Here is a 576,716-nt window from a genome sequence, read left to right as displayed (position 1 = left end):
AACTTGTAGGCTGATGTTTTTCTGATGTTTAAACGTTATCAGGGGTTTAGGAAAATACTGTAAAAAATGCTTTGCTACCTTAAATTTTTTTGCTGAATCAACTCGAATTTACAAGTAATTTTAACTTAGATTATTTATCTTGACTAGAGATGAGTTTTTATAACTTATAAAATTAAGTTGACTTTTCTCAACTATATTTTAAAAGTTGTTCTCTGTTGACATGACTTGTAAATCTGAGTTGATTTAGCAAAAAAATTTTAAGGCAGCAAAGTATTTTTACAGTGCAGATGGTTCAATATATAAGTAACAAATAGAATTAATATTTCAAGTTTTGACTTCAAATGTCATATCCATAATTCTGAAATTGCAATTGTTTTTCATTTAATTTCAGTGCTATTTTATGGCAATGGATGCAATATTTAAGTGTTAATTTTATTAACTGGAGCATAAAAATGTAATAAGAACAAAGTGGGATTATGTCAAAACATAATGGGGTGGTTTCCCGGACAGGGATTAGACTAGTCCTAGACTAAAATAAATGTAAGAGCTGTCCAAACTGAAAATAACTTGCACTGACAAATCTTAAAATACATCAGTGTCCTTTGTTTTGCCTCAAAATGCACACAAGTAATGTTTTTTAGTAAGGCATATTGGTTAAAGCTAGTTAATTTCCTAATTTAACTAAGGCCTAGTCCTGGTTTAAGCTAATCCCTCTCCGGGAAACCACCCCTAGATATTAGAAAGTCCCTTACTGCACTGTTAAAAAAATACTTTGCTGCCTTAAAATTTTTTGTTGGATCAACTTAGATTTACAAGTCATTTCAACTTACTATTATTTATCTTGACTAGAGATGAGTTGTTATAACTACAGGTGAGTTGTTATAACTTATAAAATATAGCTGAAAAAAGTCAACTATATTTTATAAGTTGTAACAACTCATCTCTTGTCAAGATAAATAATAGTAAGTTGACATGACTTGTAAATCTGAGTTGATTTAACAAAAAAATTTAAGGCAGCAAAGTATTTTTTACAGTGATGGGATATCCTGTCTTTCTCACACACTTCTGGTATTCTATAGTTAAAATTATAGTGTAAAGACTGTGACACGCAAATGAACATAGTAAAATGTAATAAAATACCAAGATCAAAGGTTTTTCATGGCACTTGTCACCACACTGGCTAAAAAACTATTTGTTGGTTCAACTTAAAAAACTAAGTTACCTGGTTGTATTATAATTTTAAGTTAATTCAACTTAAACATATTAGTTGACACAACAAGTTTACACAAACAACTTTTTGAGTTAACTAATATTTTAATAAAGTTGAATTAACTCAAAAAATTGAGTTACCTGGTTGCCTTTAATTTTTAAGTTGAACTAATTGTTTTACAGTGTACAATTCTTCATTACTGCCTCTATAAAGATAATACTGAAGATGATAAAGATGCAAATAAAAAAGCAGGTAAATATAAAAATAGCATTTACACTTTACTATCTCCGCCTGATTTTGTTTCAAGTGTTCTTGGGAAGTCAATAACTTGGGCATCAGCCATAACAACAGCTTATTGGCAATGGTATGCAAATTACATGTGAATTATAATAATAAACAGCATTTGAAAAGAGCAGAACATGTTGTGCTTAATCTGAGTTGGAATGCAAATTGTTAGGAGTGACAATGAAAGCTGTGAAATTCTCAAGGCATGACTGTTTCCTGATAGAGATGTCAAGGCAAGGTTGTGTATCATGTGTACAAAAGTTGACTTAAGCCTGTCCACAAACGTATGCAGTAATACTTTATACATAGGGAGCTACCGAGATATGGATACAGCTTGTGTGTCAGCAAGAGAGAGCCCAACAGGCCTGGACAAATGAATTTTGCTTTTAGCATCTCTTTACTCGCAAAGCTAAGGATTGAGTTTCATTTGTTCCCAATTTAGGCACACACTAATAAGCAGGCTTGAAATTGGTCATTGCGATTACCCCATAAGCCCACAGCCTGTTAGAATAAAGCCTTAGGGCCTGCCTGGGGAGCCAAACTGCGTGGGTCATACCTCATCACAGAGACATGAACAATATGAATGATAATTTGACACTTAACACTCTTGATAGTTAAGATCAAAGCAAGGGTTTAGATTCCTCCTCACTGGCTAAGTAACACGATAAACATTTCTATCGACATGCAACTGCCACATAACAACGTTGCTATCGTTTTCTCTGCTAATGATGGCGTATGCATTGATGCCCGTAGGCTGATTGCACAAATGAAACAGAAAACGTACAAATTACATTGTCAATTCAAATGTAAGTAGGTAATACAGACCATTTATTGCTCGGGCATCTTTCTGGTTATCTGTGACAAAACGTCCTGCTAACGGAAAAGCTGCGCAGACCCGCTCGACATGAAAAATTCATCTTCTCTGCCTGCAAATCAGGGAGGTGTTTTAATTTAGGTAGGAAAGAGGGCCGTGTCGAAGGCCAGTTGCTGTTCTAATTAAACCGATACAACTCGCAAAATTGGCGCGCTTGCCTCTGCGGCGGCTGTCATCGCCTGCCTCACGCATCTTCAGACTATTCGAAAATCAATTATCTCAACAAACCAGCTGTAAGGACCGCATGCCAGCCACTTATTCATGAAGTGAATAACTTATTTAAAATTCATTATGGCATGGAGGGGCGTAAGGCTTTTTAGTATTTATTTATTTTCATGATTTCCTTCAGTTCACTTCTATTTTCTGTTTGTACATTCTCATTTACCTCTGTGACTTGATTTTTCCCAGCTCAGCTCTTCTGTAAATCGTGGTGGCATAACCACAAGCTCTTCTCATTTATTTATTACATGCAAATCAAAGCACTCTTAGAGGTGCGCTCTCGTTTTGCATAAATATTGATGGGTACGACGCAAGCTGTGCTTGTTTCTGCAAAGGATGTAGGGAGGGGAGCATTATCTTTGCATCCTCAGATTGACCGTTGCACATTTTGATGACATTGTTTTTTGTCACCTCTTTTGCAGGGTGGATGATAGGTCAGGGATGAGCCTCCAACAGTGGTGTGTATATGTGTATGTATGTAACAGGGCCGTGGAGTGTTTGTGTGTCAAGGACGTTAGCAGGGTGGACAGCTGATGGACACCAGCGTGGAGGAGATGCGAAAGTGAGTTGATGCGATGTCACTCGCATTTAGATCTGACTCTTTCTCTCTCTCGCTCGCTCGCTCCCTTTACAACTGTTTTCCCCCTATCACAGTCCAGTCCAAACCCCCCTGCTATATCTCTGTCTCTCACACTATTCATTCCTACCCTCACTCGCCCTAAGCCCTTCACACAGGATCAGGTCGCAGGCGTGAAGGGAGGCGCAGAGAGAAAAAGAGAGAGAGAGAGATGCAGAGCGCTTTATCAGCAAGTCTGGTTGATGTGGTTGTCAGCCGTGAGTCAAGGAGAGTCACCGTGGCGACAGGAGGTGTCACTTCTCTGCATCGCCGCCTTTTGTGCCACCAGCTGCAGTCTTGTGCGCACTTTTCATACACATGACTGGAGCTGTGCGCATAACGTGCGGACAATGTTCCAAAAAATGGTGTTCGTCCTGCAGTCCTGCAGTTTTGTTATTGTTGTTAATAGATTAATAAAGGTATCACATGACCCAAGACTAAAACATCAACACTTGTTGAAGTTAACAGTAAGAGGCATCCTTGCGTCTATTGATCCTAACATTAGATCCCTTGAGAAGCATATACAGCAAGAATGAAGGTGCACAGCAAGTGTGCATGTACAGTGTTGTCACTCCAGTGTCCATTGCACAGTCTCATACAGTAATCTAAGATTAAGTAGCGTGTTACCGCAGTCAGGCTCGGGTTAGGAGCTCAAAGGAAATCTAAAAGCAGAGCAGAAGGAAAATGGGGTCAAATTGCCTTTCAGCCAAGTAATCTTCAAATCGTTGGGAAATTACCTTAGGAGTGAGCGCTAGCAATTTGTTTCTATTCTGAGTAGTGGGATGAGACGGCCACTTGAATTACTTAATTTCAGAATTTGACGAACACACAGACATGCTATGCACTATGTGCGCCCGGCGCTGCTGAAAGACCTGTTTACATGCAAAAAGAGAATGGAAGCTGCAATCGATGGCCAGGCCATTATAGGATATGCTTAAATGTGGCAGAAACGTTTTAGCAATTTGGCAGTGTCCAGATTCTGCAGAAGGAATTATTTGATCAATATCATAGCTGGCTAATAGAGAAGAGTAAATTATATGATCAATGCTGCTGCCCTGTGTGTGCAGTACAGTGATATATATTTATCTTTTAAGAACCTTTGTGAAGAGTTCTATGCCGTACCAGAAAAGGTTCTTTGGGGATCCAAACAATCTTCAGTGAACCGTTTTTGGGTTCTTCCTGGCACGTTTTTTAAGATTGTATACATTTTGGTTTTGTGCATGGCATATATAAGGAAAGTGCTCATATTTAATTAATATTTATTATCTTATCAAGTACCTCTTAAGAGATATGTTGGCCTCTCAGGATAATACAGGTTATATATTTATATGATTTTCACCCGAGATTATTATGCAAAATACACTTTTACAGGGTGTTTGGACATAAATGTATGTTGGCAATGTGTGAACACAACCACCAATAAAATAAATCCACCGAGTTCTCCTTTTTTAATCTCCATTAGTCTCATTAGACATGCTGTTTTGATTTTCTTGTTAATCTGATGTCACACAAACAAAGCCCAGTCAACAGCCACTGACTGACTGGTTTACCCAAAAGATTTTCTAAATGGGTGATTCTCACGAAATCCAGACTTAGAAGGTGTCCAGCATCAGATTTTTTTAAAAAGCCCTTGAAGCCAATTTGTTTTGCACATATATACGATTAAGGTCTGAACTTACTATAAACATTATTTTTAGAAGATTTAAAAAATATTTTTTATTACAATTTTTTAGATAATCGTTATAAAATTATCATTACCGCAACATGATATTACCTTAAATATATGCATTTACAAACTCATGTTTCAGTAACGAGAACTAAAAAGCCATCTTGAGTGTCTTGGCCAATGTCCCTTCCAACAAATTTTGTTTTGAAAATGTTAGTTCATTGAGGGCTTAAACAATGATTGAAAATTGTTGCGGAGGATGAGAAAAATTTTCTTGGACACATTTATATTCCTTATTATTGTCTCTACATTTAGCAATAATCACCAAATACCACATGTTTCTTTACTGTAAATTTTTATAGTATAACATGTACTGAAGCTTTTTATTTTTAATTTTTTTAATTATAAATAGTTCCAAGTCAAAGAACCAAAATCCAGTCATGGACACGTTGCGGTAATGAAAAATTTCCCCTTAAATGTGGAAAAAAACAAAACTTTGTATGATGTCATTTGAAATGATGTGCAAAATAGTACACAAAGAGATGTTTGTAACTGTATGCTTCTTATTTTGATACTCTTACTTTGCATTTACTTTTTTTAATCAAATTGTTTCATAACACCTCATAAGTCTAATTTCACGAGAATCACCCAAATCTGTTTGTTAGCATGTTTAGCACTAATGCGGCTGAAGGCATTAGCTCATTTGCATTTAAAGTTAGACAGTTTTTTGCTCCCGCCCAAAAAGGAATAATTTGGACACAAATGATCCATGGGATATTTTGAGCTAAAACGTTACAGACACATTCTAGGCCCACCTGAGACTTATATTACATCTTGTGAAAATGGGCACAATATTTGACCCTTAATGCCATCATACAGATACTGTTAAAATAGTTTGACGCATTTCTTCAAAAATTGGGTTCTTGTTGTAATACAGTCAAAAATATTATTTAATATGACTAATAAACAACTTCTTTTAAAGGTTAGATCGGGCGGGAAAACTAAATTTATTTAGATTATTCCTTAATATGATGATTCACTGCATTTTATACTTGGCATCTGTCATCCAGTAAATAATCAACAATTCTGACTGCTTTGACTGTAAATATTAGGCTCTAAGCAAACTTGAGAAATGTTTTATGACGCAGTGTTATGTTTTTCTCTGATCTAAAATGATATGTGTTTACATCTCTCGCTCATGGTTAGATGCATAGGAGTATGTTTAGTGATCTGAGATGACAGGTTTGGGACCCAGAATTTGCCAAAACAAATCTAGTGATGCAACTCTGTCTGAAATGTGTGCGGGCACTTCGGGACATCGCTCTTTGGCGATAACTCCATGCTTTCCACTGAGCATGACTAAATTATTTTTGCTCCCTGCATGTGGGCTTTTGGACAGAGGGAACACGTATTTGTTTCATTAGATGTCATCCTTTCTTTTAGTTCGTTGGCATGGATTTATTTTTCTGATTGTTCATTCCTCATTTGCATCACATGACAAAGCACAGTGCGCTTGCTAATGCTAAGCAAGTGAGATGAGAGGGAGGAGGAGGAGGAGGAGGAGGAGGAGGGAGAGTGACACAAAAGAGTTTGTCATACTTACTTAAGGGTGAAATATTAAGTGTGCAGCCAGGTTGTAATTTTCTTCAGCTAGTACAGAAAGGAAATGGGGGAGGTGTCACACCATGATTTTTCTTTTTACTCTCCGAGCTGCATATTACTACAGTTTTAACAGTATTATTTTAATAACAGGTGAAATGAAAGCAAAGCTGTTTAAAGGATATTGTTTCATATCTAATACATAGAATAATTAATGAATAAACAAATTGCTGCTCTGTCTAAACAAAGGAAAACATAAAAAATCAATCTTTGGCAAAGCTTATGTGAAAATCAGTGCAATTCATAAATGCATTTTTTTTATTTTTTGTCTCACTTTCCTTTTTGCATTTTTATCCTGCGTCCTGGCTCTTTTCTGTCCCTGGCTCACACTTTGTGCTCCATTGCTTATACGGCAGTGGACTTAATATCAAGTATGTGTGTGTGATCTTCTACCTTTTCTGGCAGGAGTGTGTGTGTATAGCTTTATCCTGACGTGATACAGAGAGACAGGTGAGAGATACATCTAGCTTTCACAAAGTCAGATCGCTGGCTCATCTCACTGTGTTCTTGGATTATACCTATTTACACAAACACATATACATCTAAATACATCCATGCAAACTTACAAACACACACACATAAGTTATAAAATCAAGTAAGATTTGCTTGTCAAGTAATGCTTTACTGTTTTTACCATAAAATCTATTAAATGGATAGTTCACTCAAAAATGAAAATTCTGTCATCATTTTCCTCATCCTCATGTGATTCTAAACTTTTTTTTTGATGAACACAAAAGAAGATGTTTTGATAAATGATGGCAAGCAAACAGCTGATTGCAACCATTGACTTATAGTCATAGTGGGAAAACAAATACAATGGCATTCAATGGGTACCATCACTGTGTGCTTACCATCATTTATCAAAATATCTTTTTCATCCTTTATCACAATATTTCCATAATATTTTTTTCCTACTATGGAAGTCAATGGTTACAATCAGCTGTGTGTTAATTGTCATTGCATAATATGGCAAGCAAAGCAGTGTGTTTGGCAAGGTTTTAATGTGATTGTCTGAGGAGACAGATTATGCACTGGCCTGGTTTCTGTGTATGTCCTGCATATGATCTCTGGCTATAGAGATGTGATTATTTTAAGACAATCAAACATGATCCTTTCTTTGTAATCTTGTTTAAATGTAGATTAATCAAAATAATTTTGAGTCTCATTCAATCCCTAGAAGCAATGCTGTCATAAGCTCATGATACATCCATATACCAATAATCTTTAAGAGGAAATCATTATCAGTTAGTTTAAGTATAATAAATGGCTGTATATACAATAAATAAATGAAGAGTTTCGTTGCAAAACGAGATACATCCCTTTTTTTACATTTTTGTCAAAACATGTTTATTATTATGTTATCATGTTATTATTTTGTTTTATGGTGCTACTTAGCTGTATTTTTTAAGTTATGAAGGTTTAAATCAAAACAAACCAACTGCAGTTGAATTGATATTAATTGGAATGCACAACCAAAAAATTAAATTTCTGAAAAAAAACTGAGTTATCTCGTTTTGCAACGAAACTCTTCAAATATAAAACACAAGAAAAATATTGCAGTCTTTTTTGTGTTTCTGGTTAATCTGCATATAGAGATGTACTGAATACTGATGTATTGAATATTGATCCATATTTCTTTTTATTCTTACTTTTATTATTGTGTGGGTGTGTGCTGGGTCTTGATGATGGAGGGGTGAAGCAGGGTTATGGCAAAGTTAACAGGATGAGTATAGGGTTAAGAAGAGTTTATTCGTGTGTGTGTGTGTGTGTGTGTGTGTGTGTGTGTGTGTGTGTGTGTGTGTGTGTACACTTCAGCTTCGAGCCAATGATTAAATCAACTTCATTTCTCATTTAGTGAAGAGTCATAGGTTATCCACACCCATCAGTGAGGCTGATAATCAAAGTCCATGATGGAGGATTAACACAGGACATTTATATGTGAAAATTAGACCATTTACAGTATTTAGGTTTCATTTAAATGTTAAGTTGTGTCCATAAAAAGTAACATATTATGCAACCCAGTATCACGAAATTACGTACCTATAGTCACGTAATTTTATGAGTGTTTTCCGTGACACTGACACGTTTTTCCTCCTTTTTGCGTGAACATGTCACATATTTCTGGTTACGTTTCACTGTCACGTATTTGTTACTCAACTGTTTTGTCCTATTTTCTTACCATTATTGCTTTGGTTTAGGGTTAGTTTTACATAAAATGACATCCTTACCCAAACCCAACTCTAACCCTAATGCCAGTTGACAATAGTTTAAAAATCATAAAATATAAAAAATAAATCATGAAAAAAGGTTCAAACCAATACTTAAAGTGACATCCTAACGCAAACACCAAATCCAAACCTAAACCGAAGCGTCAATGGTTTGAAAATAGGACAAAACAGTTGAGTAACAAGTGAAACGTAACAGAAATACGCGACATGTTCACGCAAAAAATTTAGAAAACGTGTCAGTGTCACAGAAAAGACTCACAAAATTTCGTGATAATAGGTACATAATCACAAGCTATCCCTAATACAGCTCATAATCAAATTATTTGATTAATAAAGGGGTTTCAAAGGATCACATATTAATATAATCCTTTCATGAGATGAGTACTGCATTTGGATTGATGTTTACAATAAAAACCTGACCCATCGGTCAACTACTCAAGCTTCAGATTCACCTTTAAACTGCTTGATTGATAAAGACTATACAATTTCAAAGCATAATATAAGTGAATAGATATAGAGGTGGAGATGGGGTCTGTAAGAATTGTCACAGGAATGAGGTGGGAAGTTTGTTTAAATTCCCCTTGCATTGACAGGATCTAAGGATTAGACAATCATGTTTTTCTCAGACTTTTGGTATGAAATCTATTCAAAAGTCATTACATTATTTCAATATAGGATGTGTAAAAGTCGCTTGTAACAGAAAGAGATACAATATGCATAATACAGATTCTGTTCATGGGGATTTGAAAAGAAGCAAGGTTTTTGCAAGGCAGTGATTTTATCATCCTTGAATCTTTTTTCTCCCCCACTCTTTTCTTCTGTGCTGCTGAAATATCATTATTGTTTATGCTGAAGATTAGAGTAGAATTGGGCTGAAACTGGTTGTTCTGAAGAGATGGTGATAAGAAAGAGGATTTGAATGGAGCTGTGTGCTGGACCCTCTTATCGGGTCCCCTGCCACAGGCACCATATGAAGTTGTTCATGCTAATTGGCCTTGGCTGGAAACCATCCTTTACCATGATGGTAATGCAGTGAGATCCTCACACAAACACTAATAAATACAATTATACAAATACAAATGCATTCCAAGGCTGATTGCATCACAGCAAATTGACTGAAGGCTAGTAAAGCTGTCCTGAATTGAAGGCTGCTTAAAAAGTATACTCTTAAAATGGTTTATTAAATGTGTTGTCCTTAAAGTCGCCATGAAACGGAAGTAGCGATTGCCTTATTTTCCCCGTGGTGACGTATATCTGAATGAAACGGCTTTTGAGATGAAATAAAGCAGGGCTGGATTTGAATTTGTCCATTGAGATCTGATTGGATCGTTTGAAGTTGGGTCATGTTGCTAATTGCTAATCACTGCGATCTTCTCCTGGACATACTTATGACCGGAAGTGAAGAGAGATCGTTTTTAGGCCGGGAGAAGATTTGTATTTTTGATTAAAGATTATGAGCACACACTAATTATTTTAAAAATAATGAAGCTCACAGATAAATAATTTGTTAATAATACCACAATATAAATATATATATATATAGTTTTTCATTTCAATTTCATTGCGACTTTATCTAGACACATCTCTTTGTTATTATTGGAACAACAAATTTTATCTTGTGTTATCCCTTTAATTTATTTGAACAGAAAATGACACATAATGTGTTAAATAGAATAACACAAAATAATGTGTAAAAAATTAACATATCCTTTCTTATGCTACATACACACCAAACGCGGGGCATCGCATTACTCGCTCTAGATTACCCGCAGGATTTAACTTCGTGTCATGCGAATTTTTGAAAATATTCAACTTGGGCGAAGACGCGTTTGAGGCGAATAGCTTCATTTGCATTGTCCCACGCGAGGACGTGTGTGATCGTGTCTTTGCATTGACTTTGTATGTAATCTACTTGCGCAAATCATTGAACTTGCGTCTGGTGTGAACCCACAGTTAAAGTGTAGTTTAGGATGTGAAGAGTTTCATTGCAAAACGAGATAACCACTGTTTTTTTAATTGTTCAGAAATCTCGTTTTTTGGTTGTGCATTCCAATTAATTTCAATGCAACTGCAGTTGGTTTGTTTTGATTTAAACCTTCATAACTTTAAAAATACAGCTAAGTAGCACCATTAAACAAAATAATAACATGATAACATAATAATAAACATGTTTTGACAAAAATGTAAAAAAATGGATTTATCTCGTTTTGCAACGAAACTCTTCATGTGTTATTTTTTGTCAAGCTGTGAAGGATAGAAAAAATGGATTCTTCACAGCCTCGGCTATCCCGAGATTCATTGCACGCCTGTAGCTGCTGCATATAACGAATATTTTTAAAATAAACATTTCAAACACTGTAAAAATATGCAGCTTTTTTGTCAAATCAACATTTTTTATGTTAGGCTACTTTAACTTAAAAAAACCAAGTTACACAATTTCAACTTTTCACAAGCCATACGTTAGTATGTTAAATTGCATTGCAAAACCAAGTTGTTTTAACTTCATTCTGCATTTTTACAGTGCTGTTAAATAAAAGTGTGCATTTTTCAGAAACGGTCTTGTCACTGTTTTAGTATTATAAATTATGTTTTGTATTAAAGGGGACATAAAATGAAAATCTGACTTTTTCCATGTTTAAGTGCTATAATTGGGTCTCCAGTTTTTTTATCAACCTAGAAAATATGAAAAAGATCAACCCAGTAACTTAGTTTTGGTAATTTATTCTCTGCAAGCATGTGAAAATATAGCTCATTGAAATTCAGCTCCCTTTGTGATGTCAGAAGGGGATAATACTGCTTCTTAACCTGAACTATCCAACCACAGCACTGCCATTTAGTGCAGAGATCAGCTAATTTGCATTTAAAAGTGGCAATACTAACATGAATAATAAATTATCTATATAATATTTTGAGCTAGAACTTCACATATGTACTCGGGGGACACTAACTGGGGATTTATCTTAAAAAACTCTTGTAAAATGTCCCCTTTAATATTATTTCTGCAATACTGTTTATGTTGTGTTTTACTTTTGTATATTTCTAAGGTTAATTTGATTTATTGTTGGTTAGTTTAATCTACATCAACGTGTCATATTTTGTAAAATAAAAACTTTTTTCTGGTTTCATATTCATTTTAACAAGTCAGAAACATCTCTGCTCATACAATCCAATTGGGACACATGTCATGAGTGTTCCCTGGGCTCAAACCCATGACCGCTTGCACTGGTAATGCAATGCTTTACCACTGAGCTACACAGGAGCTCAGTGTTAATTATTGTCCAACATTTTATCATTATAACGCTTCTTCCTTGACATACTATGCTTTATGCGAGAACCCACCAGAATCATCTGACCTTTGCAAAAATGGAGTGATTTTCAATATGTGAAAACCCCAAGGACTCCTATTTGTTCTTTCAAATAACATGTATTAGACATTTTACACATCTTAGAGCTTTTGTGTGCATGGAAGTTTAACATAAGTGCTTTTAGATAGACCACTCATCCAGAAATACCCAACATCCAACTTCTTTGGCAAATGCAAGACATGCAAACACAAGGCTTTCTTGTACTGTACTTTTATCAGAACATTGTACATATTAAAGTAGAGCAGAGTGTAAATTTTGGCAAATCTGGCAGATAGTTGAAAAGGCGTCTTTCCTCTTTCTTATCTACAGTATGTGTCTTTATCTGCCTGCTGTTAACGGATTAGACCACAGTACATTACAGTGATGTTAGTTGTTGTACCAATTAGCATGTTAGCTTTTCTTCTGATATGCTAATGTTGTACTAATGGACTATGCTAATACAAGCATGCTAATTCTGTTTACCGCTCTGCAGGTGGTCTCTGGGTTTGCAATGCATGTTTGCTTGGTGTTTACTGTGCTTATATTGATGAAATCAATATGATTAAGATTAGCTGTCAGATGACCCAAGACTATGAATAGCATCCTCACACAAACAACTTTATTCAGGTAGCAGGTAATTAAATTAGTGCACTTAACTGAAGGTTAGAGCATACACAAAAGAGTTGATTCCATATAGCGAAAATCTCCTAGTGTCTTTCAAGAGGGATAAAATACATTTATATATCTACTTATACAGGTATCTTAATGACTGAAGAAGGCAAATCACCTTGAACCGCAGAAAGTAATGCTAATTCATTCTGACAATAAAGCCCACTGTGCATTCACACAACTGAAGCATACTGTGCCCACTCGTACAGCTTTTTGAAAACAGTGGACAGATTTAAGACTTTAAGTGAATGAGTTTTTGTGTTTTGAGAGAGAGAGGAAAAGAAATGAAGGTTGTGAGAGAGTTTTTCCACAGCCATTATTTGTACTTAGACTGACGGTTTTCCAGCGAGTGACCCCTTGCACAAGCTTCTTCAAAATCTCAAGGTAACACAGATGAGACAAATCTTTGTTCGTTTTTCATTATGGAAAAATTCCTCACTGGGTTCTACTTCCATTGGTTAAAATCAAATAGCAATTAATTACAGGAATTAAAAATACAGAAAAACGGCAAAAGAAGTTGGCCTTAATACGATTTAAAGGATTTTTCCTTTAGAGTACAACCTTAGTTTTTGACCCTCATTATATTCTCATGTGACACATGAGAATGTGTATGTGTGGGTAGATGTGGGTATTTGTCTTCACAACATAAAGCTAGTTTCATTCCAAGAAGAGATATTTTAGCACAGGGTTAATATTCATTTTATATTTATTTTATTTGCCTTTCACAATGTTTTAGTTTTGAATGTATGTAAAGTTAAATGTTGGTGTATACTATAAAAAAAGAATGTGTTCATTTTTTTACACATTTTTTGTGTTATGCTATTTAGCACATTATGGGGCATTTTCTCGGAAATGGCTTATCTTAGTCCCAGGTTAAAATGCATGTTTGAGTTGCTTTAATTTAAAAAGATCTTGCACTGACATATTAACATATATCAGTGCCACTGTTTTCTCCCAAAGATGTACACCATTATTATTTTTTGTAAGGTATGTTTGTTACTACTTAAATGTACTAAGTACTGGCTTAATCTAAACCCTGTCCGAGAAACCAACCCTCAGTGTAATTTTAAGCTAGTCCCAGACTAAATAGCATATTTGAGCTGTTTTAATTTTAAAAACACCTTATCCTGTTTAATTTGAATATATTTAATTGACATTATTTTGTCTTGAGATGCACACCTGTAGTGTTTATTGTAAGGTATGTTTGTAAAAAGTTTTTAAATGACCTAATATTATTAAGGCCTAGTCCTGGATTAACCTTAACCCTGTCCAGGAAACCGCCCCAAAGTGTCATTTTGTTTTGATTTTGTGTTAAAATAACTAAATGTGTGTTAAAAGAACACAAAATATATTGTTCCAGTAATAACACTGATTGTGCTGTTTTTAACAAATCCGTTTTTAGAGTGTCTATTCATGTTTATGTTAATATCTATATTTTTTGCGTTTCATGGCAACATTAGTTAATTAAGTTTAAAAACCAATAGCATATACACTCTAAAAACAAACAGTGCTACATATGCTATGTAGAACCATATGTGGTGCTATCGTGGTGCTATATGGCCCCCCTTCATAGGTGCTTCATAGGTGCTATATAGCACTAAAAATGGTTCCTCTATGATTATGAGCCAAGAACCTCTTTTAGTGCTATTTAGCACCGTTTGTTGTGAGTGTACTTAAATTCGCATTGACCAATATTAATAAATGCTTTGAAAAAATATTTTTACTACTAATGGTAACAAACTGAACCTTAACTGTAAAATGTGACCACTGCAATTTGTTTGGGATCATTACTGTAAAATTTGTTATTTTGGAGTCATGCAATTATTTTAGTGATGAGTTTTTATTTCAGTTATCAAAAATGTTTTGCATTATAGTCATGTTACAGCAATAAAGGTGCTTCAAAGGTTCTTTACAGTGATGCCATAGAAGAACCATTTTTGGTTCCTTATAAAACCATTAGAAGTACCAGTTCTTTTATACCTTTTTATAATCAAATGAACCTTTTACACACACAAAAAAAACATAAAGGTTAAAGGTTCTTTATGGAACGATTCAACCAAAAATGGTTCTTCTTTGGCATCATGAAGCACCTTTATTTTTAAGAGTGATCTGTGTGTGGATATGTGTATATGACAGCCGTTGCTAATTACTCTGGAATGTTTTGGCCTGGTTTGTTAATCCCCTCATGCCAACCCCAAAATTACCCAGCTGCCCTGAACAGGATCTGTGCGGGACTTTCCCTGTTCAACAAACCACCATTTGAACTTTCCGTAGATGTGGTGTTGAATGTCATCATGGCTGCTCAGACACGCACCGATATCCTCTGATCATACAAAGCTCAGAACAATTCAGCACCAAGCCAGAGATACTTTTTAAAAAGCCTGGATTGAGTTTTTAATGATAGACTACAGAATCTCGACATCACTCACACGTCCTCGTGACTTTAACAGAGGCAGCTTGCTGTAAATCAGAGACAGCTTGCACTGAATGTGAGCTTTAAATTGGCCTCCAGGTTTTTATGGAGGATGCGTTTAAGTGCACTGACTGCCAGCATCAAAAATTGAAAGCAAATTTCCATAGGCAAAATCCAGCTGCTTAATGGATGAAACCGCTCAATGCATTTACAGGAATGATAGAGTAATATGACATTTATTAAGTGAATAATAATAGCCAGATATCCAAGTGAACCTGACTGCGAGTCTCTCGATGGTTCCCAGCGGACTGAAGAACTTGGATGATAACAGGACAGATGAAAATGTGATTGGGCCTCTGCAGGATACCGTTTATCAGATTGCATTACACGCTACACCAGTATTCTGCTCAATATGCAAAATATCTGCAATATTTATTTGGCCATGTCCATCTGGGAGAAGGCACAGGCGGAGCGAACAATCCCACTGATTTCCCCCTCTACCTGAGCGCTAATGGAAGTTTCATGTACTGAGAGACACTGATCAAACTGCCCAATGGGTCGACTGGGAAGAGAGTGAATGAGGGAGATCAGACGAGGGGTTGATAAAGGTGATGGGCTTTAAATCAGTTTTTTGGCATTTTGGCACCTGAATCTGTTTTCTCTCAGTAATTAATTAAGATTGTTAAATATTTAATACATAATTAAAAGCACATACACTCACCTAAAGGATTATTAGGAACACCATACTAATACTGTGCTTGCCTTCAGAACTGCCTTAATTCTACATGGCATTGATTCAACAAGGTCCTGAAAGTATTCTTTAGAAATGTTGGCCCATATTGATAGGATAGCATCTTGCAGTTGATGGAGATTTGTGGAATGCACATCCAGGGCACGAAGATCCCGTTCCACCACATCCCAAAGATGCTCTATTGGGTTGAGATCTGGTGTCTAGTACAGTGAATTCATTGTCATGTTCAAGAAACCAATTTGAAATGATTCACGCTTTGTGACATGGTGCATTATCCTGCTGGAAGTAGCCATCAGAGGATGTGTACATGGTGGTCATAAAGGGATGGACATGGTCAGAAACAATGCTCAGGTAGGCCGTGGCATTTAAGCGATGCCCAATTGGCACTAAGGGGCTTAAAGTGTACCAAGAAAACATCCCCCACACCATTACACTACCAGCCCGAGCCTGCACAGTGGTAACAAGGCATGATGGATCCATGTTCTCATTCTGTTTACGCCAAATTCTGACTCTACTATCTGAATCTCACAGGCAAAATGTTTCTAGTCTTCAACTGTCCAATTGTGGTGAGCTCGTGCAAATTGTAGCCTCTTTTTCCTATTTGTAGTGGAGATGAGTGGTACTCGGTGGGGTCTTCTGCTGTTGTAGCCCATCCGCCTCAAGGTTGTGCGTGTTGTGGCTTCACAAATGCTTTGCTGCATACCTCGGTTGTAACAAGTGGTTATTTCAGTCAAAGTTGCTCTTCTATCAGCTTGAATAAGTCGGCCCATTCTCCTCTGACCTCTTGCATCAACAAGGCATTTTTTCGCCCACAGGACTGCCGCATACTGAATGTTTTTCCCTTTTCACACCATTCTTTGTAAACCCTACAAATGGTTGTGCGTGAAAATCCCAGTAACTAAGCAGATTGTGAAGTACTCAGACCGGCCCGTCTGGCACCAACAGCCATGCTCAAAATTGCTTAAATCACCTTTCTTTCCCATTCTGACATTCAGTTTGGAATTCAGGAGATTGTCTTGACCCAGACCACAACCCTAAATGCATTGAAGCAACTGCTATGTGATTGGTTGATTAGATTATTGCATTAATGAGAAATTGAACAGGTGTTCCTAATAATCCTTTAGGTGAGTGTCTATACTGTAAATAGTGGTTGAGTTGTGCTGGGGTGGTGGGGATGAGCTGGAAAATTTGTTACAGATGTAATAAATATTTAGGTTTACGTCTTGCGTTGTGATTTCGTCAAATATTCTCCACATTAAATTAATTTAGATGTTTATAAAACACAGACTGAGCTAAATTCATATTCAATTTATCTAAAATGTGTGTCATCTTTTACAATTTTTTATTACACTGCTCGTTGGAATGCTTGATTCTGATTGGCCAGTCGGGACATAATAACAAACGCTCAATACATGGATGCTGCAAATTATTTTGATAGGTACCGTTTAATTACACAAAATTAAACATGAATAAATCTTTTAATAACATTAAATTTACAAATGATTAAACCAAATGTGGTGTTCGTGACAGTTGGTCGTCTTCTCTTATCTTAAAACCGAAAGTAAACAGGTTTTCTTGCAGAAGGTCTGAATTTGTTAAAAATGATCAATATTTAATGTTCCTGACCTTACTTATGAAGTAAATAGCCATGTAATAAGCAGCATTAGGCAGCCAGATGTTATTGCCAAATACACCCTTAAGTGTGATATAAGTCCTGATCACACTGTTGGCACTTACTTATGCAATAACAACTGGCTGCCTATACATCATCCCTTACATAGCAGTGTGTAAAATACATAATAGCACATTCTGGACAATATAATTCCCACAGTGATTACCAGAGTATTTGTTCATTTAGTTTCGTTGAGCTCCTTGTCTTTTAAGTTATCACCCAGGCATTAGTAAAAAAATGTAAAAGGATGAAACCAGCTACTTCCTTAAGGGCAGGTGTCTGTCATAATAGCACTTTTACATAAGTACTGCAGTTATGCTGAGTAGCTTGGATGCTGCTAGATGAGCAGGTGTTGCCTGAAGCGACCAGGCTGGATATACCTGAGATTGGATCCAGTTTCAAGGATCTGAGTTCTTCGCTTTCCGAGGTGTATGTTAGGCTTGGGTGGTGCTGTATTGAGTGACATTCACGCTGTTTTAACACCTGACTGCCAATTTAGGTAAAGTGTTGTGCTGCTCTCATAAAGTGTAAATACATTCTTCTTCAGTCTCTATGTCAATTGAGACTGGTTCTTCCTTTACGGTTTACTGTACTGATCTGATCTCTGTCTCGGCTAAACCACAAAAAATGTTGGTTTACAATATCCACGAGTAAATCAAGTCATGATGTGTCTTGATTTGCCTGTGGAAGTGTAAGTTATCTTGGGTGAAAAATGAACATCAGTGCCAATTAATTTATCCATAAATAATTCAATCAATTTTTTTCTATTAATAGGTTTAATTTTATATAAGTATTTAAAAAATTATGTTCAACAATAACCAAGACAATGGAGCAGTTTGCTTCTCAGGTTATAAACAAGACTTGTAGATGCAAATAGGAGGTGACATATCCCTCGGCTGCCCAGGGGCAAGTTCAGACTTTTTTTGACTGGGGTTGTCTAATTGATACAACAATGCTCCGTCTGACCACAATCCCAGAGATGATGACTGTGCATATTTACGCAGGCATGTTAGGACACCTCGAAATTTCCCTTATTCAGACATGAAAACAAATTTCGAATGAAAAAAGACAGTTTAATATAATTGAAACATTAAACTTTGTTTAACCTGACAGGCACACCCAATGAGCATGTGTACAGCACATAAAAACACAACATACAACAATGTGTACAAACAAACGTGTGTTGTGTGCGAAATGGAAATCGTCTTGCAGATGCACCCAGTAAAGCTAACAATCCCGGCACAATGTGGCGTCGTGCGCTGTGTGCTTTGGCAGCAGCTGAATGACATCTCCAAAGCCCCCGCCTGCCCCTCCCCTCATCCACCCCCCTCTTCTCGGCTAGCCTGCCAGTCTTTATCTCACTTGGATGGGTACGGAAAAAAGCAGCATGTGTGCGCGTATTAGTGCGTGCGTATTATATTGCGTCCTGTGCGTGCAGATCTTGAGAATGGCTTGTGGCCCCCATAACATGCTTGTGTCCAGTGGGGGCTGTTTATGTGAATGGTGTTTTTTTTTGTGATAGTGATGAAGGCCCTGCCCGGCTCTGCGCTGCTGAATGAAACGCCGTTTTACCGGACACTCCCTGCCAGCCTGGAGGGTTAATGGAACCGTCATGCGGGGGTCAAGCGCAGACACCTGGGTCTCTGTTAATATGCTCGAAGCGATTACTGTGCCAAATGGGCTGACCTCGTCTCTGTTTCTTGCTCTCGCTGTCCTTCTCCTTTTCTCACTCCCTCTCTCGGTCTCCCTCGCACCTGCCATCTTGCTCTGGCATTGTGAGGCTGTGAAAACGTTTAACCGTCGCTGAATGAGGAACCCCTGTGTTAAAGGGGAAGGCGAGAGAGAAAGAGAGGCCAGAAAGGGCACGTCCTCCCTCCCTCTTTCTCGACACTCGTCTCCGCCGCACGAAGGGCACGTCTTTGTTTGTTTTTGAATGAGAGACGTTTTGGATGTCTCCTATTTTCGAAATGAGCAGCACATTCGGGAATATGAATGCAGCGACATAGATAGACACACCACACGGCTCAGAAATGGCAGATGCGTGCACAAATAGTGTCTGGATCTACCTCAGGGGCTGTTTGGATGGGAGGAATGCTACTCGCCCCTCCCTTTAATTCTTCTTTGGAGTTTTTAAGCAGTTGCATTCCTACCGGCTTTTGTTTTGGGGGCGGAGGCGAGACTGGTAATTGGTAATTGTTGTTCCTCTTTTAGACACTCAAACGCTCTTAAAGCTGTTAAAGGATCACCTGGGTGACAGGACACTGTAGGCACTTCCGTCGCACATGCATTGTCTCCTGTGGTCTTCAGCCCACCTCTGGCCTCAAAGAGCATGACCTTTGACCTCACCTGTCCCAGCATGAGGTCAAATAGAGGGGTGGCCTGAGGTCGGGTCTGCAGGAGAGGTCACTCATCGAGGTCGCCTACAATACGCTCTTACGCGCCTGCGCTAATTAATGCGGTGCACTTACACCCGTGTAACTGGTGAAGTGACTGTTTAAGTGAACTGACATTAGTCCTGACCAGAAATGTCTTATAATCAACAGAGAACGTAGAGATGAAAAACACACTGTTCCCTCATTGGATAAGAATGATTCGCTCGCTTACTCTAGCACACGTATATCCGCGGAGCACACGCGCGCACACATACACACAAAGAAACAATTACAATTTTTCATTAAAATACTCTTAATCCTTTTATACAAAACATAGTTACACAAGTCCACACAATGAGGGGCAAAAAAAGGAGGAGAAGTCATGGGGAATAATTACACATATCATGGAGCCAGGCTTTTATTTGGGGTGTCACATGTGATGTCACAAGCTGCCGGCACTAATTTAAATTCAGACCTTTATCTCTGGCCCGCAGCAGATTTGAGTGACGGGCCACCAAACGCTAGCGCCACTGTCCTATTGATTTCTCTAAATCCTCAACAATGGCATTTGCATGCTTGTTTCTGTAATAATACAGATATGCCATTTGGAATGAAAGGCTGCACAGACCAGAGGTAACTAATTGTGTGGCGTGTAATGAGTGCAGTTTCAATTTGATATAACCCACAGCTCCACTCGCCGCAGCCCCACGCTAAGTACTTTCAAGTCTTTGTGGGGAAATAATTGATTTTTTGTGCTTTGGGCACGAGGAAAACTATTATGATCTTTTGAATAATGGCAGCGGAAGGCCTGTGAACGATTTAAATTGGTATTAGAGGAAGAAGCCGTGGTGGGAAGATAGCAAAGCTGCTTGATTGACAGCTTGCAAATGGAGCCCAGGCTGTTTGATTAGTCATTTTCTTAAGGTGGAGACGAGATTTCGCTTCTGAGCTGCGGTTTTGGACCAGCGTATTGGGGACGATGGTATCCCGGTTTTGTGAGTGAGGTACACGCAAGAAGCTGACCTGTTTAACTTTGGCACCCATTTGTGCATCAAGGACTGATGGTGTCCATGCTCTGAGGGTGGACGGTGCCTCCTTTTCCTAGTAGCCAGTCTTCAGTAAGCTCTACCTGTGCCAGTTACAAGGATTTGAGGCAGGATGTGATTATTCTGGGTATCAGTGAGCCTTGGCGCTGCTCTCTCAAGGTTGAAAAACTCGTTTTTTCCCCCAAGCTTTTGTTTCCTTCGGAACAAAAGCGCTTTCTTACTTAACACAGCATGTTCAAATCTCATGCTCTTAATTGTGCCTGCAGATAAAAAAAATGTGTGCTGGGGAAATGTTGGCTGCGTGTGTGCGTGTTCAGAAGTATGGCGTTCTTTCAAAGGCACTTGCACGTTGCGTGAAATCCAGGGGCTTGTTTCCAGTGGGGTAATCCAATTCCACCGTCACTTTCAACAAGAAGACTTAATCTGGTTGAAAATGTGACTAGCTTGGATAGCTCCATGTACTGGTGTGTGCACAAGTGTCATCCCGTGTCACAGGAAGCTATCTTGCTAAAACACAGCACTCAGTGACCGACCATGGGTGATTGCTTTCAAACTGATGGCAGAAAAAGTCCACAGTGTGTATGAAGAAGATTGCATGGAGTACTTTGAATGTATGTGCATTGGTACATGGTGACTAATTCATGACTAATGGTGCAGGAAAAAGGCTGGTTGAATCTCATGCTCTACTCGTGCAACGTATGTTTGCACACGCATGATTAAAAACTGCACATTTTTGCGATGCTGCATTTGAGACAAAAATACATGGAGTCTGGATATCTTGATATCATATCAACTAAGAGAAAGAATAGAGAGAGGACAAGAACAGGGGAAAGCCTGAGGGATGGCGTGCAGATTTAGGTTTGCAATCAACAACTCCGTGCATTTTATGTCAGTGTTTCTGATGTGATGGCTTAATATGTTTAGCTCTGTCAGTGGTGACAGTGTTCTGGGGAAAAGCATACAGATAGAGAGACAATGGGCTGTGCAGCACTTTACCCCTCAGCAAGAGCATGGTTATCTCATCCCAAAGCCGTTTCTCTGTCTGGGACCAGCTCAACATATTGTCTCTATCACATTATTGCTTTGACCTCTGTCAAGAGCAGTGAGATCAGACTGCAGGCAAATATAAGCTCAGCTGACATCCCTCATTCTGACACACATCTTCCTGAATATATATATATATATATAACATATTTTTTATATTATTATTAATATATCCTATATATTTTTGTACTTTACCCGCTATCCCACAGGCATATGTTTTGTCCTCTTTCAATTTATAAAGCAATAAATAAAACAGAAATATAATTAATCGGAAGAAAATTACTCTATATTTATTGGACAGGGCTCTCTCTCTGTCTGGAGAGGCGGCTGCTCATTTAGTTAGTCATAACTAATAGTGTCTAATCTGAGAGAGGGAGTCTTCAGAGAATATTGGACAGTGTAAAGGTTAATCACCACTGGCTGGTTAGCCAAGGAAGACGGGCTAATTCCTCGGAAGGCAAATGGCATGCGCTTGTTATCTGGCCTGCCGATAAGGAGTGCTAATGTACCAGGCAGAATGGATGCTCAAGGGCCGGGTTCCCTTATCAGCAAACTTTACAACAGGAGCCTCGGAGAGCGCACAATCCCTGCGCCTCCCAATAAGCACCTCAGTTTACCTCTCAAGCAGAACTATCACAGAACCCCCCCAACCAAAACCCCCCACCCTCAGCAATATGCACACGCGCACACACACAGTGGCACCAGATCCTTAGGTATTATGAGCATGGACTAATTGGAAGATCACTCTAATACATTAAGAGATAAAATACTTTGGCTGGCTGCCTAAAGCTTGGATCAAGACAACATTGGACAGCTATCTAGCCTTGTCACACACTCTGAGATTTCCATACAAACACAGCACGAGCAATTACCCAAAACACATCTCTGTTTGCACTACAACATACTCCCTGCCAGTGTGAAGGCCTAAGGAAAATTAGAGGAGCTCTGCGTGTGTGTGTGTGTGTGTGTGTGTGTGTTTGTGTGTGTGTGTCTGTGTGTGAATTAGTGGAGCTTTGAAAGAGAAATTGGCTCAATGTTTGTCTTGATTGTTTATGTATTTATTAGGTGGGGAGAAGAATAGCCTCAGTACCTTGTGTGCCAGTGTGTTGCTGTGTGTTTGTCTTCAGGGAGGAGTGAATCTTCATCTTCAATGACAAAAGACTTTAAAACTAAAGCAGAAATGCTGCTGATATAAAAGCTGCTGTCCATAATTTATGCAGCTACAGATTGTTTATGTTCTCCTCTCTGTGGTGTTGCCATCCATGTCTGCATGTTAGGTATTATCTAGTGTTCTTTGATTATAACAGTAGGGGGTAAATTCACGTTACAGACAACCTCGATTTCACAAAAAGAGATGGGGGGATGTTTGAGGGAAAGCATGTTGGAGCATTAGTGTCTTAGAAAAAAAACAAGTGCGTCAAAAGCACTATGAGTATACTGTTGTACCGGAGAAATCATTGTGTTAGGCAGTGTTGGGGGTAACGGATTAAAAGTAACGTGCATTACGGATTACTTTTCTGAAGTAACGAGTAAAGTAACGCTTTACTTTTTAAATGTACACATTAATATTTACGTTACTTTTTCAAAAGGTAATGGTAATGCAAGTTACTTTTTTAGTTTAATTTATTCGATCAAAAAATTATGTACTGAATTAATCTAAACATAGTCACATTATGCATGACATTCTTTTATGCATGACATTTTTGTAATGAAATATGCAATTTCTGAATGCAGAACTTTTGAGTCATAAAAAACACCTGCAAGGCCTGAAAGAGATCAAGCCTCAGCCAAGAAAAAGCAACGCAAAAGTAACTAAAAAATAAAGTAACGCAATTAGTTACTTTTTTGGGATAACTTAATATTGTAATGCATTACTTTTAAAAGTAACTTTCCCCAACACTGGTTCACAAGACACAACACTGCAGTTTAATATTTAGGAAAATATTTTGCACCTGAATTTTATCCATTTAGATTATATTATTTAGATTATTGTTTTTGGTACTTTTTGACGTTTTAAAAAATGTATTTAGTCTGACTTTCATGTACCCCATTACATTTTTTAGCAAATGATTTTTAAGTTTTTATAACAGTGGTATATATTTCACTGTAAATCATTTGTCTTTTAAAAGAGAAATATATATATATTTACACTACTGTTTAAGTGTAGTTTAGAAAAATTTATTCTTTATTTATATATCTTTCCATATTTCAGAATAGTAATAAACATAGTCAAAACTTTGGACACAAAATCTATCAGACTATCAAAACTATATAACAAAAATGTAACTATGGGTATTATGTTGTGACAAAAAGCATCCAAAATAAATCAAAACAAATCAAAATAAATGTAAGTGATTAAATTAGCATAATTGTACTTTTTGCTTTTTATCAAGTGACATTTTGAGGTCTCACCCTGAAATGATTTTTAAACACTATTAAAGGAGTTTTAATCTATTATGGGCTCTTATTGCTGATATTTCGTCATCATTTGCTCCAATATATTATATTATATTATATTATATTATATTATATTATATTATATTATATTATATACATTAAATGGCACAGGTACATTTTTTGTCTATATGTGTTTGAAAGGCAGATCAGAAAGTAATGATATGTGTCAAATGTATTAGTTACCTTGTAGTGGTTATCAAAGCCTGCCTTTATCAAAACAGTGGTTTGGATAAGACTTGGATCTCCATCACTGGTGATCACATTACAATGCATCCATAACATGGTCAAAGAAGCCTTCCGGCTAGGTTCTTGTTGTACATGAGGTCGTACACGAATTAATAAAGCAACCGTGACTTGTAAAAGTCAGATCAATTTCATACTCTGTAAAGATGAGTGTGTTTCAGCCATTGTTGCCGTTAAATCCGATTTTCTGGCCATATGGAATTTCTGCATCACCCCCGCTGAATAAGACCCTTTTACATTTCCTATCCTGTTCTCCATCCGCTACGGTGTGGTTCTGGGAGTTAATATTGCCTGGAGACACAATCTTTACACAACGTCTGTAGGCCTTTATTCTGACCACCCGCCACTTTTGATAATTAGCCACAAGCGATGACTCGATGCACTACTAACCTAAAGCAAACTTGTGAAGTATGATAGTGTTCAGAGGGCTATGAGGGAGAAAATGTTTTTATTGCGTGCGAGTCCTGAAAATTAGATTTTTTTTAAACAGATGAGCTCTTCCTGATACAGAACTGCTCACAGCACCTCCTGCAGGGATACACAGCTTGACTGAGCAGATTAAAAACATACAAAACGTCTTTGTGTGTACTCAAGAAAAGAGAGCAGAGATACTACTGTATGGTTTAAGTTTGTAATGTTGTCTGTCTGAACAAATACCTTGTCGAAAATGAAAATGTTTCCTAAAGACGAGCGAGCATGGATCACCACCGCTGTACGAAGAGAGGTTTGGCAGCCGTCCTGTAGCTAACATTGTAATCAATAATTTTACACACAGTAACATTAGCTCAGTTTAATGGTTGATACGCTTTAACTGTTATTTTAACTAAGGTAAATTACTTATAATTTATTTAGCTTGTTATCAGAGATTTGTTGTTATTAATTCTAAGCGGGGAAGTTAAGTAGCCATTTTTAAAAGTCATTTGTTTTTGTTGCTGCTGCTAAAACCGTTTATATTCAATATAACATTCAATACATACATTTTCAGTGATTCACGTAAACCTGGCATACTTTTGTAAATATCTATTTGACCCTGGACATTTCTAAAGAAGCTACTGTATATCTGTATTGTTCCAATGTAACAAAGAGCCTTTGAAACATTCCTCCAATAACAGATCCAGGAGCCAAGCTCAGGGTTCATACCCTGCTGAAAACAAATGCATGGCATCCAGTACATGTGACAGGCCTTGATAGCGATGAGGAGGGATTTCAAAGAGCATGCAGGGGTTTCTGCTCACCCCCACCCTGCTCTGAAATCGCCAACACTGTGTGCAAACCTCAGCATCACCATCCTGGAGCCAAAGCTGTCTTTACATTGTCAGAAGGGAGCCATATATCCTCTCCTTCTCTCTACCCCTCACGTCTCTATCTTATTTTTCTTTTCCTCATTGTCTTGAAATTGGCAGATACAACATTTAACTAACTGCAGCATCTCCTCAGGGCTGTCTGGCTGCAGTTCGCTTTGTGAAGGAGGTCGCATTACAATTTGTATGATTGGAGAACGAGAGACTTGGAGAGCAGGTAGAAAAAAAGGAAAAGTAATTTCTGGATCCTTGTTGAAAAAAGGTCAAATGATTTTTAATGACTGTGTTTTCCGATAATGGCAAACGGGGACGGGCAATAATAAACTTGCAGATTGGTATCGCGCTTCGTGCACTTAAGCGGCGCGTGGCATTGAGGACTTAATTTACTGCCGAGGTGCTAAGCGACTGTCACCAGGTGTTATTTCTCTATTCCAGACGTTAGTGTTGTTTGCCACAGGCCAGAGTCGAATTAAAGAGAGCAAATACAGAGGTGGGAGTGTCTATTCAGCAATGAATAATAAACATAAGACAGATATGAAAAAGGTGTGGAGTGAATGCACTATAATGAAAACCTTTTTTAAAGCCAAAACCTTAAAGAAAAACAAAGAGTATAACACGGATAGGAGAGCAAGAGAGATCACATGCATACTGATTAGCGTTTAAGATCACAATGAACTGAACTGTTGTCTGTGATTAACAGCATGTATTACAGAGACTTTGATATCTCTCTCATCTTTACATCTTGATTAAATTAGCTCCCAAGTCAAGTGATGTAAGAGCAAAAGAAAAAATAGTTTACACACTAATGTTCACTTTTATGTGAAGAAAGGCTGTAAGAGGTTCACTTTTAAAAGAGGCAAAAGTCAAAGGACATGAAAACGATCTGTCTTCAAATTTTGACATGTATGTTGTGTGGTTTTATTATATTAACATACATACTTGTGCCAAACCTTTTTCATAGGAGCTTCATTACATTTACAATGTTGTGCCCTAATTCACATTTTTGGTCAAATATATAAAAATAATTTACTAACATTATTAAAACATTTTAAAATGAAAGGTAACGGTACACTTATGTGCATGTATTTAAGAGTGAAGAGTTTTTCTATCATTACATTTTTACATACAGATAAATGTAGTGTTTGGGGGATTTTTGTTGAAGTGCAGTTAACAAAAGCAATTAAAGCAAGTATTTTTATGTGCCAGGTTTTAGAAAATAGTATAGAATAGTATAAAATCAAATCATTACTGCAACTAAATAAGAGAACAACATTAATTTCTTACACTGATTGAAAGAAAGCCACAGTTATAGAGCTAAACTTTATACAAATATATATATGGACCTCATCTGTGTAAAAAACATACACTGTAAAAAAATCTGTAGAAATTACAATGGTATTGCAGCCGGTAAATAGATTTAAATTTATGTTATTTACTGGCAAGAGTTTGTTCAAAGTTGAATACATTTTAAATATTTACAAGTCTTTATGTTTACAGAATAAAACTATACAATAATAGCGTCATGCAAAGCATTCTGGGAACCAGAAATCATCATCAAACTTTTTCTGTTTTTTGCTTCAGATTTTGTTTCCCAGAATGTTTTGCTTGATGCTGTTTTTCTAGTTTTATTCTGTAAAGACTTGTAAATGCTTAACGTTCATTTAACTTTGAACAAAATGTTGCCAGTAAATAACATAAATTTAAATCTACGGTAAGTAACCCAGCTGCAAATTTCTAGGGAATTTTTTTTACAGTGTACATATATTTGAAAATCTGGGCTTTATTAGGCTTGCAAATATAACTTTGTGTAATTTGTCATTTTTTTTTTTTAAATCTGGAGATAACTTTGATACACCCATAGTATCATGCCACTGATAACAAAAAATATAAAAACACAATTTTATATAAAATATCAAATATATTAAGAATTTTTTAATTAATATATAGCATATATTTAAAATTTTAATTTAACATTTTTTCATATTTTGCATACTATCATACTTATTTAAAAATAGACCTCAAAATAATAATTTCAGTTTTATTCCCATTACTTATTAAATTAATTCACAACCTCACTCTTAAAAATAAAGGTGCTTAAAAGGTTCTCCACAGCGTTGCCATAGAAGAACCTTTTTTGGTTCCTCAAAGAACCATTTTTTACATTTACAGTACTTTATTCATTTTATAATCTGAAGAACTTCTTCTTTAAAGGTTCATTAAGGAACGTTCTCATTTAGACAGAAATGGTTCTTTAATGGTATTGTAAAGCAACTTATTTTTAAGAGTGCAATTGCAGTGCATTTAATGTGAAAGGTCACACAACCTGCATTTTTTAATTAAATGAAAATTAAAATGATAATAACATATATCCTTTAATGGGTAGCAGTTCAGTTTACCTCTGCTAAACATAAACAGAATATGGAAGAGATATTTAATTTATTCTTGCATTTGCTAATTCTCTTTACTCTGAAGAATATTAACATTTATTATATGCCAAATCCAAAAAAGAAAAGAAAGAGCATTTTCGTAGCTCCTATTATACATCATAGGTGTGATTGGCAAAGGACAAAAAAGCAGGAAAATATACGGCACACCTACCATGACGTGGCGACACACACACACACACACACACACACACACACACACACACACACACGCACACACACACGCACGCACGCATGCACGCACACACACACGCACACACGCACGCACGCACACACACACATAAAATGAAATACAGTTGAAATATAATTTGTGCTCAAAATTGATCGATCTGAGTGGCCAATCGTCAATCTGCGTGGGCAAGTGCCACCCTGACCATTATGTAGCCTTGCCACTGCTTCAGACTGAACAAAATCATTTTGTGCATTTAAAGGTAAATACAACAATAGGGTGCATTTTGAGAGTAAAAATAAGTGACTACATCCATGAGGATTTTTATGTTCTTGTAAACAAATTTATGCCCTTTTAGTAAAATCTTTGCTTGCCTATTGTAATAATAATAAGGCACACAAGCCACATAAACATATGATAAATGAGATTCGCCATTGGTCAAAACATGTTTAATGTTTATAGAATAATTAGTGGGGGCATTTAATACAGATTAATTATTGATTACAACATTTGTTACTTTATTCAAATGTTGTGACTTTCTGGAAAGGCAGTCAAGTGCATTTGTCTTTTGCATAGTTCTTTTGGCAAAGCATCTAACAGTCAAAGCTACGCGTTTCACTCACCAGATCCATGAATGTTTGTGCTTGTCATTATATTATTCTGTAATCGCAAGCGTTACTGCCAGATTCACAAACCATTAAGAGGAGCAAACGTATGCGTGTGTTCGTCAGGATGACATTGGATCTGATTCGCGTATATGCGCGCGTTAACGTATGTGATTACAGTATAATATAATGCAGGCAAACTTTTTGACAAAAACGCAACTTTATATTGATATTGCGAGACCGCATTTCACCTCGACGAGAAATCTGTTATTTACATTACTGGCATAGCCTGATTTGAAACGGACAGTTTTGTCAAAGCAGCAAACACCTGGTTCTCTTAATTTCTTCCTACTAAAATACTGTTTGTCTCTGCCTATTCCTTCTATCCATGCCCAGCGCCACTGATTTAAGTCCTTTATCAATTAGCTCGTCTTACCTAGGCTTCATAAACTTACTCTTCATCCTGCTGACTCAACGTAAACTTATGACTTCACCGCGGCCGCGCGGCATCTGTAGCTGAGCTGGACCTCAGCCGCACCTCAAAGACCCCTCCCTATTCTACTTCTGATTGGCTAGTTTGTTAGTTTGGTTGAGAGTGAAAGACGTGTTTCTCTCATACCATTTGTAGGCGAACGCATGATTTTTTTTAATTCGCAGCCAACAACACACACCGGAGATCGGACTGCAGGCTCTGTGAACTCTGCTTAGAATGAAGTTCCATCGTGACAAATAAATAGATTATTGCGGAGTGATATGCGGTTATTTATAACGGTGCTTTGCAAACCCCCCCCCCCCCCACACACACACACGCAAAAAATTGGATTTGCATGATTCACGAAAGCCTCATTTTCAGGTCGGAAAAGCCGGAATTCCGGATTTATCCGGAAGAATCACACCCCTGATACATTGAGCATAAACAGATTTTTCATTACACTACTACTAATATTAATAAATAATAAATAAATAGTAAAATGCATTAGTTTTTATGCAGTCTTCCAAAAATTAGTTGAAAACTGGAATGAACTGCAAGAGGAAAAACGACAATGCATGAGAACAAAGCAAGTCTGGAGTCTGTCTCCTATAATTGTTCTCCTGAACCGTTCCAGACAAGCCCTGCATGTAATACATTATTTGAACACTGCACTTATATTAGCATTTCTGTCATGTTTTTAAAGAAATATGGAAAAAAGCTTCTGCTTCTTATAGCAAATAATGGCAGAAGACATCAGGTGCTGCACATCATGACTTCCATTTTGAAAATATGTTACTTGGGAATGGATCTTTGTCTCAGGATCATTTTTGAACACGTTTCTGTGAACTACTGGCAAACAAAGAAACATTCCTTTCTGTATTTAGACGTTCCTCTAGTCGCGTCCGCCTTGTTCAGGATTTGCTTCCAGTCACTGTTAGCCAAAACAAGCATTTGTTTAACTGAGGAGGAGGAGGTTTAATTCAGCCCGTCATCTGAAAGCTTTGGGTTCCTCCTTGAGCTTTTGAAGGCGTACTACACTAACAGTCTTGGCCGCTTTACAGGTCTAGTGCATTCCGCAGGCAGTGACATCTGAAACCAACCTTCATAGATCTCTGTATAGTGACGTCAAAGATTCTTCTTTTCCGGCATTATTTTTCTTACAAGTACAGGCTTCCGCCCTTCCCTTAGTCCTTCCCATTCATTTCAGTACCGTTGTTGCTGTCCTGAGAGAATTCTCAGGGGCGTACAATGCACCCTAGGCAGGCCCACTGGACCTGAAGGGTGTAACGGTCGGGATGCAAAAGGCCCACCACCACCCTGCTGAAGCAAGAGAGCACTTCTGTGTCTTAAAGGTGCATTTTGGGGATTTTTGAGGGCTCCAGGAGTGGGAAGCTTTGGACAAGGTAAATAGATGCACTCAGGAGGGAGAAGAGCATCTTCGCTCTTAATTGGGGACGGGGGGGTGGAGGGCTCACTTTGGCACCACAGTGAGTCGTCGCAAGCGGGCCTTTAGGCGCATCCTCACAATGTGAGGTAATTGGGATTTCTACCTTTGCGAAAGCTGCTAATTTTCCATAGGAAGTGCTAACAGGACCTTTGTCCGATATGTTTTCCTTTTTCCTCGCTCAGAGAGTTACAGGACTGAAGAGCTGGGAATGGCCGGGGCCAGTACCTGAGTGGAGAAGAGTCTCCGTAATGAACCACTTCACATAGTGGTTTACAGGGGGAGAAAAGAGTGAGAGAAAGGCCACAGAAAAGGAAGCCTAATTCTGTGGCCTGAGAAAGGCTGGGGCCACAAAAGGTCTCGTTTAAGGACGTTATTAAGGGTATTCTTCAACTGTGCTTAGTCTTCAGCACCAATGAGCCACTTAGGACAAGTGTACCAATCTCAGTCCCAATGGAAACAAACTAACGCCATCTGTCAATGTTTACCATTATGGATTTCGTGTACTAAATCCCATATGCGAGGTTACAATACCGCAGCGGCCTTTTGCATTGTCTGAGACGGGATGTGTTGACCAACTCTAGGACAGATCATGCAGAAACAGAGCTAAATGTGTATTCAGTCTTAACGCAGAAAGGTTGCGTGTCTGATTCTTTTTGTTTGTCAAGTGACACTGTTTTCTTCTATGTTATCATAAGTGCAATTCACATTATTGTCTTGACACCGTTTAGTTAAATTAAGACTCAAATACAACATCTCCCATCTTAACTGGAGCTCATTGGTGAATTTGTTTTAGTGACGTTGCCATGCTGTCTCTTTTTTTATATGCAACTCATTTCAAAATGAAATTTGAATGTATTTAATGTACACTGTAAAACCTAAAAGTTAACTCAACTAAAACCATTTAAGTAAAGCGGTTGCATTAGTTTTAAAACACATACATTTGAGTACTGTGAACTTAAACAAATTGAGCCATATGCAGTTATGCACTTATATTTCATAAGTTATACTTATATTTTATAAGTTCACACTACTTAAATATAAGTGCATAATTGCACATGACTCAAGTTCACCGTACATAAATGTATGTTTTAAAACTTAAATGGTCTAATGCAACCGGTTTACTTAAATGGTTTGAGTTAAGTTAACTGTTGTATTTGTTGTAATGCACTGACAGTCACTTTGGATAAAAGCATCTGTCACATGTGCAAATCTACCATAATTTACATCCTAAGATAATAACAGACTTGTATAATTTAATGCCTTTGTTTAAGTGTGAAATGTGTATATTAACATGCAGATGGAATTTCACACTTGTGGTTGTTGTGTTAATGCTAAACTAACGTTGCGTGAAACTTAACTATTTTCCGATGTAGCAATTTCGCATGCATTTGTACAAGTACGAAGCCTCATCGCTAAACCCAACGCCACTGGGGCGAAAGCACATTGTCCAAAAATGTATGAATGAATTTTTATAAATTTTTATGAATTAGCTGGTAAAATGGTTATGAATTGCCATGACATCTAAGTAAACCGTAGAAGCCCAGCCCTTCACATGCATTATTCATTAGTTACAAAACCTTTCTCTGGCGATGTAGTAAGAAGACAAAGATATTCAGAAATGCAGGGAAGTTGGGTATGGTTAAATATCTCCTGCATTTGTCCTTAAAGCGGTTAAGAGAAAGTTCTTGTTCTATTCTACTTCTTTCTCACCCCTTAACTACCCCTGTCTCTCTCCCAAACAATAGCCCCCTACCTCTTTACCCTTAGTCAGTCTACTGGCCTATAGCATTTTAGACATTCCTAAAAGTTAGCCCTTCTTCCGTTGTGCTTTGTGTCTTGGTGGCCTGGCTCCAAACGAATGTGAACGTTATTGTGGAGGTTGGTGGCCTTTGGTTCTTGTCTGCATTATGTTCTGGATGCTTTTTCGAAACAGAGCGACTCTGATTGGGCAGCTCACATTACAAAAGCTAAAATTTCTGGAATGAGAAGCTTCGACCAAGGTTGGTAAAGAATTCTCCTCAAGTGACGTTTAATGATGAGTAAATTGAATCAAATGCAGGTTTGGTTGTAAAAGCTGATAAATAATACTTATATAAATAATCAAGAGCAAGGAGTGACTTTGTGATACAGCGTACACTCGTGAAAAGCATTGCAGTCAGAAAAGATATCATTATTGTATTTTATCATCCTACGATTCTCTATGTAATGTGAGATGAAAGCTGTTCTGTGTGTTTATGCAAGGTGAAATCAGATATAATAACTGTATTTTTTGACAGACGCAGGTTACGTAGTGTTAGAGATATGTTATGATTGTGTAGATCCCAGAAATGGCTGGTATGACTGTATGACTCTATTCAGCACTAAAATATGATGATTGTAATTTCACACAGTGAGAGACAGACCAAGCGCACAGGATGACGGACAGTGTCACGCTTCCATTAGAGTTACTTCACAGTAAACCGGAGATACGCTCTGTTCGAGAAACCACTGTCACCTCGCTAGTGCAGAAATGACAAGCGCTCCTAAAGAGAACACGATCAACTCTGAATGCGTGTCATCTTTTCTTCTGCCCTGCAACATCTTCCTCAATAAAGCAGCAGTACAAAAGGAACAATAAGAAGAGGGAGGGAGGAGAGAGAGAGCATACTGTATTATAGAGAGGGAGAAAGAGAGAGAATCTGCGTTGACATCTGAATTACATTTTAGACATGTGGAGAGAGAGAGAAAGAGAGAAATAACCACGTCTCAAATGTTTATTTAACTCTGGCTTTGTCTTGTCACTCACCGCTCAGACTCACGGCTGGAATAGACATGTATACATTCACTGGCTCACTGATAACTGACAGACTATCTGTACATATTGCAGGTTTGGATGCTGAAGTGGCATATATGACATTTATATCATTTTACTTCACTGACATTTTACCCTATTGCTCCATATATATGGCAGTATCTTTGCATGACACAATTCAGTTTTCATGAGATAGTGATGTGTCAAAAAATGACATCTTTTGTGTATATGCCTGGAGATACAGCACATTTGGAAAGATGTTATTTATAATACCATGTAATTGCTGGTGTATTACATGTTATCTCTAGCAATGCCAGATTAAAAAAAGGGTATTTATAAATTTATAATTTGTAGATTTCACTTACATTATTTAAAAGTAGATATTTCAAGCATTATGTAGGCATTCATCTTTTGTTTGTCTGACAAGTATTCGCGAAGTAAGTTTTAGTAATAAAATGAAAGGACTATACAGAGACAAAGACAGCAGAATGCACATCATGCTTGTTTTCTTAATTTTGCAAAAAGCACAACATTTTGTTTTTTATTGGGAGTGGACACTTAAGAAACTTGACACTTTAATGTTTGAATGATGAATAAATCATAGCTGTATGTTTAAAATATATAGACGTTTTCAGCAGTAACAACATAAACAAACGGCTTTCGTGGAACAAACGTGACTTCCGGTAAACTCCACAAAGAATCAATAACAACAAAGATCTTTTAGAGTATTTATTTCTGATAACAAGCTAAATAAACAACAAGTAGTTGACCTTAGCTCAAATTATAGCTAAAGCGTATCAAAAACTACACTGAGCTAACGTTACTGTGTAAAATGTGTACTATATAATGTATGCATCTTAACTACAAATCGGCTGCCAAACCTCCCTTCACATAGCAGTGAAGGTATTTGTTACAGAGTTGAGTTTAACAATTAGTCAGACCATTAAACAAACAGAAACCGGAAATAAATTTCCGTTTAGACACGTAAGCGCTTCACCGCACGTGCGTGGGATGAAACCGTCTATATCTAAATGGTACATAATAGGAAAAGTACTGTACCAGTGAAAGGTTTCTTAGGTTATTCACTGTAAACCAACTGGTATGTCCCTGTACACAGTATAGCATTACTTTTAAAGTGTGGTGATATTGTTTTTTTATAGACGTTTTCAGCAGTAACAACATAAACAAGCGGCTTTCGTGGAAAACACGTAACTTTCGGTAAACTCCGCTAAGAATAAATAACAACAAAGTCCTTTTAAAGTAGTTTATTTATATAACAAGCAAAATAAACCACACGTAGATTACCTAGAAAACCAAAACACCTAAACTGAGACCAAGTCATGACCAAGACCAAGACAGGCCGAGACCAAGACAAGACCAAGACCAGTGCAAGTCACTGCATTAAAACACTTATCATAAATAGTGGAAAATGCATAATGATTAGGCACTTCTTGTGTGTGTGTGTGTGTGTGTGTGTGTGTGTGTGTGTGTGTGTGTGTGTGTGTGTGTGTGTGTGTGTGTGTGTGTGTGTGTGTGTGTGTGTGTGTGTGTGTGCCATCAGAGAAGTTGATAACATAATCAAAGGCATTGCAGATATGTGGGAATTTATATTTGTCTATAAGCAAATAAAAGTGAAGAAACACTAAAGAGCTGAAATCAACTTAACCATTTATTTTGAACTGTCTTTCCATGGAGAAACTTAAACAATGCTTAAACAATGCCAACATCATATGCCAAACCTGAATAAACTGCATAAAATTAATGATAAAAAATAAATTTCTGATGTGCCATCAGTTGTGGTCTTGACCGGTCTCGAAATAAAATTTCGAGTCCTCTTTGTCCTAGACCGAGACGAGACCGAGTAAAAATGTGGTCGATTCCAAGAAGAGACCAAGACCTTTAAAAAGTGGTCTTGAGACTGGTCACTATTTTCAATGAGGTATTTGTTCAAGAGTTCAGTTTAGCAACTAGTCAGACCATTAAACAAACAGAAACCGGAAGTAAAGTTCCGACCAGACGCGTAATCGTGTCACCACACATGCGTCCAATGAAACCGTCTCTTAAAGTGATAGCAGATGTTGTTATGTGATAGTAGAAGTCAATATGTAAAGGATTTATACACAAAATATATGATAACATTTGTTATGACTTTTATTTATTGAAAAAATTATTTATTTATATAATAAGTAATGGTAATTATAAATACACAATACTCAAAATGTACAATTTCCAGTAGTGCAACAAAGTTGTTGTGTATGACAACACAACAAAATGTACACAGTTTATGGACAAATATTTTTATATAAAAATATATTTTGCAAAAGATAAATATGAGAATGTTTAATATGTTTTAGAACACAAAAGTAACACAAAATGTCACAGAGCTACAGATACTATACTGAAGCAAATTTTGTTCCCCCACATTTTGTACACCATTTCCCCTATTAGATGAATATTTTTTCTATTTTACATATTTTTCCTAATAGCAGAATGAGACTCGATGAGTCATATTGTGTAACTAACTAATTGTGTTCTGCTAGGTTTATCATCTTAAGAACTGCTTTGTAACACTCTAAATTCTGCTGAGTTATTTTTAACCCAATGTCAGGTAAATATCACATGTTGGGTTATATAATGTTATATATAAACTTATGCTGGGTTGTTATTAACCCAACCATGAGTTGAAACAACCCAGCATTGCATTGAAACAACCCAGCATAGGTTTATTTATTAACCCAACCTGTGTTCTGTCCAATATTTACTAAACATTAGTTTAAAATTTAGACAGCATATTTGTCTGTTGAATCAATTTGAGCATTTCTGTTCCACTTTCCTTCTGTGTACATTCTAAAGATAATATTTATTAAAATGATAATATTTCACTATATGCAGATGTTCGGCATTCATGTATATGTGAGTGGAAGTTGGCAGTGTTAGGCACCCTGAATAAAATGGCAGGTTTGGTGACACCGTATCACAGCACAGCAGGGCCAAATTATCCAGTAAATGAATAAAGGTTATGAGTCTGCTATGCTGACAGTCATACTTTAATACACACACATGCACATGCATGCACTGAATGCCAGAGAGAAACAGAGAGACCTAATGTCTGACACCTCACCCTCATATAACCTCATTACAACCTTTCAACAGAGGTTAGAGACCCAAAGCACACACTTAGTGTGCTTTGATGGCTCCGGGTCTCAAAGTGACAGTCAAACAACCGCTCGCTTGGCAACTTATGCTTCTCCTCGCTCTCTCTTTCCCTCACGCGCTTTCCCTCACTCCCACACTTATTTGGGAGTAATTTTATGTGCCAGCATGGCACATAATACACTTTTAATGGACAACTAATTCTCTGCCATTAATTTGTCAACATGATTACTGGATCTGCCGTTGCAGCTCAGCATAGTCTGGGTTTCTTTTAAGTATATACGAGACGTTAATGTGTTTCTATTCAGGTTTACATCAAGGGACGTCAGAGATTTACATAATGCGACCATTGAGGTCCATGACAGCTGGCTTTCCCTCCAGCTCACTTTTCTCACTTGATTCCCACAAAGGAACTCAACATTTTCAGGATTCGTTCGACTTAAAACTGACATTTTTCTCAAGTTAATATGTGGCTGAAAGGCACAAAAGAGTAATTCATTACCTGTTTAGTTACAATAACAAAAATTGCTGTGTTCAATAATGTTTGCAAAGGACATTAAATAATTGGGAAATTCAAAAGCTATTGGGAATTTTGACCCGCGTTGGAGTGGTTTAAATACAAGCTATTTGCCTGGATGCAGTTAAACAAATAATCCATCTCATAATTACTTCTGCAGCTATTTGTGCAACTACCATTGAAAAATATTTATTACAGTATACTATTCAGGTTTGTTGTTTTGTTGCCAACATTTAGTCTTTAATGTAATTGCCAATCCAAGTATTTAATTGCTTTGTAGGCCTATCAGTTTTGAGTAGTCCAATACACTGTTGCATGCTTTAGGTTTCACTTTAGGTGTTAAACAAAAACACTTTCAAATTAAAATGTAATACGAAATTCTACTAATCAAAATGTATTATTGCAATTATATCAGTAAAAATACTATACAAATATATTTTTTGTTCATAATTGTGCATGCTTGTCAGCTATGGTCAGATGCTACATTTCAGCATCCACATTTAAAATATTGTTTTATCATGATCCAGTTATCTGTCAAACACCTTAGTAGCAAGGGTTTTGAGACAAAAATCCCTCAAAACAAAGAGTCAAACATGCAATGCAAACAACTAGCACAGGATATGTAAGGTGCACGAGTGGCCCAGTGGATAGGTCACATCCAAAGACTTGCACTCTCTTTGCCACCCAACCCAGGAAACACAAACTTCTTCTGGCAGGAAGCTAACAAGACAACAGACTGAGAGATCAAAAAATACAACTGTTTTAGTTCTGGCAGTGATCCATGGTCCCATTCTGTATGTATTTAGTAGCCTGTCATCAAAGGCCACTTGATTGTTTTTGCCGGTTGTTGGACATTTCCTTATGAGCAATCTTTGATGTATGAGGGCGGACTGGAGTTGAAAGATGGGTCAAATAGAAAAAATCTGTCTTTTTCAGTCAACTGTAGTCGGGAAAGCACATTTAGAAATGTTTTTTCATCTTCAGTGTAATGCACAACTTTATGCACTACTAGCCACATGATCTCCTAAGCTACAGGAAAACTATGTAGTCATACACATCATCAGATCATATAACTGATTATTGGAATAAAGAAAAAAAATGAAAATGAAGTTACTGACTTATACTACTGTTTGAAGGTTTGGGGGTAACCTACTCATTGTTTATTCATATTATTCCCACATTTCAGAATAACAATAAACTCATCAAAAGTATGGAATAACACAAGCGTAATTGTGGGATTTGTGCTTGTTTGTGGGATTTATATGCATGTTTAGCATTTTCACTTATTATACTAATATTTGCAGAAATCTTACCGTGAGATGCTTTTTAAACTACTGACCCTATCTATTCAGAGCGTTTATTGGTTGCTTTTTCATTACTATTCATTTCAAGTTACCCATTTAAAAAACGTGTGACATTCTGAATTAAATTTAGTTTTGTAATGAAAAAAATAAATAACACTTAACATTAAGGTTGTATTTGAGAGCAATTGAATGAATGACCTAACAGTGAATAATACTTTTACAGCATTTGTTAATAACATTAATTCCAGCATTTACTAAAATTAACTAAAATGAACAAGAATTAATACATGCTGAAAACCTATATTATTCATTGTTTGTTTATGTTAGTTAATGCATTTACTAATGTTTATGAATCTTATTGTAAAGTGTTACCAAAATAATGTGATTGCACAATTATATTTTTGTCTGCAAAACTATTTTAAAACAATTAAGCATACACCTTTAAAGGGCTTTTAAGATCACAAGAAACATTTTAGACAAGTGACCCTAAACTTTTCAGTTTAGGTTAGGTTGTGATAGATCAACTCTATCAAAAATATTTTGATAACACTTTACAATAAGGTTCTTTAGTTAACATTAGTTCACTACATTAGTTAACATGAACTAATAATGAACTGCACTTATACAGCATTTATTAATCTTTGGTAATTTCAACAATTACTAATACTTTATTAAAATCTTGTTAGTGTTAGTTAATGCACTGTGAACTAACATGAACAAACAATTAAAAGCTTTTTTTCTATTAACTAACATTAACAAAGATTAATAAATACTGTAACAAATGTATTGCTCATGGTTTGTTCATGTTAGGTAATACATTAACTAATGTTAACTAATGCAGTGGGGGCCAGGATGGTGCCAGGGGGGCCCCAGTTTTATGACATTTTATAAATACATTAATTTATCATGAATTCTGTGTAATTAAACCTAAAAAATAATAAGCCAACTACCCAACAGCACTACTAGGTATAATTTTATGTTTTGTTTAATTAAAATATTACATTTTAAAACTTTTAAAATTTTATTTCGGGGGGCTGCGAAAAAATGCACTGTAGACAAGGGGGGCCGCACGCTGAAAAAGTTTGGGTACCACTGAACTAATGAACCTTATTGTAAAGTGTTACCAATATTTTAAATATTTGTTACCTAAATCTGTAAGATACTTTCACAGAACACAATTTCATTATTCCTAGCACAAGAATTTAATTTTATATATAGGCTATTGATATATAACTTTTTCATAGTTCATCAGACACCTGAATTGGATGATAACTAGCTATAATAAGACCCAATGTTTTACTTGTGCTGGAACTAACAATTGCATTTATGCAATATTTTTTGGTTATGCACATATACAGATCTGAGACCACAACATACTGACAGTTTAAAGCACATTGGATTTACCAAAATAAATGAATAGAACAGAATTTAGGCTTAGATCTAAAAAAATAAAATAAAAATAATAATGCTTGTTTAAATTCTGCAGAAAAAAATGTATTTAATTGGACTTCTGTGAGCCCAAATTCTTTGTGGGATGATTGTTACGGAAGAGATTTTTAAACGGAAAGTGTCAAAAAAACAAAAAACAAAACAACAACGTGACAGGCAAAAATATGAGCTCTTGTTAAGAGCAGGTTGACGTTATCAATTTTAAAAGTGGTGGGAACCCAATTAACAGGATCAAACATCTAATTAGCATTAGCTGTGTGAGTTAAACTGCAATAAGACCTGGCAGTATTTTATGAGTTAAGTCTGGATACATTTTCTGTAATCCGAGCTTCGAAGTGTGGCATAATCTTCTTAGAAAATACCTACGCAGGAATTCATATGCAAGACAAAGAGCTCTGATTGAAAGTAACATTACAACCTTCAGACATTACATTTACATTATGGCTGCAATATAAAAAATAACAATATATTGGACATAATAGTAATTTTTTCAATTATTTTTTATAAATGTTTGTTAAAAAACCATGTAAACTGAAAGAAGAATTTGCATGGTATTGTTTTGCATAAAATGCAATTATAATCCTATTTAAATTCCAGGCAAGCTTACAATGAAGCCAAAGCCACAGGCAAGAGCTCACATAACAAACTAAGTCTACTGTAAGAGGGCTCTGTAAAGAATATTTACTTTACTGAATTAAGTAATAGCTTGTTTAAATCCAAGTAAAGTCCTGTAAAAAGTTTTTGGAATAAATGGATTGGTGTCAGTGGGTTTCATTATAATATCCATTCTAAACAAAAGATTACAATCGGCTACTCTCAAGAAAAAGCAATGTATTCTGCCTACAAATCAAACATTTCCTGTAACATGCACATGACCTCAGTGTATGTGTATGTTTTGTATAAGTGTATTAGATGTTTTTACTGTCCATATTAGTTTTACTATGCAGATTTTACACCATATGTGTGTCTGTCTACGGCAAGTGGTGCACATTGCTGCTTCATTGACCTTCAGAAAGGAAACAAACCCTCTTAGTCTTTAGCAAGGTACTTGTGAGAGGAAGAGGCTTGTTGACCAATCAGTATGTTTGAAAGAGATGCAAGAGCTTTGGAGGCGTTCACATTGCCTTGACAACCAAAAGTAGCCAACAGAACTTCATGGCACCAGATCCAGTTCTGATTGTACAGAGTTAAATAAATCGGCAATTTAACACACACACACGCACTCCTGCGCATGCACACACACACACACACACACACACACACACACACACACACACACACACACACACACACACACACACATAACAACCCATAAAAAACAACAGGTTTGTGATTCTTATAACCTACTGTATAAGAAGCCCTGTCAAAACTGCCCACCCTCTTCCTTATTTAAACGCCATTGTTAATCAACATTATGTGCCACCAATCAACTCCAATGAGCACATTCACTTTCACAATGTCTCTCCCTCTTGAGTTGTTTGGATCTTTTCCAAAAGACTTAATGTCAAATCCAGGTGGAGGATTGGATAAGTCAGTTTGATGGAGAGGTGGCTTTCTGCAGCTACTCTTTCAAACGGCCATTTTCCCAATAGATCAAGCCAAACGAATGCTTTAATTGTGCAGAGTGAAGGCATGATTCACAGCGACCTATGGACACGCTGCATCTGAGATATTTGCTTAGTTGTCAGTGAAAATAAAGCCCTGTTTACACCTGGTATTAAGATGCGTTGTAGGGCTTTCAATCGATTCAAATATTTAATCTAGATTAATCATGAGTTAACTGATTAATCACACATTTTTATCTATTCTAAATTTACCTTAATTTAACACTTTTCAAGCTTTTAATACTCAAAATCAACATGGGCATGTACAAATATGGATGCTTTATGCAAATGTGTGTTTATTATTAGTGAAAGAGTCAGTAAAAATAATAACAAAACATTTTTTTTAAGGTTCAAAAACAAAATCACTGCATTCATACCTAAAAACTGGTCAAACTAGATTTGGCACACACAAAGTCAAGTTTTGTCTTTCTTTTATTGTTTGATTGACATTGAGACAGAATGCAAGGACCTAATATAATGTTACACATCAGATATTTTTTCCCTAACAGTTAGTTAAACATTTACTTAAACATAACATTATGTCTGTGTGAATTCTTGTCAAAACAGTTATTTTTAAAACTGTAATTAAACTGTCTATGTGTGTATATAGACGGTTTCAACATAGACAATGTGGTCAACACGTAACTTACGGTAAATTCTGTTAAGAATAAATAACAAAGTACTTTAAACATAGTTTATTTATATAACAAGCAAAATAAACAACACATAGATTACATAGGAAACCAAAACATTTGTTATTTTCGACTAGGTATTTGTTCAAGAGTTCAACTAGTCAGACCATTAAAAATAACAGAAGTTCCGACCAGACGCGTATCGCGCCACCGCACGTGCGTCCGATGAAATGGTCTATTTTAGGTTTGTGCCTGTGTGCATGCAGATGTCTCAGTCATCGCTCTTAATAACTTTTTTAACATCAATCAGGTCACAAACTTTATCTCTCTTAATAGCTATTTTAACATCAAGCAAGTCCTGTACTTTACTTTTAATTCCTACAATTATGTTTTAAAACCAAAATCTCAGACGCGCAGGTGGATGCTACGCATCATTTGTATTAGTTAAGCATGTAGGATGGTACAACGCTCAGAAAATGTACAAATAAAGATCATTTTAGATCATTAAATAGTTTGATGACTATTTACTGTTTAAGGCTGTGCCTCAATTTATCCAACAATGTGCTAGGCCTAGGGTCAATAAGGGTTAATACAATTTTTGTTGTTAAAATGAATTTACGTTATTAAAAATAACTAATTTTGACAGCCCTAGTTTTGGCCGATCTCTAAATACAGGTGTAAACGAGGTGTCAAACGTTTCGAGCTCGTTCGATCGAAAACCATTTCGACCATACTACTTTTGTGGTGTTCATGTGGTTGAAGACCGCATACTCTCCGCCTATTAATTTAATGTGTGATGTACCGAGGACAATCTTTTTATATCAATTCTGAATGTCTTTAGACTTCATTGATAAAACTAAAGTGTCTGCTTTCTGCCTCTTTCATTGTTGTTACATTTTGTGAGCAGTGAAAGTTGTGCAAGCATATTTCATCAATTGTTCTTAAAATCAAAGAAAGCCCTTACATGTACAAAACGTTGTGCAACATGTTTACTAACAACACAAGCAGCGGTACTTTCACATAAAAATAGGGCGTGTCAACTTAAACCCATCATGTTTTTCGCTCGTGTACACTCTAAAAAAACAAACGGTGCTATATAGCACCAAAACTGTTGATTTGAATCGTAATCATAGAAGAACCGTTTTTAGTGCCATATAGCACCAGTGAAGCACCTGTGTAGAACCATATAGGTGCCATATAGCACCACTATAGCACCACATTTGGTTCTACATAGCACTATATGGTTCTACACAGGTGCTTCACCGGTGCTTCACTGGTGCTATATGGCACTAAAAACGGTTCTTCTATGATTACGAGCAAAGAACCACTTTTGTTGCTATATAGCACCGTTTGTTTTTAGAGTGTATTAACCACTCGCCCATGGACCACCCCCTCAAAGTAATCCGGACAGAAGTGGTCGAAAGTGGCACCAGGTGAGAACGGACATCGTGGCATCTTAATAGCAGGTGTAAATGTGAAGCGAGTTCTCCAAGTCCATAACTTTAAACCACACAGCCAAGTATCCGGTTATTCTGAATGGTTTAATTTCCTCTTCAGTGGGCAGATGGAGGAGGTAAAACTGACTGATTACATTTATTCATATAAGGCTGCATGTCAGTAAATTAGTCTTAAAAACTATTCAGGTTTACTCAGGTGAACAATGCCAAAATTGTACCATTAAAGCTAATTTCCAACATTGCTCTAAATGTTCCTGGAACATTTGCGGCGATGTCGTATTTAAAGTGGCACCACACAGCAGAAATGCCTGTGCTCAGAAACAGCCCAAAGGGTCCACGTTTATCTTGACTTCACTTAGCATTTCAGCTCCCTCTCTCTGCAGAAAGGCTGGAAATGAAAAGGTAATCCAGGCCCCACAGGGCCGGTAGCAGGTGTTGGAAGGGAAAGTATTTCAACTCCTGCTGCTAACACACTCAATGGCTCTCAGTGGAGAAAATGCTTTCAGGAACTGCACTCACTTTCCTTGATTTACTCTCCCCGTTAGGAAAACCCAACAGCAGAAGTAAGGACAGAGACTCACTTCCTCAATAAAAGCGACATAGCAAAACATTTTCAAAATCTTTCTAAAAGAGAGGAGTTTAGGAGAGGAGCTTTTATTGGCTTTCAAATCAAGGTCAAGTGCAGAGGTGTGCATGCTGGTCACAATTTTGTAAAAGCAGCAATAGGAAAAAGCGCAACCAGTACACATTTAAGAGTTTTCATTAACGGAGTCCAGCGGGAAAAAACAATGCACACATGTCCGAGTCCTTACGCATCAAATATAAGGCAATATCACAGTTTATGGGTGCATTCGATTTAGAAACATTGTCATCGCTCTCCTAATTTCAGCTTATATTTGAAGAGTTTCGTTGCAAAACGAGATAAATTCGTTTTTTTAAATGTTCAGAAATCTCGTTTTTTAGTTGTGCATTCCAATTAATATCAATTCAACTGCAGTTGGTTTGTTTTGATTTAAACCTTCATAACTTAAAAAATACAGCTACAGTAGGTAGCACCATAAAACAAAATAATAACATGATAATATAATAATAAACATGTTTTGACAAAAATGTTAAAAAAATGGATTTATCTCATTTTGCAACGAAACTCTTTATTTATATTATACGAATATGTTAAATTAAAATTATTATATGTGTGGAGTATAACATTTTTATTTCTTAAGACACTGTGCACCCTAGCACTCATAATATGCAACTGCATGCTGCGTCAACGTTCTGCACGCAGTTATCAGACGCACACTTTGGGGGCCATTAGGGGCCCCTGGCAGTCAAAGGCCCCTAGGGCCCTATTTGTCCAGACCCTTATTCACAATGCATTCTTGGTTGGAGAAAACATGCAAAACTGAATCAACTCAGCACCCATCATCATTGCTGGTTCACACTGCCAACCTGCTTTAAGAGGGATGGGCAAAACAACCACATCAGCAGGATAAACAGCATGGGATCTACTTATGTTTGTTGGCTTACGAGCGCGAGACCAGTTTTAGACAGACACACCAAACCTGCTCAACATCATCCCAATTCAGAAGCAAAATTATTTAAAAAATGTTAACGTGGCTTTAAAGCAAAAAAAAAACAAGCTAGTATAAAAATAATATTTCTATAACTGAATCTCTGTACAACAAAACAAATGATTTGATACAATATGCAAAAATAAAAAATTACTGTAGTGGTTAACAATAAATCGAACTAAAGGTAACAGCCATGCAGCGTCTTTTAATAACCATCCTCTCTCTCTCTGCATCTTGACACAGCGCACTAAGCTTAATCGCACATAATTGGGTGGGTGGGACAGTGGGCCGGCCCAGGCTTTGTGTGCAAAGGGCAAGTGGTCAAGTTAATGGAGCCCTTGTAGTGAACAGGGAGCTCTCTCCCTCTACTGGGACAGAGGGAGGGGACAACGGGCCTCTTTCAAAATCTCAAAAGACAGAGTTGGGTGCCTTTTTACACCACCCCCTCTCTTTTCCATAGACTGACAGACAGGATTAGCTGCGGAGCGACTCTACAGCTGAGCTTTAAGTTGGCTATCAGGGCATGGGAAATGAAGAGGCCTATAGGGACACAGTCACTGTGAATCGAGGGCATCCGCCAGTGAAATTATTTTGGAGGATACATAATGGGTTTAAAAATGAAACTAGTTAAAATGTTTGTTTTGCATTAGATTTTTTGTATTTAATGCATTTCTTATTGCAATTATATTCGCAACAAACATCTGAGTGAAAAGTTATAGTATTTTCTGGGTTAGGCTATATGAAAACCGCAGACATTTTGACCCAGCTGTACAATGAAATGCATTTGCCATTTATCATTAGGACCTTCAGCTGCCACACCACAAATCAATGACATTCGGTATAGTGACATGCAGGGGAATCAAAAATGACCAGGAGACCGAAGGATTGGAAACAATGATTTAATCACAGTCGTTACAAGCACCTGCAGTGTCCATGTGAAACAATCACTTTGGACTCATCTGTGTTTTGTACAAACGTAATCACAGTGCAGAAGCACACAGCCCTAAACAATTCACAACAAAACCATGAGCTCCGAATGAGGCAGAACCAGATCAACAGCAGATGAAAACAACAGTGGATAGGGTTTATCATTCAGTTCAGCTCTGGGTCAAAATAGAAATAAATATATATTCAGTTTATGTCAGAATAAAATGTGAAGAAAAAAATCATAATTGCAAGGATAAAGTCATAACATTATGAGATTAGGGTAGTTATGTTGTGAGAAAAACACACGAGATTAAAGCAGTAAAACAAAAATACAGTGGTAGCCGGACTGCTGCAGTATGTGATTAGTATTTTATTTCATTTAAAACAGATCATATTTCATTTAAATATAGCCCAGAATTTATATTTTCTTGTTATACTGTGATTTCTCACTTTTAAAAATATTCTCTTTGCATATTATTCTTTACTTTAACCTTAAGATGCTTCCTGAAGGAATTTTTTTTTAATTGTAGATTTCAACATGGCACTGCTACAGCACTCTAATTATTAGTTTGAATTATCAGAGGTCATCTGGGCATTTGATAAAATAATAATGAATCTTTTCTAAATCAGAATGCATGTCAATACAAAAAAAATCTGTAACACTTTCAAAAAGGTTGTTTTGTTAACATTAGTAAATGGACTAACAAAGTGCAATAAGTATGCAATAAGTGTGAAAGTATTTTTAGCATTTATTCATATTTATAAATGTTAGTTAATGCCAATTTTTCATGTTAGTTCATTGTGTATTAATTAATGTTAATAGCTACAATTATTGATTTTAAAAATAAAAATGCTGAAATTACCAGGAGTTTCATTATTCTGTTGAACACAAAAGAAGACGTCTTTACAAATGGTGGCAACCACACAGTTGATGATACCACTTGACTTCCATAGTAGGAAAAACAAATGTTAAGGAAGTCAATGGGTATCATCAGTCGTGTGTTCACCAACACTTATCAAAATATCTTATTTTCTATTTAACATAATAAAGAAACTCATACAGGTTAAGAACAACACGAGGGTGAGTAAATAATGAAATCATTTTATTTTCCATTTAAGTAACCATGCATTATAATTTAATCTTAGTTTATTGTAATTTCAGCAACTGCTAACTAATCCCTAACTAATAACTAATGTTACACTGTAAAAAAATGCAGCATGTAGTTAAAACAACTAAATTTTGTCAATTTAACCTACTGTTTTAAGTTTTGACTTGAAAAAGTTGACATAAATAATAAATTAAAGTTGAAATTGTTTAACTTTTTTTTAACAAAAGTTTATCTTGATTTGAAAAAAAATGCTGCATATGTTTTACATTGTAGCTAACTTAATTAACTAAAGTTAACAAATTCAACCTTATTGTAAAGTGTTACCAAAAAACCTTGGTAACAAAGTCACAAAAAAAAAACAGTATTCTATCAGTTATGTCTAATAAGTGAGGAGTAATTGACGACGGGTCATTGAATTATTTAAGCAATATCGCTCGAGTAGGAGGGTGATATAGCTCTATATCATCACGGCTGTGATTAGGCCAGAGGCACGAGGCCGCAGGCCGAGTGCCGGAGGCAATCACAGCCGTGATGATATAGAGCCATATTACACGACTCCGAGAGCGATATTGCTTTTATAAAACAGTTCGACGGCACACGTTTGAAAAACGAAAACTAGAAAACAACAACGGAGTTATTTTAAAAGCCTCTTTGTTTGAGAACTACTTCTTCCGCCACGGATTTGAGGGCGGCCAGAATGACAGGTAAAACTTTCGGCTGCTTTGAAGCTCATAACAACTCAATGGACGGAAAAGATGTTTCTTTATATTACCGTTTCTTGGTCACAAAGTGTAGTTTTAAGATTAGTTCAGTCGAGAATGTATCTGTATTATATTTAAATCTGCAGTCGATTAGTAAAGATAGCGCCTGTTTGAACGTTTGCTTAGTGAGATTCGGTACGAATGAGAACCAAAGCATGAGCGGACGTCAGTGTTCACTCGCCCCGCTGACCACCGCCCTCTCTGGGCTGCATTTCTGAAAGGGATTCCCTGGCTCTCATGTTGGCCTTGTTTGTTTATGATCGTCAAAATGAGATCAAATCAGCAGTATTTGGTGTCATGATCAAACTAGTACTTGTTTTTTTATTCATATTTAGTGTCTTTTGTGTTGTTATTGTTTTGGCGCGAGGTAAAAGTTAATAAAACTATACTTGTGTAACGTTACTATTGCTTTCTCATTTATTCTTAACGCGATACGAGCACACCCAAAGTTGTAATGCCGCTGTTACACCGTGGGTGTGCATTATTTTCGACTAATTCAAAGGACCGGAGTGAATTATTCCTAATATACCACGGTTACCAAAAACATCGTTCTGGTGCTTATTTTTAAGACATTCGACAGGTCAGGTGTGCAGATTACAAAAAAATAATCAACACCCATGGAACATTTCTCAATACTTAATTCTGTGTAACTTCAACCTGTTGTACACAAACGTGCACAATAACACTGCTTCATGTTCAAAGAAAAATATTTGGTTATTATATTTATTGGTTCTTCCTAACCCCAAATAGCTTAAAGAAATCTAAAATGCAAGCCAAACCAAAGCTCGGGTTTTAGGAGGTTCATTTAAAACAGCTTACTGACATATCTTAACATAATATCAATGACATCGCTTTGTCTCAAGATGCGCACAACAATTATTTTATTATTTACTTGCCCTCATTTGTTGTTCAGCACACGTATAATTAACTTTATTCTGTGAAACACAGAATGGGAAGTTTAGCAAAATGTTCACTCACATGCATTAAAAGTAGATGTGTACCAGTTGTACCAGACAAAGATATGAGTTGAAAAAATTATGACAGAATTGTCATTTGTGTTTGAACGGTTTCTCTAATGAGTCCAGGTACAGCGCTCTAAACTTACAGGCCTCAGGAAATTTGGTAAACAGTGCTGCAGGTCTCAGGGGGCATGCACACCATAGCGTTTAAACACAGCTGAAAACGTCAGGCGGACGGCGACTGTAGGCGCTTGCCAGCTTTATTTACTGTCGTTGAATGATGCGCCAGTTGGTTTTTGTGATATTTGTCCCACTCCTCCTCCACTGTGATTGGACGGCCGAGTGAGAAGTGACCATGACAAGCTGAGCATTTCACCCAAAGTAAAAAAATTCTGAACTCTCAGCGCGGAAAAAACGCTGAGTATTGACGCTCAGCATGGATAAATCCCACCAGCTGCTGGATTTTAAAAAAATTGCCACGCTTCCATTAAAAACATTTTTAACATAAGCCAGCGTAAACACTTTGGTGTGCACGCTACCTTACTGTTGGTAGTGTGATGCTGTGAGGACATCAATTCTTAGTCTGACCTAACGTATCATATCTGGTCAGTGCTAAGATAAAAAATGACAAGTGAGAGCACATTTCACAGTGAAGCAAATAGCATTCGGCACAGCAGCATCCATCTTAACACCGCATAACCTTTGGTGTCAAAATAAAACCTTCAAGCAGACACAAAACCAGTAGCTTGTATAAAACTGATAGCTATCATCCTACAACAACAAGACCTTGTGATCAAGACGACCCTACTGTCTTATATGGGTCTCAAATATAGTCATGCAAACCTGATCATCTGCATTAACCTCCAGACTGAAAATCATACATTTAATGATCTCATACCCTGAAACACCATCTCTGCTCCATGCACACTCACACATCTGAGCGTCATTACAACACTTTTCGCAGTGTTTGTAGTATGAGAGGAAGGGATGTGCTCTCCATCCAAATTTACCGTATTTTATTGCACAGTAAACAGGTCAAGCACACGCACACATGGCAAGTCAGATACACACACACTACATTTTAAAAGCACACACATTCATCAAACTCAGTACTCATAGAGGAAAGTTAGCAGAATTGAAAAGTGTCATAAGAGTCCCTTAAGGTCTGGCACACACACAGTGGCAAAGCCGGGGTGGGCCGTACAGAAAGGCAACCTGGCATGAGATGGCTTTTTTCAGCTCAGATCAGGGCCGGACTAGAGCCATGAGTTAGAGTCAGGAGGACAGGATAGTGGATGTTGCTATCATACACCTCCTTGGTCTCTCTTTGCATCTGAAAAACAAAGAGTATAGTCATGAATTGGCGGGTAAGATAAAAACAACACATTTTTATTCTCTGCTAACCTGGATATGCTCTATACTATTCAGAAAAACAATGCAAGAACTCTCTAACAAATCAGGACAAGCGACAAGAATAAGACTAGCTGCTTCATAATAGCTCACTTAGAGCAGAGGTGCCTGCAGAAAGTATGTCACACAGGCTTGCTGTACAATATGCCCGCTGGGTCTGCTTTTCTGCCACTTTCTGAGCTCTTGAGTTGTGGCAGTACACTCAATACGCTGCCAGTATGTTGTGCCCTGGAGCTCAGCCATGTCCCAACCAATCAGATCGCTCGAAATCTCACACGCTCCGCCAGGACTTAAAAAGAGCAGGCTAAGGGAGAAACGTGCAATTCGCTTATGAAAATAAGCTCTCTACAGATGGCAAACACTGCTGACGTCTGTATACTTGTAGAGTAACTAAAAGTGTTTTAGAAGAGGAGAAATGTAGGACTTAGGGGTGGAGAGTGCCATTTTGCACCATTATTTAGCAAATACACTTTCCTGAGAATAAACAAAAGTTGTCATTGGGACGGTACCTTTTAAAAAGGTCTTAATATGTACCATTTTGAATACCTTCGAAGTACCAGTATGTGCATCTAAGGTACCAATGTGTACCTTTGAGGTACCAATATATGCACCTTTTAGGTTTAAAAGTGTATGTTCTGAAAAGGTACCGCCCCAGTAAAAAAACTTTTGTTATTTCTTGTACCTTTTTTTCTGAGAGTGTGGGGTTGCTGTTGTGCTCAGGATTTTTGCAAAAGTGTTAAAGGAAAACACCACTGTTTTTAAATATTTTACTATGTTCTTATCTCAACTCAGATGAATTAATACATACATATCTTTATTCAATGCATGCACTTAATCTTTGTAAAGCGCGTTGTGAATGTGATAGCATTTAGTCTAGTCCCATTCATTTCTTAGGATCCAAACAGGGATGAATTTAGAAGCCACCAAACACTTCCATGTTTTCTCTATTTAAAGACTGTTACATGAGTAGTCACACGAGTAAGTATGGTGGCACAAAATAAAATGTGCCGATTTTTAAGCAGATAAAAAAATTAGAACTATACTATATATATAACCATATCCTGCAACGGGTCAGGTACCCGCAGATACCCGTATAAAAATGGCTAAAACGGGTGGATTGTGACATTCCTAAAATTCACTGGCAGAAATGCTGGCGGAAAATTAACTCTGTGCGGGGCGAGTAAGAGTGCGAATGAAAATGTGTGCAATATTTGCATGTGTAAATTACACGCGCAACATATGACATTTGACTCATCATCACGTCACCACGCACCACTGCGACCTTTGTTGATGCTTCTCGTAGCCTAGTTGGAGCGAGCGTTGCAGGAGTTGCCTAAAGTTTTGCCGTTGATAGCCGGAAGCTGGGAACGTCTTCAATTAGAAAGCATTTCGAGACGAGACTTAGGAGCACAGCAGGGGTTGTGTAGGTAGGTTGTATTTTTTATTGTTCTTTTTATCATTAAAAGGTCTATTTGTGTATAAATATCAGGTTCCATAGACTATTTAGGTGCCGATGGTAGGCTACTTGAATGGCGCAAAACAAGCGCACTTTAGCCTGTTTTCATCAGCCCATTCATGATGCTGTTGTGATGTTGAGAGAGGTACGAGATAAAAAAAATAAAGCACTTTAATTGGAATAATTTTAGCATGTGTGATTTATGCTTGTGCGGGTCGGTTTGGGCAGGTGCGGATTTCATTTTGATATTACGATGGATGACAGGTCGGATCTGATGCTGAACTTTGCGGGTACGGGCGGGAGCAGGTCTCCAAAAATGTACCCGTGCAGGACTCTGTTATATTGTATGGCGAAGAGCACTTAGTTTGCAGCACTTCGACCTTGGGCGCAGAAACATCATCACTTCTGACTAGGCTAAATGCTAACACATTTACAAGACAACATTAAACGTTTTTAGTGCCATATAGCACCGGTGAAGCACCAGTGAAGCACCTGTGTAGAACCAAATAGGGGCCATATAGCACCACATATGGTTCTACCTAGCACTATCTGGTTCTACACAGGTGCTTTACTGGTGCTTCACCGGTGCTATATGGCACTAAAAACGGTTCTTCTATGATTACGAGCAAAGAACCACTTTTGGTGCTATATAGCACCGTTTGTTTTTAGAGTGTATATTAACAGAAAAATATGAATTTATGAACAGAGATGGGATGAGTGAGGGGACAAAACATTTTAGGTAGAATGACAGCTTATATTGTGTGGACCATTTGCACCATTACCCGCTAGACGACCACATCTATGAATGTACAGTGTTATATCACTTCTATGTGCAGTAAAAACACTTCCAGACAGAATTCAAAAGAGATATTTTTGCATCACTGAGTTTTCATGCATCTACACTAACTCAATAACTCACAAACTTGTCACCTGCAAACCCAGAATGACCCATCACAGATCAATCTGAAATCTGTATAACACTATTAAGATTTCTACTCCTCTTCTGTCTTTCTCTAACATTCACCCCATCCTTTCTGTGGTTTGAGATAACATAAAAACAGATAAAAGGCTGCTCTCTTGCCCTTGATGTGCGTTATCTCTCTCTCCACCCCTCGACACAGCAGCCGATGTTTGAACCCGCAACCCCTCTGTAATCGGGGCGGCCAGCCAACCAACACTAAGCCCAATGTGAGAATCGACACATTCACATTCAAATCTCACTGAGACGAGAGCGATTTTTGATTTTGAAAAGGATTTTACATAATCACAAACTAAACACAAGTACCACAAACTTTTAATATTAAACACTTGGTCAATCTTAAATAATTATGCAGACACGTATGGTTTTATTTATCCTTACATAATTCATAATTAGGCTTTTTGCTTTTATTATATAAGACAATAAAGTGTTGACTGGAAATTAGAAGGTGTGGGATCGGGACACTATACTAGGTAGAGAGAGAGAGAGAGAGAGAGAGAGAGAGAGAGAGAGAGAGAGAGAGAGAGAGAGAGAGAGAGAGAGAGGTATGAAAGTCTTAGAGAGTGATATAGCAAAGTAGCTTAAGGAGAGAGAGCGAGCGAGGGAAAGCGAGGTAGGAAAGGCAGTGAGCTTGCAAAGGTGAAAAGTTTAACAAGCAAAGCTGTTCCTCCTGATCACAGTCTGCTAATCAGCTTCATGGGTGGCTGAATATATTGGCTCCTACTTTTTAATCGCACAGTTGCCAAGACGCAAGTCATTCATTTTATTACTCCATTTCTCTTCCCCATTCCACAACAGTGAGAGAGAAAAAGAGATGGTTCACCGATAGCATGATGAACTGGCCGTCTGGACACTACAGGCTCCAGAAATGGATAGATTCAGGTGTTAAACAAGTAGAGAGCTGATATGGAGAGGGAAGCGGGCAGCTGGAAGTTGGGAGGATGTAGAGAGATTAAGTTAATACGTGTATGTATATGTGGCCGCATGAGGGTCTTGATGTGGGTACGGACGGGGGATGTCAGAATTAAAATTCATGACTCTCTTCACAACCATTTGAGTAACAAGATTAAGATGGGCGGGCAGAAAATAGCTGCATTATCAGGCGGCTTGCAGCTCCTCCAGCTGCTGGTGCTCTATTCCAGAACAGTGGGGATAAGAGGATAACACGCGGCCCCCGCACCACACCCCCGCAAAACCGAGAGCCCCATTCGCATCCCAGCCTCATCCCTCTGCCCAACTGCATGCACGGGAGGGAGGAGATGTAGGGTCTTAAAAAAAACACTTCAATCTCCAAGACATCAGAGGCTGACTGGAGGTGAGGAGCAGTGGACGGCCCTACGTATAAGTGCGTATGCTGGTGTCTGGGAGGGGCTCGAATGCGATTTGGTGTTAGGAGGAGGGCTATGTGATCTATTGTCTGATTTGTGTTTCTTTGTGCACTTCGTTCTGTATGTTCTCAAAAGCAGGGGGCAGGGTGTTCATTAGAAGATAAGAAAGAGGAATTAATTACTTTGAGATATGATGAGGCCACTTCAGGTTGCCCCTCGTATCACACACACAGCTGCATGACCTGACGACAAACCAGGAGTTAAGACGTACGCGCGCACAGTAGGACTCTTGACTCAGCTATCTCAGCCCCTCGCTGCTCTTGCCATTATCCACACAGAAACACAGTAGGTGGTCCTGCACAGAAAGACCTAGACAGAATTCAGGTGCATTGGGGCACACCATGACAAGGTGAGGTCATTATGTACTTGTGTGTGCTTTAATGGGCATGCATGGCACTGTTTTGACTAACAAAAGCCACTGGGAAATACTGGCGGTAATGGATAATAAAGTCCTGTAAGCAATTTTAGATAATTTACTGACTTGGCTGCTTATTTAACTGACTTAAATTTCATAAACAACTCACAAACAAGTTTTTTAAAGCAAGACAATGTCAGCGAAGCTGTAAAATGGTTCACAATGGCACAAACGCTGGGTGCGTGTCCGCTGTCGGCGCTGAAACCATGCCCACTCGCGGGAAAGCTGCCATCTCTATTAACATTAGGTTTGTTTGAGATGCGCCTTGCCTCGCCTGAAATATAGGCGACAGTTGGTGGCTGCAGTGAGGGGAGGAGTGAAAAAAGTGCAGGACACTTCATGAATCTCGCTGTGTTGTGGACTGCAAACGTCAGCAGTGGAAGAGATCGTGTTCGCATATTTTATCATATACTACAGAAAGTAGAGTTTTTAGAATTAAAAAATCATTAGCTGACATTCCTGGGCCAATAAGCATTAAGCCGTGTCGTCAGCAAGTCTTTTCCCATCCTGCTTTTTTATCAACGCAGTCGGTGGAGAGCAACTGCGCCCGACTGCAGGATCCGACGAGCACGCCTCTCCATCGTGTTTTTGCCACACGTCAGCGTGACATCCGAGTAAGTTGGACATAACTCGGACACTTTGCTCATCTCAAACAAGCCTTTTCACAGCTACAAACTGTATGTATGCTTGCGATTGTTTAGGGGCGGGCCATGCTCAGTTGCTCCAGTGCATCATCGAGCCACCGTTTTAGCCCCGCCCAAATAATCCTGAACACAGAAATGTGGAAAAACGGTATAACTTCACAATTCAGTAGTACATAGTTCACAGTCTTTGTCACGTGTTTCAGCAATACATCTATAATGTGTTCAGAAACAATTCTCTGAGGGTGTTTTCACACCTGCCTTGTTTAGTTCGGTTGAATCGTACCAGAGTTCGATTGCTCAATTGGTGCGGTTCGTTTGGGCAGGTGAGAATGCAGCAATCGAACGCTGGTGCGCACCAAAAGCGGACCAAACAAGGGTCTTGGTATGCTTTCAAACGAACTCTAGAGCGGTTCTCGTTTGTGGTGAGAACACGATCCGAGATCTAACCGACCTAACTGCAAAAGTACTGCGCATTTTGGACTAAACCAGCTGCCGTAGTCAGCTGCTCAGTGCGAAGTGTTTGTTGACAATTTCTATTAGCTTTATTAGCACAATGACAGATCGCGGACATACATGGAGTTGCGAGGAGGTGCGGGCGGAGCCTCAGAAATTTGGTGTCTTCGTCGGTTGTAGCGCATTAAAATGTTGCTTTCAAGCCGCATCCGCGATTCATTCTGAAAATGAACGGTATGTCTAGATCGCTGTATACAAACTATGTATAACCACCACGGAGATATAAATACAGCACGCAGTCGTATTTCCACTGTGTCTGCTGTATTATCCTTCTTTTTGTTTACTTCCGGGGTTCCGTTGGAATTAGAAAATACGTTCAAATACATGTGGCCAATGAGTGATGTTGATCTTATCACATGACAGAATTTTGGTTTGTTTCAACTGGTGCGGATCAGACCAATCAGTGTGGTGTGAAAAGGAACCAAAACTGCTAAAAATGTTACAATGTATCATTTTTTGCTTTTGGTCCGGACCAAATAAACCAAACTATAGATGTGAAAACACCCTGAAATGACTTTACACAGACTTTAATCTCTCTTTCATGATTAGTAAATATGGTGCTCGTTACATCATGCATTTCTTCTTAACGTGAAAACCCTTCCCAACTAAGTTTTCGCTTGATCCACCGCAAACTGAGGGCTTTAAAACTTTTCACTTTGCTACATTTGATCTGTATAGGATTATTAAGAAATGTATAAAACTTCACTCTCTCTCTCTTTCTGCCTTCTTGATTGACGGCTCTAAATTCAAACACTCTTACCTTGGTTGCCACAATGACCACTTAGCATTTTGCTGCCCAGCTATGTCCATCACCTCAGAAATAAAGTTCCAATCACTCAGCTCCAGAGCCCTGCTGGCAGACCTATTTTCCACGGGCATAGGCAGGGCCACCACTGTCAACCCTGTGGGGCATAATGGGTCCTCACAGCTTCTCCAGTAACCAAAAATGGCAGGCGTAGTGGTCCTATCGGTGCCAGTTAACCGGCAGGACACCACTGCTACCCTGACCTGGGCACAGTATTAGTGCCTTCATGCAGAGGAACAGATGTTGTACCCTGTTCTGAGTCTGGTTCTCAGAAAGTCCATTTAAAGCTTAACATACAGACTCACTCTTCATGCACCTGCTGACTTTGCATGCTGGATTTCAGAGAATCACTCTACATACACACACAAAGAAGGTGGAAATGCTGTAACACTAAATGCTCTCAAACTTTTTACACTTTACACACACACACCCAACCCATGTGGTTTGTAGGTCTTCACATACAAACCTTCAGGTGAAGGTCCCACAAGTGTGAGTCGTAGTTTTCATAGCGACACACGCACAGACCTGCGCCCTCTGCCAGTCTGCAGAATTCAGCCAGTGTGTCTCCTCTGGTAGGAGCAAACACTAAAGCTGTGCCCTAAAGAGAGAAATCACAAGCAAACAATGTTAACACACACTTACATTTAAAGGATAGTTTACCCAAAAAGAAAAGTTCTCTCAACCTACATGTTTCGTTTTCTCCATCTGGCCTGACTTCTCTCCACCGTGCCTCAAAATCTACCCGCCGTACGTGGTGGTTTGCATGGTTCTATTTGATTTCTCCCAGGTATTATATTAGATAATAAACAAAAAGATTAAAGCTCACCTAATCCAATCAATGGCTGCAAGCGCATCCCCACTCTTTATAGATCAACTAAGCTAAGAGGATTACCCAAAGGTTCGAAATTTCTTTGAAATCTTTCGGTTTTAAATATTATTTATATTTTTGCTAATATTAATACTTTAATTAAATGGCCACACAACACAAACGAAACAAACAACAACTAATATGAGAAAAACAGGATCATCTCAAAACAACAGATGCTTTAATATTCTTATAAGCTGTACATGAGACATACGGTATGAAAAGCGCACCCATACATCTGCAGACGTGTTAATCATCTGTGTATGGTGCTCGCATGATCCACTTTCATTTTGCAATAACAAATTACAACCATTAGGTGGAAAATTAATTAGTTTTGATAAATCTGTTCAAGGATTTGGTCAGTACTGCTATGGGGACACAAAAGTCATCAACATTAATTCTGTTTTACTCTCAGCCATAGGGGATGAAATGAGAGTTAATGTTTATTAACTGATCAAGTTATTGTTTTGACTATTAGGCTATTACTATTAGGTCTGGAAGCATCTTATTAAAAGTTTTTACTATTTAAAAATCAATTAGGTTTAGACTACTTTGCATAGTGGGAATTAAAGCTCCTGTAAATTTGTCTTGATAATCAAATGATATTTTGAAGATTTTAAAGGCTGGATGTGAATAAACTGCACTTGAGAGAATTTCAAAAAGAAATGTCACCCCTTAATGTACTGCGATTTGCTAAAGCGAAGAAAAAAATGTTTTTTTTTTTAAATATCATTATTACATTCTCTTTCTAAGAATCACAAACCTGTGAAAACTACATGTTAACAACCATGTTAACTTTCCAAAGGAATAATTTTTTTTATTAACATTATCAATCCGGATAAAAGCACTCATTTTATAGAACGACTCATAGTCTCTCACTCACTCTCTCTCTCTGTCGCACGCCCGCACACATACATCAAATATCAAAGTCAACACATGAAAAACCTTAAAGATTAATACAAATCCTTTGTGATCTTTAAAGTGTTTTTCATTTGTTGTACAGGGTCTTATTGAGAGGCTATGAAAGGCTTGCGGGTCTTATGATTAGTGCTGAGCATAAAATAGATGAGATGACCCAATCTAAGTTGCACATAATAAGTATTAAAGTATTACATGATATTAATCCTGCCATTCCATTACTGTCTCAATCACTGCATGCCAACTAATTACTGAGAGACCAAACACAAAGTCACTTACATCAGGTCGCAGTAATCTTCTTAGTGCATCAACCAGACTGCCTCTGTACTGGTCAAGAAACAGGCTAAGAGAATGAGAGAGAGAGCTAGAAAGATTAGAATGCATTGCAACGATAATGGTTCAAGATAAAGCAGCAGGCTATTTATTTTCTTTGTTTACGAATAAATCCACCAGCACAGCAAAAAACAATTTGGAGATGGAAACCTCTTTTTCCTTAGAAGCGAACAAATCTCACCCTGACTTATTCCAGTGGGGCGATGGATGGCATTTTAAACATCAAAGGTAAAACACATAGGACGCAAGACAGAGATTAACAATCATGTCAGTGTCAGGTGATGTGCACAATGGTGCAAACTAAAACAGCAGCAAAACCAGACCCCACACTTATAATTCCTCAGGACTGAATGTAATGTAAAGCAGCAAAACATACTTTGGGTTGATGTGGATGGCAGATTATACACAATTTAACATACAACATACATACGTTTAACAACGTAATTTAACATACAATTCACAGCCTTAAATATTTATTGAATTACTGGACATTTCTATGGCTTTTATGTGCTTATTTACTCATTTTAAAGTACGCATTTTTATATAGAATAAATACATTTGAAACTCCCGCAAGTACTCTTCCAAGTTTATGTTTTTAGAGATTTATCTGTTTAGTCTTCATACTAAAGTTTTCCTATCACCTCTGACCCTGCTAAACACACTGCTCTCGCTTGCTACTGGTTAAAGGTCAAAGTTATGTTGATTACAATGATCTCACTGACCACGTCTAGCGGTCACACGTTTGACAGCTTGAAAAGTTTCATTAGCAGTTCAACTTTTGACCCAGAGTTTTAGGTGGAGCAGGTCAGCCTGGACAATAGAGGGTGAGTATGATGACCTTGACAGGGTACGTCAAACAAAACATTACACCATTGCTACTTCCTACTATACTATATTGACCTGAGTGATGTAATGCTTTGTTCGTTTTTCTTTTATAGAATATATACTGTGCAAAAGTCTTAGGCCACTACCACCAGACTTGTTGTTTTAGAAGGTTTAATGTCCGTCCATATTTATTTTTCAATCTATTTTATTAAGATACAAACAGAAAATACCGGAAATATGTACAAAAAATAAAATTTTCAGGACTAAATATCTTCAGTGTTTAGAGTGTGACCTCTCTTGGCACTAAACACATCTCGAGTGTTGTTGAGCAGAATGAAGTAAAAAGACTAATTTCTTTAAAATTAGATATTAGGATTAAATTTTATTTAGGTTTAAGAGATCCTGCAGTTTCCTGATATTGCTCAAGGGGAAGAGGAGTTTTAACATTTATAAACATTTATACACATAAATAATTTTTTTTATTAACAAGCCAATTACTATGTGTCTATCTTATAACTTTATAACTTTAATTTTTATACCCTTATATCTGTACTTTTTGTCCTTGTAGAAGGTTATCTGACATTCAGATCTCTCTCTGTTTTCCTGGCCTTTACAACAAAAGGCGGTGGTATGAATGTAGTGAGAAATGTGAGTGCAAAATTATGCAATGATATCTAATATGTGGGACCACAAAACCAAAATATTGAGAAAATCACCTGTAAAGTTGTCCAAATGAAGTCCTTACAAAAGTTTAGATATATTTACGATAGGAAATTTACAAAATATTTTCTTGGAACATGATGTTTAAAGGGGTGGTTCAATGGTATTTCATGCATTCTGACTTATTAACACTGTTTAAGAGTTGTTTCCTCATGCTAAACGTAGGCAAAGTGTCAAAAAATTATTTGGACGTGTTACAGAGTATTTCTATGCCGAATGCACTTCGTCAGGGTTCGTACAAGTTTCGGAAAGTTTTTTTCGATTACAGGTCCAACTGACGTTTCAGGGGTTTTCTATACGTATCACTTCTTTATATGGGCACTTCCCCCGGAAAACCCCGCCCACCCGTCAATCAGCGGGAGACGCTACAATGGCACAAAAGAAAAAGTGCGTTTTTGGATGTAAGGAGAAGAAAGCCAGCCTTATGGAAACAATGGATATAGTTTATTATCCGGGTAGCAGCGGAGTTTTGCGTGTGTGTTTGATGCGGTGGATTTTCCCAACCGGGTCATGATATGCATGCGGTAAGTAAGACTTCTGTCTTATGTTGGAAATAGGCGCGTGCATATTATATAAATGACACGAACATGTAGTGAATCATAAGTTATAAGTGTTGTAGAGTGTTGCATGACGCGTACTCGCTCCACCCGCGTTAGTAACTCCTCCCTTTTCATTTTTGCGTACGTTATCGGAAAGATTCGGTAAAGCTAATCTTTCTTTTATAAATCTGATTAAACGCAAGACTCTTCTGAGATATAAAGGATGTAATACTACTTTATAGGTACTCCAGATTAACATCAGAAATGCAGAAACAGCGTGTGTTACGTGAGCTTTAAGAGTTGATTCCTTATGCTGAACGTACACAAAGTGTCAAAAAAGCAGTTTTACAGAGTATTTCTGTGCCGAATGCACTTCGTCAGGGTTCGTACAAGTTTCAGAAAGTTTTTTTTTCGATTACAGGTCCAGCTGACGTTTCAGGGGTTTCTATACATATCACTTCTTTTTATGGGCACTTCCCCCGGAAAACCCCGCCCACCCGTCAATCAGATGGAGACGCTAGAACTTACAAACATCACATCACGCAACAGCTACAGCTGTGTTTAATTTCAAAACTCAACAATGGCACGAAAGAATAAGTGTGTTTTTGGATGTAAGGAGAAGAAAGCCAGCCTTATGAAAACAATGGATATAGTTTATTATCCAGGGTTGCAGTGGATTTTTGCATGTGTGTTTAATGCGCTGGATTTCATTGAAAAGTCCCTACCGGGTCATGAGTTGCATGCGGTAAGACAGACTTAGTCTTATGATGGATATAGGCGCGTTCATATTATATAAATGACACGAACATGTAGTGAATCATAAGTTAAACAGTGTTGTATAGTATTGCATGACTCGTACTCGCTCCTCCCGCGGTAGTAACTCCTCCTCCTTAATTTTTTCGTACGTTATCGGAAAGAATCGGTAAAGCTAATATTTATTTTATAAATCTGATTAAACTAAAGACTTTTTGGAGATATAAAGGATGAAATACTACTCTATAGGTACTCCAGATTAACATCAGAAATGCAGAAACAGCGTGTGTTATGTGAGCTTTAATGTAATATCCTAATGATTTTTGGCATAAAACAAAAATCAATAATTTGACCCACATATATTTTGAGCTATTTCTACAAATATTCTTATGCTACTTAAGACTGGTTTTGTGGTACAGGGTCACATATGACCTAATCCAATCTTCAAGGATTCAGTGAAGGCATTAGATATTAAAACTCCTTAATATCACAAAGTGTCATTTAGAAGCTTACACTAAAATGTCTGACATTATTGACAATCAGAGAGAAAAGCCATATACCCTATATACACATACATATTAGTACAGCTATTTACATGGCTTTTACTTGCTGGTTAATTATAGATTCAGCTGTGCCTAATAGTCATATGAGGCTTTCTGGGTAATGAAAGGGATTCAGAGTACAAAATATCCACTTTATGTACACACGCACACACACAGATGACAAATATAAGAAGTTTTACACAGAAATCGTACACAGGAGCACAGGCATCCAAACACAAATGCTTTGAATGATGAGGTTTATTTATACCATACACAGTATATCTTTCAAGGCGATTCTGAAACAAGTTACCAGTCTTTAAGTAGTGCTGTTTTTAACCATTTTTATGTTTTCATATTTTCGTTTTACTTTTATTATCTAGTTGAAAGGGCTAAATAATAAAGGTAGACAAGGAATTTAGATAAAGCAACATACTTAGCCACTAAAACTGAAATGAACAGTACACAGTATTGCTACTCTGACAGAAATAAATACAAAGATGTAAACACACTGCAAAGCTCAAGCAGGGATGAAGTATGAAAATGTGTGATAGAAAGAAACCAGCTGCACAACACAACTTCTAAAAAACTGAAAGCAAAAAACAAACATGCAAACAAATATACATAAACACAAAGAGCTTTATCTTGGAGTCACACACACAGTGAAGGCTTAGAGAAAGGAGAGATGCCAAGCTCTTTAACGATCAGTCAATCACACAGCAGTCATCGCAATAAGACCACAACCTGATTTACAGTGCTATATGTGTGTAATATGTAAGTTGATGTGGTATAGAGCTCTTACACATTCAATGTGTGAATCTGAATTGGCATAAAGCTGGCTTTGGTTTAGGTCCCAAAAAATACTTGATTCAGGATACTGCTGTTTCTAAGACAGCAATGATTCTTGTTTGAATAAATGTGAATACCAAAACAGTATTAAACAGTCATCTAGTAAATTTAACAACTTTGTAAACTACCCTTTATAATGTTTTCAGTAAATTTTGTAGGACAAGAATGAAGTATTCATAGGTTTGACATGCTGACAGTGACAGTAGTTATTGTTCGACATAACAAGTCGTCTAATTTTATTCCCCGACTATGGTTATCGCTGAACAAGGAAAATATGCATTTCTATATAAACCAACATTTTATTTACATTTAATCAGATTATGTTAGCATCTTTAGTATAATTGAAGAGCTCGGATGCAAAACCCTCTATGTTTTCTTGTAAATGAGCGTTTTTCAATCAGACTCTTAAAGGCGGAGTCCACAATGTTTGAAAAACGCTTTGGAACAGGAGACGGGCCGACTACCAAAACACACTTATAGCCAATCAGCAGTAAGGAGCGTGTCTACTAACCGACATCTTTGCCGGGTTGCGTATGTGTGGGGCGGGTCTATCAACAGAAGGTCCAGATTCTATTGGGGTAGGGGCGTGTTTGTTTATGTGATTTCAAATATCAACATTGGCTTTTCAAACATCGTGGACTCCGCCTTTAAAGGGGACATAACATGAAAATCTGACTTTTTCTATGTTTAAGTGCTATAATTGGGTCCCCAGTGCTTTTACCAACCTAGAACATGTGAATAAGATCAATCCAGTAACTCTCCACAAGCATGTGAAAAAAATAGGTCTTTAAAATTTGTCTCCCCTGGTGATGTCAGAAGGGGATAATATCGCCCTTTTATCTGAACTATCCAACCACGTCACTGCCATTTAGTGCAGAGATCAGCTCATTTGCATGTTAAATGACACACCCAAAACGGCATAATTTTGCTCACACCTACAAAGTGACAATTTTAACTTGCTATAATAAACTATCTGTATGATATTTTGAGCTAGAACTTCACATATTTACTCTGGGCACACCAAAGATTTATTTGACATCTTAAAAAAGTCTTGTGAAATGTCCCCTTTAATGGACTCTGCCAACAAAGTGGTATTTATGAATGGCCTGAGGCCGGGATTAAGCGGATTTGAAGCGAAAGTTTTTGATGAACATACAATATGTGCCGAGAGCATTCGGTTAAAGGCGGAGTCCGCGATGTTTGAAAAACGCGTTGGAAAAGGAGACGGGCCGACTACCAAAACACACTTATAGCCAATCAAATCAAATCAAATGCCGGGTTGCGTATGTGTGGGGCGGGTCTATCAACAGTCGGTCCAGATTTTATTGGGGTAGGGGCGTGTTTGTTTGGGTGATTTCAAATATCAACATTGTCTTTAAAACATCGTGGACTCCGCCTTTAATGTTTAATGAACAATTACATGGAATGTTTAAAACACTGACATTTATAAAGCTGCATTCAATCAAGGATTATCTTAGCATTCTTATAAAGAAAAACATTTTCTAGTCATACATTTTGTATACAGTAATAATTTACATAACAGTAATTGCTACTATACAGGTTGTAAAAGAAAGCACAGTTCCCAGGTCAAGTTCTGTCAAGATGCAGAGTAGCAAATGTATCAAGTACGTATAGTCACCCGTAAATGGACCAAAGGGAATCTTACAGACATATGGAGATCCACCTGCATCTCACAGGCACCCATTGCCATGGGAACTGCCAGAGGGATCAAGTGGAGGATACTGATGAATGATTCACTTATCATGAACACGGCTGACTGCTTCTTCAGATGCTTGACCCCAGTCTGGTGTTGTTACCATTCAAACTAAAGATCTAAGTGATGGGATGCAGCATGTTTTTCCAGAGTGCCATTTGATAGCACTTTAAAACGGACTCCCTGTGCGCGTGTTTAAATGCAGAGACTACAGAAGTGCTGATGAACAAAAACAGACACCATCTTTCATTAAGTCATTAAAAGATGTACATTCAAATTATCATAAATATTCAAGTGGACATTTCACAAGACTTTTTTTTTAAGATTGAAAATAAATCTTTGGTGTCCCCAGAGTACATTTGTGAAGTTTTAGCTCAAAATACAATACAGATAATTTATTATAACATGTTAAAATGTGCCGTTTCTGGGTGTGTCCTTTTAAATACAAATGAGCTGATGAAATGCAAACACTGATCGCCATTATGTGGATTTGTTGAAATTGAAAGTCAATTGTGCTGTCAATTACTTTCGCTCTCTCTTTCTCTGCCGTGATTGGTTAGTGCAGATTAAGGGGCGGTATTATTATTATTATTATTATAAGATCCCCTTTTGACATCACAAGGGGAGCAACATTTTAATGACCTATTTTTCACATGCTTGCAGAGAATAATTTACCATAACTAAGTTGATCTTTATCACATTTTCTTGGTTGATACAAGCACCGCGGACCCAATTATAGCACATGAAAAAGTCATTTTGTAATGCTTGTTTATTAATATTAAGACTCTATTTTATGTGTAATCTGGGTCGAATGTGCTCAACAGGCCTAGAGTCAAGAAATGGTTTAACAGGCATAGAGTCCTAGATAGTCATATGTGATTTACTGATTAAAAATGTATGTTAAAAAGTGCATAAACTTCACATGCTTCACAATGTACTTAACAGTGAGGAAGTTTCAAGTTTCATTTAAACAAAGGTGTTAAAGTCAGCAGTTTTAAATAAATATAAGAAACAAAATTAGTATTAATAAAAAGAACTGTTAGGCTATATATACTGTACACAATAAATAAATGTTCAACAAAATACAGTATACCCCTATAGGAAACAAACTATAAGACAAACTGTTACTTTAAAGAATATTGCACATCCTGAGATGATCGATGCATCTTAAACCACCTACTTCCATACTATATAGTAGGCGAAAAGCAGTAGGCAAGGCGAGTAGTATGTCCGAATTCATAGTATTCATAATAATAGTAGGTGAAAAATACCCGGATGAACTACTACTTCTGGAAAGATCTGGAAGTGTTCATCCGATGGACAAAAAGAAGAAGAGGCGTTTTATTTAAAAATGTCCGAAAGCAGGAACGCAGCTCTATTCAAATGAAAACACATATATTGCACATCCTGAGATGATAAACTAGACTAATATTCAAAGTTTTAATGTGAAAAGCTGCGAGTCTTTAGTCCTTATGCTTCTCCTACCACCCTAGCATAGCTTGCGATCTCAAGTAGAATAGTTTCATGAAGACAAAGACAAGGTGAAAAATGTGCTGTCTTTTGAAACAACCTTTTGCTATCATGGCTCTATCTCTCTCCCATCTCCTAGCGTGAGCTTCGCTGCATTATGTCCCGTCTTTCTTGACAATTGTCTGAAAGACTATAATTAATCGGAGCAGAAGTGTGGCTGTTGACCTTTTCGCAGGTGATCGTCACTACGGTTATGTTCTTTAATCGCCAAGCGATCACTCTCCTCACGACGCCAATTACAGATGAGTTGCCAGCGTGAGCAATGGGGGGACGGCCAATGCGGTGTGATTCATCCTAGCATACGTTCCTTCACTCTCTCTATCACACACACACACAGTATCTCCTTATTACACACAAATCAATCTCATGCTGGCCCTCTGCTACACATTTTACCTGCGTATTAGCTGCCATTTGTCTGACATTAGAATAATAGTAGGCTGTGCCAGGCTTTAGTGATCATCGCCAGAGAACACACAGGTATTATTATACCCCGCCTTCATCAGCCTCATCACTTTGTGTGCTAGATAGAGACAATGCCAAAGTACATCATGTGTGCTGGCTGTGTTTATAACAATGTAATTACAATAAATCTATATTGCAATAGATTATCATAGATACACAATAGATTTAAGAAAGAATGTATATGATTAGAAATTTAGGTTTGATTTTATTTGACAGTGTCCTGGTTACAGTGTAATTATATATTTAAGCACTGAGTAATAATGTTTAACAACATGTACTTACAATGAGGGTTAGGGTTTGGTTTGGGGTTGGTTGCATGTTATTATGCATAATTTACTGTTATTACTATAATAGTTACATTTCGTTGTACATCTAAAGTGTTACCAATATAGAAATGTGTAATATAAAAAACAACATAAAGTCTTAGGGCACCATGCTACCATTAGATTTGTTGCAATTGTGTAGTGATCTTATATAATTTTTTCTCAGTTTCTCTACAGGAAATGTGTATGTAATATTAAAAACAGTATAAAGGTATAAGCTGAAGTGTCAAGTTTTCAGGGTAAACTCCCCTTCCACTTGAACAATAGCAGGAAACTGCAGGATCTCTTAAAACTAAATAAAATGAAATCCTAATTTCTAATGCAGGGTTTATGCTACGTTTACACCAGCTGCGGTAGAGGTGTGAAGTGCGAGTGATTTAATTGTTAAGTCAATGTGAAGACGCGTTGACGCGTGTCTGAAGGTCTCACGGCGCAAATGAGGCGTTTGATGCAGCGCGGAAGACACGATTCCGCCTCATTCGCGCGTCTAGTTCGCGCTCTTATTTCTATAGAAACAGGAATAAAAAGGACCTCGCTTGGAAGAGTGTCAGGGACGTCATTGGGCAACCTGGTTAGTTGTAAATTTCACTTTTGAGTCACGTGACGTTTATCGACCCGCACCGTTTATTTTCCCCCATAGTAAGGTGACTAAATACAAACCGGTAACTTTCTCGATAAATGCACAATCAACATCAGCCATCCTGCAAACAGACAACCGCATAGCACTTGCCCCTCCCACAAGAAGCGGATTTTGCCTCTGACGCACGTCAAATGCTTGCATTTTCTGCGCGTCTAATTCGCTCTTGACGCGATTTTGGCGCCTGAAACGCGGTTGGTGTAAACGCAGCATTACACCAGACGCGGTAGACGCGGCAAGTACGAGTGATTTACATGTTAAGTCATTGCAAAGATGCGATTAGGAATCCTTCGGTACACGTTGTAAGCGCTGCGCGAATGGCGCGGATCAGGACCTTCCTGTAGTGATGACGTGATTACAGGAAGCAAGCGGAGTGGCGGAGTCTCAGCGGAGTTGCAGAAGCCCCTTCCATGACGCGAATTTCTGCGAATTCTTCGAATTACTAGAATTTCACGCATGGCTTTCACACGCGAATGAAGCGAGTTAACTCAAATGTTCAAGCATTCAACTACGTGCGAAACAACGCGGCTGGTGGGAATGCACCATAATTCTAATTGAATGACTTTAAGACTTCAGTCTTCTCAAAAAATCTCAAGATGTGTTAAGTGCCAAGAGAGGTCACTCTAAATACTGACTGATGCCTGAAGAAGACATTTAGTTATGAAAATTGTTTTGTTTAAAATTTTTGTACATATTTCCTGTATTTTCTGTTTGCATCTTAAAAAAAGAGTGAAAAATAAATATGGACGGACATTAAAAGTTTGCTAAAACAACAAAGCTGGTGATGATGGTGGCCTAAGACTTATCGGCCTTCATCATCAGCTGTTTTTAAAGAATCGGTGAACGGTCCATAGTGGAAAAATGCTTTTAGGAAGTTCATAAGTTCATAGTAATATCAAATTCTCTTGCATTACATAATGAAGTCTGAATGTAACCTTCCAGTAGCTAAATTTACTCTAAATGAGTGTAAAAAACGTGTGTAGACATAACAATGCATTCGCACTCACACGCAACAGAAAAAACAATAGTTCCACATGTTCAGGACCTGGCTAATTGAAATGTTTGTATTGCTCTACAATCTCTCTCTCTCTCTCTTTCTCTCCTTGCGCAGGCATAATTATTTGCAATTTGCCTAAGACATCCATTTGCTGGGACGCCAAGCATGAAAAAGAGGCAATTTCTGAAAAATGGAAATGCCTGACGGAGCCGGCGGAGGGGAAATAATGCAATGCCATCCTCGGGCTGATGGCTGCCATCTGATAAACGTTACAGGCCCAGGAATATTAATGCCACATCACTGGGACAACAAGGTGCACGCTCTTATTGAAGGTGTAGACATATTGTGGCTGAAAATGCTGGTTACATACCAGATATGATAGTTATTTTGTAATAGCAGTAAGAACGGCTGGTCTAGAAAGATGCATGAACTGCTTACAAAACCACACTGACGCGTCCCAGAAACATATGGCATTTGTAAGCACGAAAAATTGAAGGTGTCATTGAAGTTATCAATAAAGCTTGGTCTGAAAGATGTGTTTTAGAGCTATTTAAAAGTCTTAAGATTGCCATATTTAAGGTATACCAGCTGACAGTGGATCTTTGAAGAGCTGACAGTTCAACAAAAGGGTCAACCTACCAGTCAGCGCACATCACCACGTCAAAGCGACCCTCCAGAGCAGACACGTCAGCCTCATTGTCCCATCTCACGACACTGAAAGTGGACAACAAAGCAAGAGTCGGTGCGCGTTTATGAAGAACCAATGATAGCACTCAGGAGCTGTGTCATAAACCCTGTTGCACAAATTACCCATAATCCCACTTACAATGAAGTGTCCAGAGTGGGCATTTCACACACCCAACACTATTTTATTTGTTCTGCTGTCTGCAAGCGATTGTCTTCTCTATTTTCTTTAAGTGCTAGGGCCGGTTCTCAGGCAACCATATCTGATTATTAATTAGCCATTATTAACAGTCAGTAAACAAAAATTATGTCTTGTGGAAATACAATCTCCTCTCTCAACGGGGGTCCGCGACGCTTATTCACTGGCTTGAGAAAGCGAATCTCCCACCCCCTACCCCTCCCTCAACCAATCACGCACGACCTTCACCCCACTCAAACCGCGCGCTCTGACAGGAAGCCTAATCTCTAAAGAAAACAATCAAAGTAATGCAGACTAATTATACGTTTACTCTTTCACTTCATCAGCCCAGTGTAAATACACAGGGAGGGGGAAATGTGCAGAGCAAGAGAGAGAAGTGTGTGTGTGTGTGTGTGTGGGGGGGGGGGGGGGGTGCTTAGATCACTGAGTGCCAAAATTACTTTTTAGGTGATAATGCATTTGCGTGATGGTGTGCGCAGTGGATGAGCTGTGTTTTGGCAAATGTGAGAGCGTGTGTGTGTTTGAGTTTTCTAGATGAGGGCATTCAATCATGGAGAGTGGTTCATCATCGCTCTGCATGGATACATCTCAGCACGCTGCCGTTCCAGCGCTCACTCCGCGGGCCGCGCATACATCGTTAGCGGGCCAACCGGGTTCAGGGTGTGAAGCCCTCATTTTTGCCTACTTATTGACAGTATTATGTTCTGAACACAAGTGCCATAAATGCCACTTTACCAAAACACACTTTTTATACTTTGTGGCATGCTCAACTATTCAAAGCTTCATGTATTTGGTGAATATTTGGATTTAAACTGGCATAAAACTAGACTTTGTATGGCTGTAATGTAAAAGCAATACTGTAGCGACTTCATTATTTAAAGGGATAGTTCACTCAAAAATTTTGAAAATTATGTGTGTCTTCTTTCTGGACATGGACAGTATACCGTGCATAGATTTTAATAATGAAGGGTCGGCAAGCTCTCGGACTAAATCTAAAACATCTTAAACTGTGTTCCGAAGATGGACGGAGGTCTTACGAGTTTGGATTGACATGAGGGTGAGTCATTAATGACATTATTTTCATTTTTGGGTGAACTATCCCTTTAAGTCTCTGAAAAGGTGTATGTATGGAGGTTCCTACCTGGTGGACACATTGGACGACAGGAACAGCCCATCTTGTCTGTTTCGCTCTATAACACTGCGCACATCTGATACATAGGTTAAGACCAAAAACACCAAAGTTTCATAACAAATACTGTACAAACACAAAAACTAAACATCATTTCCAAAGAGACCAATGCATTCCTGTTCAATTGATTAGCAAAGAGCTTATTCTCCAATTTTTTTTTTAAAGTGATGAAGTCAACAAAATTGTGCATTCATGGAAGCATGGAAATAAAGTAAGTGAGTAAAACATGTTAAACAATTCAAAAAAGATTTTGGTAACACTTTATTTGAAGGGGTGTTCATAAGACTTACACGACACCTTCATAATCATGTCATGACATGTGCCATGAACATGAAGGAGATTTTATGCATGACAACTGTCATGGAGTGTCATTTGTTCAAATATGTAATTTTTAATGGAAAGATGACATTGTTTGAGATGTCTTGACAACTTGACAATACCAAGAAAACATAACTGACCACTCTTTAACAGTGATACAAATAGAATTTGTCATTAAAATGTCATTAAGTGTTAATACTCGGCCATATAGTTTTATAACAGCTTCATGAATATTCTTCGGTTCACAATGTTTTTTTTTAAGTTTCCTTCATGTGTTTAAGAAATAAAATCAATCATCCAATAATAATAATAATAATAATAATAATAATAATAATAACTAAAATTGATCAAACTTTATTTTATTGCATTTGGAGACCTGGATTCACCTAAAATTAAATGAAAACAGTACAATAATGGGTTAAGTCATGTAGCGTTGGGTCCATATCGCTGGAAAACCTTATTTACATTTAATTAATTAATTAAATGTTTTGTTCGTTTTTTTTCTATGTCAGAAAACTTCAGAACCCCTCTGTGTGAGGAATAATAAGTTGTCAGTTTTTTTATGTATTGTGCCCATACATAAAGTTAAGTATAATATTTTGACGTGTCTGTTAGATTTTGTTAAGGTATTTAAAATTATTTAACAGAGTATTAACACTTGACATTTAAATGACAGTTTAATGTAATGTTAATCCATAAAGCTAGGTTGTTTCTTAAGTTTGGTAATTATTCGGCTATGTCATGTTTATGACAGATTTATGACAAGTTAGGATGTATTGGTTTATGTCAAGTTGTCATAACAAAGACAATTAAAACAATGTCATATTTGCATAAAAAATGACATAATTTAACAAATGACACTTAATGACAGTCATAAAATCTCTTTCATGTTCATAACACATGTCATGTCATGATTATGAAGGTGTCATGTCATCGCTTCAAGTAAAGTGTTACCAAAATTATTTTGTACTTTTTTTAAATTAGACACCCTATGCTAAATTACAGCTATGCACATTCTCTACCAATGCAGTCAAAGCTTTTAAATGATATTAAAAGGGCACATATTATGCAAATTCCCCTTTTACAAGGTGTTTGGACATAAATGCATTTTGGCAGTGTGTGAACACAACAACCCTACAATGAAAAAAAACACCCGCTCCTTTTTTAATCCCCATTAAACCGAAGCAGTCTGATTAGACATGCTGCTTTGATTCTCTTGTTAATGTGATGTCACACTAACAAACAGCCATGCCCACGGGCACTGACTGACTGGTTAACTTAGCTAAAAACACTTTAGAAAAGATTTTGGGTGGTCACTGACTGTTGGTAATGGAGTGAGGAGCTATTTGCATTTAAAGGTACACACATGAAAACAGCGTTTTTTTGCTCCCACCCAAATAGAGGCATTTTGGACATGCTACAACAAATGATCTGTGGTGTATCTTGAGCTAAAATGACAGAAGCACATCCTAGGCACACTTGAGACTTATATTACATCTTGTAAAATGGGTATAATATGTGCCCTTTAAATCAATACTGTATGCTGAGCAATGTTACTACAGTATGTTGACTGCTTTTACTGTACTATACTGAATGTGGTCCAACCCATCCACTTAAAAAAATCTAGTTTTGCAAAGACACTTTAATTAATGTTGGTAGATATGTAGGTGAGACACCAGAAAGTTAATATGACAGTTTTATTGTCTGTACAGTATAAGTAGTGCATTATAAAGTCAAATAATTTTTTCTTGAATCAAGACTTCATAAAACTCAGCTGAAGTCCAGTTTGGTTATGTTATGAAAAATTCTACCCATCGTACGAGGTCAACCTACATAGTCCTCTCTCTCCACACTTTATCCTCAGATTACCACTGAGCTCCAAACCAAATCATGCAAAGCATCGCCATAGGTAATCAATAGGGAGGCTTTTAACCTGCGGCCATCTCCTCAGATGGGCCTCCACCCATTGTGGTTATACTGCGGGATTGATGTCAGCATGTCTATGAATAGACCCTTCGACAGTTTTAAGCTAATTCAATTACGATTTCTTGCTTTTCACACTTTCTCTCTCGCTCCGTGGAAAACAACCGTAGCAAATCCAATCTATAGCGTAGGGATGGAGGGTAAATCCCTCGATGAAAGAGGGCAGGAGGGGAGGAAGCTGAGCGTGCGTGTTACACTGGTGCGATCAGCTGCTAAGGAGAGAGAAAGTGAAAAGCTTACAGTGTAATTCAATCAGTAAAATACCACTAGGGGAGAGGTCAGTGTTGCTTTCTCTAAATCGGTATCTTTCTCATTTCAAAAGTGCCAAAAATCACTACCTGAGTAACACCTGCTCTAAAATCTAGAGGGCTGCCTATGTAGCGTTATAGGTGTGCTACTAATGTGAAGGTTGTTTCAAAAGTAAGACCGTTCAATTACGCTACCTCCTAAAATACCTCTTTTAGCCAGATTTTAAGGTAGCAAGCTTTTAAGGCATATATCCTTTCTGCAGAAAGCAATCCCATAATGCATTGGGACGAGCATAGTGAAAAATACACAGAAGATAGTGAAGGCTACTAATGTGACGGTTGTTTCAAAAGGTAGACCGTTCAATTACGATGCCTCCTAAAATACCTCTTTTTAGCCAGATTCTAATGTAGCAACCTTTTAATATCCTTTCCGCAGAAAGCAATCCCATAATGCACTAGTGAAAAATACACAGAAGATGGTGAATAAAGAGAAGTAATTCTTCATTTTGCAGGAAAAGTACATATACTGTTATAACAGTTTGGTGTAATTGATGAATTTACTTATTTGTTTACTGCATGTTTGTGTGTTAAAACTACTGAAATATATCGACAGTCTTTTGAGTCTATTTTTATTCCTCTTTTTCTAGATTTCGTAATGGTTAGAATGCTGTTTTAAAAGCAGCTGTCTTTTTAGCAGTATCCACTAAGGACACTTTTGAGGCTGTGAAACAGACATTGTTTTAAGTTTCAGACAACGTATGGACAGAAGTGGGTCAATGACGTGACGTTATTATTTTATGTCCGTATGGTTCAATTAAATGCAAAAGAGTTACAATTTCAAAATAAATTTGCAGATTACTTACATACATTCTCTTTTTTGAAGACCAAGTCTAAAAATTTTGGTTTTAAGAATATTTGGGGGATAATTGCAAAAATGTCAATTATGGTGTAACATGTGTCAATTGGTGTAACTAGTATTTTTATATAAATATATTCATAAAGAAATGTGGAATAAAATGTAATCATCTAGTTTAGTGTAATATGATTTTTTTGCAGACACAGTTAGGAGCAAACATCAGTAGTTTCAAAAGCCGCTGACCCTTTTCATCCCCTCATTTTTTCCCTATGCAACAAAGATATAAAATACGACACGGTACAAGGTTCTCGCAAGACAAATTGTCCTTTCTTGGCCCGATCATCAGATCTCTCAGTGTTCTATTATGGCAGAAACATCTCTCAAACAAAGCACTTCCAATTAATTCCCTATCAGCCTACTGCCAGTCTATTCACAATCCATTACAAGAAACAGTTCAGAGACAGTTTCCCAATGTTTTCAGTATGTTTTGCTCGCTTTCCCTTCCCTCAATTTTCTTTTAAACAAATCTGCTCTGAATGAGGAATTGTGTTAATTTTATGCCACAACCATTGTTCTCAGAGTCTTGCTATTCAATAAAAGCTCACTGTAGTGGCATAGCCGGTTGTTGCGCTAATGAATGCGGGCACCGTAATTTTCCACGTTTTTGTTCCACGCGCCTTTTTAGTTTGAGCGACCGCGGTGGAAAGATGAGAGACGGAGATCAGGAATACAAAAAGGAGAATGAAAAAAAGACAGAAAGAAGGAGCTGTGCCCCTGTCACCTGTTTAAGCTTCATCTGTGCTCCTGGCAAAGAAAAAGTCAATAGGGGAATGAAAGAGGGGGTTAGGGTGAGACAAGGAGCAGGTGAGTCAACACACACAGCGGTAGCCTTCAGTGACATGAATATGTATTAAACATGCTAAATGTAGGTTTCGGGTGTCAGCTAGATGATTTGACTCACATTTACATGTGATGGAGTGGGGGTGTGAGGGTATTCTTTGAGAAAGCGCATGTTAAGAATGGCTGGCTGGATGTGTGTGAGGTCGAACATGGAGCGAAATCTGAGGTAAATACTGAGGTTTTGTACTCTGAGCTGAGCTTTACTGAGACTCTACACATTGCATGTGTCATTTCTTGTGCTCCGATACAGCATCTCATGACATACGGTAAATTTTGTAGTGGTCCTAAAACACGGCCATGCAGCATCCCTCAACACAAGGATACTTTGAATCGCCTTCTCGTTTCCATCTGACAGCAGAACTTCCTTTGCATCAGCACAAACCGCAATCTGAAAGATAAAAAATTATACACGATACATAAATAGACTAAAACAAAAGCAAGACCTCCTCACCACATCGTGCACAAGCACGTCATATCTGAACACTGCAGGCTTTTAAAGCCCTACTCCAAAACGACCACCCTCACTCCCTTATTTCTGCTCCCTCTCAACCATCTCCATCTCTCTGCCTTTTTTCATTTTACGTCTGCATTATTTTAATCATTCAATCAAATCAGTCAATACTTTTATCATTCCCGGTGGCTGGGAGCCCTCTATCTTGCTATCACTCTGTTGGGTAATTGCATTGTGACAGGGGATGATGGCGAGCGCAGAGCCTTTCATTTGCAGTGTGGCGTTTATCAGGCGGGGCCATCGCGCTCCGCTGTCACTCCTTACTCAGCTCGTCAGGCCTGCCTGATGCCCTTCATATAACTTTGCTATGCGAAGCCACTGCCTTTGTGCTGCTCCGCTGTCAGCTCTTTCTTTGCTCTTTTATATACAGTCTTTTCATTCAAGTAGTCGTCTTTATCAGAGCTCTGGTGTAACAGTTGTTTGGAGAGGAGCAGCGGGCACATGCAGGAACAGACGGACCGCGCGTGTTCGCAAAGGCAGTCAGGAGATTTTACATTTGTGCTTGTGAATGATAAGGTTTTAGCTTTATGGGATTTTTGATTTTAGAATATTTATCATTTATCATATATATTTAGATTTGTTCTAATAAGAATGGGATTATTTAGCTCATTATTTAGCTCAAGGCCTTGAAAAGATGCAAGATATGTTGTTTCACAAGATGGTTAAGGTGTCTTTAATTTGAGCTGTTCATGCCACTTGCATCAGTTTGGGTCAAGGTAACATCTTTCAATTTGATTCAAACCACATATTATGCTGTCTTGTCTTTAAAGGTTACCAGCAGCAATTGGTAAGTAACTCCTCTATTTCCTCACATTTGGCACTGGAAAATATTAATTTAAAAGCTATTACATTAGTAAAAAAGGAAATTAAGACAATACAGCACAAATCTTTCTCCAGAGTAATGGAGAGCTTTTTGCCCTATGGGCAAGAGACAGGTCACGGGCTCCACAACCAGCTAGCCATATGGGCATTAAGACCTGCAGAAAACCAACCAGTCACCCAAAAAAAATTTAGTCAGTGCTGCCAAAATTAAAACACTGCAAGGCACTTGACGGAGGAGAGGGAACAAAGAAAAGAGGACACATGCATGTTTCCCCCATGAATTATGTCTGTAAACAAGGATACCATAGGAGGAGGAATGCGAGTACAAAAAAAGAGTGAGCAATCGAGTAGGGTACGAAGACGGCGATCCACTGGAGGTCCGTAATGTCACAACACGGGGTTATTGAGTGGGGAGATACAGGAAGGCTGGTCTTGTGAAGGCGAAATCGATAACATGTTAAGCCTGTCCATCTGGAGAGGCTACTACAAACTACTATACACTACACACAGTCAGAGCCTAAGCCACTGATGTGTGTGTGCTTGACCAAAAGTAAAGAGTGAAAAAAATGATGTGAATATTAGCCGTGTTTGAATGCTAGCCTATTGGGCAGCACATGTTTATGATCACTGAGGTAGAAATTTCAACGTGTGCTGGACGATTTTGTGTTGCTTACAATATGCCCATGTTAGATTGCCCATGCTGATGGAAATTGCCCATTTGCCTGTGACTGTCTGTCTGTGCGAGTATAGTCTATATCATTTTGGTGTTCACTTTTGACTTACCATGAGTCCAGCAAGACATGTCATTCCTCCACCTAACTCGCACACCGATGAGCCCCTGTGACAAAGAAAGAGAGAGATACTGACATGCTGCGTTTAACATGTGCCAGTTAGTAAAATATCAGTAAGTTTGCAAACTGAAAAAAAGAGTAAAGAGGAGAACGAAAGAGATGGATAAAGGAGGAGGCAGAGAGAGAGAGAGAGAGGGATGGCTGTTGTGTCTTGACAATAACACTAATTAACTTGCCTGTGTAGGGGGATACCATTGATTGGAATGCAATTCCACTGCGCTCATTGATCTCAACCTTCCTTCTTCCTCTTTCTCCCTGCATGTGGCCAAATGTGGGTGTATATGCATTCACAAAAGAAAGCGCAATTGTCCTTTTTCCTGCTGGAATGTGGATTTGTGGGGCGGTAGTAACAGTTAATTAAATTTACAGGGATCTCTGTTTCCGCTTTGATTCTGTACTGTACTTCAGTACAAAAAAAAGTATGGCAATGGCGTAGTGTTAACAGGGTACTAAATTATTACGATATTCATACATGGCATGGTCCTTTAAATTAACACGGTCTCCCATTTAAAATAAAATTTACATATTATCAAAAATATAATTTAAGGTGGTGTTTCTAAACTCTAAGAAATGCTGGGTTGTTTGCGTAAAATGTGAACAAACCCAACCAGCGGTTTTAATTAAACTATTTTAAGTTTTTTCAACCCATAATTAGAATTTTTAGTTTAGGTTCACTTTAAACCATGGTTGGTCCTAAGGTTCTGTTTTGTACCTTTAAAGTTATACTAAACATAATAAGATCTTGTACCTTTTTGGGTACATTACTGTACCTTAAAGGGATAGTTCACCCCAAAATGAAAATTCTGTCATCATTTACTCACTCTCTTGTTGTTACAAACCTGTATACATTTATTTGTTCTGCTGAGCACAAAGATATTTTACGAAATGTTTGTAACCCATCCGTTCGTGGACCCCATTTCCTTCTATAGTATTCTTTTTCTATTATGGAAGTGAATGGGGTCCACAAACTGTTCGGTTACAAACATTTCTCAAAATATCTTCCTTCGTGTATATCAGAACAAAGAAATGTATGCAGGTTTGTAACATGAGAGTGAGTAAATGATTACAGAATTTTCATTTTTGGGTGAACTATCCCTTTAAGGATTTATTAAAGGTACAGTTTTGGACCCCTAAAAGTTTTTCCCTTAAAGGAGTGGTGAAGTAAATACTCAATTTTAACTTGATAATTTGTTATATAAGAGGTCATCATACTTAAATAAACATCCTGCAAATTTCAGAACTGAAAACGTTCGTGCTACGAAATATAACAGTTTTTGACACCAAGCCAGTATAACAGCCGAGTGAGGAATTCTGAGAAATATGACGTCAGAGTAGAATTGAAGTACCCCCCTCCCCCCCAAATACAACAACCACTTCTATAGCCCCGCCCACAGCTTCGCATGACACACGTGTGTCTCAACAATCAGTAAGCATGTCTTTGAAGATTGCCAAATGTAACCAAAATGACTTTTAAATACATCTTTTCTGAGAGACTTTTATTTTGACGCAGTGATCTGTTATGATAAAGTAACCATGGAAACGGAGTTTTCGGTTGTGGAAGAACCGTCTATGGGAAGAACACTAACGCTGGATAACGGAGGCTCAGAACATAACATTAGGAATGCGTGGTTAAAGTTTTTTTTTGAAGAAGTTCCAGCTGGCGTGGGGAGTGTTTGTTTACTTTGTGTACCGTGGATTCATTTGTAAAGAAGCAAGTCAATGCTGGACTTGCAGAGAGACTGTGATTAAAAGCACCACTAATATTGGATCTGACAAAAATGACACAGCAGTATACACAGTAAGTAAAACAGTTTACTTTATTTAAGTCACTTCGTTTCACTATTGCTTTGTTAGAAGAGATCGCTTGATGTGTCCTGTTGTTGTGTCCTGTTGTAACATCCGTGTCTAAACACGTATGTTTGACTGTTTTAATTTACTAAAAACATTAAACGATTAATAAAGGTGCAACACTTAACAATACGACTGTAATTTAACGGTAGAAACATACAAAGTTAGTGATAAGGAAGGACTTACCAGCCGCAATTTAGATTCTGGTGCCCGCTTACTGTGTTGTATACGGTAATTTAGTCACTTCGGGTTTCAAGTTTTGTTTCTACTTTACTATACGTATTGTCATTTATGTGTATCATCTTTAGCACCCAGATTCTTTTGTGGCTCAAACATATATGTGTTTGGCTGCTATTTTTACACATTAATGTTTTTAAAACATTTCCCTACATGTAATGACGGGGAATGAAGCTGTCCAATCATAGCAGTGGGCATTTACGTCCAGCTCTTCAATGCGGCCCGCCCCTTCAAACGAACCATTTCTCAGGAGAGCCACTAATCCATGTTACAAAATAGCCCATTACTACTTGCTTTTGATGTTTTTGAATGTAAAAACCACGCGAACATCACAAGTAGACATCAGACAACAGTATAAAACAATAAATTCGACAAATTCATGGCCCCTTTAAGGTACACAATAGGTACTTTTGGCATAATATTTAACCCCAAAAGTTACAACATTACATTTTAAAATTAACCATTGAGGGTACCACCCCAGCAACAGAAAAGGGAAAGTTTTGTACCCTTTTTTTTTGACAGTGTAAATTGAAACAACCCAGCATTTTCTAAAGTACAGTATTTCTGCTTTTATAGAGGTATGGAAGCAGGATCTTGAATTTAATTTAAAACTCATACCCACTTGTTTTTTCGTGATGTTACTGTACCCATGTTATTTTTTATTTAGTATGTTTATAAGCATTTTCATAAGTAAATAAAAACATTTTTCCTGAATTATGAATTTCTTTCCAAATGAAGACATTTCCTAAGTATAGTAAGCACACACCAGACCTGCACCAACAGAAATGACAAATAATTCGTATGACGGGTAATTCATATAATTCACACAGGAAGGAACAGAATCAGAGAAATTTAAAAAAAGACTATAATTTGCATAAAATATATTTTTGTAAGTCGTACACAAAATATACAGTAGAGACTCCTCACAGATCAAAAGCAATCCAGAGCTCCACACCAGAACCTCTCTCTCTCTCTCTCTCTCTCTCTCTCTCTCTCTCAAAAATACACACACGCGCACACACTGGTAACTCGACTTCATCATTTTGCCAGTCATTTCTATGCTCAGTGACAACAGTCTCCATGTGTTTGTCGGCTCTTAGCCCGTGATCCGACACCTTCCATTGACAGAGAGACGGAACGGAGGATGAAGAGAGAGCGATTGTTGTATGAGGGAGTGCAATTAAAAATTAATGCGCACAAAACTGCTAGTATGAGCTGCAGCGGGGACAAAGCCCCAGTGACAGGTAGCTATTTGGCTGTACATTGGGCTAGTGGAAAGAAAAGCGAAAAACCAGAGGGATGAAGAGAAGAGATGGGCGCTCTCTGTAAATTGACTTTTTTTGTTCTCTGTTATCCTGCTCTTTTTCTCTTTTTGGTGAGTGGCTGATAACAGGTCTAGAAGATAGCAAATGGGTGACAGCACTCGATGACATACAGGAGGAACAAGCGCACAGAGGCACACAAAAGTGTCGCTCACGCACACACATGCAAATTAAATTTTGGGTTTTGAAATAGAGGTTTGAATACGGCATAAGCGATACACGGGCCAAATCAGAGAGCACAATCTTAACATTCTGCCTGGAAATGAAGATCCCAGGGCCAGTGCGAGAAAGTTTAAAGTCAGCTATTATAATTGACACTTGCCCTACACCCCTCACTGACAATAATTTGAAGAGATTGGTTCCAAAACGCAATAAATCCATTTTGACTAATTTTGGTAAAAATGTGTTTTCTATACCAAGAAATGGACAAAACTTTCACATAGCATCTTTACGTTATAATAACATTAAAAATTCAAATCCATAATTTGATTTTCAAAGATTTATTATAAACATGATTATTTTCTCCACAAAATGAAATAAATCCAAGGTTTTTTTTCTAAAAGGCTATAAATCTTTTGAATCAATGTATAAACGTGCATATATTCATTTAGTTGACTAGTGGTATACACGGATTAATAAAATAAACATTAATTGCATTAATCAAAACACTTACTTTGTCATATTAAAGGATTAGACTATTTTCTTAAAAAAAATCCAGATAATTTACTCACCACCATGTCATCCAAAATGTTGATGTTTTTCTTTGTTCAGTCGAGAAGAAATTATGTTTTTTGAGGAAAACATTCCAGGATTTTCTCATTTTAATGGACTTTAATGGACCCCCAAACATAACAGTTTTAATGCAGTTCAAAATTGCAGTTTCAATGGAGTTTCAAATGACTCTAAATGATCCCAAACGAGGCATAAGGGTCTTATCTAGCGAAACGATTGTCATTTTTGACAAAAAATTTTTACAAATATTTTAAAAACTTTTAAACCACAACTTCTCGTCTTCCTCCGGGCCTGTGACGCACCAAGCGTGACCTCACGTAATTGCGTATGACGTTGAAAGGTCACGTGTTACATATATAAAACGCACATTTGTTGACCATTTTAAACAATAAACTGACACAAGGACAATAATTAGAATCATTCGACATACAACAATGTTGGAACGATCCTCTTTCTCCACACATGTAAACACTGGGGCATAGTTTTGCATATGTCCTCCGTGACCTCTTGACGTGATGACGTATTGCGTGAGGTCGCACTGGCACGTCAAAGGGAGGAGACAGACGAGAAGCTGTGGTTTAAAAGTGCCTTTTTATCTTGTCAAAAATGACAATCGTTTCGCTAAATAAGACCCTTATGCCTCGTTTGGGACAGTTTAAAGTCCTTTGAAACTGCAATTTTGAGCTGCGTTGGAACTGTTGAGTGTTGGGCTCCATTAAAATGAGAAAATGTTATCCTCAAAAAACATAATTTCTTCTCGACTGAACAAAGAAAGACATCAACATTTTGGACGACATGGTGGTGAGTAAATTATCTGTATTTTTTTTTAAGAAAGTTGACTAATCCTTTAAGAACACTGTCATTGCTGCTGTCATCCTTGGGACGTCGCCCCTAAACTTTTTTGACAGTGATCAACTGTTTTTGTCCTGCTCGATTTCCGTTGGCTTCAAATAAAATAATGGAAAGTTTTAATAAGATCCCCTGGGGTTAATGTGTTAGCATGATAGAAGCTTGATGCTGTCGTGTAAGAACAAGCAACAGCCGTCAATTTTCCGGCTCCCTCTCTAAATTTGATGGCTTACGTTTTTTTCCCCTCACAGAAAACCACCACAGGTTTATCAATGCCAATAAAGTATTATTTTGTTTTTGTTTGTTTGTTAAACATGAAGTACAAAGTAGATGAAGACAACTAGGATTTTGTGTGTATTCAACGCGCCGCCATTCTTGTTTACAATGCGTGGAATGGTGCGCTGTGATTTGTTGAGCAGATTTATTGCATTCTGCAGAAAAAGAGGACTGGCGTTTAACGTGTTTTGGGAAAAAGAGAGAAAAGGTGACAGAGTACCATGACGGATATTGGACTTTGTGTAAATTTACTTTTTAATACTGACCTGATACCATACTGATTTTGGTGGTAACACGTTTAAAAAAATGGCGTTTATTGTGTTTTGGAACCAAACTCTTCATTTATATTAAAATATTATAATTTAATTATAAAAATATATATAATACATTGTAGTTTGTGGTTGAAAAATGCTGGCAGGGAAAGTACTACTTGGAAAAACTGACCCTTCTGGGACAGCTTATTGTTGAGCCTGCACACACACTCCTGCACAAGCATTGGCCCAAGGGCGCAAAACCCTGCTCTGTCTCTATATGCCCAGTTGACCTTCAGCTTGCTGCTGTGTGATCGATAAGCCTCTCTTTCCTACTCTGCCTCTTGAATGTAAAAACAGGAAATCAAAGGCTTGTGTACCGCCTTGAGTGCAAATCAAAAAGTGCCCATTGCTTCTCTGTCATATGGCCAAAGTGAGAGAAAGAGGGAGCTAAAGAGAGAGCGAGAGAGATAGAGACTTACGTAAACATGTGACGTTTCTTCAGGCAATAGTAGGCCATCACCTCTTCAGAGGGCCAAACACCTGAAAGAGACAGAGAGAGGTTATAAGTGAACATTCAACTAGTTAACCACATCATATAGCTAGTCAAACATGAAAATCTCAAATCAAAGGGGACACTACATAGCTTAGGCTGGTTTACTTGTCTTTGCTAGCTTAAGCGGGTGTTCAACTAATGGAGGTTGTCTTTTACACTGGCAAGGCTGGTTTGTCTAAAACAGTTTATGTTATGCATATGCTGGGCAGACGGCCTCAAGAATATAAACAATAGGTCACTGATGAAACCCAAGGATGCATGATTTACTTTTTAACATACAGTACTGCATACTTACACAAGGATGCTACAAGCCTAGTTAGTAGACTTCATGTGATGCAACAAAGACAGGCTCTTGCTCACATTCACACTGGTGGTTTCTGTTCACAGACCGAGCACTGCTCGCTATAGCGCTCGCTTCCAACACACACACATAAGATGCTGGCTACTTAGACTTGTAAGCTGTGCACGGAGTGAGTGGGGGTCCAGCGAACGATTATCACAAGAAGCAGGCTGGTGGTCTTATCACCCACTGTCAGCCTCTGCTCCTTCTGCTAGCTCCAGCAAGAGCCATAAAGCTGCTATTGTCTCTCAGACACACATACACACATGCACGCCGCTGAGGAAAATAGTCATTTCAATAAACTTAGGCCCCTGAGCTGTCCTTTGATGGAAGCTCATTCGTGTTTGAATGTGCACGTGTAACGTTACTTGTTTGTTAATGCATCTTCATGTATTCAAATATTTGTGAAGTGTTTTTAGTCATTCTACGGTTTAAGAACCGAGAAGAAAGAAAATTATGCTTTTTGTGAACGCACGCTAATGTTTTCAGTCGGCATACAGGAACCACACAAATACAGAGGGTTAGAAAGAGGGAGTGAAAAAAATGTGTGTGTGCGTGTGTAAGACAGAGTCGATATAATAAGCAGCTTATGACCTGCCTTTCAGGAAGGCCTGTTAAAGTCTGTCTCTCTCTCTCAACCTCTCTGGACCATCAGCTTGAGATTAACTCACCCAAGCAAGATTTAATAATGTCTATTGATAAAACGTCAACATATGCCTCTGCCATTAAAAACAGACAGCACCTGCTTGGTATTCTGCTTGCTGATGAACCATATGACATTTTGAGAGGCTAGCGAATGCTTTATCACATAAGGACTTTAGTTAGACAGAAAAAGACTTATGACACTTGGAGGTCATAACAACAACTTCTTGCTTCACTGACTTTTTAATTCGGTTCTTAGAAGTTCCAGTCTATCTATGATGTAGAACTTGAAAATGCTATGTGTGTTTGGATTATCACATTGATTTTGTTTAAATAAAACTAAAACTATACAAGAAATGTGTCATGGGGGTTTCATTTAGTGCTTCATTTTATTTGACAGACTAGATATGTATTCAGTAAAGCACTGTAATATTACAAACATCAAAGTACAGTTCTGTAGAAAGTGCCCATGTACTTCACAAAATGGCTTAATGACATTCTCATAAGTTAGACGTGTTTAAAAATGACATTTGAAATGGGCTGATTCAGCAATTGGTGTACGAAATGGTGAGATAACATAGGGGCTGCCTAATAAAGGCAGGAGCGTTTCTGCTTTCAGAGGTCTTTTCAATAATGATATGGTGAGATAATTATGGCAGAAGTAGAGTGTAAAGATACACGCTGTTTCTTTGAAATCAGTTCTGATTTTTATTAAATATGTTGAATGTCAATCTTATGGAAATTCTTATGTATTTTACGAGGTGGCTAATTTGTATTAATTCATATGACTACATTTAAGTGTTTTTGAACGATTTGCTTTCGCCCCTGTGATGTTGGGTTTAGGTGTAGGGTTAGTGGTGGGGTTTTGTTATTTTTTATAAAAAATGTTCAATGATTGCCAATAATATAAGAGTTAACAGCAATATTTTCAATCGTATGGCAATTTGTATTTTTACGAGGTGGACAATTTGTACAGTATTAAAGGGTACCAATAAGTATGTATAGTATTAGTACATGTTAAAGGGATAGTTCAGACAAAAATGAAAATAATGTCATCAATGCCTCATGTCGTTCCAAACTCATAAGACCTCCGTTCATCTTCAGGACACAGTTTAAGATGTTTTAGATTTAGTCCGAGAGCTTGTTGACCCTTCATTGAAAATATATACGGTATACTGTCCATGTCCAGAAAGGTAATAAAAACATCATCAAAGTAGTCCATGTGACATCAGTGGTTCAGTTAGAATGTGTTAAAGCATCAAAAATAAATTTTGGTCCAAACATAACAAAAATTACCACTTTATTCAGAATTGTCCTCTCTTCCTTGTCTTTTGTAAAGCGTATGTGAGAGACTAAAGTCACGTGACATGACGTACGACGTGGCTGATGTGTTATCTGGTGTGCCCCACCTGGGTTTTTTTTGCGCCCGGGCTTTGTTTACAGTCTGCGGGAGACGCACGCTACAAGTTCGAAAAAAAAACAACTTTGTAACATGTCTGAGGATAACATGTCATCCGCCTCACTGCAGTCACGTGACTTTAGTCTCGCGCATGCGCTTCACAACAGACACGAAAGAGAAGTCAATGCTGAATAAAGTCATAATTTTTGTTATTTTTGGACCAACATGTATTTTCGATGTTTCAACACATTCTAACTGACCCACTTGTGTCACATAGACTACTTTGATGATGTTTTTATTACCTTTCTGGACATGGACAGTAAACTGTACATAGATTTTCAATGAAGGGTTAACAAGCTCTCGGACTAAATCTAAAACATCTTAAACTGTCATTAATGACATTATTTTCATTTTTGGGTGAACTATCCCTTTAATAATATGCAAAAGGTACAAACCCCAAAGTAAACGATGATGGAGTTATCGATTCCAACATAAATCTCTTTTCTCTGACTACAACAAACACACGGATTGTAGGCAACAGTTTACTTCCTGGGCCGGTTGACGTGGACACGGCGGTCATTATCATAATTCCTCCCGCTTCTGAAATACAGCCTATAAGTAGTCTATGTTTACATATTTAAAGAATTTACTACTGACTAAACCATGACTCAAACACGAGTTTTGTGCAGTGCAGAGTAGTGCTTGTTGTTTGTCGTTTCTACGATCACAAATGCAGACAGGGTTTTAATGTTTTAGTAATCCTTACCTTACAAACGGTTGCGTCCTGCTCAAGCTGCAATGGCAAAGTTGATCAATAGGCTTGGTCATCTGCATTTTCTGGATCAGATTTGGCTCATATTGATAAGTTAGTAAAGATAATAGTATTGCATTCACAATGTACTGGTAAGATGGCCAACCGAGTACACAGTGCTTTTCAAATAGATGAGCTTTGTAACAAATCAGAGCATTTGAGAAAAGCAGGGATTTCTGGAGCAACAAAAATGTACGGTATGTGGAAAATAATGTGTTTATTGAACCATAAACCACGCGAAGACAATGTATTATACCAAAATACACAAAATAACTTTTTAGCAACAAAATAGGTGCTCTTTAATTTGTACGACCACTTTCGTTCATTTGGGTACGATTTCCATTTGCCCCTTTGAGTTCGAGGCGAAGTTAGGGGTGGGGTTTCGTTATTTTATTGTTTAATAATCCTATGTTTTTGTACGATTCACTTTGTATGCATATTTACGTATTATAGCCAACTTGTAAAATATGTAAAGATTCTTGTATTTAAAGATATTTGGTGTCCCCAAAGTACATTTGTGAAGTTTTAGCTCAAGATACCATATAGATAATTTATTATAGCATATTAAAATTTACATTTTGTAGGTGTGAGCAAAAATGGGCCGTTTTTGGGTGTGTCCTTTTAAATGCAAACGCTGATTGCGATGATGGTGGTTTATTGAAATTGAAACTCAATTGTGGTGTCAACTATTTTCTCTCTCAGTCTCTGCACTAAATGGCAGTGCTGTGGTTGGATAGTGCAGATTAAGGGGCGGTATTATTATAATTGGATCTCCTTTTGACATCACAAGGGGAGCCACATTTTAATGCCCTATTTTTTCACATGCTTGCAGAGAATGGTTTACCAAAACTAAGTTACTGGGTTGATCCTTTTCACATTTCAAGCACTGGGGACCCAATTACAGCACTTAAACATGAAAAAAGTCAGATTTTTTATGATACGTCCCTTTAAAAGTATTTCTATTTTTTACTGATTGCCAAATATTTAATAGTTAACAGCAGTTTTTTCAACACTTTCTTATGGCAATTTGTATGTTTTTTATAAGGTGGCCAATTTTTACAGTATTAATTTGTACGACCACTTTCCTTTTGCTCGTGACGTTGGGATTAGGGGTGAGGTTAGGGGTGGGGTTTCCTTATTGTTTTTATGATAATTACTTAATACAATTTAATACAAATTAGCCAACTCGTAAAATACGTGTGATTTCTTATGAGATCAGGCTGATTTTTGATAAACATGTAAACATATTTTATGAATACATATAAAACGCTAAACCAAAGTATGAAACTAAGAACAGTAAACATGTTTGCATGTTTAGGTGTGTTGTGCTATTGCCAGAGGTCAAGATGCACTTGAAAAAAATGAAAAAGCCATGAGGTGATAGCAGATCAAAGCCCTTCCTGAGGATAATGCAATCACTTCTCACTATCAATTACCAAATGAGACACATACTCGTCTCTGCTGCTCTACATCTATCTTTCTGTTCCAGAGCTTTCCACAATCTGCAATGCAAAAGCCATCAAGTTCTGTTCAACAAATACTTCAGTCTATAGCACTTTGATCCAAGTAGCTTATGTGTGGGTGAACTAATGGCCTTGTGAACTTTGAAAAAGTGCAGCATCTAGCTAATCCGATTAGATGTGCAGATGCTACCCGGCACTCATACACACAACTCGTGAAACCACTACCTGTATATACTTTCGTGGGGTTGAGTATTGAGGTTGCAAAATGACAATGCCAAGACAGAACATCTATTACTGTATGTCAGGTGGTAATACATTCATACACACAACACAAAGCATTCCTAATTCAGTACATCCTATAACAGGGAATTCAGATTCAGCTGGACTCCAAGAAACAGAAAGGAGAAAGTTGCAGTTGCGAGAGAGTGTTCACAATCCCATTCGGAACGCCAGCCGGTCCCTCAGCTTTCTCCAGATGATCTCCACATTACCGCCGGCCTCTGATAATTCCTAAGCCTCCTCCATTTCAGATCCAATAATGGATAAGAGCACATTTCAGCATGATCAAGTGCAATCTGTTCCCTCACACGGCTACTTTACTCCCACTCAGGATTACCAAACGCGCACATACACTCACTCTCACGCGAACATCCACAGATAACTGAAGTTACCGTGTGCTGTGTTAGGGCTGGTGAAAGTTGAGGTCCAGAGCAATCAGGGTGAAATCTTGTCTCCAACACAGAGAAGGGGATAGGCGTATAAACAGTTTTTGCATGTCCAAGTTTATCTGCGATAAAATTAATAGTAGTGGTCGACCGATATGGGTTTTTTATGGCCGATGCCGATACTGATATTAAGAAAGCTGTATGGCCGATGTAACACAAATGTTATTACTAGTGATGCACCGATGTATCGGCCGCCGATATTTATCGGCTGATTTTTGATGAATTTGAAACCATCAGCATATCGGCAATAGCACGAGAAAGGCAGATCCCGATTGTTTATTAATTAACTTAATTAAGAAATCCATTATATGTAAAAAAAATGAGTTAATGTTGTTAATCAAATAAATGCTGAATAGCAAAAAAACATCTTTGAAGGTTGTCATGCTGTCTTATTATATTTGTTTTAGCTTAATTTGTGCCTCTCTTATTATGTTGGTCAGTTGAATGTTAAATAGATTCAATCGATGTTCAGTAAAAATAATTTGATGCAGAAATAAACTAGCTTATAGACCAACTGTATAGTATTGTATACAAGTGTTTAATATCGGTATTGGCCAGAAGTTGTCTGTTTAAATCGGTATCGGCCCAAAAAAATCCTATCGGTGCATAGTTATTACAGTAAATACGAGACAAACAGAATATTGGTGTAACTAAACAAATATTTGCTATGCATAACATTTATAAATCTACCCTTTTAAAGTACTTAAGACATATTTACAAGACAGAATTAATGTGGATCTGACATCTCACTGTACTGTTTGAACAAGTGTGTGTTAAACTATTGTTGTGTTTTGTGTGACACAACATAACGTCCATGTTAAAAAGTGAATAATGATTGGTAATTTTACTGTCTGTCAAACTTTTAAATTAAACATCAAATTTAAGTAATAGAGAAATGTACTGGCTGATTAAAAAGATTTATCGGTTGATGCAGATAAAAAAAATACTGCCCGATAGATTGGCCTCTGCAATATATTGTCATATCCCTAATTAATAGTACCCCCCCCCCAAAAAAAACGTACCTAGGTCTAAAAATATATGATAAATAATAAAGTAGGTGTTAGTTAAATATAGTAATTTGTTAAAATATAAAAATTATTTAATGCTATTTGAATATTTTGAATATAAAGATTTTCCTTTATTAAAATGTAAATCCCTTTTCATTTTACGGCTTTGTAATAGTTTTATAATAGTTTCATCATTTTATATGTTTCATTTATGTTACATTTCTTTGCATCATGGTTACATTTATTTATGTATTATGCACATAATTGTACCAACAATGATATGGCTCTGTCATAGGCATTTTTAGAAATACAACGAGGTCTCATTCCTCCTTGCTTAGAGTTCAACCTATACAGTAATTAAAAAGTGGCCCCAATACTCCCCTATAGGTTTTGCAAGTGATCTACAACAGATTGGGCTGTCTCGAAACCAGCTTCTGATTTTCATCTGGAATTGCACCCAGTTCACATTTGACGTCCCTAAACTTTTACATCCTAAACCCGCACAAGCAAAGCCCAGTGCAGACCCCATCCAACAAAAGCATCTAACCACACAGCTCCACATAAACATGACAGAATTGAGAAGAAAAAGCCCCTCCGTCTTGCCCAGCTGCGCACACGAGTGTGTTTTCAGAGCCGCAACGCTGTGCCTCGGGTAGATAAGGCCGCCCTCCTCTCTTGGTAAACAACTTTTTTGGATTAAGGGTGGCGGCGTATAATGAGGGGAGGAGAGCCATCGCCGCATTGTCACAGGCGCACACAGGGGCCAAGGCGACTCTTTGCTCTGCTATTTATCCGGTGGCCTGATAGCTTACTTATCTGTGAGAGAAAATGCCAAAGCTGGCGGAATCTCATCTTCGCTGCGGCACGGGGCAGACGGCACGCTAATAGATATATCAGCACACGGGTGCGGGGCTAAGCCGGTCAGATGAGCGGGTGCAGGCCGCAGTTGATTGATTAGCATAGGCTGGAATGGCGGGGGCCGTTGACAACCCCAGATTACAGCCCGCGCGCGAGCCTAAATTGCTTACTCCTCTCCGCAGCACCGCAGAACAGGGGCCTGCCAAATTACAGCCCTGTCACCTGAACAACGTCTATTTGGGGAATGTTAATGCATATAAACAATTAAAGTGAGAGGGAGAGCAAGAACGAGAGAATTGATAGGGATGAACAGAGAGACAGGGAAAGAACGAAAGAAGCAGATGGGGAAGGGTTAGATGAGATATTGTGAGGGCGCTTGCTGACGACATTTTTCATTTGTGTTCAAGTCAAGGAGCACAGGTTTCCTTTGTGAAATATGAATTGTTTTAGTTTACACAGGTAATTACTATTAAGTGAGGTATTTTGGGTACAATGACCAGGCACCATCAACAATAGGCATTTTTTACAAAAATAACCACTGTTAAATATAATAATAAAAAATATTCATATATATCTGACAAGACACTTGGATAATAGTAGCTTTTTTCTACATAGCATCGGAGCACTCGTGTTGGCTGCCATCTTAACCTACATAACTGTACAGCCCTGTAGGGGACCTGAAACAGCACTGTGAGAAAATGTGTGTGCTCAGTGGGTGATAATGTGCGAACAGTTATCCACTACTGCAGGTGTGTGTGAGATTTAATGTGTACAGGTGAGAATGTGTTAACAGCTATAACAATGGACAGGCTAGAGCTTGACACACGCACTCATTCAAACACACACAGATGCATCTCAAGGGCAACATTGTCTATCATAAACAGAGGAGTCACTTCTGAATTGTAACCATGACAACGTGTCATCATGGTGTCATCTTCCTGACAGGTGCTGAAAGTAGTTTTTGTCCCTAACGGTGAATATTAAACCCTTTTGGAGATTTGATTCACTTTCATTTAAATGAAATGACAGCTTACTCCGAACAGTTCACCCAAAAATTAAATTCCTGTCATAATTTACTCAATCTAAGGTCAGGTGAATATCTCTGGTCTGTGTAACATAAAAAATTGATTTCGGTACTTTTCATGCAATGACAGTTCATAGTGACCGTAGCTGTCATGCTCCAAAAATGACAAATGAATTGAATTTGAATATGTAATCACAAACAAAGCTGTTCAGAATATTGAAACGTTTCTCTTGATCTTAAAAATCTTTCCATCTAAAGAAGCATTTAAATGTTTGAAATTACTCGTGCAGATAAAAAAAATATATATATTTTTTAATGGATGACTTGAATTGAAATACTTTCAATACTGGTTAAATAGACTCTTAGGTTGAGAGATGCTTGATAATATGTGAAGAGTGCATTTTAACTAATTCTAGCAAAAGGACATAATTTTGATTTATTATGGACCAAAACATTATTCACAGTGACATTGTGATATTTCACTGCAATATTATTTTAAAATGTGAAAAAATATGAATAAAGAATAAGCAACCGGTTTCAAAACTCTTGAACAACAGTGTACTTTCATACTATGGACCTCTTCAAACTGTTTTTTGTTTTTTTGAGGTTTACCAGATTTGATCAGTAAAAATCAGAAAATCATCTCTATTAGTGGTCTATGGAAAAAAATATATACAAATTCGTAAGTAAACAATGACAAAACTTTTATTTCTGGATCAAACTAAATTGAACTACTTATTTAAAGGGACACTCCACTTTTTTTGAAAATATGCTAATTTTCCAGCTCCCCTAGAGTTAAACATTTGATTTTTAACGTTTTGGAATCCATTCAGCTGATCTCCGGGTCTGGCGGTACCACTTTTAGCATAGCTTAGGACAATCCATTGAATCCGATTAGACCACCAGCATCGCGCCCAAAAACAACCAAAGTTTGGATATTTTTCCTATTTAAAACTTGACTCTTCTGTAGTTACATCGAGCACTAAGACGACGGAAAATTAAAAGTTGCGATTCTCTAGGCTGTATGACAAGGAACTATACTCTCATTCTGGGGTAATAATCGGACTTTGCTGCTGTAACATGGCTGCAGCAGGCCCAATGATATTAAGCAGCGCCCGCAAAATAGTCCCCTTGGTAACTTTCAATAGCAGGGGACTATTTTCAGGCACTGCGTAATATCATGTCAACTTTCATATCAACGCTGGTCTTAGTACACGATGTAATTACAGTAAAGACAGTAGAGTGTTCCCTTTAAAGGTACAGCATGGTTTCTTAATTTTGGCGACATCTAGCAGTGAGACACAACCTGTTCAAAAACTTTTTGTCTAAAAAAAACACATCACAGAAGTCACAATCAGTGCTGTAAAGTATAGGCGTAAAATTACAGTGAAGACATTTTTAGCCATCAATAAAGAGAATCTGTGGTCCATACAAGAAGAGAAAAGAAAAGAGAAGGTGAAAGAATAAATAAATATAGCATTGTTAGAACATTAGATTATTTTTAAATAAATTTACATAGAGATTAAAGGCTACGATGTGTGATTCTATCGAGTGAGCCATTAATATGACTTTCACTCTCTGTGTTAGGGTCACAGAGCATTTCAGAGAGCACATATGCTGACTGTACCCTCACTGCAGCATGCAGCAAGAGCCCTTGCATTCCCTTCATATCGCTCCCTCTCTCTCATTCCCGGAGAACGGACAAGCAGGGTGCCTGCAGGCTGTGCTACATGCTGCCGCTTTTCACTCTAAACGGAGATGAGCGCGGTGATATCCCCGGGCCAGCTCAGGGGGCCTCTATCTAACCTAAAATGATTTTTAGCACGGCAACTCAAGCACTTCCCAGAAGCAATGTCAAGCCACTGCCACCGTCTCTCTTTTCCTGCATCTTTCTCTCTCTTTCCGTGTGTGTGTGTGTGCGGATGCGTGCAGGGAGAGAAAAGCGGTAGAGACAGAGGGAAGTTAAAAAGCTTAGCAGCGAGGGTCAGCTCGCGACACGAGGGCTTATCGCTTTTCTGACGCTCCCCCGCCGGCACCAGAAGAGACCTTTTTCTTCCTCATTCAGGTGAAAAGCTTACTACTTCCCCTGCTCTCTCTCTGTGCACACCCTGACTCCCTTTCACATCTTGATGCCTTTTAAATGTCACTTATTTTACATGAGGTACTTTGTGGAGATGGGGAATCAGGAGCAATCAGGGCTATTATCCCTGTGGGGCGATGTCGGGTCCAGATGCATTACGACACCCTTCCTCCGGCTGGCCACTGCCACTTCTCAGGGAATTAAGTGGCATTATGAGGGAAGTGGCTGTGATAGGAACAGCATGGGCAGCGCAGGTAGAACGCTGCTCTCGCTCGGCCTTTAAGTGAGACCTCGCCGGGGACTAATCAGAGTGAAAGCCCTGGACAAAGCAAAGCCTTGGACATAGCAAAGCCCGGCACACCAGGGGAGAGCAAAGCCTTTTAGAGCCACCTGTCCGCACAAACACACCCTCGATCATTTTTCTTGGGCTTCTTCAGTACTCAACATGTGTGGGCTCACACCACTTCTTTTACTATTTCAGCAGATCTATACATGGCTACATATGTTTTAAAAACGATACCATGTTATCATGGTTGCCATGCACCTGTTCTTTCATTTGAGTGGCAGTCCTGGGAGAGACATGACATGACCAAAGAGAAAGATAAGACATGATGCAAGTGTAAGACAGAATAACCTAGTACAGTTTTATTATGGCATGTTTCAGCAGTGACCATGGTTCAAACCACAACTCAAGACTAAGTATTTTTTAATAAGTCAAGGGGGTACTCACACTATGTGTACCATTGCGTTCTCGAGTACTTTTAACCCCTAAAGTACAGTACGAGCTTCGAGGCAGGCACAAGCGCTAACCGCACCAAAGAGTAAAACTTCAGCTGTCACTGTTAAAACATTCTAATACATGCAGCACAAATACATGCGACTGCAATCCAATCTTTTCATGACGAAAGCGTACTCTGGTACGGATCATAAAATTTAGTGAGTGCAGACCAACGGGGGAGTGCGGACGAAGTTCAATCATACTCGGGTACGGTTCAGTAAGTATAATGAAAGTGCGCCCTAAGCAAAATTGCCTGCTAAAGAGATAAAAAAAAGTTGACAACCTGCACGATTTAACAATTAGCAAACAATTTACCCTATACACAAGTTCATAAATAAAATACATTTAATTTTTTAGATTTAGATATTAAATCTTTCAAAACACATAGAGATGCTAAGGTAGCTGCCACATGACTAACATGTCAGCGTCTCAGACAACATAGTAAGGTAACTCTTTTCCAGTTTGCCCATTTAAGGCTGACTGTAGAAACATGGCGCCGCACAATGGCGACTTCCATGTAGGGGACCAGCGGTGTATGTAGATAAAATGGCTCATTCTAATGCTGCGTTTACACCAGCCGCGGTAGAGGCGTCAAGCGCGAGTGATTTCAATGTTAAGTCAATGTAAAGAACCGTTGACGCGTATCTGGAGGCAGTGCGAATGAGGCATTTAGCGCGGCGCGGTAGACGTGATTCCGCCTCATTCGCGCGTCTAGTTCGCAAATTGAATGTCTGGCGAGGTACGCGCGAATGGTGTTTTTGTGCATTTTGCGTTTGACGCGAATTTGCGGCAGACACCCGAGTTGAAAATGTTTAACTTTGGCGGATTTTCACGCCGCGTTAATCAGGAACCGTCTTGCTGCTGTGGCGGCACAATGGTGACTTCCATGTAGGGAACCTGCGGTGTATGTAATTAAAAACGTCTCATTCTAATGCTGCGTTTACACTAGCCGCGGTAGAGGCGTCAAGCGCGAGTGATTTCAATGTTAAGTCAATGTAAAGAGGAGTTGACACGCGTCTTGAGGTCTCACGGCACAAATGAGGCATTTAGCGCGGTGCGTTAGATGCCATTCCACCTCATTCACACGTCTAGTTCGTGTGAATGGCGCGGATTGAGTGTCTGGTGTGGTACGCGCGAATGGTGCTTTTTGTGCATTTCGCGTTTGACGCGAATTTGCGGCTGACACCCGAGTTGTACATTTTTAACTTTGGCGGATTTTCACACCGCGTTAACCAATCAGGAGCCGTCTTGCTGCTGTGGCAACAGCCCCGCCCGGAGTCACTCATTTAACATAAAGGAACGCTTGATATTGTCCGTGAGCAGTCACCCGGAGCTATACGACACAGTTCTTATTTCTATTGAGACAGGAATAAAAAGGACCTCGCTTGGAAGAGTGTCAGTGAGGACTTTGGGCAAACTGGTAAGTTGTAAATATACATTTCACTTTTGAGTCACGTGACGTTTATCGACCCGCAGCATTCCCGCCGTTTTTTAAACTATTTTTTCCTAGTAAGGTGACCAAATACAAACATCAGCCATCTTGCAAACAGACAACCGCATAGCACTTGCCCCTCCCACAAGAAGAGGATTTCGCCTCTTACGCGCGTCAAATGCTTGCATTCAAACTGTTTTAATCGCAGTAGACGCGATTTTTAAGCCTTAAACGCGGCTGGTGTAAAAACAGTATAAGGTGATAAAAACATAACTGCTTATTATGCAGGGACTTTATACACCACTAAAAACATAGTTATGCATATTTCATTGCATTTCTGTCAATAGATCCTCCTAAAATATACACATTGCACCTTTAACATTCGTTGTATGTTTGGGATTTTGGTTACACAGGCTACAGATAAAAATCAATGGCTTTGCTTAACAACACTACCAAAGTGTGACAGCTCAAAGTATTCCAACAGACAGACGCTAATAGCGGCAAAAACACACTGGTGAAGAAAGCCAAGATGATAGCACGTTAAGCTAGAACAACACTTCATTTTACATCGTAGTGGACCGAGACCAAGTCCAAATGCTTTTCCATCGTCAGACATCTTGAAGCATTTAGACGGCAACAAAGAGATTGAATAGGGCATTTTCTCTGTATGCTTCCCTCCTCAAAGCACTTCAGGCACCTGGCAAATGAGGGTGATTGTTTTAAAGACCTAGCCTGGGGCCAAAGATACACACTCAATCTATGTCACTCCAGATGAACTGGGAGCAGGCAGATATTATGCCATCAGGGAGCTTCTGCGATATGTGTTTGTGAAGAGTGCAAACGTTTCGATGCAAGTTACAGATAAGATGAGCTGAAGGCTGAATACACTTCAAGTTAGAGGCAACATTTATGTGAGAAGTTAACCGTATAAATGCGGCTGACACCCTCGTTGCGTTTGAGCTCTCGCCATATAATTATGAAGAAGCTTGTAAGCAAGAAAACGAATAGCGGCGACATAACACAAACGATTAAATGAAGACGTTGGGTCTTACAGTATTCACTACATTAATTCATTCAGATGATGTTTTCATCCAAAGTGAGTTAAAAGTGAGAGAGCAGTTAACTTTTTGTTAAAAAAAGTTTTGCACAAGAACCATTTTAGGCACATGGGAAAGTAGGACACTTGTGTGCAATTATTAGTGATTGAGAACCACTGTGTGTGATAGGAAAAGATCTTTAAGGGTTTTACAGGTGTTCAGTCTAGAGATGCATCAGTATATCGGCAAATAATCTGTATCAATGAATAAAAGCTTTTTTCCACACTATCGGAAGATTATTATGATAACCTTCATTTTACTAGGAGTTATACCACGGGTCTGTTGAATGCTGTATTCTGATTGGCTGAGAAATGTTCTGTGGGTATGCAATGATTTCTGATAACCGCACACCTAACTTGTCAAATGTCTTAAAAATAGGCACCAGAGCAATGTTTGTGGTAACCGTGGTATAAGAGGAATAATTGACTTCGGTCCTTTGAATTATTTGAAAATAATGCACACCCGCGCATTGCACCTTGGGTGTGCCTTATTTTCTTATAATTCAGTGGCTCGTCATCAATTATTCCTTACATAGCAAATTCCTTAAATGCAAACAGATTAAAACAATGTTACCAAATCAATCGATGATTAAATGCATGTAGACAAGCAATTAGATCCTGTTGTATCTGCCTCTAGTTCATTTAGCAACCCCTCAAAGGCTTCCAGACTCTCTTAGTACTTACTTAGTTTGTAATTTATTCCATGCAAAAGGAGCAGCAAAATTAAATGCCTTTTTTCCCCAACTCAGTATGCACTAATGGAACAGATAATAATAAAAGGTCCTGCGATCTGAGATTGTAAGTACCTGAAACTTTCTTAAAAATGAGACTCTAAAGATAAGATGGCACTGTTCCCAAAATAGATTTGTAAATAAAAACATGCCAGTGATATACGGACGGATAATGGAGACCAACACGAGCATATAATAATACACAATGATGAGTCTGAATCTTAAAGTGCACCTATTTCATTGCTAAAAAAATTATTTTGTGTATTTGGTATATTACAATGTGTTTGCGTGGTTTATGGTCCAAAAAATCCTTTTCTTTATACATACTGTACATTTTTGTAGCTCCAGATATCCTGCCTTCCTCAAACACATTGATTTTGTACAAAACTCATCGATTTGAAAAGCGCTGTGTCCCTGATTGGTCAGCTAATCTGAACATTCTGATTGGCCAGAATCAGAACCCTATTCATTCAATGGTACCAAACAGAGATAAAGTTAGAAGTGACCAAACACATCAACGTTTTTCCTATTTAAGACGAGTAGTTATATGAGCAAGTATGGTGGCACAAAATAAAACGTAACGCTTTTCTAAGCGGATTTAAAAGAGGGACTATATTGTATGGCGGAATAGCACTTTTGGGAGTACCTCGACTCGGCGCAGTAACAATCTCCCTCTCCCTCTCATTATGAGAGGGAGAAGGGAAGCGGATTTTTCAGGCGAGTCGAAGTACTCCCAAAAGTGCTAGTCCGCCATTATTTTGTGCCACCATACTTGCTCGTATAACTACTTGTCTTAAATAGGAAAAACGTTGATGTGTTTGGTCACTTCTAACTTTATCTCTGTTAGGTACCATTGAATGAATGGGGCCAAGCTAAATGCTATCAAAGTGTCGCCGCGCGCCCCAGCGCTTCCTTGCACGCACTAAGATGATAGAGGTATGTATCAACTCTTCTTAGTTAAGGTAATAACATAGTTTAATATGGAAAAAGGACTATTCCTTTAAGGCCCCATGATAAACAACATCCAGAGCATGCAGACACTGAGAAGAAGCTCTAATTTAGTCATATGACTCTACCTGAGCTGTGCTGGTCAATAGTAAAACCCCAGGCTTCAAAATAAAGTATTCATATTTGCCGACCACAAGCACAGGCCAGATAAAGTCACAAGTTTCAAAGACTCTGTGGACTTTCTGTAGAAAAGATATTTCAGCAGGGTTAAAAGGGAGCTCTAATAAACTAACAGCAGCATTGCACATGCCGGCCTGCGTGTTGCTAGTGTGCACTTTCACCAGCACCATGACAGGACACACCAATGTGTGCAACCAATATGTGGACACCACTGTAGGTGAGAACAGAGAGACATGAACAAATTGTAAAATGCAACCTTTTCCACTTAGAGTCAAGCTGTTACCCTAATCTCCCAGCATAACACAGTCCAATTGAATTCTATTGTAAAGTCCATATTCCCACCTCTCTGGGTGCTATAATAGACTTGCGTCTGTATGGCATTGCAGTAGCAGGGCAGGAAAAAAACGAAAAAGGAAAGAAAGAAATTAAAAGAATAAGTAAACGAATGAAAGTATAAAGGAGAAAGTGAATATTTAGGCATCCCGCTGTCAGGTTTTTTCAAGGTACACATTTCCTAGAAAACCCTGGAAAGCAAATATCTCTTGCACTGTGTAATTGTATTAATAGGTGATATTGTTCATTAAAGCAATTTAAGACACTGAGGTCTATTGAGGAGTATAGTTATGAGAAGGCTTGTGCTTTAAGCCATGGACTAAAATAGAGACTTTAGAAGAGGTGACCAAAGATATGCCTCCTGGTAAGGGACACGTAGACCCAGCCTAGACATCCTTATTATTCTAATGAGGTTCCTTGTTGAGACACTCCAAAGGAAGAGGATGATGGGAGGGCAAGTGTCCAGCGATAGCCTCCAGCACTAAAGGAGTTAACACATTAAGGTACCGCCAAGTTTATCTGACTAGGGCTAGTGGTCATTTATTAAGACAAATGTGACCTTGAAAATCATAGTTCTGTTATAAAACCTAGTTAGCTGCCTCACTACATACATAAACCTTACTTTTTTTAAAAAAAGTTTAACATTGGCATGTTGCTAAGCCACCAATATGATTCAAAGAAGCTCAGAATTGCGAAGCGCGTACAAATACTGGGTAAAATGGTTATTTGATGAATATGCATTAGTAGTGAATGACATGTATTATTATTACTTTTTTACAGAGCGATTCACGGTGCGTTCAGGGATTTATTTTGTGCGATCCCAGAATGAATGACACATACAGTGAGGACATTTTGTGGTAGAAGCACACATACTGTATAATGCCTTAAATGCTATCTACAGGTAGGTAGCTATTTCATAAGGTTTAAAGACAGTATAGTTATTAACATATGAAATTTACCAAGATATGCACAAACTAAAACTTTAAAAATGGTCATCAAAAACAGGCCTTTTATTTTCTTTTAATGGGTAGATAAAATGCCTCTGCAGATTAGATATTAATCACACTAAGCAAACACATCTAATTGGAGATGCGGATTTATTTAAATGTTTTATCTCCGGAAAAGCCATGTTTCCACCGGCATATTTCCACATCTCTTTCAGCCAGCATAAATGCATTTAAAAGACTCAAAGTCTTGTTTTGATCTTGCATATATTAATCTAAACACACACAAATCTGCACATTTATATCTATACACTTAAACAGTAAATATACATGACTGTAAACCAATTTGATATGCAATGATACAAAAGCACACATTGAAAATTATAATGGAGGTTACTGCTGCCTATCGGTGCGTAATTAACCGTAATTATGTACCTTGCTTTAATTAGGCTAAGTAATAGGGCCACGTTCTTGCCATGTAAAACAGGCACAGCCGCAAACAATGGCTTTAGATAAGTGCCAGAATGGATTGGTGTAAGGCCGGACCCATGAGTGCTTATCCTGACGCAAACGTATGTAAAAAATGACCACAGTGCTGAATGCAAACTTATCAACCTGCCTCTGGCAACGGCTGATGGCGATCCAATGTAGATGTGCGCGCGTCACAGTACGGAAAAGTACCGCGGTAATGAGTGCCTCTCACTTCTCGTGCGAGAGCATCATCTCACTAACTCCACCAGTACTAGACGGCCACGCGCTGTGACGGACAGGAGCTATTGTTCGGGCGGGCTGGTATCTCTGGGTGATGAGTTGCCGTACCGCTCTTGTCGCCGTGACACCGATGGACTAAAATGAAGAGAGCTCATCCCTCCTACTCAATTACTGACCCTGACAGCTTGCCATTGTCTGCCTGACTCTATCATTAACGTCACTTATGAACTACCAAGGCATTTATATATAGAACAGTCTGCTCAGCCAGACACTTTCCACAAACCTTTTACACACACACACACTTTCTGGAATTCATATAGGAATGATATATACGACATGGCCCTTCTAGCTATTTTGAACAAAAAAACAAACAACAAGCACCCAAACAAACTCATATTGAAAAAGAAAAGACTATAGAGTGGAAAATAATGCACAGACATTTCAGGGTTTGATATCGCACAATAGGAAGGAGCGAAGAGATAAACAGTGGCATTGCAAGTGACGGGGAAAAAAAGAGAGGAATTGAATGAGAGGCAGCCACATCGCAACAGAGAGAGCACAAGCCATATCACATAGTCATTTTAACCAGCGTGATTGAACCAGGGTGAAGGCTGCGGCGGGCCCGACTATTCCACTGTTTGCATTCATTCCAAAGAGGGGACTAAATAAATCCCCCACCATCTCTGGGCCAGCACTGAGATTAGAATGTCAAGATAAGCGAGGACATATGGCAGCCATTCAAGGAAGCGCCAATGAAACCAGGGTTGCCAACAATCCCCAATGTCACACGCTTTTCTTTCTTGCTCTAATGTAACCACTTCTCCCTCCCTTTCACTGTCTTTCGCTCCCTCTCTCTCTCATACACACACAATGTTAGTCTCTTCTCTGCACGGGTGCACATTGAATGAACCCATATATAGCATATAGTAGCAAAGCAATTTGTACTGCCCTCCTATGAAAGACAAGCCTGATGTCCATGATGTGAAAAAAACACTGGCATGAATGGGTTCTGATTATAAATAATCAAAAACAACTGTAAATGTGGCATTCGTAGGGAAAAGTTGATTTGCTGATGTTTATTCAACTACTTAGCGCCGCGGTATCTGGTGGATAAATGTAGCTGTGCTTTTTGCATTTCACTTTAGGCCTATTGTAGCATTAAGTCATTAGATAAATACCAGGAAAGCAGTTCTGCAGAAAATCAAATTAAATCATTTTAGTCATTTTAATGCCGTTTCTTGCATTTGAGAATGATAATTGCAAATGTAAAAATAACTGAATTTAATGCTTTTTACTGAATGATTTCATGATACTTAATGATTCCTTGTGCACCGACAGTACTATATATTATATACATATATATGTGTAAAACAACAAATATAATGGTAGCCTAAGAATTTTGCACAGTACTGCCAAACGAAACAACATTTTTGGCAACTGTTTTATATAAAAAAATTTGACTTATGGTTCAGTCAGATGTTAATTCGATACCTCATTTCTGAATCATTTTGACTGATTCAATTAAAAAACCCATTAGGATAAAAGCAATTCATTCTCAAATCTACAAATCTCAAAAAATGGTCACGCTGTGTGTTTGTTGTTGCATTGGCAATGCAATAGAAAGGCATCACATTCAATTCAGACTGTAAGCTTGTTTATTTTCAATGTTTATTAAATTTACAATAAAATGTGGTGCAGGAAACACTGTAAAAAACATTACAGTACGCGTTATATATGTTAAAAAATAAAATCCAAATCAAAGTGTCACCAAAAAGTCACCACTTTTCTATACATTCTGTATAAGAGCCTGTTCTCAAATCTTGTTCCTCACCTTTGAAGAGACAATACTTTCCCCAGCGTTCTCCTGGGTCTGCACTGACTGACAGCACATTGGACATGTATGTGTGTGTGTGTGTGGAGGGGATCCTGCCAGGCCTCATATGAATATTTCACATCTCCATCTGAATATTTTAGAGCTGACATACGCATGTAAACAGAAGCAGGCAAAGTGCCCAAATCCACTCAGGAGAGACTATTAAGCCGTCAGGCTCTCGCTGACAGTCACTGTGCGCTGTGGCAACACAGGAAAGTCGGCAGACGGTGGGGCATCGCAGACAGACTGCTAATTTAACTTGTCTTTAAGAGAGAGAGAAAGAAAGAAAAGAAAGTGAGTTCAATGATTCGCGAGGCCTGCGGGGCAGAGAGATGAAGCTTAGGTATTACTGGTCAACAGGCATGAAGAGTTAGTTTGTGCCTTTGTCTGCTGGTCTTGAACCTAAAATTATGGTAAAGATCAGGCGTGTCTACAATACTATAGACGCACAAATGTTTGGGTGCGTTGGTTGGCTGAAAGTAAGTTTTTGATGTTGGTCCCACCCTTACAGAAAGCGATTAGTAGATTGGTTCAGATATAAGATATTGAATGTGAGGACTTATCCATGGTTTAATTACAGTAAGCATTTGTTGTTAACATACAGACGTATGACATCCGAAACTGCCTATTTCCATACTATATATAGTAGGCAAAAAGCAGAAGGGCAAGGCGAGTAGTATGTCAGAATCCATAGTATTTGAAAACAGTAGGCGAAAGGTAGCCGGATAAACTACTACTTCTGGCAAGATCCCAAAGGAGTTATCCAAGGTTTTATAAAAAAAAAATGTCTGAAAGCAGAAACGCAGCTCTATTTAAATGCAAATACATAAATTAAACAGCTGTTGCTTATGGTTAAATTGCGCTTGTTTAACGTCATTCTAGTTAACGACTAACTTCTTGTTATGACGGATGGCGGATGTAGTACGTCCGAATGCATTCATACTATCCATATTTACACTATTGTATTTTCCGGACTAAAAGTCACACTTTTTTTCATAGTTTGACTTGTCCTGCGAATTATAGTCAGGTGGGACTTGTAAGTCAGTATGAATTAATTTTGACATATGAACCAAGAGACTACATTACCGTCTACAGCCGTGAGAGTCTACTATATGCTGTTCCTGTATTTATGTAATTCAATGAATTCAGTGATGTGGAATGACGAGCCATGCACGTTGACCTATTCAGCCTTCCAGGTATGTTCTGTATGCTATTGTTTATCGTGTAAATAACTGATAATGTTGCGTTAACGTACGGGCATCTATTCAGCCTGCTGTTCTGTGTGCTATTGTTTAGTTGAATAACTTGCTTAAATGTCTGTTCTTCGGCTTGGATTTTGTGAAATAATTTTCTAAATAAATGCAACGTATAGTCCACTGCGACTTATATATTTTTTGTCATCTTCATGGCGAATTTTTGATGAGACTTATACTCTGGAGCGACTTATAGTCTGGAAAATATGATAATTCAGTACTCACTGTACTATCACAGTATGCAATTTTGGACACATAATAATATAATCCGTCCATCATCATAGTCAGCAGTTTGATCGTATCCATCATCATCTTCATCATCATCAGGCCTGACAGTTTGCATTTGTGTGAAATTTTGTTGTAGATCCAAAAGTAGAACAAACTCTTGCAAGCATTCGATCTTCTCTTCTCTTGCATTAAGGATAAAGGAAGAGAAACAACCCAAGCCTCTGTTATCATTACCAGTCCAACCATCTTTCTCAATCATGCTCACCATTTCATATACTCAATCATTTACGTCTTCACTGGAAATAGCCTAGATGTGAGCAACGCACATACTCAATAAACTCTGAACAAGTCTTAGTTTCTCAAGCTCCCACCCACTGTCAGATGACTGGCTATAGTTACACCTCTTTGAGTTTATATCCTTGAATCAGCTGCACAATTTCACACTGAATTGGTATCATTTCAAAGCCTCCACTTCAGTCTTGCCGAGCTCACAGTTATGCCACTATATGCACCTCTTATTTTTCAAGGTGACAGATGTGATGGTGTTAGCGTGGTACAGAGCGAGACGTAGATGTTTGTGAGCTACAGAGTTGGTATTACAAATATCAAATCTAGATATATCATTTTGTAAATCCGAGCATACCTCTTAAAGTACCTTAGAGCTCCGAGTCACAAAGAATCATATGGAGTAAACATCTTGTCTTTGACGGATTTGCAATTTAGGAATATTATAACAAACATCACGATAGTAAAACAGTGGAGGGCAATGCAAGAAACAGTAGTGATTCAATCACGGTATCTGCTTCTTTGACACTCGCATAGACACATCGACAGACGAGTCGGCATGGCAGCTCGACTGTACACTGAGAACAAGCGATTGAAACAGATGCCCATCTAAGTGCCTGATTAAAAGTTAATCATTACACAACAATACGAGTACCAGCCTTCAGCAAGACCAGCTGCTCCTCTAACCAATAAAAAGTCTCTGGAGCTGGACCGCTCAGCAGGGCATCAGACATTAAGTGAGATGTGCTATAATGAAAAGATGCTATTGTCATATATATTGATACTGTAAATGCAATGAAACTGAAACAATGTACCCAAACTGGTGCAAAGTCCTATAATGTTAAACACGGATCTGCTAATATTTTCCTTTTTCTAGCTTTATTATTGTGCCAGCCCTTAAAATATGGCATAATGGAAAATATTTTCCTGCTCGTCTACACACTTTTCAATTAGTCGTTTGCATTTCTGAGGACTGGAGTGGTGTGCGGATCTTTAGGAGCACAGGATTCATCTAAAGGCCAGAAGCTCAAGGTTGGCCTTGCAGTAGAGACGCACCTGATGAGCACTTCATACATGTAAACAGCACGTGCACAATAGACTCCCATCTCAATTTCCTGCATTAAGAGATGCATGCATACTTGACTCGTGAGCTGGGAGAGAAAAATAAGCACATTTTAATTCACGGTCAATAAAAACTAAAGGTAAGTGTGAGTTTTCTGGCAAATACTCAGGGTGCTAAATAAATAAGCCATCATACTCCCCTATACTTGTTTTCCATACAGTATGTTACTTTATAGAGCTAGAATCTATATGATTGCTAGACTGCATGTGGCTGTTAATACATTTGTGAAAATGTGAGCTTTTGTGTCTCTCTGTGTGTGTGCTTCAAGGAGGTGCGAGTCCTCCACCCTAGGTCAACAGGCAAGCAGCCAATAATTTACCCGCCAACATCATATTTCATCTGTCTACCGCCTCCATCCCCTGATTATGCCGTCAATACTCTGCGGATGAGAGGAGCTGACAATTGACCAAGCCGGATCAATACAGGCTAATAAGCATTTCATGGAGGAGAAAAAGAAAGAGAGCGAAGGATCGTGGGCCAGCTGGAGAGACTTGTTTGATCCAATTCAGTTGTTCTGCATCTCGTGGTGTAAGTGTGATGATTGGGGCTGTTATTGCCGATTTAATGCTAGGCAATCAAGCTATAGTGGTCTAGATATCAACAAACAACAACAAATTGTCCCTTTTCTTCTGATACCCTCTTCTCTGACTCCGCCTGCCCTCGCAGGAACAATGCCTGAACAATTGAGACAGGAGCTGTGCTTTCAAAACCAGAGGAGGGAGAATTGATAGCCATGGAAGAGGAGAGAAAGCTTTTTTTTGTTTAGCATCTTGGCTTTTTTTCTGTCATTTGTGTACAAATGTTTTCCCTCGCTTTTCTCTCTCCTCCCCATGATACCCAGCGGAGGAACCCGGCGGTCCAACTCCTGACATAATAACACAGCTAGGTGTCGATAGAATGGTGTGATTTGACTTTGTGTAAATCACCATGTTTTTTTGTGCCGGTGTCATTTTCTTTTGCTCAAATTACCTTTTCCGTTGCCCCATAGATCACACAATTGGAGGTGCTCTATGGATACTGATTGAGGCCTTTTCCTGGAGACACACCGGCATATCTCTACCACTTTTAAAGACAGCGCTGTTATTACAGGCTATTGTGCCTTAGGTATAGGGAGAGGCATAAAGGGAGGAGATTATTGACTGCATGAGTGAAAATAGCTGGGTTTTCAGTTTAGGTTTTAGGACAGGAAATAGGTAAAGTTTTCTTAATGGGCCATCGTGGGTAGTGGGTTTTGGAAAAGACTATGTTGTAGCTGCTCAAGTAAGGTAGAGGAATAAACTGTTTGTGGTTTTAGTCAGACAGAGTTGATTGTATAGTTTCATGTTTTGTAACCGTTACAATATATTGGTGCATTAACTAAAGATTGATTTTCGGTCTAAAATATGATTTGGAGACATTGATGGTAATGCCAGGTTGGTGTCAAGTAGATTTGCAATCACAAGAACACCGTGTGACCGTCCCTTACAACCCAGGGTCTGACCGCTGTAGTTGCCTGTTAAACGGCCCTCGCTGCTGCTTCAGATTCATCTGCTATCACCGACCAACTCCATGCTCATTTACATTTTTATAGATCTTCGGTGGGGATGGATGAAGGACGTGACCAATTATCAACCCCTGCTGCATTGTGACAACATCTATGCTACCTCATCCCTGCTGAATGTCTGCCACCCCGGCTGCAGCTGTTAGACAATGTGATGTTGCGGAGTCTTCTTGCAAACTTAAAGCTAAAGAGGCACAAATTGAGGTCACGCCAGGGACTGAACAGTCCTGGGTGGTGTGTAAGAAAGCATTGTACAAAAGTCTAAAACATGCTTGGCGCTAGGCATTAATCTATCATCTTCAAAGAACAAGGTCTTGGGTGGGAGTAAATGGGGTTAAGGGGGTAAATCAGCATTTAAAGACTTTCCTCCGTAAGAATGTGGGGTTTTGACCATTCTGCTTTCTCTTTAATGGCAATACTCATCTAGGACTTTTATTTCTACGCACATTAGCATAAGGAGCCGTCATGTCTACCCATATTAAATTCATCCATCATACTTTGAACCATCTGGTCTCCCCTGTGCCTCGAAAATGACATTACTTATAAAAATGAAAACAGAGTCTACATGATGAAGGCTGTTAGCTTTACTTTATGTGGTATCACAATTTAAGCCCTTTAGGATCAGTACAGGTAATCGGATAAGCTGTAAAATCCAGCCATTATCATTACAGTAAACCTCATTATTTTTATTGCATATAGCCTGTGCAAAATGTGTCTACTTAAAAGGTATCATATGATACAGACACACTAATCTCAGGACACTACAGTGAAAAAAACCATGCATGCATTTTTGAAACATGCATTTAACTTAACAGTAAAAGGAAAAAAACACCATATTTTTGAGGATAGCAATACAATGCTGAAGTATTGGGACATTATATCACTACTTTAAATAGCACCTGTAGTCCATGGACCACCAAGTAAGTAATGTGACGTATTTCCATTTTTTGTGCGGAACTTCAGTTTCAATAGCCGTTGTGGGAGCATGCATAAAATATGATTTGAACAGTTATGGTAAATATTTACTACACTGCAATGTATAACCCAGTGGGAGGATGAAATATAGAAGTGGCCTGAATGATATATCATATGTAGATATATTCAATCATTTTGTGTTGTTACTCGCGGGTGACAGGTCTTCAATGTGCAACTTTAAAAGCACAGAGACATATACCATTATCTTTACAATGGGAAAGTCAGTCAAGTGTTTGAACATGAAATAGACCAAAAATTAGTGTTGTTAACCTTTTCAGGCGTATGTTTAAAATGTCCCAACTATCCCTCTGGTGTGATTTTTTTTTAAACAGCAATATTTATTCAACTTGTTTAAGTTTTTATGGCGACACATTAAGTTTCACTCAGTCTGACAGTCAGTAGTATCTTTTTCATTCAACACATTGTAAGTTATTTGAACAAACCAAAATTAACATATTAAACAATTACATTTATTCAGTATTGTTTTCGTTTTATAAAAAATATTATTACATCACTTCTTACGCACTAGATGGAGACATGAGCTTATGAAATATTTGCTTATTTTAAAATTATTTGCTTTTTCATTTAAAACATAACAAAAGTACACGCAAACACATTAACAACTATTATAATTGTCCCTCGCAATACGACTACCATTAGCTTTAGTGGCTCACTGGACGTTTTACAGAAAGGAGCTCAAAGATGGCGGCGCCCACATTTACGTCAAAAATAAGAGGGATATTTAAGTTTTTATAATTGCAACATGTAGTCACTGCTTAACTGATGTATGATTTGTATTATCTTAAAACTGTAAATTTCTATGATCATTATTATGCAATTTCTGTAAAGCGCTACACAACTAAATGTAAATCGAATTGAACAAATGCTTTCTGGGCACCTTATTTATACTATTTTAATCTTACTATGATTCTGGAAACAAAAACTCTAATCTTGATCCTGAATACTATACAGTAATTCAGTACTCTGTGGAAGCCGCCGCCCACTCTCTATGAAAGGAATGATTGACAGCCGGTTCCAGCAAAGAACAGCAAAGCTGCTGACACAGCAATGCATTTCATTAAACTCAGCTCTGTTATCAAGAAGAGTAATTTAACTAATGTCTGCCCTGTCTTTCTATAGTCTGTCAAAAGACCAGATGAGACTGAGAAATCAGAGCTAAAGGTAGCAAAGAGAGAGCGGGTAAAAAAAGAAAAAATAAGAGAAACAGACAGCTGAATAAGTTATCCTTTCTGTGCCTGAATGACAATAACGAATGATTATACACTAGTAGTACATCTGTAGAGAACAAAACCGCTTGACCTTAACTGGTCAGCGGTGAAGACTAAGGAAATAGAAAGCATGCAAAACATACCCTTAAAAAGATTACTAAAACGAGATTTAAATAAACAGAAACCAACATACAGATATGAATTTGAATACAGAACTCACAAGACCAGATATAAACAAATCATTTTAATGGGATACAATTTGCTAACTTTATGTGACATGTCTATGAAATTCTCATTATTTAATTATGAGATTTGGAGCATCCAAGATTTTACATTGATTTTAATTGATTACAAACTTTGATATGATCTTACTCAGTCAATATTAAATATATTAATGTATACATTTTCAAAGAATGTATTATATGGAATATTTTTTTGTTGAAATAGAGTAAATCACAAAAAAAATGCAGGATTTTCCAGACTGGGTTACATATGGTGATACAACACATAAACTATACTGCATATGTCTAAATAAGATGCAAATAAAAAAAATAATCCAAAGAAGCTAAAAAGCTAAAATGACGACATATAACGTGTGTAAACACACACAGACAAACACGCATACACAAAACAAAAACACCCTCCCAAAAATTCAGATCCTGTCGTTCACCAAATCTCAGGGGGAATTACTTAAACATAGTGAAATATTAAAAACAAACAAACAAACAAGAACAATCCACTTCCTGCCTCAATTACAGTTTCTCAGATTATATCTGACCTTTCACCTTGCATGTCACAAACCAATCAGTGACATTCCAACCCATCACATGCTCAATTCTGTACTTACTTCTTAACATTTACACCACCCTCTGCATGGCCTTTGTAATATGACAGTGACATAAAGAAGGATGTGGTTTCCATAATAGACTAAGCTTGACCTGGGTCATGGGTGCTAACTGACATGCTCTGTGACATCACCCCAGTTGATGATATCATCATCATGAATATTCCGCCAGTAGAGTGATGTCATAAGCAGCCACTTACTATGATGATGATGATGATGATTTTATATGATGTTATATGCACATTGAACACTCTGCAGTATGTGATGTCATAATCAGCCTCTTGCTTTTACTGTGACATCATAGGCCCACTCTGCTGTCTGTGCTGTCATAAACATCAGCAGTCATTAGCAGTCCCTTGCTTTGACTGATGTCATATGTACACTCTGCTGTCATTGATGTCATACTGTAAACATTCCCTGTGTCTGTGACGTCATAGGCACTTTGAGCGAAAAATAAAGAGACACAACCACATGTTTAAAATTTTAGACTGTGACAGATAGGGAGAAGCAACGACACACGAATAGACTGCGCAAATGTTTATTTTCTTGGAAATGGCTATTACATTTCTTTTCAAGCAAAGGCAGCATGTTACTTATAGTATATGGCATTAGGTGCTATTCAATCTCGGCTTTATATAGGCTGAAAGGCACTTGTGTGATTGTACTGCATACACGAGAAGAGTAACATTGGTCTGTTAGAAGTTAATTGAATGCTGCTTTTGAGATACAGCACATCTCTTTTATTTCTTTCAGTGGATGCAGAGCATGATCACTTGCACACAATGCCTGTAAACACTTTACTTTTGCTATTACTATTTATTTAGCTCAATTAAATAACATTAATAATGCCAATAAAAGGAAAGCCAAAGAAATCAGCCCTAAACCGGTACTCAGGTCAAGCTGGATCAAAAGGTCTCATTCATGGAGCTGAATTGAAGCCTCAACCTATGTTGAATGTATTTCGTTATTTTTTCATACCGAAGTGACTACACAATATGCATAAAATCATTTTATCAGCATACTTAAAAAAGTGACCATTTCAGCTGTCATCATATTAAATAATCTAATTTCTCTCTCAGCAGAAGAGCTGACAGAGGCAAAAATGGATGTTTAATTGGGCTTAATTCATTCAGATTTCCTCTCATTACAGTGCTGCGTCTGTCAGTCGAGAGCTGGAGTGGAGGTGAAGGGTCAGAATAGTGTCGTTTGGCGTTTTAAACAGCCCTTTAAAAGACAGCCTGACTATCACAATTAATGACACCTGCTGCCCAAGACCCCTAGATCACCTCTATTATCCAGCTCAAATGCATTCCCACAGTCACTCTCCTTTGCCACAAAAACACTCGTTCTGAATTTCTGTATGTTCTCTCTTTCACAAACACACACACACTATATGAAATAAATCAATACTTTAGACATAATATACTGTATTCTCTTACCCATCACATACACATCACATGCACATTTTTTGAGAAGGCACAAGCGGCAGTTCTGTCTAAATTAGCGTCTTAGTCAGTTGGTCTGTGTGCAGGTGAGTAATATGATCTAAGGGCACATCTGAATCAACCAAAGAGAAACAGTGTCTCCATAAGATTTATAAGAATAACATTCAGAAAGTCTGTTTGGCATTACAAGGACAGACAAATCCTACTTTTAAGATACGTGGCACACCTAGATGAAAATCAGCCTATTGGATTCCCAGTCTAAGATGGCTATGAGATCACCCAAATCTGAATGCTAAGCCACACCAGATGCTGTTGGACCAAATACTGTCTACAAGCCTCTCATACACCTGTGGTTTAACAGACTCCATAATCCATTTAAACCACTTTGGTGTTGCAATGCTATATCCTGAAAGGGTTAATGCTTTGATAAGAGCCAGATCATCACAGGGAATCTATTAACTGTTTCAAATAGCAATATGAAAAAGGTTTCAATCAAAACTGTTGCCAATGTAATCAATCTGCTGCATAAATATGAAAATAATTGTTTTATTTATTTTATTGTGATAAACAACTACATTAAAACACTTTTACTCAATATTTAGATAATCACTTTCCATTCAAATCAATAAAGTTGATACTTTAACCGTTTCAGCTGAAATGTTTAATTGGGCTAAAATTGAAAGGAATCTGATTGGTCACCTTATTCAGGTGCATAACAGAAATGTTTGTGATTGGTTACAATGCTCAGCCCCATACAAGAAACATGTTGTAAAAAAATACAGAAAACATACATATCACTTATCTCATACCATAAGAGCAATGTTTTTTCCACTCAACCAGTATTCTCTACCTCTCTCGCCCCTCCTTTCTCTATCTCTCTCGATTTCTCTCTAGCAGTCTAATCATTCACCCCCTTGTTGAACTGCTTTTGGATGCTGGGTTGGTTTTATAGCCGTCATGGTTGAAAAGCTTTTACACACTGAGCGAGATAGCACTAACATACGGTCTTCTGGGGTTTAGAAAAGTGAGTGAGACGTGTCCATCAACAAGAACCAAATCAGACACACACATGTTCGGTCCTTTCCATGCAGACTTTGAGAGTTTCCAAAAATATGCCTGTAAAAAACCTTTCGAAGGCTGTAAACAAAGCAGATCTCTCAGTATCCAGAGGATATAAAGACAAATAAAGCATCTTCACTGTAAGATGTACAGTATGTGTGTGAAAAGAGTCCATTTGTTTACTGACCTCAGTATTAGTCTCAAAAGATTCACTCACTGACTATGAATAAACTGATCAATTAAGTCTTTTAAATGTAATTCATAAACAACACAGCGTGCGAATTTCTCATTATAAAGTAGCTTACTGACTGTTATTCTGATTAGACAAATAAAAATTGACACACTGTAAAAACAAAAAGCAACCTTTTTGTCCAATCAACATATTTTTCTGTTACTTTAACTTAACAAGTTAAATCTTTTAGTGGTTCTATCTAAAGTTGGTTCAACTTATAAAGGTATATTTATTTACCTGGTTCCTTTTGAGCCAACAAATAAAGAACTTAAGGCAACTACACTGTAAAAAATATGCCGCATTTTTGTCAAATCAACATAATTTTTTAAGTTAAAGTAAAATCATAAAAATAACATCATAAAAATAAGTTCAACAATTTCAACTTGAATTTATAAGTTTAAGCCAAAACTTAAAATAGGTGGAATTGACTTGCAAAACCAAGTTGTTTTAACTTTTTTTACAATGTAGGTAACTTAGTTTTTTAAGTTAAACCAACAAAAATTTTTCTACAGTGGAAATTTTCCACTTGTCGGAAAAAAAATTCCATTATTCCTAAGAAAAGCCACTCATTTAAAGTCAGGGTCTGACAGACAGTAAAATGACCAGTCATCATTCACTTTTCAACATGACGTTATCTTGTTTTACAAAGATGCACTACTCCGTAATATATCATGTTATCATATCTGTTCTTGTGAAATCCACTATTTGAACCAATATTTCCTCTCATGGGATCACAAGGGGTATATTTATTTGTCTGGATGTGTGTGCATGTGTGTATAAAACAGGAGGGCTGATGAGTATGTGTGAAGGGGAGCTCCAATTATTAGTGCTCTGAGGTTAGCGTTTAATAACACACAGGGATGTAAACACATCATTAACACAATAATGAGAGGAGTGCGTTTCAGTGCAACGATGGGGGGAGGCAGACCGAGAATCGGAGTAGATGCATAGGGGCTCTGAAGGGTAAAGAGATAGTTTGGGGGTTTTGCACTTCACCTTTTACTGCAGTTGCAGAGTCATTAGAACTACAGAGAGGGCGTGTGGGGTGCAACCCAGTGACACGATATGAGGCTGGCAAAGTGTATGGCACCCTGGAGAAAGTGGGTGTAACTTTATACACACACACGCACGCACACACACTTTCAATTCTGGCCTGTATATTAACACCCAATGCCCCTAGTGGGCACACAGATAATCTGCACTATCCAACGCTAAATCCTTAATTGTGTGCTGATGCTGGGTATGTGTGGCACAGATAGAAACCTACTAAAAAGCTATTGAGCATGTGTGTTTCTCGTCAGACAAAAAGTCTGTACATAGTGAAAGAAAAACATATTCGGCCCTTGGACACCTTTATAACCCTTTTTGTTCCCGAGCCGCAAGGAAGGCTAACCAGCATCGGTCAATTATGACCAAATGAATAGAAGCATAGTTGTTTCAAATAGGTATGGGTCCAAAGGGCCGACTCTGGCTCTGGCAGAGGGCATCAGCAGAATTGATGGGGTCCCTCGCTTTGCCCTGCTCATTTTGTACAGAGAAAAGCACTATTTGGTTGTTCCAAAAAGAGAAGAGACCATACAAATGCGGGGGACTTGGTTGTCAAAGCAGACCAATCAGAGCTGGAGATGGAGGTTGCGATGCGGGGCTGGTCAGGGTCAGGCTCACACATAGAACACGCTGAAAACATTTCAGCCCTCTATTGTACACGCTGAAATAGACAGACAGCAGGCAGAAATAGCACTGGACACGCATATTTCACACAAATACACACACGCATCACAAATTAACTTCACTGAACTCTATGAAGTAACTTGCTGAGTCTGATCTCATACTGTACTCATTCACCTTTGAGAGAGCCCAGATACCCATAATACACTTCAAGCCTTGATTCACCAATCAGTGTAGACTGCATTCTCTCATCAGATAGCACCAGGTTACAAAGTTGGGCAAGATGCTCAGATCAGTTTTTGTGGGGGTCTGTGTACTGCGGTGTCTATTGTCTGGGACTGGAAAAGGAGACAATGCACTCCTTTGAGCTGACAAACACATCCAGAGAGTGGAAGGTCGTGTGAAGGAGGGAGAGAAGGCCTTGTCAACATGCTTGTGTAACAATAAGAGTGTGTGACACAGGATGTGCTCAGTGGATCGGCAGGAAGTGTCCTCGACAATTGTGTATTGAGTATTCAGATCTTAGAGAAAACTGAAAAATATATTCACCCTGAAAGATCAACGTTGCATGACAGGGTAATGGTGGTGGCAGATTTCACTTGGTCACAGGTGATAATATGACGATGAGATATGAATATGAATTATTCTAAGAGGAGTGGGACGCTTAATTGTTTTAATCTTAGAATTGGGTGGGAACGTGCAAATGTCTTTTGAACAGCAAATCTTCTATCTAGGACAAACTACAAAATGACAATAAAACTGAGACAAAAGTTAATTTGTAAAAAATATCCCAGTATCCAAAGGTTTTTAAGGAGTTGTTTACCAAACATGAAAATTCTCTCATATTTTACTCACAATACAATGTGTATTAATTTAAACCAGTGCTTCTCAAATAGTGGGGCGGGACCCCCAGGGGGGGCTCGAAGCGACACCAGGGGGGACGCGCGAGACCCCGGGGAAAATACTTTTTCAGGAAGTGATTTTTTTGCACTGTCACTTATAGACATTACACCCCAATCACCCTGATAAGCCGCTTGAGTTTTAATTATTATTTATTGATTATATTTAATTTAATTTTTCAGTATCAAATGGTCCAAAAATATTATACTTTAAATAAGGATTGTTTTTTTTTCAGGCAAATTGATGCATTTTAAATCTTTTTTGTTACAGACTAAAAAACAATGTTAATAAAGTTATTCTTTGTTGTAAGTTGATCGATATTTTTATTTTTGTGTTTTCTTTAATGTTAATAAGGATACAATGTTTTGCAGATGTGTCATTTTATAGACAAATTATACTATTTGCAGTCGCGGCGGCGAGTTGGGGGGCGCGAAATGTTTACTTCTTCCTAGGGGGGGCGTGACAGAAAATAATTGAGAAGCACTGATCTAGGGCAAACTACAAAATGACAATAAAACTGAGACAAAAGTTAATTTGTAAAAAATATCCCAGTTTCCAAAGGTTTTTACGGAGTTGTTTAACTAAACATGAAAATTCTCTCATATTTTACTCACAATACAATGTGTATTAATTTAAACAGACAGATAATGGCAGTAAATTTAAGATAATAATTCGGCCAAAACTTACCCTATGATTTACTTGCCCTAAAGCCACCCAAGTTACTTACTGTATATGTCCATTCTTTTTCATACGAGCATATGAAGAGTTTAGTTCCAAAATGCTATAAACTGCAGTATTGTTTCTGGTCAGTATTAAAAAGTTAATTCTTAATTTTACGCAAAATCCGATATCCGCCGTGTTATTCTGTCATATTTTCTCAATTTTTTCCCAAAACGTGATATACGCCAGTCCTCTTTCTCTGCAGAATGCAATAAATCCGCTCAACAAATCACAGCGCACCATTCCACCCATTGTTAACAATGGCGGTTTGTTGAATACACAAAAAATCCTAGTTATCCTCAACTACTTTGTACTTCGTGATCAACAAACAAACCAAAACAAAATAATACTTTGATGGCATTGATAAACCTGTGGTAGTTCTGTGACGGCGAAGAAACGTAAGCCATCAAAATCAAATAATTTACGCGAAAGGCTTTTGGAAGACGGAAAAATGTCGGCTGTTGCTTGTTCTCACACGATGGCATCAAGCTTCTGTCATGATAACACATCGACCCCAGGGGATCTTATGAAAAACTTTACATTATTTTACTCGAAGCCAACGAAAATCGAGCAGGACTAAAACATTTTACAGCTGATCGCTGTCATCCCAACGACATCCCAATGACGCAGCAATGACAGCGTTCTTAATATGACAAAGTAAGTGTTTTGATTAATGCCATTAACGTTTATTTCTTTAATCAGTGTATACCACTATTCAACTAAATAAATTTTAACGTGGCAAAGATGATTGTACATTTATATATTGATTCAATAGATTTATAGCATTTTGAAAAAAAAAATCAGTTTTTATAATAAATAATCAGTTTTTATAATTAACCTTTGAAAATGTAATTATGGATTTGAATGTTTAATGTTATTATAACCTAAAGATGCTATGTGAAAGTTTGTAACAGAAAATACTGGTTTTCATCTTCGTAACTTTATTGCGTTTTGGAACCAACTTCATACATTCAGATATTTTTAAAAATGTCCTAGCTTTTCCAATCTTTATAACGGATGAATATAGGGTCCAGCTCCTTTAACTCCAGAGAATGTTGGTAATCTGAGGGTAATTGGGCAATTTTGTAAAGGAAATATCCATATTTAGAATTTAACAAAGGAAAATAACTAGCTTCTGGTAACGTCACCATCTTAAAGTCATCTGCATTCAAAAAAAAAAAAATATATAGCAGAAAGTTCATTTTTGAGAGAATTATTCTTTTAAACATCAACAGGTCACTTTCAAAGGTTCTTTAAGGTAAACAACATTTTAAACTTATATTAGTGAGCTACAGCGCTTTATATATTTCAGTATTTATGAAATTCACTTGAACCCTTTGGCTACAGGGTGTTGCCTTTCATTCACCTACATGTACAAAGAGCAATTAATTGCATAACACTCAAAATTTACTACATTGTTTCTGTGGTAAAAACTCCTCAGGAAATTGTAAAGCAACATCCCCATCCCTCCTGTGCAATCATCATTGAAAGGTGTTGGACATAATTTGGGTGGATTAGGAGATTAGCTTCTTATTGTGGTTTCACCCACGGGCCTTGTCTGATGTAACCCACTGATGAAATGCTTTGTCTCCAGTGACTGCCAGCTATTGTTACACCTCTCTCAGGGTCGGTTAGGGTCGTTTCCTCACTGGTATATTATTTCATTAATTTGTCTCTGCTAATGTACAGGGTTTCACACTCTGACCACCCCAACCAAAAAATTTATTTTCCAATCAGGAGATTGGAAGGGGAAGATTTTGTTTCTTATACATACTGTGATACAATCAGGGAATAACATTGTTATATATCAAATTGAGCAAAGCAGCCATTTCCATCTCTAAGGTCAAATGTAAGATTCATTATTCTAAATAAATATTATCTGCAAAAGATTTAAAATTTACTAAACACTGAGGTTAACTATCACACTACGACAGAAAATTTAACTCCTTAAGTACAAAATTCAATAATCACTTTCAATTCTTATAATATACAAATATGTTAAAGAGCACCTATTATCCGATTCACGGTTTTACATTTTCCTTGGTGTGTAAGTGTGTATTAGTACATGTTAACAATATGCAAAAAAGGTGCAAATCCAAAAAATAAGCATGACGCAAGTTATCGAATCCAATGTAAATCTCTTTTCTTGGATTACAACAAACACACGGATTGTAGGCAACCGTTTACTTCCTGTGCTGGTTGACATGACATTATCATAATCCTGCCCGTTTCTGAAATACAGCCTGTAAGTAGTCTATGTTTTCATATTTAAATTATTTACTACTGACTAAATCATGACTCAAATATGAGTTGTGTGCAGTGCAGAGTAGCACTTGTTGTTTGCAGTTTCTTTTTTTCTTTTTTATGAAGTTATATTTTTTTGGCCATTTTTGCCTTTATTTGACAGTGATTAAGGAGAGAATAGGAAAGTAAGAGGAGGAGAGAGGGGTATGGGATCGGCAAATGACCACCAGCCAGGAATCAAACTCGGGTCGCCGAAAGTGCGAAACCCCCACATGTCGGAGCGCTGCCCACAACACCATCGGCTCCGCCGTTGTTGTTTGTCATTTCGCTGATCACAAATGCAGACATCATTTAACGTTTTAGTAATCCTGTAAAATTGGCAAAGTTGATCGATCAGCTTGGTCATCTGCATTTAGTAAAGACAATATTAACTCTTGTCAGCATTGCATTGTGAGCTAATCTTCAAAACATGGTAAGAGCATCACATTTCCGGCTGACGTCAGACCAATCACAACCTACAGATTAGCTGGCCAATCAGGGACACAAAACTTTTTAAATCTGTGCGTTTCAGGAAGAAAGGGAAATCTGGAGCGACAAAAATTTACGGTATGTGGAAAACAATGTTTTTTAACCATAAACCACGCGAAACACATTGTATTATACCAAATACACAAAATAACGTTGTTTTTTAGCAACGAAAAGGTGCACTTTAAAATCCACACTGCAGTTATTGAGTAATGTAAAACCTGGTGGATTGTTTTCGTCAATATTCCAATACAGTGTGAACTGTAGACTGTAAGCCCTAATCATGTGTCCTACATAAATAAGTTAAATCACATTGATTTTATGATACAGTCGATCGATGTGTTGGCAAAGTAAATATTTACACAGATAAAATCTACTTATGTGAGATACAATAAGTACACTGTGTATAAATGAAAACCAGAAGCAAAGGCACCAGATAGCTTAATCGTCCAAATAACAGCCCTAAAAAGGTACTGACACCATTTTTCACTGTTGGCTTCAAATGTAAAAACCACTATTTGTGCGAAAAGATCTAAACCTATCCATGATTAAGAAAGATAATAATTTTACAGTGTCTGTACATTGCAATATTAGCACAGCCCATTGATCTGTGCCACACACATATACACATTAACACATACACATTAACACACACACCCCTGTCATTAGTGAACCTCCTGACTTCCTTAGCCTGCTGCTGCCCCAGCATCCCACCTATTGAAGTGCTACTACACAGAAGTCAGTTTTCCCTGTTCATAGCATACAGGGAGGGGAAGCACCTGTCCGCTGAATGCTGGGTAACCCAGATAATGGGACTACCAGGAGAGGCAGCGTCTGGTCAGATATTAACCCCCTACTGAGAAACGTCTGTCTGGATACACCTAGCTAGCACCGGCCATAAGACAAACCTAATGCAGAAGGGTTTCTGTGTCTGTGTGGCGGTACTACAGTATAACTTTTTTTTGTTAATTTATGAATTGAATACCAAGAGGTTGTCATTGTTTATTTACCCGCATGTCTCAAACTAGAATGGCTACATGTATGGCTAGAATGGCTATCCAGCTCACTGCAGTTGAAGATTATATGCAAGTAATGACTTAAATATCTGTTTCATACAAAGCTATCATACAATTCTGAAGATTGGACCAAGTCATATGGACCAATTTTGTAAATTGTAAATTTGTATGCCACAGTTAAAACAAGTCATACAGCTTTGAAACAACATGAGGTTAAAGATGAATATGACTTCCTTCCTTCAGTTGAACACAAACAAATAATTTTATATTAAAAATGCTGATATCTTAGCAATTAGGTAAGTATTAAAGGGGACATATCATGAAAATCTGACTTTTTCCATGTTTAAGTGCTATAATTGGGTATAATGCTATAATCTATCAACCTAGAAAATGTGAACAAGAACAACCCAGTAACTAATCTGCACTTCCAACCACAGCACTGAATGCGTTTACATGCACAGTCTTATGCCGATTATGCTTAATAAACTGATAACATGTGGGGTCATGTAAATGCGTAAAACAGTTTTCTTTAATCGGGGAAAGCCCATAAACGGCATAAGCAAAAACCGATCGGCACAGGTAGTTTTTTGCTCATTACCCCGATTTTGCGTGGCATGTAAACACATTAAAGGATTAGTCCATTTTCTTAAAAGAAAAATCCAGATAATTTACTCACCACCATGTCATCCAAAATGTTGATGTCTTTCTTTGTTCAGTCGAGAAGAAATTATGTTTTTTGAGGAAAACATTGCAGGATTTTTCTAATTTTAATGGACTTTAATAGAGCCCAACATTCAACACTTAACCCAACACTCAACAGTTTTTTTAACGGAGTTTCAAAGGTCTATAAACGATCCCAAACGAGGCATAAGGGTCTTATCTAGCAAAACGATTGTCATTTTTGACAATAAAAATAACAAATATACACTTTTAAAGCACAACGCCTCGTCATGTAGATCCGGTCGTGATGCGCCAGCTGACCCCACGCAATACGTCATGACGTCAAGAGGTCACAGAGGACGAACGCGGAACTCCGCCCCAGTGTTTACAAATGTGTTGAAAGAGGACCGTTCTGACGTTGTTGTATGTTGAATGATACTAATTAATGTCTTTGTGGCGGTTTATTGTTTAAAATGGTCCGCAAATGTGCGTTTTATAAATGTAACACGTGACCTCCCTACGTCACTACGCATTTACGTTAGGTCGCGCTGGACCGGACCTAGACGAAAAGTTGTGGTTTAAAAGTACATATTTTTTATTTTTCTTGTCAAAAATGACAATCGTTTCACTAGATAAGACCCTTATGCCTCGTTTGGGATTGTTTATAGTCCTTTGAAACTCCGTTGAAAAAAACTGTTAAGTGTTGAGTTAAGTATTAATTGTTGGTGTCTATTAAAGTCCATTAAAATGAGAAAAATCCTGCAATGTTTTCCTCAAAAAACATAATTTCTTCTGGACTGAACAAAGAAAGACATCAACATTTTGGATGACATGGTGGTGAGTAAATTATCTGGATTTTTCTTTTAAGAAAATGAAATATTCCTTTAACCGGCTTTCTTACGGTTTTGTTCATGTGCGCATGTCTCCCCGTGTGAAAGATAAACGTCAGACGCGGAAGTAAACGCAAAGTAATGCATAAAAGTCTCTGTCTGCTAAAGCAGTTGGCAGAGAAACTGCGAAAATAAAAACTGATGTTATATTTACAGGTTCTGGAGACACGAAAAGAGATAAATCAATGTAGCTTTGGACAGATATGCGTCGGTTTTTTGATCGACTATTATGACTGTATGCAATGATGTCACTACCTCACTACCTACCTACTATCCAATCGACCAAAATGGATCTTAGTACCATGTATAAACAGCCCCTTAGAGCCATGTTAGCATTGTGGTAAAACATGTTAGAATCATGCTAAATCATTTTAGCATCATTGTAATATTTTGTTGTCTGACCTTTGCCAAACCAAGCACTACTATACTCACATTTTCCTCAGAAATTGTACCAAATGGTACTCACTCATTGTGAAGCCCTCCGAAAAGCACATACAACTGTCATTAAAGTAATCTAAATGACCCTAGTGGGTTAATAAATGTACTCTAAAGCAAAACAATACATTTGTGGAAGATCAATATTTAGCAAAACCGAAATGTAAACAAGCAGACCTGAGCGATACATTCAAACATAACAGCAAATCTCTTGATTTAAAAAAAAAACAGCAGGACATTTTTTACCCAAAGTATTTTTTACCCAAATATTGTTTCTGAACGGCACAAGCGCTAGCTCATAAATACATTTTTTAACTCAGCAGTTCATAAAAGACATTCAGGTCTCTTTGATTTCAATTGAACACACAGTCCTCTCATTCTCCTAACACACACAAACACATTTGTGTTCATTCAGTTGTTATCTAATTGACTGTACTTAGTACTAACAAAGAGACCAGCTGGTGTGGGCTGGTGCACTGGGCAGGTGTCTAACACCCTTAGGTTCATTCACACACATTAGTGGGACGCCAGACAAGGTGGGACATTGGATTAATGACATACCTTTGGGAGGGTGACTAAATCTGGCAGACTGACAAACCTACAATAGTTCTGTTACAAACTAAACTCAACAAATATCACAAACTACAATTCAAAAGAGGTCAGACTGATGTTTGTCTATGAGACTGATTCCTACAAACACGGCAGATCACCATACTGTCGTGTGCTATGATGGGGCTGTCGACTTACATGAATATATATGTCAACTTACATTATATGGAGATATACAATGTTTGTTGCATGAGGTCACATTTGCATAGTGACCCTGTGGGAGGCTGAAGTGTGTGATTTGTATTTGCTGGTGAGTGGATAGGGGTGGATGAGACTGTAAGTGTGTTTTTGATGATGTGTAGGATCTGGCACAATTGAAAAATGTTACTGATTCCTCCCACTTGATTAACAGTAAGCCCATGTGTCTTTATGTCACAACACTCTGCATAATGCACTGCTGGGCATATAGGACCTGTTCACAGATCAGCTATACATTGGAAACTATAGGACACAAGTGTGTAACTGATGTAGATTGTAGATGTGTAGATTACGCAGGGAATGCTCTAAAAGTTGGATCAACTTAAAAATGACTTCAATTGGTAACACCTAAAAAAATGGGTTGTTTTTCAAACAATGCATGTTTAAGTGAAAAACACTTTAAATGAAACATTTAAAGCCAGCAGCCATATCACCCTGTAGCCCAAGACAGCTTGCCCACTGAAGCTAAGCAGGGCTGAGCCTGGTCAGTACTTGGATGGGAGACCACCTGGGAAAACCAGGTTGCTGCTGGTAGTGGTGTTAGTGAGACCAGCAGGGGGTGCTCACCCTGTGGTCTGTTTGGGTCCTAACACCCCAGTATAATGATGCGGACACTATACTGTCCTTCGGATGAGACGTTAAACCGAGGTCCTGACTCTCTGTGGTCATTAAAAATCCCAGGATGTCCTTCGAAAAAGAGTAGGGGTGTGCCCCGGCATTCTGGCCAAACTTGCCCATTGGCCTACTAATCATCCCTCATACTAATTGGCTATATTACTCTATCTCCTCTCCACTAATAAGCTGGTGTGTGGTGGGCGTTCTGGCGCAATATGGCTGCCGTCGCATCATCCAGGTGGATGCTGCACATTTCGTGGTGGTTGAGGAGATTCCCCTGTTCATATGTAAAGCGCTTTGAGTACTGAGAAAAGCGCTATATAAATGTAAGGAATTATTATTATTATTATTATTAAAGGTCCCATTTTTCCTGATCCTATTTTTCAAACTTTAGTTAGTGTGTAATGTTGCTGTTATAGAATAAATAACCACTGCAAAATGATAAAGGTCAAAGTTCACTGCCAGGCGATATATCTTATTTAACAGAAGTCCCCTTTTATAGCTTAAGCAAACGTCCGGTTTGGACTACAGCCCTCTACTTCCCAGTTGAATGATGTCAAAATAAGAGTTTCTGACTAAACGTCTGAATAAACACGGTCATAGCTTCAAAAACACAGGAAAAATGGGACCTTTAAGTTGAAATAACCTTTTTAGGTGTAACCAATTGAAGTTATTTTTTAAGTTGATCCAACTTTCACTTTTTACAATGTAGTATGAAAATGAAAGTTAACATACAGCATTACTTTGCAGAAACAATACCATATGGGTCCATTAAAGGATTAGTCAATTTTCTTAAAAAAAAATCCAGATAATTTACTCATCACCATGTCACAAATGTTGATGTCTTTCTTTGTTTAGTCGAGAACTAATTATGTTTTTTGAGGAAAACATTCCAGGATTTTTCTCATTTTAATGGACTTTAATGGACCCCAACACTTAACAGTTTTTATGCAGTTTAAAGTTGCAGTTTTAACGCAGCTTCAAGGGACTCTAAACGATCCCAAACGAGGCATTAGGGTCTTATCTAGTGAAACGATTGTCATTTTTGGCAAGAAAAATAAAAAATATGCACTTTTAAACCACAACTTTTCTTCTTCCTCCGGCTATGTGACGCGCCAGCGTGACCTCACGTAATTGCGTAACGGCGTGGAAAGGTCACGTGTTACATATATGAAACTCACATTTGCGGATCATTTTAAACAATACACTGACACAAAGACATTAATTAGTATAATTCGACACACAATAACATCAGAACGGTCTTCTTTCTCCACACTTGTAAACACTGGGGCGTAGTTTCGATATGTCATCCGTGACCTCTTGACGTGATGACGTATTAAGTGAGGTCGCGCTGGCGTGGTTTAAAAGTGCATATTTTTTATTTTTCCAAAAATGACAACTGTTTCGCTAGATAAGACTCTTATGCCTCGTTTGAGAAGAGTTCTTTGAAACTGCAATTTTCAACTGCATTAAAACTGTTAAGTGTTTGGGTCCATAAAAGTCCATTAAAATGAAAAAAATCCAGAATTGTTTTCCTCAAAAAAACATACTTTCTTCTCGACTAAACAAAGAAAGACATCAACATTTTGGATGACATGGTGGTGAGTAAATTATCTGGATTTCTTTAAGAAAATTGACTAATCCGTAATGACCACATGGTACGCGGCAAGCAGCGGAATCGCCATGGGGCTACAGCTTTTCTCGTGTATTGGAAGCGTTTGTGCAGCATTTAGTGCAAATAAGTTTATCTTCAACGGTGCCTGCCGTGAAGAGCTGTGTCCTTAAAAGGGACAGTTTTTTTGGGTGCACAGGCAAGACGTGTGGACCAACTCCGATTCACCTCTGTAACCGCCCCGGTTTTGCAGCTTCCGCACATCTTAAAAAAAGAACTAAGCACTCGCGGTTGCAGCGTACCGTGTGAAACGCCCATTAGATATTAAGATGGTCCATAAACTAATTCCTCCTCATCTTCTAAGGTAAACAGGTCAATGTAGTAGGCAAAAATGTATTGAAAGTACTGCTGCATCTTTTAATTAATTAATTTAATTTTTTTACATGTGAAGCGGTTGTTTATATAGAAGGATATAGGTACAGTAGGAGAAAAGTTGCAGAAACCTTAACTAAATGTAAAAAAGATAATAAAATAAAGACAATCTGGTGTGCAATTGGAACTTACAAAGCTGCATTATCATATAATGTGTTCCTGTAGCTCAGTTGGTAGGGCATTGTGTTAACAGCGCAAATGTTGTGTGTTCGATTCTCAAAAAAGTGTGTACCTTGAATTATGGATAAAAGGGTGTGCCAAATTCATGTAAAGTGTAAATGTCATCTACTTGATCTTCCTACATTCAGACATTGGCCAAAAAAAAACATCAAATATCAAGAAAAGATGCATTTCATTCCCATAAGATGCTTGTAGGGAAGCAGAGCATGCGTTGATGTCTACAGGAGTCTGGCTTTAGGGACATAGAGCGGAGGACATGCTTTTACACCAACCTACTGTGTGCAAGAGCACAGCGCCAAGAGAGCCGATCACGAATGCATTGAAAAGTCCCCTCACTGCAATTATTCAGCGAGTGAGCTACGATGATACACAACAAGGAGGAGAGAAAGAGAGCGGGAGCAGAGAGGAAAGGATTACCGTGAAGGCCACTAACACACACACACACAGATTTCTAAAACGGCAGCACTCTAAAAGTCCACAGTCATGACTAATTCAAAGCTCTCCCCTGCTATTGCTATCTGAGATCTGCTTTTCAAAAACAGATCTGTTCCAAACCCTAGCGGGCTGCCTTGCCGTCTACTGCCTACAGAGACAGCAGCCTATGGGAGCTAAGAGAGCTTCCTAACCAAAATTGACTGAAATGAAATGCTCTTTGGCCCCATTCCAAATGACTTTTCACGGCCTTTGCTTGCTAATTCATGTTTGTCTGTGAAGTCCATGTGCCCACAGGGTATCCTATTTGTAATTTTATGATTCAGAAGTGCTCGCCCCCTTTTTGGTGGCAATGCACCCTTTGCTTAGCTCACACTGGTGGTACAGATTCAACAGTGGACAATTACCCAACAGCCCACGAAGAGACAAAAGTATGTCCACGTTTGAGTACACGTGGGTGTGCTAGTGTGGGTGCCAAGCTTTGTTACCTTGTCTAATCAAAGTTTACAATATTATCATTTTTTGAACTAATTCACTGCACCAAAACCCGCTAATGTGTGACCAGTATAATTTTTCTTTGGAGTGTATATCGCTCACTTACAAAGACACACAAATGCAGGGAGGAGGTGTATGACCTGTGTGACACGGGTAGCAATCTGTGCTTGTTAATAGGAAGGGACATGTGCACGACCCATGGCATGTTTAGTTCATTGCAGTTCTTCCTACGGTATCTGGCCAGCCAAACACAAGGCAGATTTGTGTATCTGTGTGTGTCCCAAACACACCCTCACACTCAACGCTGCACTCAGACAAGAAAATAACTGAAAATTGTTCGGAGAGAACTGGAAAAGATTGGAATGCAGGAAAGACATTTGGCATTTGAAGACGCTCGCTTGCAGAACTCCGCTTTACACAGCAACACTAAAATAAACCAAAAGCAAGATGATGACCGAGTGTGTTGTTGCAATTGTGGGAGTGTCCATTGAACCTTTCCTTGCTTGGATTCTACTGTATGTTTTGTTATGTTATGCAGGCAGCTCTTAACAGCTGAGCTGGTTCTGTGCTTAACTTGGAAAATGTCAGGAGAGCTGGTAGAAAGAGACGCTGACTTCTCTTTTTTTCTTCGGAACTTACTGAACTCAGGTAATCATGGATTTTTGTTGATCAAATCTCTCACTGAAGTGACCACTAAAATAATTGAGTTTTTAAAAACAGCAGTTGCAAAAAGTGATGTCTGGAGGGCATATTTGTACAACCTTTTATTAATGTCCACTCAGGTTAGATTAACAAGTGATTCTCAAATGGGGGGCGTGAGATGGTGCCAGTTTTATGATACTTTATCAAATACAATTTATCATAAATTCTGTGTAATTAAAGAAAATTAGAAAGAAAAATAAGGCTACTAACCAACAGCATTACATTGTATCACTTAATATTTTGTTTAATTCAAATTCTAAGTTTGATATTGTTTTACATTATGCATTTTGTTTTGGAGGGGCGTGAAAGGATGCACCCACACACCCCATGTCGTTTTGCGCTGTTAATGCAGCCATGTTAATACTCTACCATAATAGACAAAATTTTCCAGAGTTGGACATCACTTTTGGCCACTAATGTACATACAAGCACAATCTATTAGTTAAGTGTATTAAAACCTTTACATATTGCAGGTTTGACTTGTTCATATTATTACAAAAAATTTTCAAACAGACACTAAAAGTGACACTCCAGCCAAATATCAAATGAAATTACCCCATGATTTACTCCGGTAACGGCGCCATCTTTAGCTCTTGTGACATTGTAGCTAGTTATTATAGTTTATAAAGTTAAAATATATATTTTTTTACGATATCATATCGATTACCCGCAAAAGACCTTTATTAACCCCTTTAAGATGTGTGGCTTACTTCCATGAAAGATGCATGGACTTTTTTGGGCTTTTAAGTCAGAAGTTTTTTTTTCCATTTTAGGCTTGGAGAAGCAAGGACATTTATTAAAATAACTCCAAATGTGTTCGTCTAAAAGATGATGGACATACAGTATGTATCTCAGATAGCTTTAGGGTAAGTAAATCATGAGGTAAAATTTTTAATATTTGGATAGAATATTGCTTTAAAAGTCATTCCCCCATTTCAATCTTCCACCTCACATACAATGGGTCTCATTCATCAAGCATGCGTACGCATGAATTTGTTCGTGAAATATGTGTTCGGACGTTTTAACTAACAAATCATAAATCAACAAAAACTTTCATACTAAAACTTCATACTGAATCATGATTTGTTAGTTAAAACATCCGTACGCATATTTTACGAACAAATTTGCACGTACACATGCTTAGTAAATTAGACCCATTGTTTGTAAGAGACTCACTGTAATCAAATTTCTGCAAAAAAAATAAAAAATATGTATAACTGTATAAATGATTCCTATATTATTTTAAAATTTTTGAACGTTTGGCATTTTATGAGCCACAGTTCTTTAAAGGGGACATTTCACAAGACTTTAAGATGTCAAATAAATCTTTGGTGTCCCCAGAGTATGTACTGTATGTGCAGTTCTAGCTCAAAATAACATACAGATAATTTATTATAGCATGTTAAATTATCCACTTTGTAGATTTTTTTTGCCGTTTTGTGTGTGTCCTTTAACATGCAAATGAGCTGATCTCTGCACTAAATGGCAGTGGCGTGGTTGGATAGTGCAGACTAAGGGGCAGTATAATCCCCTTCTGACATCACAAAGAGAGCCAAATTTTAATGACCTATTTTTTCACATGATTGTGGAGAATGATTTACCAAAACCAAGGTACTGGGTTGATCTTTTTCAAATTTTCTAGGTTGATGAAAGCCCTGGGGACCCAATTATAGCACTTAAACATGGAAAAAGTCATTTTCATGATAAGTCCTGTAAAAAGGAATTTTGTCCACAATGCAGGTAAAAAAAGTGACAATATTAAAGCCAATCAAAACATATTTGATGATTTTTAATTAAAATATGACAAAAATAAAAATAGCTTGTTGTGGCCATTTAAGATAAAAACTCAAGATCAAGACAAAAAAAAAGATTTATTGCAACATAGTGTCATGCTTGGTTAAGGCACAGCGTTCAGTCCAAAATGTTATTTGACTTGGTGCCGCAGTCACAGGAAGTGAGCTCTCATCCTCTTTCCCTTATCTGTACTTCCCACCGTCTAACAGAGAGAGTCTGGTCTCATCAGCAGCTGAAAAGCCCACCACCGGTGATATTTTAGCACTCGGGAGAAATAATAAAAGGCAAAATCAAATCATTTGATTAAAGTTGAACTAGGAGTGCGGGACCCCTGCCTCTGTTAACAACTGAAGCCCTTCTATCAGGAAATCAGACGGTCAATCAGAATAATTTGTCTGCTGTGATGATGACATCCTAAGTCTGAACAGACCCCCAACAGTGTGTGTGTGTCTGTGTGTGTGTGTGTGTGTGTGTGTGTGTGTGTGATCATCAGTGAATAGAGCTGTGAGAAGGCTTTCCTGACAAACTGCTATGCAAACACACACACTGAACGTTCAAGACAAATGATCAAGAGGTGGGTGTGTGTTTGTGCCAACTGTGATTTGGATCCGAGCAGTTGAGGGCAACAAATGTGCGTGATCCACAAACACATGGTGGAGTGCAAATAGTGCAATTGCCTGTGTGCAGAAACACTCACACTTAACCTTAAACGGGGAGAGAACCTTGCATGAACATGCCAGTGTCACATCCAACCCAATCTCATGTCAATATATACTTATTTTACAAGGTGGCTTTTTGTATGAATTCATGCTAATCGTATTTTTTGGTACAATATGCTTTCACCCCAGAGTTGGTTTTCTTTCAAGCGTTTTTGGATGATTGTATGCTTCAATTCACACACAAATCTCACAAAAAAATCACTTCTACGTACATAAAACAATTACCTGGCATCCTTTAAACATGGCATAAGCATGCACACTGCTACAGATAATAGCAGAAGAATCCTTCAATCTCATCTTTGGTTTCCAAGTACACCAAGCAATTTTTTTCTCCAGAAATTACAGGAAATGCATTACAGGGAATGAGAAAGAGTCCAAAAACGAGAGAGCCAGTGGGCGAGAGAGGTGTGCACTCCATACGACCACTTTAATGCACTAAGATGTTGTTGAGCAGGAATATTATTGATGTTTCTGTGGCAACATGGGTTGAAGCTGAGGATTATACGTCCAACACTCTTGAGAGAGAGAGAGAGAGAGGGAGAGAGAGAACCAAGAGGATGAGTGAAAATGAAACAACTAAAAGGGCACCAGGGCCGAGTGCGAGATGTAGAGAGCAAAAGAGAGAGGAAGTGGGGTACGACAAGTAAGAGGTGTGGAGATAATGAGAGTGAATCCACAACAGATAAAGATGTTGCTTTTAAATCTTTCTGGAAATCCTAAGCCACCTTCCTCTCTCTTTGTCTCTATCAATCAAATTGTCGGAAAATGATCATCTGTTCGGGATTATCTTGGCTCAAGCCATCTATCGAATTACAATAGCACTACTTTTATCCATCTATCCTAAGAGTCACTCTAGATGTGTGTTTGTGTGCGTGTGTGTGAATTTGCCACACATTTCCATAATAGTGTGGTATTAACATGCAGTTCAATCCATGTTAGAGTATACAAAGAATATTAAAATATAAATATGTATTAATATACACATACATAATATGATTATCTTCTAAATGTAATGAAAAAAATATCAATATAATTTCCCAAATCCATTTCTGGAATAGCCAGATAATGGCATGGTAAACATTCATCCTCTTTGTGTAGGATTTGCCAAAAGCTTTTGCTTTGCCAGAGGTATTTGAATGAATATTTGCTGGCCTTTCTTTTGATTCCCCTCATTTGGTCATTGTCGCAAAAGAGTAATTCATTTGTTTGATAAATGAAATGGCATTTCAATTATAAAACCTAATTATACACTCTCCAAAGATAATTCAAAAACACTCTCTCCACATAAACACCTGCTTCTCACATTACCTAAATGTAATCTCCTGACTAAAACTGTCTCCAGACTTTAGCTTATAAGTAAATTTCCTATTAACTTGCGTTAAAGGAAAAGAGAGCAGCAAGACAGAAAAGCTCTGGGTAGTTATAAACTGCACCATTCATTACCCAGATTAATACTTACTCAGACTTCCAATTACAATAATTTACTCACATTGCCACGAAATTTACAAGGGGAGGAAAAACAAAATAGCAGCAGGAGGTTGATGTGGATGTGTGTGTGTAAGAGAAAGAGGCTACAGGGTTTATTCGTAAATGGAATCTTAAAGGCTGTGATGAGTCAAAGTGCTCTATTTAAGGCTGTGCAGACACACAAACAAACATAAGCACACACTCACACACAAAATAATCCAAACCACAAAGTATCCAGAAAAGCAATTGATTGTAATGTTAACAGGCCCACTTGCGTATCATTCGGTCCAGTTAATTCTAGTTGGAATGGACTAATGTAATCCATTCACTTCAATCACTCCATTTCTGCCTCTGTTCTCCTCCATTTGATATCAAAAATATCTACATGCTTCACTTCAAAAACCTTACAATCCTCAGGATGACTCGAACCGCAAAAATAGACAATTTTAGGGTTGGCTAAATAATTAGGCAACTGTAAAATAAAGCAGGTTCCCTGGAAAAATATTAATTCTGAATCCTGAGAGGTTTTATTAACTGTTCTGACGTCAAATCTACCAGACAATAACACTATAGGTCTCAGAAAAAAATCGACAAAGTATTTGTAAAAAAGAAAGAAATGAAAAACTGAAGCAAGAAAAGGGCTACAAGCAGGAGTATGTGGGGGTTCGTTTCACTTTGGATTAAAATGTTGCAGCGGCTGCCACCTACAGGTGAAAGCAGGAACTGCATTAAAACAATTTGGTATGAACAGTCAAACACAGCAGATGAGTTTTGTCAGATTTAAGTGTAGAAATATGAAGATATTTGTATAAGAGACCCTTATTTAACATCAAACACCATTTTGTGAGATTTTTATTAAGGTAAAAATGTTTGAGGGACAGCAAAAAATAATAAATTATAAACCATGCTTATTTTCCTTAAGTTTCCTAGAATCTTATCACAACTAAACATATTTCAGTAATAAACTCATTGGATTTTCTTTTTTACCTATGGCGACTTTTATGTACACTGGTCAATTTATGCAATTTTTAAGCCTTTCTGTAGGTCTCATTATGACTATATAACTTCCCGGACAGGGTTTAGATTAATCCAGGACTAGGCTTATATATTAGGATGCTATTAACAGATTAATCTATAGCAGAATAAAAGTTTTTGTTTACATCATACATGTGTGTGAAGTGTGTATAATAATTATGTGTATATAAATATGCACACATGCATGTATAATTTTAAGAAAAATCTATATTTATATATTAAGTATTTATATTATATATAATACAAATTATACATAAATATACAAATGTATATACGCATGTAAACATTTCTTAAATATTTACATGCATGGGTGTGTATTTATCTATACAAATTTATTATGCACAGTACACACAAATATATGATGTACACAAAAACATTTATTCTGCTATAGATTAATCGTTATGCATCCCTAATTAGGACATTAAAGTAGTTTTTAGAAAGCTACCTTACAAATAAACATAACTGGGGTGCCTTTTAGGACAAAACGATGGCACTGATATATGATCAGATATATCAGTACAAGGTGTTTTTAAATTAAGGCTGGTCTAACATGCATTTTAGTCTGGGCCCTGTCCACACCCAGATTTAAATTTTAACACAAAGAAATCCATCGTAAAAAGTGAAATGAAAACATTTTTAAAATCATGGTCATTTAAACAAAGACTGAAATCCTGTAAACAATTTTACTATTTATTATTTGAAAATATCACTGTCCTTCAGTGTCCAACAAATAATTTTGCAACTACAGTAAAAACAAGTTTGTGCCTCGCTTCCACATGATGAACATCATATCCGAGATTAAATAAGATGTAATATGTGAATAAAACAAAGAAAATCATGGTAAATAATAATTTGTTAAATATTATTAATCATTCCAAAGCTCTAATGTTGTCAATTATGCAAAAATAATGATGTATAAATTTGAATACAGTAAGTATGAATACAACAAAATGTTAGATTAACTTTAGCAAGACAAAAAAACTTGACATTTTATGCTGCCATGTCATTTCCATGTCTGTAGGTGCACTATAGGATGTTATGAAAACTAAAAGATGTGGTTTAATGACATTTGTGCAAATATGAATCTAGTTAGAGCAAATAAAATGTGCTTTAACTGAATTTCAAGAACTTTGTTAGGCTGTATTGAAGCGGAATGGGAAAAGGCTGTTTGTCTAAACACAGTCCTCACACAGGAAACTCACCACAGCTTCACAACATTACAAAAATCCTGTCAGACTTGAAAATAAATAGGGCTGTCAAAAGATTAATCGCGATTAATCGCATCCAAAATAAAAGTTTGTGTTTACATAACATATGTGTGTGTACTGTGTATAATTATTATTTATATATAAAAACACACCCAATCATGTATATATTTAAGAAATTTTTTTTATATTTATATATAAAATATTTATATTTATATATAATATAAATTATAGAAATGTATATACAGTATTTAAATGCAAATATTTCTTAAATATATACATGAATGTGTGTGTATTTATATATACATAATATTTATACACAGTACACACACATATGCTATGTAAACACAAACTTTTATGTTGGATGCGATTAATCGCGATTAATCTTTTGACAGCCCTAAAAATAAATGGCAAAACGAAGAATTAAACTGTGTCTGAGATCAGATTAAAAAAAGTGTCTCACGGTATCTATTACACATTACAAAATTGTAAACATTTCAAAGAAAAAAAATCCATCCTCTTTGCCCCACACTTCCAGGAAAGGACAAATCTGAACTTGTTTTCCAAAGTTTAATATTAATAGCAGAATTGTATATATTGTCAAATGTGTTGGTAGATTCTGTGTGGAATATAACAACTGTATATGAGTATCTCTCATACAGTGTATATAAAAGCATAAAAGTACGTATTACTGTAAGTACTCTATTGCTTTGCATTGTGTGAACATCTGCAATAACATACAGGTACTCACACACACACACACACACACACACACACACACACAGAATATCTTTTGATTGATTTGTTTATGTACACTGTAAAATGTAATTAGTTGACCTTACTTAAAAAAAGTATGCAAACTCGTTGCCTCAAAAAAAGTAAGCAAAGTTAGATTAAGATTAGTGATTTAGAAAAGCTTGTTTATTTTAAGTGTGCAGTACTAATCTAGTAGTACCACTAACACGCTTTTTTTAAGTTCATGTAACTTTTTTCATTTAAACCCCACTTAGAATTACTGAATACCTACAACTTAATATTTTTAGTTCTGCTTACTCAAAGAAACCAATTTCCTTTAATTCGTCCTTGTTTTGTTGTTACGATCTAGTAAACACATCACAAACATGTAATTTAAAAGAACACTCACTTGATTCAGCTACATTACATCATTTATTCAATGCACATTCACATACATAACAGCAGCTAAACAAAGTTGTGGTTTATTTAAATGTAGACAGTTAAAATTTAACTTTTTTACATTAAAAAAATGTATTCAGTTAAAAATTGCATTTTAAACTGAAAGTACAACAAATGCTTTTGTGTCCCAAAGTGAGCAGTGAAAGGATTAAAGCAACACAAACAAAAACATCACTCCTTGGGGTTTGTATTTGTACTACATTACAACTATAAAAAGCTTTCCTAAAACAAAAATGTTAACAGGACAACCGTGGTAGGTTATTTTCTGACATTATTATCTAATACTAACACTTAATAAACAACTCTTAATAAAACACGGTGGCTCTGTTTCCAATATAAGCATACCTGCATAACATTACAGACTTTAATAGAATTTCTTTTTTTATTAAGATCAGAAGCAAATACAGTTGCATGACAGCATCAAACTGTCTCTAATAACAGGAGAACATTAATAGCTGCAAAGCTTACAAAGTGCTATCTGACAGCTCTTTATTGTTCTAACCCAGAAGACTGTTCTTCAGAGTCAACCGTTTTGGTGGGAGGTTTTTCTTTCCCAGTCCAAGCATCACAGTCTGAATGAAGTTGAGTGTATTTGCCATGCATTTTGGGTAATCCAAATGCAATGCATATGTAAGCCCAAACAAAAGACTTGAGGCAAGTTCTTAACATTATCCATAACAATACCTCCCTCCAGAATGATGGCAGTGGAGATGGGCTGGAGGACCACTAAGCTTCGTGAGGACTATCTTCACTGACAACCGTCAGGACACCAACAGTGATGCGTTCTAGAGCCTTGTCTCTCGCTGCATCCTACAAAGACACAAATTCTTTAGCATTGCAATTTATGCTAGTCTAAAAGATTCATTTTTATTTTTGTAATGTTATCAGAGAATATGGCTTTAAATACATTTTCACATTGGATTGTAACAATAAAGCAAACAAAATATATTTGATTTGGTTAAACTACAGCTATGAAGATCCAATAAGGTCTATACATTCTTGAACAGTAACACTGACTGTTCAACCTAGACTCCTAATCCTTAAATTTGAAATGAATGAATATGTATAACGTTTATTTGGAACATTTTATTTCTACTTACATCTCTCAAATTAGTTGTGTAGGTATTAGGGGTGTAACAATAAGCGTATTCATATTGAACCGTTCATTGGACCATTTTCCCTGCAACCAATATTTTGTTATTTGAAATATAGGCGCATCGCGAGTAGGGATGGACGATATGGCCAAAAATCCATATGGCAATATGCATTGTGGCCTCTTGCGGTATGTATTGCGATATGTTAATTTTAATAGACTCGTTTCAGAACAGGTTATATAGACCCTTAGGAAAGCCAAACTGCTAAATGTATTTTTTTATACAAGTAAATCGTTTATTTGGCTCTGGTAATTTCTACCTACCGCGGGCTCTTCTACTAGAAAATGACAACAGCATCAGAAGCATACAAATCAGCACTACGCTGCCCCTCTCTCTCTCTCGTTTGCTTACGCATGCACGCACACACACATACACACACACACACACAAGATATTTACTTTGAATTTTTTTAATTGATTCGCTTTTGTTGTAATCCAATTGCTCTGATGAAAGCATAACTTTTACTTTAACATGCAATAATAACAGTTATTAGTTGAAAATACCTTTTATTGCTGGGATTATGGAATGTGAGGAGGATTGATTACCATTCTGCTTGAGCCTGAAAGAGGACAGTTTAAAAAAAATACAACAATTTAATACAAACAAAATTCACCACAACTCACAAACAAGTACGTTACATGTGAAAACTAACATAGGCATATAACCCACAGACAGTTCCCCTTATTAAAATGTGCACATTATATACAAGATGACCTTGAATAATAATGTTAGCAACGGAGTATGCCAGCAAATACGTTACCTACCATAACAGGCTATGATAAACGGTGTACAAAAATTCAGACAGGGAGACACTATTGTCTGTAACGTGTCTGATCTGGGTACTACACGTGGTAATCATGGAAACGGCAAAGCTACGAATATCGACCAGTGTTAAGTGCGAGTGTTAAATAAAATAACATTGTGGGGATATCCCCAATCATGTGTCGACACACGTGGTAATCTTGTTTTAGATAAGCACAGACTGTTATTATTGGTAGCTAAATTAGCATTAGTGCTAACTTTACAGCCTAGCTTAAAATAAAACGATACATACTTGTTCTGCCTAAACTTATAAAAATCAGTTATAAAGCTCTGGAAACTCACAAACCACCGGGATCAGTCTGTCATCATGCTAATCTGTACGTTACTCGACAAAAGTTACCTTACTATGCTGCTTTGACTTCATGCGGCGCCGCAAGAACCGACAGCCGGATGACGTCAAAGTACCGCGAGAATGATTCAAGCAAATCTTATTTCGTCTCGCTCTCGCGAAACTTTGACGTCATCCCGGTGTCGATTCTTGAGGCGCCGCACAACATCGAAGTTATTCCTGAATTTCAACGTGTCAAAAGTCTTAAGTTACCAATTTTCAACACCGAGGAAGTTGTGGATTGAAAAAATAAAGTATTTACCAAGTTTCAGCAAAATATAAACACGTTATGTCTATAATATATAGTTAGCTAGCGTAAGCAGACATTACTACACGCATATCAAGCACAAAACACTGGGGCTGACTTACAGAAACAAAACGATGTGCACACGGGTAAAATATTTACTCACCAAATGAGTGTTCCAAGCAAAATAATATCGGCTGAAGATAATCACAAGTGCCGTAGAAGCGATGTTTAGGTCCAGCTCCACCTGGTCAGTTGCAGCATGTGGTGAGGTGACATAACGACCGTCTGCAAAATTACGATTCCCGCAAATCCAAGACCCGCCCCACGAAGCACCTTGATTGGTTGGGTTTAGGCATGTCAGAGAGGACTGATCTGCGCATGTCCACATGTCATAAACTTACTTTTTCTATATTAATCCAGCTCACGTAGACTGAGCTGGTAAGATTTTTCAACCTCAAAGTACAAGTAACTCACTAAAAGCAAGTGTTAAAAGCAGGTTGATAAAAACTGATTAAGGTCAATTTACTATTTTTAAGTAAGTACCATGTTTGCATTTACAGTGTACTACACTGAATGGCTCTTAGTACGAAGGACTGAAGAGAACAATCGGCAAGCTTGATGTATGTGGAGTGCTTTTGAAAGGCAGGAATATTCCCCATTAAATAGCTACAAAAACATCTGTTTGCCCATTTTGTACATTATTGGAAATCGCGCTGGAAATAATAGTAGGTAATGACTTTTCATCATGGTGACGATGTAAATCAGATTATAGTGCAAACTGCAACTCACTTTGGATAGCAGACAACTACAAAAAGAGAAAGATGGAGTAGTACTGGAATGTGTTGCAGGTTGGGCTCGAACTTATGTAAACATGACTGTGTCAAGAGCTGAGGGAGTACTAAGGTGAGGCAGGTGAACAAGCACAGTATCTACACCATTCACATGGACTTCACCCCATGACTCCACGCAACATACCGTTATCAACACCTTTAAGACAAGCCAAAAACTGTGCTTGTTAAAAACAGATCCTTATCAGCTTCAATCCAACTCAGAGCTCATTACTTTTAACTCTCATTAATATGTAAATTCAACAAAAGTGTGGAAAAGGGTCTGATGGGAAATGTTATTTATTATTACTAATGCTAATATGTTTGGAGGTTTGAGACTCCGATGGAGATTTTGAAAGCATTTTCTAGTGCACTTTAAATTATCTCATGTTCTCATAAAAATAATAAATTAGATTTGTTAATAAGCATTCAAATTCAGAACAAAACCATAACCCACAACATCTGATGCTCAATTCTCCAATCATTCATATCAATGAAATACAGAAGCCTCAATAACATGTGGACACATAAGCCACACTTAACATCATGTTATGAGAAAATAAAAAAACTATTCTCACATTTAACAACACATACAGTATTAATGCATGACAATATGCATTACATTACATCTATATCCCTTAATCATACATCATACCTACACTTAAAGGGGGGGGGGGGGGTTAACGGTATTTCATGCATTCTGACTTATTTACACAGTTAAAGAGTTGGAACCATTTGAAAGTATGATGGAGTATTTCTGTGCTGAATGCACTTCGTCAGGGTTTGTACAAGTTTCGGAAAGTTTTGTTCAACTACTGAATCTGTAGCATAATCGGTGCCACAAGTACTGCGGAAGTCCTTATATGGGCACTTCAACCGGAATAGTGCACGCACAAACCAACCAAGAGCCGACACAAAATCAGTGTTACCAAAGAAGTGTGTTGTTGTTGTTGTTTGTGAGGGAAATTTAAGCTTCCCAAAGAACCCAACATTATGTGAACAATAGGTGTAGTTTGCTTATTCGGGGTAGAAGCAGAGTTGTGCAAGTTTGCTGTTTAACGCTGTATTTTTTTAAATGTGGGCGGTTCCAGTGATAAAGCAACCGGGTCATAGGCGGTAAGTAAAACTGCATCAAATGTCTGTTTTTGGCAATTGGCGTGTAACTTCATAAAATTCATAAAAACTTTACTTTAATTAGCAATACAGATCTGTCTTTTGTAAATCTGATCAAACTAAAGACTCTTCAGAGATACAGTAAAGGATGCACCACTACTCTATAGAGGATATGCACGTGACGTCACCTTCGGCGAAAGTGCCTGTGGTTACGCCCACTGAGTGGCAAAAGACAGAGCGACAGCATTAGTGTACATTGTGAAATCAGCAAAAACACGGGGAAAACGTGTTTTAAATGGGAAAAGGCTGTTGTGGGATAGACTGTACTAACAGATTAAAAAGAATTTGGAGCTATCATTTTACAGAGTGCCAAAAACACAGAAAGGAGAAGAAAATAGATCGTTCATGCCAACGTCCACAGACCACAGGTGGGTTGACAAGTTGCTAGGGTCACTATCAACCAGAGGTTTTACTTTCTACTTAAAAGTATTTTTTCAAGTAGCCTACTTGTATTTTATCAGTGTTTTTCTTTGGAAAACATAGCATATTATCATAGCATATAACAAAGCATATTATCATAATTTTTACTCTATTACATTCATAAATACAAGTTTTTGTTTTACATTTAATATTTAAGTACATTAACGTACTTTTACTCAAGTAATTTTACTCAAGTAAAGTATTAAATAATTTTAATATGCAATATTTAAGAATACACAGTATGATTCTATGTTTTAGAATGTAGTGAAGTAAAATTTTTCCCAAGACAAACACCCTAATAAAGCACAGATGCTTGGAAAATGTAACTAATACAACTAAGTATTGTCCAACTCTGCTATCAAGTCCAACTAAATTCAAGCTGTTTTACTGGCATTTTCGCAGCAACCGCTATGAAAACCAGCCATTTTGTTAAACGTTTGCCACTCAAAAGGCCGTGCTCTGGTGTTTTCACGTGGAAAAGTGACGTCAATGCACACCCTCTTTAGATACTCAAGATTAATCAGATTAGCAGAAACAGCGTGTCTTATGTGACCTTTAAATGCTTCAACAATTAAATTACCTTACTAAGTATTAATAAGCAGTAAATTAGGAGTTTACTAGGCAAAAATATCAAATAAAATAAAATTTCAACGTAAATGGTACTTGAACCCACAACCTATTTCTCCAATCATGAAGCATGATGTCTACTGAAGGTATTGGTTTCATAAAGATTGGATAAAACATCCAAATTCAATATCAATCATATGCATCAATATACAACCTAGCTGCATATAAAACCAAATCTTATAGATATACTTGATTAAATGTCTACAACATTACAGCTAACCGCATATACAACCTGTTACACACAGTCCCAGCATATTTGTGTCCTGCAAAGTGGAGGAAGTAGACCAAGTGCTTTTGAAGGCTCTGAACACAAGGTCATCACCTGAAAGTGCAGTAAAAGAATAAAACGCTACCAGAAATATGAAATAGAGAGAAAGCAATGATAGAAAGAGAAAAGCTAGAGTGGTGGGGGTCACTAGATTGTGGGCAGATGGAGGCTGAGAGTGGAGAGGAAACACTAGAGAGCCATTACAACCATAGCAGCAATGATGACCTCACAAAAAAACAACCCGAGTATCTGTATTGACCAGTTAGGTTTCAACCATCTAAATACACTCAGACACAAACGGATGCTCTTATGACTGAGATTAGATCAAAACTCACAGTACTTCTTGGTCAGCCTCAAGGATAGAAAATGTAAAGAAAAAGAACAGGTCACACCGTATAGCTGGGTCGACATTTTTTCTCAAGTAAAATATTAATTTCCTGTGCCACAAAACTCTGAAAACACTGAATAAAGTGTATAAACGAAAGTATATTTAAGTCTAAAATTAAATTAGTAAGTAAAAAAAAGTATACCGTATGTGTTACAATGACCTAAAATGAAGTCCCACTGCCCCTCTTAGCGTTTCAATAAAAGGCTAAGTGTGTGACATTATCATTATCATTATAAGAAGTGAGGTTGAGGGAATGATTGGCCATGTCTCTGTTCACGGGCATCTAATCAATACTGTAAGTAATAATGCACTTTCATTAAGACACACTCCAGAGCAAACAAATACAGTGCACGCTTATCTTAACCAAGTGTTTACTACAGCCCAGTGAAGTTTTTAGTGCGTAAGGGATTGTGTACTTGCATCACTCTTAAACCGTGCTATGACATATGTATCTGTAAAAGAACTGTGATGTGTAAACGTACCGTAACGTGTTGTATGTGTCTCTCTCTATAATGGTCATTGGGGCATGAGGTCCTCCATCAGCAGGGCATTAGCACTCTGTTGCCCGCCTGGGTATCGATGGGCTGATGTGGTGATGCCACCCCCTAAGGGCTGCCACGCCCTCTGAACTGTCTGGCAGAGTGACCTCTGACCCTGGGGCTGTTTGGTAGGACTGCGTTGACTGTGACACAGTACTGGATATTGATCGTCTACTGACACCAGGACAGCACTTAACACTCCGACTGTGGAAGTAATGGAGCCTGCCTGCTGTTATTACTGACCCAGTGTCTGTGTGTGTGTGTGTGTAAGACTCTGTCCATATCCTTTGCTGTCCTTCTCTATTAATATTAAAAAATGAACTCTTATGTATCCAGATGAGACACGCATTTTAACCACATGTTGCTGAAAATTTGAATTTCTATCCGCTGTAACAGAGAGATAGGTGTATTTTCTATGAGGACGCGCTCCCGTCCTAACATGCAGCGCAATGCATCTTTACATCCCCATCAAACAGCATAACTTATACAACATACATCTATCACTGACATTGCATCTTCAAACCGAAAGTTTATTAAAGTATTTGTATGCGTTTTAAAAGGACACTCCACTTTTTTTTGAAAATATACTTATTTTACAGCTCCCATAAAGTTAAACAATTGAGTTTTACCATTTTGGAATCCATTCAGCTGATCTACGTGTCTGGCGGTACCACTTTTAGCATAGTTTAGCATAATCCATTGAATCTGATTAGACCATTAGCATCGCGCTCAAAAATAACCAAAGAGTTTTAATATTTTTCCTATTTAAAACTTGATTATTCTGTAGTTAAATCGTGTACTAAGACCATACCATCGGTGCAGCAGGCACAATGAAATTACGCAGCGCCCGAAAATAGTCCCCAGCTATTGAAAGTTACCAAGGGGACTGTTTTATTTTTATTACTTTTAACAGACATTCTCTAAAAAACAACAATACTATACCTGATTAAATAATATAACAAAGGCAACATCTGTGCTATTACTTTATCTAGATTAACAGTTACAGTCATCAAAGAGCTTACATATTAGCTTGAAAAATCAGTATCGGGCATTGGTATCGGCCGATCATGATGACAAGAGTCAGTACTTGGTATCGGCTGCAAAAAACCTGATCGAAGCATCCCTAATTTATACTAATTAATTTTTTTTAATCACCTACTTTAATAGTAAAATGACTCAAAGTAAACAAAAAAAATTTATATTTGGCAGCAAAAATCATGCAAAAACCTAAAAAGTCGATGCATAATTTATTTGGGGTGGCTGGGTGTTTTTTTTTATAGATTTTGGTGTAAAATGTCATTTGGACATGACACTACTGTAACATATGAACTAGTACCATGTTACACACTAAAAAATGCTGGGTTATTTTCAAAATTATTCCAGAAAATGTTTATATTTGACTCAACAATGGGTTAAAACTAGGCATGGGCCGGTTACCTGTTTAAAGGTATACCGAGATTTTAAACAGTCAAGGTTTCAAAACCACTAAAATGTTCTGTTATACCGTCTCCAAGGTATGAGCTGTGTTTATACAAAATTCATTAAATCATTAAGTCAAGTGATTGATTTGATGTTCACATTTAAAGCAACACTAAAGAGTTTTTGCTCTTTGCTCCCCCTACAGGTTGGAAGCGGAATTGTCCATTACCACTGCCGTACATAATTTAGCCTACTGCAGCAGCTGGCTCTGATTGGATTGTAGGTCTGCCGTAAAACAAGTTTTTGTAGTTTTCACTCAAACTACAGGGCCGCGACCCAACGATTGGAAACTTTTTTAGTGCGGTTTTGGCCAATAGAGGGCTGCAAAACGAATGTGAAAGTGCCCTGTTTCGAGTGAATGAACGACTGAAACTTTTTTGGAAACTTTATTTTAAGGTAAAAAAAACTCTTTAGCGTTGCTTTAATTTACATTACGAAAACAGCAGGCTGGGCTCATCCCTTTTGGCCTTATGCTGGGTTGAAAATAACCCAGCATGTTGTAGAGTGTAGCATCATGATGTACACACTAAAAATGCTTGGTTATTTTTAACACAGTGCTGGGTCAAAAAGGGACCAACTCAGCCGTTGGGTAAAATTAACCCAGCATTTTTTTTACATTTGACCCAATACTGGGATAAAACATCCCGACATATGTTAAATTACAACCCAACGAGTTAGGTTTGTCCCTTTTTTTGCATAGAAAATTACCCAGCATTTTTTAGACACGCCATTATTTTAAGTACATGAATATATTATGATATTATATCAGATAACATTGCTGTGCAGTACTTTTTGGAAGAGTTTAGGCCAAAAGTAATTTCTATAAACAAGCGACAATGAAAACGGGTATTATATCAAACTGGCAGTGAAAGGATCAATAAAACTCTCACTGTCCCACAGCCTCTCACTTTCATGGCCACAAGCTTGTGTCTGACTGCTTCATATCTGCAGCCCATCTCTTTATTATTTACAGTAATAGCCTGTCAAAGCTGTGCATTCACTCTCTGTAAATAACGTACACCCACAGTTGGGCAATGTGCATGGTGCATGCACTGACCAGTTAGAGCTCTCTCTCCGTGGCAGCCCGGGGCTAGCTGCTAAATGGAATGCTTCACCTCAATTGAATGGGAATCATTTCGCCTTTATTTCTCCATGTGCATGACCTTGTCTTTCTTCCCCTGTGTGAGGTGAAGGACGCAGGGGGCTTGCCGCTGGCTGGTGGGGGCTTAGTACAGGCTGAAGAGGGGCATTAGAGGAGCGGTCTTTACCAGACGCCGGCCCGGAGCCCAGGTCACGGCGGGGAAAGAGGCTCTTGAGTGATCTGATTGCCTGGTGCACGATGCGGCGGTCCTTAGAAAGGTTGCTAATAGCATAGCCCCCTTTTAGCGAACAGGACAATACTGGCTAATTTAATCTGATGCAGAGCTCTTGTGTACACACAAGAGTACACACAAATGTGGACGGACGGTTAGCGGAAGAAAAAAGGCAAAAGATGTACAAGCGGCACGCACACACACCCACACATACATGCATGCATTCCTGCTGAGACTTGTATGAATGCAAACATACACTTACACTACACAGGCTCTTGAGGTTTCGTGCACTATACTGGAAAAGCCAATGACGCTTGTTTTGGATTGATTAGTAAAACGCTGGGTTTTGTGGTCTGGGAGAGAATGGACTTAAATGATTCTCATTGATCAGTGATGCCCCACTTTGGAGCGCGCTATGGGTTTCAGCTCACGCTAACAGCGAGGGCAACATCACATCATCGGTTGTGTGGCGGTGTGTTAAATTGAGAGTGAGCGAGTGAATGAATGACAGCACGAGTGCGAAGTTCAGACAGACTGAATTACCACTTCACTAAACGTAATGTGACACTTCTCAATTAATATCTTTATCACAAGTGGAATTAAGCATCAATTTAACAAGTTAGCCACACCAGCTAATCGCTTTTATTGCAAAATACAATAACGTGAAATTTTACGAGGGAAGAGGGGACAACCAAACTGGATTCATAGGGGCGTTATTTAGACCAAAAGGGAACATTTTGGTAAATTTTGACCTTGGGTAAGAGAAATTTGTTAGGTTGTATGAAACTAGTTTGACAAAGTATGAGAGTGCCCCCAACTGGAAACAAACGAAGGACTCCAGCATAACTATAAAATAAAAAAAGAAAAAATTAAACAATTACGATGGAGACGCTGAGTGCGACTCGAACATAACCACCATGACGAGAGCTTTAAATCGACTGATCCCTGAAACATCTAAATAAACATGCCTCCTTTCCACAAGTATCCCCGTGAAGAGTTTCGCCAATGTGTTTTTCTCACCGTGTCAAAACACAGAGGTCACATGAGAGGCATTCACTGCCATTTCAGAGGCCTCAGGTAAGAGAGATGCAATTAGGACGCTAGCACGATCAATTAACCAGCTCTCCAAATCTACAATAATTAGCTTCCCCATTGTGGTACAGTTGTAAAAAGCCACTTGGCAAAGCGGCGAAAAAGCATCTACTGGATTGTTTGGAGGGAATGTGGGTGTGTGTGTGAGTATCATTGTGTGCATCTTTGTGTGGTACAAACTGTTATACAGAGTGTGATGTGATTGTGTTTTGGAGAAGGGGTGGGTGTTGGCAAGCTCTTTAACTGCTGTGCTTACAAGCAAGTGGATAAAAACAATAGTGCATCTCTCTCAGATATGTGAAGATACATACTGTACTGTACATCAGCCCACAACTTGCATGTTTAAGCAAAAAATTACAGTTTTTCAATAACAATAGCTCTTTTCTTAATGATGTGCCTCGGTTATTGGGCCATACACACACACACCCAAAAAGCACAGTGGGAAGTCCTGGCATCATCTGGCCACTGGACCAGTACTACATCAATCCCCCATAATCCTTTGGGCCGGACGGGCAGGGAGAGGTGGGTGAAAGAAGCACTGGGATCACCCCCTTCACACTCCCCTAATTCTGTTTCCTGATTGGTCAGCCTGTCCTCAATATGTTTTGTGAAGCATGAACCGCTGGGTTGGGACTAATAAATGACTTCTTCTTTTGCTGGAAGATTACATCCCCTCATGGCCCAACCAAGACAATGAGACAGGAACCAACCTGCTAGAATAGAGGTGGTCTGCCCGCTCGATGGGTGAGAAGGTAAGCTAAACCAGTACTAAATATCCATTCACAATGTTTATTCACTACTAGGCCAAAAAGATTGACTAAAGGAGCACCATAGATTTAAAGTTACTCCATAGTTTCAATGTTCCCCCATATCATAGTTTTCAGACCTTCAATATTTAAGTATGCATGTATTATGTTGGAAACTCATGATAGTAGCACAAGTGTTGGGGCGCTGTCCTGTGCTGGAAAGCCAGCGATGTGACACAACTTGTCCTACGTATGATAAAGTGCAGACAATGACTAAGCCAAGCAATTATACCGCAACCCAAAAGCAGGGGGTGTGAGCTTCTTAATCTTGCTTCTCTTGCCAGCGCAGAGATCTTGAGGTGTCATGTTCCTCCAAAACATTCCTGCTTATTTCGCTCCAAATGGCCGACGTTTTGTCGCCAGTGCAGGGCCCCCGTAATGAACCTGGGGGGATCTTCAGAACTCAATGACTGGACGTAATTACTTCTCTCCCTTTCTTCGCTCCTTTTCTCCTTACTGGCTCTCCCTCTGAGTCGTACCGGCCCCCTGCTTTCAGGCTGGCTGGTCAAACACAAAAGGCAGGCTGCACCGTGGCCAGCTAGGGGGGGTTTGGGACCTCGAACCCTCCGATCAGCTGTCAGACACTGAGCAACTCTACACTGTTTGCCATGCATGTGACCTCACACAACTGACCTTGACAGCAATTAAACAAAGTTGTGTGATTCTACGCTGGCAAATTCATGCTATCAGTGCTGCCTTGTTTAAACCAATTACTTCATTCGCATCATAATCTTAAGATTATTTGTTTGTTTGTTTTTAGGTAATATATGGATGTGTCTATAGGTATCTTGGCCTGGGGGTTTTGAAATATGAAAATATAGACGTTTCATCAGACGCACACGAGTTGTCGCGGTTACTCGCCAGAACCGAAGTGAACTTCTGGTGCCTCATTTATAAAGCGTGCATACGCACAAAATTGGGCTGAAAACATGCATACGCCACTTCCCATGAAAAAGTTGTGATCTATAAAAACAAACTTGACGGTAGAACGTGAGCACCTGTAAGTAAACTCTGACCCATGCGCACTCACATTTCGGATGCAAGGGGAATTGGCGACATAGATGGGGATTTCTTACACTTAAGTGAGATTGAAGAAAGTACAAGTCAGACAAACGAATATTAGTATTGATGCCACACGCACATCTAATTTCACTCATATCATATGTTAGATCCACATTATTATAAAAAAATTAATGTAAAATAATAATTGGCAAATGCTGTAAATGTATAAATGCTGAGCCCCGTTTGTAATGCTGGAGGATTACGCCAATGAGTGCATACCATCTTGCGAACAAACAATTGGATGCCAATCTCATTATTTTGCGGATCAGTATTCAGGAGGTGATTTGCATTGACTATTTATGGTTTAAAATGGGCGTGTACAGGGCGGGATATGAGGCTGATTCACGTACACACACTTGCAAGTGATCTATGATTTATAAAATGAAAATTGCGTGCAGGTGTCCGTACGCAAAGTTATATAAATCTCATTTTTGGTTTGCATACGCAATTCTCAGGTTTCTGGCGTACGTAATTTTAGTAGGGATTCTAAGCATACTTTTATAAATAAGGCACCTTTAAGGCCAGATAACATTGTATACATTTATTTTACATAGCAACGTTAGGTCAGTGTAATAGTTTATATGAAATATGAACAAAGGTAATTTACTTGCCATTTATTCATGTTTTATTAATTCTATGTAAAAGTCTACTGGAATTTGTGTTTAATTCACAAAAGCCGTTTATTTATGTTGTTATTGCTGAAACGTCTATACAGTGTTCTGTGGTGGAAATTAAAATTTTAAACATTTTGTAATTAAATATCAGGCTTAAATGAAATAAACGAATAATTAATAATAATAATATATTATTATATTTAAATGATTAAATTTAATTAAACCTTAAAAAATTGTAAAACACTAGTTAAAAAATCAAGTAAATTAGAAATAAATACTAAATAATTTTTAGACAACTATTATTGAAAAGGTTTATAATTATTTAAATGATATTTACATTATCATGGTTTTAAACAGTAATAATATCATTATGAAGGATTATCATGGAGTCTGAGACATGGCTAAAAGATTAAAATCTATACATTAAACAATATTTTGCTACATTAAATGTAATGATGAAGGCATAGTAAAAAGTTTTTACATGACTTATGTAAAGCAAAAAGGATAAACAAACCCTTTGACACCTATAAAAGTCCTTGATGTAAAAAAAACATTTACCGTGTGCAGTCACGGTGTTCTTCTTTTTAGAAATGAAGCTGCAAACTGTCAACTATATGCTGATAAATTTTACATCTATTCCCATAATATAAAAAAAAGAATATAAAACTATGAAAAACAATATAAACACAACTGAAGTCCATTAAACACACACACATATTAGACATGTTAGTTCTGTTAATTAAGAGACACAAATGCAAACCAAAGAGACAGCACTTACAAAAATAAGTGTGTAAGAGTCATTACATGAAGTGCTTTACAGACACAAACATACATTCAGTCAGCGCGCGCACACACACACACACGCACACACACACACAAAACACACACCCCTCCCTGGAGTGAGGTTTTTGGAGTACTGCCCAAGCCCCGAGTAAGAGGTGGCCATTCACATGCCTTGTTTTTCACCAAGACGCTAATCAGATAAATGATCTATTTGTTTTAAAACATCATCAAGTACATTAGTGCTGCTGGAGAACTGGCATGGTTGCTGTGCGAGGGAGGTTCAATACACAAGGAGGTGAATACAGGGCTTGAGGGGGGTCCACAAACACACCAATGAGATTGCAGAGCACTGTGTGCGCTGATAGACATGAGGAAACAAGAGACAAATTAACTACACAGCATTTATCACTTACACGGCCAATGGGAGCGCAGTAACCCACAGAGACACACATTCACTCCATTTCACAAAGAAATAGAGGCTTATAGACAAACTGTTGTTTTATACAATATAACAGTAAGCCGCGCCACGCTAAACTACCATGTTAAATATATTACTTAGCTGAAGAATACTCAGATGCAAAGCCCTCTAAGTACATCGGAGTGGTTTTCTTGTAAATTAGCTTTTTATCAAGCTCTTATGTTTAGCTGTAGTCATTTTACTTTAATAGCAATAAAAATGTTATTAGCAAGTTACTGAAACGCCTTATTTCCACAAACATCACTTTAGTCATTTCATCGGTATTTAACAAATTTAAGTTTTTGCAGCAAATCCTTCTATGTACACTGTAAAAAAACAAAATGCAGTATTTTGTCAAATTAACATATATTTTTATATATTTTTTTTATTATTTTTCAAATGGTTTTATAAGTTTTATCACAGGTCAAAACGTAAAGAAAAACACCACCGTTTTTCAATATTTCACTACAGGGATGGGCAACTGGCGGCCAGGGGTAAATTTTAATACGGCCCGCTGGACCATATTATACTTAATCAAATCATTTTAAAATGATGATTTTTGTATTAGGACGTAAATACTTCCAACCAGGAGGGGGAACTAGGTCCCGCGGATTGTCACAGTAAACAGCATAGTCCCGTGTTTGGTCCGACCCGAGACCCGAACGGACCCGAGAAGCCCTGAACTCTCGCGTGTGTCAGTGTCAATGTCCTTTTCAAATCTCTCCTATGTTTGCCAACAGCGCTTGTGACATTGTGTGGCTGGGGGTAGGTTAATTTTCGTTGAGACAAACATGTCAGATAATTTTAAATGGACGTTTTAGCGGTTTCCTTGGTGTCATCGTGATATAAACAAATGGAGCAGCTCGCCAGATTTGTTGCGAGGCCACCGGGGCTGCAGACTGCACACACGTCAGTTTACATTCGGGTCCAGTTGGGTTAAAAACAATGCCACTGGTTTTGGTGACGGGTCGGACTCGGGCCAGAATTCCTCTCAGATTTGAAAGGTAAAACACATTGTTATTAACATTTTATATATATATTGTTTTGAATTTATGTATTATTTATTTCAAACAATTTTGTAAGGGCGGGATGAGAAACTCCTCTATACTAATTTAAAAGTGCCTTGCTTGTTACTGATGTTAAAGCAATGCAGTTAAGAAGTTTTATCTGAAATGCTTGTCCACTGAAAATAAAGTTATGATTTAGAATTAGCATAATTGCTAAGTTTTATAGTTAAAATCTTTAAAGACAGGTTAATTGTATATTGTGGTTTCTTAATAAAGGAAATTAAGAATTATGTTCATTGTGCATGTGGTTCTGGCCCCCTTGGTATAAAGAAGAAAAATGCCGGCCCTCGTCATTATCAAAGTTGCCCATCCCTGTTTTACTATGTTCTTACCTCAACTTTTTACATCCCTAACTTTTTCAATGCGTGCACTTAATCTTTGTACAGCGCGTCGTGAATCTGTTCGCATTTAGCATAGCCCCATTCATTCCTTAGGATCCAAACAGGGATGAATTTAGAAGCCACCAAACACTTCCATGTTTTTCCTATTTTAAGACTGTTACATGAGTAAGTATGGTGGCACAAAATAAAACGTGACGATATTTTTTTAAGTGGCTAAAAATGAGAACTATATTGTATGGCAGAAGAGCACTTAGTTTTCAGCACTTTGTCCTGTTTGAATCCTAAGGAATAAATGGGGCTAGGCTAAATGCTAACAGATTCACGACGCGCTTTACAAAGATTAAGTGCGCGCATTGAAAAAAGATTGGCATGTATTAATTTATCTAAGCTGAGGTAAGACCACAGTAAATTATTAAAAAACAGTGGTGTTTTCCTATAAAATAGTAGGTTACATTGACTTAAAAAAACATGTACATGCAAAAAAGTCTCTCATTAACTCTTCACTGTCCTTTCTGAACAATGATAAAAGGCCTAAACATTTTGGCTCTTGCACCTTAATGTACATGGTCTTCATTTATGCAATTCTTCATCCGTGCACTTAAAAAAAAACTTTGGTGAAAATCGACACTTTAACACATTCTGCAAAACTGGTATTTCTGAATGGCCTGGATTCAGTGGATGAAAAGCAAAAGTATTTGTGGAATGCCGAGAGCATGTATATTCACATCTAATTTTTGACGGAGGTGGAGTTTAGCGGCTTTTGCATCATAGCTCTTCTAATTGTTAGCTATAATTGCTATAATGTTGAATAATTTGAGGTATTTATTGAGTACTGTTTACCTGTGATAACACCACTGTAACTCACAACCTCTTAAAGACTATTACTTTAACAATTTCATTCAAACCATTTCATAAATATAGCACAAAAACCCCAAAAAAGCTAAAAGTAAAAACAAAACAAAAAACTTTCTAAATATTTGCTAATAAAGTTAGTTAAAGGGAAGTGACTACTGGGCTTACATGTACCAATGCACAAGAAATCGTGGGCTTACAAAACACACACACACAAAAAAAACAATAGCGTGCAAATGCCTATTAAATAAAAAGTGTGCATTTATAGGTAGTTATTACTTCCTCCTTGTTCACACACTTTCTCATCTAAATCCACACCAGAAGGGACCTTTATAACAAAAGAAAAAAGTGTTACCTGACTGTTGAGGTATGTTGGTAATTACTGTGGCATTACCCAATGCACAATGACCCTGCAAAGTCTAGTATTGTAATTTCTTTCCTTCAGGGTTCTTTATCACAGCCCTCAGCCGATAGAGCCGGTCCCACTGCTGACCCCTGCAGCCGCGATTAAGAACATTTGCGTGTGCATAGAAAAGAAAATCCTTCCTCAACAATGCCGCAAAGCTTATCGCATAATACCGTTTCACATAATGACTTTAAACTGTTTCAGTCCGTCATCATTCAGCTCGAAGCCACGGTCGGTTCTGGGTCGCTCAAACACAGGCAATATTTCCTGTAGGTTGCTTTATCATAAAAAGGAGTTTCTGGCCTTTTTGTCAAATGCACTGATTGATGATACTTTCACTGTGTGCGACGAGTTAGGTTCTTGTGTTTTGACACAAATCCCCCATGCACGTTCAACAGGCCATCCTGTGTAATGAGGGCTCGGGTCTGGTCCGCGAGCTGTTCTGTAAACAGTCTGAGAGCAGTGTTAATTAACTCTCACCGACACAGGAAAGGAGAATAAGGCGGAGATAGAAAGGCAGACCTCTGACCCTTGCAGGTCTAACCAGGTCTTGTTGGATGGCCTCCATCCGAGCAATTAGTATACTGTGTCTCTCAATCTGCATAATTGCTCAAGCAGGGGGTATAAGCGAGGAATGGACTCGTACACAAACAAACATGCAGTACAAAAAAGAAAATCGCACGCACACTAATAACACTTATTAAGCCATGAAAATCTTTTAAAAGTCATCACACATGGATTTATGATAACCACACTTGTGGGGCACTTTGGGAAACCCTGCTGAGGCCAAGTGCTGCCTGCTAGGAAGTACAGTATGAATGTCATGATTTTAGAAGGGATCAGTTTTTGCACTCATCATGTGACCCCTGTGAAGAATGTGCTTTACTCCATATAAACGTGCAGAGGTCGTGCAGAACCGGCTGGACATATATGACAGATATGGTCCTGAAATTTGAGAGAAACCAACAAACTATCAGATTTAAGGCCATGTCAACGAAATGGCTAAATACCCTTTAAAAAGTTCCTAATAAAACTATATAGGGATAGATATTTATACATTTGGTACCAATATGTACCTATGAGGTACTAATATGCACTCTGTAGGTGCAAATGAGTACTTTGCACCTTAAGTGACAGCTAGGGACCATTTTTTGGACTGGTATGGGGAAGAAATAAAAGAGTATGCAATTCTGCTAATTTTGCCACGTTGGGGTGTTAGATGTGTTTTGGCAGAATTATTACAACACCAAATTCAAGTTCATTTTATTCTTATAGCACATTTACAAGTCACTCGACTGACCAAAGGTTAACAAGACAAGTAAGAACAACATGGTTACCATAAAAGTTACCGTATAGCAGTGATCTCTAAATAGGTTACCAAATACTTAAATAATTCTGCTGATATCTAAAATGAGTATTAGGGAGTGTAGATAAATCATATCAACTACATTTGGGTTACTTTCCACTATACTGTATATAAGGTATATATTTTGGGGTTTTAAACCAATATTTGCCTTAGACACCTGACATTAGAAAGGCTAAAGTTTAAATTCAAACCAGTGGTCAACAAGCCTTTCTTAACCTCCTCATGTCTATCCAGCATGCTTAGATAAAACCTTTTGTGTCCCTCTTGATCCCTGCTGGAAACAGCAGCACTTAAACCCACATCACGGTCAACCCTTCCATTCCTGACAAGTTGGATCATCGTAATCCATACATTTGGATAGCTAATCCACATTCAGCGCTCCGAAGGACATAGAGACTTTTCGGCTTGTCAGATCCTCAGACAAGGATTTTGAACTGGGCATATGATGTAGGTAATGCAAGAGGCACCCCCCTTTTCAGACAATGAGCCCGCTCAGCTGAGCTGACAAAGACGATGGGGGAGATGTTTGAGTTTACCAGCGCGTAAGATCAATTAAGGGTGGTTGAGAGGAAGGTCTGAAAAGAGAAGTGATGACCCTGCCGTAGAGGACAACCATCTTTTCACTAATCCAGTAAAAGGACCAAACATTTTAAGACATATCAGTCTACATGATCCAGAAATTCAACACAGGATAAGTCAACTTCATTTACCAAAAACAGTTTCTCGGCATCAGAGATCTTTTCAACTAAAAACAAAAGTTATGCTTTAACCCAAAGCAAAAAAATTATAATAAAAAACTACAGATTTAACTACCAGTTCTTACATCATTAATACAAAGTGGTCATCCATGAGTCTCTACATAGAAAAAAAGTAAGTGTGGAAAGTCTTACATAAGTGTAAATAGCTAAACTCGTTTGAGCTGAGAGAAAAATGAATGTCCATGATACAAATTGTATTATAATCAAAATCTGTCTCATGCTAACAAAGCGACAACCCTTGTTAATACATGAAAATTTGTGAACATAAAATAGGGTATGTCAGTGATATTTTGTTAGCCACACAGGACATATACACTATTCAGAAACTCCTTATTTGATCTCATAGACAGAAGTCAATGATGTGGTTATGGCTCAAGTGTGCCTGCCTCTGGTGCTTCATGGATCTGCAGCTTGATCTAAACTTTTCTGTTCGACATACAGTAACACATATTCTGTTTGAGATTACATTAAAATGATTAAATCCAGTGACATTAAATGAACCTCCATCCATTCAGTTTCATTTACATTTGGGGTACCTTTAAATATTAGGCATCAACTGTTAATAAAAACATGGACTTGCATAGACAGGGTACTCACAGACATTTCCGGTGTTGTCAAAGCTGTTGAGCACCTCATCCACTCGAATGGGGCCAAGATTGTCTCTGAAATGTTTCATGAAGCATAATTTAGACAGTGGAAAAATATTGGTAAAAATGTGTGATCACATGTAATGACATTACACAAACCTGCTAAAAGTCAAAATGACTTCAGAAAGGTTGTTGCAAGATGTTGCAAAAAAATTAGGAAAAGGTAATGTAAGGGTAATGTACAGACAGTTAATGATTATTGTGAAATGAACCCAGACAGGATTAACATCATTGTAAAATGGTTAATGTAAAAGATAGTATTGTAGCTGGCAAGCTTATTGCACGGCTACTTGCCAGGGTTTAAAAATTAGTGAGGTCCAGGTTGGGGTGTTAAGAGTTAACAAATGCTATCCCATGTGAAAAAAAGTGCACTAAAATACACTTTCTTTAGGTACACTAAGTAAAAGTACTATTTTTGCGCACTAATGTTGTAGCTAATATACCAATTTTTTCTTTAGTAGGCCTACTTCTTAATATTAACTTAAGAACATCTTAGTGTACACTACTGTGCTATTTTGAGACACCACTCATTTCAATACACTTAAAAATGTATTTAAGTATTTCTGGTATTTACTTTTACAGGTGCACTGAAGTAATACTAAAGTAACTAACAAATGTATTTTCTAGTATTTAAGTGTAGTTGTAATATCATAATTTGTTAATACTTTACTGTTGACTAAGGGTGGATTAATTTAAATGTAACAATGCTTATTATTGTAATAATTTTAATAAATTACATGAACAAGAACTTTGCTTAGTGCTCTTATGAATGTTTTTTTAGGATGCTGCACCTAATTTGATAACTGTCAGTTTAGGTTCTGCCAGATATAAGTGCGAAAAACAAAATAAAATTAATAGGCCATAAAAGAACAAAGTAAGTTCAAACCTTATCTTTCAGAAATAAATCAAAGAAATCGCTAACAGTAACCTACACATGATCATCATTTTATAAATACCCCACAGTGTCACATGATTTGCTATAAAACACTGCGTTTAAAGATTTTTAATAATGGGATCTGGCAACACTGCAAATTCTGCACCCGGGTCAATGACGTGGCGTATCAATTCTTGTGTCCGAAGAATATTCATAATATTAAAAATGCATACATTTTTAAATGCATTTCATTACGTAACTCAACTTCCCCCTCTTTAATTACTCATGTGAGAATTTAATATAAATAATTCATCTTTAAGGAACTATTGAGCTCAAAACCCCCAAAATGTCTTTCCTGGTAACTGCTTAAAATCTAAATACAAAAGTATGACAAAAATGTAAAAAATCTAAATAAAAGTATTTAAAATTTACTTGGGCATAATTGTATTGGTGTTTTCAATGATATAGTAATAATACTAAGCTTATTTACATTTTTATGACAAAAAGACTTTTGTCCCCAAATTGTGATTTCTCTAATGTCATTCCTGGATAACAGACATCAATGACCATTTTTGGCCATAATGCATTTTGGTATGTCATGTGACATAATATTGTATCAAGAAGAAGACCCTGAAGAAGCACCAGAACATGTGCAAAGATCAGTAAGTGTCTCTTAAAATGTTGATATTTTTACCTTTTCGGTCACTGGTGCACTTTGTAGTAATATCATGTGTCCTTTTGGATAACACTAATAAAACATTTATAATGTTTTTATATTAAAAAAGTATAAAAAGGTAAAAGTAACATGATCATTCTCCAAAGTTACAAAATCTTGTACTATACCCTTACATGGGGCCGCTTCCAAGTATAAGGGGCTTTTCTTGTCATAAATGCTTGGATAACACACCTGCGTCTCCATTTAAAAATAATGGCTAGTGCGGGGGCTTCCATATATGTAAACATCCATCGCCATGATTTTTAGAACGACTTGTCGCGTGAGGGAAAAAAATATGTTTTAGATGCATAATATTGGTTAATAGTAACGCAGTCATTTAGCCTTTTTTATCAACATTTACAAAATATCTTAAAGGTTTTGCAAAAAAAACAGGAAACCAGGCTACAGTCTGGAATCTGATGTGAAGCTAAAGTGCCAATGATATCATAAAAATCATGATCCATATTGGCAGAAATGAGAGACTGTAAAAGTATGCATGCTTATATCTTTAGAACATTATTGTTGTATTGGAGCACAATAGTTTATAGATATCCTAAAAAGGTTCATGCTTAAAGCCAAAAAAACTTCCAATTCGTTTTATGGTTACTTTAATAGACCTCACTGACCAATCAAAATCAAGTATTCCTGAAATCATGAAACATACATACATCGATTTGATTCTACATGAGGAAAAAGAGGAAAATGTAAGTTCTCGAGAGACTAACGCTTCACACACCTAAGTAAGGCACTGTACTGAGGAAAGATTGCACTTCTGTACTCGACCCACTGGCCATCTGCTGGGTCACCCGTGTCTGAGGGAGTGATCCTGCTCCTGGAGAACAGGTTAAAGGTGGAGAATCGGCGCACGGACACCTGCTGAACATCACAACTGTCCAGTTGTTTCTGCTTTAAAACCTATTACGGAAAAAACACCTCCATATGAATCCACATGTCAATGCATGTTATATCACTGTATTAACGCTCATTTTAAAGAAATGTCTGATCAAACAAGCATTTAACCCTTTACCTGTCGCAGAAGAGCCCATCGTGCACGTGCCACATCGGTTCCACAGTGAGACTCTTGGGGATTATTCGCGTGCATTTCTTTCGCAGACGAGGCAGGATTTTTTAAATTATTCATACCTACAGCAACCTGTTTGGTTTTGTTGATGCTAAGATAAGTTATCACCGCATAAATGAAACGACATCGATGTGCAAAGTCAAAGTTAAGGCTGTTTTGGCATTTGTTCTGCGAATTCGACTAGAGTCTATCATTAAATTTAACGACGTTTTTACCAATTCGCCGGTATGCAGTGGTTTCTGTTGCTTAGTAATAAAATCGCATGCTACTTCCGTACATCTCTATCTCCAATCGAGGAAATCCAATCGCTTGGAGAGTCATCGAACATTGTAGTCTACGCGCTATCATCCAGGATTTTTGATTCGATTGATCACGCCTGACTATATGTCATATTCTTGCGCCGTTTGTGAATGCGCTTCAAAATAAACAGAAGAGGTGTTGCGCAGACTGCCCTAGCTTTGACATCAAATTTCGCGAGAGTGATTTGAAAGGTATGCTAAAGGGTTTATCTCGCGGTACTTTGATGTCATTCAGTTTACGCAGCGCCACAAGAACTCGAACACACATGGATGTGGTGGTGTGATTTTGAAAATGACAGCAACTTAATTGTGTCTTGCATGTTTTTATATCCAAAGTAAAAGTGAAATGATATTAATTAACACGTTAAATGACTCTGATCAGTTCCGCGTGTCTGTTGCTGCGATCAGTTTCACGCTATGTACATCAGGCGAACCATAAATGCCCATGTGTTCTGTCAACATCACGTCTTTACACTGGGGTAAGACCAGGTTTTTGGATCCATCTGTGGATATGTACTGCTCTCAACTTTTAGCCTTCTTTCTCACTCAAAGAATCAATCATCAATCATGTGGATTATGGCGGTATAATTTAAACCCTAGTACTAGAAAAAATTCTAGATAACAGTGGACCTTACCATAGTAAATATTACAATTTACTTACCACAGCATTTAGTACAGGTATCAATTCACTATAGTTAAAAAATACTATAGTATACATTAACAAAGTATAGTAATTATTACAGTATAATATACTACAGCATAGGCTAGCCTACTAAGTTACAATTTACTGTCGTAATTACTAAATACGTGTATACAACACAATTTTTTTATGCGGGTATTAAAAGACTTATTCTAATCTTATAAGGGAGTACATTTACAATACGTCTACTTACCCAACAAGTTGGTAACTGCATATTTTTGTTGTGGGTTTGGTTTAGGTTCAGGACTGCAATTGGGGTGTCATGAATGTCAATTGCACTATAAAGACAGTAAACATGCCTTTGATTTTAATATAACAGATCTTACTGAGTGGATCTCTGTCATTTAGGGAACTTCAAAGACCACAGCAAAGCAGTCCAAAGCCCAACTTCGAAAATTCAAAGTTGAAGAGAAGCTTTTTAGAAGAAGATTGCGATCATTTCATCAGAGGTTTGCTGATGTGCCGGAGAAAACCACAGTAAGTTATTACTTATATATGTTAAATCGTTTTGACAAAATAGTTTTGTTGAGTCAGCATTAACTCACAATTATCTCAAGTTTCAGGGACAAAATCACATATACTTTGAAGATGGCAAAGGAATCTACAGATCAGCCCTGGGACATGGTAAATTCTGCACTTTTCAAACAAGAAAACATTTACATTTTTGTCTCTATTAAAAATCTCACATGTTAAATGTTTAAATATACAGTAGTCTGTGCAAAAGTCCTAGGCCACCATGCTACCATTAGATTTGTTGTTTTTGCAATGTTACAGTGATCATATATAATTATTTCTCAGTCTCTTTACTAGAATACAATACATCCAGAAAATACAGGAAATGTGTATGTAGTATTAAAAACAGTATAAAAGTATAAGCTGAAGTGTCAAGTATTTAAGGTAAACTCCCCTTCCACTTGAGCAATAGCAGGCAGCTGCAGGATCTCTTAAACCTAAATAAAATTAAATCCTAATTTCTAATTCTAATCGAATGACTTCAGGACTTCAGTCTCCTCAAAAAAGCTCAAGATGTGTTTCGTGCCAAGAAAAGTCACACTAAATACTGACTGATTTAGTTCTGAATTGTTTTTGTACATATTTCCTGTATTTTCTGTCTGTATCTTAAAAAAGAGTGAAAAATGGTGGCTTAAGATTTTTGCACAGTACTGTATATATTTTAAATTGTCAAGGATAGACGGTTTCAGCAGTAACAACATAAACAAGCGGCTGTCTTGGTCCGCACGTAACTTCCGGTAAACTCAGCGAAGAATAAATAACAACAAAGTTCTTTAAACGTAGTTTATTTATATAACAAACAAAAAACAACACATAGATTACCTAGGAAACCAAAACATTTGTTATTTTCGACGAGGCATTTGTTCAAGAGATCAGTTTAGCAACTAGTCAGACCATAAAAAAACGAAACCGGAAGTAAAGTTTGGATCCAGACGTGTAAAGCGTCAGCGCACCTGCGTCCGATGAAACCATCTATAGGTATAGTCTATGTTTATTATTGGAGTTCCAAGTGGAAACAAAACAACAAAGTAAATAAATGACATGAATGTGCCCAGATGATGAGGAGATGGTGGAGGTCTTCTCTGCTTATTGGGGAGGAGATGAATATGGAACGATCCAGAAGATCAGAGTATCTCCCTCAGAGAGCATGCTAGCAGCCACTGTGAAGAAAGACCATCATGAGGAGACCAGATGTGTGTTGGTTCATCTAGGGGGAATTTCCCTTTCTCAGAAAGTCCTGCTGGTTTTAGACAATGTTATTAGTTTTGGTAAGTCATAGAGACTTGTGCATTATACTGTACTTGGTTCTTGAATCTGTTCTTAACTAAGTTTTCTTTTTTTAAACTTCCTCTCATGAAGAATGGGCCACAGATGATGTCCTGTTCTACAGCACACAGGAGTCTCTTAAGAGCCTGCATGTTTTTCGTCTTCATCTCAGTGATACCGGTGTCCAGACTGACCTTGTTTATGAAGAAAAAGATCCAGAGTAGGACCAAAGTCCAATTGTTTTTGGTTAAGTGTTCTGTTTGACAGCATTATTGTAGTTTTGTATCCCCTCTGCAGGTTCTTTGTGGAAGTCAGTCATACCAGAGATCAAAGACTGGTCACAATAAACTGTAACAGTAAGAGTAGTTCTGAAGTCTGGTTTATTGACAGCAAGGCTCCATTTTTGTCGCCCACCCTCATCCAGTCCCGTCAACCTGGTCTACTGTATTTCGTGGAGCACTCGGATGACCATCTGTTTATCCTTGCTAACACTGGAAAAGGACAGGAGTATCAGGTAAAATCCCATCTCACATCATGCTTGACTTCTATACACAACGTAACTTCAGAAGAGGCAAATGTATTATGTATTTTGTCTTGTTTAAGGTCCTCAGGGCACCTGTAGCTTCTCCGTCCATGCCACACTGGGTGCCGTTGTTCAGGCCTGTTCCAGGAACAGTCATTAAAGATATGGAGCTGCTTCAGGATCACTGTGTGTTCACCCTGAAAGATTCACAATGTGGACTTCAGATTCAGATCCTTTCCTTAAAAGAGCCCTATCAATTAAAAACGCTGCAGGTATGAACAAGGAAGAGTGTTAAAACATGATACATGTCCTTATTCAGAACCAATCACTGGATAGATTTTTTTTACACTGATTCTTGAGTACTGAAACAAAATGGGCTATAAAAAATTATACATATTTTAATTTACATACCCCTGGTTTATGGAAGGTAATTGCAGCCAATTTGAAATTAATTAATTAATAAAATAAAATCCTGAAGTATTTACATTAAATTAAATTAATTCATTTTTAAGGTGATAATGCATCTTTCCTGCCAAATTGAAAAATAAAAGGCAGATGATGATTTGACATTTTATTTTCAATACAATCTCGAGGCAAGACCAATATTAAAATTTAAAGGCAAATTTAAAAAGGATTTTCTAAAAAGATTTTTTAAAATGTTTTTTATTCATGCCCAAGCAATAATATTGACAAAATTAAAATGTAAAGTTTAGTTTTAATTTTATGTTCTTTTTTATTTACTGGTTTTCATTTTCAACATGCAAATTCAATGTTAATCAGTGGGTGGGGTTTGGCTGAAGGAGTGTTGCCAACTTAGCGACTTTATTGCTACATTTAGCGACTTTTAGAGCCATTTAGACAAACCTAGTAGCAACTGTTTGGATAATTCTTAGCTTCACATCTGTACAGATGGTACAGATAAATCACTCACGCTTGCCGCCTCTTCCACATCTGGTGTGAACACACAGTCAGAAATTAGTGATTTAATTCATTTCTTCTGGTTAAAAAGTCAAATTTGCACTTTCCTATATACTTTTAAGTAGATGAAATACCCTTTCTAAATCATTTAGTTTTTCTATTTTCATCCCAGCTTCCCCAGTGGGCATGTGATCTATCGCCAGAGCGTGTAGGGACCTTGGACGAAGGGTCATTTGGTTTTCTCCTCTCCTCTCCAGTGCACCCACCCGTACGCTACCTCTGCTCCCCCAGGGCACAGCGGCTCTACGTAACAGAGGACAACACCCAGTATATCTCCCTTTCTGAATATAACACAACACGCCTGCAAGCGACCAGCCAGGTGTGAGTCATTTTCAGCAAAAACAGATTCATCAGAACTCATACTATTTACAGCACAACCATTTTAACACATGACAGCACATATTTTCATTTACAGCCATATAGCAGTCAGCAACACATTCACCATGATGAACACCATTTTGAAATGAAGTGACCACTTTATTATAATCTAATTTTGTCTCACAACCTAATTTTTGAAGGAGGAGTAATTTTGACATGAACTTGCTCAACCAATAAGGATATCAAGGTTATATTTTTTACTAAATGTTCTTCACATTATGTAGGATGATTTTATGTAGAAAACAAAAATTACTTAACTGGATTTCTACAGGCAGCATCACATGCTATACACTCACCTAAAGGATTATTAGAAACACCATACTAATACTGTGTTTGACCCCCTTTCGCCTTCAGAACTGCCTTAATTCTACATGGCATTGATTCAACAAGGTGCTGAAAGCATTCTTTAGAAATGTTGGCCCATATTGACAGGATAGCATCTTACAGTTAATGGAGGTTCGTGGAATGCACATCCAGGGCACGAAGATCCCGTTCCACCACATCCCAAAGATGCTCTATTGGGTTGAGATCTGGTGACTGTGGGGACCATTTCAGTACAGTGAACTCATTGTCATGTTCAAGAAACCAATTTGAAATGATTTGAGCTTTGTGACATGGTGCATTATCCTGCTGGAAGTAGCCATCAGAGGATGGGTACATGGTGGTCATAAAGGGATGGACATGGTCTGAACAATGCTCAGGTAGGCTGTGGCATTTAAACGATGCCCAATTGGCACTAAGGGGCCTAAAGTGTGCCAAGAAAACATCCCCCACACCATTACACCACCACCACCAGCCTCCACAGTGGTAACAAGGCTTGATGGATCCATGTTCTCATTCTGTTTACACCAAATTCTGACTCAACCATCTGAATGTCTCAACAGAATCAAGACTCATTAGACCAAGCAGCATTTTTCCAGTTTTCAACAGTCCAATTTTGGTGAGCTCGTGCAAATTGTAGCCTCTTTTTCCTATTTGTAGGGAGATGAGTGGTACCCGGTGGGGTCTTCTGCTGTTGTAGCCCATCCGCCTCAAGGTTGTGCGTGTTGTGGCTTCACAAATGCTTTGCTGCATACCTCTGTTGTAACGAGTGGTTATTTCAGTCAAAGTTGCTCTTCTATCAGCTTGAATCAGTCGGCCCATTCTCCTCTGACCTCTAGCATCAACAAGGCATTTTCGCCCACAGTACCGGCGCATAATGGATGTTTTACCCTTTTCACACCATTCTTTGTAAACCCTAGAAATGGTTGTGTGTGAAAATCGCAGTAACTGAGCAGATTGTGAAATACTCAGACCGGCCCGTCTGGCACCAATACCATGCCCAAAATTGCTTAAATCACCTTTCTTTCCCATTCTGACATTCAGTTTGGAGTTCAGGAGATGGTCTTGACCAGGACCACACCCCTAAATGCATTGAAGCAACTGCCATGTGATTGGTTGATTAGATAACTGCATTAATGAGAAATTGAACAGGTGTTCCTAATAATCCTTTATGTAAGTGTATAACTGTAGCACATGAGATCCATAACCTTTTATAATATTTGTGTTTTTAGGATGGAACTATGGTGCCGTTGACTCTTTTTCACATGCCTGCATTAACTGAGCTGAGTAAAGCTCCAGTGCTTCTGCATGTATATGGAGCTTATGGTATAGACCTCAACATGACCTTTAGTCCTGAGAAGAGACTGCTGCTGGAGGACGGCTGGGCTCTGGCCTACTGCCATGTAAGGTACCGAACTCTTGAATACTAATGCCAGCATTTTAACAGCACAAAACCATGTTTGCACAATACCCAAGTTTTTGGGTTTCTGTTGCTGTCTGTCTAGGGGCGGTGGTGAATGTGGTCTAGCTTGGCACAGGTCAGGTTCTTTGCTGCAAAAGCAGAGGGGAGTGCAAGATCTTGCTGCTTGCATTCAGACGCTTCATCGCTTAGGAGTGTCTCAGCCCAATTTGACTGCCCTCACTGCTCGCAGCGCCGGAGCCGTCTTAGCGGGGGCACTGTGCAACCAAAACTCGCAGCTTCTGAGAGCTGTTATTTTACAGGTGGATCTTAAATGCATCAATGCATACATATTCCCTAACGCTTTTTCATTTATTGAGATTAAATGAAGCTGCAATTCTTGGCAGGCACCTTTTCTGGATATACTGGGCACTATGCAAGACCCTTCTCTTCCACTTACTATAGAGGAGAGGGGAGAGTGGGGTGACCCCCTTTTAAGCCCAGAGCACAGGGACAACATTGCCTCTTACTGCCCCTGTCACAACATCACACCTCAGGTAAATCACTGTAAGATCACATAATCTATGTGTCTGAGTCATGCAGCAAATACAGTAAGGATTGTATGTTATTTCCAGCTTTATCCATCCATGCTGATCACAGCATACTCAGAAGATCGCAGAGTTCCTTTATCAGGGGTTATGAATTATGTGGAAAGACTGAAGAAAGCTATTTACGTGTATACTTCTGGAGCTGGCGCTAATAGTGAGTGTATATGTCTTTGTTCTATGTGTAATCCACTTAAGTTAACTTAAAGGTGCCATAGAATGTAAAACTGTATTTACCTAGGCATAGATAAATAATAAGAGTTCTGTAGATGGTAATGACATATGGAAATGTGTGAAGTATAATGGAGATGAACTTAGAAGGTCACTGGTCGAAATCCCAGCCGTGGATTAAGAGAAGCACTTATACTCTCCCCACAGGAGAGGAAAGCACTGATCTGGAACCAGGGGATTTGCAGAGCGATTCCTCTCCGTATCAACCTGAGGTCACCTTGTGTGCGAGCTGCTCTGTGAGATACGCTGTCAGCACATCTTAGTCCCGACTCCCTCTGCTTCTGTGCAGCATTAATAAAATCAGCATTATACACGCACACAGATGTTTACAGACACCTCATCTAACACCCAACACATGTAACAGAATAAAAAACGAACGATTCCCTCTAATCTCCACACAAAATAAAATGCTGATCAGGCATGCTGCCAGCTCGGACGATTAACATGTTTATGAGATAATGAATCAGGCAGGGAGATAAGAAACAATACACCGGGCTGTGCCAAGGTCAGGAGACGGCTTCTGAAACGTGGACCAGAGAAGAAGAGGAATAGAGAGAGACGCCTGTGGCCGTGCTGCAGATAAGAGGCAAATGACAGAGTTTTAAGGATTAGGCATGTGATTTTTGCACTCGGCTTCACTTTAGAAAGATTTCATTACCATGGGGAAAAAGCCTGCCAGGCACAATAGTGGGCTAAGACTACCTACTGAACATGGTAGCATTCACTTGTCTTTTCATTTAAAGATCACCGATCGTCCGATTTACAATTTTACATTTCCTTCAGTGTGTATTAGTACATGTTAACGATATGCAAAAGGTACAAACCCCAAAGTAAACGATGACGCGAGTTATCGTCTCCAACGCAAATCTTTTTTCTTGGACTACAACAAACACACGGATTGTAGGCAACAGTTTACTTCCTGGGATTGCTGATGTAGACAAGACCGACATTATCATAATTCCTTCCGCTTCGGACTCACAGCCTGTAAATTAACTCCTGTAAGCATTGCATTGTGAGCAAATCTTTCAAACATTGTAAGGAGCGTCACATTTCCTGCTGACGTCAGAGGGATTCAGACCAACCACAAAGTACAGATTACATGGCCAATCAGGAACGCAGCGCTTTTCAGATCGATGAGTTTGAGGACAGCAGGGTATCTGGACATTGACCTTAAAGCAACACCAAAGTTTTTTTTACCTTAAAATAACGTTTCCAAAAAAGTTTCAGTCGTTCATTCACTCCAAACAGGGTGAACAGCACTTTCACATTCGCTTTGCAGCCCTCTATCGGCCAAAACCGCACTAAAGAAGTTTCCAACCGTCGGGTCGTGGTCCTGTAGTTCGAGTGAAAACTACAAAAACTTGCTTTACGGCAGACCTACAATCAAATCAAAGCCAGCTTTGCTGCAGTATTTACGACAGTGGGTAATGGACAATTATGCTTCTAACCTGTAGGGGGAGCAAAGAGCAAAAACTCTTTAGTGTTGCTTTAAAGTGCTGCATATGCATTACGATGGAGAGCAAATAAACCTGATTACCGGTATGTTTGAAGAGTGCAAGTTTAGTTGTACCTGTTGATAACCCTGTGATAAATACAAAAAAAAAAACGATTTAATGGTTCAACTTAAAGTTCCCTGGTTGCCTTAAAATTTTGATTTAATTTAACTTCAAAATGTTAGTTAACTGAAAAAGTGACTGTATAAATTGTTGTCAACTAATATTTTTAGGTTGAATAACCATAAAATTTTAAGGGCACCAAATAACTTAACCAACTTTTATTTACAGTATTTAATTTTGATTGATGGAAATGTTTGTCACCAAGATCCATTTGTGGATTCCTAATATATATATATATATATATATATATATATATATATATATATATATATATATATATATAATTTTTTTTTTTTTCATTCAATTGGTTAGGTTAACAACACTTCTACAGCATTTATTACTAGTTCATGTTAATTGCAGCATTAACTAATACAATTTTGAAATCAAAAGTTGTAACTATTGTACTACTTTTAATGGAATACTCCACTTTCTAAAAAATATCAAGATAATTTACTCACCACCATGTCATCCAAAATGTTGATATCTTTCTTTGTTCAGTCGAGAAGAAATTAAGTTTTTTTAGGACAAAAATCCAAGATTTTTTTTTCAATTTAATAGACTTTATTGGACCCCAACACTTAAAGGCAGGATAGGCAGGAATTATCTAAAAACTTTTTTACAAATTTGTTTAAACTGTCTTTATATACCAATACATAAGTAAAATGTAAGTACTCTGAAAAAGAGAGTATAAAACTTGAGTGTCTGTAGACCTCTCATGACTGTTTTAAACACAGCTCATTTTTCCAACCTGTTTTTAGCTTTGTCTTATAAATATAACTAGCTCGTTTTTTACCGAATCAAACAAAATATATTTTAAACTTTACCAGTATCGATATGCTAGCTTAATAGTGAGTACTTAAAGCTATCGTATTTGTTTATATTCATAGTGATAAAGTTAGGTGTGTTATTACATGTGATTCTGACATGATTTTACTACATGCACCGCGCTCCTTCCTCTCCACTCGTCTGAGGTAAATGTTTCTCCCAGCAGAGGGGTCGGTGTTGCGTGTTCATGTGTTCTGGGGGCGTGGCTTTAGAAGAAACCCAGAAGGGAGGGGTGGAGTGAACGGAAGAATGAGCTGAGAGAGAGAGGTCTACAGACGCTCGATTTTTATACTCTCTTTTTCAGAGTACTTACATTTTAATTATGTATTGGTATATAAAGACAGTTTAAACAAATTTGTAAAAAAGTTTTTTTTAGATAATTCCTGCCTATCCTGCCTTTAACAGTTTTAATGCAGTTTAAAATTGCAGTTTCAACGCAGCTTCACAGGGCTCTGAACGATCCCAAACGAGGCATAAGGGTCTAATCTATCAAAATGATTGTCATTTTCAACAAGAAAAATGAAAAATATGCACTTTTAAACCACAACTTCTCGTCTTGCACCAGCCGTGACGCGCTAGCGCGACCTCACATAATGTGTAAGCACATCGAAAGGTCACGCATGACATATGCAAAACTATCGCCCCCCTGTTTACAAGTGTGGAGAAAGAGGACCGTTCCGACGTTGTTGTATGTGGAATGATACTAATTAATGTCTTTGTGTCAATTTGTTGTATAAAATGGTCCGCAGATGTACGCATTACGCAAGGCCGCACTGGCACGTCACGGCTGGTGCAAGACGATAAGTTTTGGTTCATTTTTCTTGTTGAAAATGACAATAGTTTTGCTAGATAAGACCCTTGTGCCCCGTTTGGGATCGTTTGGAGTCCTTTGAGGCTGCAATTTTAAACTGCATTGAAAGTGTAAACTGTTGGGGTCCAATAAAGTCCATTAAAATGAGAAAAATCCTGGAATGTTTTCATCAAAAAACTTAATTTCTTCTTGACTGAACAAAGAAAGACATCAACATTTTGGATGACATGGGGGTGAGTAAATTATAGCTTTTTTTAAGAACCTGGAATAGTCCTTTAACAAATACAATATTGCTGTGTTACCATAAAATCTATAAGATCTGTAAATATTATGGTTACTGTAAAATACATGAACTGTTTCAGTAGAGACCCGTGCCCTTTTTATAACCCATCTTTTTTATATGATCCGTATTGTTGTACCTTCAGCACATGTTCCTGTTGTCATTCTGGACATCCAGCCAGGCGCTGATCACTTTGGACCTGAGGATTTTTACCTGTCCTTAAATGAGGTGCAAAAACATTATGTTCCATAACCTTTTCATATTCTGTTATACAGATGTTACATTCAGGTCAACAACTCGAGCGAAATACCTGTGCATTCTGAATATTATAAAGCTTTAGATGTATTTTCAAGCTTATGAATATATAAACCCATTATGATCACGTAAATTGCATAACTGTAGATAGGCATGGGCCGGTTTCACGGTGCTGCGGTATTGTCGTTGCAACACTAAAATGTGTTATCTTCAAATGTCTGCATATAGAAAGAACAACTTTTCAACTGGATACAATACATTTGATCTTTAAGCAACATACAACATGCATGCCAGGTAAAAATAAAGCCTTTTCCAGACAGGGCTTATCTATTTGCATGTTTGTGCAGCCTTCATTTAAAAAAATCTTGCCCTGACATACTTTTAACATATATCTGTGCCATTGTTTTGTCTCAGTATACATACCAGTAATGTTTTTTGTATGTTATGTTTGTAAAAACTACTTTAATGTCCTAATATAAATAAGGCTTAGTCCTGGATTAATCTAAACCCGGTCCAGGAAACTGCCCCAAAATAATTACATGACTTGCATGACATGACTGATTTATTTAATTTTGCTCATACCTTGGGAACGGTATCACAGAAAATGTAGGTGTTTTGAAACCTTGACTCTTTAAAACCTCAGTATACCTTGAATCCTGTAACTGGCCCACGCCTGTAGTTGTTTTGTTCACACCTGTAGTGTTGTTAGGAGTTACATATTAACTTGTAGCAGACTCTGCTCGGGTTAGAAAGCAGTTTATAAAAAACACCTTACATATTTATAGTTTTATATAGTAATATATTTCTGTACATTCAAAATTGTTTAATTTGTTTTTAATTTTTCTCTCACAGACTGCCCAACAGTTAGCCTTTCTGTACAGAGAACTCAAACTCAACCACCAAAAAACAGAGACAAACAGGAAGGTCAAGTAATCTGACACGCAACTCCCATTAACCCCAAAAAGTGTTATTGTTATTTTTATATAAACCAAACATTGATTTTGTTACATAGATGTTTAAAAGAATGAAATCTTCAAATAAACTGACGAATAAAAACTCATATCTCTTGTTCTTCTCGAATCGTTTCTCAGCACTTATACAAAATATCAAGTGTGTCAAGATAGCAGGCTTTCTCTGAAACATAGCACTCAGATGCATGATTAAGATGAAACCTCTTATTGGTAGAATATTCCAGAAGCAATCCCTGCCCTTTAAATGTAAAAATTCTTGATTTTGAGAAGATTTTCTGGCCTATCGGAACCGTACTTAAATGCACAGTCAGGGTATCCGGCAGCTCACTAACTGAGGACAGGTCAGTTTCGGTATCTTCCCCAAAATTTAGTACCACCAAGAAGGCTTTACGGCGCCCATCCATCTCACGCAAATAGGCAAATACATTAGGATCGCTCCTGACGTAGCAGAACCAGCCTCGGCTCAGGGCGAGCTCAGAACTTCTCAGCAAACTCAGGGTACGATACTGAGAAATGATGGAATTGGGATCATCCAGTTGAACCTAGAGAGGACAGAGAATTTGGGTACTTGAACTCATAAATTCATAGTTACAGCATTCTAGAAGCAACGTACCTCCACATTGACAGTTTTGTAGTCGGGAGCTATATCGAGCCAAGTGCCGTTTTCATTGTCACTAAAGCCAGCGTTGAGTTTATCGCTCCACTGCATTGGCGTTCGCTGTGGGTCTCGACTGTTGTTCTAGATAGTTGAAATATTATAACTATACCAGTGTGACACAGTACAACACGTTGCAGTTAATCGTTACTTTTTAAAACAAACAGTGCTTGGCTTTAACTTACTGGATTGAACTTTCCAAAAGGATCCTGGATAACAGATACATTTACATTCACCATTCCAATCTCTTCTCCGTAGTATGTTGTGGGAGTTCCAGGCAGGGTTAACAACATCATGTTTATAGCATGTATATATTCTCTTCCAGCACTCGAGGCTATGCGCGGCTTGTCGTGGTTTCCCACCTATGTACACAAACAAATTAATTTTTGGGGAGGAACAATGCTAGGCAATTATACTGAACACAATATGCTTTTATCATGTAACAAACGTTGAATGTACATATGGTTTATATTTAAGTCCAAAGTGTGTCATCTTTTCCATACAAAAATACTTTGTCCCATTCTTGCTTATTATCTAAAAAATGGTGTAGCCGTAGCTGTCATTAACTCTTTCACCGCCATTGACGAGATATCTCGTCAATCAAGAGAAAACGCTTCCCTGCCAATGACGAGTATTTCCGGCTTTCCGCAATACCGTTATTATTCTGCAACTTTTTAAACCGGGAAGTATTGCCCTATGGCAAGCGGCTGCATGTCCGTGTCAGTTTTAAAGATCGCTCTGAATGGGATCTCTATGAAAAGTCCGTCACAAATATGGAATTATCTCTGCTTTTTGCTCAAAATGTGGTGTTATTGCAGAAACCTGCCCATATTCAAAAGCTGATTACAAAAGAACTACTGAAGGTAGGATGAAACGTTTTTTTTGTTTGTTTGAAAGCAGAGGGTCTGTTCTTTAATTTGGTATATTGTATGTTTATATATTTAAAATTTTCTGGAAGGCATTAAACTTTTGTGAAAATCATGAAAAACGCTGGCGCTGGCTGGCAACTTCTTTAAAAACCGCTGGTGGCGAAAGAGTTAAAGGGGGCATGACATGAAAATGAGACTTTTTCCATGTTTAAGTGCTATAATTGGGTACCCAGAGCTTCTATCAACCTAGAAAATGTGAAAAAGGTCAACCCATTAACTAAGTTTTGGTAAATCATTCTCTACAAGCACATATAAAAATAGGTCGTTGAAATTTGGCCCTCTTTATGATGTCATAAGGAGCTCTTATTAGAATAATACTGCCCCCTTAATCTGCACTATCCAATCACAGCACTGCCATTTAGTGCAAAGAACAAGAGAGAGAAAAAAATTATTCACAGCACAGTTGAGTTTCAATTGCAACAAACCACCATTATTGTGATCAGTGTTTGCACTTCATCAGCTCATTTGCATTTTAAAGGACACACCCAAAAACGGCACAGTTTTGCACACACCAACAAAGTGTCAATTTTAACATGTTATAATAAATTATCTATATGGTATTTTAAGCTAAAACTTCACATATGTGCTCTGGGGACACCAATGATTTATTTGACATCTTAAAAAATGTATTGTGCTATGGCCCGTTTAAGGCGGTACCCTTTCAAAAAGTACACCTTTGCATCTAAAATGTTCATTAGTATCTCAAAGGTGCATATTGGTATCAAATGTATACATATGTGTACCTAAATGGTACATATTAAGAGGACCTTTTTAAGAGTACTGCTCCAGTGACCGCTTGGGACCATTTTTTCTGCTGGTTCAACCGGTGGTTTGAGTTAAGGCAGGGACTATACACGTGTTTGCATTTCACACTTCTGATTTAAATCTGAATAATGGCATTCTCAAAAAACAAGCTGAAGTGTAGTTGCTCACCACCCAGTTTGGCCATTTTCCCTCCGGCATGTTTGACATCCAATAATCGACCAGTTCTTTGGCTTTATTTCCCGAAAGGTCGTCAGGAAGATACAGCAAATAGAAGTTAAAGGGAAAGTCACTTTCTGTCACGTAACTTGTGCCGTAGTACCTCATGGTTTTTTCAATTTCCTCATAGTCATAACTCTCTATCACCATGAACCTGAGAGAATCAAAAAAAAAAAAAAAAGAAAATGCGGAGATTTTTGGAAAGCAATAAAGGTTTTTACAGTACCTGTGGCGACCGGGCTCTCTGCTGTAGATGTCCATCTCTACCCTCCAGTTAGTCAAGATCTCATGCAGACCCGGCTGCGAGTAAGTGTAGTCATGAAACAACTCGAATTCTGTATCCACAGTCGCCTGAAGAACATCAGACAGAGAGAGGAAATAATGTTGGTCATATAACACAACTAAAAATATATGACATGCCTAAAAAGCACCAATTAACTCTTTCCCCGCCATTGACAAGTTATCTTGTCATTAAGAGAAAACATTTGCATAAAAAAAAGTGTTTCTGAAGAATTTTTATGATTATCCACTATGGCTCCACTTCCCCAATTTATAAAAATACTGAAGCCAAAACATTATTTGCTAATTTTAAACTCTATGTACTGATAATCGTTCTGAATCTGATCTCCAACAAAGATCCTTCACAAAAATTTATTATTTCAGCTTTTTGGTAAAAAAATTATTTTAAAAGAAAATATAGATAGGATGAAACGTTTTTTCCTCGGTTTTTTTGTCTGTTTAAAATCAGAGGGTCTGCTCTTTCATTTGATATATTTGTATGTTTATATATTTGTAGAAGAAATTTTTTCTGGAAGGCATTTTGTGAAACTTGTGAAAATCACAAAAAAATGCTAGCGGGCAACTTTTCAAAAAAATGTCTGGTGGGGAATGAGTTAAAGGTGCAGTGTGTAAACTTTATGAGGATCTCTTGACAGAAGTGCAATCTAATATACATAACTATATTATCAGTGGTGTATAAAGACCTTACATAATGAACCACTATGTTTTATTACCTTAGAATGAGCCGTTTTTATCTATATGCACCACAGGTCCCCTTACATGAAAGGCGCCATTTTGAGCTGCCATGTTTCTACAGGCGGCTCAAATGGACAATGTGTTGTCTCAGACAAAGATTTGTTTGTTCTGTGATGCGACCATAGCGTCTCTGTGTGTTTTGAAATGGAGTAGTGAGTGGTGAACTGAGTCGTTGGTTGCAATTCACAACCTCACCACTAGATGCGCTAAAGTCTACACACTGCACCTTTAAATGTCACTGTGAAATACACTTTGTATGTGGCAAAATATTGAAACGATAAACACAGGACTGCTGTAATTTGTGGGGTCTGGGACAAAATTGTATGGTCGGACCCTGTGTAAAGATCCATTAGTTCCTGATTGTATGGTATTTAAATGCTTTTACATTCAGAAGACACTTTTATCCAAAAATGACTTCCAAAGCAATATATAATTGAGGGACAGAATTATTTTAATGGTGATTGACATGATGCCACATATGTCTGTAACTCGTTTTTAACTCAAATCATTTCTCTAGATTGGTTTTAGCAACAACAGACAAAAAAAGGCAACGATGTGGAGGTGCAAGACCATCAAGTCATTCCAAGACCTTGTGAAAGTCTTCAGTGGCGTTATATTCGTCTGGAATAATTAAAATGATTTGCCTGTAAAGAGATGATTTAACCTTTTTCTTGTATATTAAGTCTATGTCCAAACATTGTTTGACTTACTGGATCTTGGTCAGGATCAACCTGGGGTTCGTTTCTTAAATGTTTGGCTTCAAGCATGTGTTTCACAGCATCCATGCGGAACCCATCAACCCCTTTCTCCAGCCAGAAATGGATTATGTCCTATTAAAGAGACAGGAATCAAAGAGGGTCCATGTTTGTAGTGAAACATGATATGGTATGGTGAATATGGTATTGTAGATAACTTTCAAAGTCTGGATAAATAGTCGCTGAAACCACCCCTAAAAGTCAATTCAATCATCTTTAGTGCTGTAGTGTCGATTTTATAGTCACACAGATGTTTTATGTGCCTTACCGTCATCTCCTGTATAACTTTGGGGTTACGGAAATTGAGGTCTGGCTGTTCTTTGAGGAACTGATGGAAATAGCACTGGTTTCTCATTTCATCATATTCCCAGGAGGAATTCCCAAACACACTTACCTAACAAATCCAATAATGTGACACTATAGTCAACCAATTTACAACTATATGCAGGTTTTAAAAAATACTTTAAACATAACAAATCAAAAGGAAAAAAGCCATGAGATTGTACAAACGTTACACTGTAAAAAGTGAAAGATGGATCTACTTTAATTAAAGAACTAAGTATCAACCTAAATTTTCTCACTTTAAGTAAACAATTTAAGGTGAAAAAAACTTTTAAAAATTACTTCAATTGGTAACACGTAAAAATGTAAGCTTTTTCAACTAAACAACATTTTCACTTAAAGTTATCAATTATATATATCCCACAGGTTTTTTTCCTCCTAGGACTTTTTTCTCTAGGGGGTTTTTCAACCACGGGGAGTTAGCCGACATTGGCTTAACTTAACAACCTTTTCTATTTGTTACATTATTAATACGCTCGCTTGTAAAGTTTATTCATAGCCGCTGTATTTTCCTATTTATGTTGTCTGTCGATTTTTCTGTGTTTTCCCCTGCTTCTATTAATGTAAAGCTACTTTGAAACAATTACCAATTGTGAAAGCGCTATATAAATAAAACTGAACTGAAAATAAATGAAATAACTTTTTAACTTAATCCAAGTTTCACGTTTTACATTGTATAACACTTTATTGATGATCATTGATGATCTCTATGTGCTTGACCTGATTTTGCCAAGTGGTTGATGTCTTTAGGGCAACATATTGTATTGCCCCAAGGAAGACATTTTTGTAAATAAAACCAAAACCCCAGCCCTAAACATAACTGAACTCAGTCTGATCTCATGAGAATTCGTACATATTTTACTAGTTGGCTAATTCGTATGAATTCATACAAAGTTATTCGTGGAAAAACGTACGATTCTCATGAAAAAAAAAACAACAAAACCCAACCCCTAACTCAGCACCTAACCCCAACGTCACAGAGGTCAAGGCAAATCGTACAATAACTTATGAATGTGGTTGTATGAATTAATACGAATTCTCAAGAAATAACGTTGCTGAACCCTAAAATCTGAAGGAATGATAAGTGAAAAGCAATGCTCTAGAAGCAGCTAATCCTGGTTGTAAGCTTAAACTCTAAAATCTAATTGGTTGATTGAAATGTTGTCACGTGGTCAACATAATGTTGCCCTGAGGACATTAACCACTTGGCAAACTCAGGAGAGCTATTTCTATGTACAGCAAAAAAACAAACTGATAATGGTACAATAGCTGTCTCCATTCATTTGTTGGTATTCTAGGGATTGACGTTCATACCCAATTATTTGGAGGTTTGTCCTTTGTGCAGTTAACCCATATATAGTAATCCTTATAGGGCTCAGTGCCATTTCGGCTAAGTTGGAACCAGTTGTGTTTGTCGCTGGTGTGGTTAGGTATGTAATCCATGATCAGCTTCAAACCTGGGCCAGAGAAAATGAGTTAAAGATAATATATTCATACTGACCTGACCTTGCACAATAATGGTACAGGTTTAACACCTTTACAAGGCTTTATAAGTTAATATTTAATCATTACTTTACTCAAGAAACTCAATCCATGAGCCTTATACTGTTTAACTTTGTAGACACACATTTACATGTCCATGATGTTGACCGATTTATATCATTGATCATTTATTATAATGCATGATATATGCCTACCTTTGTCATGCATGCTTGCCAAGAGGTCATCGAAGTCCTTCATGGTTCCAAATAGAGGGTCGATTTGTCTGAAGTCTTCAACATCATACCCAAAGTCCATCATGGGAGATTTGTAGAAAGGACTGATCCAGATGGCTTTAATATTCAAGTACTCGAAATGACTCAATTTCTCCTTGATTCCTGAAGTGAACCATGACAGCATTTATTAAATGATAGAATTGACACCCTTTAATGTGTATAAATGTATAATATATTCTTCTTTGTAATCATAGTCAACCAAATCATATTGCTCTTTTCTTCTGAATATTACGGTCATTTCGAAAGGTCATTAAATGATGTGTGTAAGATAAGGTGGTTTCTTATCATCCATCATGCGTACTTCTTGTGAGCATGTTTCAAGGAAAAACAATAATGAGCCTCTAATGTACTGCTGTAAAATCTGTTTGGTACTTTATTGCATGTGCAAATGCAGTTTTGCCCATTAAGGACAATTAAACTGGAAAACAGTGCCATATGGAAAGGAGGGAAAAATAGCTTCAATGCATTTGTTTATGTCATCAATACTTATATTTTTTCTGTATACAAAAGGCATACTAACATATTTTAAAATCATTTATTAAATATACTGTTTTACCTATTTCACCTGAAAAGTTTTCCTAAAGCAAGTAAAAATTTACCTTTAAGATCTCCAACACCATCAGCATTTGAATCTTTAAATGACCGTGGATAAACCTGATAGACAGGAGACACCTGCCACCAGCTAAGGCATCGAGGTGACAGCGCCACAATCGCAATGGTCACACCGATGAGAACCAGAGTGCACAGAATGATCAGCCAAAACAAAATCTCTCGAGGGACCCGGTAGCAAGCTTGTTTGGAGTATAGCATCAGAACCTCTTTGGGCATTCCAGCGTAAGGTTTGATCTGTGTGTACGGGATCTCCTCCTGCCCGGCGACAGAGACGCCTGTGGGCTCATGATTTGGTCCATCGTGCTCCTCTTGAAAGGCTGGGTTCTGGATGCCGTCTTGTAGCTCCAGCGTGTCGATGTTCGTGATTTTGGTTAAACTCATATTGCAGTTGCTCTCTTGGTCACAGAGCACGGGAACAACTGTGAGAGCCAAACAGCAAAAGTCCTGTTAAATAGAGGCATTCACAAGTCCATAGTACACAGCTCTCCATCCCTCAGACACACAATAAAACCCCTCCCACAGGAATGCTGGCAGATCTGAGAGTAGAGATTACCAGGCCCAATCACATATACTAACTTGGCTACATATTATTGAAAAGTCAGATAACTTGAAGCTGACAATGTGACAAATTACAAGGTTTTTGACAACTGTCTATGCAGGATTTCTCCGGAATATGTTATTTTTTAAAACAATTATTCAGTAAAATTTACAGATAATAAAAATTTAAGATGCAGACATATTTAAGATAATATGTACGATTGTAAGACCTTAGCTATTTAGCTATAAGTCTCTTTTTTTGTAATGTGGAACTTTGTTACATATCTCAGATCTATTCAGGTCAATTTCATAGCTTGAATGATGTAATTCATTTATTGTTACAGATACAGCAAATGTTCACACTCATGTAGCTGATACAAATCACACACAAAACAAATAGTTTATCTGACAAGGTGTAATCTGATTAGCTGTCTTTACCCAACATAAGGGATATTTTAGTCCATATGAAAAGCAACTCATTTTTACAAGATTTTTAGTATTTAGTAGCATCAAATCTCTTAAACTTTGAAAGATGACTAATTATATATTCATAAACAAAACGGTATATTCTGCTTTGCATTCACAACCAATGAAAACAAACAAAAGTATTATATACATTTTCCTTTGTCCATTTTTATGTTGGCCTAGGCCCTATAGGGTCATATTTTTTTTGCGAACACCAAAACTTATGCGGCAATTCGTTTTCGGCATTGGAGACATCATCACGCACACTATTTTATCAATAAAAGGCCATTTGAATGCAAACAGACTACAGACAGGAAATTTCGCACACTTTTTTACGCCTACTAACTTTGTCAATAACAAAATAGTGCAAAACTTGGATGGAAACATGGCTATAGGGGATTATCACGCCGATACATAATACTTCCGCTTTCAGCTGTCTTTGTGCACATCGACTTCCGGTGGATCGTAATCCCAGTTCTGCTGGTCCAGATCGAACAGAAAAGTTATTGAGAAAGGTACGTAAAGGAACGATGGTGTTGTAGAAATGTAGTAAAGTAAAAGTACAGATAATTTGTAACGAAGTAAAAGTCAAAAGTATGCACTATAGATTCTACTTAAGTACAAATACGTAGAAAATGTATTTAAATGCGTAACAAAGTGTACTTTGTTAACTTACATTCCACCAATGCCTAACAGGATGTTAGATACTTAACCTAACTGCGCCGAAAGTGGACATGCACAAAGTTGACAAGTCCCGCCCACAAAACCCGGAAGCGTGATAAGCACCCATTCAGGGTTCCCACACCTTAACTTCAAATTTAAGGACCTTTCAAGGACTTTCCAGGTCCAGTACCCTCAAATTCAAGGACTAAATGTGGGGACACATTTCAAGTGAGAGCAAGGTTACATCGTGTTACCTTTTAAGATACATTGTTACAGTTCCCTTTTGAGGGAACTTGCGCTGCGTCACTGCTGTGACACTTTGGGGACGCCTCCAGGGGTAAGTGCGTCTGAATGTGTATATCAAATTTAACCAATGGTGAGGCTTAATGATAAAGACAGGGTGACGTGAGAGCCAGGATGTATATCGCTATCTGAAATATTGGCAAAGGCGGTGTTACAGGGATGCAGGAAGTATGGCAACGGAGACGCAGCGTCTCGTTCCCTTCTCAGGGAACAACATACGTATACATACGTAACCCGAGACGTTTTCATGTGTCAAACACAACTATCCAAAAAAGCATTTTGGTACGAATCAACAGTCGCATACAGAAGATATAAGCATTTAAAGCGAACAGTTTAGCACGTGTGCTTAAAAAGTCTCAAGGGCCTTGAATTTTCCCCCAGATTCACAAACTTTCAAGGATTTTAAGGACCCGTGGGAACCCTGCCTATTGGTCTATAAAATACTTTACATTAATACACTATCTGGTACAAAACAGCAAAGCAACACTATAAAAAAAAGATTGGTTGGTTAAACTAATGGGGCGCACACACCAAAAACGCGAATTCAACTATTTGCGTGAGTATATTACATGCAAAGTCAATGCAATGATGAGCATAGATGTGGGGAAATGCGAATGATGCGAATAGAGCGGTGCGATTCACGTTATCTTTTCACAAAATATTCAACTCAAGAAAAAAATTGCCTGACACGAAGTTAAATCCCGCAAATAATCTAGAGCAAAGAACGCAATGCTTTGCATTTGATGTGTACGCAGCATTAAACAAGCAAGCTACATGGTTCCTTAAAATTGAGTAAATTTAACTTAAAAATTTGAGTTTACTCAAAAAGTTGTCTAAGGGGTGGTTCACGTTTCACATCTTTTGTGCATGCAACCATGTTATTTTCAATGTAGACAAGCGGCAAGCATGTTCAAATAGAGAGCGACGTGCACGCTGTGCGACATGCTCTTTTAATCCAGGCGTGTTGGCACCGCAATGAATTGATTTTTAGGTTTCAGAAACACGTCAGCACCAATCAGCTTCACCATTTACGTATAAACATTGGGTCATGTAAATGAAGAGTTTCGTTGCGAAACGAGATAACTCAGTTTTTAACATTTTTGTCAAAACATGTTTATTATTATGTTATTATTTTGTTTTATGGTGCTACTTAGCTGTATTTTTTTAAGTTATGAAGGTTTAAATATTAATTGGAATGCTCAACCAAAAAACGAGATTTCTGAAAAATAAAAAATGTTTCGTTTTGCAACGTAACTCTTCAAATATTGGATCATTCCGTATTAACCGATGGAGAAACAGCTGATCACAGCTTTACAGGGATACATGGAACGAACAAACTGTGAATTTTGTCACAAATAAAAGAAACAATGCATGGAGACACATTACTGAATCTATGGAGAGTGCAGCTCAATGTTGCTCAATGGCAGTTTTCTGCACAGTTTTACATGCGAAATGTGAACCGTTCCTAAGAATTGTTGTGCCAACTAATATTTTTAAGTTGAACCAACTTTTTTACAGTGAACCTGTGATTAGTCGCTTAACAATTAAAATAAATAGTCTGGCAACTCTTGGCCAAAAATAATCTGCAATACAGATCAGATGTTGTACAAATAAAAGTCTGGCTAGATGAGATCAGCATTTAAAGTTAAATGATCATGAGAACAAAAATTTCTTTTCCCTTTATCTTTATTGTTCTGCTCAATATAACCTTTCAGTTTGTGAGGCCAATGAGTACTGTCAATCCTTGACTGCTGAAAAATAAATTTGAGCAAAACCAACATTACATTTGTATAATGAATCAGAAAATCTGTGAATTCATCATTATCATAAAACTAGTATTTCCATGTTCAGCTAACCAAAACAAAAACACCACTTTTACAATATACTCTGGAAAAAGAAAAAACAAAAAGGCAGCTTGCTGCAAGTTCACATCTGTATTGTGAAAGTGAGGGCTGATAGCAAGAAGAGAAAACTGAGCTATATAATACAGAGGGGAGCTGAGAAAAGTGTGGTTTTGGTGGTCAGTTACGATCCCTTTTAGACATCAACACCCACAGTTCCTTGGTGGCAGGTGTACACAAATACATAACATTAACAATCTCAGTGTATCTAAAGTAACTCACACAACGTGGCACTCGCATCAGTCGCCACCAACACAGCTCTATTGCTTCTCACACACTTAAGCCACAAAAAACATCAAACTTGGGAAAAAAATAATATATATATATATGAATTTATATATATTTCTCTCTATATATTCTATATACTCTGAAACAGCAGGATTAAAAAGCTTTTGACAACCAATCAAGTGATAACCTGCAAGATGAAACCAAGTCAAGTCCGAGGTTCTACACCTAAAGGTCTGTCAGCGCACGTTGGGAGAGGAAGGAAGAAAGCTGCATAAAGCAAACAACAAGCTTCAAACCCTTTCCACACAGGTTATGTAGTAATGAAGCAATTCTTTATCACGTCTACACGCATTTATCAGTCCAATACATCCTTAATTAAACCCAGTGATGATCCGTATCCCAATACCAGGGACTGAAGTGGTGTCACATAGCCATGTTTATCCATTGTATCCTTGGCTCAAGTCGTCCATCACGTCCACTTCATTTGCAGCTGAAAAAGGCACAACAGCACGTCCATGGGTCCGACCCACAAAAACGTCCTCAGTTTTAAAATGAACACCCACAGCCACCACAAAAAAAACAAGGAACAAAGTTTATTGTATTGTATTTTGTTATTGAAGGTTTTTTTAACTGCAACTGGAACTTTTCCTTCTGTATTAGAAAAGTGTTTGTAATGCTTTTGGTTGTACGGTTTCTATTTGTGTTGTGACTCTTAAAAGACTGTCCGTTGAATCTCTTTGTTTCGCTGAAAGAAATGTGACCGATGTCTCATGTAGACATCTTCCCTCAGGTGGGCTGATTACCACGGGTCCTCAAGGTCAGCAGCACTCTGCAGAAAGAGTAAAACAGCAGTTAGCACTGAGAAACACAAGGCATATAAATCAGCATTACTTGGTAGTCTATTATAGCTAGTTATTACTGTAAATATCAATGCTTGAAACTAGAAATGTCACACTTTCAACTTCTTTGTCTAATACAGTGAGGAAAATAAGTATTTGAACACCCTGCTATTTTGGCAAGTTCTCCCACTTAGAAATCGTTGAGGGGTCTGAAATTGTCATCGTAGGTGCATGTCCACTGTGAGAGACATAATCTAAAAAAAATCCAGAAATCAATGCTAACGGGAGTTAACTTACAGGCTGTGAGTCAAAGCGGGAGGAATGATGATAATGTCGGTCTTGTCTACATCACCAATCCCAGGAAGTAAACTGTGCCTACAATCCGTGTGTTTGTCGTAGTCCAAGAAAAGAGATTTACGTTGGAAACGATAACCCGCGTCATCGTTTACTTTGGGGTTTGTACCTTTTGCATATCATTAAAATGTACTAATACACACTTACACACCAAAGGAAATGTAGAATCATAGTTGCTCTTTAAAAACGCCTTGATATATCTTAACATGTTTTGTCTCAAGATGCACACATGTAATGTTTTTATGGTTTGCTTGTAAATACTATTTAAATGTCCTAATATAACCAAGGGCTATCCCTATCCTGAATTAACCTAAACTCTGTCCGGGAAACCGCCCCTAAATGTTATGACATTTTACACTATCAGAAGAAAATGTCAAAATATGTACTGCAACCGTCAATGGGGTTGTACCCTTAAAAAAAGCACAGCTTTGCACCTAGAGAGTTCATACTAGAGGTACATATTGGTACCAAACAGAGTTATTAGTACCTCAAAGACAGGCACATAATAGTTTCTCTATTGGTACCAAATGTAAACATATCTGTACCTAATGGTACATATTAGGACCTTTTAAAGGGTACTACCCCAGTGACATTTTCACATTTTTTCTAACTGTATACGGGTGATTCTCACGAAACCATTGAAACACCACGGCACTAATGATTTTAGCTTTAAAATGTGTAATATAGTAACATTAAAAAGCATCAGAATTAACACAATACTGTGTTCTACCTTGCACAATGTGTGATTTCAACATAAGAATTTATAATTGTAAATTTTATCTCATTTTCTGCTGAAATTCTCATTACCGAAATGTGTCCGGCTGTGTTTGAACATGCGTTATGTTGTAATTTAATCAAATTAACACAAAAATATTAAGAAAAAAAATAAATGGATGTTTTGCTAGACTACTTTAGATGACAGAAAAAATATTTACTGAATATTCATGTATAACAATAATGAAGAAAAATTAGGAAAATGATGTGTCCATGCCTGATGTTCTCATCCTCCGCAATACTTTTTGAGAACAGTTTAAGCACACATACAAGTTTGATTTTGAGTGACCAAGCACATGGACCAGTTACTTCAAGATGGCCACCAGGTAAGATCATTTTTTTACAGTTAATTTGAAATATTGTCTTGTCAGAATGCTTACACGACATTTTGATTATCATTACCGCAACAGATGCTTATTAAATGTTAATTTAATTAATAGAAGCATAATCTTTGATTTTAAATGCATGTGCAGAATCTCCAAATTATGTTCTTTCAGGTTTGTCATGTCATTTTGAAAATATGTCAGTGTTGATGTTTTCTGTCTGTTGCGGTAATGAGATTTTTAGGACTAATTTTTTTAATTATGTTACAAAAAGTGTTAAATGATAAGTAAAAGTTTTTAAATTAATGTTCCCATTTACTCCAGAAAAAAAGTAAGTTTAAGCAATTTTTACATTTTCATGCTTGACATTTTTAAAACCAAGTTTTCGTGAGAATCACCCGCACATCAGAACCTTGCAAATATAAAAAATACTGTCCATGTATGTATGTATATATTGGTCAACCACTAACACAAATAAGACTTTAAATCCAAATTAACCAAGCCATATGCATACCCTGACAGTAAAACTTTGGAAATACTGCTGTGAATAATCCACTGTGCTTAAATGATATTTAACAACTATAGTATAATATTGCACTTTTTGGACAACTGCACTACGAACAGACAACTCTCTGAAACAAACAGGCAGCAAACAAACCAGAACGTCACTTATAAGTAACAAATATTATTTTATCAACCCTCGATGCATTCAGTACATTCTGGGTACATTCTTAGATTAAATGAGGTTCTGCTACAATGCAGAAGAGAAACTGGCAGTTCTGCAGAAAACATAATAGTATCAACTTACCAAATGAAACAGGTGGGCTGCATAAATCAAAGGGTTAATACATAAAAACATTAGTTCTATTAATATGTAGTATCCTTTTATGTCCCTTACAATATGTATAAACCTCTATACCATGCTTTCATTTTTTTTTAGAATGTATGATATGCATTTATCCGAGTAGTACCCACACATGCTTATTACCTTGGTGCAATATGTTAATCAAGAAGCTGCTATAGGGTTGTAAAATCTGCCATTGTTTTGCTTACTAAAGCTTATAATACACTTTCATAGGTTATCACAGAAAAACAAACGTACCTAGTCTACTCACAACAAATCTACAAGTACAAAACAGTCCAAGAGCCCAGACAATAACACTTCTCTCTCACACAAACATCTCTTGGATGTCCAGTATAAGGAGCAGGGAACAAGTGGATCAAAAGTCAAGCTTTGTCCAGCTAGTGTCTAGATCAACACCTAAGAATGTGTAACACTAATGCAAACACAACACATCTAAGGGCCTGTTTACACCTGGTATAAAGATTACAAGTGGACGACGCTAAATACAGGTGTAAATGGGGTGTGAAACATTGAGCTCGTCCACTTTCGACCACATTCAGAGGCTGTTTACATTTGGCATTAACATGCGTTTTCGTCGATCGGATCACAAGTGGACGATGTTAAAGGGACAATAAGTAGAATTAACCCCCATCTAGTGGTGAAATTGTATTTTGCATTCAGATGAATAGTGCTATCTAGCACCTCGCTTTTTTAAATGCGTGTTGCAACTATGGTAGCCGTTATGTTATCACTGATCTCCTTGTGCGTTTCAGCTAGTTCACGTGTTCTGAATGAAAACGCGTTGTGGAAACGTGTTGGGAGGCTAGTGCTTTTTGTCCCTCTCTGCTATAGTTTATCAGTATGGCGGAACGACATGGAAGCCTTCTTGGACTTACCCGTTCAATGTAAGTAAAGAGAAGAAATAAATTCTAAGCTTACAAAGAAAAGTCAGATCTCTGGCAGAGGTCATTTGACACCAACGAGGACATATTTATGAATAAAGACATTGATTTTGATTAATGAAACACTTAAAACCCTACTTACTGTCCCTTTAACGCCAGGTGTAAACGGTGTTCAAAACGTTTTGAGCTCGTCCACTTTCGACCACTTTCAACCACATTCAGAGGTAGTCGAAAAACCTTTGGATCGGATTGCTTTTGTAGTGTAAACGCAAATGTGGTTGAATGTGTTCGAACACCCACAGGAGACCGCCTTCTCTCCGCCCATTTATATAATCTGAGGTACAAAACACAATGTTTTACGTCTTTTCTGACTTCTGGCGCGAAAACACGGTACAGCGCTATTTTTAGCCTTTTATTGATCAAACTAAAGTGGCTGATTTTCGTTTAGGTATATTTTACGCTAACTTATTTCATCAATTGCGCTGAAATATCAGAGAAAGCTCTAACATATTCGTGTACAAACACTGTGCAGCATGTTTACTTACAACACAAGTAGCGGATTCTGACATAATATTAGTTCACGTCCATATAAACTCGTCATTACTCCCGCTTGCATTTAAATGACAACAGAGAGACTCGCCCACAGATAGGGTGACCAGATGAGATTGGCTGAAATTCGGGACGGGCGCAGACATTACTGGGGTCATCCAATAATAGTTTAATTTATTTATTTTATTTAATAATAAAAGATAATGAATTTCAAACTGAACCAATCATATAAATATAAGTACATATGCATATAAATAAATTGATATAATACGTATAGAAGTATTTTATACTTCATACAATAATAGTTAGATCTAATGTTTTTACATCAGTCCTGACGAACCCAAAGTGTTTTAGGCCTTTAGTATTTTAAAGCCTCTTTTAGTTTCGTTTCATTCCACAAGTGTGTGAAAGCTTATTTTATAAATTGCTCTGGAAAAAGTCCTTACATATACATGAACAAAACAATGTGCAGCATGTTTACCAACCAAAAAAAAAAAAAAACTTGTGAACAGACATGTTTCTCTCTCTCACGAACTTATGATCCGACCAAAATGTATCCTAATATCAGGTATAAACAGGGCCTAACTGACACATTCTCCTGAGGTGTTTGCCACAATTTACATGTCCACTGGTGCAGTAGGCTTGTTTGGTGGATTGTGGGATTGAGAGCGCAGACCAAGCTGAGATTTACAGATTTACACTGTTCTGTATGCATACTTAGGGGATTTGTAAATCAAATTGGCTTGTAAAGTCTTTGTTGTACTGTACTAAAAGAAACAAACACCACTATGATATACACTTCAGACGCCTCCCTAAAATGGTGCAAGTACTATGCAAGATTCTTCTGCACCAATGAACACACATACTTTGAAACACAACACACATACATTTACGTTTAGTAATACACTGACAAAACATGTATCTGCAGTTGCAGGCTTTCCACATGCAATCTACAGTGTAATTGATTAAAAACCACACAATGAGTGGTGACATCATCATCATCATGAGACGTGGCTGAAGTGTACAAAGTAAACAGCTATTTATAACCTATTAAAATAACACTTGGTAACTAATCACTTGCCTGTCGTCGGCTGTTTGCACGCCAATAAACCTCACGTCACCTCTTTGATGGGATGTGTTAAAAGTGTTTGTGATGTGGTGATCTCAACCACTGTGCTTTGGGGCAGAGGCCCATTTGAATGAGCTCATGACAGCTGCTGTGATTTGACCAGGATGTTTTACTCGGAGTGGTAAATTAACAAATGAAACATGGCAGTGGAAATGAGAGTGCAAATACTCTGTATGAATAAGTGGTGACATGTGGATCACAGTAATGTCTCATGATGAAATGAATCAAACAATTCAGGGGGACGGTAGGATCTTTACACTTCTGTAGTCTATCCTTTTATGGTAAGACCTGGGACTAACTGTACATCTGGCAAATACTGTGGGATTGCAGACCTTTGCAAAACCAGACTCTGATAATACTTACACCATCCTCTTCTCTTTGGGGGTTTAACCGGTTGTACATTGCTTCAACAACACTGTGCCTGCAGTGACAAAAAACAGATGCATTGTATCAGAAAATTAAAATAAATCATGCTTCCAGAACTTGCAATTTATCATAGTCTCTGGTCCCTCTTATATTAAAAATATTCAAGATCCTGTCATTCAAGGTCAAAAGTTTGGTGCCCAGGGAAGAAAGTTTGGTTCCAAAACGCAATAAACACCATTTTTTAAAAACAAAATAGTTACAGCCAAAATCAGAATTGTATCTGGTCAGTATTAAAATGTAAATTCTTCATTTTACGCAAAAACCGATATCCGCCGTATTATTCTTTTTTCCAAAACGTGATAAGACTCCACTCCTCCTTCTCTGCAGAATGCAATAAATCCGCTCAACAAATCACAGCGCACCATTCCACGCACTGTAATCAACAACTAACTTTGTACTTTGTGATCAACAAACAAACAAAAACAAAATAGTAATTTTGATGGCATTGATAAACCTGTGGTGGCTTTCTGTGGGGAAGAAGAAACGTAAGCCATCAAAATCGAATAAATTACGTGAGAGGCACTCGGGTGAAGAAAAACTGTTGCTTATTCTCACAGGACAGCATCAAGCTTCTGTCATGCTAACACATTGACCCCAGGGGATCTTATGAAAAACTTTCCATTATTTTACTCAAAGTCAGCTAAAATCGAGCAGGACCAAAACATTTTACAGCTGAACAAGTTCAGCGATGACATCCTAAGGATGACAGAAGCATTGACAGCAGGGTTCTACACTAACTTTTTGCACTGGTTGCAATGGTGCGCCTTCATTTTTTTTAGGTGCACCAGCACAAAAGTTAGGTGCACCCAAGTTTTTGACTGCATCACATTTATAGTTCACCCAAAAATAAAAATTCTGTCATAATTTACTTACATGTTGTTACAAACCTGTATAAATGTCTTTGTTCTGGTCAACATGACTAAAGATATTTTGAGGAATGTTTGTAACCATGAGCCCCATTCAACTTTATAGTATAAATTTTTCCTTCTATGGAAGTGAATGGGGCTCATACTCGGTTTGGTTACAAACATTCCTCAAAATATCTTGCTTCGTTTTCATCAGAACCAAGAAATTTATACAGGTTTGTAACAAAATGAGACAAAGTTAATTTTCATTTTTGGGTGAACTATCCCTTTTACACCGCAGTTTAGCGCCCATGGTGGTTTAATGTACAGAATATAAACATATAGGTTATTTTATAATTTTCATGCTGTCATTCCATTTTCCTTATATGACTCATGCACAGTCCTGTTTGATAACCCGCATCCGCGCGATTAAAATAACACTTGACCCGTTATCCAACATCAGCATCAATTTATTTCATACCCGCCCATTTGACAAAGACTGCGACCCACCGACCGCACCGCAAATCGCGAAGTAAGTAGAAACCTTTAAAGATCATCATGCAGAACATTGACAGAAATAAGCACAGGGCAATGATTGGACAAATATATTATCATGTAATGTGAAACTTTGCGAGGGTCGACAGATTGACAGCTGAGCGGTCAATTGTGTTTGAACACTCATTAGCGCTGCACTTAAATTTATAATTACCTTAGAAATTGATGATATGATTGCTGTGTATGATTCCAAAGGGATGTCCAAAAAAAACTCAGGCAGAATGTTAAATGTTTAAAGTTTAATGTCTCTTTCTCGCCGCCCTGCGTAAACCCACACCCGTGATGGCATAAGCGTGTTGAGCTTGCATCTTGCATTACCTTAAATTACCCTAAATTATGATCATACAGGTAAAAGTAAAACAACATTCAAATTTCACCAAAGAAAGATGAAATCATAATTTTCTATTGATTTTAATGCTATATAAAGCAAAAGTTTATAGGATTAGATTTGGAAGTAAGATGATGATGAAAACAGCAGTCCTGGCTTTTTTCTATAAATTGGGCGCACGCGACATCATTGCTGTTCGGGTTTACGTTTAAATCATATTTCTTCATAAGAATTATGTTCTGGCTCGGCCTCGATTGTAGGAGGCTCATTACCTAATGCCGTCTTCGTACCAGGGCTGATGTGACCGAAGGTTGATGTCAGAGCATTGGTTATGATCTTTGGACGAAACTTTAACTTAACATTCTTAACTAAAAAGTTGTCAATCGTTTTTTTCCCTCGAAAGCCTGGTCACACTGGTGCCACCTGAGATTATTTTAAGTTGCACCATTGATTTGGTGAAATAATTTTCTAAATAAACGCGACATATAGTCCAGTGCGACTTATATGTGTTTTTTCCTCTTCAAAACGCATTTTTGACTGATGCAACTTATAGTCCGGAGCGACTTATAGTCCGGAAAATAAGGTATTTAATCACAGCAATGACAGTAACTGTCACCTACATTGCCAAAAAAAATGGTAAACAAAATTGTCCCAAGCTGTCAAGGGGCTAATATATGCCCCTTGACAAGGGGCTAATATATGCCATTTACGGACAGATATGCATATATTTAGTACCAATTTGTACCTCTGAGGTACTAATAATATCTACATCTGAGGTACTAATGTGCACTCTTTGTAGCAATATGTAACTGAGGTTATATGAACCCTTTAGATGCAAAGGTATACTTTTTGAAAGGGTGCTTCACTTAGCACTCTGTGGTCACTTTCTTTAACCTAATACTATTACAATAAATAAAACCTTAATGTTTTACTCAACTGTTTAGTATCTATGTAAAGGGAGAAAATGTACAGTGAGTCGTTTGGTCATTATCGCAAAACAAACCCCTTCAGAAAGAACATAATTTGCAAAAATGACCACCCAAGTGTCCCCCACTGATCTATATAAATGACTGGATTGCGCATAGAACGCTTAACATAACAGTGTGAGGTGAAGCCAGCGCAGAGTTCGAGCCGCCATCTTGGTATACCCAACCGGCAGACGGCGTCATTGACTTCCATTCACAATCATGTTTTAAATTCACCCGCTTAACAGCGTATCAGTCACGCAAGATTATTTTTAGGATATGTGTACGTAAATTAACTGTTAATTCTGGTGTTATTTGCAATGTTTATGTTTCAATCGGCCATTCAGCTACACAGTCAGCGTTATTTCTCTAAATAAGTTGAGGTAACTTGTAAGTTTAGATAACATAAAACCAGCAAATTATTGCATGCACATACGGTACAAAGTATGATTATTTATTTAGATTTCAGAATGAGCACGTTTGTGATTAATACTAAATATGCTGCGGTCTGTCTGCTGATCTGATACTGTAATGAAAATGAGTGTATAATAACCGATTAAAAACAAAAATGTACAACTTTCAGTAAATAACAATGTACATGCTTAGGACGTTTGTGTTGTAATAATGTACAGGGTAACTTCAGATATAAAAATGAAGACTTGTAAAGTGTTGTTTTATCAATAAAATCTGATCGCGTCCATTGATTTAATAGAATGTTTGGGCGGCGCGGTGGCTTCACAGTTGTGACGTCATGCGCAATCCAGTCATTTATATTGATCAGTGGTGTCCCCTAATGCCCTACTGATGTGAATTACACAGTGCAGATCTATTAAATGACATGCATGTTACACAAATAGGTCACTATGATGTGAGTAAACAAGGATTTGGGATTGAACCTGCAAACTTTTCAGGCTTCCAAAACCATATACCATAAATGTGGTTATGCAGGTGTGAACCTGTGCTTGGCTTGTGTGATATTTACTTGCTTGCAAGGCCGCCCCCTGGTGGGAGGTTAGGGATACTCTCTTGGGAAAGGCTGCTCAGGATATGTGCCAGCTCAGGCACACCTTCATCCCCTGCCTTCTCTATGAGCTCTGATGAGGACAAAGATAAACCACAGGTTAAAGCTTGCTTAATATTTACCCAATCCAGCCAATGCATGTAGCAGCACTTGGTGTATTACAGAGGATTGAACGAAGAAATGAGTTTAAAGTAATGTTATCTGGCTGACCGTTATGGCCATTATTTAGTACTGCTTTAAAGAGAGAAATGGGTGAAGAGTAGAAAAGATAAGACAATAAGGTAAAGAAACAAAAGCAGAAAACACTGAGAGAAGTGAGAAAACGCAAGAGACATTTAAAGGAAACCCTGTGGCCTGATTGGTCTGCTATGGGCCGCTCTGGGCCTGTTGCCAGTTAGATGTTCAGCCAGCACATTCCTCACCAGCATTGCCGACTACTCCCTCAGGCCCTCTCAGCACCCAGCCAAACATTACAACAACATTAACCCAACCTTTGTTCAATGCTCAGGGCCAAGAGTTTACATAACCCCCAAAAGCCCACAAAACTAACAACCACTTGCCAGAGTATGTCCAATACAGAAAGAGAAGGCCAGTAGGAATCGAGGAAGAAAGTGTCAAGCTATCGAAAATATTAAACTAGAAAGAAAAATTTGCAGTGGAAATGAGACAGGAGAGTTCATTCAAGAACATAAGTGGAAAATAAAGTGTGGGAAGAGGGGGCTTTTACTAGGGCTGTGACGGTTGTCTATTTCTCACCTTGAACACGTGACTCAAGGTACTTGTCCAACTCAGCATCTTTCTTTACAGCCTCCTCTGACACCTGGGGTGCATTTGGCAAACAGACTAATACAATACTCATATTATCTCGACTTCCCTGAAAGTCGGATAAAAAGAGAAAATTAAAGAAAATCATTAGAGCATAAAAGGTTTCAGAAGAACAGTGTCACAACATGTCAATCAAAATAGTAAAGCCCTGTTTCAAACTCAATGCACAACCAGTGCAGAAACGGCACGCTTACGGTCACACCAGCTGATTTTTTTGTATAATGCTGGAGCATTGGTGTGCAGCAGACACAAAGTGTAAATGTAAATAAATATAAACTGCTTAAACATGCAACCGTAACCGAGTAACCGTACCTTGTGTAGACATGTATCCACCACCTCGTTGCACACTCTCTCCAGGTTATCTGTCACCTCCAGCCTCGATCGCACGAAGGCACAAAGCTCCTCGTTGCTCATCACGTCCCAAATACCATCACACGCCAGCACCACAAACTCATCCTCCGCATCGGACCGCCCAATCTCGAATATTTCCGGTTCTGGTGACACAAGCTGCTCTGTGGGGCCCTTGCCCTCTACACACTTGTAGTCATAATCACCAAGTGCACGAGAAACAGCCAGCGAGCCATTAACCCTCTGGATCATCACTGAGCCGCCCGCATTTTGAATGCGTTCCTTCTCCCTAGGATCGCAGGGTTTATGGTCCAGTGTAGTGAAGCATACGTGCGCGTTGCGACAGAGAAGGGCACGCGAATCCCCGCAGTTGATGAAATACAGGTGTTCGGGAGAGAGCAGCACAGCGACCGCAGTGGAGCCGCTGCGGTCCATGCCATTTCGCAGGTCTGTAAAACTGCGCATGTGCTCGTCGATCCTCAGGAAGCCGGCACGGATCCCTTTCTTCACCGCCTCTATGGCTGGCGTCTCCGGTGCCGGAGGTCCAGCCCTCCGCAGTTCATCTGCCGACCCAGCGGCGACGATGTGTTCCAACAGATGCTTGGAGCAGTAGTTAGCGACGCGCGAGCCGGCATGACCATCGTAGACGGCAAAGAAGGACCAGTCGTCCAGACCGTGCGGCAGGCCTACAGATGCGGTGTGTGCATCTTCCATCTCAACTCTCCAGCCCTGCATACTGCTCAGGCCATAACGCAGGCCATTTCCCTCCCCGTGGGCATTAAGCTTCTCCGTTTTGGGCTTATCCAAAAACGCCCCCATGGCTCAGGTCTCAGTCTAAGGAGAGAGTAAACAACATATTAGTTTGCAAAATCGTTTTGAGAAGACAAACGGATATTTAAGAGTGAGATGGCTTGAAATTAAGACGTAGGAAGACATAAGAAGTGGGGCTGTACACCGCTACAAAATTAAAACATTAATGTGTTAAAGCCTAAATGCGCAAGGTAGTAGAAAGTATCTCTTCTTCACACTACAAAAGCGACGTAGCACCACAATAATGGAGATAATTCACATATAAAGACAAAAATAGAGAAAAAAGATGACAAGATTTGCACAAACCACCACATGTGGTCCAAAAACGCCCACTGCTGAGTGAACTCAAATGTGGAAAGTTTAGTCTTAGTGCTCAACAGACGGATTTCTATTAACAACATACTTTGGGTGAAATAAACATTTTGAGATTCTTGGCCCTGCAGCTTTGGAGTGGGTGTAGCTTCTGAAAAAAAATCAAACTACTGCCTAGAAAATCCAATTGCCTGTGTAAGGCTGCTTTAATGCCGATCTGCAGAGCAGTCACATTACATACTGTGTGTGCACTGTACAAACGCAGATCCACTGCAGCACTACATCTGTGTTCTTCAACTCATTTCCCAAACCCCACAAATTCCTCTTACACAAAGCCGTTTAAACCCGTTGAATGCAGGTGATGGCTTTAAGATCCATTTACCGTGCCCCTATAGTGAGCACCACATTCATTTATCAGTAGTGTAATCGCAAGTGATGTGATTGCAGAGATTAAACCTCTCACCCAGTTAAAGACAGGATTTGTTCTCCTCAGATAACATGCCTATTTAGAGGAGTCAGGCTGTGACACACTAATTTCTAGATGAATCATATTGGACAAACAACTCTGGATGTGTTTGACATTGCAGGGCTCAACAATAAGGATAGCCTGGATAAAGATTGTTCTTGTAAACATAGTCATTTATGTCTTAAGTAGCCTAAATGATAAATGTTAAGTTAAGAAATAAAACGCATGTGTAACAGAATATTGGATCCGCATGCATTAGGTCCTAAAGAGACAGCACCCAATGCTCCAGCAAGAACATTACAAACAACCAAGAATAGAAGTCTTATGTCGTTTTACCAAATCCAGCGGCTTGCCAGGAAATAGTGACAAATTTAGACTTATAAACCAGAAACTGGAGCATTGCATCAATAAGATCAATACAGAGGGGACTAATGTTGCCTCATAACACAAAGGTAGGAGGTTCAGCCCCAAGAAGAAGCGACACAAAAACTAGAAAACCGTGAGATTACAAATTATTGCCTAATGTATTGTTTTTTAAAACTATAGTAAGTAGTGTTTGGCGACATGCCCCATTTTGAGATCGTTGTATCATCAGGCTTTATATCGCTGATACACGATAGTATCGGGTGGCGGGGCAGTAGTTCACTCATTTATTTATTTGTTCATTTTTGACTCATTTATGACAAGTCACTTAATTGATGGACAAAAAAGAAGCAAGGGAAACGCTGTCATGACCGCATCCATCTTAAAACTGATGCCATTAATCTGAGCAGAGCACGTCATTCATTTCCTACATGCCAGGGAGGGGGAACAAAACACTCGCTGGTTTTAACCCTCTGCATGCTAACAACTTCTCTAGTGCAAGGAAATGTCAAAGCCGCGCGTATTACAAGCTCATGTGCAAGGAAGAGTCTGAATTAGGGATGGCGAAAACGAAACATTTTCTTGACCGGCCACTGAGCCTCATAAAGCCCGATTTATAGTCGTGCGTAAGTTCTACGCCGTAGCTACGGCATAGGCTATCCGAAGCCTGTGCGTAGCCTGACGTGCACCTCGCAAAAATTTTAACGGCGCGTCAGATCTACGCGGACCGCAAGCGCTGTGATTGGTCCACCAGAACCCCTCCCGTCAGGTAAAAAAAACTGCGTCATAGGTATTTCCGTTTGTGATGGTGAAAACAAAGATGAGCCAAGTTGAGGAGTGATTTAACTCAAACTGCATCAAAAGTCATTGTTTATTTACTTCCATCATTGCTGGTCTTCTCAAATTATACACAACAAGTTGCTGTTTCTTCTTCGTTTGTGGGTTAACTTGCTAAGTTTCTTCTTCTTTGACGGTCGTGCTGTTACTGTGGTTACACATGTGGATACTGCCTACCAGTGGTCTGCGCGCGTGTTTGCACGTCAACGCGGACGACGACGCAAAAGTATAAATGAGAACCGACCCAGAACCTACGCCGTCGTGGCTACCCACGCAAGACTATAATGAGCCCTTAGAGCTGAGGTGAAGACGGGAAAAAGTGCCCTTCCTGTGCTTCTTGGATATAATTACAACAAGCGGTGTATCAATGACTCATAAGAAAGGTGAACAACTAGAAAAATAACAATTGATGATAATGAAAGTTTTATTTTGTCATGGACACACAGACTTTCATCCGACTGTGCGGAGTTCCCGTTATGAGGCGGAGTTTACTGTGTCTATTAGCCATTATATTTCATTACGAGATTAAATTGATGATTTTTATCAAAACACCAACTACATTGACTCATTTTACAATCACACTAGCATGTTATTTAGACAAAATTAAATATTTTAATTCACGTGAGGAAGCTGGCATTTTTACGCACACTTTTTATGTCATTGGCTATATGCCACTGCAGTAAAGGCTCATTGCACTAGTACTGTTAACGATTAATCGATTGATTGATTATTCATTTAAATTATCGTCGAATATGGGAAATTGCATAATTTGACATCCCTACTTCAAAAGTAACATATGATCAAAGTTTTAGGTTGATGCGGATAATATAGTATCGTGGATGTTAGTTGGGAAATGTGCGCGTGTGCAACTGTGCACGATAGCTGACTTAGCTGTGATATTTATTTTTGTTTGTATATGATGTTTTCTTTTCCCTGAAATATGAAACATATGTTGGCTACATAAATTTAATTTAAATTGAACAAAAAAAACCATTGTATTGGATATAGAATATGTAGCATAACATCTCACATCATATTTTTCTTCAATATCGCAGAGCCCACATTTGAGCAACATAAAGCATCAACTAAAACAGTGGTGGCCAACCCTGTTCCTGGAGATCTAGTGTCCTGCAGAGTTCAGCTCCAACCCCAATCAAACACACCTGAACCTGGCAATCAAGCATTTCAGGGTTAGCTAAAAATTAGAGTCAGGTGTGTTGAAGCTGGGTTGGAACCAAAATATGCAGGAGGGTAGATCTCCAGGAACAGGGTTGGTCACCCTTGAACTACAACATTATGTGAGCACAGCCTAACTTGGAATTATATCTTAGTCAAAATCAATGGACTTAAATGGTCAAGAGGTCTTGACAAGCTGAAAGTGGTTCTAGATGAAAGTGATCCTGATTTGTACCATGGAGACCCACTATTGCTCAGCAAGCTGCAATCCAGTCATGTGGTATGCCATGATGTCACAGAACAGCATGCCTAGCGTCTGAGCTTGCCACACCTCACGTCTATTGAACTATAAATAAACCCAGATAGGATTGCATGCAAACACCCATCCATTAACCTAAATTTTTAGCTTCCAGTTTACCTTTAAGTTTTAATGAATGAAAAGCTACATTTCTATACATCACATTTACTATGAAAAACCACATGAATCTTTAATATAAAAAAGCTCAGATGCAAAACCTTCTAAATGAGTCGGACATGTTTTCTTGTAAATGAGCATTTTTATTAGACTTATAATGGATTCTGCCAAAAAAAATCAGCATTTCTGAATAACCTAAGGCTGGGTTTAAGACGATTTTAAGCTTAAGTAATTTATGAACATATAATACGTGCCCAGAGCATCCATTTAATATCATTATCTAATGTTTGACTGAGGTTGCGTTTAGAGGCTTTTGCACCTGAGCACTCCAAATATAACTGAAGATAACAGTAATGTATTCATTTCCGTTCTTGTATAATTGGTAGTTTTTTATTGAAAACGGCTTTCAGCACCTGTGCCCTGACTCCGGACTTGCCACACTTTGATCATTCGCTCTGTTTAGCATCACAGTAAACTAAAAAAGCCCAGATGATAATAACTCATTGCCTATGAATGTATGTAGACCCAGAGGGCACACTGTGCCAAAGCACTAAAACAAACAAATAAAATGCATTCAATAGAAACAGGAAGTGAAGTAGACCTTTGAAGAGCGTTTCAACAGACAAAGAAAAAAACACTCAAATTTATACAACCTGGTCCTTACAGACCCGCCATTTCAGACCACCTGACAAAAGCTGACTTTCATCCACCATCACCCATGTCCTCTATTATTATAAATCATGATATCATGAAAAAAAACCGTCTTTTCATGAATTTAAAGGTCAGCATGGATCAGTTTCTGCAGTGAGCTCGTAAGGGTCCTCTACAGTTCAACCCGGATCGCATTTTCATAACAACCCTCTCTTATCAAGCAGGCACCAGTCTAAAACCTGACAACAGCCCTATGTTAACTTCAGGAATACTATTAATAACACAAGCTCGTGCACTAACATGGTGAGTCATTTTATATATAAATAAGGAGGATTCTTACCTGACCTAACGTTGGCCTGCATTCAACAGTTAAACATCTAGACGACGGGTTGCATATACAAGATTTCCACATTCCAGTGAAGTGAAGAGAGGAGTTCAACACTCCTGAGATCTATGGTACTGCAATGATGTAACCATTGGACCACTGTCATATGTTCGGTTTCCATGCCTACAGTGCCTGGAGTGGCAGCTGAGAGTGGTTTCTATGGTAACAGAGAGCTTCAACAGGGCACTTCAGTACATCTTTCCTGTGACCACCCCCTTGAAACTGCAAGTGCAGTAAGATAGCTGACAAACAAAACTAACATTGCGAAGCAAGTTTATTGATTGAATGGCAACAAAAGCAAAAGTTGCAAAATGCAAGTGAAGCAGACAACATCATTCATTACTTTACAAAATGTAAAACAAACATAATAACCCATGTGCAAAACAAACTTCCAAACACACCACATGCTCCTATTAAAGATTTTAAAGGCCAGTGTATCAAATGTCAGAGCAATGAGTTGTACTTCAACTGCTTGTTGTCTTGTTTATTGGACCCTAATGAGACACAAACACCATATGTCAATACAAAAGCAGCTGCATTAGATTAGATTCACAAACAGGCAAAGCAAGAACCCTAAAGTTCTAGAGATGTAGTTCATTGTCATTTCCATATTACAAACCTAAACCGACCCTTTCACATACCCCATAGTCATAACACAAATACAAATTCCCCATAGTACTCGTTATCCTGTAAGTGCAAGTTTACAAGGTCTTTGACAATAAATAAAACCAAATCTGCAGACAAAAGTTGAATAGACAAGTTTTTTTGGACTTCAATAATAAGCACAGTGGCATCAATAAGTTTGCGGTTAATGCTTAAAAGTGATGCAAATGGAAAGATTAGAGAGATTTATGTTTACTTATAATTTCTCTATATGTTGAGAAACACTTTGACACTTTGTTTAACCTGTCAAACCACACAAGCACAAACTTGAAACCGTTGTTGAAACCGTGTCTATAGACAGTCTCATCGGACGCACGTGCGGTGACGCCATAAAAACTTTACTTCCAGTTTCAGTTTTTTTAATGCTCTGACTAGTTGCTAAACTGAACTCTTGAACAAATACCTCGTCGAAAATAACAAATTTTTGGTTTCCTAGGTAATCTACGTGTTGTTAATTTTGCTTGTTATATAAATAAACTACATTTAAAGTTCTTTGTTATTTATTCTTAGCGGAGTTTACCATGAAAGCCGCTTGTTTATGTTGTTACTGCTAAAACCGTCTATACATAACATTCCTTGTGGGCTAGGACAAAGTTAGCATGTCTCTTGATATGGAATAATGAAATTGAAAGGGCAATTTTTTGTGTGAACGTCCGCATACAGTGCGCAACGCAAATTTTGTCATCAAAAGAGTGTGCGCATACTGTACGCGCACCACCATTTTTGAACCCTCGCGAAAATTTTATGCATAGGTCATGCATGTGCGAACAGGAGTATGTAGGCAATCAAAGGATTTTGCAATCTGTTGCATGCGTCGAACTTTGCAAGGCTGTGCGTTCAATTGTGAGGTCACGTATTTGTTAAAAACAGACTATAATCAGGGATTAACGGCTAACAAATACTGAGCTTCCAAAGCCATTGCTGGATACCGACACTTAATAGCAGTACTGGTGTACATTTGCAAAAACAACAGTTCACTTTTTTTTGGCCATTTTGCCTTTATTGATAGACAGTAGTAATTGAAAGGCGACAGGAAAGTACAGGGTGGAGAGAGGGGTATGGGATCGGCAAAGGACCTCGAGCCGGGATTCGAACATGGGTCGGCGGAAGTACGTTTGGACCATATGTCGGAGCACTGTCCACTACACCATCGGCTCCGACAACAGTTTCAAATCTGAGAATGTCATGTGTCACTCGCCAGACAAATGCATCTGATGTGCGGGATCCTTTTCTGTACAGATTGCATAACAATTTTCTGCCCTACATTATACAGAAAATAAAAGAGCCCTCCTAAGATCTCTGAAGTACTTTGATGATCTACCTAATAGTTTGCCGGCTTTATAAGTGACTATGCAAAAGAAACATTAAAACCAAATACCTCATTGGAATGGAACACAAACATAACCCACAAAAATATTGGAAATGTAAACCAATGTGCCTTGTTTGATACTAGATCTTGACAGCTATGGATTAAATATGACTTTGTGTAATCATCCTATAATTAATCCGTTTGCAAACAACAGCAGGTCTCCTAAAGGTTCAGAGGGATTTTAGATAGTGGGGTTAACAAGCTAACTCAATTTGATAATCCACCCATTTCATGATATCCATGCACTACCTGATAAGCTACTGCAGGGCTCAATGTTATGGATTTGGCCGGATTTTTACACGCCCTGTCAAAATTTTCACTGGCCCCACCACAAAAATAAAACAGGCCTGATTATTGTTTTTGGCCCAACCATGTTACCTTAAGCCAACCTCACACAAATTTACCTCCAATTTTCCCCTCCAGAGAATCCAAGAGAAAATCAGGTTGGTCTAACAGTCTTGTACTTTTCAGGTAAAGAAATTTAATAAAATAATCAAATGTAAAATAATACTGCATAGTCCACAATGAACTGCTGTCACTTTAAAACCAAAATAATGCACATATTCAATACACTGTTACACATGAGTTGTATTTCTGTTCACATTTGACAATTTTGACAATTCTCTCAATTGACCCAATGCTCCTTAATAGAGGTGGTAATCGTTGAACCCATATAAATCTATTCAGAATCGATTCTTAGTAGGGATAGTCCGATCAGGATTTTAGCAGCCCATACCGAGTACCAATTTGTTGTCCTCATGATCGGCCGATACCAATGCCCAATACTGACTCTTCAAGCTGATATGCAAGCTCTTTAATGACTGTAAATATAAACAATTTTTCGAGATAAAGTAATACCACAGATGTTGCCTTTTGTTTTATTATTAAATCAGGTATATTATTGTCTTAACAGAGAATCAAATAAATAAGCAAAACAAATATTCCTTTTACAAGGAGCAATTTAATATGCCTTTGAAAAAGACTTATGTCTGTTAAAAGTAAATAAAATAAAACACGTTACAGTCTTTACTGTATAAATTAAATATACACAGATTCATATAAAGTACAACAGTTCTTCAGTAAAGGGCAGAGAGTTATTTTATTGAGAGATGAATTAGGTTATTGTAGCTTTAAAATGTGAGAAAGATTGCTCTGTACACGTTAGGGGTGGCACGGTTCACAAAACCCTCGGTTCGGTTCGTATCACGGTTCTATGGTCACGGTTCTCGGTTCAGTACGGTTCTTGTTGTTATTTTTTCTTTTAATTTTTAACACTCCAGAAATGTATTATCTTATTAATGTATTAATTATCCATAATTTAGGATACAGTATTAAAAAAGTTATATCATGTAATCATGCACAAACTGAATTTGACTTTAAGCACATTATTGGGAACATCCCTGAGGAAAGCCAGGTGAGATGAAAGTTTAAACTGTCAAAACTTTTAAACACATGCAAATAATAAAATTTCGTCATGAAGATGCAATGTTCGCGATAGTGTTGTATACGCTGTTTGATGGTGATGTAAAGATGCATCGCCTCTTAAGACCAGAGCGCGTGCTCATAGAAAAATACAAATATATCTGTAATGGCAGAGAGAGAAATACAAATTTGCAGGTTGCACATAAGCAACAGGTTGTAAAAATGCTCGCACTACGTAAAATGGTCTCTAATTGCGGCCGCATTCAGGAGCCCTATGATGACAAAAGTAAACAGAAAGATCGGTTCAAAAGATCTGCAAATTTAGTGAGTACCGATCGAGTCATTTAATGCTGTTATCGGCTGATACCGAAATGCGGCCAATCGATCAGGGCATCCCTAATTCTTAGGGTCCTGATTCGATTCGAAATCGACTCTTTAAGTAATAATTAGAATTTTTGTCATTACATCACATTTGTGCCAAAGATATATAAAATTAACAAGATGCACGACTGATATGAATGGGGGAGAATGGACTGGTCAGAATGGCCGCTCTAGTCCCACCCCCCAGTAAAAAGAGACAATCATCAATCAATAAAGAATAGAATCCTCTGGGAGAGGGATTTTGCACATGCACAGAATCAACAGGTCTTGTTATAACAAAACCTGAAGACATTGCAAATCAGACTAGTGTTGCCACTTTTGCTACTAGTCACTGAAATGTATTGTTCGTGTACGGTACGCACGGTCTCAAAAATTGGGCTGCATGCGGAAAAAGTGTGTCCTTCTGATGACGAACATGACATCATGAAGGCGGAGAGTGGATGCTCGAGGTATACTTTGGGCTTAACTAGATTCATTTTAGGGTATTTTCATACAAATTACATTTTATCAGTTTTCAGTATGTGCGGTTCTGTTGTTTTAACTGTACTCGAAATGCTACACCGTACACCATGTGACAACGGTCAGCGATGTCATTGGTCTCTGACAGCTCTTACCATCTCATGACCACCCCCCATGTTTCCACGACAACCAGCCTGACAGTAAGAGCGAAGTTATCAAGATATGGAGATAATCGATGCACGTCTTTGCAAAGTTTTTTGTTTTAACGCGAAATTGTGCAACTGTTCTATTAATAGCCCTTCTCGCTGAGCCATCACTATTTTTTAGAGATCGACCGATACTCATTTTTTTAAACCAATAACAAATATTTGAATGCTTATGTGCACGATGACCGATATGCTGAACCGATTTTTATTTACTGTTATACTTCGGTTTCTTGACATAATCACTACAACACTACTGAACTGAACAAACCCTTATAATAATAATAAAGTAATAAATAGAGGGGTCTGAAAGAGTGAAAAATAATATTCATTTAATGAATAATTTAGAAACTATATTCCCAATCATTTCGTAAGAAATGGACTGATCCAAAGTGTGGAAAAGAGAACAGTATAGCGGAGTTGGCTGCATGTTGTACATAGTTTATAAACTAAAACATGTGGATTAAGTGCCTTTTTTGAGATATCATATCGATGTCTTGACCAGCAACCTGTAGCCTTCAGCAATCCAACCAGTAGTTAGCGAAGAGATTTTACAAATAATACCACTGACTTGAATACTACATTCAGGAAAGTAACAAACAAAACGGCTTATATATCATTGAATTTCTTAACTGGTAATGTTATTTGATGTCAGAATAATTCATATTTTGTTGTTGTAGCTTATGAAATGGCTGTTGACAGCGCTGTTTATCTATGCATTTACTCACGCATTAACCGTATCAAACTGTGACAGCTTGCGGAGGTAATAAATAATAATAATTAATATCCACAGACATTTATTTAAATATTTTAGCAAAAAATGTTTATCTGGTAAATGTTAACATAACTAAGGGTAAATCTTGTTAAAAGTTAGCTACATGTGGTGGCTGTGCTTCAGCCTTCAACCCGGTAAGTGAACAGCTATACGAACGTGATTTTACGAGGCTACTAATAAGCATAAATAAATAAAAATATGAATTTAATTCAGCATTTTTAATTGTATTAATTCATGGCTGTTTTATTCATGCAAAGCTACGTCGTTATTGGGACAAGATTTGATGGATCAGCATGACTCTGTGAGTTCGTCTCTATTCTTAGACAAGCTGCATACATTGCTTTTAATAAATCAACTTATTTAACATAATATACATTAATGCACAAATAAGATGTGTTATAAATTCCTCATATGCAAAGTAAGTATACTCAAAGACCTTTTAATAAAGTCGCGTCACTCCACCTTCATATTTGCTGTGCATGCTGCTGCTGCTGTTAGCTCCTCTCCTCAGATGCGTCCAGTGCACAATTCTCAATTCTCTCGTTTATCGGTCAATCCGATATTACAAAACCGATATCCGATAATAGTAGAGATCCGGTCGATCTCTACTATTTTTGTGTGTGGAGGACAGTTATGCATTTATAAAATCATCAGCTCAAACGTCCAGGAGACAGCGAATCTCTGCAACGGACCAAGACTGCCTTGTTTGTTGATAACCCACAATATAACACGCAGCTCACGTCACGATGGAAGCCCAGTGGCTCAAACATGTGGAGAACTTCCTGTATTTGGTTCGGCCCGAGGACGAGCAGTGTTCACACCACAGATGAGTCGCACCAGAGTTCGGTGACAGCCGCTCCGAGACCACCTGTTTAGAGCCGTCTCTGCCGTTTAGTGCGTACCAAAGTGCGGCTGTTGTGTTCACACTTACCCAAATGAACCGTACTCAGACCAACATGTCATTTGGGACGACCTAAACTGTGTGTGTGTGTGTGTGTGGTGTGTGTGTGTGAAAGCATCCTTAGTGATTCTAAAGAAGGATCAAAATACCACTATATCCTAATACAGAACTCTTTACCCTAATGAAATTAGAGAGTTAAGTGAAGCAAGAAAAAAACTAATCATACCGCATGTAGTTTACAATGGAAAATCTTGGGAAATTAACCCTTTAGTTTAGGCAACCTGACGTTGGGTGAGCTTTGGGAGCAAGGAATCAGGCAATACAAAAAAAAATGGCAAGTAAGAGAAGAATAACTTCAAACACTAATATATGGAAGATTCCTGCTTTTGGCTATATCACCAAAATATACTAACACAAAAAATCCTGTGCAACAATCCTTATAAATAAATTATGTCAAGTCCTGCCTGCCACAATCTTAATTCTTGGGACATGTACAGTGCAGACAAAAAATACACAATCTGAACACTTCAAAATCCTATGCGAACATGAAATTGCCTCAGGCACACACCACGTAACAAGCAGTACAATGTTGTTTACCATGGGAACATATTCAGTCATATTCATTTTCTGTTTTGATTACCTGTGCATTAATAAACATTAAATTTCCATCATATAAGTAACTTTTTAACACAGGTAACAACTAATGCAGTTAACATGGGCGTGATTCATTCACTGCTAGGCTAAGATTTACATTTTACAACCATGAAAACAACCATTAAAGCTCTCACGTAATCTAATGGCAGGTCTGATATCTCTCTGGCCAGTGTTTACTACGGGAATAACTGGTTGTCTATCAAACCCTATAAGTTTCCAACCGAGCCGTATTTTGGAACATAATAAGTCTGAGGGTTCGAAACAAAGCCCAAAAATTATGTCTCGGTACTGGTAGGCAGGCAGGCAGCAGGTTTTGCGACATTGTAACAGACTGGCCCTCAGTGCACCAGTTACACACTATGGTTACACAACACGTCTAGCCCGGTCGAAAACGCTAGCTTGCTAGTTACTCGCACAAATGTAGTTTTACTTACGTTTCTCAGGTTAAAATGTCTCCTCCAGAAGACGCCACGTTTCAGGCGGACGTCAAATTTGCCTTCCTTATCGAAAACCTTCTCCTTAAACATCTAAATGTTTACACCGTGGATGACATTCGAATAGCGCAGCTAAAGGTAAAGCCAGTTAGCTGGCTAGCTAATGCGGTTAAATTCACACGATCGGTTCTGCCCTCAACGGCTCTCGGCTAGGTTTACGAGCTTTAGCAAACATGTTTCACACACTGTTCCACGTTGGTTCAGGTAAATATGAGTGCAAGTCAAATTTTGGTTGTAAACGCCAAATGTAAGGAGAATTTCGAGTCGTGTTAGCGTTTCTAGCTACATGTTAGAGAAAGGTGACGTGCACTACTCAGAGCCATGACGGTCGCGCGCTTGGGTTCTGTGTGATGGGCGGGGCGGTCGCTTCTATGATTGACATCACTGGCCTACCTACAACTGTACTGAATGATGAATTTTGTCTGCTTAAAGCAAATGAGTTGGTTCTGCATTTAGGCAAATACAAGTTTTACCAATCATGTCCCTATTATTAATGTCATTCTTGTGATATTTAAATGTGCCAAAGAATGCATTGAAATAATGTGTAAATTGTTCTCTGATATCTACATAGAAGGCTTTATTAAGTCCAAAAAATTATCCAGAGACGGTTTTAACCCTAGGATTATAAAGGGTCCCTATTTTAAAAGGGTCATGAATAATAATGTTGAGCTCTGTTCTGATTGGTTGTTTCTCAGAGCAGCTGCTTCAGTAGCTCTGTGTGTGTGTAAACAGACCTAACGTTTGAGCCTGTATCATACAAAAAATACAGTATATGAGGAATAATCAATTGTTTGAAGATTGTTAACCTGATAACCTGGACGTTTCTGAGTGGTAAATTTGTGTTGTTGTTTTTTCAGTATGGACCTGCAAAACGTTTAAGGCTCACAATATGTCATTACCATTATTATGTACAGAATTCTTATTATTCATCTTTACCTATGCAAATACAGTTTACTATATTAAATACCATAGTATATAAATAGTATGTGTATTTATGTGGGGATGGTGTTGTATTTATGCAAGCACTAGAAGCTGCATTACCAAGTCAAAATTTGAGTACAGTTAACCAATAAAACATATTATAGATGACTGTTGACCTGTAGATCTACATCTTCCAGCTCTCCTGCAGAAAATCATTGAACTTACTAGTGACCTTGTCAAATTACCTCATAGGTGTCCACATCAATTATGGATTAGTAATCTATTAGTGACAGCTCCTAGGTTTCCAGTGGTAAAATGCCATGTGATAGTTGGTTACCTCTGTGACGACCACAGCAATGATGTCATTGGTTTTGACAAGATAAGTTTGTTATGGAAGGGACTGAGGTCCAAAGAAAAAAACAAAAAAAGTGTAAGTGCCATTTAAAACTCCAACTGTCCAACAGTTTAAATGCAAACACAAATAAACAAGACCTTTAAGCATTTTAATTCATTGCAATGTTGCAGGAATAGCCAGGGGACTTTTTCGTTCTTTCCTTCTTTCTTTCTTCCTTTCTTTTAAAACTTATATCTATGTATTCAAGGTGCATTTTGGTTCCACTGCAAATGCAAATGTGCAAATCTAGAAAGATAAATATACAGGTAGATTTGTTAGATATCATCATGCTTGACCTGACCCATCAATTTGACCACAGTAAACAGTTGGCCAAGTACCAAACCTGGCACCAAGTGCTGATGAACCATTGCTATGGAGACTACAAAGTGGCTTTTATCACCATAGAGCTAGAATTGTCTCAACATAACACTCTTGTTAGAGGATAAATGGTAGCTGTAGCTTTGTGGTTATAGGGAAAGCCAGCAATGGATAAGATACTGGTTGAGTTCTGAATGCTGGCTACACTCTAAAAATGCTGGGTTATTTTGCAGCCACAGGAAAATGTTTATACTTAACCCAACAATGGATTAAAGGGTTAAAACAACCCAGCATAGGTTAAATTACAAAAAAAGACGGTGCTGGGTTGTTTTAACCCAAAATGTTGGGTTGTTTTACAGTTTTTCTGAATTGCTAAAACACATTTTTTGAAACCATCACTCATTTTCTCAAAACCTTAAATATAAATACAAATTGTCAAACTAAATGCACAGAACCCCTGACTCGTCTAGCAGAATTGAACATTTCCTTCAAAACCATTTCAGCTTTCAAATCATACACACATAAGTCTATAATATAAAACTCTACAGAGGATCCATAGACAATTATACCTTAAACAATGGAAAACACATCCAGGTCAGGACATCTGCTTACAGAAAAATACATGTTTATTGTATATAACAACACACTTGACAAATACTGTTAAAAATCAGTATTACTGTAATCATAAGTTTAGTTCAGTGATTATAGTGAATACTTTACTGTAAGTATATTGCAAGTAATAGTAAGTGTTCAATATTACTGGAAGCAGCACTTGTATTTTGTAAAAAGTCAGCAATCCAACTGCAAATTTTGCCAATTGCATCGTCTTTAGTGTCCTGCTCTTCCTCATATAACTCTTCATCTGCCTCTCAGACTGTTTCCAATCCACACAATTGGTAAAAAATGCCATTAGAAAAAAGTGCGTACAGTTATGTATTGTTGTGTTTACTCAATGATAACTATGTTGTAGTTGTGTTCAACTTTTGCCTGCCTGTGTTTAGCATTTATAAATCAAGTGCATTGCAGTGTGTTTTAGTAAGAAGTTTGTGTTTAGAGTTTTGCAAAAAGAGTGCATGATTTAACAAATGGGTTTAGGCCACTATGACTTTCGTTCAGAGATTGAGGTTTAGTGTTGCAATTCAGAAAAACTGTAATCCATTGTTGGGTCAAATATAAACATATTGCCCCAGTTTCGCAGACAAAGCTCAAGCCTTGCAATACAGAAATGCATCGCTTTATATCAGCGACATTGATGCATACTAGAAAGTCACATTTATAAAAACTACTTAAATCTCATAATCCATGGCTTAATCTAACCCTTAGATCTTCCTGGATAAATTTAACCCGATGACTGGGTTTGTCCCTCTTTGACTTAATGCTGGGTTGAAAATAACCCAGCATCTTGGGGGGTTTAATAACATTTGCATTGTATATGTATTCAACTGGTTCACACAACTAAACATGCATAAGAAGAATTACAACCAACTAAATCTATGAATGCAGGATTATGATGAATATTGCTAAATATATAAATATAAATAATTGGCCAAGTAATGAAATTGCCTTTGTGATGTAACCACAACATTTATGTTAGCCTCTAAAGAACCACTATAAATAAGATAGAGTTTATCTGCAGTTAAAAGTCATCACTGAGAGATGAAGATGTGTAGATTGTACTGAATACTGGACAAGGTCAACAAGTACAAGAGACAGATCCTGAGAATTTATTTCAATGTCAATTGATTTCTAAATTATATTAGGGAAAAGTGCTCTTTTTAATAATTATTTGGCTCATGGGGTAATCACTAAATATGGATTTAAGGTTTCTATACCTGGTTTCATATTCTTCATTTTAAGACTAAGTCAAAGGACAAAGGTACAGATTTTGAGGTTGAGATTTTGAAGTATCTTGCTTGCCTTTTTTTTGCTATTTCTTGCCATTTGTAATAAAATATATATATATAATAAATGGAACATGTTTTAGCAACTTTATGTGCGTTTTTGTATTTAAGGAGCTTATACCACCATCTAGTGGTTATAGTGGTACTGTTTTATGAGAATACAATGTGACTTTGAATTCCTAAAGTATACAGTAATGTGCACAGATGTTAACTTTTACCTGTTCTTAATGGCAATACATACATATGTTTTATACAATATATAACTATATCTTTTTCAAAGTGACCCCAAGGAACAGAGCATTATAAACCCTTCATCCCCGTGTCCCACTACTCTGGGTGTTCTCAGAAGCAGTTCAGCTGAAAGAAATCATTTAATGAAGCCATGCTGCTTCTTTCAGAAACATTCACCAGGCCACCTCTGGCCCTGCCTGGCATTTAATACTCATTGATTTTTGTAGAAATACAAGCCAGATTTGTTTATTTGAATGAACACAGTTCTCGTCTGAATTGAATGTTTGAGAAAGCAATGACTTTGTATATGTTTATGTATAAGAAGAGATCAAAATTATGTCTTTTTTTCTAGAATCTAATAAATGATTATTGTTTGTGCATTATCTTTATTTATTGATGCTGCAATAAATGTTAAATGAGTTTTATTTCAACTGCTTTCACACAAAATCCTTATTTGTCACACAATTTCTGAAACCTGAAATTCAAACACCAGAACCACACACCAAATTTGAATAAACATTTACTAATTTTGGGCCTTTGACTCAATTAAATTTTTATAAAACACTTTTTGCAAAACACAACACACATTTCTTTATGTAACAAACAAAAATCTAACAAGACTTATCTTGATTTCCTTTTTCAAAGACAATCCATCGATATGCCACACTAATATATCAGTGTCTCATACTAATTCCTTACATGTGCAAACATTTATAGCTTTACTGAACACCAACCAATCATTGTTTTCCTTTTTCAAACACAACCCATCAAAATATGTCAAATTGGTCTATAAATAGGTCAAATGTCAAGTGATAGGTTTTGAACAATCGAACAATAAAGACATTCTGAGTATATTGTATAAAATAGTATTATGTTATAGTTTACAGTATGGCACATACTCTTCAGAGTTTTCATGGTGGGCAAGGTCACATGTTCATTGAAAACAAGAGTTTGGTCCTGGCCAAAAAGAATTAGCAAAAAACACAATCATGCCACAAATTCTGTGAGCCCCTTAACAACACTGTACATTGTGTTCTCCAGAAAAATCTGTGACCTTCAACATGAATTTGTGGATGTGTGCATATATCAAAATTTTCTCAAATATATCAGACTTGCACCTATCAAGTTAGGCTATTGGGTTGTACATAAAAAAGATCTACATATTTTACATATTAAACAGAAATGTATAAGAGCTCATGAAAGAAGAGCTTCAGGTTTTAAATAACTGTGTGTATTTGATATATCCAAAAATATAATATTATGTCGAATGTATTTGTAATGTAAGACAAATGTTTGCTTTTGAGATGTGTTTGTGATATTTTAAGTGTTTCATTTTGCAAGAGATTCTTTGATTTGCATGTAAAGTTTTTTTGTTTGTGTAAGCAGTAAGGAGGATAAATTGTATTGCAGTGTCCGAATCTGAACAAACAAGTTTTGTTAATGACTAACACATATGTTGAAACTATGCAAATAGGGTGATAAGATAATGATGTAAACTGGGTTATTAAGACTCATCTTTAAATTAGTGATACAGATTGCAGACTAACCTGCAAAATGTGTGTGGCATGGGACAGAGATGTTTCCTTTGGCCAATGTGGAACTGTCACTGATAGATGCTGCCCATTATTAATGATGTCATTTAAAAAATGTAGAGTGACAAAATAGGTTTAAACTCAAACATGTACTTTACAGTGAGAAGAGACATTGCACTGTACCTATTTATTGCTATGGATTATAATCAAACTTTAATTATAGCAACTGTTCAAATTCTGAAGTATATTTTCTGTCAAGTACACTCTATACAACTACAGCAGTTGTAGATTGTCAAGACAAGTATGTTTGTGTGTGCTTTCAAATCATTAACATCATTAACTAGTGTAATAGCGCTAAAACAATCAATTGTCCATTTGGTTGGTGTGTTTGAGAAAGAAAGAGAGAGAGAGAGAGAGAGAGAGAGAGTCCGTGGTCATGGATGTGTGATCTAACAATAGCTGACAGGGAGGTTGGAGGGCACTCTCTGGGGTCTTCAGACTGGAAGTAGACTCTACACCACATACAGCACAACTGTTTTTATCCCACTGAGCTAACAATTAGTACACACACCAGTAATGCATAGCCAAATGTGGTTATAAAACTTTGTTTTCAGCATATGCATGTGCTGCATAAAATCAGTATTTAGTCTGTATATAGTTTTCCCCCATAATAAAAGTATGTAAATAGTAGATGTTTAAAATGTAAACATCTTTACAACAACATATATTTACAAAAATATGAACAGTACAATTTAACACTGCGTTCTGAGAATATATGAAGAGTTTCGTTGCAAAACGAGATAAATCCATTTTTTAACATTTTTGTCAAAACATGTTTATTATTATTGTCACGTACGGTTTAACACCGGATTGTGGAAAGTAAAAGACGAACCCAAACGCAAAGATGTATAAAAATATAACTATGATTTATTTACAAAAAGGAATAACAGAAACACCCACAAGGGGGTAAAACAGAAGATAACTGAAAACACTGTGATGGAACACAAACACGGGAATAACTGGAACAATAAAGCACTTCAGAAACATGGAACACTAAACTTCAACAACGCACGCACACCACACAGAGAACACAAGGGCATTATATAGACAGCACATCAATGGGGAACAGGTGAACATAATTAATCACTTAAGACACGAGTACATAAGGGAGTAAGGTAAAAGTGACAAGACACTGGGAACACGTGTCACACATACATGATGTGAAACAACACGTATTCCCACATAAACACAATGCTGCCCTGGTCTTGCCCTCTGGATAATAACCAAAGTCAGGCAAGACCATGACAGCCACAAAACACTGGGAACACGTGTCACACAGATATGATGTGAAACACACGTGTTCCCACGTAAACACAATGCTGCCCTGACCTTGCCCTCAGAACATAGACCTGAACCTAAGGTACTAAGGTCTGGCAAGATCACGACAGCAACAAGACACCGGAAACATGTGGAAGCCACACACACAATGTGATTCCACATGCCCCCACACAGAACATAATACTGCCACGGTCCTGCCAGATGCACTCAGACCTACATCTAGCACAGATGTCTGACAGGACCGTGACAATTATGTTATCATGTTATTATTTTGTTTTATGGTGCTACTTAGCTGTATTTTTTAAGTTATGAAGGTTTAAATCAAAACAAACCAACTGCAGTTGCATTGAAATTAATTGGAATGCAAAACAAAAAAACAAGATTTCTGAACAATTAAAAAAACGGTGGTTATCTCGTTTTGCAACGAAACTCTTCATATAATTACAATTTTATTACAATTTTATACCAGAAAATGATTTTGATAAAATAAAATTATAACAGTTGTATTTAAAGCAGGGGCGTTGCACAAGATCTCGGGCCCTATGCATAGGCAGTCCTGAGGGGACCCATGCCCCACCCCATAATATATTTCAGACTTTTCAAGAGCCCTCTCTTCGTTTGGGGCCCTGGTAATCAGTACCGGTTTTACCCCCAGTCCAACGCCCCTGATTTAAAGGAACAATATGTAGGATTGTGGCCAAAACTTATATTGCAATCACAAAACTTGTGGCTAAAACTGGTACTGCAATCACACAACTGGTGGCCAATACACAACATGACAACATAAACATCAGTTGAGGGCTGCAACTCCACTTTTTAAATGACAATATCCTGGCCGGACCACTGTTGTGAGTGATATAAGTATTTGAAATAAAAAAGATTTCTTAATGTCTAGTGACATATCAGGGCCATTTTATGATTAATTGATTTACATTTCTTACATACTGTTCCTTTAAACATTTAAAATACAAAAAAGTTTTTTTTTTTGAATTTTTTTTTTTTTTTTTGTTTAAATGTAGCGTAAATAAATTGATTGCAACCACTTACCTTAAAAAATTGAGTAAATTGAATGTATAATTTTTTCAGTGTACATTATCCCAGTGGGGTAAATATATTCACTGAAAACAAGTCATAATATCTTATGATTATATTTTCTATTGAGTAAACTTAAAAATGTTTCGATATACAGTATTTACAGAAAACCAGAAAGGAAAATGTTAAGAACATATTTTTTCTAGTTTGCACTGCACTCGCCTTGTTGCATGCAATAGGTTTAAATGCGTATATGTATGTGCTTGTCATTGATATGTTTGTCTGTTTAAAATTGTATCTATTTTTATACTGTAATTTTTTTAATCTGTGCGTGTACACACACAAATGTGCATCTGCATCGCCTCAACCAGAGACTTCCTGCTAAATGCTTTGATCTGTTAGTCCTTTACATTTAACATGAGGTCAGTCTGGCTTCTCTTGACTTATTCATCTAGTTAGAAGCTCAGAACTGTTAACATGAGTGGACGGCTACGTGTCTCCATCTGTCCTCGTTCTCTCGGAATCCAACCCTATGCGCACACTTTACAATATGATGCACAAACATCCCCAAGACGATCAACAAGATATACAGCTCTTGTCAAGTACGGCCCAATTATATTTATTATAGTATTTTATTATTTGTCTGCATTTAGTTAGAAGTAGGCAGCAGGTAAGGTAGATATGAGGTAGTGTTCAAGGTCAAGGGTAGTTGAGAGATCGATGCCATGATTACTGGTGTGTGAGATGGATATTCACCGCCGGTAACCCTCTGTCCCCAGACGTCTCATGTAAGGATGTTGTCTGTCCTCTGAGATGCTCAGACTGACTGTATTAAGAGCATGGCATGCTTCAGTCAATTTGTGTGTGTTGTTTTAAGCAAGTGAAAAGCACTTTAGCACATTCAATGTGCTTGGCTTTAGTACATTAAAGCAAGACTTTTAAAACATACACACACATTGTATTGAGTATCAATTTTCAACACTTGACAATAAGATTCCATTTGTTAAGGTCTGATAAAGTGTTGTTAAAGCAATTAAACCATATGTTTTTTGTGATGATAATGTCATAACACTTTTTTCATTTTAAGTGTTTTATTGTGAATTAAAGTTAACATAATAGTTTGTTTAGATTTTATATATTGAAGTGTGAAATAAGACTAAAATCTCTTTAACTTAAGCTGCTTTTTAAAGAGTACTTGTGTTTGTGGGCCTATGACTAAAGGTTTTGTGTTGCTCATGGGGGCAGCGAGAAGGTGACACCCAGCATATGATCCTGAAAGCCCGTGACGGCTTCCGCAACGCCCCTCCCTTCCTTGACTGACAGCCGCCTGTCATAAACCCATGCCCGCTCTTCCAGATAGCCATAAGCTACACAAATAGAGAGAAGAATGGATGGATGAGCGGCCGAATGAACCAGAGGCCAGTGCACAGACACGTATAGAGGCAGACAGAGCACCAAAGGGCAGGTGGCTTAGCAGACAGCTGTCCACTGTCGTGGCCAAGTCACTCAACTCAGGGGTCAAGAGATCTTTGTGACAAACATAAGAGTATGGCTGGATGGAATGAAAAAGATGAGGGCTGATAAGGTTTGAGACCTCCCTTAGGAAAGGTTGATGGAGGGATGGAGTGAGAGAGAGGCCTTGACAGATGAACAAGGCAGTTCGGATCAACAAAGCCAGTCTAGGCCCTGAATCTAATGAGATTTGGGCCACGAAAACGATATGTGGTTGTGAAAATGAAAGGCTGAGGGACAGATACAGAAAGAGAGGTATGAGAAATGGCAAGGGAAAGTGAAGATGAATGCATGGCGTTTGACATACACAAGCAGACTTGAGTCAAAGGGAAAACATCGGCAGAAGCTTCACACTGCACACAAAAAATATTTATTTTCAGATCTGATTGAAGTGGATGTTGGCACTGACATTATAAATACACACCTATTAAACTTTGCTACATTGGTTGGCAATCATAAACTTTATGTTAGGACATTCATTACTACTTATGAATGTTATGTTATGTTATGTTATAAAATGTCTATTTTATTATAATGCGCTTGCCATTGTTTTATGAAAGGTGGGCGGGGTCCAGGAGAAGATCGCTGTGATTAGCAATTAGCAACATGATCAAAAATCAAACGATCCAATCAGATGGACAAATTCAAATCCTGCCCTGCCTTATTTCATTCCAGAAGCTATTTTCATTCGGATATACGTGACCATGGGGAAAATTAGGCTATCGCTACTTCCGTTTCATGCCGACTTTAAAGGGACACTTCACTTTTTTTGAAAATATGCTCATTTTCCAGCTCCCCTACGGTTAAACAATTGATTTTTACCGTTTTGGAATCCATTCAGCCGATCTCCACATAGATATGTATAAAGGCTAGATGTCTCGCCCTCGGTGCTGGCCAATTGAGTGGAACGTCCGCATTTTGGCGGCCATCTTACCACAGGGCGCTCGCTCACTCATAGCATTGAGTTTTAATGATGCAGGTACTTTTAAATGACCATAACTTGTTTTCATTTTTTACCGATTTTCAAACGGTTTGGTTTGTTATAGACATCAAAACTGTACCTATGACACTGCATACTTATACTTAAAATAAAAAAAATTCATGAAACATGTTAAAGCATCCAGAATTATAGCCACGTTAATAAGGTTTGTAAAAAACCAAACCGTTTGAAAATCGGTGGAAAATTGAGCAAGTTATGGTCGTTTGAAAGTACCTGCACCATTGAACTCGGTGCTGCGAGTGAGCGATCTGTCTGAGGTAAGATGGCCGCCAGGTGATGCCGTTAGAGATTCCGCCGTAAGACATCTAGCCGTTATACATATCTATGGATCTCCGGGTCTGGCGCTAGCACTTCTAGCATAGCCTAGCATAATCCACCGAATCCGATTAGACCATTAGCATCGCGTCCAAAAACAACAAAAGAGTTTCTATATTTTTCCTATTTAAAACCTGACTCCTCTGTAGCTACACCGTGCAGTAAAACCGACGCAAAACTAAAAGTTGTGATTTTCTAGGCAGATATGGCCAGGAACTATACTCTCATTCTGAGGTAATAATCAAGGACTTTGCTGCCGTAAAATGGCTGCAGATGGACAAATTTTTAGAGTTCACTGTATATTCACAAAACTAAAAAAGATTCCTTCACACCTCAGTAAAAAGGCCCAGGGGTGTTGTTCATGATGTGCAGGAAGGTAGCTGCATCATGACAGTAATCTCTCCCCCTCAGGACACACAGACTCTAACTGATAAGTGCCAGAGAGCAGGGGGAAGCTATTCCATCTGCAGCAGAGCGCAATGGCATCCGGCATCCCCTCAGAGCCTGGCCCGGTAATGCGAGACGACACATTTGACATTACACGCTAACACCAATGACAGAGAGCACTTCTAACTGCAAAACAGACAACAAGAAAGGGTGAAAAAATTAGGTGCTCTGGAATTCTGAGATGGATGACTGGGATTTGATTATTAGGCCAAGCTTCAATAAACTTAACTCAACTTTATTTTTAAAGCACGTTTAACACCACAAGAGGAACCAAAGTGCTGTACAGAGAAAGATAAAGAGAAAATTTAAATAAAATAAAAAGCATACAACTAATACAAAACATATAGGCTATAACAAGACAACTTACAAAGCATTTTCAAATGCAGAAAATAATTTTTAAGAGCACTTTGAAATACACCCAATGTTTATTTAACAGACAGAGGAAGGTCATTCCAGAGCCTAGGAGCTGCAACAGAGAAAGTCCGACCACCTACACTTAAAAAGAGAACACAGAACTATAAGAAGCATAAGAAGAACATATATGTTACTTTGACTCAACAAATTTAGTTAAACAATTTCAACTTGTTTTTATAAATTATGTCAACTAATCACAAGTGAAAACTTTAAAAAGTAGGTTGAATTGACTTGCAAAACCAAACCAAATAACTTTACACTGTAAAAAATTCTAAGGAGGTGCTATAAATTATGAAAATAAAGTTAAAGTAACTTCAGCTTTATTTTTTATAATTTATAGCAACTCTAAAATGAGTTGTAAATTCAAGTTAAAACTTAAAAACTTTAAGTGCAACAAGTATTTTTAAAGTGTATGCTGCATTTTTTTTTTTTACAAAGCATTCACATAAAGTGTCAAGTAAATGTACTTATCCCGCAATAGTTAGTTTGTCCAGAACAAAGTATTCACATAACTCATCTGGGTAATATACTTATGCCGCAATAGTTAGCCTGTCTGGAACCAAGCGAATTTTAAACCACAATACTCTATGACACTTGCATTACATGCGAACGGCCCCTACGCTAGTAGGATTCTGTTTCTATCTCCCTGTCTCGACCCCGAGGACAATGAGACAAACAAACCCAGTTCCTGCTGCTGTGAAGGTCATCACACCACTACTGGCCATCCTTCAACGTGATGCCCAGCCGATGCCTGACCAACGACCACCGGCTGAACCAGTTTAATCCGCTTACCCGTTTCAGTTCCCTATATCGTGTTTATATATATAAATATATATGTATCTCTCTCAAGGGTTTTTCTCCTCCTAGGAGTTTTCCCAAAGGGTTTTTCTCCTAGGGGTTTTATTCATCCCCGGGAGAGTCATTGGCATAACTTAGCACTTTCCTGTATACGTTAGATTATTACTACATTCGCTTGTACAGTTTATTCTTAGCCGCTGTATTCTGCTTCTTTATCTATCGATGTAGGATGCTCAAAGACAAATGCTTTGGTGTGGTTTTTTTGTCAATACTGAAAGCACGTAATTATCAAAAGAATTCCCTAAACACGCATTATATTTATTTGATTATTGCCCCCAAAAACCAATAATATTCTTCAATACAGTTTGACTGATATGTCATATGGTGCTACATATTACCTGCACTTGGGTACTTTATAAACGACTGGTTTGTGTAAACTGTATTTATTTTGTGACAGTGATGGGCAGATTAAGAAAAAATGAAGTCCAGAGTGATGGAAAGGGCATTTTAAGGATTTAGGACAGTAGACGTGTTGCTTTAGGCTATAAAGGAGAGAGGAAAAGGTCAGGTCAGATGAAAATCTCCACACCTACTCCTGGTGTTGTCATCGTGACAGACGGATTTTCTATACCCCCATCTAAAATTCCATGCAAAAAATATGGAATCAGAGAGGAAATATAAACAGGCATTTCTAAAATGTCATGTGGCTTAAGGCTCCTCAGGTCAAAAGGCAAAAGAGTTGCGCTTAAGCTCTCAGGAACCGGCTTTGACAAAGTGGACACGGAAAGAAGCAAAGGTGATGAAGACAACACAGTCTAAGAAGAAGGTCAGACCGTCTGTCTAGTTCTCAGCACATGTTGTCACACGTACAGTATGGTAGTCTGGTCCTGCCACGAGCCGAATCATCACTTGTTTTAAGGCAAGGCAGTTTCAGATTTTTTTCATTTTTTAGGCTAACTGTATAATATATCAGAGCTTTAAGGAATAGTTCAACCAAACATAAAAAATTCTCTCATGATTTAATACCCTCACCATATTAAAGGAAAACACCACCGTTTTTCAATATTTTACTATGTTCTTACCTCAACTAATTAATACATACCTATCTTTTTTCAATGCGTGCACTTTTAATCTTTGTACAGCACCATGTGAATGTGTTAGCATTTAGCATAGCCCCATTCATTCCTTAGGATCCAAACAGGGATGAATTTAGAAGTCACCAAACACTTCCATGTTTTCCCCATTTAAAGACTGTTACATGAGTAGTTACACGGGTAAGTATGGTGGCACAAAATAAAACTTTTGTTTGAAGCCATAGGAATGAATGGGGCTACGCTAAATGTTAACACATTCAAGAAGTGCTGTACAAAAATTAAAAGTGCATGCATTGAAAAAAGATAGGTATGTTTTAATCTTCTAAGTTGAGGTAAAAACATAGTAAAACATTAAAAAAGGTGGTGTCTCCCTTTAAATATTTTAGCTTATTTAGCAAAATGTAGGCTAACTTTAAATCTAATTAGTTCTCATGTGCCTTTTGATAAAATGTGCTTTTGACTAAACATGATGCCAATGAGCTCATAAGTCAACAAATTAGAAATATAAGCCAATGTCACAGACAGTCTGCCATACGGTATGCTCACTACAGTGGGGATGGGGATAAAATGGTCGGTGTGTGAGGGTGTGCATACGTGCTGTCAAGCTCTCTAACAATTTGTGCCACACAGAACACACAGAAACAGTTTTGTCATTGACCACAGAGGCATATATAATTTTCAGGTGATTATTCTTCGGTCAGCAGAATCATAACGATAGTCTAATGCAGCGTTACTCTCCAACTCAGGCAACGCTCTCCCAGGATCCCAGCCAGTTGTGAGATCATCCAGACAGTCTCATGTGAGAGTGTGCAAATATATGATTTCTCCTTTACCATCACGCTTGAACAGGTCAGTGGAAAGATGGAGCCAGCCGTCGCACACTGAAACAGAGATGCAGTCGGACTGCAGTCATGAGGAGGGGAGAAAAATGTGAAGATGCATGAGTGACTCTGGATGAAAATAACAGCGTAATGATAGAAGTAATGATACATGGATGATGGCAAATGCCACAATACAGTCAGATCATTCAGATTACCATCATTATCTTTGTGTACAGATGTGGACACACAACATAAGGGACTTCTGAGTTATTTCCAGTTGGAAGGAAAAACAAACGAAATGACGGAAAAATGTTTGTAGTTTTTTTTTTTGTCAAAATGTATCAGGAGAATTTTAGTGAGCAGTGGAGATGTAGGGTCATAACTTAAAATAGGAGCCTGCTGTTAAAATTATGTAAATATATGCAATAAACACAGAAAGAAACAAATAAACACATAGCGGACAGGGTTTAGATTAATGTAAGCCTTAGTTACATTATGGCATTCAAGTAGTTTTTACAAACAAACCTTACAAATAGCAATACAGGTGTGCATCTTAAGACTAAACAATGACATTAATATATGTTAAGATATGTCAAGGTGCTTTTAAACTAAGGCAGCTCAGACATGCCTTTTAGTCTGGAACTAGAATTAGCCTGGGAAACTGCCTCATAATGTAACAAGAATGAATCTGGATTAAAGGCAGGGTAGGCAGGAATTATCTAAAAAACTTTTTTACAAATTGGTTTAAACTGTATTTATATATCAATACATAATTAAAATGTAAGTACTCTGAAAAAGAGAGTATAAAACTCAAGTTTCTGTAGACCTCTCACCACTGTTTTAAACACAGTTAATTATTTCCATTCGGGACGAAACAAATGATTAGCTTGCGCGAATATGACTCTCTCTCGCGACCATGGCACCACCCGTTGCTGTGGGATCTGCCCAGACATGCGCACACCCGATTGATTTGAACGTGCACGAGGCACTCTAGGAAGAGCAAAATGGCAGAGAAAGTGCTTTCAGAACTCACAGAAAGTGCATATCCAGTCAGCAAAGGCAAACAAGGCAAAAAAGGAATAAACGAAGCAATCAAACGAGAGTAAATATCACATGGCTTTTCCTCGAGTCGATGATGCGGTATTGTCTGGCCTGCGGAGTGTAGTCCTCATCAGAGTCAACAATGCTTTCATCACGGAAAACTGGCTTAATAGTGAGTACTAAAAGCCAGGTAAATCCTTCTCCTAGCAAAGCTGTCGGTGTCGCGCGTTCATGTGTTTTGGGGGCGTGGCTTTAGAAGAAACCCAGAAGGGAGGGGGTGGAGTGCATGGAAAAATGAGTTGTGTTTAAAACAGTGGTGAGAGGTCTACAGACACTCGATTTTTATACTCTCTTTTTCAGAGTACTTACTTTACTTATGTATTGATATATAAAGACAGTTTAAACTAATTTGTAAAAAAGTTTTTTTAGATAATTCCTGCCTATCCTGCCTTTAATAATTTTTGGTGTCCTTTTGGGTTTATTAAAGGGCACATATTATCTACTTTTACAAGGTGTTTGGACATAAATGTGTGTTGACAATAAAAAAACTCCAAACCCCAAAATCCACCCACTCCTTTTTTAAACCCCATTAAACCAGAACAGCTTCATTAGACATTTTGATTCTCTTGTTAATGTGATGCAGAGGTCTTCTCAGGTCCAAAGAATTTTCCCCGTTTTAAAATGACCAGAATCAGAATTTACACGAACCCAACGTGCATAAATATTTTTTTTAAAGAAAGAGCTAACCTGAGACAAAGCCGACAAAATTAGACCCAAGTCCGAGCCAAGTGACAATTTTTTTAACCCAACTGGACCCGAATGTATAAATGTCACCGATGTGTGTGCAGTCTGGATCTAAGTGGACCCGTGAAGACCTCTAATGTGATGTCACACAAACAAAGCCCTGCTGGCCACTGACTAGTCTCAGCCTCAGACGTCACGCCCACAGACTGTTGTATTGAAGGTCTGGCTACGCGAGACTAGCACTGACTGACTGGTCAACTTTACCCAAAAGTTAAATTTAGTTTGTTTTTGTATTGTCCCAGACTGTATTCACAGGAATCAGATCCAGTGGCGGCTCGTGACTGCTCTTTCGAGGGGCGCCAATTCCAAATAAGTGTCCGAAGTGTCATGTGTGTTGTTCGTGTTTTCAAAATATGTGTTTGTTGCGTCATGTGAACTATATGCATCACTTGTTTTGTCAAAATAAGTGCCCACTGCAAACACATCAAAACTGTTTAAAAGAGGCCCACGTTCACAAAACACGCAAGACACTCTGATTACGCGTGAGATTGTGCAAGTATCTGGCAAATGCAAGCATCTCTTTTATCATAAACCATTTAGAAGCATCTGACGCACCGAACACATATTTTGAAATTATGAACCACACACATGACCGGCTACATACATGATGTGACGAACTTCGCGCCCTCGAAAAAATAAGTCACCGGCCGCCACTGATCAGATCTATTTTTACCTAAAAGAAGTAGCTAATTCGCATTTAAAGGTACACACATGAAAACAGCGCTTTTATGCTCTCACTATAGGTGCATTTTGGACATGCCATAACAAATGATCTGTGATGTATTTTGAGCTAAAACTTCACAGACACATTAGGCACACCTGAAACATATTATATCTTGTAAAAATGGGCATATTATGTTCCCTTTGTTTTTGTAACTGTTCCCCCACAATGTTAAATATTTGAATACTTGATTTGAAATAGGAACAGATTCAGACATCCGGAGGCTGTTTAGTAGCTATGGCAGCTAGGTGACATCTAAGTAAAACTAAAGATCATCTCTTGTCAGTTGTGATGAGTCGGTATAAGTGCTGTTGTTACTTCACCTCTGCTTGAAACTGTGAAGCTGTCTGCATGCCTGTATGTCTCTCATGTCATAAAGCCCATGAGATTTACACATGTTTGCAGTGTTGTTTCCTGCCCACGGTTCTGCCTTCTATCATCATGGGTGACATTCAAGTTCACAAGGAACTCATAGAAACAACACTCTTCGCACAAGAGAGCCCTGCTACTGCCATCACATTCACACTCCCTCATCCACACCGAAATAGACAAATCCTCCAGGACAGACAGTTTTCTCTCTTTCCTCAACACTACAGCTCTGTGAGCTCATACACAGCTGCATTTTCATATCTGTGAGGCTTAGATTTGCTTTATATATATTTCAGTTATTGTCTATTAACCCTACACTGTAAAAAAAATTATTTGTTGGTTCAACCAAAATAAATAAATAAATAATAAGTACCTGGTTGCCTTTTGAGTTGATTCAACTTAACAATATTAGTTAACTCAAACAAGTTGTCTAATATTTTTTAGGGTTAAATTCATTCAATATTTTAAGGCAACCAACTTACTTTTTTAAGTTGAACCAACTTTTTGTTACAGTATATATATATATATATATATATATATATATATATATATATACATATATATACACATTTTCTTAGATTTTAAAGAGTGTTACTATAACAAATTGACTCTTTGCATAAAAAGGAATCCAGATGCAGTTTATTAGTTAGAATTATTCAATTCCAAATGATGGAAAATATTTAGGAGGTACTTGGTGTTTTAGCTGGTGTTGTCATACAGTAATAAATTCTGGCTTGAGTGGGACACGTCAGGCAATGTCTTCAGAATGTAGGTAGTCACTCACATTCTCTTTGACAACATGTCATGTTGAAAAATAAGAAATGGTTGATACCTCTTGATATAAGTGACAAGATGCTGCTGCTTTGCATTGTTGGATAACCGTTATGCTATCCAGAATTGTGTATATAAAACCTTTTGTCTGAACTTTATATTGCATCTTTGGAAAATGTTAAAATGCATTTTGTGGCTTGGAAGGATTTTAAACATTCAGTATTTTATTTCATTTTTCCAGGAAAAAAATATCAAAACAACAACAATAACAATAAGAGATGGTTTTATTCAAAGTGACTTACAAAAGTGAGGATAAAGAATAAAGCAACTAATTAAATTTTCATTCCAAAAATATAATAATGAGTTAAATCAGAGATTAGTAAGGTTCATGGTTAAGAAATAAAAAATAAGTTCATTTTACAAATAAACCTAATTTTTAAAATATATTTTCTGAAAACAAGCCACATTTTTACTTTTTTTTTTTTTTCTTCAATTTTCTTCTCATTTAGATAATTTTACTAGAAAATTGGTAAATTAACAAAAAGATTTTTGAGTTGATGAAAAGATGAAAGATCAGCAAAAAATCTTTTGCAAGAGAAGGAAAATAATAATTTAATAATTGATAGATCTGATGAATAATACATCACTAACACAGATGCATTCATGCTGCAGAAAAAAACAGAACAGACCCTTCTTGAGTTCATTCAGCAAATAAAAAGGTAAAAAGGAGTGAAGCCTTTCGTCTCAGCTCACCTCTTCTCTCCTCATCTATAATTCAGCGACCTTGAGATATTTCTTCCCCTGAGCTCACCACTTTCAGCTCTAATGCCAACAAAAAGTAAGAGCTCCCACTGGAATAAGAGGTGAACTGTCAGTACCAGTCTGCGGGACAGTCACGTGTTCACTGACATTGCTGGTGAGGGTCGACAAACAATTGTTTAACAGCTCAAAAACTAAACTTTCAGATACATGATATATATGAGAAACACTAGGGGTTGTTTCATTTAATTTAAAAAATAAGAAAAACAAATATGTGAGAGCAACTAAGATTCAGTATCATTGGGGCATTTCTCTTAAAATGGTTATCTACTGTACACATTGCTATTTCTGTTGCTTGTCATGCCATGCCAAAGCTGTTCACCATCCTCTGTACACCCCACTGTGGGTGGACTCAGCAGACAGGGGTTGACAAAGTGAGATCCATGCAGGGATGGGACTCAAACAACATGCCTGGCAGGCAAAGCCTGTTCACTGTCACCTGTCAGCTGTGTACTGCTGTGCGGGTGGCTTGCAGTGTGTGTCAGCCATGGAAATGAGTTTGGCATGGCACACGTCTGACATATCGGGGCCCCCTGGCCCCTGATGCCCGGCACAACACGGAGTGGCCCAGTGGGCATTAGTCTGTGCTTGACAACACCCCACCTAGCTGACCTTTTCCAAAACTGACCTCAAGCTGGAGCCAATCAGCTTCCAGCTTAAGTATTCTTGTAAACAGTGTGTCTCTCATCAAGCAAAATGCCCCTGTGTGACCATTCTAATTCATTCAAATACGTTCTTGAAGTACAGTAGATGTAAAGTGTAATTTTTGTTTAAAGATAAAAATGCATATATAGTCATTACTATCATTACATCTGAAATATATTGTCTGTTTTTGTAAAATAGTAATAGTGTTTGGACTATAACTTTATTTAAAAAAACGAAAAAAGAAAGAAAGACAAAACCATTTAAATGTATTTATTTATAAGGTAGAAATGGTGAATGGGGGGCCTTCAAATATTATTGCTAAATCTATCTGTCATTGTGAGCAAAAGAATCAACATAACATAACATAGCATTGCATAGTATAGCATAGCATAACATCACATTACATTACATTACATTACATTACATTACATTACATATAACACATAACACACAACATATAACACATAACATTGCATTACATATAACACATAACATAACATTACATTACATATAACACATAGCGCATAACACACAACACAACAATTGTAATTCGTAATTCAACCCTTACGAAAATGTATTGTGGTAAAAAGTGTATTGATTACTATCGGCAAAACCATGGTTTTACTACACTAACTATGGTTTAACTATAGTTTTTGAAAACCATGGTTGTCAAAACCATGGTTATTTTGTAGTTACTATGGTTTTACTATAGTAACAATGTTTTTTTTGTTTTAACTGTAGTAAAACCATGGTTAATTTTTCGTAAGGGAAGTATTTTTGCTAAATCTATCTCTCATTGTGAGCAAAAGAATCAACATAACATGACATGACATGACATGACATGACATGACATGACATGACATGACAACTTATGCTGCGTCCGAAAACTCAAGGCAGTGACTCGTTGCCTCGCTGCCTCATGAGGAAATGACTTCGGAGGCATGAAGGTAGCTCAGAGAAAGACTTTCGGACACACTTCTAAGGCAGCGTGTTTGAAATTTAAACAGAGAGCGCCTTTGTGATAACTAATCACATATTTGAAAACTACAATAGTAATTTCTCCCTAGAAATGCAATTAAAAGGTGTAAAAAGTAAAAATATACCTTTATTTACACTAAATTGGTGGTCCAGTCGCGTCCTTGGCCGCCATTTTATTTTTTCGAACTCGACCGGACTCGACCAATCACATTCTTAATGTACGTCCACGCATAGGTATCTCAGGAGACAGGAAGTAAACCAAACATTGAATTCGGACATGCCTTGATGCCTTGCTGCCTTGGAAAGCTGCCTCAGAAGGCAGCAATTTAGAGTTTTCGGACGCAGCCTTAGTAAAAAAGTTTGTACATTAAGGGCTTCTGTAGAAACATGGCGGCACAAAATGGCGACTTCCACGTGAGGGACCCTCGGTGTATGTAGAAAAAAACTCATTCTAAGGTAATAAAAACATAACGGTTCATTATAACAAGGTCTTTATACACCCCTAATGATATAGTTTTGTATATTATTTTGCATTTCTGTCAAGAGATCCTTCTAAAAATTACACACTGCACCTTTAAATTCTTCCCAAAAACTTGCGCTTTAGCAAGCACAACTACATAACATGCATACAAACATTTGAATACATATTGAATAATTTAATAAATGTCGAAGATGTAAATTTTTACAAAGATGCACATCACAGTTTTAGCCACTACTGGATGTGAAGGTATTGTAACTAACACCCCTGTGACAGACAGTCAATGGTCTCTTCCGTTCCCCTCTGGCCTGTCACGTGGTGCGGATGTCCTTCGCACTCCTCTCTCTGCAGGTTAAACATGGCTGCGCTCTTACGATCAGCCCGGCTACTTAAATTTTCACCTCCTTCATTGCTTCAGGTCATAGGAAGCAGCAGACATGGACCAGCAGCTGGTCGGTTGTACAGCGGAGCGGTCGCGATCAAATGTATTGGGTCTCGTGGCCGTCAGACAGTCTCGGGACGGTTTAACGTAAACAGGTATACAGCGTGACTCTATCCCATGCGTGTTTAGATCATGCAGTTGTCATTGAGGACCGATCACTCCTTTAACTGTACGGAGGGCTTATTAAACATTAATGTTGTATAAAGTTGTTTAACTAAATGTTAACGAGCATTTTTAAGTATAGATATCATGTGTAAGTTAATCATTATGATATTGTATAAGAGGAATTTGGCTTCCTTGCATAACTGATTTGCTACAGATGCTGAAGTTGTCACATCTTAGCTTATAAGTCGTTTTCAAGCCTATATTACATTTTTAACACATAAAACAAAGAGAGAGAAATATATCTAAGATAAATAAGTGTTTGCTTATATGATATGGATGATTGGGATACCGTTCGAGACGACCTTGACATGTTGACCCCTCACATTTGGCATGTGCTAATATGCAGTTACCTGAAACGCTAGTATTCCCTTACCCAGATTAAAAATGGCCTTACTACAGTTAACATAGATTAACTTGTATTTATAATAAAACCATGATGATCACAAATTTACCATTTGTTTAACCATGATATCTGGTAAAACTGTATAAAAAATGTTTAAGAGATCATGCATCCAGATTTTATCCAACTGTATTATACTGGGTCACACCTACTGCAGTTATCAGTGTTTTAGACTAGCCTGCAACTTCTGAGCACAGTGTTACGAATCCTTGCTCTGTACCATGAGATTAGACTTATTGTAGACATTATTTCTGCAGTCTATTGTCATACAGATCAGCTTTGCCCTGTGCAAGCTGTCGTCAGTATGCAGTGGCCACAGAACAGAGGGGTCCACTGAAGGATGAACCCAGTCTGGCGGTCCGTTCCAAGCAGGCTCAGCAGTTTGACTGGGCTCTGGCAAAACTGGACAGCTCAGTCCGAAGGACAGGCAGGGTCACGAAAACGCTGCTTCTGCGCATCTTTCATGACGTTTGCAGAACAGGTACTTGTCTTTCTCGATGATAAGCTCTTGAATCTATTTCTGCATACAAATTCAAACCTGTCCTTGCTTGCAATGTCACATTACAATAGGGTATCCCAGTGGAAATCAAGCACTGTTGTTGCTAAGAAGCTGTGGATCTCTGCTGCCTGAGGTTCCTTTGGATGAACGCACAGAGCTGGCTCAACGTATCTGGGATAAGCTTCAAGAACTCGGTATAAGTTAAAGATCATTAAATAATATATTGTCATAGCTTAACCTTTAATTTTAACCTGTATATTGCTGCTCGCTACAGGTGCCACCTATGATGTGAGCCATTATAACGCCCTGCTCAAGACTTACCTGCAGAATGAGTTCAGTTTCTCTCCAACTGATTTCCTTTCTAAAATGGAAGCTGCTAATGTTCATCCAAACAGGGTTGGTATGATTTTATTGAGTAAATATTTATTATTGGTAACCAATGAACAGTGACGAAGAACAACTGCTGATTGTAAGACTTTGGATTCACTTTAAATAAATGTTCAGATATGTTTATTAATTTTATAATATATTATTAATGTCTAGGTTACCTATCAAAGACTCATCGCAGCATACTGTCAGCATGGTGACATTGAAGGCGCAAGGTGAGTTTTTTTCACATAATGAAGTAATTAAAGGATTTGTCAATTTTCTTTAAAAAATCCAGATAATTTACTCACCACCGTGTCATTCAAAATGTTGATGTCTTTCTTTGTTCAGTCGAGAGGAAGTTGTGTTTTTTGGGGGAAGCATTCCAGGATTTTTCTCATTTAATGGACTTTAATGGACCCCAACACCTAGTAGTTTTAAGGCAGTTTAAAATTGCATTTTCAAAGGACTCTAAATGATCCCAAACGAGGCATAAGGGTCTTATCTAGCGAAACGATATAAAAAATATGCACTTTTAAACCACAACTTCTCGTATATCTCCGGTCCTGTTATGCGCCAGCGCGACCTCACGCAATACCTCATCACGTCAAGAGTGTGGAGAAAGAGGACCATTTCGACGTTGTTGTGTGTCAAATGATACTAATTAATGACTTTGTGTCAGTTTATTGTTTAAAATGGTCCACAAATGTGCGTTTCATATATGTAACACGTGACCTTTCCACGGCATAACACAATTACGTGAGGTCGCTGGTGCGTCACAGGACCGGAGATAGACGAGAAGTTGTGGTTTAAAAGTGCATAATTATTTTTCTTAATCGTTTTGGTAGATAAGACTCTTATGCCTTGTTTGGGATTGTTTAGAGACCTTTGAAAATCTGTTGAAACTGCAATATTAAACTGCATTAAAACTATAAGGTGTTGGTGTCCATTAAAGTCCATTAAAATTAGAAAAATCCTGGAATGTTTTCCTCAAAAAACATAAATTCTTCTCGACTGAACAAAGAAGGACATCAACATTTTGGATGACATGGTGGTGAGTAAATTATCTGGCTTTTGTTTAAAGAAATATTTCATGCCCATTTATTTGTTTTGTAAGCAGCCATATAGTGGTGTGAAATTGTATTTGTTTAAAAAAATACAATTGTAGAAAAAATCTTAATGTCCTACTAAAGAAATGAATTTTTGCATTAGATGGTTTAGTTTTATAGAGTTCTCAGTTCTTTAAAATTAAGTGGCACAGTGAACACAACACAGGATTTTTCTGCTTTGTCTAGTAAAAAATTAGTTTCTGCTAAATAAGAGGCATCATTGCTAATTCAATTTTATTTATTTACAATTGTTTAATTGTTTCAAAGCAGCTTTACATTAATAAAAGCAAGAGGAAACACAGAAAAATTGGTGGACAACATAAGAAGCCAAGTACAGTGGCTAAGATTAAATCGTACTAGCAAGCATAGTAATAATGTAACATATAGAAGAGAGTTCTAAGTTAAGCCAATGTCAGCTGACTCCCTAGAGCAGTGGTTCTCAATCCTGTTCCTGGGGACCCCCTGCTCTGCACATTTTGTATGTCTCTCTAACCTGACGCACTTTGCTTAGTTCATGGAGCTCTCATCTAATGAGCTGATGATTAGAGTCAGGTGTGTTAGATAAGGAATACATACAAAATGTGCAGAGCAGGGGGTCCCCAGGAACAGGATTGAGAACCACTGCCCTAGAGGTTGAATAAAAGCTCCTAGGAGGAAAAAAAACTATTTTAATTAGGAGGAAAAGTCCTATGAAGGAAAAAACCCTTGAGAGATAGCCAGACATATCTGATTCTATAGAGGATATGCTATATATTAGATACCATTTCATAAAATTTAATTAAAACCTTAGGTTTAAGGATGAGACAGGGGAAAGAGAAACAAAATCTTATTAGCGTAGGGGCCATTCACATGTAAAGCAAATGTCATAAAGTATCACTTCTTGTCCTTCCTAAAGTACGATCCTGGGCTTTATGAAGAGCAAAGACCTGCCAATCACAGAGGCTGTATTCAACTCCCTAGTGACAGGCCACGCTCGGGCAGGGTGAGTTGACTTTTTAGGGGACAGGGCAATTGACCTCATGCTTTTTCTGATGTGTCCTTGTCACTTATGAGTGGTCTACTGTTGGTGCAGGGACATGGAGAGCTCTGAGGGCATCCTGACAGTCATGAAAGGAGCAGGGATTGAGCCTGGCCCAGACACGTATCTTTCTCTCCTCAATGTCTATGCTGAGAAAGGCGATATTGCCAAAATTAAAGAGGTCTGTCTTTATTAGTACTTTTAAGGGTACTGTTAATACTGTATAGTTAAAGGCGGAGTCCACAATGTTTTAAAAATGCTTTGGAAAAGGAGACGGGCCGACTACCAAAACACACTTATAGCCAATCAGCAGTAAGGAGCGTGTCTACTAACCGACATCCTTGCCGGGTTGCGTATGTGTGGGGCGGGTCTATCAACGTTGAACTTCCAGATTCTATTGGGGTAGGGGCGTGTTTGTTTAGGTGATTTCAAATATCAACATTGGCTTTCAAACATCGTGGACTCCGCCTTTAAGCGATGGATGGACATTATAATTAGATAATTTCTCTGAATTATCTTCATTATATTTCTGGGCTTAACAGTAAATATATATATTGTGTTTTCTGACTGTACAGACTCTAGAGACAGTGGAGAATGCTGATATCCATCTGATGGACAGAGATTTGATGCAGGTTGTTTTCAGTCTGACCAAGGCCGGCCATCAGCAGTACGTACCCGAGGTTGTGGAGCGCATGCGCCATGAAAGAGGATATGTACCAGGTGTGTCATTGAAGCTTTCTTATATGGGATTCTGCATGCAAAAAGCTTGAGAAAGCAAAGCACATACTGTACATCCATTATTAATGTAATCCAAGTGACTCTAGTGGGATAATATGTGAAGTGTTCATGTTTGCATCTGACATGTTTTAGTGTAAATTATATTTTATCAGGCTCTTATGTTTAGGTTCAATATTTCACTTTAATGGCAATTAAAAAAAAATTAGTCAGTAATTAAAAAGCTTTGTTTTTACAAATGTCACTTTAGTCATTTCATTGGTATTTCGCTGCAAAACCCTCTAAGGGCATGCAAAATCTTCTATATCCTTCTAAAAAAGACTCGCTACAGTGTCCTTTCTGAATTGACAAAATTTGGTCTATATCCTAATACAGTGGTTCTCCAACTGGGAGGGCGAGAGATGGTGCCAGGATTATGACATATTATAAAATGCAATAAATTATCAAATTCTGTGAAAAATAAGGCTACTAACCAACATCACTACATTGTGTAATTTATATGTTTTGTTTAATTCAGATTCTAAGTTTGAGAGAGTTTTATGTCAAGAATTTTCTGGGAGGGCAGCGAAAAGTTTGAGAACCACTGTCCTAATATATTCGAAAACCCTTCTTTAACCGGGTAAAAAAAAAAATGTTCACCTTGACATACACGTGCTGTCGTTCATCAAATTCTTTCGTTCTTCTTTTGCTAAAAAAAAAATCGTTGTTGCGTTTAATGGATTTTGCAAACAAACCCATATTTTTGAATGCCCTGAGGCTAGGATTAAGCAGATTTGAAGCTGAAGTATTTGATAAAAGTATGATATGTGCCAAGAGCATTTGTCAGTGTCATCATCTCATTTTTGACGGAGGAGGTTTTTAGCGGATTTTGCATCTGAGCTCTTCATATGTTTTCTAAAATTTAAAAGAAATTCCTTTAATACAGGGGTGTCCAATACGTCAAAGGCAATGCCGGTAGATCGCCAAAAGTTAACTGTGTATGCTGCTCCACGAGCTTCAGAAAACAGTGCGTATTTGGCATTATGGTCTTAGAGTAATTGTGAAACATGCAAGTCTTTTTGAGTTGCTGCGCCTTTTCTTCTCAAATGTGTTTTTATAAATCTTATGCCTGCCCGCTGCAGCTCAGTCGTCTAACTTCCGAAATTTACCAGGATGCACATTCTTTTCTTCATGCAGGAGCTAATCCATGCGCATGGTGCGGAGAGAGAGATATGCTTCTGATACTCATTTTCTAGTTTGTATCACAAAACCACATTTTAAGGAGTACTCAAGGATTTTTTTAAACTCCTCAAAAAGAATAGAGAAATGGTGACAGCCCTAAATTCAATGTAGAGATATTAGGGCTGTGTTGAAAAAATCGATTCACCGATTCTGAATCGATTTTCATGTTAATTTCTAAAGATCGATCCGTAACTCAGAGGATCGATTTGATAATTAATAACTTAAACTTGCCGCGTCATTGAATTCACGCATGCGCGCGAGGTGGAAGGACATTAAAACAACGAACATGGTGGTCAGTAACGTTAAGCAAGTGGTTGTTTTGAAACGCTCAAAGCTGCGATCTACATGTAAATGAATCCACTCATAACAAATGAACGAGATATGTGTCATTTTTATAATAAGCGCCAGTGAATCCACCGCTGGTCTGGCAGCGAATCTCTCTCTCTCTCCCCCTCTGTGCTCATGCAGCTGGTCTCTGACGGGCAGAGGTTTCTTGAGGCGCGCGCAACGGGTCGCCAAATAAAGAGTTCTTCTTACAAATAATGCTAATATTTGTAAAGTTTTCTGAACTTTAAGCAAGCTAAGACAAAACTCCCGTTTATATCAGTGACACATGTGCTGCTGGAGCGATGTAGTTTGACGCCTAATTTTGATAATAGTACAAATAAATATCTTTGATCAGAAAGACGAGAAAGAGACGCAAATGTTAATGTCTAATAGAAAGTAAAGAGCGTCAAGACCTTAGAACAGACTTCATCACATCATAGCACCTGTCATATTTATAATATCTATATCTAGAGATCCGTCTCTCATATACAGGTATTTATCCTGTCTGTAGGTTTGTGCATATATTTACCCCTGTTCATTTTACATACTGCCTATTTTTAATGTAATGTATGCATAAATACAAAAAACAATGCATACTATAGCTTCAATATTCTATAAAATTAATAACTCAAGATTCTGTCTATCAAGACTTAATCTGTTGTTATCATCTGGGCATTTTCACTTTAACATTATTAACTTTAAATTGTCCATATTTGAAAACTGTGGTGAGCAGTTAAAAGCTATAGTGAGTGGCAAATAACTGCACATTTTTATAATCCAAAAAACAATATAAACTGAAAAACATGTATACCATGAAATACACCGTTAGCGTGAAATAAAATAACTCATTCCGTTGAATAGATTTTTGGTCATTCCGCCCACCCCATCTGGCACCATTTCGGGCTTTTTTCAAAAACACTTATCTAAATCTCGAAGATCGGATCGAATCGAATCGAATAATGATAGTCGATTCAAGATTAGTGCTGCACAATTAATCGCAACGCAATCGCACTGTCAGCCTGTGCAATTATATGACAGCAAAATGTTGCAATAATATTAAATAAATAAATGTGAGGACTTGTTAACACAAACTTTCTGATAACAGTTTGATGATTTTCCTTGCTGTTTAAAAAAAAGAAAGAAAAACGAACAAAAAAGGCAGTGCACCGTGTGGCATGCATGTGTGTGGTGTGCGTCGTCACTTATACCAGAGCAAAGATGGATGCAGAGGAGGTTGACAGTGTTCTGGTAGCTAAAAAAAAACTGTCTGTTGTATGGCGGTATTTTGGATTTAGGATTACTGACACTGAGCAGTTGCTACATCACGTGGCAATACGAAAATATTTCTAGTTTTACAAATACACATTTTAGCTAAACTGTGTGTGGATTTTCCTTAAAACCCATCAAGTTGACTCATGATACCATTTAGTATAATCGCAATCGCACATCGCAATATTAGCAGCAATAACCGCAATGCGAAAAATTACCCAAATCGTGCAGCCCTATTCAAGATCTTGAGAATCGGAATCGAATCAATTCTTGAAATTTGAATCGAAACCCAGCGTTAAGAGATATATGCAGTATAGTCCTAACAGGCATTTAAAGTGTTTTTTAAAAAATTAAACTGTGTTTTTAGCAGGTAGATATTGTCGGCTTTATCATTTTAAAAGTAGATCACCACACAAAAAAGTCTGGACACCCCTGCTTTAATACAACCACACACTTCAACTAATGTTTTTTTCTGTGTCTTCAGATGCTATGAACCTGTGCCTGAGTCTGATAACCCAGGGCCATGAGGACACTGCCTACTCTGTGCTGAAGAGCTTCACAGGCCTGCAGGCAGAGACACAGAACAGTGATTCTCCAGACTTGGGAAACTTCTTCCTCCGTCACTGTGTCAATATGGACAAGGTGAGGAATCTGCTAAACCTTCATTAGTGAAAATCAGCAGTATTGTTAAATACTCTGCTCCTTTTTGTCTGATTGATATTTTTGTTGTGCTGTTTTTTTGGGAAATTTCAACTTGTTGTTTTGTTAATTTGACTGTCTGTGGCTTTCAGTCTGTGGAAAAGATGGCTGGATTTTGCAAAGATCTGAAGGATTCGGGTCTGCACTCTACACCACTGCAGTTCACACTTCAGTGTGCCCTAGAAGCCAAGAAAACTGGTATGTGTACTAACTTTATCTGGTTCAGATAGTTTTATACCTAATCTTACTTTAAAGCTCACATAACACGCGCTGTTTCTGCATTTCTGATGTTAATCTGGAGTACCTATAGAGTAGTATTACATCCTTTATATCTCCGAAGAGTCTTTAGTTTAATCAGATTTATAAAAGAAAGATTAGCTTTACCGAATCTTTCTGATAATGTACGAAAAAATGAAGAAGGAGGAGTTACTACTGTGGGAGGAGCGAGTACGAGTCATGCAACACTATACAACATTGTTTAGCTTATGACCCCGGATAATAAACTTTATCCATTGTTTCCATAAGGCTGGCTTTCTTCTCCCTACATCCAAAAACACACTTCTTCTTCCGTGCCATTGTTGAGTTTTGAAATTAAACAAAGCTGTCGCGTGAAGTGATGTTTGTAAGTTCTAGCATCTCCCGCTGATTGACGGGTCGGGTGGGCAGGGTTTCCTGGGTAAGTGCCCATAAAAAGAAGTGATGCGTATAGAAACCCCTGAAACGTCAGCTGGACCTGTAATCGAAAAAATTTTCCGAAACTTGTACCAACCCTGGCGAAGTGCATTTGGCACAGAAATACTCTGTAACATGTGCAACTGCTTTTTTGACACTTTGCCTACATTTAGCATGAGGAAACAACTCTATAACTGTGTTAATAAGTCAGAATGCATGAAATACCATTGAACCACCCCTTTAAGTAATGCAGAGCATAAAATGTTCCTGTTATTTAAAGGAATAGTCTACTCATTTTCAATATTAAAATATGTTATTACCTTAACTAAGAATTGTTGGTGCATCCCTCTTATCGTCTGTGTGCGTGCACGTGGGCGCTGGAGCACGCTGCGACACGATAGCATTCGATGGCATTTGGCTTGGCCCCATTCATTCAACCGCACCAACCAGAGACAAAGCCAGAAGTGACCAAACACATCAGCGTTTTTCCTATTTGGGACGAGTGGTTGTACGAGCAGGTTTGGTGGTACAAAATAAAACGTAGCGCTTTTCTAAGCGGATTTAAAAGAGGAACTATATTTTATGGTGTAATAGCACTTTTGGGAGTACTTCGACTCGCCTGAAAAGTCCGCTCCCCTTCTCACTCTCATAATGGGAGAGGGAGGGTGTTACTGCGCCGAGTCGAAGTACTCCCAAAAGTGCTATTACGCCATAAAATATAGTTCCTCTTTTAAATCCGCTTAGAAAAGCGCTACGTTTTATTTTGTACCACCAAACTTGCTCGTATAACTACTCGTCTTAAATAGGAAAAACGTTGATGTGTTTGGTCACTTCTAACTTTATCTCTAAATGGTACCATTGAATGAATGGGGCTAAGCTAAATGCTATCGAAGCGTTGCAGCGCGCTCCAGCGCTCACGTGCACGCACACAGATGATAGAGGGATGTATCAACAATTCTTAGTTAAGGTAATAACATATTTTAATATTGAAAATGAGTAGACTATTCCTTTAACAGAAGATAAATAAAATAAGTCACTAAAATAAGTGACTTAACATTTCATACATCTTTCTGTAACTGGCATAGGCTCTGTAAACAAGATCATCGCTCTCTCTTGCTCTCTCTCTCTCTCGCTCGCTCTTTCTCTTGCTCGCTCTTTCTCTTGCTCGCTCTCCCCTTTCTCTCATATATAAGAGATTGAACATACTTTTAAAACACCATCGATGAAAGAATTGCAGAGGTTTGACATCATGAATCATTTGCAAATGTACCTTGCAAATCATACATGTCAATACGTGATGACGTTCAACTACAAAAAAATTGAAAAATAATCGCAGGCTTCTGGAAAACAAGTACAAAATTATCCAGCAATCATGGCACCATCATCAAAGTAAACTCTTAGTACAGTAATCATATTTTAACGGTGAACACTTTTAACGTAGGTTTGAAAGGAACCTTAACATTTAGTCCTGTGTCAATTATCATTAAAAGCAGGGTAAACGGGAGTCTCCGTGCCCAGACGCAATTCTTCTGGCATCCCTCCTCCTCCTCATTATCTCCTTCTTCACTGCTCTTTTTTTCCTTCTGTTCTGTTACTTGAACTTGGGCATAATACAACTAATGGTTCAACATAGCACAATATGGTGCTATTCAGGTGCTACATAGGTGACATTTAGCACAAAAAAATGGTTCACCTATGATTATGTGCCTGTGAACCACTTTTAGTGCTCTTCAGCAGCACCATTTTTTTAGTGTAGCTTATTAATTTAGGTCATAGATTGGTACTGGTAATTGTATTATTTGTGTTTTTGCAGGTATGTCTATTGAACTGATGAGGAGGATAAAGCAGGAGGGCTTGCCTGTCAGACCTCACTACTTCTGGCCTCTGTTTACTCATCACCAAAAAGACAAAAATATTCCTGGTGAGTCCATAGATTTCGATCTGATCTTCCTTTATCAACAATCTGTATACTTGTTATTGCATAGTCTGGATTTATAAGTTTGCACAAATATGTTTACAAATGCTCATAGAAAAGGCCATGGCCTCTCATTTGTATTGGGGCTTGAAATTAGGGATTTGGGATGTCAGCCAAAACATTTGTTTGATACTGAATAAGTTATCATATGTTAATTAAAAGATAACACAGATAATTTGTTTCTAATTAAACTTGCACAGAATAATAATTCACAATATAACCAGTGATGTGCATTAAAAAACATAATTAGGAGTTTTACCCCAAAGGCACTATTAATGCTCACTATTAACACGCTCCCAAGCAGTCCTCCATATCAGTATCAGTTATTTGTTTTGTTTTTCTATACAAATAACCTTAATGAAACATCCAGGATCACTCTCACCTCCGTTCCTCTACATTTTTTTGTTTGTTTGTTTCCTGCGTGTCGAAGTGGTGAAGGTTACATGATCGAATTTGTAGTGACTGGGTCTCATGTAAATGCGAGCGCTCTGAGGGAATTCACTTTCAATTACGTGCACCGCTGTGCAAGGCCATGAAATATTTAGCGCCATGTCACATTTTGTCCACAGGTGTCACCAGTGGGCAGACAGCCCCTCACCCTCCTCTCACCGGTTTTCCATCCATGCGTTCTTGAGTGCAGAGAGGGGAAAACTTTGCATTTTGATGAGGTGTGGATTTGGGCAGGCGAGTTTGAGAAAGCATATGTTAGCTTTGTCTCGCAACCCGCGAGCGAACAGGGCTTGTCAGTTTCAAGAAACGCAGCTCATTGCTTGTGACACGGTGCGGGAAAATGCCTCAATCCCTTATGTAGCTTACAACAAGCTTATATATCTGCATTTTTAAACTCTTCACCAGTCCGGTTTTGGGAAGTCTGAATGTTATCTTTGCATGTTCCTTATTGATTTCTTTTTTGATTTTCTTTCAATTTCAATAAATTCAGTCATTTTTTTTAAGCCCTTTTTCTCATAATCAGTATCGCTCTAAGCTAAATATGGGCTGATGTTGGAAAAATCTCAAGGCTTAGAAGAAAGTGATCTGCTTTTTCAGTCCCTCTCTTTTACAGAGCGAGGATTCCCATCTACCTTTTAGATTTTATAAATGCATTTCGTATTTAAAGTCAAGCTTGTTTGCGGATACAATTTCTATTTTGAATGAACTCTTACCTTTCCCCTTCAGTCCCCCTTAAGTAAGGGAGACTGCATTATTGGTTACTTTCTGCACTTAACACTTCAGTTATCAAACCAGTGATGTAGCAAACATCTGGAGGTCATCTTAGGATTCATTCAACAGAATTTGTACCATAAAAGCCCACTCACGTTTTTTTGAATTGAGAGGAAAAACCAAACACTGTTTTCAAAGTCTTGAATCAGTGAGTGATGTGACTGCCCATCTATTTTCCATTCACATTCTTCTACATATCAAGCTATGCAGTCTGAGCCAACTTTTATGCCTGACAAAATGGATCAATGGATTATTTAACAGGAAAACAGGTGTGCTTCTTTCATAAAAATGATAGGATGAATAGACCGACTGCTCTTAGACTCCATTGAAAGCCAAGAACTACTGAGATGTGAGAAGGGATGAATGGAAAAGCCTAGATGAGAATGAAATGGAGAAATGGGATAGATGGATAGACGTGGCCTACAGGTGCCTTACCTGGCTAATGCTCGGATGCCACTGGCTACATCTTCTGGGTTTAATGGCAGATAAAAGCAAGTCTTATCTTTTATTCAGGTGTGTAAGCATCCCCTGAGCGTTGCAATACAGAGTGCACCAAGGTGAAGAATAAACACAACCCAGATCGCTTGCTCACATGTTCACGTACAAATATTTGCTTGTTGGGCAAACCTATTTTATATGCATGTGGTTGCTTTAGGCTGGAGTCAAAGTCCGAGTAAAGTAGGGATAAAGTAGGCCACTGGAAATTTTGGCCCAAAGGAGCATTTTCGGTTTTTGGCCGAAATACTTTTATCACCGAAACAATACGGACAAAATGTTGTGATGATGCAAACAGAAACCGCGACCTGCACGTGCTTGTCTGAAGCAACATGTCTGCTGTGTGGACGTATTTAACCGCAAAAAGGTGATAAAGTGAGCAGCTTTCTGTACGCACAGAGAGACATGCGGTTGAATGTGTCCGGTCCAGCTCCAGTCAGACGTGATCATGACTATGCCCTTTAAAGATCAGAACTTTTGATGTGTAAACTTTAGAGAGAGTTGCGCTACTGTGTCTCTTACTGTAGTCCATTAACGTACATTTGGCGAATAAAGCAATTAAAAAACAACGTAACGTTTTATGTGGAGCGACTGTATATGCTGCATCATTTGGAATTCCCCCTCTGTCTGTGTGTGTGCGCGTGTTTAAGTGCACTCAATAGTGCATACGCGGAGAGATGCGTTAAAAAAGCAAGCGAACATAAAATCTTTCTGTTCTTGACAGGGCACAAACAAACAAAATGATCTCCACAGTATTCTTTTTCTAATAAAAACATTTGTTTATGTCTTAAGTGTATGTATAGATTACAATCAGAAACCAATCTTACTTGGTCTTAAAGAGACAGTGACCTCAATTAACCTACTCAAGTCTGTGTCATTAATGTTAATCAAACAACCAAAGACAAAGAAAAAATCACTTCTGTAGCTCTAAAAATAATAATATATTATATTTAATTTAAACAGTAAAGACAGTGTTAGGATTCATTTCATTCGATTTCTGTACCTAATGCTTATTTCAGACCTTAATAATGTACAACTTTATTCTTTTTAAAAAAATGTTAGCAATTTCTTTATTTGTCATTAGATTTTTCCCATCCCTTTTTTGCTGATCCGAAAAATAATCCGATGCGTGCCTCAAAAACTGTAACGTGATCCGAACCGTGAGTTTTGTGATCCGTCACACTCCTAGTAAAGTTAGTACACAGTGATAACCATTAATGCAATGTTACTATTACTAATAATTGTATTAACTAACTTTTTTGGTTTCGGCCAAGAATTTTCATTTCGGTGCATCCCTAGAGTAAAGGCCTGAATCCTCTCTTTGAAGAGGTTGTTGCTTGCAAAATGCTTTACAAGTTTCAGTAACACTAGAAAATATAATTTGTATTATTTTCAGCTATTCTGGAAGCTCTGAGAGGCATGCAGGAGCTGGACGTCCCAGAAGATGTTGAAACTTTCACTACATATATCCTGCCCTCGTTTCCCTCCGTAGACAGCGCTCTGACTGCTCTCAAGGAAGCCGGCTTTGACGTGAACACGGATAGCTTGATTGCGGCAGAGTTACGAACCGAAGCATCTCGTGGAAATTTTGAAGGGCTGCTGTCTCTGAGTAAGTACATCCATGATAATGACCTCCGCTACCTATCTTCCTCACTTTCATAAATATTTTCATGGTCTCTCTCGAACACACCCCGGCAGCGGATCGAGATTTCATTTTCGAGAGACCCTGTAAGCTAACGCTGAACACTTGGACTTTAATTACCTCCCATCAGGGCTCCACATGCAGCCAAACAAACACGCACATTCTCTCCAAAGCAGCTACATGCCCATCAGGCCTTTTAAAGTGATTAGTGAGTGAATATATACCAAGTGCCCCATCTGACAGAGGTGAATAGGGACAAATGCTGTTATGTTAAATTATGGATGGTACCTTCTCACTCTCCGTTGTCTTTTTTTCTCTCAATCTGTATTAATTTGATTAGTTGCTGCATAATCTATATAACACACACTGTTAGTAAATAAAATAATTGAAATAACATTCTGTGAATATATAACCTTGATATTTTTAATATGGACTTGAAATCAAACTTTGATGCTCCTAATCTCATTATTAGATTATGCTGGATTTCACAGACAGGGTCACATATTCAAATGTTTCTGGTTCTGACCTATACTTGTATACATATGACTTCGTTCCTAGTGTCTTCGCCAACTCTCCCAGCCATTGACCTCAGTGCTTTCAGAGCCAGTCTACTCTATGGATTCAGAGGGTAAGTAAATAGCATCAGTCTCTTTCCTCTTATATACTGCTAACCATCCTGCATCTGATCGCATTATCGCCCCAAGCATCTGGAAAGTCTTCCAGCCAATCACTTCACAGGCTCATAAATCCATCATGATGATGCCATTTATCACTCTATTTTCTTATCGTATCATTTAGTGTGGTCCCATATTAGCACAGATGTAAAATCAATCCCATCATGCACGGCAGTTAAGGACTGAGCTGTGTTTTTTATGTCAGAACCAAACACGGAGGCCATAGGGCAGCAGATGCTGCTGTCCTCTGTATTTAGCAAAGCATTTAGATGTGAAAGCGGTGCAGGGAGATTGCCAGCAGCGATGGATGTCAGGTTGGTAATTGGGGTTGTCAGGAGGGTAGAGGGGGCTGTCGGGACCTGTCTCCTTAGCGACCTGTTCTTGTAATAGTCAAGGTCAGAAGATAATTTAATCATTAAACAATGTTGGATCGTTTTTTTCCTTCTCATCTCCTTGCTTTCTGCCATCAACACACACAAAATTGCACTGCATTGATTTCACAATGTGTTCAGTGTGGAAGTATGTGCTTTTATGTGAGTGTATTTATTTGTATGTGTGAGACTGCTGGGGCTTTTCATACCAGATATTGCACTAGAGTTTTGCTATTAATAATTGACAAAGAGATGCCACGTGAATGTAATAAGAATATAAGAAGTTGATATCTATATAAAATATGAGTATTATGGAATAAATTATTTTATTGGAATATGAATCAAGTTTTAAAAAATAGTATAGAAAGTTGTAACTGAAGAGTTAATTATTTGTGATTTGTTGATTAAACCAGGTAATTCAAATTGGTAGAATAAAATACAAATAAAAACATTAAAAGTGAATTTAAGGGTTCTTTTATGCTTAGCTTAAAGGTATTTTATTGCAATAAAAAATGTATTGAAAGATATTTAATGAATATATTTGTAAATATATTTAAATATAATCCTTATTAGGAAGTAATTTATGTAAATAGGAAAAACCTTTATGAAAGTTGTGAAAATCCACTGACATGAATGTGTTAAAATTTGTTTAATGAAACTCTGAGCATCATACTAAACCGATGCTTGCTTTAGTAATCACAGTATGGCAGATGTTGTTAAATAAGTATTTTTGAAGATTTGTTTTCATCTGTGGCTGAATAAGTCATCTTTGATCCTTTACTGCCCCCTACAGGTTTCATAATGTGGAGCTTATGGCAAAGGTAAGTACGTCAAGGCAATATGGGGAAATGTTTGTAACAAATTTAAAGAAAGGTCTGTTTGTAAAAAAGTAACTTTTTTTCTTTGTTTTACAGATTACAGAAATTCTCTATAAAGACAGTCGGTTCAATCGGGTTGACCCTGAAAGTTCGGGTACGTTGCTTGTTTGTACTTCTTCACACCTATTAAATTGACCCTTTGTAGACATTTGGTTATTTTGTGTTCTGCATTTAAGAAGATGAGTAAAGTTTATTGCATTTTTTTAGCACATTACAATATTAAATTTAATCTTGTCTTTATATCTCACGAAAAAGCCTTCCCTATCCACGGCAAGTCGTGTTATAGTCACAAAATATTTGATTAATTTATTCGTGTTATTGACACGATTTTCCGTCTTTTTTGTTTCATTTCTATGAATAGTTTTTTGTGTGTGGCACAACTTTCTTTATCGTGTTATTTTATATTTAGTTTTCTCATAGTTTTTTCCTATTTTTAAATCATTGTCGCTTGAGGTTAGGGTTAGATTCGGGGTTTGTGTAGGATGGTCACGATAATGGTAAAAAAAAATATAGGAAAAACAATGAGAAAACAAAATATAAAATGACACGACAAAGGAATTCGTGCCACAGACACGAGAAACTATTTATAGAAATTCGTGCTCCAGTGGCAAGAAAAACAGCGCCAACACGTGTCAATAACACGAATACATTAATCAAATATTTTATATTATTTTCCGTAAGATTGGGTTGGGGAAAAGCATGTAATTATGCAATAGTTTAAACTAATTTACAAAAAACGCATTTTGTTTTAGTTACACTAGCCAAAATTGGGAATATTGTTTATTTAATTTACATTTACTAATCTAACATGTAGAAATTGAGAAACTCGGATGCAAAAGCCGTTAAACGCATCCTCTGTCAAAATCGAGATTTAACCCAGTGGTTCTTAAACTTTTCGTGTGCATCCTCCCTTGTGAAGGGTGTGCATCCCTTTGTGGACTCCCAAATAAAATTCATGACATAAAACAATCTTAAACTTGAATTAAACAAAACAATAAATGATACAATTTAGTGCTGTTGGTTAGTAGCCTTATTTTTCTGAGGTTTAATTGCACATAATTTATAATGAATTTAACTGGGCCCTTTCTTGCACCATCCCATGCCCCCCATAGGGGGGCTCACCTGTCAGTTTGCGAACCACTGTAATAAACAAATGCTTTTGGCATGTATAATGCATTCATTCAACATCGCTTTGTTGGCAGAATAAAAAAAGGCTCATTTACAAGAAAACATGTGCACTTAGATGTTTTTGCATCAAAGCTCTTCAATTTTTAAATAGTTTGGCAAAACTGGATGCAGCATTTCATGTACACAGGAAGTTATGACATTTGCATTAAATTTGATTAGAAATTTTATTTAAAAAAAAATTGTTGACATACATTAAATTTTGATTTTGTACAGACTTTTAAATGCAGCTTTCATGTCTAGCTTACTAGATTTCAGAACAAAGAAGCATACATGTACAAAGCACTCACTGTCTCTATGCCCATATGCCATCTGAGCCAGTTTCACTGACAGTATTGCGCTATAGGTCTGTACAACCAATCTCATTGATGGATCTGATCCTGACAGTCGTTCTTTAAATAAGTGTGTATGCCTGATGCAGTCTGAAAAGTAGCCACGTGCGTGTTTGTATGCAAGTGCTTTTTCTCTGCTGACTCTGCGCTGAGTTAACACAGTGTTTGGCATCTCGCTGCACTGAAGCAGGCCTCTGCGCTGGTGTCAGAGCAGGTGGGAGAGATGGAGCCGGTCTCTGTGTCTCATCCCATCGGTTTGCACAACGCAGATGTGTGCGTGAGGCTGTCAGCTGCCAGCCACTTGTTAAAACGGACTTCAGTCAAGACTGGGGGAAAGCTGCTTGTGTCAGCACAACACACACACAGTTTAAGAGCTTACTTGCAGGAGTGCAATATTTATATATTTTTGATCCTACAGCGTTATTGTGATTTTTCTCTTGCAGAAAATGTGGCCTACTTTTTATACAACCTGATTGATGCCATGAGTGAGACAGAGGTCCAGTCCAAAGAAGAGAAGCTTAGGGAATACTTCGGCCTGCTCAAGAACATGGTACATTCGCACATACTTGCAAATCTATGCCAAAACTGGCCACCTAGTTTAATTCTGTTTTTAGCTTGTTATTTTGTGGGGCTTTGTTTACAAACTGATTAGCTTTTTTTGCTTTCAGAATATCACCATATCGCTGAATATCTTTAGAGGAATTCGAAACATTCTGGAGTCTTACCATGTTCCAGAGCTTATCAAGGTATTTTGTTATTAGTGGCCCTTGCTAAGGGATTTTTTGATCTGTCAGACAATAGCAAACATTTTCTTGGTAGGTTCTGCTTAGTAGTTGGCTGCCTACTGGTCAGAGCCATCATTGTAGCGTTGACGCAAGCATCATTTGTTTCATAAAATTGAACAAGTTACATTTTATTGAATCTTCCAGGATGTTCTTGCTCTCGTGGATAAAAAAGAAAATGGAGCGGTGACCGATGCATTTCTCGTTAAAGTAAGTGGGTTTTATTTGTTTGAAGCCAACATGTCCAATGAGTCAACTGTGACAGTCCAATAACCTACTCTTTCTGTCAGGGTTTGGATGGGAGAATGTCGTTTTTGGAAAAGACCTTGCCAGAATTGAAGGCTGAGGGAAAACCTGCAGATTCCATCATCAAAAGGATCATTGCGATCCTCTGTACTGAAGAGGTGGGTCTGTTCTCACAAAAACAACCATGAGTAGTTGTAGTGTTCAGGACTGACTGATTTTTATTTTGGTCGGACGTTTTAATGGCCAATGCTGATATTTAGAGCAGGGTGGGGGGTTTTCAGTGTTGGGTACAGAAATCTGAGACTGTTACTGGTTTGAACACCACATTTCCATTGCAAAGTTTTAGATTTATAACATGGACCATAAGGTTTTGTTCATGATGTTGATCACATGTTGTCAATCAAAACAAGTACCTACCAATTATTATAAAATTCTGAAATTTTTGTTTGTTTTTTGATGATGTATCGGCCTATTACAAGTAGTTAAAGAGCACCTTTTGTCCGAATCACGTTTTTACATTTCCTTTGGTGTGTAAGTGTGTATTAGTACATGTTAACGATATGCAAAAGGTACAATCCCCAAAGTAAACGATGACGCGAGTTGCGCGTCACATTTCCTGCTAACGTCAGAGGTATTCAGGCCAATCACACAACGTACAGATTAGCTGGCCAATTAGGGATACAGAGCTTTTCAAATCTGTGCGTTTCAGGAAGAGAGTAAAATCTGGAGCTACAAAAATGTACAGTATGTGGAAAATAATGTGTTTTGAACCATAATCCAGGCAAACCTATCTATTATACCAAACACGCAAAATAACGTTGTTTTTAGCGATGAAATAGGTGCTCTTTAAATAGATAAAGTCCCCATGTGGTGAAAAGCAAGTTTTATTGTAGTTTATATGTCTGTAGTGTTTTTAATATGCTTTAAGACAAACCATATGCAAATGTTGTTGAATGATGCACATTGCGGAGTATTTTCTCCATAGAATTGGGGTTATCCAAAGACCGACGCAACCACGGTTTAAAATCGCATGTAAACAACCAAACTTTTTTTTTTTACTGCAAACCCGATACTAACGTATGCATTTTGAAACCGGATTTAGCAGCTATGTGTCTGAAACTGCAGAATTTAGTATCTGTGTGTGTATGTATATATATATATATATATATGGTCCAAGCTGGTGCTATAGACAGTTTCAACAGTAACATCATAAACAAACGTTTTTTGTGGAACAAACGTAACTTCCGGTAAACTTCCACAAAGAATCAATAACAACAGAATCCTTTTAGAGTGATTTATTTCTCATAACAAGCAAAATAAACATCAAGTAGATTACTTCAGTTCAAATCAAGGATATCACTGAGCCAACATTACTGTGTAAAATTGTACTATATAATGTATGCAATCTTAACTACAGATTGGCTGCCAAATCTCCCTTCACATAGTGGTGATCCATGATTGTCGTCTCCGCTCGGCTAAATTGCATATTCATTCATCTGCGTTTTTTGATGGGGACTTTAACTTTCCTGATATCTTTATTTTGTTCTCAGAAACTGGAGCGAGCGCTAGAGCTAAAAGCTCAGTATGAAGAGGATATGACTCCTGCCGCATACGCAATGCTCATCAACCTGTGCTGCCGCCATGACAATGCTGAGGAAGCCTTAAACCTTAAGAGAGAGTTGTGAGTTTGACACCCATCACACGAACATCATTCCTCTTTGTTGACAGTTCTGTTCAAATAGTTATCTGCATTAAAAGATAGATGAAATTAAAAGAAAGTTGTGCAGATCAGGTCAGATTCACTCATCTGTTTTTTTTATTTAAGGGCTCGCAAGGACTCTGAGGTTGCATTGGATGCTCAGAAGTACATGGCCTTGGTCCGAGTGCTGTCCAAGCATGGCAAACTGGAAGGTTGGTGGTTCTGTTTTTTTTATTTTTATATGAAACCTCTGGTAGAAATAATTGCAGATGTTTTCACCATCCAGGATTACTGAAATAATCTAGTTTGTCACACAAATAATGTAGGGCATCACATTAGGTGTGCTTCACCTTGCATTTTAGACCACTTAGAACGTCAAGGTACGGCCGAGAATTTTGTGAATTTATCTCGTTGTTATCGAAGGCTTGCCATTTGCTTAATTAGTTTCCTGAAGGGACGTTCGGAGTCAAACACGAACGCCATTAGCGCAATGCCCAAAACGCCTGTCTGTTCGGACAGAGACGTTAATCAGCCATTATCTGAATTCCACGGTGGATTTCTCCATGCTCATGTAAGACGCAATTACAATAAAAGTGTTTCCTCTTTGCTTTGTGCACACACTGATGGTGAAAATACACTCTCCATCTCGCCTTTCACGATACACGTCACTCTTCGGCTTCCCCCTCCCTCTCGCTCGGACTCATCCTGTCACCGAGCGACAGAAAATTACAGGACCGGCGGCACTTTAACAGAATTACAGAAATCCGTCCTGATACTAATGGCATATCATGTCGACAAAAGTGCTCAAGTTTTTCGCGCACACACGCACATTTGCATGTGAATTCGGGTGAAAGCGCGTGATGAGGGAAGTGTGTGTATGCGCGTGTGTGTGTCTATCAGAGCGAGCCGGTGGCCATTAGCCCGCTGGTGTGTGCTAGGAGCTTGTCATTCACATTAACACACCTCAGTGCCCCAACCTGCCCACATCACTGCGGCAAACGGATCTAGATTGAAGATCATGACTCGTGGCACCGTCGTGCACCGGCGCTCTGGCTTTTAATGGCTTTGTTTTTGTTTGCTTTTTCTTGAAACCCTTCAGTATTTCTCCCCGAGTCCTCATATTTGTTACGGAGTCTGTAACCGGTGTTGCCGGTTCATGGGTTGGCAGAAGGCCCCAGAATGAGCCGGGGGACTAATGGGGTGTGTGATATTTGTTTACATCAGCGCATACGGTATCAGACAGCGGGACGGGATGCTCTGCCGCTAGATGTCCATTCGCACCCATTTTCCATCCGTGGCTGATTGGGTGTGATTAGTGGTTCTGTCAGTAAAGAGGAATTGGAGCTGTCTGCCCTCACTAGGCTTTCTGAAATGGATGAAGTTCAGTTCGGTTTGCTTTTCGTGGCCCAGTGATGTGTGAACTGTGCTCGGTATGACCAGAGAGTGCTGTGAAAGGTTTCATTTGGGAATGAGGGAAAGTCTAGCCCGTTCATCTGTAAACTTAAGACACAATTATCAGCAAGAATTCCCTAAAGTTGTTTTGGAAGTCCACGGCATTGTGCAGAATTAGTTTGTATGCATCTGAACTGTGACCTAGTGGTTGGTGCAAGAGAGTTTGGTGCCCTTTTCTGCATGTAATCACACAACAGAACACTATTATACATACTTTTTATGCTTATTTCAAAGACATTTTACCTTTTTTAAGTAATTTTCAATGTTTAACAGTACAATCTTTACTCAGTGTATGCACATCTATGAATATGCAAATTAACCCCGCCCCCACTTAATCACATCAGCTAAGACCATAGATCACGGGTCTCCAACCTTTTTGTAAGCAATGGCTACCACAGTGGATAAAGCAATCTTTTGGGCTACTTTTTTGATATAATCTACTCAGCCTTTTTAGTTGTACTTGTAGATTTTATTTTGTTTTACTTGTTGATATGTTTTATCTGTCCATTGTGAGAGACATAATCTAAAAAAAATTCAGAAATCACAATGTATGATTTTTGTATGATACAGCTTTAAATCAGTATTTGAACACCTGTCTATCAGCTAGAATTCTGACCATCAAAGACCTGTTAGTCTGCCACCTCCACTCCATTTATTGTCCTAAATTCCTGATCATTGTTTTAATCAAATTTTATTAATTTATTTTATTACGGTTTTTTATTCTATTCTATTTATTATTAGTTTTTTTATGCACTGTAATGATTGTTGATTATTTATTGTATTTATTGTATACACCATGTGGAAAGCGCTCCGAATTTCGTTGTGCTGTAAAGTACAATGACAATAAAGGCATTCAGTTCAATTAAATTAGATGCAACTGTTTGAGGTTGTTAGCTGGACACCTGTCCACCCCATACAATCAGTAAGAATCCAACTACTAACATGGCCAAGACCAAAGAGCGGTCCAAAGACACAAGACACAAAATTGTACACCTCCACAAAGCTGGAAAGGGCTACGTGGAAATTGCCAAGCAGCTTGGTGAAAAAGGTCCACTGTTGGAGCAATCATTAGAAAATGAAAAAAGCTAAACATGACTGTCAATCTCCCTTAAACTGGGGCTCCATGCAAGATCTCACCTCGTGGGGTCTCAATGATCCAAAGAAAGGTGAGAAATCAGCCCAGAACTACATGGAAGGAGCTGGTCAATGGCCTGAAAAGAGCTGGTCATGGTTTGAAATCATGCATGGCACGGAAGGTTCCCCTGCTTAAACCAGTACATGTCCAGGCCCGTCTTAAGTTTGCCAATGACCATTTGGATGATCCAGAGGAGTCATGGGAGAAAGTCATGTGGTCAGATGAGACCAAAATAGAACTTTTTGGTCATAATTCCACTAAATGTGTTTGAAGGAAGAAGAATGATGAGTACCATCCCAAGAACACCATTCCTACTGTGAAGCATGAGGGTGGTAGCATCATACTTTAGGGGTTTATTTCTGCACACGGGACAGGGCGATTGCACTGTATTAAGGAGAGGATGACCGGGGCCATGTATTGCGAGATTTTGGGGAACAACCTCCTTCCCTCAGTTAGAGCATTGAAGATGGGTCGAGGCTTCCAACATGACAATGTCCCGAAGCACACAGTCAGGATAACCAAAGAGTGGCTCTGTAAGAAGCATATCAAGGTTCTGGCGTGGCCTAGCCAGTCTCCAGACCTAAACCCAATAGAAAATCTTTGGAGGGAGCTCAAACTCCTTGTTTCTCAGCGACAGGCCAGAAACCTGACTGATCTAGAGAAGATCTGTGTGGAGGAGTGGGCCAAAATTCCTCCTGCAGTGTGTGTAAACCTGGTGAAAAACTACAGGAAACGTTTGATCTCTGTAATTGGAAAGAAAGGCTACTGTACCAAATATTAACATTGATTTTCTCAGGTGTTCAAATACTTATTTGCAGCTGTATCATACAAATAAATAGTCATACAAATAATCATACGTTGTGATTTCTGGATTTTGTTTTGGATTATGTCTCTCACAGTGGACATGCACCTACGATGACAATTTCAGACCCCTCCATGATTTCTAAGTGGGAGAACTTGCAAAATAGCAGGGTGTTCAAATACTTATTTTCCTCACTGTATGTACATAGATGCTACCCTCAGCATTTTTAGACAAAGCTGCTAAGTCCGGTTTCACAATGCACGTGTGAGCTGTGATTTTTTTTTATAGTGTTGATGTTAACAGGTTAGAGCATTTACACTGCACATGAGAGCAGCGTGCGCTCACGTCACAGAAATAGAGCTGAAATGGCAGTAGTGTGATCGTTTCAGCGCCGACTCTATGCATGCATACATATCTATGGTTCGAACTACCCGATGCACTCGTTCAACTGTGATGATATGATTGGTTACATGTTTGTTGTAGGAAACCAAGGCGATTTCAAACTGCGGTCTTTGGGAAACTCCAATGGTGTTGAATGAGAAATTTGCACATGATTTGTCTGAAAGCATATTAAAAACACCACCTAGACATAAACAACAATAAAAACTTGATTTTCACCACAGGCTTTAAATTAAGCTGTGTACATTTCTTCAAAGCAAGGTATCTTATTATTGGGAAAAGCCTCACCAATGAGTAAGTGATGTCTTACTGTATAAAAGTTATACTACACTGTCAAAAATAAAGGTACGAAGCTGTCACTGGGCAGTACCCTTTAAAAAAGGTCCTAATATGTACCATTTAGGAAAAAATATGTACCTTTAAAGGTACATTTTGGCAGTTCAAAGTACTAATATGCACTCTTTGGGTACAAAGGTGTACCTTTTTGAAAGGGTACTGTCCCAGTGACAACTTTTGTACCTTTATTTCTGAGAGTGTAGGCAGCCAAGACCCTAGGTTTTGTAATAGAAGGCTTTGCTTTTAAATTAGAAAATACTTAGAAAGTTGAACAATTATGTGTGTATGGGAGTAAATACATCATTGCCCTACATTGGGTAACATGCGTGGTCCAGCGACTAGAGTGATGGCCCAAGAATCAAGAGGTTGTTCGTTTCAATCCCTCGTGAGTATCGTTGTCACGACGCCCTCGGGCGATCCACTTAACCTCCATTGCTTCAATTCATATCCAGCTGTTAACACATAACATGTGCCACTTTTTAGACAAGAGCCCTCCTTAAATGACAAGCCTCTATTTAAATGGGCTGACTGCTGGGATCTTGATAAAACAATCCTCAAAAAGAGAAAAAGCTGTAAAGGATGAGATCTGTGCTGGGGTAACAGCGTGACTGAGTAGATAAATGAACGGAGCGTTATCATACAAAAGCAGCCTCTTAAAAACTCAGCACGCCCCTGCTGAACCTCGTGTTCCCAGCTTCACTGTTCCCTTTTGCCTCATCACTTTTCCTGACAGTACGGAGCGCTGCGCTGGATTTGCATAACAACAGGACAAAAATTGCAGGGTGATGAAGTGACAGATTGGAATTTGTGGGTTAAAACAAGCTGGTTGTGTGTGTGCATGCGTGTGTGTATGTAGAGACTACATTTTCTATAGGTCGCCCTACATTCAATATTTCCATTTATATATACAGTTATTCTACATACTTGAGGTCCTTACATTGGCAGAACACTGCACGCATGCACGGTGATTAAAATGTGTAATTTTGATACTCTGCATATACATAAGACATTCATAGTTTTTTAGCAAAACATGTCTCACGATTGCGGTGAGAAACCTGTTTGAAAACAACTCTCATAGTTGCAATCCCTCCCAAATGATGCACTTCACCTTTAAAGTGCTTTTAAGTTCCATCGATGAACACCAGTACCACTGTGAATCAGGGGAATTTTGGGGCTTGACTTCTTCATGCACACAGCTGGGATGATAGTCCTCCGCTCAGTTCTAGATGATTAGTATCGCCCGTGCAAACAGGCCCTATCGGTATCAGACCATTAACTAGCCTCTAAACAGCGCGTAAACACATCTTAATTATCTGGCTTGGTGACAGAGCAGCTGTGGAGATGGACCCTCGCCCCTCTGCCAGATGGGAGCATCGCCCAGCAAAAAGCCTCCATTACGCCAGCCGAGCTGCGGTGTATCCGCGACCACAGCCTGCCGGGTTCACGCCGGGCACTCGCTGCACACCTATAATTTCCCGGCGTGCTTTCGCAGGGAACAGTCAAAAAAATGCCTACTATTGTGGGGGCTTCCGTAATTGTAGTCTCGTTTAGAAATGCAAGTAGTAATTAGTGGCGAATTGGCATTATACTGCAGCATTTGCATCCCCGCTGGGTGTAAAATGTTGTTTTAATAGCAGTTTGTTTTCACCACATGAAATTATCTAAGGGGGCTTTTATCCCCTCTCGTGCTCTCCCTCGCTCTCTCTCATGTTCTCGTCTGGTGCCGGCCCATCAGGGGACAGTTAAGTGTTCTGATATACAAATAATCTCCAAGTCTGTAAAACAGTCAACCTTTCTGTCAGCTAACTGTTTATGGGAGTCTGACTATAATGAAGAGTTAAACACTGTATAATCTCATTTGAGTCTCGTGACTATGTTCACTTGGTTTTTCAAGTCAGGGTATATCCGTGTAACTGCCCTTTTTTTCTTATATATATATGTACCCTTGTGTTAGTGGAGTGATTGACAGGTGAGTAGGCACTCCGTCATTACTGGCTAGGGAGCATTAGTGTTTAAGCTACAAATGTAATGTATACATAAAACTGCTCACAAGCTTAGGATCTCCTGACTGAAATGTTTAGATTAATTCAGGACAAGGCCTTAGTTATAGTAGGACATTTTAAGTAGTACATTTTAAAAAACAATCCTGGTGTGCATCTTGAGACAAAACGGTGGCATTGATATACACTCACCTAAAGGATTATTAGGAACACCTGTTCAATTTCTCCTTAATGCAATTATCTAATCAACCAATCACATGGCAGTTGCTTCATGGTTGTTGGTGCCAGACGAGCCGGTCTGAGTGTTTCACAATCTGCTCACTTACTGGGATTTTCACGCACAACCATTTCTAGGGTTTACAAAGAATGGTGTGAAAAGGGAAAAACATCCAGTATGCGGCAGTCCTGTGGGCGAAAATGCCTTGTTGATGCAAGAGGTCAGAGGAGAATGAGCCGACTGATTCCAGCTGATAGAAGAGCAACTTTGACTGAAATAACCACTCGTTACAACCGAGGTATGCAGCAAAGCATTTGTGAAGCCACAACACGCACAACCTTGAGGCGGATGGGCTACAACAGCAGAAGACCCCACCGGGTTCCACTCATCTCCACTTCAAATTGGAAAAAGAGGCTGCAATTTGCACGTGCTCACCAAAATTGGATAGTTGAAGACTGGAAAAATGTTGCCTGGTCTGATGAGTCTCGATTTCTGTTGAGACATTCAAATGGTAGAGTCAGAATTTGGCGTAAACAAACTGAGAACGTTGATTCATCATGCCTTGTTACCACTGTGCAGGCTGGTGGTGTAATGGTGTGGGGGATGTTTTCTTGGCACACTTTAGCCCCCTTAGTGCCAATTGGGCTTCGTTTAAATGCCACGGCCTACCTGAGCATTGTTTCTGACCATGTCCACCCTGTACCCATCCTCTGATGGCTACTTCCAGCAGGATAATGCACCATGTCACAAAGCTCGAATGGCCCCCACAGTCACCAGATCTCAATCCAATAGAGCATCTTTGGGATGTGGTGGAACGGGAGCTTTGTGCCCCCCTGGATGTGCATATCACAAATCTTCATCAACTGCAAGATGCTATCTTATTAATATGGGCAAACATTTTTAAAGAATGCTTTTAGCACCTTGTTGAATCAATGCCACGTAGAATTAAGGCAGTTGTGAAGGGGGTCAAACACAGTATTAGTATGGTGTTCCTAATAATCCTTTAGGTGAGTGTATATCTGTATTTATTAGAAAAGGTGATAGACCATCACTGATCTTTCTGTCCCGTGTCATTATGCAGAGGCCGTGGACATGCTGAAGGAAATGAAGGAGAAGGATGTGCCATTAAGGGACGGTGCGATTAATCTGCTAACCCTCACAATGAACGCCGCTGCCTTGAAAGGAGATGCCACCACTGTCCGACGTCTCCAGGAGACCATCTTCTCCCTGGGCCTGGCCAAACCATCCAATAACCTCTGCGCGCCCCTCGTCACTTGCTTCCTGGAGAGGTAAGATGCTCCACGTCATGTTCACAATTGAAGAGCCCCATGCCCTGTGACTGACTTTACGTATAGAGCCTTTTTATGGTTTAAAGGAAGTTCTTACATAAAATAGTTTGAGGTACTATGATATCTCCAAGTTTTGTTTGTAGATGTTCCTGTAGCTCAGTTTGTAGTGCATTGCAATAACAACAGGTCATGTGTTCGAACACACATACTCAATGTTTAGCTCGAATGCACTTTAAGTCATTTAGTGTAAAAGCGTATGACAAATGTATAGATGTGTAAAACAATCATGTAGTCCAGTTTGGCACTGTCAATATCAAAAAGTTTATAGAAGACTCTTTTTGCTGCTCAGTTTATACAATCCTTGATTACTTTATAGCAAAAATGCAGCATGAGGGTAAAAAGGAATTAACTTCCACAAGTTGTGTCCCTCTGTCCCGCCCCCATTCGTTCAGGTCTATTTGTTAGAGCCGCTTTTAAGCAGATGAACTAATTTGCATGTTAATTATGCACTCCGTGCTAATTGCTGGATTTGCCATGGCCATGCGGTGCACCGTATAAGTGCATTGCTCCCTCCCTGCTGTGGGATATTGAGGTTGGCAGCACACCTTCACCGATACAGAGTAACATTCAACACACACACCAGGCTTCTTGGGTTCCTCACAGCGACTGTTTGTTTTCCTGTCACTCGAGTGGCACAACCACACCGGCTTTAATTGCTGCCTTGCGCGCGATAAGCTTTCCAATTTAGCTCGGGTTCATTAAGGAGCAGATATGTGGAGATCAGAGCGGCTCTCAGCGGAGATTCTGATAAAACGCAGCGGTTTACTTTACAAGCAATCTCTGACTGGCAACCGCACGTCTCGGCAGAGAAGAAATCGGGGCTGAGAGTTCACAGCAGTCAGGCCTGTTTGGATACGGACAACTATTGATGAGATGTTCTGTCATATGTGTATACTAGATATTGAGGATAAGTTAGTGTAAATGATTAATTTTGTCTGAGGTAAAAATTTGAATTGCATTGGATTTTGTACATCAGATTATTTATGGGGTGCTAAGAAGAATACAGCACACAAACCTAATGATGATAAACAAATACCAGTACGCAGGTTGTAGCAGCAAACACACTGTGCGGTGATCATGATGAATTTTTGACACTGTCAGAAAAGTATCGTAGGTTGTCTTTGGACGCAAGATCGAAAAACGTCAGTCTTTGAACCTCTCTCACTGTACGAAATAGGACCACCGATGAAGAGCCACGATCACAGAAATCGCGACGATTGTTTCACGATCTTTCGTCTAGGACAGTCAGAAATCATGCAGTGTATCCCAGGCTTTGAATCTTTATACTATCTGGAGAGACTAATCTTTACATCTCTCCAATATAATCTCTACATTTTATTACTTCCCTCTAAACTCTCATTCTTGTACTTCTCATAGCCCATTTTTGTCTTCTTACTTTGCTTTCCTGCTCTTAGACGTCTCTGTCTCATCTCTGTCTTTGCTTTGGTCTGCGCTAAAGAGGACAAAGCGTCGTGTGTCAGTGTCTCGTCAGCGTGTCAGGCGTAATGACTTAATGAACACTTCTCTATGGGATTAACTCTGACAGCCGTCAGCTCGTCTCCACGACAACAGCAGCCGCTGCTCCTGATCTATATCCTCCATCTCTAATGAGTCTAACAAAGGGAATTGGTGAAACTTTTTTTGTGGAAAGGCGTATGGGAGGGACATTGTAACTCTTCAGAGGGTGGGGATGTGGAAGGCTGTCAGATGTCTGGGTATAATGACACCTTTTCTCGTTTTAAACTGCATCACTTACAGACGTTAGGTCAAGATGTTTGAGTGAAATGGGTGTGCAAGAAAGATTTGGTGAAGTTTGAATCCATTGACTCTATTTAATTAACGTGGCTGTATGTCTTAACAAGGACGTTTTAAGATTAAAAGATTTAAGAACTAAAATTAAAAAAATACAATTTTATGGATATAAAATAAAAAATTAAAGCAAATGCTTTTTTTGAAAGTGACTTGGAAAGTGAATTCTTAATTATAGGGGCGGTTTCCCGGACAGGCTGTTCTAAGTCCCAGACTAAAATGCATGTTTGAGCTGCCTTAATTTAAAAACCTCTTGTAGAGAAATATCTTGACATATATCAGAGACATATATATTGTTTTGTCTCAAGATGCACACCAGTATTGTTTTTTTTAAGGCATGTTTGTAAAAACTTAAAAGTCCTAATATAACTAAGGCCTAGTCTAATCTGGGAAACTGCCCCAAAAGATATATATTTTAAATTAGTATGCGTGTTTCCTGGGTTCAATCTCATGACCTTTTGCGCTGCTAACTCAATGCTCTACCACTGAACTATACAGGAGAACAGCGTTTATTTTACTACCTTTGCTGCTGGGACATTATGCATCATCACCAGGGATCACCAGATTTTGCACAAACTTTTGGAATCTATACCAATTTTTTTATTTATACTTTTCCAAATTGCTAATAAAAATTTATTAAATTAGTGAAATGCATTGAAAAGTGTTTAAAAGTGGCTTCAGACTTTTAAACCCCACTATATAGGTAAGGAGTAATTGATGACAGGGTGTTGAATTATTCGAATATAATGCACACCTAAGGTGGTATAGTGGCATGACGAAAAGAGAGCTGTAAAATTGTGCATTGTTTTCAAATAATTCAAAGGACTGTAGTCAATTCTTCTTCTTATCCACCCGTTTCTTGACGTAAACATGGGGGCCGCCATCTTTGAGCTTTCCGGTTTATGATTTCCAGTGAGCCACTAAAACTAATGGTAGTCTGTTGCGAAGGACACAAGTGTGCCGTTTTGACTGGCTGTTTATTATGAAATCCAGGAAGACGGACATAATTAGTGCAGTTAGGGGTTGCCATAATAGCTAATACAAATGCAGTAAATCTCTACAAAACATTTGTTTTAACTATAATCTATGCACAAGAACTAAATGTGTATGTGGCGCACATGCAATCATGATCTGTATTTACAAATCCATCCAGTAAAATCTTTCATAGAAACTGCCAGTAAACAATAAATAAATTAATTGTTAAAAAACAATTATGCTTATTTATTTATTTATTCTGCTACTATATATTATTACAAAAATGCGATTAGCCTAAAGTACAGAATATATACGACATAATCTGCATAGTTAATATTTATAATAGTTCGTAATGTGTTTGAGCGTACTTTTGTTATGTTTTAAATGGAAAAAGCAAATACTTTAAAAAAGTAAGCAAATAATTTCATAATCTCATGTCTCAATCTAGTGCGTAAGAAGCGATGTAATAATATTTTCATAAAACGAAAACAATACTCAATACATGTAGTAGTTTAATATGTTTATTATGGTTTGTTCAAATAACTTAAATGTGTTTAATGCTACTGCTGACTGTGTCGGACCGCATGAAGCTCGACGTGTCACCATAATCAAGTCCATTAAAAGTTGCCGTTTGAAAAAACCTCACACCAGCCCCTGAAAAGTTAAAAACACAAAGTCTTGGTAAATTCCATGTACAAACACTCGACTGACTGTTCCATTGTAAAGACACTGGTGTGTCTCTGCTTTTATATTTGCGCATTGAAGACCCGTCATCTCCGATCAACAACACAAAATAATTGGATATATCTTCATATATCAAGCCACTTCTTAATTTCATCCTTACACTGGTTCATACATGGCAGGTGTAGTAAATATTAACTGTTTAAATCATGTTTTATGCGTGCTCCCACTACACCGCTTTCTACCTTACTTCTGCGTTCGAGAAACGGGTGGATACCACGGTTACCACAAACATTTGCCTACTTTTATGACATTTGAAAGGTTAGGTGTACAGGTTAAAGAAAAATAATCAACACCCATGCATTTCTCAGCCAATCAGAATAAAGCATTCAACAGGCCTGTGGTATAATGTACTATAAAGCATACCAACATCCCAAGTTCCAGGTCATAAACCTCCAAAAGTCCCCTAACTACAGTACAAATACTTTCTAATGGTGCCAATCTCAGAATCTGTGTAACAAAAGAGATGGGAGTACATGGATGTACGGAGACTGTCAGAGGAAGAGGGGGTTCAGAAGAGGGGTGGATGAAATTAGCTTTCTTGTCTAATCCTTCAGGTTCCTCACGCAAAGCACTCGCACATGCTTTTTTATTCTCCTTCAACTTAATTGGCTGGAAAGTGCTTGACATGCAAAGTTAGTGACATTAAGAGGAATATGTAGCAGTAAGGCCGAGCGCCACTGACAGCTAAATTGTATCCAGGGAAATTATGAAGCCTTCAAGATGTTTAATTCTTATTTTTGGGGTGGGGGCTTAGTTAGATAAGGGTGTAGGGTTGGGTTTTGAAGGAGGGGGTGGGGTAATTGCAGTTGTGGGTGACTCATCTCATATTGATGGGAATTGTGAAGAAGTCTTCCGGATTTATGGTAGTTATGGTTTGGAGAACCATGTCATCATTTTAAAGTGGCATTCTCGGATTGAATAGTTTTGTCAGGTTCGGTTTTTCTAATGTCGGATTTGAGAAACCTACTGTTAATGTCAAAGACCACAAACATGGACATGATCATTTTGCTGAAATTATTACGCATCTGAAATACTTGATTCTGATTGGTCAGTTAAAGGACAAGTTCGGTATTTTACACTTAAAGCACTGTTTTCAGATTGTTTATGATAAAATAGAACGGTTTTGACTAAAGTTTGGACATATAATGCTGGCCCGAGAATTTTCGGGTGTTTATAATAATGGCTGTATAGGTGCACTGGAACAATACTTTCTAAAATGCATTAAACATTCATTTACAAAGATGTGAAACTCACAGAGTGGTCAGGGGTGTTCACTGATATGCTCACACAAAAAGCACTGCAAAAGATGCTTTCCAACAGGTTTTATCGTAGTTTTTGTCCAACTCCATTGACTTGTATTAAATGTGCTGTGAGGTACGGTATTACTCCGCACCGGGAACCCGTTTGTATTCTTGATATTGGCAAAGGTGGATTATCGCCACCAACTGGGCTGGAGTGTCTATTAATCAAGCTCTCAACGGAAGAATGTACGGTTGTGAGGCGTTTGAAAAAATAGGTCCATAAGTTTACAACGAATGCTAAAACATCTGTTGACATTTTCTGTGTCCCTTTAAGTAGTTATCACAAAGGTTAACCCCTTCTGGGTTTTACAAGACCCCGATTATCTGATTTTCCGGTTATCTTAAAGGAACAGTATGTAAGAAATGTATATCAATTAATCCTTAAATGGCCCTGATATGTCACTAGACATTAAGAAATCATTTTCATTTCAAATACTTATATCACTGACAACAGTGGTCCGGCCAAGATATTGTCATTTAAAAAGTGGAGTTGTAGCCCTTAACTGATGTTTATGTTGTCATGTTGTGTATTGGCCACCAGTGGTGTGATTGCAGTACCAGTTTTAGCCACAAGTTTTGGGATTGCAGTACCGGTTTTGGCCACAATCCTACATATTGTTCCTTTAAATATAATATTGTTTTCCTGAATTAAATAAACTCTGTGTCTAACAGGCCTCTGCGTTGCTATCTTTTTTGTGACCAACGAAATATAAGCATTTGAAATACGTATGGATAAGTACATAAGTACAGATGTATTGCTCTTGTTTTTTATGGGCCTTAATCAAATGAATTTCTGTCCAAGTGCATTGCGCAGTCATCCAGCATGTGTTCGAATTGACTCTTGACTGCTGCTTGATGAATAATATTGTCGCTCTTCATTCCAATTAAGTGTGATTCCCTAAGCGCTGGCATCATGTTCTGCCTTGTTTTTTGTCCAACTCCCCCTTACCCACCCAGAACCCCCACCCAACCCCCCCGTCAATCCAACATTCAAGGTCACCTCTCTCTAAAGCACATATCCCTGCCCGACTGTATAATCTCAGGGGTTGAAAACACTAGTGAAATTATACCTGTTAAAACCCAACCGGTTCACTTTCCTTCCACACCCGCCCCTCCTGCTGGTGCCCTATCTGCTTTGACCTCTGTGTGATTGGCACGGTAATTACCCAATCACTCGATGGCTGCCACTGCAGTCACAATAGAGTGATTGGAGTGGTGTTTTTCTCGTCTGTTTCTTTTGCTTTATTCCACTGTCAGCCCTCTGTCAGACCAGCGCTGAGCTCTTTGTTAGAGAGGGGGTAGAGAGAAGGAGGTAGAGAGGATGAAAGGTGTGGGAGAGGGTAGAGAGCAGATCTAATTTTGTTGCCATATTCTGCCAAGCGACCCAGTCGGGGGTGAGGCTGCCGGGGCTGTGGATGAAGGCGAAAACTACAGGACGTTGCAGGAATCTAAAGATCTTTATTGCACATTCTCTGTTTAATGGTATTTTGTGTATTAAACGTATATTCAAATAAGCAACTTCACGTGTGAATAGTTTATTTATAGATTTTTTTAAAGGTAAGGTCTGCAACTTAACTTATGATTAAAAAACATTGTGTTTGTTTGAGACTTTTGAGTTGGAGCAGGATGCTTTTTTGGAGAAGACTGATGTAGTTACAACATCAGCATAATTTTTTTCTGATTATATACTGGTTTGTAAATGGGCCTTGGTAAAAATATATAGATTCTTCAAATGTTATCAAAATTTAATTTAACAAAACTGCATTGATTCGAGAAATCCCTGAATTTATTCGTAATATGCATGCTTTACTTTCTTCAGGGCTCATAAGGAGTCCATGGGGCAAGGATGCTCGGGACAGTTGACAGAAGTGTCACTCTCTCACATGGGACAGTGCTACATCGTCATGAACGTTTATCATTTGTGAGCATTGTTGCTTTAATTAAATACGTCTTATTCTTCTTTAGTGGGGACTACGCCGGTGCATTCGATGCTGCGGTTGAGTGCAATAAACAGTACCATCAGATGCCCAAAATCCATGACATCATCTGCGGCCTGGTGGAAAAGGGAGATGCCGAGCTTTTGCAAAAGGGTAGGTACATGCACACATACAAAAGTCTCTTTGGGGAAGTTGCACCACTAGGCGGCCATCTTTACAGGCAGTTTTTCAGTCATGCAAGACTACAGTCCTATCTACTTAAATGGGGAAAGACAGATATTTCTAAAATCACATGCAAATATTACAATTAAAAAAATATTTCTGACTAGCAATTAAACCCGACATCAACTGTACCATAATTTTTATATTCTAAGCTCAAATTGTGCTAAAAAACTTTTTAGGTTGTTTTAGTCTTTATCGATTAATGATTGGTTCTTTTATTTTTTAAGGTGGGACTTCTTTCATCAGAGCGGTCATATCAGTCCCTCCAGAAAAACGCGATTATGCGATCGCATGATTTAATGCATCAGCCACAGTCCACATATTTAATGGGGGGGACGCAGTTTTTTCAAATACGGCACACTTTCGCAGCATAAATTGCAGATTTGCATGCGCAAAATATGCGGGGCTTGCATAATTTCATAATTCCCGCATTTTTGTAGCAAAAATAGCATATATCTTAGCAGAAAGTTGAAAAATGTTGCATTTACCTCACACATGCGCAGCCATGTCCCCTGTTGCCATGGGAACGTTATGAAGTGAGGTGATTATGTGACGTGAACATCATTGAAAAGCTGCAAAAGCTGAAAATTGTTTTTGCAAGTTCGCGCAGTTGCCGCAAGTGTTCGCGCAGTTGCCGCAAGTGTTCGCGCAGTTGCCGAAAGTGTTCGCGCAGTTGCCGCAAGTGTTCGCGCAGTTGCCGCAAGTGTTCGCGCAGTTGCCGCAAGTGTTCGCGCAGTTGCCGCAAGTGTTCGCGCAGTTGCCGCAAGTGTTCGCGCAGTTGCCGCAAGTGTTCGCGCAGTTGCCGCAAGTGTTCGCGCAGTTGCCGCAAGTGTTCGCGCAGTTGCCGCAAGTGTTCGCGCAGTTGCCGCAAGTGTTCGCGCAGTTGCCGCAAGTGTTCGCGCAGTTGCCGCAAGTGTTCGCGCAGTTGCCGCAAGTGTTCGCGCAGTTGCCGCAAGTGTTCGCGCAGTTGCCGCAAGTGTTCGCGCAGTTGCCGCAAGTGTTCGCGCAGTTGCCGCAAGTGTTCGCGCAGTTGCCGCAAGTGTTCGCGCAGTTGCCGCAAGTGTTCGCGCAGTTGCCGCAAGTGTTCGCGCAGTTATTAAGAAAACGTGCCACAAGATCAAGGATTTTTGCCCGCATCAATCACTAAAAAACTGTGTTTTTCTGTAAGGACTGTCATATAGAGCGTTGCATTGTCCCATATTCATAGTAATAGGAGTGCACCATCTTGTTATATTTTGTATATGTATGAGAACTGAGCTTTTATGAGTGCCAGTCACAGGTCATGTAGATAAACTAGATGATGGTGGTTTCAATAGTCTCAGTCTTTGGTGGGGCAGTAGAGCAGTTAAGTGTTTTAGGTGTTTGGAGTGGGTGGATTTGAAGTGTTAAGGCAGTGAGACCTCAATAGTGGAGGGCCACTTTACGCCCTTGGCGACCTGCAGCACTTAATGAGACACGGTGCATATGCCATGACAAACTCATTTAAAATTACAAAAATATTTTGAGTGTTTTGTTTACGTTCAACAAGATTTTAAATTGGGTATAAAAGCTAAAAACAAACATATATTTTATTGCTTTTTCAGCTCAATGGGTTTATCTATGTTATTAAAACACCAAATATTGTAAAGATTTGAAAACGTTAATTTGATGTCTTCAGATATAATAAAAGTGAAACTTCTCTCTCTTTCTTTGTGTAACAGTCATGGAGTTTTTGAGCCAGGAGCGAGGTGAGATGATGATGCTCTACGACCTTTACTTTGCGTTCCTGCAGACGGGCCGCTACAAGGAGGCTCGCAAAATCATTGAGGTGGGACTGCTGTTATTGTGTTCAAACCACACAGCTATTTAACAGACTTAATTACTGCCACACTGATATTTCAACATTTAAATTAGAAGGGCTCCAAACCCAACTAATGCCATTCATGCAAGACAATAGGTACAGCGAATTTTCATTGGATGAATGTGTGAAAGAGATAATGGCTGCTGCAAAGAACACTAGATTTTGAAAGGCACCTTACTAAAAAATGTCAGTATTGTGATTTGTTTTTGTCGCTATGGTAAATCAATGCCCCCGTGCCAATTGCTTTTATTGTCATTAAATGTTATTACAATGTTTCGGCATGATAAAACCTTTCTAAAGGATAGCAGAGAATGGTGACAAATGAACAGGGAAAGTTATCTTTGTAAAACTGAAAAGCTTGAATCATAATGTGATTTTTATACTCTTGGCCTTTAGGGCTTTAGTTAAAACACCTTGCAATGCAAGAAACACTTATGCTACGTACACACCAAACGCGGCGCATCGCGTTACTCGCTCTAGATTACTTGCAGGATTTAACTCCGTGTCATGCTAATTTTTCGACGTGTTTGAGGCGAATTGCGTCATTTGCATCGCCCCATGCGAGGATGCATCTGATCACGTCTTTGCATTGACTTTGCATGTAATCTACTCATGCAAATCGTTGAACTCGCGGCTGGTGTAAACCCACAGTTTTGCTATCAAATATTGAGTCCCCATATAAAGATTATTAAATTTACTATGAATTTATCTATTACTTTTTAAATTGTCTATTAAAACTTTAATGTAATATATCTTTAATGCAATAAAATTTTTATACAATATTTATATTGTAAATATTATAATATAAACCAAATATAATTTCGGTGCTGTGACCTGCGCGCTAGTAACATTTTTCTATAGATTATATGCAAAACATAGCACAGTGGCAATAACCAGTGCTTTGCTGGTTATTGCTGGTTAGTCACATTTTTCTTTCGTAAGAATAGAGATCATGGAAGGGTTAACGTTTATGTGAGGACATTGAATTAAGCTACTTTCATTCCAGCTGAAATACCTTTGGAAGCAAAACTTCTCATCTTGTCTCTATACTGTAAAGTCTTTCAGACCGAAGAAACCTTGCAGATGGATTTTAGATGCACGTGTAGATGTATTTAATTGTCTGGAGATGCTGAGCGGTTCTCCATCCCCACATGAGCCTGTACTGCTCGGGACCTAACTGATTTTGAGACGCTTGACGTGTTTTGCGCTCTTCATCCAGGATGGGTCTTCAGGGGATTTGTTTAGGCTGTGTTCTTTCAGCGGACAGCGTCTCAGGGGTCTGGCCTTTCACTGCTAAACAGCTCTGACAAAGCCATTCAGATGTTCAATTAACCAACCGTTCTAATACAACACCAGCCAACTCCCTCAATAATGCAGCGTGGGAGAACGACAGAACTCCAGGCATATAGTCAAGCATCAGCTGGTTTATCATACAGGGCATGTGTGTGAGAGAGTTGTTGTCGAATTTCCTGATTTGTGGATACTTATTTTAGACCATCATTTCTGCTAATTCTGTTGTGCATTATTGTCCGTATGGCTGAAAAATAAGCCCAGGCTTGGCTTTCAAGGCTCCATCAGTCAAGAGCTTTTCAACAAGACCATTTCCCAAGAGAGAGGAAATCGTCTTTATCTGCCATTTGGCTCCATTTATCATGTTCTGTACTCCAGATCATAGTGATTCCCTTGGGGCACTAAGTTTGCCGATAACATACCAAAAGTCACCTCAGGCAGTCATCTGAGAAGCTTTGTCTTTCATTTTTTTGAGAGGTTTAGGATATTTGGAAAGTTAAAATCCATATCATTTGCTTGATACTGATTTTTTAAAAATCTTAATAATACCAATACTAGTCTTGTACTATCAAAAGAGGCCATGAGATGATATATGTATTAAGTACTATTCGGACGGGATTAGTTTTACATAGAGAGGTGGAGTGAAGCAATTTGTATCAGAGCTTCTCTCTGATTTTATTCCCGTCTAAATGCTCCATGTCAGTAGTCATTACAAACGATGGCAGTAAACGGCAGATTACGATGACTTTTGCCTTCTGTAAAAAGGTATAGAGAAATTACCTCAGGTAATACTAATCTCGTGCGAATAGACCAGTTGTAAATATACATGTAAATTTCGTCATTTTCTGTAATTTTGCGCTTTTTTTAATATGGAAGTTTTTAAAGAAGCATTTCCTTGCTTTCTAGCGGTGGAACAATCAATTTCTGCATACAGACCTTTTAAAAAAAGGTCAAAAGTACTTTTTCGAGGCATGGAAATGTTTCTGAAACTGATGTTTTCCAAAAGCCAAAAATAAATGCAGTGTTTCCTCCCTAGTCCAATTTCGAGTTTTTCTCGTGTTTGCACATGTGAAATTAGGAAGCAACATAATGTGCACGTGACGATGAGGGAGGTGACACAATGCATAATCGAGTTACCCCTCCCACCTCTGATAGTTTTACTGAGATTTCTAATCCTGTGCGAATTGACCATCAATATTACAAACGTCCTGTGGTAAAGTTATATTACTCCATTTACCCCCGTAATCCCGTCCGAATAGGGTAGCAGCTTCCTTGCTGTCTTCATATGGAGTGCAGCAGGTATTACATATTTTTGTAGGCCAACCTTCGAAGTTATAAATTATTTTTCCCATAGACTTTTGGATTATCGCAACAGTTTATGACAATTATTACACATTTTAAGTTTATTTTTATAGTTCATTTAGACTTCAATTTCATAAAAGTTGTGTTCATCTGTTAGTTCATCTGAGTTTCCCCATGCTGCGTTGCACGCAAATTTATTCACGCTGCAAGTCTAGCATGGGAACTCTGGACCTTTTTTGCCCCTGAAATAGAACCAATCACAGAATGGGGAGGGGGCAGCAAGACGATGACGACGTCTATGCAACACACCAAAGCAGTTTTGTTTATCCCACACAGCAGACGCAAAGTTACTTTTCAATGCAGCCTTAGATAGTGTTCGAAGTAGTTTTGAACGCAAGTTTATTTAAAAAAAAGTGCAACTTTTGACGTTAAACAATTTCATATCCAAGAAGGATGTTTGGATATGGCAAGACATGATAGACACAGAGTTTTATAGGAACAACCTGCTATGCATTGTCGTCGACAAAGTACAATTAACTTATAAACAGTAAGTAGTATTTATTAATATCATATTGTCATTATGCCTGTACTGTGGTTGTCACAGTGCCACTAAATTGTGTTGTTTTTCAATACAATATACAGCTACCGGTTTAGTTGCATAGCTTTCAGCTGTGTGCACACGTACCCGATAAAAGTTGACGTTTGAATTTATGTCGCTCTACATGTACGTCATCTGGTATAATTGAAACAATTGGCTATGAGCTACGTACAGTCGCAATTGATAGACATTCATAGCGCCCAAGAAATGTGTCTGGGCATTCGTAAACCACGCCTCAAATATGATGGTTCCCAGACCACGTCTCATTCTCTATGAAGACTGATCTGGTGTTAGTCAGGCTATTCATCTGTGACTATCTTGTTGGACAAAACATTTAAGTGTCATAAACTTTTGGTAAACACAGAGCTTTTTTGCGATAATCCTATGGGAAAAATCGACTTTAAAGTAAGGGAACCAGTGCTCGGCTAACTTTTGGGGTTGGTCTACAAAAATACATCATCCCTGTGGCACTTTACTGGTCGTCAGTGATTGAAAAACCCTGTATTGGTTGACAACTATATGTGACCCTCTTTTGTGAAATCCAGGCTAGAGTCTTCTAATCAAATTATGAGATTTGGAGCAAAGTTTAAATTCAGTCATTGAATTCAATCAATATTAAATATATCAAAGTTATATTTTTACTGAATGTTCTATAGTATGATTTAATGTAGGAAACAGTAAATCGCAAAAAAGACTTTGGCTGGGTTTTCACAGGCAGGGTCTCATATTTTTACACCTGAAGTCACTATTAAAGTTCTCTCTAAAAGTTGCTGTTTAATGATGGCTCATTGAGTGTCCTAATGCTTGACAGGAAGGCCAAACACCCCTCTTATTCTGTGGAGCGTTTTCCTCTTTCATCCAGTGCCTGATAATTAAAAACACTGATATCTAAGTAGCATTAGCAGACACTGAGCTCTCTAATAGAAACTTTAAGTGCAGCGATGGAGTGCTGGTCAGGTTATTGTCAGATTATTAATAATGGTGGGTAATTAAGTGAAATGCTGGTTAAGGTTTTGGTGTGATTAAAATGGTCATCACACTGTGTGTAAGTGTTTCTGAGTGTGTGATATGTGTTTGAGAGAATGATGGCTTATTAGATCTTTAGTGTGTTGAGGGGTTCGTTTAATGAAGGTCTGAATGCATTAGGAGCTTTTTTTATTTGAAACTTTTTGAAGACAAATGCACCATTTTCATACCTAACCAGCAATGAAGTGCAAAACGAACTTTGGCAATACAGTAACAAAGAAGTGGACTTTGTGCCAAATGTATTAATTTATTTATTATCGCCATTCCAGCATCTATAGCTATATTCATGGAGAGAACTGGTTAACCTTTTTGTTAGCAACATGGTTAGCATTTTTTCAAAAATTTGCCCGCCAGCATTTTTTATGAGTTCACAAAAGTTTAATGACTTTAAGAAAATTTTCTTTAAATATTTACATGAACAATATTTTAAATGAAAGAACAAACCCTCTGCTTTAAACATACAAACAAAAATATTTCATACTATCTTTATTTTGTTTACTTTTAACAAATATGGGTAGGTTTCTTTTAAAATACCAAATTTTGAACAAAAAAGGAGAATTGCATTTTTGTAAATGACTTTGGTTAGAGATCAGAATCGGAACGAAGTTCAAAGCATACACAAAGTATTTAATGCGTTCGAGTCCATATATGCTGTGGTGTGTTATAATTGTGCAAATATGGATTGCTGTAAAAACTCGTCTTTGTCAGAGAATCGTTTTTTCTTAATTGACGAGATAACTCGTCATTGGCTGTGAAACAGTAAATATACACACAACTTAATTTATACACAAATTGGGGAAGGACAATTTGGCCTATCCTGCATGTCTTTGGGCTGTGGGAAGAAACCGGCATTCCTGGAATTCCACGCTGACACAGAGAGAACATATGAAGTCTACACAGAAGACCTCCTAAACCATCCGAGGCTTGAATCAGGGACCTTCTTGTGATGCAATAGTCCTACCCACTGAGCTGCCCTTTTAGTGCCATGTTCTTTTATGTACACTATTCAAAAATATGCATCCATCTATTTTTATTATCAACCATGTCCGCAAAATGTCCTTATAGTAGTGTTAAAGATTTTTTTCTGCGTGAATTGATAATGCATGATACTCTTGTTTGTGAAGTCACCACACTGAATCTCTGCTTGACACCACCAGAGAGTCCTGTAGACACCAGATTTTCTTAATGATCTGACCTAGATGTTCTTTTTGATGTTGGTTGGGCAGTGAGACTGGGCAGATGGTGAAAGTGTGTGGTGATTTGTTCGCATATTAAGGGAGATTTTAGGGGCGGGATGTTAATCATCCTGGATTTACTTAAGGGAAGATTTGGCCAGCGGGGCTTTACCCATCAAGCAGAAGGGCTGCTCCTACATTTATAGCAATAGAACAAAAAAGACCAAGACTGTGTAGCCATTTAATTCTGTCGTATTTACTAAGAAGATTAGGCTTGAGGACTGATTTTTAACTTGCCCTGGAAACCGATTCATATATATGAAGCCCAAATAATTCATATATATATATATATATATATATATATATATATATATATATATATGAATTATTCTATAATGTATGTAGCAAGAAATAAAAGAGAGACACCAAATAAATACATTTCACAAATTTTCTTCGGGTCTATTCTTTGAAATTTTCTGGGGACCCCCTAGAACCTCCTGGAGGCCCTCTGGGTGTCCATTCACCCGAGTTTGAAAACCCCAGCTCTAGATCATACTAGCCCACCAAAAAAGATTATGTTCCTTTGAATCGGTTTCCAGGGCAAGTTAAAAATCAGTCCTCAAGCCTAATCTTCTTAGTAAATACGACAGAATTAAATGGCTACACAGTCTTGGTCTTTTCCCTCTGTCTCACTTATTATGGTTTACAAGGCAGGATTTCTTGTAAAGCTGCTATAAAACAAGATTATTTGTCAAAATACATTTGATATTATATACAGTATTATGCAAAAGTCTTAGGCCAACAAGACTTTAATAGAATATATCCAGAAAATACAGGAAATGTGTATATAGTGTTAAAAACTGTATAAAAAATTAAAATGATTTGTCAAGTTTTTAGGGTAAACTCCCCTTCCACTTGAACTCTTAAACCTAAATAAAATTAAATCCTAATTTCTAATTTTAAAGAAACTACTCTTTAAACTCAAGATGTGTTTAGTGCCAAGAGAGGTCACACTAAACACAGACAATGCCTAAAGAAGACATTTAGTCCTGAAAATTAAAAAAAAAATGTACAAATTTCCTGTATTTTCTGTTTGTATCTTAATAAAATAGATTGAAAGTAATGAATGGACATTAAAACTTCTAAAACAACAAGTCTGGTGATGGTGGCCTAAGACTTGCACAGTACTGTATTTTAGGGAGGGGGTCCCTCACAAAAGGTTTATCATATTTCGGGGTCCTTGGCATCATAAAGTTTGAAAACCCCTGAACTAGAGAAGCGAGAACCAAACAAAAAGATAAAAAATGTGTATAATGGATTTTATTAAGTGTAGGTGAACCAGAGTCATCAGGTGAACCTGATTTGTTAATATTATGTTTTTTCTTTTTCGTGCAGACTCCTGGACTAAGGGCACGACCAGCCCGTCTGCAGTGGTTTGCAGAGAAATGTATCTCAGCCCAACTGGTCAGTGTCTCTCTCTCTCTTGCTCGCTCTTTCTCTTTCAATCAATAGACTATATATCACTATATAAATCTTTCTGTTCACAGATGGAGCCTCTTGAGAACTTGGTGGACATGACTGTCAAGTTGTTTGAGTGTGACAGAGACGATATGTACCACTATTTGTTCCGACTGTGCAGTAAGTCTTGTGTGTTGGGAGCTGAGGTTAAAAGTAATGGGTGAGTGTAATTACCATACACTGACATTTTCTCTCTCTCTCTCCTGTCAGAGGAAACCAATGACTGGCGTAAGGCAGAAGCAGCCTGGACTAAAATGCAGGAGGAGAATTTGATTCCCAGAGAGAGGACCCTGCGTTTGCTAGCCGATATCCTCAAAAGCAATAACCAGGAGGTGCCCTTTGAGGTGCCTGAGGTAAAGAACCAATCATCTTAAAGGATTAGTCAATTTTCTTAAAAAAAAATCAGATAATTTACTCACCACCATGTCATCCAAAATGTTGATGTCTTTCTTTGTTCAGTCGAGAAGAAATTATGTTTTTTGAGGAAAACATTCCAGGATTTTTCTCATTTTAATGGACACCAACACTTGACACTGAACTCAACACTTAACAGTTTTTTTCAACGGGGTTTCAAGGGACTCTAAACGATCCCAAACGAGGCATAAGGGTCTTATCTAGCGAAACGATTTTTGCAAGAAAGAAAAATAAAAAATATGCACTTTTAAACCACAACTTCTCGTTCCATTTCCGATCCTGTGATGCGCAAGCGCGACCTCACGCAATACTTCATCACGTAAGAGGTCACGGATGATGTATCGAAACTACGCCCTGTTTATAAGTGTGGAGAAAGAGGACCGTTCCGACGTTGTTGTATGTGGAATGATACTAATTAATGTCTTTGTGTCAGTTTATTGTTTAAAATGGTCCGCAAATGTGCATTTCATATATGTAACGCGTGACCTTTCGACGTCACTACGCAATTACGTGAGGTTGCACTGACGCATCACAGGACCGGAGATAGACGAGAAGTTGTGGTTTAAAAGTGCATATTTTTTATTTTTCTTGCAAAAAATGACAAACGTTTTGCTAGATAAGACACTTATGCCTCATTTGGGATCATTTAGAGTCCTTTTAAACTCAGTTCAAAAAAAAACTGTTAAGTGTAGGGGTCAATTAAAGTCCATTAAAATGAGAAAAATCCTAGAATGTTTTCCTCAAAACACATAATTTCTTCTCGACTGAACAAAGAAAGACATCAACATTTTGGATGGCATGGTGGTGAGTAAATTATCTGGATTGTTTTTTAAGAAATGGACTAATCCTTTAAGTGTGACTCTGTATCTCGTTTCCTCCAAATCTCCTTATTACATCATAGTGGATAAACTAGATAAAGCTTATGAAGGTCCTAAATTGGACATTGGACACCCCAGCATAGCAGGGCATCACTTGTACCTTAATGAAATCTGCTGATTTGGATCATCTTGTATGCTGAAATCATGTGTGTACTGTAAATGCAAATTTGCTTAAGGGTCCCACTTGGTTTAATATTTTGCATAAGTTTTGTATTCAGAGCTGTGTGTTTTTTTGTGTAGTTGTGGTTTGAGGAGGTTAAGGATCAGCCTGAGATGCTGATGGATCAAGAGGTCAAATTCAGTTCTATGGCTCAGTCCTCACCTCACAAGAGGAAAACCACCTCTCCCCCCAAAGAGGCCACTGCTGATGACTACAGACTCAAAATTCTTTCTCTCTGTAAGAGGGGAAAAGTTCAAGGTTAGATTTTTTATTTTTACTCATTTCTCCTACAAACATATAAACACCTTGCATGAACCCAACCTTTTATGAATGGCAATGGAGTCATTGCATTGAATAAAAGCATGCTAATAAGCTGTAATGATCAATCCTGGATAATGTGTACTATTAAACCCTTGATCTTTAGAGGCCTGTGATGTTTTGAGGGAGGCAGAAAGCAGAGGCATTGTTTTCAGTCCTGCTCCATATGATGCCCTCATCAAAGCCCTGCTGGCCGGTGGAAACATGGAGGATGCCAAAGCTGTTCAAGACATGTGAGTCTGTGTATGAGGGTTACAATATTACAGGTTTTCAATGGACATTCCTTATTTTACAGCTCCCCTAGAGTTAAACATTTGATTTTTATTGTTTTGGAATCCAATTAGCTGATCTCCGGGTCTGGCTGTACCACTTTTAGCATAGCTTAGCATAATCCATTGAATCTGATTAGACCATTAGCATCACACTCAAAAATGTAAGAGTTTTAATACTTTTTCCTACAGCAGGCGTAGTGATATTACACAGCGCCTGAAAATAGTACCCTGCTATTGAAAGTAACCAAGGGGACTATTTTCATGCAGTGCGTAATATCACTACGCCTGCTGCAGCCATGTTACAGCAGCAAAGTCATTGATTATTACGCCAGAATGAGAGTATAGTTCCCAGCCATATCGCCTACACAATGTAACTACAGAAGAGTCAAGTTTTAAATAGGAAGAATTTTGAAACTCTTTGGTTAGTTTTTAGCACGATGCTAATGGTCTAATTAGATTCAATGGATTATGCCAAGGTATGCTAAAATGGCTAACGCCAGACCCGGAGATCAGCTGAATGAATTCCAAAATGGTAAAAATCAAATGTTTAACTCTAGGGGAACTGGAAAATGAGCATATTTTCAAAAAAAAGTGGAGTATCCCTTTAAGGGAATGCTCTTTTTTTGCAGAATGAGAAAATTTTAGATTTAAAACAAATAATTTCCACTAAGCTTTTTGATGGAGCACGCACATTCATGCAAAGTGAGCGGTCTTAGAAATTAAGCCCTTTCAATTCTGCCAGATAATCTTTGAGTTCTCTGAAGAGTGCAACAAGATGCAGAAATTATAGTCTTTTGTCAATAAGTAATAGATCTTTAACCATAAAATGCTGAGGCTTTTCTTGGTTGGATTATAAAGTACTTATGATGATGTGTCCTCATAAGCGGAAGCCGGCGACCCTTTAATCTTGCGTATGCCATCAGAAGGCGTTCATAAACATCTCTGTACCCATGCAGTAGGTGTTTAACAGACCCTATTCATGCTTGTGTTGCTCCAAAAGCAACGTCATGCTTATTTGGTATATTTAGAAATTTAAACAGATTTCTTTGTGCCACATTTTTGGTCATTAAGCACAAGTGCTGCAGGAAACACTAAAGCATTCTTTAAATGTAAGATTATGATCGGTTTATTGATGCAGCGATGAGATGTGTGTGGTGATCTACAGGCAGATGTTTTTTTTGGTTTGTGGGATGTTTTAAATTGAGATTAGCGCATTGGGAATAAGGGAGAGAGTTGTTCTTGTCCTGCAGTTAGAGAGCCAGATAAAAATAAAGAGAAGGACTTTAGGATTTTCTTGGGATATGACTGCGACTCTGGTTGCTGGACCATTTTGCGGCAAGAGCAGCTGTTGGATGGTCGCCGTGGCGATAAGGAGCTTGGATGTTGCTCGATTGGGCGTCGGATTAATCCGGCCAGTGAGGGTAATAAGGACTTCAAGGTTTAAGTGATGGAATGATGAAATAAGGTCCAGAGTTTAGCAAGAGGGCAGAGGAGAGTCAATCTGGTGCACACATTTTTCAGTTGGACTGAAAAGAAATAACACATTATTGACTTGCTAAAATTCAGCCAATACCCATCTTTGTTTTCCCAGTGCCACCAAACACATCCCTGAGTTTAAATTGAGCGACATGGCCAGCAACCTCCTTATCGTCACTCAGGTGAAAAGATCCCAGACGCAAGGTGAGTAGATCCCAGATGTGCAGTCAAGTTGAATAGTAAAACTGTTTCAGTTCTCACAGTTTAGGTATTGATAATGTGAACGTGTGCGTTATAAACCTGACCTCAAAGTCTCTCTCTTTCCACACAGATGCTTTAGAGACTCTTAAGGGGATGTTACAGTCTGATCAGGTGCCCAGTCAGTTGGCCATCACTCGACTGGTCCAGGGTCTCGGTAGTGAAGGAAACGCACAGGGGATCCAAGAAGTGGAAGCCATGATTAATAGCTTAGGCTCCATCAAGTTATCCAGCATGTTGTATGTCAACAATACCGCTTTATCTCACATCAAAAAGTAAGCTTCCATCTCGTGCAATTACTTTCTTTTGATAGACAGTAAGAACCATACTGTGTACACACACTGAAAGAGATACTACTTATAGGTGGCCTATTTTGACTTGGCCCAGCAAACATCTAGCAATGCCCGATCATCCACCCAAAACGCCATAGAAAACATGTTGCAATGATTTCTTCAATTGTTTGAGAGCCCACAATACTAGCGTTCATGGTTTGTTAGGGTACTTTATTTGTACCCCTAGGTAAATTTGAAGAGTTTGGTTCCAAAACGCGATAAACACCTTTATTTTTAAGAGTTACTGCCAAAATCAGTATTGTATTAGGTCAGTATTTAAAAGTAAATTCTAAATTTTACGCAAAATACAATATCCGCCTTGTTATTCTGTCATTTTTTCTCCCTTTTTTCTCAAAATGCAATGAACGGCGCTCCTCCTCTGCAAATTTGCAATAAATCCGCTCCACAAATCACAGCGCACCATTCCACGCATTGTAGACAATAAGGGCGGTGCTTTGAATACACATGAAATCCTAGTTTTCCTTATCTACTTTGTACTTCGTGATCAACAAATAAACAAAAACAAAATAAACATTGATGGCATTGATAAACCTGTGATGGTTTTCTGTGACGGGAAAGTAACGTAAGCCATCAACATCTAATAATTTACTCGAGAGGCACTCAGGAGACGGAAAATTGACGGTTGCTTGTTCTCCCGACAGCATCACGCTCCTGTCATGCTAACACATTGACCCCAGGGGATCTTATGAAAAACTTTCCATTAATTTACGCAAAGCATTTTACAGCTGATCGCTGTGAAAAAAGTTCAGCGACGACATCCCAAGTATAACCGCAGCAATGAGTGTTCTTAATATGACAATGTAAGTGTTTTGATTAAAGCCATTAATGTTTATTTTTTAATCAGTGTATACCACTACTAGTCAACTAAATAAATATAACATGGCAAAGATGAATGCACATTTATATATTGATTCAATAGATTTATTGCATTTTGTGGAAAAAATATCAGTTTTTATAATAAATCTTTGAAAATAACCTAAAAATGCTATGTGAAAGTTTGTAACAGAAAATAGTGGTTTCGTCTTGGTATAGAAAACGTGTTTTTTCCGAAATTAGTCAAAATGGATTTTGCGTTTTGGAACCAAACTCTTCATCTGTTTTGCAGTGCAATGAAATTCAAGGCATCCAAGAACATACAACACATAGGACAATGTACATATTTCAGGTTTTATAAATAAATAAAATGCTCCAAAAGCAATAAAATCTAATACAAAGTACTAAAAAAGCAATTGAAATGAATTTGTGTGTCTCCATTTAAAAATGGCTAACACACACACCTGACGGCTGAAGGGGTCGAGCTGACATAAAGGTTAAGATTATGATTGCCCACGGTAAACACTTTATTAAAACTGTAGTGTTATCTTAGAAACCCTGGCCTACATCCCTAATCTTTCTAACGAAGGAGAACCAGCAGAATGTCTGTCGGCATAAGATTAGATGCTTTTTGTCCAAACATGCATTGTTTATTTTTGTGAAGAAAAATAGTAGCGAATTAAATAAGCATAAACACTGTTTTTGTAAATACCATGGAATGTAACCTTAAGTCTTTTGACCTAGAATTAAAATTGGTATCCTCACATGTTTGTTTTCAAACACTTGGTCCAACAAATGATGTCTTTCTACCACCCACTTGTCTGGCCTGTTCACACACCTTCATCTATTTATTTTTTCATCATACCTTCCCCCTCCCATTATTACTAACAGCCTAAATGTGCAGTGATGGCCATGACTATGCAGTCTGAATAATTTACCATGGGCCACACTAATGTGACGCTTGGGTTCCAGAACCCCGTCTCGCCTCTTAACCAGTCAGCTTGGCTCAGCCGCGCACAGCACTCGTGTCACTGTTGCTTAGGTCGGCCCGGGGGTCAGAGTTCACCCTGACAGGATGAGAATGGGAAAATAGGAAAGCTGCCCATCCAGCCGCGAGGAACGCTATGCTCTTCCGCTGTCTTAGGACTTTGGGAATGGAAGGGAATGACAATCAGTGGCTTGGCCATGCTGGGCCAGGAATATTAATGTGGATGATGAAAGTTTTATGCACTTGGTGTTTTGTAAATGAAGGTCGAGGAAGGGAGAGGACACAGAAATGGAGTGAATACATTTGAGTTGTATTTTTACAAACTTAACATTGGGTGGTGCTTGTCTGTATGAAACTCCCACTGGGATGTTGTTTGCCAGGGTTGAAGTTTTATTTTATATAGAGTGGGTGTTTTTTATTCATTCCTAGCCTGAAATATAAACAGTGGAAATAAAAAATGTTTTTATACATTAAAATTCAGTTCTGCCCTATCTTTTCTCCATCTTATAGTGGAAACATTGACAGTGCCGTGGAGTTATTGGAGTCTGTGTACACCCAAAACACAGAGGCCGGTCCGAATCCCAGCATTTCCTTCGTCTTCCGGAAAGTTTTAGAGGCCAACAATGAAGCTGCGCTGGATAAACTGAGACCCAAACTCCACCTTCTCATGCATATTGCTTCAATATCGTTTCATACCTGGTATTCTTTACAGTAACTGACTTCAAGCCTTTGTCTTGAAGTTTCTGGATAAGGGAAACATTATGGCAGGCACTGATGTGTTATAATGTAGTAATGACTCTGTAAGCACTTGATTGATTGACATCTCTTTCTGCATACAGTGAGCGCCATGGCCGAAAGGCTCTGCAATCACTTCGCCTCCTACAGGGCTGCTACAGACCTCTTTATAATGTATTTGGACACGGGCAGGACAGACGAGGCCAAGTTTCTCCTGCAGGTAACATCTTTTAGTCATGAACCGAGATATGCATGAGAACTTTGAAAGGACACTGTGACCTTGCTAAATTGCTGAATCTAATTGAAACTTCATGCTGGGTTGTTTCAACTCATGGTTGGGTCAAATATGAACATTTTCTGGAGTCATTCTGTCCATATTTGTATCTTTAAATGGGACTTCCCCAGTGCTTCTATCAACCTAGACAATGTGAAAAAGAGCAACCCAGTAACTTAGTTTTGGTAAACCATTCTCTGCAAGCATGTGAAAAAATAGGTCATTGAAATGTGGCTCCCTTTGTGATATCAGAAAGGGATAATAGGGGAGACCGGGGCTGGTTGTCAAGTTAGCATGTTTGTCAAGAAGTCAGTTGGGGATGGTTGTCACATAGCTTGTGGGGTTGGTTGTTACATGTGAGTATTGGACATGTAGACCTTTTAAAGGCGGAGTCCACGATGTTTGAAAAACGCTTTGGAAAATTAGACGGGCCGTCTACCAAAACACACTTATAGCCAATCAAATCAAATAAAATGCCGGATTGCGTATGTGTGGGGCGGGTCTATCAACAGAAGGTCCAGATTCTATTGGGGTAGGGGCGTGTTTGTTTAGGTGATTTCAAATATCAACATTGGCTTTCAAACATCATGGACTCCGCCTTTAAGACTGTTTGTCTGTTTGTTTGTTTTTGTTTGCTGTTAAAATAAAATAAATAAAGCAGCTTTAAATAAAGAGGTTTTAACCCTAAAAATTATTTCATTTTATTTCTCAACACAGTAGACAATTCAAGTAACTGATCACCCACTTTAATCTCATTGTTTAAACATAAGGGGTATTAATAACAACTATCATAGGGGTGGTATTCATATTAAAACTTATTTGCAGTTTCTAGCTTAAAAAACTAAAAAGTTACACATTATCTTTTCAGATCCCAATTTATCACTTAAATCCTATTGAATCACTATAGGGACAACCAACCCCATACCCCGTGACAACCAACCCCGTGATGGGGTTGGTTGTCACATTGTGTCAGAGTGTCTTTGATGGTTAATTACTTCCTGTTACAATAAATTCTAAAAGTAAAAAGTGTACACATTTAAAGCCAAAACCCCAAGGTTTCATTTCATATAGGAATTACTGCTGAAAGATTTTTTGAATATGAGCAATTCATGCATGAGTAAAAATTGTGACAACCAACCCTGGTCTCCCCTACCCTTAATCTGCACTATCCAACCACGGCACTGTCATTTAGTGCAGAGATCAGCTCATTTGCATTTTAAAGGACACACCCAAAAACGGCACATTTTTGCTCACACCTTCAAAGTGGCAAATTTAACATGCTGTAATAAATGATCTATATGCTATTTTGAGCTAAAAGTTCACATACATACTTTGGGGACACCAAAGATTTATTTTTACATCTTAAAAAAAGTCTTATGAAAGTTCCCCCTTAATAATGACTGAGTCAAATATTGAAATCAATGAGTAAAATCAAACTTTAAAGCTCCTCATCACAAAATTAGATTATGAGACTTCAGTGTGGATTTCACATACAGGGTCACATTTTACCAAACCATGGATTGAAGCCCAATATGTTTTCTTTAGTTTATCTGACCCTTCTCCTACAATTTCTTCACAAGTGCTCTTTGCTCTTTTGCTGTTTCATGTTTTAATCATTCAGTCATTTTACATGTTTTGATACTCTTAAGTAAGTGCTCCTTCCTCCTAAAAGCACTTTAGCAAGCTGAGGAACATAATCGGTACATTAGGCCACCACTACATTTAGCCATGCAATCCTTGGAGATGTGAAAATAGCAAGCCGAGCACGTCCTCGAGATGGAATGTTAAATATCAGATGACCATATTAATAGCAAGCGTTTTCAGTTTAATTGTATTTGTCAGGTAAATATCTGATTGGGAATCATAATGAACTTTCATAAGTAAAGCTAAATGTCTTGTGCAGTTTTTAATAGCTTCTATTGTCCTGTGGGCCCTCTCTCAACAATGATTGGTCCATTTTAATTCAGTCGCCTGTTAAAAGCCTCCCAGGCCCCTTGGCTTTTTTCAGCAGATGCAAGAAAGACACACATCCTTTCCGACTGGCTTGTAATTTGACCTCATTGCTGCTGAACCCAGAGAAAGCACAGGGCAGCGCCACAGTTTCAAAAAGAAACACAGGCGGAAAAGACAGCAGATGTTATCCTGCTGAACAGATTTAAGTGTTTCAAACTCACTTAAACAAACTATCTTTCTGCTTTAATACAAGTTCAGCTCTATTGGCAATATTTGTGATGTCAGCTGTGACGTCAAGTGCATTTTATAGCAAAAAACATGTTTCAACTAAGGGGCATTTCACGTGTTTACCGAGAGCACTCCAAATCCATGTTGATAGAGCTCAACTTTTAATAAATCTTCAACTAGAGGTGTCACAATATACCGATATTGACAATAACCATGATATTATAACCATGATTATTGATATTGTGTTAAAGGGATAGTTTAAAGGGATAGACTCCCCAAAATAAGTCTCTGTAATCCTTTCTTTTCGCAAGACTTTTTTAAGATGTCAAATAAATCTTAGGTGTCCACAGAGTACATATGTGAAGCTTTAACTCAAAATATCATATAGATCATTTATTATAGCATGTTAAAATTGCCACTTAGTAGGTGTGAGCAAAAATGTGCTGTTTTTGGGTGTGTACTTTTAAATACAAATGAGCTGATCTCTGCACTAAATGGCAGTGCTGTGGTTGGATAGTGCAGATTAAGGGGCGGTATTATACCCTTCTGACATCACAAGTTGAGCCAAATTTCAATGACCTATTTTTTCACATGATTGCAAAGAATAGTTTACCAAAACTAAGTTTCTAGGTTTATCTTTTTTACATTTTCTAGGTTGATAGAAGCTGGGGACCCAATAATAGCACTTAAACATGAATAAAGTCCGATTTTCATGATATGCCCTGTTTAAAGGTGCAGTGGGTAAATTTTAGCGGCATCTAGTGGTGAGGTTGCGAATTGCAACCAACGGCTCAGTCCACTGATCACCCCTCGCTTTTGAAACGCATAGAGAAGCTACGGTAGCTGCCACCAGAAAAACATATCATCAACGGAGACAACTGAACTTGTGAAAAAAGTTTGTCCGTTAAGGGCTTCTGTAGAAACATGGCGGCACAAAATGGCGACTTTCACGTAAGGGGACCCTCTGTATATGTAGATAAAAACGTCTCTAATGTAATAAAAACAACGGTTCATTATAAAAAGGTCTTTATACACCCCTGATAAAATAGTTTTGTATATTATTTTGCATTTCTGTCAAGAGATCTTTTAAAAATTACACAATGCACCTTTAAGTAAAATTTATTTGTCCAAAACAAAAGAAACGATACTAAAGATGAATTTGACTGATAGTGTTATTTATATTTTAAAATAGACAGTGATAATATCATTATTTTACGTTTAGTGTCTTCAGTTTTCCATGCTTGTTGAAAAGATTTCCAAAATGATCTTCAAGCACCCTTACTGCGTTACACATGCTAACCTCTCTATTCCCACAAGGCTGCTTCAGGTAGTTTGGCATATCACAGAGCGTTTGTGTTTTAAAGTTTATTCTCCCTGCTGCGTATCATCCACGGATTCCTGATCAAAGACTGAAAATTGCACACCGGTGCTTAAAAGCTTAGAGGAATGCTGGTTTGATTCAAAGCCTTCATATGGCTAAGTGTAGATAATTATACTTTAGATTGGGCGGGCACTGTACATTTTAATTTTCATAAAGAAATAAGTGGTTGGTTGCTTGACTCCCTTATTAGCTGTATAATTAACCCTCAACTATAGAGCAGTGCGCTGAGTGCTAGAGGATGTAATGGAAGATGAATACATTCAAAAACTGTTATACACACCTCTATACACTCCCCTCTGCCTGTGCGGGTATACAAAATGAAAGTAATTGTTTTTGTATCAAGGGTTACACTTTGCTCAAATGTAGATGGTGTGCATGTCAATACAAAACTGACTGTGGTGTGAGGCAAATGTTTGTGTTGTGCTTTTTTTAGCGCTGTCCTGCCGTCGCCGAACAGAAGGACGTCGTGTTTACGTTCATGCTACGAGCCGCTCAACGTCCAGGACAGGTAAAGTTTATTCTGCTTTTCATACTTGTTCGATTTTTATTAAAGTGGGGTGCATGATTCTTGAAAAACACTTTGGAGACGGAGTCAGGCCGAGTACCAAAACACATTTGTAGCCAATCAGCAGTAAGGGGCGTGTCTACTAACTGACATCAATGCCTGGGTTGCGTGTGTGTGGGGTGGGTCTATTTAAAGAAGGTCTAGATTCTATTGGGGTAGGGGTGTGTTTGGGTGATTTTAAATGTAAACATTGGATTTCAAAGATAATGCACCCCGCCTTTAAATGTGTGCAATTTGGTTAGACCCTGCAGTAATTGGTTTATTTACAGGGAACCCACAAACTGGTAAAATGTAACCATATTGTAAAGCTGGGCGTACACGGTGCGAATTCTGACGGTCGGAACGTCGTGAGCTCTCGCACACGACACGAGTGAGTTTATGCGAAAATAATTCGTACGCAGTCACACACGACAAGATTTTAATGTAGGACTTGAGGAATTCTGACGTAAGCAATTTCGCACCTGTGAGTGGCAGAATGTACAAAAAAATAAAACAAGAAGAATACGGCAAAGATATTGGCTTTTGTGCAGAAAACTGTTTCTGTTTTTTTTGTATTTCTGTTTATGCATTCCGAAATTGCAATATAGGTCTAGTGCTGTGGCGGTGAAGGAATTTCTCTGGCAGTGTTTTTTCTTGCTAGCGCATATGCGGTTTTATCTTCTTAATATATCATGATTGTAGTGCCAAGTAAATATCTATATTGGTATTATTAATGTTACATATATTGTTGCTTTTTTATAAATATGACCGTTTAAAAACAAATTCAGTGGGCATATTTATTTATTTGTAAATGCAGAATGAGGAGCAATTGAGGTAAAACGCAAGGTAAGATAACGTAACACGTCTTTCCCTTTATGATTAAATTATTTAGACAATACATCTACAGCCAAATATTAATTTGTAAAACGAAAATCATTTAATGTAATATTAAGCACATTGTCTAGGCTTGTTTGCATTGTCTAGTGCAAATGTACGCGGACCCTCGGTCAATGCGGGGTCTTGAAGTAAAAGTGAGCACGCAGCATTTGTGCTCATGTAAATGTACAAAATAAATGCCAAACAGAAGGCATTGCATATTAATATATGGCATTTTCTCAGTTGGCCTATGTAAATTAATACATAGCAATACCAATATAGTATGAAAACAAATTAATCATTATTTAAATAAAGTTTCAGAGATAGCCTACATTTTTAGTCATTTAAATATTCTCATCATTTCAGAACAAGCTTAGGCTACCATAACAACGTACATTGGGCTATATCATGTGTTTCTTTGGTCGAAAATATGTAAAAAATATATATATGGGTAAAAAACACAGAACAAAAACGTTTAAGCTCTTGTTAAAGCAGAAGCTCCATAATAATCTGGAAAACGTCGTCTCCGCGTATGATCATCATGTTTAATATAGTCTCTTGTTCATTGACAATTTATTTTGCATTTATTATATGAGTAAAAAGTGTAAAACAATAATTGCATATCTTATAGCCTATTAAACATGGACATTCCGTTGCTTTTTATTCTCTGTCACGCCAGCCCTTTTAATATCCATTCATTTATGAAACTGTACTACAGCGACTTTGGCACAGCTTGGATTACACAAAATTGCGACATTCTTTGTCCATCCTACTGTTTAAACCAGTGGTCTCTGCACGGAGTCTAATAATTTTTATATTTATTTATTACATATTTTAGTTGGCTTATTTTATGTTTAGATGGTAAATAATGATAAACATATTAACAAGTAAAGAAAAATCAACAGTATTACAAAGTAAAACAAAAAAGTTTTAATATCAAAAAGTAGCCCTCGTTTTATAGCTTAATCTACACTCTCTCCAGTTTCCGCACACATCCAAAGCTGTGACCGGACATCACAAAAACACGTATGACAGGTTTTTCAGGCAAAGAAGCTGATCAAGAGGTCGTCACTGAAAGGACCTGTCATATTTGTCATGATGTCCGGTCACCGGAGTGTGTGTGTGTGCGCAAAACATATAGCCAGCTATAGAGTTGTCGTCCAGATTTGAGGTAGCAGTGCCACATTTGTCTTTCTTCTTCTGTGTTTTGTACATTTTGATTGGTCAACTTCAAGTGCTTTGCCAGATCGTCTCGTTCACCCGCACCAACACTACGAATTTATACCGACAGCTCCCGAACTTTTTTGACATGTTTAAAAATTATCGGGAGGTCGTAAGGTGCTCGTAACCTGCTCGGCTCGGCTCATAATTCCTCTCACACGGTGCGAGCCGCGACCATATGAGCATGAACGATTTGGTCCTGAGAAAAAAAAATCGCATGCGAGCTCCTACGACAGCAAAAATCGCACCGTGTACGCCCGCCTTAAGTCAGTTTGGCTTTAAGAGATTGCTAAAAGCATGATTGTATATGAGGAGCTCAGATGCAAAAGGCCACCTCCACGAAAAATGAGATGATATTAAACGAATGCTCTCATTTAGTATTATACGTTCATCAAATACTTTCGCCTCAAATTCGCTTAATCCCGGCCTCAGGCCATTCAGAAATACCGTTTTAGGCAGAATCCATTTTTATCCAGTCTCATAAAAAATGCAAGAAAACATGTTATATGCACTTAGAGGTTTTTGCATCTGAACTCTCCATATGTAAATGTACGGTCATGTCGAGTAAGGGTAAAACGTAAAAAAAAAACGTATGCATCTAGATCAGTGCTTCTCAAATAGTGGGGCGGGACCCCCAGGGGGGGCTCGAAGCGACACCAGGGGGGGCGCGCGAGCCCCCGGGGAAAATACTTTTTCAGGAAGTGATTTTTTTTGCACCGCCACTTAAAGACATTACACCCCAATCACGCTGATAAGCCGCTTGTTTTTTTATCATTATTTATTGATTATATTTAATTTAATTTTTCAGTATCAAATGGTCAAAAAATATTATACTTTATATAAGGATTGATTTTTTTTTTATTTCAGGCAAATTGATGCATTTTAAGTCTTTTCTGTTACAGACTAAAAAACAATGTTAATAAAGTTATTGTAAGTTGATCGATATTTCTTTTTTGTTTTCTTTTTGTGTTTTCTCAATGTTAATAAGGATACAATGTTTTGCAGATGTGTAATTTTATAGACAAATTATACTATTATTTACAGTCGCGGCGGAGAGTTGGGGGGGGGGGCGAAATGTTTACTTCTTCTTGGGGGGGGGGCGTGACAGAAAATAATTGAGAAGCACTGATCTAGATCAAGACTTTTAGGCATACTGTAATCTATATGAAATAAATTATGCCGTTTTTTGTTGTTGTTGTTATGCAGGCTGCTAAAATCAAAACTCTATCGGAGTTGATTCCAGACTTCACAGAAAAGGAAAACCTCTATTCGTATCTGGTAAAGTCCTATGGTAAGACCTCTATTTGCAATAGAGATGTATATTTTGGTCATTTTGAGTACTTAACGGATAAATTAGCCAATTTGATGTCTGATTGTGGCCAATAAAGTGTTTTTTTATTAGTTGGTCAATACAGTATGTGTTGAACCACTGTTATGCCATATCAAACTGTCTTTACAAACATTATAACATTAAAAAAGAAATAACTGCAGACCTGTTGACGTCTTGACCAATCACATCTCCTGAAAAGTGAAGCCAAAACGTTTTTGTCGCCACTGGTAGGTGGCTCCAGTATAGGTCATATAAACCCACCCCTCTCCATTTAAATAAATGGGTTGTGAGCCAAATTTAAAAATCAAATTACACTTTGAATTAAAGCTGCAAGCAGCATTTACCGGGTTTCGAGCATTAAAGCACGTCAAAGACGTTAGACATCATCGACCAGGCTGATCCAGCATCCACAAAAACAAAAGAGGTGGTCAGAAACGGTTCATACAGACTATGTATGCTTAAACACGCGTGCACCTATAGGACAAACATGTCACGTCCTTAATGTGAAGTCATTCGCAGCTACCAGACACACGTGTTCAAAGTTGTCAGCAAAAAAGGTGTTATCATTCAGTGAAATGTCTCCCTCTCTTCTCACGAAACATTGACAAACAGAACACTGAAGGAAATGTTTGTGGTGCTTGCAGTGGTAAAACTTGGGTCACAAAATGTTAAAATAGTGTTAATGAGTCAAAAGAGCCGAACCCCATGTCTCTACGATGTTCTGATACAGAGATACAGCTCTTGTTAAATGGTTGCTAGGGTATTCTCATTGGTTGCTAGTGACTGAATTGCAATCCACCAATGATTATACTCAAAGCCATGAAAGACATTATCCATGATGACTCATGATTTTAGATGTAAGGTTGCAGTATTTTTAAGTGAAAAAAACAAATAACCACTAGGTGGCGCTAAGACAGACTCGTGCATGCAACCTCAGGTCATGACTGTGTTACTTGTAGCTAGAATCACGGCTTTTCACTTTAGTTTAGTAAAGAAACAGTTGTATGACCATTGGGCTTACTCAATGTCAAAGGTTTTGTTCAATTATGAGGCCAACTAGTGGTGCAGGCATACCATTTTTTTTTGTATTGCCTCAGACTCTGCTCAGACATCAGCGTATCAAATTTGGTGAAAAAATGTCATTTCGTTGCAGAGTTATAAGCATTTATATCTAAAAAACACAAAAAATGAATGTAATTTTTCGTTTTTTGCAATTTTCGGCCATTTCTGATGGAAATTTTAACATAACACTAATAGAACTTTTTGTTCAGAAGTTCAAGTTAATTTCTTCCTATGGTTATTTCGAGTCGATCGGAATAACCCTCGCGGAGTTATTCACGCATGTTTTTTAAGCGCTATTTTGCTGTGCAGGGCTAACCGTAAGGCGAAACCTGGCATGTTTGGTATCGTTGGACTCGGCAACAATTCAAAACTCTTAGTAAAAAAGTCCCATGAAAATACGTCAAACTCAGCCTAAGTTATAAGCATTTACATGATTTGTCTGGCCACTAGGTGGCGCTGTGACGAAACGAGGCACGCAACCTCAAGCCATGACTGTCATCACAAATACCAAGTGTCGTGTTGATACTTCATTTCTGTCCCCAGTTATAGCCAAAAAAGTCCAATTGGCTGCGCACACTTCAGACGTTTGGGCTTGGCATATCGACCGTGAGTCGAAAGTTCAACTTTTTTTTAATAATTATTGATATTCGAACTCCAAGGAACATTTTAGCACTGGAACGATTCTGATCGAGCGAAAAACCTAGGACTAGTTCGTTTTTATTTTTTTCGACAAAATCGAAAATACAGAAAAAATTTTATGACGGAAATAAAATCGGAGATATACATTTTTTAAGTTTGGAACCAGGGATTACAATGATACCAAACACTTGACTGTCTGATGTCCGGTTTAGGAGTTATGAGCACCAACGCGTCGGGCATTGCTATAGCGCCACCTATGGGCCGATTTGGCTGATTCACTGTATCTGAGTAGCCTGCTAATATACAACCAGTTGACCAAGTGGCAAGTTTCTACGACTTACGGTTTGGGCTGGGCAACGCGTTTTACCGTGGAAAAATAATAATAATTAAAGCTGCAAGCAGCATTTACCGGGTTTCGAGCATTAAAGCACGTCAAATACGTTAGACATCGTCGACCAGGCTGATCCAGCATCCACAAAAACAAAAGAGGTGGTCAGAAACGGTTCATACAGACTATGTATGCTTAAACACACGTGCACCTAAAGGACAAACATGTCACGTCCTTAATGTGAAGTCATTCGCAGCTACCAGACACACGTGTTCTAAGTTGTCAGCAAAAAAGGTGTTATCATTCAGTGAAAGTGGTGCTTGCAGTGGCAAAACTTGGGTCACAAAATGTTAAAATAGTGTTAATGAGTCAAAAGAGCCGAACCCCATGTCTCTACGATGTTCTGATACAGAGATACAGCTCTTGTAAATGGTTGCTAGGGTATTCTCATCGGTTGCTAGGGAGTGAATTGCAATCCACCAATGATTATACTCAAAGCCATGAAAGACATAATCCATGATGACTCATGATTTTAGATGTAATTTTGCAGTATTTTTAAGTGAAACAAAACAAATAACCACTAGGTGGCGCTATGACAGACTCGTGCATGCAACCTCAGGTCATGATTGTGTTACTTGTAGCTAGAATCACGGCTATTCACTTTAGTTTAGTACAGTTGTCACCAGTCAACAGTTGTATGACCATTGGGCTTACTCAACGTTAAAGGTTTTGTTCAATTATGAGGCCAACTAGGGGTGCAGGCATACCATTTTTTTTGTATTGTCTCAGACTCTGCTCAGACATCAGCGTATCAAATTTGGTGAAAAAATGTCATTTCGTTGCAGAGTTATAAGCATTTATATCTAAAAAACACAAAAAATGAATGTAATTTTTCGTTTTTTGCAATTTTCGGCCATTTCTGATGGAAATTTTAACATAACACCAATAGAACTTTTTGTTCAGAAGGTAAAGTTAATTTCTTCCTATGGTTGTTTCGAGTCGATCAGAATAACCCTCGCGGAGTTATTCGCGCATGTTTTTTAAGCGCTATTTTGCTGCGCAGGGCTAAGCGAAAGGCGAAACCTGGCATGTTTGATATCGTTGGACTCGGCAACAATTCAAAACTCTTAGTAAAAAAGTCCCATGAAAATACGTAAAACTCAGCCTAAGTTCTAAGCATTTAAATGATTCGTCTGACCACTAGGTGGCGCGGTGACGAAACGAGGCACGCAACCTCAGGCCATGACTCTCATCACAAATACCAAGTGTCGTGTTGATACTTCATTTCTGTCCCCAGTTATAGCAAAAAAAGTCCAATTAGCTGCGCACACCTCAGACGTTTGGGTGTGGCATGTCGACCGTGAGTCGAAAGTTCAACTTTTTTTTAATAATTATTGATATTCGAACTCCAAGGAACATTTTAGAACTGGAATGATTCAGATCGAGCGAAAAACCTAGGACTAGTTCGTTTTTATTTTTTTCGACAAAATCGGAAATAGCGGAAAATTTTTAATGACGGAAATGAAATCGGAGATATACATTTTTTAAGTTTGGAGCCAGGGATTACAATGATACCAAACACTTGAGTGTCTGATGTCCGGTTTAGGAGTTATGAGGCCCAACGCGTCGGGCATTGCTATAGCGCCACCTATGGGCCGATTTGGATGATTCTGTTTATCTGAGTAGCCTGATATTATACAAGAAGTTGACCAAGTTTCAAGTTTCTACGTCTTTCTTTTTGGGGTGGGCGACGCGTTTTAAGGCGGAATAATAATAATAATAATAAAACAGACAAATACAATAGGTTTTCAGCACTTCGTGCTCGAAACCCTAATTAATTTTCCCAATGATGGTTTGTGCTATTTTAGGTAGTTCTTAAAGCGATAGTTCACCCAAAAATGAAGTTTAATGCATTTTAGGAAGGATTGTTTCAGTGCACCTATACAGCCATTTTAGAGGTGGGAGGTGAAACGGCAAACACCCGAAAATTCTCGGGGCAGCCGCATATGTCGAAATTTCAGTCAAAACCGTTCTATTTCATCATAAACTATCTGAAAACAGGGCTTTAAGTGTAAAATACCGAACTTGTCCTTTAAGGTGTTTTGGATTTGGTCTGAGAGCTTGTTGACCCTTCATTGAAAGTCTATGTGCGGTGTGCTGTCCATGTCCAGAAAGATCATAGGAACATCATCAGGGTGGTCCATGTGGCATCAGTGGGTCAGTTGGAATTTGTTGAAGCATCGAAAATACATTTTGGTAATTAACTACCTTCCGGTAGCGCCGCCATCTTAGACTCAGGAGAGAGTATTAGCGTAGTGTACACACTTTTCTTAGTGACGTATGACAAATTCGGAGGGCGGGGGCACAGAGCAGCAGCAGAGAAACCCCTGTACGCTGCGTAAGCTCTCATCCTGAATGCGGATGAGACTAAGATGGCGGCGCTACCGGAAGGTAGTTAATTACGTTAATACAATTTTAAATATGGATATCTCCACAACAACACCGCACGGACCACCCCCAGAAGACCTTTGTTTATCATCCTGGAGCCGTTTGGATTTAATTTGTGAAGGATGGACGCATCCCTCCTGGACCTGAAGGTCGTGGACCAGGGCTGGAACCCGCAACACCACATCCAATCAACTGAAAGATCTAAAATATTTTCTAAAATATCCGAAAATGTGCCCGTCTGAAAAACGATGGGCATATGCAACTCGGACAGCCTTGGGGTGAGTAAATCATGGGTTTAATATCGTTTTTGGCCGAACTATCCCTTTAAAGATTTATTTTGGTTTTAAGTTGGTTATCAGATGCTATTAAAAATAAAGGGGTGTGACGACTTGATTTGTGTGTTTGTGATTGATTCAAACAGGAAAATATGCAGGACCTTGATACCGTGGCTCTACCTCACGATCACTACTGTGCATACTCTTGCTCCAAATAACATCATCTGCCATTTTTGCATTCATTTTTTATTATAATGGAGACACTTTGTCCATCGTTTTTACAGTCTATGACCATGGCCTATTATAAAATTAAACATTTAATGGTTTAGGGCTCAATTATTGCTCCCAACTGTCTCCATGTACACAAGTTCCAAGTTTGCATCATTGTTCACTTAGTGTAATATTTCTCCTGATGTTTTCCTAGATGAAACTTTTTGTGTTACTTCATACTCATCTAGAGCATCTTTTCCCCCTGTGCATAATGCATTTTATTTTAGCAACAGCGGCGTTGAAAGCTACACGCTTCATCTGCCGGACAATGGCATTAAGTCACTGCTCAGCCCACCCCACCAATCTGTTATGCGGAGCTTGTCGGTTAATAGCCTTTCAATTAAAAATGCATCGAGCAGCGAGCATTCACTGACACACAGGAGAGGCGTTTGCTAATAAAAACACATGTTCCCTAATGACACGCTGCTTTATTCAGCCTACCGTGAGAATTTTGACACGTTTCAGTACTTAGAGAACCCTGCAGCATCACTATTTCATGAGGACCGTGTCACCTGGTCCGAATGAGAGCAGAATGAAATATTACATGTTTAACAGCACTGCTTTTCTCCATCGTTCACCAGGTTTGGATAAGGACTTCGCGTCGGCGAAGGCCGTCTATGAGAAGATGCAGAACGAGGGGGTTAAAGCTGATGAATTGACATTGAAGAGATTGGCTTTACTGTACAGAGAAGCTGGCGAAGCGGTTCCCTTCCAAGAGCCTCCGGTAAATGAACACTGTTTTAAAATGCCAAGCAATACAGATAGATGTATGACACATGAAAGAAATACAAGATGTCATGCTTTTACTTCATTACCTTAAATGTATTAGGACCACGGTCAATGTACACTTTTAAATAATTTTTTTTCCACACCTGAAAAGGCATAAGAGGACTCGTGTGTTATTTACTACCTGTCAGAACCGCACTCTCGCATTTTTGAGCAACGTTAGAGGAGACCGCCAGCCGTCTACTCCCCCCCTCCCCGTGAACCACTAAGCTCTCAGCGCACCTTTTTAAGTGTTCACAAAGCAATCTCAGGTAGCACTCCATCCTGTTTCATTCAACTCCATCCGTCTTTCCTTCAGTCCCGCAGCCGGCACTAATACCGCCGTACAAAGAGTCTCAGGAGGGAGACGATAAAGAGAGATTTGGGGTGCTGTTCACATCTGGCCTCGCTTCTTGTTCACGCCGGCTGCTATTTATCGACTTTAATTACCTCATTAATAAGGGAACGTACATTGTTGGCAAAATGCTACTAATCTTCTACCAGCCCTCACCTTCCAAAAATACAGCGAGCTGCACTGTTTACAACCACTCGCCGCGATTCATTAGGACGACTTGAGGGAGCAAATGTGTTATTGGTGAATTAATCTGCTTTGTAAGATGAATCGAGAGCGTGGGATTGTTTGCAAGCGTGTGGTTGTTATTAGTTTGCCCTGGAGGGCAGGAAATTTATTGTTGCACACAACACACAGCAATTCTTACTGAAAAAACACATTGTGCGCTCAAAGTATGATTTATATTAATAAAAATGACTGTATTTCTTTTTCTTTCAGGAGTCATTTAGGTTTTATGCTGATAAACTGAAGCAGCAGCGATCCGAGTCTGTGGTACCTGCGGATGACTAGATGATGAACTTTCTTTTTCTCTTCCTCCATTAAATTTTTTTTTATATATATAAAAGATGTGCATCGGTTCTGTGTTATACTGTGATTGTCTGTTTGTTAGTTTTTTCCTGCCCTTAATAATGATTTCATGATGTTATGGTTAACATGATGTTGTGTACATAGGTATTTATGCAAATAAATGTAAACACACATTCTCATTGGCTCTTTCATAGTTATTTCATATTGCAAAATGAAAATGTATGATAGTAAGATGCATTATATGAAAACATTTCATAGATGGATGAAGTATGTTGAAAAAATATGAGGAGTAGAGACCACAACACTAGCCATATGCTTTTAAGTACAATAATAAAATGATTGTATAATATCTCATTTACAGATGAAATGGGTTTTTTTTCTGTGCAGATTTATCAGGATTTAGCACAAGTGCATAGATTTTTTTTAGCTTTTTAAATACAAATGCATTTCTAGTGTGACTTACAAAACCTTTCAAAGGCTTTGTGATAAACCTTTATTGGCACACGATTTGATAAATTCTTACATATGTTTGGATAAGCAAACATTTGGATTTGAACAAAAAGCTTGTTTTTGGATATTTACCAAAGCAGCACTGTAATCTCCAGATAAAAATACATGTAAGGAAAGTGAAAGAACATCAGTGTCACCTAGTGGCAGTCAGCTGAAGTGCACAGATTCTTGTGTGACAGAGCATAAATTTTATTCTTTTGACCCCTGAACTCTTTCTGTAATACCTTTTATTTTTAGTGCATATGCCGTAAAACTATTGATGATCATCACAGAGCGGGAATTTATGACGGCCATTTGTATTTAGCTTTTAGTCTTTGAGTGTAATGTTTTTAAATACTTAAACACTGTCACTAAAAACCTTTCAAGTTATTTAAAGACATCAGTTTGTATCATTCGGACTTAATTAAATGAACGAGGAGGATTAATATTGATTATAAAGTCCTAAGATATTACATATTAACCACTATGCAAACTTTCAAAGTCAGTTCTCTGTATCATTTCAGTATGTCAACATTTTCAAGTATATTTTTAATAGATTAAAAGATTATTTTAAATGCATTTACTTTACTAGTCTTAAAATCTCTTTGTACCATTGCAATCTGTAACTATTGTCAACATTTGTAATTTGCCATTTTATTGTTTATGTGAGCTTGTGTTTGAGCTCTCTCTGATGTTCAGGAGATAATAACATAGCCATACAAGAGAATACAATGATATATAAATGATGATTTCAAAACAGTTTGTAATGTGAATTTCTGTGTGGTTAACATTTTATAGACCATGTTACAATATGAGATGGATCAGGAGGCTAAATGATGTCATGTTGATCAAAATTTTCACCTCTGCAGTGTGTATATAATATATGCTTTACTGATCTGTCAAAAAGAAACAATTAAATGATGCCAGAAAACTTAAAAGTGCAAAGAAACATTGTACATTGCTGCCATCCAGCGGCAGACAGTGGTAGTGCAGTGAACCCCATCATTTACAGGTGATTTACTAAAGACTCATTCTCTCACAGTCCAGACTGTGTGATCAGAGTCCTTCCCCAAACTCTCTCTCTCTCAAGACAATGCTCAGCAACATCATGAAAAAGATGGAGATTGTTGTTTGATTGGAAAAAAAACATTTGTACTGTGTACTTTTATAATCTTTGTGTAGTTGAACTTAATCTCTCTGTCCAAGTATACGTGACACAGTGGGAAATGCAATATTCGCACATGTCCCCTGTCTCTCCGATTGTGAGCACAACACCAAGTCCAATTGTAGCCCCATTAACACATAAACTTAAGTTTTTGAAGTTTACAGTTAAAGGGACACCACTTTTTTTAAATATGGTCATTTTCAAGCTCCCCAAGAGTTAAACACCCGATCCCCACTGTTTCTGAATCCATTCAGCCCATCTCCGGGTCTGGCGGTACCACGTCTAGCGTAGCTTAGCACAATTCACTGAATCTGACTAGACCATTAGCATCGCGCATTAAAACAACCAAAGAGTTTAGATATTTTTCCTATTTAAAACTTGACTCTCCTGTAGTTACATCGTCTTCTAAGACAGACGGAAAATTAAAAGTTGTGATTTTCTAGGCAGATATGGCTAGGAACTATTTTCATTCCGGCGTAATAATCAAGGACCCCGCTGCTGCACCATGGCTGCAGGAGGCGCAAGGCGCAATGATATTACGCAGTGCCTGAAAATAGCCCCCTGCTATTGAAAGATACTAAGGGGACTATTTTTGGCTGCTGCGCAATATCATTGCGCCTCCTGCAGCCATGCCACGGCAGCAAAGTCCCCGACCACCACACCGGACTGAGAGTATAATAGTTCCTAGCCATATCGGTCTTATTACATGATGTAACTACAGAAGAGTCAACTCTTTGGTTATTTTTTAGCGCGATGCCAATGGTCTAATCAGATTGAATGGATCATGCCAAGCCATGCCAAAAGTGGCGCAGCCAGACCCGGAGACCGGCTGAATGAATTCCAAAACAGCAAAAATCAAATGTTCAACTCCAGGGGAGCTGGAAAATGAAAAAAAAAAGTGGAGTGTCCCTTTAATGTGAGCTGTTTCTTACCAATCCTGACTGGATTTCTGTTTAATATATTTGAGTGACACAAAATAGAGCAACATGAAAACAAAAGCAACAGCAATAAGCACCAGGAAGCAGGAATAAAGTGGATACTGGTTCATTTTCATCATCTCCACCACCTGCAAATCAAATTGAACATTATTACTTGAAACATATTGGTATCCATGATAAGAAACCGAAATGTTGCATTAGCGATACTCACTTTAATACCATCTAATTCTACAGTCACATTTCCAATTGAAACTGGGATTTTGACTCCTTGAAACTGAACCTGCAGCATTCCATCAAAACCCCAGCGCATGAAGGAGATGTAGGAAAACCAGGACGCCACTGATGGGGATGAAAGTAATCAGTAATCTCAAGCAAACACTAACAGATTCAAAGCTAGTGATGCATTCATTATGTATAATGTTCTTACCCAGCCACATGTTGTCTAGACTTATGACAAAGCCTGCCGTCAGGTAGAAGACGGTGAAGAATGCGTTGCCCATGAAGGAAGACGTCTGCAATGTTGGCAGGGCTGCTGCCACAAATAGTGCCATGCAGCGACTGCAGTACACTATCAGCCACACCAACAGGAAGTTGAGAAGAAACCGATCAGGAGCATAATTGAGCCCAGCCAGCCAGTAGATGGGCAAACCGTATACCAGTGTAAAAACACAGTGCTCTGGAAGCTCGCCGAGGACCTGAAAAAGACATTAGACCAATTATATACTCTGAAAAAAATGCTGGGTTGTTTCAAACCATTGTTGGGTAAAATGTAGATTCAACTGTTGGGTTAAATGAAGCTTAAGTGTCCATGTTTGACCCAACCGTGAATTGAAACAACTCCACGTATAATCATCCGAGTTGGAAACTAATGACAAAGTCCAATAGCCAAATGATTGAAACAAGCAGTAGCTAATATTCAACTCATGACTTTTCCTTGCCAAGTCGCCTAACTTCTGTCTGCACTATTGCTTAACTGTTATTTGTCAGGAATCTTTTAGTACAGTTCATCAGGTATGCATTTTACACCAAATTTCTAAATACCTCAATGTCTCAAAATTAATAATTCAGATTCAAGATGTTATTTGTCACATACACAGTTATATACAGGGCTGGAAATGCCAGAAATCCACTGGAGGGACTTTAGTTTGGGCTGTAATTTTAGATGACTTTTTAGATAAAAACTCTGTGTCTCATTCATTAAGCATGCGTACAAACAAATTTGTGCGTGAGTTGTGCATACGGATGTTTTTACGAACAAATTGTGATTCAACAGAAACTTTCGTATTAAAATTTCTTCTAAATGTACAAAAAAATTGGATACGACAGTTTTTGTTAAAAGTCACACAATCTTTTAACAATTTAACAATAAATTTGTCGTCAGGTTAAAGAAAAATGTAAAGTATAAAGTGTAAAAATGTGAATATTTAGATAATGGATATTTTAAATAAGAGGAAAAACCTAAAATAAAACCGATGCATACAGTGTAAAATAAAGTCCGTAAAAATTACAGTGTTACTTGCAGCTGGTTACTGGTAACTTACCGTAAATTTAAATTTAAGTTATTTACTGGAAAACTTTTGTTTAAAGTTAATTGAACATTAAACATTTACAAGTCTTTGTCTTTACAGAGTAAAACTAAAATAACAGCATCTTGGGAAATAAAATCTGAAGCAAAAAAACAGAAAAAGGTTAATGATGATTTCTGGTTCCCAGAATGCTTTGCATGAGGCTGTTATTGTATAGTTTTATTCTGTAAACATAAATACTTGTTAATATTTAAACTGTATTTAACTTTTAACAAACTCTTGCTAGTAAATAATAAATTTAAATCTATGGTAAGTTACCAGCAACCAGCTGCAAGTAACACTGTAATTTCTACTGAATTTTTTACAGTGCCTTTTTTACTGTGAAGTGCCATGTGGCAAGCTTTATGCATTATAAAATAAATAATTGCAATTAAAAAAAATCATAATGGGGAGTCAATTATAAATGCTATTAAGTTGTTTAAATATAATTCCTTTTCAATTCCAACATTTCAAAAACTCCCCCTCAAAATTCACTTCCCGGACTCTGTTCCCCCACGTTCCCCCAATTTCCAGCCCTGGTTATACATATACATCCTGTAGTGAAATGTAGCTCTGGTATACTCTGTAAACTAAAAATGTAGAAAATATACTAAGTTAAGGCAAAAAAACATTAAAAAGAATTAAAATTACATTAAAGACTTTTTTAGATTAATAAGGACTGTAATAAATATTCAATTTCTAAAATTTAAAAAAATTGAATTATTATAGATTATTTTAGCAGACTGATACCTGACAAATAAACATAAACCACCAAACATGATTTCATAAAAGCATTATTATCCAGTTATTGTAACAAATGACTGCAAAAACAATTGAAAATGACAATGGTGTAGAATTGTAGACCCTTCAGGTTGTTTTTTAGGTTCATAAAAAAGGTTTATATCCAGACCTTATCCAGATTTAAGCAGAACAAGAATATATAGTCAGTGTAATTCTATAGTGTAGGGCAGTGCTTCCCAATCCTGGTCCTTGAGGACCCCCTCCCAAAAATGTTTAGTTGTTTCCTTATTTAAAACACCTGATGTAACTTATCAGCCTCCTTCCAAAATAGTAAACATGTCTCCCTAAAAAGCTGATGAGTTAAATCAGGTGTGTAAAATAAGAAGACATTTAAACCATTCTGGTAGGGGGTCCTCAAGGACCAGGATTGGGAGACACTGGTGTATGGTACTCCTTTCATACAGGTCAGTAACTTCATACAACCTAATTCAAATTTCCACTATTCACATGCCATATGTGTTTATATGTGATTCAGTTCACAAAACCCAAATTAAAGGGTCCATATCATGAAAATTTTACTTTTAACTTTTTCCATGTTTAAGTGCTATAATTGGGTCCCCAGTGCTTCTATCAACCTAGAAAATGTGAAAAAGATCAAACCAGTAACTTAGTTTTGGTAAACCATTCTCTGCAAGCATGTGAAAAAAAAGTCATTGAAATTTTGCTCCACTTGTGATGTCAGAAGGGGATAATACCGCCCCTTAATCTACACTATCCAACCACGGCACTGTCATTTAGTGCAGAGATTTAAAAAGGACACACCCAAAACAGCACATGATCACACCTACAAAGTGCCCATTTTAACTTGTTATAATAAATGATCTATATGATATCTTGAGCTAAAACTTCACATATGTGCTCTGGGGACACCAAAGATTTATTTGACATCTTAAAAAGTCTTGTGAAATGTCCCCTTTAAAATTCTTCCAGGATCAGCACTGACTTTCATATTCTCTTCTGACTTTAAAATGAAGTGCCAAAGGGTCATCTACACCACTGTCATTCCTCTGCTGAACTTCTTTCACAGTGTAGTTAATATGTACCTTGGCAAAAAAGTATGAGGTGACTGAGTACATCCCATCCTCCAGTTCATGATAAAGCATGGCTCTTTCTGAATGACCTGTGAAACACACAATGTTACATCAAAGACAATAAAAACATAAATAACCTCAGTATGATACTGAAGACAATATATTTTGTATACTCACACTTTGCTATGACGTCCAGCACCACAGCAAAGGGTGTCAGGGCCCCCATCATGTAAAGCAAGGCCACAGTATCTTGTACAGATAAACTCTGCCCTCCAGCCCCGTAATAAAGAAAACCAATGAGCAGTGACATCAGCAGCGCTTCGAAACCATGAACCATCAGCGTCACCAGATCACGATAGTCATTAAAGACCTGCCGTCTGCAAAAAGCCAAAGCAGTGTAAAAATCTATTATTTGTGAATGAATATTATTAACAGAACAATTCGTTGTTAGTAGGGAATTGGCTTACTTGATCAGGACTGTGAATTGGTGAAGTTTACCCGGAAGTCTGTCCTTTTGCTTGGACACTGTGATCACCGCATCCATCTGTGATATGGAGGTGACGCTGTTGCCGTAGAAAAGCTTATTATCAGATTCTGCCTATACATAATAATAACTGATTATATTAAATAGTTGTAATGAAACAACACATATTCACATGAATGAGATTTACCTTTGAGGATCGTCCAGCTGTGGACCGTAATCTTCTGATTTCCACATGAAATCCTCTGTGTTGTTCACCTTCTCCACAAACTGTGCTGCTAAAGTTCTGGTTTTCTCCAAACACGCTGCTTCTATTTCAGGATTGCGCCGATCGATGCTTATCAAGTCCACTGTAAAGGAAGTTTACAGTTCAGAACCAGCACCCAAACCAAATTATGAGCTTAAGACACTTTACTACTTTTATTCTTTTTCCCACTCACCATAGTAGTCAGAAGGGTTGCACAACCGTGGACAGGGGTATCCAAGAGCGGTAAAGTAGGGTACCATGTCTTTGGCCTGACCGCAGTACACTGCTGAACCGGATGACAAGAGCACCACCAGATCAAAGAGCTGAAAGATATCTGAACGGGGCTGATGGACGGAGAGCAAGACCAGACGATTCCCTCGAGCCAGACGGGACAATGTAATGACCAAATTATGGGCTGTGAAGCTATCTAGACCAGAGGTAGGCTCATCTAGGATGAGAATACCTGAGAACAGATACACAGTATTTTAAAGGTGGATGAAAAATTGATTTGTTCAAAAAAAAGTAAGATATTACATTTTGATTTAAGATTTGGAAAAAAAGCATTTTAGAGCAACAACTGATGTGCAAAAAGTCTCATAACATGTCATCCCAAATGTATCTAAACACAAACATATACATTTTTTATTGAAGAGCACCTACTTTATTGTGTATTTGGTTTAATACAATGTGTTTATGGTTAAAAAACATTATTTTCCATTTTTGTAGCTCCAGATTTCACTCTTTTCCTGATACGCACAGATTTGAAGCTCTCTGTCCCTGATTGGCCAGCTAATCTGTACGTTGTGATTGGCCTGAATACCTCTGACGGCAGCAGGAAATGTGACGCTCCTTACCATGTTTGAAAGATTCGGTTGCAAACAGGAGTTAACTTACAGGCTGTAAGTCTGAAGTGGGAAGAATTATGATAATATCTGTCTTGTCTACATCACCAATCCCAGGAAGTAAACTGTTGCCTACAATCCATGTGTTTGTTGTAGTCCAAGAAAATAAATTTACGTTGGAGACGATAACTCGCGTCATCGTTTACTTTGAGGTTTGTACCTTTTGCATATCATTAACATACTAATACACACTTACACACTAGTGGCGGCTGGTGACTTCTATTTTTGAGGGCGCACGATGAGAAGTTCGTCACAACATGTATGTAGCTTGTCATGTGTGTGGTTCGTAATTTCAAAATATGTGTTCTGCGCTTCGAGAGATTGTGTGTGCATTACGTGTCCTGCCAAAATAAGTGCCTGCTGCAGACGCGTCTAAAGGGTTTATGATAAAAGAGACGCCCGCGTTTGCCAGGTACTCTCATAATCTCATGCGTAATCAGAGTTTACTGTTAAGGAAGTCTCTAGCGTGTATTTTGGGAATGTGAGCGTCTCTTTTATCATGAACGGTTTTGACGGGTGTCCAGCAGGCACTTATTTTGACAAAACACGTGATGCACACAGGATCTCTCGACACGCAGGACACACACTTTGAAAAAGGGAACCACACACTTGACAAGCTTCATAATTTTAAATTTTGAATTAGCGCCTCCTCGGATGAGCAGTCACGAGCCGCCACTGTTACACACCAAAGGAAATGTAAAATCGTGAATTGGACAATATGTGCTCTTTAATTAAAAAAACTTAAAGTATTAAAATATTAATAATAAATGTAAAGGGTAAAATCATATACAGCAGCATGTCGATAGCGGCACAAGTCACACAAGAACCAATCAGATTCAACGTTATTGGTGTGTCGCCATATCTGAACTTACCATGCTGATCGGATGTTTCCATGTATACCTGACATATCAATCACTAAATATGCTTAAAATATGAATAATTTTTGCTCACAAATGTATTGTTTTTCTTCATAAGACATAAATTAACCCACTGCAATCATTTGGATTAATTTAAAGATGGATGGATGGATGCGGTTTTTGAAGCTTCGCCATGCTGACCCCAGATGATAACATGATGGCATTTAAATAATAAATTATTTGTGTTCTTAAAGGAAAGTTCACAGAAAAATGATGGACTGATGAACATGAGGGAAGATATATCGAGAAATGTTTTTAACTAAACCGATTATAAGCACCATTCCACGGAGCCCCTTAGGGGACATGGAGCAAAAATTAAATAAAGTTTAGTTTCACGTGCGCATGTGAAACTATTGCGTTTAGTTTCGTGCGCACGCGAAACTATCGCGTGCGCACATGAAAGCGAAAGTTTCACGTGTGCACGTGAAACTCTCGTGTGAAACTAAACTTAAAAAACATTCTGCCCATGAAGGTTTCACGTGAGCACGCAAAGTTTCACGTGACCACACAAAAGTTTCACGTGAGCACGCAAAAGTTTCACGTGAGCACATGAAACTAAACTTTATAATTTTTTTACTCCAATGTCACCTTAGAGGCTCGGTATCATTCACTTCCATGATTGGAAAAAAATACTATGGAAGTAAATAGGGCTCATAAACGGTTTGGTTACAAACATTCCTCAAAATATTTTCCTTCGTGTTCATCAGAACAAAGAAATTCATACAGGTTTCAAACAACAAGAGAGTAAGAAAATAATGTCAGAATTTGTAATTTTGGGTGAACTATCCCTTTAAGAAAGTCATATACATCTGGATGACATGAGGGTGAGTAATTTGGGTTAACTATTTCTTTAAGACAGTACATTTTAAAGTAATTAATTTTTTATTTAATGTTTACTCAAAAGATCGGACTCTTGGTTTTTATATAATGTGTAAAAGACTCACCAGGATTCCAGAGTAGCTGTACAGCAATGCTTACTCTTCTCCTCTCACCCCCTGACACCCCCCTCACATACTCATTCCCCACCCGCGTGTGTGCACACTGCCTCAGCCGCAACTCTGCAATGACATCATCCACCTGTGAAGGTCAAACGCACACCAGTCAAAATGCTGACAGGATTGTGACCTTTAACTGGGTGAGGCGTAAGCATATCTCAATTCCTTACCCTTTGATCTCTCTGCTCCTGGGTGAAGTGTGAGGGCAGCCGCAGTTGTGCCACAAAAGCGAGCGTCTCTCTTACTGTGAGATGCGGTAACAAACGGTCATCCTGCCGCACGTGAGCGATGTTTTTCTTTACCAGGGAGCGCGTGCAAGGTTTCTTATTGATCAAAATCTCTCCTGATTTCACAGTGCCACCCTCGTCTCGACACGTTATGATGTCCAATAAGGAAGTCTTGCCACAACCTGGTAGAACCAGCATGTTTTTTAAACGCTTTATTAAAATTTTACTAATTAAGGTTAAAGTTATTGATAGTGTACCTGAGCTGCCAATTACAGCAAGCATCTGGCCACTGTGTACACGTAGGTTTAAATCCTTAATGGCTGTTTGCTTGTTGCTGTGCATCTCCCAAGGCATCTTAAACTCTGACAGCCTCTCATACCAGGGAATCTGTGCTGCTGTGTCCACCTGTGAACAAATACAGATGAGTTATTTTGACAAATTTGCCCTGCTGAAAAAAAAACTATAGAAACCATCACATAAATTCTAATGGTTTTTATTTAAATATCATTAGGAACCATTAGCTTTAACCATTATCTAAAACCATTACAAAATTCCTTTTTGTACTGTGTTTTGGGCTTTGTTCCAGTAGGAATGGTCCCAGCACATATGAGTAGAGACCCATAGAGACTATTATAGTTACCAACATTACAAAAAAATTCTCATTAAAACCAGTAAAGGTCACATAACACACGCTGTTTCTGTTAATCTCGTGTTCTTTTTGAATATCTGTATTAAAGGAACAGTATGTAAGAAATTTATATCAATTAATCATAAAATGGCCCTGATATGTCACTAGACGTAAAGAAATCATTTTCATTTCAAATACTTATATCACTGACAACAGCGGTCCAGCCAGGATATTGTCATTTAAAAAGTGGAGTTGCAGCCCTCAACTGATGTTTATGTTATCATGTTGTGTATTGGCCACCAGTTGTGTGATTGCAGTACCAGTTTTAGCCACAAGTTTTGTGATTGCAGTACCAGTTTTGACCACAATCCTACATACTGTTCCTTTAATTCTTGGTAATCTCAATACAGCTATTCATGTTAGTTCATGATGCATTAATTCATGTTAACAGGTACAAAGCTTGATTTTAAAAATGTATTAGTAAATGCTGAAATTTACATGAACAAATACAACCTTACTGTAAATTGTTACCTTTTATTTGCACAGTAACTTCTAATCACGTGGTGTCAGGTTAATTTAGTGGATGTACTGTTTTGTTTACATAGTGTCAGTATTTCAGTGAAGTTTTTATAAGAATGAAACTCTTTCAGCAGATGTTTGCTAAAAATATAAAGAATAAATGCTTGAAAGATTTATGTCTAACCTCATAGCTGAGATTATGAACTTCCAGTTCATTGCGTCCACCACTGTAAGTGAAATACAGACTGCTGTCTTCTTCTGAAGATGAAAAAAGTCTGATGTCCCGTCCCTGTGTGTGTTGACACGTGTAGTTAAATAGCAGTCACTTATAATGCACGATAACATTGCAATATGTTTGGGTTATTTAAATTGTAAATGCCACTTATCTACACTTTTTGCAGGTTTTTAAATTACGATTACGTTTACGGTGATTACCTATTAATAAAACTGATTATGGTGATTATTTTACGATCAAATGCTAGCATATAAGAGATTGGTTATTTGCATAGTTCAGGGTTCAGTCAACAGAGTCTTTTAAACTGCATTCCAACTTTGAAAAATCAATAGTGCAGAAATAAAATAAGTATACTCTTTGTATGCACGTAAAAATGAAAACACCAGTAACATACAAGAAAGACAACTAATGAAGTGTGTAGGTTACTATAGGTTAACATTTCTGTGTGAACTTTACAGTCAGTTGTTCATGAACTCACCGTGCTCTGGTTCACAGCTGTAGAGCTATGAAGAACGCTTTGGTCCGACATAATGTAGTGGCTGAAGGATGTGTCCAGTGGAAGTGGGGTCTGTGTCCCACTGGTTTTGTTTCTTGCTTGGAGAAGTACCTGCTCCTCTTATTGTCCTGAAAAACTGAGATGAGACGGCAAAGAGAAAGCTCTATATAGCGAATGGAGCAAAGTTCTCCTGATAAGAAACACGGTTTATGGTTCTGCCTCATCTCTGCAGCATGAACGTGAAGTGTTTAGACAGCTGAGAAGTGGACCCGACTGTCACATTTAAATACTCATGAGGGTAGATTGACTATAGAAGAGAGACAATGAGTAAATCTTATTCCATGCAAGATATTTATCAGAAGAATGATTTTAGTGGATCTTTTAAAATGGAGTCTGAGATGGGGACAGCCATTGCAAACCCAAACTACACAGAACCTTCATGCTGCCTGAGTGTCAAAAACGTGTCCTATACTGTCAGGTAAGAATAAAAGGAATCTGTTGGATCATTTTCTTTACATTTATGGAAAATATTGAGTCGTATATCTCAGGTCAGACAGCAGTTTGTTAAATGTTTGGTAAGCCTTCAAACAGACATGTTCAAAACAAAATTTTTAACATGTTTAATACTTTAACATACGGTAAGCAGTTTTAGAAACAACACATGCTGTATTTTTTAAGACTTTTGTAGAGTAGTGCATTGGCTTATTGGTCTGCTATCAAACAGCTGCTGTTTATGATGACCACTGTTAATATCATTCAAAGATTTTGGAAACTGGTTTTGCAAATAGTTCAACCCAGTATCACGAAATTGCGTGACTATTTCACGCATGGACCAGCGTGACAATGTCACGCTTTGCCGCGTTTGAGCGTGAGCATGTCACGCTTTCTGTTTGTGTCGCTGTCACGTATTGGTTACTCAACTTTTTTGTCCTAATTTCTTACCATTGTCGCTTCGGTTTAGGGTTAGATTTACATAAAATGACACCCTTACCTAAACAAACTTTAACCCCAACGTCAGGTGACAATTGGTTAAAGTTTAGAAAATATAAAAGAATAAGTATTGTATCTTTTTATTTTATAAACCAATACTTAAAGTGACAAATACTTAAAGTGACATATAACACAAGCACCAAATCTAACCCTAAACCGAAGCGGATTTAGATTTTGCATATATTCAATTTAAAGTTTAGTGTACAAAATTAAATAAATCATCATCACATGTTTGTATTTTAAGGTTTTAAAATAAAACATTAAAATAATAATCTATGCCACATTGTTTATTGTAATGTTTTTATTATAAATGTCTGTAAAGTTACAGTTACTAAATATGATGGCAAAATGTGGGGATTTTTAAAACAATTGTATTCAATTTATTCTTCTATAACTGCAGATTAACAAACTTAGTGTAGTTATTAATAAATTACTCATTAATATGTATATATATTTTTAAAAATGCTTTGGTGAACCCAACTGGCTGGGTAGTAATTTAACCTATGCTAAGTTGTTTCATCCCAAAATGCTGGGTTGTTTTAACCCACTGTTGGGTAAAATATGCACATTTTTGTAATTTAATCCAATGCCTGGGGTTGTCCCTTTTGACTCAACATATATTTTTTAGACTATGCTCAATAATTCATATTATTTCTTTCATTTGCAATGCCATATGCTAACTAGTCAAACACATGATTTATAAAGATATTATTTGCATGTGTGTGTTTTAGTGAGCATGTAGGACCCTGGTGGGACCTTCCATCATATAGAAAAAAATGGACAAGGCAGATATTAAATGATGTGTCATTTCATGTGAACAGTGGTGAGATCATGGGAATTCTGGGAAACTCGGGTAAGTGACCCAAAAAATGGCGACAGAATTATGTGTAAATACTGAGTGATGTAAATATTAACTTTACATAAAGTACATATTATTTTTGTGTAATTCATAATAAATCAAACACTCTAAAAATTGAATGAGAAGTTTATGTTGATGGGTTTTATGTGTCTGATCTGGACTGAGAGTATGTAAAACTATTCAAGAATGTGATAAATGAATGTCAGAGATTTTTGTATACTGTTAAAAAGTACCAATTCTTGCGTTATGGCATGATTAAGCAGTAAACCTCTAAATAAGCAATTAACAATGACCTTTAAGATATGATTATAAAGATAATTTTTATCACATCATTGGATAAATCCTTAAAAGGTGAATAAATTCTTACTGATCTGTTGTTTAAGGTTCTGGTAAGACCACTCTTTTAGATGCTATAGCGGGAAGAATTGGGAATTCTGGTTCTCTCCTGGGAGAAGTTTATATAAATGGAAGAAAGCTTAAAAGGGATCAATTTCAAGACTGTTTCTCCTATGTCCTGCAGGTAATTTTTTTAAAGCATATTTTCAAAACAATGTGGGATTGAATACATTTGCAAAGTTTGTGTGTTTAAATGTCATCGAACTTTGCTCAGTCATAAACTATATGTGGGGGAAGTGTTTGATTAGGTAACTAGAGGTCATGTCTGCCAAGATCAGACTTAAACAAACACAGTACAGTGAGTCGGAAATTAGCTGCCGCTACACATGACTTTATAATATTATGAGCTGTTCGTGCGTATCCTCCTGTAAATAAAGATATCATTTATTGAGGATTCATCAGATTACATGTATGGCAAGTAATCTTATCAAATCTAATCTAATTAAATATTTTTCAAAGCCAAAGGTGGAGATATTCGTACAAAGGTCTCTATTACCATCTCAATCAAATGTTCTCAACTACTGTACTGTAAATGTGTTCTTAACTTTCATTAAACCTTAGCAGAGTTTTTTTTTTAAATGGGGGTATAATCTAATAAAATATCAAATTATAAGCACACATTTTTAACCTTGTGTTTAGTTTAACTTCAGCAGAGTAAAATATTTGTGACCCTGGACAACAAAGCCAGTTCTAAAGGGGACATGTCATGAAAATCTGACTTTTTCCATGTTTAAGTGCTATAATATGGTCTGAATTACAGATTTTTCTTTATGCCACAAGTCGCTCTTCAACAATTGTGTTTTATAAGGAAATTTTATTAATTTAATTTTAATCTACATGCACTGAGGGTCCCCTTACATGGAAGTTGCCATTTTGTCCCACCATGTTTCAACAGTAGGCCTAAATGTGGCAACTGCTCGTTCTGGGAAAAAAGCGAGTTTTGTCACTGCTGTATTTCGTCTTAGACAACAACATGTTTGTCCTGTGTTGACTACCGTAGCTTGTCTATGCGTTTTGCTGAATGATGGACTGAGCCGTTGATTGCAATTAACAATCTCACTGCTAGATGTCGCTAAAATCTACACACTGCACCTTTAAATACTTGTATCTTGGCCAAATATTGTCCTATCCTAAAAAAACATACATTAATGGAAGGTGTATTTATTCAGCTTTTAGATATGCATAAATCGATAACAAGACTTAAACTCCAGATACAGAAAAGAGAACAAATTATACCTACTTCAAATAAGTGCACTTTATCAATAATAATGAAACCGTTTTTCTATAGTACTTTTAAAAGTTGCAACTCAAAGCATTTACAAGAGTAAACATTAAAATACACTAAAATACAAAATTTACAATCAAATTACAAAATAATCACATAAAATTGTAATGTCCACTACACTTAAACTAACACATTTTGTTGATACCACATGTACATCATCATATCATCACATATACACTCACCTAAAGGATTATTAGGAACACCCGTTCAATTTCTCATTAATGCAATTATCTAATCAACCAATCACATGGCAGTTGCTTCAATGCATTTAGGGTTGTGGTCCTGGTCAAGACAAATCTCCTGAACTCCAAACTGAATGTCAGAATGGGAAAGAAATGTGATTTAAGCAATTTTGAGCGTGGCATGGTTGTTGGTGCCAGACTGGCCTGAGTAGTCTGAGTATTTCACAATCTGCTCAGTTAGTGGGATTTTCATGCACAGCCATTTCTAGGGTTTACAAAGAATGGTGTGAAAAGGGAAAAACATCCAGTATGCGGCAGTCCTGTGGGCGAAAATGCCTTGTTGATGCTAAAGGTCAGAGGAGAATGGGCCGACTGATTCAAGATGATAGAAGAGCAACTTTGACTGAAATAACCACTCGATACAACCGAGGTATGCAGCAAAGCATTTGTGAAACCACAATACACACAACCTTGAGGCAGATGGGCTAAAACAGCAGAAGACCCCAACAGGTACCACTCATCTCCACTACAAATAGGAAAAAGAGGCTACAATTTGCACAAGCTCACCAAAATTGGACAGTTGAAGACTGGAAAAATGTTGGCTGGTCTGATGTGTCTCGATTTCTGTTGAAACATTCAGATGGTAGAGTCAGAATTTGGGGTAAACAGAATGAGAACATGGATCCATCATGCCTTGTTACCACTGTGCAGGCTGGTGGTGGTGGTGGTGTAATGATGGGGGGGTTTTCTTGGCACACTTTAGGTCCCTTACTGTAGTGCCAATTGGGCATCGTTTAAATTCCACGACCTACCTGAGCATTGTTTCTGACCATGTCTATCCCTTTATGACCACAATGTACCCATCCTCTGATGGCTACTTCCAGCAGGATAATGCACCATGTCACAAAGCTCGAATCATTTCAAATTGGTTTCTTGAACATAACAATTCACAAAAAGAACATGAGTTCACTGTACTAAAATGGCCCCCACAGTCACCAGATCTTAACCCAATAGAGCATCTTTGGGATGTGGTGGAATGGGAGCTTCGTGCCCTGGATGTGCATCCCACAAATCTCCATCAATTGCAAGATGCTATCCTATCAATATGGGCCAACATTTCTAAAGAACCTTGTTGAATCAACGCCATGTAGAATTAAGGCAGTTCTGAAGGCGAAAGGTGGTCAAACACAGTATTAGTATGGTGTTCCTAATAATCCTTTAGGTGAGTGTAGAACACCAGAAATCACTTTTTGGTAAACTGTTTAATAAATGGTTTTAAATGGTTACATACAGTTCTGCTTTTTTACTTGTCTCTCAGAGTGACAATCTGTTGAGCTACCTGACAGTGGAGGAAACCCTGACATACACCGCTCAGCTTGCTTTAAGACATCACTCTGCTGAAGCCATATGCAAGAAGGTGAGTTCCTCCCCATCACTGCTCACCTGCACTTGTCTCATATTTGAAGAAAATAATCAGATGAAGCTTAATCAATACCTCAGGTGTCTACAGCTACAAAACAATAAACGTAAGATACTGTACAGTGGAGACAGTATCATTTCTATTTGAAAACACCTAAACCCTGTGTGACTTGTAGGTAACTGCAGTCATGGCAGAGCTGAGTTTAGGACACGTGGCTCACAGCGTGATAGGGGGACGCATTTTCCCTGGTATTTCGGGTGGAGAGAGAAGAAGGGTCTCCATCGCCAGCCAGCTTCTTCAGGACCCCAGTAAGTGGATGGCAGTGTTTATATCATTTGGTCTTTGATGAGTTCATTTGCAAATCTTTGAATTTTGATTTGTGAAAAAATTAGACTCAACAAAGATATTTTGGAGATAAATGTGAGAATACTGGAGTGTTTTCTCAGGAGAAGCCAGAATTTCCATTTGATCCTCATCAGATCTCATAGATGTTTAACAGAAACGGTTATCAAATTCAATTTCTCAGGCTCACTCGGCTGAGACGTGTCAATATTAACACATAGTATAATGTTTGTTTTGGCATTGTGCACAAACACTTCCTCTCTCAGATAATGTAAACCTCACATATGCATGCACATAAAATAGACTAAATCGTTTTAATAGTGCTATTAAAATTCAGTGTAACCAGCACAGCAACCCAAAGCCCCTTGAAGGATTACTAAGATGCGAAGTAGAATATTAAAAGAAAAAGAGGCGGAGCTATCACATTTTTAATATTAGGTTGAGGTCAATGGTGGTCCCTCTAGAGCCTTTATCTGGTCTTTTGGACCTTTGGGCCTACTGGGACCATAGACTAAGGATTAGTCAAGACCACTCCAAATTAAACATAAACCAGCAATTATGAGTGGCATTCATCTGCAGTCAAGCAGTAAATGAATTAATCAGCCAATTCATTTGACTCTATCTTTAAACAAAGAATAATCTGTTACCTATAAATCATAACCAATATAATTACTTCAATTAAAAAGTTGCCTCTCAAAGGACATAAAGTGCACTTCAAGAAAGTTTCTCATGCATTTTTCTTTTTTAACTGTTCTGTTTTTCTGTTATGTAATTACAGAAGTGATCCTTCTGGATGAGCCTACCACAGGATTGGACAGCATGACGGCCAATCAGATTGTGGTGTTGCTTGCCGAACTGGCCAAAAGGGATCGAATAGTCATAGTGACCATTCATCAGCCGCGGTCAGAACTTTTCAGAGTGGGTACAAAAAAGATAGCTCTTAGATTCCCTATACAATTTTAAAAAGATACTCCAGCAAAATATCAATATATCCCCATGATTTACTCACTCTCAAGAAATCCGAGATACATATCACTTCCTTCCTGTAAAAATAGCTATTTGGCAATCACAGTTTTGAGGGCTGTGATGTAAAGATGATTTTCTGTTTAAAATGTATTCTATATTTAGTACAAAAACAGGGCATACATTTGTAGTGTGTTTGTTTTATAAAGCTCGACACAAAGTCATATGACAGACATACAGTATATTATCTACAGATCTTCAATAGAATCGCGATCATGAGCAAAGGAGAACTGGTGTTTTGTGGACAGCCTGAAGAGATGGTTGATTTTTTCAGCAGCTGTGGATACGAATGTCCTGAGTACTGCAACCCCTTCGATATTTATGGTAGGAAACCCAAAACTCTTCATTTTTGTTCTCTCTATACTGTACATAAGCCTACACTTAAGTGTGGTGATATAAGTCATTTACCTTTACTGATTCAAAATTTAATTAAATTCCACTTTATTGTTGAAATTTCTTCCAAAATATGTCGTACATCCCACAGCGTTTTCTGTCACTAACAACAATGACAATATACTCATACTGTACACATCCAACTACACTCCTCTACCATAGATATGTAAGGCTAGATGTGTTACGGCGGAGTCTCTAACGTCATCACCTGGCGGCCATCTTACCACAGGGCGATAGCTCACTCGTAGCATTGTGTTTTAATGGTGCATTTACTTTTAAATGACCATAACTCAATTTTACCGATTTTCAAATGGTTGGGTTTCTTACAAATGTTATTAACGTAGCTATAATTCTGGATGCTTTAACATTTCAAAAAAAATTTAGTATAAGTATGCAGTGTCATAGGTACATCTTTGACGTTTATAACAAACCAAACCATTTGAAAATCTGTAAAAAACTAAGCAAGTTATGGTCAATTAAAAGTACATGTACCATTAAAAACACAATGCTACGGGTGAGTGATCGCCCTGTGGTAAGATGGCCGCCAAATGCGGACGTTCCACTCAATTGGCCAGCAGCGCGGGCGAGACATCTAGCCTTTATTATACATATCTATGTCCTCTACCCTCACTCCTCAGGCCTACTTAGATCCTCACTTATAATTTATTAATTATATCAAATATAGTAAACAGCCGAAGTTTAAATCTATGAATTTTGATTGACAGTTGATATGACCTCTGTGGACACACGCTGCAGTGAGAGGGAGGCTGTTACCTATAGCCGAATGCATGACATCACATCAGCCTTTTGCAGCTCAGACATCTATAAAGACATGCTGGAGAGGATCGAACACAGCTGCCAAAGACCAGACAAACCCATGATCCCCTTCAAAAGCAAAGAGTCCCCCAACTGCCTTTCCAAACTGACCGTTTTGCTTAGGTACACGTGCACCTGACAATGAATGCTTAAAAGGATAGTTCACAAAAAAATGTCAATCATAAAACTATAGATAGGATATCTATTATGCATATGTAGTAGAATAAACTATTTTTAATGCATTTCCTTCTTTCTTTTACACACTTTTATTCATGCATGCAGGAGGACTGTCCGTAATATGTCTCGTGACAGAATGGGGATTCTCATGCGCCTCTCTCAGAATCTGATCTATGGTCTCTTCATTGCTTTTTTTCTAATGAAACTGGAAATTGATGTAGCTAAAGGTGCTGTGCAAGACCGAATCGGCATAATCTACCAAGCCATGGGTGCTTCACCCTATACTGGCATGCTGAATGCTGTGGCTCTGTGTGAGTACTGTATCCCATCCAGAAAGCATTCCAGTCTTTTAAGCATTTTTTCATGATTTTAGGAAAGGTGAATATATAGCATAGATTGAGTTCATGAAAACATAATTCATGTGTTTCTCTCTCTGTCATTTACATATCAGTTCATGGCTGATAAGAGATCACATTTCACTGTAGTTGTTGACCAGATAAGAGAGATACAAACAGAAAAAAAGGTGCAGGATGTTCCCTACAACGTACATAAATATTGCTTGACCTTGGATCTTTTGAGATAGCACTACAAATTTGTATGCAAAACTGTATTAAACAGAAAGTGTCGGATAAGTATGGAAAAACGTGTAAATGCCATATGTCCATTATCTTCCTGATTAAAGATCTATTGTTTATTTTTTAACAGTTCCTGCTTTAAGGGCCATTTCTGATCAGGAAAGTAAAGACGGCTTGTACCAGAAATGGCAGATGTTTCTAGCTTATATTATTCATATTCTTCCCTTCAGTATAATCAGTGTCTTCATCTTCACCTCTTTCTTATACTGGTAAGTAAGGCTACAGTAAATGTAAAGTTACTTGAGTTCAGTACTACTTTGTAGGTCAGGTGTTACTAGGGTTCAAATATGGGTTATTCTCCTGAAAATCTTTTTAATCCGTCACTTGCTATTTCAATGGTTCTTGACTGGATTCTGTTTCTTTATGTGCATTTTAGGACTGTTGGCATGAATCCAGATCCCTTGAGATTCCTATGTTTTTCAGCGGTGGTCCTGGTGCCTCATGTTATAGGAGAACTCCTAACATTGGTCTTGTTGGGTGTTGTTCAAGACCCCAACATGGTTAACAGTGGGGTAGCTCTACTCAATGTAGCTGGTATCATGCTGGGCTCTGGCTTTCTAAGGTAGAGAAGTGATTTGGGAAATATGCAACTTATATTTAAATTAATAATATTCTTTATTGTTACAAAGGCAACTATGGCTGTTAAATTTATTTAGATTTTTTCCAATATAATAAAACATGCAGTATTGGTTTAATGTAAATGAGAATAAAAAAAGAAGGCTCATAAATATCTTTTTAAAAATGTCACCTGTTATAATCCTAAGGAGTTTTAAGCAAATGCCTGTGGTATTCCAGTGGTTGAGTTATCTAACCTTTCAGAGGTATGGATGTGAGCTTCTGATCGTCACTGAGTTTTATGGTCTGAACTTCACATGTGGTAAGACAACTTCTCATTCTTCTCAATTATTGAATCCTGCACAGGTATGGTATAAGTTGCATATAATCTGCATTTACCTTGAGATTCTCTGACCATCTGATCATTGCTTTTGCATAGCACCTTTACCTGGTTTGCCTGGATCATGTTTAATAGAAAGTGGCAATCAGATTATAAATGAAGGCTATCCAGGAGCCCCCTCTCGCTACACACAAGACTTTCTTCTGCTCTATGCATTCCTCCCTGCACTCGTCATACTGGGAATCATCACCTTTAAGATACGAGATTACCTCACCAGACGCTGAGCTTTTTTAGTGTTTGTGTGATTGCAAGATTGCAATGACAATAAAATATTAGGCCTGTTGAATGCTTTATTCTGATTGGTTGAGAAATCTTCCATGGGTGTTGATTATTTTTCTGTAAATCACACAGCTGACCTGTGAAATGTTTTAAAATAACCACCAGAACAATGTCTGTGGTAACTGTGATATAAGCGGAATAATTTAATTTCCTTTGAATTATTTGAAAATAATTACACCATTACCAACTTGGGTGTGCATTATTTTCGAATAATTCAAAGGCTTGTCGTCAATTATTCCTTACACAAGTTATATTTGGGATATTGTACATCATATTAAATAAAACTGTGTAAGCCACAACATCAACATGAAATCAACCTGCAATTTATCTGCAATTACTGTATATATTTTCTCAACAATTGTAAATATATATATATATATATATATATATATATATATATATATATATATATATATATATATATATATATATATATATATATATATATATATATATATATATATATAATTTATAATGTGACTGTACATATATTTACATTGTGTTATACACAATACATGTTTAATAATAAATGGAAAATAATGCAAATATAAGTTATATTATTTTACCTAGAATGGGTTCTTTTTTATGGGTGTGTTACTTATTTTAAAAGGCTTTGTCAAACAAAGACGTCAGAAGAATGTGATTATAACCAAGGTAAACAAATGTTCAGAACTGGATAGACAAAATGTCAAACTTTAGTACCTATCAATGAAAAAGATATTGTAAAAGAGTAATTTTATCATGCATGTTTTCTTTCTGAAAAAAATTCTAATGCAGTGGTTCTAAGACCTTCTATTTCCCACAACAATATTTGAAGCCCCCCCCCACTCACAATTTATACCAAATAAAGTATACTGCTTGACATGTTATCTTGATTTTCTTGTTGTTTTAATTTTTTTATGCTTGTTGTGTCTTATTTTAAATTATTTAAAATATTTAAATATTTTATTTAGTCATATATTTAAAAAAGTCATCTTCAAGAGCACCAATGGTCCGATTCATGATTTACATTTCCTTTGGTGTGTAAGTGTGTATTAGTTCATGTTAATGATATGCAAAAGGTACATACCGCAAAGTAAATGATGATGCGAGTTATCGTCTCCAACGTACATCTCTTTTCTTGGACTACAGCAAACATACAGACTGTAGCCAAAAGTTTACTTCTTGGGATTGGTGACATAGAGTAGACCGACATTTCCTCCCGCTTGGACTCACAGCCTGTAAGTTAACTCCTGTTAGTTAGCACTGCATTGTGCACGAATCTTTCAAACATGGTAAGGAGTGTCGCATTGTTGTTGTTTTTCAGCAGTGTACCATTATAAGGGTAACTAAAATATTTCTGGGGTGGTTTCACACAAATGTAAGATTGGCACCACAATAAAGTTCTGCAGGGATGATATTTAAGCTGGATAAAATAAGATGTGTTTAATAAAAGTTTATGACACTTACAGGTTTTGTACAAGAAAATTTTCATAGATGAACACAACTTTTATAAATTTAGATTTTTATATTTCTAGTAAATGCATTTACTCTTCAAAATTATTAAAATTTGTATTTATATGTGAAGATTAACTTGTTTGGACAAAACGTGTAGTGTCTTTAAATGTTGTTAAACACACAGTTTATTTTTGCAATAATCCAAAAATCTATAGAATTTTTTTTTTTCGAGGGAACCAGTGTGCCACTAACTTCCGGATTGTCCTGCGGTAAAAAAAAACGTCATCCTGCGGCACTCATGCAAGTAGTGATACATTCTAAAGCATTTTAGAATATATTATACAGCATATTATAATTTTTAGCTGTGTTACCTTTTACCAATTCTTAAAGCTTATATGTGTGTAAACTGAGAAGAAGAATGTGAAGTGCTGGCAAAAATCAATCTCCCATAATGCACTTACCGACTAACTTACATCATCAAACAGCGACGTTACCCCTCGCAACAGAAAGCGTTCGCGACAGTCTGCAAGCATCAGAGGACATAAAACATTTTAATCTAAGATAAGTTCCCCGATTAAAGCAACCGTAAAATATAACTATTCGAGAAACAAGATTTGGTCATGCCTAAAATAAGGTAAGTTCTGACTCGAGTTATTATAAACGATAACGATTTTATTATTAGATTAAACACAACGGGAATGGCATTTCTGCCTTAAACATGCTGGACATTGCTGCCTTTATAATATCGTTTACCAGCTCGGACACGTTATGGGATGTGGCTGCGGCGGAGGTTCGCAAAAGGGAGAACAGGGCCGATGCTGAAGAGGATTGTGAGGAACACGGGCACCTTCTCACTGACAGAACGGTTTTCTTTATGGGCAGTAAAGCAGGGGTACGTTATGCATGCCTTTATCAAACTAAACACTGCTGCTGTCTATAGTTATAATGATGCGTGCATGTACAGACCTCGAAGCTATTGTCAACAAGCACCAATATTTCACAATGCACTATTTGTTTTAGGGTAAAACAACAATATTGCTGAGGTTTCTCGACAGGTGAGCTTGAGCTTGAGGATTTACACTTTTCACATTTGAATTAAGTTTTTAACATCCAGCATGTCACCTCACATTTGTGTTTTCCCTTAAACCAGAGATGAAGCACCTAAACCTACTCTTGCACTGGAGTACACTTTTGGTAGACGGGCAAGGGGTCACAATACGGTATAAGCTAAAATATCATCCTTACTTTTCTTAAACGTTCAAGATACGTGATTGTCTTCTAGTTATGTTAATGTTTACTCTACTGTCTGCAGCCTAAAGATGTAGCTCATCTGTGGGAACTGGGAGGAGGGATCTCTTTATCAGACCTAGTTCAGATTCCCATAACAGCTGATAATCTCAGGTTTGACTTACTTCACACTGTATTTTATTCATATTTACACATTTTAAGTGGAGAGAGTGATATCAATAAAAAGCAAAGATTTATGTTTATTTATACAGTACATTGTCTGTGGTACTTGTTTTGGATCTGTCTAAACCCAATGCCATGTGGGAGACCATGGAGAGGCTTCTTGGTTCAGCTCGAAACCATGTGGATAAAGTTTGTTCATTACCTCAAAAGACAGGAGAATCCATATCCAGCAAACAACAAAGGCAGAATAGAGTCCCACGTGTCCTTCACAAGGACTATCCGGTGAGATGTGTGAATAGCACAGAAATTGAATTTAGTTAGCAAAATATGTACATTAGTGCAGTTTCTAATGATAAACATACTCTCTTTTCAACAGGACAGAGAGCTTATTAGCCCTTTCCCTGTTCCTCTTCTCATAATTGGAAGCAAGTTTGACATCTTTCAGGTAAAAATTTCAGAGTAAATACATAATGTTCAAAATAAATCTATTGATTTATTTATCTGTTTGTATTAAACTCCATTTAGGAATTGGAATCAGAGAAAAGAAAAGTGATCTGTAAGACTCTACGCTTTGTAGCCCACTTTTATGGAGCATCATTGATTGTAAGATAACATTTTACTACAGTTTGCAATTTGTACACTATGAGAGATCAATCATATTTTTGCAACGTTGACTTTATATTTCTTTTGCGGCCCAGCTTTACTAAAAAAAACTGTTTATTTCTGTTTTCTTATGTTAATGTTTTAATGTTCATAGTTCACCAACAGCAAATCAGAAGGGACGATGTCTAAAGCCAGAAGTTTTATTAATCAGCTGGCGTTTGGGACTGAAAAACCGTACAAAGTTTTCATTCCTCTCTTGAACTTCAGATTTGAAATATTCTTCTGAGATATGACAAATAATGTGTTGTTTTATCTTTTATATTGTTTTAGAAAGTCAATATCTACAGATCCCAGCAAGCCTTTGATTATTCCAGCTGGTTTAGACTCCCTCAGTCAGATTGGTAACACACCTGTATTTACTGTATAATATAATGGTAGTTACAAATCATGTTGTAGTTCATGAAATGTCACGGAGTGACAACTCTGTACAGTATGTATATGTAGCATGTTACAAATGTAAGACAAACAATACATCATCTCATTATTAACCCACCATTATTTTTATATAAAGAGCTCAGATGCTAAAGCTGCTAAATGCCACCTCCATCAAAAATTAGATACTTTGCCTAATCTCAGTTTCAGAAATTCCAGTTTGTTGGCAAAATCTACTAAACGCCACAATGATTTTTTTATTTTACAACTATTGATTTATAATTGTATTTAATAACATTTTCATTGCTACTAAACTGAACCTACTCCTCATTTACAAGAAAACACATCAGAGCTCTTTAGATACAAGTAAGCTTTTATGTAGGTGGTGGTCATTGTATTTTTAAATGACTGTTTCTTCTAGGTCCCCCTGTAACATCTGATATTGATATTGGAGCCCTACATGCCAAAAACCCCTTTGACCTTTGGAAAAAGGTTTTTGAAAGGGTTTTTCCACCAAAGGTACATTTTGCTATTTAAAAAAACAACACACACAAAGATTTCATAAAACATAAATGTTTTCTGAAACTTTCATTTCAGAACGTCGAGGAATATACAGAGTTGAAGGATCCTGTAAAAGACCCCCAGTACAGTGAGCCCCTTATAGATTCAATGAGAGCACAAAAAGACCAGGTATGAACCCAGTACAATCTGCACCGTCTTCAAATGTTTAGTTAATTTAATAACACACCTAACATTGTATTGTCCTCTATTAACCTGTGTCTGGTGATGTTTTTATATTACCCTGCACTAAAGCTGTCTGTATTGGGCTGTACTTTGCTTTTGTTTGAAACATGTGAACGAAAGTTACCCCTGCAACATACACTATTTGTCTTTGCCCTTTAATAGTCTTTCACCTACTGTACTTTATACTGTAGTGTTGTAGTATCAGACCATTACAGACATCGGTACAGCAGGTCAAGACAGAATCTGCAAATTCTCCTGGAACATGTAAAAATATGGCAAATGAAACTCATAGCTGAAAGCGTAATTTAATTTAAATTAAATATTAAAACATTACACTGTAAAAAATGTCTGTAGAAATGACAGTATTACTGGGTATTACTGGCAACTAGCTGCCAGTAACTTACTGTAGATTTTACATTTATGTTATTTAACTTGTAATAGTTTGTTTAAAGTTAAATGAACATGAAATATTTTCAGTCTTTATCTTCTACAGTAAGTTACTGGCAACCAGCTGCATAATTGTATTATTAAATGTAATATAAAATATTAAACTTTGTGTGTTCATATGTTTATTAAATATATTTGCAAATTTGATCACACTTCCAACTGCGGGTTTCATGTAACACATTTGACCATGCGTCTGAAGATTTTTGCAGGTGTAGATTTGATCAACAAATAGGTCATTAAATGTACCCACACTGTAAAAATTCCTTGTTGCACTTAAGTTTTTGGGTTTAATAAACTTTACAATTTTTTTTTGCTCTTTTCTTGACCGGTGAGAAGTTGCTATAAATTATTAAAAAAAATAAAGTTGGAATAACTTGAGCTAATTCAACTTTATTTGTTATTGTTTATAGCAACTGCTCACTAGTCAAGAAAGTTGAAATTAATTGTAAATTTTAAACTTTAAAATTTAAGTTAAACAAAGATTTTTTATACAGTGCACTTTGTGGAGCGTAATTGTACTAGTATGTCTCTCAAATTGCAGTTTTTAAAACTTAAAATTGTAATGTAAATTATATTAATACATGCCTTTAATGTCACTTGTTTACAGCAAATTTAGTTTATAGCATGTTTATGCTATAAACGCCAGACCCTTCTATTCAATTCAATTTTATTTATATAGCGCTTTTCACAATAGTTAATTGTTTCAAAGCAGCTTTACATTTACAAAGCATAGAAAAACGAGCATAGTAATAATTTAACGTATACAGTAAAGTAGTAAGTTAAAGGAATAGTCTACTCATTTTCAATATTAAAATATGTTATTACCTTAACTAAGAATTGTTGATACATCCCTCTATCATCTGTGTGCGTGCACGCAAGCGCTGAAGCGCGCTGCGATCGCAGTTAGCTTAGCCCCATTCATTCAATGGTACCATTTAGAGATAAAGTTAGAAGTGACTAAACACATCAACGTTTTTCCTCTTTCAGACGAGTAGTTATACGAGCAAGTTTGGTGGTACAAAATAAAACGTAGCGCTTTTCTAAGCGGATTTAAAAGAGGAACTATATTTTATGGCGTAATAGCACTTATGGTAGTACTTCGACTCGGTGCAGTAACACCCTCCCTCTCCCATTATGAGAGTGAGAAGGGGAGCGGACTTTTCAGGCGAGTCGAAGTACTCCCAAAAGTGCTATTACGCCATAAAATATAGTTCCTCTTTTAAATCCGCTTAGAAAAGCGCTACGTTTTATTTTGTACCACCAAACTTGCTCGTATAACTACTCGTCTTAAATAGGAAAAAAGTTGATGTGTTTGGTCACTTCTAACTTTATCTCTAAATGGTATCATTGAATGAATGGGGCTAAGCTAAATGCTATCGAAGCGTCGCAGCACGCTCCAGCGCTTACGTGCACGCACACAGATGATAGAGGGATGTATCAACAATTCTTAGTAAAGGTAATAACATATTTTAATATTGAAAATGAGTAGACTATTCCTTTAAGCCAAAATTGGCGGACTCTCCAGGGGATGAAAAAACCCCCTAGGGGAAAAACCCTCCTGGCTAGTCCACGGGGAAAACTCCTAGGAGGGAAAAAACCCTTGAGAGAGATACATATATATTTATATATATATAACTACTATCGGGGTATGTGAACGGGTAAGCAAATTAAACTGGTTCCGACGGTGGTCGCTGGTCAGGCACCGGCTGGGCATCTCGTAGAAGGACGGGTAAGTAGATCAACGTTGTGATGACCTTCACGGTTGCAGGAACTGGGTCTGTTTATCTCATTGTCCTCAGGGACGAGGACGAGACAGGGACTAAAATAAATGTAAGAGCTGTCCAAACTGAAAACAACCTGCACGCACATATCTTAAAATACATCAGTGCCCTTTGTTTTGCCTCAAAATGCACACCAGTAATGTTTCGTAAGGCATTTTTTTAAAAACTAGTTATATTTCCTAATTAAACTGAGACCTAGTCCTGGTTTAATCTAATCCCTGTCCGTGAAACCACCCCCTAATGTATTTGAGTGAAATATTGAATTAATCTCCTATTGATGTGCTTTATTTATGAAAGAGGTCACATTGCATTTTTGTCTCTTTTCTTAGGAGCTGGAGCAGTACAAACGACAGCAAGCAAAGTCCTGGAAAAGTCTGGAACTTGACCCCTAGATTTCCCTTAGCTGCCCTCCAGAAGCTAAACTCAGCATTGTAGTACATTGTGTCACATGGACTTTGTAACGTTTGACAGGAGTTGAAGTATGCACAAGTGATATATTTACTGTCTATTATATAGATGCATTTTTGTAGAATAAAAAGAATATATACAGGACACTGGGCTGCATAACGGTTGATCGCGATGGATGGTTTGCAGAGTAGAGGTTTTTGTTTATTTTATCATATGTGTGTGTGTGTACTGTATATAATAATTATGTATATATGTATAATTTTAAGAAAAAATATATTAAGTATACCTATTTATATATATATATATTATCAATATACAAATGTTTATACATATTTCTTTAATATATGCATGTGTATTTATATACATATTATTATTCACAGTACACATACATATGTGATGTAAACAAACTTTTATTCTGCAAACGATTAGTCGATTACTCGTTATGCCGCCCTATGTCAGATTAAACAGTCCCCAGCAGTCACTGGGGCAGTACGAAAAGTACACCTTTGTACCCAAAGAGGTCATATTAGTACCTCAGATGTACATACTGGTATCAACGAGTGCATATTAGTAACTGAAAGGTACACATCCGTAAGGACCTTTTTAAAGGAACCTGCACCAGTGACAGCTAGGGCCCATTTTTTGCTACAGTGTAATGTAAATGTGTAAAATGTTAAATCTTTGTATCTCTTTGTCAATTTGTTTTGTTACATAGTATACTTTATAAAAGTAAAACATTGAATGCATACAAATTGTTTTTATGCACATAGATTTGCACATTAAAGCGTACCTTCATGAATATCACATTTGTCAAACCAGACACAATACACAGCCTAACTTCCAAATTAAACAAAAAAACTTTTATTCAATGTTGTTTACCCCTTTTGTTTACTAAGAGTATGCAAAACATTCTTAAAAAAGTGCCATTACAATAAAATGTATTCAAATAAAAATAAATAAAACACATATTCAAAAAAAAAAAGAAAAAAACACTGATATGATACACAATGTGTAAACTACCCAGGGAAAATTGATGTACCAAGCACGTTGTCATACACAGGTTATGTTTGTATGCAAGAGAGAAGTCTCACCACAAAGGTGTTTTGACTGGGCATATTGGAATATAGTGGTGTCATGATCTTCCGTTTCACATTAAACTTTTTTAATGTGTACTGTGCACTTAGTGACATCATCCAAAACATAAAAAGTCCCACTGGATGTATTTAGTCCTAAGTACCTAACTGTACTATTATCTAATAGTCTAATAGGCTTTATGCCCAGCTGCACTACTTCCTGAACTTCAGCCAGCTCCTTGTTTCCTGTCTGCCACCACTGGACAAACCGAACAATCCAGGTGTGTCCGATTGTTGTTGTTGTGACTACTGAGGTCAGGCACACCTGGATTAATCAGCCCGTCCAACAATGGCAGACAGGAAAGTAGTGCAGCTGGGCATAAAGCCCACTACATTATATGTACGAAATAGTCTTCTAAGGGGCATAAAAAAAGAAAGTCCAGGTATGTGGTTCAGGTTTACTTTTATCCCCCCTTAAAATACAGAAAAGCAGCAGAAGAAATTTGTGTATACAATAAACACACAAAAAGATGAAACATGTTTTTATGAAAAGAAGGCTACATGTAGTATGTATCGGAGCGCCATGAAGTCATCCATAGTATGTCTACATTATGCAGGATATGCCGGAGAAACTTAGTACACACTTCGCTTACAGTACAGTCATAAGGCTGATTCAGCTCTCAACAGTGCTGATCAAAGCATGGATGATCAAGATTTTATCAGGGTGCGGTTTACCGAACCATTAGTGCATCGGCCTGCGTGGAGTTTGGTTCAATTTGCATCAAATAGTATTTAGGTTTCTCAAAAATAACATTTCCCAAATTGTAAATGCACAAAATGTATTGCCTAAAAAGTTACAGTCCTTCAAAGATATTCTGTTATATTTGATAAACCGTATTGTAAGTTATTAAGTGAAAGTAAAGCTCAGGGAAGAGCAGACAGGCACTGGAGTTGCGTTGTATCCGGTCACAAGAGATCAGTCTGGCAGTTTATTGGCCCTTGGATGGCCGCTTGCCTGCTGTCACATGCAGCTGTGTGTGTGTGTGTTTTTTTTTTAGTCAGTCCAGATACGCAGGTCTGATCCTAAAGGCTACACACTACAGGGTGGAAACAACAAACATTCCCCATACATAATCCTCGAAAGGCTTCATAGGGATACATTAAACAGTACACAAACATTGAAGATCCATTCAGGAACAAGTTACGTATGTAGTTTTATTAGTCCAGTTTGCTTTTAATTGCAAGCGATCATTTGCTAGCGATGGCACTCTCCTCTCCAGTGGGGTGTGTGCGGTTAAAATTGAGTCCCACGCTGGGTAACTCTAGGCTGGGGCTGGTTATGGTCATTGTTGCTTGGGAGGCTCCATTAGTGGGCAGAGGTCCCCATTTGCTCTGAGAGACGGGGCTGGTTCTGGGTTTGGGGGTTGTAGGACTTGTCAAGCCGAGGTTGGTCAGAGCATCAAGGGTTCCATCAGGGTCCACCATCACATTTATAACTGTAGGGATGAACAAATATATCAGAATGATTGCAATTATTGTGTTTACTTCATGTTTAGTAGTTCAGTAGACTACTTACCCGCAAGCTGCTTTTCTACCCTCTTGAGCTCTGTTAGTATAGAGGAAATTTCCTAAATTGAAAACAAAATGATTACATTAAAGAATAAGTACAGATCTATTACAATAAAAGGGCCATGACATTAGGAATCAATTTTGCCTTGATCATTTGACATATAGACGGTTTCATCGGGCGCACTTGCGGTGACGCGATAAGCGTCTGGTCCGAACTTTACTTCCGGTTTCTGTTTGTTTAATGATCTGACTATTTGCTGAAACTAAACTCTTAAACAAATACCTTGTCGAAAATAATCTATGTGTTGTTTATTTAGCTTGTTATATAAATAAACTACTTTAAAAGGACTTTGTTGTTATTTATTCTTCGCAGAGTTTACCGGAAGTTACGTGATGACCACGAAAGCCGTGTGTTTATGTTGTCTATAGATGGTTTCAGCAGTAACAAACAAAGTAAAAAACATGTAAATTACCTTAGTTAAAATCATATCTAAAGATTATTAAGTTTACACTGAGCTCACGTTACTGTTTAAAATGTGTAGGTAACTATTCAATGTATACAATGTTAACTATTTGTTATTAACAAAACATTTGATATTTTCGACAAAGTATTTGTTCCGGAGTTCAAGTTTAGCCACTAGCCAGACCATTAAAACAAACAGATGCGTAACCGTGGCAACGCGCATGTGTCCGATTAAACATCTATAGACGGTTTCATCAGATGCACATGCGATGACGCGATTACGCGTCTGGTTTTCTAAGTAATCTACGTGTTGTTTATTTTGCTTGTTATAAGGACTTTGTTGTTATTTATTCTTAGCCGAGTTTACCGGAAGTTAAGTGTTGACCATTACAGATGCTTGTTTATGTTGTTACTGCTGAAACCATCTATAACAGGTCCAGAGAAAGACACCGCACATCATTGGCTCCGCCCACCAGCATTCAGTCAGACTATTGTTTTGTTAGAAACTCGCTGATATTGTATTGATAATCTGTGCTCATAGTTGGTGCATTATTTAGGGATGGATCACACATAAGTTTCTGGCTGTGGCAGGCGTCTATTTGTATTGTTTCTATGGGCAGTGAGCGTTTTGCTCGCCAAAGGCGCTCTGAGCACCTGAAGTTGAAAAAGTCAACTCTGAGCAGAAAAGCGCCCCAACGTCATACACTTTTTTCCATTGTCCAATCAAATGAGGAGAGACAGGGTATATGCAGGAATGATAGAGATGAATTTACTACCTTTTTTACCACCTCCAAAATATTTTTTACCACCAACACGACATAAAGCAGCAGCCCATTATTTGGGGGTGTGGGAGGGATATGCAAAGCACCACTTACTATAAAGTATAAGTGTCACACCCATTATACATATTAGGTACACTAATGTTTAATTGTAATCATTAAGTGTTGTTGATGTCAATTTAGTTTTTTTTACAAATAATTCAGAGTTTGTTCTGTTCACAGTCATAGCTCTAAAACAGTATAAATACGAACCCTGAACGAGCAAGTCGAATCAAACTCGTGTACAATTCGACGTACAAATCTTACAAAGGTAGAAAAGTGATTTAGTTAAGAGGAGTGAGAGATTTTACCTCAAGAGTGACAGACTGGAGCAAAATTTGGTAGCTTCCCCTTTAAGACACATGCATTTTCTCTTTTAGCTGTTTACTTTCTTTTAAGATCTAAATGGATGCGTTTATGAGGAAACTTGCAAAAGCTGGGAATTTTGACACATGTGTGTATTTACCGCGGCAAAAATACTCACAAGCACAATGAGAAGCAGATGCCCGGCTTGAACGCTCCTTTCAAACAGAAACAGCGTGCGCATATAGCAATGTTGTTTGTGTTTCAATGGCTTAAAATCACATAATTTAAAACTGCGGTGCTCACTCAGGTCCTGTTAGCACCGTATGTATATTTTTAAACTATGCTAGACGAAGTTAAAACATGGAGACACAAATATTAAGCAAAAAAAAAATAATTACTACCAAGTCAAATTGCGTTTGTTCCAGAGTCCACGATGTTTGAAAGCCAATGTTGATATTTGAAATCACCTAAACAAACACGCCCCTACCCCAATAGAATCTGGATCTTCGGTTGATAGACCCGCCCCACACATACGCAACCCGGCAAGGATGTCGGTAGTAGACACGCTCCTTACTGCTGATTGGCTATAAGTGTGTTTTGGTAGTCGGCCCGTCTCCTTTTCCAAAGCGTTTTTCAAACATCGTGTACTCCGCCTTTAATTTAAGAAGATTTTTTTACTACCCCGCGGACACCCTGAGAGAGGCGGGCCTTCTGTTGTGACACATACAATGTCAAGGAAGGATCATCGGAAGCCAGAATTTCGAGGATGCTACGTCATCGCCGTCCGTCGAAGGACTGTTCCAATGTCGAGGATCCTCGGAATTTCAGCCCAGGACTGAGTCCTTCGTTAGAGAAATATCCCATATACAGGAAAGGATGCATATGTGTATCCTTCGCGCTCTTAGCGTGCTGAAATCACCCACAATCCTATGCGCGCAGCACCGAAAGCACACTTTTCATTGACGCAATGATGTGCACTTGCTAGCATGTTTCATTTAACGTGTTCTCTAAATGCTTAAGAGGAGCCTCGCCTAGCCTCTAAAGGAAGTGACTTGTAAGGACTAGTCCTGCCAAGGAAGTATCCTTGACATTGAGAAATGCCACAGTGTGCTCAAAAGACCGTTTGAGAACCTGTATCTGTAGTAAAACCAATAATATATTCCTGCAGTAGCAGGAGGTCAATCATAGAACTGGGCAGGACATCAAGCCAGACTGAACGCTCTTAAAGGGGAAGTACACAAATCAGACTGTTTTAATCAGAGGATGAAAAACACTGTGGAGAAATTACTTCAATTGGTATGTTTTTCTGCAAAAAACTTTAGTAATATTATAAGTACACCTCATAATAAAATAATAAAAAAACATGTCATGACCCCTTTAAAAGGTTATGCATTGTAAGAGGCATTCAGCTTTAATAAATCTTACCTTGTTTGTAGTTTTGGGAAGTGAAACTTCCTTTTCTAAACACAGTTTACGCTCGATATCATCCCAATTTCTGTCCTTATCTTTGAACAGTATCCTTAAAAATAAATAAATAACAATAATATGTTGCAATGGTCAGCATACACAGAGAGAAGAAATACATTTATAAAAATACATCTACAGTATTAATACTCTGTTCAAGCTTGATCCTATATAACGTCATTAGATTATCTGACACATTTCAATACATTTTTAATCTCTTAAAGACTGACCTGATTTTGCCAGCAGTATTATCTACAGACTGTCGGATTTTTGAAGACAGTTGGGAAACCGATGTCAGCAATAAACTGTCTAAGACCGCCTGCAAAAGAACCATTAAGGTCAAATCAAGCATTTCAATTAATCAATTAAACAAGTATATATTACCGCACAAACTAAACAATGCAACATATAAGTGCTATATCAACAAGTTTGAATTAAATAAAATATTTAAAGGTCCATACCGGTCTCACCTCATCCCGGTTCCAGGTGCGTCTGCGCAGGGCAGTCTGAGGGTCCAGGCTGTCTGGGGCACGGGGCCGAAGCTCGACTGGCTTGCCGTTTATCTCAGTGGCTTTGGTTTGCACTACAGGGGGAACCTTCCTGAAGTTCAGACTTTCATCAAAAACTCTCTCTACCAGCTGCAGAAAGCAACAACAAACAATGAAGGAGAAACAATGACAGCTGTCTAGTCAACAACACTGAAGTGCATACACTATGGGGCAGGGTTTAGATTAATCCAGGACTAGGCCTTAGTTATATTAGTAGTTTTTACAAAATTACCTTACTGTTGTGTATCTTGAGACAAAACAATGGCACTGATATACGTTAAGATTCGTCAGTGCAACTTTTTTTTTCAAATTAAGGCAGCATTTCAGTCTGGGACTAGGATAAGCCCTGTCCAGGAAACCGCCCCTATATGTTCAGAGCAATGATGCTTACCTCTTCCCTGGTGTCGATGGCGGAGCCCGGCGTGGTGGCTGCTGTGCTGACCGTGGTGCTGGGGGCAGTGCCGGAGGAGCTGACAGAGTCGATCTCGCCTGCCACGTCATGGATCTCCCGTGCCAGGATGGCCAGATCCTTGGCTAGGTCCTGACTGATCCTACGCACACAGGGAAATAACCTGTTAACCTTCAGAGGGGGGTTTAGAAACTAGGGGTGCACAGATAAACAAACAAACATCATGCAAAAACAAAATCACATTAGGTGGTCCCTACAGGCTTCAAGCACATGCACATTTATATATAATGCAACATCAATGCACATGCAACATTACTGGTTATACAATTACACACATGCAAATCAAGAATAATGTTATATCTTACACGTGACCAAGTCTGTGAAAAACTAGATTGAGACTTTAGCCTGGATTTCTCTAACAGGGTCAAATTTGTTGTGTATAAGCTCAGACTCTGACTTTAAATGGTAAAGAGGTTTTAAAGCTTCGGCATATTGACCTCTGTAGATGACAGCAATTTAATATAAAATGATTTGTTTGTGTTTAACTGAAAAAAGGAAAGTAAATTATAGGAAAAAATTACTACACCCATAATTAATACATTCTGATGTTAAAGTTTCACTGCGTGCCAGAAAAAACACCAGGTGGCAGTATTGTATATAAATAAGTGACAAACTCGCCTTAAAAATATATGTGGCATGACGCAAGTATGTTATCAAAAGCAGTGCAGTGGCATTATTTTAAGTTTCCTGCCCAAAATGAAAGTATACGTAGCATAAAACTCTTACTTTATCCTTATTTATTTTCTTAAATACAAAAACAGAAACTGAATGTGTTCGTGAATAGTACAGAGTTGATAGTTACCTGGCAATCTCTTCACTGTGTGCTGTCCAGTCTCGTATGTACTCCTCCTGTTCTCTCATTCGGTTCTTCAGCAATAATCCTCCAGGGCTGGTCGTGAGAGGAGCAGAGACACCCAGTCTGCTGGTGCGGAGGGTCGTGCCTGGCCGAAGCCTGACGTGTTTGGGAGAGTTGCGGTTGGAGCCAAACTCATCCTCGGAGGTAGAGGCATATTCTGGTGGTAGACGTCTCCACCTGTTATTGGCTTAAAGGAGAGAGATTTATGAGGTATTGGAGGTGGTTAAAAGTATTCACATTTACTTTGGTAGCATTTATGAGTTTTGGGCAAAAAAGTGCACAGAGAGTTTCTGGTTAAAGGACAACTTGCATCAATATTTCACGATGCAACAAACACACAAATTCTTCTTCCCCATTGGCCCAAGGTTTTGGACTAATATGGTAACACTTTACAAACATATTGTAACACTGGTTAATGAAAGTTTACACAAACGTATAATTACAATTCTTTCACATAATTTTTTAAATCTTGGTTATTATTCAATTGTAAACAGTAAAAATAAAACCAATATCATATTTTTAAATTAACAATAACATGGATTAACAATTGTTGTAAAAATACTATTAATTTTTATTTCATATATTTGATATTTGTTATTAACATTTTTCATTTACAATTTTATAATAAAAGTTTTTAAAACTACGATTAACTACAATACATCAAACATTTCTAATCAAAACCTCATTTCAAATGGGGGCAGAGTAAGAATCTGTGTATTCTATACAAAGTGCAGTATCATATTTTACAACAGCAAAAAAATCATTAAAGTTATAAAGAAAAATTATATATTGCAATTTCACGGCAGAACTCAAAGTTGTTAAAAGCAAACAGTAAATTAATAACCAATTAAATCTAAGCTATGACTTTAGCAAGTGATAAAAAGGTCTCATTTGGGGTGCTGGTGTACTGGTCTGTTCAAGGTAAGGTGAAGGTGATTCATTACCGTTATGTTGTTTTATGTTTGCACCACCAGGGGGATTCAATTTAAAATTTACTGACCCTCAGTTTTTATTGCTGAGTGCTTGCATCAGCATATCTTACACCAGCCAAATGTTCAAACGATTTGCAATTAATTGAAAAAATGCTACAAATGTATTACTACTACTGAATTTTCCCACAAGTCACCAATTCTGCAATTATATTGTACTATTAGACCACATGCAATTTCTTAAAAGAACTCATGATGTTTATTTAATATACCGTAAGCTGAGCTCCTTTTCATCACTGCATGCTTATGAATAAATAACTCCACACATTTGCTAGAATTTTAAAGCATGCAAGAGGTTATCTTTTCTGTTTGAGTTTCTACTGTTAACAATGTATGATATGTTTTGTATTAAATAAAAAAAACCAACACAACCACACACACACACACACACAGGCAACAAACGGTACAGTACCATCCTCCTCTGAGAGAACACTTTCAGGCTCGAGTTGAGTTTCTGTGTAAAATTGGATCTCAATAAATATCACAAGCATGCAGAGACAGACAATTACAGTCAAACATGACAAATGACAGCGATTAAATTCAAATTAATCACAAAAATACGGATTGCTAAATTTTGATAAATGAGGTTGAATGAAAACACTTATTTTTAAGCTTTGATCACTTACAGCGATGAGTAACATTTTTTGTGCAATTTTTCTAAAAGTTTTTACAGTTTACATAAAGCTGAAGTTTGTAACTTTTTGGTTAAAAATAAACAAAATTCAGATATTCAGCAAAAACCTAAAAAAAAGTGTCCTTACCGTTACACAAGTTTATAATAATGATTTATAATTTGAGTAAGCTGGCTGGTTGCCTTAAAATTTTGAGTTAATTCAAAATATTTAACAATTTTTACACATTTTTTATATTTTTAAGTAGAAGTAACTCAAAATTTTAAGGCAACCGGGTAATTTACCATATTTATCGGTCTATAAGCTGCATTTTTTCATAACTTGGCTGGTGCTGCGTCTTACAGTCAGGTGCGCCTTGTAAGTCAGTATGAATTAATTTTGACATTTATGAGGCAAGAGACAACATTACCGTCTACAGCAGTGAGAGACTTCAATGGATTCAGTAATGTGGAATGACGAGTATGCAAACTTCACGCTAGTTGGCTTGTTCGCTTAATTTAGACTATTCACCCTTCCATGTAATTTCTTTATGCTATGGTTTATCGTTTAAATAACTGATAATATTACTTTAACGTACAGACATCTATTCAGCGTGCTGTTCTGTCTGCTATCGTTTAGTTGAATAACTTGCCTGTTCTTCGGCTTGGATTTTGTGAAATAATTTTCTAAATAAACGCGACGTATAGTCCACTGTGACTTATATATGTTATTTCGTCTTAATGACGCATTTTTGAATGATGCGGCTTATATTCCGGTGCGTATTACTTCACATGTAATGTTGGTTTGACTTTAACGCATGTAAAAACATTGGCAATAGGGAGGCAACAGTTACAGGTTGCAGTTTTAACTGACTAAAGCTTCGTTTTTAGACACTGTTTTATAAACCCATTTTCAGATACTTTTATCTATCTTATTTAAATGAAAAGAATGTAGAGAGACATATTTATTCACATTGTTACGGACTTTTACTTAGCTACATAAATGGGAACAACAAAAATTAACAAAGATTTTCTTAAAGAGCAACTATCGTCCGATTCACAGTTCACTGTTCGATTATCGTCTCCAACATAAATCTCTTTTCTTGGACTACAACAAACACACGGATTGTAGGCAACAGTTTACTTCCTGTGATTGGCGATGTAAACAATAATTCCTCCCGCTTTGGACTCACAGCCTGTAAGTTAACTCCTGTTAGCAACGAATCTTTCAAACATGGTAAGGAGCGTCACATTTCCGGCTGACATGAGAGGTATTCAGGCCAATCACAATGTACAGATTAGCTGACCAATCAGGAACATAGCCCTTTCAGATCAATGAGTTTCGTACAAAATGCTTGTTTCAATTTTTCAATGCTTTGGAGGAAGGCAGGATATCTGGAGCTCCAAAAATGTACAGTATGTGGAAAATAACGTGTTTTTTAACCATAAACCACACAAACACATTGTACTTTACCAAATAACGTTTTTTAGCAAAGAAATAGGTGCTCTTTAACCTTTCCCAACGGCTACATAATATTTCTATTATATTCTCCTTACCAGCAGGGGTGTTGTTTGCAGGCGCTGTCTTAGTCTTGGTGTCCGTTAGTTTGGAGACACTATTGGCCCGCATGCGTGCAGTTAGCTTGTTGTCTGTGACTTGCTGATTTGGACTCCTCAGTCCCAGACGAAGGGCTGTCTCTGATGACACACGGGTCGCCGTGGATCGGCTGACGGTCGCCTCCGAATCGCTCCGTGCTGAAAACGAACCAAGCCTGGTGCGTCGAGGTTGTGCTAGCAAGTCAAACCGTGACTGCGCCTTCCTCCCCGATGGAGGTTTGGAAGTAGAGCTGGTGGTGGACACCTCAGAAGCCACTGAAACCCTGTCTGCGTCAGCTAGGTCAGTGTCCGAAGTGTCCCCGAGCCGAGCCCTGCGCAACAGGGACGTCCTTGTAGGTCGGGGCTGCGGCAGACCGGCTTGCTTGGCGAGGGCTGAGGTGTTAGTTTGCAGTGTCTTGTTGGACTTTACAGACTTTGTGGTTTTGCTAGCGTCAAGCTTGGAGTGGAAGAGGTCATCAGTGGAAGTGAACTGACCTTTGGCGTACGAACGGCTGGAATACGTCTCCTGGTCCGAAGACAGGATATCGGAGATGGCTAACGAGGATGTCTGGTCATCATCCGTGAGATCCTGGGATGGCTGGCGGCCACGAGAGGCTGTTTGTACTGAACGACGAGCATCCGAGCGGCTTTCTGGGGTTTTGGTCTTAGTCTTTTTCTCCAAACGTTCTCTCGCGCTGCTTGCGGCTTTCGCCGTAGCGCTTGCGTTGCTTTTTTCTCTGTAAAGGCTGCTGAGAGACTTTCGCTTCTGGACAGTTTTACGATCACCCTCGGCTGCCGCCTGGCTCACAGTGCTCGTCGTGTCAATATCAGACTCTGGAGACAATGGGGTACAGCCAGGTGGACCTGTCGAGTCCAGCTTCTTCTCATCGCGGAGCTTGGCCTCTAGAAAAGCCATGACAGCTTCAGTGTCTTTCAAAAGGGTTGCCGTGTCCATGCTGCCCACCGAATCGCTCCGCTCTCGCCCACCGTTCTGCCGGTTGATATGAGGAATCAGTTCTATTGGCACGTTTCCACTGGGCTTCTCAATGGTAAAGCTGCCCTGCCTCACCAGCGGCTTCCCTGACCTCTCCCCATCACTTCCTTTACTCTTATCCTCTGAACGTCTCCTACGGCCCTCCTCGCCTCTCCTCTCCCCACTCCCCGGTGGATGTGAGGAAGGCTTTGAGGATGCCTGTTGTCCTTGCTTCCCATCCTGTTGGAAGCTCTTGGTTTGGCTAGACTTTCCAGACCCTGTGTCTTTTTTGTCCAAAGCGGTGAGACACTCGCCATCACCTTTGTGGTCACCGTGGCTTTCTTTTTCTTGGGGTTCTGTGTCTTGTTTCTCACCGATCTCAGAACGTTTGATTTTTTCATCTTTGGGGAGCTGGGGTAAAGTCCTTCTTTTACGGTCAGCTTGGCTGGATGTGGTCGAGCCAGTACTCTTGATAGAAACCACTGACTCAAGGGCATCACCATCTGAAGTGAAATATGAAAATATTGTTCTTTAAATGTGCATACTGCAAACCAAAACAGTACTACAGTCTAATCGTGTCGAATACATGTCCTTAAAATCAAATACTGAAAATGAATTGTTATACCATTAAATCATTTTCTTTGGGCATTGTTTGTTCTCAACAGAACAGCTGTTTGAAAAACAACATGAGAACTAGCGTACTAAAACAATAGCATTAAAACTTAGCAGGTGGCTTATTTCAGTAAAATTACCTCGTTCCTGATGGACAAACGCTGGTGGGTCTGCTCCAGAGCCCTCTGGGTCTGTTCTTGTTTGATTAGCAGCTAAACTGGCCCACTGTGAAACCCAGCGAGTGTTCCCCACTGCAACAGAGTCCTCAACCAGTCTCTACAAATGAAGATGTTGCTCCATTTAGTAATAATCACTTAATCTGCTGAAAAGCCACTGACATGCTGTGTATAAGCATCCTACAAAATAGTGCTAAATAGCACTGAAAGTGCTTCACTGGCTTGTAATCATAGGGGAACCATTTTTAGCACTAAACAGAACCTAAGTGGAACCTATGGGGGCTATGCTGAACCATAAGTGGTGCTATAGTCATGCTATAGATCCATTTATGGTTATACAGAAATGCTATATAGCGCCATTTTAGATGCATTTAAACAACATAATCATCATTCGAACTGCATTACGTGACATATACGCTTTCTGTTTTTAATATATGAAGAATTTGGTTCCAAAACGAGATAACTCAGTTTTTAAAATTTTGGTCAAAACATGTTTATTATTATGTTATCATGTTTTTATTGTTTTATTGTGCTACTTAGTTTTTTTTGTTAAATTATTATTAATTGAAATGCACAATGAAAAATGTTCGTTTTGGAACCAAATTCTTCATATTGAAACAATGCACTAGCCTGGATGCCAGCCGATCTAAGCCCCGCCCACAAGATTTTGAGAACGGGAAGATCGGTCGGGGGTTTCTGCGTTGAGGAGCTACTATGCTAGACCCAAAGCTGGTCGAACCAATCAAATTGTCAGGGCGGGCTTTATACGATGATGGACAGATGATCAACAGTAACGTAATGAACCACGTGACCAAAGAGCGCGTGTTGAATCTGTTTACAACGAAATGGCTGCCGCTGTAGAATTCAGATGTGTGGATTCTGACATTGAGTCTGTTCTAAATGATATCGACAGAGCATTGATTTTAAAAGAGGAACAGAGAAACGCGAGCAAGGCATTTGTTGATGTTTTTGCCGTCCTTCCTACGGGATTCGGCAAAAGTTGGTCGCAACTGAAACTGGTATCAAGGCGATGCAACTCAGCGTGCATGACGAGATGGATATAATTAGCGTCGTTGCCAGCTTCTTTTTGGAAGCCCGGAATCGTGGTTGCTGAATAAGTGGAGGGACATGCTAGGCTCCAATATATTCAAGCCAACGTAATGGGTATCGTCGTGGATAAAGTTCACCTAACGTACAAATGGTAAGAGATAGTCTTACTGTATGACTTAGTAAATACTTAATGTTGTGATATAAACGAAATGTTGTAAACATAGTAGGTGTTGATGTACGTTCTCTAAGACTTAGTATAATCACAATCTTAGTGTCATTGTAGCGAAATAACTAGCAGTTCGGTCAGGCTGCAAAAGACGTAACGTACACACACACTCCGTTGCTCTGATTGGTCGTAGGTCTATCCAATTGAGTGCAGAGGCATTTTTCGGTTGAGACACGCCTCATAATTATAGCTCAATGGAGCGGTATTAGACTCAAATTCTGACTAGAATTGAGTATGACAACGTCAGGCTAACAATTCACACCTTACAGAGGTGCAAATTAGAAAATATTTCAGTAACATCGAGATATAACTGCACGCTCACTTCAGTTTATTTCATAACTGACAGACATATATAGTATATGATCAAGGTATATGGTATTATGGTATGTAAAACTGAAGTGAGCGTGCAGTTATATCTGTTACTATGCCAGAGGTCGAAGTGCTGCAAACTAAGTGCTCTTCCGTCATACAATATAGTTCTCATTTTTTATTTGCTTAAAAAATCGCCACGTTTTATTTTGAAAACATGGAAGTTTTTGGTGGCTTCTAAATTCATCCCTGTTTGGATCCTAAGGAATGAATGAGGCTAGGCTAAATGCTAACACATTCACGACGCGCTGTACAAAGATTAAGTGCACGCATTGAAAAAAGATACGGATGTATCAATTAGTCTAAGTTGAGGTAAGAACATATTAAAATACTGAAAAACTGTGGTATTTTCCTTTAAGATCAGGGGTCTTATTTATAAAGTGTGGTACGCACACTCTGGAAACGTGTGTACGCTAGTTCCCACGCAAAGGTTGTGATCTATAAAAAACAAACCTAATGGGAGAATGGGCTTGCAGGGTGGGATCTGAGGATGATTCATGTACGCACACATGCAGGTGATCTGTGATTTATAAGAAGGAACATTGCTTTGTTTTATAAGTCTTAAAAATTTTTGGCGTATGCCATTTTTGGCTTTTGTGCAAACGTAGACTTTTAGTAAGGATCCTATGTACAGTTTTATAAATGAGACCCCAGGTCACATTTCAGTTTATGCGTATTCCAAGTCCAAAACAAAGACTCTTTTTTTAACCTGATTCATGTGTGTTTGTGTGTGTGTAAAGACTGCCTTAATATTAAAGGGTCCTCGTTTTCTTAACTATATCAGTTCTCTGTCTACAAAGTGGTATAGATGATGAAAAACTTTAGTCTTTAGTCCTGCAAGTCACTTTCCTTACACTTCAAACTATGTAGGCTAATTTAAACCTGATACTGTATAATCAAAAACAACCAATAACATCCGAAACACCATGGTTTCTATTACAACTGACTGCTGCTGAATCGCAGCAAACAATTTCTGCAAAAACTACTTGACCATAAAAACTTTGCCATTGTTCCTCTGACAACAGAGCTGAGTGCAAATGACATAATATGCAAGTTTATTTGCAAGATGCAAATGGTCACATTGGGGCGAGTAAGCAAACCAACAATAGTTAAAAACATTCTTCTAAAATCGCTTTATGTTTGTGTTTACCTCGGTTGAGCTAAGCTTCTTGCTGTCCTTCTGTTGCTCAGGGCGACCAGGATCCTGAACCCCAAACACCTACACATCAGAAAAAACAAAAGCATACAGTACATAAGAAAATCAAAAGCTGCTTCATTCATCACTGGGCTGTGAGGCAAGGACAAAAATTCATAGCAAGAAGGTTGACAAACAAGCCCAATCTTTCTTTAAAGGAACAGTATGTAGGATTGTGGCCAAAACTGGTATTGCAATCACAAACCTTGTGGCTAAAACTGGTACTGTAATCACACAACTGGTGCCAATACACAAAATGACATAAACATCAGTTGAAAGCTGCAACTCCACTTTTTAAATGACAATATCCTGGCCGGGACTCTGATAGAAAAAATGCTAATTTACAAGAAAACATGTTAGGCGCGGGTTTTGCATTAGAGCTCTTTATATCAAGGTTATATTTTCACAGAATGTTCTTTACCTTAAGCAAAATTATTTTATGTAAAAAACAGTAAATCACAAAAAACTCGATCACATTTATTCTAGCTTGTATTTTGTATTATATATCATAATATATGGTAAAGAAAGGATATTGAATATGCAATAATATAATGCAAGGAAGATGCATGCAGTTAATCTATTCAACCATGATGCTGAAATGACAGTATGTAAGCTGTTCTAATGGAGTCTGTGGTACTCTGTTATTAAATGCAGCAACAGTCATAAACACACATCTATAAGTAATAGCACACAAACGTTACATTAACAGACTTTAAAACCCCCTGAAGATAAAGTGAATAATGGAGGAGTTGATTGGTTGGCCACATGAGGACCATTATGAAGCCATTAGATTGAGATTCACAGCATGAAGCACTCAAACTACTTGATGTTCAGGATCAACACAACATTCACAATGTACTCAAGAGAGCATGTTAAGAGAGATTACAGTGCTTGCAAAGCAGCATTTCCCTCAAACATTCTGGGTAGCATTTGTTATAAAGCTTTATTCTTGGGCAATTCATTCTGCCTCAAAACTATTCAATAATGTACAGATGTAGTTAGGGTTGCATAACGATTAATCACGATTAATCTATTGCAGAATAAAAGTTTTTGTTTACATCATATGTTTGTACTGTGTATAATAACTTTGTATAAATAAATACACACACATGCATGTATATATTTAAGAAATGTTTACATGTGTATAAACATTTGTATATTTATGTATAATTTATATTATATATAAATACTTAATATATAAATATATATTTTTTCTTAAAATTATAAATGCATGTGTGCATATTTATATATACATAATTATTATTCACAGTTCACACACACATATATAATGTAAACAAAAACCTTTATTCTGCTAAATGTAGTCAATCGCAAGTACTAAAATGTGTAGCAAATGAAAATGCATTTGAATATGGTCCTACATGAGAACTTCTTAACTGATAGTTATTCATGACATATATCCCAAACTTATAAGATAATGCGAATTTGGGGAATTTATTGAATGGCACACTAAAAGCATCATTACATTCAAATTCAAATTTTTATACTATAAAACTTTTATGTGTACTCTTGCTCTTCTGCCTCATTTTTAATTTTAGTCATCTCTCATCTTTAGTCATGCATGCATTTTGTTCAGAAAAAAAGACTTAATTTGAGATGTAATTTTGCTTCTCAATTCAATAATTTTTGATATTAATAAAAGAAAAAGCAGAAAAAAAATACTAAATCAGAAACCATTTTTGCACTGTATTTTTATGATTATGCTGATCAATCAGGAGTGGTAAAAGACATTGAACAAACCGAACTCATTCTAGTTTCTTTACCTTATCGATCATCCGCCGTGCCTCCTCTTCCTCAGGGTTGGGGTTATCCAGTTCAATGGTGTATGTGCCTTTATCACTCTGGTCATCATCTTGTTTCTGAGCTTTTGTATCTGTAGCACCGGGCTGAGCTGCAGAGCTCTGAACCACATTTTGCTCCTCTGACCTTTGCTTAAGCAGAAGCCGAGCAGCCGTTGGGGCGGCCGCCGCCAGGGATGGTGACAAACCCTTGCTGCCGTCTGCTGCCATGGGAACGACCTTAGGACGGGAGGGCGGCGTGGGGCAAAGTCCTTCCCCTGCCACGCCTCCAAGAAGCGGCACGGTCTGCGAAAACGAGTAGGAACGTCTTTTGCGAGGATTGTCCTCGTCATAGAACTCTATCATAAAGGCTGTACGGCTCGTGGTGGACGAACCCTCTGTTCTGACTCGACTCACCCCGGCGGCTCTCAGACGTTCCTCCAGCGCTGCGTGTCGCTTGCTGCCAAAACGCAATCCCAGGCCATTTTCGGAATCGCTTTGAGTGCCGTCCTCATGCTTACTGCCTGTAACAAAAGACGAACGTCTTGATCGGTTACGGCAAACTTGACAACATAGCAATGCGGTGCTTTCAACCAAACGTGCGACTGCAGAGGTTAATCGAAGCACAGCTGAAGCAAAATAACCCATATGATTTGGTAGACTGCAAACCTGGCTTACTAGCTAGAGACTAACTCAACCGGAGGAGAGGAAAGCCAAAGAATTAAGAGGGTGGTCGTCTATGTTTCAGTTTGGTGGGTTGAAGAAACAACAGTCAGAACTGACAGGCTCTGCTCTTGGAGGCAGGAGTAACAACCACGTCACCCCAACAGTTAAACAAAGCAGCTCTTCTGTATAACACAGCATGTGCTTTGAACAAGGACTGTTGGACCCAATGGCCAATTGTGAGTCAGACTGCATTTACTGCGTATAGTCCGATAACTCACAAGTAAACATTTACGATTGCACAATCGCAGCAATCAACTTTCATTGTTGTTTCAGAGTCATTAGTTTAACCCTCTTTACGATGTATCTATAGACCCATTTGAGATCATGAATTTTAATATTTGGATCTTAAAGGAATAGTTCACCCACAAATGAACATTTGGTTATGATTTACTTACTCCCATGTTGTTTCAAACTCATTATTTTCTTTTCCCATAAAAAATAATATGAAGTGTGAGCCAGAATATCTTAAGTAGATGGTGATATATGTGGACTAAAAGCAAAACGTCATTATAAACAAAGTCAATAAGATTCATGCACTACTGTATACGTCTTCCGAACCATATTATAGCTTATTAACTGAGCTGATCTTCCTCTCCGAAAATCATGCAAAAATCCACTAAAAATGCATAATACTATTCCTTCAATATTCAGGTTCCACTTCTTCTCCAGGTCTCTAAATTCCAAACAGGTTTATATCCCAACAAATACAAAACACAAGCCCAAGAACAATCACAACAAAGATCCAAGCTTACCAACGAATGAATGTAAATACCACTTAACTCACCGGTTCTCTGATCTCACCCCACAAAACAAACAGGAGCATTACCGTTTCAGAAAGGCACCCGCGTAAACAAACAAGGGCCCAGCTAGCACTGAAAGAACCACGCCTGGGACTGGATAAACCACGTAGTCCACCAGCATTCATCAATTATCAACATTGCACGTTCAGAGCTCACATGGAGCTGTCAGTGTTCCCTTGGCCGCAAAGCACGTGCTTTTTACAAATTAACATCAAATTCATTACGGACTAGTCAAGCTATGCTGAAAAGCCCTACTGGAGGAAAGCATGCCGGGCGATCCATGTAATGAGATTTTCCTTTTGGAATCACATCTGGGTATCAGAAGCTTGTTAAAGTACCGCTTAGATTAATCAATAGCATTGAAATCAATGCAGGTTTGTTACTGCAGTGTTTTTGGGTAAAAAAACAGAGAAAGAGAGTTTAAGAAAAGAGAAGCATTAACCGCAGACTGTTTGCTAAGCTGTGGGCAGGTATAAGAAAAAGGGATTGTAAAAGTGCTGTGTAGCAGATAATCCTCTAGAATGGGAAATGTAGCTGACACTACACAACTCAGATAGCGACTCGTTGCAGACTAAAACAACAATATATCTATGAAATTTTGGGATGATTTATGGGGTTATCATTCATATACACTTAAGGCTGGGTATTGCGACCAATTTGGCAATATAATTCTTATTTATATGTTTTCATTTCAATTTCAATATGATAACGATAAGTTATCAATATTTTATTGAAATGTTAGTTCTGCAGACATATAAACCTTATTAAAGGGATAGTTTACCCCAAAAATGAAAATTCTGTCATCATTTATATTACAAACCTGTATAAATTTCTTTGTTCTGATGAACACAACTGAAGTTATTTTAAGGAATGTTTGTAACCGAATCAATCAGAAGCCCCATTGACTTCCATAGTTGGAAAAAAATACTATGGAAGTCAATGGGGTTTCTGATCGGATAAATTATATATTTATGTATGTTCACTTAATATTTCTTTAAAAGGAATCATGATTTTTATTCATTTAGATCTGATATGCTTATGCGGTGTAAATCTCTGCCTTTCTTCTGGAATCCCTGTTATGTTTTCCCGGCAGAGGATTCGCTGACATGCATATTGTTTTACCTGTGTTACTTAGCTTACTCAAGGTGTTTAAGCTGCAATAGGGAAACATTTACCTGTCATTGCTATATGATAGCACCATGTCTAATGTTAATGTCATACAAAAAAGTGCATAGTCCTGCTAATTTATTTGCTGTTTGTTGGTTTCAATATAAACCTTGGTGAAAGTATTACAGATTGAGCATCAGTATTTTCAGTACATTTCAGCGCATTAACAAAAAAGCAATAACACTGACGAGCTTGATAACCTTTATAAACTTATTCTGAAATTTTCGTACGGAAATGACTTTGGTTAGTCCACATATGATTTAGCCTAATTCCAAGTGCTTTTCTTTGTGTTTAATGTTCAAGGTAGACTCCTAGCAATGCTCATATACACACTAGGGATGCGGCGAAATGAAAATTCTTGGTCGAAACCGAAAAAGAGGAAACCAAGGCCAAAAACCGAAACCGAAACACCAAAAGAAATTATTATGCCAATTATTAGTACAATTGAATTTATGGCTATCACTGTGTACTAAGTGTGACGGATCACAAAACTGACGGTTGGGATCACATTACAGTTTTTGAGGCACGGATTGTATTTTTCGGAACAGCAAAAAGGGGGTGGGAAAAATCTATTAACAAATAAAGAAATTGCAAACATTTATAAAAAAGAACAAAGTTGTACATTAATAAGGTCTGAAATTAGCATTAAGTACAGAAATCAAATTAAAATGAATCATAACACTGTCTTTATTGTATAAATTAAATATATTATTATTTTTAGAGCTATAGAAGTGATTTTCTCTTTGTTTTGGGTTGTTTGATTAACATTAATGACACAGACTTAAGTAGGTTAATTGAGGTTACTGTCTCTTTAAGACCAAATAAGCACAGACTGGTTTCTGACTGTAATCTATTCACCTTATTTTTCACGACAACAAGGGCGGCGCCATTTCGCTCATTTTGTCAACGTTCTTCCGGCCGCATAGACGATGAGCAGCTGAGGCAGTGACTGAAGGCGACGCGTTAAGCTTAAAAAGCTCACTCGAGCGCCTTTATGTTTCTTTCTTATTAATTTTAAGCCAACTGAGGAACACCCTTACCCCAAGTAATGGTTCGACTACGATGTTCCGGTAACTTTAAACCACGCCGCGTGTTGAAAAGGTGGCCAGTTTCAGGTAAGCTATCTTAGCTAACTTTGTGCTCGTTCACCTAAAGTTAGATTTGTGAAGTCCGTTCTACAAATACACTTAAGATCAGTAACGTTAGTTTATAAAATGCAACTATTTGAATGGTTTTAATTGTCCACCTATATTTTTATATTTACGATAGTACAACGAGGTATTATAGTACATTGCATTCTTACAGTAGCCCACGTGATTCTTACAAGTTACTGAGATTTCAGATGCTAGAATGTCAGTTCATTCCTCATTCAGATATTGATAATGACCTATTAAACAACGTATTATTTAACACTGAAGTTAAAGGTTGTGTGTATAATGTTACTGTCTCTTTTTAATGCATCTCTCTCTTACACAATGTTCTGTTTAAGTATGGGTACCATTTATATATTAATTCTCATGATGCAAGTTTATTTTAAATACTAACATAAAAATGTTTATGGTTATATTGTTTTCACAGATGCATTGATGTGTAGTGATGCAGTGGACAACTGTGAGGATGATACAATCAACATGTTCCTAAACTGTGATGCAGAAACACAATGGGAGGATCCATCCGTCTCTGACCACAACTACACTTTAAAATCACAACTCAACCTGAAGCAACCTACATCTGATATGGGAAAACAATGGTGCAGTTTCCCTGACAGGGCTTATCCTGGTCCCAAGCTAAAATGCATATTTGAGCTACAATAATTTAAAAATGCCTTGTACTGACATACCTCAACATATATAAGTGCCATTGTTTTGTCACAAGATGCGCACCAGTCTTGTTTTTTTGTAGGGTTTGTTTGTAAAAACTAAAATGTCCTAATATAATTAAATCCTAGTCCTGTAAACCCTGTCCGAGAAACTGCTCCAATGTGTTGAGCTGGCACAAATGTACATAACTCTGCTGAGAAACAACCATCTTTGTGTCAGCTTTACAGAGGGTTGATATTGCATCCATTACACAGTCGCCAAGCACTTTCACAGTACATACACCAACAGCTTCCAAATAAACACTTGGGATCAGCTCCTGATGACTCCGATTAAAGCTGTGTCTTAATTTATTGCAGGGTGGTCTTGCTTTACCTGTTGTAAAGTTACATTATACCTTCATATGTGTTCAGTTGTCATTCAGTTATATTAAACATTTACAGTGTGTTCAGATTTTGTGCATTTATATTAAACCTTTTCAATGTGATAAGATGTTGTGCAATTATATTAAACCTTTACAATGTGATCAGATGTTGTGCAGTTATATTAAACCTTTACTATGTGATCAGCTATAACCTGTCATGCAGTTATATTAAACATTTACTATGTGATCAGATGTAACCTGCCATGCAGTTATATAAACCTTTACAGTGTGATCAGATATTATCTGTTAGTAATTTCTTAAACCATATGTGAGCTTTGAAGATTCTAGGGCTGCACGATAAATCGCATGTGTTTGTCACGCGCATCACGTCAGTAATGCCGGTTCCTTGATTAGTATTAAATCGCCATCAGCTGTTTTCAGATGGCGCGACATTAACTGCACAGAGCCGTAGTTCCCTGAAAATTTGGGCCATATCGCATACATATCGCAGGCGATACTTCCGCGATAATTAATGCGAAATTGCCCAGATTGTCATTTCGTTAAAGTTATAGTGAACTACAAACAATCTTCTAACCACCAAACTAACCACCGAATGCACTGTGCCATATTAGCAGCGGAAGTCGGTTGACAAAATCCGGAAGAGCGAAGAATTAAAAAGGGGCGTGGTGGAATAAGGTGAATACATACACTTAACTCTTTCCCCGCCATTGACGAGATATCTCGTCAATCTGCAATACCGCTATTATCCACCAGGTAACTTATAAAAACCGGAAGTATTGCCCTAGGGCAAACATCTGTAAGTCCGTGTATGTTTTAAAGATCGCTCTACATCTGATCTCTATCAAAAGTCCTTCACAAAAATGGAATTATCTCAGCTTTTTGCTTGATGAAACCTACACATATTTGAGAGGTGATAAAAACAGAACACATGAAGGTAGGATGAAACTGATTTTTTTGTTTGAAAGCAGAGGGTCTGTTCTTTTATTTTTTATATTATATGTTTATATATATTTAAAAAGAGGCATTTTCTGGAAGGCATTAAACTTTTGTGAAAATCATGAAAAATGCTGCCGGTGAAAGAGTTAAGACATAAACAAATGTTTTTTATTAGAAAAAGAATACTGTGGAGATAATTTTGTTTATATGTGCCCTGTCAATAACAGAAAGATTTTATGTTCGCTTGTTTTTTGAAACGCGTCTCTCTTGTGTGTGCACTATTGAGGGCACTTATACGCGCGCACACACAGAGACAGAGTGTTCCACATAAAAACATTACGTTGTTTTTCATTGCTTTATTCGCCAAATGTATGTTAATGGACTACAGTATGAGACACATTAGCGCGACTCTCTCTAAAGTTTACACTGATGATCACGTCTGGACCGGACACATTCAACTGCATGTGCCTCTGTGCGTACAGAAAGCTGCTCACTTTATCACCTTTTTGCAGTTAAATACATCCACATCGCAGACATGTTGCTTAATTCAGACAAGCAAGTGCAGGTCGCGGTTTCTGTTTGCGTCATCACAACATTTCGGATGTATTATTTGTTTCGGTGATAAAAGTCTTTCAGCCGAAAAACGAAAATGCTCTTTTGGGCCATTTTCGGCTGAAAATTTTCGGATGCCTAATAATCGGTGCATCCCTAATACACATTATTTAAAACCAAGGAGATGGGGTGGTAAAAATGAGTAACAGTGCCTTATTTAGGAAGCATCATGCTGACAGAGACTCTGAGCTATTTTGTCTCTTCAGGGCTTCTAAGATAAAAAGGCACCCTGTATTGCCTCTCTCCTAAGCCCATTTCTCCTGTGTGTGCAATTATACATCTAAAAAGGATTAAATAAAAAGAAGGAAAACAAATACAATGAAAAATGTCAAAGTTTTGTGTTTCACAGAAAAACAACAGCATGGGTTGATGGATAGGACATGGGGGTGAGTAAACAGTGACAACATTTTCCTTTCACACATAGGCCGACATAGAAAATTTGGCAACAGTACTAGTACTACTGTATGTTTCTTGGATTAATTGCTTCTGCTTGTATTATTCTTATATCTAAACTGTAATGAACAAATGTAAATGTGACGCCGTACCTTTAAGCCTCTTAAGATGAACCGGCACATCACTCTTGATACTCTTACAGTCTTCTTCAGTGGACTCACGCCTCACTAGAGGAGGATCATTCTGAGCGAGCCAGTCAGCCACTTTGCTTTCAGAAGCCATGATGGCTGCCTGCAGGGTGCTGAGGTCTTTACCGCCAACATGAGCTGATTTTTTAGGTCGTGGACGAGACACATGATCTTTAATGGTGACCTTCCCTGGGGAAGTGTTGTCAAACTCGATGGTGAATGAGGTGTTCGCCTGCGCTGCAGTATTGCCTGTGGCAGATTTTGCGGCCCCTATGCACTCAGTATCCTTTGTCGGGACCTCATGGATGCTGTTCTCTGCCATTTGTCCCTCCTTGCGAATCTCAAAGTAGCTGGGTTCAGCACCTACAGACCCCAGACCATTTTCCTTTGATTTATCACCTCGCTTGAGTTCTTTGTTGTCTGTGGACCCACAAATAAAGAATCAAAAATAAGGATCATCTAGGAGTTTGGTAAGGGTCATGGCCTCAAAATGTACAATCAGATTAGCTCGGTTTAAGTGTCAAGAATTACGGTCTGGACAACAAAGCTGCTGTTTAATGTCTGTCAATTAATGGTATAGCTAATGGTACATTAGCCACTTAATCTGTTGATGACAGATAGCCTTAAATTTACCCCAGGCACAAGTCTACATTTTAAAATAGAAGCAAGCTGCTTAATGCTACACCATTTCATTTCATTGATTTAATGTGAATGATTTTCCAAGCATAAGAGTTTCACTTCTGCAATGAACCCAGTGCAGAAAAATCATTAGTCAGAGAATATTTTTAGTTAATGCATGTAGCCAGATATGGGTATAAGATGTAATGCACACATTTAAAGGATTACTTCACTTTAAAAAAATCCAGATAATTTACTCACCCCCATATCATCCAAAATGTTTATGTCTTCCTTTGTTCAGTCGAGAAGAAATCATCTTCATTTAATAGACTTTATTGGACCCCAACAGTTTACAGTTTCAATGCAGTTTCAAAGAGCTCCAAATGATCCCAACTGAGGCATAAGGATCTCATCTAGCGAAACGATTGTCATTTTCGACAAGAAAAATAAAAAATATGTACCTTCAAACCACAACTTCCCATCCCGCACAATCCGTGCGACGTGCCAGCACGACCTCACGCAGTGCGCCACGACATGGAAAGGTCATGCGTTACATACAGTGAGGAAAATAAGTATTTGAACACCCTGCTATTTTGCAAGTTCACCCACTTAGAAATCATGGAGGGGTCTGAAATTGTCATTTTAGGTGCATGTCCACTGTGAGAGACATAATCTAAAAAAAATCCAGAAATCACAATGATTTTTTAACTTTATTTGTATGATACAGCTGCAAATAAGTATTTAAACACCTGTCTATCAGCTAGAATTCTGACCATCAAAGACCTGTAAGTCTGCCTTTAAAATGTCCACCTCCACTCCATTTATTATCCTAAATTAGATGGACCTGTTTGAGGTCGTTAGCTGCATAAAGACACCTGTCCACACCATACAATCAGTAAGAACATGGCCAAGACCAAAGAGCTGTCCAAAGACACTAGAGACAAGATTGTACACCTCCATAAGGCTGGAAAGGGCTACGGGGAAATTGCCAAGCAGCTTGTTGAAAAAAAGGTCCACTGTTGGAGCAATCATTCGAAAATGGAAAAAGCTAAACATGACTGTCAATCTCCCTCGGACTGGGGCTCCATGTAAGATCTCACCTCGTAAGGGTCTCAGTGATCCCAAGAAAGGTGAGAAATCAGCCCAGAACTACACAGGAGAAGCCGATCAATGACCTGAAAAGAGCTGGGACCATCGTTTCCAAGGTTACTGTTTGTAATACACTAAAACATCATGGTTTGAAATCATGCATGGCACGGAAGGTTTCCCTGCTTAAACCAGCACATGTCCAGGCCCGTCTTAAGTTTGCCAATGACCAATTGGACGATCCAGAGGATTCATGGGAGAAAGTCATGTGGTCAGATGAGACCAAAATAGAACTTTTTGGTCATAATTCCACTAAACATGTTATTAAACAATAAATATACCACAAGGACATTAATTAATATAATTCCTCATACAACAATGTCAGAACGGTCCTCTTCTCAACACTTGTAAACACTGGGGCGATAGTTTCGCATACTTCATGCGTGACCTTTGACATCATGTCACATTATGTGAGGTCGCGCTGGCAGGTTACATGGATAGTGCAAGACAAGAAGTTGTGGTTTAAAAGTACCCATTTTTTTATTTTTCTATCTCCTTGCTAGATAAGACCCTTATGCCTGGTTTAGGATCATTATTTAGAGCCCTCTGAAGCTGCGTTGAAACTGCAATTTTAAACTGCATTTAAACTGTAAAGTGTTGGGGTCCAATAAAGTCTATTAAAATGAGAAAAATCCTGGAATGTTTTTCTTAAAAATTTTTATTTCTTCTCGACTGAACAAAGAAAGACAGACCTAGGGTGAGTAAATTTTTTTTTTTTTAAGGAAGTGGAGTAATCCTTTAATTCAAAGGTGTGACTTTAGAGCTAATCTGAAATGTTTAACAATATAATTTAGTAAATACTCTAGACAAGTCACTTACAGGCACTCCAACATTTTCCAAACATAACATTATCAGTACAAATCTGACCAAGACTATAAAGACCCACTGACATTTGCACAATTACGCTTTTACTATATTTAATTTACCAAAGTTATCCCTTACTTCATCCACTCCCTAGAGAACCTCAGAATACAGCTGAAACTTCCCATTTTTAAAAATACTTTTGCACTTCCTCCAAAAACAAACACCATGTAGCAACGTTTCTCGTTTCTTTTAACATTTGAAATCTATGGTAGACTACAAAAGAATAAAATACTAAAAGATCATTAACCACTAATCACTAGATTGAATAAAATGACCAATAATGACTGTATGTCTGTTATTAAGTAACCCTAACTTAACCCTATCCCTGGTGAGTTTTGTCAGGCACATGTCTCAAATCATCTAAAACTCCAACTTCCACTTAACTCCACGAGTACAAAAAAGATCTAAACAACATGAAAGTTACATGAATGACATGTAATAAAAGAAACTACAAAAGAATAAACCTCAGCTCAGAATACTTACAAATCTAGCATGTGTGCTTTGATCGGTGATGTGTGGAGCTGCTGTCACTGGCAAACACGCCTTTGTGACAATAGAGATGCAGGGGGCGGGGCCTGTTTACAGATTACTCTATTCACTTCTCGAGGGAGCCGGTTCTCATTACGTTCTCTTCCTGTTCTGAGTCCCTGCCTTCAATAAACAGCAGTGTAAAACAGCACTGGGAGGTTATGACAGTGTGCACTTTTATGTGGTGGACTGGTGCTTGAACGTCTCTGTGACAGTGCTGAGATTTATTATGCCTGAGACTAATAATGCTGATTCGTTCAGAGTCTGTGCCAACTCTTGTGTTCTGAACCTAAATCTGTTGTCTTTGTCGCTGAAAGACTTTAAGGTTGTGCCAAACAATGCCAGTCAGTGTGCCAGCATTACTCCTTTAGGATAAATGTACCCAATAAAGAAACAAGTAGATTTTGTGCCTTCGCACAGAGATGGAGGTGTTTCGGGTGAATTAAATTAAGGAGCCTCAAGGGCATGAGTGCTGTGTGAACACTGGGCTTTGTGTATATGGAAGATGGTCTATGCTGGCAATAGTGACAGTAAATAAAACCTTAAAAAAACATGTTTGCTGTAGTTATGATGAACAATCACATGATGCACGTACATCATAATAATAATAATAGTAGTAACACTGCTTATAATGTTTATAATGTTCCATTGACTTCAATTCATACACATGCGAATGCATCAGACCGGAAACACAAGCTCTTGTGAAAAAATTGGCTCAAGTTTGGTGAACTCTGACCTATGAATTGGTATCACAAGAACGTGTGACCAATAATAAATTGTCACGTCACACGTGACCTTTTCAGAAAATCCAAGATGGAGAAAGCATTAAAGGCAGGATAGGCAGGAATTATCTAAAAAACTTTTTTACAAATTTGTTTAAACTGTCTTTATATACCAATACATAAGTAAAATGTAAGTACTCTGAAAAAGAGAGTATAAAAATCGAGTGTATGTAGACCTTTCACGACGGTTTTAAACACAGCTAATTATTTCCATTCGGGACGAAACAAATGATTGGCTTGCGCGACTATCACTCTCTCTCGCACCACGGCTACCACCCCTGTTGCTACAGGATCTGCCCACACATGCGCACACCCGATTGATTTGAACGTGCACGACGCACTCTAGGAAGAGCAAAAGTATGGCAGAGAAAGAGCATTCAGAACTCACAGTACCTGCATATGCAGTCAGCGAAGGCAAACAAGGCAAAAAAAGGAATAAACGAGTAAATCAAACGAGAGTAAATATCGCGTGCTTTTCCTCGAGTGGACAATGCGGTAGCGGTATTATCTCCGGAGTGTAGTCCTCATCAGAGTCAACAATGCTTTCATCACGGAAACTCTTACATGCAAAAAACCTTATGTTATGAATCTTCCACGAAATTCACCTTCATCACAGTGTAACTGATGGTAATGAAAAAACGTGTATCTATTTGTTTATATTCATAGTGATAAAGTAGGTGTATTATTACATGTGATTGTGACATGATGTTACTACATGCACCGCGCTCCTTTCCTCTCCGCACATCTCAGGTAAATGCTTCTCCCAGCAGAGCCGGTCGGCGTCGCGCGTTCATGTGCTTTGGGGGCGTGGCTTTAGAAGAAACCCTGAAGGGAGGGGGTGGAGTGAATGGAAATAATTACCTGTGTTTAAAACAGTCGTGGGAGGTCTGCAGACGCTCGGTTTTTGTGCTCTCTTTTTCAGAGTGCTTGCATTTTACTTATGTGTTGGTGTGTAGAGACAGTTTAAACAAATTTGGAAAAAAGTGTTTTAGACTTTTTTTAGACTTAAACCTGCCTACTCTGCCTTTAATAAAGCCGGTGTCGCACACTCCTGTCTTATTCTTCACTGCTTTGAAAGACACCACTGACCTCACTCCCATACGCAGTCACTTCCGAAAATTATGCAAATTTGCATAATGTTAAACCTAATCGCTGGACATAGCCAAGCTTCTATTGGAATGAATGAGATAATTTGCTTTGCAGCGGCTAGTCACCAGCGTTGGGAACGGGGCTTATGGTGATGCTTGCTAAATACTAAATACGTACTTATAAAATGTATATAGAAACTCAGCAACAAAAATCTGACCATATTATAACACAACTAACACAGAAAATGCACCCAATTTGACAGCACAATATGGCTGTACATTTATTCTTATTTAAAGTCCACCAATCGAGTTTAGTGTCTGTGGTAAAGGCATGATGTCCTGCTGTGGCAAAGCTTCAGTAATCTACAATCCCATTACTCCTATACGGTGCAAGTTAATGGGATTCCCATGGATCAAAACACACAACAACACACCAGCCTCAATTAGCAGCATATTTCCTTTTTTTCTTGAAACGTAAATAATAATAAAATGTACAATTTATATATAATACATTATTTATTTCCATTTCAAACAATTTTCAATTAAATAATCCATTTTTTATTTTTAGACTAGTTTTAGACTTTAACTTTTCCTACATTAAAAGTTTAGCAAAAATCACATTTCCTTTATCCATTGTTTTTATTAGCTCCCATTATAAGAAAAGCAGTGCCAAATCAAATACACATTATTCTAGTATAACCATCCAACATAAATGCTCAGGAATGTTTTAAAACCAGCCGAAGATTTCAGTGTAAGCAGAGATCGTTTCCAAGGATTCTGGGTAATCTTACCTGTCCCGCTGCTCTCCTGCTTCTTTCCAGATGTTTTAATTTCCTGTTTAAAAGAATTCTCATCATCTGCATCACCATCACCCCACCAAGATGGCTGTCCATACAGTGGGGTCCCCCTATGCAGGGCAGCTATATCGCCTGTTAGAGAAATGGACAGAAATCATTGATTTACTTTAATGACACGAGCATTACTGCGCAAACATTATACTAAACTGTAGGCAGACATTTTAGTTATTAATATTTTAGTTTATGGCACTGCACATAATGTAAATGATGTTACGTTTTGTAAATGAAGAATGACATTTGAAACCTTTATTTTTGTATGGAAAAAAAGGCAATGGTGTGATCCATCAGAAATCTCTGTATCAAATAGGTTGTGGAAATATGCTGCACACAGATGCAAGTTTAACAGCAGGGGATGGTGGAAAGCTCGCACCAGCCTGACAATTAGCAGGCTAAAATAACCAGGTGGCAATGACATAAGAGTACATGTTAAACGCCATCCGCCCTTGACATACTGATGGTTGGAAAAAAGAGGCATGGGCGTGGGGCGGTTACCTTCCCTATTATTAAATACCCCACACTTTACCACAGGGCAGTACCATAGTTGTAATTACAATGGATAACACATAAACTATGTGTGAGAGGCACGGCTGCATTTAAATTGGTGCGAAATTAGCCTGTTATTTTTAGATAAAGTAATCAATTAAAGCACTAGAATGGTCATGTCCTCTAAGTGATTTTTACCATATTGGTATGTGATTGCTGTTTTTATCAAAAAGCGTAAGAAAACTTGGAAAAGTATGCACATGTTCTTATACCCCAAGTAGGTTTTTACCTTGCATCTTATCATCTCCTTTGTTAGGTTCTGTGGATTTAACTGCTGGCTCAGGATTGATTTTTGCTGGTTTGCTCGCTTTGGGTTTTTCTGGGGAAGACTTGGGGGCTTTTACAGGCTCTGCACTGGTGGGCTTCTTGCCCAGCTGGAGTTGGCTAGTGAACTTCTCATGCTGACAGAAAGAAGGAGGGAACGTAGAGAGAACACAGTCAGATCCAGAACCCTGTCATCAAACATTACTTTCTGAAAATAAGAAGCTACCTAGAATATGCAAGTGCACAGTTGTTTATATGGCTTGGAAAAGTGATTAACCAGAATATTGTTACCTACATTGGCTAGGTCTTGTTTGTTAAATGCACATACACACCTTCAGAGCCTCCTCTGGGACATGTAGCTCTCCTCGCACCACAGTAAACAGGTTGGTATGTGAGTAAGGCTAAGGAAAACATTCTCCAGTATACATGCATATTTATTTAAAGAGTTTAAAACGCAAAAAATCCATTTTGAGTGATAAAAAAACAAAAACGTGTTTTCTATGCACAAGATAAAAAGCATCTTTAGGTTATAAAAGCATAACATTTTTTTCAAAGATTTATTATAAAAACGTATTATTTTTTCCGCGATAAAACCATGATGTTTTTTTCCAAAATGCTATAAATCTATTGAATCAATATGTAAATGTGCATTCATCTTTGCCATGTTATATTCATTTAGCTGACTAGTTGTATACACTGATTAAAAAATAAACATTAATGGCATTAATTAAAACACTACTTTGTCATATTAACAACACTGTCATTGCTGCTGTCATCCTTGGGATGTCGTCGCTGAACTTTTTTTAAAAGCGATCAGCTGTAAAATGTTTTGGTCCTGCACAATTTTTATTGACTTTGCGTAAAATAATGGAGATTTTTCATAAATCCCCTAGGGTCAATGTGTTAGCGTGACAGAAGCTTGATGCTGTCGGGAGAACAAGCAACAGTGCCTCTCATGTAAATTATTAGATGTTGATGGCTTACGGTTCTTTCCAGTCACAAAAAATCACTACAGGTGTATCAATGCCATCAAAAGCACTATTCGGACGGGATTAGTTTTCCAAACAACGTTTGAGTTTCAACGTGTCCCCCGGACGTCTGTGATTTTATGTACCGATTCAGACGAGATTAAAATGATGCAGGCTATTCCAGAGATGGGAGTGTCTGTTTCATGCATTTGGGCGTTGCAGAAGAGCACGTGCTCTGGATACGCGTGTTTGTAATGTTTAATATATTGCTTTAAATGTAAAATTATGACAGAACATGTAATTTATTAATTTAATTTTAACAAATCAAAATAAAATATACAAATCCTACTAAAGTAACGTTAGCCTACGTGTTTTATATAAATGTCTGCTTATAATAAACACAAAGAAATGAAGAAATAATGATTCATAAAAATGTATTATGTTTATTAATTAACATTCCCATTCCGGAGTTGAACAACTTTGAACGGAGTTTCTTATAACGTTAATGATATTAACAGTTTATGAAATTCAGCTCGTTTTGATTTAATTTAATTATTTTATTTTGCCGAATGCGAAAAAACATTCATATCTGAATGAATGGGACTCAGGAAATACAATATACGCGCATTAGTAAGACCTTACGGCAGATCACGTTGGCCAAAACATGAAATGAACCGCGTTTTCAAAAGATATTGCGGGCAAACAAAGACATTTGCATTCGGATGGGATTACATTTCTCAGAGGACCTCTAAGTTCGGCGAAAAACAGTAGGTAAATTGCTCTGGAATTCTTACGGAGGTTGTCAGAGAAAAACACAGACATGGCCGATTCGGATGGGATTAAAAACACAGAGGACCTCTGAGAAGCACGATTTTCTCAGAGGTCCCCATGTAAAACTAATCCCGTCCGAATAGGGCTAAAGTATTCTTTTGTTTTTGTTTGATTGTTGATCACGAAGTACAAAGTAGATGAGAAAAACTAGGATTGCGTGTGAATTCAAAGCACTGCCCCTATTGTTTACAATGTGTTGAATGTGTGTGCTGTGATTTGTTGAGCGGATTTATTGCATTCTGCAGAAACGAAGGACTGGCGTTTATTGCGTTTTGGAAAAAAAGGGAGAAAAGATGACAGAATAACAAGGCAGTTATTGGATTTTGCATACAATTAAGAATTTATTTTTTAATACTGACCTGATACAATACTGATTTTGGTGGTAACTTATTTTTTTTTAAAATGGCATTTATCGCGTTTTTGAACCAAACTCTTCATTTCTAGTTATTAAATACTAATAAATCACACACATATAACGACAAAAAACAAATCTTACTGATATCACTGGAGGTAGTGTCTAATGGTATTTGCATTGAAGGATATCATATCCAAACCTGAGTTTGTCATCAATCTTTAAAGTGATGTACATCTGTTCCTGGATTCTGACATCATTCACAAATGTCTGATGATAAAGGGGAATAAAACGTTACAGTATATAATCTACATACATCATACAAAGCGCTGATAAAATGAATACATTTATGACACAGAAGTTTATTTTTAGTTCCTCATGTGTATTTTTATACACTTTCCTACTTAAGTTTTACATTTTTTTTGTTTTGGTTTTGAAGATGTTAATCAAAATAGATAATTTAAAATGATAAAAATCCTAATTATTATTTCAGAAACCAGATTATAATGCCATGGTTAGTACTAAAATCCCAAAATTCGCTAAATATACTTTACAATAAGACCTTTAGCTCCATTATCACCAAACTACATAAAGTACACCTTATTTGTCATTCACAAGAGTACCAAAGAAATTTGCTTGTGTAATAACTTAACCTTTAAAAGTTCAAAGTGTACAAATGGTTTATAGATCCAAACAGACCACCATAGTGGTCTCAAGTCTGAAAACTTCAGGGTGACTCAAATGTGAGCTGTGAGGTCTGCTGTCTCAAATATCAGTCACTTCCTGTGTAGCCCAACAAAGAAGGGGAGCAAATCACACTGACAAAGCAGTTTCTGAAGCATTCAAGTCTAAAATGTTCCTTGAATAGCTGAAACAATCTCCCTCCTCGTCTTTCTAGAATATCCAAAAACCTTTAGTTTGGAATGTGGTCACAGTTTGTGAATGTGTGCAGACTTCACACTAGTGGCTGAACTGGAGTCATTTCCCTTTATTCTGTTTTCTTTTCAACATGTTATTGTGCCAAATATAAAGAAATATGTTTGCATGATGTCTGGGCTCGTTTGGGTATGGTTGAAAACTGATCCAAGGACAACAGGAACCGTGTTAGCTGTATTTACAATGCAGAAAAACATGGATAATATGGTGGCCATGCTATAATAGGCATTTCCTGGCAAAGCAGGACAGGAAGAGGAACACTTCAGCATGACTCAACAGGAAGAGGTTGCATGAGCCGGACTCTTTGGCCCATGAGGTGTGATTTAGTCAGAGTTGTCTACTGATCCCAAGAAAACATATTTGCTCTGACACACTAAAACACATCAATACTGCTCAGAGCTCTGACATAGTCATCAGTCAAGTAAGTGTGAAAAGGGAAATTTAAAATACGCATAAATGAATCTTTTGTTTCTTTTTAGGTTCAGCATGAATATATGTATAAATCAAACTTAAAAATGTAGAAGCAAATAGTCAGTCTGTCATTACCACACAATACAATGCACATACAATGGGGTTTATTCTGTGATAATGACAGGCTGTCTAGACTTCATTTCGCCTTATAATCAAAAAGTGATGTGACACGAATGAACTAAAGCTGCTATTTGCAGAAAATCAGTTGCCTGGGACTACAGCCAATTATGCAGTACTTTTACAGTTTATTATACTCGATTCACCAATCAGAAACAAGCATTTCAAAGAGTGTTTGTAACTATGATATATTTAATGCATTATTTTCATGAGAATAAAAATCACTGCTTAAAAAACGTTAAAACCCAACTATAAATAGAAGTGTACTAAGTGCTGCTTTCAAGTCACTGATATTCAACTTTTTAGAAACAAAGCACCTCACTTTTTAACTTCTTACCCCATTTAAGCTTCCCAAATCCTTCACTTTGTGCTCATCACTGCTGGATTCATAGTTGATAACAGCATGCTGCTTGTCTACGCTGCGAGACTGAAATCACACACAGATAAAAGCAAGAGTAGCAATGATAGACTGTTTTAAGTGCATGATGTTATTTCTGGAAGCATTGTCTTTGCATTCATAGCATTCAAATATTTTACCTTGTAACAATTTCAAGGTGAAATATTTTACGTGTGCAACATGCCTGAACTACAAATTGTATATATTACAGGACAGTGATGCTCTTCGAAACACATTTTGCAGATTTGCTTGCACGCTCAGATGCAAGGACATATAAACAGTTGTGCCACTTTTAACAGGGTTCCCACATTAGTTAACTTCAAATTCAAGGACCTTTCAAGGACTTTCCAGGTCCAATACCCTCAAATTCAAGGACTAAATGTGGGGAAAAGTTAGAGCAAAGTTACATTGTGTTACCTTTTAAGATACATTGTTACAGTTCCCTTTCAAGGGAACTCGCGCTAAGTCACTGCGGTGACATTTTGGGGACGTCTCCAGGGGTAAGTGCGTCTGAATGTGTATATCAAATTCAACCAATGGTGAGGCTTAACGACAAAGACAGGGTGACGCGGGAGCCAGGAAGTATATCGCCATAAGTATATTGCCAAAGAAGGCGTTACAGGGACGCAGGCAGTATGGCAAGGGAGACGCAGCGTCTCGTTCCCTTCTCAGGGAACAACAGTTACATACTTAACCCGAGACGTTTTCATGTGTCAAACACAACTATGTAAAAAAACATATTGGTATGAATCAACATTCGCATACAGAAGATAAAAGCATTTAAAGCAAACAGTTTGGCACGTGTGCTTAAAAAGTCTTTTTATGATATTATCCTACACTACACAGGAAATAATATGGATTTTTTCCAGAAAACTTCTTGCATAAAATAGATTCAAGCATTTTCAATGACCTGTATCTATGTATGTATATTTTCTTCCCAGGACCTTGAATTTTCCCCCCCAGATTCACAAACTTTCAAGGACCCGTGGGAACCCTTTTTTAAGGCATTTCAACGTAAAAACAGCATCTTATTCACAAAAACACCCAAAATTCAGTTTAACCAAACAATAAATGTGCAAAAACAGAGCTTTACATTGGTTATTTCAATTAAAACCTTTTTTAAACTACAGGCACAGGCAATCAACAAAATTTTATCCAAGATCCCAACAGAAAGCACCTATCAGAATAAAATGAACATATTTATGTATGTTTCGATGTTTATTGTCATTCTTTTCAATATCTATCTATATCTATCTATAATATGTATGATCTTTTATTTAAACGAATGCTATAGCTTGGTATATATCCAGACATGTGCAGATGTAAGTTTAGGGTTAAGTTAAGGAACCCACATGTGCAGATGGTACAGCGTTTGCCAAGTAAATGAATTTAAATGTAAAATGTCATCTTTTTCACATAAGAACTTAAGACAATAAGACAAGGAATCCATACTAACCATTTTTGTGACAAACCATGTATTGTAAAAGCAGTCACATGATTTAACCATATGTTTTCAGCCAATCAGATTGATTTATGTCAGACCCTGACATGGTAGGGTCAAAGAGGGGGTTTCAATTCAAACAAAGCCTTGTTTATGTCAACCAAAAGCTAGTCTTTGAATGCTTGAAACCCCAGGCAGATTCTTTATCTACAGTTCAATATACTCCTAATTTAAAGTCAGGCCATGCTGCATGTACTACGGAACTGTATTTGGGGGAGGGTACAGATACAATTTTGCATAAGAATCCTATTTTATACACATGGTCACATAATGTTTTGGGACTGATCCCAATTACACTCTTATTCTCAAGGTTTGTCTTTACACTAGTTTATGCACTGGCAGTTAGATGGTTTAGTACATCTAAAAGTATCCTGTGAGCTGTGTGCCCCACTTTCTATTAATAAAACTGCATGACTAACACGTGTATACCGATGCTGAGGTAGGTAGTAACAGTCATGCCACATAGCCGGGACACAATATGCCCACTGGATTTGAAATAATCTTCACTATGAGACCATGTGAGATAATATGTCTTAAGGATCCACTATCACTGTTAATATGGCGGAAAATCAAGTGCTCCACATTTTACACCTAAAGGAAGACATCTGGGATAACAATTTACAATTACAGGGTTTTAAAAGCATCAGACATTTTTTCAGACCTGCAGCATAAGCTCACAATCATCACGACCCACGAAGATCATCTCCCGGGGCAGTCGATGCCGCGTCCCCCCGCTGCTCACGAGGAACCAGGACGTGAGGCTCATCTCTGCTCTGTCCTCCAGCCTCAGTCCCTACGTCATCCTGATATATGCAAAACAAAAGACAGACATTCATGAAAAAACATTTACAATACTTCGATAACCTATTACTGGACATGTGTAAAGCGAAATCATCAACGTCCCAAAATGATGTTTACATTTGAAGTGGCAGAGGAATGTTGGTGGGTGGAGAGAGAAAGAGGGCCGTTAGACTGTGTTGAAATCTGCTGCATGCTGACTGTGTACTGAAGTTATAGAGCAGAGCTCTAACTGGCCTGAGACACTTCTCTCCCTCCTTCTGATCATTGCCAGATGCAGCAGGAAGTGATGTAGGCACTTTGGCTGCGCGCCCCACTGGGCTCTTTTTCCCTCTCTTGTCTTTCTTTGAAAAAAGAGGTCACATTCAGCTGCTCCGAGTGCAGCTGCAAATGGTCTGGGAAGAGGGATTCAGCATATCTTCCTGACCTACAAACCGAAATGCCTCTTAGGTGAAGCGGTGCTACTCTTATCTTCTTATCCCTTACAAAAATGTACTGTGGTGGTACAGTAATGGCCTAAGACAGTACCAGTAGGGCTGCTCGCACAGGATTTTTTGCCCGAGATGATACAGATTTTAACAACTATTGGCAGATCACTTGCTTGTTTACTTTTCTTATTTAAATAGATCAATGCTTTTAAGTTAACAAAATACAAAAACACGTGTCAAAATCAACAAATAAATATATAGTTTTTAATAATTACCCTACTCATATAACACATTATCTACATGCTACTGGGGGGCAAAGATTAATCGCGATTAAAGGATTAGTCAATTTTCTTTAAAAAAAATCCAGGTAATTTACTCACCACCATGTCATCCAAAATGTTGCTGTCTTTCTTTGTTTAGTCGAGAAGAAATTATGTTTTTTGAGGAAAACATTCCAGGATCTTTCACCATTCCAATGGACTTCAATGGACCCCAACACGTAACAGTTTTAATGCAGTTTAAAATTGCATTTTCAACGCAGCTTCAAAGGACTCTAAATGATCCCAAACGAGGCATAAGGGTCTTATCTAGCGAAACGATCGTCATTTTGGCAAGAAAAGTATGCACTTTTAATCCACAACTTTTCTTTCTTCTGCGGCTGTGTGGCGAGCCAGCGCGACCTCATGTAATTGCGTAATGACGTCAAAAGGTCACGTGTTACATATATGAAACGCACATTTGAAGACCATTTTAAACAATAAACTGACACAAAGAAATTAATTATTATCATTCGACATACAACAACATCGGAACGGTCCTCTTTCTCCAAACTTGTAAACAGGGCACAGTTTTGATACGGCATCCGTGACCTCTTGATGTGATGACGTATTGCGTGAGGTCGCTCTGGCACGTCACAGGACCGGAGGAAGACGAGAGGTTAATAGTGCATATTTTTTATTTTTCTCACCCAAAAATGACAATCGTTTTGCTAGATAAGACCCTTATGCCTCGTTTGAGATCATTTAGAGTCCTTTGAAACTGCAATTTTAAACTTAAAAGTGAGAAAAATCCTGGAATGTTTTCCTCAAAAAACATAATTTCTTCTCAACTGAACAAAGAAAGACATCAACATTTTGGATGACATGGTGGTGAGTAAATTATCTGTTTGTTTTTTTTTTAAGAAAATTTACTAATACTTTAATCACATACAAAATAAAAGTTATTTATATCTTTATATATTCTATATAATATTATTACAATAAAAATGGATATATAAATAAAAATTTTCTGAAATGTATATATGTATGTGTGTGTTTGTGTTTAAATATACATAATAATTACACACAATACACACACATATATTAAGCCAAAATGCACTTTTATTTTGTATGCGATTAATCTTTGCCCAGCACTTGCACTCCCTGGGATAATATACGTAAACATGTCGCAAAAATTGTAAAATAATATTGTCATTATGCATGCCAAAAAACATGTGCATCAAAAATCAGCTGGTAAATATCGGCAGCTGAGACATCAATGCATCGCTCTCTAATATTGCCATACTCATGTGCCACATTATCTAAATGCACTCCAAAGGAGTATAATGAACGTTACAAAAACGCATGCATCAAAAATCTGCTAATAAATATCAGCAGATAATATATTGACGCATCTGTAATTATCACCCGACTCATGAAACACATTGTGAATGCACTCCTTGATATAATGGGGGAAAAAAAATCTTAAAATAGTATTGCCATTATGAAAAACAAACACATTGTAGTCTAGTTTTATATAACTCTGAGATCCTCTTTACTAATAAAATAAAGCACTTACAAGCAGCCAAATTTGTTTTACATTAGAGGTTGAAACCCAATCACTATGACAACATCTTGACCAGTAATGAGTGCTCTTTTTATATACAGGGTCCACATTTGCTGAGTGTGTACTTTGATTCTGGTTACTAAGTAGCTAGAACATTATTTACCAATTATTTCAACTCCAATTAAGATCCACTTATGGATATTAAGTAGACTGATGAACGAAGATGGATGAAATATATTTTTTAAAATGCAATTAACACCACTACTTTTTATCATTTCATAAAACATTCTTTGGTTGTAAAAAATTGACTCTAAAAGCATACTGTTTGTGGTTGCAGTTGTAACGATTTTGCTTGTAAAATGGCAATGCAGAATACCCCAATGATTTACTTTATGAAAGAATGTTCACAAACATTCAATAATGCCTGTAGTACATTTGGGAGATGTGAGTTTTTGGCAGCAATAGGCTGTGAGAAATTCTTCTCAACAGATAATATCTTGGTAGCAGAATGTAAGGAATAGCTGAATAATACCAGCTGGTTTTTCTCTTTACTGAAACACAGACATTAGCAGACTAACCGCGGGAAAGCTTTTATACCCAACAACTACCCACAGAATTCGGGAATAAGAACAACGTGGCAGAGAAACACTGATGTGGTGAACTGCAGTACAACCCCTTTCTTTTTAATAAGACACACAAGAGCTTTTGGAACTGAAGAATGTTGTTAGTCAGTACCTTCTGATAAACACATGTACAGCTAACAAACAGACCTCAATCTTTAAAGAAATTATATTCCCAGATATTGTCTCGTAGGTTAAGCTTTACCTTCTTAAATGCACAGCCATGCTTAGCTATCAACAGTGCCAGTGAATAGACTCATTATGTGGTATATTCTACTGAAGCAGGGCCTGTGCTCCGAAAGCTCCCTCACTTCTTTTGAATTGAGCAACATGTGGTGTTTTAAGTAAGTGAAGGGCTCTGGTTGTCTGAAGAGATGGATTGTTTTGCGATGACTGCGTGTGTGGAACAGGAAGTTTGGCTAATGCTTCCTCCCTGCTCTTCCTGGGTCATCCCTGTCATCTTGAATATCTCTGCAAAAGATAAGTACTGTAGTAGAGACTGGAAAATCCCATTTTGGTAAGCTTCAATCTTAATGCCAAAAATGCTGCATTAGGGAGGACTGGAACAACCATGTTAATGTCCCAAATATCAATGAGCTCATTACATGATAACTCACAAATACTAGCCAGATCCATCTTTGCAGGGAAAGACTAGATATTGCTGAAATTTGAAGTGTTTACTGAAAACACTCCAACCAGTTGCTCTCAAACCTACGGAGCCCGGCAGGTCACTCCTTGGAAAAAAGAAAACAAGTAATCCATGATCACAGTTTTGAAATTGGTCCCCTAAGTTCATAAAACGTAGAAAAAAGACAGATGGCTTTGGAAGCAAGACAATGGGAAAATTTAACATACTCTGTGAAATTAAGACTTCATGACAGACAGGGTTTAAGTACAGCAGATGCGATGTTACATGAATGTTGCTCTTTCAGGGAATATGGGAAAATTCAGCAGTACATTGCCTTGAAAGTGAGTGACTCAAGCCTTCAGACCTCTTCAAGCAATGTGAAGGTTACAAGCCATTAAGGAAACATGATGATGTTGCACAGCAAAAAACTCTGTGTGCATTTTTGACATTATTGGTAAAGTGGCATTGAAAAGGTCTCTGTATCTCTCTACAGAAGTAAAATCACTGAGGCATCACAACATCTCAGTTCATTGCTTCTCAGTAGAAATCGCACTAGGAAATCCCATCTTCATTTTCTGTTTTCCTCTCACAAAGGACTTTGACTGCATTATAAAGAGATTCTTATTTTGAAAACAGATGTCACGACAACAAACCTCAGGGCATCTAAGCTTTCCGCCTCAAACTTAGCAATGCATCCGATTACACTTTTGACTAGTCACCAGACACATCATTAATCTATTTTAGGTTCATCTCTGTATGCTAATCCTGGAAGAGACATCGATTCACAGAATACATTAAGGTCTACAAACAAAATGCAATGAGAACGAAGGCCTGACAGAATAAACAGGGACTAGACTTCACTTCTGCACGAGCTCCCAGATAATTCAAGTTGATGTTTGCATTGGGTTGGAATAGATTTAGTGCTTCTGTGCAGGAACAATGTATGGACCTGCCATTCACTTCTTAGTCTTTTTACAAAGAGCACATCTTCTAATATGCATAACTGAAATACTTTTCATTTTGCAGAGTGGAGTGCTTCAAAGACTGCCAAAATATTATGTTATATAATACTGTACTTGTAAAACCATTCAATTACAATAATCAACTTTAAAAAAACAGTACTTAAAAAACACAAAATGCACACAGCGACATTTATGTGTAAAAAATGAGCCCAATCCCAAATAAAACATGCTGAAGGGCTGATTTAAAGATGCTGTAAAAGCACCATATGGCTATGAGATGCCGACATCATCTCATTTACATCATCAGCATGTGCCAGCAGAATGAAAGATCCATCATTAGTCCAAATCTATTGTCAGCAACAGCTAAATTTGCCTGTTGGGTGGTAATAGACATGCATAATGACATACTTGACCCAAAACGCACAAAATAACAATTTAACTATTTTGTTGTGATGTTTAATTTTATTATTTTCAAGACCTTTATTTATGTCATGCTCTCTGACATATCATCTGTTTAATATATTTTGTATATGGCACATTTGCATTATTGTGGGAGCAGCCAAACAGTCTGAAGGAGTACTATTCATCAGATAAATGAAAGAATGAAAAGAGTGTTTAGTATATCATCAATAAAATGTTATTCTGTCTGACACTAAACAGCCTGAAGCATCAACTGCCCTTTAATTTCCCAGCCACAATCAGTATAGCAAATACAAAATAGGAGCAATTAATACCGGAGTAAACTAGCCAGTGGGCGCAAAACCCAGACTGGCCTTATTATTTATTCTCAAATTCATTTTATGCTTTTAATGGTTAAATTAAACTTCAGTTATCAAAAAGCATACCGGTATCTTATTATCTGAAAACATTAAACAAATACAATTTAACAACAATTAAAGGCGGAGTCCATGATGTTTGAAAGCCATTGTTGATATTTGAAATCACCTAAACAAATACGCCCCTACCCCAATAGAATCTGGATCTTCTGTTGATACACCCGCCCCACACATACGCAACCCGGCATTTTATTTGATTTGATTGGCTATAAGTGTGTTTTGGTAGTCGGCCCGTCTCCTTTTCCAACGCGTTTTTCAAACATCGTGGACTCCGCCTTTAATTGAAAGTTTATTTAAACCCTTTAAAGGAATAGTCTACTTATTTTCAATATTAAAATATGTTATTACCTTAACTAAGAAGAGTTGATACATCCCTCTATCATCTGTGTGCGTGCACGTAAGCGCTGGAGCGCGCTGCGACACTTCGATAGCATTTAGCTTAGCCCCATTCATTCAATGGTACCAATCAGAGATAAAGTTAGAAGTGACCAAACACATCAACGTTTTTCCTATTTAAGACGAGTAGTTATACGAGCAAGTTTGGTGGTACAAAATAAAACGATTTAAAAGAGGAACTATATTGTATGGCGTAATAGCACTTTTGGGAGTACTTCAACTCGCCTGAAAACTCCGCTCCCCTTCTCCCTCTCATAATGGGAGAGGGAGGGTGTTACTGCGCCGAGTCGAAGTACTCCCAAAAGTGCTATTACGCCATACAATATAGTTCCTCTTTTAAATCCGCTTAGAAAAGCGCTACGTTTTATTTTGTACCACCAAACTTGCTCGTATAACTACTCGTCTTAAATAGGAAAAACGTTGATGTGTTTGGTCACTTCTAACTTTATCTCTGTTTGATACCATTGAATGAATGGGGCTAAGCTAAATGCTATCGAAGTGTCGCAGCGCGCTCCAGCGCTTACGTGCACGCACACAGATGACAGAGGGATGTATCAACAATTCTTAGTTAAGGTAATAACATAGTTTAATATTGAAAATGAGTAGACTATTCCTTTATCTGGCGCAGCCCTTTTTGAGTGGGGGGTTGGTGAAAAGGTGATATACACCTTTAAATTAATATAACTCTGGCATTTTTTTTTTGGGTCTAGAAGCCTAATTTTGGTTTTAATTTTGGTAATTTTTGGTTTTAAAGAAGACACTTCAACGTTTTTTAGGGAAGTGTCTGGAGGTGAAAATATTTTTTTTTTAAAGCAGTTTACATTTATTTAATAAATAAAAATGTATTTTGGTACTACAACCATGCTTCTGAACCTTTCTTAACGTCCAACATTACACAAAAAGAGAAACCTTCCGCACATTTCTGTCATTTGCTGATTAATGTAACAAAAACTAGCATTTGTAAATGAGTTTAAATAAGTTTTAAAAATGACTGAATGCTAAATTTGCCAAATTCTGTGACATTCCGCATTGTAAATTCCAATTTTTATGCTTGGATTCCATGATTCCATCTGTTTGGATCTGTATGTGCTCTCAAGGATACCTTTATTATAAATATACAAAGAACGTCATAACCCCTTCAGTTGTGCCTTACTCATGATACCATCGAGTACGTTATTGCTTTAATAAAACGGTTACCAAAAATATGTAGCAATGCAACATCCATGAAGTAAAAAAACAGTCCTAGAGGTCAATTTTTGAAATGTATTCATTTATATATCATCTAAAAGCTAAAAAAAATAAGCTTTCCATTTATGTTATGGTTTGTTAGGATAGGACAATATTTGGCCAAGATACAAGGATTTTTAAATCTGGAACTTGAGAGTGCAAAAAGAATCTAAATATTGAGAAAATCGCATTTAAAGTTCAAAGTCCAAATGAAGTCACTATACAGCAACGCATATTACTTGTGAAAATTTTGTTTTAGTGCTCTATACTGGCTTACCGCTGTTATGACCTTGTGGACTGAATGGGGGAAATTGTAAACTTTTACATAAACCAAACCTGAATGGGTTCGGAATCCCCAAGAAACGGGTAGGAAAGGGAAGTTTGTAGGTGAGTTTCTGGCCAATTTTTTAATCACAATTTTGCGGCATCCACTCACAAAAAAGTTTTGATATATTTACGGTAGGAAATTTACACAATATCTTCAGGGAACATGATCTTTACATAATATACTAATAGTTCTTAGCATAAAAGAAAAAGTAAAAAATGACCCATGCAATTATGCGACTAACGGTTTTGTGATCCAGGGTCACATATAATTAAATTACTAGGGGTGCTGCGCAGTGATACACTTTGTTGGGTGCAGCGGTAATAGCTTTTTGAAAATAAAACACAGCTATTGACCAATCAGAATCAAGGACTGAAACTAACCATATTATAAAGACATATGCTGCACTGCATCTCTTTCTGTAGAGTTTAGTTTATTATTCTGGGGAATAATCACTTTTTTCTTTAATCCTGCATAATAGCCTTCTGTTTCTCTAACTAATGAACTGCAACCATGTGATTCTCTGTTGCTTCTTTGTAAATCCACATTCACGTGAAACTTCCGTTTAACAACAGGAAACCCACTGGATTGGACAGTCAATGATCCAACTGAGGAAGTGATGCTGGCTTATAGTTATAAATAATAAATGATTTTAGGCCCGGTGCTTGCTCAGAAAAAAAGATTTTCTTTTGAAAGACACAGTTTAGGGTTGTTTGGTAGTTGAAATCTAATAATGGCATGTAACATTTAAATGGTAAAACTTTACAATAAGGATGTATATGTAAACATTTGCTTACTACATCAGTTAATATGAATTAACAATGAAACCTATTTCAACAGCATTTATTAATCTTAGTATATGTCTATTTTAACATGTATTAATACCTATTCAAAATTAGATGTTGTATCTAACACCAAGTAAGCTTAATGCACAATGAATAAACAAGTTTACTTGTATTAACCAACATCATCAAAGATTATTAAATGCTAAGGAATTTGCATCACAAGGGACATACATTAAAAGCAAGATCACAAGAAATATAAACAAACAATAAACCAGATTGAAATACAGAAGACAAAAGTACAGATTGGTGCAATCAAAATACACAAGAGGAAAAATGAAAAGCAGTTACACCCATAAATGACGACAAGGGTAAAAGTGAACACACCCTGTCCTTATTTTAACTTATTTTCATGCAATTCTGAGTGCCACGGTTAAACACTATAAAAGAGATATCCATTCAGATAAATGTGTCAAATTAATCTTTGTTCACATTGTGAAGACTGACTTTGAAATTTTTTTCGATGTAAAGCAACTCACAAGGTTTTGAGATTTCTTCTAACTTTACACAGTTTCTCAAGCAGGGGGCTGGGGCCCACTAGAAACCACAACAAACTTGCAAAGGGGCCTCAAGATAACTTAAAACCAGCATTAAATATACTAAAACAACTAAAAATCAAGACATTTTTAGTGTTTTTTTTTTACTCATATAAAAAATATCGTTCTAGTTTAGCAAAACCCTAGAATATTTTAATGGCTAAAAAATTGTGAGTGGGGGGCCATCAAAGATTGTTTTGGACAACGAGGGGCATTGAGTCAAGGCTGAGATTCACTGCTCTACTGTACGTGGTGTTTGTAATAAATATATCGAGGTGGGAACAAATTTTACACAACTCTGTTAAACTATTACATTTACAGTTGCCGGCGTTTAACCGAAAGTGAATCTGCAAAAAACCCACTTAGGACAGTTCCATCAATACGATTGGCCATTTTGGTACTTTTTCTTTTCTAAAGATGGGAAACATTTAATAACAGTAACGTATAACATTTTGAAATGTTGAAAGGTGCGTTTAACCTTGCTTTTAATTAAATGTAGGCCACATATAACAGAACAAAACAAGAGCCTTTGTCAAAACAAAGGATTGTGCAGATTTCTCGTTACCGCGCGTGTATCATCACCGGGCAAAGCATCCACATCCAAATATCGTTGAATTTCACGGTTCGCTGCGATCGAGCGAAAATTCCTTACGATATTTAACTTATACTAAACAAGATGCCATGCGTTTGCTAGTTGAGACTACCGGATGGTGTCCACTGCTTTGTTTTCTCTTCGTGCAGCAATTGTCACAAGCAACTGTCAAATTGCTTTTACATTATTGCTTCAAACGAATGTTATCTATTAACATTAAACAAGCAACGCGAAATCTACATAAATGCAAACCAATGAAGCTAGTCAGCGTTTTTTGCTGTTGTATGCCGCTGCTGATACTAGATGAGACAGCTGGCTAGCTGGGTCCAGTGCCCTGATGCAACGTTACTAGGATATCATCCTGACCACACGATTTCTCCGGCATGAATCACAGGGAAAACGTGAATGCTTTAAAGCATGTTAGGATGTCTGGATAAAGATGAGAGGAAATACGTTTAACAGCCATCGATCACTAATCTAGTATTGTCGTTATTATAAACGCCCTATTGTTATGTGCGCTTAATATAAGAATGCCTCTTTATGCTCACTCATCCCTTACTCTTCTTTTCGCTGTCAATTTGACCCCAATCTTCAATGCAGCAAATAATAAACTGTTCGTTGCCCAGCCCAACGTGTCCCCCTACGTCTCCTATTTGTCTCAGTTGCTCAGCAGCAATAACGTTATTCCTAACAAATAGCGGCGACATACGGCAGCCTGGAATCAGGCGAGTAGGGCAACGTTTGCAGTTCCAACCCCTCGCTTCCAACACAGTCCGGTGGGCGTGGTGTGTTCGACTTCATTTTGCGCTGCGCAGTGGGCACACTATTACGGCATACTGAAGTGAATAGCATCAAAATAATGCGACGCTGCGCAGTCCGAACGGTGTATGATACCGAAGTACCGCGAGTGCAAGTCGAAAGCTTTACTGTCGCGATACTTAGATGTCATACGCCGATCGGTCTGCGCAGCATCGCATTAATGACTGACAATCAATATAGCCACATATTTAATGCATTATTTTGTATTTATTTATCTATTTAAAATCAATAATGGCAGTATTTGCAAATAATCAGCACGTACAAACTCGTAGTTTTTTTTACTCCGTTAAAAACTACAAGCCCCGACGTCCTTTGCATGCATGGTTTACGGAAGCGTTCGTCGGCGCCGTGCAACCGTTGGCGTCTTCTTGATTCTAATAACACTAATTGTGATGAATATTCTCTCAAAGATTGTTGGTTTTAGTTCGTGCTCAGACGATAATGAAACCGTCTTTGGATTCTGAAGAGGAGGAAGAATTAGGATCGTTACAGAAGTCACTGAGAGGTGATGTTATGCTCAGCAAATATGTTACATTGGAACTAAGTTACTGTTTTTGTAAACACTTGCAGCATTATACATTTGTTTTTGTATAACCGTCTGCCCAGAAAACAACCTTAATATTAATATAATACTTGTTAAATGTTTGAGGCATAATTATGGTGTACTATGTGGATATATTTTGCATAATGAAATTAATCTATTGGTTTGATTTAAATGTTAAAGAAAGGGCAAATCGCAGTATCCAGCAACTTTCCAGCATGTTGGCAGACCACAGCTCTGACTCCACAGAGTCTGCCGAAATAAAGCCAAACCCCTGTCTGCCAGTTCAGCAGAGTGAAGCAGGTACAATACCCCCAAGAAAGTACATGACATGTGTTGTTTAATTTTGACAAATCAACACTACATCTACAAAAAAGTGCTTCTGCTGGATGAATTTGTATGTAAAGTATCCTTTTGGTTAGATGGTATTTATGGTATGTTTTTATGTTATTTCAGTTAATCAGCTGCGTTCCTTGCTTCAAAAGCAGTCAAAAGAAGCAAATGTTCAGTCACCTTCTCCATCCAAGAGGAAATTGGTGACAAAGGTACCCTGACAGTGATTTAGTGCATGCATACACAGACAAAACATTTGATTATTAAATCTTCATTACCACTGAACAGTAAAATGTAGGTTGTCCTTTATGAAATTATAATGCATCCATTATTAACGTGTAATTAGAGTGATTACCTTATTAGCTGGACATTATTAATTGTAATATTTCTGTGTGCTTAAGCCTCTAATATATGGACTCTTTTTAACTATGCTATCTAGCAAAAAAACTCAGATGAGGGCAGTCTGCCTGCTGTTCATGACCTGGTTCCCATCATCAACAATCAATCTGAATACATTCAGCACCTGGAGGCTGAGGTCAAGTTTTGCAAGGTCAGTTTTTTTCCTTAACAAGAGATATTATCAGTGCATTCCCTGAAACATGTTAAAGGAAAAATCTTCATTGTTTACTCTGTAATGTACATGCATGTCTCAGATGGACCGTTCAGACAAGCAGATAGCAGTTTAGTTTGATGTTGCTAGTGTAGCGGAAAGTTTATTCATTTTAACTTTTAAGATCATTCATATTTATGTAGAACTGATATTGTTTGTATTGGTTGTGTTGTTGTTTCCCATCCACAGGAGGAAATCCTTGGAATGAAACAGAGAGTGAGAGTGGTGGTGGTGGAGAATGAGAAACTCCATGAAGAACTCAAAGCTAAGATGGTGGAAGACACCCTTAAACAATATACACTATTTGACAGCACGGTACCTACAGTACAGTATTCTTGTGACTTTTAGTTATAGCGCTAAAAACAAATGGCAAATTGTTATAAATATGTAAAGTCGTTTTGAGATTGTAAGTCATTGTTTTAGACATAAATTGCAGCTTTGCATTACAATTAAAAACAAATGTATGCCAATGTATGGTTCATTCATGTTTATTTTTGTACTGTACCTTCATATTAAGTTTGTTTATTTTTAGCTAAATATTGAGAGCACGCCAGAAAAATCTCCAAAACCAAGACTCAGTTCTGTTAGTCATGCTGAGGACCAGAGGTGGAGAAAAGAAATGGTACATTTGGCTGTGAGAACAAGTTTTGTAGCTAACAAAGATGACATGAATGAATTGACTAAATTTATCTTCTTTCCATATCTTCTAAATGTTTAAGGAGCGTCTTAAGTGTCTCTATCAAGCCCAAACTGAGACCCTGGAAGCTCAAGTGGTCTCTTTAAAGTAAGTGGGGTTCACTCAGTAGCCTAAAACGTGTTCCTCTTTACAAGTTACATTTCACTTGCATTGGTGGAAAGAAGCAAGGCCTTGTTAGGGGCCAATCACACAGAGCATGTTTTAAATGCCTGGAAACGGAAGGCGCGCTGCACTGTCTTTTTTGGTCACTTTTGGTCATATATTTTTTTATATTGCTTGACAACGACAGAGGCAGCAGTCCTGTCAATAAAATATTAAAATATTTAGCGCTCCTTTGCAGAAACTTTAAAAACTGAGTGCTTGCTCTGACCTTGATCGAGGGTGAGAGTTGGACAAACATGCAGAAGACTGTGAGTGAGCGCAGTCTCTAGTTATTCCAAGCAACTATAAATTTCTGTCACCACAACGAAAGGTGACAGAAATTCGATTCATTCGATTGGACTGAAAAATTCCATTCGAATGGAAAAAACATGAATGACGTTGGGTGCTTTTCCACTTACTGTGGGTTCACACCAGCCGCGTTTAAGGTGTCAAATTCGCGTCTACCGTGTGTAGTTTGCCGCTTGAACATTTTGAGTTTATTCGCTTCATTCGCGCGTGAAATTCTAGTCATCGGGACATTCACTTTTCAAATTTGTGTCATGGGAGGGGCTTCTGCGGCTCGCTTCCTGCAATCACGTCATTGCTAGAGCAAGCTCCTGATTGGTTAACGTGGCTCATTTTTCCGCCAAAGTTCAAAATTTTCAACTCACGCATTTCCCGCGGCAACGCTCAATTCGCGCCATTCGCCAAACTAGACTAGAATCGCATCTGCCGCGCTAAATGGCTCATTCATGTTGCGATACCTCCAGACGCGTGTCAACATTGACTTAATATTGAAATCACTCACGCTTGTGTGCTCCTTTTACAGTGTGCTCCTGTAAAAACATGAGCCAGCCAAAATGCGAAGTGTTCAACTTAATGCTCACTGCCTATAGAAAATCATTCAAAAAAGGCACCTGCTACTGCCATAAACGCGTTCTGTGTGATCGGCCCCTTAAACATGTAATTTATTCTACATTCATTTTGCATACTTATGGTGTAAGAACAACTCCCTAACTATCAATGACTACATGATGCAGTACACCCATTAGAATTGTTTGTTGGATAAAATATGCTTACTGTAACAACCTGCATTCTTCATTGCGTATGTGTGTTTGTGGGTGTAGGAAAGAGTTGGCAAGCACTCAGAAGGAGTATGAGGAAACGAAAGAACGACTAAGGCACAAAGAGGTGATGGTCGAAGTGACAGGCAGCGGTCAGCGTGTTGGTGGTCTGTGTCTAAAGTGTGCTCAACATGAAGCGGTCCTAGCTGAGACACACTCCAATGTCCACGTTCAGACCATTGAAAGACTCACAAAGTAAGTGTGCATGTGTATTAGTGTGTTTACTGTTGGACAGAGTATGTGAGTGGAGTGGAGTGGCAAGAATTTGGACTCCGCACTCAAAGCATTTCGTAATCGCTCCAGCTCCCTGTTTACTATTTCCTGAGCCTCGCTCCCACCTCACTTTCTTCTTACTCTGTGTTTGCTCCTTGGAAAAATGTGCACCTCCAACACTCTGCTGTAAATTTTCATTTTGTTTTTCAAATCACAAAGCTTTGTGCAGAAGATGCATTCATGTAAAATAAATACGCAATACTAGGAGAAAACATCAACTTGCTTTATTGGAACAGTAGCTAAAAATAGCACAAGCAATATTTTTTATGAAAAATTATGTTTTTGTTCCCTCCCAACTGTTAGATGAGATTTACCTCATGGTTGGATTATGGACATAAGTTGTGCTCATGATGGAGAAGTGTCAATGTCCTTGTTCATTTTAATTCATTTAGCCTAGAATGGTCTGACAATTTCAGTTTGGAAAAAATGTCTAATTTTTTAAAAACTTTTTGAATACTGTTTTTTTACTGTGTATACTTCGTAATGAAAATAGGTGGTAACACTTTACTTAAAGGGGTGTTCATAAGACTGACATGACACCTTCATAATCATGACATGACATGTGTCATGAACATGAAGGGGGATTTTATGACAACTGTCATTAAGTGTCATTTGTTCAATCATGTCATTTTTAATGCAAAGTTGGCATTGTTTGAGATGACAACTTGACATTAACCAATACATCATAACTTGTCAGAAATTTGTCATAAACATAGCAGAATAATTATCAAACTTAAGAAACTACCTAGCTTTATGGGTTAACATTACATTAAACTGTCATTTATATGTTATTACGTGTTAATACTACGTCAAATCATTTTAAATACTTTTACAAAATGCAATAGGCATGTCAAAATATATACTTAACTTTATGTATGTGCAGAAAATTAATTAATTTAAATAGCTGTTTTCCAGTGATATGGACCCAACGCTGCATGGCTTAACCCATTATTGTACTGTTTTCATTACATTTTATGTGAATTTTAATTATTATTGTATATGATTGATTTTATTTCTTAAACACATGGAGGATCTTAAAAAAAACATTATGAACTGAAGTATATTAATGATGTTGCTTTCAGATGGAGCCGCATTTACAACACAAAGCCGTAGTTTAAACGTGCATAAAATCTCCTTCATGTTCATGACACGTGTCATGTCATGATTATGAAGGTGTCGTGTCAGTCTTATGAATATCCCTTTAAGTAAAGTGTTACCAATTAGGGTAAATTCACTATTGCTTAAAGTCACCAATGAAATCGGAAAGTAATGACAAAGTCTTCTTTTTCCTATCGTGACGTACAGTGAGGAAAATAAGTATTTGAACACCCTGCTATTTTGCAAGTTCTCCCTCTTAGAAATCATGGAGGGGTCTGATATTGTCATCGTAGGTGCATGTCCACTGTGAGAGACATAATCTAAAAACAAATCCAGAAATCACAATATATTATTATTTTTTTTAACTTTATTTGTATGATACAGCTGCAAATAAGTATTTGAACATCTGTCTATTAGCAGAATTCTGACCCTCAAAGACTTGTTAGTCTGCATTTAAAATGTCCACCTCCACCTCATTTATTATCCCAAATTAGATAAACCTGTTTGAGGTTGTTGGCTGCATAAAGACACCTGTCCACCCCATACAATCAGTAAGAATCCAACTACTAACATGTCCAAGACCAAAGAGCTGTCCAAAGACACTAGAGACAAAATTAAAATTGTACACCTCCACAATGCTGGAAAAGGCTATAGGGAAATTGCGAAGCAGCTTGGTGAAAAATGTGTCCACTGTTGGAGTAATCATTAGAAAATGAAAGAAGCTAAACATAACTGTCAATCTTCCTCGGACTGGGGCTTTATGCAAGATCTCACCTCGTGGGGTCTCAATGTTCCTAAAAAAAGGTGAGAAATCAGCCCAGAACTACATGGGAGGAGCTGGTCAATGACCTGAAAAGAGCTGGGACCATCGTTTCCAAGGTTAATGTTGGTAATACACTAAGACGTCATGGTTTGAAATCATGCATGGCACAGAAAGTTTCCCTGCTTAAACCAGCACATGTCCAGACCCGTCTTTAGTTTGCCAATGACCATTTGGATGATCCAGAGGAGTGATGGGAGAAATTCATGTGGTCAGATGAGACCAAAATATAACTTTTTGGTCATAATTCCACTAAAAGTGTTTGGAGGAAGAAGAATGATGAGTACCATCCCAAGAACACCATCCCTACTGTGGAGCATGGGGGTGGTAGCATCATGCTTAAGGGGTGTTTTCTGCACATGGGACAGGGCGACTAAACTGTATTAAGGCAGGATGACCGGAGCCATGTATTGCGAGATTTAGGGAGCAACCTCCTTCCCTCAGAGCGTTGAAGATGGGTCGGGGTCTTCCAACATGACAATGTCCCGAAGCACACAGCCAGGATAACCAAAGAGTGGCTCTGTAAGAAGCATATCAAGGTTCTGGCATGGCAGTCTCCAGACCTAAACCCAATAGAGAATCTTTAGAGGGAGCTCAAACTCCTTGTTTCTCAGCGACAGGGCAGAAACCTGACTGATCTAGAGAAGATCTGTGTGAAGGAATGGTCCAAATTCCCCCCTGCAGTGTGTGCAAACCTGGTGAAAAACTACAGGAAACGTTTGACCTCTGTAATTGCAAACAAAGGCTACTGTACCAAATCTTAACATTGACTTTCTCAGATGTTCAAATACTTATTTGCGGCTGTATCATACAAATAAATAGTTAAAAATCATACATTGTGATTTCTGGATTTTTTTAAATTATGTCTCTCACTGCGGACATGCACCTACGATGACAATTTCACACCCCTCCATGATTTCTAAGTGGGAGAACTTGCAAAATAGCAGGGTGTTCAAATACTTATTTTCCTCACTGTATGTCTAAGTGAAATGGCTTCTGAAATTCTGAGATTCTGAAAAATTGCACACAGATAAGTCATTTATTAAAAACCAAAATATTTCATAAAAAGTTACATTTCTAACTTCAATGTCATTTGTTTGTCTGAAATCTGTTTGCAGAAGTAAAACAAAATTCTACTAATAATGCTTAGTAATTATAAAAAAAAGAAATAATGAAATGTTTACCTTTTATAACCAATATTTTTTGTAGAATTTTTTTTATACTTTTGGATTTGTGAACGTGTCCTAAACTCTACATGGAATTTCATTTGCAAAATGCCTTAAAACCACATTAACATCCATATACACCTTTGACTCCCCTAATTGATCTGTGTGTAAAGTGTCAATTATTGTTCCTTATGGCAAGGTTGAAGAAGTCTTCACATTGATCATTTTGATTATGTGTCAGATCAATGCCTGTATCTAATGAGATGTGTGTTTGTCCTTGTTAGGGAGCGGGATGAGTTGATGACCGTCCTGTGCTCATTGAGGGCGAGTCAAACTGAGGCCCAGCAGAGAGAATGGGCAGCTTATCAGCAGGTTAAACAGGCAGTGGAAATGGCAGAAGAGGCAAACCTAGAAAAGACAAGAGTAAGCCGCTGATTAGCATATGGATTTTCCCGTTTTGCATGATTGTAAATTCTTTGGTGTGCTATGTAGAACAAGTCTTCTTTACCTTGACCTGTGGTTTGTCCCTTTACACCTGCAGGCACTGGTGCAGTGTGAGCACTTTAACAGCGAGCTGACTAGACAGAGAGAGAGGCTGGAAAGAGAGCTGGCTTGTGAACAGGAGAAGATCTCCCAGGCCAGGGAAGCAGCACGTGCAGAAAGCAGGAAAGAGAAAGAAGAGCTCGCCCAGACTGTCAGTTTCCTTATCTCCTTATATAAATATATAAATAAATTCTTATTTACATGTACAGTATGCAATTATATTGTATTCATTAGGCTATTATAACCGTGTCTTTATTTACACAAACTGGATGGTTTGCCATAGTTTAGCTTTTGCTGCCCTCTACTGGTATTTTAATGATGGCACACAGCTACAATTTTACTTACTGATTAATATTCAGTTTAAGCAACTGCAACTATTAATAACTTACTAATTCGCAACTCAGACAAAACTTTTCCAATAATATTCTTTATGCACAGTTTCATTTTAGCTGTAAATTGTTAACATATGTATTGTAAGCATATGGCTTGCTGACTTGAAAGGCTACAATTTGATACTCTGTGCTCCATCTAAAATTTCAGTAAATAGTAATTTGGTCGTTCTTTTACTGTAATTATCCATGCAGTTTAATGAAATTATCTTATTTCTATTCAAGAGATAAACATTGCTGGCTAAATTGAACCTGAAATCTGTTTGTCCTCCAATGTAAGGTGACCAGTCTCTCTCAGAGAGTGGCTGAATTGGAGGGTCTGCTGGAGAGGGGAGAAAGAGACAGGAATTCACTTAATTCCCAACTGGAGGAAGCTTATAAGAAGCTCACTGAACAGGAAGCAGACGGCAGCAAGGTACGGCCCAACCTCACTGTAGGTCAAACAAAAAGCAGATCACAGATTTATATATATATATATATATATATATATATATATATATATATATATATATATATATATATATTATTCTTGCTCTGTACCTAGTGGCGGTCAGTGGTGTCCGTGCTTGGAAAAGCAATGAATGAATCGTCAATGTGTTCTTACACGACTGTATGTGTGTGTGTGTGTGTGTGTGTGTATACAGGTGGTGGACAAAATATGAAATAACAGATATCTTTAATTGATACGGTAATGGACCACAGTATGATTTTACCATGGCTGCAATGTTGTACCATTCAGACCATCTTTATTTGTTTCAAAGAGGTTGGAGTAGGAAACCTAAAACACTAAACAGTCGGAATGTTAAAGGAAAACACCTCCGTTTTTCAATATTTTACTATGTTCTTACCTCAACTTAGACAAATTAATACATACCCATCTTTTTTCAATGCATGCACTTAATCTTTGTACAGAGCATACATTCATTCCTTAGGATCCAAACAGGGATGAATTTAGAAGCCACCAAACACTTCCATGTTTTCCCTATTTAAAGACGCAGTAATATTGACGGAAGTTTGAGCGAGAGGGGGAGTAGTAAGGAGTGATGATGTTACTGCGCCGAAGTCAAAGTGCTGCAAACTAAGTGCTCTTCCACCATACAATATAGTTCTCATTTTTTATCTTAGCTAAGAAAATCACCATGTTTTATTTTGTGCCACCATATGTACATGTGTAACTACTCATGTAACAGTCTTTAAATAGGGAAAACATGGAAGTGTTTGGTGGCTTCTAAATTCATCCCTCCTTGGATCCTAATAAATGAATGGGGCTAGGCTAAATGCTAACACATTCACGACATGCTGTATAAAGATTAAGTGCACGCATTGAAAAAAGATAGGTATGTATTAATTAATCTAAGTTGAGGTAGGAACATAGTAAAATATAGAAAAATGGTGGTGTTTTCCTTTAAGGTTACATTTGCACCTGCCAATTGATGCTGAACATAACTTGCTTTGGCACAACTTGTTTTGCCATGCAACCAAGACAATATAAAGGAACAAAAGATAACCACAGTGTTTTTTTTTTCTCAGAGTAGCCTACATAAATAATATGAACTGCTACAACAATTGTCTTATAGTAATGGTCTTGTGTAATCTTATAATATTAACACTTACACTATAATTTATTTATTTTTGTTTAAAAGTGAATCATTGTGAATTATTAATAATAATGCTTAATGATACTCAGAATGAGTTGAAAGGAACACATTTTTGGTTTGTTCTCAAGTGTGCAAAGGAATATTTAGGAAACAGAGTTGGTTTATCTTTGTATGAAGAATGCATGCCCACTAGATGGCAGTAGAACTATATTATTACACAAGATTATATTGTCACTGCTGATGAGATTCAGCAAACTAAAGCTCAAAAGAATATTGTGAAGTTGAAAAATCTCTCTGAAATGAATTAGTATAGAAAGTGTGCATTAACTCTTTTTGTGATGAACAATAAACTTTGCATTAAAGCTTCATGTGCATGTGTCAGGTGTGTGCAGAGTTGCGGTTCTTCTTGACTCAGGCCCAGCTGAAGAAAGAGGAGGCAGAGAGGGAGGTGAGGGACATCAGCGCCAAACTGGGCCGCCAACTAGAACTGGTCGAACAGGTGAGAGGACACGAGCATGTGCACAACAGTCCACAAACTAATGCATATCATTGAGGTACATTACAATAAAGCTAAAAATTTACCCAAGTATTACAATCTTATTATTTAAACACCACAATTTATCAAGCACTAATGCAAATATTGTTTATTTAAAACCTAACCAACAGTTTTTGCATTTCACATTATGCCACCCAAATGCTTTTTGATTTTTATGTGTGCAAACTATTTTGCATTGTTAAACGGTTCAGTTTTAGAATTAATAGCATTCTTTAAATAATACAAATAAAAACATATTGAGACTCTCTCTCCTCTCACTTGGTTTCAGGAAGTGCAGAAACTGGGTGTGGAGCTGAGCAGTACCCGGCAGCGTTTGGAGGAGGCCCAGAGGGCAGAAGGCCGAGCCCGGGCGGAGGCAGCCGGCCTGGCCGAGGGGCTAAGCCGCGCCCAGCGCCAACTGCACCTCACCAGGTAACCCCCTTAATCCTATTACATGCCACAACACTGCGCCCGTCCGCTGGCCCCAATGCAGTGCCAGCACGTCGGCAGGAGGGCTCCTGTACTTTATTAAATCGCCACCGGCTGCCACCGCCACAGTCCACCACGCACCAGAAAAACAGGGCTGGAGAGGGGGGACACACACCATCTTTCTTGATAATATCACTGAGTTTAGCAGACTGGAGTGGGCACAGTAAACTTCTCCGATGTAACGTTAACGGCTTTTTAACACAATTTGTCTTTACTTTTTTAGTAATCTGAGTCATATTATTTGTGTACATCAGTTAGGAGCGTGTAGTAGATATACGGCGTCTCATACATTTATACATTTTTCACATATGTGCCCATTTCACTCTTATTCACATTCATGATAATGAGCTGCAGTTTAACATAAATATATTTTGGTTGTTAAATTAAATTCACACCTTTTAATTAAATCAAAGAAAGGCCTTGTAGATGTTTGGAGCTATCGCCACATTTTAATTTGATCCAGTAAAGGATTTTACAGTTTGCAAAGATGGCGTTACCGAAGGTGTTTGTTTCTGGTGTTGTCTGATGAATCAATGCCTCCCTTTGTGCTGTATGCTTATTTAAATGTGATAAAGCTTCGGATTTTGAACTCACAAACACTTTGTGTTTGTCTTGGAAAATCTTTGCAAACTGTCAAGGAAATCAGTCCAGAATAGGTGAGAAGATGAAAATGTCCTTGCGATTGTTTATCTGAATAAATAGTGTAACATTTGTTCAACTAATCCGGGTTTAATAGACGGCAAACACAGATTATAGCTCCAGATTATGACACATAGATCACATATAACACCTCCCACCCTTTTTATTGGATGTAAGAGAGAAAGGTTTTGCAACTATGAAACATAACAGTACTGTTGGGTGCAATTTAACATTGTACAGTTCATTATTATAGTTACTGAAAGAAAAACCCAAGGGAACTTATTCGGTTTTATTTAGTTTAGCATTGCTTATACGACATAAAGTACAGTGACTAGAAAATCTATTTTTATGTTTTTTGTATTGGATCTATAATATCACTTCCCCTCGAAGTTCACACAGGTGTCCTAATAGAGTAATCACAGATGTTACATTAGATGTTACATTAGACACCTGCAAGTGAGAAAGTATGTTAAAATACAATTGTCTTTATTCCTACACTGAGAAAATTGGCCAAAATAGTCCCTAGCTGTCACTGAGGCAGTACCCTTTCAAAAAGTACACCTTTGCATCTAGAAAGTTCATATTAGTACCTCAGAGGTACATATTGGCTCTAAAGAGTGCATATTAATATGTTAACGGTAATAATGTTGCTTAATGCATACATATCTTATGAGGACCTTTATAAAGGATACTTCCCCAGAGATAGCTAAGGACCATTTTAACCATATTTTGTCTGACAGTGTATATCTTTAATAATATTATTTAAGACCCACCAAACTTTATTTTGTGAAAAGTATGTCTATGCTACCTTTCTTTAAATATGTGCCACTTATTTATTTATTTATTTATTTTTTTATATAGTTTTTGGGGCCATTTTTGCCTTTATTAGATAGATAGTATGATAGGATGGGATCGGCAAAGGACCTCGAGGCGGGATTCGAACTCGGGTCGCCGAAAGTGCGTCGGAGCACTGCCCACTACACCATCGGCTCCGACATGTACCCCTTAGGTTGACTTTTTTTTATCAATAATCATTTTTAGGTGAGACTTTGGAGTCCAAATAAATTTCTGTCCCACTTTTTCCAATAAATTTATGCTATTATTTAATAACTTTATAGTTATTTAAAAAAAGTTTATATTTCGATACAAATAAAAACAACATAATTTTTTTTAACATCAATCATTTTCCCTCCACTTAGTTTTTGAGTTTACAAATTCTGCCATCTAAATAGGGAATCGACATGGCACGAGTGTAACTAACTTTTAAAGGAGATGGGAGATGAGACTCTTATTGGTTTATTGCTTGTTATGCCCAAAACACACCCATTACTGAGAATAGGAACAACCCTTTTAGACTGTACGCTAGGCGCACAAACCATTTTTCCTGTTGTTAAATTAGCAAAAGTGGATTTGGACACGCCCCACTATGCGCATTTTTATTAAAATGTTGAGTTTTAGAACAGTTTTTGTCACAAATTTTCTTTGGGGGGCCACGAAGGAATGCACCGTACACAAGGGGGGCCACCCGCTGAAAAAGTTTGGGAACCACTGCTTTAGACCATACGCTTTGATCGTTAAAATAGGGCCCAATGTGTTTCTGTGGCTTAACTGTTGCAATGTGTCACTTGCACATACTGATAACACACATACTATACGCTTCAATGAAATGTAAATCACTTTGGATAAATCTGCCTGCCAAATGCATACAGTAAATGTAAGTATTCCCAACCTCATACGTTTTAAACTGGGACCTTTTAAAAATCACTCTCTGATTTATCACTGGTTTTATCAGGAGCATTAGGTTTATGACTTTCCCACACTTATTTAATAAAAGCAGCACGGTTAGACAATCTCTATTTCCATGCCTCTGTGGATGTGTGTTAACCCAGCAGTGAGCGTAGGAAGCACTGAAGCCTCAGTGGGTTTGGATGGCAATGGGGTCTCTGTTCCTCTGGAGAAACTGCAGATCTTACAGCATCTGCCACAGAGCTACACAGCTGCAGAGGAGGGACGGCATCTGTTCACAGGGGAGTTCAGTACTTAAGTATTAGGACTCGGTCATGTATAGTTTATAAATTACCATAAAGATGCGTGCTGTTCCAGAAGTATTAGTGAATAATTTGAGTCATTTGTTTGCATTTGGAATAGTACCACTGTGTATGAAAATGATCCAGATGGTTTTTATGGAGTATGGATTATTTGCACCAGCAGGTCTATTGTTAGTTCATTACACCTCAACAGATTTTAATTGCCGTGTACATTTTGTACGATGTAGGCATTGCTTTAGTTGAGTCAAGATTTTAAAGGTGCAATGTGTAACTTTTAGAATGATCTAATGACAGTAATGCAATAAAATATACATAACTATATTATCAGTGGTGTATAAAGACGTTACATGATGACTATATTACCTTAGCTTAGAATAAGCTGTTTTACATGCCCTTACATGGATGTCGTTGCCATGTTTCTACAGTAGCCCTAAAGATGCCGCTAAAAACCCATACTGTAACTTTAAGTCACTCATCACTGTGTTTTTAGGTAAGAATGTGATTATCAAATTAAGGGTTTCCCGCAGCACTTTGCAGTTCAGGCGGCCCACCTAAGCTGGGAAAACCTACCGCCTTAACTAGGTCGTCCAAAAAAAAATTAGCTGCACAAAAGGCCGTCATGTGCATCTCAGAGAATAGCGTGGACTCCCTTCACACTGCGGGCGGGCATGCGCGCCACACGGCCGAAATTACATGGTCCGTCACTGTCTGGAGGATAACTAGCCAGTTGATAAAACATCTCGGAGAATAGTGCGGACGCGTTTCACACCGGGAGCGTTTGCGAGCGTGCACGCGTGCCTCGCGGCCGAAATGAGAAAGACGTGGTCCGTTACTGTCTGGTGGATAGCCAGTTGATAAAACACGTGTCCGTGAGAACTGTAAGTGGACTTATGTTTTGGGTTTATTTAAGCTTGTTATTGTATTAGTCTATAGTTCTTGCAAATTTAAAGTAAGTTTGCTTGTGATTTTGTTGTTTGAGCAACCTGCTGGCTAGGTTGCGCGTGCCCGTTGAATTCGATATAATTGTTGAGCGCTCTTGCTCACGTTATTTATGTGCATTATTTACAGTAGTTACACTCCTTTAAAATAATGTAATTAATAGTGGGAAATAATCAATTTTTACAATTTTACGATCTATCATCGTTTGCGAGACGTTCTACAACATCTGCTTCAGTTTGTGTTTATTAACCCTTTAGTTTCACTTCATCACGCAGCTATTCCCGTTAGAGGTATCTGTTAAAAAACATTTAATTCATTAATAATCTAGTATGTGTTCATTTCCTGTCATAGTTTCTTCAAAATAAAGTTAAGCCAAACCCTACCACCTTGACTAATACATTTTCTGCAGGAAACCCTAAATTGTTAGGAATTTCTCATTTCTAGACCACTTTTTTATTGTCTGACACACAAAAAAAAAAAACATTTAAACTGGGATATTCAGAATGTTTGTAATAAATAATTTGTTTGAAAATAATTTATTAAAAGTTAGGGATTATCAAAAGTGCGTAAATTACAAACATAGGGTCACATTTCTAAAAAAAATAAACTCTTTTTTTATGTCAGACGTTTTTATTTGTTGCTATAGTTTAAATGGATAGTTCACCCAAAAATGAAAATTCATAATTTACTGACCTTCATGTATGAGTTTCTTTATTTTGCTGAACACAAAAGAAGATATTTTGATGAATGATACTAATCTTCAACTTGTCAGAATTCATTGTCCATTAAACATCTATTAAGATGCATTACCTCTTTTTTCTGTTGATAGATTTACAGATCAAAAAAGTTTTTAATCAAGTTAAACCAAGCATAGTTATAAGATTTTTTGGAGGAAATTATTTTTAGCTTTTTCTAAATTATTTTTAGCTTGAACTCCCGTTCAAATTTCAAGGGGCCTACCTTCTTCATCTTACGCCACTGTACCCGCAAACGCATACTTGTTTGTTGGATAACTGACCAAGCCCCATCAATAGCACAGTGGATTAACATGGCCAAAGGCCTTATTCCACATGAAGCTTTTTCAACAACATTAAAAGATAAACCCTCTAAATTTTATAAAATATGGGACCCCTTCTTCAATTATCTTGGGGCGGGAGAGACACATCTGCTTGAGCTGGGAATACAGAACCTGGCATGGAAAGACTGTAAATTTAAACGTATAGCCACCTGCACTCTAAAAATGGCTGGGTTATTTTTGACCCATAATGAGTAAATATCGGACAGAACACATGCTGGGTTAAAATTTGACCCAATGCTGGATTGGTTTAACCTAACTGCTGGGTTATTATACCCCATGGTTCCACAACAACAACCAAACATTGGGTCATTTTTGACCCAGCATGGGGTAATTTTTAACCCAGCATGACTTCTGTCCAATATTTCCCATTATGGGTAAAAAGACCCAGCCACTTTTAAAGTGTGGGCATTTTGTATCGGCTCAGATGTGCCAATTGTGCTTAAATCCTGTCAATGTCAAACACTTGGAATAAAGAAAAAAATAAAAGACAGAATGATACTAACTACACAGTTCATGGTACCCAATGACTTCCATAGTAGGATAAACAAATACCATGGAAGTCAATGGGTGGGCTTAGCATCATTTATCAAAATATCTTCTTCTGTGTTTAGCAGAATAAAGAAACTCAAAGTGGTTTAGAAAGACATGAGGGTTAGTAAATAAACAATGACGTTTTAATTTTTGGGTGAACTATCCCTTTAACTGATAGAGCATTGTGTTAGCAGCAGTGTGTAGGTCATGGGTTCGAACCCCAGGAAACACACACAGTTTGAAATTAGTAAAGAAACTGTGGTGAAATTAGGGCATTAATCATATTTAAGGGATTTACAGTGATTCAAATGAAGGCAGGAAGCTGCCCTTTAAACACTCTCTGCATCCTCTAGATGAGGCAACAAAATGGCCTGCTGAAGATCATAGTGGTTAAGCTGTTGACAGGCCCTGTTTTTGGCAGCAGATAGTCTTTTAGCCACTGTACGCGTGGTGTGGAGATGCACTGCCAGGGCAGGTTCTTTGGGCCAGACATAGTGCACAGATGCAGCAGACATCTGTGCATTCTTTCTCTCTTCCTTGGGGCTAATCCCTCACTTTCCCATCTCTCTGTAGTCTTTACTCTTTTACTCCACCTTTACATATATAAAAACACACGCATACTGTGATTGGGGGTGATCCTCTCTGTGTCACTTCCAGGGGAAGCGGCCGGTTGGTGGCCATGCAGCCGGGCCTCTGAAGCCAAACTTTGATTCCCTTCTGCATTCCGCAGCTTGGATGATCACAGCTCCCACCAAACGGATGGGCGAATCAATTGCCTTTTGCTTTTGCGCTCTCATTTTCCTTTATTCTGTTTATTCTGTCTCTCTCTTTGTGGGCCCTCTCTCTGGCCCCCAGGCCCCCCGCGCACATGCTGGGGAGGGCCGGCAGCTCCAGTATTGGATCATCAGCCAGCTGTGCGCTGGGCAGCAGAGGATCTATCATAATCCTGCCGCTCTGTTCTCTGCCTTCTGACGGCTTTGAGCCCGGGCTTTATTCGGTTTGTTTGTTTGCTTTCGTTCGTTCGTGCCTTTTTGTCATCCCCCACCCTTTCGTTCTCTTGCAACCACCCTCCCACCTCTTCCAACGTTCGGCAGACCCCATAGGGTGTGAGAATAAAGAGAATAATGTGCGACGATAAAAAAAACAACTTGCGTTGTTTTTCCGTGCCGCGACAGATTTTTTTCCCCGTGTCTTTCTGCTTTTGCTGGAGTTCGCTCTGGTTTGGATTGGTACGCAGGGGCTCAGTTTGTTCCAAGTTCCCTCTCTCTTCTTCAACAACATGAAATGTTGCATCCATTTTAATGATTGCTCAAGCAAACGCAGACGCTGGCAGCATTTTGATTAAACACAAACCGTGTCGCAGTTTGTAAAAGAGAACCTTCAGGCATAAGTGTGGATACAAAACTAGGACATTTTCACAACTGCTCTGTAGCGAGTGCTTAACAGAGAACCTGGCCTTCTGTGCACAGTTAAGCTTCAGCCACCATATTGGATATGGACAAATCCTCTCAAAATGATTTATAAGATAGCCTGCTCAAAGTTTTGGGGATATGAGCTGATCAGCCCTGCCTTTATCTGTTTATGAAGTGGAATAATTAAAGCAAAAGTCTCTAACATCCATTTGATTCTTCATGGCCTCATATTGTGGAAAGGCTTAATGGTCCTTGTGTGTCCGGATTTCTGTGGCTTTATTTTGATGCTTCATTGTGAGCTCTGAAAGATTCTAGCTTATGTTGTCATCTGGCTTGTGGCTCAAGAGTCCAGTATGAACAAGTTAACATGATAGAGCAGATGAAGACGGTCCATCAATGCGAATGCTTTCGTAGATGTTCATTTGTGCATTTGTTTGCCAGTTTGGTTGGTTTGGTTTTGCACATTCATTGTATGACAATTACATAGAGGGCCAACAAACACAGCAAGTCTTATTCCTTTTTTACTTGGTTGTGTCATTGATTTGTCCTCTCTTTGAGTTCTTGTACAAAGAATTGTCAGACCAACTGCAGTGCTGGCATTAAAAAGTTCGTCATCCCACCCCAGAATTCCATTAAACTTTCCACGCCTCTCTGCGTTCCTTCAGCCGCGCGTGAGTGCATAGAGGATGACAATCCCCTGAAAGGTGGAGAATCGGAAAATGAATAAAAGAGCGAGCAGATGCAGCCCCACGCCAGAGGGAGGCTGCCGCGGCGAGCAAAGTCTGCCGTGCCACCTAACTGCTGCAAACCAAGTCGGCGGGAAGCGCATGTACCATCCGACAGCAAATAAAGGAGCATAGCCCGTGCCCCTTGTCAGAAGTAGTAGCGAATGAAAGGAGAGCCACCGCCAGCCACAAGAAGCCGTGTTAGCGCTTCGGGGTGAGTGCGCGCTCGGGCACTGGCAGGTAGCAGGGCGTCGTGCACGGTGCTGGGCGGCAGCCATCTTGTTGGGGGAGCAGATGGCGATGGGGCATGGAGGGGAGGGGCTGCTTAGCAGAACTAATCAGACAGTAACGGATGGGGCAGCTGGGACCGCTGCCGGCCAGGCGGGAGAGTGCCGGCGAGCCGCCCAGTGAGTGTCATGATGTTGACAGTGGTGTGCCCGTTGGCCTGGGTTGAGACCTTGCCACGTCTTCACGCCTTGCCGACAGGGCTGCTGGCCTCCAGCTCCTCCTCTACTTCACACGTGCAGAGGGCAAGGCGAAAGCTTTTGTCTTCTGTTATTCTCAGCATCTTAGGAGAGATGACATTGCGGTGTTATACTTAGTTGACCCCGGTCACACAGAATAGCACTATAATGTGCATAATCAGTCCATGAGTGGATGCTTCAAGTTAACTCTTCTTAAAGGATTAGTTTACTGAAACATGAAAATAATCTACTCACTCTCATGTCATCCAAGATATTTATGAAGTTGAACTTTTTGTATTAAAATGCTCTCATGTTATCTTATATGGGGGTCAAAAGCACATCCATCATTAAAGTAATCCAAATGTCATATACATCTGGGATGGGATGATGGTGAGTAAATTATGAGAAATGTTTAATATTTTCGGTGAACTATACCAATTAAGTATACATGTTCTTGTTGTCACTTGTACATTTTCTATTGTCATACTTTCTAAATATCCTTACAACTGCAAGACTTGCTCCAAATGGTTTTCCCAAGTAACATTTCTAAAAACTCACAGAACAGTGAAAATCGAGTTCTCTAACCACTCATTCTGTTATAATTAAAAGTAAAGTCCATAAAAAACTGTTATTGAAATGGTATAGTAATTGTGAAATGAAATGTGCTTGAGTAATGTTTTGCATTGATGGTCCCCTGCTCCCTCGTCTATGCATTATGTTCCTCCACTGGCCTATAAGACCAGATGCAGTGCCAGAGGCTACGCCCCTCAACCAAGCAGGCCCCCAAATCATTGCCAGCAATTTGCTCTATTATTTAACACTGTAACCAAGTTCAAGGCAGTTACATATGTGTCATTTATTTACAGGCCCCTATTGTACACAAGAGAACACACACTTGTGAATACTGCCCGTATTGCTAGCAGTGTTTGCCAACTAAATGCATATGTTTGACGCATTTTGTAGTATGTCCAAACGTGGCACACAGCTTTAATGAAAGATGATCACTGACAGTAAAATTACTATAACTGTGAATTAGACAAATGGATGATTTTTCTGTTTAGTGCAAATGTTTCATGATATTTACTATAATGCTACCTAATGTGTTACGTGTTTGGTTAATATATTATTATTTACCCATTTGTAACAGGCCTTTAAATCCTCAAAAACTTGTTTTCTGCATTTTTTTCTTTTTAGTAATCATACCAAAATGTAAACAAATTTGAACCAAATATTATTAGATTGTAAAACACATTTCATCATTTAGTGACAAAGCAGAATTGATTTTAATTGTTCATATAGTTAACAACAATAAAATTCAAGAAGTTTAAGGCCTTCATCTTATTTGAAAACAAAAAGCTGTTTGTAAACCCTATTAAAAGCACAATCTTTGGATCTTGAAGAGCATTGCTCCAGTGCCGTGGCCCAGCTCTGTGTCAGGCATGATGGTATAGGACAGAATGTTGCCGGTCCCCAGGCAAAGTGGGAGCAAATCTGTCGGGTGCAACTGTTCTCACTTGGGCCAACTCTGCCCAGAGAAAGTGCCCTACTTACTGTTTCTGGAAGCTGTGTTGTTCTCCTTATCATTTTTCTTTTCTGAGCCTCTCTATGACACTTTGTTCTTGGCCAATTCGAGTGATAGATTTCAGGTATAGCCCTGATTTCGAATGGTATCTAAAAGTGTCCACGTGTTTCTAGAGGTGGTTTTTAGTGTGGTCTGCCAGTAGTCACGGCTTGTCTTGTTCCTCTCAAGTGTGACCAAACATCTTTGATATCTTTGACCGGCCTTGTTACATTTTACAGTTTATGCATTTGCTAGACACTTTTATCCAAGGCACTTTATGCATTGTATCCGCATTTGTGATCCCTAATAAAAGCCATGCCCTTTAGCACCCATGACCACACAGTTGCAACCATTGACTTCCATAGTACTTTTCCTACTATGGAAGTCAATCAGTGCCGGCAACGGTTTAGAACAACATGAGGGTGAGGAATTCTGACAGAATTTTTTTTGTTGTCGGGTGAAATATCCTTTTAAATTTAAGTTAAAATATTTTACTAATAATAGTGTAAAAATCTATCTTATTTATAATAATAATCTTATTACAGGCTTTTTTATGAAAATAAATTAAATAAGCATTTATTGTATAGCATTAATAGCATTAGAACATGTAAATAGATGTATATATAAATTTTTACCAGCACATTATTATAGCTTACATAGTATAAGTCATATTAAGGTATACACTGCTATTAGTATAATGTACGTATCAAATATTTGTCATTTCATTTATTTGTTATTTAGAAAAAAGTGGTCTTCTGCCCTTTAAGGAATCAACTCAAAAACCATCATCATCATCTCTATGTCGTGTTCCACAGCGCCATCCAATGCATACAAGTGCAACAATGTGATTTTTATTTTGATTGGTGCAGATCAAAAACTTTTTAGTTGTGTATATCCTCCTAATATTTAAATTTAAATAAACATGCTCAAATATACTGTATCTTAAAAGTCCATGTCCTTATGTAGGACAGCTATCTCCTCTATTTCCATGTTTTTCCCCTGGCCTCTATCTCCTTCAGTCTCCAGATGGCATAAGGAGTTCATCACAAAGCGGGCGTTCTTGCACAAAAACCTGTCACGAGATTGGAGTGGAACGTTTTGGGCACAACCCTAAGACCCATCATCCCGACACCCCGTCGGGTTAAAAACGCTGTTTGTTTGCTCCTCAATGGTCATGCGCTTTTTGTGGCGGGTTTGGATTCTAAACACGGGCACGTCAGGCTTTTGGAGAGCATTTTTAGTGTGTGATAGAGGGATGGTGAAGGCAGTTTTGCTGGGTCTCCCATCTGAGGTGACACGGGTAGGAGGTCTGGCACAAGCTCTTCCAGGTCAGCCTGAGCTGTGGTAATGCGTCATGGAGCCAGAGCGCGAGCCTCGGCATCACCGTCACCGGCTGTTGCACCCAGGGATAGTGTTCCGTCTTATTTTCTCACTTTCTCATGTTTATGATTCGGGAGGGGATGCCGATACACACTAATAATGGAAGTCTGATATCGTACTGCAGATATTATGCACAGCTTTTTCATGCGCTAGGGCTCTTTGATCAGTAGAAAGTCCTTATCGATCTAAAATCACTGGGAGACGTTTATAACATGCATTTGAAAACGCAACACTCGTCAAACATCATTATAAATATTCTTTATGATAATACCTAAAAAGGTTTGAAGAACAGCAATATAAATACACTTAAAGGCATTTCCTGGAGCTGCGTGTGTAAATGGTACTTCTTCTGCAGCATATATATGGAGTTTCTGCATGAGAGCGCCCTCTGGTTTTTGGATGTAGTGGCATTTCACCGTAATTTGTTAAGAAACATAGCAAGCATCAACAATATTTATGATTTTAATTATTTCTAATTTTGTCCTGTTTTTAGTGGAGTACACCGTTATTCAGTTACCTGTTATATACTATACGAAGTATAGTTCATCTATAAATATAAATTTCAGGGTTCCCACAGGTCCTTGAAATCCTTGAAAGTTTGTGAATCTGGGGGAAAAAAATCAATGCCCTGGGAAGTTATTGAAAATATACATACATAGATACAGGTCATTGAAAGTGCTTGAATCTATTTTATGCAAGAAGTTTTTGTGGAAAAAAATCCATATTATTCCCTGTGTAGTGTAGAATAATAACATAAAAATTCTAGACTTTTTAAGCACACGTGCTAAACTGTTCGCTTGAAATGCTTATATCTTCTGTATGCGAATGTTGATTCATACCAAAATGCTTTTTTGCATAGTTGAAAAAACGTCTCGGGTTACGTATGTAATTGTTGTTCCCTGAGAAGGGAACGAGATGCTGCGTCTCCCTTGCCATACTTCCTGCATCCCTGTAATGCTGTCTTCTGCAATATTTCAGATAGCGATATACTTCCTGCACCCTGTCGTTCAGCCTCATCATTGGTTGAATTTGATATACACATTCAGACACACTTACCACTGGAGGTGTCCCCAAAGTGTCACCGCAGTGACGCAGCGCGAGTTCCCTCAAAAGGGAACTGTAAATATATATTTTTTAAAGGTAACACAATGTAACCTTGCTCTCACTTGAAATGTGTCCCCACATTTAGTCCTTGAATTTGAGGGTATTGGACCTGGAAAGTCCTGGAAAGGTCCTTGAGTTTGAAGTTAGCTAAGGTGTGGGAACCCTGAATTTTTTTTATTGTAGTATTAACTCTTATGTAACTAAACCTGTGTTGTTCATTACCTGTATAATTTTTTTCTGGTTAATATAATTTTATCATCTAGTGGTAAGATTGCGAATTGCAACCAACTGCTCACCCCTCAATTTCGAAACGTATATTGTAGCCGCCACAGGACAAACGTGTCGTCATCTGAGACAACTTGGGGTCGAAACGTAGAGCAGTTTGTCCATTTAGGACTACTGTAGAAACATGACGGCAACTTCCATGTACCCTACTTTTAAAAAGGTCCTAATATGTACTATTTAGTTACAGATGTGTATACATTAATTACCAATAAGTATTTTTGAGGTACTGATGGGACCCCTTTGAGAGGCACTTTTTGGGTTTTGGTTAAATTATTTATTTAATTACTTCTTCGAAAGCCCAAAAGCATTGTATTAACACTCCCAAACCGATTTTTTGTGTACTTCACAAGGTTTTTATTATAAGCACACATCTGAAGTCTGCAATTTCTTGAGCTAATCAGACTACGTGGGTATGTATTCGGCATATGTGAACACATCTCGGCTTCCTCTACGCTCGTTTTGAAACCACAACAGTCTCTGAGGATGCATAAGAAAAAAACGATTATCGTGATTAGTTGGTCTGTTGATAGGGGTTTCTTTTAGAAAGGGAGGGGGTTGTTTGTAAATTGGTGGCGTCTGCAATTCGTTTTGCCTCTGACCTTGAGGGGGTTTCGCGCTTCTTGAAGAAGAAAGCAGAAGCTGGCGGTAAACAAAGTTCACTTCTGACAGATGGATTGAATGACAGAGAGGTTGCGAGTGCCAGAATAGCCCTGGCATCGGAGGAAATGTTCAATGCAGTCCAACAGGAGAGGAGGTGTGAACAGGTGCGGGGCTGCTGAAGGAAAGGGGACCAGATGGAGGGAGCCAGAGCCAGTTTAGTTAAAGGAAAAAGGGTGGGAGGGAGCAGCGAAGGGGGGTATAAACGGAGGGTGTGGAGGGGTACGGGGCGAGCGATAGAGTGGCTGACAGGCACGGTAATAGATGCCGTTTGGATGTAGAGTAAACGTAGGGTGTGTAACCAGTGCCGCGGACGTGAGTCAAGGCAGCTCTGGTCCTGGCGGGATGGAGCGTGCGTGTGAGTGTCAGTGGAAAACAGGAAATGGGAGTGAGATTGACACTGACCAAGTGCATATAAAACATCTGAGGTTTGATGTGAGCATGTTTTATACTCCTGTATTAGCGTATAAGCACGTTTTTTTTTTCTGCAGTCTTCTACAGTTTAGGTTTCTGTACTTTTTGCACGGACGTAGTGTTGGTCACAATCTGCGTCAGTCTTTTGAATTTACTGTATAAATCTTTACCTAACAGGGTTGCAGTAAAACATCAATTAGCAAACCAGAATGAATGTTAAAACTAACATACTCCATTAATGCCTTCTTTCCCTGCAGTGCAACCTGTACTTTTTCACTTTTGAAAGTTTCCCTCGCACATATATTAACATACAAACGATGGCAAGTGTCCTTGTGAACTGTTGAGTGCTCACGAAGCCAAACGGCTGACTCCAATTTGCGCACATTTTAGGAACGGTAGCATTTGGTCATTTCTGGCGTGGGATCACGGAGCACCGCAGGGTGCTGCAAACTCTGCGCTCGAGCGGTCTGTGGTAGTCCAAATCAAATGGGCAACAGCTTGAATAGTACCCACTTAGGCAGCCCTCGGCCCTCGCGCTCCACCAGCACCCAGCTACGGAAACTGCTTTCCGCGGCTCGACGCTGCTCCCTACAAGGCAGGCCGACCGACCCGGCTATGGCTCCTGACCGGAGGACATTAGGCTTCGCTCACATCATTACCAGCAGTGAGCAAACACACCCTGACCTGGCATTGTTAGAATGGCAGGAGAGGGTTCGAGGCGCGCCTGATCTGGCTTCGTAATCATGGCATTGCAAGCCCTCAAAACGGATGACAAAGATTGAAATAACACTAAAAATATGCTTTTGGGTTGATCCATAATTATAAGAATTTGACATCAGAATTGCTTTACGTTGCTTTTATCGGTATGTTTGGTGCTCTGATGTTTCTAGTAAATTATTGCACAATACGTTTTTATTGTAAAGTTGTTCTGTCGGGATGTCATTGGGTAGGCCAACATGTAAAGGCTAATTTGCTGTTAACTCTCTTTTGTTAGTCTCGAATAGGTTTTTGGAATGGCATTTACAGTAGTCCACAATGGTCAAGTGATTTGTCAAGTTCATACTGTATATTCACATCCTTGTTGTAGTTAGCAACATACGTTTTTTAAACCCAAAACTGGGTGGGCAAGTTTACGGCAAGCGGCGAGATCGCCGTGCGGCTACAGCTTTTCTTTTGTAGTGGAAGCATTTTGTGCAGCATTTAGTGCAAAATGTTTACAGTATCTTCAAAGGCACCTGCCATGAAATGCCTTGTCCGCAGAATGCACAGGATTTTGGGGGCACGAGCAAGGCGCGCGGAGCGATTCACCTCTGTAACCGCCCACGTTTTGCCACTTTCCACACGTCTCCTATTGGAAATGAACTAGACACTCACGATTGCCACGTACCACCTGAAATGGCCATTACCACGTTGTTAACCACATTGTTTTACTCAAATTAAATTTCCATGGCTCAAACATGAATTCTACATGTTTTAATGACTATAAACTGAACCGCTCGATTGCGATTCTGCATTAAGCATTGATTTAATTAATAATTAATTGAACTTAAAAAGAGAATCGATTCATAAATAGTGTTATAGTATATTGCTATTGCAATAAATACAATAAAATACCATTAGCCCATACACGAGAACACCTCCTTCATGGCTCTGCTAGCCACATACTTCTTTATCAGATGTAATTTACTTTTAAACACATAAACTTTCCTTCCCGTCAGTGTCCACGCTATCTCACTTGAAGGCCTCTCGCTCCGCCAACTTTTTCCCTAAAGTGCTCTCGGTAACTTTCTGGCGGTCTATCTCATGCTAATTGGTCGACAAACACCCGACCCCCCCCCCCTTCGCTCCATCCACACCCCCGCACCCCAGCGAGTGGCTGGGCCCCCTGGAAAGCCACAGTAACAAATGGCTGGCTGTGAGGCCTTTGTGAGCCCCTGCTGAGCGCTGGTGTGGATGGTGTTTTAGGCCGCTGTTCAAGCACAGCGGGGGCCGCGCGCTCTCCCCCCGCTCGCTCTCTCTCGCGCAGCTCTCGCAGGCGGAGCGCCTTCACACTCCAGACGACAGCAGGCCTGCAGAGACGGTCACTTCTCCAGCTACGTTCCAAACCCAGTGTGCGGGAAAAGTTTTCAGGCTTCACTGTTAATTAACACACTTTGACTTGAGTTTTGTGGGTGTTTTTTTCTCTCGTCCTTTTACTTTTTTTGGCTTGCATTATGCCGGCGCTTTTTGTAGAGTAAACTAGTTGTGCCGTTTTTGATGTTGTTTAACCAGGCCGTTGTGTTGAAATTGATTTACATTGTTGATTGTGCTTTTGTTTTCACCTTTAAGCTGCTCTATCGGAAATACTCAATGTCAAATATTTCATATTGGAAACCGCTGTGTAGTTGATCTGTCAGCAAAGCACAACTGTAACCTTTCAATTCCAAAGCAGTCCAGTGTACAGCACAGGTGACTGAAATCAATAGGGAACATGAAGTAAAGGATTGTAATTGTAATAGGGTGTGATAATGTCACATAAGGTCTATATATAAGATTAATCCCATTTATCGGGTGCACCGATAAATGCCGATATACACTAATATTACGTGGCCAATAACTATTCTGAATTAGGGATGTGCATTTATGTCATTTTTTCATTTCGATTAATCCATAGGTCTGAAGAACAAGTACTCAATTAACTGGGGGCGGGGCAGGGCAATCAAAGGGGCGTGGCGTACACATCATGGTGAAAATGAAAATATTTTTATTAAAAACACTCAAATAAAACTTAAAGCAACACTATGTAGTTTCCATGTAAAAATGACTTACAGCTCCCCCATGTGGTTGAAAAGCACAACAGTGCCTGGTATCAGACACTCTTCTGCAGGCAGGGGGAGGGGCGGGGCTGTGTTACATTTTGCACTGACTGTTTTCTGAAAATCACGGCATCCTTTTAAACCATAGTGCCTCAGTGATGTGAGGTGTGGCCGGCTTCACGGGATCGGCGGGCTGCCGTGCATTGCGCGGATCAGCGGGTTGCTGCCACGCCGTTTGTTTTTGAATCACGCATGGTAACGTAACTGATGTCATACGACGGTCTGCGTAGCTCGACACGACGTCAAACACGCATCCCCAGACCCAGTCTTTACTATCAGATGCGCTTGTAGATGCTAACCAGCCATCCAAATGCCGCCATAGCCATAATAAATAAATAAATAAACCCACATGATCATCGTTTTCATGATCGATCATCGATGCTACGTTCGAGTACTCGAGCAATCGAGTACTCGTGCCCATCCCTATTCTGAATCACACAGGCGATATTATTCACAGCTTTTTCATGTACTACAGCTTTTGATCAGTAAGTCCTTATCGATCTGAAATCATTGTTAGTTTGAGTGGTTTATATCGTCAAACATAATCATTATACATATTCTTTATTATCATGACAATACCTGAAAAGGTTTGAAAAACAGCAATATAAATATATCCTTAAGCCATTTCCTGGACATGCGTGTATGGTTCTTTGTCTGCAGCACATATTGAGTTTGCACAAGAGCGCCCTCTGGCTTTTGGATGTAGCTGCATTTCACCGTAATTCATTGAGAAGCATAGAAAGCATCATCGGCCGATATATCGGTGCACCCTTAATTTATTTCACGGCTGCTTGCAATGTGAGTTAATAGATGTACACAAGATACATGGTTTGATATCTTATAAGCTCATTTGTAAGAAAAGAGCACTGTGTAATAATAACGCTTATGAATAAAGTGGATTATAGTCTGTTTTTTATGTGTAAGCGAATGTACACACATGGACGAAACGCACAGCCTTGCAAAGTATAGTTGATTTGACTCGTACTGGACGTTCGACGCATGCGCATTGCGACAAAATGCAATGCATTTTTTGAGCTACATACTACACTATCCTGTAGGTGAATGTGCGACCTATGTGTACAATGTACGTCGAGTTTCAATGTACGTACAGTTAGGGGTTGAACGACTTCAAATTATTTAAAGTCGACTGTTATGACATAAAAATTGAGTTGACGTCGACTAGTCGTTGATGTCAATCATACAAAACACGAGATGGGACTGCTTTGCAACATGCCACAATTTATTAGCAGAACATTAATAAAGATGCTGATTATACAGCTTATGTTGCAACTTAAATAAAAAATTTATGCAGCTTATATGTTGCAACTTAACGTAACAATTAGAGGTCGACCGATATGCTTTTTCTCTGGCCGATGCCGATTTTTTAGAAATCAGGGCAGCCGATGGCCGATATGTTTGGCCGATTTTCTATATGTACATAATAATCAAAATGTTCTCATCATTATTAGCAGATATTTTAAATGCAAAAATGTCACTATTTAAGTCAAAGTATTTAAAAATATATGACTGGTCTTTCTGAAGAGTTTTACAACCTCCTCTGCACCATGCATTTTTCAGACACAGATATTACCTGACACTCTGCTGTCATAATCTTTGATCAGTTTTTTACTATGGCTTTTATTGCTTTGTAGGATAAAATCCTTATTTGGTAGACCTGATAAAATATTTATTCATCATAAAGTTAACATAGCAAATGTCTATGGTTTTTAGTTGAGACTGTTATTTAGGGCAAATCTTTCTAAACACATTTACATTCTCATTTCTGAGACGCTATAAGTGACTGATTGTGCTGACAGTGACGTCTTGTGAGTTTAGTGTTGGGACAGATCTGTTGTTTCAACCGTTCATTCAAACGAATCCGTTCAAAGGAGTCAGTTCGCGAATCGGACGCGCTGTGTTCTAATCCAGGCTGAGCAGCGCAAAACTGTAAACAAAGTGTTACTGTAACAACACGAAAAACATTTCCTTTGTGGATATGATTTGGGCTTCCGACCTTTCGCCATCGAGTCAGTTTTGTTTTGAGTAATAAAAGCAGGGAGACAGAAAGCGTGCGCGCGCGGCTCTTCTCTCTCTGTCACGCAAACAAAACTCATCATCACTCATTAATCACATGAAATGAGCCTAATCTTTGCAAGGACAGTGCACCGCGAGACATAAGCCCGTCGCGCTGTTGTACTGGCTGCTTAATTCGCGCGATCCCGCCATCATTTAGTAAAGCTGTTTGTGAACAAGGCATGGCTGCACACACACGAGACGGGAGCGATCTGCTTGCAGCAAGAGGCAGCGTCACGAGTTCTACAACAGCGCTTAGGTGCCCGCAGATGCGCCTGCCTGTTAATCGGCCTAATTTTGCAGCAAAATCGGCCAAGGCCGATTATTTAAAATATGCCGATAAATCGGTCGACCTCTAGTAACAATGCCACAATAACTCCCGTTTTAGAGCATTTTTTATCGATGCATGCCGGCATTACAATGCTAAAATTATACAGCTCCTATGTTGCAACTTAATGTTAACAATGCAACAATAAATCTAAAAAGTATAGTGATGAACGCGACTAGTCGATGTCAGGCTTAAAGCGTCACGACATTGCATTAAGGTCGACTAGTTGGTTCAACCCCTACGTACAGTACACACACACTCTTCTGATGACGAAATTGCATCAATCGCACTATATACGGATCATCGCGTATGCATAAAAATAGACCATACTTTGGCCGGGTTTAAAAAATCTGGCGGTGCGCGTACAGTACGCACATACTCTTCTGATGACGAACATTGCATCACACGCACTGTATGCGGACTAGGGATGGGACGGTTAGAAAATTTCATATCATGATTATAGTGACCAAAGTTATCACGGTTATCAATATTATCATGGTTTTCTTAAATTGAGATGGAAATGTTCAAAAAGAACTGATACACACACTGAAAACATTTTAACAAGTTTTATTTTTGAAAATCAGCAAACAACAAATACAATTAGCAGCTATATGCACTTTTTAAAGCATAAACATTACATCAGGGGTGTCCAGCCTTTTTTTGTGTGGCAATCTACTTTTAAAATAATAAAGCTGACAAGACCTACCTGCTAAAAAACATTTTTTAACAAAACACTCTTACATTTTTTAATAACACTTTAAATGTGTGTTAGGAGGACTATCTCTACGTTGAATTTAGGGCTGTCATCATTACTCCATTCTTTTTGAGCAGTTAAAAAAAATCCTTGAGTATGCTGAGTCCTTATAGCGGAATAGCGGAGATGCGGTTTTGATGAACTAAACTGACAACATTATCAGAAGCATCTCTCTCTCGTTCGGTTGGTCGATCGATCGCGCGCACATACACCGTACGTTTGGATCAACTCCAGCATGTATGTGCATCCAAATTTCGGAAGTTAGACGACTCCGCTGCAGCGGGCAGGCATAAGATTTATAAAAACACACTTGAGAAGAAATGCGCAACAACTCAAAAAGTTGCTCCGAAGCTCGTGGAGGCGTGGAGCAGCATACACAGTTATTAACGCAGTTATGCAAATTTGAAAACCCCGCCCACCGGGGGGAAAGCGATCCAACCGTCTCCATTGACTTTGTATTGCGAGAAGCCGCCTCCTTGTCATTTCTGGCTTATAACAAAAAACTGAATAATGCCTAAAAGCTGCTGTGTGACAATATGTACAGCTAACAAGCCAAAGAACCCAGAAATAAGTTTTTATAAGCTGTCGAGTCGTAAAACCCAGTCTTTAAGGAGAATAAAGTGGATCGCCACCTACGTTTCCCCCTAGTGGACGCAGTTCTACTAATAGTATTACTATGAAAAGTTGCCTGTATCCATTTCTGTGTCTTTAAACGCTCGTTTTTTGGGGTCGACAGCTTATAAAAACTTATTTACAGATTAAACTTAAAAACAGATTAATACCTAAAAGCTGCTGTGTGACAAGGTGTACATCTAACAACCCAAAAAAAAACAAATACGTTTTTATAAGCTTTCAACCTTAAAAAAAAAACGAGCGTTTATAGACACAGAAATGGAAACAGGCAACCCCCCACAGTACTCCTACCAGTAAAACTGCGTCCAACAGGGGGAAACGTAGTCGGCGATCCACTTTATTCTCCTTAAAAGCTGGGTTTTACGGCTCGACAGCTTATAAAAACTTATTTCTGGGTTCTTTGGCTTGTTAGCTGTACATATTGTCACACAGCAGCTTTTAGGCATTATTCAGTTTTTTGTTATAAGCCAGAAATGACAAGGAGGCGGCTTCTCGCAATACAAAATCAATGGAGACGGTTGGATTGCTTTCCCCCCCGGTGGGCGTGGTTTTCAGGTTATGACGCTCTATGCGAGCGCCTTCGTCAAGCTGATTCTGGCTGGACAGGATTTACAGCGAGTTTTCAAAATCACGGTAATCAAACACGGTTGTAATGATAATAACATTTTAATTGATAATACTTACCGTCAGGACATTTTATCATGGTTAACTGGAAACTGGAAATCGTGAAACCGATAATCGTCCCATCCCTAATGCGGACCCTCACATATGCGTACAAAAAGGGCCATACTTCGGCCTTTAAGGCTATGATAGAGTCATGAAGGTTACCTTAAGCACTGGATAGATTTATATGTTATAAGTGGCTTGGTGTCATTGTGTCACTATTGTGACAAAGTGCTTGTGATGTTATATATTTGTTCAGATGCAAAAGCCGCTAGATGCCACCTCCATCAAAAACGAGAACCGAAAGCTTTTAACACTTATTATACGCTCATCAAATACTTTCACTTTATATCCACTTAATCCTGGCCTCAGGCCATTCAATAATATGGGTTTGTTGGCCGAATATGATATAAAATGCTAATTTACAACAACAAAAAAACATGTCAGACACACTTAGAGGGTTTTGCATCTGAGCTCCTCATATATGAAAATATTTCATTATGCAGTGACCATTTTGTAGTAATTTGTTTGTGAACCAGTAGCAGATAAATACGTTAGATGACACAGAATTCAACATTTCACCTTTTAATCCGCACAAATATCCATTTGTATCTGATCTACATGTGTCTCTCTCTGTTTTCTCTCGCTCTGCAGGCAAGAGAAGGAGGCGGCTGAGCGCTGCTGTGGCGAGGACATGGCCGCTCTGACCTTCCAGGCACAGCGGCGCGAACGCGAGCTGACACAGAAGCTTCAGCAAATGGAAGCGCAGCACGAGAGGAGTGGTGGGTGTCCGCCGGCTTGTCGCCCCTTGCCAAAACAACCGCCTCACCCGCCCTTCCGCCTGCACGCTTCGGCCGTGAGCCACGCTGTGTGGGACGGCATCAGGAACACCTGTAACCTTTGGCTGGCCGAAGGGAGCAGATGCTCGGCACTCGGGCGGTTCGGAGCTACGTATTAGTTAGCGTTTAAAAATGGAGGGGAGGCGGGCGACGCTGCCCACTGTCTGCTGATTTCAGAGTGCTGCTTTCACATCTGTTGCACCATCTGGACGGGCGCGTTTAGTTTATTTACCTGTGTTTCAAGAAACTTGAGGCATGCTGATTGCCAGAACAAAGTGCAGAGAAAACAAAGGGCTTATTTTTGGCGCGGCTGTACGGCACACATGTTGTCTAAAGAGAAATGGCATCAGAAGCTCAGCGTGAAACTCTCTGGGCTCGTGGTATTAGTCCTTTTAATACCACAGACCACTTTCCTCTCTAAGCATATAATGGCCACTCTCAATAGCTAATTATTTTTTTCCCGCCTCCCCATCCCTGTTTGTTTAACTCTAAATGGATTGGTTTTTTAGTAGTTAAAACAGAATTGCCTCTAGAGGATGGCCACTTTTTTTGCTCTGTCCTGTTTGTTTAGAGTCCAGTTTGTTGGTCTTTTTATCCTGGTTTGTGTGTTGGCCTTCACATGCCCAGCTTTTTTCAAAGCACAGCAAGATTCCCTTTATAAACTTTTTAACTTTACTTTTTGAACTCATTAATGAATGAGAATGTTACCCAATGTTTTTCCCTTTGGCCCATTTCTCTCTCTCTCTCTCTCTCCCTCCCACTTTTGTTATTATAATAGAATATGTGCAGAATATGTACATTACAGGTCTATGTATTTGCAATGGTTCGTTTTGATTCTTTATTCTAAGAAAAGGAAGTGGTCGCATTTTACCAGTGCTGATATTTAGTATAACAGCACTGGGATGTATTTGTGCAGATAGCAGTATTTATTATAGAAAATGTTACTTATTAATTACACATTTTAGTAATTTTTCACCCACAGTAAGTGACTTTACCCGTGTATTTTTTATCATATCTGTGTCATTGTTGTGTTATTCTGTGCACAGCCAGTGAAACAGACGATCTGCTGACTGCTCAGAACAGTTTGATCAGGAAACTAAAGGAGGAATGTCACACGCTTGGGGCGAAGCTGGAGGAACTGTCCCAGAGTAGCAGGCATGTAACACTTTTACTCTCTAAAAATCCACAATATTTTGTAGGATTGGGACACAACAGACCATCACCAACGAAGTAGCACAGACTGTAAGGCTCACATTGCCTCAAAGTTGCCCTGACAAACCAAGCGGACATTGGCCAAGTGGTCATCTGTTCTGTGCCACTCCAGCAGGTGGCAGTAGTTGGATTACTTACTCAAAACAGGAAACGGGAAGAGCTAGTGACGCTGGGATACACAAATCCGGCTCACCTCAGATGGATTTGTGATATATCTGTGTTGTCTTATTAGTCAAATATCTTTGCTTGTGCACTGGTTGGCTATACCAGGCAATGAATGATACTACTCCTTGACAAGGACCACCACCAGACGAGCGTGACATGCTGAATCGGTAAAAAGTAAAAAGAGTTGTTACTTTAGACAACAGTGCAGAATACACAGATAAAACTAAGTCAGATGATGCTTAAAGGGGACATATCATTAAAATCCTATAGGGCCCTATTTTTACCATCTAAGCACATTGTCTAAAGTGCACGGCGCACTGTCTAAATGGGCGTGTCCGATGCCACTTTTGCTAATTTAACGACGGGAAAAACGGTTTGTGCGCCAAGCGCCCGGCAAAAGGGTTGTTCATATTTTCCAAATGAGTAATGGGTGTGTTTTGGGCGTAACCTGCAATAAACCAATGAGAGTCTTATCTCTCATCCCCTTTTAAAAGCTGGTTGCACTGGCGCTATGTCTAATCCCTATTTAGATGACCGACTTTGTAAACTGAAAAACTAAGCGGGGGTTAAAAGACCCCCAGTTCAATGTTAATTAATGTTAAAAGATGTGATGTTTTAATTTTTATTGAAATTTTCATTTTTTGGATAAAACCTTTATAAGCTGTTTTCTTTCAGTCATATAAGTACAAATAGCAGGCTTTTAATTGCTGTAAATGTATTGATATCCTATCATTGTAATCTCATAAAATAATTTATAAATATACGTGCAGAGAGCAGAAGCGTTTCAGCACTAGAACAGCGCCATGGGATTTTTACAAAGCATTACTTAAAATATTTCTCATCTCACCATATCCACAGGTACAGAGTCATCATACACAATAAATCCGTAAGGTAGCATTTAAAAACATTTAAAAATAGATGCATTTGTTTAAAGCAAAGCATTTATTTACTTACCAGGCTGCAGGTGAAGCAGCTCTTTGTGCTTTCTAACGTCTCATAATTAGTCCTCATTTATGTCCAAGAGACTCGGTAATAATATTTTACATTCAATCCTTTAATCTTTCATGTTTTTGTGCTGCTGCGCATTCATAAGCAAACCCGTGTGGTCGTCCCGTTTATAGGCGCATGTTAATGCGCTCTTTAAATAACAAGAAACATATTGCGCCATTGACTTTAGACTTTAGAACAGGTTTTTGTTGGTCAATGGCGTAGTCTATTTTAGTTGCCTCAAAATAGCAACGCGCCAACAATGCGCCTGAACACACCTCGTTTTCAGACCAAAACGTCCATGGGCGCAAAAGTGGGCGCAAATGCATTTGCTATTGAAACAACGTGGCGCTAAATGTTAAAATGATTATTGCGCAGGGTTGAAACTAGCAAAAGACACTTGCGTCGCGCATTGCACCGGGTGTACGATAGAGCCCATAGTGTTATAATTGGGTCCCCAGTGCTTCTGACAACCTAGAAAATATGAAAAGATCAACCCAGTAACTTAGTTTGGTAAACCATTCTCTGCAAGCGAAAAAATTTGAAAAAAATAGGTCTTTGAAATTTTTCTCCCCTTGTGATGTCAGAAGGGGATATTACCGCCCCTTAATCTGCACTATCCAACCACGGCACTGCAATTTAGTGCAGAGTTTAGCTCATTTGCATTTAAAGGGACACACCTAAAAATGGCACATTTTTGCTCACACCTACAAAGTGTCAATTTTAACTTGCTACAATAAATGATCTATATGATATTTTGAACTAAAACTATATGTATTCTGGGGACACCATCTTAAAAAAGTCTTGTGAAATGTACCCTTTAAAACCTGCAAGAAAGCTGACCATCGGCTTGGTGTGTACCAAGCTATAGATAGAGCTCTAAATGGGCATAAAGTTGAATCTTTAATTCAGCTTATTAATGAAACTTTGTGACCTGAACAAATCAGAAAGGTCAGCATTTAGGAGCGAGCCTAAACCTACTAGCTTTCTTTTTGTTTGCTTTGTGAGGAATTGTGCACAATGTTAAAATGTCCATGTCATGTAAGGATTTTAAACTTGAGATGCCTATACCTACATAACTCTTAATGTCATTTTTTTTTAGTCTGCCCAACTAGAATTTGCATCTTGTGAGTAATCAAGTCATTGAAATTCATTGATTAAAAGAAGTGATAACTCGGCCTGTCCTGATCACAGTTTGTTCTGCGTTTCAAACACACAGTGATTTTCTTCAGTCATCACTGGCCCGTCTAGCATATGCACAGTTGAACAACAACATTGGGAAAATGTTTCCAGTCCATCACTCTATACAGTACATAGTTCTGATCTCTGTGAAAACCAGTCTCTGTGTTTGAAATGCAGATTGCGTATTGACATTCTCTTCTCGACTGTTTGATCCTGTTGATGCTTTGCGAATTCTGTATCTTCACGAAGGCCGATATTCAGTTCAGAAGCGCTCGCGGTGTGTTATCCAGAGCGTGGCATCCTATCCGTGCCATACTGCTCTAGTCTGTGCCCCAGTAAGGGAGCTGTCACTGTACCTTGGCACACCGACAGTCTGTCCTCTGCGCAGGCTTTGCTCTCTGCCTATCACATGTGCCTCTCACCTCAGGCCTCTGGGGTAGTCAGCTGTTAAAACAGTGTAAAGCGCATTACTCACATCGCAGCTTGCAATCTGCCATGGTCAGTCAGCCCAGCTTGGGAAGGTACAGGCCACTGCTGCTCGCCTTTTCCAAAACCCCTCCTTCCGCCTTTAACTTCGGAGGGAGAAAATAGATGCTACATTTCCATTTATTTTGTTGCGAAAAATGTTTTTGCGAATGGTTTAAGCTTTTAAAATGTTGAAGTTGTCAAATGCACACATGTGAGTGGGCAGTTGACATGAAATGTGAAGTGGTGATTGTAGTGGCTTGCAGTGCCTCATGCTGTACTTTGAGTTATTAATATAAAAACAGTAAAAAACATATTAATAGTTACAGATTTATTGGTGACATCTCAGAGCGATTTAAATGCACTGTAAGAAAGGTAAATAAAAGCTATTTTGGTCTAACGTCAAAGGGTTACAAAATTTGACAAAGTCTAGGTGAACAAAATAGAAAAGCTTGAAATACTTTTGATACTTGACATGTCTTGCATGGTGACATGCTATAGTCCAAGTAAAACTATCCCAAACAGTATTTTGCTAATGCCTTTGTAACAATTTGCATGTTATTAACTACTTATACCACAAGGTTGTTGAATGCTTTATTGTGATTGGTTGAGAAAATTTCTGTAAAATGCACACCTAACCTGTCAAATGTCTTAAAGGATTAGTCCATTTTCTTTAAAAAAAAATTCCAGATAATTTACTCACCACCATGTCATCCAAAATGTTGATGTCTTTCTTTGTTCATTCAAGAAGAAATTATGTTTTTTGAGGAAAACATTCCAGGATTTTTCCCATTTTAATTGTCTTTAATGGACCCCAAGAAGTTTTAATTCAGTTTAAAATTGCAGTTTCAACGCAGCTTCAAAGGACTCTAAACGATCCCAAACAAGAAAAGGGTCTTGTCTAGCGAAACAATTGTCATTTTTGACTAGAAAAATAAAAAATATGCACTTTTAAACCACAACTTCTCGTCTTCCTTCGGTCCTGTGACGCGCCAGCGCGACCTCACGTACCATATTTTCCGAACTATAAGTCGCACTTTTTTCATAGTTTGGTTGGTCCTGCAACTTATAGTCAGGTGCGACTTATATGTCAAAATTAATTCATACTGACTAACATGAACCAAAGGAAAACATTACTGTCTACAGCCATGAGAGGGCGCTATATGTAGCCAACCCCTGAAAAAACTGTTAACTAAAACATTGACTTAAAGACAACGGAGAAAGACTTAACAAACCAAATGTCCCCCAAAAGAATAATAATTTTCGAAATAAATGCGACTTATAGTCCAGTGCGACTTATATATGTTTTTTTCCACTTCATGATGCATTTTTTGACTGATGCGACTTATACTCCGGAGCGACTTATAGTCCGAAAAATACGGTAATACCTTATCCCGTCAAGAGGTCACGGATGAGGTATCGAAACTACGTCGCAGTGTTTACAAGTGTGGAGAAAGAGGACCGTTCCGACGTTGTTGTATGTGAAATGATACTAATTAATGTCTTTGTGTCAGTTTATTTTTAAAATGGTCCACAAATGTGCGTTTCATATAAGTAACACGTGACCTTTCGACATCATTACGCAATTACGTGAGGTCGTGCTTGGCGCGTCACACAGCCACAAGAAGACGAGAAGTTCTAGTTTAAAAGTGCATATTTTTTATTTTTCTTAAAAAATTATTTTCGCTAGATAAGACCCTTAAGGGCTTGTTATAGTCGTACGTAGGTCTTATGGCGTAGCCGCGACGGCGCAGGTTCCGCGTCGGCGTGCAAACACACGCGCAAACCGCTGGTAGGCAGTATCCACGCATGTAACTACAGTAGCAGCGCGACCGTTAACCCACAAACGAAGAAGAAACGGCAACTTGTTGTGTATGATTTGAGAAGACCAGCAATGATGGAAGTAAATAAACAGTGTCTTTTGATGCAGTTTTGAGTTAAATCACTCCTCAACTTGGCTCATCTTTGTTTTCACCTTCACAAATGGAAATACCTATGACGCAGTTTTTTTACCTGACGGGAGGGGTTCTGGTGGACCAATCACAGCACTTGCGGTCCACATAGAACTGTTGCGCTGTTAAAATTTTTGCGAGGTGCACGTCAGGCTACGCAGAGCTACGCACAGGCTACGGATAGCCTACGCCAGGGGTGCCCAATCCTGCTCCTGGCAATCGACTATCCTGCAGAGTTCAGGTCCAACTCTAATCAAACATACCTACCTTCAATTTTCAAGTAATCTTGAAGTCCTTGATTAGCTGCTTCAGGTGTAGTTGATTTGGGTTGGAGCTGAACTTTGCAGGACAGTCGATCGCCAGGAGCAGGATTTGACACCCCTGGCCTACGCCATAGCTACGGCGCAGAACTTACGCACAACTTTAAATCGGGCTTTATGTCTCATTTGGGATCGTTTAGAGTCATTTGAAACTCAATGATAAACTGCATTAAAACTGTTATGTGTTGGGGTCCATTAAAGTCCATTAAAATGAGAAAAATCCTGGAATGTTTTCCTCAAAAAACATAATTTCTTCTCGACTGAACAAAGAAAGACATCAACATTTTGGATGACATGGTGGTGAGTACATTTTCTGGAATTTTTTTAAGAATATGGACTAATCCTTTAAAATAACCACCAGAGCAATGTTTTTGATAACCGTGGTATAATCGTGGTAGTCTGCTGTGCGCCACATTACCACCTTGGGTGTGCATTATTTTCCAATAATTGAACAGCCTGTCACCAAATATTCCTTACATAAATTACTTTTTTAAAATGTTTCTGTAATACCATATTTAAAATAATAAAAATGGTATAGAGTAATGAATAGTATGTAAATACACACACGCACTATACAGTACATCCATCCATCCATACATGCAGTATACAGTGCAGAAAAAAAAAATAAAGAGACCACTTCAAGATTATTTTCAATTTTTCAAATATGTGCTATTAGGTATGTGTTTAAGTAAAGTGATCTTTTTTGTTTCATTCTGTCATCTACCGACAATATTTTACAGAAAATTTAAATGGGGAAAATGGTCAAAATAAAAAAAAATGCAGTGTTTTCAAATCTTAAATACTATAAAGAAAACTAAGTTCATTTTTTAACACAATGCTATTATTTTTACAAGTTATTTTCAATTCAAATGTAATTATTTGATTGAATAGCCCTGATTTTTAATTAAATCTTTCATGTGTCCTACCTGTATCATGCTATAAAATTGCTGTTGGGTGTCTTTGTCACTCCTGAGGTTTTTTACTTGGAATTTAACAGACACTGGACTGAAATGGTCACAATACATTTAGAAATGATGAATAAAGGCTAGAGAGGTCATTTTTAAAGATTAAGAAAAAACCCTTTATAAACTTTTCTTGTCACTCGTGGTTGCCTATTAAGTCTCCCGGATGGCAACAATTAAAAGTCACCATGAAGGGGTTCAGACAGATCCTCGACTATCTTTAAAGCCTTTTGCTTAAATTCATATCGATAGAGATCATTCAGTTTTTTGTGTCTTACCAATTATCTTGGGTGCCTCGTTCATCTTGGACAACTTGACTCTATCAGGTTACCATACCGTGAGGTAATGTTAAAAACCAAGATAATTTCAACAAAATTTTTATATCTGTATCAATCTATATATGGGTCAAAGACGAGACGTCACCATTTTGGTGTCCGCATCAAATATAATTTACAAAAGTGATTTTACATACAAAAAAAAAAACAAATAAAATGCAAGTAAAATGTCTACTTTTATGTTTCAAATAACTTTTGTGAAAATACAATGACCAAATATGAGTTTAATAATGCTCCAAAGTGTAAAATCGTCATTCAGCGTAATGGTCCGGACTATGATTTTACTAATACATTTTGAAATAAACGTATAAAATACCATGTTAAAAAAAATATTTGCTTCCTTGGCATGTTCACATAAGTGTTGGCTGGTTTATATTAATAGGACTATGTGTTATTTTTTTCGTTAAATATTGAAACAACTAGGGGACTTTTGTCCCGAATATGCAGTTTGTCAGAGGTCATTCAGTGTAATGGTATCAGGAAACCATTTTGAAATTAAATAAACAAACAATAGTCATCAAGCAGTCTGTGACATCATCAAAAGGCCCCCTGAAGACCATCTGGTGATTCAGCAAGGTAAGTTTATTGCTCTTAAATATTGGATAATTTCACCTTTTCATAGTGTGGTATGTTGAGTTACAAAACCGACTGTCATTCAGTGAAATGCAAAAAAACACTTTTATTGTTAGATTTTTTGAAAAATAAGTAGATGTTGTGAATAATGATGATAAACCTTTCTGGTCAAGTTCACTGTTTGATATAGGTATCTAGTTGTTAACTTCTAATATTAGCTTAAGTAAAAGTTTCGTCATTCAGGGTAATGTTTTGTCATTCGGTGTAATGCAAATTGTATGTTACACCACAGTGTCATCCATTACACTGAATGATAGTGTCACTGTTTAGATAACATTTTTAGCATTTTATTTCTATTTCAGATAAATGAGGGATGTTCAGCACAAAAAAATATATCAAACTTTATCAATATTAATGTTTTAATGTATTTTTGTCGTTTTGGTACTGATTTCTTTTAGATGCCCACAAACAAAGAGAAAGTTTCTAGGCACTGGCAGAAAGTTAATGCAGACCCAGTAGCTAGGGCAATGCATTTAGCAAGGAGACGAGAAAGGTATTGAGGAGTGCAATGTAAAAATAATAGGGCTGGGTTTAAAAAGATAGATTTCCCCATTTTAATCAATTCTAATTTTGAAGAAACAAAAGTGATTTGTAAATCCCAATAATCAATCTTTCAGTCTATGCTGTTTTCAGCTGATGTTAATCAATATCAAATTGATTTGAAATTGAATCAAATCGTGAAATTTGTGTCCAAGCCTAGCCCTACAGAATAATAGTTTACTGCTGTTTTTAGATAGAGACTCCACCCTACCTATACCACAAGTTAAAGGGATAGTTCACCCAAAAATGAAAATTTGGTCATTGTTCGCTCACTCTCGTGTTGGTAAAAACCTGTATGATTTTTTTTTGTTCTGATAAACACAAAGGAGGATATTTTGAGTAATGTTTGTGGCCAAACCGTTCGTTGACCCCATTTACTTCCATATTATTATTTTTAGTATCATAGTATGGGGTCCACAAAAGGTTTGGTTACAAACATTTCTCAAAATATCTTCCTTCCATTTATGCGGGTTTGAAACAACACGGGAGTGAGTTGATAATGACAGAATTTTCATTTTTGGGTGAACTATCCCTTTAAGAGAGGCCACTGAGGGGATTCTCCGCCCATAATACAAATCCTGATAACATGTCATTTATGTTGCCAAACAGAAAGTATTTTTTAATTAATAACACGTTTTATATAGATCTGTGTCAATAATTTTATGTCAATAATTACATGGAATCTGTATTTCAGCAACCAGAGAAGAAAGCAAGCTGCCTTGGCTGCAAATCCTGATCACCCGTCAATCAGGAATTTATCAGATGCTGCAGCTGAGAAGAGGCGAAAGCAATGGCGGGAAAATCAAAGAAAACACAGGGCAGAAGCTAAACGTATAAGGGCAGTTCTGGATCTTATTATACAGTATTACCACCTGTTCAGTTCATTTTTACTAATATGATATGCATTATGGAATAAAAATGATTATTAATTTCAGCATCTACTTCTGTGATTTGTTAAGGAATAAAATGATACAGAATAATATTCAAAACATTGCAATAATGGAAACAATGACACTATTTTTGTCAAAAATGTCATTCAGTGTAACAAACATGGTCATTCGGTGTAACACATATATTTATGTAGAAATGAAACAATATACTTATTCTGAGCTGTACTTATTAAAATATGTATAATAATGTGTGATCCTTCAAAAATTTTATTTTATTTGAATTGATTTTCACTTCCTTACAAAAACTTCTTGCTGACAAATGGGTAAAACCTAATGGTTTAAAGGATATTGGTGAAGTAAAATGCTTTAAAATGACAAATAGTTAGTATTTGGTGTCTGCACTGTGATCTATAAATAGAGTCTTGTAATGTGTCATCAAATAATAGTTTTTCTAAAAATGTCTGATAATATTTTTTTGCATAAAAATATTGTTACACTGAATGACATTTTAGTTGGTGTCTTCTGTACAATTCCAGTAAAAATGTATGGTAGTAATAATTTTTTGCTCAGAAAAACATATAGTTAAACAGGACATATTCTAATGTATGTGAAAAAGACTAAATTTAAAGCTCTTTTACACTTTTATTTTTTTTATGCTTTAAACCCCCTTTTCGTCTTTGACCCATATATATCTGATCTTCCTGTCCTGTTGTTTCATGTCCGGTAACAGTGTTGCCTTCTGTTCAGTGTTAAGTTTTAAACATACAGGCAGATGAGAACACAGCACGCTGGCGACAATTTCCTTCTGCAGAGCATTCACATAAAGGTTGCTCTCGTTTCTGATCGGCATATCTTAGTGTAAATTGTGTTGCTGGATGTAATTAGTTGTATTTCTAACAGTTACAGGGACTATAATGAAATGTGCTGTTGACTTATGTGAACACTTACGTGAACACAATGTTTTCTGTGTGGGCTCTTTAACTTCAGAGAGCGGGTGTTTACAGTGCTAATGGAGTAGATTTGGCAGAGCTGTACCTGATGGCAGCATTATCAGGTGTTTTTGGTTACAACGAGTGTGCATACTTGTTAAGTCCTCTCTACTTAACAGTTTACAAAACTGTCACTGGAGCCATGGCATATTGGTTAGCGCATGTGCTGATCATTCAGATCTGACATTTCCTCATGCTGTTCTCTCCCTGTTCACGCTATTAGATCAAATGTTTGATTAACACACGTTTTACAGAGGATAATGTGTATTTTAACGTGTGTGTTTGTGTGTGTAGGGCGACAATAGAGCAGTTATCCCTGGAGAGAGATCACCTGCAGGAAAACACAGAGAAACTGCGAGGTCGCTGTGAGGAGATGGAGGAGCAGTGTGTGCAGCACGGGAGGATGCATCAGCGTATGAAACAAAGGTACACACATGCACTCCTGCTCACTTTAGTGTCGCGCACTAACCCAACTGGATCTTGTTTAGTGAATAACAACATTTTGAATAATAGGTGATGTACAGCAGCTAAAATCAACACAGATTAGGATAAATCTTTTGGTTGGAAATTGGTTTGATTAATGAATTATTAAAATTAGATACAAATCTGTACATTTTGAATGATTTAATTAGCTTAAAGGGATAGTTTATCCAAAAATATAAATTCTCTTATCATTGACAACCTTGTATAAATTTTTTTTATTTTTTGATAAACAAAAAGGACAATATTTTGAGGAATATTTGTAACCAAACCGTTACTGAGCCCCATTCACTTCCATAGTATTCTTTTATCTACTATGGGGGTGAATGGGGCTCATGATCGGTTTGGTTGCAAACGTTCCTCAAAATATCTTTCTTCATGTTCATCAGAAAAAAATACATTTATACAGATTTGTGACAACATGAAAGTGAGAAAAAGATGACAGAATTTTGATTTTTGGGTGAACTATACCTTTAACATTAACAATAAGGTGATTCAGCAATTTTTCACAGACTTTTTGAAGCGCCTTCTGTATTTTATGCAATTAAAGAAGAATGACATCATGACTTCGGACAGTAGCAAAAAATGCATTAAACAGGATACTTGCAGGTTGAAACAATATATAAGTGACCAAAGATGAGAGGGTGACTTTAAAAATGTATTCCTAACAGGTAATTATTTGCAATTTTTCAAAATTAAATTTTTACCTTTTTAAAAATAACGGCACTATAAACGTTTCTTAATGAGAGAAGGTTCTTAAAAAAACCAAAAATATTTTGTAAAACAGAGCCATTTTATGCAACCATACAGCCAAAAATTATTCTTCAGTGACATTGTTTAGCAACTTATTTTTAAATAAAGTATAATACATAACCAAATAGTTAATAATCGCTTGCTATACAGTAGGGGTGCGCGCCGCGGGGTTAGTTGTAACACGGACTGTTTACATTGTTGCACAAGGTTGAGCGTTATTTTTTTTTTTCACGCTGCCAAAAGACGATTCCCTGCAAATTATTGGAAATGTTTAATGGTTTTCCAGAGAGTTATTGATGAACAAGTGTTTTGGTGGGATGTAAGTAAATTTTTTTATCTCATATATATATTTTTTTTTTTCGGGGTTTTTTCTCGTTTTTTTAAGTTGGGTGTATAAGATACCAAACCCAATGCTATGTCTGTCATATTAATCAGTGTCAATATATATATTTTTTTTTTCGTTTTTTTTAAGTTGGGTGTATAAGATACCAAACCCAATGCTATGTCATATTAATCAGTGTCTTGTTGACTAAAACAAAGCATCGTTTTGAAATATGTCTGCAGCTTTTAGCAACTTTTTTGGTGGGCTTGAAAATATTTTGACCCAGCAGGGTTAATTGTAATGCTGTGTTACAACTAACCCCTCAGCACTAACAATATGAAAATCGCTAACGTTAGCGTAATTCTTGCCATTGTTTTAAATAGGCTTCACACGAATGGTTGCTGGCTGCCAACAAAATAAATGTGCCTGTCTTATTAAAAATCGTGTGTCAAATTATTTTTGTTCATATCTTTAATATTGATAGAATAAGATCACGTCAAAGATTAAAATCATAATGAAATGAATGGCTAAAATCAGACTTTGATGCACATTATCTAAGAATTTGATTTCGAAACTGTAGTATGGTTATTACAGACTGGGTCACATATAAAAAAATGTTTTGTCATGTGCTGCTTTTTCTTACATATTTAGACATTTGTATCCATTTATAATTAAACTATTGTTAGAAAAGGGCTGGATGAATAAAATACAGTGTAGACAGATATATAAACAATATGTGTGTGTTGCTTGTGTAAAAATATAATTAATCAAACTCAAATATTTTTTGAGTGATTGAGCCAAAACCAAAAAGCATTAGGTTGTGATCCACTCTCCCCTATTTACTAAGGAATGTCATTCACACATCATAACCTGAAAGTAAAGTAATGTGACAGTGCTTTAATTTGTATAAATATCATGTTTATTTAGCAACAGGAGCTAGCAAATTCTTTCGAGAATTCACTCTTTAATGTCCATTATAATTGCTCAGAACACAATATCTGTGTATATTTAATATATTTATCTCAGTGGCGTTAGCTAAGAGTGCATATAACTGCGTTTCACTCAGGGGCACATGTGGCCGATGAGTGTAGGGTTGAGGGGCGTCTGGCACATCGCCCAAGTCTGCATGTGGGCGAATAAGTGAGTGTGGGTGTATCCACAGCATCTTCAGTCTGAACCGAGCTTCTGCTGAGTGCCGAACATCCTTCTGTTTCCTGCAGAACTTTGTGAACAGACACCTCCTCCGAAACAAGACAGAGAGAAAGGCCATAAGAGGCAGGAATAGAAATGAAACGCAGAAAAGTTGCCTGCCCCGTAATGAAAAGGATGTTGTGTTTAGATAGTTGTTCGGTGTGGGTATGTAAGTGAGCTTTCCTCACATAACTGGAGCTGTTAAAATGGTTCGTCACCTTTTCAATTACGCAACATTTCTCACAAGAGCTCACACACCGAGCTCAGAGGTGAGATGGAGCGATTAGAGAGAATCTATAGGAAGAGTGTGAAATTATTATAGAATTTGAGTTTTACCATGAATTACCTTTTTTTTTTTTTGATTGCACACTAGAAATATATTAGCAAAAACGATGACATCCACAATGGATAAAACCAAATTATTTGTAAGTAAGGTACTCCTTTAAAGTACTGTAGTGCATGGGAGCAGTTGAAGATATTTAGTATGCTTTGCAACAACGAGAAATATCAATTAGTAAAAGTTTTCTCTACATGTCAACGTTCTTTTCTTGCTTTCATCCCAAACGTGCTTCTTTCATTGCGGCGCTAACCCAAAACATTCTCCTGCTGTTGGTATGTAAGACAGAAGGTGCCGGAGCCAAACTTCAGCACTTGCATATGAGAGTTAGAGAGGTCTCCCGCGTGTTCAGTGCCTCGGGTGTCTCTGCTCTGTAGGGCACCTCACCCCGCCGCCCGTGGGTTAAGGTGTACGTGTTAATAAGTTAGTGCAAATGGCTTCGGCGTACATGCAAATAGCCGGGGCCCCACCTCAGATATTCTTGATCGGGCGCACAATCTGTGCTGCGAAGAGCCGCAACAGCGTGGCACGCATGAAACATTTGGAAAATCAGCTTGATTTATTTTTACCATTCGAGCCAACGCCAAGCAACACAGGGGTTTTCGGCACACAATGTTTCACTCCTGCAAGTTATTTATTTATTTCCCACGTGGCATTCGCATATTTTCTGCCTGGAGATTAGGGCCAGTGATATATGAAAGAGCCGGAATGTTGGCCAACTATCGTGCGTAATAGGCATCGGCTTTATAGAGATCGTCAATAATACATATGCATATCAATCCTGTATTTATTTCATAAATGCATTCCGGGCATTTATTCACCGCTCTGCTAGATGGTTGGCGTTTGCGTGGTGAAAGCCAATGAAATGTAGTAATCATGTAATATTTTATCAGAGCAGGTTGGCATTCAGCTGTTTTATTGTCAAATTTTTTTTATATAAATTTGTGATAAAGTAATAATAAAGTTGTGATTTTTAACGTGTTATGTTATGCTTGAAATAACAAAGACTTAAAAGTAGGTATGTTTATGTTAAGGATGAATTGGTAAAATGGATTGGATTTTGAAAAATCCAATGCATACAAAATCATTTGTTTTTTAAATCAGGCTGATGAGTAATAGAAACGGTGATTTGCAATGTACACTGTAAAAAGGATGTCAAATCAACATATATTTTTGTTAATTTACCTTAATAAATTAGGTTAAACCATTTTTACTTTTTAAGTTATGTCAACTTATCACAACTCAAAACTTATAATATAGTAAGTTGAATTAACTTGCTAAACTAAGTAGTTATAACTTCATGCTGCATATTTTTATCATGTACTCTTTTAATTCAAAACAAATAATTTTGATCTAAATTTATTAAATTTACACAAAAATAAATTTAGATTAAAATGATTTGTTGTGACTACTGAAAAAAATAAATAAAAATAAAACATTAGCTGAAACGCATTTAAGAAAGCATCATGTATTTCGCATTTTTAAAAACATAAAACAAGTTAAAGGCGCTCTAAGCGAATTGACGCGTTTTAGACCATAAAACATTTTTTGTTACATCCAGCAAACATCTCCTCACTATCTGCTTGCTGCCTGTCCGCTGATCAAACTGTAAAAAAACGCGATCTCTGTAGACATCTTAGGCTCGACAAACGGCAATATCAACATAGTGGCCAAACCTAGCACAACAAAACATAACAAAGTGTTCCAGCCAATAAACGACAAGAAGGATTTGGGGGTGGGGGTTGGGCGCGTTCATGAAAGCACGGACAGGAGAGGGAGGGGGAGGCGTTAGCTACGCTCCGTTTGTTTGAAAACAGTTCAAACATCAACAGGAAGTGACGTCGCACATTATTCGCTTAGAGAGCCTTTAATACGCGATTTGGCATGTTGTTTTCCTACTTTTTTAAAACAGCGTTTTGCAACTTCTTATTTCTAGGGCTGTCACAATAATTAAATAATCATCTCACCGCGATTGTTTGACCTCATTGCAATAATTTCAGATCACCGCAATGATTGCACATCTCTCTAAAAAACACAAGGGGGAGCTGTAGCGCCTGTTTAAACGAGATGGTGTTAGATGGCGTTCCTTAACTGACAGTGTAATGCAATACATTGCAAAACCATTCAATACATTGGAAAAACATTTAAAGAAATGATGAAAAACTTTAATAAGCAGTATGAACTATTATCATTAAATAATCCCTTTTAAATATCTGTTATGTGTATTAATATTCACTGCTAGGTAAACCTTGCAAAAGATTAAATTTAAATAATCACAACAATGTGTAAAAATGATTTCATGAACAAACAAAATGTATGAGAATCAAATGTCAAAACAAAAAGACAATTAAACGTCATAACCGGCAAAGCCCTAAAACAGGCAATTAATCGTCATAATGGTCACAATTTATTAGGCATTAACTGTCAGCCAAATTTCATAATAATTATTTCTACATTAAACCTTATACTGAGAGATTATTTGTGACCCGTGCTGGCAAAATGAGTCTGAATGTGCACAGTGTAATTTTGAGCTACAGCCAAAAGAAAGTAGAAATGTTGATTTTAGTCAAAATTGAGTTTTTTTAAGCACATTAAGCCCTCATCTAGCGAACATCTTAAATGATCTTTATTTGTACGTTTTCTGAGAGGTGTACCGTCCTAAATGCTTAACCTATACAAAAATGCGGTCCATCTACATGTGGGTCTGATATTTTGGTTTCGGTTTTAAAACGTGCAGGAATTACTAATTAAAACATTTTGAAAAATTTGAAAAGTGCAGGACTTGCTTAAAGTTAAAAGAGTTATGAAGAGCGACAAGACTAGAAAACGATCTTCCTCATGCTGACCGACAGATCTGAACCATGCACTGATACACAAGCGTGTGACCCCGATATATAGAGATCTACACTGAATTACAGTTTTTAAAAAAATCTATTTTGACAAGAAGTCATGCAGATATATGTCTTAAGTAAATGTTTTATTAACTGTTGGGAAAAAATGGTGATGTGTAACATTAACTTAAATCCTTGCATTACAGTAGATCTGTCAATCAACAATTAAAGAAAAAAAGTTAAACACAATTTTTTCTATAGATATTGTTTTTGACGTTTTGTGTGCTAAAAATTTTTTACCGGTGATTTTAGATGGATGCAGTGATTCAGCTTTTGAACCCTTAAAAATCTTTAACTCGATTTTTCTCAAAATTGACTTTGCTGAATCTGTCAGATTCTCTATCAGATTCCAACAAATTATACATCGTTTTAAAGTTAATAGAAATAAAATATAACTAACTCATTTTTGAAAATTTGCTCATTCCAACTCATTTTGCCAGCAAAGGTCACATTTCAAGATTGAACTTTTAAAAAATGCTGACATTTCTTGTTGCATTGTAAGTAGTGAAAAACTATACAGCAGAAAGTACAAACTGTACACTTCTTTATCCAAAATGTAAGCTCAAGGGCATGAAATCGAATAGTTTTGGCCATTTACAAACAAAACCCAATTATTTATTGTTATTTTTTTTTAAATTTCACCTGCTCTGAGACCCTCCTCACACAAGCTCCAGTCATCTCCTTTCAGACCCACAAACCCACATCTGCCAACGAACGTCTTTACCAATTATCACTCTCTCTCCCCAACACACACACACAGAGAAGCAAACACGATCGGCTTCCTTAAAGGAGTGTTGTAGCATATACGCAGATGTGTGCCTAAATCTACAGGCTTCTGTCGGCCATATGGCGGCATAAAGGAAGATGGAAGCGGCGCGTGGATGGAAAGCCATGTGTAGCGGTAGCTGGAGCGTTGTGGAAAAGGCTGGAGGAGATGGTGCGATGGAACAAATGTCCAGGGCCGAGAACAGCCGCGCTGCTGCCGGGGAGATGGCTGGGCCTCGGGCGAGGGCTGCTTCATCTGGTTCTCTGCTACCCACCCACCCCCTCTCCACATCGAACAGTTGTCTATACTCACAAAAACACATTTAAGAGAGTGTGTGTGTGTGATAAATAAGACTCTGCGCTTCTCCTAAAAGCAAGAATGCTTAGTAAACGTTTCACTTGAAAATGAAAGTTGGCAAGGTGTCAAGATGTATACGTGAATGATGTTTCTATGACATTCTTTTGAACATTTACTGTTTTTTGCATAAAAGGCTTTGAGAAATGGTTAAGTTTAAATGATTCAGTTGGCATTACTTGACTGTAAAAAAATCTGTAATCAACTTGGATTTACAAGTAATTTCAACTGTATTGATGAGTTGCTGTAACTTATAAAATAAAGTTGACATAACCACAGTGTAAAAAGATTCCATAGAAATTACATTGTTACCTGCAGCTGGTTGCCGGTAACTTGCTGTAGATTTGAATTTCTGTTATTTGCTGGCAACATTTTGTTCAGGGTTGGATGAACATTAGACATTTACAGGTCTTTGTCTTTACAGAGTAAAACTAAAATAACAGCATCAAACAAAGCATTCTGGAAAACAAAATCTGAAGCAAAAAACAGAAAAAGGTTTATGAAAGGTTCCCAGAATGCTTTGCATGAGGCTGTTATTGTATATTGTATAGTATAGTTTTATTATGTAAATATAAAGACTTGTTAATATTTAATATTTATTTAACTTTGAACAAATGGTTGCCAGTAAATAACTTAAATTTAAATATACGGTAAGTTACCGGCAACCAGCTTCAAGTAACACTGTAATTTCTATGGAATTTTTTTACAGTGTAAAGCAAACTCAACTTGATTTAATAACTTACAGCACCTGATCACTTAATTATTTTTTTTACAGTATTTAATAACAGACAGTTAAAGGGTAGGTACAGTAAGAGCAGATTAGAGCTATTAAATGTGAACTTTACTATAGCATTTTGTTTCTATTAACAGACTGATGATTCTAACACTTGTGTGTTTGTAATGTAATGGTGGACATATTGATTTATTTTCTTATTGTGGGGCTGTATGTTATATATATAAATAAAATTGTCCCTAGGTGTCACTGGGGCGGTACACTTTCAAAAAGTGCACCTAATGGGATTAGTTTAAACCAGGATTAGCCCTTAGTTTAATTAGGAAATATGACTAGTTTTAACAAACATGCCTTACTAAAAACATTATTTTTGTGCATTTTGAGGAAAAACAAAGGACACTGATGTTTTCAGTTTGGACAGCTCTTATATTTATTTTAGTCTAGGACTAGTCTAATCTGTGTCCGGGAAACCGCCCCAAAGAGTACTACTTAGTACCTCAAATGCACATATATGTATACCTATCTGTACTTAAATGGTACATATTAATAATACATTTTTAAGGGTATTGCCCCTGACCGTGAAGGGACTATTTTGTGACGCGTGCGTGCGTGTCTATACCGTTCAGATATTTTGAAACACTTAAATGTTTCTTATGACCTTAAAAATCTTTTTTTAAATGTTTCAAGCTATTTTTGCAGACAATAAAATTAATTATGCCAGCATTTTAATTGAATGCCATGGACCAAATAAGGAAAAAAAGCCAATTCGTGATTGTAGTGAAATTCCTTCTGTGCTGCTTAAAAATCATATTATGTTGAGACATCAAGTAGCTGCTTAATAAAATACCAAATAAATATTTCAGTAAATTCTGAGCAAAGGTTGACTACATTAAATATGTTAACTATGATTTTGGATGCTTTTATTCCAACAAAATTCCTATACCTGTAGCTACAGTTATTTTATACTTGAGGATTTTACTATAATTCTCGAATGTGAAAAGAAATATAAATAAAGAATAACAAGTAAGTGTTTCTAAACTTTGAAATGGTAGTCTATATTGCTTTGTTTGTCTGCGTTTTCTTATCTTAATGTGTTTGCCACTGGCTGCATCTCTAAGTCTATAATAACAACTTACACTTTAAGAAGATCCATTTTTAAGATTCATGTAGATTTCTTTAATTATTAAAGACAAATGTGAATATATCTGAACGTTTAATGATGTTCAGTTTTGTTCAGAGCAGTAACAATCTACATGTTTCTTTGGCTGGTTGTAATTACTTATTAATGCTGTATGTCCAAAACTGCATGTGTATTGCCACACTTGATTCTGCAGCTAGGGGGCAGCGGAGAGCCTCTCCACCCTAGTTTCCCTTTATCCCGTACCCCTCCTCGGCCAGCTGGCCCACGCTGCCGGGGGCAACAGCTCCATGGCCTGCTGACAGAGTCTTGTGGAGCAGTGGCTGTACCGCTCTGCTCGCGCGGGTACTGGGCTCATCCCAAGGCATGCAAACTGTAAAACTCCACGCGGTGCATCCAAGCCCTAGCTGTTCAGTGCTCTGACCCCTATTTTTACAGTCTTAATAATTCGCTGGCTCTTTATAAAGGTTTTGCCGAAGTAAAAGGAAACTATTGTAGCCCACCGTAAAAATGTTTTTTTTGTTTTATCAACTTGGATTTACAAGTCATTTGAACATATTATTATTTATCTTGACTAGACATGAGTTGTTATAACTTATAAAAGATACACTCTCAGAAATAAAGGTACAAAAGTTGGGACAGCACCCTTTCAAAAAGGTACCTTTGTACCCAAAAATAGTGCATATTAGTACTTCAAAGGTGAATATTGGCAGTTCAAAGATACATATTTGTACCTAAATTTGGCCCCAGTGACAGCTTTGTACTTTTATTTTTGACAGTGTAGTTGAAATAAGTCTCTTCTAAAGATAAATAATAGTAAGATGACATGACTTGTAAATCTGAGTTGTTTAAACAAAAAATTTTATTTTTACAATGTGATACAGCATACGCACTATGTTTTTCAGTGTCATTTGAGCAGATTTTCAGCAGGTTTGATCTGTGGGTTGAGCAGGTGCTGGTTTGCAGTGTATCCAGTATTAGTGTTCATTAGATTATGACAGTATCGTTGCAGTATTGTGTTTTGGAGGCACTTTTGGCAGAAGCACACAGTCATTTTGGGTCAACCCATCTGGCTTGAGTCATGTGGACTCATTTAAAGGTTTTCATTGTAGTTATCAGCAGCCTACTGCTGGCTCATAGTGAAGAACCAACGGCCATCTTGGGTCAAATCACCTGGCCCTGTTGTCCAACATCTGTCTAGGGCCACAGCTGTCTGTGAATAGAGATCCTGTATCAATGCCCAGTAAATCAAAACAAAAGAGAGGTCATTCTTAAAAGATCTCTTTATTTTAAATGTACAGTTTTGTGTAGTTCCTGAAAGCAATATTGATTATAATTGGCATTATTTTGTTTCTTTTTGATTAATAGTAGGATTTTTTTAACCATTGCTAGTTTCACATACGCTTATACTTCAGGGGAAAAGACAAATGTGTCATATATAACAATATAACCATTGTCTAACGGAATAGGTTCTGTATATAAGATCCAGTGCCTGGGGTCAGTAAAACCGTCTCTGGCCTGGGATTTGGGGAGTGGGTCGAATGTGTCCTCTCTGCCTCTGGCAGTTTTGTTTTAAGTAGGCAAGCCAAGACAGATTGCATATATTCTATACTGCTTATCCTTCCTCCAAGCCTTGAGTAGCCTTTCCCGGCACTATCTGCAGCCGGCTGCTGACGGAGCCTCATAAATTCACTGGATTTAGTGATTTGTCATTCCATTTGTTGAGATTTTTTTCTGTTGAGGAACTAAACCTGCCTCTTTTGTTCTGAAAGTAGCAGCTTTGGTTGCTGATATTACATTTTTGTAAGTAATTTTGTCCACTGTTAAAAATGCAGCATGAAGTTAAAAAAACAATAACTTATTGTTATTAATTGTTATTAACAATTGTAATTATTAATTAACTTAATTTAAAGTAATATAAAATATATGTTTATTCGATATCTTTTACTTAAAGATAAATTGTTTTGGGGAAAAATGCACATTTTTTATCTTTCAACCCAGGTGAAATAGTAGTACACTTTCATGGTGTACTTAAGGTGCTTTGTTTTTGCACACTGATTGTGTACTTAATGTGCTGGAAGTTAGTCTTTAGTACTTTTTAAGATGTTCTTAAAATCATCTGGGTGTACTTCGCTGTGCCATTTTTGGGACACCATGAATATGAACTAAAATGCACTTTTAACATACTATACCTCTATTAAAAATGTATTTAGTTAACACTTGTATTAAACTTGAACTTAACTTTCATACAAAGATGGGTTCAAGTTTACTACCTAAATACATTTTTTGAATACATTTTTAGCACATTTTAGTATGGTGTCTCGGGATGGCACAGTGAAGAACACTTAGATGATCTTAAGAAGTAATAAAGATTAATTTTTGGTGTGTTGAGTGCAGGAGTAGTGTGCGAAAATAAAGCACTTTTAAGCCCATACAGGTTGATTGAACTTAAAAAATGTATGGAAACTCGTTGCCCTAAAAAAGTTAATTTTGCCTGGTTGAAATAACAATTAATTTTAAGTTTAACATACTTAATGTTTTAATTTCTTCCAATATTCCTGCACTCTTAACCCGGATTAGTTGACATTACTAGAAATTTGTGAGGAAGCCCGTTGCATAACTTTAGTTTTTATCACTTTATATTACTTTAAAGTTATAAATGGTATTATAACACAAAATTAATGACAGACTTTAAGTCAATCATTGAATAAACATAATTCTCCACAGAAACACACAAAAAACAGTTTTTTTAGACATACATTGTCAGTACTGTGGAGAGAAATACAATAAAATGTTCTGAACAGGGTTCATGTACGGAAACACGGTGACTTTACAAAATTATAATTTACAACAAAACAACATCAACAATATAAGAGCTTGAACCTATATGACATTTTATTAACAAATATTTGAGTAGAGAAAGTTCTTATCAGTTTTTTTTCTGTGAAAAAGCAGAAAATAATCAAAATAATCAGGCGCAACGGATTATGGGTATTCCTCACAACATGAACTAATCATTTTAAGTTCATTTTACTTGAATGTTTTAGTTTAATGGATTTTGTAAGTTTAAAAGTTAAATCAACTGAACTTTTTATAATCGGTATCGGCAGATAAAAGCAATTTGTTTCCACTATCGGACATCAGCCGTTTGTTTAAAAAGAGTCAATGATCAGTGCAGATTATATTTTGGCAATCAAAGCGGCGAACACATCAGAACTCATGCTGTGGGATTATTTTTAATTTGGTGACAATGACAATAGAATTGCAGCTTGTATGCTTGGCACTTTTAGTGAAACTTTGAAACTTTCAAATAAGGAGTAAAAGAATTATCTGTATCGGCGGATTTCTTTCTAAATAATCAAATATTTGTATTGGCACAGAAGTTATGGATAGTTTGAACACTACCTTGACTTTACGATGAATTGCTTGTTGTTGAACCCCTCGATATTAAGAAAAGAATTGTGATGTTATTTGTTACTTGTTTGTGAGGTTTGAAAGTGTACGCACCGCTTCTTGCCAATTCATTTGGCCGGCTCTAAACAGATGCTAAGCACTGAACATCGCTCACATAAAGCACAAACCCTGAGGCCACAGCAGGCCACACAAGCAGATGAACCTCAGTCCAGTCCATCAGCATCAAAGCTCGCTGTACAGGTGGCAACACTGCAGGCCACTTACACTCGCTTACCGTTTATTATACAAACTCACAGAGCGCTTCATCACCTGCTGACAATTCACATTAAAAATGTTACGTTTAATGACAACCGTAAAAACCAAAAAGCCTTTTTTATTATCTCACTAAACTTCTATTGTAAGTACTTTACATTTTTTTCATGCTTTCTGGTTAGTTTTCATAAAGAAAAGGGACATCTGTCCATTACTACTCATCCTTAGAGCTAAAGTTAAAATATTGTATTTCAAGACAGCATTTTTAAATGTAACGAATACGCTTCTTTTTTTAATAATAAATGAATACCCGAATATTGCATACACACATTTTCTTTCATTGTTTATCAAAAGTAAATACAGTAAGCAGGCCCTCATTTCACTCGCTGATATCTCGGCACATCAGCAGTCGGGTGTCAGCGTTGCGCTGGCTTCAGTTAGCCTGGGAGCCAGCAGATGGTGTCCTTTCACCAGGGTCAGCGGGGAAGCTCTGCTCCCTCTCAAAACCCTTCACTTACTCTCTCAATAGCAGGCAGAGGCGGCAGTGGCCAGACCAGGCCAGCTCCATGCACTAAGCTGTATTAAAAACCTAATTAAGTTGCGTGCCAGTAAATGGAGGGAGGTTATTGGATTTGCAGCCCTAGCTGCTGGACAGCCTTCTAATTTAATCAGACTCCCGTCGTGAGTCCAGCTTCAGAAATGACTACAGGAGTTGTGTTTTTTTTCCCTTTTTTTTAGATGGTTTATGGGCACCAAAAGTAAACGGTTGCGGGCACTGGAAGCGTAACCTATTGTGTTGCCGTTGCTATTCAAGGGTGGTGTGGTTGTGTAAAGGGTTAATGCAGCAAATGTGTGTGTGTGTGTGTGTGTATGCAGAGGTTTTAAGGTGAACTTCAGGTGTGTGGGGGATTACACAACCTGCAATAAGGGGCGGTTTCCCAGACAGGGATTAGACTAGTCCTAGACTAAAATAAATGTAAGAGCTGTCCAAACTAAAAACAACATGCACTGCCATATCTTAAGACATCAGTGACCTTTGCTTTGCCTCAAAATGCACACAAGTAATGTTTTTACTAAGGCATGTTTTTTGTTAAAACTAGTTATATTTCATAATTAAACTAAGGCCTAGTCCTGGTTTAAGCTAATCCTGTCCAGGAAACCACCCTCAAGTGCTTTAAGATCCTTGAGATCACATCGATCTTGACTGCTGAACTTTAGTGCAGCTACAAAGTTTCATCTGCCATAGAGAGACTCCCCAGGTGAGGAAGTGGTACACCTCCATGGTGTGCTTAAGGTGCTTTGTTTTTGCACACTAGTTTTGTACTTAATATACTAAAAATTCATCTTTAATGCTTCTTAAGATGTTCTAAGGATCATCTAAGTGTACTTCACTGTGCTATTTTGAGACACCATAAATATGCACTAAAATGTGCTAAAAATGTATTTAAAATTGTATTTAGGTACCACTTGTAGTAAACTTGAACCCATCTTTGTATGAAAGTTGAGTTCAAGTTTAATACAAGTGTTACTTAATACATTTTTTTATACAGAAATAGTATGTTAAAAGTGCATTTTAGTTCATATTCATGGTATCTCAAAACAGCACAGCGAAGCACACTCAGATCATGTCAAGAAGTACTAAAGATTATTTTCTAATATATTAAGTACAAAATTAGTGTGCGAAAATAAAGCCATTTAGGTACACTATGGAAGTGTACTACTTTTTCACCTGGGTCATGTTGAACTTACTGATACTATGGGGCATAAAGTGAAACATTTTAGTTAGGGGAACTTTTTTGTTAGATTCAACAATAAATATTTCATTTTTTCTATTTATTTACTTGACTCTAGAATAAAATGTTCTGTTAAAGGCATATCATAAAAAAAATAAAAGAAAATGCTGGAATAAATAATAATGTAAAAATGTAACAATTGGCTAATAGCACATTAATTTAATGCTTTAAATTTTAAATAGTATATCAAATTAATTTTATTAGTATGTATTTATATCCTTTGCTATTAAAATCTTAACTCAATCTTAAAAAATACTTCTAAATCTATCTACATAATAATAATGAAAATGAAGTTTTTGCTAAAAACTTGATTCACATTTATCTTAAACAATAAAACTTGATGTATTTCAAAAAAGGCCCTTGGTCAAAAAAGCAGATGGACATTAACAGAGCCGTTGCAGGTTTACAAATAATGCACTGTATTCACAGCTCCTATTTTTCTCACGAGTTATTTTTAGCAGATGAATCATAGTTCACAAAAGAGTAAAAATCCTTGATAAAAGGTTTTCAGTAATAGAGTAAAACATTCGGAGCCGAGTTGTATGTGGAGGAGGTTAGGGTCAGTGTCAAAGCATTGCCAGATTCTGGAGGAGGACGGACGGCAGCAGTGGCGCCAGCTCCCATCACAGCAGGAATTGAGCATGGGACAGGATGCCCACCACAGCCCTGCCATCAGTCCTGTCCAGCTCGCACCAGGCAGACCAGAAGAGAAGAAAAGAAAGTGGGTTGAGGGTAAGAAAGACAAAAGAGAGACGGGGAGAAGCGTTGAAACAGATTGAGACCAACCGACAGGACAAGCTGTCTAGTGTACAGTAAGCACACTAACTAGTCTCCCCCCAAAAAAACAGATCAGATGTGAATTATAGTGAATGAGTTAAGGAATTAACACATTTACAGCTTTAAAGAAAGAGATGGCCAAATCTGAAGGATTTGAAAATATAGTTTGGGGCGATTAATGAATAGCCCCAAACAGAAATGACACTTGTAACGAAAGTCCTGTTTCTCCTATCATCTGCCTTAGCGTAGTGCTTGAAGTTTATTTATGTTTCACCACTCGAACAGAAATACTGTCTATTGATCAAATGATAAAAAGCATAACCAGCACAGATCCAAGCATGTGCCATACCTCGGTTTTTTATGAGCCAATTCAGGTGGATTTCAGTGCTGGAGTGACAGCAACCTTACCAACCGAATAGTGAGAAATCCAGAGCCGTATTGATTTGTGTTTGTTTGTGTGTTGGTAGACTGCAGCAGTTGGATCAGCACTGTCAGGCCAGTTCACAACAGGTCCTGCAGCTTCTCTACAGACAGAATCAGCTCATGCAGGAGCGACAACAGCTCGCCGAAGAGATGAAGGACCTGAAAGTCCAGGTCAGTTTTCTTATGCACACATTACTTTCAGATTTGCTTCTATGTTCAAACCCAAAGGTCACCATATTATAATGTAGAACTAGTTAATTGTAATTTTATACATGGTAGTATACTGTACTGTACAGTCTACTGCCTTTAATTCATGCTGTTTAATATTGTACTACTGTAACACCTCCCATTGAGAATCATGGAATAAAAGATGAAAAGTTTGGATAATGACAGTAATGAGAATGTTGGAAGAGATGACTTGTCATTAAGATAATGTCAGAAAGCAAGAAATCTTAATGGTGTAGAATAGAGATGCAAAGCGTGAGCACACAAGCACTACAGCAGCTGGTATCCATGGCTGCACATCACGCTAGACTAGGCACCCACAGATGCTCATCCAGATTGCTGCTAGAGGCACGTCAGCAACAGACAGCGAATCGCCGAATGCTGACATTCGTTGGAGATTATTGCAAATGGAGTGACGCTCCGCAAAGCGACGCCGCTCTCGGCTCTGTTAATACTACCATGCTGTTGTTTTGTTATTAGAGCGAGTTAGTAATTCAGACTCTCCCTCTGAGCATTTGTGTAAGAACACCCACATGCTGCCGAGCTGACCGCCACGCTGAAAGATTTCGAACCGCTTACTGCACCATTTCAACAGCCGGTCGAAGATTTCATTCTTCAAGCCTTCTTAAGAATTAAGTTTGCCTATTCGAAACAAAAGTGAAATATTATTCACTTCTTTTAATTTGCTTCAACATGATAAAAGAACTATTGAAACCTTTAAAAAAAAATGAAACATAAAATGACAGGGTCATGCAAAATATTTAGGATTAACACAGTTATACTGTATATTACATTTTGGAAATTAGATTTTTTTTAATTTATTGAATTTATAAATATATGATTTTATTTGTTGAATTTTATGGTGTGACATAAAGACATTTGACATTTAAATAGCTACTTTTATCCGAGGTAATTGCATTTTATTTATTCATTTAGCAGACACTTCCATCCAAATCGACCTAAAAAATGAGAGACCATTTAACATTTTGTCTAAGACCCCAAAGTTTTTGCCTGTTTCACAAAGTTATCTTAGTGAATCAAAGTTTACTACCAAGATTCATAAACTCTCCACCTGTCATTTTATCCCCAGATGCATATTGAGAAAAGAGTGGACACACTGGCTGTATGAAGGCATGACACTTCATCTCCATCACTTCATTCATGGACACTTTACTTCTGGATTACTGTTTACTCGCATCAGTTTAACCACTGCATGGATACCATTGAAAGTTCAGTGCTGCAAAATACTTATACAGCTGTTAAAAAAATAGTTGTTTCAACTTTAAAAAGTAAGTTTTCATGCTGCCTTACATATAATTATATTTAAAAACTGTATATCATTTTTTTGAGTCAGCGAATATTTTTAAGTTTAATTAACTTCTAATTTTAAGGCAGCGCAAACACATTTTTAAGTTGAAACAACAAATCTTTTTTACAGTGCAGTTCACTATTTTTATTGCGTAAAAGCACATGAGCCCTTGTCAGACATTTTACTTCTCTGCTGTGTTATATATTTTCATTCGTTTTTATTGATATGGCAATAGTATTTGTGCACATTTATAAAAACATTTTATTGTTTTTGTGACAGGAATATATATTTGCTGGTGTGTTTCTAATTATACAATTGTTGTAAATAATCAATAAATTATTTCTTAATATTTCTATGGAATGTTGAATACCAATATTGGTTAGGGCTGTCACAATGATTAAATAATCACAATTATTTGACCTCATTGCAATGATTTCAGATCACCGCAATGATTGCACATCTCTTTAAAAAACACAAGGGGGAGCTGTAGGGCCTGTATAAATGAGACTGTATTAGATGGCATTCCTTAACTGACACTGTAATAAGATACATTGCAAAGCCATTCAGTACTGTGGAAAAACAGCATTTAAATAAAGCAGTATGAACTATTATAATTAAATGATTACTTTTAAATATATGTTATGTGTATTAATATTCACTGCTATGTAAACCTTGCAAAAGATTTAATTTAAATAATCACAACAATGTGTGAAAATTAAATGTCAAAGCCCCAAAACAGGCAATTAATCGTCACAATTTATTATGCAAAAAAACGTCAGTCATTGGTTGCAAAATCCATGCATGGATTAAGTAGATATTATATCACAAGAGCAAATAAGCCAAACAGACAACTAGAGCAAAAGCAGATTGACATAGTGCTTTATTTAAGCAGTCTGTAAGAAGGAAAATAATGTGCATCCCTATCATATACATTTACGTGTAAAAATACTAGGATGTACAGTGTACAAAAACAGTTTCTTGCAGCTCTTCGCGTCCCCATAGGCCCTATATTCCATTTTTTTTTATTTAACATGATGGACAGTAATACAGTTTATCATTGTTTTAATCCCTTCTGTGTAAAATTCTTAACCACATGACTAGTTCTTAACATGGATCTAATAGCAGAGCTAGCAAGGTCAAGAAATGTCACAAACTCTAAAGCTACATGAACATAAAATTAATGTTTTTTTCATTTTTTTTTAAAGTTTATCTTTTGATGTTTTTAAATAAATACTATACAATTCATGCTCATTCATACATAACACTACCAGGAGCGCGATATAGAGAAATTCTGTTGTAGACAAGTACACACAATAGCAGCAGTTTGCACACTGAGGTGCAGTCAGGAGGGATGGAGTCCATGCTGCCCATGTCTCCGTGGGTCCCGTCCTCACACTAGTTCGGTATTCGGAATAATAACCTTGAGGTCGGTTTACGAGTGAGCATTTGCCTCTGAAACTGGCTCAAGTTTTCTACATCACTAGCGCTAGGAAATCTTGGAAAACATTAGTCTGTCTGTGTCTCCTGCCGACACGTCTATCCGCATCCGTACCTATATTACAGAGTACAATCTCTCTTAATTAAATTAAAATAGCATGGGGCGAATCTGTGCTTTCAAGTATTTTCTTTTATTTTTCTTAAAGCAGTGACCATTTCTCTTTTGCGGAGCTATATAAAAAGGGCAATGGGCATGAAAGTGCTACTACAGGCAGATATAAAGCCGAGTGTTAAAATATGGAATTACAAAAGTGTATGATTGAGTTGGCCAAAGCCAAAAGGCCCTTCTGCTGTTTAAATAAAATATAGGAATAAAAGTCTCTCTCATACTGTACAAGGTACCGTCCCAATGAACATCACCTCTGCCTTCTGATGTCTTGAGGAAACGCTCAGGACTCATCGCTCCTTCACAAGTGCATATTAAAGTTAATGAAATGAATGAACATCACAGTATGGCTGAATGAATCCCAATGTGTCCATACAATCACAAATCAGTTGCTCTAAAAAAGCAGTTTAACCAAAACAAAATAGCGAACAAAAAAATACAAGAGTGCTTTAATCTTCGTTTAAAACAATACTCAGGAATATTCAAGTTATTCACTGTTAAATAAGAATAATAAAAAACAAACAAAACACTGAAATAGTCAGCAGTTTAAGCCAATTAAATGAAATCTGTAGTTCTATTAACGTCTGTCCTTTTGTTCAATTAAAGAAAACAAGGAATGATTTGAAGGAAAAGTTGGAAGACAAAGCGTGACATAAACAGCTAATCTGCTGGCAGCACCACTGCTGTGCTGTGCTGTCAGAAAACATTATTGAGTTAGACATCACAGTTTGAATGCAGGAATATCCTCAAGATGGCATCTCACATTACACTGTCTGAAGATTCACAATGCTCACACAACACAAGCATTAGGTTTTAAAAGGAAATCGAACTCATATCTGGGTGGATAATGAAGCACATTGTTCGGCAAAAGAAATATCGACAGACACGTTCACAACTTTTTCCATAATCGGATCCACGACGATCCGGCAACCTTAACACACATGCAAGAAACCCAAGTTTAGACATTTTTCTTCTTCAGTCCCAAATCCAACACAACCTCTTTTCTTATTCCCATGGCACATATAAGCGCTTAAATCTCAGATTATTTTGCGTTCTTCTTACATCATGTCTAGGGCCACATGCAATCTGCTGCCTGTTTTTTTTTTTTTGGGGGGGGGGTAAAAACTTCCTGCAGGATGTATCAACTCACATGGGATGAAATACGAACTTGACATTTTTTTAATATTTGTGAACATATATATATATATATATATATTTTTATAAATAACTCCATTTGAATCATTTGTGTATTTTTAGACCGTTTTGCTCTTCTCTTCATGCGATAGCATACGCAAACAATTTATACGTCTTTACTGTCCTGTTGTGGATATTGCTGTTGTTTTGGCTGTTACACATTATTTTACATATATATAGCAGCCCAGTCTCACGGAGTTGCGTATAAATGGCACGAAGTGTGAAAATCGTGCAACACATACCCCAAACTCCCACCCGGCGTGCACATGACACGCCAGTCCCTCCCATCGACCCAAATGGCGCATCTTTTTTTGTCATTTTATTTATTGGTTTCTCTGCTATTTTTTAACCATTGTCGCTTGGGTTTAGGGTTAGGACAACTTTTTGTTAGATAAAAATGACATCCTAACCCAAACCCCAATCTAACCCCAACTTCAAGTGACCATGGCTTAAAAATAGACAAAAACATGGAAAACCTGTATATTAAAGTGACACTTTGTAGTTTTTCAACCTTCATGATATATTTTCAAGACCCTTGTGATGGTACATCGACTTAAAGGTGCAGTGTGTTATTTTTAGCGGCATCTAGTGGTGATGTTGTGAATTGCAACCAACATCTCAGTTTACTGCTCACCTCTCGCTTTTGAAACACATAGGAAGCTACGGTAGCCGTCACCAGACAAACATGTCATCGGCGGAGACAACTTAGTAAAAAAGTTTGTCCGTTAAGGGCTCCTATAGAAACATGGTGGCACAAAATGGTGACTTCCATGTAAGGGGACCCTCTGTGTATGTAGATAAAAACGTCTAATTCTAAGGTAATAAACACATAACGGTTCATTATGAAAGGTCTTTATGCACCCCTGATAATATAGTTTTGTATATTATTTTGTATTTCTGTGAAGAGATCCTTCTAAAAATTACACACTGCACCTTTAAAATAAGTTGAATGGCATGTCTACCATAGCCGGACGGGGTCTGTATGGCTTTTACTCATACTTTTAAACTTGGGGTTTCGGGTAGTAACCAAAGCACAAAAAAGAAATACAAAAATCTGCTTTACGGCATACGTCACTTCCTCCAATCCCTCAAATTCGGACATGAGAGCGCAACTATTTATTTTCCTGATGTTTTTGTCATGGCCGAAGCAGCAACTAAGAAAAAGAAACCCAAGGTTTTTTCGGAGGAGATCAGAAAGAGAATACGGGAGAATGACAGAATAAAAGGAAGGATGAGGATCAATATTGGGCCAGCGTTGGCGTGAACTAAAGGAGGAGGAGGGGTTCCTGACCAATGCTGACTTGGCCGTCATACTTTTGGACTAATAAGTAATGTTATATTGCTTGCATATATAAGTCCTGTCTGGCACCCAAACACTATATTTTTTTAAGTGAATTTTACTGGAGGCTACTTGAGGAGTGTAGAGAGAGACTTATATCACGTGATACTGTGGCACCGTGGTAACCTCATGGAGCCACGACACGGGCGATCCGGGTTCGATTCCCCTTTAAGGTAATTTTTAAATATAAACTTTAACCAAGCGACCACCGTTACAACTGGCTTGTAAACGTGAGATACGCAATCTTTTGGCGTTTGAAAAAAATATAACCCATGAAATTATATTAATATGACATGCCGGAAGGCACACTTTGTGACCTAACGAGTTGTCTTCTTTTCCTTTGCGAAGTGCTGCGGCCCTTGTGGCCTCTAGGGGCGCTAGATATGAAAAATACATATCTTGCGCCCGCTAGTGTCCAAAAAGTTCCGCGGGGTGCCTTTAAATAACCTCTTTCAGCAAATCTGAAATCTATCCCTAAACTCAAGTGAAAATGGTTTAAAAAAACAGAGAAACCAATAAATAAAACAACAAAAAAGATGCAGTGTTTAAGTCGATGGGAAGGACTGGCGCATCACACGCACGCCAAATGGGAACCTGGTGCATGTATTGCAAGATCTTCACACCTCGTGCCATTTATTTATTTCTCCGTGAGACTGTGTTGGAATTACGACTGAGAGAAACAGGTCAAGACTTTAAAATATAATCTATTATTTAATTAGTTATTCACTCAAAGCCAATCATATGCTTTCACAATACTTGAAATATGCAGCACAAGTCACATGGATGTATTTAATGATACTTTTGTTATTTACTTTTGAAGCTCTAGAAGAGGCAGTGGACATCCATTCCCATGGTAAACTAACAAGACACTTTTTGGTTCCAAATTTGGTTTAGAAGAACAATTATGAGGGTGAGCAAATAATGACAAAAAAAATATTTTTGTGTCAACTACACTTTTAACTGCACAATGGCCATTATAATTCGGTGGAATAGCAGATTGCATGTGGCCCTGTCCCTATACCAAAACAATCTTACTTTCCCATCTCAATACATACAGTACTGTATGTGCTCACCATCTTCTTTTAAAACATGCCACATATAAATTAAAGCGGTTTTGGTCATTCCTGTCCACTTTACACAGACACCCACATTAATACCTTGAGAGAAAAAACAACCGGCGCACACAGCCTGAAAAACGAATGTACTCAAACCCGAAGCAATAGCAACATGCACAAGAGCATCTCTGCTTTTAGAAAACAAACGTTGGTTTTATTGCCAAACACCAATACTGAGAGATCAGCAATTGTGCTGCATTATTTCTTTTCCCAAATCATTCAGCACTGTCCTCTACTATCTGAACTACTTGATCAAGCATCATCCGAGGGTCTGCAACCAAACACATTTGGTGCTTGCAAATCGAATAAATATTTTTTCCAGCATATTTTTAGGGGTTTTATGCTTATATCTGATTGGACAGATTTGGTTTGCGAAGGAACGTGAAGACGACGGGTTTAATCTCGCAAAGCATCGCAGCTCTTGAATGTATGGTCACAAATGATCTGCGTTCTGTTCAATTGGACGTGCCAAAGACAGTGGCTTGCTTCTTTAACACACATTATTAACATACAGTAGCGTACTGCCAGACAAGCCATAGGAATTGGTTTAGTTTACTGCTGGGAGCATAGTCTTTTGCAGCCCTTTCATTGGTGGAAAGACGACCAACAATACTTCTCACATTGTTGAGAATTAAAAACTTAACAATACTACACAAAAGAAAGTAAATCCAAGTAATAAAAACAAAAGAAGGCTATCTGTGTACATTCGTAAGCCTTTTTAAAAGAGAGACTTTGAAAGCACTCTTAAAGACAAACAAAAAATAAATATATTATATATTTCAATCACATTTTTTCTCTTTATAAAACAGTATAGTAGTGCTTTCCCTGCCATTCTCTCTATTAATGCTGGGTTTTGATACTTAGAAAGATTGAGTGGAAGGGATTTCACACACTGTTCCTAAAACCGTTTTGGCTAGTTGGATGCGATCGTATTCACCGTCTGTGAATATCACAAGTGGTCCAGCTACATACAAAACCTCGTACAGGCCGGTAGCACTGGATAAAACATTATCGACGAGTCAAAAGCGTCATTCGATTTCCAACAGGACTGATATGTCAGAAATAAAGCCTTTATATATATATAAATATATTTAAGAGGAAAAGCAGGCTCTTCCCAACACATACAAATGTTGTATGAGATTCTTAGTGGTGGTTTGGTGCTGCATAGCTCAGGTTCACAGGGCTTTAGTATTGAATTGTGTGAATTTTTTGAGGCAGGGTGTACGTGTGTGGTATGTGGGGTAAAGCTAGTCCTGTTGACTGAGTCGAACACAGATGTACTCTGTAAAGCCTGAGTTAACTGTATATGGCAGTTTTGACTTTATATACCAGAAGGTGAACCTTAAGAACAGTAATATCAAAGCAGCTGTCACTGTACTACATTATTATACAGAATGTACCCGAGAGATGTGGTCGTAAACCCATGTGAATCTCTAGCCATGCAGTTTTTTCATACAAACCGAACACTTTGAGTCTAGTTTTCGATGAATGAAGAGATACGACAAAGAGAAAAAGTAAACAAATTCTTAACAAACAGCAAAAGTTCTCCCATCATCCCCCAACCTTTGGGCTGGAGCTTCGAGGACGGGTAGGAACTCGGTCCGACCCAACGTGCAAATTCCCGTAACCATAGAAGAGTTTCCATTGGTCTAGCTAAACAAATGAAAGGACCAAGATGAATGATGGAGTGTGGGTAGAGCTGGGACTGTTAGAAGACCTCATTTGTTCCAGTGGTGACCTTGATGAGATGAGGCAGTGCGGACCGTGCGGCGTTCACTCTCTCCCGCTGGCCGAATAAGAGAACTGGGGGAAATGTGGCCTTCGCTCATTATCCATGCAGTCCATCCCATCTTCATCAACTAGAGAGGAACATATGAATCAGTCGAGTGGATTACATTTATTTATGTTTAAGTTATATTTTGCCTTATTTAACAGTGAGTTTTAGGAGAAATCTACACCATCGGCAAGATTGCATTTATTTCTAATTCAGAATCGTTTCGATTTTTGGACATGAAAATATTAGGAAAATAAACTGCTGTTAGCTGTGAAGAAAACTTTATCTGTGCTACGTTTACATCTTCCATCAGGTCATACGAGGCACACAATATGCCAAAAACCGGCACCCACACATTTATAGGAAACAAGCTGTTGAATATGTGAAAACTTGTTTTTGCAGGCGAAAGCAAGGTTGATAGTTTTATTAAAAGACAACATTTAATTGGTCCCACACATCCTTAATATCAACGATAAGCTTTGGCTTTGATACTGAAAATATTATTGCCTTGTTTTACCTCACCCTTCTAAATTAGCATTAAGAACAGAATAGATGGCGAATAAAATTGACCAAAAAAGCAGTAAAACTGCTAAAAAAACACACAAAATCATTAATAGGAGCTTACCATAATTAAACAAATGTGTTCAATAGGGTCATTACATTTTGAAAGAAAGTTTTATTAAGATATTTTAGTAAATCTCAGTTTACATTTGACATTTACTGTACTGTGTGACACACAACATTAATACCAGTGTCATAAGTTTAGTGTGTTTGTCTGGGATCTAAACCTTTTAAAGGGGTCATGCATTGAAAAAATATCTTTAGACCCCAATTTAAGAGGTCATGTACTTACACAGTGTAAAACGCACAACTTCTTATGCCAAAACAGTTTTTGTTAAACCAGGAATGTGTTTGCTATGTCTCTAGTCCCGTTCACACATACAGTCTTTACTGGTAAATTGCAGTTAACATGTGTGAACAGAACCTTTTTGGTAAATCAGTGCTGCCAATTTACCAGTAAGAGAGGTTGGAAGATTACCAGTAATTTACCGGTAAGCGCTATGTGTAAACAAAAAATTTAGATTACCAGCATTAAGAACGGACGACGTCAGACTGCACTGACAGCTTCGGGCCACTCATAACTTTTTGATACAGATGTAGTGTTTACCCCTGCACTGTTTACAGACGTTTCCACACACACACACACACACACACACACACACACACACACTGCATTTCTTCACCAAAGTTTCCATCTATTTGCCGAATTGCCGACATCTTTAGCACACCCTCTGTGAGGCCTAATGTGCAAATAGTAATGTTGTTTAAAGGGTTAGCCATTTTCTTTAAAAAAATCTAGATAATTTACTCACCACCATGTCATCCAAAATGTTGATGTCTGTCTTTGTTTAGTCGAGAAGAAATTATGTTTTTTGAGGAAAACATTCCAGGATTTTTCTCATTTTAATGGACTTTAATAGACCCCAACACTTAACAGTTTGAAATTGCAGTTTCAAAGGACTCTACACAATCTCAAACGAGGCATAAGGGTCTTATCTAGTCATTTTTGGCAAGAAAAATTAAAAATATGCACTTTAAAACCTCAACTTCTCATCTTCCTCCGGTCCTGTGACGTGCCAGCGAGACCTCACGTAATAAGTCATCACATCAAGAGGTCACAGATAATGTATCGAAACTATGCCCCAGTGTTTACAAGTGTGGAGAAAGAGGACCGTTCCGACATCGCTGTATGTGGAATGATACTAATTAATGTCTTTGTGTCAGTTTATTGTTTAAAATGTTCCGCAAATGTGCGTTTCATATATTTACAGTAACACGTGACCTTTCGACATCATTACGCAATTACGTGAGGTCATGCTGGCTCGTCACACAGCTGAAGGAAGACGAGAAGTTGTGGTTTAAAAGTGCATATTTTTTATTTTTCTTGCCAAAAATGACAATCGTTTCACTAGATAAGACCCTTATGCCTCGTTTTGGGATCGTTTAGAGTCCTTTGAAACTGCAATTTTAAACTGCATTAAAACTTTTAAGTGTTGGGGTCCACTTAAGTCCATTGAAATGAGAAAATTCCTGAAATGTTTTCCTCAAAAAACATAATTTCTTCTGGACTGAACAAAGAAAGACATCAACATTTTGGATGACATGGTGGAGAGTAAATTATCTGGATTTTTTTTAAGAAAATGGACTAATCCTTTAAGATGCAGGTTTCGTTTGACGTCGCCTAATGCAATGTTGTTTGGTCATGAGGAACTTTGCAACCGTCAGCGTTTGCCACAGATGTGAAAACAACAAAATACGGACCATGGATATGAAGTCATAACCCACCATTGTTAACAAATACAACACTGAGCTTGGCACGCATTCGTTCGTTTCTTACCGAGTTTACCGGTATTTTGATACTGAAGTGTGAATGATGTCTTACTGGTAAAAAGAAAGAACGTCAGTGCGTGTGTGAACAGCACATTTTTGTATTTACTGGTTTACTGGAAAGAGGATTCTGTCTTTTTGCTTTCATAAATCAGCCTCATGAGAAATTGTACATATTTTACAAGTTGGCTAATTCATATGAATTCGTCCAAAGTTAATCGTGCAAAAACGTACAATTATCATAAAAAACAATAACAAAACTCTGCCCCTAACTCCAACGTCACAGAGATCAAGGCAAATCGTACAAAACTGTACGTATGTGGTTGTACGAATTAGCCACGTTGTAAAATACGTACGAATTGCCATGAGCAATATACAGTACATCTTTAGTTTGCATTCATGTATTTTTCCAAAATATTATTTTCAAGTAGTTTGAAATGTCCTGAAGTAAATTTTACAAATAAACGTCAATCAATAAGGTTGTATTTGTTAACATTAGTAAATGCATAAATTAACATGAACTAAAAATAGGCACTGCCGTTTTTCAGCATTTATTCATGTTTGTTAGTGCTAATACAGTTATTCATGTTAGTTCATGGTGCAATATCTAATCTCAACAGTTATATTAAAAATGTATTAGTAAATGTTGAAATTAACATGAACTAAGATTAATACATGCTGTACAAGTATTGTTCATTGTTAGCTTACTCATTAACTAATGTTAACAAATGTAACCTCATGTTTTATCTTTTGGTTTAAGTCTCCCTGGTCCAAAAAAAATTAAGTTGCTTAAGCTTGTTGTTTGGGGTTTAGATGAAGTTCACGTGACATTTTAAAACAATTCACACATTAGATCAAACAACAAAGTGCAAACAACCAACAACACCTGTAGTTTTCAGGTGATCTTGATGTGTGTCAAAATCAATTTTCTAATACATGGCACACCTCTCACGACAGAGAAGAGTGAATGAATTCAGTACAATATGTGTGTCTTTCTTCTGTCATTATATAAATGTCAATGTATGCAGAGCCAGAAAACAAACAGGAGACATGCTTACATTTTTCAGGAGGGGTTATTGTAATTGTCTGAGCTGTGAACTCTTCATCAAAGTATCTGGTATCTGTCTCTGAGGACACCTGAGGCTTGAAGGGAGGTACCAGCTGAAGAAGGAAGAGGAGGAGATGAGAAACATGGAGCACCTGTTTGTGCAGACATGACACTGAATACAGTATGGCGAGCCGGAGGGTTCAATCTGACACCTTTGAACCGCATCTCCTCTGCCAACTATTGTGCAAACGGTGTAGTGACAGTGACCTATTATTGTGTTGAGTGAGAAAGACACAAAGTCTGCAACAAAACACTCTGTGTTCACATTTACAATTGAAGTATTCTGCCTTTATGCGTTTATAATGGTGCACTTGGCCTTTATATCTTCAGACACAACGTTTAACACACTGAAAACATGCAGTCATATTAGCACCTTAAAACAGCAATTTAATTTGAAATGATTGCCAATGGGGGCAGACATGTTGAGATCACATGACCATCAATAACAAAATGAATCAATCATGGCTTAATGTGAACAGTTACTATGGAAAGCAGCTTTAGGTGTAGGAGAAAGGGCATTAAATTGTGTATCACCTTTTTATCATAGACATCCTGCCAGTTGATTCCAACAAAAAAACTATGTCGCATAATTTCCTTAGCATCATCCGGACCGCCACCAAGTCTGACAGTACACAAGAGAAACAAATAAAAACAGGAATCAGACGGTCCAGTCTAAAATATGTGGTGTTACAGAAGTATACAAATAGTTTTCTATGGGATGATCTGAGTAAGCAAAGGGAGCAGTCGTGTGGTCTGTACCTTTTGTTAGGGTCTTTTATGAGCAGGCCTGACAGCAGGGACTTGGCATCAGCCGACAGCGTCCTGGGAAACTTGATGTCCTCCATTAGGATGAGCTCGAAAAGCTTTTCATGGTCCTGATTGTAAAAGGGCAGTCGGCCGCACATCATCTCATACATGACCACGCCCAGACCCCACCAGTCCACCGCACGCCCATAATCATTGTCCTCCAGCACCTGAGAGAAACACAGATATTACAAACCATCACATGCATGAAATAATTCATCATCACCCATAAAATAAATATCCTTCAGTCACACATTCCTTAAAAATTTAGGAAATCTTCCTAGAAACTGTTCTAATGTTTATTTTATATTTCTGTGTTATGTTTTTGAAATCAAAGTATTGCAAGAGTGATGCAACAGTACTGTTTTTTGAATCACTTTTGTGATACTTTGATGGTCTGTGCGGTGCCACATGAAGTCAAACACACCTATTGGTGTTTCTATAGCAGCAAAACTGAAAAACATGGATAATTTGTACATGACGCCATAAGCTGCATCTCCATTACCCTTTAAATTGCGTAAATTGACATTGCGAATTAAAAATACGGCAATGGAAACACATAATTGTTGCAAAAACTCCCATATATTGCAAAAACGCCTTTACGTTTCAGGCAATTCGTGCATATTGTGCATCATTTAAAACCGTAGATTTTCTGCAAGGCAAGTAAAAAAAAATTTTTGATTTTCTACTAGTTTGCTATATTATTTATTTATATATTTAGGCTACTTCCAACATCTACGGCTATACTCATGGCGAGAACCATTTAATCAAAACGCTTAATCTATACAGTTGTGTAGGTTATCTACACAAGATGATCTATACACATTGGGGGAAGTGCAATTTGACATCTTCAATTTACCTAACTTGCATGTCTAGGACTGTGGGAGGAAACCGGAGTACCCGGCGTAAACCCATGCCAAAACACAGTGAGAACATGCAATATCCACAGAGAAAGGACTAATTTTCTATAATAAAAATGCCTAAAAACAAAAAGTATACATGAATATGAACAAGATGAATTTAAAGTGGTTTGTAAAAGGATCATGAGACAAAATTACAGCTAAAATCTGCCAAAACAATTCACTTCATGTAAAGCTGAGTTCTATAGCACTTTTTACAATTTGAATTGTTACAAAGCAGCTTAACAGTAAATACACTCACCTAAAGGATTAATAGGAACACATGTTCAATTTCTCATTAATGCAATTATCTAATCAACTAATCACAGGCCGGTCTGAGTATTTCACAATCTGCTCAGTTACTGGGATTTTCACGCACAACCATTACTAGGGTTTACAAAGAATGGTGTGAAAGGGTAAAACATCCAGTATGCAGCAGTCCTGTGGGTGAAAATGTCTCGATGATGCTAGAGGTCAGAGGAGAATGGGCTGACTGATTCAAGCTGATAGAAGAGCAACTTTGACTGAAATAACCACTCGTTACAACCGAGGTATGCAGCAAAGCATTTGTGAAGCCACAACATGCACAACCTGCTACAACAGCAGAATACCCCACCGGGTACCACTCATCTCCACTACCAATAGGAAAAAGAGGCTACAATTTGCACAAGCTCACCAAAATTGGACAGTTGAAGACTGGAAATATGTTGCCTGGTCTGATGAGTCTCGATTTCTGATTCAGATGGTAGAGTCAGAATTTGGCGTAAACTGAATGAGAACGTGGATCCATCATGCCTTGTTACCACTGTGCAGGCTGGTGGTGGTGGTGATGTAATGGTATGGGAGATGTTTTCTTGGCACACTTTAGGCCCCTTAATGCCAATTGGGCATCGTTTAAATGCCACGGCCTACCTGAGCATTGTTTCTGATAATGTCCATCCCTTTATGACCACCATGTACCCATCCTCTGATGGCTACATCCAGCACTCACCAGATCTCAACCCAATAAAGGCGTTCAAACACAGTATTAGTATGGTGTTCCTAATAATCCTTTGGGGTTGTGTGTTAATATGTGAGAAAAGCTGTGACTAAGTTCTGACTGGATGAGTACACATGTGACTGCACATTAGTTGAATTGTACCAAAATCAAGATTTTTTTATTAATAATTGAGTAATTTATTGAATCATTTATTGAATCAAAACAGGACACCACCAAGCACGTATATGAAAGAGCATAAGGACATGTCATCATGTATGTGTGTGTGTGTTTGTGTGTAAATGTGTGTGCGCGCGTGAAGGTTCACGTGCAGCACGTATGTAGGGATTGCGCTGTTTGTCCTGGGTGTGTACCCGAGCAGCTCGGCTGCAGGCAGGGATGCGATTAATGCACACAGAGCCAGTTGGGGTCTCCCCGTTCCAGAGCCATAGGCGAGGAGGAGCGGCCGCAGGGGAGGAACAGGCCCCTGCTCGGACAGCCATGTGGCAGGACTGCTGCTCCCAGGACTGGGCCCTTGGCAAGGCTGGCCAGGGAGGGACTGGGACAGAGAGCCTGTGGCTCCACCAGCCCAGTTCCCCAGCAGGGCAGTGGAAGAGACAGCATCCATGAGCTTATCTCACTTTGGCCGGGCTACACGAGGACGCTTACGCACATGCACGCCGCAGACTGTGCGAAGCTCATATACCAATGTGTTTACGCGTGGACGGTCGCAGTATGTACAATCGCTTACCAACTGCTTAGCATCTGTACTCATTCTGTATCCTCGCACCTTCATTTACATTAGCTTATGTGTTTGAATGACACCTGGAAACCAGCAATAAAGTAATTAATGGATGCAAGCATACTGTAGAAATGCTGTAATTACTAAATACCGTAACAGATGAAAACTCGATGACAGATGACATACAGCTTGAGGAAAGTATTTCCGTTAATGTATCTTTATTCAATCTCATTAACGCTTTAAATGTTCAGTGAGGGCCAAACTCTTTCAGTAACCCTAAAAGAAACTCATTTTTTCCTCGAAATATCTTTCACGCACACTCCCTCTCTCTCTCTCTAATCCCCCTCTACTTTGCATCGCAGAACTTGGCTCAGGCTATGCTCTGTTATTTTTACACCAGTACGGCAGTATAGATTTCCAGGTTTCCCAGCCACCTTCTTCCAACCTTCCCCATCTGCCACCATCTGCCTCTGTTTAGCATGTACTTTTTTGTGCAATCACATACTCTTGTGAAAAATAACCAACACTCAAATCATCTCCTGGCACAGCGGCCAGGCTGAGCAAAACAAAATGTTGCGCCAAATTGTCTTCCGTACTTTTTCGAGTGGAATCTATATCCCCCTTCACTCCTGCTGCCGCCCCCCTGCTCGATCCCCCCACTATAAATATGGATTTAGCAACTGCAATCTGGCCATCATATACACCTCTGCTTGGACTAAAAACTACTGAGTGAAGGAAATAAAAGTTATTTCTGCATTTATGTATATAATGGGTATCATTAATGAGTTCATACGGCTTAATAATACACTTTTTAATTCATTATATCTATTAGAAATTGAAGAATAATTAAAACACAGTTACAATACATTATAATACTGCATAATAATGCATAATAATAATAATAAGTGTTTAATCATGGTGGTTATTAAAAAGTAAAATAACTTTATATTACATACTTTATATTCTAAACTTCACATTAAATGACATATTATATATCTCAACAAATGAGTGAGGTTGGGCTTTTTACACACTGCGATTTCCTCACATTTTTAAATAAAGTGCACACTTTATCCAAAACAATTTAAAGTAAAAGCTGAAGGAATCTTTTCGCTAACAGGTCAAAGTATTTGTATAACCGACAGTGAATGTACTTTTAAAACATGTTATTTATTAAAGATTGAATTAATTAGTAGCACCACCTGTATCTAGCAGATGAGAAAAATGGGGCTTTTTCTCACCCCCTAAATGATGAACAGTTGCCAACTATAAGTGTGTTTCCATTGAACACACCATATTGATGCATCTGAAAAATTAAATGACAAGAAAAGTACCAAGAAAACAAAGTATATGCTGATTTAAATATTGCTGTGGGTTGTTGTTCTTCTAGAATCCCTTATCAATGAACTTTCATTACATTATAACAGCATTTCTCAAAGTGTGGGGCGGGTCCCACTGTTGGGGATAGGACATGACACCTGGAGAAAATTTGGTCATTTTTGTGCCAATCTCTATTCATTTTTTTTTTTTTTAGACTTAAAATGACACATTTAAATATAAGCCTAACTTAAAACAACACGCTGAACCGTAGCTTACGAAAATGAATTAACGTTGGAATGTTAATAGAAGAGGAACAAAACCTTTAATGTGGAAAGCCGGTATAGGTGGTAATGGGTATAATAAAAGTTAACAATGGATAAGTTTGAGACACGGAATGAAGAGAAAACTGGAGATTCGGCACCAGCAGAGAAAACAAAGACAGACAGTGGACCTAATCAACCGAAAAGCCAGCCGAAAAGAAAGTATGAGACAAAATGCAAACACAGTTATTAATAATAATTATTATTATTTACTTTTGAACAAAGTCTTATTTCATGCAAAGTAATAATACATTTGCAAAATTTTTTTGTATATTGAAAGTGTTTAATGCTATAATGTTTTAAAATATTTCAAATAAATTTCAACAGTTAAACTTAAAGCCTGCAGTACTTGATTACCATTTTGTTGGGGCGATTGGGGACAGGTGGGGCTCCGAACCATGGACGTAGTGTCCGTGACGTCACCCAAAGGTTTTTGAAGACTTAAGTAAGGGGGCGTGCACACCAACGCTTTTACCCCCGCGGCGCATGTTTTTAATTATTTTCAATGGAAGCTCAGCGTTTTTCAAATAAGCCAGCAGCTAGCGGTTTTCTTCCGCGCTGAAAACCGGCGCCTAGCGGTTTTTCCGCGCTCAGCGCTGAGCGCCGAGAGTTGAGAAATGTTCAACTTTGGAAGAAAAGCTCCGCTCGTCAATGTCAGTTCTCATGCGGCCGTCCAATCACAGTGGAGGTGGGGCGGGACAAGTATCACAGCAACCAACAGTCTCACAGCTGACGTATCAGAGCTACCAAAGCGCTTAGCTGAAGAAAGCTGGCACTCAGCTGAAAAACAGCATTCGGCGTTGTCCAGGCGTTTTCAGATGCGTTTAAAAGTTTTGGTGTACACAACCCCTAAGTGGTGCCTGCCATCGCCATCTTGGCTGCGCGTTATCGTGCATCACTCGCGAATATCTGTAAATGGGTAAAGAGGCGGGTTGTGGGTGAAGCTGAAGTGGCTGGTTACTGAAACCACGCCCACCTAGCTTGACTCTAGGGACAGAAGTGGCTGTTCAACCGTCACTCAAGTGGCCACACCCTTAATTATGCAGAACTTTAAGGCTTAACTCTTTCACCTCCATTGACGAGATAACTCGTCAATTAAGAGAAAACGCTTCCCTGCCAAAGCCGAGAATTTCCGGCTTTCCGCAATACCGCTATTATCCACCACGCAACTTATACAACCCGGAAGTAGCGCCTCACGTGAAAGAGAAAGAACTCCGTGTATGTTTTAAAGATCGATCTGCATCTGATCTCTATCAAAAGTCCTTTACAAAAATGGAATTAGCTCAGCTTTTTGCTCAAAATTTTGTGTTTTTGAAAAAAAAAACATTTGAGAGGTGATAAAAAGAGAACTAATGAAGGTAAGATGAAACTTTTTTTTTTTTTGGTTTGAAAGCAGAGGGTCTGTTCTTTCATTTGATATGTTGTTTGTTTATATATTTAAAGAAGAACATTTTCTGGAAGGCATTAAACTTTTGTGAAAATCATGAAAAATGCTGCCACTGGCTAGCAACTTAAAAAAAAAAAAGAGTTAATATAATAGAAACTAATGAGTTGATTTATGAGAATAATTCACCCCCCTGACAGTTGTCATGAAAGGTAAAATTAGCTATACAAACCCCCCAAAAATGTGTTCCAGGCTGTAAATATATTATCTTCTACTGTAAAGTTGGCCATTTTAACATGGGGGTCTATGGGAATTGACCCCCGTTTGGAGCCAGCCTCTAGCGGCCAGTTGATGAATTGCAGTTTAAATCACTTCCGTATTGGCTTCATCAGAGAGATCGGAATGTGGCCCCTCGCTCGGAACCCTTCCCTAACTCCAAAGTGGGGAATGGCAGAAAAAGTTTGAGAAACACTGCATTATATGAAGTCATAAGTAATGAACCTGTTTTAAAATTGATAAACAAGCGTATGGACTTCTGCGTGTGTTCCACAGTTGAATAATGAGAGTGTTTTAGGACATTTTAGGCAGGATTTGTTACTCATAAGGGGTTACTGTACCTCTGGTGCCAGATACTCTGGTGTACCACAGAAAGTCTTCATGGTAGCAGCATCAGTGATTCCTTCCTTGCAGAGGCCAAAGTCTGTAATTTTGATGTGACCATCTTTATCAAGCATTAAATTCTCCAGCTGGGTACAAAGAAAAAGTGAAATTGTTAACATTTCATAATCATTGACCATTGGCACAACTATCCCATTACTTAGTTAAGCTCTTCTGAAACTCTACTCAATATGTTTCACTTTTATTTAAGGCTTTATTTGATTTATAGACTGCATCAACTCATACTGTAACTGATCACATTTGTTATAAATGTACTTCATTCATATCAAATTAAGGATAGCTCTTACCTCATATTTGAATTCATGAGTAAAATAAAATCCTTGTACTGTATGTGATTATGATATCATCACTTGCTAAAAAGTTGACAACTGCACTATATATTTATTCTGTGGTAGTGAAAAGAAACTTCAAGCCACATTAATTTAACCTTTCAATTTTATCAGCGAAGCCATTTGTCTAAGTTTCTTGGCACTTTCACAACTGGTTTGGTCCAAGGCTGTAAGCAAAGCACTGTGTCATCATCCACAGCCGCCAGAGTTTGATGTTTCCCAAAAATACAATGAAGAAAGGAAAAGCCTCAAACTCTAGAGCTTTAATTACATTTTCAACTTCTTATGGCACACGCTTGAATAAAGACAAGGGAACAAAACCATCTCTCTAAATGTATGAATTCTTTCCCCTTTTCGTGTTTACCTTGAGATCCCGGTACACTATCTTGGCAGAGTGCAGGTAGTCGAGGGCGGAAACGATCTCGGCGCCGTAGAAGCGCGTGCGGTCCTCGGAGAACACCCGTTCTCTCGACAAATGGAAAAACAGCTGCAGGGTCAACAGCAGGGACAGGATTGCAATAATTACTGATTTATTGGAGGAAATTAACACAACACAAACTGCCTCACATCGCCATATTGAGATGATAGATGGCGAGGCCCTCTGAGGATGCCCAGCGAACCCAGACAGCAGCTGGCACATCATCCCCGGCTTTCCAAAGACAGGCCGGTGCGGCCTGTTAAATCAGCATTTTAATCAATACACACCAATCTTGTTAAAGACAGCACTGCAAGCTCATGGGCTAACGTTTCATTTAAACCTTCCCGTGCAATCGTCTCTCTTATAAGTTTTTATGGAGTAAACCTTGTTTCTGTCCCCAGTCAAGGGGGGCATTCTGTCAACTGCCTGGCCCTCAGCTCCACTTGAACTCGCCTTATAAAAACTACCCACAAGCCCAAGGATGAAGTCTGCCTATTAATTGCTGTGGGATGTATGAATATGGCTGTCCGGGGAGTGCTAACAGCTCTGCTGATCAGATGAAGAAGGGGAACGGGTGGCGCGCCGGGGCCCCGGGGTGGCCGGGGACAGGTGTGCCTTCATCAGAGCACTGGCAGCTGTGAATGTGGCAGGGCTGAAAGGGAGATACTGATGGGCTCAGCACAGCGTGTGGAGGTTAGGAGCTCTGGCTGGACCAGGATGGGGAGCAGGTGACATTGCAGGCTAAGGGAATGAGAGCGAGATTGCCGGCTTTTCTGATTAATCGGCACCGTTGGTGGTGGAATTTCATTTATCTAAATATGAGCCCCTCAAGATGGAACCAAGATGCAAGATGGCAACAGAAGATATCTATGGAAACTTTTCCCCTTTAAGTCTTTAAAGAAAAACATAACAAAACATTACCCTTAAACTATTATTTAAACATAACCATCAACTTGAATGCAAAATATTATTAGACATATATAATCAGTTTGGCCAATAAGTGACCCTGCCTGCGCCACCGAAAGTGCCTTTCCCCAATAATTTTAATAACTTTGGTCATAAAGACCAAAAGATGCCTAAAAACACATTTCCCCATTTTTACTTAGGCTGCAAATTAAGTTTGCATAAATAATATTAATATTAAACATTCTTGTTCATTCATTTTCATTTCCATTCTCTCTCCATAAAAAGGTTGTGTCTCTAAAGAATGGTGAAATTTTGTAACTTTGTATGACACCTCTCATATTATTGCTTCCCTATGGACGGTTTCATTGGACATAAGCTTACTTTCCAGTCTATCCCGTGTCCGAAATCGCATACTGTGACATAGGCACTGAATTAGATGAAGTACCCATCACTGACCATTAAAACAGTAGACACTATACAGTATGAATATTCATAGTATGAATGAAATCGGACATACAGTACTAAATCCACCATGTTGATACATCACGTGACATACGGGTCATAACAATAATTTAGCCGTTAACCGGAAAGACATTAAATTGGTGCAATTTAACCACAAGGGACAGCTGTTTAATATATGTATTTGCATTTGAATAGAGCTGCGTTACCACTTTTGAACATTTTTGAATAATACAACGCCTCCTCATCGTCTTCTTCCTTGGATAACTCCTCTCCTGGGGACTCACGGGATAGTAAAGGGTCCATCGAATGAACACTTCAGGATCTTGCCGGAAGTAGGAGGTCATTCGGGTACTTTTTGCCTACTGTACTATGAATTCAGACATACTACTCGCCTCGCCTACTGCTTTTCCCCTACAATATAGTATGAAAGTAGGCGGTTTCGGATGCAGCGTATGTTTGTTTATCACTCTGGCTAGTGGGTTATAGGTAATTAATAACTTGTTAAAAATAAAACAAAATTAGTTTCCTAAAGATCAGGGGAGAGTGCATGCATCACCACTGTATGAAGAGAGGTTTGTCAGCCAGGCAAGAATTCAAAAATATGTAGCTAACATTGAATAGGGGTGCGCGGGGAAAAAACTAACGCGGGCTTGTTGTAACACAGACTATTTACATTGTTGCACAATGTTTGGCGTTTTGTTTTTCCAGTATTTTATTTACTCTGCCAAAAGACGATCTGCTGCAAATTATTGGAAATGTATAATGTTTTTCCAGAGAGTTATTGATGAACAAGTGTTTTGGTGGCATGTAAGTACATTTTTTCATCATATGTTTTTTTTTTTTTTTTTCTAAGTTGGGTGTGTAAGATACCCAAACCAATGCAATGTCATATTAATCAGTGTCTTCTTGACTAAAACATAGCATCGTTTTGAAATCTGTCTGCATGTCTTTTTTGGTGGGCTTGAAAATATTTTGACCCAGTGGGGTTAATTGTAACGCTGTGTTACAACTAACCTCTCAGCACTTACGATATGAAAACTGCTAACGTTAAGCGTAATTCTTGCAGTTGTTTTAAATAGGCTACACATAAATGATTGCTGGCTGCCAACAAAATAAATGTGCCTGTCTTATCAAAAATCGTGTCAAATTTATTTTGTTCATATCCTTTATATTGATTGAATAAGGCAGGGGTGGGGAACCCTGGTCCTGGAGGGCCACTGTCCTGCAGAGTTTAGTTCCAACCCTAAATAAACACACCTGAAAAATCCAATTAAAGTCTTCAGGATTGCTTGGAAATGAAATTCAGGTGTGTTTGATTAGGGCTGGAACCAAACTCTGCAGGACAGCGGCCCTCCAGGACCCAGGGTTCCCCACTCCTGGAATAAGGTCACGTCAAAGATTGAAATCATAATGAAATGAATGGCTAAAATCAGACTTTGATGCTCATTATCTCAGAATTTGATTTTGAAACTGTAGTATGGTTATTACAGACTGGGTCACATATAAAAAACTGTTTTGTCATAATTGTGCTGCTTTTTCTCACATATTTAGACATTTGTATCCATTTTTAATTGAACTATTGTTAGAAAAGGGCTGGATGAATGAATACAGTGTGGTATCTGTCTATTACAAACAGATATATTTATATTCACTTCAAGTATATAGATAAAGTAGTATTGAAATATTTGCCTGCAAACTTAATTTTTAGCAAGTGTTACAACTAACCCCCTGCCTGTTACAATTAACCCCACCTATGGGGTAAGTTGTACCGTTTGCACTTCTGTCATGCTTGGTGTAATTGTCCAAGAATTATAAGTATTAGAAACAAACTTCAAATGTTCATTTGTAGCAGAAATGTGTGCGTTGCTTGCGTAAAAATATAATTAATCAAATATTTTTTGAATGATTGAGCCAAAACCAAAAAGCATTAGGTTGTGCCCCGCTTTCCCCTACATTAACATTACCTCAGTATAGTAGTTGATACGCCTTAGCTATGATTTGAAGGTAATTTACTTGTTATTTATTTTGTTTTTGATTCTACATGGAAGTCAACCAGAAGTTAAGTTTGGTCCACAAAAGCTGTTTGTTTATGTTGCTGCCGCTGAAACCGCCTATACAATGAAATGCTTTCTTTACCTCACCTTTGTAAATCGATTTGAATAAAAGCGATATGTAATGTAATGTAGATGTACTTCATGTAATTATTATTCAGTCAACGTTCAGAAATGTAAATAATTTTTAAACACAAAAAATCTGTGTCGGATGTAGTTAGATTCAATTGGGTGTGCCCACTGATCTATATAAATGACTGGATTGCGCATGACATCACAACTGTGAAGCCACCGGGCCGCCATGTTGGTATACCCAAACATTCTATTAAATCAATGGACGCGATCAGATTTTAATGATAAAACATCACTTTACTAGTCTTCGTTTTTATATCTGAAGTTACCCTGTACAACACAAATGTGCTAAGCATGTACACAGTTATTTACTGAAAGTTGTACATTTTAGTTTTTAATCAGTTATTATACATTCATCTTCATTACAGTATCAGATCAGCAGACAGACCGCAGCGTATTTAGTATTAATGACAAACGTGCTCATTCTGAAATCTAAATAAATAATCCTACTTTGTACCTTATGTGCATGCAATAATATGCTGGTTTTATGTTACCTAAACTTACAAGTTACCTAAACTTATTTAGAGAAATAACGCTGACCGTGTAGCTGAATGTCAAAAATGTTTTTATTTATACCCGTGTCATTAACAAAATGCAGCACACACACTCACCTTAACGGTTTTTTATAAATCCATTTTCCTGCCCGATTAAAACATAAACATTGCAAATAACACCAGAATTAACAGTTAATTTACGTACACATATCCTAAAAGTAATCTTGCGTGACTGATACGCTGTAAAGCAGGTGAATTTAAAACATGATTTTGAATTGAAGTCAATGACGCTCTCTGCCGGTTGTGTATACCAAGATGGCGGCTCGAACTCTGCGCTGGCTTCACCTCACGCTGTTACGTTAAGCGTTCTATGCGCAATCCAGTCATTTATATAGATCAGTGGGTGTGCCTCATACATCTTGAAATGTGAAGCCTCTGGCTCTTTGATCGCCCTCTGGGGGCTGGCTGCAGTACAAGTCATAAACCCCACCCTCTCCATGCAAACGAATGGGACTCCGCTCTAAATAAAAAAATTATTTACACTTCCAATAAATTTTTTCCGAAAGATGGTTTTGGTCCTTTAAGGTAGTTGTTATCACGCTGATATATGTTCAATCGTTAATTTTTGTTGTTAAGTTTAATTTTAGCTAGTAATTTTATGATATAGAAATGGGGTGTATCGTTATGATTGGTGTGGTTAAATTGGGCACGCGAGTGTTTGGGAGTAAGTTTGCTACGCGGCTCCACCTCTTGCTTACGGACGATTCCTTCTGCGCATGTCTAGGCTCCAATCTGACGGTTTTACGTAACATGGTGGCGACCATGGTCGGACATTTTTTGGCTTCAATTCATTACAATGGAAGGAGGCGACGTCACGTTTCAATATTATCCCCTTTTTAAATTAATAAACTATTTATGATACAAAAAGATTTATATCTAAACCACCAAAGCCTCAGAGAGTCACTGCACACCTGTGACAGAAACGGCTCATCTGCCAGCACACACTAAACAAAGACTGGATGCATACCTCTCCTCCATTGACGTACTCCATCACAAAGCATAGGCGATCTTTCGTTTGGAATGAGTACTTCAAAGACTGAAACAGCAAACGGAGAAACAACATAAGAGGAAAAACACACAATGCATGTCTTAATAACACTTTGCCTTTTCTCACACGGCCCTGATGCTAACTTTGATGCAAGCTGAAGTTTATGAGGAAACACCCTGTTGAGTGACAGCGGTAAATTGTTTTTGCTAAACCTGCTGTGTATGTTGCGTGGCATACAACAGCATCTGGAGTGTCAGAGAAATTACCTCTCGCTGGCGATTTCTCAACAGATGCACAGCTACATTTAGGCCGCTAATTTATTACAGTTGATTCTCTGCATTATAATGAGGCTCGAGGGAAAAGCTGATCATATATACAAAAGCATTGTGAAGCTTTAAGAGCCTGGATGATGAATGATGATTCATGAGTGAATGTGTACTCACGGTTAAAAAAGGATGTCTCGTATTTTTCAGCACTCTGCTTTCTGTGAGCGTGTGGGCCACTTCATCCTACGGGAGGAAAACAAATACAAAATGGATCCTGATAAATATCCTGTCATGAGAAAAACGTAACAAATGTGGGCCGTGTTTAGTTACAGTACGTGTGTACGATGAAGGCATCATTTTGAGTCTGATTTAATCAGATTGTATCCTGAAACTTTTCAAATTACAAGTGTAAAAGGATCATTAACCATAACGCATAATGAATCATTACAATGATACATGTTCAGGCCAAGCATATCAACACATCTTCAAAATGAAATCATTTCTCCTGGAAGCCCTGATGAGTCTTACCTTTGCTATAATAACCTCCTTCTTTAAAATCTTCATTGCATAATATTTCCCGCTGGCCTTCTCCCTTACGAGAATGACTTTACCGAAAGTGCCTTTCCCCAATAATTTTAAGTAGTCGAAGTCACTCATTGTCTGTAAAAATGAGAAAAAAAGGGTGAAATTGTCAGACACGCTGAAATGCAATGCCGATAATTAGTGTCTGGTTTTGTATATTGCTAACGTTACTCAATAAGAACATGCCCACATCTGTAGAAATACAATAGCCATCCGCTGCAGGAATTGAATTATTCCCCTTAGAGACTCCACTGCCACTTCAACAAACTGACATGTTTGTACATTAGCTTGTTGTTTAAAAATGATGAAACTCCCAGAAACACGCGGTCTTAAAATAGATTCTGGAGACTTGTATGGTGAAGTTGAGGCCTGTTTCACACGTCCTGCATCTGCATCGCTGCAGCCAAACTTCAGTCTCACATTATGCTGTCACACTGTGGAACGAGCTGTGACAGTGATTTCTAGATTATTACGGTTAAATAAATTTAAGGGTTATTCGATGCCATAGCAGAACCATTTTGGTTTAAATAAAAAATATGTATACTAGTCTGTACTAGAGGTCTTCACGGGTCCACTTAGGTCAAAAAACCTGATGTCCAACCCGAGCGGGTTCGGGTCTAAAAGTTTCACGTGTGCCTCGGACATGGGTCGGGTATAATAATAGCGGCATCGGGTCTCAGGTTATTTAAAATGAATGTGTTTTTAAAGAACGGACCCGAGACGACCTGAACTATCTCGCGTGTGTGCATCAATGCCTTTCCAAACTTTTCCCCTCTGTTTGCCAGACCTGTCAATCAATTTTAAATGTAAATTTTAGCGGTTACCTTGGTGAAAAAGTTGAATAAATGAAGCAGGGGGCCAAATTGGTTGTGAGGCCACCGGGGTTTCTTTCTGTCTGACTGCGAGTGGGGCTGCAGACTGCACACACGTCGGTGCCGTTTGCACTCAGGTCCAGTCGGGAAAAAAAAATCCACTGGTTCAGGTCGAACTCAGGTCTAATTTTCTCGAGTTTGTCTCGGGTTGGGCCTGTCTTTAAAAACGTTAGGTTCGGGTAAAAAGTTATTTGTGTCATTTTGGGTCAGGTACATTTCTTTGGACCCAATAAGACCTCTAATCTGTACATTAGTATAATCTTTACTACAGAGAACCTTTTGTGCAACAGACAGGATCTGTTAAAGGGATACTCCAGCCAAATATCAAAATTACCCCACTCTCAAACAATCTGAAATACATATGTCCATCATTTTTCAGACAAGCACATTTGAAGTTATTTTAGTAAATGTGCTCTTTCAAGCTTAATATTGGTAGAAAACAGAAATCAGGGAACAACTTCTGACTTTAAACCCCAAAAAGTGCATTCATCCTTTACAGAGGTAATCCATAGTCTCCAAGGGGTTAATAAAGGTCTTCTGCATGTAATCGATGCAATTTTGTAAGAAAAATATCCATAAACTGTAATGCTACGTTCACACCAGCGTTGACGCGCGTCTGGAGGACCAACGGCGCGAATGAGGCAATTAACGTGGCGCGATACACGCAATTCCGCCTCGTTCGCGCGAATGGCACAAATTGAGCGTTGCCGCGGCTGCATTAACCAATCAGGAGCTTGCTCTAGTAGTGACGTGATTACAGGAAGTAAGCAGAGTCACAGAAGCCCCTCCCATGACGCGAATTTCCGTGTGAATGTCTCGATGACTAGATTTTCACGCGCGGCTTTCACACGCGAAAAAAAGCGAGTAAACTCAAAATTTTCAAGCGGCAAACTAGACGCGGTAGACGCGAATTTGATGCCTCAAACGCGGCTGGTGTGAATTAGCTTTTTTATAGAGATTTATACATCATTTGAAAACTGAATAAATAAGCTTTCTATTGATGTATAGGGGATGTATTGTGAAAACAATCCATTCGTCTCCATTGACTTTGTTTTGCGAGAGGCTGCCTCCTTGTCATTTCTGACTTATAACAAAAAGCTAAATAATGCCCAAAAGCTGCTGTGTGACAGGATGTACTAGCCTAGAAATCTAGACGCACCCTAGCGGCCGCAAAATATATTTGCTGCCAGGGTTTAGTCTAGGCACTCACAATACACTTAACAGCTCCAAAAACCAAAATTTGGTCAGGCCAATCACATCGTGTGTAGCGTCTGTGGGGCGGGCTTAACATGATGACGACAGAGCTGCCTGCGACGGTTCCTACTTGAAAACAAAGAATGGCTGCTGCTGCTGCTGGCGAACAGCTTTCTTTTGAAGCGGCTTTGGCCGCGACTCTGGAGGACTTAGACTTATGTTTTTCTTTGAGAGAAGAGCAAATAACCCTACTGAAGTCCTTTTTAAGCAAGAAAGATGTGTTTGGAGTTTTGCCGACTGGTTACGGTAAAAGTTTGATATACCAATTAGCTCCACTGGTGGGGAAACGCATGGGACTCATACGTCACCTTCTTCGTTGCTGATTGGTCATAGCGCTATCCTATTGCGTGCAGAGGCATTTTGAGGGACAACCTTATATCCCGCCCCTTGCATTGAGCCGTTTGTGTGAAGAGTTGCCAGACCTTACATCTTGATGTAGGTCTGGCTAACCAGGCTAAGGATGTACAGCTTAAAAGCCAAAAAACACAGAAATACGTTATTATAAGCTGTTGACCCTCCCCAAAAAACGAGCGTTTAGGACACAAAAGTGGATACAGGCATCTTTTCATAGTACTACTATTATTAGTACTACGCCCACTGGAGGGAAATGTAGTCTGCAATCCACTTTTGTGTCTTTAAACGTTCGTTTTTTGGGGTCGGCAGCTTATAAAAACTTATTTCTGGGTTTTTTAGCTTGTAACTGTACACCTTGTCACACAGCAGCTTTTAGGCATTATTCTTTTTTGTTATAAGCCAGAAATGACAAGGAGGTAGCCTCACGTAATACAAAGTCAATGGAGACGGTTGGATTGTTTCCCCCCGGTGGGTGTGGTTTTCAAATTAGCATAACTGTGCTCTGTCTCTATGGGCATTCAAGCTATTTAAAAGCATGAAGAAATTACTGTTACAGAAAACCTTTTACATATGCTATTATGATGCTCAAATATGAGTTTTAAGTGATAAAATTATTGACTACAGGGGGACTTTAACTAAAGCAACATCTACAGAGGCATTTTATATGCTTTATATTATTTTACATGTGTGTGTTTTATATGCCGTTAATATAGCAGCTTCACAGAGCACTCTCTTGCTATGTTGCCATGTCCATGTATTATAACTGGTTTTTGGGCTTGATTCATAAACAAATCAAGATTTTAAAGTCTAAAGAGGGCAGGTGCGTGTCACAATATTTTGTTTTTATTTTCAATATAAATCATTACGATTTATTTTAGTTTATTTTAGACTGGCTCTTGTTCACTGATTTTTCTCGCAAGATCTGGCAACACGAGTAAGTAAACACTTGTGGCTCTTTCTCTGCAATTTCCTGCAACGTGCATACAGAAGAGAGACATGTCCATGATGCACATTTACATATGTCATCAACAACTAGTTTTCAGTTAGGTTCTGTACACGCTGCACACAATATCTGTAAATGTGTCTGCGAGGTCTGAAATTTGGGGGAGTAAGTTTAATTATAGAATGCAGTTGTCACTACCCAAAATAACCAAATTGTGTGTGAACAGAAGTGCGGTGAAATGTCTGAAGGCACCTTGCGTTTATGGTGACTAATAGACGTGTCCATCTCCTCTCCTATGTTGTCTATCTGTGAGGTGGGACTACACTGGATACGTTCCTCCTCCTGTTTTTGGAGTTTATCTGCCACCATCTGAATCGCCTCTGCCCACTCATCCCTATGGAAACACACACACACATACTTTTTTCAGAAGGAAGCCATCTCTTCCCAAAAAAAACAACAACAAAGAAAAACACATAGCTACTGCTTTTCAACCACAAATCATTAGAAGCAGATACCAAACATCTAACTATGTAAATGTGAGTAAGATCATGTGAGTAAATTCACAAGGCACTTTTCACTCATTTACAGTATAATCTAATGTAAAAGGGGAATCCACCCCTCTCTGTCTCCCTCCATTGAGTTTTCATTTGTCGTGCAGCACGACATCTGTTGTGTAGAATCAGTGGTGCGTTCATGTTTGTGAGCATGTGTTAGTTTAATAATGATTGATTCATTTGAGCGAAGCAAGTAGTTTCTCACTGTTTCATAGCAGCACGCTCGACACTCCAAAACTGCATTCTTGTGCTTTGCCATTTATTTGTGGGAAACCTTCAAAAGTAATTAGAAAGACATACATATGTGATCCTGGACCACAAAACCAGTAATAAGTCGCATGGGTGTATTTGTTGCAATAGACAAAAATACATAGTATGTGTCAAAATCATAAATTTTTTATGCCAAAAATCATTAGGATATTAAGTAAAGATCATGTTCCATGAAGATATTTATAAAAAGGCCTACCGTAAATATATATAAAAATTTATTTATCACTAGAAGTATGTAATATGTTGATAAGCTATTTTTTTAAGAACACGATTTTTTTGCACCCTCACATTCCAGATTTTCAAATAGTTGTATCTCGGCCAAATGTTGTCGTATCCTAACAAATACATCACCCATACATCAATAAGCTATTTATTCAGCTTTTAGATAACGTATAAATCTCAGTTTTAAAAAAATTGCTCCTTATGTTTTTGTGGTCCAGGCTCACATATAGATTAATTACAGATGAAATACTTTATTCTGATTGGTCAATTAGAAAATTTTTGTATTACGACAGCTAACCTGTGTATTGGTCCATTGTATATTTGACTTATTCTTCAATGAGGCTTTAAGCCGTCTTTCCACTGCACACGACATACCGACACGATTGTCGGACTTCGCCCCCTAGTGGCAATCGTAATAAAGTTTCAGTTTAATCGTATCATGGAAGAGAAGCTCACTCCAGCGCAACGCAAATGAATGAAACAATAAACAGCTCTGCATATATGAACAAAGACTACCAATATATTTTTTGGAGAGAACATCTACTGGCTGTCCTTCACCGTTATGCCCAGCCGATGCCTGACCAGCGACCACCAACTGAACCAGTTTAATCCACCTACCCGTTTCATGTCCCTATCGTGTTTATATATATAAATATATATGTATCTCTCTAAAGGGTTTTTCTCCTTCTAGGAGTTTTCCCACAGGGTTTTTTTTCATCCCATAGAGAGTCAGCCAACATTGGCTTAACTTAGCACTTTCCTGTATACGTTACATTATTACTACGCTCACTTTTACGGTTTATTATTAGCCGCTGTATTCTCCTTCTTATATCATCTATCGATATTTCTGTGTTTTCCCCTACATCTATTCATGTAAAGCTGCTTTGAAACAATTAACAATTGTGAAAAGCGCTATATAAATAAAATTGAATTGAACATATGGAGACAAGATTAAAATTACGTATTCATGTTAAATTAATAATATATTACTTATCTAATTTTAATTTAAGGATTCAAATGTTACTGATAAAGTTAAACAAAAAGGATGAATAATTTTCACCTCACACACGGTTTTTGATTATAATACACTGAAAAAAATCACTTCCGGTTGGAATCGCATGCGGTTTAGTCGCACAAGTTCAAATTTTTAATCGGATCAAATGCTAAAAACGATTCTGTTTGTTGTGTACAGTTGAAAGACGGCTTCAGGTTACTGTACAAAATCTACATTAAAAGAAATATCCAACACTTTTTAATACAAATTAATATTGCATGATTTATTATATAATGCACTTCTGTTTATTATATACAGTAATGACATTATTCCTTGCATAATGTCTAGATATGCATTTCAAAAACACCACCCATTGTCCCTCTGAAAGTGGTGAATGTGCATCCTCAACACAAACTAAATATCCAGTACACAATCTGTCACTGGGACGGTACCCTTAAGGGTCATAATATGTATACATACTAGATATGTATACATTTAATACCTTTGAGGTACTAATATGCACTCTTTCCTTATTTTGAAATTTCTCTGCCCTAGTGACAGCTTTTATACCTTTATTTCTGAGAGTGTAGCTACAGCCGCATGTAGAGGAAGGGCTCTGTGGACCCTCTCAAGGTTGTGAGGATAAATGGGTGCGGAGTGGTTTGGTGTATAATGAGTGGTTTTTGCTAATGAGAGATAAAGGCTTTGAATACAGTCTGGCTTGAGGCCAGCTACCGCCACATCTCTCATCACATGTAGGCCTACAGTTTCTGGATCTCTGCCAGTGCATTCTGTCCCACTACTGCTCAGAGATCTGTGTGTGTGTGTGTGTGTGTGTGTGTGTGTGTGTGTGTGTGTGTGTGTGTGTGTGTATACTGGACTATACTGCACCGTAATAGATGGGTTACAAGTCAGAAGTGTGTGAGGATAAAAACATATCAATGCTTTGTTCTGCACATGAATTATTTTCATCATCCATCTCTTAATAGTTCCATCTGTAAAGTTTGACTTAATTTTCAAAATCGACCTTAATTGTTTTTGGACAATTCAGCCACATTTCAAAATGTATAAATGTTGCTGGCATTAGCAGTGAATAAAAACAAAGTTTGTGTTGTCTTTGTTAATGATGTGATCATTATATTAAAGCTTACTAAGGCAAGCATCACTACAGTATAAGTATTAGACCTGTCATACTATTAGGGCTTCAGCACTTGAACCACATACATGACTCACGAGGCTTGCACCATACACTTGCAGTGATGGAGAGACGTTAGCCACATTTAGGGCTGAGAATATAACAGAGACTCAAGAGTGTGCTGTTTTTTTATTTGGAAACAAAGACCCAAACCACTTTGTAGCATCACGGCAAGCAGGTGCTGCTCACAATGTTTTTTTTTATGTAGTTATAGTTAGTTTGTCTTAAGCACCAAATGAAAGAAACCATGCTACATTTTTGGTCAAAAGGATTTTTGACACCCTATTGTTTCCTCACCTTTCTTCTGGACTGTCCACATGGAAGGTTCTCTCTATTACTGTAGTCCACTGTAGACATCTAATAATGAATGTGTTCGGCTTTGGTCGTTCGGTTTTCATCAGCTGGCATTCTGAAACAGAATGAGAACCACAAAAAATTAACAAACTGCAACTGTAGCCATCTACACAAAAAAAACCTACACTTTATAAGTATAGACCTGAATTGCAGGCAAGGAAAAGCTGAATTTAGCATCTGACCTGATTTCTAGAGTACACTCAGCCCGTTTCCTAACTTTAAACTCCGGCTGTGAGTGTTTGCCATAGTGAGAGCGCTTTATTTGATAAACAGAGGGGAGTAGAGAGACTCATGTAAAACAAATGGCCATTAGCAGAGAGGAGGCAGGGGGGGTGGGAGTACCACAGTGAGATGAATGAACTAGGGCTGGATTTGTTTCATACATGTACAGTACTGTGCAAAAGTCAACCATTCCAGAATTTGATTAGTTGTTTTTGCAATGTTATAGTGATCATATATAATTGTTTATCAGTCTCTTTAATAGAATACATCCAGAAAATACAGGAAATGTGTATGTAGTATAAAAAACTGTATAAAAATGTAAACTGATGTGTCAAGTTTTTAGGGTAAACTCCCCTTCCACTTGAACAATAGCAGGAAACTGCAGGATCTCTAAACCTAAATGAAAAAAATCCTAATTTCTCATTTTAAAGAAATTAGTCTTTTTACTTTATTCTGTTCAAAAACGCTCAAGATGTGTTTAGTGCCAAGAGAGGTCACACTTAACACAGACGATCCCTTTAAAGACATTTAGTCCTGAAAATTTAATTTTTTATTTTGTTTGTACATATTTTCTGTATTTTCTGTTTGTATCTTAATAAAACAGATTGAAAAATAAATATGGATGGACTTTAAACTTCTTAAAAACAAGTCTGGTGGTGGCCTAAGACTTTTCCCAGTACTGTATATATAACAGCTCTGAACAGTAACTCTCTAATCTAAACCATTACAGTAAATACTTTAATGGGGTAAAAGTTGACCACAAGTCACCTTCTATGTGTAGAATAAAGTATACTCGACTTGACTACAAACGCATTTAATTTTATTCTAAAAATGTTAATTTTTAAGGAAAAAATATGAATCATCATGCAATATGCATCATAAAAGAATACATGAAGTCCCGGTCACATATTACATGTCATTTTATATTTTAATAAAATTGAATCCTCAATGAAATACACAGATAACAAATGTTATCCAATAATGCAGGGGTTTTCTACCAAGCCCCTAAGGTGACATTGCAGTAAAAAAAAGTTTAGTTTCATGTGCTCATGTGAAACTTTTGCGTGCTCACGTGAAACTTTTATGTGCTCACGCAAAACCTTCACGTGCAGAATTTTTTTTAAGTTTATTTTCGCGTGCGCACGTGAAACTTTCCCATGTGCAAATGAAACTTTCGCTTTCAGGTGCGCACAGGATAGTTTCACGTGCGCATGCGAAACTAAACGCGATAGTTTCGCGTGTGCACTCGAAACAAGACTTTATTTAATTTTTTCTCCATGTCCGCTTAGGGGGTCTGTAGTTTTCAAACTGTGGGTCACGCGAAATCACTTGACTGTTGCAGTGAATGACACAGAAAACGCTTTAGTCCAATTAATGACTAACAATGACAATTGTTTTGATCTCTTATCCAAAATATATTTTTATTCCAATTAAACATACATTTCATTCACGCAATGATGACGGTTAAAGTGGACATTTCACAGGACTTTTTAAAGATGTCAAATAAATCTTTGGTGTCCCCAGAGTACGTATGTGGAGTTCTAGCTCAAAATAACATATAGATCATTTATTATAGCATGTTAAAACTGCCACTTTGCAGGTGTTAGCAAAAATCTGCCGTTTGGGGTGTGTTTTTTAATATGCAAATGAGTTGATCTTTGCACTAAATGACAGTGCCGTGGCTGGACAGTGCAGATTAAGGGGTGGTATTATCCCCTTCTGACATCACAATGGGAGCCAAATTTCAATGAGCTATTTTTTCACACGCTTGCAGAGAATGGGTTACCAAAACTACTGGGTTGATTTTTTTCACATTTACTTGGTTGATAGAAGCACTGGGGACCCAATTATAGCACTTAAACATGGAAAAGGTCAGATTTTCATTAAATAAAAGCTACGCTCTACTAAAAAAGAATGAATGTGTATTGTTTTTCTCCTAATTATATTTCCATTAAAAGTTTTCATATTTCCAGTTAAAAATATTTTGGTGGGTCTTAAAAAATATTATGTATGAAAAAAAGAAACAGTTTGGGAACCTCAGCTATAATGCATCAAATATTGTTGACATATTTTTATAGTAAACTTCTGCACAGACAGTGTCAAAAAAAAATTCACTGCCACATTCGCTATTGCTCAGTCACAGGAAAATAATGCAATTTTCTTCAAGTTTCAGGAAATGGAGGTGGGCTCACTGTCACTGCAGATTTTGGGGAAAATGCCCAGAGACGACAGGTGAAACGCAACAGCCAGTCCCATAATAAGGGCCCTCAGCTGGCCAATTTCAGTCACCCTTGAATGACAGCAGGGCCTGAATTTAGACAGCAAGGTTAATGACAACTACACTAAGGTCACAAAGTCATATTCCGTACAGAGCGTCTGCCTGGGCAGTGCGGGAAAATAGAGTCCCACACTGAGTTCGGGAAAACAAGGTCACGGCAGCCAGAACGTGACACTTCGGGAAGAGAGGAGGCAGATCTGACAGTATTGTTTGCTTTATCACATAAGATCACAGATGACGAGCATCGCTTCAAGCAATGAGTAAAGCTGGCATGCCAATTAAACAGCACAGAAGCTGCGACATCCGCTGCTCGCACCTTGCAACATCTTTTGAAGGTTTCTCAAGTCCAAAATAAGGTTGAGAGTTTGCCAAAGCATGCAAAACATCAGGCGACAAATATGACAGTCAACTCTTTAGATCTTAGTGATAGTGAGAACTTCTTATGCAAAAAGGTTATTCTTTAATGCAAATGTTAAAACTGTCAGGTACAAACTGGATTACCAAAAACTCTGTACATATGCTGCAATCACTGTTAAAAACGGTTAATTGAGGGATATGGGCTATGGTGTGTTCGGGAGCAGATGCAGTGCTGGTCAGAATATGCACAGAACTGAGTTAGACCGGTCTGGAGGCAGGCAGTCTGGTGGCAGCTCGGTGCACAGAGGGTGAGAGCGATGCCATTTTTACAGAGTGCATTAGGCTATCAGCCTCTCACCACCACCTGGCTTCCCAGCTTTCTGCAACAGATGTGGCAATCCTCTCCCACTGCCAAGCAGCCCAGGCCGGATGTATGGCCACCCCTTACTCCTCCAGCCTTTAGATTAAAACCTGGCAGGGCCTTTTGACGGATGGAGGGTTGGAAAGCCACTCACAGCTTGTGTCCAGAAACCAACACTGAGAGCAAGATATGTCTACAACGCTGTGGCGCTTGAGGTTGAGCCATGTTTCACTGCAAGTTTGAGTGTACATGCTTCACTGCTTGCAATTCTTTCAGTCCACCAGTTGCCAAAAAAAATGCAAAAAATTGCAAACATATTGGAAGAATGAGGTGAAATGGAAATGTGCCATATATTATTTATATTAATTTATATTATTAATATATTAATATTAAAGGTGCCAAAAATGCATTAGATAATGTATTAAATTGCTCTCTGATACCTACATGATATGTATCTCAGTAGTTACAATGCTAAAAACAAAGTTGTGACAACATTGTACTTTAATAATACTTTTTAATGTTAATTTAAGGTTGTGGTGTACATCTCGACTGTAACGTCAAATTTGGTGTAATGTTGAGACCGGCCTGTTTTCCAATGCAAGAGGTTTAAATTAGAAGGATGGAAACAATTGTGTTTGAGGCTCACGATAAGTCATTACTATGTAAATAGCTCTTATTATTCATCTATGCCTAGGTAAATACAGTTTAACATAATCCATTGCACCTTTAATGGTGACAAAATATGATATTGTAAAGCATTATGAATTAAAAGTTTAGACCTCAATTACATTAGCCTTAAAAGGGATAGTTCACCCAAAAATGATAATTTTGTCATAATTTACTCACCTTCAAAAGATATTTTGATAAATGATGATAAGCACACAGTTGATGGTACCCATTAAATTCCATCGTATTTGTTTTTCCTACTATAGAAGTCAATGGTAACAATCAGCTGTGTGCTTACCATCATTTCTCAAAATATCTTCTTTTGTGTTCATCAGATAAAAGAAACTCATACAGGTTTAGAACAACATGAGGGTGAGTAAATGATGATAGAATTTTTTTTTGGGGGGGGTGAACTATCCCTTTAATATTAACAATACAGTAAGGTCTGAATGGTCATAAAAAAATCAAAGAATTTCAGATATTTTTTACTTAAAAATATATCATAAATGTCAGTTTTTTTTATGTAAGCAATAAGGTACGAGAGGCTGTGCTGTATCGTACACCTCTGCTGCCCCACAAAAGGACAAAATATGAATGTTGTACATTTCAGGTATGACTTACTTGCGACAGAGAAGTTATTGAGTGGGTAGGGAAGATCTGCATCTTGTGGCTTTTCCTTGTATCCAATAAAGGATCCATCGGTTTTTAGAAGGAAGTAGCGAGGTCTCCAATTCTTAATATATTCACCTGGAAAAGAAGACAAGATGGGTTACAATAAGTTAAAATAAGTTTAAAATACATGATCTCAAACTGCAAACAATAACTCATGTACATTCATATTCATATATTTGGATATGTACATTTTTGAAATTTCATATAAATGGAATATAACAAAAGTCATTTCACTGAAAAAAGCCTCACTGCGTCAAAAATGAACGCCAACATGATTAGTCTGTGCTTATCTGCTGAATTGGCTTCACTTTGACTTTGCATTGACTAAACACTGGGATTAAATTGTTAACATGTTTACCACTGTTAGCCCAGATGTCAGCTACTGCATCATCTGTCTAAACCCGAGGGCAGGTGTTAAAACAAGCCAAACCAGAGCTGGTGGCACCGGGTCGGCTTACAGTGAAATGTACGGCGAAATGCACTACAGAGGGGGTCGCAGAATCCTCACAGGGGGCAGCAGAGACACCTTTAACCTTTCTACGCTAAAGCCGCAAAAAACAACATCTGCTGAGCAGCTGGTCATGCCATATTATCATGCAAAACTTCTGGTGCAACAGCCTGCGCTATCTAATAATAAACAGCAGGATTACAAGGGTGTCAGCATCACCACGCGGGGGGCAGAGCCGCACGCACACACAGTGCAATAAGAGCGATAATGCACATAACATCTGCCTGCTGAGGGATGCATGCTGGAATCAAACACACTTGTGCTCATTTTGCTCATCTAAAATCTCTTACAATGACTAATAGAAGTTGACATTCAGTACAGTATATCCTGAAAAATAGTGAGCAAGCATTTATGATCTTAATATTTTTATATTATAATTGTTCATATCCCTTAATAACTCATAGTAAAGAAATAATTACTAAATGGTGATGAACGATTAATGGTTAAACTAAGGGCTGGAGTGGGACTCATTTTCAGCCCTGGAGTTTCATGTCTTAGACCGGCCCACTTTAGTTCATGACTGCCTGTATTAAAATAATATAATTAAATCCTCAGTCGTTTATAAGTCTGCAATAGTGAACTGTTCTCTGCAGCCTTGCAATTCATTGTATTTTTCAAAAATATAATTTACAATTCAGTGCAAATACAGTAGCCTAAAACAATTCTGATTTTGCCATAATCGTGCAGCCCTACAATTAGGTATTTTAATATTATTCAATTAAACTTATTCAAAAACAAATGAAAGGGAACAAATGTCTGTGTTTTCCCCTATATTTCTATTTTTAATAAATGGTGGGTCTTGAGATTACCTGTTGAGTTGAAAAAGTTTGGAAACCCCTGATAAACAATACACAAGCAAGATTGGGGAAACAGATGGAAAAATAAAAATCCTTATCTTAATCTGTTTAGTTAGATCCTGTATATTGCCAAATAATGTATGGTAGGCCTGTGAACACGTCTAAAACAAAACTTGTGTTCACAGGCGAGCGCTTTGAAAAGCAGAAGAAAGCAGCACGACCTGCGTTGTCCATGCGTTTTAGATGTTTATGGACCCTAACGCAAGAATTGCTCCATGGTGGGGGCACTGCACAATCAACTTTGGCATAAAGCGGTTGGGAGAAATTAAAAGTAGCAAACTTTTTTTTATTTGCTCATTGCAACTTGATTTGCCAGGATGGGTCACATATTTATACAACACCTGAATATCTACAGAACACTTAATCAGTATTAGCAAAGTTCTTCATGTTCAATTTATACTAAAAATCCTACGAAAGAAGCTGTAGCTTACTTGGTAGAGTATTGGGTTAGTAATGGAAAGATCATGAGTTCGAATCACATACAGTATACTGTTAAAATGTAGGCCACACCTTAAATGCACTTTAAGTCACTTTGAATAAAAGCATCAGCCAAATGTAAGTGACAATTCTTTAATAAAACATGCAGAATTTAACCTCAGAACTAAACTGTTTTAAACTGCTGATCTCTTATTTATCAAGATGGACAATCTGGTATGGTCTCGAGCGTAGACGCAGGAGATTCCTCAGACGTGTACTTTCTGATTCTGAACTCCTGATAATTAGCCACGATCTTCTCTAAGTGACACATGAGCCTCGTGACAGCTCTGATCACTTTTTTTCAGCAGAAGAGAAAATAAACAACATGTTCTATTTGTAACATCCACTTAAAGCATAATGACACCAGCTTCTCCTAATTAACACATCAGAGAAAAACACCTGCTCATGTTAATTTGAGGAGACGGAGGTCTTTGCCGGTATGCCTCAATGAGGACGAGGAATCGCTGGGTAGGAGGGAACAGCTGAACAGAGGCATCCGCCTTACAAGTGAAGGTATAAAAAAGAAGGGAAAAAAGATGGAGGATAATAGTGGGCTGTGAGCCGCCAGAATGTTTGACTAAATGTATTTGTTAATAACAGTATTACTAATATACTTGAGAATAAACTTCAGTGAGAGGGGTTGTTGATATGTAACAGACAGGGTTCCCACACCTTAGTTAACTTCAAATTCAAGGACCTTTCAGGGACTTTCCAGGTCCAATACCCGCAAATTCAAGGACTAAATGTGGGGACACATTTCATGTGAGAGCAAGGTTACATCATGTTACTTTTTAAGAGACATTGTTACAGTTCCCTTTTAAGGGAACTCGTGCTGCGTCACTGCGTGACACTTTGGGGACGCCTCCAGTGGTAAGTGCGTCTAAATGTGTATATCAAATTCAACCAATGGTGAGGTTTAATGACAAAGACAGGGTGACATGGGAACCAGGAGGTATATCGCTATCTGAAATATTGCCAAAGACGGCGTTACAGGAACGCAGGAAGTATGACAAGGGAGACTAAGCGTCTCGTTCCCTTCTCAGTGAACAACATACATACGTAACCCAAGAAGTTTTCATGTGTCAAACACAACTATGCAAAAAAGCATTTTGGTATGAATCAACATTCGCATACAGAAGATATAAGCATTTAAAGCAAACAGTTTAGCATTAAAAAGTCTAGAATTTTTATGATATTATCCTACACGACACATGAAATAATATGGATTTTTTTTCCAGAAAAATTCTTGCATAAAATAGATTCATTATGTATATTTTCAAAAACTTCCCAGGGCCTTGATTTTTTCCCCCAGATTCACAAACTTTCAAGGGTTTCAAGGACCCGTGGGAATCCTGAACAGAACATGACAGTATGAACACTATAAAAAAAACAACGAGGTGCTAGACATGTTGAGCTGTGGTGCTCAAGTGGAACGTACAGGTTCGATTCTACTTTAATCAACATCTCTCTTTCCAAAGCAAAACCTTTCCGTACCTCAAAGTGAGCAAATGGTTTTAAAGGGCTGCACAATACTAAAGAAAGATGTGACGTGTGATACTTTGCTACTAAATAATGTGATATACTTTATGCAATTTTAATTTGTAATATCAATTTAAATTACTGTATAATAAAATATATTTTAAAACTACAAATTATAACCAACATGTGTCAAATTCTTAAAGAATTAAAATCTTTCTCTTATTGCATCATTTTGATATGCATATTGAGGTTTGTATTTGCGGTATTTCACCGATCTCGATATCTTGCAGCGCTGCTGTTTACATAACATTACTATTGTTGTTTAAAGATCAGTGTGGACAAACGTACATGTTTTTGCAAATCTGTTCCTGGATCAGTCATGGTGTCTTGTTAAACAGGGTAGAATATATACAATCACTGTGCTGATGACAGAGCCAGGGGTTGAACAGAAGGGGCTGCATGACTAAAAGCAAATGTTGCTTGAACCCAGCCAGTGCGCTTTCATCAAACCATTTTTACTGGCTTCTCAATCGTGAAATTTGTTTCTTAAATCCAAAACAGTAGGCGGACAGTTGGTCTGGCAGGCGCTGGTGATGCTTCCACCCTCAAGTTTCCAGAGCGTTTGGTCAAAGTGAACAGTCCTATTGGTTACCATTATTACCAAGCACCATGGCCATAACGACCATAAGACACTCATGAGTGCACGTCTCCTACAATATTTATATGATTCTTGAATTATTTCACGATTCCGAATACGTGGTTCTAGCCTTCCAAAACATTACCAAAAGTTAAATCAGAATAGAGGACTAACAAGCTTTCAGAAATTACCTGACCGATTGTCTGCAAATATGCAACAGGAACGCAAATATGCCACCCGATTCCAATTAAGTTTCGAGTTCCAAACAGCTCACATTGCACAATTAAAATATCATACTGGGTGCCATTCAATTACAAGCCCAGATTAATTGTTCATTTGTCTGTGGTCTGTGACAGCCTGATGGCGGTGGGACGGGGAATTGGACGGTCCGCTTTCGAGACAGACGCGATCCTGAGCAAACTTCCCCCCCAAAACATCTCAACCACTCTTGAGACTTTCCGAAGACTCGTCGCCTCTGCCACGCTCATTCCGACGTGATGGAGCTTCAGCAGGACAGGAGGCAAAAACAAGCCCGTGGAACACGGAAAAACAAGGCCATTTGTTAATCAGCCCAAACAAGGATTTAATTTAATGCTTTGGCGGGAAGCGCGCTGCTTTGCAGATGGCTTAAAGATGGCCATGTGATGGGTGCACTGGGACCGGCGGGCTGTCGCGTTCCAGCACGCGCCGGGCACTCCAAGCGGCACCAGCTCGCCTGGGCACGAGCACCCACTACAGCCGCTACAGCGCAGCCCGGGCACCGGCACGTGGTCAGAGACGTGGGCAGCATTAGGTTGTGTGGTACGGATGGAGAGAAAGTGCGAGGGAGGGAGAGCTGGCTGGTTGTGGTGACTGGTGTGTTTTGTTCACCATGTACCGCAGCAGCTTGCTGAAGGAGAGCGGCTGGAGTCACTTTGTCAGTTTGGCAGAGTTGGCCGCAGCGAAACACTCACACTCTGACTCATTCACACACACACACACACACATACATTCTTTCTCTCCCAGCAAACAGTTGCTTTCAAAAAGTAATGTCAAAAGTATTGCTTTCTAATCTGCCCCATGATCTTGTGGTTAGTGCACACTGGATTTTGAAACATGTTATGTTTTTTCAGCAGGGAATCTACTTTTGTGAATGTGTTTCTTTAAACTACATGCTGTCATATGAATATGCAAAAACATGTTAATTGTTCTCATGAATTTAGCGATGATTCAACTGATAACTTATGACTGTTTTATGTGAATTGCTGTCAGCAACCCATTTTAACTGATGTTTTTACAAGTGGAAAAAGAATATTTAAAAATATGTGTGGGGTGGGTTTATCCATCTAAAATTATTTTTTAAATACACACACAAATTTGACGCTGGGAGAATAAAAGGGACATGTTTTTATATTGACCAAATTAAATGTGTTAATGTATATTTCGTGCTCTATGGCAGGCAGGGTGGATAGATAATTACTCAACATGTTTAATCTGTGTGATTTCATAAGTTATTTACGCCTGCCGGCTGTGTAAAAACGTTGCTTTGTTCTGCTATTTTGAATGGAAGTCAATGGAAGGTCTGGTTTATTTTCCCCCAAAAAGGGGCAGTGACGAAATTTACAGTCAAGTTCCCGGATGTGCCGGTAGTCCGTATTAGAAGCTGTGACTTGTTGATGTGAACCCCACCGCAGCTCAATCTTTTCTGAGTAACAGCTGATATCCACCCGGAAGTAACAAATCTTCTCTTTACAAACACTACAAAGTCCCAACCAGATTAACTGATCGCGTGGTGACAATGATATGATGGACGCGAGGTTCAGTTGAGGAATTAAAATCCGATCACGCATTCCGTTATCCTTGACATCACGGCGCAACTTCCGCTCCTGAGCACTTTGACTCGTTTTAACGCGTTGTTAGACGTGACATGTAAACGAACACTTGAACGTTTAAATCAAAAATCAAACAAATATAAAACAAAGTGAATAAAAATCTTTCTGCGGGCCAGATTATGTTATATTTTTGAAAGGTGACGCGGGCCGCAGAGAGGGGGAGGGCGGGCCGCAAATGGCCCGCGGGCCGGGAGTTTGAGACCACTGCCTTAAAGGGACAGGGATACTCCACTTTTTTGAAAATAGGCTCATTTTCTAGCTCCCCCAGAGTTAAACAATTGATTTTTACCATTTTTCGAATCCATTCAGTCGATCTCCGGGTCTGGTGGTAACACTTTTAGCATAGCTTAGCATAATTTATTGAATCTGATTAGACCATTAGCATCGCACTTGAAAATAACCAAAGAGTTTCGATATTTTGATATTACAATGATATTACGCAGTGCCCGAAAATAGTCCCCAGCTATTAAAAGTTACATTTTCGGGCACTCCGTAATATCATTGCGCCTGCTGCAGCCATGTTACAACAGCAAAGTCCTTGATTATTACGCCAGAATGAGAGTATAGTTCCTAACCATATCTGCCTAAAAAAATAGCAACTTTTAATTTTACGTTCAGTACAAGATGTAACTACAGAAGAGTCAAGTTTTAAATAGGAAAAATATCGAAACTCTGGTTATTTTTGAACGCGATGCTTATGGTCTAATCAGATTTAATGAATTGTGCTAAGCTATGCTAAAAGGAGTACCGCCAGACCCGGAGATCAGCTGAATGGATTGTTGTTTAGGGGAGCTGGAAAATTAGCCTATTTTTTTTTTTAAAGTGGAGTGTCCCTTTCATTGCGATTAGACTATTGGTCAACATTATCCAACAGTACGCATGATCTAAGTGACATCAACAAAAAAAAGAAAAGTTTTAGTAATTAGAAAAAAAAATCATTTTACAGCAACATTGCTTCAATCTAATAAAACGTTGTTTTAATCTGGTGCCCCTAAAAGTTTTATTGGCAGGAAACAAAAACATAAATATGAGTGTTTACATAACTGATCTCAGCATCAGCCTGTCAGTGACTGTAGCTTATCAAACGTGACCAACACTTGAACAGACTCAGACTTGCTAACCAGCTCCAGCGAAAATAAGTGATGCAGCTGTGAAGTTGTCAAATGCGATTTCAGGGTAGGAGTAGAGTAAAACCGACAATGCTTATTGCTTGCAAAGCTCACGGGATTTGATGTACTGTATTTTTGCCGGCAAAGGCTTGATCCCCTTACACAGGCGAAGGTCATATCTCCTTTTAAGACAACCAGACACAAGACAGAACGGCGTCTGAATTATCGTCTTTAAAACAACAGAGACTCCGTAAACAAGTGGATGCTATCCTTCACCATAGTGATCCCTTAAAAAATAATGTACTTAAAAAATCAGGAATGCACAAATTTACATGAAAATTTCTTTTTGCATTAAGTAACATGCTGTATAATGCATCATATATGCAGTCTAAACTTCTTAAGTGAGTGGGTCCCATCTACATTTGTGTATTCAATGGAAGAAATAAATCATACAGGTTCAGAACGACATGACAATAAATAAATGAAGACAGTTTTCATTTTAAGTGAACTATACCTTCAATGATGTAGTAAAGGAATGTTTAACCATGTTTTACACATCATCAGGCATTAGATTGTGTGTCCTCTGTGCGGGCTCGACACAAGGCTCATACGCATTACACAACTTACTGTACATGCAATACAGGGCTGCTCAAGGCAATCCACTTAACATGAATTAGTGTCAATGGACCACAGCAAGAAGAGTATCTATATGGGTGTGCACATAGATTAACACTGACACATCACTGGATGTTTGTATTAGTGCAAAAGAAAGTGCACACATGGCAATAAACACACCAAAATACTTTGTAAGTTTGAGAGTAACAAATGACTCGCTGGATACTACAGTATGCTATATATGAAATCAACAGTGGGGGCAGCACAGGTTCTCAGTGGGTAGCACTGTTGCCTCACAGCGACATGTACAGCGGCCAAACCTCCCCAAGGCTGTTTTGTGTATTTCTGTGAATGATCTGTATAAGTAGGTGCAGATGATGGCATAGGAGACATCAGACAATGAGCTGCAACAGAGATGTCAGGCCAGTTTGGGGGAGATGAAGTGCCTAGAGACATGAAGCTCCCATGAGGTTTGCACAGATTTTAGCCCGCCAGCTGCACACAGCTTGCCCTCCTGGTGCTGCTCTTGCCCTCCAGCTGGTGCAGAAAGCTTCTGCCCTGAGCCTGTATGGAGAAGCCAGCCACAAACATCCCATGTATATCACACATGGTACACTCTCATATGTGTAATTTTCCATATAATCTATAATCTACATGTGATGCTAGTGCAAATACAGTGTGATGTGTCAAAGGTCTGACTCACTGTCTTTTCAACACAGAGTGAGTTCACATTAAATTATGAAGACGTTTTATTATAATAATTTATTATAATTTATTTATAATTTATTGTAAAATTATTGAATTTGGGTAACATATTTTGGTTAGTTTATCTCTATTGTAATATAAAATAAACAAAAAATTATATTTATGTTTTGATCAAATCATACTTTAAAAATAAAGAAAGCTTCATAATAAATGAAGCATATTTAACATTTAATCAAAGACAAACCTCATCCCATATAAGACTATACATACAGCCGTGGCCGACTTAAACTTAATTTCTTGTCAATAAAAGCTTTGACAATTGCTTGTAATTATACTTCAGTCTACCATAGTAACATCTGACAAGAAGCCATTTAAAAACACTGAAGCAGCAGACTGGTCTTATGTATTAATATTATAATTACAATAAGAAATAATTTTCAGAATTTCAAAATTGATAAAAAATTGTGTCATTCTCAAAACTTTTACCCACAGCTGTACACTAAAGTAAACTTTACAGTGATAACAAGTTTAGCCACTAGATGGCACTGAACTACAGATACAGTTCAATGGTTTATCATGACAACCTGGGCAAACTCTGTGTGTGTGTGTGTGTGTGTGTGTGTGTGTGTGTGTGTGTGTGTGTGTGTGTGTGTGTGTGTGTGTGTGCGCGTGTGTGTGTGTGTGTGTGTGTGTGTGTGTATGTGTGTGTGCGCGTGCGTGTGTGTGATCGAGAAAGCGAGAGAGAGAGAGAGAGAGAGAGAGAGAGACAGAGAGAGAGAGAGAGAGAGAGAATAATATGCCAAAATAAGTTTTGTTGTTAGGTTTGCATCAAATCTGATTGTGTTTCCTTCTTAAAACACACATCAATAATAAAATAAGTAGAGGTTAATAAAATATCAGCAATTGAGGTCGATCAGTTGAATTGTTTATCTAATGGAGTAGGGTACTTGCTCAACCTCTTCCTTGTTCTTCTCAATGCGGTCATTTCTGGTAACAGCGTTCAGCATATCTACATTATCATGATACAATATTTCTATTTTTAGGGCGGTCACTTAATTAAAACAATAAATTCTGTTTGTGACATTAACAGGCTTTAATGTGGATTTTTATGACAGATTTTAAAATTAGCTGAAGTTCACCTCCTAATATATATTATAAACGTATACTTAACTCCTGAATAATGTTTTATATTTGAATGTTTTATGTGCATTTTAAATTAATTACACAATGGAACATATATAAAAACATAATACACTTATAATCACCTATCTTTATATGTTAACCCAATAACTGGCACTGTCCCATGAGCAAAACACCCGATTTTACTTCAATATTTTTCATGTAAATGTTAATCTACCATGACAAACTATATTGTTGGAAAGGTCTAAAAATTTATCAAAACCTTTTAGCAGTAATAATAATGTAGTGACTTATTTATTTTCACCCACCAGACACTTCCGGGTGATTCGAAATTAGACTTATGAGGTGTCATGAAACATTTTGATAAAAAAGTAAATGCAAAGTAAAGTATCAAAATAAGAAGCATACAGTTACAAACATCTCTTCATGTACTATTTTGCACATGATTTCAAATGACATACAAACCAATTTTGGTTTTTTTTCCACATTTGAGGGAAAAATTTTCATTACTGCAACGTGTCCATGACTGGATTTGGGTTCTTTGACATGGAAATATTTATAATTAAAAAATCTTAAAAATAAAAAGCTTCAGTGCAAGTTACACTCTCAGAAATAAAGGTACAAAAGTTGTCACTGGGACAGTACCCTTTCAAAAAGGTACACCTTTGTACCCAAAGAGTGCATATTAGTACTTTGAACTGCCAAAATGTACCTTTAAAGGTACATATTTGTACCTAAATGGTACATATTAGGACCTTTTTCAAAGGGTACTGCCCCAGTGACAGCTTCGTACCTTTATTTTTGACAGTGTATACTATAAACATTTACAGTAAAGAAACGTGGTATTTGGTGATCATTGGTAAATGTAGAGACAATAATAAGGAATATAAATGTGTCCAGGAAAATCATCCTCATTCTCCGCAACAATTTTCATTGTTTAAGCCCTCAAGGAACTAACATTTTCAAAAAACATAATTGACTGTGACACTCAAGATGGCTACCAGGTAAGCAGTTCTTATTTTTTTCTATCCAGATAAAAGTTGAAATTTTGTTTGTCATATTACCTACTACCTAGACAACTTTTTAGTTCTCATTACCGAAACATGAGTTTGTAAATGCATATATTTTATGTAATATCATGTTGCGGTAATGATCATTTTTGATAATGATAATCTAAAAAATGTAAATAATTCTTTAGGAAATATTTTTTTAAATCCTCTAAAAATAATGGTTATAGTAAGTTCAGACCTTATATGTGCAAAAAAAAAAATTGTCTTCAAGGGCTTTTTTTAAAAAATCTGATGCTGGACACCTTTTAAGTCGGATTTCGTGAGAATCACCCTTCCGTACATTTTCTAAAGTGTCTTCTTTAAAACGAGACCAAAATTACCAAAAAATGCCAGAATTATATTAATTTAAAGGGGTACATCTCCTTTTCACCCCCACTCAAAAAGGCCTGTGCCAGGTAAAGAGTTAATTTGATAACAATAAAAACATACATTTTATTTTCTAACATAACGCATTTTTTTGTAAAGCAGCTTTCAAACAATGTGCATATTTAATGGCAAATAAAATAACTGCACAAAACACAACATGTGATTCAAACATTGAATAAACACGTGTTGCGTATATTCGTCAGGTCCCTGCCGTATAAGTTAAATGCACTGCAGCGTTTGCGGTGTGAGGTGCATTTCTTTTATAGCATTCATGAATGTCCTGTACAAATTTCACTGCATTTCAAATGTTGTAACACACAGATGAATACACATAATGCAACAAAGCTGTCTTTATCTCATTTCATAAAGCGCATGATAATGTGCATTTCATGCTTACCGGACATGGTTTATAATTCTTAAGTGATGTTAAATGCAGCAGGTTAGATCTCCTGTGAGGGACCTAAGTTCATGAATCATTAAAAATAAGAGGCATGAGCAACTCTCCAACTGTTGCTGTAGCAGCCAGAGGTCAGGGAACAAACTCTAGTGAAAGACGTGTCCCCCGGGAGCAAACTGGATTATTTTACACTGTGCCATTGTGAGTGGCCACACTGACAGCGCGTCTGTCATGGTGTGTGTGTGTGTGTGATGGATTACAGGACTTGCTCTTAGATGATACAATGTAGCCAAGACAAGATCAAAGACTTTTTAACTTGTTTAATGGTTCATTCAATTTATGAGACCGTCCGCACAGAATTACAGAATATCTTCCTGAAGCCATACACATGCACACAAACACTGATGGGACTATCATCAAAGTCATAATTCATTCATTAAGTCAGGACCGTCTCACAGGGTGACTTACACATGTAAGTCTAGGCACCATGCATAATGTATACAAACTGCAAACATCTGAAACTCAGGGACTTTTTTTGACCACACATTTAATTTCGTGAACTTAAAAATAAAGTCACACTATCATTGCTACATTTGTCTTTGTGGGCTGTTGGATTTTCCTTCATCAGAGTGTAAACAACTTAACAAATACTCCACTTCTTGTCATTTATTTAGGGGTAGGACATCATTAGAAATTCTAAAGGGTCTACTTTTATTTGCACACTTACAATAACAACAAGCACTTTCAGCTCTCGTCTTTCCACAAACATATTTCTGTAACTGTGTATATTATCAAGATGACACGAGAAGCATGTCTACAGAAACCCAAAATGTAAACGAAAACAAATATAGTATTATCATGTAATCGGTAGGAGGTGTATGAGTTATGCTTTATCAAAAAAGTATGTCAACAACCAAAACATAAGCAATGATACACCCACAGACTTCCAATGTAAGTGGATTTCTGTCCAAATGTTTTCTAGGTACCTGTCAAATGCTGTTGAGCTTAACTGGCATTTAACAATCTTGTAACCACTTTATGCGGTGTCAAATTCTGACGATGATGTAGTTTAACTGATGATGAAATGCCCAGTAACCACAAACTCAACATAAAACCCTTTCATCTTTATTGGACTGGCACTACATTTTAATATATACACACATACAATATATATATAGAAGTGACAAAGGGGCCACACACAGGTCTACACCATCAGGCCAGTGGTGAACAGGTGCAAAGGCCTCCATGTGTGCACTCCCTTCTCAATGGCCATTACATGCGAGTGGCAGGGGTTGCTGCTATTATTTATTCAGCAGTGCATCCACCAAAGCAGGCCGCTGTGCTGGGAGACAGCTGGCAATGGGGTGCAATACAAGAAACTCTCGACCCTATTGTCTGTCCAGCCTCTGCTCCCACACACACTCATAGGCCTCTAAACACGCCCTTTGTGAGGAGGCCTCCAGCATCTATTCTTCCAGCGACCAACATCGCCTCCCACCTCCCACAGTCATGCACCCCGGTCGAAGTAAACAACTATCAACCACTCATCCTACTTTCAACCCCCCCATCAGACATTACCACACACACAACGCCAAACACACCCCAACACTCAAGTCTAGTCGGGGAGACAACCACCAGCTTTCATTGAGATCGGACCCATTCAGGTCTCTCAATAGAGCCTGGACAGATATGACACTTGAGTTCACAAACTGCTGTTTTACCCGGAACTGCTGTTCTTGATGTGTTTGACTTTCCCCACAGATGCTACTGGTAAATGAAATACATCATTGAAGTGGTAAAGAGCGTGGGCCGGGACGATTCATCAGCCAATATTTGACTATTTTGAGGTTATCAGCATTGTAACCACGGCAACACAAGGGTTAGTTCCAGAATCTACCGACAACCTTGTCAGTATAACACATTCTTTTCTCAAATACTCAAATGCATTTGGCAGACGCTTTTATCCAAAGCGACATACACAATGCAACATATACATTTATCAGTATGTTCCATGCGATCAATCCCAGGACCTTTGCGTCGCTAACGCAGTGCCCTCCAAATTGAAGTGAAAAACAATAGTGGTAAATTTACATATATTGAATGGGGGGAAACATACAGGTCAATATTACTTTTTGTCTCTGAAATGTCACTGAAATGGAAATATGAAATCAAACAAAGATCAGTACAATTTTAGATGCAAAAAAAATAGTTTGGTGTAGACTGCAACATCAATGCCTTTTTATTTCATATCAGCTCTCAACCATAACTGAAAAAACAGCACACAGCAGACAAAACAAAACAGTTTCACACAAAGACAACTATAAATAATGTTACAAAAGTTAAAACCTCTGTTTTTTTTCATAATAATTAAAGAGCCCCTATTATCAGATTCACGGTTTTACATTTCCTTTGGAATGTAAGTGTGTGTAAGTACAAGTTAAAGGAAAAAAACACCCTTTATTAATATTTTACTATGTTCTTACCTCACCTTAGATGAATTAATACATACCTATTTTTTTTCAATACATGCACTTAATCTTTGTACAGCACGTTGTGAATGTGTTAGCATTTAGCCTAGCCCCATTCATTCCTTAGGATCCAAACAGGGAAAAATTCAGAAGCCACCAAACACTTCTATGTTTTCTTTATTTAAAGACTGTTACATGAGTAGTTACACCAGTAAGTATGGTGGCACAAAATAAAACGTTGCACTTTTTAGCGGATAAAAAATTAGAACTATATTTTATATAGAAGCACTTACCCCGGATTTTCACCGGCTGCGGATCCGCTGCGGATCGGCGGCGGAGTCGATCGGTTTCCATTCAAGTCAATGTGTGTATTTCCACTGACTGCGTTCCAAATCCGTCACAGCGCCGGCCATCCGCAGCCCTCCGGAACAAATACGCAGAGCTTCTATTTTTGACGGATGCCGGACAGCTCCGCAGGGTGGAGCCATGACTATATCGTGTGATGATACCTGAATTCGCGAGATCTCGTGTTGTGATCTGGGCTGGTCCAGCAAAACGTCATAATTTAACGGGCGGAGACAGAACTAGATATCGCGCAATCATCACGTGAATTTGCAAGACCTTATGGGTCCTCGTCACTTCCGCACGCAGCCGCTCTGCAACAAATACAAAACTGGTGGGTATTGGCAGACGGCGGAGTGCGGAACCGTAACGCAGCGGAGTCGATCTGCAGCCGCTCCGCAGTTGGTGGAAATCCGGGGTTAGTTTGCATCACAAGCTTAATGAGCAATGGATGCGCGACTTGCACGCTCCTCTCACACAGAAACAGCGCACACATTTAGCACTGTTGTTTGTGTTTCAATGGCCTAGAATCATTTGTTTTAAACATTAGGTTTTCGTGACCACGTGCACAGCAACATGACGTGGGCGCGTAACCTCGATAAAGACTATTGTCCGAAATCTCTAGTTGAAACATTTCTACCAGTTTATCGCCCACCTCTAACGCAAGTTATCGTCTGCAACTTAAATCTCTTTTCATGGACTACAAAGAAGGCAAGGATCGCATGCAACAGTTTACTTTCTCAGCCTGTTGAATTGGACACGATAGTCATTATCGTAATTCCACCCGCTTCTGACTCACAGCCAGTAAGTAGCCTATGTTTTTATTTTTAAAGAATTTACTACTGACTAACCTAAAATGAAACCATGACTCATACGAGGGGCTCATTAAAACACTATCATAATATGCAGTTAAGAGCTGAACTGAAGTAAGCCATTTCTCAAATATTTTCCTTAAAAGTTGTAAACACCGGCTCTGTGAAAATATCAAAACATTCCTCTTTGCTCAATATAGTGATATTGCCTCAACAAATAGTGTGAGTTTAGGGCAGGGCTATCTGCTTGACTGACCAATGACAGATAAGGGAGTGGTCAGGAAACCTGATTGAAACAATCCATATTTTTGCAAATCTATTTGGTGATGCTAATGGCACAGATATTACACACTTCAGCACTTCAGTCCTTATTACTTTATACTTCTTCTGTCAGCTGTAATGGGTAATAAGGAAAGAACTGAATGTTCAGACAAACCCAAAAGACCAAAGAAACCTATGTCATCAATTACAAACCCTGTGATCAATTTCACATCCGTTAATAAATAAGTTATTAAAAGCCTCAAGATGATACGTGTCATCTTCTGACCTTTCTGAGCACAGTTTTGGGAAAACAGCGCGAGACCCTCGTCTGAGGCTGGCGTACTGCAGAAGTGACCAAAGCCGCCCCTGTTTATATGGCATCCAGTTGAGAAGAATTTTCTGAAAGAATCTTCCAAGAAAGACACTTTTGTCATATTATAGTAATAAAATAATGCCGTCAATCCATTACAAATAATAGGGATGCAACCACTTTTTTGGAATATGAGTACGAGTACTTGAATTTCAGTACTTGCCGATACCGAGTACTTGATAAAAAAAAAACATGATTTAAATGTACAGGTAACAGCTTTAGTCATATAATTTAACAAAAAAACAAGGGACTAGTTTTCCATTTTGTTGTAAACTCTGCCTCTTTGGACAACACAAGAGGCATTAACCCCTTACACGCCGCTCAAACATAGAAATTTCTCAGACCATGGTATCGATCCCCGGTATCGGGGGACTTTTAACAAGTACAAGTACTTTAGAAAATGCGGTATCGAGGCCGATACACAATACCATAATTAAATTAATTGCACAAATCAATGTTTAAAAAAGACACAAAATAAAGACAAAGACATTATTGTTAAAAGAAAATACCACTGTTTTTTTTACATTTTACTATGTTTACCTCAACTTTGATGAATTAATACATGCCTATATTTTTTCAATGCATGCACTTTTAATCTTTGTACATTCTTGAATGTGTTAGCATTTAGCCTAGCCCATTCATTTCTATGGTTTCAAACAAAAGTTTTATTTTGTGCCACAACCATACTTACTTGTGTAACTACTCCTGTAACAAGTCTTTAAATAGGGAAAACATGGAAATGTTTGGTGGATTTTAAATTCATCCCTGTTTGGAGCCAAAGGAATGAATGGGGCTAGGCTAAATGCATATTTTTCAGTTAAACACTTGATTATTACCATTTTGGAATCCATTCAGCTGATCCTCGGGTCTGGCGGTACGACTTTTAGCATAGCTTAGCATAATCCATTGAATCTGATTAGACCATTAGCATTGCGCTAAAAAATAATCAAAGAGTTTCGATATTTTTCCTATTTAAAACTTGACTCTTCTGTAGTTACATCATGTATGAAGACCGACGGAAAATTAAAAGTTGGGATTTTCTAGGCCGATATGGCTAGGAACTAGACTCTCATTCTGGCGTAATAATCAAGGACTTTGCTGCTGTAACATGGCTGCAGGAGGCGTAGTGATATTACACACTGCCTGAAAATAGTCCCCTTGGTTACTTTCAATAGCAGGGTCTATTTTCAGGTGCTGCGTAATATCATTGCGCCTCCTGCAGCCATGTTACAGCAGCAAAGCAGCAAATATCGAAACTATTTGGTTATTTTTTTAGCGCAATGCTAATGGTCTAATCCGATTCAATGGATTATGCTAAGCTATGCTTAAAGTGTTATCGCCAGACCAGCTGAATGGATTCCAAAACGGTAAAAATCAAATGTTTAACTCTAGGGGAGCTGGAAAATTAGCATATTTTCAAAAAGTGTCCCTTTAAACCACAATGCACAATTAGCAAATAAAAGAATATGATTTGTACAGTACAAAGATAAATCTACTATCACAAACACACAAAATCTCCCAGTCAAGCAAGCAGCGGGCCGAAATTGAGTCTGGAGTTCCAGTCATTATGCTGTGCGACATCTGCATGTTTATGCGTCTCTCTCATTCACTCCTTCCCTCCCACCACGTCTATCCGCAACGCAAACTACTTGATACCAGACTATGGAGAGCACACGCATACACACTTTTCTTGATGGCAGATGGCAAGTCAACAATCGGTTCCAACAGCAGCGATGCCTCATCACCCAATCAGATGCGTCCCCAACACACACAAACACACGCAACCCCCCTTATAACACTATCTCGCCACAGACACAATAATAACTCTTTGTTTGGCTCGCACAATACAGCTGCGCAAGCCGTCCCAGAGCAAGGGCGCCTCTGCTAAAACACATGTGGCACTAAACGTCCCCACACACACACACCTTATGTCGGCTCTGGTGTGTGATACAGGGGCCCGGGTTGTCACACAGCTGGGCGGTGAAGGTCTGGGTATGTAACAGGGGCCATTAATGAGTGTGAAATAAAGACGTACCAACAAATTCTAAATGCTCAGATGTGTTGCTTGAATTGCGCTTGTGGGAGACGGTGTTAGCTCGTGAAACTGAAACAAGCTAAACCGGAGGGGGTAGGAACAGGTGAGTCTGTAACAAGTCTGAGAGTTGTGGCAGCTAATTCAAATGACACGAAACACCTTTATAGTGTCACACTTCACTCTGTTCGCATTTGTTCCCCTCTCTTCTCCCGTCTGGGTACAGTGCTAAGGAGTGCCGAATTCCCAGCATGCCGTGTTGGGGGCGCGCTGAGACGTTGATGGATGTGGCAGCAGGGTGAGGAGGAGAGGAGGTGTTTGACCCCGGGCTGAGTTCACTGAAACACAGCTGCATTAAACAGAAGTCCACATCTAACCCACTGCCGTGCAGGCCTGCTGTTCCCCACTGAAGCGCACTGTGCTTGACATGGGCTCCCAGAGTACACACCATCACCATCGTGATGTGGATGATAAAGTGGGTGACTCGTCGAAAACTTATTTAAAAAGAAGTCACGCACGGCTGTGGAGTGACATGCTGGATTTTCTCTCTGGCTGACTCAAAAGCTGCTTCTGCTCATAATCCAATCATCATACTTTGATGAATATTGTACATAAAACTGATGAGATCTTTCGTTTTAAATCTCTTTATGTATTTTTAATGCTGTCACTCTTCTCTTCTGTTTCCAGAAGAGTCAACAGTCTGATTTAAAGATCTTTTCTTCTTCTGAAATCCTCTTTCCACAAATAATCTGATGTAATCTGGATGTTTTACATATGGTCCATATGGAGGGGCTCAGGAAAGGCAGTGGGTTTTGTGAGCAAACATATGTGGATGAGATCACAGTTACTGTATCATATTGTATATTTACAGTTCAATCTGGATTAACCACATACAGTACATAATAATATAATTTTTGTATATCAAGAAGATCATGTTTCTAGGTAATTCTGGTTATTTGGATATCAGATAATATAATTTATTATTTAGATGTTATTATAATGCTGTAGTGCAGTATATAAGAAGAATTCAGGTGCAAAACCCTCTAAGGCATCTGATTTTTTTTCTTAAATGTCATTAAATGTCAATATAAATTAGCTTTTTTCCCGGCTCTTATGTTTAGGTTCAATAATTTCACTTTAATGCAATGAAAAAGCTATTAGTCAGTAATTAAAATGCCTTTTTCCACAAATGTAGCTTAAGTCATTTCATTAGTAGTTAACAAATTTGACTATTTCAATGAAAACCTTGTATAAGTGTATAAGACAAACCTTTGGACAAGACATACAGTAGTAAACAGTTGCAAACTTACTAAAAATGCAACCACAAACATTGCAATTAATTAAAGTCAGAATTCAAAGGTAAAAATGAAAGTGAACCACACATTAGGGAGAGCTGTGATTCATGTGGCTGCCACATTTGGGTTGTATTCAAGTCCAAGTACTCACAGGGACCCAAGTTTGAATATGATCCATCATCGGTTCACATTCGTCTTCTGTGCACTTTGAGGACTTTGCTGACAAATCGACCGAATTCTGAGGCTGGAATTAAGCGGATTTGAAGCAAAAATATTTGATGAACATAAAATATGTACCAAGAGCATTTAGTTACACTGTAAAAAAGTATCTAATATTTTAACATATATTTTTAAGTTACTTTAACTTAATAAATTAAGTTAAACTATTTAAACTTGTTTTTCTAAGTTATGTCAACTTATCTGTAAGTCAAAACTTTACAAAGTAGGTTGAATTGACTTAAAAGATTAGTCCATTTTCTTAAAAATAGAAAATAAAAATATGCACTTTTAAAGCACAACTTCTTGTCTTCCTCCGGTCCTGTGACGACCTCACGTAATTGCGTAATGACGTCGAAAGGTCACGTGTTACATGAAACGCACATTTGCGGACCATTTTAAACAATAAACTGACACTAAGACATTAATTAGTATCATTCCTCATACAACAACGTCGGAACGGTCCTCTTTCTCCGCACTTGTAAACACTGGGGCGTAGTTTCAATACGTCATCCATGACCACTTGATGAGATGAAGTATTACGTGAGGTCGCGCTGGCGCGTCACAGTACCTGAGGAAGACGAGAAGTTGTGGTTTAAAAGTGCATATTTTTTATTTTTCTTGCCAAAAATGACAATCGTTTCGCTAGATAAGACTCTTATGCCTCGTTTGAGATCGTTTAGAGTCCTTTGCAATTGCAATTTTATACTGCATTAAAACTGTTAAGTATTGGGGTCCATTGAAGTCCATTGGAATGAGAAGAATCCTGGATTGTTTTCCTCAAAAAACATAATTTCTTCTCGACTGAACAAAGAAAGACATCAACATTTTGGATGACATGGTGGTGAGTAAATTATCTGGATGTTTTTATAAGAAAATAGCCTAATCCTTTATGTTGTCAAAATTTCCTGCTGGATTCATTAAAAAAGGAATTTCATTATCTCATCTTTGACGGGGGTAGCATTTAGTGGCTTTTGCATCTAAGGTCTTCATATTATAAATGTAATGTAAACTCCTAAAAATCAACAAGTAAAAGTTTGGATACACCAGCTTATTCTTTAGGGCCACCTGTATACACTATATAAATTATTTGTTGCCTTAAATTTTTTGTTTAAGAGACGAGTTATCAACTTATATAATGAAGGTGTCTTATTTCAACTCATCTGTAGTCAAGATAATAATAGTAAGTTAAAATGACTTGTAAATCTGAGGTGATTACAATATAGGTCATGCTTCTCACATTTGACATAAACCGAAAAATTGTAAAAATCCCTCCAAAAAATATATATATTTAAAAAAACTGCCTTATTTTCCAGAATAACAGAATCAGTCCCATCTACGCTGCTTTTATAATTAAGAAAAAAAACAAGCAGTCGCTCCATTCTAATCAAGTCTGATATCACAACTGTGTAGTTATATCAAAAACAGAAGTTGTGAGACAGAAGCTGCCAGCCAGACTCTCATGAGCTTCCAGAGTGAGTTAGCACCAGTTTATCTGCTAATGTATGATTGCGTGTTTATCGTTTACACTCTCAGGGAATGGAGTAGTCACTGGACGAATGAACATCAGCCTCCACCTCGCCCATGCAGCAGACGACCCCTCCCACACCCCCATTAGGAACAGCAGTAATGAGGAGGATGAGAGCCGCTAATTTGAAAACTTGGACATGGCCAGCGGACCATATGGCAAGCATTTATCCCTTCTGAAATCCATGCTAACCGTCATTTGCATGGTTAGCGCATGATTCTGCTATGGTGGAGCGTTTTCCACCTCTGTGCCATCTTTAAAAGGAACCAAGAGCCAAACGAATAACTACTTAAAGCGATACTCCAGCCAAATATCAAAATTACCCCATGAGGTACTCACCCTCAAACAATCCAAGATACACATGTCCATCATCTTTCAGACGAGCACATTTGGAGTTATTTTAGTAAATGTCCTTCTTCTTCCAAGCTAGGTAGAAAACAGGCATCAGGGAACAACTTCTAACTTTAAACCCCCAAAAATAGTACATTCATTCTTCACATACAGCACTGTTACTGGAAGCTAGTTATTATAGTTTATAAAGTTCAAAATATGGATATTTTTCTTACAATATTGCATCGATTACCTGCAAATGACCTTTATTAACCCATTAAAGCTGTGTGGATTACTTCTGTAAGGGATGGATGCACTTTTTTGGGCTTCAAAGTCAGAAATTTTTCCCTGATTCCTGTTTTCTCCCATTATAAGCTTGGAAAAGCAGGGACATTTACTAAAATAACTCCAAATGTGTTCTGAAAGATGATGGACATATATCTCAAATTGCTTGGGGGTGAGTACATCATGGGGTAATTTTGATATTTGGCTGGAGTATTGCTTTAAATGGCAAGAGATGCCAGGGGAGAATTGTTAAGGGATTTCTGTATTTCATTTTCGAGCTCTTCATCACATCATCTCACCCTTTAATAGGTATTTCATTGCTACATTGTGATGGTACTTTGAGATGCACAGTGTACAATACCATGTTCACAAACCATTGTATTTGCACTGTACTATTCCAAAGAGAGCCATAGTATTACCATGGCACATCCGTGCAAAATGCACAGTGATACCAAAGTATTTTGGGGAAGGCCTCTGTCATACTGCATATAATGTAAGCGGGAGAGCAATACGTCTTATGCAAAGCATTAACTGCAAAGTAAGTGACTGTAATATACAATACATAACATTCAATTTGTCCCACCTATGAGCGTATCTGAGCCAAGACAGAAAGAGAAAGTGTGTTCAAATAAATAACAGTCTTTATTCTCTATTGCCTTCTAAACCAAAACTGTAAAATGTCATAATCATATCTAGTTGAATGAAGTTGACTTATTTAAACTAATTTATAAGTTATAACTCATCTCTAGTCAAGATAAATAATAGTACATTTAAATGACTTGCTGATTAAACAAAAAGCATATTATATAAAATATATAAATATTAAATATTTTTTACAGTGTACGTTTTAATGGGAAAATGAATTTTCTAAGGCTGCTCAGTCTTGACTTAAAACAATTTACATTATCATCTTGTAATGTACTATAAAATATTTGAATAAATGCAGCAGTACTGGATAAGGCATGTCCTCTATATCTACAGTAGTGGAAAAGCTTCAAGCAAAGCAATTCTGTCAATGAAAAGACAGAGACAGTCACTGTGACCCTCCGAAGAGACACTTCACAGCAGATTTGAGTTCCTCCCTCACTCAGCAACATCCGAGAACAGGAAAAAAGATATAAAATATCCGGAGTGTCATATGTGGAAGAGGGATGAATGTGACTTTGTGAGATTGTAGAGTGTCACAGTGACCGACCAAAGTGCTTTGATGGGGAAAAACATATTGGGCGATTGAAAGGGAATGAAGAAGGAGATGTGGGGGAAGAAAGATAGCCAAGACAGAATTATAGATTCGCATAGTAGTAGTAGTAGTAGTAGTAGTAGTACTTTTAAAAGTAATTCATTAAAATATAAGTTACTCCCCAAAAAAGTAATTGCGTTACTTTTTATGGAAAGTAATGCTTATGTTACTTTTAAGTTACTTTTTCTTACTTGGCTGAGGCTTGATCTCTTTCAGGCCTCGCAGGTGTTTTTTATGATCACAAAAATGTTTTTGGCTCTGGCCTGTCATCTTAATATTAATATGTAAATTTATAAAGCAATGCGTAACTTTAACTTGTTACTTTATAAAAGTAATATTACGTAATGCGCGTTACTTGTAATGGGTTACCCCCAACACTGGTAGTAGTAGTAGACGTGTCTTTAATGCAATCTACAGATTATTTTGAAAATATGCACCTTTGCACAGCTCTAATGCTGTTAAGTAAATTTCCCATTAGTCATTTGCATGCAATTCAGTAAATTGGCAACTGTGAATGTGCTTACAATTTTGCGTTCACAAAGAGATTAGATTCAATCCAGATTTACAGCTACTGGATCTTATTCCCTTTGACCCAATTACTTACACATAGGGTTAAACTAGGTAGACCACCACACTTCATATCAAATTACCATCAACACTCATAAGCGACAGGGTAACATTTTGCAAGAACAGAATTAAGGTTGTTGGGCTGTACTTATCTATCACTAATACGCTGCCCTGTTGCACAGAGGAGGCGTAAATTTGAAATAATTACACTTACACCAAACAGCATCACAACTGAAACATCTGCCTCTTGTATTTTTTTAAATGTATTAACCCCTAAAAAAATGTAGGGTTGATTGAAACAGAGCAGACAAGCAAACTTATATATACATACTATAGTAAACCCTCTCTAAACCCCCACAAGCCCCTGCCTGATGCTAATCCCATGGCCCATCCACACACCTGCCCACCCCGCAGCCAACGGGATTGGCCACTGCCCTTTGTACCGCTGCTGAAATTAGCTCGCTCAAACATCCTGGATTACCGACCTCTCTGTGGTCTTTGCATTGGCCACTTTATTGAAGGTTAAAACAGATTCCACTCTTCTAATCTAGCTCACACAAACTATAACCTTTTAATCCCAGGATTAGTCTATCTTTTCCTCTTTGGACATGCTGTACCGTACAGCCGGCTATAGACATCGGGCTAGTGTGGAAGAAAAACATGGATTACACATATGTGTGAAATTATGTCAAAAAGTTGAATACTATCAAAAACAACCTGAATGTAAAAAGAACAAGTTAAAGACTAAAATTAAGCCTTGTTTAAAGGAATATTCCACTTTCGTACATTTTTTTTTTTTTGAAAATGTACGCACCATGTCATCCAAGATGTTTATGTCTTTCTTTGTTCAGTTGAAAAGATATTTAGTTTTTCTCCATATATGACTTTAGTGGACCTCAACAAATTACAGTTTCAGTGCAGTTGAAAATTACAGTTTCAATGCAGCATTAATGGGCTTTAAACGATACCAACCAAGGCATAAATATCTTATCTAGTGAAACGATTGTAAAAAAGTACTTTTTAACCACAACTTCTTGTCTTGCACTAGCCGTGTGAAGCGCTAGCAAGACGTATTACATACAGGGTTCCTACACCTTAGTTAACTTCAAATTCAAGGACCTTTCAAGGACTTTCCAATACCCTCAAATTCAAGGACTAAATGTGAGGACACATTTCAAGTGAGAGCAAGGTTACATCGTGTTGCCTTTTAAGATACATTGTTACAGTTCCCTTTCGAGGGAACTTGCACTGCGTGACTCCGGTGACACTTTCTGAATGTGTATATCAAATTCAACCAATGGTGAGGCTTAATGACAAAGACAGAGTGACGTGGGAGCCAGGAAGTATATCGCTATCTGAAATATTGCCAAAGACGGCGTTACAGGGACGCAGGAAGTATGGCAAGGGAGATGCAGCGTCTCGTTCCCTTCTCAGGGAACAACAGTTACATACGTAACCAGAGACATTTTCATGTGTCAAACACAACTATGCAAAAAAGCATTTTGGTATGAATCAACATTCGCATACAAAAGATATAAGCATTTAAAGCGAACAGTTCAGCATGTGTGCTTAAAAGGCTAGAAATGTTATGATATTATCCTACACTACACAGAGAATAATATGGATTTTTTTTTTCAGAAAACTTGCATAAAATAGATTCAATCACTTTCAATGACCTTTATCTATGTACGTATATTTTCAAAAACTTCCCAGGGCCTTGAATTTCTCCCCCAGATTCACAACCTTTCAAGGATTTCAAGGACCCGTGGGAACCCTGCACATAATCCCGTCAAATGGTCACACGTGAATGGTTTAAGATGGTCCATAGTATGAAACGCGTGACCTTTTGACATGTTTATGTAATACTTAAGATCGCTCTGGCGGGTCACAGGGCTAGTGCAAGATGAGAAGTTGTGGTTAAAAAGTACTTTTTTTGCAAAACTGACGATCATTTTGCTAGATAAGACCCTTATGCCTTTAAAGCTGCAATGAAACTGCAATTTTAAACTGCTCTGAAACTGTAAACTGTTGAGGTCCACCAAAGTCCACTATATGGAGAAAAATCCATAAAATGTTTTTCTTAAAAAACTTTGTCTTTCTTTGTTAAGTCGAGAAGAAATAAGCTCCCTGCTGCACTACATCCTGAACTTCAGCCAGCTCCTTGTTTCCTGTCTGCCATTATTGGACAAACTAATTAATCCAGGTGTGTCTGATTATTGTTGTACTGAGGTCAGGCACACCTGGATTAATCAGTTTGTCCAATAATGGCAGACAGGAAACAAGGAGCTGGCTGAAGTTCAGGATGTAGTGCAGCAGGGCATAAAGCCTATTAACATTTTAAATGATATGGGCGTGAGTAAATTAACAGGAATTTTTGTGAAAATAGAATATTCCTTTAATTGGAAAGCAATAAATATGGTACTCTATTTTGAAAAAATAAATCTGGTTAACAAATGTCAACTAAAAAAAATGTTCTGGTTAACAAATGTCAACTAAAAAAAATGTAAGAAACAAGATCCTTATCAATATCACTCTGAAGTGAAATAAGCAATTACACTTCGATAGCCTCGAATAGAGAGCAAAACAACCTCTTTGCAACGAAGTGTCATTCACCAAAACGTTTAAATTACCATAGTGTTCGGCTGAAGAAAGGAAGTCATATACACAACTAAAATGGCATTGCGGGGAGTAAATTATGGGGTAATATTTATTTTGGATGAACTATTCCTATGAAAGTAAAATGTGTACTTCTTAATCTCAAAATACATTAAGGTTCAACATGCAGAGAGTACGGCAAGCCATTCATAGTTTGACTTCTGTAATCTGGCTTAGACTGATTTTGTCAGTCATTTAGAAAACATCCTGACAATTTGAATGTTAAAATAGATTTTAATTACATTTACACACACTTTTATTTAAAGCGACATACATTACCTGCATTACAAGCTATACATGTTATCAAGTATGTGTAATCCTGGGATTCGAACCCATAACCTTTTGCACTGCTTATGCAATGCTCCACTAGTTCAGCTACAGGACATAGTTTGTCTTGTCTTATAAGAAAAAAGTGAACAAAATAGCACAAAACAAATAAAATGCAAAGCATGCTGGTATAATCTCACTTGTGTAATTGTCTCTTGGATTTACAGTATGGGCCGCAGCCAAAAAAAGTGAGGGAGGAGGTAACAGCCGAGTCTGCTGTGGTATTTCTGGGGTGAGCCAGCTGACCGTGTCTCTTTCTTTTCTCCGGGCCGGCCGCGAGACGGATCAGCGGGGAACCTGGGCGAGAATAGCGGAAGGGTGGGAGCCGAGTCCCCTTCACTTTCCCCCATCTGTGGGCTTTGACAACAACAGTCATCTGGAGACCCCACAACAAACAGGTGTTCTGCTTCACACACACACACACACTGCTGAAAGCTGTTAGGAAGGCCACTCTGTAAGCAGCTGCCACTATAATTAACAGAAGAACGATGGGTACTGGACGCTTTGTGTAAAAGTTGAGTTTAAAGATTCTCAGAGAATGGGATGTGAATTATTGATATAGTTATCCAAGCATTCGAGAGATAAAGTACATCAGCAAGAACCATGTAAGTGAGAGGATAAATGCTATTATGGGGAGTAAAGAGCGATTCATGTATCCCAAAAGTATAAACACAAGCACAGTAAAAACTATAAGGCTTTAAAAATACCTCCCTACTATAAACTGCAAATAACAAATAGCCCATATTAGTAGCTCAAATGATACATCTTATCTTATGAAATGTTTTAAAGGCATGTCTTATTTACAAAGTCAAGCGATTTACAGTACAAAGCAAATAGCAAGATTAATTTACAAAAGCAGGTTGGATGAGTGATGTCAATAAATGTGATCTCCTAAAGCAACTGCACGTTTCAAGCAGATTTTATTGTTTTAAGGTAAAGAAGCACAAACAGACACTCACCTCTGCTGTGCAATATCTTCAAAACTACACAAGTGATAAAATAAAATGAAAATCACTGAAAACTAAAGGACATCTAGTTTCTTTATCAAGGCTACAGATATCCACGACGAATAACATCACATTTCAACAACTGTGAAACTTTGACAAGCATGCATGGCTGTTATTGTAAATAGATCAGTGTAAAGAGAAAATCCCTGTAGAAAAAGTCTGAAAACTTTCTCCTCTCCAGTTGTGGTGCTCACCTTGTCCAAGTCTCAAGCAGGAACAGTTCCTCCCTTTCTATTTATATCACATCATTTTATTTGTGCTAAACAGGACAGCCAGCTCCAAACAAATGACCTGAATGAATCACGCTTATTGATACTGTAGTTTTTAGTCACGTGACCCACCAGGTGGGTTGGAAGGCAAGAAAGCAGCAGTCTACATTGAGCTCTCTATAGATGGTTTCATTGGACGGACGTCTGGCTAAAGGCTAAACTGATCTCTGAAACAAATACCTTGTCGAAAAACAAATGTTTTGGGGAGACGACGAGAAAGGATCACAACTGTGCGGAGAAGTTTGGGCCCAGGCAAGAATTCAAAGACTTGTAGCTAACATTGTATACATTAATTTTACACAATAACATTAGATCAGTGTAATAGTAACTTGATACGCGTTAGATATGATGATAGATATGAACGAAGATAATCCTTTGTTATCAGAAATAAACTGTAAAAGGACTCTGTTGTTATTGATTCTATGTGGAAGTCTACCAGAAGTTGCATTTAGTTGTATTACAGAGGATCAGAGTATTACCACAACTACTGGTCGACCAACATGGATTTTTTTAATGGCTAATGCCGATAGCGATAATAAGAAAGCTGTATGGCCGATTGGCCGATATGAGGCCGATATAATAAATAAGAGACAAACATAAAATTGGTGAAACTACATAAACATTTGTTATGCATAACATTTATAAATAATATTCCCATTTAAAGTACTAAAAACATATTTACATAATTAATGATTTACATAATAAGACATAATTAATGTTTATTTGACATCTCACGGTACTGTTGAATAAATGTGATGAACCAGTATGTTGTTGTGTGTGACACAACCAGAGCTGGCCCAAGCCTTTATGGGGCCCTAAGCAGAGTTTTATTTGGGGGCCCCTTGGTGCCACCAATACGATTGATTGACTAGTATAATAATATATTAATTCTTTCCCGCCAGCATTTGTAAATAGCAGTCCTGGGACTGGGTGCATCCTCAACTAAGCAGTGGTATTTTTCCGCCAAACTACTTGACCCGAATTCCCGCCCACCAGCATCCTATAGCCAGCCAGTTAACATAAATATACATATTTTTAATATTGCTTTTTGGATAATTACCACAATGGTTCACCGCTAACATACATACAAAAACTAATAATAATTCAATTAAATATCAAAATGCCATTTTGTGTCCTCTTGGGGGTCCCCTGGTAGCTTGGGGGCCCTAAGCAATTGCTTAGTTTGCTTATGCCTTGGGCTGGCTCTGGACACAATATAACACCGTGTTAAAAAGTGAATAATGATTGTTCATTTTACTGTCTGTCAGACAGAGTGTCTTTTCATTACAAACAACTAATTTAAGAAATAGAGAAATTTACTGGCAGATTGATAATAAAATAAATCTAAATATCAGCTGATATATATCGGCTTCTGCAAGTATTTGGTCTTTCACGACTCACAACAAGATTAAAACATGCATTACAGTTCATAAATGATAAAATACTGGGGACCAACTTGGTTTCATATATTCTTTCCATGTATCCATACACAAGTTGATCCCAGTGGTGGCTGGTAACTTTTCTTCCGAGAGGCGTGAATTCAAAAAATGTGCTCTTTGCGTCATGTGAACCATGTGCATCATGCCTGCTGCACACACGTCGAAACCGTTTATGATAAAAGAGACGCTCACATTCACAAACTACACGCAAGACAGTAAACTCTGATTACGCATGAAATTATGCAAGTATCTGGCAAATGCCAGCGTCTCTTTTATCATAAACCCCTTAGACGTGTGTGCAGACATGACGAACCACACATATGACAGGCTACATACATGTTGTGACGAGCTTCGCATTGTGCGCCCTCCAAAAAAAAGACACCGGCTGTCACTGGTTGATTCACAAAAATTAATCCATACACAGGTTGGGGGGGGCAATTTGGTATCTCCAATTGACCTAACTTGCATGTTTTAGGCCTGTGGGAAAAAAACTGAGTAAACCCAGACTGACACAGGGAAAACATGCAAATTTCACACAGGAAGACCACCTAGCCTAGCCGGGGTTTGAAGTGGGGACCTTCTTGCTATCCACTGAGCCACTGTGCTGCCCACTTTGATGTATTCATTAAAGCCAATATTTACTTTTTTGTGCTTGGCAAGTGTTTATTCGAAAGCTGGTCACAGAGTACAGCACGTCAGTGAAAGATAAGAGATACAAGAGAAGAAATTTTGCACAATATTAAGTATATATTAAGACTATAAGCAGATGAAAACCACACACAACAAACAACTGGCAACAGCATCCAGAACTTGTCAAACTTGCAAGCTTTACTCATTCAACAGCTTGACAAACATGCTGATAAAAGAGGGTTGTTGTGTCACCCCCCTCAATAAAAACCTGCTTGTTTGTGCACTCCTAACTGCCATTAAAAGCACATTGACCCCTGTGTGTGGACGAAGACACGCGTGCATTATCAATGGATGCCCGAGCAGACGTGGGCCAGGGCGGCAGTAAGAAAGTGTGTAAACATGCGCACACAGCCACTCTAACTGCTGTCTAACATACACGGTAAAAGGACTCAATGAAGAGAGCTTCTCATTCATGCACACGCTGCCAAGGGGCCTCGCTGGATGTTGTAAATCACTACTGAATGGGGGAATTTAATGGACAAACCTCAGTGCAATAGATATTAGACATTAATCAAATTATCAAATTGATTTCTACCTCTACATTTACATTTATGGATTTGGCACAGACTTCTTTTCAAAGCAACTAACGGTGCATTTAAAGTATTATCAGTATGCCTGTTATCTGGGATAAATCCCATAACTACTGTGCTGTTGTTGCAATGCTCTACCAACTGAGTTACACCAATAAGTGGGAATGACTGGCAGTATGGAAAATTACTGGCATTAAGGCAAAATTGACTTTTTAGAAATATACTTAAATGCCCATTCTGTTTGGTCTATGACTAAAACATGCTTGTCTTGATGCTTGTCTTGTCTTGTTTTTGGGGGGATGTTCTAAAACGACAGCTTGACAAAGTGAGCAGTTGTTCCACTTTTTGAACTGAAGGTGGCGCAATCCATTCTAATAACGCTGGCTTTTATGAGTCAACCTCCCGTCACTTATAGATCTCAGGTCATGTAGGGTTCACCCACTAGACAGGGGTGTGAGTTTGACATGCAGGAAAACACTGTTGTGCCAGCAATTAACGAAACAATGATGGCTAATATTGAGTCATGTTCAATGTGTTACAACGGGAATAAAACAGGAAGTACTCAATTTACTTTCTTGTGACAAATGATTTTCATTAGATATGCACACATGCATGTTTTCACCCATAATCCTGATTGTTATGAAACGTCACTCAATGAAAGACGTTTGTTGGTTTCAAAGCTGTCTCAAATGTTACATTTAAATGGTGCTCCAACAAGGTCACGAGCAAACAAGAACTTTCTGTTTGACCAACTTATATGCGTCAATCCACACTCTTGTTACATAAGATGCGGATAAGAGGGATCTCTTCACTAGCCAAGGAACTTTGTTTAGCCTGATTTTAGGGGAGATATTAAATCGAGACAATAATTAAACAATGCTTTATTGTTTGTGGGGTTTTTCATTGTCCCCTTCATTATACTAAGCTGCCCCAATGAAAACAGGAAATCTTGATGGGGGAAAATAAAGAAATTTGTTTTGTTACACTGGACCATGCACTTCCTCATTTGCATCCCCCAATGACAAAAACAACAACTGTAAAACAAGTTTTTAAACATGGGAGGTTTATAAATGTCCTTAATATAAAAAACAGCTCTTCTTTTTGGTCTAAAAATCTCTCTGTTCTCTATCAGATCTAAAGTAACTAACACTGTTTAAACCAGTAGATTTATGACTTTATGAAGGAAGAAACAGTCCAACCCCAAACATGGTCATCTACAATTACCTACAAATACATCCTTTTTTTAAAACTGAATCTTTCTACTGAGCAAGGCCTAAAATAACCACTTCCCATTCAGTTGCTTCAGTAGTGAAATGTCAGTTTCCTCTTTGGCTGTAAACAATGATGCTGTATGTGTCATTCAAAATAACAAGCATAACCACAAAACTGTCTGAAGTATTGTTGCAAGTTGAGCCTGTTTTGTGCTGCCCTTATTCCACAGACTGTTTCTGTTATAGAAAATGTGTAAGAGTCTTAGGTAGGTAGAGAACACAGGTGCGATCTATTTTTAGATGGTAGTTCATCTCAGCATTTTATATGACAATAACAAGAAGAAAAAAGAAAAAATTTAAGGATTTTTAGGGGCCCAAAAAACTGCAATGAACTTGTTGAACGGTTCCATAAAGAACCTTCAACATCTAAGAACCTATCTCTTTCTGAGACAATGGTGTAGTAAACAGTGCTCCGACATATGGTGCAAACGCAGTTCCGACGACCCGAGTTCGAATACCAGCTCGAGGTCCTTTGCCGATCCCATACCCCTCTCTCCACTAGTGTTGGGCAATATGCCCCATTTTGAGATCATCCTTCGGTCAGCTTGTGAGATCGCCAATACACGATAGTATCAGGGGGCGAGGCAATCGTTTACTCATTTATTTATCTGTTCATTTTATACTCATTTATGACAAGCCACTTAATTGGTGGACAAAAAAGAAGCTGATTTACTCTAAGGGCAACAATGTCACCACCACAACCTTTCTTAAAACTAATGCCATTAATATTGTGCGTACATGCCAGAAAGTGGGAACAACAACCTCTCTAGTGCAAGGAAATGTCAGAGCCGTCCGTATTACAAGCTCATGTTGCGAGGAAGAGTCCAAGACGTGTGCATTACAAGTCCAGGTGCGTGCAAGAAGGAATCTGCGCATGTTACAAGCTATCTTGCGCAAAGTGAAGCCCACAAACCATCTCATGTGAGGAAAAGCACGCAATGCGCATGCTAATGTGAAACTATGTTAATTAAATTAAATTAAATTGATGCTATCGTCTATCGGCACAACCCTACTCTCTACTCTATACTTTCCTGTTATCTCCTTAAAATACTGTCTATTAAATAAAGGGGGAAATGGCTCAAACTTTATAACTATAAAACTTTTTTAACTTTATACAAAAAAAACTTTGTTTTACAAAAGATTTTTTGTAGTTAAAAAGTAGGGCTGTGCAAAAAAATCACTTGCGATTCTTATGCGTGTTTCATCAGTAAAGCTGGTCAGGTGATTAGTAGTAAATCCCATCACCTGCTTTCAGATGGAGCGGCATTTACTACACAGAGCCTTATTTCACAGAGAAGCTAGGCAAAATCGCGTTCAAAATCGACTCTGATAATCTATGCGATTTTGCATAGCTTCTCGGTGAACTTCGGCTCTGTGTAGTAAATGCCGCTCCATCTGAAAGAAGCTAATGGCGATTTACTACTAATCTCACTGAACCGGCTTTACTGATGAAACACGCATGAGAATCACAAACGATTTTTTGCACAGCCCTATTAAATAGGGTTCTTTAAATTATGAAAAGGTAAGAAAGAAATGGTTCTTTAAAAAACTTTTGACTGAATGGTTCTTTAAGGAACCAAAAATGGTTCTTCTATGGCAGGGGTAGGTAAAGTCGGTCCTGGAGTGCCAATGTCCTGCAGATTTTAGCTCCAACCCTAATAAAACCTCGCTATCTGTATTGTTTATGTGACATTTTAGACCTTGATTAGCTTGTTCAGGTGTGCTTGATTAGAGCTGGAGCTAAACTCTGCAGGATACGGCACTCCAGGAGCAACGTTGCTTACCCATTCTATGCCATCGCTGTTTAAGCTCCTTTATTTTTAAGAGTGTAATTCAAAGGGAAATCAACCTACAATACTCAATATACAATCAAAAAGATGACTGATTGTTTTGTTGTCGCTGTTTGGAGTGATTTCCTTCATTGAGACAGTGAAAGCAGTCCAACCGCGGTTACACTTCCTGACATTGAGACACTAAGGTTTTGTGGTCTCTCAGAGAAAGACAACTGTAGTCCACAACAAACCAGCCTGGCTAAAAGGAAGTGAGAAACAAAGAGGTTAGGAGAACGTTGTTTATGAAGCGACATGTAAGCCCTGTTGTCTCATTTGATTAAATTGACACCAGGCAAGCTTGAAATTTTAAGTATCCAAACATCAAGCTGTATCCTCATTTGTTCTCATGACAACATGTCACTTGTGATTCAGGAAGAGCTGGTGTGCCTCAAACACATTACGTTTCCCTGGTGCCGTCTGGAAACAATCGGTGAAATTAATACAGGGGTCTGTGTGTTCTTTGAAGGTGCTAATCTCAAGTTTCTTGGAATGTGGTGGAAATGGTTCCTTTATGGAAAAATACTATTTTAAGTGTTGTGGGTAGCTTTAAAGAAAGAACAGTACAGTAAGCATAATCACTGTTTACCGTTGCAAGCACCTCTATGATTAATGTAACCTTGGTAATCGTCATTATTCGTTAAAAACATTATTAACTAAGAAAAGTAAACCACAAACCACTTTAGCTAAATTCAGTTCCCATGAGATCTTCAGCTGCCACCTGGCCAGCCTTTTTCGCTTAAAACTGCTTTTGTACTTTGTTCTCTGCATACTGTGTTGGCGAAAGAAGCGTCTGGCACCCCTACAAGGGACACAAGGAAATGACAAAGACTGCTCATTTTAATGCATCCATTTTTCACTTACTTTAGCTAATAGCTTATATGATTTAGCGCCCGCAAGATCTTTAGAGAACTTGACCAGCACAGCATAGAAAAATAAAGATCTTAAAACAAACAAATACAACATCTAAAGAATATTTAGACGTCGTCAATGTTTAGTTCTTGGAAGAAACGGGGAACATCACGCAAACCCAAACAATGTCCAAGTAAAAGTGTTTGTGTTGTATATTTCAGACACTTGAATGAGTGAACAATGGAGTCTGAACCTTGGCAACATCATAGGGTGCATAATGCAGCAGAATTCCAGGCACTTAATGCACACTTTTGGCACATGAGTTGGCTGAGAGCAGATGCGCCACGGCGCCCTTTGGAAAGGGGTTAACCATGTCCCAGACAAACTGTACAGGAGTGAAGGAGGCCCAAGTGGGCTTAATCCTTGCAGCAGCCCAGCTTTTTGTCTGCTGTCCATTATTATTGATATGGCCCCTTCGCTTAGTGCCATCTGTGGGCTTTTTACATCCGGCTGCCCGCTTTGTTCCTGGAGGAGCTTTCATACAAAGAGGCAGGTTGGCCCCTTTGGCGCTAAGGGGAGCTGTCCCCTTTCGTCTCTAGGGGCCTACCCACCCTCTCCAGATCTCATCTCAAGGGCACAACAGCCCAGCAGCTGCTGCGGGCCTGGGACAAGGTGAAATGACGGGGGTTCGACCTGCCTACATCATGCAGCTGGGTCAGCCTTTAAAAGCAGGGTGCTCCTCATGGGGTAATGGATGTTAGAGCCTGTGCCTGTTTATCCATGCAATGGGATTTGTGACGGAGCAGTTGAATAAACAACTGTGAAAATGATGTCAGCGCTACTGAATAGAACAACAGGGTTAAACTGAACATCCTGTGCAGTTAATAATTAGTCCTTATCCCTGGGGAGCAGATCAAATCTCATCTGCATTGCATAAAGTGAATGTTGTAGCAATGCAACATAGGAAGTATTTAAAGATCAAACAAAAGTATTGACTCAAAGTTTGAGTAGTAACAGACCGGTATTGATACATTTTTTATTCGTTTTTATTTTAGTTGTCTTTTTAATCTTTTATGGCTTTGGTAACATTTGACTCTTTAAGTTGCATATGAGCTTTTCTAGGCTCGGTTTACTTGATTTATCATAGTTTTCTTAGTTATGTAAATAAATAAAAACGAACTATTTTATAACTATGAATGTAAAATGCAATTTAAAACTTTCATACGTTTTCATTGTACTTTTTGTTACCAATAAAAACATTAATAAAACATCACTTAAGTCACAGATAACAGATGTATTCCCACAGCTCAATTGGTAACTAGTAATGTCAAGGTCAGTGGTTTGATATTCAAGGGAAATATAGTCAAAGCATGCTAAAAGTCTGCAAAACACCCAGAATTGGGTACAGGTGCTGGGCAACGGATAATAAAAATATTTGGAGCATTTTAATCAGTGCGCGGGCTTCTTTGTTGTTTTTTCTGTTAATATTCAAGGAAAACACATATTTTTAAAGCAAGCATATGTTGTGAATGTTTTATAGAGGGTATGCATTGACGTCACTTTTCCAAGTGACCACGCCGGAACTCGCCCTGTTGAGTGGCAAACGTTCAACAAAATGGAAAAGAAAAACACGTATAAAATGCAAATACTAAATAATTTTAAGTAGAAAGTAAAACCTCTGCTTAAAAGTGACCCTAGCAACTTGTCAACCCATCTGTGGTCTGTAGACGTTGGCATGAACAATCAATTTACTTCTCCTTTCTGTGTTTAAAACGATAGCTCCGAATTCTTGTTAATCTGTTAGTACTCTTGGACAACAGCTTTTTCACATTTAGACACAGTTTTTCCAGTGTTTTCGCTGATTTCACACTGTACTCAAATGCTGCCGCTGTCTTTTGCCACTCAGTGGGCGTAACCACAGTCACTTTCGCCGAAAGGTGACGTCACGTGCATACCCTCTATATGCAAAGTTGCTTAACGGATGACATCACTGGCATCTTTGTAATGCGGTACAAAGAATTAATTTTATAATTGTGAAAGCCTTATTTTATTATGCCTGGCAGGTATGGAACAATGCTGTAACTTTGAAAAATATTAGGACGCACGAGTTCGTCCCAATCTTGGGAACAATGTACAGCTGGGGATGGTCGATTGTCCTTGATGTTCCTAACTTTAAGATACAGTATAATAACCCCAGTACATGGTGTGCCTCATTTAAAATGAAATTCTGTGAGGACAATGAGACAAAAAACATTTATACTTAGACACCGTGTAACTTTCTTTTGCTATTCATTCTAGGACACTGGCAGTGCCGTATATTGGTTAATATTTCATGAGTACTCCTCAAAATACCTGACGTCTAAGAACGCTGAGCTCAATGTTTTTATTGTACTGTGATGTATTTCAAATACATACACAGCTTTAAGGAAACAGACAGGCACTTTCAGAGCTCTCCTGAAATATTCAAAAACTTTAAGGCATATGAAAAAGACAGGAATCACACCTGACAATAACAAACTAATGGAGATGAAGTTTGCTCGTGCAAGAAAAGGACAAGAAATAGGTTTTTAATTGTAAAAAGAAAACTGAACAGTAAACTACACCAAACATTGTTGCCAATGAGTACATTTACATGCACAGAATAAGTGGATAACTATCAAAAATCTGCTTATTATAAAAAACAGTTTTCATGCATTTACATGCAATAAACCGGCTATTCAGACAACTGCGTTTACATTGGACTTGAAGATTTGTCAGGTTTCTCGCAGGTAGTGACGTCATCGCCTATAGTACATAATAGTCGATCAAAATGGCATATCTGTCTTAAGCTATATTGTTTCTCCAGAACCTGTAAATTTAACATCAGTTTTTATTTTCGCAGTTTCTCTGCCAACTGCTTTAGAAGAGCAGAGACTTTGATGCATTACTCTGCGCTTACTTCCGCGTCTGACGTTTATCTTTCATAAGCGGAGACATACGCACATGGACATAACCGTGAGAAAGCCGGTTAAGGTGTTTACATGCCACCCGAAATCGGGTAATGAGCAAAAAAACTACCTGTGCCGATCTGTTTTTGCTTACGCCATTTATGGGCTTTCCCCGATTAAAGAAAAATGTTTTCCGTGTTTACATTATCCCACAGTTTGTTAAGCATAATCATCGTAAGACTGTGCATGTAAACGCACTCAATGACATGGTTGAACAACGCCCCAATTTTTTCCTTTAATAAAACTATAAAAACATGGAGCCGAATTGGTCTGGAGCAGAGTTACTATAGAAAGACTTCTGAACAATTTTTCATAAATTGTTTTAGGCAATTATTTTTGGTGGCAGGGAAAATGTTCAAATTTTCTATGAGACTTAAGTTACTCTATATTAACATCTGTTGTATATAAACAAAATAAATTCATACTGTTACACTAAATATCAGCACAGCTATGTTTCGGTGCAGTCAATGATTCATATTGCTAAAACCAATAAATTAGCCAAATAAAGTAAACCAAATAAATCACAGCTTTTTCTATAGCAGATTAAAAATAATGCACAGCCTTTTACTCTTGGTGTGGTCTGTGCATGGATGACAGTGTGATACTAGCAGGGTAATAATGAACATGACTGAAACAAAGGAGTCAGAATAAAGGCACATCTGGTGAATAACCTTCAGCGGCATGAGATGTGTGATAGAAAGTGACAGTGGATCGTAGCACGCTGTGACTTTGAGAAGAGTGACACATCACTGTGCACGGCCCCTGTGGCCTGCTGGGATGGACACATGATGTAGGGTCAAGTGACCTTAATGTGACCTGTAGCTAAAGCTTTGTTTATACTACTGTATAAAAACTACATTTTATTTAATTCAATTTTATTTACATAGCACTAGAATGTTGTATTGTTCAAAGCAGCTTTATATGGAAATAAAGGAATAGTTGCAAATTTCATGGTCTTCAGAAAAATACTGTGCGAACACTTTCCTAAGAGATTCTTGTGACATTAGAACAAAATATAAATTAAATATTTTCATTTCATTCACATTTTAATAAAGAAAAAAATATTTTGGTTATATCCCTCATCCAACACTACATAAAAAACAAACAGCAAGTGGTTTTGCTCAGCCAGTGAATTCTTATTTTAACTATTAAACCTTCCATAGGTTGCTTTAGATGCATCATAGACATGCCTGTAGATGTGCCTGCTTATCCAAAGTTGCGTTAAAGTTGTTCCTTTTTAGATGCAGAGCAGTGCAAAAACTTGTCATGCAAATTAAGGTCTTCAACGCATTCAACGCGTATTCTGCAGTCCTATACGTTTCGAAACAACATGGATAGTATCTGATGTATATATCTACAGTTTAAAATGGCCACATTTTAGAACATAAAAACAGAAATATGAAGATACAGTGTCCTACACCCCGGTGCTAGACATCTTATAATATTAATACTATTTTCACTGTAAAAATGACTGGGTTATTTTTAACCCATAATGGTGCTCGGGTGGCAGGAGCGTCGCTGAAGCAGCAGTGCTGCGATCGTTTCGGCGTCGACTCTATTTTTGCTGCGCTGGTCACGCTCAATTAAAGTGACAGTGCATTGTTTATGGTTTAAATGGTCGTGGATTGAGCGAAAAAGTGTAATTTTACCATAAAATCATGAATGTGACGCCAGTGTGTTTCGAACAGTCATGACTTTGAGCAATTTAAAAGAAAGCAATTAAATATTGAAAAACACACTGTAGCCAGAAGACTGTGCTGTCATTCACTCTCTGCCCAGCACTAAATGAATCCTCATCTATCTTAATAATCTTCAGAGAAACAGATACATATATAAATATAAACCTTATGTATGCTTAAACTGTTGAAGGGAAACACGATCGACTGCTTCATGCTGTCAATCACTGAGTGATTTTTTTATTTTATCGTTAAACTTCAGAGAAATAGATTTAAAAATGTGTCATGGGCTTTTTATCTCTATAATTGTGTTTTGTGTCTATATCTGTCATGACACGGACCAGAACAGCACGAAAATAATGTGGATTAAACAAATCACAGTTACATAAATTACACTAACCGTCAAAAGGTGTCTGGAAGACGTTTTGCTCATAAATGCGTGTAAAATAAAGTAATGTGAACTTAAGATTTTTATATTGTTATTAAACTGCACAGTATGTGCTGCAAATGCAGCCGGTGTGAAAGCACAATGGCCACGCGTGGCAAACGCTCTCCTCCCGCGCTGCTCACACTATCCATACGCGCTGCTCACGCTTGCGGTGTGAAACCGGCGTAACACGAGCTGGGTTAAAAAATTACCCCATGCTGCGTTTAAAATGAAACAATGTTGGGTTGTTTTGCAACCATGGGTTATAATAACCCAGCAGTTTGGTTAAAGCTACCCAGCATTGGGTCAATTGTAACCCAGCGGTGTGTTTTGTCTAATATTTACCCAAAATGGCTTAAGAGTGTTTAGAGTGTTTTAGCTGGAAGCATTGTTTAAAAATGTATACTTGGAAAAATAGCTAATATTGGTTATGTTTTCTCATTATTGAGCTTGGCTATCTAGTATCAGATTAAAAATAAATAAATAAACAGTATGAGTATAATTCACATCTGTGCCTTATTAGCACCACTCACCATATTTCAACAAAAAGTTAAAATAGTTAATAAACTCTGTAGTTGAAAGCATTTGTGTTTCATCTCCGGCACAGGAGGAAAACAGCTTCCTGATGGCTTTCACCATGAGTGCATTTCTCTCTCCATCTTCTCAGTCTCTCTCACACTGTTTCCTTCCTGTCAAGTGAATTAGATCGGTTAAGAGGAGGAGGCGTGGCTCCCTCAGGCATTGCCCTATTCGATTCTGAGGTTTCACAACCTAATGGACTTTTATACTTCTATGTAACCTCAAATGACTCTAAATTTCTGGAAAGAGGGATATCCCAAGAAAACTTTCAAGGATAGGCATCATCTGTTGGACCAATGGCAAGGCAAAGATAGGATAAAAGGCATCACTTGGCGATAAAACGGCATGATTCGTTTTCGAAACTCTTTCCAGATGCAAGCAAATGGAGGTTCTTAACTTCAAGACGTTGGAGCTGGCCACTAAACAACCCATTGTGGTCGACTGCTGCCCTGCATGCTCTTTTGCAGTACAGTAATAGGCTGAAAGCAGACACTGAGAGTCACGGTGCTCTGTATTGAACGTGTGGTGCCATGGTTGCCAGGGGTCAATAAGGAACAGGCTGAACATTCACTGCCCTCTAAATCAGAGCAGGACAGCTACTGACGTAAACAGGGAAGCAGAGGAAATTTAACCTAAGCTGAGATCACAGCACCAGGACAGGCTTGCCTGTGACTGTTGAGCGAAAACAAAAGCATGTACTTGAGTGTTTGTTCAAGAGCAGAATACCTTCATTCATTAACCTGTGATATCACAGCTGGAGATTGGACCCTAAATGAATGCAATGCTGAATTATACCACACACTTTAGTGGTTAGATTCCCATGCATATACATTGGTCAAAACAAAATACTGGTCTGCCTTTGAGTTGAAATATATTTTAAAGAGAAACTCCACTTTTTTTGAAAATATGCTAATTTTTCAGCTCCCCTAGACTTAAACATTTGATTTTTACCGTTTTTGGAATCCATTCAGCTAATCTCTGGTCTGGCGGTAGAACTTTTAGCACAGCTCAGCACAATCCACTGAATCCGACCAGTCCATTAGCATCATGCTAAAAAATAACCAAGAGTTTTGATATTTTTCCTATTTAAAACTTGACTCTTCTGTAGTTACATCGTGTACTAACACTGCCGAAAAATTAATAAGATGCAATTTTCTAAGCAGATATGGCTAGGAACTATACTCTCATTCTGGCGTAATAATCAAGGACTTTGCTGCTGTAACATGGCTGCTGCAGGCACAATGATATTACGCAGCACCTGAAAATTGTCCCCTGCTATTGAAAGTAACCAAGGGGACTATTTTCAGACAGTGCGTAGTGTTATTGCACCTGCTGCAGCCATGTTGCATCAGCGGGGTCCTTGGTTGTTGCGCCAGAGTGAGAGTATGGTTCATAGCCATATCTGCCTAGAATCTTTTAATTTTCTGTCGGTCTTAGTACACCATGCAACCACAGAAGAGTTAAGTTTTAAATAGGAAAAATATTGAAACTCTTTGGTCATTTTTGAGCGAGATGATAATGGTCTAATCAGACTTAATGGATTATGCTAAGCTATGCTAAAAGTGGTACCGCCAGACCCGGAGATCGCCTGAATGGATTCCAAGAGTGTAAAAATAAAATGTTTAAGTCTAGGGGAGCTGGAAAAGGAGCATATTTTCAAAAAAAAGTGGAGTGTCCCTTTAACATGTAAATGCAATGCAAAACTAAAAATACATCTGGGACCTTATTACATTAAGAGAAAGGTTATCAGGTATTTATGATGGCAATTGCATTAGCACATGGAAAACAGTGCACCCATTTAGGAATAACCACCAAATTTGGCCATAATTTTGCATGTCCACGTTACCAACAGACCTAAACCACCAGTATTGGGTTTTGACCCATATTTGTAAGTATGTGATAGGGATGGGAGAAAGAATATATTTGTATATATGAATGAGAGATCAAAATCCCATTTTCTCCCCATGTCTTTATTATCTTCTTCTATCTCCTCATTAAAAAAAATTTGCAATAAAATTACAAAAAGGTAAAAAAGAATAGCATCTTATATTTGTATAAAGCCGACCATTTTCAAAGAAAGCCAGACAGAGTAACCTGGCCACCTGGCCAAACACTTCCCTCTGGATCAGTGCTAAGGTTATAAACTTGTAACATGCATCTGCAGAACAGCAAGCGTCGTAAATCTGACAGGTCCCTCAATCTCTAATGACCCTGTATGAGTCTCCCGAACAGCAGCCACCAGGCCTGTGCCGTGATGGATGTGTGCGTGGCCCCTGCTCTTGTTTTGAGTCGGGCTGCCTGCAGTGGTTAAACCCTGCTAGCTGGGCCTGTCCTTGTACCTCAAGTCATCACTTCAGTTGGTGTGTAAACAAGCTGACAGGCATGACCAGTGGGGTGTGCTGGACGCTCATGCCCTGCTGCATAACACACATCCACAAACACATCAACGGTAGCAATTTCGCCCTTCCGGTTGGCAGCAACAGCCCATTCAATCAATGAGCCACGTGTCGTCTGCGTGCTGATATGAGGTGGGGCCCGCCAGGTCGCTCTTTATGGGGGAAACCTGCCTGCAACGGTGATGGAGCAGTAAAGTTTTATTGTTACGGTGACTGAAATTTAAAGCGCACTCTGTTTTAATGCTAAAAGTGAAGAGGTAGATGGTAAACGAACCCCACCCCGTTTGAATTTTATACCAGATGCTTCCAGCTTTTCTTGAGCTATCTGAATTGTATTTGCTGGCCAGGGCTGGAATAGGAATTGCACTGAAGGTTAGAGGAGATGAATGTAATTTAATGTGAGTGTAATGGTGAAACTAAAGGGTTTATAAACACAAACTGAAGCAGATGTTGTAGAAAGTCTGGCAAACGATGATAGATAGCGCGAAGATTGTAAAAACTGATTATTTCCCACTATTAATTACATTATCTTAAAGGAGTCTAACTACTGTAGCATGTAAATAATGCACATAAATAACGTGAGCAAGAGCGCTCAACAATTATATAGAATCAACAGGCACGTGCAACAAACAACAAAATCACCAGCTAACTTACTTTAAATTTGCGAGAGCTATAGACTAATACAATAACAGGCTTAAATAAACCCAAAACATAAGTCCACTTACAGTTCTCACATTCTCGCGTGCACGCTCGCGGTGTGAAGCCTGTCTGCGCTATTCTCCGAGGTGCACTTGACGGCCTTTTGTGCAGCGAAATTATTATTTTTTGTTATAAACGTCCTAGTTAAGGCGGTAGGGTTTCCCAGCTTAGGCGGGCCGCCCGAACTACAAAGTGCTGCGGGAAACCCTGGGCATATATGAGGGCTTTGTAACATCGCGCCCAAAATGTTTAAAATGACACAGACTTAACTTTATGATGGGCTCCAGTGCTAAGAGAGTGCGTCACTTCCTGTTTTCCTCATAACAATCGCATCCTAATGTTGAAAGCGTGCCCAGGCTTAGATCAGTCAAAGTACAGTGTGAATGCGTGCTTCTGGAGGAGTGGGGAATGGGACAATCACGCTCGGGCACTGTTCAGTTGGGCTAGGTATAACAGGTGCCCTGAGACAACGCAGCAGTGCTCAGCTGTTGTCTGCTCATGATGCTTAAATGTAAATGTCTACCTACTTGATTTAGTATAATTGTTGTGTTCACATCAGAAGTAAACCACACTGGAGTCCACCCTTTTTAAGCTGACTCAGGTGTGGTTAGGTGCGCACCAGAGTTCGCAAACAGTCATCACATTATCCAAACAAACTGAACCCTGACTTTAACCAAACCCGGGTGCAAAACCAAAAGTTGCATTTCAGTACTTGCCGATACCGAGTACTTAATAAAAAAACATTATTTAAATTTACAGGTAACAGCTTTAGTCATATAATTTAACAAAAAAAAACTAGGGACTAGTTTTCCAGTTTGTTGTGAACTCTGCCTCTTTGGACAACACAAGAGGCATTAACCCCTTACACGCCGCTCAAACATAGACATTTCTCAGACCATGGTATCGATCCCCGGTATCGGGGGACTTTAAAAGAGTATGAGAAAATGTGGTATCGAGGCCGACACCAGATACCAGTATCGGTACTAGGCTTCCCGCGATAGTCGGTGAAACGGTGATAACCGGTGCTTCAGCCTCTCACCGGTTATATCAATTGCCCACCGCGACACCGTCGTTTTGATATTTTCTTGTAATTAAATCCTTTAGTTTTGTTAGACAGAGCAAACACTAACAACAACTGAATGTGTCTGCTGCCTGAATTCAGCGGAGCTGAACGCGCGTCACATCACAGAGCAGCAGGTGTCAGGTTTAATTTATTCCTGAGTGTGCGAGGTGATCTGACTGACCAGACAATGGCAGAAGCCGCGTGCTTCCTCGTTTTTGTTATAATATACATATATGATGTTTAATATAAGCGAGATCGTTTTGTTGTTGTGTTTTTCATCAAGAAAAATAATAAACCCATCATTCAAGCAGCGTTTTATGGAGAAGTAGCCGGTTGCTCTGCTTTACTGCCAGGCAAACATTGCAAAATATTTAATTTTAAATAATCACAAAAATGATTCAAAAAGCAATAAAACAGGCGATTAATTGTTATAATCGTCACAATTTATTAATTAGTCAATTAACCGTCAGCCAAATTTCATAATTGTGACAGCCCTAGTGACCAAATTCACTTTGGCCTTCTGCGGGCCAGGAGGATGGTTGCTTTTAGTTGGAAAGAGACTGAAATATCTTCTGCATACTCTTGGATCAAGGAGATGGCAATGTGTGTTACTTTACAGAAGTGAACGTACATTACAAGGGGTAAAGTACAGCAATTCGAAGAGATGTGGGCACCTTTAATTGATTTCTTTAAGAAATAAGAAGGTGCATGTAGGTTTTGAGTGTGACATATTTTTGTTCTGTTTTGTTTTATTTTAATTACTGCTGCTTTGATCAACATATTTGGAAGGTTTTTGTAATTTACTTTCCTTTTGGTGATGCATTTTTTGTTATTTGGTTATTGGTTCTGGTTTGTTTTATTGTAAAATCAATAAAAAAACATTGTTGGAAAAAAAGGTGACCAGATTCAATGTTTTTGACAGAATTGCCTCAAATTATTAATAAAAACAAACAAAGCAACATTTTGAAAAAGCGGTGACTGGCTCCACAGTTCAAAATGAATCACAGTTTTAACAATGGCTGTAGTTAGTAAAACACTGCATTGAATCCCTTCCTCCGGATGTAAGTGTGTGTAGTGATGAAGATGTGTGTGTGCTTTTGACTACAAAACCCTCAGTGTCTGCAGCCTTGGCACAGGCTGTGTGTGTGTGTGTGTGTGTGTGTGTGTGTGTGTGTGTGTGTGTGTGTGTGTGTGTGTGTGTGTGTGTGGTGTGTTTGGACTCACATGCCTCAACCTATAGACAAGTAGGACAAGTGTGCCTAAGTGATTGCAAACTAGCAGACTTAGATGAAGAAAAAAAGTGAAGAGTAGAAATCAGAAGTGTTTTGATAGGTGATGCTGTGGAGCGGGTAGAGTTGAGTAGAGTAATGTTGAACAGAATAGATTAGAATAGGAGAGTAAAGGAAAGGAGGGTGGAGAGGAGAGGCTGACACTGAGGGAGCAGAGGACTGATTGATATCACTGTGTTCTGGCACGGCCATCTGATCGGCGCCGGCTCTGACAGCAGTAGAACTGAACCCACTGAACTCTCTGCAGCCCAGACTGAAGTCAATGCCTGCCTGAATACAAACACACCAGCACTCGAGTCACAAGCACTGATGTGTGTAATTATGCGTATTTAAGTCCTAACATCCAGCATTAGGGCTTTTGTCTTTTTATATTGCTGCAATCTTATGATACCAATATCTGTCACTGCAACCTGTTTTTATGAATCATGTGCAGACACAATGGCTGGCTGCAGTCTGACACAATGGCTTGTGTTTCTAAAGCTCAATTTGGAAATTTGCACTGCGTTAGCAAAGCTTGTGGGTTTGTGTCCAGCACACATACTGATGAAAAACGTATACGTTCAAAGCATCGTAAGTTGCTTTGGATAAAAGCATCTGCCACATGCACAAATAACAATGCACATTATTCATAAGATAAGCAAGATGATGATAACAGTGAGGTCCTATAAATGTTCAGTAAGAATGAATTTCAGATAAAATTTTCAAAACATGTCCATACCACATTTCACCTCAAAAACAAAAGTAGGAAAAATTTGTGTGACAATTAATTACATTCGCAATTTCGCACACAAAAATTCAACATTCAACAAAAATTCAAATTTTTTAACATCAATTAGATGACTATAAAAATTTAAAATTGGATCTACTTTAAAACCTAAATTTTCTCACTTTAAAGTCACAATAAAACGGAAGGAGTAATTGTCTTATTTTCCCAATCATGACTTATATCTGAGTAAAACAGCTTTCGAAACAAGAAAAAAGGTAGGGCAAGACTTGAATTCGTCCATTAAGAACTTATACAACTTCATCGGGAGTTGGGTTATGTTGCTAATTGCTGTGATCTTTTTCCGGGCCTCGCCCTCGTGCAGTGGTGTCAAAAGTATTCATATTCATTACTCAAGTAGAAGTATAGATACTAGGGTTTAAAAAGACTTTTGTAGAAGTTGAAGTATCAACTCAAGCTTTTTACTCAAGTAAAAGTGAATAAGTACTGGTTTCAAAACTACTTAAAGTATAAAAGTAAAAGTAATGTAAGGAAAAAAATGTCATTAGAGAAAAAAGCCTAGGCCGCACCACAGGGGCCATTTGGGCACTACCCTATCTTCTCTAAAAAAATGTTTCTAAAGGCCATAATAACTATAGTGTTGTTAAAATGTTAATGTTAAAAAATTTGGGATGCACTAGGGCCAGTGGTAGGCAACGTCAGTCCAGGAGTGCCGATGTCCTGCAGATTTTAGCTCCAACCCTTATAAAACCTTGGTTACCTGTAGTTTCAGGTGACTTTAACCTTTATTAGTTTGTTCAGGTCTGCTTGATTAGACCTGGAGCTAAACACTGCAGGACATCAGCACTCCATGTTGCCTACCCCTGCACTAGGCTATCTGTTTCAACCACATACGGTATATGCCCATTAAAAATGAACGCTTTTTAATACAATGCAAACAAATACATTAAAGCAGTGGTTCTCAATCTGGATGTCGCCAGATGGTGCCAGGGGCCCCAGTTTTATAATATTTTATGAAATACATTACTTTATTATAAATTCGGTGTAATTAAACCTCAGAAAAATAAGGCTACTAAACAAAAGCAATAAATTGTATAATTTAAAATGTTTTGTTTAATTCAAATTTTAAGTTTTAGAATGTTTATGTCAATCCACTGTACACAAGGGAGGCCGCAAAAAATGTTTGATAACAACTGCATTAAAGAACCATATATGTGTACTACTGAGCATTGTTTTCCATAGAGAGAAAGATATGACTAGTTGCCTATAAATATTGTAATGGTGCAAAAAGTCAATCTTCAGAGCAGTGCCGCTGGTGGCCAAACTTTTACAGTGGTGGCCTCTTTAGTTAAAAAACAACAAAATCACACACAACTATAGTATGTGTGAGAATACAAATATGCTATTGTTATCATTTATAATTGTATTTTGACAGCAACACAAACTACAAATATGCAATTATATATTATAGCCTATATTTCTGCATCTGTACTTGTGTAGCTAATGGACTTTTGTATACTTTACTTTAGTCAGTATAAATCCAAGCAATTTTGGAGAATTACTAAATGTCTTTATTGTAAGTAAATTAAAAGTCAGGTTTAAGGAAACAACTGATGTATATTAACAAAAGCAAAAGTTGGTATGTATGGTTATGTGTTTCATTGATTTAACACTCAAGCATTCAGCTAAGTACGTTTTGTTAATGCAAATAAAATGTACGGCAGTTATTAGCATATACAAAACAGCATAGATATCTTTGCCATGCTTCAAAACGCAACGCAGCACAATGTCATTTAAGTTGAACAACTGAAGTTACATGATATAAATTGGTATTGTTACACTATTTAAATCACACAGATGAGTTGGTGTCAGCAGCCAGCTATACATTTACACAGGCTTGTGAATGTGAACTGACCTGAAAGTGATGCGCGAGTTTTATTTCCTACTTTTCCATTTGAAGACAGAATGCCGCGTTCTGTTACTGTACAAACGGATGGCGGATGATATCAAAGCATCGCGAGGGGAGACACACTGCATGCTTTCTAATCGCTCTCGCGGTTCTTTTATGTTTCTCTGTGCAGCGCTATCGAACAAACTTTTGATCATCTGCAGTCAGCTGGGGGGCGGGGATTGCGTACAAACCAATAGGGAGTCGGAATGGTGTATGTTTATACTTCTCATCCAACCACAATCTCGTTCATCTGAATGATGCAATTTATCAAGATAGGTTTTTTTAACGATGACAAGCCGGAATGTAAAAAAGAAAACAAGTTGAAATTAATAGAAGTAACGAGGCGATTTTTAAAATGTAAGGAGTAGAAAGTACAGATAATTGCGTGAAAATGTAAGGAGTAGAAGTAAAAAGTCGTCTGAAAAATAAATACTCAAGTAAAGTATAGATACCCAAAATATCTACTTAAGTAAGGTAACGAAGTATTTGTACTTCGTTACTTGACACCTCTGCCCTCGTGCCATAGCTCATGATTGGAAGTAAAGAGAGATCTTTTCGAGAAGGGGAGGAGTTTAGTGTTTATGATTAAAGGTTTTGAGGGCATAGATAAATTATTTGTAAAAGAAAAAAACATTATTAAACATTATTTAAAAAAGTGTTTAATTTCAAGTGTGACTAATTAAAACATTTAAAGTGAAAATAACTTTAAAAAATTGCTTTAATTGGTAACACCTGAAAAGTTAAAAGTTTCTGTAATTATGCAGCTGGTTGCCAGTAACCTACTGTAGAAGATAAAGACTGAAAATGTTTCATGTTCATTTAACTTTGAACAAACTGTTGCCAGTAAATAACATAAATGTAAAATCTACAGTAAGTTACTGGCGGCTAGTTGCCCAGTAATACCCAGGAATACTGTAATTTCTACAGACATTTTTTACAGTGTAAGTAATTGTTGATAGTACATGTAAAAAGCCACTTATACCATGGGGGCACAAATAATTCATATCAGAATCCCAGAAATGACTTAGCTGGGTTTCCCCATGCTGCCTTGCGAGCAAATTTATTCACGCTGCAAGTCTAGCATGGAAACTATGGACTAGGGTTGTGCCGATAGACGATAGTATCGTGTATCGACGATCTTCAGACATATCGCCAATGGCAGGCTTTCATGGCGATAGTCATGACGATAGTTGGCGAATGGTTATTATTATTATTATTATTATCATCATAGTTTTATATTAACACCCACAATGCATGCTTTTCCTCACGAGGGTTTGTGGGCTTCACATTACGTGGAGAGATTGTAAAGAGAGAATTCCTTCCTGCACGTACCTGCACTTAATGCGCGCGTCTTGGTCTCCTTCTACCACTAAATCCAGCTGCGCTTCTCTCTGTCTCACGTGCATGCGCGTCTGTCCGAAGTCTAAACATAAACTAAAGTAGTAATCCTTATGTATTTGTTCAGTTTAATGCGTTTCATGCGAGCTGAGGCAAACTTTACTTTTTGTTTAAAATATGACCCGCTGCATATTGGCGCCTCTCTCACTCTCGCGGACTTGCAGAAAGCTGTGCTCGGTCCGAAGTCAGATCACTACGTATTAATCCTGTTTATGATATGCATTTCAAGGAGTTGTAGCAACACGTCCCTCGTGTTTAAAATATGATTGTGTTTAAAATATGATCGCGTTCCGCTTGACCGATGCGTTTAAAAAGGCACCTCATGAGAGCACCACTGCTTGACACGTGTAGTCTTCTGTAACAGCACTAAACCAATGCATTGAATTGTTTGTATGTGCACGCACGTGTGTGTGCGTGAGCAGATGCATGTTTTTACAGTTATTAAGTAATCATGATAGGGTTTTAATGACGCGCTCGCATTAATGGCATCAGTTTTAAGAAGGTTGTGGTCATGACGGTGTTGCTCTTGTTTTTTTTTTGTCCACCCATCAAGTGACTTGTTATAATGAGTAAAAAATTAACATATAAAAAAGAGTAAACTACTGCCCCGCCCCCCGATAATATCGTGTATCGCCGATCTCACAGGCTGACGATAGGACGATCTGAAAATAGGGCATATCGCCCAACACTACTATGGACCTTTTTTGCCCCTGAAATAGGGAACCAATCACAGAACGGGGAGGGGCAGCAAGACGATGACGACGTCTATGCGACACACCGAAGCAGTTTTGTTATTTGTTATAACATGGCAACAGACACAAAGTTAATTTTCAATGCAGCCTTAGACGGTGTCCTAAGTAGTTTTGAACGCAAGGTTATTTAAAAAAGAGCAACTTTCGGCTTTAAACAATTTCATATCCAAAAAGAATGTTTGAATATGGCAAGACATGATAGCCACGAAATTTTATAGGACCAACCTGCTAGGCATCGTTGTCGACGCAGAACGATTAACTTGTAAATGGTAAGTGGTATTTATTAATATCATATTGTCATTATGGCTGTACTGTGGTTGTCGCAGTGCCACTAAAATGTGTTGCTTTTCAATACAATATACAGCTACCAGTTTAGTTGCATAGTTTTCATCTCTGTGCACACGTACTGATAAAAATTGTTTACGTTTGAATTTATATCGCTCTACATACGTCATCTGGTATAATTGAAATGATTGGCTATGAGCTATGTACAGACGCATTTGATAGACATTCGTAGTGCCCAATAAACGGCTCTGGGCATTCGTAAACCATGCCTCAAATACGAGAAAATTAGCATATGGTTCCCAGACCCCGTCTCATACTCTATGAGACTGGTCTGGTATTAGACAGGCTAAGAAATGACGTCAATTTTCTCAAAACTTACAAAAAACAGTAAGCCGTCTCTCTCTGCTCATGGCATTATCTATTTGCCTGTCAGTAATTTGGCATAAAAAAGGAAGCAATCCATTGCCCTTCCTATAAGGTTACACGATAATAATCCACTCCACTTCCTGATCGTATATGACTTCAGAGTATTGAACATTTCACTAGTATTCATTAAAAATACAGAAGAGTAACTTTACAATTAATATCTGTGATTATCATGGTAAATAAGGTGCTTGTCAACATAATAAAGGTCAAACTCTATAGTACTGATCTTCTGCCATTATATAATTTTGCTACTTGTGTTGTCTGCAGTTACACTAAGAAGGTACCAATGAATCAAAGTCAAAATAAGGATTTATATATATATAAAAACCACAGTACATTTTCAAATGGAAGTTTGTTGAAACTCTAAATTAGGATAAGAGAAGCTAAATGATGTTCGACAGTTAAAGCAGACACGTGTCAACACCGTGGTGACTGGCCCACTGGCCGGGGATTTGTAGCATAGGGTAAGATGATAGCATATTGCCAGAGGCCATGCGTGTGAGAGCACGCGGCTGGCATCACCAATGAACAGCTCTGTCAAGCTTTCCCAATTTTCCTAATGGGTTTGGGCTCATTACAGAGTTATGAGAAACGCTATACACCCCGATCAACAGTGAAGGAGAAAGCCTCGCACAAGTGGACAGCAGAAATTTAAGACAAACACCCACTTACATGAACAAATACACACACATTTACGGACATACACAAGGCTAGTTACATCAAATTACAAGAAACAAGCGCACCTAAATCTAATAATCAACTTGTAGATGAGAATATTTTCTTGTCCTTCTTCATCTCAGTAGATTATTGCATTTTTGCCCTCATGAAAGAAAACAAAGAATTATGTAAAAACGAGATCGCATCACATCAACAGGAAATGTTGCGAGCCAGGTTTGAACCTGCATGACAGCAACAGCTCTGAACCACATGAATAACAATAATCATGAAAACCCATCTACAGTAAACCACATGCTCAAAAAGCATAATCTTTATCCATTTTCAAGATTATCAACTTTGTAAACACGCACTGCATCAACTCAGCCCAAAGGCCAATAACCATGACTTCAACCGGCAGTGATGCAGTCTCTTGCTCTCTGTTATGACTGCATACATCCCACTGCTGCCTAGCTCTCCCTGACAGAAAGGTCCTGCCCCTGATGTGCTGTCATTTCAAAATTTCCCAGAGAGGTGCTTTTCTGGGAGTCACAGGCCCTTCGCAGAAATTGTACTGCATGTATTCTGATTCCTGACACAAGGATTAATAGTGGCAGGGATATTCACTAATTTCAAAGCATAGGCATAAATGTAAAGGAGTAAATAGTAACGCACAACCAAGTTTATTTTTTGCTGGCATAGATCTTTAAGGCATTATAATACAGCAATGCTTAAAATCAAGATTTGTTGTAGAAACAGTCAAGCTAGTATGTGCTTCATCTCTATCTATAAAACATTTTTGACATACAGATGTTGTGGAATTCCTGGCGAAGTATTCAAACACTGCGGGAACTCCTAAATTCTCAAAGGCCTGCACACGTTCACACGCCCCGTGCATCGCTGCCTCATCACTAAAACATGCGAGACATGAGACAGCCAGATCACTGTGGTGCTTAATGAAACACTGCCAAACAGTGTGCAGAATACAGAGTTTTATCTTCTCTCTCATTCCATCACTGCCTTAAAGTGACAATATCAGCCCTCTTTATACTCAGTTTCTGCTTTAAACCTCTTTTGCCCCTTTTTCTACCAACAGAATGCGAACACTTGTGCACAGTCTAGGACAACCTAGTTCAATGCATGTTAACCACAGTTCCAGCGTGGAGAAATACACACTGGCCATTAAAATAAAATGAACCAGAAACCATTGACATTAAAGGGGAGGTCTGATGTTATTTTATGCATTCTGACTTATTAACACAGTTAAAGAATTTTATACCACAGGGCTGTTGAATGCTTTATTCTGATTGGCTGAGAAATGTTCCATGGGTGTTGATTCTTTTTCTGTAAACCGCACACCTAACTTGTCAAATGTCTTAAAAATAGGCACCAGAGCAATGTTTTTGGTAAACGTGGTATAAGCATAATAATTGACTGAATTGAATTTTTCGAAAATAATGCACACATAACGGCATAACCACCTTGGGTGTGCATTATTTTCTTATAATTCAACGGCCCGTCATCAAATATTCTTTACGTATTCTCATGGGTAATAGACAAGGGCAAAGATTCAAAGAACCATTTTGACATATGACAGAGTATTTCTGTGCCGAATGCACTCAGGGTTCGTACAAGTTTTGGAAAGTTTTTTTCGAATATTGTTTCTGTTGCGTAATGATGCGTTCACACCAGACACAGAAGAGGCGGCAAGCGTGAGTAATTTACATGTTAAGTCAATGCAAAGACGCAAATAGGCATCCTGTGGCAAGGTAATGGCGGATGGCGTGGCGTGGAACACGTGGCATGGATGGCGGAATTGAGAGTTGCCGCGCGAGTTGAAAAATCTGAACTTTGGCAGATTTTCGTGCCACATTAAAAAATCAGGAGCTTGCTCCAGCAGTGACGTGATTACAGGAAGCAAGCAAATGCAGAAAAACAAAACTATAATGGAGGACAATCATCATCACTACACGAGACATTTTCTTATTTTAACAGGAATTAAAAGGATCTTGTTTGGAAGAGTGAGAAGGTCAAACAACCTGGAAAGTTTACTCAATTTGAGCTATATAAGCCCCGCCCATGATGCAAATGTCCGTGTGATATCTCAAATGACTAAAATTTCATGCACGAATGAAGCACATCAACTCAAAATGTTCAAGCGCCCAACTATGCGCGAATAGCACGTTTTTGCCGCCTCTTCCGCGACTGGTGTGAACGCACAGTAATGAGTGTAGGAAGTACAGTGGAAATCCTTATATGGGCACCCATAATAGCGCACGCACCAACCAAGATCTGACACAAAAATCACCAAAGAACTGTGTTGTTGATTGTGAGGGAAATTTAAGCTTGTTCAGATTTCCAAAGAACCCAAAATTATGGGAAGTGTGGAATGGATGCAGTTTTTTCCAGGATGGCTGCGGATTTGTGCAAGTGTGTTTGTTTAACGCTGGATTTTGTTGAAATAGGGCGGTCTCAGTGATAAAACAAGCGGTCATGAGTTGCAGGTGGCAAGTAAAACTGCATCAAATTTCGGTGTTTTGTTTGCAATCGGTGCATGAGTGCATGTAAGCGACACGAACATGTTGTGAATCATAAGTTATCCAGCAATAGTTGGAGAATATTTTGTGTGTGTTTTTTCAGGAGGTAGCGGTAGAGATGATCTTTCTTTTATAAATTTGATAAAACTAAAGACTTTTTTCGGAGATATGAAGGATGCAATACTACTCTATAGGTACTCAAGATTAGCATGAGATTAGCAGAAACAGCTTGTGTTATGTAACCTTTAGCATAATTATAAACATAACTATCTTGGATGATAAAATACGTTATCAAAACTCTTGAAAGATTGTGATGCAGCATTGCATTTACATTTATGCATGAGGCAGACACTTTTATTCAAAGCGTGCATTACAAGGTATACATTTTATCAGTATGTGTGTTCCTTGGGATTAAACCCTCAAACTGTTGCACTGCTCTCGCTCTCTAGGTTAGGACTCTGCACGATTCAGAAAGATGACTAACTCTGCAGTCAGATGGAGGCACAGACTGAGTCAGTCTCTGACCCCCAACAGCGCCTGACCCCCAGAGCCATCACCCCCTTCTCTAAACACTCAATCCTGTCTTGTTCTTAAACACACACACTCACACTTATACAATAACCAGAAAAACAACTATACACACAAAAGCCACTGAGTCGTGACTGAGGGGGCCGCAGTATTTTTCTTCATATGCTCTGACGCTAGTCTGAAAGACATGCTGGCAGGAGAGCGGGGAGCACAGCCGCTAGCGTGCCAGAGTGAGTAAGCATCCGTTACAGACTGTGCAGGTGTGCCTCCGTAAAAGGAGGGAGCAGATATGTTTCGCTTTTTCTATACCGCTGAGAGGTAGGTGGGAGAACCTAAAACGAATAACTTTAAAAAGCAGACGTGAAATTAAAAAGCAACAGGATGATAAAGTGGAGCGTCTCAAAGGCTCCATTTGGCACTTGTTTAAAATAAAGCTTGAAGGGAGACAAATTCCATCAAAATTTAGCTTTGCTAAACAGTACAGCCCAACAAGAAGTGTATATCCATTTAAAATTAAATTATTTACAGAGCTCCCTCCTTAAAATCATTATGCATTAAAAGGGATGGGAATTCTTAGGACTTTAATGATTCTGGTTCCAATTATGATTCCAATAATCATTTAGGGTGTTTTCACACCTAGTTCGTTTGAGCCCTCCAAGCGCTCTCAGATTAGTTCAGGGTGTATATGTGAACAAACCAAGTGATCTCAGACCCCCCTAAAAGGACCCAGAAGTGAACCGAACTCAGACCACGTCAGGAGGTGGTCTGAGTACGGTTCGCTTTTGGGTTCTTTTGTGGTTCGATTTCTTTTTGATATGTGAAATCAATGAGGTCCCGGTCCGCTTAGCGTGTCGTTTGGACATTGTATCAAAATCAACTGCTGCACAGAAAGCTGGGGTCGGAGTTCTTATGAAGTTGCGATGTGAACAAGAAAAGGTCTGAGATCACTTCAGTTCTGAAGAGGACCAAAAAAAGAACTGGGTCCTCTTTTGAGTCCACTATATTGTGAACACCAAGAGGACTGAGGTCACATTCAGCTAGTTCCTTTTCTGGTTCACTTTAAGTGAACTGGGTTTGGTTCTTTTAAAATGAACTATATGTGAAAACACCCTTAGGTTCCTTAAAGGAGACATTTCAATAAGACTTTTTTTAAAATGTCAAATGAATCTTTGGTGTCTCCAGAGTACATATGTGATTAGATGTTTTAGCTCAAAATACTATATAGATAATTTATTATAGCATATTAAAATTGCCACTTTGTAGGTGCCGTTTTTGGGTGTGTCCTTTTAAATGCAAATGAGTTGATCTCTGCACTAAATGACAGTGCTGTGGTTGGATAGTGCAGATTAAGGGGTGGTATTATTTTAATAAGATCCCCTTCTGACATCATAAGGACAGCCAAATTTCAATAACCTATTTTTCATGTGCTTGCAGAGAATGGTTTACCAAAAGTTACTTGGTTGATCTTTTTCGAGGTTTATAGAAGCACTTGGGACCCAATTATAGCACTTAAACATGTAAAAATCTGATTTTCATTAAATGTCCCTTTTTGAGTATTTGGGTATTTTTGAGAAAGCATGCAAGTTCACAGGTCAGCTAAAACAATTCCCTTGGAGTACATAATGGTGGATAGAAAAATTAACAGAAAATCCGGAAAAGGAATCATATGATAAAACATAAATTCAAAAGCAATCAAGAAAGTGAAAAATAGATCAAACAAATACCTAAATAAAATGAAATAAATAAAAATACAGTGTTAAAGGAATTCAGGGTCAATTGTTTTGTGCAATATACTTGAAGACCTTCTCAGCAGATATAGAAGATCATTAATATAGAGATTTGTGCCAAATTCATCCAAGCCATTGATTTTCCAGCATTAAAATGTCCCGAAATTGTATCAACAATCCGAGCTATGTGGTGGAAGACAGTGTTGCGCTAACTATTTTTTGCTGACGTTAAGCCGGCCAGCCAAACAATTTTTTGTTGTATAAAGAAATTCAATATAGAATTGTCATTTAGTAATAATACTAAAGGGGGTTCTAAGTAGAAACTAAACTAAATATACAGTACACAAGCATATCTGTTTATTCAGGCAGGTGGGGGATTCTAATGAAATCCAGACTTAAGGTATCCAGCATCAGATTTTTTAAAAAGCCCTTGAACCCATTTTTTTTTTGCACATATAAGATTAAGGTCTAGACTTACTATAACCATTATTTTTACAGGATTTAAAAAAATATTTCCTATAGAATTATTTACACTTTTTAGATTATCATTTTTAAAAAATTATCATTACTGCAACATGACATTACATTAAATTAGGGCTGTCAATAGATTAAAAAAATTAATCTAGATTAATCGCATGATTTCATGAGTTAACACGTGATTAATCGCAAATTAATCGCAGATTTTTATCCATTCTAAATGTACCCTAATTTAACACTTTTCAGGTTTTTAATACTCAAATCATATATACATATATAGATGCTTTATGCAAATGTATGTTTACAACAGCCTGTTTACATTTTTAACAGAACCATCAAGCCATTGTTTTGTATATGAATTTTCCTTTCAAAATAATTTTCTTTCTCCATTTTTGTTTGATGCTGCATCATTTGTGACCTGTGCTGGCAAATTGAGTCGGAATTAGCAAATTTAAAAAAAAATTGTTGTTCATATTTTGACATTCTCTATTAGAACATAGAAGAATGCATGATTTGGTGCAATATAACAAAATATGACAGAACTACACCTGTTTGAAGTTGAAAGAGTCAGCAAAGTTAAATTACCAGAAAAATTACCACATACATACATTAAATTACCACATCAATACTAAAATCACTGGTAAAACTATAAGATTTAGCACACACAAGGCAAAAACATCATCAATATATTTTAAACTTTTTTTTCTTTTGTTTGATTGACATTGTGACAGACTGCTTAAAATCTAAGTGATCTAATATAATGTTACACATCAGATATTTTTACCCTACAGTTAACCAAACATTTACTTAAGAATTCACGCAGGTAGGATCTATAATCTGTTATGTCTTATCAAAACAGATATTTGTAAAACTTAAATTTTGTGTAGATGTCTATATATCCGGGTCACGCACCTCAGATGTCAGTCAGTCACTGTGAGGAAGATTGCTTTTGAGTCTTGTCGCTCTTAATAACTCTTTAACATTAATCAGGTAGCAAACTTTATCTCTCTTAATGACTCTTTTAACATCAAGCAAGTCCTGCAGTCTATTTTCTAAGTCATGCATAAAAGCGAAACCAAAATGAATTGAGACGCATCTTTGTATTAGATTAAGCATTAGGAGTACGGGAACGTTACACCTCAGACGTATAAATAAAGATCATTTTAGATGTCCAACAAGCATTTAGAGCATTGGATTTGCTAGACGATTTGGTTAATGTTCTTATTTCTATGAAAACCTTTGAATCATTTAGACAAGATCCCATTTGTCTGCGTCTCATTCAACTATGGGCTGGACCAAGGGTCAAACAGAAATTGCGCGTTGCATTAATCAGCGTTAATAAAATTAGTGGCGTTAAAATTAGTGGCGTTAAAATGAATTTGCGTTAATTTTGATAGCCCTACATTAAATATATGCATTTACAAACTCATGTTTTCGGTAATGAGAACTAAAAAGTTGTCTAGGTACTATGACCAGTGTTGGGGAAAGTTACTTTTAAAAGTAATGCATTACAATATTAAGTTACTCCCAAAAAAAGTAACTAATTGCATTACTTTTCATGGAAAGTAATGCTTACGTTACTTTTAGTTACTTTTGCGTTACTTTTTCTTGGCTAAAGCTTGATCTCTTTCATGCCGTGCAGGTGTTTTTATGACTGAAAAGTTCTGCATTCAGAAATTGCATATTTCATCACAAAAATGTTTAGCTCTGGCCTGCCATCTCAGTTTCTGACTCAAACTGTTTCCACACAGGCACAGAGAGTGCATACGTTTAGTTGAATTTTTTTAATCAAATTAATTAAACTAAAAAAGTAACTTGAGTTACTTTTTTGAAAAAGTAACTCAAATATTAATGTGTACATTTAAAAAGTAATGCGTTACTTTACTCGTTACTTAAGAAAAGTAATATTATTACGTAACTCAAGTTACTTGTAATGCGTTACCCCCAACACTGACTATGACAAACAAAATTTTAACTTTTATCTGGAGAGAAAAAATAAGAACTGCTTACCTGGTAGCCATCTTGAGTGTCACAGTCAATTATGTCCCTTCCAACATTTTTTGTTGTTGTTGAAAATGTTAGTTCCTTGATGGCTTAAACAATGATTGAAAATTGTTGCGGAGGATGAGACAATTTTTCTTGGACACATTTATATTCCTTATTATTGTCTCTACATTTACCAATGATCACCAAATACCAAATGTTTTACTGTAAATGTTTATAGTTTAACATGAACTGAAGCTTTTTATTTTTTAGATTTTTTAATTATAAATATTTCCATGTCAAAGAACCCAAATCCAGTCATGTTGCGGTAATGAACATTTTCCCCTTAAATGTGGAAAAAACAACAAAATTGGTTTGTATGATGTCATTTGAATGTGCAAAATAGTACATGAAAAGATGTTTGTAACAGTATGCTTCTTATTTTGATACTCTTTATCAAAATGTCATGACACCTCATAAATCGAATTTCGCGAGAATCACCCAGGTATGCCTGAGCTGCAAACTGGACCAGACTTTATGCCAAAAAATAAATGTCCAGCTAAACATAAAACTAAGTGACTACCAGAGTCTTGCAATAACAGCTACATCATGTTAAGACGTCATGTGAACTTTGATGACTTCAAGATGACCAATCCTGCAACACTTTTGGTAAAGTACACTGACCACCATCTGTTCAGACACTAACTGGAACCAAATACAACACACAAACATCCCATCTAAACAGATCTCCTTATTTGTGTTGACCAGCATAGAGATGCTCCTACAGTATATCAGCTGATCTTAATTCCACTGCAGTCTGAGCTGATCTAGTGTGCACTCAGGTGCACTTTACATACTGAGAGAAGAAGAGAGGGTGGGAGGGGACAGGAAGAACATAATGAGAAGACGGCAGCAGTGGACATCTGAGCAGGAGATTGCCGTGTACGAGACGGGAACAGAGAGTGAAGTACACAATATTACAGTCAGCAGAGGCAGCAAGGTCACAGTTAGACTAGAGAAAGCTTTGACGGATGAGCAGGTGCATAGATGCGCTTTGAGGGTTTGGAAGCTGCCAGATCAGTTTAAAATAAGTGATGTTGACTTGAATGATTTCAATCTTTGACATAGTCTTAGTCAATATTAAAGATATTATTTACATTATGTTGGATGATTTTGAGGTAAGTAAATAAAAAAATGACTTCAGCTGGGTTTTTCCAGGCAGGGTCACGAATGTTTTCATTCATCAGTGTATAAATACATGGGGGCGTTAGTGTGTAACATTTTCTGAAATTCCTATGAAACATATCAGCATTGATCTCCAAGGTCAAAAACATAGCTTTTACGCAAGTGCGTGAATGCTGACGCAAACGCTCGGCTGAAGCATAATGCAATGCGCACTTGTGATTGGTTATGAATTACAGTGGCACATAACAACACTAGAGTATTTTTCACCCACAAAACAGTACGTAATAAACTTGTGCGCCCTTAGGCGTTTATGTGCATCTACGTAATCCACATGCTAGCGTGAGTGAGTGTATTGGCGCCTGAAAGAGTATGTGAATGCATCAGCAATCATGTGAGCGAGCGAGAGAGCTTCATTCATGTGCCTGTATCCTTTCCACAGAACAGAGTGTTCCAGCGGTCCTGCGGGAGACAGCAGCTCAACCATGTGACTCCTCTGCACTGCTTTTCGGCTATAGAGCCTGACACTTAACCTCCACATCGCAGAACACCCAGACACGCACACAACTACCATGCAGATAATTCAAGCATTTTCATCAACAGGCAAAGTCTGCATGCAATCAACCATCACGAAATTAAATACTCAAATATAACACTTTATAGTATTTAGTTTCAACAATCCAAAGTCTTGTAGATTAAGTGCAGACATACTCTTTAAACAATCAAAATTTGGCTGCATTAAAGGGGCTGCGGTCAATGATTAGAAGAATGTTTAGACAATGAGAGTTAAGGTCTGGGAGGGGCAAAGTTGGAACGGTTGTGCTCCACTGTCTTAAACTGGCTCTTGTCTTTGTGGTCCATTCATTAATGGAGTAAACAGGAAATGATGTCACCCTTTTGGTGACCCTCTTCTTCACACACACAGCTCTTTTTTGTTTAAAAAGTGACAGCTCAGATGCAGATAAAGACAGATGGGGGCAAAAACCTGTACTTTGACACAGGTGACACAGGTGTGCTTTATGGAGAGAGAGAGAGCGAGAGAGAGAGAGAGAGAGAGACAAAGACAAAAGGGAAAAGTAAAGGTATGACCAGACACAGACAGAAAGAGGAAGGAAAGAAAGTAAAAGCTATAATGGAATTACAAAGTTACGGAGACAAAATGGAAAAAGAGGGTGATCAGGGTCATCCTGGCAGCGAGCCAATACAAACAGAATAAAGGCAGTTTCCCAGCCCAGGGCTACACCAAAACCCCCATCCTTACATACACAAAAACTCCAACCTCTTCATCCTCAAACCCTGCACAGACGCGGCGCCACACACAGGAGGGAATTTCAAATCCAGCTAGTACACACTTTTGAAAGCACAAGACTGACCCGATTCCCAAAGACGTTGACTGACTCAACTGTTCCCACACTCTGTGACCATTACATTTCCATGACCTATCCCGTCATTCAAGATTTCTTTTCATTGGGTTCTAATAAGATCAAACTTTAAGTTTTGTCTAGCTAGAATCTTCAAAGAAATATAGATATAAGTCAAACTAGAAAGATTTCACTCTAGACATTTCTGTGGCTTATTTTTTTTCATTCCTGGAAATTACATTTTAAAATACATAGTTTTTTATGACCATGATTTAAACCAGGGAATTCAATTAAATACAAGCTAACCAGGAAGAAAAGTGTGGCCTAAACCGGGATTAAGTTTTGGAGATAAAGTTGTATCTGGAAATACTGGAAAAGAATGCCACATATTACATTAAGCTCCACTGAGGATCCACTCTGCAGGCTGTATTTTCCCCATATAAAATCAATTTGGGCTGTTAAAATGGCGAAGCCAGTCTGTACTTGGACACATGTAAATCAGCCCGAGCGTGTCAGACCATTCAGATTCATTCAATCAGGTACCCAGGGCATTGGCCCCACTGCAGCATAAATTGACTGGTAGGGATAAAATCTCTGTACTTTTGGTTCTGTTGGTTCCTATTCAGCTCCAGCCATTCCTATTCAACTCCTATTCTGTAAGTGAAGGTCCATATTTTATTATCAGTGTTATGGCAGGTGGACGCTACGTTCTGTCCTTTCAGATGCTGCGTGACAGATTGTACAATAGGTACCTGGTGAGATCTAAAGTTAAAGCAGGAACAGGCTGTCTTTTAAATTCAACTACGCAACATACATCTTAATTAGGTTTTCTGACACCAACTAAACTTCATAAAATGTGTTTTATAGGCAGTCGAGTCACTCTAAAGGGTGATTTATTGTAGGGATGCGACGATAAACGCTGATATACACTAATAATACGTGGCCGATAACTATTCTGAATCGCACAGCCGATATCATTCACAGCTATTTCATGCACTACGGCTTTTGATCAGTAAGTCCTTATCGATCTGAAATCACTGTTAGTTTGAGTCGTTTATAACACTCGTCAAACATAATCATTATACATATTCTTTATTATCATGAAAATACCTGAAAAGGTTTAAATAACAGCAATATAAATATATCCTTAAGCCATTTCCTGGAGCTACATGTCATAGAGCTGGGCAAAAAATCGTCTGCGATTCTCATGCGTGTTTCATCAGTAAAGCCGGTTCATTGATTAATAGTAAATCGCCATCACAGGCTTTCAGATAGAGCGGCATTTACTACACAGAGCCGAATTTCACAGAGAAGATCACATACATTATCGGAGCCGATTCCCCACGATTATGAACGCAATTTTGCCATCTTCTTTGTGAAATTTGTCTCTGTGTAGTAAATGCTGCTCCATCTGAAAGCAGGGGATTGCGATTTACTACGAATAACTGAACCGGCTTTACTGATGAGAAACGCATGAGAATTGCAGGCAATTTTTTTGCCCAGCTCTAGCGTGTTGTGTGTAATGGTTCTTCTTCTGCAGCGCATATTGAGTTTCTGCACCAGAGCGCCCTCTGGTTTTTGGATGTAGTGGCATTTCACCGTAACTTCATTGAGAAGCATAGCAAGCATCATCAGCTGATTTATCGGTGCACTGTCTAATTTATTTGACATAGGATCTATGCCTTAGTAATGCCATAGGGCGTAGGCTGTGCGTAGTCTGACGCGCACCTCTTCAAAAACGCAACAATGCATCATTTTTAAGCGGAACGCAACCACTGTGATTGGTCTACTATAACCCCTTCCTCAGGGAAAACAAATCTGCGTCACATTTACGAATTTCCGCTTGCGACGGTAAAAGCAATGAACCAAGTTAAAGAGCAATATTTACCAACTCAAGCTGCTGATGCTTCTTCAACAACTTACAAGTCACTTCTTCTTTGGCTTTTGCCTTGATACAACAAGCCCGTTGACATTGTCTACTAGTGGTCTGCATGTATAATTTCACGTTGACACAAACAACAATGCAGAAGAATAAATGAAAACTGACATGTAGCCTAGGGCGTACAGGCTACCCGTAAGTCCTATGCAAATCACGCTTAATAAGCAATCAATGGTTGCCAGTTTCGCACTCTTGTGAAAGAAATTAATAAATAAATCTTAAAATCATAGAGTGTGCACACAGCTTTAGACAAACATGATGGCAAATCACACATATGCCTCAACAAGTGACAATAAAAAAGAGAGACCTAGAAAGTTCCCTAGGTAGTTACCATAGGCACCCAGGAGTAATCATAGTTCCATATGAACACCCACAGCAGCTTCCCATGTGGATGTCACATAACTCTGACTTAAGAGTATGTGAAAGTATGCATTAATATTTCTGTCCCCAACAGCTCCTGCAGTCTATCCTCACAAATGGATTACCAAAAAAGAAAGCAAGCTTTATTACCAGAACAAACTCGCTTTCCAGACAAGCTAATAAAAATGAATACAACACTACCGTACTCTACTCAGACAGACCATTTCACATCAGAATGAGTAAGTGCGCTTGTCTGCATGCAGAAAACCCCATCAAATGTAGGAGCCATGAAAAATGATGGATACCGGTAATGCAGTTGCTACTCAGACAGACCACCAACCACACATGAACCCACACGTATGTTCACTGAACGCATCATAACCACGCGCCATGCAGGCACACCCACATGCCGGCTTCCACATGCATACACTGAAGCCATGCCGTGGCCCGCCCATGACAGAGAGAGCCATCCCTGAAGACACACGAGGCAAACACATAACCTGGACCTGCAGGCAAAGACAAGCTACTTACCCCTTTTCTGTACCCAGCCTTCTTTAACGATAGTGACATCGTTCATGTTGCCACGGTCACTCTGAACTCGCCGCTCCTACACACCAGCTCCTGAAGGAGTGATGAGCGGGGAACCGGAGGAGAGAGGAGAGAGGGGGGTCAGCGTCTCCCTCCCTCAATGCTGCTCTCTCTCTCTCTCTCTCTCTTTTGGCGTTTCTGCTCACTGGCTGCCTCTCTCTCGCTCGCTCTGCTCTCAAAGGCGTTGTGTAGAGGTTTTTCCCCTCCTTCCGTTGCTTTTCTCTTTCACCCGCGCTCTCTCTCTCCCAGTGATGCTGTCTCTCTCTCCCTCTCTCTCTCTCTAGATCTTCCCACTCCTCAGCAGTGACTCAGCCTGGAAGACATTAAAAAAAAGGAACGTGTGGATTTTTCAGTTTTCTTTCCCCTTTACTCTTACACAAGCTGACAGACAGTCATTGTAAAAGCAGACGTGCAAGCCCCCATCCCCTGTCTGGGTCTGTTTCCCATTCTCACTCTGAACATGCACAACTGTTTAACACTTACATGCTTAAATAAAGTATGATTCGCTTTGTGAAAATAAAAAGTCCCAGTGGTAGATCTTGTATCACGTCTCTTATTATGTAAGTTTGTCAGGGTTTATACATCCCAGAGATACATTAGTTACAAACCAGTGCTGATAATGCAGATCAGGCCATTAGTTGATAATGTACAAGTGTTTTTATAACTTGCACACTTCCTCATTTATTTTTTTTTTTTTTTTGATGTACTGAATGTTGTTGTTGCAAAGCTTTTTTTAGATGATCAAGAGACTTTTCAATACAAACCACTTGTCTCAAATGTTGAGCACTGACATAGAAGTTTAAATAAGGGGTCAGTTTATGAATAGTCACCCAATAAATTAATCATGCTTAAAGGTATAGTTTAACCAAAACTTATTTACCCACTGTGTCATCTTAAACTGCATTATTTTGCATTATTATCTCGTTGGGGTCACTTTTTAAACTTGCTGTTGGTCACGACACAAAAAAACAATGACATTTGGCTTCAATAATGCCAAACATAGCATGGCACACATATAAATGTCATTTTTAATTTAAAACACAAGCACATCTTTAGGGTTGAAAAGACATGAGGGTGAGTATACTGTCAGTGTGATAGCAAAACTTTCATTTTGGGATGAATTATTACAATTTTCTAATCAGTTATAATTTAAATGTCCAGAATAGATAACAGTTTAGAAGACCACACATAGTTGAATAATTCTGAGAATTAAGAAAAATACTTATTTTAAGCAGCTCATTTGCTACAATCTCTCAATATAAGAAATTTTTGATTTATAATAAAATCAATAGATTCCTAAAACTTCTTACATTGCTAAAGTTCAGTACACAGAACCATTATCTTGATCTAAAGTCGCTTTATCACGGCTCGTGTAACGTTCCATTCCGTGTCGATTTGACCGAGCTGGCACGGATATGGTTTCTTTTTCCACTGTTGGACTAATAATAGCGTCCTTTTTTGTAATATAAACTTGGTAACGCAAGAGTTTACAGGCGGTATGCAATATAAGTAGCAAGAACATTTCGAAGAGCATTTTTGTTTTTAGGACTTTTACTTTTTATCTTTGTTTACTTTGTTCAAATAATGTGCTTTGCCAGCTACAAAGAGAACTAGCGAGACAACAAGCGAGTGACCAATCGTGAGTTGTGGCATCACTACACACATTCTATCAGCGCGAGACAATCATGCTAAGAATTCCAGGATCGGAATGGTTTGTAATCGTGCCGTGCAGAACCAGGCTGAAGTGGAAACATAAAAGTAACTGTTCCTTACCATTCTTAGAATGGTTTGGCCCGATGATGAGAAAGCGCTATAAATATTTCATTTTTAGGAATAGCAGTTGTTTGTGTTAAAATGAGTGAAAAGGGAAGCCAATGTGAGCTAAATCAACGATCAAACATTTGACAAGCTTTCCCTGAAGCAGGACTTACTTGTTAAATAATGAAGAACGATCTTGCTGCTGCTGTCCTGGTGCTGTGTCCTCTATAAGACAAAAACAAATGCCTGAAAGGGTCCTGTTTTCCCATCAGATGCAATTAGCGAATGATGTGTGTCCTAGATCTCTGTATGTAATGACTAAGGATGTTACAAAGGAGCAGCTGGAAACATTGCTGCCCCTAAGATATGCAGAACATGCCGATACTTCCAGTGCCATTTTAATTTTAGGAAATATATTACTAAAAAATTTTAATATTTTTTTGGCCAAACAGCCAAATACTAATTCAGTATATAAATTTTTATCAGTGTGTTCTCTAAGAAGTAATTCATGACTTTTGCATTGCTAAAGCAATGCTCTGCCAATAGACAGGAGGAACATGTTGTCTCTTTACAAATCAGAGAACTCACAGTGCCAACTGATAATTCCTGTGAGTGCATTTAGCTGCAACCTTAGGCCATGTTTACATTAATGCATTTAAAACGCATTACTTTTGCCACATTTACGCCTTTCATTTAGACTACTCCGCCGTTTTCGACTCTCATAAACAGAGTCGTTCGTAAATGCTGCAGACCCTGTTTTAGTTTAAGAACTCCAGGGTTGTGCTGCAGTGTAATTGAACGTAGATGGAGTCTTATGTAAATTAACTAATTTGTCACGAAATCGATCGAAATTAAGTCACAACCTCGAACTTCGAATAAAAAAATAGGATCGTCGATGCTGCCACGCCCCCATGTCACGTCCGGTTGGCTTGCCAAGCGGGGGAAAATAAACCTCTGAGAGGTGCCTTTAAAAACATAGGTCCAGCGGAACGCGATTTATATTTAAAAAACGAGGGATGTATTGCTACAACTCCTTGAGATGCATATCATAAACAGGATTACTACCTAGAGATGCAGCGGATTAAATTTTAAGCAAAAGGGATAGTTTGCCTCAGCTCGCATGCAATGCACAAAACGCTTAGGTTACTCACGTAACCCCGGTTCCCTGAAATAACAGGAACGAGCATTGCGTCAGTTGCTGACGCTATGGGGGAAACTCCTGTTTACTCCGCGATTGAAGCCTATTGGTTAACGTCTGTAGAAAATACAGACCAATGACGTTTGAGCCCGCGCGGGGCGTGGCACACGTCCTTATATAAGTCCGGGATCAAGCGTCAAGAACTCATTATTATTCGACTGAAGCGCGCAGCCGAATAACACTCGCTGCGTAGACGTTTGTAGCACGGCCAGCTACGCAATGCTCGTTCCCGTTATTTCAGGGAACCGGGGTTACGTGAGTAACCTAAGCATTCCCTTTCAATACGGTTCACTTCGCATTGCGTCAGTTGCTGACGCTATGGGGTAGAGCTGTAATCGGGCCTTAAAAGTTAGGCCCGAAATGACCAGAGTCCGACAGAATGCAGCCCGAACTGAACGTACATTTAGATTGACAGCTTTTTAAAAGCCCGAACCCGTTTACAGCCCGACATTATTTAAATGTTCGCACACACAGCTTTTGTCAAGAATGAGTAATTTACACAGGTTTTAACATTATTTATTCACGACTAATAATCTACATGCCACTTGGAAGTTGAAACAAAGAAATAAAATAAGTCATCTGTAACATTGTAACATCTCATTCAAATAGGCCTATGCAATACATTATAAATAGGCCAATAAAAAAATATTACTTCTTAACAAATTAAATTAAGATAATACATTCTGAATTAAGATGGTTATTTGGTAATAACGAAATTAAGAGAAAGGCTCCGCGAGATTTGCGTCGGCACTTCTCTCCATTACTGCCAACATTAGTCTATATCCTTTGTCTAAATTATGTATTTAAGACAATTAATATTTAGTTATACATTGAAAAACCTTTACTCACCAAGATTAGGCTACATGTTTTGATGAGGAAAATTATTAAATCCACTGTAAATGGCTTCAGTGCGGTCCTGCCCTACTGAACTTGACCGCTCATTTACCTCACAAAGCCGGAGCGCAAGCCAGAGCCCGGCCCGAGCCCGTGTAAATGTTAGAAATTAAGCCCGAACCCGCCCGAGCCCGTCGGGTCCCGTCGGGTTCGGGCAAAGATCTTCAGCTCTACTATGGGGGAACGTAATCCCATCACGCCGTGCATACACAACGGACTGAAGTGCCTTACCGAAGAGACACTGTATGTGGCCCTATATCCAGCATATTCACAGCTTTTAAAGCAAAAGTTTAAGCACCATATAAAATGTTAACGCGCATCCGGTGGGGTTTTAAACGCACCGGGAAGCACATAACATAGCACAAGACGGCGAGATCACAGAGCGCGCCACGGGTGTGCGAGAATTAAGTAAGTCCAGAGTCACGTTGGTGAGCTCGCTGAGCGCACCCCGATGTACACATAAAACGCATAAACGAGCGTGCATGATTAAGCCGAGAGAACCTGCGCTCGTAGGGCAGGGACGTCTAAGCTGTAAAATCTGACAAACGTAGACGGCGAAGACCAGCCGGCCGTGTTGCAGATATCAAGAATAGATACTACTGCAAACCAAGCCTATGATGAAGCCAACTTCGCCAGTGCGATGGCTTCAACGATCCATCTAAATAGCCACTGTTAGTAACCAGCATACTTAGTGAGTGATCTGCGAAGCTCACAAACGGCCGATCTGACTATAATATGCTGCAGAACGGCTTGTAGCGTGGGATTATACAGATACCACAATAGTGTGAACCCAGGTGAGCCCTCGAGCGCATCGGGGATGCATATACAGTAGGTAATATTATAGTGCACAGGTCGGTGAGCTTTCCAAGCACGCTGTGAATGTGTACTGACAATAAATTGCACAGGCACAGGTGAACACTTGAGTACATCGTGAATGCATATAGATAAATCAGAGTGTTATAGTGCACAGGCTGGCAAGATTCTCAAGCGTGCCGTCGTGTGTCCTGATAATAAATTGTGCGCACAAAGGTGAACCCTTCAGTGCACTGTGAATGCGTATAGATAAATCAGTGCACAGAACGCGCCGTGAATGTGTACAGATATGATTGATGAACGTAACGGTGGGTACCCAACGCATCGTGAACGTACACAGATGAACAACAATGTATGTGTCACAAAAGGATAACACAGCCGTGTATACAGGTGAGCTTCTCCAAGCGCATCTTTAGTGTATACCGAAATCTTATAGCGTGCATATGTGAGCTTCTCTAAGCGCACATTGGACGCATATAATTAAAAACCATATTGTGCATACAGGTGAGCTTACAGGCGCACCTTTTAATGCAACAAACCCCAGTAGTGCGCAAGGCAGGGATGTTGAAGCTGTAAAATTGACAACGTGGACGGCGAGGACCAGCCAGCCGTGTCACAAATGTCAAAATGAGACTATGCCCGAGGTAAAGCTAATCCACACATGGGAGTAGGTTTAACCACGAGTGAGCATCATTTGTTAAGGGAGGTGATAACTTCAACGATCCATAAAAACCTGTGTTGACAGGTGCGCTAGTGAGTGATCTGTGACACAGACGAACAGCTGATCGTCTGATGTATGTCAAACGTATCTGTCATTCAGGACCTTGGACAGTTCCAGAGCGCTGCGCCTCGGGCACCGTCCGCATCTGAGAAATGACAGGCTTGTGGATTAAATGAATGGCCGGCCGTAAAAGCGTGGTTCGCTGTTATCACCGTCACATAGATATTAGCGCAGGGGGAGAGAGCCGCCGAGCACGAGTGAGGAGAAAAGTGTTCCACACCACAATTTGCGGGGGTTTAGACTTTTCGCCGTCACCAGCAGGGATAGATCAGACTTTGTATAAGGACGCCTCGCGAAAGGGGTCCTAGCAGCTTGTGTCATAAGGCATGTAGGTCGTGTTTCATGGATGCAATCTCCACACGCCGGAATATGTCTGCATCTTGGTGGTTTAAGCACGAGATGCGTATCACTCTGATTGAACATAGCTTATAAAAGCGATGCAATGAGCTTATAAAGGAGATGACTCGTCAGCTTGTACGGGGGCGAGATCTCAGCCTGGCTCGGTGAATAATGAAACCACCGTAGTTTGCTCGACCGCATTATCACAATAACACGGTTGAGAGTGCTTCAGTGCTAAAATCACCCCCTTAAATGGACTGTATGTACAGTACAAGGTGATTGATATGAGACAAACAGGCGTTCCATGCGCCGAAGGCTGATTGCCGTCGCAAGGCGTGTTCAACCCACAGCAGATGCTGGGCGAGCTCGTAACGACAGCACTTCATGCAGCCTTGTGTAACTCAAAGCATAAGCGTTCCGGCCATCAGCTCGGGGCGGGACCTTTGTTTAGTCAAACTGAAGTGGTCTTATGAACAGAATTGGACAATATTCAGCTTTCTGAGACTCGTTAGGGGGGTACGTGAGCCCGCCTTAAACGAGATGCAGTGCGTCTGACTGTGAGCAGGCTTTGGTGTTAAGCTCGCTTTTTGAGTGTCATAAACGAAACTCATTGTGCCGGGTAACAAGCTCACTTGAGGTTGATATTACCCTTAATTTCTCCGAGTATTGGAGCAGAGCAGAGGTGTGAGCATCTTTGGATCCACTGATATAAACTAGCCATATGGCTGAAAAACGTCATAAACCGCTTGGCTGTAAGCCTTTGAGTGGCCTTCCGGAGAGGGCGCGATTCAAACGCTTAGAGTCATGAAAAAGTCTGAGGCTGCCGTCTCTCTAGGAAGAGAAAATAACAGCCGTAAGACTGTGCTCGCTTGCACCGTCAGTATCGTAGCGGAAAAACTGAGGTGGGCTGCGAGCGAATTTCAGCGAGAAAGCGTCTGAATAATTGTTTAGAATCCAGCCCGGTGTCCCGGGAATGGATCTCCAAACCGGGGTTTGACAGCGAGCGTCGATACAATTATGGACGGCGGGCTGTTTGTGCGTGTATCGACTGCTTGTCGGTAAGGCAAAAAAGTGTTTAGAGACACCGTACAGCCGTGGGGTGTCAATACACAGTATAGTAAGCACGGAAATTGCTCTTAGAGAGGAATTTAACACCGTTCGCCACTACAGTGAGGTCGCATAACCGACAGTATAACATGTGTATGTTTCTGGATAAACAGAGCACACAAAAAACATTTCAGGGCAGTCCAGCCGAGGCGTGACTTAACCCTTCCTCTCCCAGACAGTCTGTTCTCTGTCGACGCAGCTATGCTGCGTGTAAGACCAGAGCTTGACCGTTCTGGTGCACGAGTCTCTGTAGTGACGGTGACCAGAGCGGCTCACAGAGCAGAGCAGGATGTCTAGGTGGTTTGATGTCAGACTGGACCCATCACGCAGAGAGGAAGTCTGCCGTGAGGCCTGCGGTTTTGTTGTTTATTAAAAGGGCAGAAAAACCGGGTTATATAAGAAATGTACCAATATTCAGCGCACTGATATAGGACGGGACTGAATAAAGGGAGGTGTTCGGGCCTCAGCATATTATCAAACAAATTTGTTCTGCCTCTGATTCCGTCTAAGCCAGAGAGAAATGACAGGGCAGACAAACATAGTGAGCTCTACCAAAGTGAGACAGACTCAGGCCGGTTAGGCTTTTATAATAAGTGTTCTTAGTGCTCCAATAGCGGCGTGTTCGCCCTATCGAGCAGACAAATGAGATTGTGCCGCTCCAGGAGGGGGGGGGCATGCAGCTCTGTAATCGTCGAACACTAAACAGCTGCACTAGAGGCAAGGAGCCCTAAGACCGCGTGCTAACTCTAAGAAGCCGCAAAAGAGACCTCGCCACTGGGGAGGGAGGAGCGAGGGACAGAGAACAGGGGCCGGACCCGCCCGTGTTTGCTTGTACTATGCATCTATCTTAGTTCTACGGCTCCGCCACTTGTTCATCTCAACAAGAGAGGAACAGCAGAGGGGAGCATGTAACACAGATAGAACAGCCATGCATCGTATGAGCGGTCTTCACCCGGCGATGCAATCGGAGGGAATTCATAGGAGTGTGCCAGAGATCTCGCCGCATGTGGGAGGAGCAAGGGACTCTGTTAGTGTAAAGCATGAACGGTTGCGTTGTGACAGAACACAGGGGGGATAGCCCGTGTGTGCTTGTCTATGCATCCATTGTAGTCTCACGGCTCGCTGCTTGCTCGTCTCAGCGAGAGAGGAACAGCAGGGGGAGCACGAAACATAGATAGAACAACCGTGCATGTGAGAGCGGTCTCGCCGTGGGAGGTCCCAAACCGGCGACGCGCTCGGAGGAAATACATAGCAGAGAGGCTCACTCGAGCCGCTGTGCTGGACACTATTACAACAGCTCCTGCTCTTTTAGCTTATAGCTTTATATCAAAAATATTGATCTTACCGGGCGGCCGCAGGGGAGACCTCTTCAGGCATGTGTCCACTGCACAGGGCTCATACCACGAAAATTGAAAGCTATCTTCGGTTCTCAGCCGGAATGCGGCAGGGGAAGACGCTAGACCTGGATTCTGCTATCTTCAGTTCTCAGCCGGAAAACGGCAGGGGAAGTCACTAGGCCTGGACTCCGCTGCAGGGCTTGTTTCGACGGCGAGTAAGGCTTCTTCTTCTTCGGAGCAGCGAGAGGTTCGCGCTGAAGGAGAAAATTAATGAGCTCTTGATGCTTGATCCCGGACTTATATAAGGACGTGTGCCACGCCCCCGCGCGGGCACAAACATCATTGGTCTGTATTTTCTACAGACATTAACCAATAGGCTTCAATCGCGGAGTAAACAGGAGTTTCCCCCATAGCGTCAGCAACTAACGCAATGCGAAGTGAACCGTATTGAAAGGGAACTAAATAAATATGTAGGAATTACTACTTTAGTTTATGCTTAGACTTCAGATAGATGCGAGAGCGCGTACACGTGAGACAGAGAGAAGCACAGCTGCTTATGACGCGCTGGTTTAATTTCAGATGCTATGACTCCAAGACGTGCGCATTAAGCCATGTGCGTGCAAGAAGAATCCTCTCTCTACAAGCTCTGTCACGTAAAGTGAAGCCCACTTGCCACATGAAACTGAAACTCAATGTTAAATCTCAAATAAAAATCTGATTCGTTGAATTTTAACATTTTCAGAACAGACCTACCATAAGTACAGAAATTAAATGATTGTAAAAGCATAGTTTAACATGTTTAACAGCAGAATTCCTAGTAAAGAAATACTCTACCCAAAATCCCTGGGATGTCAATTCTCAACTGTGTGTATTGTAAAGAAGTGTTTGGTCAAAATATGCCTGGGGTTTGATATAGAGCCCATCTATCCTGAAACTTCACAAAGAGAGAAACGTCTAGGAAATCTGTTTTAAGTGTGCTTCACACTAAAAGTCTTACAAACTCAAGAACCATCCACAGACAGCATCAAATCACCTCAAAAACTGCAAAATTGCCCAGTCATTATAAAGCAGATTTGAGGCAATGCACTCAAAGTGAGAGCTCATACCCAATAAGAGATCATTGTTATCACAGATTCTCCAATATTATTGCTCTCTTTAAAGTAACAGGTGACTCTTTTCTACTGCATCACTATTTCAGCCAAGCAGCTGTATGCCCATATCTGCAACACTGTCTGGGGATCTCCCAAAGCTCCCACCATCAAAATACAAATTTTCCATACAAACGAGGGTAGTACCCTTGAGATAATCATTTAATTCCTGAGCCAGCATGGGAGGGAGGGGCTCTGCCGGTGAGCCCAGACAAACACAAGCTGGGTTTCCATCACCCTAATTTTATGCGCATTTTGAAGTATCGGATAAGAAACGAGTGATGAAAACGGCAAATTTAAATAAAAATCCCCTAATTTGCAAAAAAGTTTTTATTTGCAGAATAAACTCTGACATAGCAAACAGAATATGACTGATCGCCTATCAGCTGATGTTGTCTCTACCATATATGGGGCTCAATGTCGTCGCAATGCCCTTGCTGCTAGTGCCTGTATAAAAAATTCTGCATTTCTTCTTATGTGCACAGCATTCAGTTTGGCAATTACAAGCTGCACTGTCTACTAGTAAATGTATAACTTTCCCAATCGTAACTTAATACACCCCTGTCTCCATTTTCTAAGCATGCCTTGTTTTATTTACTGTTGGTAACTAGATTACCAATACCACCGTTATTGGCTCTAACAACTTGATGGAAACGCACCTAATTCGCATTTGTTTTTTTCCCCTTTTTTGCACATTTTGAAAAGATTTACTTTATGTTTGGATGGAAACCCCCATTACTGGCAGCCTTCCTCTGTGCTAAACATCCATCGCAAGCCTTCAATGCAGAATGCACAGTATTTAGACTGAACGGTTCTTTATTGGTATATTGAATTATTACATAAAGCTTGCTTATGGTAACAAAGTTTTCTTAATCCAGCTGAGAAAAATTAAATGACAGCTCACATCAGATACAGTAACTGCAGGGTGTAAGTATTGATCAGGAGAGCATCAAAAGACATTATAAAAAGGAGAAAGAGAGCAACCTCCAGGTATTTATGTCTAACAATACATTTAGCATTCAGCTGAGGCTTTGTTGCAGAGCAACTTACAGTACTGTACATTCAAGATATACCTTTTATCATTGATATTCATTAAGAATATTTGAAGAGTTTGGTTCCAAAATGCAATAAATCCATTTTGACAAATTTCGGTAAAAACGTGTTTTCTATACCAAGAAAGTGACAAGATGAAAACCAGTATTTTCTGTTACAAACTTTCACATAGCATCTTTAGGTTATAAAAACATAAAAAATTCAAATCCATAACTTGATTTTCAAAGATTTATTATAAAAACTAATTCTTTTTTCCACAAAATGCAATAAATCCATGACAGTTTTTTATTTCAAAATGATATAAATCTATTAAATCAATGTATAAATGTGCATTCATCTTTACCATTTTATATTTATTTAGTTGACTAGTGGTATACAATGATTAAAAAATAAACATTAATGGCATTAACCAAAACACTTACTTTGTTATATTAAGAACACAATGTTTTAGCATGAGAAGCTTGATGCTGTCTGGAGAGCCAGCAACCGAGTGCCTCTCGCGGAAATATTAGCTGTTGATGGCTTACGTTTCTTTCCCGTCACAGAAAACCATCACAGGTTTGGCAATGCTATTAAAGTATTATTTTGTTTTGTTTGTTGATCACGAAGTACAAAGTAGATGAGGAAAACTAGGACTCCGTGTACTCAGCGCGCCGCCATGTTTGTTTACATTGCGTGAATGGTCCGCTGTAATATCAGAAATGGATTTATTGCGTTCTGTAAAAAAGGGGGAGTGGCGTTTGTCGCATTTTGGGAAAAAAGGGAGAAAAGATGACAGAATATCACGGCGGGTATTGGATTTTGCGTAAAATTAATTATTTACTTTTAACTACTGACCTGATATAATACTGATTTTGGCAGTAACTCATTTTTTTCAAAAATGACGTTTATCGCGTTTTGGAACCAAACTCTTCATTTATTGATTCTTAAAGGGGATATTTCACAAGACTTTTTTAAGATGTCAAATAAATCTTTGGTGTCCACAAAGTATGTATGCAGTTCTAGCTCAAAATACCATATAGATAATTTAATGAAGTTTATTTAACTAAGTTCGGGAGGAGCATGGTCATGTGATCCAACCAATCAGCAGGAAGAGGTGCCTATAAATAGCAGTCCTTCACCTCTGTCCCGTGACAGTTTTTTGCAGCATCCCTCCTCCACCCCATCACCTCACTCTCATTTAGTTTAATTTGTCCCAGTTAAAGAGGGGGGAGTATTCTGGGTTCAGGCTAAAATTCCAAGCTCGGAGCCCTCTCCTCGGACAGCACGCAAAAAAGTTTAACATCTGCATGTGTAACAGTATAATGATCAGTCATCCGTGCATTAAATGTAGGTCTTAAAGTGACACCAAATTGCTTTGTTTCTGCAAAACTATCATTTTTAATGAAATATTGATAATGAATCGATATTGGGTTGAATCAAAATGAAATTGAAACCATGTATTCATCAGTATTTGTGTTCCCTAGGAATTTAAACCTATGATGTTTCACTACCAGTGCCGGCTCGTGACTGCTCATCCGAGGATGTGTTAATTTAAAATAAGTGTTCGGATTGTCACGTGTGTGTTTCCCTTTTCCAAAATATGTGTCCTGCATGCCGAGAGATCCTGTGTGCATCACGTGTTTGTCAAAATAAGTGCCTATTGCACACGCGTCAAAACCGTTCATGATAAAAGAGACGCTCACGTTCCCAAAATACATGCTAGAGACTTCCTTAACAGTAAACTCTGATTACGCATGAGATTATGCGAGTATCTGGCAAACGCGAACGTCTCTTCTATCATAAACCCTTTAGACGCGTCTGCAGCAGGCACCCACCTTGGCATGACACGTGATGCACACACGATCTCTCAAAGCGCAGAACACACACCTCGAAACTACGAACCACGCACATGACAAGCTACATACATGTTGTGACGAACTTCGCATTGTGCGCCCTCAAAAAAAGCAGTCACCAGCCGCCACTGTTCACTACCAAGTGCTACCAATAGACTTGCTATTATCCCTGTATAATAAGCAGATACTACTGTTAGTAAATCATTTGTGTGCCTATTTCTCAAAAAAAAAAAAAAAAAAAAACACTATCAAAACAACACTGTTTGTTGAGCCAACATAGCAGCATTGACTTAACCAATGCTGTGAGTTTGTGGCAAGACCCATCTATCACAACATATCAACCGGAAATCACTGAACATCTTTAATTTCACCTGAAAGACTTTCTTGATGGATAGATATGTTCTCTTCAAGGAACTGCTAAAGGTGAAACCTGCTTTCCAAGCAATATACTTTGAATTTCACTAATCAAATGTTACCCCAAAGCAAAGAAAATCTACGTCCTCCAATCTAGTTTTCCTCTGGAAGATGATAACAAACACACCACATGAGACAGGTACTCTTGCCACATTTACATGCACAATTACACTCACAATAAAGTCTAATTCAAAATAAGTTAAAAGAACTTTTAATATCTTTCTCTATTAAACTTTTTCTGCACATAATAAGGATAAATTTGAAGCAAGGATTGCACTCTCAGCACAAAACTAACTAGCAAACACTGCAGCACATGAATACAGACGAAATGCTCAAATGTTTTGTAAACTCAACATAAGAACATAAGGGATATATGCACTATCCCAGGGGTCGGCATTCCTGGTCCTGGAAGGCCACAGTCCTGCAAAGTTTAGCTCCAACCCGAATCAAACACACCTGAAAATCTCTACAAAGGTTGCACACTTGGAAATGACATTTAGGTGTGTTTGCTTAGGGTTGGAGCTAAACCAGGACCAGGATTCCTCCAGGACCAGGAATGCCAACCCCACCTATGGGAGTATGTGAGATCATAATATAAATAAAGACTAGCCTTGTTTATTACATCACAGCAATTGTAAACAGTCAAGTAGGGATTTACAAAACTAATTTGTTTATAGCGTCTCAGTCATGAAACAGAGTTTCATACTATATAAAGAAATGCATGCATTATGAGGTTTCACTGAAACCAAAACACTACAACTGAAACCAAAAACAGATGATGGTCTAACTAAAACCCCAAAAGAGGAAATGAGAAATCTGTGAATGAATTCTAGCGGATGTGGATGTCTGAGGGTTCAGAGGACTTTTGCTTATCTGTTGCAGTCATTATTATAAAGAGCATACAGCTGGAGAGCACTTAATGTGAGGTCAACCTAATAATGTCTTTTGCTCTTGTTTTATATAAGCCACTTTAAGACTTCCTTAAAAATTATTCTTCCATTAATAAGGTACACAGGACATTCAAATAGTGAAGTGTGCCTGGTACCAACAGTGACTTCAATTGAAGAGTTTCGTTGCAAAACGAGATAACCACCATTTTTTTAATTGTTCAGAAATCTCGTTTTTAGGTTGTGGATTCCAATTAATTTCAATGCAACTGCAGTTGGTTTGATTTGATTTAAACCTTCATAACTTAAAAAATACATCTAAGTAGCACCATAAAACAAAATAATAACATGATAACATAATATTAAACGTGTTTTGACAAAAATGTTAAAAAATTTGATTTATCTCGTTTTGCAACGAAACTCTTAAAGGAGAATTTCACCCGTAGAAACATTAATCTTTATTGAAAGTGTGTCATATTTGTAGTCGAAATGTAGCATACATTTCGAATTTGGTGCCTATTTGACCGAGAAAAGGGGTGTTTGTAGTCTCACTCCCTCAACAAAAATATAGCACTTCCTTCTTTCAATGATGCAAAATGATGATTTTTACATCATTGAAAGAAGGAAGTGCAACATTGAAATCTGTATTTCTCCTGTCTCAGTGGAAACTGAGGAAATGATGCACGACCATTCAAAAGCATGTCTGGGGTTCTAACTATACAAAGATTAATGCAAATGGGTGAAGTGTCCCTTTAAATTGTTCCCACATTTTATTTTAAACATCTACTGCAATTTATATAATTATCTGCAAGACAAATTGACGTTATAAACATGAAACATTTAATACATTAAGACCGTTAATCGCTGTAAATTGGTCATAAGTCGGTGCAGTCCAACATTTTATTAAAGGGGTCATACTTTCATTATTTTATAGTTTATTCCTGAGGTGAACTTAACATGTTCACAAAGTTTTTTTAGTTTTTTTGTTTGTTTCTGCAAAACAGTCATAATATTTATTATACCTAGTTTAAATCCGACCTGTACCCCCTTGAACAATCCTTGTATTACACCCTTCTCAGGATGAATCACTTTGTTGTTTCTTTATTTGTTGCTCACTTCGGATTAAAGAGATAGTTCAGCCAAAAATTAAACTAAACCCATAATTTAATCTGTAATTTGTGTGGTTTTGTCGTAAAAAATCCACATATCAAAATGTATATATCAAGTGAACTTTGATTCCTCAGTTCATACGAGCATAGGTTATGCTGAGCTGACGTGTTTAGCTATCTTTCACCACATCACTTCCACAAAAACAAAACTAGCACATCAGTGTCATGCTATGGCTGCATTATACAACATGCTTTTTATTGTCGACATGGAATTACACAAGTAAAGAGCTGTGTGTTACACAACTATTGTCAATCACATACATGTCATAATTCAGCCTGAGACAGTGTCTTAACTCGATGTAAACAAGAGGGCGTGACACCAACAAACATCAACATTAAAGCCCATGTGAGAAATTGGATTTAACTACAGCCGCAACCTGACGGCCAGTTTAATAAGTGTTTGATCTGTTGATTACTAATCTATCCATTTTATTGCAATAAACAGCTTGTTACATAGAATAGACTGCTGCTTTCGTTCGTGGTCTATACGGTAATTTAAATCAAGCATTAGCGTTGCCACTTGTAAGTCTTCCAAATTAAATTGTCAATGAATGACTGGGCTGTCTAGACTGAGGAAAACACGCTAGGCCATAAGCGGGGCTGCTGCTTTTTATCTCCCGCTGCCTCGCAGTCTCCACGCCGCAGCATCAGCAGCAGCTCGCGCTAAGAGTCATCTCGCTATAATGTATCACACAGCTGCGTCACAGCGCGCCAAGCGTCAATTGTTACATTTAACATTCTTATTACATTCATAGTTGAGTTTATTACCTGGCACTGGCGTTGTTAGGGAGACCAATGGGCTTCCCTCGCCTTCCCTGAGAATGTGCGCGTCCTCGTTAAAGGCTCGCTCGAATGGAGCACGGATGGACGGGATAATCGGAGAACCACGCCTACATAGAGCGGACTGAAGTGTTCACTCAAGTGTGTTGTCTCAAAAGGGGGGATTGTACTAAGCACAGAACGGCGGTGGTAGTTCCCCGTTTAGCTTCTGATTCGGGCTGGGGATAAGTTTTAGGAAAGCTCCTGACGTCATAGGCAGCCTCCACTCTCGCGGATACCTGTCTCTCACTTCGCGTCTTGTACCAGGAGCAGCGCCGGGTTCGTTTGCCGCGTCTCCGGCTCGCACTGGTCCAAAGACAGCCCCTTTCGTGCCGTGAAATGAAATCTCGCGAGGGATGCGCTGTCAGGTGTGTTCGATGCGTTTCTGCGCAGACATCAAAATACCGCGAGAGCGATTTAAAAGTACACATTTCGAATAGCTCTCGCGGTACCCTGATGTCATAGTCTGATTGTTCTGCGCAGCGCCCCATGAAGTCAAAAACTTATTCGGTAATTCCTCTAGATGAAAAATAGTTATTTTGCATTTAAAGAGTTTAGACCGGTTCATAAATACTTTTTAATTAATTTACGATTGCCAATGATTTTGAAGGCTCTTATACATGACCAAAATAGGAATAGGTGCTGTTGGTTGTCAATTTTATAGAATATTTGTTAAGCAATGTTATCCTTGTACCTCATGTGAATGTATGAGGATAAATTTCTGTTTTATTTTAAATGATGTTCCCCGTTGGGAATTTATATGAATAATATGAAATTATTTATGTATCTACTATTTAGTAATACAAGAGTGAAATAATTTTTTGCTTTTATTTAAATAAAGATACAAATACATTAAGGTAGCCTATATGATAATTCAATGTTAGGAACTATCATAATATGAAAATGTACTGTTCATTATTGTAACATTTGTGTAATATATATTTTTGTGTGTGATTTTTTTCTTTGTGCTCCCACACTCTGATATACTTTTATATTTGTTCAGTCAAACAACCGTCTAATATTATTGCCAATACATGTAGTAATAAATTCGGATAACTTAACTAAGCAGGTGCATGTGTCTAAGCAAATCTCCTTTTCTCAGCTACAACTGGCAAAACTGCGCCAAACATTTGAGTGGTCAAAAATGGAACTGCAACAGATTGACAGCAGCTTCAAAGAACTTTTATGCTGCGAGAACACTTCTGTTTTAGAATTTTATTTTATTTTGCGAAAAAACTTGATGAAATCAAGCCAAAACTAAATTATATCACTTGCAGAATTAATAAAAAATAATTAAATAATAAAGAAATAATTAAATTATAATAAATAACAATTTTAATTGTTTTGAATTCAATTTAAAACGAAAACAGTTTAACTACTTGTGTTAATAATATCATTCAGCATATGACATTATATATTACACATAAAACAGGAAAACAAATAAAGGAATTTATAACAAATATGACAATTGTGTGCTTCACGTTGTGCACATTTACATGTCATTGTTGTTGTAGATCATTTGCATTGCATGTTCTATTTCTAGGCCTTTACTTTTTTCTCTTTACGTATATCAAGAGTCATGCTCATAACATTGCCATTGTGCTTGTTTCTGTTCTGCTGGGTATGTGTATAACACATTCTAAACAAATAAAATTTTTAATACAATAAATAATAACATTACTTCTATTAGATTTGTCAATGCATTGTGTATCTGTTTATGCATATTTTGAGTGTATGTATGCATTCTGTATATTTCTACAGGATGTCATTTTTTCCTCATTTTTTACTTTTAATTAAATTTATAGGGGGACAGGATAATTCTCAGACCAGAGCTCTACTTTTTACAGCACCGCATGTTGACCACAGCTGCCGCAGACCTCAGTGTTTGGCCAGGTATCACCTGAGCATCACTGAAATGGAAGATTTCAGGCTTTTGATCCCACTGGACAAAATGCACCGCATCTCTGTATAAAGCTGTTTTATCAGTCATTGGTCTTAAACTCTGGCCTCAGCTCGGCCCTGTGCCCACTCTGACTGTTCCAGATGGCTGATGGAGGTGCAGCAGAGGTAAGGCAAGAGTCCTATGCTGTGTCACAGGTGGGGAATGGCCCGTTTACACCCACAGGAAAGCAGGCCTGGCAGACATCCCTCTGTCCCTCCATCAGCTGTCCGTGCCTACAGTGGGACTGCAGTTTTCCTGCTACACTTGGGACACAGCCACACAAGGGGTTGCCTTGAAAAGTCTGTTATATTAAACCAGGTTAAAAACTTGTAAGGTGACATGTCAGAAGCATTTATTTTAACAATAATGAAAAATGTAAAAGATGAACCCATCCTTTTATACTCATGAGAGATGTGTCTTTGAGTTACACATAAGCAAGAATTATGTTAGATTACGTGGCCATTTCTAGGTCAGCTTATCTGATTTTCTTGTCTTCCATCAATCTGGGACCACATTAGCCACTTGGATGCTAATAGGTGAACCAGAATGGACATTTTTGACCTTATGTTTTCCCATCTGAAATAGATAAAGCTGTCCTGCACACCTTTGACTGGGGCTACAGCTGCTCTGAATGATCTCATGTGTGATCTCAGCCTACAGCTGTCCCTCTCTCCATCCAGGGCTTTATATGAGGGGCTTCAGCGACCACTAACATGGACACACATAAAAGCAATTGGATAAATCTCCTGCGCTTCTCTGTTGTTTGAGTGTGTTTTCAGGGTTCAGCTGGCAAAGTGCCCTCTTGTCCATTGGGAGTGGTCAGTATGAGGTGGGTACTGAGTGGGTCTGGACCTGAGTGGAAGCAGGGGGTGTAAGGGGCAATGTAAAAGTGTTCTTTCACCCCTATCTTATCCCTCAAGAGCGTTACACGGACCAGGGAAGGGCTGTGCGTGTGTTCTTTCGGTCTGGAAAGGGGAAATGTGAATGTGTGTCTGTTTAAAACACATTAGCTTCTGGCCAGGTGGAGCCAAATGGACATATATATTTTTAAGGGTGCAGATAAACACTCAAAAAAAAATGAACTTTCACGTTAGCCAATTTGACTTAATTCTTTCATGTTGTGATTACTTAAAAAAATTAATTTAACAATGTAAACTTAATTTAATCTAGTTCATTCCACAAATTAACAAATGTTATGGACTTAAATTCTAATTAAAAGGGTTGGAGTTTATAAAAGGGCATTATTTAAATTTTTTGTCATCATTAATAACATTTTTTGTGTACAATTGACTCATTTTTTTATTTGTTGACTCTAATAAAGGTTTGTTAAGTTTACTTAAACTTCTTTTGTTAAATGAACTAAATAATTGTTTGTGGAGATTACTTAAACAAAATGTGCGGAACCTATTGACATAATATTTTTAATTAAACCCAACATTAAATTTTTTTTTAATGAAAGCAAGATAAACTTTCTATTTCTACTGCCTCAGCTCTTGCTTCTTAAAAAAAATAACATGAAGACTTTAAATGATTAACCTTTAGCATTAGATGATGTTTTGTGTAGTTATTTTGGGGACCGTGTCTTTTGTGTAAGCTCACCTCATTTAACTGAACCAGCATATTTACATCCGTTGCCGAATACTAAAGGCACTAATCCAGGCCAAAAAGATTCTTGACGATTCCTTCAATGGTTCCATTATTATTAAAATGTTAAAATAAAATAAAAAACTTTAGTTAAGATGTCACACAATTGTATATGGACCAGCATCAATGTCACTTTTACTACCCTGGAAACAAAGAATTTTCCTAAACTTCTTTTTTTTGATTACTGTTTAGTTATATATTTTTTGTACAAAATGGTCAAAATATTTACCCCAGTCACTGAGGCAGTTCCCTTTAAAAATGCGTACCATTAGGTACAGACATGTATACATTTGTTACCAATATGCACCTCTAAGATATTAATATGTATCTTTAAGGTACTAATAAGCTCTCTTTGGTACCAGTATGTAACTCTAAGGTACTAACATGAATGCAAACCTAATTTTTGAAAGGGTACAGCAACAGCTGAGGTAGATATTGTATAATGCCAATCGATCACACTAAATATGTAACAAATGTTATACATTTTTAATTGTCTGGTTGCACTGCAGACATACTTTTCTTATAGGAAAGAAAGAAATTATTAACTTTTAATTTGTTTGAAAATACTTTTAATGGTAGACTATTTCAATCTGAAGAAACCTGATTGCTCAGTTTACTTAACATGACATTATGCCATTAGTATAAAGAACACACCTGTGTTTTTGACAGGAGGCAGAATCCAGATGTACTGTAAGGGTTGACATTAAAATTCATTAACTTTGGTCATGCTCTGCTACAATACCATTTGGCAAGTTTGCTGCAGCGCTTTTGCCAAATCCTATAACAGAGCGATGTCTGCTCATCCACAGAGAACTCAACATTTCAAATAATAATTTTTTACAGCGGTATATGTCAATCCATAGTGGCACCTTTTGTCTAGTGTGCTCTATATTTGGGCTCTGTCTTTGATATGACAACCACTGTCAGGTCTCCTGGATAGGGAAGTCAGTTTCTCACTGCCCCCAGCCATTGCAGCTGTTCCTTGGGCTTGACATCTGGGCTTGATATATCATCATGAGGCCAGCGGTGCATCAAACACCCCTAGGTGCCACACATTGCATTCATGCCACACCCCCTGCACACCCTCCTCATCCAGATGCATGCTGAGATACCATAAGGTGCCATCCAATCTCACAGCCTAGGCTTTCAGAGTGGGAGTCAAGCCATATGTCAAAGTCATATATGCGTAATAGAGAACTATATTCCTGTGAAAGAAAGAAAGCTTTTATTACTCTCTGATTAAAGGGCCACCAACCTAAATTTGTATTGCCTAAAGTCTGCTCTCATATAGCTCTGAAGGTTTAATACAGTTTTCAAATATGTTTTCTTTAAACATTAGATTTCCTTAATTTGCTGAGGAGCAATAGAAGTAGGCACACATGTGCAATTGCAGACACACGATAAATGTGCTGAGCTATAAAATTAAAGAAATAGCTCACCCAAAAATGAAAATGATGACATATTTATCTCTCCCGCACAGACAGTTTGTCATACTAAATGAGTCTTTAGTCACTGTGGTATGTTCTTCCTAGGATGAGCACAACTGGGAACAGCTGGACTCAACTAAGTTTAGCCATGTTGTTGGTTTTCATGTTCCCTAAGGGCCCAACATGCTTTCACAGGGGACAAAGAACTGGAAATTAAACATCTGGAAGCACAGACTGTATTTGAATTACACAACTGGATGACAAAGACCCCCTCTTCTCTTTTATTAAGTTTGGAGGAATGTTTGTTTTGGTTCATCTTCAATGAACATTCTGGGATGCAGAAAATCTTCCCCGCTACATCTTGAGGAGTAACCAAGTGTATCTTCACACAGGAAGCTGATCACAGCTTTGTTACTTAATTTTTTATTTACAATGTAAAAACGTTCTCCTAAGTGTTTTTGTTACAGTGAAATTAGTATTTCTACACAATATTTAACTCTTTGAGGCACCACAGAGAATTACCTTTCAGATTTTAATGAAACACATTCAGTTTTCTGTGCATCTAGTATACAGATGGAATTACAGCTTGGATTAAATAATAATATTGGGTTGGTTATGTGTATTTGCGTGTGTATGTATTGTGAATGTCTCCATATGGCTCTGCCGTGATCATACAACAGCAACATACTGGAACTAAAATAGAACAGAAACAATAAATAAGTATAAGAGTAAGGTTTAATGTTTATATAAAATTAAATATATTTAATTTATATAAAATTGGTATATAATTTATGATTCCGCAATATGGCCAATAGAATAGTAATGGATAAAATAATTCAGATAGAATGCACTTGTAATGGTGCGTTAAAGGGATAGTTTACCCCTAAACATTTTAATTCTGTCTTAATTTACTCACCCTTATGTTGTTTTAGCCCTGTATGAATTTCTTTTTTCTGATGAACACAAAAGAAGAAACTTTGATAAATAGCTGGTGAAACCATTGATTTCCATAGTAGGAAAAACAAATCCAATGAAATTTAATTGGAACCATCAACTTATATTTTATTCAACAATATTTTATTAAAATATCTTCATCATCATTCATCAGAATAATTCCATAGTATTTGTTTATCCTACTATGGAAGTCAATGGTTTTCACCAGCTCATTTATCAGAATTTCCTCTTATGTTGTTTATCAGAAAAAATAAATTTATACAGGCTTAAAACAACATGAAGGTGAGTACATGATGACAGAAGTTTTATTTTTGTCTCTTTTTTGTGAGAGAAGATAACCTTCAAGTCAATGCAAAGACGAGGGTAATACAGATAATACAGAGTAATTGTGTGTGTACACGCAAAACAAAGTGAATATGCACATTGTGTTACTCGCTCTAGATTAATAGGGATTACTTTTTTTATGTCACTTGCGTATGAAAACAATGCTCTCCTCCATGTTCCAAAACAGTAAGCTCTTTGCTGATTGACTTGAAATTATGATGTTTTTAATGTATATCACATATAAGGGAATGAACATGCATGAATACCACCACAAAGTTGTAAATGCCACTGGGAAAATTGAGATGTTTACGAGTTGTGGGCGTGTCCTTGAGAAACATGGCTAACCAATAAAGAAACACTGTAGTTTGCTGTTGTTAGGCTTTTTATTTACAGCAAAATAAGCAGTCTGCACCATAATGTGATCTGGTATTTTGCTTTGCTTTCGGCGTGCACACACCAAGAAACAAAATAAAACAAAAGTCAGAAGTCAAAAATCAATCTCCTACTAAAATAACAAACAGTTAAGGAATTAAAAATTAACTATAAGCATACAATAAATAAATTCTTGCCGGTTTTTATTGTGACCCAAATGTAGTGGTTACATAGCCAAATGACATACATATGTACTGTAAGTGATCATTTTAACACAAAGGTATTCAAATAAGTGCTATATCAAAAGGTAAACAATATTCAAAGAGAGAATCAAAATATGAATAGGTAAATGAAATAGCCAAATCAAGTAGATGCACATTAAACACATAATGGCTTGCTCTTTAACAAGCATAAGTTGCGAGCACATATGATAAAACTAAAAAAATAAAGTAAAAATAGACCCCCTTGATTTGTTTGTCAGGAAATACAAATATATTCCATTTTGTCTAATAATTTTTTCAAATAGCTTTCCCCCTAATATGCCAAACGTCCTGAAAGACACATCTGCAAGCCCCTCCTAAGACAGCCCCACCACTACATCTCTTCAAAGCATTTCTCACTGATGGATGGTTTGTTGTAGAGTGATCTGAAAAAAACAGCCACTTGCAATTCATCAGGCCTGGAATAATGAGCGGAGCGTTACATTGATTTAGCCCGGGGCTTACAGCTCGAACATCTGGCCTGGTTGGCAGCTGTAGTCAAGGCCAGCACTATTGGAGAGACTTTCTTTAGAGGGTCCAGATGCAGATAGAGGAGGATCGCTACAAATGCTACAGATGGAAACGCTGGAACAGATGATGTGGTGGGCAGCTCCTGCCACTGTTGGCACAGGTAGCATGTCTCCAACAGCTGGCACAGGTTAGGCATTCCTGGGAATTGGTGCCACAAGGCAAATGTTCGCACTGGCAGAGGTTGCGATTGTGGTAGGTACACACAGTGTTGGTGCAGGTATCATCAATCAGGCGAACAGCGGCATTGAATGGTAATGGGAAAATTGTTCATCTTTGCTTCTGTTTAGTTTCCTAGAATTTCAGCTGCAAATCTATTTATATAAAACAACCAATTAACAAACAAGTCTTTGTGTTTTTCCACTTGTTGAAAGATGGAACAATGATTCTCTTTACCCTGTTTCGAATAAAAGCGTGTAATTCACTTCTATACATTTCATTCAATATATTCCAGTGGGTTTACACCTAGGCACATTTGGAAATGTGGCCAAATGATTATTAGTTGGTCAGTTTTCTTCCACATATGAAGGAAATAAACTCCTACCATTAAAAAAATGTATTCAGTTAATATTTTGAATTTGCAAACATTCACCACAAAAATTAGGCCTTTAAACCAATACGCCCATAAAAATTTGTCCTACTCACGCTGTTGGATACTAAGATGGAAAAATAACAGATTGTGTGTGGGGGTTGAATTTGAGACTGTGAATATAATGGTCTTGCCCAGATGTATGTGTCTGGACCGCTCAGACTGGCACAAAGCTGGCTGCTGCTCTCTGATGGACATCTGGATAGCAAATTGGTTAATGGTGCCTCCAAGCCAAAAGGTAGTCAGCCATCTCGTCTTCCAGCAATGCAGAGCTGCCGCGCATCTGTGTTCCACCTACCCCAGAAAACACATCCCCCTATAGGCTTGAGAATCGGAGAGGACTTAGTCCAAACCAGATCTCAGGAGTAAAGCATTTTAGGATACGGGTTTACATTTAATGGAGTTAACTTTGAGTGACAAAAATAACTTTAAGCAGACATACACACCTACAATTTAAAGTCTATCCCTACCAGAATAAAGACCTACTGTAAAATATGTATGACTTTGCACTCACTCATTTTGTGAAATAAAATGCTCTCTGTAATCCTCCATCTACTATCAGCTACCTCTGTCTAGCAGTAGGCTATAATGTAAACTTACTATTAACATAAAGAGATTAAAGTGATGACAAAGGATGCCAAGTGAATATTTGCCAGCTATACAATTTAGACACAGTTATGTACAGGGAGAATGCTTGCACATCTGTCTTAATCCATATAATCAGGAGTCTTGCTGAACATCTGGGTTTTCAGGCAATGAATTTTCAGGCTTGCTGTATGTGCATATAGTACCAATGGTCCATAGTGCACCTCGCACTGCTCCAGATTCAATTATAGACAGATGTGATTAAGCAGCAGATGTGAGTGTGTATCAGACCTTGAAATCACAACCCATATTACTATCCTACACCAACAACAATATTTGGGAGTGTTTCCACACATTATTCAACCAAAGAGCTAAATCACATCCCGCCATTAGATCTTGTGCATGCACGTCGATTGAATTTGCTTGAAAAACAAATTGAGAAGCTTTCTTTACATGGCCTTTTCTTCACCATCTGTGGATAAACAAGTTAAACATGCAGCAGTTTCCCCTGATGGCTGAACCCTTGAGGATGTGCCCCCCACCCCTAACAGATGCACCCCTCCAGAGGCTTTGGGTGAGCTGTGGGAAACAACAGCTGTTCTTCTGACTAATAAGAGGGTTGCACGTCAGACAGGTAGGTCATGAATTATTTACTTAAAAAGTTATTGTTCAACAGATATGCAGAAAGTGCTTTTTAAGGATATGTCCATATGTCAACACTGTAAAAAAATGCAAACATTTAAACAACTTGGTTTTGCTAGTCAATTCAACTATTGTAAAGGTGCCATGTCACAAGACTTTTTTAAGATGTAAAATAAATCTTTGGTGTCCCCAGAGTACACATGTGAAGTTTTAGCTCAAAGTACCATATAGATAATTTATTATAACATGTTAAAATTGACACTTTGTATGTGTTTGCAAAAATGTGGCATTTTAGGTGTGTCCTGTAAAATGCAAATGAGCTGATGAAATACAAACGCTGATCACAATGATGGTGGTTTGTTGCAATTGAAACTCAATTGTGCTGTCAATTATTCTCTCTCTCTCTTTCTCTCTGCATTAAATGGGAGTTCCGTGGTTGGATAGTACAGATTAAGAGGCGGAATTATTATAATAAGATCTCCTTATGACATCACAAGGAGAGCCAAATTTCAATGACCTAATTTTTCAAGTGCTTGCAGAGAATGGTTTACCAAAACTAAGTTACTGGGTTGAGCTTTTTCACACTTTCTAGGTTGATAAAAGCACTGGGAACCCAATTATAGCACTTAAACATGTAAAAAGTCAGATTTTCATGCCATGGCCCCTTTAAGTTTTGGCTTGTGATAAGTTGACATAACTTATAAAATTAAGTTAAAATAATTTAACTTTTTTTATTAAAGTAACATAAAATATGTGTTGATTTGACAAAAATGCTGTGCATTTTTTACAGTGCGTTTAATCCTATAGTCCATTCAATGTATAGAATCCATTTAATTTCCTTTTTTTTTTCTTCGATAATTTCAATCTTAGGTTTATTGCTTTTGCAAATTTAAGGTTAAGGTACAAATCTCTCATGATGTCCTCTCATAATGTTCATAAAATTAGGAATTCTTTAAGAATTCTAATGCATCATCATCATATTTTTGTATTGTATGGAAATGCAACTGGTCATATTACAATGTTCATACAGAATATAATTGCACTTCTTTCTTCGGGTTTTGTTTTAAATGCTGGTTAGTCTTAAAACCCTTTCATATTTAACCATATATATGGATGCCTTTATACCACACATGTGTTGATTTATTTGTGCAGTCACTCACTAATCAATCTGCAATGAAAATGTTAGAACAACAACAAAGTGACTCTGATTCAGCATTTTATTTACACGTAACCAAGCCTACAACCTTGCCTTTACCATTAATCTTTATGCTGTCTTGCATGCACTGGCATTTTCTTAAAGCAATTCTAATTCAATGCGATATCAGATTGATAGAGATGAAATATGAGCTTTTCTTTTGCCACTCCAAATACCCAAAAAAGCCATAATGTCGCACATTTTCCCACTGATAAACTCTTGTGTCTCTTTGCTCCAAAATCTCTTGCGATCCCTGAAAAACAAAATATTTGCGAATATTATCTCAACTATATCTTTCCTAGTGTTTTGTCTTCTTATTCTTGCCAAGTTCAATCACGTTGGGTATTATTTTGACTGGGGATGCGTACCGACTGTTGTGCAGCGCAAATGCCTCATAAAGTTATGATTTATTTTGTTACACACTGCATGTTATTATTTCAGCACAGAGCAATAGTCCTTCCCCAGCTGTGTTATTTATCACACAGCATTAACCTTCATTTATCAGCATGTTTTCACCAGTTTAAGACAGATTCCTCCATATGGCTGGGTGCTTCATTAAATGCTAATTATTATGAGGTATAATAATTGTGTGCTGTGTTCACTGGGTGACGTGCTGCTGCTGAGTCCCAGGAGAAGAGAAAGTAGACTCGGCTCCAGATAAACAATCCCAGTGTTCTCCTGAGACCGTGTGTTTGGCCATCTGATGATAGGGCTTCATCTCTCCAGGTCGTACGGTCTCAAGGGAGCATGTTTTTCTGTTGTTGCCTGTCTGTGTAGGGTGTGAAATAAGGGTGACACTCTGAGTCTGCATGGGACTGATATTTCATTGTGCTATTATTGCAAATTTGACATAAATGGAGTCTTTCCATTATAATATGCAAGTTTTTTTCAGTTTCTAAGTGTCTGCAATATACACTGTCCAGTAGGTGAGACAATCAGGATATAGCATATTTAATGACAAATTGGTAAGGGACACTAGATACAATACAGCTGGGGAGCATTCAAGTTATTTTGCAAAGGTGATTTTCAGGTGATTTCAAGTCAGTCACTACATGCTAGGATGACAATGTGTCCCACAGCATAACTTGCTGCTTTAGTGTACATTTTTTAGTCAGCTAAAGTTTCGGTGCAGCTGTGTGACTGGACATGATTTCATCAAAAAGGTCAGTGTATAAACATCTGTTTATGCCTGTCTTATAACACACGTCCACTTTTATAGAGCCAAAGTCTTTTCTTCACTCTTAATTTTTTCTGCCCTCACTATATTATACACTTGCGGTTTACTCCTAATGTTTAATGTATAGTTTTGTGAATGAAGAAATGCATAAAACGTTTTAGCTAACATACAGTATTTAATCACAAACATGGATTCCACAGTGACCTCAAGAGGTGGGAATGCGGAAGTACTGATTACTGTAATTCATTTGTTGATGAAATCAAATAGTGATCATTTGTATTTTGTATTATCATTCCTATATTGTAATGATATTTTTTATGCTGAACAGCAGTTGCGCTATTGGTTGTGAAACAAATATGTTATGCAAGAAAAGTGTTTTTTATTAATGCACTGTGTATACTTTGAATGGTCAATAATCTTTTGTTCTGAATGTAGGATCATAGATTTATTGTCAGCAACATTTAGGGGCAGTTTCCCTGACAGGGGAAGTTAATCCAGGACTAGGCCTTATTAATATTAGGTCATTTAAGAAGTTTTTACAAACATACCTTACAAAAACACTACATGTGTGCATCTTAAGACAAAACAATTTTAATGAAATATGTTAAAATTAAACAGGACAAAGTGTTTTTAAATTAAATGCATTTTAGTCTGGGACTAGGATAAGCCCTGTCCGGGAAACCGCCCTACAAAGTACATATTCAGTCTTATAAAAAGTATTAAAGTAAAACTAGGATAATGTTTGATATGCATTGTAAAAAATGTCTGTAGAAACTACAGTATTAATGGGTATTACTGGCAACTAGCTGCCAGTAACTTACTGTAGATTTTACATTTATGTTATTTACTGGCAACATTTTGTTCAAAGTTAAATGAACATGAATTTTTTTTACTGTATCTTCTACAGTAAGTTACTGGCAACCAGCTGCAAAATTACAGCAAATTTTTTAGAGTGTGTATTTTCAATATAAACAAGGAATAGATTGTTGGGTGGCAGAAAAAAAACATCACAAACTTGCTCTATTCCTGGACTCATTTGCCACATCAGCTTAATGAGGCCCTTATTTGCATTAAATTATAATGTTATTATGTCAAGATTCCAGTACCAGTAGGACATTGGTTTGTTTTGAAATGTATTAGTAACGCCAATTAGTTTACTGGGACGAATGCACGGCGTGAGTGTGGGACCGTGGATGCTGATGGGTGGACTGCAGTTTAGCAGCCAGATATGCCAAACACGTGACTGTATTCACAAGGTATTGAGTGAACGTGGCGCATCTGTGGACCATTGCACATACTTAGCATTGCAAACCTGCTCACCTGTTGACGCATGTGACGCGCGCTCTCCACTCTTATACAACACCTGTACACACCATACGGGCCGCTGGGATATTTAATCCTTATATTTTTACTTATACACGTAGTAGGCTATTTATTTTAATACAACAATGACGTCACGATTTTTGCTTAATTTAAACAGTTAGTTTTATTAAAACGTCTATTTAGTTCATATGCGTTCATTATAAAAAGTAGAATAAATATATATTTTTAGTTTTAAATGGCGAAATAGCCATAGGTTGTTGTCTCATTAGTAGCCAAAGATGACAGTCATAACGACAGCACAGGATTTTTGTAAGCAGACACGGCACATTACATTACAATATGTAAATTAAATTAAATTAAATTAAAGTAATGAGTTTTTAAAAGTGCATTAGATGTATTTTTCCTTAACATCAATGCAGGTAATGCAGCTATTTGAATTAATTACGTGACTGGTAGTGTAAAGAAAACCTTGCTATATTTCAGTTCACTTATTGTTTATGTTTATTATCATTAGGACCTAATAATAACAATAATAATTCTAATTCTAATTATTATTATTATTATTAATTATAATACTATTATTAGTAGTATTATTGTTGTTGTTATTATACGTTTTAAATAATATACGCAATATTTCCCCTAAGTAAAATAAGTCATATTCCAAGTACCTTAATCTTCGTCCCTTGAATGGCTGTTATAAACTTAATTTGCAGTGGCTAACTTTGCGGTATTTCTTTTCATTTCACTGTATAATTAGTAAAACATTAAAATCCTTTGTTATGCACATGCCTCTATTCTTCATGAACAGACAACACTTCTAAGTCCTTTCATCCGTGTGCCACATATCTCTCTCGCTTCCAGTGTGACTGGAGGAAGTTACGCTGCACCTGTTCTTCACCGCTGCCTGACCCGTGACTACAGTACCCACGTAACATTGCGCAATGTCCCTCGCGCTGCGCCAGTCTGCTGGAGGAACCAGTTCTCGCTCGGCCTTTTTTCTGCTTTCTCACTGTTGCCTGGTGTCAACCTACGCCGAGCAAGAGACATCCCTCCCTCTGCCCCCCCTCAGCGGCAGCTTCCAATTTGCCTTCGCTTTCTTCTCGTCTCTTCCATTGGCTTGCGCGCTGCCAGTCAAGCGCTTCCTCTTTACAGGAGAGTTGAGTAGCAACAGCTCGGAAACATCTGGCTGCCGCAGCTCGCGTCTCTCCGCGCGCCTGCTCCGTCTTTCCTGCCACTGCAGGTTGTTATGGAAAGCTGTTGAAAGTCGATCGAGTTATTTTTCTGGCGGAGAGGATTTGACAGAGGAAGTAGGAAGACGTTGGACCTTGTTGTCTGTAAGTAGCCGTGATACGAGCTTCTGTTTAACGAGATGAAAGGGGCTTGAGGCACGGGGCGGATTGTTATGGGGAAAAGTAACGATCTTTTTCAAGCCACCGTTTGCCGTCACGCACAGAACGAGTTGCTCACGAGCGCGTCGCGTTACCCGGCCATGGCATCGCGGGCCTGCTGCATAAATGTGACACCGCAGGTTGAATGGTTACTTTTTATTGTTAGCCACACAAGCTAGCTTTTCCTGAACGTACGGGGTCGGGATGCAGTCGTCGGCTGTGTTGAATGCGTGTTTGTGATCCGGTAGCTTGAATGTCATTTCAGTCTCGAGGACGAGGTGGACTCGCGCAACTATAGTTTGCGTTTATTAATTACTTAACGCAGTCTGGCTACAAGTTAAATAAGTAAATGGCTAAACTTAGCACGAATCAGATAAGTCTTTCAAGAGAAGTTGCTACGACGTAAAAACAAGTAGGCACTTTGACGTACCTACTTAAACAGCGTGCACGCGTGGGGTTATTTTTATAATTTCATTTTGAACTATGAGTGTAAATTTAAAATATAAAATTGATATATAGGTACAAGTCGTAATATTTATCCAAATCATAAAGATAAATATTTTAAAAAGTTGTTTAAAAGTCCTGCGCCCGTGCACAAGCACAAGTGTATTCTACTACATGTTTGTTTGCGCTTCCTCGATAGGCTACCTGACAGATTCATTCTTTTGCTACTCTTTAAGAAATTAGGTTTATTTCTTTATTGTTGCGTTTAAAACAATAAATTCTGTTTAAATAATATTGATAACAGATGCGTATTTATCATAGTTTATTATAGTGCGTATCTTTGTTTTGGTGATACTGACGTTAAACAGGAAACTAACTGTGTTGCTCCCACAAAAAAGTTTTTGCAAATTAAAAACAAACACTTCTACCAATTAAAGAGGTTTGTAAGTCAAACTTGGCCTCATACAGAATATACTGTGCCTTTTGTCTGAAGCATATTTCTAAGGCTTGTATGATTGTTCCCATTGTTTCTTATTTCTTCCCCCCTCTGTCAGTTGTCCAAAGGGTTAGGAAAATGAATGACGGTAATGGCGCGGCCAGTGAACCATAAAGAAGTCGAAAACAATATCAGCTGCGTGGATCTGTCAGTTGCAAATGTGCTGTGCTGGCCTTTGTTTATGGTTACTGGAAGGAGAGGGGGGGAGAGGAAAAACTTGAGGGTATTTAAATTCTCAGTGCAGGAAACTAGGTTAGAAAGAAATGTGTCGTCTTTCAGACCCATTTTCAAGTTCTTCTTCGCTGCGAGATCACAAGCAAAGGGGGAATTGGCTGGTTTTCGTGAAAATCACCTCCGTTCCTCCCTTTCTTTAAAGGGATCGAAAGAGAAACAAAGTTGTATAAAGGAGAGGCTGGTGGCAAGAGTGTAGAGGAGCAGCATATGGCAGTAAAAGGAGCACAGCTGGAGGTAGCATTTCCATCTGAACATGATGTCAGAGCAGCTGACAGCCTGCCATCCCCCAGTCTTTTCTTCTAACGCACAGACTGCGAGTTAGTGTGTGTGCGGATCTGTGTGCAGGAGGAGGCATCGCATTCCCCTCCAACATCTCCTCCACTTTGCATCTGTCCCTCACAGTTTGATTTTCTCTCTCTCTTCTTCTCCACCTCCCTCTACCCTTTCATTGATTCTGTAAAGGGAGTAACAGCCGGCGCTACCACAACAGTGGACTTAATCAAGTTGATGCGTACTGCAGGTACTGTACCGGGGGGTCCGGGCAACGGGATGTGTTTTGTTATAGGGATAGTCATAGTCTCTCCGGTCTTTCGTTAAGTCTTTTTGCACGTCTGCCATCAGCTAAGCGAGTGCTGGGTGAAATGGGAAGTGAAGGATTTTGTGCCGGTGTAGCGTAACCTGGCTGGGGACAAGTGACACTTTTTGTTGCCATGATGAAGAGGTTTCCAGGCAAGCTTTTCATTATTCTGTTTGTTTACTTGGTTTGCAGTTACTTGCTTCAGGAAATTGTTGCTGTTTAGCGTTGCTAGTTTAGTTACATGTGTAAAGTTGAATTTAGTTTCATCTTTAAATAGGCAAATTTATTTTAAAGAGTTATTTGCCTTTGCTGGTATAATTTGTTTTAAATAACGAAAGGGTCAGATTTTGTCCTTCCATATCATAGTGACCAAAAATAATGCTTTTAGCACAAAAATAAATGTGCAATTTTGTAAAGTTTATTTAAACGCCCCTTCTGTAAGCTTTTGCTCAACTCTTTCCTTTTTTTCCAGTTTGTAAGGACTAATTTAGAACTTGCAGATTTGAATTGGCTAGACAGCTGTAATCGCACTCCTCCTAGTCTTAATCTCTTTATCTGGGCAGCAGCTGCCATATGGTCTCAGTCAGCTGGATCAGATGTTCATAAGCCTCCTTCTCCGTCCCTCTCTGTCCTCCCAGTCTCCTAATTTGATCGCAGCTACCTTGTGAGCTGTCCTGCAATCTTTATTTTTAGCCATCTTAAGGATTAGGATTGATGTGGACTACGAGGCACTTAAAGTGATTGTATTGTAAATCTGCTGTAGACCGCCTCTTTGGGGAGGATGTTCCGTTTCTCCAAAGATTTGGGGAGGGGGGACGGGGAGAAAAGGGTTTGGCGAGAGGTTTGTTATCCCCCCCCTTTCGCCTATAAGCCCCTCATTAATGAAGGTCTGAACGCTGTTTCGGGGTAGCGTGGGGGGACTTGGCTTGGTATTCCAATCAGATTTAAACGAAGATTCAAATGAGTTCGTTTAAGTCCGCTGGTTGAACATGACGCCCGTTTTTTCTAGACAAGCACTATCTCCGGGGGTAACAGGTGTGATTTTTATTTTGCTTTATTTTGTCTTTGTAATCCTGTAGCATTTTTTTTTCATAAAGCAGCCGTATTTGATTACGCACATCACATCTATGTTTTGCTATCCGAGTTGTCGTAACCTAAGAGATCGTGGTGCTTAGTATACTTACGCAGTGCATTCATGATGCTGTTTGTGTACCTGTAAGCTTGTTACCTATACTTGGCGTCCTGGCCAAAGTGGGTTATTATAAATAACTGCTCCAGGAGAACACGGAGAGGAAAAACAGGAAAGATTCGCTTACTGGCATCTGTGGAATCAGGACTTCAGCTCATTACATCACACATCTGATTATACTTCAGATCATTCCGAGGGGATGTGCGCGGATGATAAATTACATTTTGATTTCATTTCCAAAAGGGATACTGAAATCCTTTAAAATTTTGAGTTAATTATCCAGGTTTTTATGGTTTTAAACATTTTAAGTGCTGAATTAATAGGTTCAATTTGACAGTTCGCATAAAACACGTTTTAAAATGGCCAAGTGAGGTCAAGAAAATCTGTTTAATTTAAATAGTGATGTAATATTTTTTATGAATGTGTTTTTATTTGTAATCTTTTTATGTTAGGGCAATGCTAAACATTTTCCCAGTGTTCCCACAGGGGTGGAGGGAGGGTGATTGGGGAGAAAGAGAGAGAGAATTAGAGTGTGAGAGTATGTCTGTGTGCATGGAGCGCGAGAGAGAGAGAGCGGGTGGGAAAGAGAGAAGTTCCACATAGAGCTGCAGACAAAACAATTGTTGTTCTATCGAGCCTCACTAACATCTGCGGTCTTTTGCAGGTTATGAAGACAGCATGGAGTTTCCAGACCACAGCAGACATTTGCTACAGTGTCTGAGCGAGCAGCGGCATCAGGGTTTCCTTTGTGACTCCACCGTGTTGGTCGGCGATGCCCAGTTTCGAGCCCATCGCGCAGTGCTGGCCTCATGCAGCATGTACTTCCATCTCTTTTACAAGGACCAGCTAGACAAAAGGGACATTGTTCATCTGAACAGCGACATTGTCACGGCCCCGGCTTTCGCTCTTCTGCTCGAGTTCATGTACGAAGGAAAGCTTCAGTTCAAATCGCTTCCGGTAGAGGATGTGTTGGCCGCCGCCAGCTACCTCCACATGTACGACATCGTCAAAGTGTGCAAAAAGAAGCTCAAGCAGAAGGCCACGGCTGAGGCGGACAGCACCAAGCGGGAGGAAGATGCTTCCAGCTGCTCCGACAAGGTGGAAAGCTTCTCCGAGGGTGGAAGCACAGGCCGGCCGGCCACCGCCGACCTGATGCACAGCGATGACGAAGATATGGAAAACAAGAGGGACAGTCCTCAGGCGCCAGGTAGCATGTGGATGCGTCTGCCTTCAGATCGGACCACATCTCCCACCACTAGCCCCAGGGAGGCGGAGACGCACGGTCCCGACACTGGCAAATCCCCTACCGGCAGCCCCAGTAGCTCGACCGGCTCCTTGTCCCGTCGCTCCGTGGCCTCTCGGAGGATCTCCGCTGACGCGGACTGTGTGCTTGACCTCTCTGTAAAGTCAGGCCTGGGTGGCGGTCCCGGAGAGACCGTGGCCAACAACCCGTACTTTTGCAGCTCAGTGACTCCAGACAGCCTGCAGAGTGCGCTGGTTCAGGTGAAGGTGGAGAAGGACACCGGTTCGGAAGATGAGGAGCTGGTGAGCGGAGACTACGAGATGGAGCACAGCGGAGTGAAGGAACCGCCTAGCACCAACGGAACCCACGTCAGCCTCGTCGCACAGCGGAGACTGGGTTTGGAGGCTCACCTTTCGGCCCTCCGCGAGGCCTCGCTGGCCAGCGAGCTGGACCGTGAGGATAAAGGAGGCGACAGCGATCCCGACGTCCTTGGAGGGGAGAACGAGCGAGCGCACGAGGCTGCGGGAGTTGAGAGCTCTCTGTTGCCTTACGTCTCCAGCATGCTGGGGGCTCCACACACTCAGATCTTTATGTGCCCCTTATGCAACAAGGTCTTCCCCAGTCCCCACATCTTGCAGATCCATCTCAGCACACATTTTCGCGAGCAGGAAGGCGTGCGGGCTAAGCCGGCCAGCGACGTCAACGTTCCCACCTGTTCTATCTGTGGCAAAACCTTCTCCTGCATGTACACGTTAAAGCGCCACGAGCGGACACACTCGGGCGAGAAGCCCTACACGTGCACCACTTGCGGCAAGAGCTTCCAGTACTCGCACAACTTGAGCCGGCACGCCGTCGTACACACGCGCGAGAAGCCGCACGCCTGCAAGTGGTGCGAGAGGCGCTTCACGCAGTCAGGGGACTTGTACCGACACATCCGCAAGTTCCACTGCGAACTGGTCAACTCGCTTTCGGTCAAAAGCGAGGCACTCAGTCTACCCACTGTCAGAGACTGGGCGCTGGAGGATAGTTCTCAAGAACTGTGGAAATGAAAGCTTAAATTCTAGCAGACTGTTTGCGTGTTAAATTAATCAGAGAGATCTGAGTGGCATTTTTGGGGCAGAGAGGTAAAGGTAAGAGTGTGAGGCAGAAGGTCTGAATCAGTCATTTTTCTTGTATGTACATTGCAAATCTTGTTGAATTGCACTTTACTAGCACATGAAAATGTTACTACTGATTTTCTTTTAATATATATATATATATTTTCTGGTCTCTTTAGGGTCTGTTTTTTTTTTCTTTAGGTTTTTATGAAATATAGGTGCTGGTCTCAGTTACCACATTTGATAGAAAATGATTGGGATTTGAAACTGTATATAATTTATTTGTATACACTCCTAAAATATCAAAAGGAACATCTGCCATGAAAACCATAAGATTTCAGGTTATAGACGAGAGGAGTTTAAACATAAGGGCACACTAAACGGGTACTACGCTCATATATTTACCTGTACACATTAAGCTCATGTTGGAGTTTATATAGTGCACTACTATAATATGTAAATGTCATACCTGATGCGTGGTTGTGCGTGCGTATTCATGCACACACACACACAGAGGTGTGAGCGGGTCGGTCCTTTAAATCCCACAAGGAAGTCTCTGCACAGAGAAGCTCTAAGCTCGCATTACTTAAGCTCTTGTACATTTTGAACTCGTAGGAAACTTGACTGATGGAAGACAAAAAAGGCACTCATGCAATGTACAGCCTCCTTTTTCATATCAGTTACTGCATTTTTGTATCCTTTCTTAGATTTGTTTGATGTCATTCATTTGAATTTTAGTTGCAGTCGCTCACACGTTTACTACTGAGGTTGGTTTTTACATCGGCTGCATTTCTAGTGATTTCTGTAGTGTTTGAAGATTTTTCGTTTTTAAAACGGAATCTGTTGTTGCATGATGTCTGACCTGTATATTGAAAAAGATGTGACTTGCTGTATTGCTGTACACTGTAATTGACTGATTCAGTACAGTCAGGGCAACTGTCTGTTAAAAAAAACCTTTAATATTACCGCTGTAGAAATTGCATGAATTTTATTTAACTTACTCTTTTTCGTTGTCGTTTTGCATCAGAGAGTGTATTTTTTAATGATCTCATTTGATTCGTTGGTAGATTTAAGTTTTCATTAGAGAATGAATTTGGGGGTTCTGGTAGGATGTGAAGATTGTGGAAATGCACTGACTTTGGGCTGCAGTATCTACTACACACACAAAGCGATTCAGGGGTCAGTAAGGGGCACACGCAAATTTTGATTTCGAAAGCTAACGTGGCCCCTGTTGGCGTCTCCTCACGCGCTGCTCCTCCTAGAGCTGGGTCTTCAACTGCTGTCTGTCTCAGTCCTGTTTACTGGCTGTCGTCATTTGAATCATGTCGGCTGTGTTTCTAATTTATTTATTTATCTTTTCGATTGGCACTTGCTTTAGATTCGAATGCCATGAAGACACATTTGGTACAGCTCTTCTGTTATGGGTGTCCTCATCAGCGCACATCTGTAGGGAAAGCTGAAGGATCTTTAAACGGCATCAACAAACTGCTTTGTGTTCAATGCACACATTTTTATTTCTGAGTGGATTGTGTTTGGAAAGGTTGGGTGCACCTTTGAAGCTTAATGAAATTAGAATAATGTGCAAAAGAGGCCTTTATGAAATTTATAAACCTAAAATACTGCAACATTGACTTGTTACATCAAAAAAGAAAAAGATTTATACATTTCTGATTGTTATAAAGAGTGGTTATCGCTTATGTAAAATAAACTTTTTGCAACATTTTGAAAAATGTTTATCCTGAAAATGTTTTATTTGTTATTCTTTTAAAATCATTTAATTTGCAAAAATTATATTAAAGTTGTTTTTTCAAAATGTGAAATTCAGTAAAACACTTTTTTTGTTTGTTTTGTTTCACAAAAACACACTTTTATTTTCAAAATTAGAGAATTAAAAAGCAAAAAAAAGTGTATATGGGTTAGCGCTGTAGTCGTAGATCAGTCACTTTAAACTGGTTTAGTTAAAGAGGACTGGCGGCTCTACACGTTTCGGGCTGGACGGAAATGTGCGCACAGGCCTCAGGAACTGTCCTGCCAGCCATATATTTGACCGGTGCAACGGCTAGTGAAAAGGTTGAGCTTTGCCAACAGCCCACGCTACTCGTGGCGTTTTGCACGGCGGTACTTTTACCTTTTGCACTCTAAAATATGATGGAGAAAAAGTCAACTTGTTTTTCTATGCTTTCCTTTTTTTCTTTTATGTTGGCTTCTACTATTGTACTTGACCGCCTTAAACTACTGTTATCAGCTTAAACTCAGAGGGTGAAAACTGGAAACGCTGGAATACTGGATGTTTTTTTTTTCTTTTGTTCAATGGAAATGAAGCTGTGAAATGGCCTAATAATGACGCATATCCTTACGTTAGACACCCCTTTAGTTTACTTGAAACCCAGGAACCCAAGTGTGAAGAACAACTCTGTCAAATTCAGACTTAGAGGGAATTGGGGAGGAATAGATTTGAAGAAAGATATCTGTTGAATTCAAGGACAATCGCTGTCTGAAAACGAAGATTTTACTTCACATGTAATTGCTTCCCTTCTGAGATTTTTTGCTATGTTGACATTGTTCTTTTTATGGATTTAGACATTTAGCTTTGACAATCATAGTACGTTTCATTTTCTCAAGGGAAGTAAATTATGAGGCTGTTTAGTTTTGTACTTTTTGGTGTGCTGTTGGTGAAATTTTTAAATTGTGTGCAAACTGCAATAAATTATAAGAACCTTTGTCTTTGATCTGTGCCATCTTTTATATATATAAAAAAAATGATTTACACACTAAAAAATGCTGGTTAGTTTTTTTAAATAGATAAAACATTTTGGGTTGTAGTTTAATATATGATGTAATTTTTTCAACACATTGTTTGGTCAAATATAATTTTTTTGTGTTAATTTAACCCAATATCTGGGTTTATCCCTTTTGACCAGCATTTTTAGAGTGTACATATCAGACTGTGTTTTTCAATAATTGTATTTACAGTAGATGTTTGTGTGGGTGGAAACATGTTTTCCAGCGCGTGAGGTCTGTGGATTGACTATATTGTGCGGATGAACGTGTGTGTGTGTGCGTGAGCGTAAGTGTACGCAGTCGTGTGTATATGTTGCTTAAATGTCTGGCTGGTGCTCCAGTAAAGGCGTGGGTTGGACCTGGGAAAATGTGCAGCAGCTTGTATGAAGACCAGCTCCTCCCCCTGCCTTCCTCCTCACACACATACACACCGCCTGCTTCCAAAGCTCCTCAAGTACAGTTCTCCAGCAAACAAATCAGCTTTATCTAATGTCTCGCTGTTCGCCAAACCTGGCCTACAGATGCACTAAGGGCTGACCACTTTTAAGTCGGCGAGCGTTGCTCAACAGGCCACCGCCACAGATGGTCCTGTGCTGTAAGCCTGCACCCCACCCCAAACATACACACACATATACACACACAACACCTCCTTATAATAGGAGCAAGATTCAGTTTAGTCTTCAATTGCTTTATGGATTTAAGATCCTTGCATCTTTTTTTGTAATATTGTGGAAGTATGAATAGTCGCATGCTTTATTGTTTTCTTGAGTCTTTATGAAAGTTATTTTTAGATAATATTGTGCAGAATGTGCACTTGTAGTGCATGATTTTTTTTCCAATTTGTGGCTATATTTGCACCCACATACCAATCTGAACAGAACATCTGGCTCGGAAAGGCCGTTTATGCCTTGGAACATACATTTTTCTCTTTGCCGTTTTTTTGCTATGAATTTAGGTCATTAATTTGTATCTGTCCTTTGTTTACTCAAGGAGCAGAGACAAAAGGGGCAGCTGTGGAAACATTTGGCTGTGCCGAAGGGTAGTGGGCTCGACATGATGAGTGTATTACCAGCTTGAGCTTCTATATGTGGCTCCAGTGCAGAAGTTAGTGGGAGCAGATCATGGCATGGGTAGGGCAGTCGGTGTTATATTGAGGTATGACTTATTCTGCCCACAGAAACAACTGCTGGGTGTCTCACTAGCTCTATGATCTGCTCGAAATATATAGATTAAAGTGGCTCCGGCCGGAAGAGGACCATTTATTCTTGGGTGGCCTTTTCTCTGGGCCTGCACCACGTAGTGGCTTTCGAAGAGGAATTACAGCACAAACCTGTATATTAAAATCTTGTATTTTACACTTGGGTACATTAAAACAGAACCCATCTCTAATTTTCAAATGCATACAGTTAAATACAATACAAGTTTGATGCAAGATGAAAAATGTATGCTGAAAAAAGTTAGAACAGTCTAGTGGAGAAGACTAGTAATAAGATTAACGTTAATCTTACGTTTAATGTTTGCGGAAATTCACATGGAAAAAAATAGATTCATGGCCTTTGAGAATCGATTTTGAATCGACCATGTAAAAAAAACTCTGATTAATCGAAAAATCTATTTTTTGCCCAGCCCTATTAGATACTAATATAAAATCAACATATATTTTTATGTTATTTTAACTTAACAAATTAAGTTAAACAATTTTTTACTTGTTTTTATTATAAATTATTATCACAAGACAAAACTTAAAATAGTAGCTTGAATTGACTTGCATAACCAAGTTTTTTTTACTTTATGCTGCAGCAGGCATTATAAAGGTAAAAATGGCCCAAATATTGTTTTTTTATTTTTAAAAGGGTTCATTTCTAACACTAACAATGAATGAACATATTTCATTTTATGAAGAAAAAAGCAGAAAAACTCTAGAAAGTTGCGAAAACTACACTGACTCTGTAAAATGATATCAAACCAACATATATTTTTGTTACTTTACCTTAACAAATTAAGTTACTTGTTTTTATAACTTATGTCAACTTATCACAAGTCAAAACTTAAAAAAGTAGATTGAATTGACTTAATAGGTTAAGTTAAGCATAAGTGGTTTTCTCTTTATGCTGCATTTTTTTATAGTGTATTTTTGTAACTTTTTGTAAACATTTTTAAAAATATTACATTTTATGTATTCATACTTTATATACTTAAAGTCAAAATTGTCCATATATTGTTTCTTACTTAAAATGTTAATTTCTGACATTAAAATGTGTTCAAAAAAAATCATTTTAGGCTTCTACGCACATTGCATCTAAAATAGAAAATTAAAAATAATAAAACAAATAAAGTTAAACAAAAAGTATGCATTTAAAGGGCCAACAGTTAAGATGTAAAGAATGAAAAAGCGTGAAGCCCTACATGAAAGAAGAATAAAGTACAAGGGTTGAGCGGATAAAAGGTGAAAACAGCAGGCAGGAATAATGACGTCGTCTTTCTTTTAGTTGTCTTTCTCATTTAAAAGGCAGCCATTGTGTAGCCGCTCAGACAACAGGCGGCTACAAGCGCCCCGTCTCGGCCCTTCAGACAATACAGTGGTGCTGCAGCCTGTGAGGGGTGTGGGGGATATTTTTGAATTTGGGGGGGTACACCATACTCCCTGCGTCCCCCAACAAAAGTGGACGCAAGTCCAACTTAAATGTAAGCATGATTGTGTATGTGTGAGAGGGTTTATGCTGTGATGATGTTTGTTAAAGAGGTGCAGACCACTCCACCCAGCACACAAGCACACTCAGAGGGTCTGTGAAGCTCTCGTCGACTCAACACAGACATAAAATACAATATTTATTTTGTGTCATTTTTATGAATTTAAAGGTTGATGGGAGGTTTTCTAAATCGTGGAGTGACAGGTTACTACAACTGGTATTAGATCATTACTGACACGGAATAGCAAATTAGTAGAAATAATGCAGAAGTAATAATCTTTAACAGTTGCAGAGTTTGCAGAGCGAGTTTTGATTTCACAAAGAAAATCTAAAATGTTACTTTTTGAAATTTTTTACTACTTTTACTACTAAAAAAGTACTACTTACTTTTTTTGTTTGTACAATATATATATATATATATATATATATATATATATATATATATATATATATATATATATATATATATATATATTCCAATTGATTTACTGATTTATATAGCTGTGCTTGTTTCATCTCCCTTCATGTTTTCTTTCTTTTAACAAATTAATTTCAACCAAATCACATATTTTATGTTGTTTTGGTAAGTGTCTATTTAATAAGTGAGATAATATATCAGCCAAGGTTTATTCTATGACAATGACTGCTCTACAACCCAAGACTTTTACCAGAACTCCTTAACGCATCTATAAATACTCAGGCGACACATTATGTTAGAGGCATAGTGAACCCTTGATGTGGCACGTTTGGTCGCCTGTCTCTTTTTCTCTGAACCAGCTGTTGGTATCACTTCTGAACACTATAGATAAGTGGGCAGCAGGGCGTGGGATGTTGATAGGGGCTCTTGGCAGGATTTAGTCAGCAGCTAGTCAGCAGTTTCCCTCTGTGACCTTATGAGGTCAAACAGGCACTGTACATCTGTTTATGTACAGTATCTACAATAACAAAGGTGTCTATAATACACTGAGCTAATGTTACTGTGTAAATTAATGCATACAATGTTAGCAAGATCTTTGAATTCTTGCCTGGCTGCCAAACCTCTTCGCACAGTTGTGATCCACGCTCGTCATCTCCTTTCACCTTTAAAAAGAAAAACATTTTATTGTTAACAAGGTATTTGATTCAGAGATCAGACCGGAAGTTCACTTCGGTTTAGGTGCGTAACTGCGACAACGCGCGTACGTATTTTAATGACGTATTCAATGAAACCGTCTATCACTATATATACAGTACTATGTAAAAGTCTTAGGCCAACACTGCCAGACTTGTTGTTTTAGAAGTTTTAATGTCCATCCATATTTATTTTTCAATTTATTTTATTAAGATACAAACAGAAAATACAGGAAATATGTACAAAAAAATAAAAAAATATATTTTCAGGATCAAATGTCTTCTTTAAGCATCGTCGGTGATTGTGACCTTTCTTGGCACTAAACACATCTTGAGCGTTTTTGAACATGATGAAGTAAAAAGACTCATTTATTTAAAATTAGAAATTAGGATTTAATTTTATTTAGGTTTAAGACATCCTGCAGTTTCCTGCTATTGCTCAAGTAAAAGGGGAGTTTACCCAAAAACTTGACACATCAAGTTTACATTTTTATACAGTTTTTAATACTATATACACATTTCCTGTATTTTCTGGATGTATTCTATTAAAGAGACTGAGAAACAATTATATATGATCACTATAACATTGCAAAAACAACAACTCTACTTCTGGCATGGTGGCCTAAGACTTTGCACAGTACTGTACATATAAGGCATACTGTATATAAAAATAGATATAAAAGTAGGTTATAATTATTACCAGAGAAGATCATATACAGAATTTAAGCAGCAAAGTATGAAAATAATCTACGCCTTAGGATCAAAATGGCACAAAAAGTGACAAAAATGCTTATATAGTGAATTCCTAAATGTAGGCCTATATATATATTAATTTATCACCATGATATCATAAATCGGAAAAGTAGTGTTTTAGTGCTTCTGCAGACACTGTTTGCAGTATTTCTGCTGTATCAGATAGCAGTATTTATTTTGTTATGAAGCCAGTGTTGTTAAATGTTTAGCTAATGTTGCATGGGTCTTAGTTAAAGAGCACTTATTATGCAAAATCCAGTTTTACAAGGTGTTTGGACATACTGTGTGTTGGCAGTGTGTAAACACAACCACCCTACGATGAAAAAAATCCTAAAATTAAACCAAAGCAGTCTCATAAGACATGCGGTTTTGATTCTCTTATCAATGTGAGGTCACATTGATAAAGCCCCGCCCACTTACAGTCCCGGTAGCACAGTCCTGCATTACCATAGTTTCCCTCAGCAAGTTATACTCTGTCAACTAGATATTATTGTCTCAGACTGTATTAATCAGATCTGTTTTAACTGAAAGCGCTTACTGTCTGTTTGCAAGAGAGTGAGGAGCTGTAGCTTATTTGCATTTAAAGGTACAGACATTAAAACGGCGCGTTTTTGCTCCCATCCAAATAGGGTCATTTGGACATAGAGACAGAGCGCAGTTATGCAAATTTGAAAACCACGCCCACCGGGGGGGAAAGCAATCCAACCGTCTCCATTGACTTTGTATTGCGAGAAGCCGCCTCCTTGTCATTTCTGGCTTATAACAAAAAACTGAATAATGCCTAAAAGCTGCTGTGTGACAATATGTACAGCTAACAAGCCAAAGAACCCAGAAATAAGTTTTTATAAGCTGTCGAGCCGTAAAACCCAGTCTTTAAGGAGAATAAAGTGGATCGCCGACTACGTTTCCCCCTATTGGACGCAGTTTTACTAATAGTAGTACTATGAAAAGTTGTCTGTTTCCATTTCTGTGTCTTTAAACGCTCGTTTTTTGGGGGTCGACAGCTTATAAAAACTTATTTACAGATTAAACTTAAAAACAGAATAATACCTAAAAGCTGCTGTTTGACAAGGTGTACATCTAACAACCCAAAAAAAAACCAAATACGTTTTAAGCTGTCGACTTTAAAAAACGAGCATTTAAAGACACAGAAATGGAAACAGACAACTTTCATAGTACTACTATTAGTAAAACTGCGTCCACTAGGGGAAAACGTAGTCGGCGATCCACTTTATTCTCCTTAAAGACTGGGTTTTACGGTTCGACAGCTTATAAAAACTTATTTCTGGGTTCTTTGGCTTGTTAGCTGTACATATTGTCACACAGCAGCTTTTAGGCATTATTCAGTTTTTTGTTATAAGCCAGAAATGACAAGGAGGCGGCTTCTCGCAATACAAAGTCAATGGAGACAGTTGGATTGCTCCCCCCCCCCCCCGGTGGGCGTGGTTTTCAGGTTATGACGCGCTGCGCTCTGTCTCTATGCTATAATAAACTATATGTGGGGTATTTTGAGCTGAAACTTCACAGACACATTCTGCACACACCTGAGACTTACATTACATCTTGTAAAAAGCCATAATAGGTGCCATTTAAAACAAAGAAATTAAAAAAAATAAGATACGTGATGCTTTAAAATGTGAAACTTTCAAATCAGAAACAGAGATTACTGTAACAATATATCGGAAAGAGCTGTATAATACCATTATTTGATTTATATACAAACAATATTGTTCATTGAGCATGTGTTGCTCTCTTCAGAAGGATACAGAATAGATGATGCTTCACACATTCTCAACACCGCTCCCCTGAACACAATACACATTCAACGCTGTGTATGTGTGTGTGTAAGGAGTGTATAATAGTAAAGTCTTTCTGGTGTTCTGCAATGGTCATCTCTATGGAGACCCCACACCTGTCCATCACAAACACGTGACTCAGCAGGGCTCACCACACCAAGTAACACATGCTTTTAGAAAAGAAAAAACACGTCTTACCTTCTTATAGATTAACTCACAGATTTCACAGATGCATGTACTGTACGTACAGCAACATGATGAATACAAATAGCAGAAATATTGTGCATATGATAACTTTTGCTACTTCAGCTATTTTAAAAAGACACTCGTAAGTTTTTGCTTTTATGCTGCGCTGACTGAAATGACAAGATATAGTGGGTAGCATTCATATTGGCATCCTTTCAAGTTCATTTAAACAGCTACTGTATAATGAATAGGCTGTAATTATGACTGGAGACTTCAAGTGGGAGTACATGATTTAAAAGAAACACTTTTCATAAAAGTACTAATTTCTTTGTGTAAACATTTTTCAGTGACAGAGAGTGCAACTTTAAATATGAAAACACATGAAGATTAATAAAAATACTGAGACTCCCACCAATAAATCCAATATATCTTCATTTCAGCTCTAGTTTTTATAAACCATATAGTACAAGTTGGACTCTTGTCATCTCTGCATTCACTGCTCAGGTCCGACAGCACTTCACCAACCTGCATCAGATCAGAGCGCCCCGAGGCCGACTCGCAGGATTAATGCGCGCATCCTGAACTGGGTTAGGGAAAGAGAACGTGGGCTCAGCCTGTGGGACCTGGCACGGCCAACGCGCCACATTCCCTTTCACAATGCTGCATTATACACCACCGCACAGCAACCTTGGCAGGAAGCTGAAAAGAAATCCAGAAGGAGGACGAATGTAATACCGGTACTTTTAACATTGATGCGTCCTCTTGATTATTTCACTTCTCATGTATTTTTGCACTGTGTTGGCAGGGTTAATAAAATACCTGCCATCTGACCACAATACCAAACAGCAGCCACTACCAAAAAACACCACAGACTGTTTGCAAGCTTTTTGTCAGCTAGATCTGCAATAAGAAGGTGGAAAGTTCATTCCCAAACAATGCACAATATGGATAAATGTTTAGATTTGGCAAACATTTTAATTCAATTACAATACTTTGTGTATTCTCTAAAATCGAACTTACAACCTTTACTAGCTGAGCTACAGGAACACACCAAGAAATGCATTTTCCCCACATTTCATTTAAATTGATAGTTCATCATTTAACAAATTTATGCAAAGTCCCACCATCATCTATCTGTGAACATCGTCCGCTGGGTGCATGTACTGTAGCGTAGCTCGCCGTCCAGGCCCGACTTAAAGCAGCCATCAGACGGTGAATGAGCAAAGAGTGGTTCTCTTCGATGAGCCATTGGCCGAGTGTCTGCGCTCCCAACACATCTGCAAACAGCATTATCATTAGTGCATCACCCAGGATCACTGACAAAGTGAACAATACCAACAATCACTCCCTTCAGCTGTAGCCATATGGGCGCCATACTTAGATTGCAGGGGAAAGAAGGAAAAGGCAAGCAATTGTACTGGCATCTGTTTGGCAATCCTTAGAAGCTGTTGGAAGATGAATTCGCTTCGCAAGGAAAGTTTTTCTCTTTCTCTCTCTCTTTGGACAAGTAAAAGTTATGCGGTTGGGCTCGTGTCAGCCGGCACTCGCAATTACTTTACCTGCTCTTTAATGTGGTGTCTTAATGGGAAGGGAGTGTATACGAGCCCAGATGGTGAGACGAAATGCGTTCTTCAACGCTTCTTCTGAGGACCGAGCTGGGATCTTTCCCTTTCAGGACAGCTTTGAATTTTCTTGCAGTTAGTTTTGGGGAATGAGAACAAATAAATCAAATAAATCACATTATTCAGAACATCTAGTTTTTGGGAAGTTTTATTTGCAACTTATTTTGGGTTAGTGGTGTATTTACAGTATACAGTAATCCCAAGGCAAACAAATCACAAAAATATGAATGTTTTTGCATTGAATCATAAAATATTAAACCAAGTGACATTTGTTTAAAGGTCCCATTCTTTCTGTGTTTTTGAAGCTTTGATTGTGTTTACAGTGCACAATATAACATGTGTACATGTTTCATGTGTAAAAAACACGATATTTTTAACACAATTGACTTATTTGTATAGCACTGTTTTCACTGTCCTAAAAACGTGCTGATGTCTTCTTTGTACTATGAAGTCCCTCCTTCAGAAATACGTAACGAGTTCTGATTGTGTAGTTTGTTTAGTGTGTTGTGATTCGATAGCAGCTTAGCTTGCCGTTAGCTTAGCTGCCGACTGACGTATTCCTGTGGGCGGAGTTTAGTCAAAAAAACTTTTTAGTGACGTCATTAAAGCAGGAAGTAGAGGGCTGTAGTCCAAACTGGCCGTTCACTGTAGGGTTTGAAAGGCGAATTTTGTTAAAGAAAATATATATCACCTGGCAGTGAACTTTGAGCTTTATCATTTTACAGGTATTATTATGCTATTATTTACACACTAACTGTGTTAAAAAAAATTTGATCAGAAAGAACGTGACCTTTAAAAGGCATGGCACAAAAAATTAATAACAAAATTATCACGAAAAAGAAGTTTGATGGTTTTAAAATAAAAAAATTTGGATCTATTCAAAATACGGGAAAAACTATTTATATTTATTTTTTTTTTTTTGCCATTTTTGCCTTTATTTGACAGTGATTAAGGAGAGGACAGGAAAGTACAGGGAGGAGAGGGGTATGGGATCGGCAAATGACCACGAGCCGGAATCGACCTCGGGTCGCCGAAAGTGCGAAAGCACCACATGTCGGAGCGCTGCCTGCTAAACCACCGGCTCCGACAGGAAAAACTATTTTGGTCACTTTCTGGTTGACAAGCTCAGTGAATTAAGCCAATAGTTATTATGGAGTAATGCAGAATGGTTACTCTGGTAGGACACCTGTATGAACTTGGGGTTCAACACTGTCAGAAAAAATGGTCAAAAATGGTGCCTAGCTGTCGCTGAGGTAAACCCTTTCAAAAAGTACACCTTTACACCTAAAGAGTTCATATAAGTATATCAAAGGTACATATGGGTACCCAATGTATGCATATCTGTACCTAAATGATACATATTAGGGCCTTTTTAAAGGGGACATATCATGAAAATCTGACTTGTCCATGTTTAAGTGCTATAATTGGGTCCCCAGTGCTTCTATCAACCTAGAAAATGATAATAAGATCAACCCAGTAACTTAGACTACGTTCACACTGTTATCAAAATCCGATTTTCTGCACAAATGTGATCCATGTCTGTTTCTTTTTATGACCGTGTGAACAGCACAAACCACATGGAATCTGATCTTTTCGATTCTGATTTGAGACACTTCCATATGTGGTTCTAAATCAGATACAGGTCGGATGTTTTGCAATGTGACCTCAGTCTGAACAGTCATTTTGGAATTCATGCGACTTTTACGTCATTCTAGATTGATGTGCATCACAGTTGCGGAAATATGAATCCAACGGCATGTTTGCAAAACCAAACATTCAAGACATTAAATATTAAGCTTCTGTTGCACATCGCCTTATACATGAAAGCCCCTAACACACAAATAAGTGTGTTTGACATTCCTGAAGCGTTGCCCAGATGACGGACCTGCACGTGACCCGAGAGCAGACTGCTTCGGCTCGTATCATTCGCTCGCATAGAACTGAGATATAAAACGTGTCGACTGGCCGGTCTGCGCAGCTCCGTATGAAGTCCATAACACCCGCTCGGTAGTCTGCACATTAATTTCCGTATTACCGCGTGGCGTAATATTGTTCTTTTGCGCATGTGATGCAGTTCAGGACGGCAAACATTTTACACACCTGTCTGATTTTAGTCACATAGTGTAATAAATCTATATGGTATTTTGAGCTAGAACTTCACATACATACTCTGGGGATACCAAAGATTTATCTTAAAAAAGTCTTGTGAAATGTCCCCTTTAAAGGATACTGCCACAGTGACAATTTTTTTATTATTTCTTCTGACAGAAGTTGTTAAGTTATTTCTGGAAAAGGTCTAGCCTCACATTTGCAGATGCAATTTGGTCTAATATCATTTTTGTGGACCACCGTACCCCTGCATCCAAACATCTGACAGTAAAGACTTCCAGTTCGGCTGGCGGGTTTATGTGTTTGTCCAGGCCTTGCCTATTCGTCGGCCAGTCGTGTTTATTTCGTCCTGTAACACTCGGCCATACAGCGCTACAAGCCTTGCCCAAACAGGGCAATCCCTCCTGGGCAAATATTTAAAGTCAAAACAGCTCTGGCTCCATAAAGCTAGATGGGTGGTGTGGCTACATCTGTCATTTGGGGGAGGTGTGTGTGTGAGAGCAGCTGCAGAAACGAGTCTGGACGCTGCTGACGCCAACACCTGTCCGCTCTGGAGACACAGAGAAGCAAATGTCCAGTAAGAGCCGTCCGCAGACTCGCGCTGCTGTCGGACTACAGGGCGGACAAACTTAAAGAGTTGGCGACACTTGGATGAGTAAGTGTGTGCATGTGTGCACTTCCATTGAGCTTCAAAGTGTTGAGCTCTTCACCATTTAGCATGTGCCAAGAAATATAGAGTTACAGACATTCTGGCTTCAAGAATGGATCCTATTTAATAGACAAAAAGACAAGATTTATCATCAGTTTTAGTATTTAGCATAATTGTGCCAGATATCATTTTAAGTGTGAAGAACCCTTTCGGCATCTTTAAATAAAAAAAACTATATAAACACAACACAAGTGCATCACCCCAAAACACTTCCTGTACCCTCTCACTCTAATGTTTTTCCAAGACATGTGTTGTGTCCATAACCTCCCTCTCAATACACCCCCCGTCCCTTATGTCCCGCATGGAAACACACATAAACTCCACAAGTTCCCCCCACACAGCAACAGCCAGTATTCTAAACTCATAAACACCCCCCTACTGCACACATCCCCTCCTGACCCCATCTGGCGGGCTCCTGGCCCTGCCCCCATCGGAGGGTCTGAGGGTTTAGGAGGAGCTGAGGTCAGGGATCAGGCAGACGTTGGCCCTTTGCTCAACAGCTGCCCATGTTCACAAGCCAGGAGGAAGTAGCAGCCGCCACTGCAACAGCAGCACATCTGCTCTAATGAGTATGTCAGACCCACTAATACACACACAGACACTCGCACGCACACACACACACACACACACACACACACACATGCACGCACACACGCACACCATTAAACCAGAATGAAGCTCTTTGTGTGACAGAGTGTTTATTGAAAACTTTAAAGCTCTGCTGTGTAATGAGTCAACTGTGACAGGAGTTCGGCCTGCAATGACATTTAAACTCCTCAGTTACACTAAAAGTTTCTGTCTGTCTATCCATACCAGTCTATATCCTTCTTGGATATAATTAAGGATATCAATTAATTATTTTTCTTATACACTCTTAAAAATAAAGATTCTGAAAGGATATTTTGGAGTTATGCACTGCATTGTGTTTATATGTGTTGTTTTGTGTAAATAAAGGTGCTAAGGATGCCATACAAAAAACTTTTTGGTTTCTTTAAAGAACTTTTTTTTAATCATTTACCATTCCTTTCTTACCATTTCACAGTCTAACGAACATTATTACACTACAAAGGAACACTGTAAAAAAACAAATTGTAAAATTTACTTTAAAAAATCCTTGTAACAATTTGCACAAACTTTTTGTGATTTTTAAGTATAACTTACCTACTAAAATCAAATAAAATCTACTTAAAAAGGCATGAAAAACATATGTTAAATAATTAAGTAAATGTAACTTCATTTTTTTTAAGAAGTTAGATTTATTTTAATCGTTTAGGTAAAGTCTTGTTTTGTTTTTTTAATTGAAGCACTGCTGTCCTAAAAATATTAAATAAATGGTATTTACTGTTTGTTATTTTTAGGGCTGGGTATCAATTCAGATGTTCCAGATCGATTCGATTTTGATTCACAAGCTATCAAATCGATTCGATTCTAGATTCAATTTTCGATTCCAGTTCTCGGGTTGGTTTTTATACTCGATTCTCGATTCCACTCAGTTAATATATTGAATATATATAGTATTTAATACAAATACTATATTAATAAAAATAACAGTGAACAGCAGTTTACAAGCAGTTTAATTGATAAAAAGAAATTAAAAGCCACAACACTATTGTCGTCATCTTGCTTGCGAAATCTTAAATGCTTCCATACCTCTGACTTTTTATGTGAAGGTGGCATCAACGTCACATCGACGAAGCACCTGAAACCGCTTTTAAGCACTGAATGAATGAATGACAGGCTCGCCTCTTGCTTCACTGAAAAAAAAAGATTCATTGAATTGAATAAATTTTTTTAAGGTAAGTGGTTGCAATCAATTTATTTAAGCTACATTTAAACAAAAAGATTAGTAAAGTAATATAAAATATAAAACTTTTGTTTATATGTGGCTTAAATAAATTGATTGCAACCACTTACCTTAAAAAAATTGATTAAATTCAATGAATAATAATTTTTTCAGTGTTGGTAACATCGTGCAAGGCAAAAAAGAGGGTGACATCTAGTGAAGAAGACTAGTAATTAGATTAACGTTAATCTTACGTTCAATGTTTGCGGAAATAAATATGAAAGAAAAAATTGATTCTGCTTTTTGAGAATCGATTTTGAATCGACCACATTTTAAAAAAAACGATTAATTGAAAAGTCTATTTTTTTGCCCAGCCCTAGTTATTTTCTTTAACATAGTTCTATGGACTTAGTTATTTTTAGTGTAATAAATAGCATTATAACACAAAACTCATGACTGACTATAAGTCAGTCATTGAATAAACTTGATTCTGAACAGAAACGCACACAAACTGCGTTTTTGCCATGAGCACTGTGGAGAGACATACAATATAATGTTACGAACTTCATGTAAAGAAACATTGATCACCTGAACAGTGACTTCACAAAATTATCATTTAGGCTACAACAAAACAACATCAATAATATAAGAGCTTGAACCTTTATGACATTTTATTAACAAAT

The 576,716-nt window shown here is 38.1% G+C and overlaps 12 protein-coding genes, 1 long non-coding RNA gene and 1 pseudogene across 27 annotated transcripts; 8 read left to right on the top strand and 6 right to left on the bottom strand.

The window, feature by feature from the left end:
* Positions 1–49,533: 49,533 nt before the first annotated feature.
* camkmt (calmodulin-lysine N-methyltransferase) lies at positions 49,534–157,811 on the bottom strand. 3 transcript variants are annotated; one of them, XR_008635483.2, is made up of 12 exons: positions 157,474–157,811; positions 157,183–157,361; positions 154,808–154,872; positions 83,613–83,673; positions 77,548–77,602; positions 75,756–75,819; positions 71,079–71,145; positions 69,694–69,768; positions 59,113–59,176; positions 57,517–57,648; positions 57,006–57,402; positions 49,534–50,773 (listed from the first exon to the last, which is right to left on the bottom strand). XR_008635483.2 is itself a non-coding variant. In XM_055171023.2 (11 exons), the coding sequence occupies exons 1-11, from the start codon at positions 157,585–157,587 to the stop codon at positions 50,681–50,683; spliced, it is 969 nt and encodes a 322-aa protein (XP_055026998.1). In that variant the 5' UTR covers positions 157,588–157,804; the 3' UTR covers positions 49,534–50,680. The 3 variants fall into 3 exon arrangements, 1 of the variants encoding a protein (XP_055026998.1); XR_008635482.2 differs by lacking the exon at positions 49,534–50,773 and adding an exon at positions 53,809–55,855; XM_055171023.2 differs by lacking the exon at positions 57,006–57,402 and having other exon boundaries at positions 157,474–157,804.
* LOC141368874 (5S ribosomal RNA) lies at positions 123,557–123,673 on the top strand (annotated as a pseudogene).
* Positions 157,812–157,953: 142 nt separating the features above from the next.
* prepl (prolyl endopeptidase like) lies at positions 157,954–169,597 on the top strand. Of its 2 annotated transcripts, none has more exons than XM_055171019.2 (14): positions 157,954–158,305; positions 158,875–159,003; positions 159,084–159,150; positions 160,095–160,307; positions 160,399–160,525; positions 160,603–160,819; positions 160,909–161,100; positions 161,919–162,125; positions 163,738–163,913; positions 164,011–164,227; positions 164,312–164,461; positions 164,540–164,666; positions 168,418–168,500; positions 169,380–169,597. In XM_055171019.2, the coding sequence occupies exons 1-14, from the start codon at positions 158,195–158,197 to the stop codon at positions 169,458–169,460; spliced, it is 2,097 nt and encodes a 698-aa protein (XP_055026994.2). In that variant the 5' UTR covers positions 157,954–158,194; the 3' UTR covers positions 169,461–169,597. The 2 variants fall into 2 exon arrangements, with proteins under 2 accessions (XP_055026994.2, XP_055026993.2); XM_055171018.2 differs by having other exon boundaries at positions 164,540–164,684.
* On the bottom strand, positions 169,504–177,065 carry slc3a1 (solute carrier family 3 member 1). The gene is made up of 10 exons (XM_055171020.2): positions 176,570–177,065; positions 175,893–176,072; positions 175,510–175,652; positions 174,122–174,247; positions 173,809–173,928; positions 172,290–172,414; positions 172,016–172,217; positions 170,339–170,515; positions 170,112–170,237; positions 169,504–170,040 (listed from the first exon to the last, which is right to left on the bottom strand). Exons 1-10 carry the CDS (start codon positions 176,961–176,963, stop codon positions 169,615–169,617), a joined length of 2,019 nt encoding a protein of 672 aa, XP_055026995.2. The 5' UTR covers positions 176,964–177,065; the 3' UTR covers positions 169,504–169,614.
* A 3,153-nt stretch (positions 177,066–180,218) lies between these two features.
* ppm1ba (protein phosphatase, Mg2+/Mn2+ dependent, 1Ba) lies at positions 180,219–204,795 on the bottom strand. 2 transcript variants are annotated; one of them, XM_055171021.2, is made up of 6 exons: positions 204,383–204,795; positions 191,671–192,540; positions 191,290–191,407; positions 190,495–190,606; positions 186,757–186,814; positions 180,219–181,508 (listed from the first exon to the last, which is right to left on the bottom strand). In XM_055171021.2, the coding sequence occupies exons 2-6, from the start codon at positions 192,523–192,525 to the stop codon at positions 181,479–181,481; spliced, it is 1,173 nt and encodes a 390-aa protein (XP_055026996.2). In that variant the 5' UTR covers positions 192,526–192,540; positions 204,383–204,795; the 3' UTR covers positions 180,219–181,478. The 2 variants fall into 2 exon arrangements, with proteins under 2 accessions (XP_055026996.2, XP_055026997.2); XM_055171022.2 differs by lacking the exon at positions 204,383–204,795 and adding an exon at positions 197,077–197,234.
* Positions 204,796–225,441: 20,646 nt separating this feature from the next.
* Positions 225,442–290,303, top strand: lrpprc (leucine-rich pentatricopeptide repeat containing). Its single transcript, XM_073873134.1, has 37 exons — positions 225,442–225,673; positions 226,401–226,624; positions 226,714–226,836; positions 226,917–227,038; positions 227,186–227,244; positions 229,013–229,099; positions 229,190–229,316; positions 229,711–229,855; positions 233,172–233,329; positions 233,479–233,584; positions 235,872–235,979; positions 239,146–239,358; positions 239,950–240,019; positions 241,230–241,257; positions 241,351–241,408; positions 243,275–243,381; positions 243,500–243,577; positions 243,761–243,823; positions 243,904–244,017; positions 245,410–245,540; positions 245,685–245,770; positions 252,981–253,188; positions 260,043–260,167; positions 261,937–262,043; positions 268,863–268,931; positions 269,015–269,105; positions 269,196–269,338; positions 270,518–270,695; positions 270,862–270,988; positions 272,619–272,707; positions 272,835–273,036; positions 275,426–275,563; positions 275,759–275,870; positions 279,920–279,994; positions 283,334–283,418; positions 289,061–289,203; positions 290,035–290,303. The coding sequence occupies exons 1-37, from the start codon at positions 225,495–225,497 to the stop codon at positions 290,104–290,106; spliced, it is 4,350 nt and encodes a 1,449-aa protein (XP_073729235.1). The 5' UTR covers positions 225,442–225,494; the 3' UTR covers positions 290,107–290,303.
* Positions 290,304–292,318: 2,015 nt separating this feature from the next.
* Positions 292,319–301,878, bottom strand: abcg8 (ATP-binding cassette, sub-family G (WHITE), member 8). Its single transcript, XM_055170819.2, has 13 exons — positions 301,743–301,878; positions 301,214–301,318; positions 300,140–300,287; positions 299,826–300,064; positions 299,605–299,737; positions 297,035–297,304; positions 296,785–296,944; positions 296,581–296,676; positions 296,291–296,490; positions 296,126–296,202; positions 293,144–293,411; positions 292,928–293,055; positions 292,319–292,844 (listed from the first exon to the last, which is right to left on the bottom strand). Exons 1-13 carry the CDS (start codon positions 301,791–301,793, stop codon positions 292,707–292,709), a joined length of 2,013 nt encoding a protein of 670 aa, XP_055026794.2. The 5' UTR covers positions 301,794–301,878; the 3' UTR covers positions 292,319–292,706.
* Positions 301,757–311,888, top strand: abcg5 (ATP-binding cassette, sub-family G (WHITE), member 5). The gene is made up of 13 exons (XM_055170820.2): positions 301,757–302,238; positions 303,482–303,603; positions 303,993–304,129; positions 306,791–306,889; positions 307,068–307,200; positions 308,013–308,152; positions 308,452–308,581; positions 309,376–309,589; positions 309,749–309,954; positions 310,349–310,487; positions 310,655–310,840; positions 311,043–311,155; positions 311,273–311,888. The coding sequence occupies exons 1-13, from the start codon at positions 302,084–302,086 to the stop codon at positions 311,455–311,457; spliced, it is 1,959 nt and encodes a 652-aa protein (XP_055026795.2). The 5' UTR covers positions 301,757–302,083; the 3' UTR covers positions 311,458–311,888.
* A 743-nt stretch (positions 311,889–312,631) lies between these two features.
* dync2li1 (dynein, cytoplasmic 2, light intermediate chain 1) lies at positions 312,632–319,018 on the top strand. Of its 2 annotated transcripts, none has more exons than XM_073873135.1 (13): positions 312,632–312,732; positions 313,706–313,841; positions 313,970–314,004; positions 314,100–314,169; positions 314,262–314,350; positions 314,449–314,641; positions 314,736–314,804; positions 314,885–314,962; positions 315,117–315,196; positions 315,293–315,363; positions 315,816–315,913; positions 315,992–316,084; positions 318,696–319,018. In XM_073873135.1, exons 2-13 carry the CDS (start codon positions 313,824–313,826, stop codon positions 318,756–318,758), a joined length of 957 nt encoding a protein of 318 aa, XP_073729236.1. In that variant the 5' UTR covers positions 312,632–312,732; positions 313,706–313,823; the 3' UTR covers positions 318,759–319,018. The 2 variants fall into 2 exon arrangements, with proteins under 2 accessions (XP_073729236.1, XP_055025706.2); XM_055169731.2 differs by lacking the exon at positions 312,632–312,732 and adding an exon at positions 313,208–313,583 and having other exon boundaries at positions 318,696–319,017.
* A 1,273-nt stretch (positions 319,019–320,291) lies between these two features.
* Positions 320,292–366,018, bottom strand: cep170aa (centrosomal protein 170Aa). Of its 4 annotated transcripts, XM_073873132.1 has the most exons (21): positions 365,788–366,018; positions 355,881–356,023; positions 353,659–353,748; positions 351,989–352,067; positions 349,979–350,037; positions 349,612–349,783; positions 348,774–348,911; positions 342,921–343,376; positions 336,350–336,456; positions 335,918–336,238; positions 334,092–334,160; positions 331,261–331,396; positions 329,497–331,011; positions 327,742–327,783; positions 326,287–326,527; positions 325,407–325,587; positions 324,929–325,105; positions 324,698–324,786; positions 324,429–324,522; positions 321,424–321,475; positions 320,292–321,343 (listed from the first exon to the last, which is right to left on the bottom strand). In XM_073873132.1, exons 2-21 carry the CDS (start codon positions 355,983–355,985, stop codon positions 321,096–321,098), a joined length of 4,371 nt encoding a protein of 1,456 aa, XP_073729233.1. In that variant the 5' UTR covers positions 355,986–356,023; positions 365,788–366,018; the 3' UTR covers positions 320,292–321,095. The 4 variants fall into 4 exon arrangements, with proteins under 4 accessions (XP_073729233.1, XP_073729232.1, XP_073729234.1 ...); XM_073873131.1 differs by having other exon boundaries at positions 335,918–336,456; XM_073873133.1 differs by lacking the exon at positions 342,921–343,376 and having other exon boundaries at positions 335,918–336,456; positions 365,788–366,017.
* Positions 366,019–366,351: 333 nt separating this feature from the next.
* sdccag8 (SHH signaling and ciliogenesis regulator sdccag8) lies at positions 366,352–425,930 on the top strand. Of its 2 annotated transcripts, XM_055170381.2 has the most exons (18): positions 366,353–366,557; positions 366,777–366,896; positions 367,050–367,138; positions 367,366–367,476; positions 367,726–367,851; positions 368,069–368,158; positions 368,256–368,320; positions 369,502–369,693; positions 373,140–373,278; positions 373,397–373,549; positions 374,068–374,202; positions 375,768–375,884; positions 376,210–376,352; positions 397,607–397,734; positions 398,838–398,946; positions 408,718–408,849; positions 424,092–424,218; positions 425,363–425,930. In XM_055170381.2, the coding sequence occupies exons 1-18, from the start codon at positions 366,494–366,496 to the stop codon at positions 425,399–425,401; spliced, it is 2,079 nt and encodes a 692-aa protein (XP_055026356.2). In that variant the 5' UTR covers positions 366,353–366,493; the 3' UTR covers positions 425,402–425,930. The 2 variants fall into 2 exon arrangements, with proteins under 2 accessions (XP_073729231.1, XP_055026356.2); XM_073873130.1 differs by lacking the exons at positions 424,092–424,218; positions 425,363–425,930 and adding an exon at positions 415,229–415,804 and having other exon boundaries at positions 366,352–366,557.
* Positions 405,439–407,478, top strand: LOC129440252 (uncharacterized). Its single transcript, XR_012372292.1, has 3 exons — positions 405,439–405,947; positions 406,403–406,497; positions 407,239–407,478. It is a non-coding gene; the product is annotated as an uncharacterized lncRNA (long non-coding RNA).
* Positions 425,931–426,437: 507 nt separating the features above from the next.
* Positions 426,438–541,189, bottom strand: akt3a (v-akt murine thymoma viral oncogene homolog 3a). Of its 2 annotated transcripts, XM_055170256.2 has the most exons (15): positions 540,814–541,189; positions 527,244–527,295; positions 525,256–525,625; positions 461,428–461,553; positions 456,866–456,977; positions 453,586–453,727; positions 449,857–449,988; positions 449,506–449,571; positions 449,042–449,110; positions 443,916–444,038; positions 443,162–443,290; positions 436,862–437,076; positions 436,637–436,724; positions 436,053–436,155; positions 426,438–432,691 (listed from the first exon to the last, which is right to left on the bottom strand). In XM_055170256.2, exons 3-15 carry the CDS (start codon positions 525,299–525,301, stop codon positions 432,606–432,608), a joined length of 1,437 nt encoding a protein of 478 aa, XP_055026231.1. In that variant the 5' UTR covers positions 525,302–525,625; positions 527,244–527,295; positions 540,814–541,189; the 3' UTR covers positions 426,438–432,605. The 2 variants fall into 2 exon arrangements, with proteins under 2 accessions (XP_055026231.1, XP_055026230.1); XM_055170255.2 differs by lacking the exon at positions 527,244–527,295.
* Positions 541,190–554,794: 13,605 nt separating this feature from the next.
* zbtb18 (zinc finger and BTB domain containing 18) lies at positions 554,795–563,214 on the top strand. Of its 5 annotated transcripts, none has more exons than XM_055170248.2 (3): positions 554,795–555,160; positions 556,851–556,908; positions 558,819–563,214. In XM_055170248.2, the coding sequence occupies exons 2-3, from the start codon at positions 556,896–556,898 to the stop codon at positions 560,444–560,446; spliced, it is 1,641 nt and encodes a 546-aa protein (XP_055026223.2). In that variant the 5' UTR covers positions 554,795–555,160; positions 556,851–556,895; the 3' UTR covers positions 560,447–563,214. The 5 variants fall into 5 exon arrangements, with proteins under 5 accessions (XP_055026223.2, XP_055026227.2, XP_055026226.2 ...); XM_055170251.2 differs by lacking the exon at positions 554,795–555,160 and adding an exon at positions 557,010–557,117 and having other exon boundaries at positions 556,891–556,908; XM_055170252.2 differs by lacking the exon at positions 556,851–556,908 and having other exon boundaries at positions 555,022–555,160.
* The last annotated feature ends 13,502 nt before the right edge of the window (positions 563,215–576,716 follow it).

The sequence above is a fragment of the Misgurnus anguillicaudatus genome, chromosome 11 (assembly GCF_027580225.2).
Source record: "Misgurnus anguillicaudatus chromosome 11, ASM2758022v2, whole genome shotgun sequence".
Taxonomy (NCBI): Eukaryota; Metazoa; Chordata; class Actinopteri; order Cypriniformes; family Cobitidae; genus Misgurnus; species Misgurnus anguillicaudatus.
This window is presented reverse-complemented; position numbering and strand designations above follow the sequence as displayed.

What these genes read in the sequence shown, in the direction of transcription:
- abcg5 (XM_055170820.2), top strand. Translation starts at nt 302,084, where the DNA reads ATGAGTAAATCTTATTCCATGCAAGATATTTATCAGAAGAATGATTTT. An exon ending in GGGAATTCTGGGAAACTCGG is followed by an intron (nt 303,604 to 303,992) that starts GTAAGTGACCCA and finishes CTGTTGTTTAAG; the next exon opens with GTTCTGGTAAGACCACTCTT. An exon ending in TTCACCTCTTTCTTATACTG is followed by an intron (nt 310,488 to 310,654) that starts GTAAGTAAGGCT and finishes TGTGCATTTTAG; the next exon opens with GACTGTTGGCATGAATCCAG.
- abcg8 (XM_055170819.2), bottom strand. Translation starts at nt 301,793, where the DNA reads ATGTCGGACCAAAGCGTTCTTCATAGCTCTACAGCTGTGAACCAGAGC. An exon ending in AGGAGCAGAGAGATCAAAGG is followed by an intron (nt 299,738 to 299,825) that starts GTAAGGAATTGA and finishes TGACCTTCACAG; the next exon opens with GTGGATGATGTCATTGCAGA. An exon ending in ACAGCTACTCTGGAATCCTG is followed by an intron (nt 297,305 to 299,604) that starts GTGAGTCTTTTA and finishes ATCTGTTCTCAG; the next exon opens with GTATTCTCATCCTAGATGAG.
- akt3a (XM_055170256.2), bottom strand. Translation starts at nt 525,301, where the DNA reads ATGAACGATGTCACTATCGTTAAAGAAGGCTGGGTACAGAAAAGGG. An exon ending in AGTACGTCAATGGAGGAGAG is followed by an intron (nt 444,039 to 449,041) that starts GTATGCATCCAG and finishes TTGACCCTGCAG; the next exon opens with CTGTTTTTCCATTTGTCGAG. An exon ending in ATAAAAGACCCTAACAAAAG is followed by an intron (nt 436,725 to 436,861) that starts GTACAGACCACA and finishes GTGTACTGTCAG; the next exon opens with ACTTGGTGGCGGTCCGGATG.
- slc3a1 (XM_055171020.2), bottom strand. Translation starts at nt 176,963, where the DNA reads ATGAGTTTAACCAAAATCACGAACATCGACACGCTGGAGCTACAAGAC. An exon ending in GGCAAGCATGCATGACAAAG is followed by an intron (nt 175,653 to 175,892) that starts GTAGGCATATAT and finishes TCTCTGGCCCAG; the next exon opens with GTTTGAAGCTGATCATGGAT. An exon ending in GAAAATGGCCAAACTGGGTG is followed by an intron (nt 170,516 to 172,015) that starts GTGAGCAACTAC and finishes TTGTGTACATAG; the next exon opens with GTGGGAAACCACGACAAGCC.
- camkmt (XM_055171023.2), bottom strand. Translation starts at nt 157,587, where the DNA reads ATGAATAATTTAAAAAATCCTGCCTCGTCTGCGAAAGAAATGCACGCG. An exon ending in CATGTCTTGCTGGACTCATG is followed by an intron (nt 75,820 to 77,547) that starts GTAAGTCAAAAG and finishes TTTATCTTTCAG; the next exon opens with ATTGCGGTTTGTGCTGATGC. An exon ending in TCGTCCAATGTGTCCACCAG is followed by an intron (nt 69,769 to 71,078) that starts GTAGGAACCTCC and finishes GTCCACTTTCAG; the next exon opens with TGTCGTGAGATGGGACAATG.
- lrpprc (XM_073873134.1), top strand. Translation starts at nt 225,495, where the DNA reads ATGGCTGCGCTCTTACGATCAGCCCGGCTACTTAAATTTTCACCTCCT. An exon ending in TAAGAGGGGAAAAGTTCAAG is followed by an intron (nt 270,696 to 270,861) that starts GTTAGATTTTTT and finishes CTTGATCTTTAG; the next exon opens with AGGCCTGTGATGTTTTGAGG. An exon ending in GTATCTGGTAAAGTCCTATG is followed by an intron (nt 283,419 to 289,060) that starts GTAAGACCTCTA and finishes ATCGTTCACCAG; the next exon opens with GTTTGGATAAGGACTTCGCG.
- cep170aa (XM_073873131.1), bottom strand. Translation starts at nt 355,985, where the DNA reads ATGAGCCTCACGTCCTGGTTCCTCGTGAGCAGCGGGGGGACGCGGCAT. An exon ending in ATTTGGGAAGCTTAAATGGG is followed by an intron (nt 352,068 to 353,658) that starts GTAAGAAGTTAA and finishes CTTTATCATCAG; the next exon opens with ACATTTGTGAATGATGTCAG. An exon ending in CAAACTCAGGTTTGGATATG is followed by an intron (nt 350,038 to 351,988) that starts ATATCCTTCAAT and finishes AGCCTTACTCAC; the next exon opens with ATACCAACCTGTTTACTGTG.
- prepl (XM_055171018.2), top strand. Translation starts at nt 158,195, where the DNA reads ATGACTCTGATCAGTTCCGCGTGTCTGTTGCTGCGATCAGTTTCACGC. An exon ending in ATGTGCCGGAGAAAACCACA is followed by an intron (nt 159,004 to 159,083) that starts GTAAGTTATTAC and finishes AATTATCTCAAG; the next exon opens with TTTCAGGGACAAAATCACAT. An exon ending in GCCTGCAAGCGACCAGCCAG is followed by an intron (nt 162,126 to 163,737) that starts GTGTGAGTCATT and finishes TTGTGTTTTTAG; the next exon opens with GATGGAACTATGGTGCCGTT.
- ppm1ba (XM_055171021.2), bottom strand. Translation starts at nt 192,525, where the DNA reads ATGGGGGCGTTTTTGGATAAGCCCAAAACGGAGAAGCTTAATGCCCAC. An exon ending in TGGATACATGTCTACACAAG is followed by an intron (nt 191,408 to 191,670) that starts GTACGGTTACTC and finishes TCCGACTTTCAG; the next exon opens with GGAAGTCGAGATAATATGAG. An exon ending in CCCAAAGAGAAGAGGATGGT is followed by an intron (nt 181,509 to 186,756) that starts GTAAGTATTATC and finishes CTCTTTCTGCAG; the next exon opens with AGTGCTGCTGACCTTGAGGA.
- dync2li1 (XM_055169731.2), top strand. An exon ending in TTATGGGCAGTAAAGCAGGG is followed by an intron (nt 313,842 to 313,969) that starts GTACGTTATGCA and finishes TATTTGTTTTAG; the next exon opens with GGTAAAACAACAATATTGCT. An exon ending in AGACTCCCTCAGTCAGATTG is followed by an intron (nt 315,364 to 315,815) that starts GTAACACACCTG and finishes TGTTTCTTCTAG; the next exon opens with GTCCCCCTGTAACATCTGAT.
- sdccag8 (XM_073873130.1), top strand. Translation starts at nt 366,494, where the DNA reads ATGAAACCGTCTTTGGATTCTGAAGAGGAGGAAGAATTAGGATCGTTA. An exon ending in AACTAGAACTGGTCGAACAG is followed by an intron (nt 375,885 to 376,209) that starts GTGAGAGGACAC and finishes ACTTGGTTTCAG; the next exon opens with GAAGTGCAGAAACTGGGTGT. An exon ending in CGCCAACTGCACCTCACCAG is followed by an intron (nt 376,353 to 397,606) that starts GTAACCCCCTTA and finishes CTCGCTCTGCAG; the next exon opens with GCAAGAGAAGGAGGCGGCTG.
- zbtb18 (XM_055170249.2), top strand. Translation starts at nt 557,955, where the DNA reads ATGACGCCCGTTTTTTCTAGACAAGCACTATCTCCGGGGGTAACAG. An exon ending in ACTATCTCCGGGGGTAACAG is followed by an intron (nt 558,001 to 558,818) that starts GTGTGATTTTTA and finishes GGTCTTTTGCAG; the next exon opens with GTTATGAAGACAGCATGGAG.